The following is a 576,716-nucleotide window of genomic DNA, read 5'->3' as shown; positions in this document are numbered from 1 at the left end:
TACTGTATCCCATATGTTTTCACTCTAAGAGTTCGAGTGATATGGTAAAGCCTCATTAAATGGTGCTGATGCGTGCTTTTTTCTTTCTTTCCCAGAATGGTCACAGAAGGTCATAAATCTATATAGTAAGCACCCTGCAAAAAGCACATCTGCCACTCAAATATAGTAAATACTGTTTAAACAGCAGAAGTGTGAGTCATACTGATAACATTTTCCTAGAATTCTGATAAAAAAGCATCATGGCTAATTAATGTTCCCAAGAAAGAGTCACAGCTTACAGGAAATGAATTGGAAGGTGACAGGAAGAAAGGGTGGGGAGCTCAGAACACTCTGGCTCATGACTGTTGGCGAGATCCTTGTTCCTGCAGCCAGGAATTGACAGCAATCACGAGGAAGAGAATAAATCATGCTACACAATGAAACTCAGATTTGACCAGACTGGAAATGTAGAGATGGAGGGACAGAGAAAGATGGGGAAGAGGAAAGGATGACAGGAGATGCTGGCCAGAGGTTTGGGGGGTGAAGACTGGGGTTCAGTGGAGAATGGCTGAGGGAACAGCACTGAAACCCCCTCTGCTATTGATTTGGCCTGGGCTTTGCAGTTAAGTTGTTTTGTGGGTTTGGGGTTTCATAGCACTTCTGAATGTTAAATATGATTGGATGAGCACAGTTGGCAATTCAGCATTCATGACTCAGTTGAACTTGCGGCCTATAGCAGGACATCTTGTAACCCTCAGAGGAGAAAGTGAGTCAGACACATTATCTGCAAACATCAAATTTGCTTTATGGGAAGAAAGAATGCTCCCCATGCATGTGTGTGGAGTGGAGCATAGATGTTTGCCCTGCTGCCCCCCAGGACCTGGGGGCTGGGTGGAGGTGGGAGGAGCCAAGACCAGGCCAGCATTGCTGCTTTCTTGTCTTCAGCTGATTCTTTACATTCGGTTCCAGCCCCTGCATTTCCAAACAAACCATCAGGACACAAGGTCCATCAGAGGATTCTTTTTTTCTCACGAATGGTTTGATGAATAGAATACATTTGCAAAGGTCTGAAAACAAAATTAAATTTTCATTACGTGTAATGAACTTATTTGTCAGACAGAAATCAGTATTCTTCCAGGAAATCTGGAAAGAGTGGGTATCATACTTCTAGCAATTCCTGAAAATCCTCATGTATTATTAATTTTCCTGGAGGGAGGGACTATGAGAGCCATTGTTGGTTTGCAACACCAGAAGTTTAGCTTTGTCTCAAGAAGGTATACTTAAACTACTTTCTAAAAATGCCGTTTTGATGTGCCTTACTGCACTTTTGACAGGGGTTTGAGGGTGGGGAGGAGATGACTATTGAATAATCCAATCAAATGTCAGGTATTGCAAATCCCTAAAGCTTGGGGCAATTTGGGCTGACCCCAAGGAATCAGGACGCCTTAGCAGAACTTTCTTCCCTACTCTGTGCCCCAGCAGGGGACCGATGATCCCATTGTGCATGCAGTGAGAAGAAAAGTTGGGTTTCAGTAAGAATCTAAGTACTGTTTGCCAATCCATCAGCAAACACTGGAAAGTCCCATTTGCACGCGATATTGTTTTTGTAAAAATGATGGCTTCACTGAATGGAAATAAGAAGTCAAAAAAACCTGAGTAACATTTACATTTTTTCACCGGAGTCGAGGCTTATGTTCAAAACCCAGCTCCACAACTAACTAGCTGTTTGGGTATGGACAAATCATGTTATTTCTCCAAGTCTCCGTTTCCCAGGGGACTGGGATTTTTAATCAGTGCAAGCCTGCTGAGCTCTAAACTATCTTCTAAATTTCTTTTACTGTATTTTGGATATATCCTGGAAATGCAGGGCGAGTAATTGATTTTTCCAGATCTCCCACTATCGTTTATAGAGTATATACCGTAGATTTTTTTTAGATAGGAAGTTACTGTATCACTAATTTTTTTTTTTTTTTTTTTTTTTTTGAGACGGAGTCTTGCTCGGTCGCCAGGCTGGAGCACAGTGGCGCAGTTTCGGCTTACTGCAAGCTTCGCCTCCCGGGTTCAAGCGATTCTTCCGCCTCAGCCTCCCGAGTAGCTGGGACTACAGGCGCGCGCCAAACGCCCGGCTAATTTTTGTATTTTTAGTAGAGACGGGGTTTCACCATGTTGGCCAGGATGGTCTCGATCTCTTGACCTCGTGATTCACCTACCTCGGCCTCCCAAAGTGCTGGGATTACAGGCTTGAGCCACCGCGCCTGGCCATCACTACGTTTTTTAGGGTAAAAATGTATTTTTAATGATACGAAAAGGCCTCAACCTTTTTGAATGTACATAGGCAGCAGAACCAGCCTTGGCCTTTGTACGTTCATCTTAAAGAGTAGACATCATCACTGAAGTCGAGTTGCCAGTAATCTGACAGAAACACCACTGATCTGCACCTAACTTAGATCTATGCAGAACAAAACGGCATTCTGAGAGGTCAAATTTGAGTAAGGATAGTTGGAGAAGGGATGGAGTTATGCAAGGAAACCGGACAGGAGCCAGGCCAGGCCCTCCTTGAGCTGGGAGGATGTGCTTGGGTAAGCAGGCAGCCCCTTTCTTGCTGAAACCTTACTAGCGCCCTCTTCTGCTCTCATTTTCTGCCTTGGTAATTGTTTTCACATAGATGCTTTATGGCCTAGTAATCTACTAAACAGCTGCGGTCATGTCCTGTCCTGGATAGAGGGAGATACTCTTCTTAAATTCTGTTTGGATCCCAACTTCTCTCACTTTTCTTGAAGTTAATATTGCAATGCCTAACAGGACTCTTTTTCCAAGGACTCTGTAAAGTCTTATAGCTTTACAGAGCATTGGAAGGGTGATGAAACCAGACAGCTTGCTCTCTTTTACTGCCATAGGTGCAGACCTCTACACCTAGAAGGGTGTGTGTGTGTGTGTGTGTGTGTCTGTCTGTGTGCATGTGCATGCTTGCACGCACACACACACATACACACACATATGTATGGGGCAGGGAAGGGAAGGGAGATTTATGGGAGAGAGCGCTTCCTGGGCATTGGAAAGGTGTCTGTGATGGCTAGTTTTATGTGTCAACTTGGAGAGTATTTTTGGATAAATTTAACATTTATATTGATGAACATTAATAGCAGATTGCCCTCCATAATGAGGGTGGGTCTTAGCCAATTGAAGGCCTAAATAGAACAAAAAGACCAGACTCCTCAAGCAGGAAGAATTCTCCTGCAGACCTCCTTTGGACTTTATCTGCACCGTCAGCCCTTCTGGGTCCTGAGCCTGCTGGCCCACACTATAACAGCCTGCATAACTGTGTGAGCCAATGCCTTATAATACATCTCTTTATATATGTACATGTATCTCCATCTCATTGCTATACCCCCATCCAATAGGTCTGTTTCTCTGGAGAACCCTGATTACTCCAGAGTCTTTTATGAACTTCCCTATTTCCTAACTCTTCTCTCTTTACATCCTACAGTTGTTTCTCTTAAGTCTTCATCCCCCTGTTATTGCAGGTGGGGTTCCCTGGGAGGCAGACTCTGAGATACAGTTAAGAGCACAGGATGTTTATCAGGCAGTGCCCTTGGGATCAACATCTGGGAAAAGGATGGAGCAGAGTAGGATTGGGATGAAGGAGAAGTAGAACTTTGAAGTAACCAATAGCATCCTCAGCCAACCGCAAGGGGAGCTCTGGAGCTTACATGGCCTGCCAGACTTGTCCCATGATGGGCTGAAAGGCAGGCACCTATGCGCCAACCTCAATCTTACCAAATGTGGGCTGCATGTGGGACAGCAAGCCCTTGGCCCTGGCAGCTCTCTGCAGCTAAGGCAGTCCTGAAGGACTGGAGGTGAAGGCTGTCCGTCACCTGCACCCCCGACAGGTGGGGCAATGGGGCCTTCCTTCATGTGGAAGCTGGGTGGTGCGTCTTCATGTCCACCATACCTTAGCTGGAGACTGTTGTCCACCAGTAGACATTTCTCTTACTTTTAACTCCATGATGATTATCTGGATGCTTAGCTGTCCCGATAAGGACAACACTTCCCAACCTCTCTTGCAGCTAGTTGTGGCTCTGCAATTCCCCTTTGGGCAATGGGACATTAGCAGAAGTATGTGTGCAGGTTCCACAGTGTATCCTTAAGTGGAAGAGTAGGTGTTTTTCTTCTCTTCTTTTCCTACTTACAGACCGGAAGACAGATGTAAAGACTGGGGCCCCAGCAGCCACCTGGACCATGAAGTTACCTTGGAAATGGAAAGTGTATGTGACATAAAGACAGAGAAGATGCTCTGCCCCGTGGATTATTTACTAGCCCAGCTCTGGCTACCTCCAGACCTCTTGAACATGAGAGAGACATAATCTTTCTTATTTAAGTCACTCTTACTCAGGAGTTTTCTGTTTCTTACAGCTGAAACCAATTCTGATATATAAATAGTCCCTGACTTATGATGGTTTGACTTGTCTTTGGACCTTAAGAGGGTATGGAAGTGATATACATTCAGTAGAAAGTAGTACTCTCTTGTGATGCTGGGTGGTGCCAGTGAGCTGCAGCTCCCAGTCAGCCACGTGATCACAAGAGTTAACAACCAATGCTCTGCTGTGTAACGTATTCAGGAAGTTACATGAGATGTTCAGCACTTCATTATAAAATAGGGTTTGTGTCAGAAAAAATTTTCCCCAGCTATAGGCTAATGTAAGTGTTTTGAGCACATTTAACATGAGACTAAGCTGTGATGTTCAATAGGTTAGGTGTATCAAATACATTATGACTTATGATATTTTCAACTTAATCACTGGTTTATCAGGAGGTAACCCCACTGTAAGTCAATGAGCATCTGTATCCTCACATAGCCCTTCCTCTACTTCTTCTGCTAAGATAAAGCCCACCACTGCATAGAAAAATAATCAAGTCCTACACCATTTGGTCCTTTCTAGTGTCTTGAAGCGTCAGTTATCATCTACAGTGGTCTTTCTCCTCAGCCTGTGTCTGCTATGCTGGCCTCTGAGACCACTGGCTGGGAGAGGGGGTGGTATACATATAGAACTCGGCTTTGACCAGTGGGAAAGAAGAAAGGGGCTTCTACTCTGACCTGTGAGTAGTTCTGTCTCTGAATCTCCAAATTTAAAGTCACCTTATCATAACAAAGATTAGTTTCCTTCTAAATATACCCATTTGGTTTGCATGAAAAACTCATATTCCTTCTGCTTGCATACATTTGGCTCTACTTCATGCAAACTAGGGCTGTAAACCCTCTAATAGTATTAAACCCCGTTTTTAGTGCTATAAACCCTTTAATAATATTGAACCCCGTTTTTAGTGCTATAAACCCTTTAATGGTATCAAAGCCCATTTTTAGTGCTGTAAACTCTTTGGAAGGGACCCAGCTTCTCCTTGCCCTGGGTTTAATTGTTGTATTGTTTTACCTTCACTGATAATGAAGGGTTTCCACCCAAATGCCTTTCCCTGTCCTTAGAGTAAGGGTGGGTGATGGAATAAATCCCATTTGCTTTGCATTCCAAACCTGGGGCAACCTGGGCAAAGATTGAGGACTGGGAAGAGTGGAGGTAGAAAAAAGAGGAAACATGCAGAAGGGGCAGCAGAAAGGCATCCATGACCTGTTGTGGAGGACAGTCTCTCGGGTGGCCTCGTGATCTTTACACCCTGGTATTTGTGCCCTCATCCCTTCCTTGAGCGTGGGTAGACCCTGCGGCTTACTTCTAATCAATAGAATACAGCAAAAGTAATTATATGTAGGTGACCACAATTTATACAATTGTAATTCCTACCTTGTGGGGAGACCCCCTCCTCCACTGCCTTTGAAGAAGAAAGCTGCAGGATCGTGAGCTGCCCACAGAGAGTACGGTGTGGCAAGGAGCTGAGAGTCTGCCTCTGACCAACAGCCAACAAGAAACAGAAGCCCTCGGTCCTATAACTGCAAAGAATTGAATGCTTCAGCAACCTGAATGAGCTCAGAACTGGGTGCTTTCTCAGTTAAGACTGCCACCCCAACTAACACCTTGATTACAACCTAATGAGATCCTAGGTAGAGGATCCCTGACCCATAGAAACTGTGAGATAATAAATATGTGTTGTTTTAAGCTAGTAAACTTCTGGTAGTATTGCTACACGGCAGTAGATAATTAATATATCCATAATAAGGACTTTGGCCTTAGAAAGGGAAAGAAAATGCAAATTTGTTTGATGAAGACTTTTGAGAGCAAAGTAACTGTGCTCTGGAGGACTGGGATGGATACACAGCAGGTGAGAACAATGCTTTGTTCTATGCTGTGCTAACAAGTGAGAAAAGGCAGAGAAAGGGGATAGTCAGTCGATCTCTTAGAGTAGGGGGGATTGAAGCAAAACAGAAGTCAATACTTTATAAAAATGACAGCATGGGGTTTGAATCGTGGCCAGAGGAGGTGGAGGCTGCGGTGCTGATGGTGAGATGTTAGAAAAATTTCTGCCCTGAAATTTGGGGGTGGCAGGTGAGAGATACAAGGATGCTTCACAGGCCAGAGCTTCTGAGATGGGTCCCCATCTGGTTCCATGGGCTCTGTGTCAGAAGGCCTGTGCTTAATTCCCAAATCTATTGCACATGAACTGTGTCCTCTTGGCCAATTGACCGCATCTCTCCAGATTTTAGTTTCCACATCTGTAAAGTGGGGTTAACTATAGTACTGGTCAATAGGATTATTGCATTGGGTCAATGAGGTAATACATGAAAAGTATCCAGCCTGGCACATAGTGAAGGCCTAATCAATGAGAGCTTTAAAAAAGTAATGACTGAATGAGGAGTTAAAAAACATGTGGACAAGTTGAGGCTTTCCAAGTACTTAGAGTATTTGGGGAAAAATTGGGCAATCTCAATTCAAATCACCTTTTTGAATTGAGATTGCCCATCAAGCTATCAGGCTTGTTTGAACCAGTGATTTTCTTCCTTAGCTGCATATTAAAATTACCTGGTGTGATTTAGAAGGTATTGATGCTTGGGCCCTACCTCTGGAGATTCTGATTTAATCAGTCTGGGTATGGCTTAGGCATTAGGACTTTGAAAAATTCCCCCTGTGATGCTAATGTGCAATCAAGCTTGAGCATCACTGCTTTGCCCTTTACCTATTTCTTAATGGTGGCCCCTGATTGTTTCAGGTGCATCTGTTTTGTTTATCCAGCTAGATGGCAAGTCCTTGTGGGCTCACCTGTGTGTTATCCTCTGTGGGCTGGCAGAGTAAGAGGCATGGGGAGCCAGAAACCAAAGAGCTTGGGTTCTCATCTCAAAGAGCCTATGTACATCTTACATATATTTTTTGATGTCTCGTGTCTCTCTAAAAAACTGGCTGTGGGGCCCATGGCCAGGGTCATGATCTGATTGAGCATGTCTCATGCATGAGATACTGCTCCAAGTACTTTGCCTGCATTCATTCATTTATTCCACCAGGCCGATGAACTGGTTCTATTATTAGCCTCAGAGCTAATAATAATACAGAGAAGTTAAGTAACTTGCCCAGGGTCACACCACTGTGCTCCTGACTATGAGTGCAGCAAGCCTGAGCTCCCACCATGACCCACTCCACCCTCCTTGGCCTGCCATGAGGCTGGTCTTAATTCTGTTCATCTCCAATGAGGAGCTAGATTGTCCTTGAGTCCCTCCCAGCTCTAATGTTCCCAGTTCTGCCGCCCCTGCCAGCACCTAGCAGAGACCTCACGTAGTGGGTGGTCTGGTGCTGTTCACTTGGGGATTGATTGTTAAATGAAGGAACTGATTTCAGACTACAATGAGCACAACAGAACAGAGGGCAGACAGTTGGAAGCCATGACCTGGGAGGGAGGCTCTGCTTGGAAAGGTGACCAGGTTAAAGGGATGAGGTAAGAGGAACCCTTGTGCCTCGCTTTGTGCTTTTGGCCCTTGGTTAGCTGAGTGAATGGGCAGAGGGATGTGTCAAAGTCAGCCAAAGGCTACTTTCGCTGAGGATGTGGAAAGCTGACTATCCCTGCATAAAATAAGTGCCAGGAATTTGGACGAATCAAACCCAACAGCTAGAGAAAAGATGAAAAAGCCTCTGGAATGGATGTGACCCAAAAAGTTAAAAAAATAATTCTCCATGACTTGAATTTTCCACGGCCACTGAGTGTTAGGTTGGTAATGTCTGACGTTCAACTTTAAGTTGATGGCTACACTGTTCTGTGTGGTAATAATCCTTCATTAGCACTTAAACTATCCATGAAAGTCTGCTGCACACAGTCTTTTGTTAGTGGTGCTTTGAGGGAATGAAGTGATAGGGACAGTATAGTGTTGGTCATGGAGAAAAATAATGAGGAAGACAGATGATGCTTGCAGGAGATAGCATGGAGGGCAGAGAGAAAATGTTTAGGGGAAGCAGGAAGCAGTGTCAGTGGAAACATGAGTCCCTCAGGAATCCTCAGATGTGTTGGCTGAACATGAGGCTTAAAGTTAATTGAATATATCAGGCAACAGTAAGATCCTGAAGTCTGAGGTGACTGGGATACCCGGGAGGCCAAGATGTGAGTTATTCAAGGTAAAAGAAGAAACTGAGAGGAAAGGTACAAAATGTGATTTCCCCAGTGAAATGGAGAGTAATAAAAAAGACACTTCTTAATCTGTGTGGGTTTTAAGAAAAAGAAAAACGCTGAGGGAATGCCTTCATACACGCAGGTGATAGATGACATAGCCCACCTCAGATGTTCCTCAAGTCCTGTATATGCCCTAAAGATCTCCAGTTCTGGTGAAAATTGGAATTACAGGGACTTTTCAGAATACTACTGTCTGGTCCCACTGCAGGAAAAGAGGCTGATATCTTTGGGTCAGCAGGTTTCCTGTTCTCGGGACTTTTAAAAGCTCCTCAGGGCTGGACACAGTGGCTCATGCCTGTAATCTTGGCACTTTGGGAGGCCAAAATGGGAGGATTGCTTGAGGCCAGGAGTTTGACTTGAGATAAGTCTGGGTAACAAAGCAAGACCCTATCTCTTTAAAAAACAATTAGCTGGGTGTGGTGGCGTGGGACTGTAGTTCCAGCTACTGGGGAGGCTGAGGCAGAAGGATCTCTTAAACTCAGGAGTTTGAGGCTGAGGTGAGCTAAGATGGTGCCACTGCACTCCAGCCTGAGTGAGAGTGAGACACTGTCTCTAATAAAAAACAAACGCACAAACAACAACAACATGAAGAAATAAAAGCTTCTCAGGAAATTTACCGTGCAACAAAGTTGGAACCCACTGCCCAGAGCGCAATGCAATGAACACACACCTTGGGACAGGACGGGGCCGGCAATTCTACAGAAAGGCTTGAGAAAGAAAAATAAATCTCAGGACCACAAAATCACTAAGCCAAACGGAAAAGCCAAGCTGGGAACTGCATAGGGCAAAGCTGCCTCCCATTTTATTTCTCAAACGGATAGCTACTAAGATAAAAAACTTACACACCTTTCTCACACTTTGCCTACAAGGAAATTAAACTCAGATTTATCCCTCTGTGACAAATGCCTTTGTCTCAGACAATTATCTCACCTGAGACAAATGCATATCTGATTGCTTCCTTTGCCCTATTGCTTAATGCAACCATTTATCTTTTATCTACCTATGACCTGGACCCTTCCCACTTCGAGGTATCCCGCCTTTCTGGACCAAGCCAATGTACATCTTACATATATTTTTTGATGGCTTGTGTCACTCTAAAATGTATAAAACCCAGATATGCCCCGACCACCTCTGGCACATGTCATCAGGACCTCCCGAGGCAGTGTCATGGACGTGCCCTTAACCTTGGCAAAATTAACTTCCTAAATCGATTGAGGCTTATCTCAGTTACTTTCGGTTGACAGGCTTTAAACGTCAACATTTTCACATTTTTTAGCTTTAAACTTATTCATTGGTCACATTGTATTAGGTGAGTATAAAAAAGTTAATGATAGGAACATTAATATTAGTTATAATATTCATACTGATACGGGAGGGCTGGGAAGGGAAGAGTGTGGTCCCTTTAAATGATTCAGAACCGGGGAAGGGAAGCGCTGGGTAGAGAAGGGCGTGGTCCCTGGCTAGGGCTCCACCCACACGGACCTAGGTGAGGACAGGCCGTCTTCCCTTCCTGCCCGAACGTTGTATTTTCCAGGATCACCCTGGCCCACGACACTCCTATCCTGTGCCTAAAACCCCCAGACCCTACCAGGCAGACACAGATGCCCAGACATTGAGAGGAACACATCAGTGGAAGAAGACACAAGCGGTGGCCGGCGAGAGGACATCGCGGGGAGCATGCCGGCGGCAGAGCACATCCACAGACGCCGGCATCCGGGCAGGCCATGGTGGAGTTTGACCGGGCAGTCGGAGGAGAGTCCGGGCCACCGCGGCCGACTCCAGGGGAAAACCATCTCCCTTCTGGCTCCCTCATCTGCTGAGGGCTACTTCTACTCAGTAAAATCTTGCGCTCATTCTCCGAGCCTATGTGTAATGCAGTTCTTCTTGTACACCAAGGCAAGAAACCCCGGGATACAGAAATCCCTCTGTCCTTGTGATAAGGAAGGGGGTCTAGCTGAGCTAACACAAGCCGCCTACAGATTGCTAAACTGAAAGAGCATCCTGGAACACATGCTCACTGGGGCTTTGGGAGCTGTCAACATTCACCCCTAGACACTGCCATGGGGTCGGAGCCCCACAGCCTGCCCTTCCTTCTGTATGTTCCCTAAAGCGGGACACTGAAGAAGTGAGCCACACTCCCATCGCACACCCTTTGAGGGGGACAAGGGAACTTTTCTTGTTTCAATACTGAGAATGTTATCCAGAATAAAGAGTGGGCCTTTCCTTGCATAAAATGCTAGCAGAAATTTCAAGAGAAAAGCTGGGGACCACCGTCGTCAGAAGGTGCCTTAGGATGTCTTGGCATTTGGATGATGGAGGCAGAGAAAGACATGATTGGCTCAGAGGTCTGAGGGGGGCTCCCTCCTCAGATATCACCCTCTAATATTGGGACTAGAAGTTCATAGCTTTAAGAACAGGAAAGAGCTTTAGAAATCATCCAGTTAAACTTATGTTGTTAATAGATTTTTTATTTAACCGAGGCTCCGAGAAATAAAGTATCTGACCCAGGAAACCCAGCCATTTAGCTGCAGAACCAGAAGTAGAGTGGAGTCTTTGAATGACTGGCCTATTACCTCCCTACCCTTCAGATGCAAGGGTTGATACTCAAGTGTCCTTAGGAGCAGTAACCCGATTTAAATTCACGCTCAAATGTCCATGACTAACATAAAATGTTTTCTTTCCAGGAGGTAATTGATAGCTGAGTGGAAGGCCTTAAACTTAGAAACCTGAACAAGGGGAGAGAGAGGAAAATGTCAACACTGATGGGAAAAGTCAAAGAAGCCTAGCTAGGGAGAATGAGGGCAGAGAGATTCCATAGCGTAGGCTTGGGCTCCAGAGTGTAGTGCTCGGGCTCCAGCAATGAACATGAGGCAGACCCTCCCGAGACATGGGAAGTAGAAGAATGACTTCATGTTGAACATGTTTTCAAATGCATACATATTAAATTAACAAGTGCCAAAAACCACCCACCCACCCACAGCTCAGAGGAAGCCCCCAAAGCCTGGCCCCAAATGACTCAACCCCATAATCAAGAATCTCTTGCATTAAAGCTATTTCTACTTTTTCCTAATGGTTTTCAGTGATATTCAGAGTCAACAGGAAATTAATCAGCAAGTAGAAAATTGAAAGAAGATCTGCATCTCGCTGCAGGAGTCATTAAAATAAAAGCAGATTTGGCAAAATGGCAAGGTGAGTTTTTTTTTTAATCTCTCTCTTACCATGTTACTTAATAAGTTGGAGATTGCAAAACTAAAAGTCTAAGGAACAGAGGCTCCTTGGAGAATAGGGTACACACTGTCCTAAGCCCTGTACCCCTCTCCAGCACACCAGCCTGGTCGCCATCCAAATAGCTCTCTCTGCTGTCTCAAAAAGCCCCTGGAAACCCGACCACGCTCTGACACAGTCTATTTAAAACTCCCTGGACGCATCTCAGGCCACATTTCTGTCTTGTATTGTTTCACTTGCCTCTCTCCTCTAAGCTCTTGGGGGGAAAAGCTTTTTTTTTTTTTTCTTTTCTTGTTTTGGAATGATTTTATTTATTATTCTAAGCCTGGGTGGAGAATGTACTTCCTTGCTTATCATGCAGTTAGGTAGAAATATAAAATAATAATAATACCTGGATGCGGTAGAGAACATAAAACTCTGCCTATCATTTAACCTTTGCTCTGCCATCCTGAGTATCTGGGGAAACAGCTTCCCTCGGTCTTCCTTATTATGGCAACTAAAACCCCAAGACCCTAAATAAAGAACTGATACATGGGTTGATGGAGAGAAAAAAATCTTTTTTCTTTTTCACTAGTTTCTAACCTACTGATCTTAAAAAGGTTCCTTTCTTTACCTGACCCAAAGCGTTTGTGAAGAGAATTGATACTGAGTCAATGCACTTACTCTGGGGTCTCAATTAAGACCACTGGGGTTGCAAACAACAGAAACCAGCTCCAGTTGGTGTGAGCAAAGCAGGAAATTTATTGGAGGATCATTATAGTTTCTCACAAAACCCAAAGGCAGCATCTGGGGGCTGTGCTCTTGGTTTTCTAGCAGACAGCTTGGGGGAGGTGATTCGTGGCAATCCCCAAATAGAGCCATCTTTTGAGTAATAGCAAACTAGAAGAAACTCTACCTGTTCCTGTAGCATAAAACTTTCTTGCAGATTTGCAGATGCACTATCAAACAATCTTTCTTTGGACATGTCCAGGGACAAAGAAAGTCCTGTGTCTCAGGAGCTGCTCACTCCATTTTTAAAAACACATCTAATTATTAGAAAATCCATACATGCATCTTTCCGAATTTTACCTTCATTGGTCCAAACTCTGCCTTTGGGAGCCATAGAGACTAAGTTTCTCTCTCATATGACAACTCTTAAAAAAGTGATTTGAAGAATATGATTATGCTGCTTTGAAGTCTTTTCCTTGAAGTCATCAATAAATGCTGTCCATGCATTCATTATAGCCTCTTTCTGATTTCTTTAAAATGATAGAATCAATAACTCAGTTGTGGAAGGAAATGGGCCTGGGAGACTTTATACTGCATAATCTTTGAGTCCATCCAAAAGAAGGACTTTCTCAGGGTACTCAAGATTTTATTCAGCCTTCCTTTACAGACATAATGGTATTGATCAGTGGTGACATCTGCTTTGAGGAACACATGTTACCTGCTGTAAATAAATGGCTAAAGGAACTAAAACTTGCCAACCGTTTGCTCTGGAGCAAGGAAGATCTAATTGGTAATCTTTGGCTATTCTCAAGCCTAATGGTATATTTATTAAATCTATCAGCCCCTTTATTTCTTCCTGATGTGGTTTGGCTGCTTCTCCACCCAAATCTCATCTTGAATGTAGCTCCCATAATTCTCACATGTTGTGGGAGGTACCTGGTGGGAGATAATTGAATAATGGGGTGGTTTTCCCCATACTGTTCTTGTGGTAATGAATAAGTCTCACAAAATCTGATGGTCTTATAAGGGGAAACCCCATTTGCTTAGTTCTCTCATTCTCATTTGTTTGCCAGCACATAAGATGTGCCTTTTGCCTTCTGCCTCCCCAGCCACGTGGAACTGTGAGTCCATTAAACCTCTTTTTCTTTATAAATTACTCAGTCTTGGGTATGTCTTTATCGGCAGCATGAAAATAGACTAACACACTTCTCTTTTCAAGACTAAATGTACTCTATTTTTTTATTTAATTCATATCACTTGACAAACATTTGCAGAGCACCAACTATTTTTGAGGAACTTTATACTAGTTGTTGCAATAACAGATAAAGTACATGATTGCTACCTTCAAAGAATTCATCGTGAAATGAAAATAGGAAGCTGAGTACAGATGAAACAGATGATTTTAAGCTAGGATAAGTGCATGACAAAGGCATAGATAAGGACCATCAGCAGTGTGCAGGAGGACAGGCACTCAACCAGGGTGGGAAGAGGTCCGGGGACAGGGAGCTCAGGGAATGCTGCCGAGACTACCAAAAGTGGTGCCTGAGATGAGTCTCAGAAGATGAGTAGGAATTAGCTGGATGAAGAAGGATGGGTATGGGAGGAGGGAGCATAGAGAGGCAGAGGTTTGTGTTTGCAAAGCTGTGGAGGAGTTGACATATGGTTTGTTCACAGCATGGCTGAAACATGGAATACGAGAACCAGAGTAGCAAGACAAGAGCCGAAGTAGGACAGATATGTGTGGGCTGTAATGAGAGGTGTTTAGCTGCCTAACTACCCACCTTCAAAACCTAGTGACTTCAGACAATACACCTGTATTATTGTTCATGAGTCAACCGGTCAGCTGCAAAGCTCTGGTGAACTGGCTGGGGCTTGTGTGATCACCACTGGGCTTACTCATGTCTCAGGGGTCAAATGGCAGATTGGGGGCTGGCTGGTCTTGGGTGGCCTCACTCACGTGTTGGCAGTTGGCTGGCTGTTGGCTGTGTGAGAAGGCAATATGTTTCTCGCTGTACAGCAGACTAGCCTGAACTATTTTATACAGTGCTTCCAAAGTGGAAGAGTGGAAACAGGCCACTTCAGACCTAGGCTTGGAGCTGGCATATCATAACTTCTGCCACATTTTATTGACCACAGCAAGTCACAAGAATACTTCAGATTCAAAGGACAAGGGCATAGACTACTTTTTGATGGCAGGTGCTGCAAGGTCTTATTGCAAAGCCTCTCTCTATAGGAAGGGATGAATAATTGTAGACATTTTGCAATCAATCAACAATAAGAACTTTAGATGATTGGAGTTTATCTTGGCAAGAATGGGGAGAGATCAAAAGGATATTAAATTTCTTAACAGTTAATTTTTATTTACACATTAACATTAAAACACACTCTCTGTTTAAAAAGAAAAGTATGCCAAATAAGGTTAAAACCTCCTGCCAGCCATGTTCTTGTTAAATAAGATGAGGCAGTGATGTTTTCTGGACACTACCTTCCAGATCTTGGGCAGGTTGACATGGACCATTTCCCAGCACTCCTTGCCTCTGGCAGTTCAGCCAACTAGAAAGCCATGTAAATCTCCTTATCCCTCAAACCATATTATTTAGTTCCCACGAGGGTCTCTTGGGAATCTTTGTCAACTGCCTCATGATATCCAGGCCCACTATGTCTACAACATTCCTTATTGATTCATGGTCAAGTCAATTAAACCTGTGAGGAAAAGAGAGTGAGGATGGTCCAATCAACTTGGCTCTCAAAATCTCCCTTTCCGGGCACTTGCATCTTCTTTAGTAACCCATTCTAGAAGGTGGCTCAAGTTCTACACTGCAGTGACTATTATCTGAGGCATCCACACTAATCCACTTTGTGAAAACTGGGATCCAGTTTTCGTCCATCACCAAAGTTCCTTAAACACAATAAGTTGTTTCATCCAGGGTCCTCCCAGTTCCCAGAGATGAAATTCACAATGGCCTTTAAGCCTAATCTCATCGAGATGGGCCAGAGTCATTGGTTAGCTCCTCTTATGGCTGGATCTTCCTTCTCTCAGGCTAGGGAACCTCAGTCTTCTACTTGACAGGTGGAAAAATAAAAAGAGATGTGAGAAAGGGAGGGAGAAAAAAGGGAGGCAGAAAGAAAAGGAGAGAAAGAAAGAGAGGAGAATTAAGTATGTTTCTCTTTTGTTTCTGTCATCAATTTATATTGCACCACACACCCTATTTGACTTACCATTAATTGTTTTTAATCTTATGTAGCACTGAATTAAAAATAAAACTTTGAAATGTTATTCTGTAAGTAATCATAAGAAACTTTTAGCAGTGGTTACATTTGGGGAGCGGAAGGAGTAGGTTTCACGGAGGCAGGAGATTTCAGGTTTTCCTTTGGTGTTTTTCTCTATTGGTTGAATTCTCTAAGCATGCCAAGGAGACTTATATGGAAAATGGAATTATGGAAAATGCTTCTGGTTTTTCCCCTAATTCCTCTCCCTTTATTAAAAAATATTTTATAAGTGAAATACTTATTGTTATTTCTACAGCAGCAACAAATACTGCGTATGTACTGAGTGCACCAGGCACGATGCTAATGTGCTCGGCATACGTTATCTTTTTGGTTCTACAACAACCCAGTGGAGGAAGACTTCTCAAACACAATTTAAGGATGAGGAAATGAAGGCACAGAGCAATTATTCAACTTGTCTAAGGCCACACGGCTACTAAGAATCATTGCCAGAATGTATCTCCAATTTTATTTGTCTCCGTTGCCAAGGTTTTGGCCGCCATGTGACGACGACGCCTTTCCTCTTTTCATGGATATCCGGAGAGCACCTTGGACAGCCACCTAAGTCTTATGACCACCCCTCCCAGTTTTGGATCATCAGAGCTGTTGTCAGAATGTCTTCACGGGGGTCTCCCAACCTTCTATTTTTCCTTTGAAGTTGGAAAATCTACCTCCAGATGTTGAAAGCTCATATCTAACTGAGCTAATGAGAGTCCTCCGTTTTCCAAAAAGCTTAAGCTGCCACTTGCTTTTAGTTGCTATTTTCTTAACTAACTAGTTTGTCCTGATGGATCAAAATTAAGGGCTTTTGATAAGGAGAACAGTTATTCTATTTTTTTTCAAACTTCTGGGAGATGAAGCCACATGAAGAATTTATTGTATTGTTGTTCTTTGCTGACCTTACCCTGATTTTACCACATAATAAAGTGCTTTGAGTTCTGCATTCTACTGGTTACTTTGGGTTTTGTTTGTTTGTTCGTTGTTAACCACAACTGAACTTTAAGTCTGGGAATAGTTTCCAAGTTTCTGGAAATAGTAAGTGGCTCCCCTGTCCTTCTGATGTTGCTATAGATCAGTTTTGAAGAGAAATCCAACCTCAAAACCTTCTTTGATTCCTCTATCTCACTTGTTTCTCCCTGCTCCATATTCAACTAATGACTCTTCTCTTTGCAAAATACCTCTTACTTCCGACTTTTATAACCATTTTTACTAAAGTAAATAAAACAAGTTCAGGCTTTGAAACTGCTTACCTATAGTGTGGCATTAACTTCTAAACTGGACTCGTAGCCATACAGATTTCTTCCCCAGTACCCATCCCACCCTGAATGGTGAGTCTAAACCAGTCACACGAATCCCACCCCTCTTTCCAGTGACTGGCCTAAGGATGGGCAGATGACTCAGTTCTGCCCAAAGGAATGTGAGAGGACATCTACTACTGGCCTCTAGGGAATGATTTCCTTGCTTCTAAAAAGTAGGAGTCAGGTCCTTTGTCTTCTCTGGATGTGTGGCATCTGGTGTGATAGCAGAATCTCTTGTGTCCCTTCTTCCTGTGTGGCACACAAGCCTGCCCTTCTCCTGCATTCCTTGTTATGTGCAATTTCAACTGTTTCCATTCTAAAGTACATAGCATCCCAACAGATACACCAGCCCTTCTGCCTATAAATGTCTCACTATTCATCTTACTTATGCCAGATTAACCACTCTAAACATGAAAACTCTTTATGACCTCAACTTCTCTTCTAGTTACCTTGAATGAAGGGAATTGAAAATGCATGGCCAGGACTCAAGATTGTAAGATCTGTACAATGTTGTAACTTTGTTACTTCCTCATGCTTATTTTAAAAATATTATACCATGTTTAGTCATTGTAATTCATTCAGCAAACACTAATTGAGCACCTATTGTCAGTGTCATGCTATACTCTGGAGTTACAAAAGGAAAATGAGTGAGAATCAGTTCCTGCTATTAAAGAAGTTACAGCCTAGTAGAGGAGTACAGCAGGCACAAAGGCTGCCCTCTCAGTAGATGCCCCCTCCTTTCTTGTTAACAGAACCTCAGTTTTGTTTGGAAAATAATGTGTCCAGCCAGAAGGGATGACCTGAAATTTGTCTAGGAGTGAGCAAGTGAATGAAAGCTAAGGGAAAGCCTACTGGGGATTTTGGGAAGGATTCCCCTTCTAATAAAAGAAAGGAACCAACTGCCAACTTCCTTACTTGTTGGGGTCCTGTTATCTGAAGGCATGATGTTTGGAGCTCTGGCAGCCTTCTTTAAATTGAGAGAAAGGCCTGTCATAGAGATGCTCAGCACCATGACATCATTGCCATGCTGATCCAGCTTTGCAATTGCCTATGTCCAGACTTACTTTTTATAACATAATCAAATGCTTTTACTGTTGAAGCCACTATAGGGTTTTCTAACTGAAGCAAGGTAGAAAGCCATGCAAATAAGTATTTTAAATACATTATAAATGTGATTATAGAGTTATGCATAGGAAGGCAGTATATTTAGAGATGTACAGAGATAAATAGTATTCTCTCTCTGACCCTAACAACCACAGTCCAGGAGGAAGCAGACCAGTTAGTGAAATTTTGTTGTACATATAACAAATGCAATACTAGAAATATACACAAAGTAATATGAGAGTACCAAAGAGGAAAGTCTGACTCAGGTAACTCCTGATGAGAGTGAGCTGAAGTATTTTTGCAGGAGCATCACAGATGTCATGTGGGCTCTCAGTGCATCACATCAGTAGAAACGTGGTGTCAGTTTGTCCCATTACTGATAATGTTAAATTAGATTATGAAGCACCAGAGGTATTTGCCAGATTCTCCTCTTTAAATTTACCATTTGACTTTGTCATTAATAAGTATTTTGTGAATAGATATTTTGAGACTATGGAGATATCTTGTTGCATGTCAAACTTTTGTCTACTAGTTTTAGCGTCCGTTGATGATTCTGCATGAATCAATCATTGCAAAAATTTTGTAAAGTGATTTTGAAACCCTTTTTTTTCTTTCTATATTTATTACATGACATTCTACAAAGGGAGAAGTTTTTCCTCATCCTTCATTCATTCTTTCATTCATTCACTCATTTAAAATAGTGTGAACTTATGGGTTTTCATTTTCTTCAGTAGCTAATCTGTAAATATTATTTATTTGTATGCTCAAATTATCCCAAGTTTGGCTGTGGGAGTCCCTTCAAATGCTTTCCTATGTTCTTATTCTTTGAGAATTCATTTATTTCACAAGATGATGTTCTAGGCTGATCTTGAGTTTTTCCTGTCCTATCAATGAAATAAGCTGTATCTTCAAGTGACCCTGTTTTCTTCTCACCCAAATCTCAAGTGGAGAATAGTGTGGTATTTAGAAACAATAAATCTGTGCACTATATGTGCTCTTGCTACTGAACTGTCATTGCTATGAGGCCTTCTCAGGGATGTAAGAAATAGACATATGTATACACACATCTACACATACATCCATATCAATGTAGATATAGATATAACATGTCTATATGCTGTTGATACATAGATACAGAAGTAAAATAATATCTATTGGTCCTTTGCTAGTTAAGAAACCCAAGCATCTGTAAAATAGATAAATATGTATCTGTTTATATTGGTATAAAATAAATCATGAATTTATACTGATACTTTCAGTTCTAATTCAACATACTGTTCTTTGACAGTGAGAAGTCAGTCCCCACTATCCTCAATATATTTACCTGTTTAATCTTAGAATATACTGAAAGCAGTTTCATAATTACTGATCCATACAACTGTGACAAACAACTCAACTAACTAGACTTTAATATTTATTCATGATTATCTTCAGTTTAAGGGTTGTATTAGTCTGTTCTCATGCTGCTAATAAAGACATACCCTAGACCGGGTAATTTACAAAGGAAACAGGTCTAATGGATTCACAGTTACACATGGCTGGGGAGGCTTCCCAATCATGGTGGAAGACAAAAGAAGAGCAAAGGGACATCTTATGTGGCGGCAGGCAAGAGAGAGCGTGGGTAGGGGAACTCCCTTTATAAAATCATCAGATCTCGTAAGACTTATTCACTATCATGAGAATACCACAGGAAAGACCTGCTGCTGTTATTCAATTACCTCCCACTAGGTCCCTCCCACAATGTGTAGGAATTATGGGAGTAGAATTCAAGATGAGATTTGGATAGGGACACAGCCAAACCACATTGTTCCACACCTAGCCCCTCCCAAATCTCATGCCCTCACATTTCAAAACCAATCATGCCTTCCCTACAATCCCCCAAAGTTTTAACCCATTTCAGCATTAACTCAAAAGTCCACAGTACAAAGTATAATCTCAGACAAGGCAAGTCCCTTCTGCCTATGAGCCTCTAAAATCAAAAGTTAGTTACTTCCTAGATACAATGGGAATGTAGGCATTGGGTAAATACACTGATTCCAAGTGGGAGAAATTGGCCAAAACAAAGGGGCTATAGGCCCCATGCAAGTCCAAAATCCCACAGGGCAGTCAAATCTTAAAGCTCCAAAATGATCTTATTTGACTCCATGTCTCACATCCAGGTCATGCTGATGCAAGAGGTGGGTTACTATGGTCTTGGGCAGCTCTGCCCCTGATGACTTTTCAGGGTACAGCCTCCCTCCCAGCAGCTTTCATGGGCTAGCATTGAGCATCTGTGGTTTTTTCGGGCACATGGTATAAGCTGTTGGTGGATCTACCATTCTGGGGGTCTGGAAGATGATGGCCCTCTTCTCACAGCTCCACTAGGCAGTGCCCAAGTGGGCACTCTGTGCAGGGGCTCTCACCCCACATTTTCCTTCCACACTGCTCTAGCAGAGGTTCTCCATGAAGGCCCCAGCCCTGCAGCAAACTTCTGCCTGGACATCCAGGCATTTCCATGCATCCTCTGAAATCTAGGCAGAGGTTCCCAAACCTCAATTCTTGACTTCTGTGCACGCACAGGATCAACACCACTTGGAAGCTTCCAAGGCTTGGGGCTTGAACCCTCTGAAGCTGTGGCCTGAGCTGTACTTTTGCTCCTTTTAGCCGTAGCTGGAACACCTGGGATACAGGGCCTCAAGTCTCTTGACTGCAAGAGCAGAAGGGCTCTGGGCCTGGCCCACAAAATGATTTTTTTCTCCTAGACCTTGGGCCTGTGATGGGAGGGGCTGCTGCAATGGTCTTTGACATGCTCTGGAGACATTTTCCCCATTGTCTTGGCAATTAACATTTGGCTCTTCATTACTTATGCAAATTTCTGTAGCTGGCTTGAATTTCTCCTCAGAAAATGGGTTATTCTTTTCTATAGTATTGTCAAGCTGCAAATTTTCTGAACTTTTATGTTCTGCTTCCCTTTTAAACATAAGTTCCAATTCCAAGCCGTATCTTTGTGAATACATAAAACTGAATGCTTTTAACAGCACCCAAGTCACCTCTTGAACACTTTGCTGCTTAGAAATTTCTTCCACCAGATGCTCTAAATCGTCTCCCCCAAGTTCAAATTTCCACAAATCTTTAAGGCAGTGGCAGAATACCACCAGTCTCTTTGCTAAAACATAGCAAGAGTCACTTTTGATCTAGTTCCCAACAAGTTCCTCATCTTCATCTGAGACCACCTCAGCCTGGACTTTATTGTTTATATCACTATTAGCATTTTGGTCAAAGTCATTCTACAACTCACTAGGAAGTTCCAAACTCTCCCACATCTCTCTGTCTTCTGAGCCCTCCAGACTCTTCCAATCTCTGTTAGTTAACCAGTTCCAAAGCTGCTTTCACATTTTCAGGTATCTTTACAGGAGCACCCCACTGCCTGGTGCCAATTTACTATATTAGTCTGTTCTTGTGCTGCTAATAGAGACATACCTGAGACTGGTTATTTTATAATGGAAAGAGGTTTAATGGACTCACAGTTCCACATGGCTGGGAAGGCCTCACAATTATGGTGGAAGATGAAGAAAACCATCAGAAAACCCTAACAAAACCATCAGATCTTATTCACTATCCCAAGAACAGCCTGGGAAAGATCCATCTCCATAATTCAATTACCTTTCACCAGGTCCCTCCCACAACTTGCAGGAATTATGGGAGCTACAATTCCAGATGAATTTTTTACCAATTATTTATTTATTTTTGTACCAACTATTTGTTTACAAAATGTTTTTCCACTAGAATGTAATTGCCTTGAATGTAGGGACAAATTTTTGCTTTTAAAAAAATGTCCAAAATCTAGCAAAGGGTCTGAGACATATAGGGTACTCTATCAATGGTAATTGAATTAATCAATGAGTGACTCAAACACCCAATTATTCCCATTGCCTATAGGAGGAAGTCTATTGTTCAAAGCTTCTTACTAATACTATGTGTCACATTCCCTTAATGGACCGTCCTGTACCTAGAACCAACTGTCTATCCAACATATCTTGCCTTCCCAGTCCTCTGGCCTCTTATTTATGCTGTTCTTTTTGTCATGAATGCTATTTATCTTATTCTTTCCAATTTAATCTCATTTAAATAAATCTTTTTAAAAAGATCTCATTTAAATCTCTTTTTAAGAACAAAATGTTCATAACATGTTGCTCTGAATTACTTAGTCTCTCTATATATACACTGTTATGTATAATATTATAAATATAATCATGCATCATAGATTTTTTACACATGTATTCAAACCTTATGCATTTCAGATTGCCATGCTGCCTGTCATCTTCAAATCCTGTGCAGTGCCTATGGCAGTGCTATGCAAGTAGATGGCAATAAATGAATACTTGCCAAATCAATGAGTGTCAGGTCACTGTCAATCATGTGAGTGCAGAGTTCTTAGGAAGTCCTCCAAACCATAGCAAGGGTATACCTCTATTATGGCACTTTTGACCAGTTATTTGTTGCCATCCCAATCTCGATAATAAAGTAAGTTAGGCTCAAAATACTACTTTTAAGGATTTATTCTTTTGGCTTACTCTGAATTTATCCTCTTATAGTCATTCTTTTTTTCTTTTTTTTTTTTTTAGATGGAGTTTCACTCTTGTTACCCAGGCTGGAGTGCAATGGCGCGATCTCGGCTCACCGCAACCTCCGCCTCCTGGGTTCAGGCAATTCTCCTGCCTCAGCCTCCTGAGTAGCTGGGATTACAGGCACGCGCCACCATGCCCAGCTAATTTTTTGTATTTTTAGTAGAGACGGGGTTTCACCAGGTTGACCAGGATGGTCTCGATCTCTTGACCTCGTGATCCACCCGCCTCGGCCTCCCAAAGTGCTGGGATTACAGGTGTGAGCCACTGTACCCGGCCCCTTATTGTCATTCTTAATTCTTATTATTCCGGGATGCTGGCAATGTTTTCCTCTTGATTCTTTAAAAGTAGTAGCAGAACCAAATACCCTTCCAATGGTGGACATCAAGGGCTTCAAACATTGATCCAGGTCCTGCAAACAGAGGCCAGATTTCACATGGGTAAACAGTGTCTTTCTTTTCTTTTCTTTTTTTTTTTTAGATGGAGTCTCGCTCTGTCACCCAGGCTGGAGTGTAGTGGCATGATCTCGGCTCACTGCAACCTTCACCTCCCGGGTTCAAGCAATTCTCTGCCTCAGCCTCCCAAGTAGCTGGGATTATAGGCACCTGCCACCACACCAGGCTAAATTTTTTGTATTTTTAATAGAGACGGGGTTTCACCACCTTGGCCAGGCTGGTCTTGGACTCCTGACCTGGTGATCCCCCCGGGCTGGCCTCCCAAAGTGCTGGAATTACAGGCATGAGCCATCATGCCCGGCAAGTACACAGTGTCTTTTTAGGCACTCTTACAGAGATGACAGTTTTCATCTGTGATAAGATGAGATAAATATGTCCAACTCTATCAATTGGTGCTTGTAGATTGTAAACAACAGTTCTTAAAACAAATATCCACAGCTGTCCTATGATTTCTGGTCTCCACTTTATGTGGTATTTACTCCTAAATAATTCTCCTTTGGCCTGTTTAGGGCTAGCCTAGCCAAAAGGTGCTTCAAAAACACAAACCAACTACTATTGGCCTTGTGAATGCAAGAGCCAATTCAAGTAAAATTATCAGTTTCCCAGGCTCTTTGGAAATTCCCTTGATGGTGAAGAGTAAACTACATATCACCTACTGGGACTTTTGTAGAGTTTAGCAGAAGTCTTACCTTGAAAGACCAATCCTACATTACAAAATATTAGAAATTCCAGACCCTTGACAGGAAGCCACCATCCCTTAGAACATCTTCTAGTGTTTTCACAAACCCATAGGCAATACCAATTGTCAATTTCCTATGAGGATAAACGTTCCTTTCCTCAAATTGTTTTCTCTTTGAACCTACCAGTTTTCAATCAATCATCTTCACATTTAGGCGCATGTGTTTTTTTGTAAACTCTCTCCCCTTTGGAAAGCAGGGGAATGGCTTGCTCCTCTTCTCTTCAGCGCATCCCTGTTTCACCATAGCTAGCCTGACCCTAAAATCTGCCCACTTTGCAGATCCTTGTAGCAAAGAAGAAATCAGAAACTGCAGAATACTCTCCTTCCTAAGCACTGTCACTGTGTAATGGTGAGCTGGGGCTCCTGATCCAGGCAAGATCTATTTCACAGAGAAATATGATTACTGAATAAGGCTGCATGGGGACAGAGACTAGAAGTACTCATTTGTTGATTCAGCAGAGAAGAGTGCCTATCCTTTATAGAATATTCTCACCATCCTGGACTCCCTTTGCATCTTGTGAGACTTACCTTTACCAATCACAGTCCACAGAACTTTGTTATTCAGTCAGGCCTGTCAGTCTCATCCTGTCCCTAAGGAAAAGCAACTCAGCTGCACCACAAATGGTTTTCAGTCCAGCCTCACATCTTACCAAATTTTCCAGCTGAATGGACAACAAGCCCCATGAGGTTAAGAGATGTAACCCTGGGTTACAGAATGAGTCAGTTGCTCAGCTATGTTGTAAAATATGGGTCCATTCTGACTTCCAGTACATCTCTGTAACCAGCAGACCACATAGTCCCTCTTCTGCAATAGGATCAGCTTGTCTGCAGAGAAATGGAATTAAGCTATTAGCAAGTGGTTTCTGCCTCTTGCAGAAGCACCAGCAACAATAGCCACTTCTACATAACGTTTTAAGAGAACTGTTTGTTTTGGCAGTGCTTCACTATATTACACATTCCTGCCACTTAATTGTCCTTGCAAAGATAAACAAAGACCTTCTGGAGCAGAGCTGGAAGCTCTATAACTCAGCCAACCAAATGTTTGTTAAATGGAGGAGGGAAAAAGGGGTTGGCTGTATATATTCAGCTGTCCTCTGAAACCACACCATCTTGTCTACACTGTCAGCCATTTCCTGAACTTCTATAACCCTCCCCTACTGCCTTCAATTCTGAGAGAAAGCTTAAAAATATATTTTAATTCTTGATTTCCTTATTATCAAACTATTTCCTCTGACCTTCAAAGTTGATTTTCAAGTTCAAAGCTCACACAAGGTTTACTATCCACATTTTTGATGTTGCTCTTTAAATATAAAACCAATCATAGTGGATGTTGAAGAAGATAGTGAACAAACTTTCAAATAACTTAGTTGACATCGATAAAGAATCCTATTAGCTAAGAGCTGTGCAGGACATAGAGCCAAATATGAGCCTCTCTTTTGATAAAGACAAGAAAAAAAAATGTTGATACACAGTTTTTCTTCTTCTATGTGCAGTTTCTGGCCCAAGAGGCAGGGCCAGATATGAAGGAGATTGGGTAATTCAGTTCCTGTCCACAATGAGTTAACAATCTACCAGAATGGTGAAGTCATGAGTTTTAGAAGTGGTTGATTCCTTTTTAATTGAGACAGAAAAATTACCCACTGGCTTTCCTGGTTCTTCAGAAACATTGAAAATTAAGCCAGTTTCTGAAAGTCATATTTAGAGGTTGGGTGAGAGTTAAGTACGGCATTCATTTTGGCCACACTTTATACTTATGCAAATATGTTTATGTTTGTTATGCCCCATGTATTCTATTAATATCAAGAGACTCATCAACTGTGGGGAGGCCACTTTATGAATGTGGGCGTGTGTGAGAAGGAAGAGGGAGCTAAGTCTCCCATCTATGACTCTCAGCTGCTGATCCACTGACAGATGTAAGATGAAAATGCAAGAAAACTGGTTATTTTAAAATTATCTTTTATCATTGGATATTAGAAAACATGAGTAAAATACAGGTGAGTATCCCTCATCCAAAATGTTTAAGAGTAGAAGTTATTTCAGACTTTGGCCTTTTTTCAGATTTTGGAATATTTGCCTGTACATAATGAGATATCTTGGTGAAGGAATCCAAGTCTAAACATAAAATTCACTTAAGTTTAGATACACCTGGTACACATAGCCTGAAGGTAATTTTGTATAAAATTTGTATTAATTTGATACACAATACAAAATTTGTGTTAAGTATTTATATGTAAAATTTTCCAGTTATGGCATCATGTTGATGCTCAAAGAGTTCTGGATTTTGGAGCATTTCGAATTTCAAATTTTCAGATTAGGGATCTGAAACAGCCAAAGTAGGTTAACCTGTGCTACCATGGTACAGAGGAAAGTATGTTATAAGCCTTATGAATTAACTGAAGGAAAAAAGGGTGGCTTGAGGTGCAGAGGACCTGAGAGATGAACTGACCACGGCCTTGGCGCATGCTGTTGCCTCTGTCTGGAACGCCACCACTCTTTGCCTGGCTCACTGTTACTTTTTGTGCAGGTCTCAGCTTAAATGCTACCTCCTTGAGGAAGCCACCTTTGGTCCTTTCAAGTATATACCCTTCCTGTGTGATCTCATATCCTTTCTCAGTCTCATAACACAAAATTTATTGCATTTTGTTTGAAATTACCCTACTCAGCACTGCTCAACATTGACCTAAGCTCTTTCAGAATAAAGACATTGTCTATTTCACATGTTGATGCCCAGCGACTAGCACACACTAGGCTTATAATCAACATTTTTCAAATGAAAGAACAAAATTATCTCTCCTCTTCATGCAAAGAAGGCAACAAGAAGTAGGTTTTAATAGCGCAGTTAACAGAAGAAGGGGGAATTAGGTTCCTGTGGCTGCTATTACAAATTACTACAAATTATGTGGCTTTAAAGATCAGAAATTTATTTTCTCACAGTTCTGGAGTCCAGGAGTGTGAAATCAGCATCCCTGGGTAGAATCAACACCGACACTAGGTGGTGCCCAAAGGGCTTCCCTGCCTCTGGATGCTCTAGGGGAGGATCTATTTCTTGCCTCTTCTAGCTTCTGGTAGCTGCCAACATTCCTTGGCTTGTGGCCGAATCACTCCAAATTGCAAAGTCAGCATCTCCAAATCGCTCTCTGCTCTGCTTTTGCATTGCTTTGCCCTGCATGTGTGTGTTAAATCTCTCTCTTCCTTTCTCTTCAGGATACATACAATTGTATTTAGGGTCCACTCAGATAATATAGGATAATCTTCCCATCTCAAGACACTGAACTTAAGCAATCTGCAAAGACTGCCTTATAAAATCACATTCACAAGTTCCAGGAGGCTTGGAAAGAAAAAATATTTTCTTGATGATAAAGGAGTTAACAAGAAGAAGCAATTTGATAAAGAATAATACATACATGCACTGCAGATTGATGTTTCATTAAATGACAGACCACATATACAAGGGTGGTCCTATAAGATTATAGTGGAACTGAAAAATTCCTAATGCCTAGCAATGTTATAGGCATCATAATGTTGTACCACAATTATTTTCTTTTTCATGAATTTAGTGTAGCCTAAGTGTATCATGTTTATAAAGCCTATAGTAGTGTACAATAATATCCTAAGCCTTTACAGTTTTTCACCACTCACTCACTGACTTGCCCAGGATAACTTCCAGTCCTGCAAGCTGCATGCATGTTAAGGGCCCTGTATAGATATAACTCTTTATCTTTTATACTGTAGTTTTGCTGTACCTTTCTATATTTAGATACATAAATAGTTACCATTATGTTACAGTTGCCCCCAGTATTCTATATAACAAGATGCTGCACAGCTTTGTAGCCTAGAAGCAATATGCTATACTGAGTAGAATAGGCCAGTAGTGGGCTCTACTGTCTAGGTTTGTGTAAGGACACTTCATGATGCTGCTTATACAACAATATCACCTCGCAACGTTTGTCAGAACGTGTTCCCTTCATAAAGTGATGCATGAATGTATAACTGACTAAAAGTTTTTGAAAATAAAAAAGACTTTGAAAGAGAAAGTTAAAAAGAAGTTATAAAAACCAGAACCAAAATATTTCACTTGGCAATCTAAAGAGGCAGACTCTATAACCCAGTAGTTAAAAGCATAGGCACTGCTATCCAACTCCTGGTTAGAGTCTAGTTTCACTGTACTCCGGCTGTGTGACTTGGGACAAGTTACTTAAGTTTTCTGGGCTACGATGTTTTCATCTTTAAAATAGGGATAATAATAGTGCTTGCTTCAGAGCATCGTGGTAAATGATTAAATGACAATGTATTAAAAGCTCTTAAAAGTGTTTGCTGTTACCATTTTAAGGAAACTGAAAATGTACAAAAGAAATGTGAATTAAAAAAAAAAAAAACAGAAAAAAGAAATAGCTGAAAGACATATATTGATAAGAAAAAAAGGGCTTTAAATTGATTAGCTAAGAAAAAAGAGTAAGAAAAAACCACATAAATGATGTAAGATAATATATATTTTAAAAAGCAAATTAAGAACATTTGCAACCACAAATTTGAGGGGAGAAGAGGGTAAACATGTTGCATATCAGAAGAAAAGACCCAGACTGTAATTGAGGACATCAGGAAAACTGTGGAAAGCAGCAAAGAATGTTCCAAGGGTAACAACTGTTATTTCCTCTGTGTATTTATGTGGTTGGTAGTGTTTTTCTCAGATCTTCTGTGTTTTTGCTGATTTTTTTGTCTAGTTATTCAATTAATTGCTGAAAAAAGACTCATAAAGTCACTAAGACTGGGGAATTACTGATTTCTTCCGGTAATTATGTCTGTTTTTACCTCCCGTGTTTTGAAACTCTTCTATGAGTTGCATAAACTTCATGATGGTTAAGTCTTCCTGATGAATTGACCCTTTTATTATAATATAATATGTTACAATACCACTCTTCATTTCTGATAATGATTTTTTTTGTCTTGTGTATTTGTTTCCTAGGGCTTCTATTAAAAACGTACATAAAGAACGTGGTTTAAGTCAAAAGAAATTCTCTTTCAGTTCTGGAGGACAGAAATCTGGGTATCAGCAAGGCCATTCTCACTCTGAAGGCTCTAGGGAAAAGTCCTTCCTCACCCCTTCCAGCAATCAGAGGTTACCTGTAATCCTTGGTGCTCTTTGGCTTGTAGAGATATGAATTCAATCTCTGCCTCCATCATCACATAACCTTCCTCAGCCTGTGAACCTCTGTGTCTCTTTGTCCATATTTCTCTCTTGTTATAAGGACACCAATCATTGGATTATGGCCCACCCCAATCCACCATGACCTCAGCAAAATTTCATTACCTCAGTTAAGAACTCATTTCTAAATAAGGTCACATTCGTGGTTACTAGGGGTTAGGATATCTTTTTAGGAGACACAATTCAACCATAACATTTTGAAATCTATTTTGTCTGAGAATCACATAGCCACGCCAACTTTTTTATGCTTTCCATTTCAGTAGTATATATTTTTCATTCATTTACCTTGAGCATATCTGTGTCTTAAGAATTGAAGTGTGTCTCTTGTTAGTTTTTAAACTGCATTCTGACAATTGCTGCCTTCTGATTGAATCGTTTAATCCATTAGTATCTAATGTAATTATTGATATGTTTGGGTAAGCATAATAACCATTTTATTATTTTTTACTTGTCTCATCTGAGTTTTTTTTGCACTTTTTTTCAATTGTGTGCACATGTGTGTATATGGAGAGTATATAATATTTATATGTACTATATACAGTGTGTGTGTGCATATATATATATATATATTAGTTGACAAATAATAGTTGCACATATTTATGGTGATGTTTTTGGCCTGTATTCTTCATTTATTGCCTTTACAAATCATTTGAATATTCTAAATTTCATTTACATTTTCTTACTGACTTTTCAGCTATGTGTCTTTGCTTTTTTGTTTGTTTGAGACAGGGTCTTGCTCTGTTGCCCTGACTGGAGTGCAGCAATGCAATCTTGGCTCATTGCAACCTTGGCCTCCCGAGCTCAGGTGATCCTCTCACATCAGCCTCTGAGTAGCTGAGACTACAGGTGTGTGTGCCACAATGTCTGGCTAATTTTTGTACTTTTTGTAGAGATAGGGTTTTGCTGTGTTGCCCAGGCTGGTCTCAAACTCCTGGGCTCAAGTGATCTGCCTGCCTTGGCCTCTCAAGTGCTTGATGATAGGCATGTGCCACCATACCCGGCACCCAGATTTTCCTTTTGTAGCTGAATAGTGATTACAAAACATATCCTTAACTTTTCACGTTTAACATGGTAACATGATAACACTGCTTAAAATATGATAAAAATTGCAAATACACAGAGCCATCTCCACCCTTGTGCCCCTTTTTGTGTTATAGTTGTTTTATGAATTGTATATACCGATGTTATAGATTCCTGTCATGATTTTTGCTTTAAACAGATTTATTTTAAGAAATTAAGAAGAACAAGGAAAGATAACCTTTTGCATTCCCCCAGTTACTTTTTTTTTTAAACCATTTCTGATGCTCTTTATTATTTTCTGGGGGTCCACATTTCCATCTAGATTCTTTTTCTTTCAGCCTGAGGAACTTCCATTGGCATTTTATAGTCCAGTTCTGCTGGCAACAACTTCTCTTAGTTCCCTTTTGTCTGAAATTGTTTTTTATTTTGTCTTCATCTTTGAAGGATGTTTTTTGGTGGATTAGGCATTCTGGGGTGAGAGTTTTTTCTTTCAGCACTTTACAGATGCTATTCCACTGTCTTCTGGCCTCCATCGTTTCTGATGAGAATTCAGTTCTTAATGAAATTCTGTTCTTCTCTATGTAATGGTTCATTTTCCTTTTACTGCTTTCAAGATTTCTTCTTTATCTTTGGCTCGACACAGCCATGACGTGTTTCAATGTGAGTATCTTCATGTTTCTTTTAATTGGTGTTGACAAAGCATCTTGGAAATTTCTGTCTTTCAACAAATTTGGAAAACTTTGATCCGTTATCACTTTAATATTTTTTTCTGCCTCTTTCTCTGGTAGCTGCTTGTATGTTGAACTATTTGTGTTATTTGAGAGGTCACTTGTTCATTTTTAAAAATCTTTTTTCTTTCCTCTTCATCGCCTTAAATAATTTTATTGATTTATTTTCAAGTTCATTTACTTTGGTTTTGCTTTGTTTTTTGGACATCCCCATTTGGTTACTAAGCATATCCAATAATTTTAAAATATCAGATATTATATTTTTTAGTTCTAGAATTTCCTTTTGGTTCTTTTTTTTGTTTAAATATCTTTGCTGAATTTTCCTATATTTTATTCATCAAGAGCGTATTTTGCTTTACTGCATCAAGGATAGTTGAAAGGACTGCTTTAACCTTCTTGTCTGTTAATTTTAACATCTGGTTCATCTCAGGGTCAGATGTGGTTGGCTGTTTTTCCCTTGAGAATGTGCTCCATTTTCTCGATACTTCATATGTCAAATTATTTTGGATTGTATCCTGTATATTATGAATGTGAGATTGTGAAGAGTCTGATTTCTGCTATTTTCCTCTAACACGTGTTGTTTCCTTTGCTTTCTCAGGCAATTTTCTTGGCTGGGCTTGAAGTGCAAACTGTTTCTGTGAGCAGCAGCGCTGGTATTGATTCAAATCATTTGCTTAGCTGAGCTGCTTTATTCAGTCCCAGGCATGCATGGTTCAGAGGTCAGCCTAAGATATGAGCAGACAGAATTTAGGGATCCTTTTTTCTGTCTCCTTTCTCTTTCCTTCCAGGACTCTTCTACTTGCTTTGGTAGCAGTTTTTCAGCTTTACTTTTCTGATTCTGCTGACCAGAAAGGCTGCAGGTTGTCTATCAGTGCTCTTGCTACTGGGCTGCCAATGGCCTAAAAAACCTCATTAATCTGATTAAAAGTTGCTGAAATGCAGAACTTCACCTCACAGTGCTCCCCTTCTTCAAGCATTGACTCCCTGCAAGAGTCGATCTGCTTCTGTTCACACTCCAGTCATACAGGTGGTTGTTTTCATATTATTATGAATATATCCAGGTTTTGTCATTGTTTCTAGGAGAAGGGGAGAATGGCATCCTCTGGGAGGGACTCATTCCGCAGCCACCAGAAGCTGCAAGTCCATTTGACCGGCAGTATTGTTTCTAGCAGTAAAAAGTTGGGAAAAACTGAAAGCACATCAAGAAAAGAGTGATTAAAGAGACTGCGGGGCATCATTCTCTGAAATACAATGGAACAATTTAAAAGAGTAAAGTCAATCTAACTACTGAAAGGGGTAGATCTCTAGGACTTAGACTTGGACTTAAAAGCACGTTTCAGAACTGTCTGTATAGCCTGCGTAGTGGATGCTGTGATGTGCCTCCTAGGTCCTCCCTTCAGGATCAGTGCACATTTCTCTGCTGCCAGGAGCACTGGCTGATGAAGGATCACTGCAGAGTCCCTCTCTAGGAACTGTCCTCAGCTGAAGGGAGTCGTATTTTCTAAATTACGCCTCCTCCTCAGGGTTAGCTCACATTCAGTGATTGGTTAATGTGAGGGTATAACAGTTCAGCCCCCTCGCTTCAATTTGGATCAACTCTGAAAGCCTATCCTAGTTTTAGTGCCCATGAATTAGCTGGAACATCCACTGTATTTGTGTTACTGTTCAACGTGCTCTTCAGCCCAGCTGCTTCCCTCACTCCCTTCCAGGTGCTGTTCTAGCAATTCATTTCCCCCCATTCAATCTTCTGCATATGTTCCATTGTTCAGCTCCCACTTATAAGTGAGAACATGCGGTGTTTGGTTTTCTGTTCCTATGTTAGTTTGCTGAGGATAATGGCTTCTAGCTCCATCCATGTCCCTGCAGAGGACATGATCTCAATCCTTTTTATGGCTGTATGGTATTCCATGATGTATATGTACCACATTTTCTTTATCTAGCCTATCATTGATGGGCAGGGCATTTGGGTTGTTGAGTTGATAGTTGCAGCAAACCACCATGGCACACATTTACCTATGTCACAAACCTGCACATCCTGCACATGTATCCCAGAACTTAAATAAAATCATTTTTTAAAAAAAAAACCTGCATACAGGCCAGGTGTGTTGGCTCACGCCTCTAATCCCAGCACTTTAGGAGGCCGAGGTGGGTGGATCACCTGAGGTTGTGAGTTTGAGACCAGCCTGGCCCATGGCGAAACCCTGTCTCTACTAAAAATACAAAAATTAGCTGGGTGTGGTGGTGGGCACCTATAATCCCAACTACTCTGGAGGCTGAGGCTTGGATAGAGGTGGGGATGTCGGGGTGGGGGACAGAGATTGCAGTGAGCTGAGATCGCGCACTTCACTCCAGCCTGGGCAAAAGAGCGAAACGCCATCTCAAAAAAAACAAAAACAAAAACAAAAACAACAAAAAACTGCTTCTCCACACAAATCTCAGAAGCTATTTACTGGGCAACCTGATTTAAGGCAGCTCAAGGCCTTTCAGGAAAACAAATAAACTCACGAACAAAACATGCTTCTGTAGGTATTTACATGTATGTAAAGGCATAGGAAAAGTTCTGGAGGAGTATAGGTGAAGACAATAGCGAGGAAGTAGGAGGGTGGAGGGTATGCAAGAGATCCTTTGTTTATGTTTACTGTTTAAATTTATTATGACTCAAATATGTTTATGTATCTTGTGGGATCGAAAACAAATACAATTAAAAAAACAAAAGATAACTTTCAATCCATATCTTCACCCCAGATCCAAAGCCTGAGCTCTAGGACCATATACCCAACTAATTAGTGCACACTCACACTTGGGTGGCCCTCAGAATCTTCACCCTCAAGCATCTCAGTGCAAACTCAACATCTCCTGCCTCCAGTTTTCTTCATGTATTTTCTCTCTTGGTGAATGAGGACATCACCCACTTAGCTGACTGCACAAACAAGGAATGTTGGAGTCGTTTCTTACTTTTCTTTTTTCCTCACTGCTCCACTTCCAACCCATGTTCAAGTCCTGATTGTTCCGTCTCCTCGTTTTCTCTCTCTCAGACTCCTTGAATTCTTTTTTTTTTTTTTTTTTGAAATAGAGTCTCGCTCTTGTTACCCAGGCTGGAGTGCAATGGCACAATCTCGGCTCACTGCAACCTCCACCTCCCAGGTTCAAGCGATTCTTCTGCCTGAGCCTCCCAAGTAGCTGGAATTACAGGTATGCACCACGATGCCCAGCTAATTTTTTGTATTTTTAGTAGACACGGGATTTTTACCATGTTGGCTAGGTTGGTCTCAAACTCCTGACCTCAGGTGATCCACCTGCCTTGGCCTCCCAAAGTGCTGGGATTACAGGTGTGAGCCATCATGCCCAGCTAGACTCCTAGAATTCTTCACATCCTTGGTCATTATCTTATTTTAGGTTATCATTCACTTTTGATTGGATTATTGTTCCAGAATCTCAACTTTCCTGTCTTCAGTCTTGTTCCTCTTTAATCCCTTCTTCACATTCCAGCAATGACACTCTTAGCAAATCATTAAGCTGAGCAAAGCACTCCTCTTTGATGGGACCTATTGTCTTCAGGACATTCCGAAGTTCATAGCATGGCATGTAAGACACCACTCATCTGGCATTATATGTCCTAGCCACACTGTGCCTCTGACTTGCACACTGTTTACTCTTTTACTTGTACACAGCACACTGATTTGTATTTGGGTATTCTCTTAACTCTAGGACCTTCCTCCACCTGTTCCTTCTGCTGGAATGAACATCCTACCCAACGTATCTCTCCATAATTTACCTGGATATCCTATTAAACCTTTAAGACTCAATTAGGTCTCTTCTTCCCAAGATCAAGGTAAGTATCCCCCTTCTGTGCAACCAAAGCATCTCGTGCCAGTCCTACCATGGCATTCATCATGTTGCATTGCTCTTGGCTGGTTGTCTGAGACCCTGTCTGAACTATGAGTTCCTTATTGTTTTTCTGCCTCATTGACCTTTTTATACTCAACATCTAACACGTTGATTTGCCTGATTTAGCACAGAAAAATACATGACACCCCATTTAATTTGAATTTCAGATAAATAACAAATCTTTTTCTAGAATAAGTATTTCTCATGCAATACTTGGGGGCATACTTATAGTAAAGATGAATATTTGTTATTTATCTAAAATTCAAATTTAACTACATACATTATGTCTTATCTGGCAATCCTACTAACACAGTGTCTGGCAGAAAGTCGGCATTCAGTAAAATGTGTGTATCCCAAATATATCCCAACACTCCAGCCCTCTGGGTTACATGTTCCTTTAAAATCCACGTATTCCTATATGATGGAGGGACACAAATTCATAATGTTTCCCAGCATTCCCTAGGATAGATGGGCGACTGGGTTTGTGGCAAGAAAAATAAGTTATCGTTCCTTATAACTCCTTGGTCTGTATTCCTGGTTTCAGGTCATTTTTTCCCTCTTTCTTCCCTCTTGGTGCTGGTGTCTTCACTGATTCACTCCAGGCACAAATAGTCTTCCTTCCCTTTCCTTCCATCAAAGCTCTACTGACAAAGGGCCATCGTGCCTAATATACTATAGTGGAGATTTGGGACCTTGGAAGGTAGTGGAGATGCCACACATCGCCACTTTTCTTCTCTGTCTTTCTGGAAGCAGTTCTCCACCTGCCTCCTTACCCCTTCCCCTCTCCCTGCCACTGGCACTTCCCTGTCCCTTCTCCTCAGCATCCTGACCCTACCAAACCCTCTGGCCCCACGGCCAGCCCCACTCGCACATCCACATTTGTTACCACTGTCTCGTAAGGATCCATTTATCTTTTCCTTTTTCTTTCTCCTGGATTTTGTCTGGATTGTTTGCTTGATTAACTTTAAAAATCTAATAAAGTATTTTCTAAAAGAGACGTTTCTATTTAAGATGAATTCTAACATTTTTTAGGGTCATTGCTCAAACTGCAGCTACCTTTGAAAGTAACCTTTTATTCCCTCAGATATGTTGAGTGGAAGAACCATTTATGTATCCACAAATGAGGAAAACGTGTAACCAGGCAAGATACCAATAAGCATGTCTTTATTTTAAGGCTATACTTTCTTAATAAAGACATTACCAAGCTACTGCCTCTGGGATTTTTGCTTAGTCTTTGCAGAGGGGCTGCAGTTTGCATGGAATCACTCAGGTTCTTCCAGTTGCCATTCGACTTGTCATATAACATTTCTGTGTTGGGGCTGAGAGGCAGCCTGTAGCTGGGAAAGAAGAACTCAGTGCCTCACCTTGGTCTCCAAGACAGAGAGCACCATTTGAGCTAACTAGTCATTTCCAGTAATGGTCTTTTTGATTCAGTTGAACTCCATGGATTATTTCATGTTGATGGACTTACCAGAGGGAGTTCAAAAAGAGAATAAGAGTGATGAAAACAATGGAAAAAAGATACATGGAGGAAGATGAAAAAAAATATATATATATATGTTAAAAGGATATATATGTATCTATATGAAGAATATATTAAAGGCATGTCTATATCTGGAATATATATAAAAGAACTATATAAGGAATACATATAAATAAAAGAATGTATGTATGAGCTACGTCATATCCTTACATGTAGTTGAAGACTGAGAACACATTCTGTCTCTAAGTAGAAAACTGTCTATGAGGAAAGTGTGGGAAGAGTAAGACTGAACTGAGGCTACTGAAATGGGCCGGCTACACCTGGGACTTGAGATTCTTGATAAAGCAAATCTGTAAAATGCTGTCTAAACAAAAAAGAAAGAACATTTGATTTTTTTGAATGACAGGATTGTAGATAGATCTTGAAAAAATGTTTTAAATTTCCATTAAAATTATTTTGACATTTCTAATGTATTAATATTAATAGTAGCCTGGGCAGCTCACACCTGTAATCCCAGTTCCTTGGGAGGCCTAGGCAAAAGGATCTTTTGAGATCAGGAGTTGAAGATGCTGTCTGTACAAAAAATTATTATTATTATTTTTTAGTTAGGCAGGTGTAGTGGCATATGTCTGTGGTTTCAGCTGCTTGGGAGGCTGAGGTGGGAGAGTCGCTTGAGCCCAGGAGGTTGAGGCTGCGGTGAGTTATGATGGTGCCACTGCATGCTAGCCTGGGCAACAAAAAATATAATAATAATAACACTAACAGTTTAAAAGATGTTCCTTTTTAAGGTGAGCCTATTGACTCCCTTTTTAACTTCATGTTATGAAAAATTTTCAAACATATTCAAAGAGAATAGTATATAATGAATCCTCATGTACACATTACCCAGTTTCAACAATTCACCTCTATTCCTCAACTCAGGACTATCCCCTGCATGCCAGTTGGTGAGCTATGATCTCAGCTCCAAACCCACCCTTCTCTGCTCTCCCTGCCATGCTGGGGCTGGGGCTCTTCAACACTCACTTCTGTCTTGCCCACTGGCTCCCTGTTGGACTCTGAAAGCAGGGAGGGGACTTGTGTCTTCCTATGGCTTCCTGTTAACACCACCCAGCGATGATGCTTCTTTATGCTTCTTTACCAGGTAATTTCCAGTTTGCAGTTTCTCTCTCTCTCTTGGTTTTTTTTTTTTTTTTTGAGATGGAGTCTCGTGCTGTCGCCAAGGCTGAAGTGCAATGGCACCATCTCGGCTCACTGCAACCTCCATTTCCCCGGGTTCAAGCAATTCGAAATAGCTGGGACTGCAGGCCTGTGCCACCATGCCTGGCTAATTTTTGTGTTTTTAGTAGAGATGGGGTTTTTCCATGTTGGCCATTCTGGTCTCCAACTCCTGGGCTCAACTGAGCCGCCCACCTCAGCCTCCCAAAGTGCTGGGATTATAGGAGTGAACCACTGTGCCCCACCCAGTTAGCGGTTTTTATAATACTCACATAACCAGCTTCATTACCCTCCTCAAAGACACCAACCACAGTGATCTGGAGCACTCTGGAAGTCCCAGCCTTTGGGGCCTCACCCCTGAGCTCAGAGACACTAGGGTTCTTCTCACAGGTCTGTGTTTTAGCTGGGTGGGGGCCTCTCCTTCAAGCCTCCACATTTTGATAATTACAACCTCTTCTCTTTGTCCTGAACCCTAGGGCTTCCTACAGCTGCTACTTCCATGATATCTTTGTTTTCTTTTTTTGCCTTTTAGTAACTTTGTTAATAATCCTTTCTATTAAATTCTCTGTTAAAATAAAAATGTGGTTTCTGTTTCCTGACAGGACCCTGATTAATATACCCTTCCTCCTCCCCGTTTTTTTTTTCCTAAAGATTTTTTGTTTGTTTGCTTTGTTTTGTTTTTGAGACAGAGTCTGGCTCTGTCACCCAGGCTGGAGTGCAGTAGCCTGATCTTGGTTCATTGCAACCTCTGCCTCCCAGGCTTAAGTGATTCTCCTGCCTCAACCTACCAAGCAGCTGGGATTACAGGCACCCACCACCATGCCTGGCTAATTTTTGTATTTTTAGTGAAGACGGGGTTTCGCCATATTGACCGGGCCGATCTTGAACTCTTGGCCTCAAGCGATCCTCCCACCTTGGCCTCTCAAAGTGCATGGATTACAGGCATGAGCCACCGTGCCTGGCCTCTAAAGTATTTTTAAAGCACATTCAGACATTATGACATTTCACCTAAATGCTTCAGAATGCATTTTCAACTTCTTTGAAATTTTTAAAAAGTTACTTAACCATCACGGCATTAACAAACTTAACAAAATTAACAGTAACTCCTTAATGCCATTTAATAATTGTTTGCATACAAATTTATTTGCTCTTCCTAATGATTGTGACCTCATCATAAGCATTCCCAGATGTTCTTGGGCTGCAGAGAGGAAACAGGAGCAAGGACCATAGGAGGATGGTGACTGCCCCAGGTGAAACTTCCAAAGAGCCAGAAAACCCCTGGGATTTTCACTTGTATTAAGGCTGCACCCGGGGTAAAAAGGAGCCTTGGGTAAACGCTGGCCCTGATGAGTGAGTACAGGGTGTAGCGGGAGGGCCTGGGTATCAAACAGCTGACTTGGAGTGTTGGCCAGAACATTATCGCTTTTGGGCACTGCCTCCTTACCACAACCCTGTCTGAAAAACATAAGTGAAGGAAACATCTTGAATTCACACTTTTATCCAGAAAAAAACCTGGAAAAGAGGGTCAGGGACAGGAAGAGCAGTGGAATGCGGAGACAGCTGAATTGGGTCCTTCGTTCGGTTCACTTCAGATAGGAATGGTCTTCCTGGAAGGGTCTGATCAACTCGCTGTTCCCTTCCTCCTGACATAAATCTTCATTGCTTTCCCAGGAGAAAGGTCTCCACTGCCAAATGGCGGTTTTCATAATGAAAGTTTCAGTGATTTATTTATCTTTCCAAGATTCTCCAAACAGGAGAAATTTAATTAGACTTGTCTAAATACTGTCAGTCATCCAGAGCCTTGAAGACCTCCTCACTCCATGTTCAGAACATAATCGAAATTAATGACACAATAAAGATGCCAAAACTCAGTATCTGATAGAGGCAAAAGGAAAAGTAATAAAAATGATGGCGCATACTTTGTAGTTGTGCGGCATTGTATATCGGGTCCAAGGGAGGAGGTGAAAATGGACCCAGAGTAAGAAAACATGATAGCATTGGCGACTTTCTTACGGATACTTGTGATGTAAGCCCCCAGGCCACTCTCACACTAGACTGGGAAAACTTAAGGTACAAAGAAATTTAGTAGTTGGAATTGGCGTTTGGTAACAATCAATGCTGAGCCATTGACTACAGCACTATATTTGCATACTATCATTTTCTCTAGCATACCAAATTAGCTGTCTCTTCACCCTGAAGTCCCAGGCTATCCAAGAATATGTTTCTTGGTTTTTCTCCATGAATTAGGAGTCGCTCAGTAACTGCACAAGCCCCAGCTTTTGAACCTTAAGCTGCATCTCAATTTACTGAAGTCACCAGAAGACCAGCAGAGAGAAGACCAGGGTTCTACGTTTGCTCTGCCGCCTCCAGGAATCTGACCTGGTTAAATCAAACTCCCCAGACTCTCAATTGCTCCATTTGTAAGATGGAAATAGCAGTGAACTCTTGCTTTGTTTTCATCATAGGGTTGTGGCAAGAATGACATGAGATAAAGGTCCTTTAAACCTGTAAACAACTATGTTTTAGGGAGGTATCCTCAGGATTATTTAGCAACTTGAGTAAATCTTAAGTAGCTTCTGCTATGACCTTAGAGAAAATTTTCTAACCCTGCCTTGCCATAATTCAGCCCATGAAATGAGGTTCTTCAATTTTTTTCTCATCCCTCTCAGAAGAAAGTTGTAGAACAGAGATATAAAATGGGAAAGACTTTGTAAATTCCAGATCCTTTATGAAATTGTCACCAATTATAGCAGTTGAAAAGGCTATTAGTCCAAAGTAATTTACACACCATGCAAGTAGGCATAATCCTTAGCTCCTGACAGCCACCACTATCTGCTGAACCTGGTTCCTTCTCAGTTATCTGTTTGACTTCTTGGATGCACAGCAGAAGCCAACCTGAGTCCCTCTGCTGCTTTAGCATCTAGACAGCCCAAAACTTTACACCACTTGTAGCAGGGTTTCTGCATGCCCAGTCCTTCAAGCACATCTTATTCACCTTGCTTCTCCATATTTCAGCTCTTTATGGAGTGTATAGGTTAAGGCAAACTGATGTTTTTATGACTTAAATGGGTCTTATTATTTAAATTTAATGAAGATGATACTTTGGGTCTGATCTTCACATTTCATGTCCAGATCTAGCACTTGTTGTTACATTAAATTCCGTGCTGTCTTCTTAAAAGTCATTTTAGATTTTTTATTTTGCTTTTAATGTCCTTGATAATCAGGACCTTAATGGCTAGTATGTTCTTTTTTTTTTTTTTGAGACGGAGTTTTGCTCTTGTTACCCAGGCTGGAGTGCAATGGCGTGATCTCAGCTCACCGCAACCTCCGCCTCCTGGGTTCAGGCAATTCTCCTGCCTCAGCCTCCTGAGTAGCTGGGATTACAGGCACTCGCCACCATGCCCAGCTAATAGTATGTTCTCTAGAAGTAGAACTGAGTTACCACTTCTATAAATGTGTCATCAGTGGCCATGAAAAAAGCCAGAGCTCCAGGAAGATTGCTCTGTTTCACTTTCCAGATACCAAGTAAGTTCACCTTCATCTAACTGGGGGCACTTCATTCAGATCCAAACCCTAGCTGCAAGGAAGTCTGAAAATGGAGACTAAAGTTTTTTGACTTTTCCAGAGAGATCTGTCCTCAACTCCCTTGCCATCTCAGCAGCACTTTGAATTCCCTTCTTCTCTTGGCTTTTGTGATACAGAACTCTCCTGGGTTTCTACCTACCCTTTTGCGGTTTTTCTTCCTCTGCCCTTTCCTAAAATGATGATGCTCCTTGTATTTATGCCCCCAGGCCCACTTTCTTTCTTGTCCTATGTACTTTTTCTAGGTAATCTCACATGTGTCCAATTATGATCTATTTGCTGTCAACTCCCAAGTCTACATACGCAGGCCAATTCCCTACTAAAATTGTGTGTCCCAAAGACAAAGCACATTCAGCATGTTTGGTATGAATCCATCCTGTTTTCCCCTAAAAGGTATCTTTCCTCTGTGTTTTCATTATCCATCCAGTAATCCAACCAGAAGCTTGAAATTGCAGAGGATTCTAATTTTTATCTGGTGGCTGGCTTCCGAAAGGCAGGAAGCAGAAGTTGCCAGGTCAGTTAAAAGCTGTATCTGTAACTAGTGCATCATCACGTCTGCTGAATTAAGTTGCTCAAACCAGTCACAAGGTTTACACAGATTCAGGTTACCAAGAGTAGAGAAACCTGACTAACTCAGGATGGGTGAGTAGCAAGTTCATATTGCGAGAGAGTGTGTGAATGGGAAATATCATTGAGAGCATCTTTGTGAAGTGCAATCTGCAACAATATCACAATCAGAAATCAAATTCAGACTGAACTAACACCCAAGCCAAAACACTTAATCATTGTTATACTGCTTCACATATTCAGAAGAGTATTTTCGTTACTTCTGGAAAATAGCTGAAATTAAGAAATTTTGGTTCTTCTCGATTATTAGTTAATTGTTCATTCACTTATTCATCCAGTATCTTCAGGTACTATAGGTATCCAGCACCTACAACAAGCCCAGGCATTGTTTGAATGCAAACAATAATGAATAGAATAGGCAAATCGCTGGTCTCCTGGAGTGTAGAGTTCATTCTTCCACCATTGTTTAAATAGTTTCATTTTAAATGATGGAATCAGAATCAGTTGTTATTAATGGCAAGGAATGGTTAGTTTTTGACCCTAAGGAATGTTGGAATGAAGCTCTTCAGAGAAGCGGAGGTCTGCACAGAGTTTAAAACTTAAGCCCGGCCCACAGTGCATGACACTGTAAAATATTTAGAGCTCTTGGTGGCGTGTATACAGGGAAGAATGTAAATTTTAAATATTTACAGCTGACAAGTATAATTTATCATATGATAGTACTTGACACATAGCAGCTTACCAAAAAAAATGCTTGAACATTGCATTCAAGAAAATTAATTTTACATCCTGTCCTGGGGTCAAACTGTGGCTCTGGCTAAATGGCCCACAGTTGGTAGGCCAACTGCCAAAATAATCAGTGGGATCACTGTGCAATCCCATTCCCTCATTAAGGCAACTGAAACACTAACAACCAAATCCAATGGACTCTATGACAATCGAATCAATTGCTCCACAATCAGATAGAACAGCTCTCCAATCAAATTGATTTAATTGCATTTGGCTTAGTTAAGTGACATGGTGCCTGTTCTCTCCTCAAACATAGCATGACATAATGCTAGCTTTTGAATGGATCCTGGAGAACATCTGGTTCTATGTTTCTCAAATTGGGAAAAAAGTGTGGGCAGTGCACACTGTCACCAGATAAATGTGGTGTGTCTTTCTGGATTGCTAAACGTATCTTAAAATTTGGTGAGAAGGGGGAGGATATATTTATATATGTAAACAAGTACACATATATCATGGATTATGTATACTCTGACGACAATAACAAAAATCTCAATCTCAGTGATTTAAAACAACAAAGCTTATTTCTCATTTATGCTATACATCCATCAGGGTCAGCTGGGGGCTGAGTTCCTAGCATTCTTCATTCCACGATTCAGATGAATGGAGCAGCCTCTATCTAGAACTTTGCCTATTGCCTTAATGGAAGAAAAGACAACAGTAAATTTAGAGGAAATAATGGGCTAGATTTTAATACACCCACCTGGAAGTACAATGTATCACTTCCATACACACTTCATTGGCCAAAGCATGTCACATTTTAACCCTCATTTTCAAAGAGGGGCAGGGAAGGGCAATCCTATGATGTGTCCAGAAGAACTAGAAATATTTGCTACACGGTAGAGTCACCTCTCAGCCAAAGATGGCTGCACTCAGAGGAGCTGAACAAAAGTTGCAGTGAGCCCTGGCATGACTGAGGAAGACCTGGGCAGGCACCAGTACCTGGGAGAAGTAGAGTATAAGGCTCGAGATGGAAAATCATGGGCCAGATACCACTATCAAGGAAAACGTAACAATTTTAGGTGTCATAACTAGAAAAATTAACCAGCTTCCAAAAGTAGAAAGGAAACTACTTGAACACGGATCAATATATATTGAACTTAATGCTGTTTTCTGTGGCCTAATAGCAGTCTTTTTTAATGCATCTTGAACATAACACAGTCTCATAAAGCTTCTGGCTTACCAATGGCAGAGATCCCATTTTTGATAGTACATGTATTTTACAGAAGTTTTGTAAAGTTACCTTTGAATTGAAGTGATTGGAATTTGAAACCTGTACCATAACATTAGGTGGATTCATTGGTCTTGTTTTTGACAGTCTTTTCTTGATTATACCTATGAATGGTGCTTAGAAGCCAGATATGAATCAACTCTGTTATCAGAGAAAGGAAACATCTTAATTTATTGGATTAGAATTTCTAAACCTGACTTTAGAAAGATGTTGTATATTAGTCAGGGTTCTCTAAAGGGACAGAACTAATAGGATAGATGTATACATGAAGAAGACTTTATTAAGGAGTATCGACTCACACGATCACAAGGTGAATCCCACAATAGGACATCTGCAAGCTGAGAAGCAAGAAGCCAGTCCAAGTCCCAAAACCTCCAAAGTGGGGAAGTCGACAGTGCAGGCTTCAGTCTGTGGCTGCAGGCCCGAGACCCCCTGGCAAATCACTGGCGTAAGTCCAAGAGTCCAGAAGCTGAAGAGCTTGGGGTCTGATGTTTGAGGGCAGGAAGCATCCAGCATGGAAGAAAGACGAAGACCGGAAGACTCAGCAAGTCAAGTCCTTCCACGCTCTTCCGCCTGCTTCACTATAGCCTCGCTGGCAGCTGATTAGATGGTGCCCACCCAGATGGAGGGTGGGTCTGCCTCTCCTAGTCCACTGACTCAAATGTTGATCTCCTTTGGCAACACCCAACACCCAGGAACAATACTTTGCATCTTTCAGTCCAATCAAGTTGACATTCAACATTAAGTCTTACATGTTGGCTCCCATTTTGCTCCAGACTGTGTTTGCAGCATACCTCGTGTATAGACAATATACAGTACTTATAAAGGCCCTTCAGGTACTGGAACCTGGCCTAGAAATTCACTGATTTTAAACAATATGTACACAAATAAAATGGTAAAGAGAAAGGTTTGGTGAACAGTATCAATGGCTACCACAGAGTAGAGTGCAAAAGTTCGAAGACTTCCAAGTTTCTTACACACATTTAGCCACTAAAATATTAGACTAAGTAAGAGAATCATAGAAAATGACATGTAGCTGCCAGAAATGTTTTATCTTAAAATATATAAATGTATTTTCATTCCCTTATCTTTTGATGTCAGTCTAAGGGGATTTCTACCAAAATGGGTCACTCATCATCGTTTCCCATTGTCTTTCTTGCTGATAATAGCTCTAAGTGCATTGTCCATGCGAGAAATTCAAGCCACTAGAGAAGCAAATGGTCTGAAAAGTCCCTCAAAATGTTCTACAGTTCTTTTTTTGAAACGGAGTCTCACTCTGTTGCCAGGCTGGGGTGCAGTGGCATGATCTTGGCTCACTGCAACCTCTGACTCCCAGGTTTGAGCAATTCTTATGCCTCAGCCTCTGAGTAGCTGGGATTACAGGCACCCGCCATCACGCCCAGCTAATTTTTGTATTTTTAGTAGAGATGGGGTTTTACCACGTTGACCAGGATGGTCTCAACTCCTGACCTTGTTATATGCCCGCTTCGGCTTTCCAAAGTACTGGGATTACAGGCATGAGCCACCGTGCCAGGCCAACTCTACAATTCTTTAAGAGTCATCACATCAACACATTACTGGAAGGAATTTTTTAATGACTTGAATTAATCATAAATTTCCAAGCCATTTAATTTAGCGTTTCCGTATTCACTATTCATTTTAAAATATTTTAAACATACAGACAAGAATCTATTCTCGCATATCAACCACCTTGTTAGTTTAGCTCTCATAGAAATAACAGCTCTACTGCTTTTTGTACTCATATTTTGTATATTTAAATAACATTTAATTAGGTCATGTCATGGAAGTACCAAAAGGCACAAACAGTTTTGGGAAAAATACAACTCAAGTAGCAGGAATAGAAATGCAAGGGTGTATCAGTGGCATGTGGGCCACTAGCCGCAGCCGTTCCTGCACATCAGGAACTAGTAAGTAGAGAGCACCAGATGGCAATCTGGTAAAGTGATTAAATTAGTTAAAAGAAATTGGACTAAACTTTTGCTGGAAAAGTTTAGGAGCACTGACTCTAGTCCAACATTCTTATATTGCAATTTATGATCCTAAAGCTTAGAGGCTGTAAATTATTTAAATTCATTTATTCATTCATCCATTTACGTAGTGGTGCGTTCATAGGCAGTAGAGGATAGTGGATAAGAATGTGGTTCTGACACCAGATTGCCTGGGTTTAGGACCTATCTCATAGGGTTATTGTGAGGGTTAAATGAGATAATGGATGAAAGTGTTATGTAAATGTTAATTTATTATGATAAATCCATTCATCTGATGAATATTTGTTGAGTAAATACCATGTGCCATGTTTTGTCATTTCCCTTGTGAAGTTCATAGTTGAATATTCAGAGACAACAAATTGGCAGTAAGCTTTGAAATAATTTTTTACAATTTAGTTACATTATGTCAGGAAGTACAGGGTGGCATGAAAGAGGCTTTCATCTCTATATCTTCAGATTAGTACAGAGTATTGTGCATACTAAGTGCTCAATAAAATATGTCTGGAATTAACAAATAAACATATGACTTGCCCCAAAATATGTAGATGAGATGAATGAAACTAAAGTTATCTAATCTAGTGTTTCTAGTTCACTAAAATGCCTTCTTTAAATAGGTTTTTTAGATTTAAACTTAGTAGATCCAGAATTCTAACTTTTATATGATAAGTATTAGCATATTTATGTTTATAAGCTTAGGAAAAATACTGATAGAATATTATTACACATTTGAACCACGACTTTTTTTTTTTCTTTTTTTTTGAGACAGAGTCTCGATCTGTTGCCAGGCACCAGGCTGGAGTGCAGTGGCGCAATCTCGGCTCCCTGCAACCTCTGCCTCCCAGGTTCAAGCAATTCTCCTGCCTCAGCCTCCCAAGTAGCTGGGACTACAGGTGCACACCACCATACCTAGCTAATTTTTGTATTTTTAGTAGAGATGGGGTTTCACCGTGTTGGCCAGGATGGTCTCGATCTCTTGACCTCGTGATCCGCCTGCCTTGGCCTCCCAAAGTGCTGGGATTACAGGCATGAGCCACCGCACCCAGCCTGAACCACGACTTTTATGTGCTTCAAAATGAGTTTCTTCATTTGTAGTGGTTTTTTTTTTTTAACTGTATAAATCTTTTGACTAGCAAGGGATGTTTTTGAAAGACAAATAAACACTAAAAGGTGAAATGTTCTATTGCCCCCAAAACCTAACCAAACAGACCCACCATTTAGCAGATCTCTGAGGCCTTCTCTAACTCTGATGACAAACACATGAAGGAAAACCTGGGCTCTCCGGAGCTCCTGGAGGGAATGGGGCAGGGATGTGCAAGTCTAAGTAGCTCAGTTTAAAATGAAGTTTCCCCTCTATAAACTGTTTAAAAAAATTTAATGATCCCCATAAAACTTTTTCACGATTCACTATATGTTCTCTTGACTTCTTAAATAGAATGTTCTGAAAGTTCAGTGTCCAGTTTTAGCATAGTCAGTTATAGCTAAAAAAAAAAAAAAAAAGCCTCCCTAACTGGAGTTGTAAAGAAAAGAGTGACCCTTGTCTATCTCTGTTTGCTCCTATTTCTCCCATGCATAATAATTTCTGAGATGTGTAAAATGTGACATGACTGACAATGAGCAAACGTTTGTCTGGTTTTGTCTGGTTCCAGACATACAGTTACCCCAATTCAAGGCCAAATCAAGATCCATCATCTGCTAAGTACACATGTTTCTATGGACATTACAGGGCAGAATATTTAATATTTGAGATTCTTTGGTGTTTAGTTTTTTATAGGCACCCCTTGATGCAGCTATTTGGCAGCACTTTGCTATTTGGTTATTATCAAGAATTCACATAGATGATTAAGTCCATTTTGCTTGTGTTGTAGACTCCTCTGCTGTCCTTTGAAAGTCTGAACTACTAATACATCTCCTCACTCTTTACTTATTTCATTCTCCTTCCTCTCTCCCTCTCTGCTCCGTTATTTTTTCTCTATCTCCCTCTTATACTCCTCCTCCTCCTCTTCCTTCTTCTTTTTTCTTCCTTCTTCTTCTTCTTGTTCTCGTTCTTCTTCTCCTTCTCCATCTCCTTCTCCTTCTCCTACTTCTTCTTCCTTTCCCTTCTTCCTTGGTCTCCTTCCACTCCTCAGTCTCCTTTCCCTTTCTTCTACCTTCCCTCCCTTTTACCCACACTCACTCCTCCTTCCCAACAGCAGAAACCTACATAGTAGCTTTAGATCTTTGTTTGTAGTTGTCCTGGTGTGTTTTGTTTGTTATTTTATTTTATTTTTCCACAAGTTATTGGGATACAGGTGGTATTTGGTTACATGAGTAAGTTCTCTAGTGGTGTTTTATGACATCCTGTGTGCCCATCACCCAAGCCATATACACTGCACCATATTTGTTGTCTTTTATCCCTCAACCCCTCCCACTTTTCCCTCTAAGTCCCCAAAGTCAATTCTATCATTCTTATGCCTTTGCATTCTCATAGCTTAGCTCCCACATATCAGTGAGAACATACGATGTTTGGTTTTCCATTCCTGAGTTACTTCACTTAGAATAATAGTCTCCAATCTCATCCAGCTCCCTGCAAATCCTGTTAATTCATTCCTTTTTATGGCTGAGTAGTATTCCATCATATATATGTATATATATGATATATACATATATATGATACACACACACACACACACACACACACACGTCACAGTTTCTTTATCCACTCGTTGACTGAAGGGCAGTTAGGTTGGTTCCATGATTTTGCAATTGTGAAATGTGCTGGTATAAACATGTATGTGCAAGTATTTTTCTTTTTTTAAAAGTGGCTTATTTTCCTCTGGGTAGATACCCATTAGTGGGATTGCTGGATCAAATGGTAGTGTAAGTCACAGGATTTCATTGAGGTGTGTCTCTTAAGCCTGCCAACTATTTAGGACTTCAGATCTGGAGATAGAATGATGCATATTTAAAGAAGAACTGATAAAAATAATCAAATACAAACTGCCAGTCAACACTTGACAGCTTGCAAACGAGCTCTCCTAAAGAAAACAGAATCAATGCAGTGCAGTGCAGAAGCCTGAGGAGGTCATAAAATTTCAAACTGACAGCCTGAGCAGCCAGGCAGGAGGAAAGACAATAGAAGCAGCTTGATTTAAACTTAGCAAAGTGAAAACACAACATCGGATCTGGGAAGAGTTGATGATAGCTAAACTAAGAATTAGAAAGTGGGTTCGAAACTTCCTGTGGGATCCCAGGCTTGGCCTGTCTTCCCACTCTGTGGACTCCATGCCAGCAAACACATCTTCTTTTCATTTGTCAGCATTCTGTTTCTTGTTAGAGACTGGGATTCCCGGCAGTGGGAGAGACCAGCACTGCTTGATATGCAGGACCTGTGCTTCCTCATGGATCTCTGCAGGCTTGGATCCTCATGCTGATGCTGTGGGAGATGCTGCGGGAGATGCTGCGGGTTGGCCCAGCTACCTGGGTGGCATCTGAGAACAAGCCCTTGTCTCTTCCAAGAAGCAGCTCCCTCGCGGTGCCTCCCCTCCCTGTGCATTCCCAATATTCTTTGCCTTGGACTGTTTTCTTTCCTCCTGAACTTGCCTGAGCTACCTCTTCCTTTCGTATGGCCAAAAAGTTAAGCATTAGGGCTCTGTTCTTTCTGTGGGAGGGGACTGTTGGGGGACTGACTAGGAGGGGACAGGAGGGAGCAACCTGGGATGATGGAAGTGTTCCATATCTTGTTGATCGGAGTGGTGGTTGTATGGGGTGTATGTGTAGGTATTCATCTAGCTGCATATTTAAGATCATGCACTTCACAGCAGGTAAGCTACTCCTTACAAAAAATAAAAAGAGGGTCTAAAACCAGGAGATCAGGGTTTGAATCCACTTACGGTTGTATGACCTCTATAAACAAGAATAAATATAGTACCTGCCACACAGGTGTTTGTGTAGATGAAAGGAAACAAAAAGCAGCCCACCACATGTGACATGCTGGGTATAGGGTTTCTACTCAATAACAGATTACAAGTATCATTATTTTTTGAGAAAAGTAATCTCTGAGCATGGTAGTGGTTACAGCTTCTTTGATTTAAAATCCCTCTTAGCATCTTGGAGCATCTGGAGACCGTGCTTCGAGGCCTTAGCTCAGAGTTATGACTAAGTGGGAGTTTTAGGCACCAGGACAGGCTAACAGGAGAAAATTATTGAGCCAGGGGCCTCTGGGTGCTCTTTTTTTTCTTTTTCTTTTTTTTTTTTTGAGACGGAGTTTCGCTCTTGTTACCCAGGCTGGAGTGCAATGGCGCGATCTTGGCTCACCGCAACCTCCGCCTCCTGGGTTCAGGCAATTCTCCTGCCTCAGCCTCCCGAGTAGCTGGGATTACAGGCACGCACCACCATGCCCAGCTAATTTTTTGTATTTTTAGTAGAAATGGGGTTTCACCATGTTGACCAGGATGGTCTCGATCTCTTGACCTCGTGATCCACCTGCCTTGGCCTCCCAAAGTGCTGGGATTACAGGCGTGAGCCACCGCGCCCGGCCCTGGGTGCTCTTTAAATTACACCAGCCAGGCAGCCCCAGTTGCCCAGCCCTTCCTTGCAGACTGCCCTCATCTGTATTTCATAGTCATTACAGCTACATTTCTGGAGTCATGGAAGCAAATTTTTGATGAATTCATTTTTGGCAAACAAATTCCACTCATATGCAAAATATAAACTCTTGTTCTATCCACTCCAACATCAGTGCTATGACTAACGGCATTATCTCAATTCAGCAGTGAAAAATTCAAGGCTTTCTGACTCTTTGCTGACCACCATTAGCATTTGTTTTACTATATTGTTTTGATCACTCTCCAGGAAACAAATGGGCCCCTGGTATTTATTGCTGACCTCTACTTTGCATGTAACTACCTAGTGACCCATAGAACCACAGAATTTTGGAGCTCCATGAGGTCTTAAAAATTAACTAAGTGAAAACCTCTCGCTTTACAGATGAAGTAGAACAAGTAAACTGCCCAAAGTTCATTCATCTTCAGAAAGTGTTCAGCAACTGTCTCCTAGGATTTGTGACCCTGGATTACATAACCTGGAGTGGAGAATTTCTTCCAGTTCTCTTCCAGAGTTCCCCCAAGCCAGACTACTCTTGAAACAGTACTGCCTGATACGCATAGATATCCGTAATAAGCAACTTGAATAAAACAGTAGCCTAAACGGTGTAGGACAGCTGGATTGCTGAGTTAAGTCATCAAGTGAGAAGCAGGGGCTCAGCCAGCTGGCACTGAAACCATGTGGGCCTCTTGCCCAGGTAAGAACCTAAGGCCCACACTCTGAGCCGGGTGGAGGGAACGCAGCCTTCACCACTGCCTTGCCTGTTTTCCTCTTATGATCTCCTCTGCTGTATACAACTCTTTGGGGAATCACCTTTGTTTCCTGATTTCAAGGCTTCTCTAGATAGTCATTCTGTTCTTAATTCAAGTACTTAAGTGTGCAGGAAAGGGAAATGGAATACACAAATAGACTGGCCCCAGTCTCCAAAGCCCCTGAATCAGAGACACAGAGTCCATTTGCTGTAGAGCATTAAAGCACGCTTTGTCACCCTACAGGCAAGTGACCTAAACAAGGGAAGTGGACCAGGAAAAAGCATCGAAGAGTATCGAAGGCAATTAGAGAGATCTACCCTCCATCAAGGGACAGAAACTACTCAACTTACCGGACTTTTCCATGAGACACAGTGGACTCTGCATTGCTACATCTTCAGATATTTCAGATAGGCCACAAATGTTGATTTTCTTAAGATGCTATTTCCCAGTTTTAAAAAATCATTTTGTTGGTCAGGTATAAAAACATCTGTGGGCCGCTGGGTTGCTTCCTCCCATCAACTACTTCCCTAAGAGATGGCTCAGAGATGGTCTTAGACCATTCTGTCTACTACAATGAAGTACCATAGATGGGGTGGCTTGTACAATGACAGAAATGTATTTCTGTCCATTCTGGAAGCTGGAAGTCTGAGATCAGGGAGCCATTGGGGTGGGGTCTGGTGAGGGCCCTCTTCTGGGTTGCAGGCTGCTGAATTCTCCTTGTGTGCCCTCATGGTAAGCTCCCTTAGGACTCCTATAAAGACACTGATCCAATTCATATGGGTCCTACTCTCATGACTTCATCTAATTCGAATTATGTCCTGTAGTCCCAACTTCCTTAATGCCATCACATTTGGGGGTAGAGTTTCAGCATGTGAATTTGGTGGGATACAACATTCAGTCCATGACAGATACTATTTCAAATTCAAAGTCATCAGAGGGGCCAGGCTCGGTGGCTCATGACTGTAATCCCAGCATTTTGGGAGGCTGAGGCAGGTGGATCATGAGGTCAAGAGATCAAGATCATCCTGGCCAATACATCCTGGCCAATATAGTGAAACCCCATCTCTACTAAAAATACAAAAATTAGCTGGGCGTGGTGGCATGCGCCTGTAGTCCCAGTTACTCGGGAGACTGAGGGAGGAGAATGGCTTGAACCAGGGCGGGCGGAGGTTGCAATGAGCTGAGATGGTGCCACTGCACTCCAGCCTGGGCGACAGAGCAAGACTCTATCTCAAAACCAAAACCAAAACAAAACAAAAAACAACAACAAAGTCAGCAGAGGGATAGAAAATGAGAATGGGCTGAGAGATGTTTGGATGCTAGAGTCTGTACTTTACTTCTTGATTTAGGACCCACAGGGCCGATATTGTTATTGTGAGAGAGAGCTTTGATCACAAAGATGCTGAATTCCAACCACACAACTCACCTCTCTCCCTTTGGGAAAGTCATTTACACAATCTGACCCTTTTCTTCTCTATTGGTGATATGAGCTCATACCATCTTCTCAGAGATTTGTCATTGAATCAAGAAACTCAGTGTTTTGAGTTCCTCTATTAGGTCACTTAGTCAAATATTTACTAAGAATCTACCATGTGCCATGCTTGAAATCAGTAATGAGCAGAATAAACACAGCCCTGGGTCTCAAAGAAAACACCTTGGAGTTTTTCCACACCGTGGAGTGTAGAAAGCAGTAAGCATGCAGGGTGAAACAGAGGTGTTGGGGGTGGAGAGTGCTACAGAAGCCACTTGCTATCAGACCCTGGACACTTGCTGGCCTCATCTTCTTCCCCTCTCCCATGGCTTACGGTATTCTCACCACACTGGACTCCGAACTACCTCCTGAGCACACCATCCTCTTCATGCCAATCTTTCTGTCTTAACACCTTTGTCTTTGCTGTTCACTCTGCTGAAATAACCCTTCACCAGATACTTGCAGGGCTGCTCCTGTCCTCCAACTGTCCTCATATAAAATAGTAGCCCCAAGTCCTTCTCTACTCTTCCTCGTGACTCTGCTGTATTTTTTTATAGCACTTGCCACCTCCTGACATTCTAGTGCACATTTGTTTTGCTGTTGCTGTTGTTCACTGTCTGTCTGCTCCACTAGACAGTAAGCCCCACGAGAGCCCGCACTTTTGTCTGCTTTGTTCGCTGCCATCTCCAGTGCCAGATCGAGCCTAGACCCTGGTTTTATTCATCAAACATTTGCTGAATGAATGAGGGAAGGAAACAAACATGGGAACCTAATTAGGTTCAGGGAAAGCTTCTTAGCAAAGATGTTTAAGCCAAAGAATTGTCCAGATAAAGAAGTTATTTAGGCAAAGAAGGGAATACAAAAGTATTTTAGGCAGGAAATACAGCATGTGGGGAGTCCTGGAGATGAGTAAGGGCTTGTTCACAGCAGCGAAAGATGTTGAGTGTGGTTGGTGACGAAGTGTGGAAAGGGTGGAGTAAGGGAGAGAGCTGCGGGTGGGAAGCCAGAGGGCTGGCGTAGAGAGCCCTGGAAGACCTGACCAGGAGCTTGAACTTTATCCCACCAGCAGAGGGATGTAAAATGGTACAGCTACGTTAGAGAGCATTTCTGCCTTTTCTTATGAAGTTAAGTCTGTCTTTATTGTACAATTAGAAAGCATTTCTGCATTTTCTTATGAAGTTAAATCTGTCTTTATTGTACAACTAGAAATGCCATTCCTAGGTATTTACTTTAGTGAAATGTAAACTTATATTCCAAAAAACATTCTATGAGAATGCTTATAAAAGCTCTATTCTTTTTTTTTCTGAGACAGAGTTTCACTCTTGTTGCCCAGGCTGGAGTGCAATGGCGCAATCTTAGCTCACTGCAAACTCCCCCTCCCGGGTTCAAGCGATTCTCCTGACTCAGCCTCCTGAGTAGCTGGGATTACAGGCATGTGCCACCACGCCCAGCTAATTTTGTATTTTTGTAGAGATGGGGTTTCTCCATGTTGGTCAGACTGGTCTTGAACTCCCGACCTCAGGTGATCTCCCACCTCGGCCTCCCAAAGTGTTGGGATTACAGGCGTGAGCCACCACCATGCCCGGCCGAAAAGAACTGTTCTATATTTGTAATGCTGTGATTACCTGACTGCACGCTTGTCAAAATTTGCACAATTATGCATTTAAAAGAGTTATTTTCACTGCATGAATATTACTCTTTAATTTTTTTTAAAAAAAAAAAGCATGGGAAATCATTAGAAGGTTTTCTGTGGAGACATAGCACTGTCAGATTTGTGTCTCCAAAAGATCACCTTGTCTGGAGGACAACAAGAATGGAAACAGAAAAACCAGCGAAGAGTCTATAGCAGTGGAGGAGGTGAGAGATAATGGTGGCTCCCACTATGCTGGTAAAAGTGAAGATGTAAGGAGTGGAGGACTTGAGAAATATTTAGGAAGTAGAATTGGCAGGACTTGGCAATTAATTAGATGTGAGAAAAGGGAAAGTGGGAGGAGTCAAGAATGATGCTGAGGAATCTGGCTTGGAGGCATCTGGGTAAGTAGTGGTGCCGTGGGGCATGCGGCAGGAGGAGGAACAGGCTCTGGCACATACAAGGTGTGAGGATAAGGTGAGATAACAGCGGCTAGGTACACGTCAGAGGTGCGCTTAATGTTTTCATCTGCTGCATTGGGTTGTTCGGTCCTGTTTAGCTAAGTAGCAAAACGTTAGGCACGTTGTTCACATAAAGAGACCACCAGGCAGGCTTTGTGTGGGCAACAAGGCCGTTTTATTTCATGCTTGGGTGCAAGTGGGCCAAGTCTGACAAAGGAGTTAGGCGATGGGGTAGGAAAGGGGACTTGTTATATAGGTTGGGGCAAATGATCAGTTAAAGGTGGTTATCTATTTTAGGGAGGGGGAGGGCATCATGAGATGCATAGCCACAAAGGTAGGGGTTATCTATTACGATCAGGCATGGTCATAAGGGTAGGGGTTATCAGTTGCTAGCAGAGGGGAGGGTGCAGTAACTTACGTAGTTACAGGGATGGGAGTCTTGAGAAACCTACTGTCTTGGGGGAAGCTTCGCAAGGCTGACCAGGAGCAACGGTGACCGTTGCAGCAGGAGAGCAGTCAGCTGAGGCAGGAGCCAGTTGTTTCACTTGTCTTTGTGGCCATCAGATTCCTTCAGACTTTCTGGCCCCTGGAGACCATCAGGAGGTGTACGTGCAGGTCACAAAGGCTATAATGACCAAGCTTGGACTCGAAGGCCTGACACAAAGTAGCACATGCCTGAGCGCTTACTACTAAGGGTCTCTTTGCAGCCATAAAATCCACCTGTCTCATTAGTTGTCCTTTTAATTTCACCTTCTATACACTCTCATCAGAACACTCTCATCTTCCAAACTCAGTGCTGCTCATGTGGGTGATCAAGCCATAGTGCCTACTCAATTCGAGCAGGTGCAACCACATCATTAAGATAGTTAGTAAGTCAGATGGTGGACCATTCCTCAGGTCCAAACCTATTTTCAAGGCATTTTTTTCTATATCTGTACCAATATGCCCTAGTAAAGAGAGAACTGTCTGTCTACCCGCCCAGAGCCTTTAGCACCTGCACTTGGTGTGGCTTGGGCAGTGTTGACTGACTCCATAGAGGAATGACGAGCCTCCATCCTCCCCTCTGCTTTGTCAGCTCCTTTTATTCTCTGGCCCGGAGAAAGCTGGATTGTGCATCTCCGGCCAAACCACCTTCTACTATTTTCATGTGGCCCCAATTCCTTGTGGTCTGGCCTGGCCAGGAGGAACCCAGACTGAATGAGTGTGGTTTCTGGAGACTGTAGATTTCTTTCAGAACATTTAAAATTCCCAAACAATGTCATATTATTGATCCTGAAAATACTTTTGTGAAGTTAATTGGAAACTCTTGTTTATATTTAAGAATAGGGAAACTGAAACCCAGAGACATTCTGGATAAATCAGCCTAGATTCTAACTGAAGATATGCAGAGCGTTGGTTTCTTACCGTTGCCTTAGAGGCATGTTGCAACTTTCCGGGCTTTGTAAACGTCAAGATTCAATGAAATTGCTTTGTAATGGTTACCTCTTGGTGGGTGGGATTGCAGGGTGGTTTTATACTCTTTATGATTGTGTGTGCTGTTTTTTCTATACTAAGCGTGTGTTACTTTTATAATTAGGAAGAAAATGCTAGAAACTATTGCAAAACAGCATGCATAGTATGAAACCATTTTTAAGGAAACAAGTACATGTGAGACTATGCATCTAAATGTTTGCAGCAGGCAGTCAACAGGCCTGTCTGGGAATAAGGGTGACTTTTCTTTTCTTCTTCATGCTTTCTGTGTTTTTCCAATTTTCTGTGATAAATGCAATGTTTATTGCAGCACTGTTTACAATAGCAAAGACTTGGAATGAACCCAAATGCTCAACAATGATAGACTGGATAAAGAAAATATGGCACATATACACCATGGAATATTATGCAGTCATGAAAAAGGATGAGTTCATGTTCTTTTCAGGGACATGGATGAACCTGGAAACCATCGTTCTCAGCAAACTGACACAAGAACAGAAAACCAAACACTGCATATTCTCACTCATAAGTGGGTGTTGAACAATGAGAACACATGGACACAGGGAGGGGAACATCACACAATGGGGCCTGTTGGGGGGTTGAGGGGGCTAGGGGAGGGATAGCAGGGGGTGGGAGGATTGGGGAGGGATAGCATTAGAAGAAATACCTAATGTACGTGACAGAGGGACGAATGCAGCAAACCACCATGGCATGTGTATAGCTATGTTACAAACCTGTACAATCTGCACATGCACCCCAGAACTTAAAGTATAATAAAAAACATTTACGTATATATATAAAATTGTCAAAAAATGATGCATAGCATTTCTGTCCTCGATTAAGTCAATAGGACTTGGATGGTGAGGAAAACTGGCTTCGTCCTGACCCTGAAAGTAACTGGCTCTGTGACCTGATGCAAATCCATTCAGAATGATCCATTTCCATGGCTTTAAACAGGGGTAATGATGTCAGTGCAATCTCCCCCCCGCCCCCTCCCCCCCCAGCACATCAGTGTCAGTCCTAATGAGCTAAGGCATGAGAAAGCATTTGGAAGGAAGATGGGAAGCTGCATTCCACAACTAGAACTGCTGTCCCATAAATATTCTGTTAAATATTATTAAAGCAACATGTTGCAATTTGCAAGCACATAATTTTTATTTTAAGGAAACAGACTAAATCACAGTTATTAAACCAATATCCTGTACTTTGGCATTTCTTGTGCCAACTGGTGTCATGTGAGAGCAGAAGGGAAAAAAAGTTTGTCCTTATATGCCTGGGCATCTTGCCACCATCGAAGGAGGTAGGAGTGTGAAGGCCAAGGGCCCTTGGGAGTATGGGGGGGCCAGGCACTGCTGGCTCTGAGCGGGGCTTCTCTTTTTCTCCTAGTCGTGGTCTGGTTTGAACAGGGATTTGGGGAATGCTGCACCGCCGTGCCTCTGAGTCTTGCTGGTAACCATGCCCGAATCTTCCACAAAGGCAGAAAATCAGACCCTCTTGGCTGCACATTGACAGAAAATCTATGGCTAAGATGGCTCCATCGGGGAACTAAAGCTATTGCTCGCTTCCAGTTAAAAGTCATGTAATTATCAATGTTCAGTCATATAATTTTATGGCCATGATGATTCACACAGATTCTCTGTAAGAAGAAAAAAAATGACACAGAGAACCGCTTATAGATCTCTCTGATATATAGCTATATGCATCACAGAGGGCGAGAGATTTATATTTCTTTGAATTTGAAGTTTCGCTGGGCATTTAAAAATATATTATTAGGGTGGTGCTGCCCCCTCTTCCTCCTCAGGGGTAGAAATGGAAATCATTTAATGTGGGAACTCAACTCATTTCAAGTTTTCTTTGGCTGAACACCTAGTGGAGGAGGGGAGGGCTGTTTTCAAATGCTTCTATTCTGATCACTCTTTTGTTAAATTTTCTATTGTTAAATGACTCGTATATTGGTGGAACTGAGGGTGCTTGAATCACTTTTCAGTATTACACCTGGCTTATGCTTCTCCATACATCTAAAAGAAATAAAAAGTATTTTCCCCACTTAAGCAATTTAGGAATGGTCCTAGTGTTAGAGAAAACAAACAGATTAAATTTGTGAATATTAAAAACTGAATGTTGGGACCGGGTGTGGTGGCTCACGCCTGTGATTCTAGCACTTTGGGAGGCTAAGACAGGCAGATCACTTGAGGTCTGTAGTTCGAGACCAGCCTGGCCAACATGACAAAACCCCCTCAGCTCCTACCTGATAGTTTACTCACCAGGCTCTTTCTGCTGGGCTGTCTAGTCCCTGCAGGTGGGACTGGACTGGTGGGGCCTGGGTCCTTTCAAGGCAGCCAGAGTCTGGCTGTCATTTGAGGTGTCCTTCCTGCCCCATGAATGACACCCATCCCTCCCACCTCAGGTGCAAATGCTACTGGTTTTCCCTTTAGTTCTCTCTCTTACCCACCATGGACGCTAGTTCCATCAGCCTCCCGCTTTGGATTTTTGAAGGTTCTGTGCCCTCCCAACTCTGGGGAACATCTGTTGAACTTCCTAAGAATTCTCTCTGATCCCATAACAGTCTTGGGTTTCTGCAGTCTGCAAGCAACTTGCTTTGGGGTAGGTGGGCAAGATTGAGAGGTATTCTCCCTTGCCGACCAGCGCCTTCACTTCCCCATCCCTTTCCTTTCCATCATACACTTGCTTTGAGTAAGAGGAGGGGAGGAAATGTTCTGTGTTCGGAGATATTCTCCCTCACTAACCTTCCAGTGTCATTATTGCTTTTTTTTCTGTGTAGGTGAAGGTGTGTGGTGCTTTATGAGTTACAAAAGTGGTTCCAGACTCTTAGCAAGTCCTGTGCATGTTCTAATATCTGTTGCTCTCAGCTTTGGAGCCTGAATCAAGACCAGGACCCATCCTATGTAATATCCTGTGACAAAGAAAGACAGTGACCTCTCCAGGCTGGCTTGAATGCAAGCCAGGGTTTGCCATGTAGGTGGCACCAAGACCATACTGCAGCAGTGCTCCTCAGATACGACTTTCTGCCTCTTCACCTCTCTCTGTCCCCTTGCCCTGATTCTGGAGGAGTTCGTTGCAGCAGAGGAAGTTGGGGGACGGTGTCACAGGTGAATAAAGAACCAATCAATACCCTCTGCTCTTTTCTAATGCAAGTATCTGAGCCTGGATCAGGCCTGAAATGGCAGAGGAGAGGAGCTTCGAAGCACATGAGAAACTAAAGTTTGGGTTTAGAGGAACTAGACTTTGCGATACCTGAAAATAAGATGGGCTTGGTGTGTGACAGTAACTCGAAGGGGAAAGGTCTGCCTGAGATACTCTTCAGGTGTGGGGAAGAAAAATCTGATGGAGAAGTCAAACAGAAGTCCATGGATGAGAGAAAAATTTGTTTCAGGAGCTACAAGGCCACCCCTACAATGTTTCATTTACCTGAGCAAAGATTGCAGGGAGAGAGGTCTTTGTATGCCATGATTTTGAGAAATATTTGGAGGTGTGCAGTCTCGGTACTTGACCTATAAAAATACTCCTTTTATTTCTATAATACTCGTCTTTTCTCTTTTTTGCAGACTTCTGTCTGTGATAACTCTGCCTCATCTATTAATATTTCTAGGTTTGAAGAACTTTTCTCTCCCACTTACAGAGAATTTGATGGTAAGAACGATCTAGATATTCCAGAATGTGAAACGAGATTTTTAAAATTAGTTTCCTGTTGAAATGCAATATTTAGGATTTGTAAAATATAACTGGGACGCCTTTCTCAGAAAGGCAGAATCAGTTTTTATAGAATTTACACTGTTTGATAACTATTGGCACAGTGATTAAGACACCAAACTCAGTCTGATTCTGTCTCTTTTTAATTGTACAAGCTTGAGCAAATTACACGACCTCTCCTCACCTCGATTTCCACTTTTTTAGTGCTAGGTACTGACCTTATAGACTTGTCAGGAGGACTAAATGAGTGAATACGTGGACAGTGGTAAAGACAGAGTCTGGTAACTTGGTAAGGACTTAGGATTCTTAACTATTGTTGTAGACACTGTATGAACCTAAGTCATATCTTCTTGGCCTACACTAGAATAGCCTGTGATAATTCCCATGCACATCTATAGCTTCCTGCCTCTTCCTTCTCTTCCTAAGGGTGTTCTCTGGCAGCAGGAGTGAGCTCAGTTCAAGTGCAGGGCAGCCAGAGTGCTGGGCGTTAACACTCCAGATGAGACTTTCAATCAATGAGGGATGGGAGGTGGAAGATAAATACCCCAGATCCCCTACCTTTCATTGAGTGGATTCTGAGCCATGTTCCACCCAGTCTTTCAGGGACTCCCTGATGGGATCCAGTTCCAGTTGCCCATCGCAGTAACCCATTCATCATGTGTTCTGTATCCACTTACGTCCCCTCGAGGCCTCACTTCCTCCACCTGGAGGCCTCACTTCCCCACTCCTTTGTCATGTCTCCTGAGATTGCCTCTCAAATAAACAACTTAAACCCAAGGCTTGTCTTAGTGGGGAACCTTGAGGGAATCAAACCTAAGACAGCCCTTTGTTAGGTAAGTCTGCTAAGTTCTTAAAATTCTATCTTATACATTTTTCATGTCACCGACAACACATAAGAATGGTGGAATTCACAACTAGAGCTCAAATACTTGTTGATTTTTATTTTTTATTTAATTTCTTTTGAGACAGAGTCTCCTTCTGTTGCCTAGGCTGTAGTGCAGTGGTGCAATCTCGGCTCACTGCAACCTCCACCTTCTGGGTTTGAGTGATTCTCATGCCTCAGCCTCCCAAGTAGTTGAGAATACAGGCGCCTGCCAGCACACCCAGCTGATTTTTATAGTTTTAGTAGAGGCAGGATTTCACTATGTTGGCCAGGCTGGTCTTGAACTCCTGACCTCAAATGATCTACCCATCTTGGCCTCCCAAAGTGCTAGGATTATAGATGTGAGCCACTGCTCCCGGCCACTTGTTGATTTTTAAATCTAGATCTTCATTATTCAGTATTTCTCCCTGCCATCCCCACAAGCTTGTAATTAGAACTGTACCCTCAGAACTTCAGATGGATGGATAGTTATCCTTTTCTTAAGATTTCTACTCAAAGCACTCAGGGGCTCTAAAAAGGATTGTTTTTTGCTCATCCTGTGCTCCTAGAGCAAAACCCAGTATCTGGCAATACTAATAATACTCAACAAAACCTCTACTGTCTTACCAACCAAAGTCTTATTCTTTACATTAAATCAAAAACTAGCTGGTTACAAATTAAACTCCAAATAATGAGAAAGCATCAGCAAACTTTATATATTATCTATTAATATCATATATTAAATACATCAGCCTAATAATTGTGTTGAGACGGTCTAGACCTGTGCTGTCCAGTAAGATATTAAGCACCCACAGCTACTGAGCACTTGTGATATTCCGCACAAATAAAGTGTACCCAAGATTTTAAAGACTTAGTACCGAAAAAAGAATGTAAGCTATCTCATTGCTAATTTTTTAAGTATATTGCATGCTGAAATATTTTTGACATATTGGGTTACATAAAATGCCTTATTAAAATTTATTTCACATATTTATTTTGACTCTTTTTAATGTGACTACTAGAAAATTTGAAATTACCCATGTGATTACATTATATTTCTATGGAACAGTGCTGGCCTAGAGAGTTCTCACACCCATATCTTTCAAGGATCACTCTTCTCAACTGCCTTTCACGCGTGGCAGTTTTCTTAGCCTCTAACTAAACATGTATGACCCATGGGCCTGTCCCAGAGGCTAGCTACCTGAAGGCTGGATACTGCCTGCTGCTTGAGGCTGGGCTGGGGGCAATTCACCGCGAGGAAGAGCAAATACAACGAGAGCCCAGGTCCTACCTTGTGCACATTTGTCTTGGATCTCAGAGAGGGAGTGACGTAGATAAAGCCTTACTATATCAGTAATAAATCATAAGAATCCAATACCTGTGTCTTTATTCAAATGTCTCTACTTTCATTTGGTTGGTTGGCTGATTTCTGGCCCGTGGTATGCCTAAATAGTATTTTTTTCTCCTGACTCAATTGAATAATTTGAGAATTTGGAATCCAGAGACATGTTCTTGAGTGTAGGCCGTGCATTTTCTAGCCCTTGAGTGTTATTTTATCTTCCTAAGCCTTGGTTTCCAACTCTGTAAATTAGCGATAGTGATACCTGACTGTGTATTGCACAGAACTACCACAAGGAGCAAATCAGAGAGTGGGCAGCTTTATGTGGACTGGACTCTGGGATGAGTCCTTAAAATGATACCAGTTTAAGGAACTGCAAGAAGATTTGATGGTGAGTGACTGAAATATCCCAGAGAGTATCCAGTGACTGATAAGCTGTTCTTCTTCCCTTTGTTGACCATCTCAACAAAAAGTCCATGGTAGAGTACAGACCAGAATACATGTTATTGTTGAATGAGCTTAAATAAGTGTAGATGCAACATATTGGTTAGTAAGAGAACTATCCCTATGGGTTTGTTTGTTTTCATAGCTATGCACACATTTTCAATCTTGAGAACCCCAAGGAACAAAATGTTATTGGCATCCTCTCCAGAAACAAAGAACAGCTGCATTTGTCTGGGACATTTCCCAATCTGCTCCTTCCCCAATGTGTGAAAGATGCTGTTGATCTACTGACCTGACAATGAGGAGGGAGACTGAGTTCCTACCACTCTCCTTACTCAACAGTGTTCAGTAAAGGGAGCACTACGTACACTAGCTTTTCCCCAAAACACAGTGGAGACCATGGAGCCCCTGTGGAGGAAAGACCTGGAACATCCCGCTTCTACCAGCAGCGGTCTCATTCTGACAACTGGAGCCACACAGACTATGAAGCTGGTAGAGTCTTGAGCAGTGATTCTCAACCCTGGCTGCCCATTAGAATCTTTTGGATGAGTTTTGAAAATACCCAATGCTCAGGCCTTGATTCTGATATTCTGATTTAAGTGAATTGGAACAGGGTGTTGGCATTTGGAGCTTTATAAAGCTCTCCAGGGTTGAGAATCAGTGGTCTAAAATCAAGACTAGAAGCCCTGTCTCTCAATTTCTCATTCAGATAATTGGTGAAAACATGGGCTTCAGACTCAGATATCTTTGTGTTTAGAATTCTGACTGTTCATTAATTCAGTCCTTGAATGAACTATTGAAATTCTCAATTTCCTTGTTTCTGAAATGGAATAACACTTAGAGCATTTTTAGAAAAATTAAGTGTCAAGACTTATGTCTATTTATTGTAAACAACTTGAAGATAGGGACCTTCCGGTAATATAAATAACATTTAGTTGAATAACTGCGATGTGTCAGACACTATACTAGACACAGCAAGGGCAATAATGATATTATCTCACTTAAGCCTAAACTATATGTGAAATAAAGAACAGTTCTGTGAGATGAAGAAAATAATACACAGAAAAGTTGACTGCAGATGCCCATGATCTCACAGGCTACAGCAAAGCCAGGATTTGAACTTTCATTTTTCTGACTCAAGAGTTCATTATTTTAATTGAGGCACTACAATGTTTCCCTAGCCTGTGCTAAATGCTACATCATTAGCCCCTCCCACGATGCCTGCCATGTGAAAGTACTTAATAATATGCAACAAATGGATACAAATGAAAAGATGTAAATTAATGAATGAAGTACCCAAGTCATGGTAGATAATTAACATTAGTTCTCTCCTCTATTGATTAAGTCTCTCCATTAGTCTAACAGATGAAAAGAGTTTATTTTCATCAGAGGCAACATCCAATAAGCAAAATTATAACCTGCCTTATATTATTGCTGTTGCAAAATGAAAAACTAGACTAGCAGCAGATCAATCCCATTCTTTTGTATACTGTTCAGTGGGATATGATTTTAACTTGGAGTATGTTGATGTCTCCAGATCAGAAAAGCAAATATTGGGCCAGGTGCAGTAGCTCAAGCCTGTAATCCCAGCCCTTTGAGAGGCTAAGGCAGGTGGATCACTTGAGGACAGGAGCTCGAGACCAGCCTGGCTGATATGGTGAAACCCTGTCTCTACTAAAAACACAAAAATTAGGCTGGCATGGTGGTGCATGCCTGTAATTCTAGCTACTCAGGAGGCTGAGGCAGGAGAATTGCTTGAACCTGGGAGGTGGAAGTTTCAGTGAGCCAAGATCACGACACTGCACTCTAGAGTGGGCATGATCACTGGGCGACAGAGGTAGACTCTGTCTCAAAAAAAAAAAAAAAAAAGAAAGCAAGAAAAGCAAATATTGGTTCATACCAGGTTTAAACTCTTGTTAATCTTCCAAATTACTATTTGGATACTAGCTGTCAGAATGTTTTATGTATTTCCTACATGGATTCTGAACACAGCTGTGTTAAAACTCTGTGGGCTTATTTTAACACATTAGAGCATCTTGGAATAGTTGGAAATACACAATAAGTGGAGTCAGCCAGCCTGAGTTCAGGTTTTGGTCATCCAGTTACCAGCTGTGAAGCTTTAAGCCCAAGCATCTCAAATGAAGTATTCATGGCCTGGAGGTTTGGGACATTGTGGTGGAAGATCTCAGAGATTCAGGATAAGCATGATTCATTCATTCATTCACTAAGCAAATATTTATTGGATGTCAGGCATTGTTTTACAAGACAGGGAAGATTTCTGTTCTCATGGAGCTTTAGATTCTTCAAATAGAGACATAAATAAAATGATTTCAGGTACAGATTAATGTTATTTTTTCAAGTGATAATATAGAACTATTTTTAAAAGTCTAAAAACATTGAGTAATGAATACTAATAGTTGACAACCAGAATACACTTTCTCCTTTCTAATAGTACCTTGTTTTCAATTAGGTATCTACCATTCCTACACTCTACCCACGGAATGTGTATTGGTTGACTCAGACCAAAGACATTCAGCTTCTCATTGGTTTAGGGTGTTCATGTAACCTAAATAGTTTAATCGGGATAAATCTTAAGACTCTGATATTCTGATATGTTGATATTAAGGGTTGTTTTTTTTTTCCTGCCTTTCCTCTCAGAACCAGAGGATAAAGTTGTAAAACAAGAACTTTTGGAGTCATTTTGCCATCAGGATGTAAATAATTTAAGGGTAAACCTGACATGAAAAAGGTGCAGCTAAATGAATCCCACTCAAAAGTAAGCTGTCTCTTAAGTGTTCCTTATCTCTGAACTTCAAGTCATAAAAGCAAATGCATTTCTTTGTTGTTTAAGCTAATATGAACCAGATCTTCTGTTTCTTGCAGCCAAGAATTCTCTAATTGATATGGAATTTGTTTCCAGGAGTGGGATGCAATAAAATATAAACTCTAAAACTAGACTTGTCTGAACAGAGATAACTAGGTGAAAAGCCTGTTGAGACTCAGGCCATATGTCTGCAAGGTATATCGGGGGAAATGGTAGGAAAAATTGAGGATTTTGGATTACAGTAATGTCTTACAATAAGGAGACAATCTTAAGATGAAGTGGCTCATCTTAAAGCAGAGAAGGAAAAAATGTGGCCTTATTTAGGAAGACCCTCTCTGGGTATGAATTGCAATCCAAAATGACTAGAATCTAGTGTTGTTGCAAAGACTAAATACTCCACTCCAAGTTAAGGTTCACCCATGTGAAAAAAGGAGATAAGATGGGGGCAGCAGACCACACTAACCCCTCAGGCCACTCCCAAATGCTTCCTACTAAAGAGTCTCCATCTGAAAAAGCAAACAAGTATAATTGTGACAGAACCTGTGTTAGTCCTTTCTGCATTGCTATAAAGGAATACCTGAGGCTGGGTAATCTATAAGGAAAACACATTGTTTTGGGTTCACATTTTCTGCAGGCTGTACAGGAAGCATAGTGCCAGTATCTGCCTCTTGTGAGGGAGGGTGTCAGGAAGCTCACAGTCATGGCAGAAGGCGAAGGAGAGCCAGTGTTTCACATGGTGACAGAGGAAGCAAGCAGGGGGTGGGGGAAGTGCCATATTCTTTTAAACAACATCATGTCCCATAAACTCAGAGTGAGAACTCACTCATTACCACAAGGAAGGCACCAGCCATTCATGAAGAATCCACCCCCATGCCCGAAACACCTGCTACTAGGCTCCACCTCCAACATTAAGGATCACGTTTCAACATGAAATTTGGAGGGGACAAAACATCCAAACCATATCAGAACCTGAGAGCAGGGAGCAAATCTTTATATTCCAAGTTATTGTCAGAAACTTCCAGAAAAAGCCAAGATAAAAGTAGCAATCAATACACTAAAGCCTGAGGTGATGATGATATAACAGAGGGCTTTTTTTAGACAGTGGAAATTCCTGGACTCAGATAGAATAAGTGGAGACAGGCTCTCTGTCAATGGTTTCTAGCCCATGGAAGTGATTTGTCAAATATACTGATGTTAACTAAGTTTTGTGAAGAGCTATTGTATTAGTCTGTTTTCATGCTACTATGAAGACATACTCAAGATTGGGTAATTTATAAAGGAAAAAGTTTTAATTGACTCACAGTTCATCATGGCTTGGGAGGCCTCAGGAAACTTACAATTACAGCAGAAGGGGAAGCAAACATGTCCTTCTTCACATGACATCAGGGAAGAAGAATGAGTGCCCAGCAAAGGGGGAAGCCCCTTATAAAACTGTCAGATCTCATGAGAACTAACTCACTATTACGAAAACAGGATGGGGGAACTGCTCCCATCATTCAATTATTTCCACCTGGTCCCTCCTACAACACATGGGGATTATGGGAACTACAATTCAAGATCAGATTTGGGTGGGGACACAGCCAAACTCTATCAGCTATATTGCTAAGGAAATCCCAATCCTGGGCAACCACAGTCCATGACTGCTCAAGCCCTAAGCCAGTCTCAGGCTCTGTAAAGTTACACATACAGAAAAGGGGATGCTTGAGTTATGCAGCCCCTGGGAAAGGAAACTTCTCTAGATATGGCTATGGAGGTCAATGAACAGAGAAGAGTCTCCTAGAGTGGAAAACCAGAGGCTGCCAGATTGATTGACCAAGATACTTTCCCACTGTCAGAGAATTATCAGATCATAATGCTGAGAGAAAGAAATAATATCTTCAATATCAGCATCTCTAACTCAGAATCTCAAAATTTACCCTGACTGAATGGATTGTTCAAGTCATGTTCTCATCCCAAGTCACATCCCCATCATGGGGGATTACATCTTGTATGTACTAATGTCCAGTGTGTGTATTTGTGCATGTTGTATGTGTCTGTGTGTATGTGTGTATGTGTGTGTGTTTTCTCAATTCTCTTTGTAATTAAGGTTTTTTACTGCAGTCATTCTTGTTCTTCTCTATTATTGTGTATTGAATGTATTGGTAATTGATAAATTTGCTTTAGTCATAATTTTGTCCAACCACAAAGAACTACATTCAAAATGAAATAAGATTTCATATCACCCAGAAGTCCTGGACATGGAACCAGATGCTGTAACTGGATAATACTTTGGTTGTGTATTTTTTGGAGACAGAGTCAGAATGTCTTTTTTAGATATGGAAATTTTTGAAAATGAATATAGGGGAAGATGAGTATATGTAGGTGTTCAATAGTCAAAGAGTTGGACTTTCTAAAACCACTTCACATGTATCCAAGGATTTAGCAAATAATATATTATTAAAATATTAGGGCCAGGTTTCTGACAGAAAAAGGAGTTACAAATAAATGTGGGAAACTAGAATTAACTCTGTAGTGTTGAATTAAAATTGAAGGTATCAGCATGAACTCATGGTTTTTAATTTATAGATATACATAGAAATAGACACAGATATATGCATTGTGTTCACACATGTATTTCCTATTTCTGTCTGCAGAGAGCACCTAGAAGCAATGAGACCCAATACCAATTAACATACCAACTGCCCAGATCTTGGTTTCTTTTTTTTTTTTTTGAGACGGAGTTTCCCTCATTACCCAGGCTGGAGTGCAATGGCGCGATCTCGGCTCACCGCAACCTCTGCCTCCTGGGTTCAGGCAATTCTCCTGCCTCAGCCTCCTGAGTAGCTGGGATTACAGGCACGTGCCACCATGCCCAGCTAATTTTTTGTATTAGTAGAGACGGGGTTTCACCATGTTGACCAGGATGGTCTCGATCTCTTGACCTTGTGATCCACCCGCCTCGGTCGATCTTGGTTTCTTAATACCATTTGCCAATAGAAGTTACTAGGTTCCTTGGAGAAAGTGGCTGATTCTAGGTCTGAGAGAGGGAAAGTACAAGATGGGCATGAATTGTCTTGGAATGCCAGAAATAAGAAAATATGCACAAAAAAGATTGGGAATATGTCAAAAGAACACAGGAGCCTGCTTGAAGAAACTCCCAACAGTCAAATCTGGGACAATTTGAGCAGTAAAATAATGCTAGTAATGGATTATGATCCAAGGAATAAAGTAAGAATGCATGAGACTATATTTATACTAACAAATAAATAAATGGGAGAGAAGAAGAAGTACAGTAGAATTCTAACTAATAAATATAAAAAAAATAATGGAGTTAGAAAATTACCATTTGGTAAACACTACCCTAATTGCATTAGGCAAGATTCACCAACAAATTTTAAATTAGTGGATAAAACTATGATGACAAACAAGATATTTACATATGTCAAAATATGTCCCCTCCCTCATCTTTTATTTGCTGGACTGATCCCTATTTGAGCCTCCTTATATTGATTAGCTTTCACTCTGTAAGTTTCATATTAATTACAAAGGGAAAAACAGTGACATTACAGTAGGGAAACATGGCAGGCACCACGTTAATTTACTGATCAGAATTTTCATGACCTATAATGGTCCAAATTGGCATCATATGTCTGATTACAATGTGCTAAGATGGATACAGCATCACTCTGTAACATTTCTTCCAAAAATGTATAACCCAAATTTAAATTGTGAGTAAACATTAGACAAACCCAAATTCAGTGCCATTTCACGAAATAACTGACCAAAATTCTTTGACAATATTAGGGTTATCAATAACACACACAATAAAACCTCTTCCAGATTAAGGGAAACGTAACAACCAAATGCAAAGTGTGATCCTGGATTAGGTCCTGAACCAGAAAAGAAAAATCATTAGGATAATTGATGACATTTGAATAGATCTATAGATTAGATAATAGTATTATATAGAGAAAATTTCCTGATCTTAATTATTGTATGTAGTCTTGTTAGATGTCAACATTTGATGAATCTTGGTGAAGAGAAAGGAGGAAGCTTTTGTATAATTTTTGTATCATGTTTGTCAGTAAAATCATTTCCAAATGAAAAGTCTTTTAAATTTAAAAATCAAATTTAAAGATGTCAAAAAAAAAAAAAAACTGCTCAGCCTTTAAAATATTTCTATGGTCTTCTCTTCTTCAAAACCTTTCCTGACCCCTCATTTTTTGTAATTCTATACTTTTGTTTACTTCTCTATTATACTGGTTTTTGTTATGACTCAGAGTTCCATAAACTGGCAGCCTGTGGGCTAAATTGGCCTTCAGTTCTTTTCGTTTGGCTGGCACAAAGCCCTCCTCCCTAAATCTGGTTTGTCATAGCTCCCCACTACTCCTTATTGTGTCAGGTATCAGGCTGGCTTTACTCATTTAAGACATTTCTTTTTTGTTAGTTTAAGACTTTCTACCAAAATCTTGAAATCTTGTGTGATAACTTGCGCAAAAGGTATTTCCATAGATAACTTCACTCTGTTCAAATGATCATATTTGCTGATTCATGGGGTCTGAGTTAATGTGCACTTGAATTTTACTACATTATGAACATAAGTGCTATTTCATTTTTGACTCAGAAATAGCCATTAGTCATCAAGTCCTAACACTGATCTTTGAGGTTAATAGCAGTTTAGATCAATCACAAAATATATAAAAACGAGGAGATTCATCAGAGATTCTGCATTTGCTCATTTCTCAGAAACCTGATGAGTCTTGCTCTAGGAATTGGATCATCTCTTCCAGAGTCTTCTCCTACTCCATAATCCAATCACCTGGGAAGCTTTTTAAATACCCTTTTAAAGCCTTTTTTTAATGTTTAAAAAATACCTAGACCTTACTCTCAGAGATTCAGATTTAATTGCTGTACAGTAGAGTATAGGCATTATTAGCCACTTCATAAGAGGAGGACCTATGGCTTCCTCTTGCCCAAAGCTTTATTTCTGAATTGCTTGGTCTAACCCATTCATTTCTCCCACCTCTTGGTCTCTTCTTAATCCCACAGACCTCCAAACTTATTGTTCATGCTTCACTTTCCGTCTTCAACTTTCCCAGTGAACTTGATTTCTGGCATTTTCTTTTTTGTGGCTCCCCATTGGCCATAAAGCCCAGAGCCCACGTGGAGGAGCTCTAGGGGAGTAGCTCCCAGCCCATGGTCCTCCATCACTCCTGACCCCTCCACCTGGGCTTAGGGCCTTTCCTCCTGAGACAACCTTCTTTTTCCATAGAAATAGCCCAGGTTGGCAGCTGAATAGCCTTCTGAGCCTGCTCCTTACTCAAAAAATTGGAGGACCCAAAGTCATTTTGCGATTTGTGAAATCTTACAGCCTTGTACTCCAAGTTGGCTAGGTTTTTTTTTTTTTTCCCCTTAGTAAAATTCTCTTTAAAATATAGGTCTTCTATTATTTTCACTTATGTCTACCACATGCTCCAAAGCCACATCCATAATTCTTTTTTCGAGTCGCCTCTCACTGCTTTGTGCATGTCTGGCTGCTGTGGAACACCTGATGATTCTTAAAAACCTTTTTGTCTAACTGAGATGTTCCACTGGGAATCGTTTTGTAAAACCCAAAACCCAAAATTCAAAAATAAGTAACATTCAAAAAAAGAAGAAGGGAACATTTCCGCAAAGGTAGCAATATAGGGAGAGGCCAGGAATTTGCAATGAACACATCTGGGACACTAAGTTCCCGCTGGATGCTATGTGGATGGGTAAAATGAGATGAAAGGAACAAGGCTGGGCAAACAGCCAGAATTTGACAGCTACCATCCCAATGTATATTTAGCATCCAGGAATGTTTTTTAAATTTAACATTATTTTACAAGTATGTTTGCAAATTATTGCATAGTATTTATCATATATTATTTGAAATGGCTGGATGGTTCTCTAGCAATTTTATATATCATCATTTACCATTCCCCTACAGTACCACATTTAGGCAGTTTTGGTTTTCTGCTGTTTAAATAACTGCTATGATCGTCTTTATACATTTTTAGTCATCGATTATAATATATTTAATCTTTCAAGAATTAGATCACTGGGTAACATATTTAAGGCAAGTGACTTAAGTGGTCGGTGTTTTCTAGAAGGCTTACACCAACTCCCAACCCTTTAATCTACCTATTAAAGTCCACTTTAACCTACCTGTTTCCCTGAAGCCTTAGCACCATTGAGTTTTATCACTCTTCTTTCTTTCTTTAGAATTTAGCAGTCACAATGGCATCTCCTGGTTTCTATTTGCTTTTTTAAAATTTATAAATAGCATCATCATTTTTCCTTTTGTTAATTTAACAAAACTAATTTTCCTTGTGTGAAGTTAGCTCTAGTCCTAGTGTGTAAAAGATAAAAGGCCCAGCTGCAAAAGATAGAAATGAAAAAAGAATCAAATAATAATAATAAATTAACAGTGGCTTTTTTCTTTCTCACATAAAAGAATTCTGGGGATAGCCCAGGGCTGCCAGGAACTCTGTGCTGTCAGCAACTTGTGCTTTATTCATCTCATCACTGTTATCCTAGGTGACAGCTTCTACCTTGTGATCTGCATTCCAGTCAGCGGGAAGGAGATGGGGTGGGAATGTGATAAGCCACTTCCCCTGAAGGACATTTTCCAGAAGGTGAACACCACTTCTGTTTATATCCCACTGGCCAGCACTTAGTTTTATTTCTAAGAAGCAAAAGGAGAACAGATATCATGTTGTTGGGCAGTCTCTGCCGGGCAGCTAATCTTCACCTTCCATTAAGGCTGAGAAATTGCCAGCACAGGAGAAAAAGGTGGTGCAGTTCAGCAGAAGGAGTAAATGTGAGAAGAGAGCCAAGACTTAGACTGGCAAAGAGAGGCAGGTGTGTAGAGGTGGGAAAACACTACCTGCGTGAAGTCAGGCTGCTTCACCGTCAGCCCTCTCTGATAGACCTTCCATCTCCTCCGCAAATTTTAAACACTTTTCAATGCCCAGCTAAGATCTCAATACCTTCTGCAACCTTCCCTGACCAGGACCAGACCAAACAGTCTTTTGAACCTAGACACCAAGCTGAGTCTTCTTAAATATCATTTCTGTAAGTTTAATTGACCTCAAGAGATTACAAATACATTGCAAACAGACATGGTACCTTGCATTTATCAGTGGCCACCATCCCCCGCTAATCCAGCTTTCTGTATTCTCTTATCTCAACAGAATCATCCCTAACTCTTCCCAAATATGCTGTTTGTTAGAAATCCAGGATTTTAAAGTTCAGAAAATATAATTTTCCCAAGAAGGTAGCAGATGTTTATTTACACCATCAGCTTTTGTGGACTCGTAGTTGGTAAACAGACAATACAGCACTAGGATAAGAACTCTTGGAACCTGTAATATGACATGCTTTTCATTTGGTTGTTTTGCTTTAATTTCCACAGATCTGCTTTTTAGATAACCCACACTTGCCCAATTGTGTATTTCTGAAAATCACTGCGTGTGGCTTGAAATGATCTATTAGAACACATGTATACAGAAAATTGGGAAATGATGCTTGATAATCAAGATGCAATAACCTGTTTCAGGAAAAAGGAGTATAATTTTTTCACAGATATTAGTATATACTAAGTGCCTGCTACCTACAAGGCACAATGCCAGCTCATGTGGTGTCCGATAATATGGGGGACCCAAAGATGGATCAGATCAGACCAGGATTCTGCTCTCAAGAAGATTTTAGCCTTCTAGGTAAGAAACACATACATACATGCTAGAATATAGCCCTTTAATTGTTCCTCTCACTGTTAGGAAGCCCAGCGGTAGAGGGAAAACCTTGCCATGTGTAGATCAAGCACAAATAGGCAACCTAAGAATGGCTCAAAGCAGAACTTGACTTTAGCCCCTGAGTCACCTCTCAGTCCATAGACTGTGGGAATTTGGGCACACTACTTAATTCTCTTCTGTAAAATGAGGATAATAACACTGACATCACACTCAATACCTAACTTGTTAGTTCACAGAAGTCATTAATGATTCTGCTAGGCACAACATGCTGTAATATAGCTAATGGCCTTATTAAGCAGGCTATAAACTACAACTTGATACAATTATAAATGAATATATTCTTTTATAGCTACAGAATTATTCAACAGATCAAATGGGATCAGCTTGCTTCACTTCCAGAAAATTCTTGATGTTTCTTTAATTGTCAGGCTGAGGCTTGAAGAAGGAGGAATCCCTGAATTCCAGAGTCAAGGTAACTGCAGGAAACCCAGGTGCCTGGGTGTTCCTCTTCCTTGGTTGCCAGTAGGGGAGGCCCCTGGACCCAAAAATACTTCTACTGGCAGCCAGGGAAGGGAGTAGGGAAGAAGCCATGTGGGGAGACGGGATGAGAAATTGGGAAAAGAAGGTGAGAGAATGCCAAAAACATCTTGTTTTGCCTAGAGATCTACTTCCCTTTGTTGTGGGAAGTATAGCTGAAGACTGAGGAACTACTACCATCTTTCTTCCTCTTTCCAAATCTAGTTCTTCTTCCTACTCTGGGAATTCTGATGTGGCAGGAACAATGGGAAGGGAACATAGTCGGGGAGGAGGTGAATACCAGCAGGATCCCTTGGTTCTAGTACCGGAGCTGCTCATCTGGACAATCTAGCATCCTCCAATTCTACACTTTTGTCATGCACACTTGAGAAACTCTTTTCCTCTTCCTCCATCTCTCTTTCCAGGAAACTGGGCTTTAAAGGTGCTTCTGAGCTATGGGCCCAGATTAACAATCCAGCAAACTGAAGTTATATTTGGGGTACTTTTCTGGTTGGTGCCTTAGGTAATTGCAGCTTATTGTGTATAGCAACATTGAGATACTAAAGAGACTGGGGTAGGTGGGGAAAAAGGCAGAAAGGATGCAGCGGGTAAGAGCATAGGAGTGCCCTCACCTACTTCACCAACAAGAGGCAAGGCCTTTACAAACTGTCTACCTTTCAGTTGCAAATAATATGTCTGGATGCACTCAGGTCATTGTGTGACAAATCAGAAACCAAGGTCCGAAGTCCCCGAGAATGAGAGGTGTGCCTGAAAGATTGAGGGTGGGAAGAGAGGAAGACTGCTGTAGTGGGGTTGTTGAAATTGGGGCTCTAGATCTTTGGCTTGAAGGAGATGGTCACTGGGATAAGTGCAGTCGAAGAACTGATGATTGACAGAGGGTGCCCCAGAGCAACCCACTGCTAGGGGGTACAAAGTCTCAAGAGGCACATGGGCATGGGTAAGTTTAAGAGAGTTACATTCTAGATCCTAGTTTCCAGATGTGCTCTTTCTCAAAACTGATCGTGTTTGGACACCTCTTGGCTGTCATGCTGGTTCTCATACTTGATTCCTTTTGTGCAATGGCCTCAGTGGCACTTTTTAAAAGGAAAGTCTACTATCATGCATGCCAAATCTCACTAGGGTGTACTGTTCCCCAGAGGAAATCCCTGAATGATGCCAGAGAGGGTCCACCTGAAATATCGATGCCTGTGTCTCACATACCTCTTTTGCATTGATTTTAAGTAGGAGGAGGAGAAGGATTAACATTATAGTTTCAAATTAAAGCAACCTATACCGACATATTTTCTTAAATATTTACTCAAACTCATGGGAAAACCATTTCTTGCAACTTTTGCCAAAAGATTGTGTACTGCAAATCCATGTTTATTTAATTTACTTAATTTATTTATTTTGAGACAGAGTTTTGCTCTTGTTGCCCAGGCTGGAGTGCAATGGGGTGATCTCGGCTCACCGCAACCTCTGCCTCCCGGGTTCAGGTGATTCTCCTGCCTCAGCCTCTTGAGTAGCTGGGATTACAGTCATGCACCACCATGCCCAGCTAATTTTGTATTTTTTAAGTAGAGATGGGGTTTCTCCATTTTGATCAGGCTGGTCTTGAACTCCCGACACCAGGTGATCCACCCACCTCAGCCTCCCAAATACCATGTTTATTTTTAAATTTGGATACAAGTCTCCTGTTTGCTTCAAGTTTTCTATAGATTTAGTGGCACAATGCCTTCTCTTTTTTTGCCTGTAATTTCCACAAAATATCATCCTATTCTAGCAATAAGCAACATTCATTCATGATACACCAACTTATCTTTTTATTTAAAGGCTAATTTCCTTTTTATGTTTAATGGTTATTTTAAAATGTTATATTTTAATGGCTTTATTTTACCCAAGTATGCACTAATATAAATTGCAATGATAAATCAATGCAGAATATTTATTAACATGCATAGTCTTCTGGTGACAATTTTAACTAATTTGTATTAATAAATATTCAATCTAGAAAAAATTAATTATGTTTATCTTATGAACATATTTTTCTGCCAAGAATTATAATGTGGTGCTCAATAAAAGATTATCAAGTTTAAAAGCATCTCATACTAAGATAAAATTCTGTGGGTAACGTAAGATGAAAATGTGAGTTCAAGGAGAAAAAAATAAGTGATGGAAAATTTCTCACTGCTACAAAAGAGCTTATTCATGTGCTTTTTGAATACAAGAAGGTAGGTATTTAATACATTTAATTGAATGATTTAACAGTTTTAAAAGTCAATGTGCCAGAAATTATATCCTCTTTAATTATTTAAACCTGTAATAAAAATTTTATACGTTAATTAAAAATCGTGTGATAGGGATACATAATTTTCCCAAAAATGGTAGGAGGTCCCAGAAAAAAGCATCTTGTCGAGCTCTGCCCTAGGAAGAAGGAGATGAATGTGGAAAGGGAACAGGGTGGAGGAGGAGGGGCTGCCCACTCTGCAATTTTGCCCAGGGGCAGGGCACATATTTGTGTACCCTGGCCTCTCTGGGGTGCCTCTGCCTTGTGGTGAGGGGGTCTTGTCTGGCTTCCCAAGAGAATATGAAGCAGATGATCCTCCAGGGCAGACACTTCATTCTGCATAGTATTTGCTCAAAGTGGCATCCCAAAGGACTATAGTGATATATCCTTGACTCTGTATGGTACTTATAGTTCATCCTGGAGTGGTCAGTACCCTACAGGAGACACAGCTGGTGGAGTGGGATAGCAATGGTACAGCTAATCAGACACCCTGGAATGCTAAAATCTTGGCAAAGTTGCCAGATAGATGAAAAGATGTAGTGTTATAAAAATGCACGATGGAATGCATAAGACACATGGATGACCTTCTTGTCCTTCACCGTCAAGAGCCCTAGGAGACTCTGAGCACAGAATTTAGGTTTCTCCATGTCTCAGCATCTCAGGCACAGATGGGCCTCTAACCCTCCCTGTTGGTGGTGCCTGCCCAGCCCTCTCCTTGCCCTCATTAACTCTGCCAGTGCTCCCTGCTCCATCCATTGCCACCTCATCGCCTGTGGCTCCCCAGAGTCTGGCCGCTCACTTAGGACTTTTGCCAGAAAATGCTGACTTGGCAGAAGCTGTATCGGATTTTCTGGGTTTAAGAAAAAAGCCAGTCCCATCCAATGTCAGTTTTCCAGCTGCCCCAGAAGCTATTTCCGTGGCGTGCCCAGTCCTCATAAAGTCAGGCTGTATTTCTGGGTGTTGACTTGGGGTCTGGATTGGCAGGAACGAGGCAGCTGGGGGAGACAGTCAGACCCACTGAAACACCCTGTTGGCAACAACAAACAGGACACATGGAAATGAAGGGGGTTCTTAGGTGGCCACAGCCCTGTGGTCCCCATGGTTCTGAAGGCCAAAGGAAATATGTGAGAGCATAAAGTGGCATCTGCATCTTAAAGTTGAAACAATAACCTCTTCAGTCTTCCTTTTTCTTAATGAAACCTAAGGTGGCCTTTGTGATGGGCAGGTATCACTGCACCACAGGCCTTTAGATCAGGGTCCTCCAGGTGGAGTCGGAAGTCAGCAAGGTGGAAGCTAATTCCACCATGATACTAAGATGTTTTTTTCATGACTACTCTCCCTCAAGTGGATCACAGGATTTTCAGAGGCTCCATAATACATGATGACATCTTTGCTCTGATGATAATAGAACCTGTGCTAACCTCTGATGACAAACAGAACAGTAAATATCAACAGACATAGCTCAGCAGACATCACAAAATCTCTTTGGTTATTTTCAGTAATTTTTAAATGTAACAAAGAGTCCTGAGAACAAAAAGTTTAAGAACTGCTGCCACAGATCTCAAGTTCCAGAATAAGGTTCTAAAAAAGAGGAGATAAATTGCTCAAAATAGCACAGAACTTGAGGCAGAGTTGGGAAGAAACTATGTACCACACCACACTGCGCAGGTTTGCCTCAACTTTAATTAATGGGATGCTGTTAATGTCCACGCCTACCATGTTCCACTCTGAAGAATGTTACGTTTCCCTAAACAAAAGCAAGAGCAGGACCCTCTGGGACAGGTGCAGATCTGATGGAAGCAGCGGAGCAAGACAGATGAGCCTGCAGGAGAATCACTTTGGGCTGCAAGGTGACCACATGGGAATAGTCAAGGAAAAATTTGCCTCATTGCTTGAATTCCAATTGTAATCTAATCTGTCATGGCTAAGATTCCCTTCTTTCTGTTATGGTCTGCTCCTGCGGTCCTTCCAGACATTGAGGGAAGTAACTGTAAGGCCAGTCGTCTCGCAGGGAGCTCAGACACGCCCATCCCTCTCCGCGCCTAGAAACTACGTCATCATCCCGCACCCACTTCTGCACTCCGCACTAGGCTCTGCACTCAGCACCTAGCCAGCCATTGAAGGAGCCCACCAAAATTTAAAAAAGCCCTGCCAGAACCTGCCCAATAGCATTTTGTCCCGTCCAGGTCCCACTTCCCCTGGGTGGCCCATTCACCAGAAATCCCGCCTACCTGCCAATAGCAGCTTGCCACATCCATGTCCTGCTCTCCCACAGCCAATCGGAGCACCTCCACTCCCTATAAAACCCCACGTCTGAGAGGAGTCTGTGCGACTTCTCCAGCCCCTCCTCTTGGACTGCAGAACCTTGCCTGGGAGCTGAATAAATTCGCATTGGATTTTCTTGTGCTGGTCTCAGTTTTCTCATTTTAAACTCGGCAATAACCCTTACAGTAACAGCTGGGGTACACATAAAAGAAGTCTTAGCAGTATTTAGTGCATTTGCCCATTCATTCAATGATGTATGTAGAGTACCTGCTATGTGCCTCTCATAGGCATGGGCCCCTGGAATATAGCAGCCACAAGACAGATGCAGGTCCTTCTCCCTGCCAGGATGGCCTATCCCCTTTATTTCAGATGCTAGAGGCTGGAGGGATAATGTGACCTGCCCAAAGCCACACAGCAGTTGAAAAAGAAGCATCTACTGTATATCTGTCCTCTGAGGGATACAACAGAAATAGGTGACACATTCATGGCCACAAATGAGCTTATGGTCTCATTAGAGAAATGAGATTTATACTCAAAATAATATAAAGATTTGGATGGCAAAGGCTAGGTCTTCCACAGTGGGATAATAAAATAGTTGTTTAATTGCTTTAACTACCTTAAGAACAGTTTTTTTGGGGGGGGTGAATCATTCAGAGGGACAGAGTCTTTGATTGTTTTCATTTATTTGTTTAATATTCAATTTATTGGCCAGGAATGGAGGAATTAAATAAGAAATTATGGTGAAAATGTACAATCAAGTGTAAAATTGGTGTAGAATTGATTGAGTAGAGACATAGAGTGAAGCTGAGGCTGTAAAGTGTAATCCCAGCACTTTGAGAGGCTGAGGCAAGAGGATTGTGTGAGCACAGGAGTTCCAGACCAGCCTGGGCAACATGGAGAGACCCTGTCTCTACAAAAAATGCAAATATTAGCTGAGCAAAGTGGCACTCATTTTGAAAAAGATTCAGTTTATCAAATTACACATTTTAAACTCAAGCTCTTAATTGTGAGTTTTTAAGTTCTGCCTATAAATAGAACAAGATCTGCAAGCCTAGCAAAATTTTAAATTACTTTTGAAGTCCTTAAATTAATATTTTGTATCACTTACAAATTCAGTTAAACACCTTTAAACATTTTAAGCTGCATGAACAAATTTAATATATTTTATTTCCTTTTTATGTAATTCAATTGCCTAATTTAACAAAATCATCCAATTATCCTGAGTACTTAAAAAACCTCTTAAAAGTTAACAAGTCACAACCTTGTAAGTATGGCTAAGCTTTAGCTTTTTGTTTTTGTTTTCTTTACTTTTCAATATTAGGTAAAACAGTATTTTCACTTAAAATTAAAAGTTTAAATTAGTTATGCAATTAACATTTTTAATTGAAACGTCAAGACTGACTTATTTATAACTCACATATCCAAAATACCAAACGTGCACAGATTCCTAACACGAAAATATTAATACTGTTGTTTTGACACCCTTAAACATTTTTATATCCAATTCTACCTCTTTCTGAAATAAGACTTAGCTGGGGAATAATTTGAGTCATTCTGTCCATTTCTGGGCATCACTTTCTTATGGAAATTTTTGCATTGCTTTCTCAACTTATTGGAAGTTGCAAAGCAATCAAAGGTATTGCCCTAGATATTTATTAGATTCTTACTTGCTGCCTCACTCTTGAGAACACACAAAAGTGGTGCCCCTCAGCCATGGGCTTTACATTCAGGCGACAATAACTCATTCTTTTGCTGCTCAAGCAGAATTTCAACTTCTGCTCAAAATGGTCACTTAATTAGATTTTGCTTTTCTTCGGATCCTAACATATGTGAAAGTATCTTGCGTCAAACAGAAAACACCCTTAAACTGAGGAAAGCCTGTATTATTCTATTCCCCCCATTTTTAGAACTTCATACCTCTCAAGAATGTTAACATGTGATGTCGGTTGTGCTAAGGGTAGTGAGTCTTTTCCATATGTGAAAAATGAACAGTCCTACTTGTACTTTATATTTCCATTTTTATCCATTCAACTCCGCTCCCTATAATCACATTTTAAGATGAGGCCCCGATCTTTAAGGAATTTAGTTGTGCATTCTTTTCTCTAACGATCATAAGCTCTTTAAAGAGTTACATTCACCAAATACATCTCTTGAATCCTTCTCAGCACCTAGCGCAGGGTGCCCAGTGTAATTGTTAACTTAGCAATGTTTGATGAAATAAATAAGAAATTATGATAAAAACATACAATCAAGTGGAAAATTGGTGTTGAATTGATTGAGTAGAGGCATAGAGTGAAGCTTAGGCTTTGAAGAAGTTTGGCAGCAAAGATGATGTAAAGATGTGTGAAGTCTAAGGAAGAATTCTGTGGGTTGCCGGGAATAAGTAAGTCAGAGAAAGAAAATAATAACAACGGTACTGAGTGTATAATTACTATGTGACAAGCTCAATTTTAAATGTTTTGTATGTGTTAACTAACTCTTTAACCCTCCTAACATTTCTATAGCGTAGACATCATTATTATTGCCATTTTACAGAATGAAGAAACTGAGGCACAGAAAGGCTAAGTCATTTAGCGCTATACTGTTTGTATGATAATTTACTTTAAAATAGTTCAATACAGGCCAGGCATGGTAGCTCACACCTGTAATCCCAGCACTTTGGGAGGCCGAGGTGGGTGGATCACCTGAGGTCAGCAGTTCAAGACCAGCCAGGCCAATATGGTGAAACCCCGTCTCTACTAAATATACAAAAATTAGCCAGGCGTGGTGTTGGGTGCCTGTAATCCCAGCACTTGGGAGGCTGAGGCAGGAGAATCACTTGAACTGGGAGGCGGAGGTTGTAGTAAGCCAGATCACGCCACTGCACTGCTGCCTGGGTGACAGAGCGAGACTCCATCTCAAAAAATGAAATAGAAAATTTCAATGTAAACTTCAGTGTGACATTTGTATATATAGCTTTAGCCCTTGGGGTAGGTAGTTAGCATTTGAAGGCTACTAATCAGGAATCTATACCCCAGAGGTGGCCACGTCCCCCAAGCCCTTCTCCCCAGTCTTGCCAGGCTGGTTGGTATGATTTGGCTCTGTGTGCCCACCCAAATCTCATTTCCAACTGTAATCCCCACTTGTTGGGGGAGGAGCCCGGTGGGAAGTCATTGGATCATGGGGATAGCCTTCCCTTTGCTGTTCTCATGATACAATTCTCATGAGATCTGAAGGTTTAAAAGCATGGGACTTCCCTTTTCACGCCCTCTCTCTCTCTCTCTCTCTCACTGCCATGTAAGCCTTATGTGCCTTGCTTCCCCTTTGCCTTCTGCCATGATTATAAGTTTCCTGAGGCCTCCCCAGCTGTGCAGAATTGGGAGTCAACTAAACCTCTTTTATTTGTAAGTTACCCAGTCTCAGGTAGTTCTTTACAGCAGTGCGAAAACAGACTAATACACTGGTCCTGCTGTCAGAGTATTGTTCCATCTACTTCCCATCTACCTTGAAGTGGATCTTATGTGCAAGATGCTTGTCAGAGTGCTTGAGGACAGAGCAAGAATCAAGTTTGCAATGACAGATTTGTGGTAGTTTGGTGCCTGCTTGCCAATAAATATTTGTACTTTTAGCAGAATGTGACCTTAGACTTGCTGTCATGGTAATATAGGCTTGTTAGAGTTTGTCGAGGACTGCTCTACCTCTGATTAGCAGAGGTTACTAATATCTACCACATTGCTCAGAGCAGCCTGCAACTGCCACAGGTCACACAGCTGGCAGGTGGCAGCATCAGCACTTACTCTCAGGCCACCAGCACCCTAATTAGCACGCCACACTGCCTCTCTGGAAGAGGATTGAACAGAAGCAAGCAGGGCATGAGTGAAGAAGCAGGGTTTTCAGGCAAAGAGAGATGATCCAGGGCATAGCTAGAGACAGCAGTGTTTTCAGAGGAAAGATTTCTTTCAGTTAGAGAGGGAGACAGAGAAAGATATGAGGACAGTGAGTGTCACTGTAAGTAAGTTTAGAGGCAGAGGGAGGAAATCAGAGCTTCTGCCTGATGAATCATATTTCCTTGGAGAAGTAGAATTCAAGGGCTTGGATTGAAAGTAAAGGTGGTGAGGTTGATGCAGGCTTAAGTTCAGGGGCAATGGGGAGAAAGTCCCTTCTGTGTTTCCCATGTATGTTCTTATGAGAAGAAGGGTTGCCTGGGACCAGGAGTGTGGAGCTTGCAGGAAGGGAAGCCTCGGAGGCTAAGCGCGGCCCCAGGGTCAAGACGGGGAATTTGTTCCAACCTCTAGTACCCTGTCAAAATATCCAGGTCATCCAGAGGGAGGCCTGAGATACAGCCTGTCCTAATGAACAGCGAGAAGAGGAACAAGGCACAGCCCAAAGGCCCCAGTAGCCAGAGACACCCGCGTAGCAGGACTCAGACTTACCTCAAAGGGGATGATGATAAGGCCCTTTCCTGTCCCTGTCTAAAGTGCATTGAAGAGTTCAGGATGCTCATGGTGAATTTTAAGATTTCCTGAGGTCAAAGAGTAGGACAGTCAGTTCTGGAGGAGACAAAATGACTCTGCATTTTGTTCCTCTGCAAGAGCTGATGAATAATTCAAGGCAATGCTAAGTAAGCGAGCTCTGCCAGGCAGGCTGGCTCTGAGCAGGGACATCCCGGCGGGTTGCCATGGGACTGTGTTCGCAAAGAAAAGACCCCCTCTTCTTCTTATATACTCCTTAGGGTCCCTGGCGCTGATACCACATGGCTCCCAGGGAAGTCCTTTTCAACCAAGGGGATGAATGCCTGCTACAGAAAGGCCCTGGAGGAACTTCCAAACTGAGGCGGAAACAAGAATGGATGGAGAGGCCATGTGACTCTCTTTTGGGTATTTACATTGTACTAAGAGGACAAATAGAAGGGTCTTGCCAAAGAAAAGAAAAGGAGTAAAGAAAGTGGGCTGGCTGACTGGGGAATCCCAGGGACCTAACTGGTCCTCACTATTGCCTGTCGTAGGTGAAGCCATGGGGCTTCCTTCCCCACTCAGGGAGACAACCTCTTCCCCAAGGGCAAAACCCTGTATATAACACAGCCCTGCCCCCATAGTCTCCCCTTTGGACTAGATTTGTTGATTCTTATTTGAAGGAGGAGATGTCAAGAGCCCTCAAAAACAGTAGACACCCACCTCCAGTTGGCAATAAACTTATACACCAGCAAATCAGATGCCTCGAACAGAAAGATATTGTCTTTATTTTACCTGCAAATTCAGCTATTCAGTTATCATTATTGTATCCTATCACACTAAGAAAATACCTTTGAGACACTTTAAGTGAGCAAAACCCCATCTGCTTCCTTAGTAAGGGCAGCTATGCAAAATCCTGGCACCAAAACCTGTTATCACAGAGAACTATCCAATAGAAAAGCCAATCCCATTCCTGAGTGACCTCTCTCTTTGCCTCCTCACCATTTGGAAGCCTGTCCTAGTCTGTCACTCATAAAGTTAAAAAAAAAAAAAGATGCTTGTGTCAATAGACTGAACCTTTAGAGTATCATATAGTATAATATTCATGATGTCCATATCGGTTTCAGCATAAAATATTCAGTTTGATAAAAATGTGTTACAGCAACTCCATCATAAACTCATTTAGGAAATATTGGCAACCAAATCCAGGTCTTGCATGGGACAAGGGAGTGGAGGTTGATCTCAATACATCTCTCATTAATCTTCAGTAACATTCTCCAAAACACAGAGTAAGGCAACATCAGCAGGGGGTGCAAATCCTACTCAATGAGTCAACTCCGCCCTGCTGATTTAGAGTCTGTCACTCCTTGGAGTACCTGTGGACTGAGAACTCTCTGGCTACTCAGGGAAAACTAAACATGGTGCCTGTTTGCCGATAATTATCTGTTGTAATTATTTCACTACAGTTTTTTGTAAAGAGGTGCTCCTTTTTGTTTTCCCAAAACCATATATCTGGGGGTAGGAGGCACAATACCAGGGAAGTCACCGTGTGTGTGTGTGTGTGTGTGCACGCACGTGTGTGTGTGTATTGGTGCAACAGACTGAGTGTGTCCCCCCGACGTTGATATGTTGAAATCCTAACCCCCAGTGTGATGCTACGAACAGGTGGGCTTTGGGAACTGATGAAGTCGTGAGGGCAGAGCCCTCAGGGATGGGATTAGTGCCCTTATGAAAGAGACCCCAAAGAGCTCTCTCATCCTTTTTCTGCCACATGAGGAGGCAGTAAGAAGACTGCAGTCTGCAATCCAGAAGAGAGTCCTCACCAGATCCTGAGCATGCTGGCACCCTAATCATAGACTTCCAGCCTCCAGAAATATGAAAAATAAATCTCTGTTGTTTATAAGCTACCCAGTCTATGGTATTTTGTGAAAACAGCCTGAATGGACTAAGACAATTGGGGTAGTAGTGGGAGGGGTCGAGTTACCACCTATTAAGATGGAGCACTGAGGATCTACTCAGTGTAGCAAGGAGTGATCAAGCACTCATAGAATGGCTAGGATTTAGGAAAGAGATAAATCGAGGCAGTAACAATGATGATAATAGAACACTTTCTGTGACCAAACTCTATTTTGAGACATGAGTCATCTAGGGGAGAAGAGCAACAACATATATCTAATTAACAATAAATCAGGCCAGTGTAATACATAGTATATTTAAGAAAAGAGCTACGAAATTGCAAAGGAGGATGTTGGAGAACAACATTTTTGCAGTTGGAGGAGAGAGAGAGGAAAGGCTTCCTGGAGAAGTCCATTTGTGTCGCAGCGCTTGCCCCAGCATGCCCAGCTTCCACCCCACCCAGAGGGATGGTAACAAGGCAGAGGCCCTCATCCCTGCTGGCCACGTGGGAGGCCATGGCACACATTTGGAGAGGCGCCCTCAACCTCCATTTTACCCCTTTTATTTTCCTTTTCTTTTCTTTTTTTTTTTTGAGCTGGAGTCTTGCACTTTTGCCTGGGCTGGAGTGCAATGGCATGATCTCAGCTTGCTGCAACCTCCACCTCCCAGGTTCAAGTGATTCTCCTGCCTCAGCCTCCCAAGTAGCTGGGATTACAGGTGCCTGTCACCAGGCCCGGCTAATTTTTTGTATTTTTAGTAGAGATTGGGTTTCACTTTGTTGGTCAGGCTGGTCTCGAACTCCTGACCTCATGATTCACTCACCTTGGCTTCCCCAAGTGCTGGGATTACAGGCATGAGCCACTGTGCCTGGCCCTTTTAACCTCTTTCTATCTGGAGTGGTTGGAAAGCTGAAAGCCTTCCGAGGCTACCTTGGAACTCAAGCTCTACAGGAGAGTTTAGTTTAGTCTGAGAGCTGCCCTTCCCAGAGATTTGGGAGGCAGACAGGAGGCAGAAGCCATTCTCCGCACCTGTGGTGGCTAATGAGTGAGCCCCAACAGTTGCAGATGTTTCAACAGCTGACCTCCCACTTCCACGTCAAGGGGCGAGGTGGTTGAGGCAGAAGCCCTAGTAATTGTGAAAACAGCAGCAGGCTGTTCTCTGGATGCTACCAATGGTTTGGCCTTGAAACCTACACTCAGTCAGCAGCCTCCTGACTTCTGCCCCTGCAGCCCCTCCTACTTGAAATACCTAGAATGGTTTCTGTTTTCTGCACTTTACACTGAGAAATAAAGATGCTCTGGATGAGTAATTAAAAACTCCTACAGATAAGTAATAATATAGAGAAAATGACAGCAATTTGGGCCTGGCCACTATCACTGCATCCATTTGTTAGCCTCTTACAAATTGGCCTCTGTTCCACCACCCTAAGAGAAAAGTCCTATCTGAGTTATCCAGCCACCCCATCCTTGCAGAGAGACACCTTAGTGACTTTTCTGCTGATTTGTTGCCCCTCCCTTCCTTAATATGGTTTCTTCCTGTATCTGACCTTTCTGTGATACCTTCTCTTTTTCTCTGAATTCTCTTTTATCCTACCTCTCTCAAACTGCTTAAGTTCTTGGCCTTCTACACTTCTAACTTTGCATTCTGTCTCTTGGGAAAATATATTCATGGTTTCTTTTGTCATTTCTGATTATCAACTGTGTGCTTGGAGCTACGGCCCAGGTGAAGATAAGCTGCAAGAATCTTGTAAGAGAAGCAAGTCAGTTGCAGAAAAGGCACTTTCTAGTGCAATGAGTATTCTAGGGAAGGTAGCCATAAAAGACTTTGAAAATAGACGGTAGAAAATGGAAGGTAGGAAATGAAGGACGCTTCATGAAGAAAACAGCTTGGGAGATAAACCAGAGAGGACTTCTGATAGGTGAAAACAGGCCTCGGGGAAAGGAAAACGTTTTAACAGGAAGAAATAACATGAGAAGAATTGAATGGAAGTAAAAAGGTATAGGGCATGTGGGGAAATCCTACTCACATCCATAGAGCAATCCCGTATACAGTGGTGCATCACTTAACCAGGAAGATATGGCCTGAGAAATTTGTCCGGCTCTTTTGTCATTGTGTGAACATCATAGAGTGCACTTGCACAAACTTAGATGGTATAGCCTCCTACACACTCAGGCTGTATGGGATAGCCTATTGCTCCCAGGCTGCAAACCTGTACAGCAGGTTGCTGTATGGAATACCGTAGGCAACTGTAACACAGTATAAATATTTGCATATATTTAAACATATCTAAACATGTAAAAGTTACGATTCAAATACAGTTTTATAATCTTATGGGACCACCACTGTGTAAGTGATCCGTTATTGACAAAAATGCCATTTTTGGTGCATGACTGTGGTTAGATTGTGAGCTCTGTGGGTGAAGATCCTGTTCACTAGCTGTCTCTCTTCCCAGAATTCAGCATTGCACCCTCATTAAGTACTTGTGAGTGAAAGACTAAAAGAGGAGCATTCGCCATCATGCCAGCGGATGAGTCTAGTTCAGAGCCCAGCCACTCCCTTTTGCCCAGGCTGCTGCAGTTATGTCAAGACAGAGAGACAGAGCCCTGAGCGAAGAGCTCTACTCCTCAGCATTTCCCATGAGCCCCGGCCAGGGAGCTGCCTCCTTACTTTCCCTTCTACTCCTCCACAGTTAACCAATCCACTGGGTTGAAGGTGTCACTAACCATCAGCTAATGTTGATAGTTCTGCTACCTTTAAAACTTACGCAGAATATGACCTATTCATATTCTGGATTCTGCTACCACCCAGTTCATTGTTCACATTCCACCCTTGATCCTTGAAAAACACAGCAGCCAGAATGGTCCTTTTGGGAGCATCACTCCGAGCACATTACAGCTGTCCAGCCCCACGTGTTCATGGTCTTACACAGTCTCCTCTGTGATACGGTTTGGTTCTCTGTTCCTACCCAAATCTCGTGTTGAATTGTAGTCCCGGTGTTGGCAGAGGGACCTGGTGGGAGGTGATTGGATCATGGAGGTGGATTTCCCCCTTGCTGCTCTCATGATAGTGAGTGAGTTCTCACGAGATCTGGTTGTTTGAAAGTGTGCAACACTTCCGCCTTTACTCTCTCTCTCCTTCTTTGCCATGTGAAGAAGGTGCTTGCTTCCCCTTCACCTTCCACCATGATTGTAAGTTTCATGAGGCCTCCCCAGCCATGCCTCCTATACAGCCTGTGGAACTGTGAGTCAATTCAACCTCTGTTCTTCATAAATTACCCAGTCTCCGGTAGTTCTTGACAGCAGCGTGAGAATGGACTAATACGCCCTGCTAACTTTACCAGGAGCATGTACACTCACTGCTTCTGCATCAGCTATTTCCATGCTAGCTAATTTCTTTCTCATGCATGGTGAGACATGCATTTCAATTTTCTTCCTAGTTTCTTCCAACTCTTGCCTATTTACCTCATTTGAAAAGTGTCATTCCCTCTCCTTTCTTGGTCCCTCTTTGTGATCCAAGAAACAAGCTGCATTAAGTCTAATAAACCTAAGAATAGTTCTAGAGATGTAACTACCCTGGGGTTTGCAATGAAATTAAACAAAGAACCAGTTAGCATCCTCTGAAGTTTGTCAGAATCTTATACCTACAGAGTATATCAGCATCCCCACACAGGTTTCCATTGCCTCCTTCTGCTCTCCTAATTAAACCTACTATTCTTCTGAGGGCCAGCCTCTTTCAAATTATATAATCTTTCCAAAATAACATCCTACTTGGGATTATTGTTTTTATGATAGTTTAAATGGTAATATAGAAAAATACGGTTTTCTTATTTCTTTCCTTTGCAATAAACAATTTTCAACAGTATAGTAGCTTAAACAGGCGATTGTGATGTCACTGCTTGTCACATTGTTTCTGTAGCAAAACCAACTCACGAATGATGAAATGTGATGGGGGTGAAATCACAGCTGTGTGATTTCAGACCACCAACTTGCCTGTGAAGGGAATCTGGGGATGTGCACTGCTGGAGGCCACGTGCATGTTGAAAGTATGTAAATTCAGATGACTTGAGGGAATGATGTGGTGTGGTAAACAATTGTGCAGGGTCTATTTATGTGTGCATAATTGGTTACTAGAACTGAGCCATGATTAGTCACCAAATTACAAAAGCATGCCTTTTCCTTCAGTGGATGTAGCACTGGCCCAGGATACACAGCGTGGAGAGTGGAGCAAGGGTTAGATTTTTGCCCCACTCACCCACGTGGCAGAGGTCTGTGTGCAGTGTACAATTTGCACAACCAGAAAAATTGCATTCATATGATGCCCTACAAAATGCCAAAAATCTACAAAGCAGTCAACCTGTATAGTCTACAGGGAAAGGAAGGGAACGTTTATTCTAGTGACCTAGATTCAAATTATAGACAAAGAAGCAGTGAGGAAAAAAGATCAAAGAGAAAAATCATACAATCCTGGGTTTGGGAGAGAAAGAATGGGCGGGGCATAGATGAGGCAAAGGGAGACAAAGAGGAAACAGATTGGAGAGAGGGAAGGGAAAGGAAGGACGGAAAGAAAGAAGAAAGGGAGGAGCAAAATAAGATTCATGCATGAAAAATAGAAGTTATTTTTGAAACACTCATGACCCCCCTCCCCTTTTAGAGGCATTGTGGTGGGGAGACAGAGATGGGACTGGTTCCTTAAGATCAGTCTACTCAAGTATAAATTAAGGAGCAAAGCAATTACACACACACACACACACAGACACACACACACAGGCAATGAGGCAGCCATCCTTATAAATTTCAAACTGGAACAAGACACAAGAAGTCCATATTAGTCAAGGTAATAGTTATGCCAATGAAAAGTCCTTGCTTCTCAGACCTGCATACCATTTTCAGAAGCCAAAGGAGGAGAAAGCTTCAAAGAGCTAAAGTTAGATCAGTTCAGAAGAGGAAATTCTCCCAGGGAATTCACTGTTTCATTTCACAACACACTTCCTTGTGTTGGTGCCCTGGGCCCCTGATAAGCTGTAAACAAGAGACAGACGGGACATTAATTTTGAGTCTGTGTGTCCTACAGGGAATCTACCCAGACTAGGTAAGACGAAAATAAAGGAATGGGCTAAAGCCAGGATTTTAGAGCTTGAAAATATTTTGCTGCCTGGGAGAGTGTCTGTAAGCAGATGATAATGATGACAGTTGTCTGTAGGGCTTGGCAGATGCACTTCCCAAGCATTTTCAGACTTAATGAGTCCAGAGAGCATCCCGTGGGGCAGGGAAGTCACGTTATTAGCAGATTACGGTAAGGAAATGGGGGAAATCTACGAATTTCAGTGAATGATGGGGACACCAGAATTAAGTGTTTTAGCCTGAATCCTCACAAACACTTTTGCTTCCAACCTTTCTCCCAGGAGAGGCAGGGGAAAGGGGTGGCTTGAAGTCTGAATGTGATTTCAGGGAAAAAGAGAGTGATTCTCCACATATGCATTTAGTCCCTCCTCATGTTCGTACACATGCCCATGATGCTGCCTGAGCCGGCAGAAACCACCCCACTGCAGTGCAGCCTGTATACATTGCACCACTTGCACAATTATATGTGGGACCCTGCAAAGTTATCCAGAAAAACTGTACTCATATGAGCCCTAGCCATCCGGCTGCCTAGCACTTTCTCAGTTCCCTTCCTTGGTTTGAAGATTTCCAGATTTATGAATCCCACTTCTCCAGGAGCGAGCCAGAAACTCAATTTCTCTAAGTTGTTTATAGCTGGAAACAGGCATGGCCCCGGCCTCCTGAGATAGACTGTGCCAGACCTTGATTGTAGGAGAGCCTTGTGGAAGAAAGAGTGCGGAGTGGAGGAATTCTGATGGGGGTGACAGAGAGACACTTGTTTGCAGAAGCAAAGGTTGTGGTGGTTCCAGTGGTAGTTCCCCTGCTGTGCTGTAATAGTAGACACTCTCCTGGAGCAATAATTAAGGTACTGGACCCAGCTGAGTAGCCTCCAGCCTGATTATCTAACCCTACCAGGTACTCTGCATAAAAACCAATATAGTCCAGTGACTACAGTTGAAGTAGCTACAGTGAATTCTGTTGTTTGTAACCAAAAACTTTTACTAATTGTCCTTGTACTTACAGGCAATGCCAAAAAAAAGAACCCTCAGTAATTAAAATGAAATTTTAATGTAGTAATTTTAGAAAGCATTTAGGTATTCAAAAATGGTTTTGCAAAAAATGTATAAATGTATTTGTTATACTTTGTATTAAAATCAAAGAAATGGAATCCAGAGTAACCTAGTCATGTATCAAGCTGCTTAGCACATTAAGATTAAAATGAGAATTAGGGCCAGGCATGGTGGCTCATGACTGTAATCCCAGTACTTTGGGAGGCTGAGGCAGGCGGATCACCTGAGGTCCTGAGTTCGAGACTAGCCTGAGCAATATGGAGAAATCCTCTCTCTACTAAAAATACAAAATTAGCCAGGTGTGGTGGCGCATGCTTGTAATTGCAGCTACTTGGGAGGCTGAGGCAGGAGAATCATTTGAACCCAGGAGGCAGAGGTTGCAGTGAGCTGAGATCGTGCCACTGCACTCCAGCCCGGACAACAAGAGTGTAACTCCATCTTGAAAAAAAAAACAAGTATTAGGCTTTCGGATTTCACTTCAGTGATTTCCCCACTGCAGAAACCTACCCATGAGAGGCAACTATAGTCATATTCTTGACTGAATCCAACTAGAAATTACCAAAAACATTTTTTAAAAATCTTGCACTAAGTGGCTCATTCATGACTGAGCAGAACTGGAGGTCTGGGTTGAGACATGGAAGGCGCACTTGATTTGAATGCAAGACTTAGAAGATACTAGAAAAATGCAATAATCAGACAAATAAGAGTTTAGCCAGGCCCAGTGTCTCATGCCTGCAATCCCAGCACTTCGGGATGCTGAGACAGGCGGATTACCTAAGGTCAGGAGTTTAACACCAGCTTGACCAAGATGGGAAACCCAGCCTCTACTAAAAATACAAAAATTAGCTGGGTGTTGTGAGTGCGTGTCTGTAATCTCAGCTACTCAGGAGGCTGAGGCATGAGAATCACTTGAATCCAGGAAGCAGAGGTTACAGTGAGCCAAGATTGTGCCACTGCACTCCAGCCTGGGAGACAGAGTGAGACTCTGTCTCGAAAAAAAAAAAGTTTCATGCAACATTTTATAAATTAAAATAAATGCAAAAATCCATGATGAACAAAATTTTAAATGAAGACAAGATCAGTATTACTGAGTTTTCCCTTTGTCTCAGACTCTGATACATAGTTACTTACACTGTCTTTACAGAACTTGTACATGTTATCTTTAAATAAATTAATAGCACAGATTAGACTACCTCGTTGCCTCCTTGAATAATCAAAGTTTAAATCTTCTTCCTGGTATATGAATCTTCTCCAGCAGAATATATAGTGGTATCTCTCTGGAAGCATTCCTGAGCCCACAAATTTGGATTAGATCAGAATCTCTGTGTCCAGACCTGTCTGGACCTTGCAGAAATATGAATGCTGGCAGAATCTCTAAAATAACAGAGTAAATTGAACCAAATTAAACACAAGAAGACATAAGATCAAATTTTAACAAATATTTGGGCTGCCAGCTACCCAGCACTTCTAAATAGATGAGTGCCTTGATAAATCACAACAAGTATGGTTGTAATTAGTGTCCATTTCTCACTATATGCCAGAGGCCCTGTTAGACACTTGAAATAGTGAATGCTTCTTGTCACAATTCCTATGAGGCAGGAAGTCCTATGACAAAAATGAAGGTAAAGTTCCTAGTTAGGAAGTGGCAGAGCCACACCATAAGCCCAGGGTAACAAACTCCAGGGCTGAAGTCTCCCTGCCATACTGTGCTTTATTTCAAGAAAGTGGACCTGTTCTCAAGAAGTCTGAGGATCACAAAGCATCAGGCCTAGACGTCCCCAGCAGGCAAATGGATACTGTTAGAACGATCACTTGGGAAAAGCCACAGCTTCTCTTTTATGAGTGAAGAGAGTAGAAGGAGAGATAGCTGCAGCCTGCAAGCCTGGAAGCTCTGCCCAATAACCAGCATCCTTCAATTCTTCCTGCCCTGCTGAGGAGTTTGCCTAGTCCCAAAGAAGCACTTAATGTACTTTCATGCCCATTATACAATCCTAGGTGTTCTGATGTGAGAACTTCTTCAGAAGGTATCTTAATGCATATGGGGAAACTGAGGCCAAGGTAAGTAAAGTAATTTTCATAGAAAAATGAGACTAGAACCCAAGTTACTCAATCTCCAGTCAAGACTGAGTTCATCACACCATACAGGCACGCAGATTAAGTCCTGAACTGTCTATGCAAAAAACTGTGCTTCATCACTGAGGCTGACAGACCCTCTTCAAAAGGTTTAGTCTGTACACCAAAGGTTTAAAAAAAGAAAAACTTGGCATTTTAAGGCCAAATCTAGTTTGCAGTTGTGGTTGGGTTTTTTTCCTTGGTTTGTCAAGTGTTTTTGAAAAATTTGAACTAGTCGATATAATTTTAAAAATTAGGAGTTTTCACATGCAAATCCAGATTTCTGGTTCCCCTTGAAAAAATCCAAGATCAGGACACACTGGAACCACTTTCACACATGGCAGCTATCGGCTAGAGCAGGTGGTGTGCTGAGCCAGATCATACTGGCTCTCAAGAGCCAATTATAAAATATTCAGAAATGACATGGGCCACGTGTTAAATGGCAGCTTGAAATCTGCCATTATAGGATCGTTTACACCAACCATGTTACCATGGAAACATGGACAATGGAAACATTTGTCCATTGTCCGTCTGCTCCTTCCTCTGATTGGTCAAGGACAGTGCCACTAGCAAAATTCTCCTGTTCTTCCAGACTGCACGTACATGAGTTGTCCAAGAAAACCTCAAGTCAAAGAAGCTGCATTGCAGGAAACCGATATTGTGCAGGCCCTAGGCAAGGCATCGCTGATTGCACTTGCAAGAAACAAATGCCTGCAAAAATCAGGCCAAGAGGATTTTGAAGCTGTGCAAAAAAAGGTGTCTATATACTGGCCTTTTTGAATAGTGTAGTTATGAACATTCTCGCACATCTGTCTTGTGCACGTGTATATATTTCTGTCAAATACACGCCATAGGACTGGAATTGCTGGAACACAGGTATTCACATGTTCACCCTTAGGAGCTATAGCTAAACAGTTTTCTAAAGTGCTCTTATTTATTTACATTCCCACCAGCCATGAAGGAGAGTTGTGGTTGCTTCAACATTTAGTGCTGCCATATTCTTTTTAAAACTGTCACTTTAAAAAATCACTTCCTGTTGGCTAAAGATTATGTCAGTTTGTACCTCTTTAGCTATTCGGTTTAGCACCACATTTTATATCAGACCACTTGTGTGCTGTGTCCTGGCCACAGATGTGCTCACGTATTCTAGGCTGATGGGGTAAGATCAACAACTTTACACTTGACCCAAGTGGCAATCCAAAGTAAACGAGGAGAAAGGAATAAGTCAATAGAATTCCCCAAAGAAGTCATCATAATTGACTACATTTCACTTATCAGAAAACCATTCCAAGTCTTTGACTAATTTGAGACTCCCTGTTGTGAAACAGAATCTCTTCCTCTGTAAGATGTTATAATTCTTGCCAGGAATATCCAGGGACCTGCTTTCCTCTGCTCCAAGTCTCAGAGTCCAGGCTGTTTGTAACATGTAATTTATGATTGAGAAACAGGAAAAAAGGGAGACCATCTTACAAGTTCTGGCCCCAAACCTCCTTTCTCTTTAGTTCCAGCCCCAAATCAACCCCACTTGACTGCCCCTCTTCACGCCACGAAACAACCAAGTGCTCTCATTCTGAAGTGCTCTCTTGGTTCCCACTGGTCATGATAAAATTCACTCCCCCATAGTCATTTTGGCCTGACCTCCAACTAGGATCACCTCCTATGAGATGCACTATGTTTAGGAAAATCATCCTCAAGTATCTCTGGCTTCTAAACCTCCACTCCAAAGACTGAGTGATAAGGATGAATAAATTGCAAATAGAAGCAGTTTCTATTCAGGAAGCCCAAAGAAGCTCCCTGTGTTCTTCCTCTGTGACCTGCAGTAGGTAGGTCACTCTTTGGCCAGGATGCGCAGAGGCTCTCCAATCCTGCCTCTACCCTTTGTATTGTTTCAGCCCACCTGGGACAGGCGTTCTTAGGTCCATCCTGCCGGTACATCCTGCCATGCCAGAACATTCATGCCATGCCCACAGGGTGGTGTCCTGGGGGAGAGTCCTCCTCTGGAGAAAGGTGCTCTTTCTTTACCACGAGCAAAGGGAGGCCAAGCTGCCCCGTGTGGTGTTGGCAAGCATCCAGGAGAGGCTTCGCAGCTGTGAATTAGCTCAACACCTTCTCATGTCCTGAGGAAGAAGTCACAGGTTATAGCATTATTCCTTTGGCATGTATTCCGTCTCCCATAGGGCAAAGCTGGCTTGCTTACAATGCTTTCACATTTCACACCCTCCAAACATGCCAATTCACCGCACTCACGGGAAGCAGGCAGCAATGAGGGTGGCAGAAAGTCAGACTTTAGAGCTTTATCCTCAAACTCCTTTACTGAAATAACAACAAGTATCTATTGCTGGCCTCACCATGTATACTTACTAAGCGCTTTCTATATATCTCATATTTAATTCTCACAACCCTTTGAGGCAGCTGCTAGTATTAGGTTATTTCACAGCTGGAGAAACTGTCCCCATGAATTCACAATTAGGAAGTGGTTAAGGTGGGATTCAAACCCTGGAAATTGACCTCCCAAGGCCATGCTCTCAGTAGCTATTTTGTAGCCGGATTTCTTACCCTGTCACCCAGATGTGGATCCTCAGCCCCCAGCCACCCGTTTTCATCTACCTTCTTTGTAGTCCCAGCTCCCAGACTATCTTGAAAGTGTCTCCAAGGCTTTTGGTTGGGACCGATCCCAACCTCTTGTCTTCTCCCCAAACCTCACAGAGACTTTCTAAGATCAGAACCCTTGGAGCATTTTGAGCTGCCCAGTAGCAGAGTCTACACCAGCAGGCCTCAGCTACCAGCAGAGCAGAGTCCACACAACAGACTTGAACTCCTCAGCTTCAAGCCCCAGCACCATCACCCAACAGGAGTGAACATCTAGCAGGTTATCTAAACACTCCAAGGCGTGGTTTCTACCTTATTACCACAGTATAATAATAATGCCTGCCTAACAGGGCTTTTCACAGGATCCAATGAGCTGATGAATGTAAAACACAGCACAGTTAAGGGCGCAGTGAATACTTGCTATCACTAGTCATAAAACACCTGTTCAGTTTTCAATTTTTGAAATCTTGAGGTTAGAACGTGTAAAACGGATTCCCTTTTAATTCTGGTTCTTCTCCGAGTCTTCTTTCCCTTACCTCCATTTTATGCCCGGTTGGAGGTCTCCATTCTAAGGGTGTGAGTACAGAACACAGTGCTTGGCTCTGAGCAGGGAGTGATGCCAGCGTTATGCCTTCCTTCTAGCTTTTGTTCTGCCTACATCATCCTAATACTAACTTACCCTTTCCCTCTTCTCCTGATATTTTTGTTCTTCTTTTTCCAGGTGCTTGAGAGGGAGCTGAGAGACCTAGACACCATCTTTAGAGTGGCTTAGGCAGCATCCACAAGGCCAGAGTAGCTCATCTGTCCAGAACTAAAACTAGATCCCTGCTCTACAGACTCTTCACCCAGCCGTTTTAGTGGGTATCCAGTGTCTGACTTTGGATCATGATCTTTCTCTTACAGAGAGACATGATCGATGTCCATTAAAACCACAGAGTGGCCGGGCGCAGTGACTCATGCCAGTAATCCTTGGACTTTGGGAGGCGGAGACACTTGAGCCCAAGAGTTTGAGACCAGCTCAAGCAACATGGTGAGACACTGTCTCTACAAAAAAATACAAATTTTATTTGGGTGTGGTGGTGTGTGCCTATAGTCTCAGCTACTTCAGAGGCTGAGGTGGGAGGATCACGTGAGCCCAGGGAAGTCGAGGCTGCAGTGAGCCATGATCATGCCACCGCACTCCAGCTGGGCGACAGAGTGAGACACCCATCTAAAAAAAAAAAAGCACAGAGCATTTTGTCAAAAAGCATCAGTAAGACATCTGTGAAGAGTTGGCTTCTTATCTCAGAAGTGTGGTTCTGTTCATGTCAAATATGCATTTCCTTACCTCTTGTAAGTACACATGATTGAGGTTAAATCTCATACTTGTACTATTGCAGTGGCTCTTAATCAGGGAGAGTATCAGAATTACATTTCTGAGATTTCTCAGGATGGCTTTAAAATCACAGAGCCAAGGATGTGTATATTTTGATTCAGGCACTGTTCCCTCTTCCAGACCCTGCTACCACCTTTTCAGTCAACTATCCTTAATCTGGTGGCTTTTTAGATGGTGGGCATCCATCCAAATGAACAGCCCTGAAAATGAAAGTTTAAAAAATCAAAATAGGCTGGACCCAGTGTAGCCCAAGCACTTTGAGAGGCCGGCATGGGAGGATTGCTTCAGCCCCGGAGTTCCTGATGAGCCTGGGCAACATAGTGAGACCCCGCCTCTACAAAAATTTTTTTAAAAAGTTAGCCCAGTGTGGTAGAGTGCACTTGTAGTCCCAGCTACTTGGGAGGAGGGGGCAGGAGGATTGCTAGAGCCTGGGACATTGGGGCTGCAGTGAGCTGTGATGGCGCCACTGCACTCCATCCTTGTGCAACAGAAATAGACCTTGTTTCAAAAAATACACACACACACACACACACACACACACACGTGGTCTAATTTCTGTCAAAAGACATTCTATTTGCTCCTTGATTCTCTGCCTTTTTAAAACAGCTTCTCTTTCCAGTTAACACCTAAGGCTCTGACTTTCTTTCCCCCACTAGTTGTCATAGCCTTCTCCAACACGTGCTCCTTCTATATTTCAGACATGGCATAGGAGACACAGCAATAACTAAGCATGTACAGCAAATCAAAGGATGGAGCCCCCAATTGAAGCCAAGTCTTCTATATCTTATCAATTTACCCAATAACATTGTCTTTCTCTGTAGAGGTTACTCTTTTATGCACATAAATGTGAATTAGAACATCTCTGCCCTGCTCCTTTCAGCAGTACAGCTCGGCAATGACGTACGCTGCCATCCATTTCACTGGAACATTTGCCGTAAAGTTGCTTTTAAAAGACATTCTCTTACAATACTGTCAATGGCCCTTGCATTAAAAATGAGAAAAATATGGAAACATGGATTAAAATATTCAGAAATAAATGGCTTTTTTATTACATAAAAGCTCTCATGTGTCTCAAAGTTACCGAGAATAGAATAATTTATCATAAATTAGATTATTATTGCTGGGAAAAGATCTATTTTAATGCCAGTTTTCTTGGGGATTAAACCAAACCCTAACAGTCCATTGGGGGTGTTCATAAATGTATAAGTCAAATACTTAAAAGCTTTAAATGGAAAATACATGCTGATGAAGCAGTCTTGGGAAAGACAGAACACGTTCTGTTTGTTCTCATCTCTGGGAGGGGGAAACTATCGCATCCAGAAAAAAAAGTGGGGATAATGACTTCTCTGCAACCAAGATGAAGATCCACTGAGCTTTGGGGTTTGAAATGCAATGTCAGAACTTCAGTCTCCGGGCACCTAAGTTGCCAGTGGCTGGGTGGTGTCCAGCATCAGAGATACACTCTGCAAAACAGATACCATCTTAGGAAAATGTGATCCTGTTGTCCTTTCAGGCCCATATTTCACAGGAAGATAAACGGAAACTTAACAGGAAAACTGCAGCTCCTAGTGAAGCGAGAGCAAGTTGTCTTTTCTGATATATCCAGGAGATAAGATGTTCTGGTTAATATGTGCTGACTTTCAGACTCAGAATATGATCACATTTATTTCTCATTAAAACTATTTTGAATGTTATTTGACTTTTGTTGAATCAGTCATCTCGATAAATAGTATCTTCGTACAGTATTGAACAGAGAGTCAGTGACTACAATGCCACTGAAACCAGCTTTTTATAGGACATGGTTTTCATGGTTTTAGGGGGTGGAGAAACTTGCACAGTAATCCACAGTGATGAATGATTTAGGCGGGGTAGGAGAAAAGTGATGAGCATTCATTTTGCTAGCAGTGTCACTTCCGTGGAGGAGTGGTATACTGCTGATTGTACTTCACATTCCCTATACTTACAAAGGCTTTATTACATGATCCAGCGTTGTGCTCAAAGATGAAAGGAATCTCTTAATAGCTCTCCTTCCTTTTTCTATTCTCATTTCCTTACAAATTCCCTTTATCCTTGGTCCTTTGCATCTTCATTTCTAGTCAATATCTTGTTACTCTGCTGGAAAGATCTGTCTGTGAAACTGGATACTAAAAATGTCATGATTGCAACTTATTTGGAGGGGTACAGCAGAGGATTTGGGCAGCATAGAGGCCCAGGCTGGAAGAAAGGAGCTGGCAGGGAGAAAGTTTGGCTGAGCGACAGGCCCCCTCAGGACTGATTTCTTGGTAGTCTATTCAAGCCCTTGGATGTCTGCACTGGAGTTATAATAATAGCCAACATTTATTAAGCGTTTTGTTAGTGCCAGGATCTGTGCATTATCTTCTTTAATCCTTACACAAACCCGTGAAGTAGGCACTATTACCATCTCAATTTAAAAGATGAGGGCTAAGGCTCAGTAACCTTAGGTGAATTTCCAAGTTCACACATCAACTAAGTGGCCGATCCAGCTATGTTTCATTTCAAAGCTTGAGCCTAGACCACCCCCTCCAATTAATTAGCTATGCCTTCCTTTTTATCTTTATCTCTTTCTTCTCTTTCCTTTTTCTTTTTTGTCTTCTTTTATTTATTTGTTTATTTATTTATTTTATTTTATTTTACTTTAAGTTCTGGGGTACATGTGAAGATCTTGCAAGATTATTACATAGGTATACACATGTCATAGTGGTTTGCTGCCTCCATTCCCTCATCACCTACATTAGGTATTTCTCCTAATGTTATTCCTCCCCAATCTCCCCACCCCCTGCTGTCCCTCCCCTGGACTCCCACCCCACAACAGACCCCAGTGTGTGATGCTCCCCTCTCTATGTCCATGTGTTCTCATTGTTCAGCACTCAATTATGAGTAAGAACATGTGATGTTTGGTTCTCTGTTCTTGTGTCCATTTGCTGAGAATGATGGTTTCCAGATTCATCCATGTCCCTGCAAAGGACATAAACTCATCCTTTTTTATGGCTGCATAGTATTCCATGGTGTATATGTGCCACATTTTCTTTATCCAGTCTATCATTGATGGGCATTTGGGTTGGTTCCAAGTCTTTGCTATTGTAAACAGTGCCGCAATGAACATACATGTGCATGTGTCTTTATAATAGATAGATTTATAATCCTTTGGGTATATACCCAGTAATGAGATTGCTGGGTCAAATGGAATTTCTATTTCTAGATCCTTGAGGAATTGCCACACTGTCCTCCACAATGGTTGAACTAATTTACACTACCATCAACAGTGTAAAAGTGTTGCTATTTCTCCACATCCTCTCCAGCATCTGTTGTCTCTAGATTTTTAATGATCACCATTCTAACTGGTGTGAGATGGTATCTCAATGTGGTTTTGATTTGCATTTCTCTAATGACCAGTGATGATGAGCATTTTTTCATGTTTGTTGGCTGCACAAATGTCTTCTTTTGAAAAGTGTCTGTTCATATCTTTTGTCCACTTTTTAATGGGGTTGTTTGTTATTTTCTTGTAAATTTGTTTTAATTCTTTGTAGATTCTGGATATTAGTCCTTTGTCGGATGGGTAGCTTGCAAAAACTTTCTCCCATTCTGTTGGTTGCCGGTTCACTCTAATGACTGTTTCTTTTGCTGTGCAGAAGCTCTTAAGTTTAATTAGATCCCATTTGTCTATTTTGGCATTTGTTGCCACTGCTTTTGGTGTTTTAGTCATGAAGTCCTTGCCGATGCCTATGTTTTGAATGATATTGCCTAGGTTTTTTCCCAGGGTTTTTGGTGTTAGGTCTTATGTTTAAATCTTTAATCCATTTTGAGTTAATTTTTGTATAAGGTATAAAGAAGGGGTCTAGTTTCAGCTTTCTGCACATGGCTAGCTGGTTTCCCCAACACCATTTATTAAACAGGGAATCCTTTCCCCCATTGCTTGTTTTTGTGAGGTTTGTCAAAGAACAGATGTTTGTTGATGTGTGGCATTGCCTCTGAGGCCTCTGTTCTGTTCCATTGGTCTATATCTCTGTTTTGGTACCAGTACCATGCTGTTTTGATTACTGTAGCCTTGTAGTATAGTTTGAAGTCAGGTAGCATGATACCTCCAGCTTTGTTCTTTTTGCTTAGGATTGACTTGGCTATGCGGGCCCTTTTTTGGTTCCATATGAAGTTTAAGGCGATTTTTTCCAGTTCTGTGAAGAAGGTCAATGGTAGTTTGATAGGGATAGCATTGAATCTATAAATTACTTTGGGCAGTATGGCCATTTTCACGATATTGATTCTTCCAAACCATTAGCATGGAATGTTTTTCCATCCATTCGTGTCCTCTCTTATTTCCTTGAGCCACAGTTGTTTGTAATTCTCCTTGAAGAGGTCCATCACATCCTTTGTTAGTTGTATTTCTAGGTATTTTATTCTCTTTGTAGCAATTGTGAATGGGAATTCACTCATGATTTGGCTCTCTGTTTGTCTGTTACTGGTGTATAGGAATGCTTGTGATTTTTGCACATTGATTTTGTATCCTGAGACTTTGCTGAAGTTGCTGATCATCTTAAGGAGATTTTGGGCTGAGATGATGGGGTCTTCTAAATATACAATCATGTTGTCTGCAAATAGAGACAACTTGACCTTCTCTTTCCTTAATTGAATACCCTTTATTTCTTTTTCTTGCCTGATTGCTCTGGCTGGAACTTCCAATACTATGTGGAATAGGAGTGGTGAGAGACGACACCCTTGTCTAGTGCCAGTTTTCAAAGGGAATGCTTCCAGTTTTTGCCCATTCAGTATGATATTGGCTGTGGGTTTGTCATAAATAGCTTTTATTATTTGGAGATAAGTTCCATCAGTACCTAGTTTATTAAGAGTTTTTTGCATAAAGGGCTATTGAATTTTGTTGAAGGCCTTCTCTGCATCTATTGAGATAATCATGTGGTTTTTGTCTTTGGTTCTGTTTATGTGATGGATTATGTTTACAGATTTGTGTATGTTGAACCAACCTTGTTTCCCCGGGATGAAGCCTTCTTGATTGTGATGGATAAGCTTTTTGATGTGCTATTGGATTTGGTCTGCCAATATTTTATTAAAGATTTTTGCGTTAATGTTCATCATGGATATTGGCCTGAAATTTTCTTTTTTAGTTGTATCTCTGCCAGGTTTTGATATTGGGATAATGTTGGTCATATAATATGAGTTAGGGAGGATTCCCTCTTTTTGTATTGTCTGAAATAATTTCAGAAGGAATGGTGCCAGCTCTTCTTTGTACATCTGGTAGAATTTGGCTGTGAACCTGTCTGGACTTGGACTTTTTTTGGTTGGTAGGCTATTAATTTCTGCCTCTACTTCAGACCTTGTTATTGGTCTATTCAGCAATGTAACTTCTTCCTGGTTTAGTCTTGGGAGGGTGTAAGTGTCCAGGAATTTATCTGTTTTTTCTAGATTTACTTGTTTATGTGCATAGAGTTGTTTGTAGTAATCTCTGTAGTTTGTATTTCTGTGGAATCAGTGGTGGTATTCCCTTTATCATTTTTTATTGTATCTATTTGATTTTTCTCTCTTTTCTTTTTTAGTAGTCTGGCTAGTGGTCTATCTATTTTGTTGACCTTTTCAAAAAACCAGCTCCTGGACTTACTGATTTTTTTGAAGAGTTTCTTGTGTCTCTATCTCCTTCAGTTCTGCTCTGATCTTAGTTATTTCTTGTCTTGTGCTAGCTTTTGAATTTGTTTAATCTTGCTCTTCTAGCTCTTTTAGTATTGATGATAGGGTGTCAATTTTAGATCTTTCCTCGCTTCTCATGTGTGCATTTAGTGCTATAGATTTCCCTCTAGACACTGCTTTAAATGTGTCCCAGAGATTCTGGTATGTTGTGTCTTCGTTGTCATTGGTTTTGAAGAACATCTTTATTTCTGCCTTCATTTCATTATTTATCCAGTTGTCATTCAGGAGTAGGTTATTCAGTTTCCATGTCGTTGTGCAGTTTTGATTGAGTTTCTTAATCCTGAGTTCTAATTTGATAGCACTGTGGTCTATGAGACTGTTTTGATTTCTGTTCTTTTGCATTTACTAAGGAGTGATTTACTTCCAATTTTGTGGTCAACTTTAGAGTAAGTGTGATGTGGTGCTGAGAAAAATGTATATTCTGTGGATTTGGGTTGGAGAGTTCTGCAGATGTCTATTAGGTCCACTTGGTCCAGATCTAAGTTCAAGTACTGGATATCCCTGTAAATTTTCTGTCTCATGGATCTAATATTGACAGTGGAATGTTAAAGTCTCCCACTATTGTTGTGTGGGAGTCTACGTCTCTTTGTAGGTCATTAAGAACTTTCTTTATGCATCTGGGTGCTCCTGTATTGGGTGCATATAAATATATATAAATATATATTTAGGATAATTAGCTTTTCTTGTTGCATTGATCCTTTTACCATTATGTAATGTCCTTCTTTGTCTCTTTTGACCTTTGTTGGTTTAAAGTCTGTTTTATCAGAGACTAGGATTGCAACCCCTGCTTCTTTTTGCTCTCCATTTGCTTGGTAAATCTTCGTCCATCTCTTTATTTTGAGTCTATGTGTGTCTTTGCATGTGAGATGGGTCTCCTGAATACAGCACACTGATGGATCTTGACTTTTTATCCAATTTGCCAGTCTGTGTCTTTTGATTGGGGCACTTAGCCCATTTACATTTAGGGTTAATATTGTTATGTGTAAATTCGATCCTGCCATTTTGATATTAGCTGGTTGTTTTGCCTGTTAGTTGATGCAGTTTCTTCATTGTGTTGATGGTCTTTACCATTTGGTACATTTTTGCAGTGGCTGGTACTGGTTGTTCCTTTTCATGTTTAGTGCTTCCTTCAGGAGCTCTTGCAAGGCAGGCCTGGTGGTGACAAAATCCCTCAGCAATTGCTTGTTCATAAAAGATTTTATTTCTCCTTCACTTATGAAGCTTAGTTTGGCTGGATATGAAATTCTGGGTTGAAAGTTCTTTTCTTTAAGGATATCGAATATTGGCCTCACTCTCTTATGGCTTGTAGGGTTTCTGCATAGAGATTCTGTGTGAGTCTGATGGGCTTCCCTTTGTGGGTAACGCAGTCTTTCTCTCTGGCTGCCCTTAGCGTTTTTTCCTTCATTTCAACCCTGGTGAGTCTGAAGATTATGTGCCTTGGGGTTGCTCTTCTTGAGGAATATCTTTGTGGTGTTCTCTGTATTTCCTGCATTTGAATGTTGGTCTGCCTTGCTAAGTTGGGGAAGTTTTCCTGGATAATATCCTGATTAGTGTTTTCCAGTTTGTATTTATTCTCCCTGTCACATTCAGGTACACTGATGAAATGTAGATTAGGTCTTTTCACATAATCCCATATTTCTTGGAGGCTTTGTTCATTTCTTTCCACTCTTTTTTCTCTAATCTTGCCTTCTCATTTTATTTCATTGTGTTGGTCTTCAATCTCTGATATTCTTTCTTCTATTTGATCAATTTGGCTATTGAAACTTATGTATGCTTCACAAAGTTCTTGTGCTGTGTTTTTCAGCTCCATCAAGTCGTTTATGTTCTTCTCTAAGCTGATTATTCTACTTAGCATTTCATCTAACTTTTTTCAAGGTTCTTAGTTTCTTTGCATTGGGTTAGAACATGTTTCTTTAGCTCAGAGAAGTTTCTTATTACCCACCTTCTGAAGCCTGCTTCTGTCAATTCATCAAACTCATTCTCTAACCAGTTTTGTTCCCCTCCTGGTGGAAGAGAGGCATTCTGGTTTTTGGTGATTTCATCCTTTTTTCACTGGTTTCTTCCCAACTCGTGGATTTATCTACCTTTGGTCTCTGAAGTTGGTGATTTTCAGGTGGGGTCTCTGAATGGACATCCTTTCTGTTGATGTTGAAGTTATTTCTGTTTTTTAGTTTTCCTTCTAACAGTCAGGCCCCTCTGCTGCAGGACTGCTGGATGTCCACTCTGGACCCTGCTTGCCTGGGAATCACCCACAGGGGCTGCAGAAGAGTAAGGGTTGCTGCCTGTTCCTTCTTCTGGTATTTCGTCCCAGAAGGATACCTGCCAGATGTCAGCCAGAGCTCTCCTTTATGAGGTGTCTCTTTGGATATACAGGGGTCAGGGAGCTGCTTGAGGAGGCAGTCTGTCCCTTATCAGAGCTCAAGCGCTATGCTGGGAGCTCTGTTGTTCCATTCAGAGCTGCTGGGCAGGGACATTTAAGTCTGCTGCAGTGGAACTCACAACTGCCTCTTTTCCCAGGTGCTCTGTCCCGGGAAGGTGGGGCTTTATTTATAAGTCCCTGATGTGCCGCTGCTCTTTTTCAGAGATGCCCTGCCCAGTAAGGAGGGAGTCTAGTCACAGTCTGCCTGCAGAGGTGTTGCTGAGCTGCCGCAGGCTCTGTCCAGCTGCTGTGTAAATGTCCTTGCAGTTTTGTTTACACAGGTAAGGGTAGAGCTGCCTTGGTAATGGCGGACTGCCTCAGTAATGGCAGACTGACTCGATAATGGTGGATTGCCTTGGTAATAGCAGACTGCTTCTGTAATGGTGGACCCTTCTTCCCATGGAGCTCAACTGTCCCAGGTCGAGCTCAAACTGCTGCACTCGCTGCGAAACTCTCAAGCCAGTGTGTTTCAGATTGCTGGTCATTGTGGGGGTGGGACCAGCCAAGCCAGATCACCTGACTCCCTGCCTTCAGCCCCCTCTTTTTCAGGGGAATGTGTGGCTCTGTGTCACAGGCATTCCAGGTGCTAGTTAAAATGGCTGCCCGGATTTGTGCGGATTTTTGTGCCGGAAACCCATGATGCTTGTTGGCAGGCAGGAATCTCCTGGTCTGTGGGCCATAGAGACTGTGGGAGAAGCTCAGTATCTGAACCAGAGTGCTGGAGTGCCAGAAAAGTCCCTGATGGCCTCCATTGGATAGGAGGGGGCTCCTCCAGTCTGCTGCACTTCCCAGGTGAGGCAGTGCCCCACCCTGCCTTGGCTTGCCCTCCTTGGGCTACACCCACTGTCCAACCAGTCTCATTGAGATGCTCCCAGTACCTCAGTTGGAAATGCAGCAATCACTCGCCCTCTGCATTGCTCTCAATGGGGACTGTGCTCCAGAGCTGTTCCTATTCAGCCATTTTGGCAGAGCTCCCTCTCTCTCCTTTTTAATATTATAAAGACTTTGGCTGGCACAGTGACTAATGCCTGTAATGCCAGCACTTTGGGAAGCTGGGATGGGTGGATTACTTGAGATCAGATGGATTACTTGAGGTCAGGAGTTTGAGACCAGCCTGACCAACATGGTGAAACCTGGTCTCTACTAAAAATACAAAAATTATCCAGGCACGGTGGTGAGTGCCTGTAATCCCAGCTACTCAGGAGGCTGAGACATGAGAATCATTTGAACCTAGGAGGCGGAGGTTGCAGTGGGCCAAGATCGCACCATTGCACTCCACCCTGGGTGACAGAGCGAGACTCTGTCTCTCTCTCTCTCACACACACACACACACACACACACACACACACACACACAAAGATTATAAAGACTTCAGAAAATGTGTTACTGTGTCCTCTTGAAGAGCAACATGGTAGTTCCTGGGCCAAAAGTCACAGGCCCCAAATCCTTATTTCTATGGACCATTGGCTCTGTTTGCCCATCTGTAAAATTAGGAAGTTGGATTAGATGGTATGTGAGGATGATTTGGCCTCTGACACTGGGTGACTCCCCAGCACCTAGGAGAGGGTGTGGGGCATGACTTACCTGAGCTATTCCCACTTGGGATGTGAGTGGCAAGAAGGCAGCACCTATGATTGCAGTGACTGGATTTCCAAGCCTCAAATCAGAATACCCATTACCTGCATCATTGAGTGACAACAAGTTGTAATGGCAACATCAACCCTACTCCAAAAATTCAATGATATGGAAGGTATGGTGGGTAAATCCAGACCTACTCTCTTGTGGAGGGTGAGGCACTTCATGAACTTCTTTATTTCTATCACTCTGTCTCTCCTTTGACATCCAGTCCCTGAACTTCTCCTCCAGCAAGCAAAATAAAGCCAAGAGTGGTGTGTCTGTGCTATTATAAAATCATACCCAGGATTCTGGATTCTGTAGCTGATTTCATCTAATTCACATGTGTTTGCATATTGCCTTTTGTTAAATGGTTCCAAATCCAGTTTGTAAAATAAGAGATGGCATCAAATCAGTATTCTAGATGGAGCAACTGCATTCTCATTCAGAGCAAAGGTGACCACTGTAGGAAGCAAGTTTTTAAGCCCTTCCCACTATAGGAGAGAGAAAACATAATTAAGCAAATTTGCCATGATGAGAGGCCTGGCTTATCTTCCCTTTAATGGGGATAGAGCACTGTGGAGAGGAAAAGTGCCAAATGGGATGTGATTTTAAAAATCTCCTGCGTGTTTAATAATTCATGGTTGTTTTTCTTCTATTTTTCCCCGCCCCCTCAACTCCTTTCCCCACTCAATACAGCTCTTTGATATCCCCTCAGGAATTAGAATATCTCCAAGTGTTTACATAACCAGAGATTAAGTCCTGTTGAAGGAGAAATTTAGGCCACAGAAGAATCATGATAAGAAAGCCAGAAATGTTGTTTGCCTTGGTATCACATTCTGAGATTCAGTCTTACAGCCTCAAAGGGCATTGAGCAAAAGTTTTTTGGTGGACTCATGAATTGGAGGTGAAAGTGGTTGACTATTATTTGCAAAGCTGGATTAAGTGAAACAAATGGTAACTGATACTAGCCTCCTCTCTGGAAGGAATCTGCTGTGTATGTGAGATAAGATAAAACTCTAATAAAAATACCGACTTAGTTTCTGCTCTTTTGTGCTTACCTGCTTTGCTCCGTGTTATCTCATTTTTGTAGGCTTGACCCTGCAGCAGTTTGCAAGTTTCTAGGTAAATAACTATTGCATCTTTGCACATGGTGAGTTTTGTGCATGAAATGTATGTTGCCCTATCCACTGCCTCTTCTCCCCCACTGCCTCCACCCTTTCCCTACTGAGGCAAAATAAGCCATTACTATTATTTACAGTGGATTGTAAAGACAAGGAGCCCCACAGTGAGCTGACATCAGCCTTGTATTTCTAATCATGAAATAGCAGACAGGGGATGGGCAGGGGAGGGAGAGTTTGCAGCAAGATAAATTTGGGGCGCTTCTTGGGTGAAAGGGGAGGTGGGAAGGGCCTGGTAAGTCCAGGCAAGGACAGCTGCTCCAGGGGACAGTCTGAATCAGTGCCTCTTGACCTCTATTCAGGTGCAAGAGAATTACTTGTGTTGGTTATGAAAATACAGATTCCTTGGCCTCAGCTCCAGAAATTCTGATTTGGTCCACAGGGAGCGGGTTTCAGATCATTCTAATGCAGTCAGCCTAGGATCAGAAACACTGCTAAGGACAATGGGCTACCTGTACCAAAAAGGGTTAAGGAGGCCGGGTGCAGTGGCTCAAGCCTGTAATCCCAGCACTTTGAGAGGCCGAGGCAGGTGGATCACGAGGTCAAGAGATCGAGACCATCCTGGTCAACATGGTGAAACCCCGTCTCTACTAATACAAAAAAAATTAGCTGGGCATGGTGGCACGTGCCTGTAATCCCAGCTACTCAGGAGGCTGAGGCAGGAGAATTGCCTGAACCCAGGAGGCGGAGGTTGCAGTGAGCCGAGATCGCGCCATTGTGCTCCAGCCTGGGTAACAAGAGCGAAACTCTGTCTCAAAAAAAAAAAAAAAAAGAAGGGTTAAGGAGGAGGAAAAAGATCAGAGAGTTTAAAAAGTGCAAAGGTACCTAAAGACAGCAAAAAAGTAAGGTCTTTGGAGTCAAACTTAGGTTCCAATCTCAGGAGCATTCTCACTTCATCTTTATGAACATTCTTCCCCATGTATACAATAAGGGGAAATAACGACGGTGATAATAGTTGATATGCAAGGGTTCTTATAGCCCAGGGTTACCTGTTTTAGTGGGTTAGCCCATTTAAACTTCATCACACCACAAAGAGGACATAGCGTTATTCTCATTTTGTACGTAAGGAAACAGAGGCACAGATGGAGTGTTAAACTGGCCTTAAAGGCCACACTGCTAACAAGTGCTAGAGCTGTGATTTGGACCCAGGGAGTGTAAGTTGGGGAAATTTGGGGAGAAAACGTACAGGAAATATCTGGCTGCTGCCTGACACACAGGGCTCAGGTTTGTGTCCTTCCTTCCCAGTGTTCCTGAGACGTGGTCAACTGGCCACACGTCTTGATCAGCTGCCTGCTCCAGTAGAACTCTACCATAATTGCTGGAGGATTGGGGTGGTGATCTGAAGACACAACTCAGATCCTCAGTTTCCTCATCTCTAACATGAGGACAGCAATGTTCTTACATCACAGCATGAGATGTTCAAATGAGATCATACCTGTAAAAAGTATTTTATAAACAGTATTCAGTACAAATATCCATTGGATTATAGAGATGAATATGGGACCAGTCATTGCACCAAACAGCCAAAAACACCTTCTTCAGGTGTCATTCCTCTCTCTTTTAGTGACTCCTGAATGTCTCTTGGGTAAAATAAGAATATGTGCTAATGTGTTTTCAGATAGTGGCTTAGTCTTTTCATTCCTATAAAGGCCTGGTTGTCTTGTGGGTGGAGAAGGAGGGAGATTAGGTGAAAATGTTGAGGCCACTCCTTAGGAAAAAAAGGAAGACTTTATCTTTAAAAAAATTTTTTTTATATATATACACTTCAAGCTCTAGGATACATGTGCAGAACATGCAGGTTTCTTACATAGGTATACATGTACCATGGTGGTTAGCTGCACCCATCAACCTGTCATCTACATTAGGTATTTCTCCTAATGCTGTCCCTCCCATTTCCCCCCATCCCCTGACAGGCCCTGATGTGTGATGGCCCCTTCTCTGTGCCCATATGTTCTCATTGTTCAACTCTCACTTATGAGTGAGAACATGTGGTGTTTGGTTTTCTGTTCCTGTGACAGTCTGCTGAGAATGATGGTTTCCAGCTTCATCCATGTCCCTGCAAAGGACATGAACTCATCCTTTTTTATGGCTGTATAGTATTCCATGGTGTATATCATTTTCTTTATCCAGTCTATCATCAATGGGCTTTTGGGTTGGTTCCAAGCCTTTGCTATTGCAAATAGTGCTGCAATAAACATATGCATGCATGTGTCTTTATAGTAGAATGATTTATAATCCTTTTGGTATATACCCAATAATAGGAATGCTGGATCAAATGGTATTTCTAGGTATAGATCCTTGAGGAATTGCCACACTGTCTTCCACAATGGTTGAACTAATTTACACTCCCACCAACAGCGTAAAGGCATTCCTATTTCTCCATATCCTCACCAGCACCTGTTGTTTCCTGACTTTTTAATGATTGCCATTCTAATGGGTGTGAGATGTAGTTTTGATTTGCATTTCTCTGATGACCAGTGATGATGAGCTTTTTTTCATATGTTTGTTGGTCACATAAATGTCTTCTTTTGAGAAGTGTCTGTTCACATCAGTCACCCACTTTTTGATGGGGTTGTTTTTATCTTGTAAATTTATTTAAGTTCTTTGTAGATTCTGGATTTTAGCCCTTTGCCAGATGGATAGATGGCAAAAATTTTCTCCCATTCTATAGGTTGCCTGTTCACTCTGATGATAGTCTCTTTTGCTGTGCAGAAGCTCTTTAGTTTAATTAGATTCCATTCATCAATTTTGGCTTTTGTTGCAATTACTTTTAGTGTTTTAGTCATGACGTCTTTTCTCATGCCTCTGTCCTGAATGGTATTGACTAAGTTTTCTTCTAGGGCTTTCATGGTTTTAGATCTTATGTTTAAGTCTTTAATCTATCTTGAGCTAATTTTTGTATAAAGTGTAAGTAAGGAAGGGGTCCAGTTTCAGTTTTCTGCATATGGCTAGCCAGTTTTCCCAACAGCATTTATTAAACAGGGAATTCTTTCCCCATTGCTTGTTTTTGCCAACTTTGTTGAAGATCAGATGGTTGTAGATATGTGGCATTTTTCCTGAGGCCTCTATTATGTTTCATTGGTCTATATATCTGTTTTGGTACCAGTACCATGCTGCTTTTGTTACTGTAGCCTTATAATATAGTTTGCCTGATGCCTCCAGCTTTGTTCTTTTTGCTTAGGATTGTCTTGGCTATACAGGATCTTTTTTGGTTCCATGTGAAATTTAAAGTAGTTTTTTCCAATTCTGTGAAGGAAGTCAATGTTAGCTTGATGTAACTCACATTCCTTATAAGTTGTATTCCTAGATATTTAATTCTCTTTGTAGTAATTGTGAATGAGAGTTCACTCATGATTTGGCTCTCTATTTGTCTGTTATTGATGTATAGGAATGCTTGTGATTTCTGCATGTTGATTTTGTATCTTGAGACTTTGCTGAAGTTGCTTATCAGCATAAGGAGATTTTTGGCTGAGACTATGGGATTTTATAAATATACAATCGTGTCATCTACAAATAGAGACAATTTGACTTCCTCTTTTCCTAATTGAATACTCTTTATTTCTTTTTCTTGCCTGATTGCCCTGGACAGAACTTCCAATACGATGTTGACTAGGAGTGGTGAGAGAGGGCATCCTTGCCTTGTGCCAGTTTTCAAAGGGAATGCTTCCACGTTTTGCCCATTCAGTATGATATTTGCTGTGGGTTTGTTATAAACAGCTTTTATTATTTTGAGGTACTTTCCATCAATACCTAGTTTATTGAGTGTTTTTAGCATGAAGGGGTGTTGAATTTTATTCAAGGCCTTTTCTGCATCTATTGAGATAATCATGTGGTTTTGTCATTGATTCTGTTTATGTGATGGGTTATGTTTATTGATGTGCATATGTTGAACCAGCCTTGCATCCCAGGGATGAAGCTGACTTGATCATGATGGATAAGCTTTTCAATGTGCTTCTGGATTCAGTTTCCTAGTATTTTATTGAGGATTTTTGCATGGATGTTCATCAGGGAAATTGGCCTGAAATTTTCTTTTTTTGTTGTATCTCTGCCAGGTTTTGGTATCAAGATGATGCTGGCCTCATAAAATGAGTTAGGGAGAAGTGTCTCTTTTTTTATTGTTTGGAATCATTTCAGAAGGAATGGTACCAGATTTTCTTTGTACCTCTGGTAGAATTTGGTTGTGAATCCGTCTGGCCCTGGGCTTTATTTGGTTGGTAATTAATTACCACCTCAATTTCAGAACTTTTTATTTGTCTATTCAGGGATTTGACTTCTTCCCGGTTTAGTCTTGGGAGAGTGTATGTGCCCAGGAATTTATCCATTTCTTCTAGATTTTCTAATTTATTTGCATAGAGGTGTTTATAGTATTCTCTGATGGTAGTTTGTATTTCTGTGGGATCATTGGTGATATTCCCTTTATCATTTTTTATTTTATCTATTTGATTCTTCTCTCTTTTCTTCTTTATTATTCTAGCTAGCGGTCTATCTATTTTGTTAATCTTTCCAAAAAACCAGCTCGTGGGTTTACTGATTTTTTTGAAGAGCTTTTGTGTCCATCTCCTTCAGTTCTGCTCTGATCTTAGTTATTTCTTGTCTTCTGGTAGCTTTTGAATATATTTGCTCTTGTTTCTCTAGTTCTTTTAATTGTGTTGTTTGGGTGTTGATTTTAGATATTTCCTGCTTTCTCATGTGAGTGTTTAGTGCTATAAATTTCCCTCTAAACACTGCTTTAGCTGTGTCCCAGAGATTCTGGTAGGTGTGTCTTTGTTCTCATTGGCTTCAAAGAACTTATTTATTTCTGCCTTAATTTCGTTATTTACCCAGTAGTCATTCAGGAGAAGGTTGTTCAGTTTCCATGTAGTTGTGTGGTTTTGAGTAAGTTTCTTAATCCTGAGTTCTAATTTGATTGCACTGTAGTCTGAGAGACTGCTATAATTTTTGTTCTTTTGCATTTGCTGAGGAGTGTTTTACTCCCAAGAATGTGGTCAATTTTAGAAGAAGTGCTAGGTGGTGCTCAGAAGAATGTATATTCTGTTGATTTGGGTTGGAGAGTTATGCAGATGCCTATTAGGTCCACTTGGTCCAGTGCTGAGTTCAAGTCCTGAATATCCTTGTTAATTTTCTGTCTCCTTGATCTGTCTAATATTGACAGTGGGGTGTTAAAGTCTCTCACAATTATAGTATGGGAGTCTAGCCTCTTTGTATTTCTCTAAGCATTTCCTTTTTGAATCTGGGTGCTCCTGTATTGGGTGCATATATATTTAAGATAGTTAGCTCTTCTTGTTCTTTTTACTATTATGTAATGCCCTCCTTTGTCTTTTTTTAATCTTTGTTGGTTTAAATTCTGTTTTATCCAAGACTAGGATTGAACCCTTGCTTTTTATTGTTTGTTTGCTTTCCATTTGCTTGGTAAATATTCTTCCATCCCTTTATTTTGAGCCTATGTGTGTCTTTGCACATAAGATGCATTTCCTGAACACAGCACACTGATGGGTCTTGACCCTTTATCCAATTTGCCAGTCTGTGTCTTTTAATTGGGGCATTTGGCCTGTTTACATTTAAGGTTAATATTGTTATGTGTGAATTTGATCCTGTCATTATGATGCTAGCTGGCTATTATGCCAGTTAGTTGATGCAGTTTCTTCATACTGTTGATGGTCTTTACAATTGGTATGTTTTTGCAGTGGCTAGAACCGGTTTTTCCTTTCCATATTTAGTGCTTCCTTCAGGAGCTCTTGTAGGGCAGGCCTGGTGGTGACAAAAATGTCTCAGCATTTTCTTGTCTGTAAAGAATTTTATTTCTCCTTTGCTTATGAAGCTTAATTTGACTGGATATGAAATTCTGGGTTGAAAATTCTTTACTTTAAGAATGTTGTATATTGCCCCCCACTCTCTTCTGGCTTGTAGGATTTCTGCAGAGAGATCTTCTGTTAGTCTGATGGGCTTCCCTTTGTGGATAACCCAACCTATCTCTCTGGCTACCCTTAATGTTTTTTCCTTCATTTCAACCTTGATGAATCTGATGATTATGTGTCTTGGGGTTGCTCTTCTTGAGGAACATCTTTGTGGTGTTCTCTGTATTTCCTGAAGTTGAATGTTGGCCTGCCTGGCTAGGTTGGGGAAGTTCTCCTGAATAATATTCTGAAGAGTGTTTTCCAACTTGGTTCCACACTCCCTGTCACTTTCAGATACACCAATCAAACATAGATTTGGTCTTTTCACATAGTCCCATACCTCTTGGAGGCTTTGTTTATTCCTTTTCTTTCTTTTTTCTCTAATCTTGTCTTCCCACTTTATTTCATTAAGTTGATCTTCAGTCTCTGATATCCTCTCTTCTGCTTGATTGATTCAGCTATTGATACTTGTGTATGCTTCACAAAGTTCTCTGGTGTATTTTTCAGCTCCATCAGGTCATTTATCTTCTTCTCTAAACTGGTCATTCTAGTCAGCAATTCATCTAACCTTTTTTCAAGGTTCTTAGCTTCCTTGCATTAGGTTATAACATGCTCCTTTAGCTTGGAGAAGTTTGTTATTACCCACCTTCTGAAGCCTACTTCTGTCAATTCGTCAAACTCATTCTCTGCCCAGTTTTGTTCCCTTGCTTGTGAGGAGTTGTTATCCTTTGGAGGAGAAGAGGTGTCCTGGTTTTTGGAATTTTCAGCCTTCTTGAGCTGGTTTTTTCCTCATGTTTGCGGATTTATCTACCTTTGGTCTTTGATGTTGGAGACTTTTGGATGGAAGTTTTGCTTGGGCATACTTTTTGTTGATGCTGATGCTATTGCTTTCTGTTTGTTAATTTTCGTTCTAACAGTCAGGCCCCTCTCAGTTTGCTGGAGATCCACTCCAGATCCTGTTTGCCTTGGTATCAGCAGCAGAGACTGGAGATCAGTAAAGACTGCTGCCTGCTCCTTCCTCTGGAAGTTTCATCCCAGAGGGGCACCCACCAGATGCCAGCCAGAGCTCTCCTGTATGAGGTGTCTTTCAACTCCTGCTGGGAAGTGTCTCCCAGACAAGAGGCATGCGAGTCAGGGACCAACTCGAGGAGGCAGTCTGTCCTGAGCAGAGCTTGAGCACTGTGCTGGGAGATCTGCTGCTCTCTTCAGAGCGAGCAGGCAGGGACGTTTAAGTCTGCTGAAGCTGTGCCCACAGCCAGCCCTTTCTCCAGGTGCTCTGTCCCAGGGAGATGGGAGTTTTATCTATAAGCTCCTGACTGGGGCTGCTGCCTTTCTTTCAGAGATTCCCTGCCCAAAGAGGAAGAATCTAGAGAGGCAGTCTGGCCACAGTGCCCTTGCCGAGCTGTGGTGGGTTCCACATCCAGTTTGAAGTTCCCAATGACTTTGTTTACACTGTGAGGGGAAGACCCCTACTCAAGCCTCAGTAATGGTGGATGCCCTTCCCTCCACCAAGCTCAAGCACCCCCAGGTTGACTTCAGACTGCTGTGCTGCCAGTGAGAATTTCAAGCCAGTGGACCTTAGCTTACTGGGCTCCATGGGGGTGGAATCTACTGAGCTAGACCACTTGCCTCCCTGGCTTCAGCCCCCTTTCCAGGGGAGTGAATGGTTCTGACTCGTTGGCATTCCAGGCACCACTGGGGTACAAAAAAAAAAAAAAAAAAAAAAAACTCCTGCAGCTAGCTCGGTGGGAAGACTTTATCTTAAGGAGGCTATGAGGATTGCCAGCATGTAGAACATCCCTTAAGGTTCCAGAATATTTCATGTATGCCAAAAAGTGGAGGAGTTCACCCCACAGGTCAAGTCTTGAGATCTCAAAGGAGAGATCACAACCTGATACCCAGTCCTTGTTATGGTAAACCCAGTCCAGTTGGAAAAGCTGATACATCTTGATGGCATTTATTCATTTTGCAACATTTTTTTCACCCAGACGTAGCAATGTTTTGTACCTGCCACTGGAGGTTTGGCTGAGTTCTGTTTGTATTGTGGTGATGCTTAAATCAGAGCCTCCTTTTGGGGTGAGTTGACCCAGACTTGCAGAAAGGAATGTGACAAGAGCCACAGTGTCTAGACTGGACAACAAAAGCAAACCAGAAAAGCAATTACTCCAAGTTGCTGTCTTCTTTTTCTGGGAGCCTCCTCATCATGGTTGTTAGAAAAACCTCAGAGACACCAGAGTAAAATAATAATAATAATAATAAAGATTTTTATTTTGCCCATAATGAGAGTTTGAAAGAAAAAACCCAAAAAATAAAAAAACAAACCAAAAAAACCTGTGGCAAATCAGTACCATCATCCAAGTGGGAGACCTACGCACTTCCTCCTAGAAGAAAAAAAACCATTTTCTGCTGGGAAAAGTAGACAGTAGACCTGAGGAGAGTTCAATTTTTTTAAAAAAAGAAAAATTTTCCCCACTTTCCTTCAGCAAAGGGTAGAACTCGGATGAGATCCTCTTAGTTGGTCTTCCCTTAATGCAGCCCAGAGTTTGGGAAGGGAAGAATTGAATTCACTTTTCAGGAATTCAATTCAATTTCTTTTTTTTTTTTCTATTCTATTTCCTTGAATACAGTTTGCTAAACACCTAGGGAAGTGCTATGAGTTGGAGAACCATGTAGGCGATGGGAGACAGAGCGGGAAGAGGCAGGGTTGTACTTGACCAAGGAGTGCTCTTTGGGGCAGGGTGAGACCAAAGAAGATAAAGAAAAGCCATAAAGAAGCAGGATCAAAAAAAGATTCAGACTGGCATTTAGGCAGAAGAAAGTAAAGCAAGGAGGCATGGAGATTTAACTCTAAGCAGACCGACTGAATGTAATCCCCATGCATGTTGTTATATCAATGAGATAACAGAATTGGAGAGTTTATGATTCTTAGGTTTGAATATGGTTTGTCCCCACCAAAACTCATATTGAGGCCTGAACCCTAATGTGGCGTTGTTAGGAGGTTATGCCTTTAGAAGATGATTAGGTCATTAAGATGAATTAAGTCTTTCTTTCCAGGCTGGATTAGTTCTCCTGGGAATGTGTTAGTTCTTGTATGAGTGGATGAGTTCCCTCAAGAGCAGGTTGTTACAAAGTGAGGTTGCTTCTTTTGTTTTGCCCTTTTTTCATATGCACCCAGTTCCCTTTCTGTTTCTCTGCCAAAGAAACAGAACAAAGCCCTCACCAGAAGCCACCAAATGTGGCTGCCCAATCTTGAACTTCCCAGCCTCCAGAACTATGAGCTAAATAAATCCCTTTTCTTTATAAATTATCCAGTCTCAGATATTCTATTGTAGCAACAGAAAACCAATTAGGACAATATGTACTTTCACATACATCTCTTGACTTCATTCTTAAAAGAGCCACATTATCACCTGAATTTTGCAGAAGACACTAAAGCTCAGAGTCATGACATGCCCAACATATTGACATCTCTACATGGCCAAGATAGGACACTGAACCCATGCCTTCTGCCTCCCAATCGAACATTCTTTCTGCTCTATTATATTCTCTATGATCTTGTGTTCATAGGACATCTGACTGTACTAAAGGTACTTTATATTATGCTGTCCTGTGTCTACTTCATTTGTATTTTGCTTAAATCTCATACCTGGCATAAAGTCGCCTTTGGGAGCTGTGGTTTTCATTATTACTTTGTTAATTAGAAATATAAGACAAAGGATTATCTTCTTCAACTTTAAAAGTTAGAACTGGACTAGGTAGTGTCTAGCACTGTTTTAATTCCAGCATTCTGAAATCTGTTATTATATTAGCTCAAACTTCATTTTTTTAGTCTTCCAAAAATCACAATAATTACAAGTAATGGTGTTCATGCCAAATTCATCAGAGTTTGAAAACAGAGCTATATTTCAGCTCTTTGGAGGCCAAAAACGAACTTTGATATTTTCGCAAGTGTGAAAATTCTTTCAGCTGTACCAAATTAACTCAAAACATCTGAATAGTCTGCCTCCAAGTATCATAAAATTTTCTCTTTTATGCTTTGAATTTTATTCTAGAGAAACTCTATTCTCCTAGATGTTGTATAAAGAGGCTGAAAAGTTGCAGGGAACCTTGGTGGAGTGATATTTGCAGAGTAGGCTGAGAGCCAAACTATTGTTCTTGCTATTTCTTAATAGAGAAGAGAAAAGTATTTGCTAACTATCCCTGGAATCTCTGTCAATTAGCTTGGAATTTAAGGGATTTTCCTGATGTGCTTTGTGGAGGTCATTTAATGTTTGCGATTCCAGGTGAAAGTTTGGAACTCTGCAGTGGAATATAGGTTGGCCCAGCAGACCAGCTTAGTGAAGGATCCTACTTTATTGTAATCAGTGATCTGATGAGTTGTCTTTGTAAGGCAGACATCTTCCCCAAGCTCAGCTCTGTCAAGCACCGTGGGTGACACAGAAATAATTTAAGACCTACCTACAGAAATAGCTTGAGAGTAACTTTTTCAAAATACAGTCCTCCAATCCAGGTTCCTAGGCCTGACTCCAAGGAAGGAACATTCTGTAAGTGGTGGTAGGAATCTATATTTTAATGAGTGTCCTGGTGATCCTCATGTGTGCCGTGAACTGACAATCCCAGCCATGCAGTTTTCTAAAAGCCCAAACTTTATATACACACAAAAAATAGTTATGACAACACAATTCTATACCTTATGGAGTCACAAATAGCAAAGCAGCAGCCAGATGGCCAGCTTCTATGGAGTTGCTGGAGAGATGGCTAGAAGACCTCTTAGGATCCTGACAACTGCTAGAAACTATGAGACAAGATGCATCAAAGAGGCAAAGGATAATGTGGACAGAAAAGTGACAGATAGGTGCTGGTTGGATAGTGAAAGAGAAATTCATGGATGCAACAGAAGCCATGCTTGACCTTGAGAGGGGAGAGAATATGGATAGCTAACATTTTGTTGAGAAGATACTCATTTCAAATGTTTAATATCTTATAGGCTTTTTTTTTTTCAAATGTTTACTGTCTTATAGGCTAACACAGATATATTGAGACATTCAGTTAAGTAGCTGCCTTCATGAACCTTGGGAGGTGAGGTAGAAAAGGAGGGCAGGGAATTTGGAAACAAATGGTTTACAAATTTACATTTTGTGAAATGTGAATAACAAACAAGACCCCCAGAAGCACTAAGATGATCTCAAGCAAGAGCCACGTCGCTCAGGATTTCAAGTTCAGAAGCGAATGAGAAAACCAGATGATGAAAATGTGCGGAAGACTGGGGGAAAGTGAGCTGAACTTTGAGGACTAAGAGGAAGGTTCATAAAATAAACAGGAAAGAGAATGAAATGAAAGGGTTTGGTCTCGAGCAAAGACCAGGTGAGGAAGCAAGGGTCCTGAGCAGCATGAGATTCTTTTTTCACAGTTGACTCTGAGGTAGAATTCTGAGCTTCTACCATCTTACACACCAGACACCATCTTCCAGGAATCATTGCACCTTTGCTTCGGGCTTGGTGGGCAGAGCAAGGTTATGTTCTGTGGAGAGTCAAGCCTTGCTGTCACCGAGGTAATAGTAACCCCAGCTTCGGTTTACAAATCCAGTTTTGGGGATGAGTGGGTCTCACACAGAGTTGCCCGTTGCCTGCTTGGAAGCTTCCCTTCCTGACTTCTAATTACTAGTTCATTTATCGTTTATCTCTGGCTCTTAGTTTGCAACAGGGAGCCAAAATGTTAATGAACACAAAAGGTTAAGCCATTGCTTGACCCCTTCGTTCTGCAGATGGGGGAAGAGGAGGAGGAAGGTAATGCGATCTCTGCTAGCCTTTGTTTATAGGAAGCGCCTTGCACTCACTGAGTTCACAGCCTAACTGTAAAAGATGTGAAGGGTGTGATTATCAGGCTGGCGGTAAATGGGAACACACTGTGGCTTTGTTTGGGCCTGTGGGGAATTTTTGGTAAATTTTTTGCTTTCAACCCCCCTATAAAAATATTTGGGGATTCAATGATGCTGACTCTACAATTCTAACTTCAAGCCCATACTTTCTCTTCCTTTAATAGAGAAGTGGTGGTGTTTTTTTTCCCTCTTTGGCCACAGACAGTTTCTCAGTAGCCCTTGCTGACCCAGTGGGCCCACTCCTGCTAATTTTACACAAACCAGATGGTGTCCAAACAAGTCACCTCTATTTCACGCAGCCTAGGCCTCCCTTCTGAAAATGAAATGAAGTCAGGGAACGTTGATTCCTGGAAGCTCACAGGGATTCCTCTAAACCAGCAGGACCTGTTTATTTTATTTATTTATTTTTTATTAAAAAGGGGATACTGCTCCCATTCAGAGGCTCACACATTCATTTAAGTCAGTAGAGTTCAGCAGGGCTTGACGTGAGTGGCAGCAAGGCTGGCAGGCTCTGCACATGGTGGGTTGGGGCTGGAGAAGTCACCTGTGTAAATCAGTAGCGACGATCTAGACCAGTCTTACACTCAGACTCATGGTGAAGCCAGGGATTACTTATCTCAAGTTTCTAGTCTCAAGAATTTTTTTCAAGGCAGGTATTTAATGTCTCTTACTTAGATTTAGCTGAGAGTTGGCTCTGGCTGGCACCAATTTTGATCCTTGTCCCCAAGCTCAAGGCCAGCTTGAGGGAATTAGTGCCTTCAGTAGACACAGACTTCCCTCCCCTGCCTGTCTCCAGAACCCAGGCCTGTGGTGTGGACCAACTCATCACCTGGTTCCACATGAAATACACATGGGCTCCGGAGCTTCAGGCTTCTGAGCTTCTTTAAGGAAAATGTGCCATTTAGAGCAGATCATGTGAAAGGTCCAAGGGCTTGGGAAATGATGGCTTTGAGTTTCCCCTATTGCTAACCCAGCTGGGCTACCATTGTTACCTACTAGATAAGTTCACATGCCATTCTCCTCTCTTAATTTTTGTTTGCTTCTTGTCCTTAGACAATTCAACAAATGTATAATAAATAAATATAATATGCAAGGTGTTAGATGCTGACTACAATCCCTTAATTTGTATTTTGCATAATTTTCAAGATACGTCACCACCTGTGGTCTCATTTGATTTTCACACCATTGCTGAGTAGGTAGCAATAGACTCATTTCACAATGACCTCCTGGAGGCAGTGATAGATCTCTGAAGTCACAGAACCAGTAAAAGAGTGTGGGCTGGCTGAGAAAGAATTGCCATATAAAATTACGAAATGCTCATCATGCAAGAAAGAGATCTTAACAGTCAACTAATTCAGCCATCTCACGGATCCAGCCCTCTCCTTCGTATATCAGGAAACCAAGGTTCAGAGAGGGAAAATGACTTGCCTGGAGTCACACAGTGACTGTGCTCTGGTCACTCAATCCTCTGAATTGTTCTTTCTCCCTTCCTAATTGAAGACCCAGAGTCCCAGTCTTTGGAAATTGGCTGAGGATGCTTGTTGCCCCAGCTTTGAGCTGATTCTGGACCCAGCTCTGATTCCTCGGGTGGATTTTGGGGTTCCCCTGGAAGTTAAAACTCTGTTTATCCTTGGAGGATGAATAACACCTTACAGAGGCAGAGAGTGCTGGATCCTCACCCCCAGTTTTGCTCATGGTTACGAAGGTAGCCCAGCACACTCTTAGGGGATCTCACCGACCAAGCACAAATTCCAAAGGCTTCCTGGGTGGTTTTAGGGCTTAGGGATATGCCCAGAAACCTTACAAACTCCTGGGTCTATGGCTCAGATAGCTCCCATACACATACACACACATGCCTGTTTCAAAAATGCCAGGGGAGGGAATGAATAAAGACCTATATAGTTACACAAATATGAGAGGATAGATCCATGTTCCATAATCCTAGCTGGAGTCCAAAGAGTTGATACTAATGACAGCTACCGTTAATGTTCATTATGAATTAAATACCACTATTATACCTGCTCTACAGATAAGAAAATTGGGTCTCAGAGATGTTAAATGACTGGCCTGTGATTCCACAACTAGAAAGGGGCAGAACATCCCAATGTATGCTGATGCCTGAGCCAAGACACTTACCTGCGTGCTGTCCCATGCTGTCTTCCTTCTGCAGACAAAATGGCAGTTCATGGGCTGCCCCGAATCTACAGTGAACATGCAGCAAGAGACCTGAGCCAAGTAATCCCAGCACAGTCTAAGATGTGCAAGGCAGAAGCAAATTTAAAGAAAATGAAAGGGAAGGCAAAGCCTAATTAGAATCCAAATGAACAGGAAGCATGATGCAAATGCAAACTTGGAAAAAACGAAGACGAGAGAGGAACACTTTGGAAGAAGGTGAGATAAAAAGAAAACCACAGGAGAAATGTCCTCTGCAGCCCAAACTGGCCTCATCAGATACCCCTGGAACAAGTTTTTATCTTTGAAAGTTATAGCTGGCTGCAGCCAACTGTTTGCATAGTGTGTGGATTGAAATGTTTTATTGCTTTATGGATGCAATTAAACAAATGTGATTAAAGTCAGAGGATGATTAAAATGTTTAAAGAGTCACGATCTAAAAAAGATGATAAAGGTGTTGGGATGAGGGTGAAAGACAAAAATGGAGAGATATTAACAGCTCAAAATATAGGCAGGTATGACTGGCCTCTAAGAGGAAACCGACATGGCATCTGAAGCACATATGGGAATGAGATGGAAGAAATCTTCATGCTATGATGACAATGCTTCCAAAAGGGATTCAAGTAGAATGTTTTGTTGCCAGCAGAGGAAAATTCTGGTGCAAGGAAATGTAAAGAATTCAGGAATTCAAAGCAAGATAAGGCCAAAGGCCCACTGTGGGAAGGAGAGAAGAAGCCAGATATTTCTGGGATTTGCGTTCACAGATAAAGGGAATCACGAGTTCTAGTAACTGTGCTGGGTGCTTGGGCCTAGAAGAGGGAGTGGGCCTGGGTGATACTGCAAAGGTGAGTCGGATAAATATCTTCCACCTTCGTTAAAAATGTTTTACCATGGTGAGGGAGAAAGTGATAGCAATACCTCTCTTTATTGTGTGATGCAGAGTTGCATAAACCTAAAATGTAGCCACTAAAATAGGAGTTTGGATTTTATTTTATCGTATTTTATTTATTGAGACAGAGTCTCGCTCTGTCACCCAGGCTGGAGTGCCCTGGTGTGATCTCAGCTCACTGCAACCACTGCCTCCCAGGTGCAAGTGATTCTCATGCCTCAGCCTCCAGACTAGCTGGGATGCAGGCATGCACCAGCATGCCTGATTAATTTTTGTTTTTTGGTAGAGACAGGGTTTCACCATGTTGGCCAGGTTGGTCTCAAACACCTGACCTCAAGTGATTCACCCACCTTGGCCTCCCAAAGTGCTGGGATTACAGGCATAAGCCACTGCACCCATCCCAAGTTTGGATTTTTAAATAAAGGACTAATGGAATTTGTATCATGTTGGGGGAATATGGGGAGTGTCAAGGAAGGTTTCAGAGAGGAGGTGGTTTTTGGTGGGATCTTGAAGGGAGAATTGAGGAAGGAATTCAAGGCTTCCTAAAGTGCCTTCTTAGCAAAGGCATGAAAGCAGGACAGCTGAGGGTGGTTTGGTTGAGGTGACAATAGAAAAGTCTAGAATGGCTGCATCCAAGTCTATTTGGAAGTTCTAAGAGAAAAAAAATGATGTGGCATTACAGAAGCCATGCTGGGAAATCTGGATTTTATTTTATAGGTTACTGTTTCTTGACCAATTTTCTGCCTCCCTACCATTGATATGTGCAATCCAACAGTCTCAGTTTTCAATAGGCCCAGGCCCTGCTGAGGAGTCATATCAGAACTGTGGAGCGGTGGATCTTTAGGAGGCAAAAGAATGGGATCAGAGGTAGTAGATGAATTACCAGAATGGAGTCAGGAAAACCAGTGTGGAAGCAATTCAGTTTGTCCAGGTAGAGATGATAAAGGACTGGACTGGGCTTTATTCATTTTGCCTTTGCTGAACACTCAAAGTGGGCCAAGCACTGTGTTTGTTATTGGAGATTTAAGCTCATGATCTACCACTCATGGCTTCCTGTTGATGAAGCAAGTAAGCCAGTACTGGTACGGTTTGGCTAGTGTCCCCACCAGATCTCATGTTGAATTGTGGGAGGCGGGCCTGGTGGGAGGTGATTAGATCATGGGGGCAGACTTTCCCCTTGCTGTTCTTCTGATAGTGAGTTCTCATGAGATCTGGTTGTTTAAAAGTGTGTAGCACCTCTCCCTTCTCTCTTCCTCCTGCTTCGGCCATGCGAAACGTGCCTGCTTCCCCTTCACCTTCTGCCAGGATTGTAAGTGTTCTTCTGATAGTGAGTTCTCATGAGCTCTGGTTGTTTAAAAGTGTGTAGCACCTCTCCCTTCTCTCTTCCTCCTGCTTCGGCCATGCGAAACGTGCCTGCTTCCCCTTCACCTTCTGCCAGGATTGTAAGTGTCCTTCTGATAGTGAGTTCTCATGAGATCTGGTTGTTTTAAAGTGTGTAGCACCTCCCCCTTCTCTCTTCCTCCTGCTTCGGCCATGCAAAACGTGCCTGCTTCCCCTTCACCTTCTGCCAGGATTGTAAGTTTTCTGAGGTCTCCTCAGTCATGCTTCCTGTACAGCCGGTGGAACCATGAGCCAATTCAACTTCTTTTTTTATAAATAACCCACTTTCAGGTATTTCTTTATAGCAGTACGAGGACAAACTAATACAAATACTAAACATAGGGGCCATGAGAGTGGCAACGGAGGGACCCTCAGGAGCACTGAGAAGAGATGTTTAACTAGGTTTTAAGGAAATAAGGTTTCAAAGGAAATAGGTTAGGTTGAGGCTTAAAGGATAAATAGTCACTATTTAGGTGGAAAAAGGGAAGAAGGGGCCAGGAGGAGTGGAAGGATAGGAGAGTATGTGCAAAGACATAGCAGCATGATGTGGCACATGAAATAAGAGGAAGAGCAAATCTCCAGGCCAATAATTGAACATAGCTTCTATATGTTGAGCCAGGCCTGCTATTAGCAATTTGACATGTGTTACCGCATAGGATCTTTTGGGCATGCATAGTGTGGGCTAGAGACACAGTGGCCGAAGGTTGGATGAAGACTGCCCTATCATGGAGGTTGGACTCTATATGGAAAAGCTATGTAACTCAGATATGTGATTTTAGAAAGATTAGTCTGGCAGCAGTGTAAAGAATGGATGGAAAGGGCACAATTTATAAAGGAGGAAAATAAGTTATGTAATAATGAGATAATAGACATGGCAGAGGGGGATGTATTAGCCTGTTATCACACAGCTATAAAGAACTATCTGAGACTGGGAAATTTATAAAGAAAAGCGGTTTGACTCACAGTTCTACATTCTGTACAGGAGACATGGCTGGGAAGCCTCAGGAAACCTACAACCATGGCAGAAGGGCAAAGGAGAAGCCAGCACATGTTCACATGGTGGCAGGAGAGAGAGAAAGTGAAGGGGAAAGTGCTACATACTTTGAAACAACCAGATCTCATGAGAACTCACCGTCATGAGAATAGCAAGAAAGAAACCCGCCCCCATGATTCAATCTCCTCCCACCAGGTTCCTCCCCCAACACTGAGGATTACAATTCCACATGAGATTTGGGTGGGGACACAGAGCCAAGTCATATCAGGGACATGTATGAGAAAGCATGAATAGAAGGCAGTCAGCATGAATGGCGATTGGTCAGACTTGATAGAAGAGGAAAGAATCCAGAAGGAGCCCACTTTCTAATTTGATAACCGTTGTTGATGATAATGTACTTCACAGAGAGGGGAAGAAAGTGGAAGGTCAGATATGAGACGTGATGGGTTCTATTTCTACCTATGGAGGAGAAATGGTCTGGGAGTGATTTCTAGTAAAAAGTTAGACACTAGAGCTAAGAAGAGAAGCCTTGGCTAAAGTTCTGTGACTGGGAGGCATCATCCTATGTTGGTGGTTGAAGCCAAGGGGGTAGCTGAGATCGCTCAGCATCATGTGAAAGGAGAAGTGGGCCACAGACCAAGACCTGGGCAACAATAACATTTCAGGAATGGGCTGGGACAGGTGACCTTGCAGGACACCAGGAAGGAGTGATTTGTGAGGGAGAAGGGGAACCAGGAGAGGGAGCTGCCTAGAAAGTGAAGAGGGCCTTAACAGGGAGGGAGTGGTCAGCATTGCCTGGATTACACCAGAAGCTGGAGACAACAGACCTCTGGCCTGTGAACAGTGGACACCTGCAGTTAAAAGTGAAGCACACACACGTATATTGTGAATGCTGGGGGCAGGAAAAAGTAAAAATGAGAAAGAAAAGGAAGGCAGGTTTAGCAGTCTGAAAAATAAGGCTCTGTGAGACAGGTAGAGGGAAATTCTGTAAAAATCAGACAATGCTGTAAAATAAATACATAAAATACATAAAAGATTATCATATTCCTTTCCTTGGGGAAGTAGGGGTTGGGCATGAGGTGGAGGAAGGAAGAATGAGGCAAGAGGAACCATCTAATTGTAGAAAAAATGGTATATTAGCATAATTGATGGGAATTTGGGAAGCCAATGCTTAGAAGAAAGAATGTTATGTAACTAATAGGAATGAAAATGAGCTAAGACCCCATAAACATGGAAGTGTTTTTAATAAATATTTTAAAATCCATACAATGCTATCTCAGAAAAAATAAATTGGGTATATATAGTTTTTAAGAATAAACAATAGGCTGGACGTGGTGGCTCATAACCGTAATCCCAGTACTTTGGGAGGCTGAGGTGGGAGGATCACTTGAGGCCAGAAGTTCAAGACCAGCCTGGCCAACATGATGAAACCCTGTCTCTACTAAAAATACAAAAATTAGCCGGGCATGGTGGTGCATTCCTGTAATCTCAGCTACTCGGGAGGCTGAGGCACGAGAATTGCTTGAATCCAGGTGGCAGAGGTTGCAATGAGCCCAGATTGCGCCACTGCACTCTAGCCTGGGTGACACAGTGCAGTGGCACAATAAACAAACAAACGAACGAACGAACAAACAGTGTCTGCCAACATCACAAAAAGAGAAACAACCATGATGTGCCTCCTGAAGAAAGCGCACAACACCATTAACACCATCTATGAAGTATTCACAGCAACAAAAAAATGGAACTGAAATTAGATCATGCATACTTCTAGAGCCATCTTCAGTTTACAGGAAATAGGAGACAGAGAAACAACTTATACAACAGTATGGAAATGAGATGAGCAAAATCCAGACAGTGGGAAATTCTGCAGGATAAATAACATGTGTCTTCCAGTCATAAACTGAAAAGACAAAAGCAAAAAGGAAGGGAATTGTAGATACTAGACTTGAGACAGCAACAAAATGGAATGAGTGAAATTTTGGGGTTCCGATTCCAACAATGTAGCTATGGAAACAATTTCTTGAAACAATTAGGGGAAATTTGAGCATACTTGTATATTTTTAACATTAAGGAATTATTTCAAATGTGTTCAGACATAATTTTTTAGAATGCTTATCCTTTAGAGACATATACTGAAATATTTGTGGATGAAATGATATGACAGCTGAGATTTGCTTCACAGTAATTCACTGAGGCTAGGACAGCAAATGAGAATGACTGTGAATGGATAAGTGTTGGAACTGGTTGTTAGGTTCATAAAAATTCATGATACTGCTGTATTTTGTGTGTGTTTGAAAATTACCATGATGAAAGATTTTTTAAATTCAAAGAATAAATGTGAACATGCTCATAGAGTCCTCTCAGCACTGTGAAAGGACTTGTAGGAGCATAAAGTGTTAATATTTCAAAATTGTTATTTCCTTTTGATGTGAAATCTCTTCTGGTTTTAAATGTTCCTAATTAAAGAGCTTCCACCAATTCTTAAAAGTTAAGTATTGGCCGGGCATGGTGGCTCATGCCTGTAATCCCAGAACTTTGGGAGGCCCAGGAGGGTGGATCATGAGGTCAGGAGTTCGAGACCAGCCTGGCCCATCTCTACTAAACCCCGTCTCTACTAAAAAATACAAAAATTAGCCAGGTGTGGTGGCATGCTCCTGCAGTCCCAGCTACTCAGGAGGCTGAGGCAGGAGAATCGCCTGAAGCCAGGAGGCAGAGGTTGCAGGAGCCAAGATTGGGCCACTGCATTCCAGCCTGGATGACAGCGTGAGATTCAGTCTCAAAAAAAAAAAAAAAAGTTAAATATTGCTGCTGGCTACTGTCTCACAATGAAGCATGTTTGGTATGTGCATGCATGTGTGTGTGGTGTGTTGTAGGAACGGAGCAGGGGGAACGTGCTTTAATGTAGTGGGTTTTGGCATTGCTTTTGTCCAGTTAATCCAAATGGAGCATGCTGACCCAGTCTTCTGAAAGACAGCAGAAAGGGGCAGTATAGGAGAAGCCAGCAATGGAGGTCAGATTGACACATTTAGGAAAGGAAGGTTTTGACTGTCTGCATTTCAACAGAGCCTCAAACAAGAAGACAGCTACTGTAAAGAGGGGTCTGCTATTGACTCTAGAGGGCAGAGATGAATTCAGAATGGGGAGTTTCTGGAGGATAGGAAGAAGTTTGTATGTAAGCAAATTGGAGTCACCAGCTAGAGGCAGAAAAAATGCTGAGAGTGGGGCCAGGCACAGTGTCTCATGCCTGTGATCCCATCACTTTGGGAGGCCAAGGCGGGTGGATCACCTGAGGGGGAGTTTGAGACTAGCCTGGCCAACCTGGTGAAACCCCACCTCTACTAAAAAATATACAAAAATTAGCCGGGCATGGTGTGGGCACCTGTAATCCCAGCTACTTGGAAGGCTGAGGCAGGAGAATCACTTGAACCCAGGAGGCGGAGGTTGCAGTGAGCCAAGATCAAGCCATTGCACTACAGCCTTGGCCACAGAGCGAGACTCCGAGAGAGAGAGAGAGAAGGAAAGAAGGAAGGAAGGAAGGAAGGAAAGAAAATGCTGAAAGCAATACAGTATCAGAAAGGAAAGTTAAGAGGGTAAACCCATATTACATCAAAGAACATCCCCAAGATGAGAAGGCAGGTCCCCGGAACAGACCCAATAGGCTCACCACCAACAATTCAAGAGAAGAGACGAAGAGCAATCATCCTGGAGTAGAAGAGAGGAAAGGTGCCAAGGCATTATTTGCGGGAAAGAGAGCCTAGGAGTTTGACATTTCAATAGAAAGCCCCAAATGTCCAAGGGAACGTTTTCAAAATTCCCTAAGCGGACGGTGTTTTATAAAAGAAGAGAGTCTAGTGATCCGTATAGCTACAGTAAGAAGTTGGGAGAGTTAAACCCACATTTGAGGAGCCTAGCAAGAACTGTGACACTGATGGGTAAAAACTCGATCTCTCCTCACTCTTCCCTCCTTTCATTTCCCTTCTTCTTGCTGCATCTTAGCGAAACAGCAGCAGTCATGGCAAAGAAGCTATCCTGCACCACCACGAAGGAGAGGGTGGTAACGGACCCCACAGAAATGGAGGGACTTATACTGACACAAAAATGGCAACAAGATCTAACTCCAGCATCAAATTGAAGTAACAGCAGCTACAGCAACTAAGATAAGCCACCAGGAAGTGGAGCTGGGATAACCAAAGGGGCTTATAGCAGGGGAACTTAAAAACCACCATAGAGAATTAAAGAACCACTTTGGCATCCTGAAGGGAAAGGAGAGACTTAGGGGAAATGGTGGTTAGAATCCTTTATGTGAAAGTAAACATGAAAAACTGCTGATACTGATTGGTAGTTATTTTCCCTGAATATCCTCTCACCAGCTGGGTGACCAAGGGGGTTGTGGAGTACATTGTAGTCACTAATTCTTTGATACAAGATTAGGATTTTGGATCCCATTTTCTAGCCTAGGTTAGAAGATCAAGATTCATCGTTCCTTCTAGGTACTTTGTCTGCAGAGAGGATAGGTAGGCTGCAATCAGGTGAACAGTGGTGTTTTGGACCAATAATCTCTGAGTTCAAACCACTAGGCTGGGAGTGATGGTCCGTGCCTGTAATCCTAGCACTTTTGGAAGCTGAGGCAGATAGATCACTTGAGGCCAGGAGTTCGAGACCAGCCTTGCCAACAGGGTAAAACCTTATCTCTACTAAAAAATTAAAAAAAAAAAAATTAGCCGGGTATGTGGGCACATGCTTGTAATCCCAGCTATTCAAGAAGCTGAGGCATGAGAATCACTTAAACCTGGGAGATGGATGTTGCAGTGAGCCAAGATTGCACCACTACACTCCAGCCTGGGCCATAGAGTATGACTCCGTCCCCCACAAAAAAGAACCATGAGACCTCTCATGAGAACAGTTGGCTTCTTAAAAACTTAAGTTAAAAAAAAAACTAGATAAGAGAAGTTTTTAAAAATAGCTAAATAACCACTAAGGCACACTCTGAGGCAGTACACAATTGTAAGAGAATTTAATAAATGGTATCTATTTATGAGCTTAGCTTTTCCAAGCCAAGGTTGTCTGAAGAGACACAGGGAGGCCTTTTACCTCTTTTAGATACACTGTCTCCATCCTTCTCTTGGTACAGAATTTGTTCATCTCCAACCCTGTATATCAGACTATTTGGTGGTAGTCCTTCCTTGCCATACAGAGCCACTAGCCTTTCGTAAGTTCTAGAGATCCTCACTTTCCTCCACTTCTTCCATAAGTAGTCAATTGAAACTTCTCTGACCTTTGAAACGTGAGATTTTTCCTGTGTGTATCCATTTAAAGTTTCTAGAACAGAATACCTGAGGCTGGATAATTTAGGAAGAAAAGAGTTATACTTAGCTCCTGGTTCTGCAGGCAGAGAAATCCAAGAAGCACGGCACCAGCATCTCCTTAACTTCTGGTGAGGGTTTTTGTGTTGGGGCAAAACACGGTGGAAGGCCAAAGGAGAAGCAGACAAGTGCAAAGAGGCAAAACCCAAGAGCCACCTTGGCTTTATGACAATTCACTGTCATGGAAACGTTCCCACAAGACCTAATTCAGTCTCACAAGAGAGAGAACTTACTGCCACCAGAATGGTTCCAAGCCATTTGTGAGGAATCTGCCCTTGTGACCCAAACACCTCCTACTAGGCCTCACCTCCCAGTACCACCACACTGAAGATCAAATTTCAACATGAGTTTCAGTGGGAACAAACTCAAAACATAGCAGTTTCCCAATGGGAGAGCTTGCTCTTTACTTTCTTTTGATGATAGAACGATGGACTGGAATTGCAGAAAAGGTTTTATTTAGACATTTTTAAAGAATTCCTGACCCTAAGGCATATGAACTGGGATGCATTTTCAAAAACATTTTGCTGTTCTCTTTGCTTTAAGATATTAAGTATTTTTTGGCTGGGTGTGGTGGCTCATGCCTGTAATTCCAGCACTTTGGGAGGCCGAGGCAGTTAGATCACCTGAAGTCAGGAGTTCAAGACCAGCCTGACCAACTTGGAGAAATCCCGTCTCTACTAAAAATAAAAAATTCACCAGGCATGGTGGTACATGCCTGTAATCCCCACTACTTGGAAAGCTGAGGCAGGAGAATCGCTTGAATCTGGGAGGCAGAGGATGTGGTGAGCCGAGATTGTGCCACTGCACTCCAGCCTGGACAAGAGTGAAACTCCATCTCAACAACAATAACAACAGAACCAGCCTGGCCAACATTATGTAACTCTGTCTTTACAAAAAATACAAAAGTTAGCCAGTCATGGTGGCATGTACCTATAGTCTCAGCTACTCAGGATGCTGAGGCTGAGGCAGGAAAATCGCTTGAACCTAGGAGGTGGAGATCGTGGCAAGCCGAGATCACGCCACTGAACTCCAGCCTGGGCAACAGAGCAAGACTCCATCTCAAAATTTAAAAAAAGATATTAAGGGTTTTTTACAATGTAGATTTACAACATCTTCTCATACATAGGCTGCTTAAAGGTTAAAGACAGAGGATAAATTAGGAAAAAATATTTCTCTTGCTCCTTAGACCATCTATTCTGTAACATCTACAGTCCATCAAAATGCAGTGCTAAATGGCACAGATGAGCTCAGAGCTGCATAAAGTACAAGGCACTATCAGCTGGCAGAATAATTGCTGGGAGGACAGCTTTTTTCACTTCTCCTTGTCATCTTTTCTTGAACCCAGTGTCAAGATTATTCCAAGTCACTTAAAAAAATATGGACCAAGATTCCAGCAGCCTTGGAAGGCCATATTTTGGACATTCAATTACTCCATTCATCTAGACCAGTCCCAAAGATTTCAAGACCACCTTAGCCAACTTCAGATCTTTACTGCACAGTTCAGTAAGGACCCCTAGGTCCACTGCAGGTAGGGTGGTGTAAAAAAAAGACCCTATAGTTGCCCCATAGTGATCCAAGGCTTAGGCCAAATCTCAGATGAATATGGACTGAGATTATCTCAGATGAGAAGGCCATGACCACACTTCATAGCTGCTCATCTCAACTGGCCTAAAGGACATGTGTAGGCTTTTACTCTGCAATGCGCAGCATTATTTGAACTTATCATCTGACCAAAATGTAGGCATATACTGAAAATTAATGTGAGCCCTTCATCACAACTGAGCTCATATCAACACAGTCATGCAGATGAAAAGGAAAGAAAATGCACTCTAAGAAACAGAGGGACCCTGTCCAAAGTTTGGTTCTGCCCCCTCTCAGGTGTGTGATCCTGAACAGGTTACTCTAACCAAGAAACCTACCTGCCATACGGATACATGAGATGATGCAGGCGACGCACCTGGTTTGTGGTAGGTATGCTCATCGGCTTTATGATTAATATCATTGCGCAAAACAAGCCTTACATGGTTTTATAGTACGTGCAAATGAGCTTCTAGGGAGCATGTTTCTCTAAGCTAATTTTTATTTTTTCCTTTCATCATCCAACTCTCCATCCTTTCCCACCCCTTTCTCATTATTACTAATTAGAAACTCTTTTCAGCAACAATTTCTTAGCATGTGCTTCCTCCCTTGAATAAAATTACAAATTAAGACCTGCCTAAGGTGACCCCTCTGTCCCTAGTTCATCATTGTAAGAGTGTTTCCAAATAGCTCTAAACTAGACTCTCAGAACAGAGAGCCATCTACAGAGAAAGTAAATACCACCTTAGCTGTAGATTTCCCCAGGAATGCTGGAGGAGGGGTAGAAGATAGTGGAAGATGTTAAACAGGCAGTGAGGCTCCAACATAACAGACTTGCTCCAATGTAGTAGGGATCCTAAGCGATTTGTATGATTTGAGATGATTTTGCACGACCCATGGCCAGTTTTTATCTACTTTTTGGTTATATATAAAATGATTTATTTGTTCTTATGTGTATTAGGAGAAAATATAACTAGCACACAAAACTCATGATCTGGATATAATTGCTCAAAAAGAGGTGCAAATGAAAGTCATGGAACAGCTATATATGTTCTGTTTGTTTGTGTGTGTTTGTGTATAATGTGCAATTGAGACATAAAAGGAAGGCAGTGTCCTCATAATATATGGAACTCTACAATAACAGAATAAATAAGACAGCTGTCTGAAGACTTTACTGAGCTTAACAAAAGCGTCATTATTACTCCTTTGTAGGCCCTGAGTTTCCTCATCTATAGAATTCAACAAATGGTTAATGACTTTTTTACATACCAGACACTTTTCTGAATTCTGAGGACACAACAATAGGCAAGATAGACAAAATTCTTCCCTCTAGGAGCTTACATTTAGGTAGAGAAGCATATTTAAACCCACAAAATAATTGCAGAGATCCGACACGACGATGTACAAAGAAAGCTTTTGAAAGTTACCAAGACTATATCAATGTCTGCTACTGTTGTTGTGAGATGCCAGGGGCAGAAATGAGAACTTGATTTGAGAATATCTAAAAAATGTCTAGCAGAAGGCAGAGAAATGCACTAGTGTGGGCAAATACAAATTGTTTTTGTTTCTGTTGGGTTTTCCTTTGGGATAAATTCCTGGAAATTTTTTCTAAACTTTTGCACAGTAAAAGACTTATTCCAAATAACTTTATTTGGAGATATGTACTCTTTAGAGGTAATGGGAAATGTGAATCGAAGAAGCATCATATTAGAATCATGTATCATAATCTTCAAATAGTTAATCCAGCTTGAATTAATCTAACCATAGAATTACTTTTCTCAATCAAATGTGTTCTTAAATCAAAATATGTGAAGTCTAATTTGTTTTCCTTCATTCTCTAATTTTCAAGTTCTTTCCAAAAGAATTAGCAAATTTCTCTGGACTCATTTTCTCTTTTTAAATCCCCAAAGTAACTTATTTCTTAACTGGTTTTGGTTGCATTATAACTGCATTTGTTGGATTCTTCCTATCAGCTCAAAAGCTGGCTATTTGACAACACATAAAGGGCCAGCTAATTCTACTTGGGAAATTACGACCTCTGTGAACTTACTAAATAACACCCTAGTGAATTGAAAGAGTTAAAAACAAGTTTCTAAACAGCCTAATCTCCAATCAGGGAATAGCTTATGGGCTGGGAGCTTGTGTCAAAACACAAAGAGTTATGAAATCATAACAAAATAACTGTCCAACAAAGAAGGAAACCAGCAGATGATATATGGAGAGAATGTCATGTCCTGGAGCCAAAATGTAAAAGGGAAGATGCATTCACCAGGCCTCCATGTGAGACAAGTCTATATAACTCGAGCCTTCAGTCCCTCTGCAAGTGAACAACTGAAGATAATGATCCAGCACCTCTGTACTGATCACATCACGAGCTTGCTTGTGTTCTGATGTTTAGCATTGTCACTGGGAGGATGGCATCACTATTTTGCCAAATAACCCAAGTTTAAATATTCATTTAAGGTCATAGGTTCTTTGCCAATGTGCATAGCAGGTTTGTAAATTGTACTTTTGTTTATAGGCTTAGTCTCAAAAACAAAAAAGCTTAAGGTTTTCTGTTTTGATTAAAGTAGAAAGCACGCAAAAATATTTGTTCAATCTGGCTACCTGGTATGGCATGCAAGGTTTGTACATTTTAAATGCGGGGTAGGAATATAAAATGATATTTTAAAAGTAATCTCCCAGAACTTAGAAAGCCTAAGGGATTTTTTCTCTTTTCAGCACATTCTCATTGGGAGGTCATATACTGACTCTAATAGTCTTGTTTTTCCTCTAAACATTTGGAACTCCTCGCACAGAATTGTCTTCAGAGCCTGCAGAGCATTTTTCTGAAAGTCCTACTCTGTGCCAAGTCTTCATCCTTTGGGATGGGATGGGGGATGGGAGTCAGTGGAAGAGAGTGAATGTAATGATTTCTGGAAAGAGCCAAAAGTCATCCAGAGGCCAATCTGGTCAATGGCGTGAGTATAACCATTTGGGGTTAAAAAAAATAAGAAAACAAAAAGACTGTCTATAAAGTGTGGAGCCTGGCCTGTCGTCTGGCCTGTGAACTGATGATTTGAAGGCAGTCCTCCAAGAGGCATTCCCAAGCAGTTTGGCTCATGACTGTTACTCTTTGAATAAATGTATAGAATCTTCAGAAGTGGCTACTTTTGAAGCAGTGTTTCAAACCCTCATTTTTATATGACCGGAGTTTGGTTCACAAACCAACATGGTCATACATAGAGAAGAGTCAGCATTTACTATGGATCTGGAATCAAGATAAAGACTGTTCAGTAAACACACTTTCTTGATAACCCAGAGGAAAGAAAATAATTTGTTGTGAATGTCTTCATTGTTCTTTCCCTTGGAACCTTGGTTAGGATTCAACCATTGTTTCTACATCTACAATATATGCCCTAATTGGGCATATATTAACTATGTTCCTAGTTAAATGTCAGATATGAGACACTCTCCTTACCTAAGTAAATGCTCCTTTTTCCCTCATCAAAAGGAGCATGTAGTTAAGTAATGGGATTGTCCCATATTTGACATTTAACTAGGAACATAGCTAAAAATCATGAATCATCTGCTTAAAAATAATTCATGTATTAATTTAGTTACATACATATTATAAATCATTTTATATATACTTATAAAATTGATGTGTTAATATTATTTTATATAAGCATATTATCTTTTTTTTTTGAGACAGGGTCTCACTCTGTCACTCAGGCTAGAGTGCAGTGGCATGATCACGGCTCACTGCAGCCTCAACCACCCGTGTCTCAGGTGATCCTCCCACCTCAGCCTCCCACATAGCTGGACTACCGGTGCACAACAACATGCTCAGATAATTTGTATATTTTTTGTTGAGATGGAGACTCGCCATGATGCCCAGGCCGGTCTCAAACTCCTGGGCTCAAGAGAACTACCCACTTCAGCCTCCCAAAGTGCTGGCATTACAGGCATGAGCCCCCATGCCCAGTTCCATTTTATATAAATATGTTGTCTTATATTTTATCTAAAGATATCTTGTAATCGACATATTTTTCCTCCATCATATCTCAATTTTATCACAAGCCACAGCATATTAGGACAATTTTCTCTCGTCCTTCCTGAAGTTTCATGTTCTCAATGTTTACTATGCAATCACTTACTGTAATACTTCAAAAAAGTGATACTTAAAAGGCTCATTCACATTATTCCCATTCTTGAAAATGTAAGGCCATTCACCCAAACGAAAGAAAAATTAAATATTTATTAAAGTTCACAAATTCTACTTATAGACATCCGAATCTAGCATTAATTGAGAGTGTTTTAGGATAATATGTCTTCCCTGAAAAGAACTTTATTATTCAAAATTAAATAGTGAAGAAAACATCCTATGGTAGGTGCCAATGAAAATAAAATGGTTTCTTCTTTCCAAGAAGAGATTTTGGGAAATTAGTACTGGCATTTGAGTGTATGTAGAGTTAATGATTTGCTCTATCTCCGTAAAAAAGATTGAACATCTTTTTTTTTTTTTGAGACAGGGTCTCACTGTCACCCAGGCTGGTGTGTAGTGGTGTGATCTCCGCTCATTACAACTTCCACCTCCCAGGCTCAAGCAATCCTCCCACCAAGTGAACCTTTTTCTGTATTTTCTTTTCTGTTGAAAGGGTTAAAATGAATTGCCAACAGAAGTCAGAGTTCACAGGAACTGTGATTAGAAAGAGTGCTGAATGGGCATTGGTCACTCAGAAGGAGGGAGTCTGGGACTTGCCTACAGTCCAGAGATGACGAGTGGGATACAGATTGAAATAAGACCACAGCTCAACTCATTCCTGGTCCAGCTTTGTCCACTACCCCTCCCATCCTCGGGTCATTGCAACCTCCACCTCCCAGGCTCCAGCAATCCTCCCACCAATTGAACATCTTTCTGTATTTTCATTTCTGTTGAAAGAGTTAAAATGGATTGCCAACAGAAGTTAGAGTTCACAGGAATTGTGATTAGAAAGACACACAAATGCAGAGCTTTTTGGTATTTGCTTTGTAATCCAGTGCATAGAGATATTGATTCCCATCTCTAGGGGCTAATTTCCCAGGTACTAATTTCCCAAAATCTCTTCTTGGAAAGAAGGAACCATTTTATTTTCATTGGCACCTTCCATAGGATGTTTTTTATCCTAGAGGGCTAGGATAAAAAACTACATATTGGGTACAGTGTACACTACTCAGGTGAGGTGTGCACTGAAATCTCAGGTTTCACCACCGTGCAATTCATCCATGTTACCAAAAACCACTTGTACCCCCGAAGCCTATTGAAATAAAAAATATGTATAAAATAGCTAGCTACCTAGAGCTAGCTAGACAGACAAGCAGATAAAGACAGTATTGTAAACAGAGAACAGAATAGGTTTGTTTTCTTTTGGCATACAGTAGGGAAAAAAACAAAACATAGTATCATTGTTTGCCCCTAGAGATGGGAATCAACATCTCTATACACTGGGTTACAAAGCAAGTACCAAAAAGCTCTGCATTTGTGGAAAAAAAAAAAATAGAAAATAGCTGAAGGAGAGAGGGAGCAGAGAAGTAAGCCGAAAGGACAGGAATCTATTAATATTTAGTTAAATGATAATGCCTCTTGTACCAGGGCATCATCGAGATTTTGGCTTGGGGTTTTTAAAAGATTTTCAGCTTTGGGGTTCTCATAAGCTATCCTGTTTTGATGCTAACCTCCATATAAACTGCCATTATATTTATCATGGATGAGGCCAATATTCTCATCCTGACTGGGTCCCTAGACATTGCATGGCCTTGGTGGCTGCTCTTGTGCATTCAAAACGGTTCATGGTGTTGATTCCTTTACAAGGACGGCAGTGGTCCATCTCATGTCGAGCTCCCTGCTGTAGTCAGCAGCTTGCTGGCCTCTACATTAGATTTTGGAGACAAAGAATTAAAGGCATTCTTCTGGAGAATGGGTGAAGAGCCCTGGTTATAAATTTCTCTCCTTCACGTGCTTTGCAGGGTCTCAAAATGATGGCCTTCAAAGTGCCGTACGTAGCCTGCCAACCGGTTTAGCAAGCTGAATGAATCAAGAGTTCTGCACAGAAAACAGATTCAGCAGAACTAATATACAAAGAGATTCATTAGAAGGCATTGGCACAAAATAATGGGGGCTGAAAAGTTTCATGATCTGCTGTCTGAAAGCTGGAGACCCAGGAGAGCCAGTGGTGTAGTTCAAAGACCTGAGAGCCAGGGAGCCAGTGGTGTAGATTCCAGTCTGCATCTGAAGGCCTGAGATCCAAGAGGGCTGGGGGCCAGAGATCAATATCCCAGCTCATACAGTCAAGCAGATAGCAAATTTAATCTTCTTCTGTCTTTTTGTTCTATACTCACTGCATTGAATGATGCCCGCCATCCACCTCCCGCCACCCCCCACCCTGCTCCAAATTAGGGAGGAATGTCTGCTTTACTCAGTCCACCAACTTAAATGCTAATCTCTTCCAGAAACCCCCTCACAGATGCACCCAGAAATAATGGTTAACCACCTATCTGGGAATCGTTGACCCAATCAAGTTGACAAACAAAATTAACCATCACATGTACCCTGGTCCATAATCATCTGCGTTGTAATTTCCTCTTCCCAACTCTGTAGGCACTTTTCCTTATAACCTCTGACAAGCACTGGCATGATATAGAAACAGCATTATAACCTTTAAAAAGAGCAGATGTGGATAAACAACCTTCTCTATTTTCTGTATTTATTCATTTCACAACACTCCATTGGCCAGAATGTTGACAGTTATATGGATTTAAACATCTCATGAATAAAAATTTCTTTTAGTCCCGGGAAAATGAGTTTGCATATATTTTCTTGAGCCTGAGGAGGTGACGAGGGATAGTGGACAAAGCTGGATGAGGAGTGAGTTGAGCTGTGGTCTTGTTTCAATCCCCACCCCCGCATCTCTGGATTGTAGGCAAGTCCCAGACTCCCACCTGTCATCCTGCCCTGCATTCATGGAATAAGAATTAACTCGTTCACCTCTCAGGTTTTGTCAGGATCTAACATTCTTTGTTTCCAAATAATAATGGCTGCTGAGTACTGAACACTTATCTGAACCAGATACTTTGTGGGGACCTACATGGTCACCTTTTTAATTTACTCATCAGAAAAGAAGCTAAGGCTTACCGAGTTAAGCAACTGTCCTAGGGAAGGCATCTTTTCTTCAACTGGATCCTAATGAATGGGCTAATTCACTTCTGAAGAAGTGAAACAGGTTTCAGAACAGAGACAGATCAGCTGGGTTTCTCAACACGTCTTTTGTTTCTTTTCCTTCCTTTGCTTTATCTTTCTTAGCCCTCAGGTGGGCAGAATTGAGTCATTAAAACTCTTCTTTCTATGACTCATTATTGACACTCGTCTATGTAAGGCTCTCATATTAGTCTCATATTTTTCCTCTTCATCCCCTGCTGCTATGTGCACTCACTATACTGTATTTTAATCTATGTCTTTGCAATCCACTTTCCCTGCGTTTATTTAGACGTATGTACACTTGAAAAATAATGTTATTTAGTGTCCATGGTTTTGATTTACATAAATGCTGTGAAGCTTTTAATCTCATCCTTTTTTCTTTTTGCACTCAACACTATATTTTGAGATCACACCCATGTTGCTCTGTGTAAATAAATCTTGTTCATTATGTGTGATGAACTCATAGTATTCCATATATCATATCACATATTTTCCTTATCAATTTCCCTGATCAACAGACATGTAGATTGCCTTCAGATCACTGTTACCGCCATCTGGGATGTGCATCTTCTTTTTTTTTTTCTTAGGTTTCTATAATTTGATTTTTTTTAATTAAATTAAATTTTTAAATTTTACTTTAGGTTCTGGGGTACATGTGCAGATCATGCAGGATTGCTGCATAGGTGCATACTCTATCCGGCATTTCTCCCCATGTTATCCCTCCCCACCCTTCCCACCCCCCGCTGTCCCTCCCCTAGCCACCCCTCAACTGCCCCCAGTGTGTGATGCTCTTCTCCCTGAGTCCACGTGTTCTCATTGTTCAACACCCACCTATGAGTGAGAACACGTGGTGTTTGGTTTTCTGTTCTTATGTTAGTTTGGTGAGAATGATGGTTTCCAGATTCATCCAATTCCCTACAAAGGACATGAACTTGACATTTTTTATGGCTGTGTAGTATTCCATGGTGTATGGGTCACATTTTCTTTGTCCAGTCTATCATTGATGAGCATTTGGGTTGGTTCCAGGTCTTTGCTATTGTAAACAGGGCTGCTATGAACATACCTGTGCATGTGTCTTTATAGTAGAACGATTTATAGTTCTTTGGATATATATCCAGTAATGGGATTGCTGGGTCAAATGGAATTTCAATTTCTTCTTCTAATATGTCTTTGTACCCATTGATATTGAATTTCTTTGAATTGTATGCCCAGGAATTGCATTGTTGGCTCACAGCGTGTATGCAGTTGTAATTTCACCGAGTTTTGCTGGGTGGCTTTCTAGAAAGGCTGTGCCCTTTTAACCTCTGCCAGTTGTGTATGAGGATTACAACTCCCTGTATCCTCACTAGCACTTGTTATGGTCTGACTTCCAATTTCTGCCAATCTCTACATTTTAAATGGTGTATCACTTTTTATTTCATTTGTTATTTATCTGATTGCCAGGGAGGTAGAACATTCTTCATATAATTTTTAGCCATTTGGTTTTCCTCCTGTGCTTGGCCTAGCTATACCTTTGCACATTTTTTAATTCTTACTGTTTCCTAACTTGGCTGGTTTGCAGAATTATGACTTTCTAATTTGCCTGATTATCTAATAGGGTGAATTTTTCTCCCTACCTTTCCTGCTTTGAACTTCATTTTCACTATTGACTTAACTGGATTACCAAAAGTTTATTATATTCTAATGACATACTTTATATAGACATAAATTTTAAAACAATTATTTTTCTGTTGTAGTTGTCAATAGCTTCTCTTAATCTGCCATATCTGTTTTATTGATAAAAATTTCCCAGGCCGGGCGCGGTGGCTCACGCCTGTAATCCCAGCACTTTGGGAGGCTGAGGCGGGCAGATCACAAGGTCAAGAGATCGAGACCATCTTGGCCAACATGGCGAAACCTCGTCTCTACTAAAAATACAAAAAAATTAGCTGGGTGTGGTGGCTGGCGCTCGCCTATAGTCCCAGCTACTAGGGAGGCTGAGGCAGGAGAATTGCTTGAACTCGGGAGGTGGAGGATGCAGTGAGTTGAGGTCATGCCACTGCACTCCAGCCTGGCGCCTGGTGACGGAGTGAGACTTTGTCTCAAAAAAAAAAAAAAAAATTCCTTCATTTGTAACATTTCCTAATATCTAATACATAGATCCTCTTTTTTGGTTTTGCTTTAACTCTTTGAAAGTAGTTTTTTTCCACATAAATTTTAGAATCAGTTTTGCATGTTAAAAATCCTTCTGGGATTTTAATTGTAATTACATTGAATTTAGAGATTAATTAAGAAAAATTAACTCTACAAAGTTGAAGCAAGCTGTGAATATGGTACTTAGAGTTCCATTTATTTAGGTCTTCTGGTATGTGCTTTCATAATTTTAAATTCTTTTTATCTGTAAGCATCCTCTGTTTTCTTTGCTTAATGTCTACATTACAGTTTTTGTTGCTACTATGAATGGTATCTAGTATCATATTTTATATTAAATTATTATTTTTATGGCAAGGCTTTTGAGTTTTGTATATTGTTTTAAAAATCTAACAAATTTGCAGAACTCCTTTATTAATTTTTTAATATTTTACTGGTATTCTCAGGTTTCCCATGCATCTGATCTGTATCTGGTATTGTAACTGTAAATAATGACAATTTGGTTTCCTTCCTTCCTGTTTCTAATGCATTGATGAGGGCTTCCTGTACTTTGCTGGAGTGGCAATGACACCAAGATATACGTGTCTGATTCCTAACTTTAAAGGAAATTGCATCTAAAATCTCAAAATTAAATTTGATGATTGTAGTAAATCATTTCTACCACTTAGGATCTTTGCCTTCATGATAAGTGAAAATGGTCTGTGAACAATTTTTTCTTCTTGTACTTGATTTGGTATCAAGACCATACAAGCCTCACAAAATGAGGTATACTTTCTCCTTTTTATTTTTAACTTGTGCCACAATTAGTGTAAGACGGGGAGAATCATAACAATAGCCGTTCTCTCTGTTATCCCCACATGAATAAATGGCAACCAGTCATCAGGCTAAAAACATTGACTCTTCTGTTTCCTATTCATATTTTATTTCTGAGCAAATCCCACTGCCTCTACCTTCACAATACTTCTCAAATCCAGCCAAGTACATCTTGCCACCACTACTTCCACCCTTATCTAAGCCACGGTTATGTCTGAATGATTCCATGACTTCATACCTAGATTTCCTGTTTTTACCTTCTCATGGTGTATTCTCAATAGTAAAGCAAAAATAGTACATAGTAAAGCAGTCCCAATTTAAAGCACGAATCAGATCATGTGACTCATGTTGCCTCCTATTCACTTCCTCGGTGAGGGAGAAATTCCAACTTTAGGCTTACGGGCATGGCTAATGGTAAACGCATGGCACCCAACACTGGACAGATGAGATTGACACAGTTGATTAGTCACATCTACTCGTAGTCTAGGAGAGGAGAACACTGCATGCCATGGCTGACCACACAGGGGTTGCACTTGAGAACAGAGTAGACCATCAGGTGCTGTGAAAGGCAGGCTCTGCAGTATCAAGCGGGTGTAGTGCCCCCTGGTTCCCACAGGAGGATGTGATTAGTTGTTTGAATAATTCCATAAGCTAGCAAGGAACTGAAATCCATTTCTCAGAGAAAAGCAGTAACTGCACCTGGTCCGTTTGATAAGAGGGTTGTATGCTTGGGGAGCATAATCGCAAGGGGAATTTGTAATTAGGCCATCTGAGGCCCTACTTTTCCTGAATGTTGAGGCAGCACATAACACTGGGGCTTAATTTCAAAGCTTACACCACGGATTCCCTGGTCAAAACTTTCCTGTGGCAACTACAAGGTTCTTCGTGGTCTGAAAACTGGCCTGATTTTCTATCCTCCCTACACCCCCAAATACTCCACAGTCCAGTCACAGCAACCTGCTCGTTCTCACTCAGACACATCAAACATGCTTTCACCTCAGGCCTTAAGCTCTTGCTTCTTCCCCTACCTTGAGCCCTCTTCCCCCAAATATCTCCAGGGCATATTTTCTCTCTTTCTTCAGATCTCTGCTCACTCCCTCAAAAGATAATAAATGGCATTATTTTGCATCCTTGAAAACTTTATTTAAATGGTATATTGCTATATGTTGCTTTTCTGTTTTATTACTGTATTCTTTAAAGTCCTCCAGATTGCTACATTGAGCTGTGTTTCTTTCATATAAAATGAATGAATGTTTATTCCATTGTATGACTACAACAACATGTATTCATCTCATCTCCTATGGATGAACATTTATGTTGTTTCCAAGTTTCTTCCATTAAAACTATGCTTCACTGAATAGCCTGCCAGGTCTCTTTGTGAACATATGAGATTTTTCTTGAGAATATGTAAAAATATGTGGAATTGCTGATCAAAGAGTTCCAGAGGCTTGCTGGGAGTTGACCTCCACGGTGGTGCTGGGAGAGTCCTATGCAGTCTTCCTCCTGCTGAATATCACAGAAACTACTGGAAGATCTGAGAGACCCCGAGACCTAAAAGAGACACTGACATAAGTTAAGTGCAAACAACTGTCTCCATGATTCACAGGAGGAACTTCTACTGTCTGTGAGAGGAGTCCCCGCTTCTGGTACTACAGCCAAGGGCCACCCTTTGTGAAGCATCTGTTGCCACTGTGGGAATGAACACTGGCAAGACGCTGCCACTGGCAGGGAGCAGCTGCTATAACAAGAGTGTGAAGCTGGGAGGTCTTAACTCTTAGATATCTCTTAGATATGCTGCATTTTCCAGTCACCATTTACCTACAGAGAAGAAAGAGCACTGGCCTTTGTCAATAGCCCTCACTGAGTTGAGAGATAACGATTTCCCCAGGGAATCCTTGGTATGGATTAGATGCCTAGGAACTATGGAAAGAAACTCAAAACAGCTTCAGAGCTCCTGAATTAGAGTTCTGCTTTCAGATTCCTGGTGAAGAGTGTGGCCAGGAAAAGATGGCTGCGTGGACATGTGCATCTATTTACTGTCTCCCTTCTCTTGTCTTTATTTTGTATCTTCCCTTCCTTTCCTTCTTCTTTTCTCTCTTTCTTTCTCACTTTCTTGGTCCACTTTGCCTCTGTAGCGTTCATGTTTTGAAACCAAAGGAAGCCAGTGGAAGAAATGTTTAATATTTTCCAAAACTATTAAAATTCAGAAGAAATCCATGCACACTGAGCTAGCCCCTGCCTAGCTCTTGGCCTTTGGCTCATCTGTAAGAGCCATGTTCTTGGTATAGACCTTTTTGGTGCATTGTAGGAATGGGTTCTCCTCCAGGATGTTACCATAGAGACCTCTGGGGCCCAAGAACCTCACAGAGACCCAGGAAGACAGCTGTCATGGCCTGGTTTTGATCTGGGAAACAGACTGACTAAACATTTCTCCATGTACAGCACCATGACACGTGTACATCCATTTCCTTCAGAAACAGGAGCCTGATGCCACATGGAGTAAGAGATAAAACATTAATTGAAAGTGAGGAGAGTCGAGTTCTGATTCCACCACTGCCATTGTCTAGCTGGTGACTGGGCCAATTGTTTACCCCCCGGGCTTTAATTACCTCATGAAAACGCGAGGGCTTTGCTGTCACAGACCCATTCCCTCAAAATGTATTAAGCATCTACTTTCAGCAACTACTACTCTACATAGTCGATTTTTGCTCTGAAATGTCTTGATGTTGGAAGGTATTACAAACTGTTTTTCTGTGTCCGAGGTCACTTGAATTGTAATCATTTGAGATCTTTAAGTGAATTTACAGATATCATGTTACTAAGAGATTGTATGATTTCTCCGTCCTAAACTCATTCCAGGGCTGATGGAGGATCTCTGCTATTTTCTCATCTTTGCAATTACCACATAGTTGTGGGACGGGACGTGTTGTCAGCCTTCCTTCCTGGTTGATGTAGCTGCCTGTTCCCTGGCTGTCGTCCAGGCATGTACCTGTTGGGGACACAATGTCATTGGAGTGAGACCATAACCCCTCTATTTCCCAGTCCCTCTGCCAGTGATTCGTGAGGATCATGTGCCAGGCCCACCATACTGCACCTAGGAGGATACAATCTATTTCTAAGCTTCACTGTGAGCGGCATTGTTTCAATTAAATATTTCGCACTAAGCAAGGATTGCAGTCTCCTCCAGTGGTTTCCCAAAGGGCATTTTCCATGAAATTGGAAGGAACATTCTTTCAAGGAGGCTGGCAAAGGCATTCATCTCATATTAACCATTGTAAGAACAACTTGCTTCTTGAATGTGGCTGCAATATGTATCTTGCCAAAGCACCAAGTTTCTCATGTTACTCCCCGATCCAAAAACTGCCATCAACCCCATTGCCTATAGAATTCATGTTGTTTCTCTGCCTCTTTTTTCTTTTTTAAGAAAAACCCTCTGTTGTCTGGTCCCATCTTACTTCTTCATCATTATTATTATTTCCCATTGTTTCTGTCTGTCTATTTTTTCAACTATTCTCAAATAAACATACATCTATCTCTAGGGCAGGGAGAGGACAAAACAAAAATTGGCAGCAGTTGATTTTCTGCTACTGTTAAGCACTATCGTAGATCTTTTCACATCTGTTATTTTATAGCTGAAAAACTAAGATGCAGAGAGGTTATGTACATTGCCCAACTTATCAGTGGGCAAGTTGTTCTCAAAGCCTGTTTGACTTTGAGCTCGTAATCATTCTGCTTTAACACACTGCCTAATCTAGCAGTTCCACACCCTAGTCTGATAACTGCAGGGTTGTTCTGGAAGTCACTCCTGGAAGATGCCCCAGCACCTGCTCCTCCAGCCCTTCCCATTACCTTTGTAAGCACTTAAACCCCTGCATTAAATTTATTTCTGCTGAAATAACTTGGGCAACTTCTAAATCCTGACTCATACAGTCTATCATCAGGGAATGTTTTTTATATAAACATTAATATCAAATAATCGTAGAGCTTATATTTCTTTCAGCCTTGCCTCTTTATTTTACCAAGGAGTAAACTGAAACCAGAGAGGTAGAAACAATTGTCCAACATCACAAAAGCACTTTGTGACAAAGTTCAATTACCTTTGTCGAGAACAGAAGGGACCAAAATGACAGACTGAAATGTGTTTCAGGGGCTTAGAGGTATTTAGTCTGGGGCCAAATCCTGATCAAAACTCACTAGCTCTAGCTCCTTAGAGAAATCACTTCACCTCCCTAACCCTCTATTTCTTCATTTGTAAAATGAGGATGATAATAACCTTTCACAGCACTGTGGTATACTGGGAGGTTATATATATAAAATGCCTAGTACAGCATCTGCCTCATCATATGTGCACAATAAATAGTATTTAGGTGCATTATTCTCAATTTCCCAAAATTAGCAAGGCCAGACTCCTTCACTTTGGGGACTAACAGGGAAACGTCCGATAAAAACAATCATCCTTTAGTTCTCACTCCTGCCTCGCTCTGAGAGGCTCAACGAATACTACGAAGGCAAATCAGGTGCCTTGTGGACTAAGACGAATGATACACCGTATCTGACTCAAACATTTCATTCATTTTTGCGCTCAGCAAAGACTAAAATGATTTCTAATCAAGTAAGGAGTTCTCAAATTTTATTCATACTATATAGTACTGGGCTCAAAAGAGGATAAAAACATTACTTTTTAACATTCTTGCTAAAGAAATGTTCAGCATACTCCATGTTATTCTTCCTCAATCCTTTTTCTTGCACCAGAGAAGGTGGAGTAATAAGAATCTGTCTTACAAATACGCATGGGTTAATTTTCAACTGCTGTTGAATGGAATGCAAAAGGCATTGTGGAATTTAAACTTGCATTAATCACTTTTTAAGTCTCTGACTATAATAGGCATTAAAGATTTCTAGAATGCCCAGGGTTCTGAGTCATGGGGAGCTGCAGGTGTTTCTACCGCACCAACTCTCATAATGCTGAAACGCTCTCCCTGCCCAGTTACTCAAGGGAGCCAACCAATGAACTTCATCTATTCATGGAGAGATACACGTTAGGATCACAGCATCGCAAAGACGCTCCCTCCCTCCCTCCCTCCTTCCCTTCCTTCCTTCCTTCCCTCCCTTCCTTCCTTCCCTCCGTCCCTCCCTCTTTCCTTCCTTCCCTCCCTCCCTTCTTTCTTTCTCTCTTTCTTTTTCTTTCTTTCTTCCTTCCTTCTTTCCTTCCTTCCCTCCCTCCCTTCCTTCTTTCTGTTTCTTTCTTTCTTTCTTTCTTTCTTCCTTCCTTCCTTCCTTCCTTCCTTCCTTTCACCCTCGCCTCCCCTCCCCTTTCCTTCCCCTCCCTTTCAAAGTTTTGCTCTTGTTGTCCAGGCTGGAGTGCAATGGCACTATCTCAGCTCACTGCAATCTCTGCCTCCCGGGTTCAAGCGATTCTCCTGTCTCAGTCTCGCGAGTAGCTGGGACTACAGGCATGTGCCACCACGCCCATCTAATTTTGTATTTTTAGTAGAGACAGGGTTTCGCCATGTTGGTCAGGCTGGTCTCAAACTCCTGACCTCAAGTGATCCGCCCGCCTCAGCCTCCCAAAGTGCTGGGATTACAGGCATTAGCCACTGCGCCTGGCCCAAAGATGCATTTTTCTAGACAGTACCTGGTCGCTGTACACTAGTTACCAGTGCAGGGAATGTGTGAACACAGCCAAGAATCTGGACTGAAATTCAGAAGGCTTTTAATCCACTATTGGTGGTGAATATTTCTGACTCAAGTCTCAACAGAAAACAGTACACTTAAGATGGTAACCAAAGAACATTCAAGAAGAGACTATTTGTGGAGAAATAAACAGGATCAGAAGGGACTCTGAGGCACCAGGGGACTGACGACAGTGGGTAGCCATTACCACCCCTAGATTTGAAGGGACAAGAAGAGATTTGGCAGTTGCCAGAACCCAGTTGGAGCTGTAATGTGGCAGAGGAGCCCCTTGATGGGAATTTGCCCATCAGTAGAGGAACAGGACCACCACACCCGGCAAAGAGTGGAGTCCAAAACACTCTGACATCTCTTTCCCACTTTCTGACCACTTACTAGTGACTCCCTTTGACTGAACCAACAGAATTTCCATTCACGCGGCCCACACAGGGAGTCTCCTGCAGCTCAGGGCAGAGCTAAAAAGGTGGAAATAGATTTGGAGGGGCAAATCAAAACTAACCTGTGTGGCAAGCTGTGAGTCCAGGGAAAGGCACAAATACAGTTTCATTTTTGTTTGTTTTGCCTTGGTTTGTCCTGCATTGGAATGGCTGCGTGACTAATTCACACTTATTGATGGGAAGAAGTTATCTACTACATACTTGCACTTGATCGACGGCAATCGAAGGGTCCAGTTCAATTCTCTAAACAATTGAATTCTCTTAACTACCTGGGAGGGTATATCACATCTTTAAGCCATACAAAGATCTTCAAGGCTCTGCATTCCAGACAGTATTCTTTATTTGTTGGGATTTTTGGAAGCCCAGTGAGTGACACTCCTGTTCCTTTCAATCTCCCTATATTGGGAGACTGAAAAATCAAGTAATTGAATCAGATTGAAAAATCAGCTCCCCCTTTCCATACTCTACCTTGGCCTTAAAATAAAGAAAAAAAGTAAAAAAGAAAAATCAGCTCCCCATGACTCGGAACCCTTGGAATTCTAGACATTTTTAATCTTTATATTCGGAGACCTAAAAAGTTATTAATGTAAGTATAATTCACAATTCCATTTGCATTCCATTCCATAGCAGTTGAAAGTACAAAATAACATTATTATAATTAACCCATGTTTGAAAGACAGATTTTTATTCCCCCACCTTCCCTTATGTAAGAAAAACGATTGAGGAAGAATAACATGGAGTATTTAATATTTAAGCTGATATTAGACAGCAAGGTTTAGTAGGAAGGCCAAATGAGCTTACTAAAATTGTGCTGCAGAATCAAATGTATCCACTCAGTCACCGGCAAAGCAGGAAAACTGCAGGTTTTGCCCACCGGGGCAAGGTCTTTACTGATAACCTCTTGAGCAGATGAAAATACATGCTTTTTGCAAGTGGGATCTCTTAGATCCCTAAAGAGAGATAGGAGCTGAGGCACCATGCTCAGTTCCTTATCTCATTCAGGGGTTAGGTCTGTCCTTGTTCCTTGGTGGAAGAGTGAGTTACCTGCCAACAACATGTAAGGAAATATGAAAACAGACAAAGCAGACAGTCCCATGGTCCATCCACCCATTATTCCCTTTCTGATAGTAATCTCCAGGGGTGTTCTTCTATGGGAAAAGGAGGTCCACTTGTCTCCCAGGCTTTTAAGAAATGTATCAGTGCCCATGTCTGACTTCCCAAAACCCTGGCTTGACCTGTTGACATTGATTTTTGCAACTTCTCGGAGAAACCAGTTCCTTGTTTTCCTCCCCATGGATCCTCTGTGCCCCTAAACTGTGGGGTAGACAGCAGGAGACCAGCCTCCACCTCCGCTTCTGTCCTCCAGGTGGCAGGAGCACCATCTGGACTGTTCGACAGCCTCAGACCAAGCCTCAGACCAAGCCAACGGTAACAGTGTGTTCACACACAGGAGCATGCTGTGCTTCTCCGGATTCCCAGGAAAGCAAATCCCACTGAAGGTTAATAGTGATACACTGTGTATAACTCAACTTTGGGTAGGAAGAACAAATATTAGGCCTCAGAACTTCCTTTTGTCAAGGACTCATGAGCCTTCTTCTAGGTCCCATCTGATCCTTTATTACTGGGTTCTTTCAAGCTCTGTGTATTCAGTGTCACAAATTCTTGAGCAGCCGAACCCAAGTACCTAGGCTAGAAACCTGCTATAGTTGCTCTGGAGAGAGAGCTGCCAGGAGTAGCACATACCCTCCTGCCCAGGCCCCACTGACTCTCAGCCTGGAGCCGCCTCTCCTACCCCAGAAATTCATCCAAATACAATGCAACAGGGGCTACCTTCTCACTCTAGTTGTCAGAAACTAGAGCCATGTATACAACTGACTGCCTACTTGATATTTCTTCTTGGATGTCCTGAAGGAAGCTGTCCCACCTCTGTCCCAAGTCTGGTCCTTCTGCAGTGTTCCTTTTCCATTGTCAGTGAAGACATTCCTACCCAGCCAGATGTGCAAGGCAGAAACCTAGAAATCAGACCTACCTAAACCCACGTTGAAGTCATGGCCAAGTCATTTCTCTTGAGTCCCTCTACTCCCCTCCATCTCCTCCTCTACTCCCGTGGTCTGTGCCATGGGGCAAGTCATCTCTTGCCCTACCAATTCTGCCTGCATTCGGTCTCATCCTGCCTCCAATTCAGCGCCACTCTGCAGCTACGTTTTTTTTTCTGGAATGCAAATCTCATCATCTCACTTCTCTACTTTAATGCCCTTCAATAGCCTCCTATTGCTCCTGGGAGAAAAATGAAGGCCTAAAATGACCCACTAGAACTCACCCAGCCCTTCATGCATCTGCGCCTCTTTTTGAGCCGCACTTTTATGGACCTCCCACCCTTAGTATTCTCATCCCCCAGGTACTGCTTTTTCTCCCACCAAAGGGCCAGTGCATGTGCACGTTCTCTGTGGTGCTCCCCTCTGTGGAGGTTGAAGGCTTTAGTTCTCAGCTAGCGGGACTTCCTCAGAGACCCCTTTCTGACTTTCTGGAATAAACAAAGCCTCCCCCACTACATCCTTCCATGACAACCACGGGCATCCCCCCTTCAGAGCACTTGCTGTAGTTGTCATTTGCTGTCACTTAGGTGGATTATTTATTAATGCTCATCTCCCAACTAAAAATGTATCCCCATATGGGCAGGAATGACCTCTATTTTTGCTAAAAATGAATTGTATTTGCAGAACCTGGCATGAAGAGTGCTAGGGTTTCTGTAAACATTTGTTGAATGAATAGCAAGGTTTTCCTCAAACACACACAGAGCAGGACATATCCCTGTGGTGTTACTTCCACTCTGGGCTGTTCTTCTCCAGCTCGGCCTGGCTCCCTGGTTTGGCCAGCATCTAGCCCTGGGGAAAGTGTGTTCTTCCACTCTGTGCCTACCCTGAAGGGCAAAGCCACTAGGGTGGACTCCAGGGCAAAAGGGCCAACATGAAGGTTGTTCCACTAAGACCACACCAAGCTCCCAGAGTCATCTCATGAACTTAAGTATTGTCATCACTATAGAAAGTTCCTGCCACCAAACTGCCAATGCTGCCTCTGTGTGAGCAATTAGACTGTGCCAACCAGAGTCCTGCTGGTCTCTTTCTGCTTTAGGCAGAAGGCAGATCTCTGCTGTGTAATAGGTATCAGAAACTCTTAGCTCCTTCTCACTCTGTCCTCTCCTTTTCCTCCTCTCTTTCTCCTGTTTCATTCCTTAACTGACCACACTGCTTAAACATGTTTCCTGCCCAGGGAAAATGTAAACCAAACCCTCTGCATACAAACCAGCTGCGAATAACCAGGTCAACATGACAGAGTGGTCCCAGTACATACCCATTGAAGTGGGGGACTTTTGGCCTGGCACGGTGGCTCATGCCTGTAATCCCAGCACTTTGGAAAGCTGAGGCAGGTGGATCACCTGAGGTCGGGAGTTCAAGACCAGCCTGATCAAAGTGGAGAAACCTTGTCTCTACTAAAAATGCAAAATTAGCCAGGCATGGAGGGCATACCTGTAATCCCAGCTACTCAGGAGGCTGAGGCAGGAGAATCACTTGAACCCAGGAGGCAGAGGTTGCAGTGAGCCGAGATCGTGCCATTTCTCTCCAGCCTGGGCAACAAGAAGAAAACTCCATCAAAAAAAAAAAAAAGTGGGAGGCCTTATCTAATGCACATTATTTTGTAGAAAGGTGTCTGCCTGTGCCTTTCAGAATACGTTGTCTCCCATAGTGTGTGTGTGTGCGCGCATGCACACGCATGCGTGTGCTCAAGGTCAATGTGCCCATAGTGTGAATGTGCATGAACCTGTGTGTATGTGTCTGTAGCATGTGTGTATCTAGGGGACCTGGGGAGGGATCTGTCTCTACATTCCACAGACGGCCCTCTCACTTCCACAGCAGCTGCCTGAGGTCCCCATAGGAGATTCTGGGGCAATTAGTAACTATCTCCTGAGTAGTCATGGGAATCCACTTCACAGACCACAAACTACAGGGAGCAAAATTGACTCTACTGATGTCACCTGAGATCCAGCTCATTGTTGCGCCAATCTCACTTTCTCTAAGCTGTTCACAGCCACTGACTCTACGTGGCAGGGATGACGGGGTAGGTTTGCCTGTTCCTGGCTGACATAGGCTGCTTCTGACAAACGACTTTTACTCAAGGACCACATGATGGTCTGAGTGGGTCTTATACTCTGCAAGGCCTCAGATGCCTCCTCCAATCTTTCCCTGTTAAGCTTGCATTGCAGTGGGATGGCTCCTTCAGCCACACCAGCTAGGACTCTACATATCTGTCTCGAGTGGGCATTTCCCGATTCAGTCCTTGCATGTTTAATCCCATTTTAGGATCTGTATCTTTGAGGTCCCAAATTAACACATCTTCTTACTTGTCTCTTTTGGAGAGCAGCACATCCAATAACAGTAAGGCCTTCAAGCCATGCTTTTCTGGGACTTACAGACCTTGAGACAAGAAAGGATGGAAAAACAACATTCAAATTACCCATATTGGCCAGGCGTGATGGCTGATACTTATAATCCCAGCACTTTGGGAGGCCGAGGTGGGCAGATCACCTGAGGTCAGGAGTTTGAGACCAGCCTGGCCAACATGGTGAAACCCCATCTCTACTAAAAATACAAAAATAAGCTGGGCGTGGTGGCAGGTGCCTGTAGTCCAATCTACTCAGGAGGCTGAGGTTGGAGAATTACTTGAACCCAGGAGGCGGAGGTTGCAGTGAGCCAAGATCGCGCCATTGCACTCCAGCCTGGGCAACTTTGAGCGAAACTTCATCTCAAAAAACAAACAAACAAACAAATCACCCATATCTAGTGCATGTACATATAGGTGGACCATACACAATACATATTTTTTACATAAATTAAGCAGTTTCCAAAAATGCCCTTCAAAAGTAAGGAAACAACTCAACAGCATTCTGGGGTTTGTCAGTCCTTCATCCTGATAAATTTCTTTTGGACTTTAAGGGGCATCTTAAATAGTGACAAGTCCTTTAGTGACCTCAGCAAGGCCCAGGTGTTGCATATAAAAGGCCAGGGCCACCATTCTAATCAGAAAGCGTTTAATTCCAGGCCGCAAATACTCTTGGCTTTGTAATCATCTCCTCCTTCACAGGGTCAGAAGCCAAAAAGGAATGCTTCGAATCACAAACAGAAGGAAGGAAACTAGCTGAAGGAATGAACGAAGCATCTGTTTTGAAGTGGGGTTGTCAAGGCTGTGCCATGGAAGAGGAAAATGAAGTTCATAGCTTCACAAACATTCTTGGATCAAATAGTCCATCAGAGGAATGGTCTCATTTGCATATGTATGCCATTTATTCTCATTTGATATCCATATTCATATTCATATATGTGCATGTAAATGAAGTCATTTTAATCTAGGAAATGGTTGATCTGTCATTCTAATCAGAGGGTGTTTATTATTATTAGAAATAACTACAGCATTTTTTCAATACCTACTTGCTATTGCCAAGCATTATGGTAAGCATATCACATACACTTTCATTTAATTTTCAACTTATAGAAGAGGAAATTATGTGTTGTGATAGGATTCCGCAAACTAAAGACATGATTTCATCCCCTGTGACTTTTTTTCTACATTGATTTATTTTTAATCATTGAATCAGTTGCCAGATCAATTAATCATAAGATTCTAAGAAGGGAGCTGCATGGTCCACTTCCAGAATAACTAAGGCAGGGAGAGTGTAAGCCTTGCTCTAGGTCACACCGTGAGCAAGGGCAGAAGCAAGATTCAGACTTAAGATTGTTCAACTCCAATAACTTCTTTCTGTTCCTTAGAACAACAGTGAGCACTTGACAGTAGAGTTACATGCTTTAATAACAAAGTCCATGATTAAAGAAATTGTGCATCTGAATACAGAAATGGCACTTCAGATTTGAATCTCAGCATTGGCTCGGTTGTTAAATCACCTTGACAAACTGAACTTTCTCTTGGGAAAAACGAGCCTATCTTCCGGAAGGTACGAAAGGGCTAATGATCCTGAAAAAGACCTGCCTCTCTCAGAAGCAATAAAAGGAATAACAAATAATAATGAAACACTATGTCAACATAGTGTGCAATGGACTTGCTTAAATCAAACACATTTTAGCTTCTTATAGCATTAGGATTCGTATTATCATGGCTGAGTTATGTTTTCCTCACTTCCTCATGGCCACAGAAAATTCCAAGGTGCAAAATGAAATTTAAAAAAAAAAATCCTTTACTTCTTTGAAAATTATTCACTCCTTTCCGCCTGTTTGCTCCCTGAGAAATATTTTTGAACAGTGTTTGCTACCCCCTATTTATAGCTTTCCAGTTTTGGCAGGTATGGGAAAGTTTATAAGTGGTTTGTTTTCTTTGCTATATCCAGTGTTGATTTAGGTCGTTTTAGCCACTGAAACAATTGGAAGCACTTTCAAGGAAGGCAAAGTCTGTTGACAACTGATAACATTGTAAAATCCAGATAGTCTGAATCAGGATTTCTTTGGGGGGGGCTCAGATCAGTTAGAAAATCTTAGCAGCGCCATGATTTGAATAATTATCTTTACTTCTTGTGTGTGTGTGTGTGTGTGTGTGTGTGTGTGTGTGTGTGTGGTTGTTGTGGAGGAAGTCTGCCCTTGACATCGGTAGGAAAAGCATCTCCCGAACATTTTCGCAGTCGTTGGTGACTCTGGGTTTGCTGCTGACTTTGACAGCTAGATAAGAAAATGTGCCTGCGGTGCTCTGTATCTGAGCTGTAAATATCTACCTTATGAGCCTATGTCTAACATCCAGCTTTTCACCAATTTTTCTTGCTGACCAGAAGCAAACATTCGTGGTGCTTTTGTTTAGGAGAGATACCTGGAATTTCTAGGGTTTGTTTCATAAATGTCTGAACTAAATAAATGCCTTTGAAAGCCACTAGAATTATAGGCATCTTTTTTTCCCATCTGGCATGTTTGTATGGGTGGTATGGTTGCGTTTTTTTTTTCTGGATTTTTCCACCCTTTGGCTCCCTATAATTTGTGGGTCTTGAGAAGAGTCATGGTTTGCCCTGTAAATGTAGAGGGCGAGCTTGTTAAATTAGGGTCATTCCATTTTTTCTTGTCGCCCGGATTCTTGTCTGCAGTGCTCTAGGGAGTGGGACTACAGGAATAAAGAGCTTCAACACTGAGAGATGGATTTCCAGCTTCAAACGCTGGAAAGATGGCAGCGTTTCTGAGATTAAATGGCTCCTGGAAGGTAAACCTCACTAGGGACAGGAGCAGAATGTGGAGGCTGCCCACCCGCCTGTCATCTGATCCAGTGGCAGCTCAGAGGGAATAAAACCATCAGATCTCCTAAATACACTTAGGAGGACAGGAGGCCCTTGAACAGCGCCACCCATCCATCCATTGGGACTGCAGAAAAGGCAATTAACTCTCACACACACCTGGGAAACCAGGCATTTTCCCCCACATTTAAATGAATAAGGGACTTTCTCCAAGGTCACTCAGTCAGGTTAGGTCAATTCTGGAAATAGATCTGAGGCGGTGCCATACACATCCCCCCAAACTTCACCCCCATCCACCCCAACCCCCTGCTCCGCCCCTCCCCCACCCGGCTTCTAATTTGTAGGTCAATTCTTTCCTTTTGGCTGTGGTCACTGATTTCCTCTCCTCTCCCCTTTTTAAATTGTTTTTTGTATTTTCCCCCAGCTTTATTAAGGTATAATTGACAAACTGTATATATTTATGGTGTACAATGTGATGTTCTGATATATGTATACATTGCAAAATATTAAATCAAGCTAATTAACACATTTATCACCTCACATACTTACCCTCTCCCTCTTTTCTTTTTTTATTAAAAAATATTTAATTGACACATAAAGATTGTCTATCCCCCTTTTAAAATGTGACTAGTAGCTTAACAAAGTGTTTACATTTTTTTTTTTTTTGAGACAGAGTCCCGCACTGTCGCCCTGGCTGGAGTACAATCTCGGCTCACTACAACCTCTGCCTCCCAGGTTCAAGCGATTCTCCTCCCTCAGCCTCCCGAGTAGCTGGGATTACAGACGGCTGCCACTGTGCACAGATAATTTTTTGCATTTTTAGTAGAGACAGAGTGTCACTATGTTGGTCAGGCTGGTCTCGAACTCCTGACCTCGTGATCCACCCCCCTTGGCCTCCCAAAGTACTAAGATTACAGGCCTGAGCCACTGCACCTGGTCTAAATTTTTTTAATTAGGAAAAAATTCAAATATATACAGAAGTAGAAATGAAGTGGCTTCATTGTCTAGGGTAAATAAAGAGGTTCGTCGTCTCACGCCAAAGAAATCGAGGACACTGACATACAAGAAGTGAGTTTAAGAGCAGAGGTTTAATAGGCAAGAGGAAAGAGAAAAGAACTCTCCTGCAGAGAAAGAGGAGAGGGCCTCCGGGCGCATCTTCTGATTTCATAGTGAAATGCACAGAGTTTTATAGATGAGCTTGAGGAAGAGGTGTCTGATTTACACAGGGCCCAAACATTGGTTGGACCAAGAGTGTCTTTTACATAGCATATAAAGAAGCTGGCCTCCCGAGTAGCTGGGACTACAGGTGCATGCCACCACGCCTGCTAATTTTTTTATTTTCAGTAGAGATGGGGTTTTACTACGTTGACCAGGCTGGTCTCAAACTCCTGACCTCAGGTGATCTGCCCACCTCAGCCTCCCAAAGTACTGGGATTACAGACGTGAGCCACCTATTCTCTTCTGTCTGTTTCTATTCATCCTTTTCTTCCCTGTCAAATATTTATTTAAGAAACCAGATCAATTGTCCTAGTGCTCATTTATTTTCCCCCTGTTATTATACATGTATTATTTGAGGATGAAGAGTTGGAAAATCTCTTGCACCAAAATTCTAGCGACAAATAAAAAGCATTAAGTATCAAGAAATAAGCTATTATTAATGTGTAGATGAGGCCTAGGTGATGATGATACATGCAAGAAATAAAGAGAATGACCTTAGATTTTAAAATAGATTAGTAAAAAGTGTTATAATATAAACTCCTTGTTGTGATTTAAGTGTAGCACTTTTCTAGAGATACAGAGTACCTGAACAATAACTCATTTTTTGAGGCACTAAATTAAAACTGAAAAAGAATGTACACTCATAAAATTGTCTGGACTGACCCTGGGAGAAATAGTCCATTAGTTATCTTTTTTCTCTCCTGGTCAATTCCCCTACACCTTGTTATCTATTAATAATTTATCTTTAATTCCTGAATTTTAAAAACAGCTTCTTTATTAAGTTGCAATTGACATATAGTAAAGTGCATAAAGTTAAGATATACAATTTGATAGGTTTTGACATTTGAATATACTTAAGAAGCAATCACCACAATTAATATAATGAACATATGATTAGACCCAAAAAGTTTCCTCCTGCTCCATTATAATCTCTCCCTTCTAACCCTATCTACACTTGCCCCCTACCCCAGACAAAAATTGATCTGGATTCTGTCACTACACATTAGTTTGCATTTTCCAGAAATTTCTATAAATGGAATTATATGGTGTATAGTCTTGTCTGGATTCATTGAGCATAATTATTTTGAGATTTGTCAATGTTATACTGAGTATCAATAGTTCATTTCATTTTTTTCTTTGCTGAATAGTAATTCTTTGCTTTCTATTCCTGATTAACTGTGGTAGGATTTACAAAAAGTCTCTTACCTGGACCACTCTTTTTTTTTTTTTTTTTTTTTTTTTGAGGTGGAGTCTTGCTCTGTTGCCCAGGCTGGAGGGCGGTGGTATGATCTCAGTTCACTGCAACCTCTGCCTCCCAGGTTCAAGCAACTCTCCTGCCTCAGCCTCCTGAGTAACTGTGATTATAGGAGTGTACCACCATGCCTGGCTAATTTTTGTATTTTTAGTAGAGATGGGGTTTCGCCATGTTGGCCAGGCCGGACTGGAACTCCTGACCTCAAATGATCCACCCACCTAGGCCTCCCAAAGTGCTGGGATTACAGGTGTGAGCCACCGTGCCTGGCCCTGTGGACCACTCTTGAGCCTTTAGTGTCTTCAGTACTTCTGATGAGCCACTGATCTTTTAATAGCCTGGAGCGAATCACACTTCACTAAAATCAACTCCCAAAGGAGTAAATCTTTCCACTATCATACTCTTTTGAGCTTTCCTGACCCCAGTTCAGATATGAAGGGATCTGAATTCACTATTGTCTTCCAATGCTATAATTAAATGAGTAGGTAGGTGGTGTGAATGAGTAAAGTAAGAAGAATACTGACATTCATCTAATAAGTCATAGTAACATCAATTTTTTCTTAAAGGCAACCCCAAAATCCCTTTACCCACAAATCTTCTGAGTGCTTCTAGTGCTATAGAATATTTGAAGGATCCTATTTCTTTTCTTTTCTTTTTTGAGACAGAGTCTCTCTTTGTCACCCAGCCCAGTCTAAAGTGCAGTGGCACCATCATGGCTCATCGCACCCCCAAACTCCTGAGCTCAAGAGATTTTCCTGCCTCAACCTCCCAAGTAGCTGGGACCATAGGCATGCACTGCCATGCTTAGCTAATTTTTCTAATTTTTTATAGAGATGGAGTCTTGTTGTGTTTCCTAGGCTGGTTTCAAACTCCTGGTCTCAAGCTATCCTTCCGTCTCAGCCTCCCAAAGTGCTAAGATTATGGGCATGAGTCACCACACCCAGCCAATGCTATTTCTTTAGCTACTATAGGTTCTTTTACATTTTCAAAAGATTAAAACAATTATGGTAGAGATAATGCATTTTCTGATATCTTATGCAAAGGATATTGTTGTTTAAGACTCAATATTACTTAAGATACATTAAGCATCCTTCAAAGATGGTGTTGATCTGATGATTCTGAGACACGTCCAGAAACAATACTTCCAGCAAGAGAAGATGAACATAATCATAGTGAGAAGAGAGAGAATGGGAATCACCGCTTTTCATCTTGCTCCTAATCCAGATTATAGAATGAAAATAATGTTTCCACATTATCTCCCATCCCCTGCTCTATTGTGATTTAGTACAGTTACAGGATGTCTTTTCACTAGAAAAGCTTATCTTCTTAAGAAAGCAGTTCTGATTTGCTTGGCACACACTGGCCATGAACATTCAGCCTTTTTCCTTAAAAAGTCAAAAAGGGAGTGTGAGGAGGGAGTGGCAGGGGATCTGGGGTCATGATGATCATTTTATTCCTTCCTAGAATACGATATTCTTTGCTGTTTGCCAGCATGCTTATTTTTATGTAGATTTGACCTTCACTGCAACCTTGAACAACGAAAATAGAATAAGATCACTATAAGCTACTTCAAAAAGCTTGGCTCTTGAAAGTATATAAAAATATAAGACAAAGGCAGGAAAACTAACCAGGCCACAGCTTTGAGCAAAGAATCCTAAGGCTTCTTGGGCCTAGTTAAAATATCAGCTTTGTGCTTATTAGATTCCATCCTTTGTTTGATTATTTCTGCAGTGAGTGCTGCCTTTATCGATTGTTAGAGTGAAATGTTCAAGAGCATTATATTACAATCTGTCTCTAAATGGCTTTTCAGAAATTTCCTGTAACTCTGAAGCAGAAATTATGCAGGGAACTGAGAGCAAAGCGACTAGACAGTTGAATTTCACCCAGACTTTTGCATATGGGAAAGGGATAAAGCATGGCTAAAGAGACTTATATTGGTTTTCTTAGGAAAGAGGATCAGTTTCAGCTTATTATTATCTCATCACCAGAAACTATGCTGAATACTACATAAAGTCAAAGTGACAGGGGTTGTGGCTTTGAGGATAACAATCTTTAAAGATGTCTTAGAGTCCAGAGCCTTTTGGCTCATGTTACTCACTTGATGATCTCCTTCATCCAGCTCCTCCTACGTGTTCTTGCCTAAATCTCACCTCCTCCATGGAGCCTCTCATCCTTTTTCATGGATTTCTTCTTCTTTGAAAACCTTATTTTTTAAACCACTGAATATCATCTATATATTATTTTCTAATATATATTATATATATATTCTAACATATATTATTTCCTAATAGTTTCACTTGCAATTATTTTATTTTATATTTAGACTACAAAATTCAGAGCACATCTTAAACACTGTATGTCCTCCAAAGAAAGGTATAATATATCGTGCATAGATGGAGAACTCTTTCTGTGTGTATATCTCATCCCTCTCCTCCCCCCGCCCACCACACACACACACACACACACACACACACACACACACACACACACTGGTTCTTTCAGTCAAACAGGTGACTTATCAAAATTAATAATCTTTGGGTTATATATACCAGAAACTCCAACTCAACTCATCTTAAACAATAAAAGGAATTATTGACTCAACACAACTAAAAAATCTGTTTGTAGGTGTGGTTTCAAGTGAGGCTTAATCCAGTGACTCAAAGACCTCATTTCTTTCTGTCTCTCTGCTTTACTTGCCATGAAATTGGCTTAATCTCATAATTCCTTTGGTCACAGATGGCTGCTAGCAGCTCTTGGGACAATATATGCATTATCATTCACACGTAAACTAAGGGACATCATTGTCCCAGCATCCCCAGAAAAGGTCCTGAGAGTCGCTTTGCTTAGACTAGCTGAAGTCACATGTTCAGCCCTAACCATCCCATAGAAGGAAGTACGGATCAACTGATTAACTTAATCTAGCTTCTCTGGAACTATATGGATTCCCAGACCAAAATTGGGAAGGTCATATGGGCACATGGGAGCTTGACAAGTGGCCAACAAATTCTATAAATCTTCAACCAATTTTATCGACCTCCCATAATCTGCAAAACATTGCATCTCATATGTAAGGGATTTGTTTGCTGGCTTTTTGATATTTTTATTTTAGAGAAAATAAAAGGAACCAATCCATAACTTTGGCATTGGCTGACCTCCACAGAGTTTGGCAAGCTTTCAGGGCGCCACATCAGTAGAGGTTTTTCCAGGGATGGTAGCTCCCTTCTGTTCACTGCCCATCACCACAGTTTTGTCTTCAAAAAAATGCAAAGAAGGAATGATAGAAAGAAGGGAGGGAAAGCAGGGTGGGGGGAAGGAGAGAGAGAAGGAAGGAAGGAAGGGAGGGAGGAAAGGAAGGGAGGAAAGGAAGGAGGAAGGAAATGAATAAAAGAAAAAAAATACAGTGCGTTTTTCAGGCAAACATAGAAGTGCCTGTGGTTCTGGCTCACTCAAGCTGGGGAGATTCCCTGGACCAAGTCTGTGAATATGGTATTAAGAATGTACAATGAAGAGCCACCATCATTTGCTAGATCTTCCTTGTAATGGCTAGTTTCTTGTCAAATGAATACTAGATATGTTTTAGGGTAGGGTTGAGTTCCTTGAGGTAACATTCTCCTTAAATATGAACCTTGTTTATTCTTGGCTTCATTTTAAACTCTACAGAGGGAAGCCACATCCCATAGAGTTCTATTTCTATGTTTCTGTTTCCAACAAGATCTGGGGTCATTCCTGCTGTCCACAATAAGCTATAGGTCTGTGGAAAGACTAAATGTACTTTTTGTCTGTGTGATTGACAAAGCAAACCCTGGTTTTCAAAGCTCTGCCCACAAAAGCTAAGAATGGGAGAGAAGACACACCAGGGAAATGATGATTACTTCACTGATTTGGGAATAATGATCTTGCCTTATGAAAAAGTCAACCTTCCATTCGAATTGAGTGTGGGAAGAAAGGATGGCAGGTAGGGAAGAAGATAAACCTCTTCTAAGAAGGGTCTGTATAAAAGACATAAAACCACCACATGCTTTTGCATAACAGTAATTTTTTATTTTTTAAATTTTTTATTTTTCGAGACAGTGTCTTACTCTGTCACCCAAGCTGGAGTGCAATGGCGTGGTCTCGGCTCACTGCAACCTCTGCCTCCCGGGCACAAGCAATTCTCCCACCTCAGCCTCCTAAGTAGCTGGGACTACAGGTGCATGCCACCACACTTGGCTAATTTTTGTATTTTTAGTAGAAATGGGGTTTCTTTTACTAAAAGATGTCTACAGGGTCATTTGAATGACAAACTCCTTGGCCTTACACGATAGCTCAACTCTCCCCCAAAGTTTTTGGAACCCATCAACTTTGGAAAAGGAGATAAGACTCAATCTTCAGTGGCTTGTTTAAGCTTGAATAAAAATGTGACATACCGGCTTCACTTGTTCAGGAGACTTCAGTTTAAACACATTTTTTAGTGTCTTCTTTAAACTTTTGCATTGAAAGAGATCTGGAAGATAGGAATAGTGCTTGCTTTTTGGAAGGAATCATATCACATGAGAGGCACAGGCTTCACTAAAACCAAACTATGTTTGGAGATACATTGTTCCATCTTCAGGAAGGCTTGTCCAGACTGAAAGAAACTGCTGCCTTGTCCTGTCACCTGGAACAAGAGGGGATTTCATTTGCCAATGTGGGGCCCTTTAGGCCCTGTCGAGTCTTGGAGTTTGTGTACCTGGGTCAGCCAAGCAAGAATCCAGGAAGGTACAATGCGTGCATTCAAAGATCGGTGTGTTCTTCTTGGCAAGTGTGGCTTGTGGGCACCGTTTGTCCCCAGCACAAGGCAATCCCACTTTCTCAACCTTGTGACATTTGAATGTCTGCTAACTGCTTTCCTTATACCAAATGCTTATGAAAGGAGCACTCTACAATCACAAAATTTGAAAAGTCATTTACATCTAATATTTAGACAAGATAAACTGGAGGTCATTGTGGTAACCCCTTGCCACAAATGGTAAGAATGGTAACTTAAAAGTTTAAGAGCAAGCAGTTAAGCCAGGCATGATGGCTCACATCTGTAATCTCAACATTATGGGAGGCTGAGATCAGAGGATTGCCTGAGGCCAGGAGATCAAGACCAGCCTAAGCAACACGGTAAGACCCTCATCTCTACCAAAAATAAAAAATAAAAATAAATTATCTAGGTGTAAAGGTGCATGCCTGTAGTCCCAACTACTTAGGAGGCTGAGGCAGGAGGCTTCCTTGAGCCTGAGAGACTGAGGCTGCAGTGAGCTGTAATTGCTTGCTTCTAAAAGACGATAATGAGATAGAGGTTTAACAGTGCTTTTAAGGTGTTTTCAGTTCTTAACAGAATATTCATGGCCTGATATTGTTGACCTGTAATAGTTGTTAGAGTATCAAGTGCTCCATTCTCTTTGCAAGATAATTTTCACAGTTATAGTACAATAGAAATAGCATCAACCAGATTCTTCCTTCAATGTCAGGTGTGATTCTGGATATCAAATGTTAGTGGAACTCACAGAGAACTTGTAAAAGGCACAAAGAAGACTAAAACGTCTGATTAGGCTGGGCGTGGTGGCTTATACCTGTAACATCAGCACGTTGGGAGATCAAGGCAGGCAGATCACGAGGTCAGGAGATCAAGACCATCCTGGCTAACACAGTGAAACCCCGTCTCTACTAAAAATACAAAAAATTAGCCAGGTGTGGTGGGACACACCTGTAGTGCCAGCTACTCAGGAGGCTGGGGCAGGAGAATCTCTTGAACCCAGGAGGCAGAGATTGCAGTGAGCCGAGATTGTGCCACTGCATCCGAGCCTGGGTGACAAGAGGGCGATTTCGTCTAAAAAAAAAGTCTGATTAAAAGATTAAAAAATAAGGAAACTGGTACAAAGGTCTTGGACTTATCGGTCCAAAGGACAAACTGGTACAAAGGTCTTGGTCAGGAAAAAAACTAAAGTTGTTCTGAATTGATGATTGCTGGCATTTGTAAGCCTTCACATGTAGCATGCAGGCTGGATGTGGTAAGGAAGTGTGAATGTCAATATCGAGGAATTTGTTAAAGTCAAAGTAAGTTCCCAACAGTGAGTGAGGACTGGTCTTTCCAACAAGAGATGCTTTATGAAAAACTATGTCCAATAGCTAAAGAAGAAAAACTCCTTCAAAGCTTCTCACCCTTGTCAATTATTTCTCTCTCCATGGACCTCATGTTTTTAAATATCTAGTAAATCAATTGCTTGTCAATAATCATATATTTACTCTGGTTTTCCTAGGATAGTCTCAATTTATGCATTTTATCTTGTGTAATTATCAATAGCTTCCCCTTTCAGTATCTGATTATCCCATTTGAAAAATAAGGTATATGATTATTCTAATAAGAGCTAGCATGATTTCATTTTGGAAATATATATGGATTCCATTGGTTACACTCTGTTTAAAAGTAACTCAAAAGATTCTATTATTGTGAAATTGGCCTAAATAGATGATCTTTTAGGCTGCAAATGTATGATTCTGTGACACCATTGACATTAGCCAAAACAACTGTTCATCCCGTGACTCCCATGACAGTGAAAGGGACAATAACCCCTTCTAGGTCTCTTTAGCCTCATTTGGAACAGGCAGTAATAATAACAAAGGTCACACTCTGAGCCATAAGTCTAAAGAAAGAGAAAGCAGGATTCCACCATCTGAGCTGGGAACTTTACAGTTTTCAGATGTTCAGGAATCCAGGCCCCTACCCTTCCTCATATTGTGGGAATGCATGATTGTGAAAAGAAAATCAACACGAGACCTCTACATTGAATTATTTAATTAATTCAGCAAATACTTATTGAGCACCTACTTGTGCCAGGCACTATTCTAAGTACTTGGATTTTGTTCACAAAAGTGAACAAAAGAGACCTTAACCCATCTTCTTGGTACTTACAGTTTTATAGGGAGATAGACAGTTGGTCCAAAATATGGATAGATAAATGACAAGTAGGTAGCACTGACATATTGTAACATAGTTTGAAAGAATGTGGGCCCCGAGCAATAGAATCCAGGCCATCAGAAAGAGAGGAGCAGACGCACACTCTCCAGTCTTGCCTGGTTGCGCACCCCCCAATCCCGGTTGTCTTGGGGACTGCAAGTTGCACATCCCAGGACACTAATATTGTGCCTTTAATGTAAATAAAATAAAAAAGTGCCTGTGGCAGAAGCCAAGTGATTGTCACTATTTCCCACCATGCCGGGGAGTGACGCTCCCCAAATGCACTCGTAACGGCTGTGTTTGTTTCCTGAGTGCTCAGTGGGAACGGCCGTTGCTCCAAGCCCAGGGATTCTGTGTTCTCAGAAATAAAAACAAGCAAAAGAGACACAGGCTTTGTTTCAGAGAAATAATTGGTTTGGGGATTTACGTTTATTATTTTCTTCTCTACTCTCATGCACTGATTTTGTCTTTAAGCCTCTCCTTCTCATCATACTTGGGAGCACTGGTCGGAGAGAGCCGTGTCAGCTAGAGGAGGACTTGAGGTTTGTCTCATTTTGTTTTGTTTTAATCACAGAAGAATTTTGAAAGGAAGAATAATCAAAATTAAATTTTTAAGAATTATGACATGACTGTGATCATAATATCTTCCACAAATGAGGTACGAAATGATTTAAAGTTGTTATTTGTGCCCTAAACAAAACTGGAATATTCACTCTAGGTTTTATCACACAGGATCATTATAGGTGCACAGACGGTGCTTCACCAACAGCTGATTGTGCTGAATGAAACTATCTACTTTGGAGAACATGAGTTGTTGTAGATTGAGGGCCTCTCCAGCGTTTTGCTCCGGATGCATTCCAAAAGTTGTTGTCACTGAAGGTTTAAATATATAAAGATGGCACAATAGACTCTATTTCCATGGAAGTAAACTGGTCTCTAATTAATACACCAGAAACTGAGTCACTTTGTTTTCATAGGCACGAAGAGAGGAAGAGCCATCTCTCCTCAGTCATGACACACTGCCCGTTAGCCGATGTATATAGTTCTTTCTTTTTATTTTATTAAGGAGTAGAAAAGAAACAGAACCGGAAGTTGAAACAATTCATATAAGGAAGAGGAAAGCCTGGGAAGTTCCCTACATTGCCTAACATCACAGAATCTAGAGGATTCAAACTCTCTTTCCTTCTTGTATTTGAGGAAGGGAGACCTCATCTCAAGACAAGAATTTTTTCAGGTTTCCCTGGACAGCTTCTTTCATTCTCCACAGTGTCTATTTCAAACTTTCCTACCTGTCTCAATGCCTTCGAGCTCACCAACACCTTCCTTGCATACCTGGGGAAGACTTTACCCCCTACCTTACAGAGGATATAAGAAGCACCAAAGCAAAAGCGCCCCCACTGCAGCACCACACAGCCTGCATCTCACCGGCATCTGCACCGTCTCCACCGCCCCCTTACTCCCCCCCATTTCAATGGGCAACGGAAGAGGGGTCCTTCCTCTAGTCTCAGGCAGTGCTCTCCAATCCATGCTTTAGATCTCGTTCCTTTCCACATCTCTGGAAATTTGCTTCTGTAACCACCCATATTCTTTCCTGTATCTTCCACTCACATAGGAATATTCTCAAATTTCCCCCATCTTTAAAAAAAATTAAAACAAAACCTCTCAAGTGCATATTTTCATCTAAAGAGAGACTTTCTTTTCTTCAGAGTCAGGATTTTAGAAAAGGTGGCACTTGCTGTCTCCTCTTCCTTATTCTCATTTCCTCCTTACCTGCATTTGCCTCTCCTGCTTCACAGAAAGTCCTTTCCATTAGGCCCTGATTCCTTCCTAGTTGCTCATCCAATGAACACACTTTAATCCTTGCCTTTCCTTTTTTTTTTCTTTTATTTTTTGGAGATGGAGTCTCCCTCTGTTGCCCAGGCTGGAGTGCAGTGGTGCGATCTCAGCTTACTACAACCTCCACCTCCCAGGTTCAAGGGATTCTCCTGCCTCAGCGTCCTGAGTAGCTGGGATTACAGGCGCCTGCCACCATGCCTGGCTAATTTTTGTATTTTTAGTAGAGATGGGGTTTGGCCATGTTGGTCGGGCTGGTCTTGAACTCCTGACCTCAGGTGATCTACCTGCCTTGACCTCCCAAAGTGCTGGGATTACAGGCGTAAGCAACCGCGCCCAACCCAATCCTTGCCCTTCTTGAGCTCTCTGTGGCCTTGGGCACCCTTGCCTCTTCCTACTTCTTGAGTTCATAACACTACTCTCTCTTGGGTTTCTTCTTACTTTTATGGCTGCCCCTTCTAAGTCTTCCTCTTGGCTCTGTTTCCACCATAAATGCAGGAGATTCCTAGGGATTCATTCTCATCCATTCTTGTCCCTTTTTGTTGTTTCTAGAGTGTTTTTGGGGGGGGTCACAAATCTAATCATTATACTCTCCCTAAGGTCCTCCAGAAGTGCTCAGTTACCTTCAGAGTAAATCTCACCTCCTGAGTAGGGCTTCCTACACCTTTCCTGATTAGACTCACGGCAAGCCCATCTATTACTTCCCCACAAATTCTTGAAATTCTAGCCATAGTTAACAATTAACGGAACAAATCATGTTCTTTTTGGTTTCTGTGTCTTAGAAAATGCTGCTGCCTTTGCTCAGAACACACTTTGTTCCCCTTCTTTACCTATCAAATTCAAGATTTTCCCCCAAAACTTACTGCATATTTTGATCATGGATGTATCAATTTGTGTTGTTTATCTGTTTACCCATCTGTTTGAGTTCCTTAAGACAGGCACCCTATTTATTTATTCTGTTAAGCTCTGGGTGATTCTCTATGCCTAACATAGTTCCTTCATGAGCAATAAATATGTTGAATGACTAAGTGGATAAGGAGAAGATACCATTCCTTTCTATTCCAAGCCCAGCATGTAAACTAAGTTTAAGTCACATGGACTTTTTCTATCAGACCTGAGTACAATGCTTCTAAAGCAATGTAGATACCTCCACATAATAAGGATATTGATTTTCTGTCTTCAAAATAAATGTGGCTCCTGTTGGTAGAAATGTGTTTGTTCTGACCTTCCTGGTTGTCATGGAAATGAATTACAGCCTTGGGCAAAAGGGCATCCCTCAGTCAAGGGGATGTGGTGTGATCTGGTGGGTAGAGAGGGCGTCATGGAGGCAGCATTCTATTTATAGTTGATGTTGACGCCTCCAGGCCACTAAGGTGACAAGCAGCAATGACTGGCCCTTCCTCTCCTTTTCTCCAGTTCATCCCTGATATGAAGCTAGCTGAAAGATTTGCTCTTCTATTTTCAAATAGGGTTTCTTTCTAGGTTAGAAAAGCTTTTGCTAAGAGATAGAGGCCAGGAAGAGCTTTGCTAAGATTTTATTCCCATGGAAGTTTCCTCCTATTTAGTTGCTGCATCTGTGTAAGGTTTTTTTTGTTTGTTTGTTTTGTTTTTTTCAGATGGAGTTTCACTTTTGTTGCCAGGGCTGGAGTGCAATGGCGTGGTCTTGGCTCACTGCAACCTCTGTCTCCTGGGTTCAAGCAATTCTCCTGCCTCAGCTTCCTGATAACTGGGATTACAGGCGCCTGCCACCACACCCAGTTGATTTTGTATTTTTAGTAGACATGGGGTTTCTCCATGTTGGCCAAGCTGATCTCAAATTCCTAATTTCAGGTGATCCACCTGCCTCAGCCTCCCAAAGTACTGGAAATTACAGGAGTGAGTCACCATGCCCAGTCATCTGGATAGTTCTTATGGGCTCTGATTTTTTCTTTTGATCTCACAAGATACTAAGATCTTTAAGAGCAAGACCTATGTGTTTTTCTTTCTTTGTAGTGCCCTTCAGGCAAAGTTTAGCTGGCTAGCAGAGCTTAATCGTTGCTCGTAAGTATAACTATCAATCACAAACTTAGATAACTCATCCTGAATAAAAGGGTAAAATAATCATAAAGATCTCCCAGATGGTGATGTGTAAGCTTCTCTACAGAATCCTGGAAAATGTGAGAAATTGGAAAGGTTGCAATTTCATGGTACAAGCTCCTTGAGCACCATGGCATGGTTTTGCAAACTATTTCTAGGGTAAGAAATAATATATTTTAAATTTGTGGCAAAATCTGCTGTAATGGGAGATTATTGCAGTGATGGACAGCTTTATAGAAACACAGTTATATGTACTTTATTAAACCATGTAGCAGGAAAAATACATGACAGCACTCAAGTAGTTGAATTCCAGCCACTTTCAAGTTCCGGGTACATATAGCCTTTTTGTTAGCCCCTCTAAGACACTGAGTTTTTTATCAAAATGACAAGAGCATTTGACAGAAGGACGTTTAGTTCAAGACTTCTAGATCTTTCAAACTTCTTGGGGTAGCTAGTCTCCAATAGATGAGGGTAGCTCGTAGACGACCCAAGTGGTCTCCACCTTCTGGTATCCATGCCCTTGTGCAATCTCTTCCCACGAGGAATGGTGCCAACACGCACAAGTAACAGGACATTGTAGAAATGACGGTTTGTGGCTCTCAAGGTTGGGTCACAAAAGACATTGTGGCTTCTGCCTTTCTCTCTCTTGGATTACTTGCTTAGGGGTAAACCAGCTGCTCTGTTACGAGGACTCTCATCATCACAGTCCTATGAAAAGATTCATATAACCAGGAATTGGGGTTTCTTGCCAATAGCCACCACCAACTTACTAGCAATATGAGTGAGACATCTTGGAAATTGAGTCTCCAGCCCCAGTCAAGCCTTCAGGTGACTGCAGGCTCAGCCATCATCATGCATACAATCTTGTGAGAGGCCCGGAGCCAGAACCAGGTAAGCTGCTCCTAAATTCCTGATCTACAGAAAGTGCAAAATCATAAGTGTTTATCATTGTTTCAAGTCACTAAATTTTGGGTAGTTTCTTACACAGCAATAGATAAACCCTGAACCTGAATTAGAAAAATTAGAAAAATGGTATAACATTATAATTGATATTGTGGCATACTACCTAGATCACTTATTCAGGGCTGACACAACCATTTCCCAGCTACTGGAAGTATTGTTTGTTGACAATACATAGCTATGTCCCTTATGAAATTTCCCTCAGCAGAAGGCATATCTCATTAAAGATTATGGGTTCCTTCCTGGGGCAGCCTGGAGCCAATGACTGACATGAGGATAAAGAAGTCAAACCCCATTCAATTTGCCCCTCCCCAATCCTGCTTCCCTCAGTTCCCTAAAGTGTATCTCATGAGTGCTATCCAAAATAAATCTTTGCCTGCAACTTTCTGTCTCAGAGTCTGGATTCCATGCTACCCAACCTAAAAGAGTTGGTATGGTCCTTGGAGACAGGGCATGCAGCCAGTGACCTAATTGGTTTGTCAGGGCCTGGGAAGAAAACAATTGAAAGACCAAGGACAAGATTGTCTGCAGAGGAGGCGCTGGGATGAGCCTATGGGGGTGCACGCAAATTATGAAGATTTTGTTAATGCCCACGAGATAGCATACACTGCAGAAGAGGCACTAAATAACCAACTGCCTCAGCTAGTAGATATCAGGCAGCCTCTTTTCTTTTTCACCCCAGTGCTTACATAGTGGATTCATGAACAGAGCAGCTGTGATGGCAGAAATGAAGGTTCATGCATAGCCCCAACAGCTAACTCACAAAGGCTGATTTAACTACAGATGCTGCTGAGTGTCCATCCAACCTGCCAGCAACAAAGTGTAATGGGTCCCCAATATGGAACCCTCACTCAAGGAAAGCAACCAGTCTTGTGGTACCAAATCAATACCTTTGAATCCTTTTGGCCCTAGATTGCCCTTCTTGCCCATAGGGCCTTGGCTGTGCTGTCTTTTGGCTCTTCCTTGCCTACATTTAGTGTATAGAGTCAGGTAAAGCAGCCATAGCCTGAAAAGGACCTGGTAACCAGGGCCTTAGATTCTTCAGGGCTGAGGGTCTAGGTACCTCACCAGGCTAGCCACCTAGACCAACAGAAGTGCTGGCTGAGGGTGAGACAAACCCAGAATGAGTGGTAGAGGATACAGACAATGAACATCCGTTATGAATATGAAGGCAGCTGCAGCAGCAAGGCTAGAGCTCCATCCCACTGGTGCTTCCGAGTTTTCACAAGAAACAAGACTCACTGGAACCTGAGAGGATCTATGTGGGATGAGGAGATGCTGTGGGGCTCTGTCAAGGTTCTCTCTTAAAAGGCAATGCACTCATGCCCCAGCTGCTGGGACTCTCAGCTGTTGACAATTCATAAACACACGGCTCACTGGGAATTACCCTTGGCTACAGAGAACTCCTTCACTTAAGTTTGCACTCTCTCCCAGAGATGGCCAGTGGCCAATGACTGACTGATGTAAGGAAACAAAGGCTGGCACATTTGCTTCAGTTAGGACACCTCTGAAAGGCCATCCCAGCTCCAGAGCTTCCCAAAGGATGAACTGAGACCCCTATTGCAGCTACACTGTGGATCAGCTTCTGTCTTTGTCCAATCCTGCCTTCCTCCGCTCCTGAGATTGTCTCTCCCAAGACACTCCCTCAGTAAACCTGCTGCATGCAACTCTCTGTCTCAGAGTCTGTTTCCAGGAAACCCAACCTACGAAAAGCTTCCATACAGGTATTTTAAACTTCAATCAGCACAGCGAAAAAATGAGGCCAGAGAAAAGTCTATCCTCTTTGTTGTTAATCCAGTAGAGGAGAAAACTAGAAATTGCAGCCTTTGATATCCTTGATAGTGGTTGCAAAGTTAAAAGGGAGCATGTCAGGAAAGGAAGTGACTGGGAGCGTGGCGTCCACTTTATTCATGGATGGAGGTGTTACAAAGAATAGGGTATCAGGGATGGGTGTACTTGACATACCTCAGCTTTTCTGAGGGAGGTAAGCCACATAGAAAAATATCATAGTAAGGCTCTTTGTTCACTAGGTGGCCTTGGTAATTTCATTGTTGTAATCTTTACTGACATGCTTGTCAAACAGTGTTTCATTTGTTGTGATAACTCTAGTTTATTTATTTGTAAATTTCCTAATATAGTCATAAACAACTGATAGCCTCTTTAAATAAGAAATTGTACAATGGGAGAGAGATCCAAGATGGCTGATCACTAGCAGCTCGGGCTCATAGTTCCCAGTGAAAGCGTACAGAACGAGAGGACGCCACACTTTCAGACGAATATTTGTTGCTCACAGACCAGGAGATTCCCAGCAGAGGAGCCCCACGGGTCACCAGGGCGACTCTTGTGGCCGGCGCGGCGGTTTTGCTGGTGCCTTAGCGCGCCAGTTTTTGGTGCACAGTCTGGAGATTCCCAGGCAGAAAAGCACCATCAATCTTAACACCGCTGTTTTGGCTGGCGCAGTGGATTGCTCAGATTTCGGAGCTGGGAATCAACAAGTTGGACGTCTGCTCAGAGACCTAGTTAGAAAGTCGGTAATTACAAAGACAACAGACGGATAAATATATAATGAAGGGAAGAAATCAGCGTAAAAAGGCAGAGAATACTCAAAATCAGAATGCCTCTCCCTCTACAGGGGATCGCAATTCCTCATCAGTAATGGAACAAGGCTTAATAGATTACGAGTGTGTTCCAATAACAGAAGCAGGTTTCAAAACGTGGGTGATAAGAAACTTCTGTGAATTAAAAGAACTTGTTCTAACCCAATGCAAAGAAACTAAGAACCTTGAAAAAAGGTTTGACGAAATGTTAACGAGAATGGACAATTTAGAGAGGAATATAAGTGAATTGATGGAGCTGAAAAACACAACACGAGAACTTCACGAAGCATGCACAAGTTTAAACAGTCGAATTGATCAAGTAGAAGAAAGGATATCAGAAGTCGAGAACCAGCTCAGTGAAATGAAACGAGAAGACAAGATTGGAGAAAAAAGGATGAAAAGGAATGAGCAAAGTCTCCAGGAAATATGGGACTATGTGAAAAGACCTAATTTATGTTTGATAGTTGTACCTGAATGTGACGAAGAGAATGAATCCAAGTTGGAAAATACTCTTCAGGATATCATTCAGGAAAACTTTCCCAACCTGGCAAGGCAGGGTAATATTCAACTCCAGGTAATACAGAGAACACCACAAAGATATTCTTCAAGAAGACCAACCCCAAGGCACATAATTGCCAGATTTATTAGGGTTGAAATGAAGGAGAAAATACTAAGGGCAGCCAGAGAGAAAGGTCAGGTTACCCATAAAGGGAAACCTATCAGACTTACAGCAGATCTCTCAGCAGAAACCCTACAAGCCAGAAAAGAGTGGGGATCAATATTTAACATCCTTAAAGAAAAGAACTTTCAACCCAAAATTTCCTATCCAGCCAAACTAAGCTTTATAATCGAAGGAAAAATTAAATCCTTTGCGAACAAACAAGTACTTAGAGAGTTCACCACCACCAGGCCTGCTTTACAAGAGCTTCTGAAAGAAGCACTATACATATAAAGGAACAACCAATATCAGCCTTTCCAAAAATATATCAAAAAGAAAAGAACATTGACACAACAAAAAATTTACACTAACTAATGGGCAAAACAGCCAGCTAGCATCAAATGCCAGTATTAAAGTTATATATATTCTAATCGGATAAAAAGCCAAAACCCATGGGTATGCTGCATCCAGACCCATCTCACATGCAACGATACACAAAGACTCAAAACAAAGAGAAGGAGGAAGATTTATCAACCAATCAGAGAGTAAAAATAAACAAATAAATAAAAAGCAGGAGATGCAATTCTCGCCTCTGATAAAGTAGACTTTAAAGCAACAAAGAGCAAAAGAGGCAAAGAAGGACATTACATAACGGCAAAAGGATCAATGTAACAAGAAGAGCTAACGATTTTATAGATCAACGAGACAGAAAATTAACAAGGACATCGAGGACTTGAACTCAGACCTGGAACAAGTAAACTTAATAAACATTTATAGAACTCTCCACTTCAAATACACAAAACATACATTACCACCTCACACCTATTCCAAAAGTGACTACATAATTGGAAGTAAATCACTCCTCAGTAATCGCATAGGATTGCATAGGTTTAAATGAAATATTGGTTGGCTGCTCGTTTGTTATTTTCTTCCCTTATTCCTTCCTGTTTACATCAAGTATAATTATTGGTATAAAAGAGATTTTCAATACCCATTACTAAAATGCATTCTAGCCTGGGCAAGAAAGCAATACTCCCATTCTCTCTCTCTCTTTCTCTTCTTTTTTCCTCCTCTTCTTTATTCTTTTTCTTTCTTTCTTTCTTTATTTCAAAAAAAAAAAAAAGCAAAATAAATTGTACAATGGAATTTGATATTTTTCTGGAGAAACTCTGCAAAAGAAATTTGTAGGAATTCGTAGGTTGTAGGTTCAGAGGGTGAGGGCTCACTGATACGGTGTATGAGTCTGTTCTTACACTGCTATAAGGACATATCCGAGACAGGGTAATTTATAAAGGAAAGAAGTTTAACTGACTCACAGTTCCGCAGGGCTGGGGAGGCCTCAAGAAACTTACAGTCATGGCTGAAGGGGAAGCAAACATGTCCTTCTTTGCATGACAGCAGCAAGAAGTCCTGAGCAAGAGGGGGAAAAGCCCCTTACAAAACCATCAGATCTCGTGAGAACTCATTCACTAACACAAGAACAACAGCATGGGGATGACTGCCCCCAGGATCCAACTACCTCCCACAGGGTCCCTCCCACAACATGTGGGGATTATGGGAGCTGCAATTCAAGATGAGATTTGGGTGGGGACACACCAAAACCATATCATATAGGCATCTAGAGTTTACACTTATCAAGACCAGTATGGTCTTTTCATGAGGGACTGATTTTTTTCCCCTCCAAATTGCTTCAGTTCTGTTTGCTTGATGTGGACTTCATGCTGCTTCACCCTACTCTCTACCCTGGGAGGAAGGCTGACCACAGGGACTGCCACAGAGGTCCCATGCCCTCTAACTCCTGTGGGATTCAGCCCACGGGGAACACAAGCAGATCTGAGGAGTGAGGAGAGTGAGGTTAGTGTATTCTCTCTTCTCTCCAGTAAGGTGACCCCAGGCTGTCAGCCTCCCTCCATTGCAAAACACACGCCCTGCCAGGCAGTTCCTCCTTGGCCCCTCTTGGCTTAGGGCTACTAACTATCTTCAGCAGCTACTTGCTCCAGTTAGAGTTTCCCTACAGCCTTCCCTGATAGAATAATTCTTTCTTTCTGTCTCTTGCACATTTAGGAGACTAAATTCGAGATGTGCTTCTTACAGAAACAAGTGAAGCATCCATGGGCAAATTGCTTCACCAATGTAGGTGAAGAAATTTTGGGATCTGGCACTCAAAGATTTAAAAGAATTTTGAACTTTGATTTTGATTGCAGGAGACAATGTTCCCACCTCATTCCAGTGCTTTATATCCTGTTTCCTTGAGGAAAGTGAGAAGGCAGGAGATATGAGGACGGAAAGTTTAAAAATTTGAAGCTGCTCATGAAGGGAGCAAGTGCACATTAAGAGTTGACATAAGAATGGCAGCAGGTAGAAGCAGGCCCAGGCTGATGGGATACTGAACAGCAGAACAGAGCAAAGCCAGTATGGAGTCTTGCTCTGTCACCCAGGCTGGAACCAGTGGCGCAATCTCGGCTCACTGCAACCTCCACTTCCCAGGTGTGGGAAGTAAAAAATTTCCTCTTTAAAATTTCCTTTATTGTTAAAGAATAAATCATAAGTGTGCTAATAACTCTTTGTTAAGCCGTATCTTACGTGACTGTTAGACATGCCATGCTTATAGGAACCTAGTATATTCTATGTCTTTATACTTTAACCAAGATATTTGTGCTGGATGTGCTCACAGGCATGTCCCAGCTCTCCATTGCTTTTACCTGTTTAGAAAAGCTTTAAGTTGTTAGCCAATTGGACTTTAGTTTAGATTGTGAGGTCTGGCTCCAGCCAACAGAGATCAGACACAGCAGTAAGGACGACCCCAAATGCGTAAGGGATAAATATGTCTGCTTTCCTTTGTTCATTGTACTCTCTGGCTAGATGGCTAGCAAGAGTGCCTTTCCTGGACTGCAGGATTTAGGACAGAAAAAGTTAGTTTCCCTCGTTTCTGAAAGATCCTTTGTCTTGATGCTGACTTTTCTTGGCAGCACTGAGCATCTGTTTCCAACCCAGGGTTCAAGTGATTCTCCTGCCTCAGCCTCCTGAGTAGTTGAGATTACTGGCACATGCCACCATGCCCAGCTAATGTTTGTATTTTTAGTAGAGATGGGGTTTCACCATGTTGGTCAGGCTGGTCTTGAACTCCTGATCTGCCTGCCTTGGCCTTCCAAAGTGCTGGGATTACAGGTGTGAGCCACCGCACCCAGCCAGGAAAAGGGTTTTAAGTAAACTTAAACTTCTGGGAAGCCACAGGACAGATGGACAGTGCAGTGAATGACCATTCTGAGACAGCCAAGTATAAACAGTCCCCAGAGAATCTCTAACCAGCCTGCACACTGGGAGAATAGAGTGGAGCCACAGAAATTCACCCCATTTTCAGGAAGGAGGAGCCTGGTCCTCCTGTTCCTGTGTGGTAACCTTGAATTCAATCTGCGAGATGGTGGCCTGTTAACAGAAACCCCTCTCACTTTCCTGAGAGTCTTTTTCCTTTTCGCTGAATAAATTTCATAACCCCTTACCCTTCGAAGTATCTGCGTGCCTAATCTTTCCTGATCATGTGACAAGATCCCAGTTGTTAGCTGAACTGAGGAGAGAGTCCTACAATTCCTACCATCCTCTGCCACTCCTGGGTCAGAAGTTCTAGTCATAGCTTCCATTGATTGGCTGCCTCCTATGCCCTAGGCATGATGCATCATACTCATTGTCACTTTTCATCCTCACAACAACCTTGGCAGGACAGAGAAAGGTGGTGTGAGGAGACAAGCCGAGCCACTTGCCAAGGACCCAGGGCCTCCTAAGTGGCAGAGCCAGGATGCCAACCCTGGGGCTTCGTCACATAGGTAACCTCCCTTTTCTAGAACTGATTTGGCCTGGCCCTGGGGATACCTATCAAGGCTGGAGTGAACACTGAGTTTGCACTACTTCCTCTTATCTCTCAGAAATCACTGAAGCAGACCCAAGTTCATGGTTAGTCCAACAGCAACCCACTCTGTTTGAGCCCAAAATTATAGCAGGCCAGGTCCTGGATCAGGGAGCTCACTTCTTTCTCTGCCGTCTCTCCACTTTGTCCTTCCTGCCCAGGTGTGAATCCTTCCCCAGAGCCAAGGCCCACACCAGAATAAGCCCTGGGAAGCAGGGAAGTGGGACATGGCAAGGTATTTGTCTTCGTGGATTCTTCTCTGTGTGTGGGATTGCGCTGGGAGAGGAGGATGGAGGGAAGGCTTTCTTCATGCAGTAAACAACCCAGACCAATTTGCACCCCAGCCACGGAGCCTTAATCTTTTCATGATGGTTTGCATATTTATAACCAAGATTCCTATTGCTCTGGTACAAACAAGATTGCAATCAGCCTGCCAACAGATTCTCTTTAAACTGTCAGTCTTTATGGAGAAAAAAACAGTCATTGACATTGAATGACCTTTAAACAAGCCCCCCCTTATTCTCCTTAGCTGGCAGACAGTATGCAAGCTTAGTCCTAAGAAGAGAGGAAACTTGTTTCCTTTAAACAGCCCCTGCCCAGGTTTTCTTCAGTTTGGTTAGAGCAGCCTCAACTTCTTTTAAATGCCTGGCTTAGCGGGTGCCAGCCTGCTTGAGCTGTGCCTGCAGATGCCAATTTCAGCTGCCACATTTAATTTTCATGTCCTGAGGGCCTCCTGTGCTTTTTCTGATTCCCTTAAATGAATAAAAATAACGAAGGAGCATGGAGCACATGACCCTGATTCAGTGTTCAATCTTTTGCTACAGATATGTTTGCCCACATCCAGGCCTATTTGTTTTAAAGAAAAGATGAAGCGGAAAAAGGGGGACTGTCACATCTGCATTTCCCAGATTGTTAGGGCCTAAATACAGCTGTGAGTTAGGACAGAAAAAGTTAGTTTCCTTATCTAGAGGCCAGACATGTGTACCAAGGGCAGAAGCATGTTCTACTTTGGTTCTACTGTGAAAAGAAACGATGGAAAGAAAAAATCTAACTAGCACACATAGATTCCTTACTCGACTTAGTGATGTGGACCCTAAGGTCCCACCAGCACACACTGATGTCACTCCAGGGCTGAAATAAAGAGGACAGTGCTGACTCGTTGTCTCCAATGGAAGAGACATCTGGGATTTTATTTTACTTTATTTTAAGACAGAGTCTCATTCTGTCTCCCAGGCTGGAGTGCAGTGGCATGATCTCAGCTCACTGCAACCTCTGCCTCCTGGGTTCCAGCGATTCTCCTGCCTCAGCCTCCCGAGTAGCTGGGATTACAGGCGCATGCCACCATGCCCAGCTAATTTCATCTGGGATTTTAAACTGGACTGAAAAAAATACTGAGTTCCCAGGGGTCTTTCTTAGGGCCAAAAGAATGCTACTTAGAAGTAAGATGGGCCATGAGACTCCCTTTGCTACCCTCAGAAAGACCCCAAAAGAAACCCTCAGGGGTTTCTCACTGGCCCCCACCCCAGGACTAAGACTATGTCAAGCCCAGCTGTGAACATTGTGATCCCTGATCCCTTCTATGGCCCTTTTAGGGACTGTTTTGGGAGAGGCAGAGTCAAAGAGTGCATTGCAGCTGCTATTCTTGTTCCTTTACCCAGCCAACCCTCAGTCGCCAGCTTTTCTCAAACCATAGTTTAGCTGTGAATGCCCGAGATTTTCTTCCTGTCCTGACCACAGTGGCGCTGGTGGTCATGCTGCTTTCTGGCACAGCCCGGCAGTATGCCAGCCACCTCAGAGCCTGGGGAGGAGGGAGAGGAAGGATGCCTTCCCCTGGGGCCCAGAAGGGGCTGTGGGTACCAACCACCTGGACACTCAGGTTGAAATCAAGCTGAATACACTACAGGGAGAAATTTAAGGATCCAGGCGGGGGAACATACTCCTCAATCCAGACCGATGTTATCAAAGGCCCCTGTTTTGTGAAGGTGTTGTCGTCAAAGCTTGCCTTTCCCTTCATAAATGAACTCATTTGTGGAAAATTCTGGAAAGAAAGAAAAGGAGAGCGACAGAAAGAGGGAAAGAAAGACCAAATCCATCTTTTCAATGCCAGTTATTGAAGGTAACCTACAGTTTCAGAGCTTTAGTGTCCCACAGAAATTCTTCTGCAGTTGTTACCAACATTTGGTCCCACATCTGCTCTTTATCTGCCAGGATAGCAGTCATCAAACTCCTTGGTCTGCTCAGAGATGTGCAACTGAGGGAAATAAATTCTGTTTCAGCCACTGGGTAGTATTTAGTGAGCATGTGTTCAGGCTTGTGCTGGGAACTCATGAGAATTTTCTCTCTTTTTGGAAGAGAGTTGAATCTTCTCTCTTTTTGGAAGAGAGGAGGATCTTCTCCCTTTTTGCACGTGAAACATTAGAAATGATTTGAAGTCCGTGTACTAATAAGGCTAGTGGATACAAGATACAGTAATTAGAAAGATAAAATTTACAGTTAGCAAATAGAATAGTTAGGTGGGGCTTGAGAGAAGAGAGAATTGGATCAGAGGACTGCATAAATACAAGGTGAGGTTTCAGATTTTGAGGGAATAGTGTATATCTTACTTATCAGCACCTCCATATCTTAGAATCTTCTTTGCTCCTTACACACACACACACACACACACACACACACACACACTGCCTCTCCAATGCCCTTTCCTCATTCCTCCCTTTACTGAAAGCTGACTCATCATTCACAGCTTAGCTTAACCTCTGTCTTCTTCATGTAGACCTTCTCAGCATCTCAGCCCACATTGATTCCCCTTCCTGGAAACTCTCCCTCACTTAAAGTCAATATCACTCAGTTAAGTACTTAGTTGATTTCTATTTGTTTCAAGGGTGTGTTTGTCCTTCTTGGTAAAGGATAAGGCTCTTAGGGGAAGGATCATATGTTCCAGTAGGATCAGACATGGGGAGATACCTTGGAGCCACTTTGCAAACACTGGTTTAATGGATGAAAGGTTCGGTTCAGGGCCTTGTTTCTCTGGGAACATTATCGCCAAGAGTCCTCGTCTGGGCAAACATTTCGTTTCTTGGCCGTTTCATCAGTGCCACCAGGCAGACTGTCTCATACTCTTAAATGGCCCTTCAGTGTTCTGTTTTCAGTGCAGCGGGGGAGATTATGTTAGTTTCTTGCAAAATGTTTGAGAAGAGTTTCATTGTTCTTAGAAGGCAGAGAAGAGCAATTGGCCTACTTTTCTGTACTTTACACATAAAATACTTGCTTAAGCTGTGATAAAAAGCCAAACTTGGAAAGTGCTGCTATAAACTCAGAGTGCAAAGCAGGGCCAGTCTAAGGGTGACCATTTCAGCTAATATGCAATAGATTCAGCTGCCACCTCCGGAAGAGCCAACATTAGTTAATCAGTATGTGGGCAATCCAGGACCTTTGTTCTGGCTCAGATCCCACCTGTTCTCTCTTTTTAGCATTTTGAGTTTCTAAGATTTCTTCCCCAGGAGGCATGAAGGAGAGGGAAGAGGACTGAGAAAAGAGGACAATGAACAAAGACGATGTTGTTATCAGTAACCCAGCCCTGCTAGAGACTTGGTGGAGTGAAGGCTAAGGTCAATGCTCACAAAAAAAGTTCTGGGTTTGGGATCACCTCAAGATTTAGATCTCTGTCAGCCATGCCCCATAGACCGGGAAATGCACAGAACAGTAGTCTGAAGGCAAAATGAGCCATGTGCAGTCATGAAACATGCCTGCTGTGTAGGAATATTCATCCCCTCCAAACCTCATGTTGAAATTTGATCCACAATGTTGGAAGTGATTCTTAATGGGAGGTGTTTGGGTCGTTGGGGCAGATTTCCCATGAATAGAATTATACCCTCTGTTTCAGGAAGAACTCTCAAACTGTGTTTTTTTTTCCCTCTCCTCTTGTTATAATAGTTAGCTAGCCAGGCACAAGCTGGGCAGATGAGGACTCCCCGTGACCCACCAGGAATGTCAGGCGACCATCAGGTGATGGTCCAGCAGTTGTCACACTGCCTCTCTAAAAATGATAATTGGTTGCAGGTACCAGAGAGAGGCAATTTCACAATAGGTGAAAACTCTCAAAATTGGTAACCGGTAGCTAAGGAATTGGGTGAGTCTGCTCAGGCACGCACATTAAGAGACAAAATGGCAGAGTATGACCTAGGAGCATTGCATCTAGAATGAGAAGAATGCCACAGGCAAGCAATTGTACAACTCCAGTAAACGCGCTGCACACGCTCACCTCTCAACTATTAGCAGGCCACTGTGCTTGTGGGCGGCCCACCCTAAAGGAACAATGATGGGAAGAAGGACGCAGGACCCCAGGAGTATGCCAACATATAAAACTCCAAACCAAAAGGCCAAATGTCCCATCTGACCTCTACAGTGCCCACTTGGGTCTCTTCCAAGTATACCTTCCTTTCCTTTCTTTCCTGCTCTAAAACTTTTTAATAAACTTCCACTTCTGCTCTGAAACTTGCCTCAGTCTCTTGTTCTGCCTATGCCCCTCAGTTGAATTCTTTCTTTTAACAAGGCAAGAATTGAGGTTGCTGCAGACCTGTACGTATTTGCTGCCAATAACCCAGATATTCACCACCCCTAACACTCTCACACCACCACCACAAGCAGCACACTGAAGACTTCTGTGACCAAAGTTGTGGGGGTTTCTCCCCACCACCGAGCAGTGAACACCAGTTGGGTGTCAATTCCAACAGGATCTACCTGGAGAAAGTGTCGGATCCCACAGGCTGAGTGCTCAGTCCCCAGGTCTGCCGCCCCCTCCACCACACACCAGTCACAAGTCCAGGCCTCCAGAACTTCTGACTGACTGGCTTCAAGTTGGAGTTCCCATTTTGGGTTCAATTAATTTGCTGGAGCAACTCACAGATTTCAGGGAAACATAATTAGTGGTTTATTGTGAAAGATATTGTGCAGGATACAGACAAAGACATGGGTAGGTCAAGGCATGCGGGAAGGGGCACGGGCTCCCATATCCTCCATAGATATGCCACCCTCCAGGAACCTTCACATGTTCAGCTGTCCAAAAGCTCCCTGAACCCAGTGGGCTTGGGTTTTTATGAAAGCTTCATGACAGCATTTCTTCCCTGCAGGTGTAGGGTGGGACTGTCTCAGGGGAGGTGAGGAAGATTAAAGTCCTGTTCTGGGTCAGCGAAAGAGGGCAAGAAAGATTCTGTTTCTGAAGACTTAACACACCCAACATTTTAACAAAAGACTGTAAAAAGGACTATGTGAGTTATGAGCCAGGACCATGGATGAAAGCCAGCATATATTATATATACATATGTAAATATGTATGTATAAATGTATGAAAACACCACAGGCCACACCCTTGGTTTTTTTGTTTGTTTGTTTTGAGACGGAGTCTGGCTCTGTTGCCCAGGCTGGAGTGTAGTGGCGCAATCTTGGCTCACTGCAGCCTCTGCCTCCCAGGTTCCAGGAATTCTCCTGCCTCAGCCTCCCAAGTAGCTGGAATTACAGACATGCACCACCATGCCCAGCTAATTTTTTGTATTTTTAGTAGAGACAGGGTTTCACCATGTGGGCCAGGCTGGTCTTAAACTCCTGACTTCAGGAGATTCATCCGCCTCGGCCTCCCAAAGTTCTGGGATTACAGGTGTGAACCACCATGCCCAGCCCGCACTCTGGTTTTTGATCATAGATCTCTTACATCAAAAGAATATACATAATCATTAATACTTAGTCCAGTCTGTCATTATGTATGAATGTCTCCCAGAGTGAGGCCACACAGGTTTGAAGATTTCCTTTCAGTCTTGTCAGATTCCAAAAGCAGGCGTGATCTTGGTAAACATATACACCCTTTCAGGCATCTGGAATAATTGAGCTAAGAGACAATGTCATCTCTTGCTCTGGAACTCTTTTGAGTTGTTAATGTAATATCGAATTTCCCTCAATTAATAATCCATTTATTCATTTCTTTACACTCAGCTACATTTCTCCTTCTCTCCATGAATACCCAAACCTTTTCACCTTGCCTAGATTGCAGGCAGCGATCCAAGTCTAGCAAGTACCTCCTCCTCAGTCCACTCCCATTCAGATATGTAAGGTTACACAGGTACAGAGATAGTGAGCTATTTTTACTGGCAGGCAATATGCTTGCTTTGCTCTTAACCCCAGTGTTGCTAGATGGGTGGAAGGCACAGCTCCCCTCCATCGGGCCCTCAGGAATTCTGACAGGAGGTTTAAAAACACAGAGACAGTTTCTACTTAGAAATCAACTGTGCTTCCAGCACTTGCAGTTGTAGCCTTGGTCCTAGGACCACTGCATCAGATAGGGGAGAAAAAGAAAAATAAATGTTTTTGAGGTGATTTTGGGAAGAAAAAATATGTATAGTTTTATAGTTATATTTACATAACTATTATCCTGGTATAACAAGTGTATATATATATTAGTTTACATATATAGTTCTGTGTGTGTGTGTATATATATATTCCCTGGTATAGCAACTATATATGTAATTAATTTGCTGAAGCAGCTCACAGAACTCGGGGAAACACAATTAGTGGTTTATTGTAAAAACTATATATATATATATACACACACACACACACACACACATATATAGTTTTGAAAAAATCTATAGTTTTATTGTGAAAATATATAGTTTTTTTGAAAATATATAGTTTTATCGTGAATTATATATATATATATATATATATATACTTGTTATACCAGGGTACTCCTCCCTTGGCAAGATTGCATAGCCATACCAGCATCCATCCTCCCTACTTGCTCTTCCCCAGATCAATCAGAAAAACAGAAAAATCTAGTGGGGACACTAGTCCCGCTCATGTTGGAGGTGAGCACATACTCGTGAAGGCATGTAAGCAAGCCCTTCATGCTTTCATCCTCCCTGTTCCAGATAAGCAATGTTTCAATTGCCTGTTTTACTTCTTTATCAAACTATTACTCTAAGGAGGGTATCTCTCTGCCTACTGCTAGACGTGATGGGCTCTTCAGTGTGTTCCTTGGCCTGAAGAAATGATGGTCAGTCACCCAGATTCGTTTTTGTTTTTTTTAATGGCACTCTGAGCATTTTCATCTTCTGCTGGGTAAACAAAGCCCAGTTCCAAGTCAGTGTCCATTCCCGTTGAGACCCATTTGTAGCCCCGCAGGGCTACCAGCGTCAGTCTCACTTGCTAGTTGTGTTCAGGGCCTTCCCATCGAGAAACCTGTCTCATGGCTATCCTCAGCCTCTGTCTCTCTTGGTAAGAAACAGAGTAATTCTTAATGGCATTATGTGCCAGAGAGGGTGCAAAGGGAACATGTCTCAATTCAGCCCATCTCTGCACTGCTGAGGTGACCTATGTCCCCTCATGTCATGGACCCACGTGGCCACCTCCAGGGAGCACACAGGGATATCTACTTGTTGATTCCAGCCACCTTCCAGACCTGGAAGGGAGTTCTTCTGATGGGCACTCTTTCTACTTTAAACACTCCTCAAATTTCCATAGGGCCATGCCCCATGTGGGCATTCCTTTAATAAGCTGGGTTTCCAATGCCCTTCTGCCTGACCATGTGGCCAGGCCATTTGTCACTACCGTGAGTCGGCAAAAACCCAAACACAGAGGCTTCCACCACTGTTCAATTCTTCCATCACTGTGAGAAAAACAGTATGCAATTCAGCTCACCAAACTGATCCATTTTTATCTTCTTTGATCAAAGTAGCTGACTTCCAAACAGAATGTTGTCCATTCACTTTGAAACTGCCATCCATAAACCAAGCAGCTCCTTTTTTGTTACCCAAGAGCTGTTCATGATGTACTGTCCAAGCGTTGATAGAATCCAGTAGCACCTCACACAGTTCCAGAGTCAGGCCTAGAAGTAAAGAGACTCCCTGCTTGTGAGTATCTCCTCCTTGCATTTCCCAGGTAGCAGAATCCTAAATAAACCATTTCCATTTTATTATGGAATTCTTCCTGGCATTACTATCCTGATTAGAGTATTTCCCTGACGTCATCCAAGATAGTGTTGGTATTTCAGGTGTCAAGATCATTTTATGACCTTCAGTCATAGGAGTAGCTTCAGTTAACTTCCCTTAGCAAGGCAATAAATGTCCCTCAACTGGAAATTCTTTAGTCCAAGTCTTTGTAGGCATTGCGGGAAATGCTCACAGGATTTTGCTATAAGCCCCAGGAAATGTGCCACAGAGTGATGTCAAATGGAGAATTTATCTTTATCAGTTGCTCTGCCTTCTCCTCTGCACTGTGTGGGCTTGGGCAAGCTTAACGGTTCCTGTTTAGTGTGTAAAAGTAACATTGCTTGAAGGGCAGGTTTACATGCCTTCTGGTTTACAGTACCAGGTAGGGGAAGCATTCCCCAATCAGATACAATGTCATTTCTCATGATACAATTAGGTAAAAGAGATGCAACCATTTCACATGAAGTGTGTTCAAATACATCAACTTTCATAATCCTACCAATCCTTACATTTTTATGCTCTAGTTTCAGGAAATTCTCTTCTCTACCCCCAGACTATTTTACCCTCTTTTGTGCAAAAAGCGTTGGGTCTCCAGCCAAAGGCTGAGCCAAAGGACCTTGGTCTTTCTTTAATCTTTATTTTGATCAACCTTCCTGACTATTACCCCAGACAATTTCTCAATGTCTAATTAGATTTCTCATTAGAATCTCTGCCTTCTGGCTTTTAAAATTTCTCTAAACTAGAGCAAACTGGGTTGAAGCCCTTTAACACTGGGGGATTAGCAGAGGCTCCCTTTGGTTCACCCAACCTTTGATGCCGTTGTATTAACCCCATCAATTTCCTTTGTTATAACTCCATCAATTTCCATTTTATTCATTCTGTTTCTTAATAACCATCTAAAGATTTCCTTCCTGCTCAGTCTCATGACTCCCCTTTCTTTTTATTTTCAAAAAGAATTTCATTTTTAAATAACCTTTTAAGAATTTCCACCTTCTTGGGATGAGCCCTTTGACTCTCCTTTTCTTCTTTCCCTGGTCTCATTAGGTTAATTAATGTTTTTATTAATTAATCTAATTTTTATTAGCATCTCTATATCCGATAAGGGAAAGTTGAGGCAGCAAATTTGGTACAGCTTCTCAAAATGCTGTTTGATTTTGAAGGAGTAACGTCACATGGGGTGCCCATGTAGAAGGGGTCCTCTTAACCACAGCATTTACCATGACCTGAGTTAGGGACATATTCATCAGATGAATACTCCTGCCATCATAAATCTGATCCTACAGGGCTTGCAGATGAAGCGTTTCAGCTGCTTCATGTGGGGGGCATTTACAGGTGGATTGGACAGTCTCTCTTCTCAGGGTAAAGCAATCTTACAGAGGCTTTTATCGAGTCCACCAGGCTGGCGATTACCTCATGAATAAACCGCCTGTGTGTCTGGATCATATATCCCCATCTGTGATTGCTCAATAGTAAGCTGTGGGTCTTCCATCAACCTGAGCATCATCTACTTTGCAGCATTTAAAACCAAAGATACTGTGCCTAAATTAGTCACTGTCAGAATCCATTTTAGTAAAGGGTTCTCTGGAAGCTGATACTGATCTACAACATGAAACAATTCCTTCACATTATTCTCTGGTTTCAACAGTTACCTGGTTTTTTCCTTCTTCCACACTGACTACCTTCTTGGTACTTTGTATTGTCCCTGCATAAAAGTTTCTCCTTTGTTGATGTCTTTGAGACTAGTGGGCTGAGCTCAGACAGACCCACATCTGAACTTGATCCAGCCTCAAGGCCTGACCCAGAACTCTCTTTTACTTTTATTGTGGCTATTAGGTAACAATAACCAAGGAATTGACTATTTTGTTTTTGTCTTATGAGTTTACATTTCCCTATGCATCCAGTGAACCAACCCCATGGGAGTTAAATCCATCTTTAAATTCCACTGGTAATGTCTACCTTTAGTAACTGATCCCACAGCTTTGGCTTCATACCATAGGTGACCACATGGCCACCCAAGAATCAAAAATTCTTCACCCCCGACCCTTTTCTCCTTTCTCTTTCCAAACCACATGGTTCTGTTAGCCAGAATGAGTCTAGTGAATCCCACTTCTGACACCAATCCTTTCAGGAAAAACTCTCAAGCCACATTTTCCCTCTGCTCTCATGTCACCACAACAATCAGCAACACAGAAGAAAACTTCTGTGAACAAAGATGTGGGAGTTTCTCCCCACTACCAAGCAGCAGACACCAGCTGGGCGTTCTCCAGTCGATTCCAACATGATCTATCTGGAGATAGTGTCAGATCCCACAGATTGAGGGGTCAGATCCCACAGATTGAGGGGTCAGTTCCCAGGACTGCTTCCTGTCTCCTGACGCCAGTCACAAGTCCAACCAACAGAACTGCTGATCAACCAACTTCAAGTTGGGATTCCCACAATCCCCTCTTTGGGCTCAATTGGTTTGCTGGAGCAGCTCACAGAACTCCAGGGAAAACAATTAGTGGTTTATTATAAAGGATATTGCAAAGATTACAGATGAAGAGCTAGGTAGGGCAGGTATATGGGAAGGTATATGGGGCATAGGCTCCCATATCCTCCATGGATGTGCTACCCCCCAAGGGAATGGAGGTTCCCTGTGCTCAGCTATCCAGAAGCTCCCCAAACCCAGTCCTCTTAGATTTTTATGGAAGCTTCATGATGTCAGCAATTCTTTTCCCAGAATATGAGGTGGGACTCTCTCAGAGGAAGGTCTTAAGTCCCACAATCAAAAAGGCAAAGGAACATTAGAGTCCTGTCTCAGGGCAGGTGAAAGGAGGACAGGAGAGAGATTCTGTTTCCAAGGGCTTAACATACCCAATGTTATAACAAAAGACTGTAACAAGGGCTACGGGAGTTATGAGCCAAGAACCAAGGATATAAACCAATGTGTGTGTGGGGTGTGTGTGTGTGTGTGTGTGTGTGTGTGTGTGTATGTATATGTATATCATAATACCACAGCCTCCCTCTGGGGCGAGTGAGCTCTTACTGTATTAGTATTCACAGGTCTGGTTGTTAAAAAGAGCCTGGCCTTTCCCCTCTCCCCCTTGCTCCCTCTCTCACCATGGGATCTCTGCAAACACTGGTTCCCCTTCACCTTCTGCCATGAGTGGAAGCAGCCTGAAGTCCTCACCATTGCAGACGCCTAATCTTGAACTTTCCAACCAACAGAATTGTGGGCCAAATAACCCTTTTTTCTTTATAAATTACTCAACCTCAGGTATTCCTTTATAGTAATACAAGATGGACTAAGTGCCACAAATAGTTTTGTCCTCTGTTTTTATTTTATTCTAAAGTGTAATCTTCAATGCTATTATTTAATGAGTATTAATTGCCAGGCACTTTATGTACAGGATTATCTCATCCACATAATAACTTTCAAAGTAGAAATAATCACCTCATTTATGCAGATCAGGAAACTGAGGCTTAGAGGAGTTAAGTAAACTTCCTGAGTTCAGCAAATATTGATTGTGAGTCTTTCACGTACCAGGACTTAGAATCAGAAAGTGGTAGAACCAAGATCCAGGGGTAGATGTGTCTGGATTTCAAGCCTGTGTTCTCTCCACAAGGCTGCATTGCTTTCTTAAGGGAGAACTTCTCCTAAGGGCCTTCTCTGTCATCCTCATTTCAAAATAATCCCTTTGAATTCTAGAAGCCTTTTGAGTAAGAAGTAAGGAAGACTATTAACTATGTTTACCAGATGGTAGTAACAACATTGGAATATGTCTGTTTTGTTTGTTGTTGTTTTAAAAGTAAAGATAGAGATAATTTCTAGACTTCATTTAGTGCTTCTTAATTGAGGAGCAGGTCTGGAAAAGAATAGACCAGCTGTCGGGTGCGGTGGCTCAAGCCTGTAACCCCAGCACTTTGGGAGGCCAAGGCAGGCAGATCACTTGAGGTCAGGAGTTTGAGACCAACCTGGCCAATGTGGTGAAATCCCATCTCTACTAAAAATACAAAAATTAGCTGGCTGTGGCATGGGTGCCTGTAATCCTAGCTACTCAGGAGGCTGAGGATAGAGAACCTCCTGAACCCTGGAAGCAAAGGTTGCAGTGAGCCAAGTTCATGCCACTGCACTCCAGCCTGGGTCGCAGAGGGAGACTACATCTAAAAAAAAAAAAAGATTAAATTAACCAACAGTTCCCAAAAGCAATATTTCGTTGTGGGAGCCTCTGCAACCTGATTAACTGAGTTGAAGGAGTCAGGGGTGGTTTTGTTAAAGGGACTTAGTTTAATACTTAAATTACATTCTGTTCTGTATCCCTGGGGCACCTTTTCAGAAAATCTACTCAATTCCTCAAGCCACATGCCTGGGAATCAAGGTGGACTCACCTTATCCTGTGCTGAGGATGTCTACCTCTTCAATATGTCTGCTTCCTCCATGCACGCGACCATCCACATTCAGACCACGATTTTCTCTTGTCTACATTTTTGCAACTAATTTGATCTCCCTAGCTCTGGTCTTTTTCCCCTCAAATTTATTTCCCACACAGCTGCCAGCATAAATTTTCTGATGTGTAAATAAAAAACATGTAAATTGGGTCTTGTTTCTTCCACTGTATCTTCCTATGGCTCTTAGGATAAAGGTCAAACATTTTAGCATAGTAAATAAGGTCCCTCATAATCTAGCCCAGCACTGTTCAATACAATTTGAGCCTCATATCTAGTCTTCAATTTTCTAGTACCTATATTAAAGAAGTAAAAACAAGCAGGGTAAATTAATTTTAATATATTTTATTTAGCCCAACCTATTCAAAATGTTATCATTTTAAGATGCGATCAATATTTTTAAAAAATTAATGAGATATTTTGCAGCCTTCTTTTCTTGTACTTCATTATCAAAATCTGGATGCTAAATTTTTATTAGAAATACTGAATCTGTAGATTTCATAAAATTTAAAATTGAAAAAATTAATTCACATTTCTGAACTGTTCCAAACATACTTAAGATTGTAGCAATAACTGAATCAAGTATTATTTTTAATTAAAATTAAATAAAACTTAAAATTCATTCATTCAGTCACATTAGCCATACTTGAAACATATTTTAAGCTACATGTGCCCAGTGGCTATTACATTGGACAGCACAGCTCCAACTCTGATTATATCTCTCAGGAATAACAGCAGCTAACATCAGTATATGTCAGGCCTTGATCTAAGCATTCTTATGTATTAGCTCATTTTAATTTAGTTGTTACAGGATAACAATCCTATGAACTAGATACTATTTTTTCTCCATTTTATGAGAGCAAAATTCAAGGCACAGAGAGGTTGAGTAATTTGCTCAAGTTCATAGAGCTAGAAAGAGCAGAACTGAGGTTTGAATCTGGGCAGTCAGGCTGCAGAACTTGGGCTCTTAACCACAGAAATATAGACTGCCTCAAATTCTTGAAGTTCCAAGATACCCCGTCTTGCTTCTAGACTGCTATATCTGCTTCTCCCTGCATATTCTTCTCTTCTCCGGCCAAAGCCTGACAATGCACATTGACCCTTTCTGACTGGGAGAGTGACATTTCCCACACTGTGGCATTATTTTTCTGGTAATTTTGGGGTTCTTATCTTTATGGATTGTAGAAGCAGTGTATTACTAAGACAAATGTCAGTGTTCATAACAAATTCCAGGACAGAAAAAATATTTAATCAGATGTGCTTATCAAAGCTCTTTCCTTGCTTCAGAAATGTCTAAGCTGTTTTTGAGCTGATATTATTCCCCTGTCCTGCCTGAAACATTTGAGGAAGCGTCTTGGTTACATAACTTGGTGTGAACCCTCTCGCCCTGTCCATAGGAGATGATGGTTTGCAGGGCGCTGACGTGAACATTTTCTCTCCTTCCTAACTAATGAAGGACAGCCTTTCCAGGAAACGTGCTCTGTGAAGTCTGACATTCAGAGTACACTAAGTCAGCCCAAGAATGGGGCACAGTTAAATATGATTAAAAGTAGAGGATTAAAAATATTATAACAGGAAATGGAAAAAAGGAGAATTACTGGCAAGGCAGCTCTTGCTGCACTTTGAGTTCAAAAAGAAGTTACCTAGTTTCATGAGAAGGTAAAGAAATGCTATCACTATAAATCACTATTAAAATTCACATTAATATAATTACATTAAAAATTAGATGAGAAGAGGGAAAGCTAATTGGATTCTGCTACAGTCACACTAATCAGTATTCTTTTTACAGCTAGAAGATAGAATTTATACCAAGGTGCCACTGACACATTAATGGCCACTAGTGAACAATACCAAATGGTTTGATTTAACTACTAGAGATGAATCAACTTCTTCCTTTAACCTTATAGACATGAGCCAAAAAAGATTATCATCTGAGATACTTGTAGCCTGAGTTGGGCCTCAACTCAGCTACAGGTTCTAAGGAAAAGATTTGAGCATCCGTGGGCCCGCAAAGCCATGGGTGGATAACTTATGACAGAAATCCAATGACAGCGTGAAGGAAGATTTTATGGAAATCATATCTGGGTGAGGCTGTGAAAATTATGTTCTGAACTTGGAAAAATAATCATAATTATTCTCTTCCTTCCCTATTCTGTGTCCATACACACCAGGGTTCCTCCTTTGTTCCTATTCACTATAAAGAAAGGAAAGAATAAACATGTGACATGCTATTTCAGCAATATTGCTGATGTCCTTTCAAAATATTTTTCTGGAGATCAGACTTTTGCTTCCAGCCAAGATGGAGTAACAAGGACCAGGATTATTTTCACTCTTTAAACAACCCAAAGCCTACAAATGGTGCTCAAGACACAGAACATCAAGTGGCAAAAAATAATGATCTCTGCAAGACAGGAAACAAACAAGGTGAGTCCTACAATTGTCCCAGCTCACCTGCTTTGAGACAAATTACAAGCCATAGTGTAAAAAAGGGAAAACCAGAGGAAGCCCTGAGTTGAGGAGACGGAGCTGAGATCTGAGGAAGACCAAGGTGGCTAGAATACTAGAGAGAAGAGATAGCCAATGAAAAAAATCTCCAGAAAGAATACCTCTTTGAGTAAATATTCACGTAGACATGTGAGAAACCGCTGGAGGCCAGGGAAAGAACCATCCGAAAAGATAAGAGGTGATCTTGTTCAGCTTTCACTCAAGGCCAGAAATAACGCCTAATCTCACAATATAGACTGAAAATCCTCATGATTCATAGGAAATTGGGTAGAATATACAGATAGGTCTTCCCTCAGAACTGGGAAATAATTAGTTCTAATTATTGAACCTTGAACACTGTTCTCGTCTAATCTAACAAATCTTAAAAGCATATTCAAAAGGATCAAACTCTTTCTAAATAACTTCATTCGGTCCCAGAAAATGTCCTAAAAATATCTTTATAGGAATACAAAAAATAACCAGCATCCAACAAGGTAAAATTCACAATGTCTGTCATCCAATAAAAAAGTACTAAGAAGGAGAAAAATATGAGCAGAAAAATCAATCAAATGACTTAGGATTTTTCAGGCAGAAGAATCAGCAGCAAAGGACATTAAAGCAGTTATTATAACTCTATTTCATAGGTTGTAAAAGTTAAGTAGCAAAATGAAAGCTATAACTGAGACCCAACTTGAACTTTAGAGATGAAAAGTCCAATGTCTGAGATTAAAAAAAAAAAGGCACTGGATTGGCTTAATAGATATTTAACTTAAACATTTTAGAAGAAGAGAATTGTGAACTTGAAGACAGAGCAAGAGAAATTACTCAAAATGAAGTATAAAGAGAAAACCAATACTTAAAAAAAAATTGAGCTGTGCCAACTTCAAGTAGCCTAACATATGTATAATTGCAATTTGCAAAGAAGGGGTTCCCAAAGTAGTAGGCAGATTTTAAGATAATAGTCATATTATTCTTTAGTTCCTTCCTCTTGAGTGTAAGCTGAATTTATTGACTCAATTCTAATGAAGAAAATATGGCAAAAGTGATGTGATATAACTTGTATTATACAATATATTATAAAAAGACTCTGGGGCTTTCTCTCTCATTTTCTTTTGAGTCTCTTTTTTTGGGGGAAGCCAGATGCCATATTGTGAGGCAGTCCATGGAGAGTTCCACGTGGTGAGGAACTGAGCTGCCAACAAGCATGTGAAAGAGCTTTGGAATGGATCGTCTGAGGTCTGCCAGGAGCTGCAAAAGTAGTTTGTAAATAGATCTTGCTTCAGTCAAGCCTTGAGATGCTACATCTCTGGCCAACAACTAGGTTGTAGCCTCATGAGAGACCCAAAGTCAGAGGTAGTCAGCAAAGTTAAATCCAGATTTCTGACCCACAGAAAGTGTGAAATAATAGGCCAGGTGTGGTGGCTCATGCCTGTAATCCCAGCACTTTGGGAGGCCGAGTAGGTGGATCACTTGAGGTCAGGAGTTTGAAACCAGCTGGCCAACATGGCAAAGCCCCGTCTCTACTAAAAATACAAAAATTAGCCAGGTGTGCTGTTATGTGTCTGTAATCCCGGCTACTTAGGAAGCTGAGGCAGGAGAATTGCTTGAAGCTGGGAGGCAGAGGTTGCAGTAAGCGGAGATCACGCCACTGTACTCTAGCCTGGGCAACAAAGCGAGAGACTCCATCTAAAAAAAAAAAAAAAAAAAAAAGTGTGACATAATATATGTGTATTATTTTCAGTTGCTAAAGTTTGGGATTATTTGTTACACAGCAATAAGTAACTAATAAAAATACTGATGTAAAATGGCCAAAAAATTTCCAAATTTCTTGAAAACTGTAAACTCACAGATCTAAGAAAATCAATAAACTCCAAGCATAATAATAATAACGAAAACCACATTAAGGCACATCGTAATCAAATTACTCTAAACCAGTGAAACAATAAGAAAATCTTAAAAGCAGACAGTGAAAAAAGACACATTAACAAAGATAAGAATGTCAGCATATTTCTTGTTAGAAAAAGATGTAAGCAAGAAGACAGTGGAACAACACCTCAAAGTTCTGGAAGATGAAAATTGCCAATAGCAAAATTATTTTTCTAAAATGAGGGTGAAATGGAGATTTTTTCAGTCATGCAAAAGTTGAAGAATGCATCAACAGCATGTCAAAATTTCACCCAAGAAGCATCAATAAAAGTCCTTTAGGTAGAAGAAAAATATCAGCTGGAAATATGCGTTAACATAAGGAGATGAAGAAAACTGCAGGTGGTAACAACACAGACAAATATGTAAGTTACTTTAAGTGGTTAAATCGTTTTGAAAGATAATTGATGGTTTAAACAAAAAAAAATTAACAGTGTAGTATTAGGTTTGTAACATGCAAAAGTAAAATGTATGACAACAGCAGCGTGAAGGATGGAAGGGGAGAATTGGACTAATGTAGAAATTCTATCCTATTCATGAAGGGGCAGTATATCTTTAATGTGGATTGTGATAAGTTAAAGATGCAGATTATTAACCCTAAAGTGACCATTAAAATAACAAAACAAAGAGTTTTAGTTAATTGGCCAATGAAGGCAATAAATGCATCATACAAATAATCCAAAAGAAGGGAGAACAAGGGGGTGCAGGGGGAGCAAAAAAATGGGACAAATAGAAAAGAAATAGTAAGATGAATGATTTAAACTCAGCCATATTAGTAATGAAATAAAATAAAAATGGTGTGAACATCTCAAGAGGCAGAAATTGTCAGACTGTATAAAAAGGTAAGATTCAATCATATGTTGGCTACAAGAAACCCAGTCTAAAATAGGAATACCCAAATTGATTACAAGTAAAAGAATGAGGAAAATATACCATGGTAATACTAATCAAAAGAAAGCTGGAGTGGCTATATTAATATCGGGCAATGTAGATTTGGAGCATAGAATATTACCTGGGACAAAGAAGTTTATTTCATAATGATGAAGGAGTCAATTCACCAGGAAGCTATAGCCATCATAAACTTTTTTGCACCTAATAAGTGAGCTTCAAAACACATGAAGCAAAAATTGTAGAATTATAAGAAGAGATAGACAATCCTAAAAATAGCTAGAGATTTCAGCATCTCTCTCTCAATAATTAATAGAACAAGTAGACAGAAGAATTTAAGAAGACTTAAATAACACTCTTAACCAATCTGAACTAAATGACGTTTATTGAACATTCTGCCTAATAACAGAAGAATACCCATTTTTTCCAAGTTCACACAGAATATTTACCCAACTTAAACTACATGCTGGATCATCAAACAAGTCTCTATTAATAAATTGTACAGTCTATGACCATAATGAATCAAATTAAAATTAAGTATTAATAATGGAACATCTGTTGGAAATTCCTCCAAATATTTGGATATGATATAACACACATTTATATGACATATGGGTCAAAAAAGAAATAAAAAGTATTGGGAAGCATTTTGAAGTAAATAAAAATATAAAAGTAGCATATCAAATGTGAGACATACTGCTAAAGCAGTACTTAGAGGAATTGTCATCACACAAAAACACCTGTATTGGGAAAGAAGAAAAGTCTGAAATTCATGTCTGCTTTCACCTTGAAAAAAAAAAAAACAGAAAAACAAGAGCAAATTAAAATCATAGTCACACTAACTTTGAAAAAGAACAAAGTTGGAGAACTAACAACTGATTTCCAGATGTATTATAAAGCCACAATAATCAAGAAAATGTGATATGGGTGTAAAGGTAGACAAATAGGTCAATGAACTGAATAGAAGATGAACTGAAGAGACCAGAACTCACATATACTGCTCCTGGGAATGAAAAATGGTACCACTTTGGAAAACAGTCTGGCAGTTTCTTTTTTCTTTTTTTTTTTTGGAACTCCTGGCTACTTTTTTGTGTGTGGTGGGTACTGGGCCTGGACTAGCAGCCTTTTCCAGAATTTTTTTTTTTTTTTTTGAAAGAAAGAAAGAAAGAAAAAGAATAAAGAAGAGGAGGAAAAAGGAAAAGAAAGAGAGAGAGAGAATAGGAGTATTGCTTTCTTGCCCAGGCTAGAATGCAGTTTAGTAATGGGTATTGAAAACCTCTTTTATACCAATAATTATACTTGATGTAAACAGGAAGGAATAAGGGAAGAAAATAACAAACGAGCAGCCAACCAATATTTCATTTAAACCTATGAAATGCTATGCGATTACTGAGGAGTGATTTACTTCCAATTATGTAGTCACTTATGGAATAGGTATGAGGTGGTAATGTATGTTTTATGTATTTGAAGTGGAGAGTTCTATAAATGTTTATTAAGTTTACTTGTTCCGGGTCTGAGTTCAAGTCCTGGATGTCCTTGTTAATTTTCTATCTCGTTGATCTATAAAATCGTTAGCTCTTCTTGTTACATCCTTTTGCCGTTATGTAATGTCCTTCTTTGCCTCTTTTGGTCTTTGTTGCTTTAAAGTCTACTTTATCAGAGGCGAGAATTGCATCTCCTGCTTTTTATTTATTTGTTTATTTTTACTCTCTGATTGGTTGATAAATCTTCCTCCTTCTCTTTGTTTTGAGTCTTTGTGTATCGTTGCATGTGAGATGGGTCTGGATGCAGCATACCCATGGGTTTTGGCTTTTTATCCGATTAGAATATATATAACTTTAATACTGGCATTTGATGCTAGCTGGCTGTTTTGCCCATTAGTTAGTGTAAATTTTTCGTTGTGTCAATGTTCTTTTCTTTTTGATATATTTTTGGAAAGGCTGATATTGGTTGTTCCTTTATATGTATAGTGCTTCTTTCAGAAGCTCTTGTAAAGCAGGCCTGGTGGTGGTGAACTCTCTAAGTACTTGTTTGTTCGCAAAGGATTTAATTTTTCCTTCGATTATAAAGCTTAGTTTGGCTGGATAGGAAATTCTGGGTTGAAAGTCCTTTTCTTTAAGGATGTTAAATATTGGCCCCCACTCTTTTCTGGCTTGTAGGGTTTCTGCTGAGAGATCTGCTGTAAGTCTGATAGGTTTCCCTTTATGGGTAACCTGACCTTTCTCTCTGGCTGCCCTTAGTATTTTCTCCTTCATTTCAACCCTAATAAATCTGGCAATTATGTGCCTTGGGGTTGGTCTTCTTGAAGAATATCTTTGTGGTGTTCTCTGTATTACCTGGAGTTGAATATTACCCTGCCTTGCCAGGTTGGGAAAGTTTTCCTGAATGATACCCTGAAGAGTATTTTCCAACTTGGATTCATTCTCTTCGACACATTCAGGTACAACTATCAAACGTAAATTAGGTCTTTTCACATAGTCCCATATTTCCTGGAAACTTTGCTCATTCCTTTTCATCCTTTTTTCTCCAATCTTGTCTTCTCGTTTCATTTCACTGAGCTGGTTCTCGACTTCTGATATCCTTTCTTCTACTTGATCAATTCGACTGTTTAAACTTGTGCATGCTTCGTGAAGTTCTCGTGTTGTGTTTTTCAGCTCCATCAATTCACTTATATTCCTCTCTAAATTGTCCATTCTCGTTAACATTTCGTCAAACCTTTTTTCAAGGTTCTTAGTTTCTTTGCATTGGGTTAGAACAAGTTCTTTTAATTCACAGAAGTTTCTTATCACCCACGTTTTGAAACCTGCTTCTGTTATTGGAACACACTCGTAATCTATTAAGCCTTGTTCCATTACTGATGAGGAATTGCGATCCCCTGTAGAGGGAGAGGCATTCTGATTTTGAGTATTCTCTGCCTTTTTACGCTGATTTCTTCCCTTCATTATATATTTATCCGTCTGTTGTCGTTGTAGTTACCAACTTTCTAACTAGGTCTCTGAGCAGACGTCCAACTTGTTGATTCCCAGTGCCGAATTCTGAGCAAACCACTGAGCCGGCCAAAACAGCAGTGTTAAGATTGATGGTGCTTTTCTGCCTGGGAATCTCCGGACTCTGCACCAAAAACTGGCACGCTAAGGCACCAGCAAAACCGCCGCGCCGGCCACAAGAGTCGCCCTGGCAACACGTGGAGCTCCTCTGCTGGGAATCTCCTGGTCCGTGAGCAACAAATATTCATCTGAAAGTGTGGCGTCCTCTCGTTCTCTGCGCTTTCACTGGGAACTACGAGCCCGAGCTGCTAGTGATCAGCCATCTTGGATCTCTCTCCTCTTTTTCTTTTTTTTTTGAGATGAAGTCTCACTCTGTGACCCAGTCTGGAGTGCAGTGGCACGATCTCAGGTCACTGCAACCTCTGCCTCCCAGGTTTAAGTGATTCTCCTACCTCAGCCTCTTGAGTAGCTAGGACTACAGGCACATGCCACCATACCTGGCTAATTTTTTATTTTTAGTAGAGACAGGGTTTCATCATGTTGGCCAGGCTGGACTCGAACTCCTGACCTCAGGTGATCAGCCCACCTTGGCCTCCCAAAGTGCTGGGATTACAGGCATGAGCCACTACGCCCAGTCCTGGCAGTTTCTTAAAGAGATAAACATGTACCTACCAGATAATTCAACAATTCCCCTCCTAGATGTTTACCAAAGAGAAATATAAGCATATGTCCATACAAAAACTTGTACATAAATGCTTATAGAAGCTTTATCTGTCATAGGAAAAAGTTAGAAACAACTCATATCCTGCAACCATAGAATGGATAAATAAACTATAGCATATTCATACAGTGGAATACCACACAGCAACATGAAGAAATGACTATTGACACAGGCAAACATAAATGAATCTCAAAATCATTTGCTGATTGAAATAATACAGGCAAAATGAGTACATATTAAATTATTTCATTGATTAAAGTTACAGAAAATTCAAAGTAGTGATAGAAAGTAGATACACAGATGGGAGTTGGTGGGCAGTGGGAAAAGGCAGAGGAAAGGATTACCAAAGGCACAAGAAAACTCTTGGGTGTAGTGAGTAAATGTCCATTATATTGATTGCACTGACAGTTTTATGGGTACATATATATATGTATATTTATATATGTGTGTGTGTATATATATATACACATATACACACACACACACACACACACTTATATATGTTGCAATTTACCAAATGATATGCCTTAAACCAGTAGTTGAATGTCAATTATACCTCAATATATCTGTTCATAAAAGAAAAGGAGATCAAATTCAGATGTAGACAATTAGGTCTGTATCTCTAAAGAGATAAAATAATATTGTGAACCAAATTAATGTATCTGGATGGTAATGCAAGTTTAATTCAGATTGTAAATGCTTCTTATGCATCTTGAAACTGTGGGGAAACTCAGAAGAAGGAAGTCATATCAGGTTTATCACATATGCTACATTTGTGGTGTCTTTGACATGCAACTTTTGCGTATTTTAGTACTGCTAGTGTCAGAAGAATCTATCTATGCTAGGAAGACTTCCTGACTCCTTGAGTGTGGAAGTTATTAGGGGGAACATTTGTCAGTACATTCCATTTTTAGCTCGATTCTTCAGCTGTGAACTGGTGCCAGATACCACATCTGGTTCTTTTAAGGGTTTCATTAGTGTCCCCTATGAGATGCAGTTAAAACAGAAAAGAATTTTAATGAGATTCAAAATCATATTGAGTTCAGGAGTCTTGGTGTGATATTGAAGGTGGCACAAATCCTGGAGGCAGCAAAAGGGGAAGATAAACTACAGGGGATCTGAGGCGCTGAAGAGATCTGAGGATCAGAGCTCCTTGGGTCTCCCTGAGGCCATGGGAAGGGAAATGCTACAAGAGAATAGAACCAACAGGCTGTGCCAGCTGGTTCACAGCAGTCAGGCAGAGGAGAGCTACCCACACCCCAACCTCCATAAGCAGGAAGTCACATGGTCTATGGAGGGGGACAGCCCCCAGTGTTACTCTGCTAACAGTTCTTTCCCATAGGTAAAAGTCAGTGTAAATACCTATTACTAAATACTCGGTGCCAGGCTGTGTACTAAACACCTCACTCTCATAAATTCTTCAAGCTGACCTTGATAGGTAGTATATCAGTGAGGGTGGCATTTGGCTCTATGTGGCTTAACTTAATAGGGTACTTCTTTTTTTTCTTTTCTCTTATAACAAGGAATAGAGGAGTGGGCAGTTCATCATGTCTGCAGCTGCTCAAGGAGCAATGCTTGCCAATCCTACCTGCTCCTTTACCCTTAGTATTTGACTTCATTTCTTAATGACTGCTCCACTGCTGGGTACTGAATCACATCCCAAGCAGAGGGACCCTGAAGAGCAAAAGCATGTGCCAGTTGAGTCAATCTCCATGGGAATAGCTCCACCAAATGACACCTGCTTAAAATTCATTTGCCAGAACTGGATCAAAAAGTCCCCGTACTGGAGTCTGGATGTTTCTAACTGGAAATACCACTGACCTGGACAAAATCATGGTACCATTAGAAGGAAGGAAGACAGCATAGCTACTGGGTAAGAAACTAGCAGTGCCTTCAGAGGATATTAACATCCCCATTTTACAGACAAGGAAACTGATTCAGAGAGATTAGCATAATTACAAAGGAACAGAGATGAGATTTGAACCCAGCCAGCTGGCTCCAGGCTCTGTGCACTTTATCACTAAGCAGGAGTCAGGGACTCTGAGTGTGTTGTCCCTGTTGTGTCACTCTTATCGGTAGTGACATTCTACATAAACAGATATGAGAACAATATTCTGACTTCCTCTTCTCCAATATTACAAAAAATGATCTTCTAGTGATTTCTTTTCTGTAAGACAGCAAATTTACCTTTATTCTACATATATTTTTAAATAAATTGATTCAAGATTTACTGAAGTAAGTATTGGGTTTTGCTTACATATCGTGCCATTTGCTTAAGAAATGCAGAGTTTCCCTTACCCCTAGAATTAAGAACAAAATTTCAACTGTCTCTTAGTCATAGAGTAGATCAAAGCTCACCATAGTTACTGACCAGGCTGTGATATAACCTAGATCCCTGGTTTAGAACCAGGCCTCTGTGTCCACCAAGCATGTCATGCATGTTGTTTCCATTCTGATAGGGAGCTGTTTCTTTCCTTTCCTTTTCATTTTGAGCTCAGTCTTTATTTCTATGTCCCCATCCCTCTTCCCAGAGGAGTGCTAAGCAGGAAACAGCCAGCCACCAGCCTCCAAGAAGCTGGCTACCCAAAAGCTGGGAATAATTTGCCAAGGGGATAAAGAGGCTGATCAGGTCCTTCTTGTCATAGAATGACCAATTATAGAGCAATGTAATTTGTAGACTTGCTGTCTACTTTTACATAAGGTAGAACGGGTGAAAGAAAAGATGCCAGTTTCCCTCTTCTCCCTTCTCAGGAAAGATACCAGAACCATGATCCTATAAACTCGCTTCTCAGTGGGAGCTCTGAGTTTCATGTGTGTAGATCAAAGTAGGCACCAAACCCGTTCTACCAGTTTTAAGGGCCACTGAGTTGGCACAGAGACATTACGGGCTTAACTCCAGTTCCTTGTCTTAATAATTAAGACCAGTCTCCTTGGTGACAATCAATAATGCCAGGTCCATGTGTTCTTTAAAAGTCACATATCTGTCATCTCTAGGATCTAGGAGTGTGCAAGTCCTACTGACACCCTCTTTCCTAAAACATCGCACAGGCTAAGAACAGCTCTGTATTTTAAACTCATTTGTGAACATGTGTGGATATGTCAGTACTTAAATATCAAAGGATTCTTAATTATGCTTTATAGATTCATATAAACAGACAAGCGTGAGTGAAAAATATGACAGTGTTCAAGTGACTCTGAAGATGATTGGTAAAGCATCGAAAAATTTCAATCCCTTATTAGATTTATTTTACCTTGGTTTGTACTCTGGGTGTCAACAGAGCTCAAATTAGCCAGATAAGTGGCAAATCTCCCTTGACTTGGTGTCTACTAAGGAACAACATTAAATTAGCATTTGATTGAGTCTGGTCTTGAATTTCAGGATTTCCCTTCATCTGCTGAAGAGGTCATGTGGAAGAGCTTGACAGTTTGGGCTGAGGCGGTATTTCTCGTTTCTGGTTTGGTTTGTTTGGATATTTTTGGCAGCAAACGCTTGCGTTTGTTTGCTTGTTTATAGAGAGTCCTTTATTTTACCCTGTGTGAACCTGACATTTCACCTTTAATATAAATAAGTTGCAAATAAAGCAGTAGTAATTTAACCCTGAGCCAACCAGAATAACTCAATACAAAAGCTGAGCATCTAGAAGCTTCTAAATGTGTCTGCTTTTGTTGGAATGACAACCTCCCTGCAGTAGCACAGGGATAAATGGTTCAAGGAAATAGTAAAAGACAATGGTGTTTTTAATTTCCTATTCACTGACTCAGTTGTCGTTCACAACGGCAATCAAACCATGTTGACATCTTAGCTCTGTTAAATGGTCTTAGTGACAGACACCCAAATGTTCCTGGTTCTGACCATTACTTGGGCAACGACTTTGGGTCCCTTCCCTCTCTCTCCTCTTCCTCCTTGACTTCCAAGCACACAAACATACTCCCTGTGTGTCTTTGTGCAAATAGCCCAACCTTTTTGAGAGTTCTTCTTATCTGTGAAATGTTGATATTTCTCTTCCACAGTTGTTTTGAAAATAACATGAATTGTGAATGTGTTTTTGCACTGTGTCCAGAATATAGTACATGCCCAATAATGTGAGCACCCTTCTGCTAAGTAGTTTTTTGCTGTATTCAGGGCTGACTTCACAGATATGTGACTTAACAGGGCTTCATGCTTCCCAGGGCCCCACTTGTGGCTTCATGCTCTACTGTCATTGCCAAAAATTCTTAATATTTTTTTCAACAATAGGTCCACATTTTTATTTTGTAGCGGACCCTCCAAATTATGTAGCTGTTCTGCCCTTCTTTTTTTACTCTTTCTCCTCCTTTTCAAACTTTTTGGGCCTACCAGATGTTCTCTTCATTGGCTGGGTCATTCAGCCAGTTGCCCACAAGGTGTTCTGCTGGTCAGAGTGGTGCCCATGGCTAAACCATGTTCCCTAGCCTTGGCTTAGGGGTTACCCATGTACTGCACAGGGTTTCACCATACTTCTGGTTAAGGTGCATGTGGATTGGTTAAGATGTAGCTTTGAACAAGGAAAGCTTTTCTGAAAATATGACTTCTAGTTGACCCAGCACAGAGACAGTTTAGTGCTCCCAACAGCAGCCAAAATGTAAAGTTAAGGACATCAGGCCATTGGTGGGCTTTGCTTCCATGTTCTATTCCCTACTTTTCCCCATCAGGGGCAAAGCCAGGTTTTGTAAGGCCTGAGCTTATGTAATTTAGAGGCCTTCTTTAGAAGCAAATATTACAAATATACCACTAACTGAAGGTTTAATGTGGTGCATCACTATAGTTTACTTAAAGGAAGGAAAAAGTCCCAGGTTTTTCCTAAACATATCAGCATTGTTATTTGTGATACTTACCAGGCTAGGACCTAACTCATTCAATAGGTATCCAATAAATGTTCATTGATTTCATTAAATATCAACTGGAAATTCTGAATATTTTTATCTGACTTAATCGTTTATATCTCCAACTAAATTATATATATATATATATATATATATATATATATACACATTTTTTTTTTTTCCTGAGATGGAGTTTTGCTCTTGTCCAGGCTGGAGTGCAGTGGTACGATCCCGGCTCACTGCAACCTCTACCTCCCAGGTTCCAGTGATTTTCCTGCCTCAGTCTCCCAAGTAGCTGGGATTACAGGAGTGCGCCATCACACCCAGCTAATTTTGTATTTTTTAGTAGAGATGGGGTTTCACCATGGTGGTCAGGCTGGTCTCGAACTCCTGACCTCAAGTGATGCACCCACCTCAGCCTCACAAAGTGCTGGGATTACAGGTGTGAGCCGTGGTGCCTGGCCTAATTATAATTTCATTTTTTAAGATGGGGTTTCACTATGTTGGCCGGGCTGGTCTTGAACTCCTGACCTTGTGATCCACCCGCTTCGGCCTCCCAAAGTGCTGGGATTACAGGCGTGAGCCACCATGCTCAGCCAATTACAATTTTTATAGTAAAACTTTAGAGATATAAATGCTAATTCTTTGAATTCTCCATAGCACTATCTTATTTCTTTAGCAGAGTGCTCAGTAAATGTTTGTTAATTTATATATATGTCATATATATAATATATGTTGTTATACATACATATAAATGTATATGTTAATTTATATATACATACCATGTATGTTAATTTTTGTATATACATATGTGTGTGTATACACACACACACACACACACACACACACACACCATATTTGATATATAACATGTTCCCACACTATATGGCCAGGACAGAAAACCAGGCATTTCATTTGATTGAGGGTTGTCAAACCAATAATCTGCCTTCCTACTAATTCCTAAAGACAGAAGGGACCTTACATATCACCTGGTGATGCCTTTATTTTACTGATGAGGAAGAAGCGCAGAGAAGTTAATTGACTTTATAAAGCAGTTCCACAGCCTGGACTAGAATTCAGGCTTCTCAACTTGGGATCCAGTAATTATTTTGCTACGGAATGCTAAGTGTGTGGCTAAAGAATGTGGGGGAAAAAGAGAAATTAGATATAGTTTACTTAAGTTACAAAGAATTTAATAAGATTCTTTAGCATTAAAAGTATTTTATCAGTTTCATCAGTAAGGTAGAGTAATGATTTCAAGTTTAATGCTAGATTAATTTGCCTTGTAAAAATTTCATTGTACTGAAATGGGGAGGAAATGTACAGAATTAGAGTGGTCATATTTCTTGCAGACAATGTTTTTGATTTATGATACTATCCCATTATTTTTTATGTCATAATTTATCTCAAATCTTTAATTTAGAATTATTGTATCTTTCTAAAAGAGGAAAGAATCATTTTGTCTAAGACAAATAGCAAATATATTATGAGAATGGCTTTTAATCTTTAATTTACCCTCTTTTCCTGATTTTGATAAATATTAAAACTTTTTATTATAAGCCTCAATTCAAGCCATAGAAAGACTCCGAGGAAGAACATCAAATAATCTGAAATAATCTGTATCTGCCCAGATGACCCATGCTGACCACACAGTTAAAAGGCTTCCCTCCTACTGGGAGATCAGATGTCCTTTAGCACTAAAAAGATCCTGGAAGAATAATTTCCTTCAGTTCTTTGGGATATCTGTTCTCTCCCCCATTGAGTAGGCGACACGTCCAAGACATTATTAGCTCTGGCTGCATTTTCTTATAATCTAGAGAGTGTTTTGTTTTGTTTTGTTTTGTTTTGTTTGAGACAGTTTGACTGTTGCCCAGGCTAGAGTGAAGTGGCACAGTCTCTGTTCACTGCAACCTCCACCTTCCAGGTTCAAGCAATTCTTGTGCCTTAGCCTCCCAAGTAGCTGAGACTAGAGGAACATGCCACCATGCCCAGATAATTTTTGTGTTATTAGTAGAGATGGGCTTTCGCCATGGTGGCCAGGTTGGTTTTGAACTCCTGGCCTCAAGTGATCCACCTGCCTCAGCCCATCCATAAATGGAAAGGCAGGTTCTACAAAATCCCACTTGTTTTCTCTCCAATCCTGAACTGAGAAGTAGGGAAGAGAACAGAGGGTTCCAGGTGTGTGCCTGGAGGACAGATTGTGTTTTGTTTCCTTCTATCTTTGTTTTTGTGCCAAAGGTACAAAAGGAGAATAAAGGCCTCCGCTGTCTCCTAGAGCAAAGCTTTTCCACCTCAGCACTGTGGACGTCCGGGGCTGGATAAGGCTTTGTTGTGGAGGTCCTCCTGTGTTTTCTAAATTCTTAAGCAATTTTCTTGCCTTTGACTCACTGGATGCCAGTGGCATTCACTTCCCGAAGTTGTGACAACCAAAAAATGTGTACAGATGTTGCCAAATGTCCCCTGGGGCTGAGGGGAGGGGGTGGGAGATGGCCCTTGGGTGAGAACCATTGTCCTAGAGCTAACAGCAGAAGCTCTGATGGAGACTTTGGTGGCGATGATTATTAGGCTGTGGCTTTTGTGAGTATTGGCAACTGAGGGCAAGGATGGTTGTGCTGGGGAAGACATTGGTGGAGATGACACTTTGGGCCCAGGCAGCAAGAGAGGCTCTGAAGGTCATGGCTGTGACTGGGTCTCATCAAACAGGCAGTGAGAGACATGTGAAGGCTCTGGGTTAAGCAGCAATGCCAGGCAGCCAGGAGGAGGGGGGCAGTTGCAAAGACTTAGAGGGGAGGGAGGACGTTGATTGTACTTTGCTTAGGGCTGCAGGACATGAACTGATGAGGCAACACCTCAAAGGGCTGAGAGGGGACTTGAAGGCCACTTTGAAAGGACTAAAATGTCCTATTTGGCCTGAACTGTTGAAGATAGCCAACAAGAATAAACTTCCCTCCATAGGGTGGAACTCTCTAGACATTAAATCACTGAAAGGGAAAAAGGGCAGGCTTTGCTTTGAAATCTTCTCAAGATTTATTTAACACTGTAATTAATGTCTCATTAGTCAAAGGTATTAAAATAGAACCTTAAAAGTCGTAATGCATTTCCTTCACTCTCATAAACCCAGGATTATTTACTTATTTCACTCTCCCTCCTTAGATAAAAGAGGAAAGGGAGGTTAAAAAGGATGAGAGGGAACAATTTTGAAAGCCTGTGAGATTAGTCCTGACTCCGAAATTTAAGTCACATAATTCTACCACTTAGGCTTAGGAGGAACCCTTCTTGCATCTGTGCTTTTCCATGATATTCTCATACAGAAAGACAATTGATTCTGTCTACACTGACAAGGGGAGTCACGACTTTTGGTAAAACAATTGACAAAACATTTTTTTTTTTTTGGATATGTACAGTAGGTTCTTAGAAATGAACAAAACTCAAAGCTGAAATACTTTCCAGGGTTGGTTCACATAATTCACCACTTTCCCTTTTATTGAGAAGTATAAACTTTAAAGCAGAAAGTGATTTGACATTATCTGGTTCATCAAGCATCAACCTAAATAAAAAGTATGGACTATGAGAATGTTGCATTAACTAATTCCCACCTTAAAAATACATGTGGCTAAATATAAGGAATATTCAAAAGGGCTTAGCTTCAAAGTAAGACAAATTCCGTAGCTCTCTATTTCCCATTCTGACATGTCTAACTACCATTTTACCTCTGCTCTTTCAATAGTTTAGGAAATGTACTGTTAATTCATCATCAAGCATTTCAATGGAAATAAACTGATTGCCTCTTGGAAAAAATGTTGAATGTGTTTAGAGAACCCTACACCAAGGTTTAGCTGGTTGCATTCCAGGTCTCATATCAGGTTGCAAACAGGCTGCTTTTAGATCAGCTCAGTTTTCGTGTACTTTTTTTTTTTTTAAGGTCGTGGAAGCTGAAGGTCAGAAAAGCAAACAAGAAAAAAATTCTTCAGCTTAGAGATAAGCAGGCAACCCAAAGAACATGTTCTTAAGTATAAGACAGTAATTATATTGAATAGAAATTCAACCAAATGGAGCTGACAGAAGCCCAGGCAGGCAACCAGGAGATTCTTGTGGTGAGTTCTTGTGCTGACTCTCTCTCTATCTCAATCTCTCTCTACCTCCTTTCCCCCATCTGTTCACTGGGGATATGAGCAATGATGTATATATCACTATGAAAATATGATCTCATGTGTGTGTATTTTTAAAATGTTTATAGGTGCTTAGATCATTTCTGAAAGAAGCACCCTCTCATGAGAAAGAATTAACCCAGAATCCCATATTTTAAATAAATACAGAATCCCATATTTTACACATAGTTGAAAAATGTTATGCATTCATCATAACCACCTCTAAATTAATTCCAAGTTTATGACACCTGTTATCTATACTCCTACATTTAACCCTATGTACCTGACCTTACTTGTCTTCAGACAATCCTGATTCTACCTCTGGCCTTCCATGAAATTGAGAGAAAGTTACAGATCTTCTCTGGGCATTGCTTCCTTTGCTGTCAAATGGAGGGGGGACGTGGGTGATCTCTGGGGCCTCCAGCTGTAACCTTCTCTGGTCAAGATGAGTCAGCTGGAGTGCCCTAGCCGCTGTTCCACTCCTCTCATGTAAGAGTTTCTATTCTGCCAGAAGTAAGAATGCACAGCAATTTTCCACAGAGTTCGAGAAAGGAAAGCTTGTGAATGAGAGAGAGAGAGAAAGAGAGAGAGAGAGAGAAAGAGAGAGAGAGAGAGAGTGTGTGTGTGTGTGTGTGTGTGTGTATGAGAGAGAGTGAGAGAGAGAGGGAGCAAAAGAGGGCTGGGAGTGAAGATGGGAGTTTGGGAGCTATGTTGAATATTGAAGTCTTTGTTTTGAAAAAGCCCAGATAGACAAAAAAGTTTTTTCACATTCTAGCCACAGACCCCTGCTCTGATCTGTGGAGGTATCTGATGCACACAGATTATGATAAGGTCCCTTCTTAGATGAAAATGCGAGGCCCAGTAAGTCCATGGGCTCTGGTTATACATCCATCTTAGTGACCCTGAGCTGTAAGCGCCATCAGTAGACTTTCAACACACAAAAAAAAACCCCAATAAGTATAAGACGATTCTAAGAATGAGTGACTGGATTAAAAATAGCTTAGATAAATGTTAAATAATCCAAAGAAGGTACGAAACAGTGTATAATCTCATTTCTAAATACTAGTTTTTTAAAAATATGTTTCCAAATGAACAGATCATTTTTGATGTTACCTAAGACTGTAGGAACCGATGGGGATAGAAAAGGTGAAGAAGGAAATAGACTTGCTATTATTTTTTTTAATTTAAAAAAAAATGCCACATATCAGTTTAACTTTTATAATGAAAATATTAATTAATTCTGATCATACAGGTTGGATATGATATGAATTGTGTGATGTAAGTGGTTTATGAACCACTTCCCAACCAGTAAGTCATGGGGATATACTGGGTTGCCTCTAAACCAAACTTTCCCCATGGGAGAAAAAAAAAGCAAGTGTCCTTGATGGAAAGGTATTGGGCTTGGCAATGGGACAGGCATGAATTTGGAACCTGGCTCTAACACCTAATATGCAACTGTGCAGCACTCAGGATGTTAACCTCTGAGCCTGTTTTCTCAACAAAACATGGAAATAATGCCCAATTTCTAGTTAGTTTTTTGGATGGAATCAGATATGAAAGCAGCTCTTTTTACTATTTTTAAATAGTAGGTGCTGGCATTATAGATAATTTGTATTTATCTGATAGAGTTTGGATATTTGACCCCATCTCCTGTTGAATGGTGGGGCCTGGTGGGAGGCATTTGGGTCATGGCTTGGTGCTGTCTTTGTGATAATGAGTTCCTGGCTAGATCTGGTCATTTGAAAGTGTGTGGAACCTCCTCTCTCTCTCTCTCCCCTCCCTCTTCTCTCCCCTCCACCCCACCTCTCCCCCATCCTGCTTTCTCTGTGTGATATGCCTGCCCTGCTTCACCTTCTGCCAAGAGTAAAAGCTTCCTGAGGCCTCCTGAAGCCAAGCAGATGCTGGCACTGTTTCCTGTACAGCCTGCAGAACTGTGGTAAGCCCATTAAAGCTCTCTTATAAATTCCCATCTCGGGTATTTCTTTATAGCAGTGCAAGAACGGCCTAATTCATTACCTATGGTCTCATTCTGCATCTGCCCCAACATAGCAACTAATATTAATTGATTTCACAAACACTTGTGAACTCCAAATATCTGAGACAGGCCTCAGTCAATTTAGAAAGTTTATTTTGCCAAAGTTAAGGACGCATACCCATGACACTGCCTCGGGAAGTCCTGGCTACATGTGCCCAAGGCGGTCGGGGCACATCTGGGTTTTATACATTTTAGGGAGACATGAGACATCAGTCAATATATGTAACATGTAAGTTGGTTCTGTCTGGAAAAGCGGGACAACTCCAAGCGAGGAGAGCAATTCCAGGTCACAGGTAGGTAAGAGACAAATGGTTGCAATCTTTTGCATTTCTGAGTAGCCTTTCCAAAGGAAACAATCAGATATGCATTTTCCTCTGTGAGCAGAGGGATGGCTTTGAGTTCTGTCTGTCCTTTGTCCACAAGAAATTTCCTTGTGAGGAAGGTACCTAGGTTTTTTATCTTAGCAGCTATCTTTTTAAGGAATAGAATGGGAGGCAGGTTTGCCCTAAGCAGTTTCCAGCTTGGCTTTTCCTTTTGGCTTATTAGTTTGGGGGTCCCAAAGCACTTGCTTCTAAATTCTACGTAAATAGAAACTCATTTAATTTTAGAAGACTCCTAGGAGGAAAGGGTACTGTGATTATCATCCAACCCTGACAATTTTTTTTTTTTTTTTGAGACAGAGTTTCGCTCTTGTTACCGAGGCTGGAGTGCAATGGCATGATCTCGGCTCACCGCAACCTCCATCTCCTGGGTTCAAGCAATTCTCCCGCCTCAGCCTTCTGGGTAGCTGGGATTACAGGCACGCGCCACCATGCCCAGCTAACTTTTGTATTTTTAGTAGAGACGGAGTTTCATCATATTGACCAGGATGGTCTCGATCTCTTGACCTCGTAATCCACCTGCCTCGGCCTCCCACAGTGCCGGGATTATAGGCGTGAGCCACCACGCCCGGCCCATCCCCCCCGCCAAATTTTACAGATGAGAAAACTTAGGTACAGAGAGGTCAAACAATTTGCCCAGAATCACAAAGCGAGCAAGTGGTGAAGTGAAGATTCCAGTCCGTGCATTGAACACAGTGCTTGCTCTTAGTCTCTATGTGTGCCTGGCTCTATGCAAAACTGGAAATACAGCCCAGTGTCTGTAAAGCTGTAAACCAAAAATAAAACTCAACACCTCCCCCACTCCCCAGGGCCCTCTAAAGTTTAACCTGGAAGACTGGTTCAGGCCATGTTGTACAGTGGGGGCCGCAAGTGCCGCATTATACCCCTCCAGCATCAATAACAACATAAGCCTGAAGTCTGACAAGAAACTTTTATAGTCTATGCTCTCTAAAGCCTGCTATTTGAAGGCTTCAGCTGCATGATAAAACCTTGGTCTCCACAACTCTTTATCATAATCCAGACATTCCTTTCTACAATAATAATACTGATAATAACTCTTTCAACTAATTACCAATCAGAATATGCTCAAATCTACCTATGACCTGGAAGCCACCCTCTCCCTTTTTGTTGTCTTGCCCTCCAGACCAAACCAGCGTAAATCTTACATGTATTGAGTGATGTCTACTGTCTCCCCTAAAATGTATAAAAGCAAGCTATACCCCAACCACCTTAGGCACATGTTGTCAGGACCTCCTGGGCCGTGTCACGGGGTGTCCTTAATCTTGGTAAAATAAACTTTCTAAATTGATTGAGACTTGTCTCAGATACCCTTTGGTTTACAAAACAAATGGCTGTCTCTGGGGGAATGCGCTGGATATCCAAGTCAGAGATGCTGCCCTGTGCCCCTTTCTCTTCTCCATAGGTCTGGGAGTTCAGTAGGACTAGTTAATTTCCTTTCTTCTAGATAGATGCAGTGAAGAAAAGTTCTGCCCGCTTCAGCTTCAGCCACTGCAGAAAATGCTACACGTGAGTGCACAAGTTCAGGCTCTGGGTCACCACATTTGCATCTCTGCCACCTCAAGGAAAATAGGAAATATTAGATTATGCTTGTGTTTACTGTATTTAATAAACATTTGTTGAGTCTCACTATGTGCTTGGGCCTCTTAGAGTACATGAGATGACAGTGTAAATGACCAGTGGCTGCCCTCCAGTATTGTGGCTGGAGATCATTAGGACATAACCAGAAAAATATAAGCAACAATAGGATAATAGACGCTGTTAAGTGAGTTGAAGGATGTGGTTCATCTGCGGAGCAGACCAGTTCAAAGTTGAGTCTGACCACAGGAATGAATAAGAGAAAACTTCCTGGAAGGCTTGACCTTATTTGCATAATAAAACCTTCAGATAGTTACATTCAATCCTGAAGTTTAGTCCCTGGAGGCATTAGAATACTAGGAAGTTTTCTTTCTGAGGATTAAATTGGCCATTGTCATTTTGTGAGTGATGGAGATCATTTTTTTCCAAAAATGCTTCCAGAGCTCCTGGACCCTGGGGTAGCCCCTTTTCTGTTTTCCCACATTACCCTTTGTCTGGGCACATGTCTACCTTTGCTTCTTGCACATATGTTGTAAGGATCTGCTTAAGGGTCTTTCCCTGATCTTGAGTTTGGAAGGGACAGAGTTAAACCAGATTAAACAGGTTTCTGCTGAAATACTTCCCTGAGCTCGTAGCTATTGTGAATACGTAGGTTTTCCAAAACTTATTTGACCACAGATTCTCATCTCAAAAATGCCTTTTTAAATAACTCATAATGTGACTGGTGGAAGGTATTTCAGTTACCTCGGCAAATCCATATGGGTCTACAGCAACCTCAATTCTTGCCTCTTCAGAAGAAAGAATTCAACTGAGGGGCATAAGGCAGGAAAAGAGACCAAGGCAAGTTTCAGTGCAGAAGTGGAAGTTTATTAAAAAGGCTTTATAACAGGAAAGAAAGGAAAGAACAAGTGGAAGAGATCCAGTGGGTTACTTGGAGAACAAGTGTGGTGTTCAACTTTGATCCTGGGACTTCATGGGCTGCCATCACAACCCTTTCCCTTAGGGTGATTCTTTCTTTACGGTGGGCAGCCCACATGCACAGTGCCTGCCTTTAGGGAGGTGAGCATGCGCAGTGTGTTTAGGAAGTTGTACGCATGCCCATCTGGGGCTTTCTTCCATTCTCCGGTGGCATGCCCCGGAAGGTCATGCTCAATTTTGTCTCTGAACGTACATTCCCAGGAAGTTGCTTTTCCTGGTGTCTGCATTCTGTGAACACTTTCATGTTAACAGCTGTGGATCATCAGGACCTTGTCTCTTCCTGGCTCTGGCAGCCGAATTATCATTTTTAGAGAGTCAATGTGATAATTGTCGAACCATCATCTGACATTCCTAGTGGGTGTGGGGAGAAGATCCCTTTCCTGCCCCACTCATGCCTGTTTAACTACCTGTAACAAGAGTAGTAATCCAAGAACGCAGTTTTAGAAGCATTGTGGTAGCTGCAGAGGAGAGCGAAATCATGAGATAAGACCCCTGTCCTTGAAAAACTCAGAATTTAGAGGGGAAGATAAAAGCCTAAACAAGGAATTAGAATTTAGCCACTAGTGCCGGAAAACAGGTTTATACAATGGATATAAGAGAAGAAGAGCAGAGAGGGAAAAAAAAGGTCAGAGAAGGCCTCAAAGAGAAGATAACGCAGGGACTGGGGGTTGAATGACTTAATCCACCAGAATAAAGGGAGGCGGCATTCCAGGTAGTGGGCACACATGTGCAAGGGTGTGGAATTGTGTAACAGCATGGTCAGTTACAGAGACAGACACTATTTGTATCTAAGGTATGAAGTACTACTAGGAAAATGTCTGTAAATAAGCCTACATAGAGAAGAAGGAGCGTGTGCCAAGAATTGTGTCTAGATTTTATCTGGTAGGAGACCATGAGAAGTCATTGAACTGTGGAATAACATCATCAGCTTCCTACTTTAAAGAAAACTGTAGAATCGCATTGGAGGATTGACTGGGAGTTTGTGAAACTGGATACAAGTGACTGGTTGGTAAACAACTGGAATATCCAGATGAAAAATGATGAAGAGTAGCCAAGAAACTGGCAATGGAGAAGGAAAAGTGTGAACAAATTGACAGATGATTAAGAGGCAGATTGACTCACACACGGAGAAAGGTGGATGAGGCAAGGATGATGCGGTGGTTTCTAGCTTGGATGGACACTGGTGTTATTATCCAGCACGGAGAACAAAGGGGACAGAACAGAGCCAGTTTGGAGATAAGAGAAGAGCTTCAGTTGGGGGTATACTGATTTTTAGATTCTTATTTAATTTATAGGTAGACTTACGGGTTTGGAGTTTAACTAGAGATACATATTTGGGAGTTGTCATCCTAAAAACAGTATCTCAAGCCAAGGGAGTGGATGAGATCACCCAGCAAAGTGAAAAAGGAAATGCAAAGATGTGGGCCAAGTGCAGAACCGTGGAGAACAAATGTCAAGTGAGCCTGGAGGAAGGAGCCAGGAGGTCCCAGTGGAAGGATCTGGCAAGGCCTGGTGGAAATGTGGTCTGGAAATCAGTACATATGTATTGTTTCTGACCCTATAAGGAGTACACGAACCCAGGTAAGAGCTATGCCATGGTGGGAACTAAGGGTCCAGGAGAAAAATCCCAAACTGACAGCCGACCTGCCTGCACCTGGCATTTCTTTCTCTTCCCATCTTTGTCAGTCCTTCCAGTTTGTGTCTTGGCTAACTGTCCCTTGTTGTAGTCAGCTCAGGCTGCTATAACCAAACACATAGACTAGGTGGCTTAAGCCACAGACATTTTATTTCTCACAGTTCTTGAGGCTGGGAAGGCCAAAATTAAGGTGTCAGCAGATAAGGTGTCTAGAGAAGGTCTGCTTTCTGGTTCATAGACAGGAGTTTTCTCACTGTGTCCTCATGTGGCAGAAAGAGGAAGCAAGCTCTTTCAGGGCTCTCTTTAAGGACACTAATCCCATGCACACCAAAGGCTCCATCTTGTGACCTCATCTGATCCTAACTACCTCCCAAGGATCCCACTTCTTACCACCATTACATAAGAAGACAGGGTTTCAACACATGAATTTTGAGCAGGACACAAGCATTCAGTCCCAACACCCCTCTAAGGTCAGTGTTAACCCTGTGTGTCCTGTTCTACTTTTGTCTTTGTGTAGTTAACTAGACTAATGTTTCCTTCCAGTATCAACCCAGAGCTGCTGGCCACTTTGTTAAAAGGTGGACTGGCATTCAGCCTCCTCCCCCAGTTCCAGAGAATCAGGCCCAAAATGACCAGGAAAGACATCAAGGCTTGAGTCATCATCCTAGAAGCCATAGCTGAGACCATGGCTGATTTTCTAGCATTTTCCTAGTAGTACTTCATACCTAGGTACAAATAGTGTCGGTCTTCATAACTGACCATACTGTTTCACAATTCCATGCTGTAGCACATGGATGAGTAGAACATGAAAAAGAAGAGGGGAGGTACAAAGAGATATGTGAGCAATAATCTGCTTTTAGGGGACTAAGAAAGGAAAAGGAGCCAGGAGGGGAGGCTGAAAGTAACATTCAGCAAAGAAGTCTGAGGAACACAGACTTCAAGAGAACACTTCAAGAGAACACAGTGATATGAGAGACAAGCATGGCAACTGTTCAGTGAATGAGGGGAACTAGTGGTGCTGAATGCTACAGAGATTGTGAAAGGTGACTTGAGAATAGGCCTGTAGATTTGGCAATGCAGAAGTTACAGACAACTTGCTAAAGAGACATTTCAGTCCCATGATGCCAGCAGAACCCAAATAGTTAAATCTAAAGGAAGTAAAGACAAAAGGGAAGCTGTGGTAATGAAAAGAGTAAACCTTGTAAAGCATTTGAAGAGATTTATTCTGAGCCAAATATGAGTGACCAATGGCCCATGATACAGTCCTCAGAAGATCCTGAAAATATGTGTCCAAGGTGCCTGGGTACAGCTTGGTTTTATACATTTTAGGGAAACATGAAACATCAGTCAAATACATGTAAAATGTACATTGGTTCAGTCTGGAAAGGTGGGACAACTGGAAGCAGGGGGCTTCCAGGTCATAGGTAGATTCAAAGAATCTGATCGGCAGTTGGTTGAAAGAGTTAAGTTATTGTCTAAAGACTTAGGAATGTTTGAGTTAAGTTAAGGGATTGTGGAGAGCAAGGTTTTATCATGCAGATGAAGCCTCCAGATAGCAAGCTTCAGAGAGAATAGATTGTAAAAATGTTTCTTATCAGACTTAAAGAGTCTGTTCCATCAGTATTTCTAAAAGGGAGGAGGGTATGATGAGGTGTATCTGATGGTCCCTTCCCATCATGGCCTGAACTAGTTTTTCAGGTTAACTTTGGAATGCCCTTGTTGAGAAGATGGGTTCATTCAGATGGTTGGAAGGCTTAGAATTTTACTTTTGGTTTACAGCTATATCCAGAAGTTTAATGATGGAGGGAAAAGGTTTAATTAATTTGTTAATTAAATTCGTAAACACCTTTAAAAATTTTTTGAAAGGTATCTAAAGCTGTTCCTAACACCAAGGAATCTGCAAACTAATTGAGAAGATAAGCTATAGATTAAAAATTAACTGAAAATGCAACACATTGAGAGATTGTTTGGCACTTTCCATACTCAGCCTGCTTTCACTCTACACTTTTATCTCTCTCTAATTTCATTCACTTTCACAGCTTCAAAGGTCACTTCTAACACAGGCCCTATGTACTAATGATGACTCGCAAACTGTGCCTTGGGTCCTGAGTTTTGTGCTGATCTCCAGGATCTTAAGGTCTGTGCTTCAAACTGCTTACTGAGGACTTCCATCTCAACTATTGTCATACTCTATGGATTTTGTAACTGAGGCAGTGACCCTTCCAGTAACGGTGCCAGAAAGTCCAGTTTGGGGTCACTCTATCAAAAATGCTTATCTTAGCTCTAGGACTTTAAGGCAATGCGCTTCAAACTGTTTCCTGGAGAAGCAGGTGCTGCCTTTGGTTTATCCTATAGATGTTAGAATGCAAAACCCTTGTGTTTATAAAACCCTTATCCCTGACTCACTTTCTGGCCTTACTCTTTGTTTTTTCTGTGACTCATCTCTAAGTTATGCTCTTTCTACTGGTAACATAGCTCCTGGGGAAAACCTGCTCATTCTCTTTTCAGGCCATAGGTCAAGATAAGGTTTAGGACCCAGAAGGGGACATGGAAGAAGGTTACACCCATTCCTCATCTGAGAAATCCATGCACTTTTCTACAAGATGAGGATAATCATAACTATCTCAAAGGAGGTTAAGTGGATGAAGAGAGATAATGAGTGCAAATTATCTTATGGTTGTAATCAGTATTTATTGAGGGTTCAGTATGCACCAGGCATTGTGCTAGGCATAGACACCTGCCTAAGAGTTCCTTATGGACAGGAAGTAAATTATTATAGCAAAGTAGGAACAATGCTATAATAGGAGTAAGATATATCTTGTGCTAGGGAAGTACATGAAAGGGCAAGTAGCTCAGTGTTGAGGAAGTTAGGGCACATCTCATGGAGAAGCTGAGAAAAAGGAGTAGCAGTTAGCCACATGAGGGCTATCAGGGGAAGGGGCAGGAGAGGGTAGTGCAGGCCTGCAGAGAAGCAGCTCAGTGGGTTTGGGAACAGCAATCAATGATTCACTATGGCTGACCCTAGGGATGTTAGGTAGAATGTGGCAGGAGCCAGATTGAAAGAATGCCTTTTGGAAGGCCGAGGCAGGTAGATCACCTGAGGTCAGGAGTTCAAGACCAGTCTGGCCAACATGGTGAAATCCCATCTTTACAAAAATACAAAAATTAGCCAGGCATGGTGGCACATGCCTATAATGCCAGCTACTCACGAGGCTGAGGTGGGAGAATTGCTTGAACCCGGAAAGAGGAGGTTGCAGTGTGCAGAGATTGCACCATTGTACTCCAGCCTGGGCAACAGAGTAAGATTCCATCTCAAAACAAAACAAAACAAAACAGTGTGCCTTAAAATACAAGGATATTATTTCTATTTTATCCTGAAGCAGTAAGAAACCAGTCTTAGCCATGGAGTCACTGCCATAGATTTGTTTCTTAGAAAGATCCCACTATGTGAATCCTGCATGCAGCTGGGGAAAGTGGGTGAATTTCTAGAGTCTAATCAGTGTTTCTCACCTTGTTTTTTTTTTCAATATCACCTCATAAGGAGACTTTTTAGATATTATTTCCCCAAGCACCCCACCAATCCCCATGGAACTTTAATACCCCATGCTGTCTGTCTCTTTATGCATTGTATGTGCTTTATACATAAAATAAATAACATTGTTTGCTTCATCCACCCCCATTCAAGAACCAACTTTCACCTTCTGAGGACTGCTAAAGTAACATTCCTCTAGACCAAGCCCATGAACTACTTGCCTGTTCCCTCCACACCACTGCCACGCTCTGTCTCCAACTGGTCATCTACGAGCATCCTAGCTGGATTCCCTCTCTGTCACTCCAGCACAGGGGTTCTCAACCCCTGCACTTGGGGCTGGATATTTCTGAGTTGTGCAAGGCTGTTCTGTGCATTGTAGGATACAGAGCAGCATCCCTGGCCTATGCCTTTGGATGCTAGTAGCACTCCCTCCCCAGTTGTGACAACCAGAAATGACTTCAGACATTGCCAACATCCCTAAAAATAATCGAGGCCCACTATTCTGGTGCTTTAGTCCCTAGTTCTGCTACTCCTACAAGAAATATGTGCAATTACAGTGACGAATTTTTCCTCCCAGGAGAGATGGCACCCCTGGGCTAGAGGGATGCTAGGAAGGAAAAGTCCTTGTCCTTTTGGCATCCTCTCATCCTACGAACCGCTTCTGTGTCTTTTCTTTAGGCAACGCTGAACTCTCCAGCTCAGGCCTCCGGGTCCCGAGTTCATAATCTCATTACAACTAATCCTGTTTACAGCCATTCTCTTGGCAGAACAATCTTGTCTGGACCAAGGCTCTTTCCTCGCCACCCAATGTTCTTGTTGCTCCATTGTTCCTGGGGACTGTGGCCTGGCTGCATCTAAGCTTTCATTGATAGGGTTTATCCTGTTTACAGGGAGTCTGCAGAAGGGCCTCATCAAATACTTCCATCCCTTCCTTCAATAAATGACTCCCTTTGATCTGTGCAAGGCAAAATTGTGTTTATCAGAAGCTGGGCTTCCTCTAGCTGATGATGGGGACATCCTGTCCCAGACAACCTCCCCAAAATAACACCTTCGAATTTCAGAATATTTTCAGGTTTCTCTACTTTGGAAGCCTTTTTTTTTTTAATGACATCTCTTATGGCAAGCAAAGAAAGGAGCTGATTTTGCATTTTGAAGCCCAAGGTAACACAAAGTTGAACAGGTCACCGCCAAACACGAGGAAAGGACAGTGTTGATAATAATGTAAACATGTGGAACCAGAACAATATACAAGATTAGGGCTGGCCAGGTGAGATCCTTTTTCATACTGTCAATTTACAACTAGAAGTTATCTAACAAGGTGAAAAAGAGGTCATGGGTGTTAGTCATCTATATAACAGGATGGTAGAAGCTAGCTGAATTATGTGGATGAATGGTAACTGCAATTTTACACTCTCTGAGGCAGGCTAAGAGCTCTATTTTTTTTTTTTTGAGACAGTCTTGCTCTGTCACCAGGCTGGACTGCAGTGGTGCAATGTCAGCTCACTGCAGCCTCCAACTCCCTGATTCAAGCGATTCTCCTGCTTCAGCCTCCCTAGTAGCTGGGATTACAGGCACGCACCACCACGTCTGGCTAATTTTTGTATTTTTAGTAGAGACGGGGTTTTACCATGTTGGCCAGGATGGTCTTGATCTCCTGACCTCATGAATCTCCCGCCGCCCCAACCCCTGCCTCAGCCTCTAAAAGTGCTGGGATTACAGGCATGAGCCACCGTGCCTGGCAAGAGCTCTATTTACAGCAGTGGTTCTCAAAGCATGGTCTCCAGTCCAGCAGCATGACCTGGAAACTTCTTAGAAATGCAGATTCTCAAGCCCCACCCCAGATACTGAATTGGAAACTGAGGAAGTAGGGCCCAGGCACCTATAAGCTAACAAGCCCTTTCAGTGATGTGATTCTCATGCACGCTAAGGTTTGAGAACCCCTGATCTGCCTCAATAATCCTCAAACTTCAGTGTACACAAGGATCACTTAAGAAGCTAGATTCACAGACCCCCCTCCCTAAAGATGCAGATTCACTTGGTCTAGAGTGGACCCAGGAAAGCTTGCATTGCTAATAAGCATCCCAGGGTGATTTGGGTGCAACTGGTCCATGGACCAAGCTTCAAGGAGCATTGGCCTATATATAAAAAGGTGGTAGAAATTGTCCACATTGCTCCAGTCTTATTCTAAAGAGGATCCCTTCATGGCTAAGAATGAACCAGTATCACAATTCATCTTCCCTTCCTAGTCATGTCGTGAAGCAGGCTGCTAAGATTACCTATTATGGCAGGTGGTTCTTTTCCAGATTACTCTACTACTGGAAGGTTAGACTAGCCCCATGGGGTCCTTTCATACTGACATCTGAAGCACGTTGCTAACTGCTAACCTGGGTTGGACTCACACTGCTGGCCTGGAGGCAAAAGCTTTTTATCCCATTACTAGTTCCTTGAACCACAGTCCAAGACACAATTTGGTTTTCCCAAGAGTTTTGTTTTGCACTGCTGATGCATTCCAGTCATTGTTAGGATGCATTTTCCTTCTCCTCTTTCTTTCCAGCCCCTAGGCAATGCCACGCATGTATGTATAGCCTCCTAGCATGAACTTACTCAAATCCTAACCCTCTCTCCCAGAACCTGTCTCTGCTGCAAGGCACCGGGCCCTTTGCTCTGCAGAACTGCACTTGCAAGACCACTATCAACAACTAATCCCAGCTCATAAAGGGAGCCTCTGGGACTCATGCATCGCCTTCCAGGTACGGCATTGCTGGCGTTTGTTCCTTCCTTCCTGGTTTTGTGGCCCATGTCCCTTTAGACCTGTCCCTTTAGATTTCTTTCCACTATGCTTTAATACCAGTTGTGAGGGTCTCTCGGGGCTCTGACTTTGCTTCTTTGTCTTACAAAACAGTATTTCTTGTGTGGTTTCCTGTGACCTGTACTCACCCAGACTTTCTCCAGTCAGTCCTTGGCATCCTACAGAGGTGATCCCCCTCAGTCTTCAGTCACTGTAATGATCCTAGCCCTTGTTTACAACCCCAGAGTGGAAATGGTCATATACAGTTTGTGCACTGCACAGACACCTGAGGAAGAAAGCAAGTGGGTAGGAAAATCCAGCTTGCACTCTGCTCACCAAGATGAGTGCCTGAAGCTGCTCTGTGGAAACCTGGAGGAAGGTACATTGCTTTGGTTTCTTTTTTTTTTTTTTTTTTGAGACAGAGTCTTGCTCTGTCCTCTAGGCTGGAGTGTAGTGGCGTGATCTTGGCTCACTGCAACCACTGCCTCCCAGATATAAGTGATTCTCCTGCCTCAGCCTCCCGAGTAGCTGGGATTATATGCATGTACCACTATGCCTAGCTAATTTTTGTATTTTTAGTAGAGATGGGGTTTCACCATGTTGGCCAGGATGGTCTTGATCTCTTGACCTTGTGATCCACCCACCTCGGCCTCTGAAAGTGCTGGGACTATAAGTGTGAGCCACCACACCCAGCTGTTTTGCTTTATTTTACATGTTGGATATTGATAGAATCACATATAACTACATTAGATGATCAGCTAAAACCAGATTAGTGTGTTTTATTGTCATGTCATTGTGTATGTGAACATGAAGACTTTTAGAGTGCCTGAAAATATTTTATGAGAAATAGTTAAGTAAGTTCCCTTTTTATTTTTCATTGCTAGACTTTATTTCTTAGAGCGGTTTTAGGTTTACAAAAAAACTGAGCAGAAAGTACAGAGAGCTTCCTATACCCCTGTCCACCCCATCCACCCCACTCCCAGTCTCCCCTATTATTAACAGCTTATGTTAGTGTGGCACATTTGTTGCAACTGATGAATCTATATTAATAGATTGTTATGAACTAAAGTTCATAGTATGCATTAGGGTTTGCTCTTTGTGTTGTGCATGCTATGGGTTTTGACAAACGTGTGATGACATATATGCACCATCATAGTATCCTACACGATAGCTTCATTGCTATTACTAAAACTCCCCTGCGCGCCACCTATTCCTCCTTCTTTTCTTCCCTTCCTTCTCCAGGCCCTGACAGCCACTGATCTTTTAACCATCTCCATTGTTTTGAGGAAAGTACACTTCTTTTCTTTGCACAAAGAACTATCTACCAGCCAAAACCACAGGATGCTTCTGCCCAGAGGGACACCATTTTTAAAAAATATGCACAAAGGTTTTATCCTAGCCAGCCAATGCCTTGAATCCAAGCTCTCATGTAATTCAAGACCTTGCCCTGGATTGCATCTCTGTGTCCTGTCTCTCTCGTTTCCCCTTATCCATCCAGCATATCCTTTTCCTGGTAAACGTTTCGATCTTTGTCTGTTTAGGCTGCTATAACAAAAAAGCCATAGACTGGGTAGCTTCAACAAACATCATTTATTTCTCACAGATCTCTCCAGAGGCTGAGAATTCCAAGATCAAGGCACCAGGCAGAATCAGGGCCTGGTGAGCACCCACTTCTTGGTCCTTAGAGGACTGTTTTTTTTAATCACATCTTCACATGGCAAAAGGGGCAAGGGAGCTGTCTGGGTTCTCTTTTATGAGGGCACTTATCTCACTCATGAGGCCTTCACCCTCACAACCTAACAACCTCCCCAAGACCCCACCTGCTAATACCATCACATCAAGGGTTAGGATTTTAACATATGAATTTGAGGAAGACATAAACATTCCTTCTGTAGCAATTACCTTGTGCTCCCCTCCCATCTACCCCCCTCCATCCCCCTCCTCTTCTCTGATGAGTCTTCTATGTCAGCCCCTTCTGAAAGCATTTTCTGCATTGATGAGAATGTTCTACACCTGTGCGGTCCAATAATAGCCACTAGCTGCACGTGGCTACTGAGCACTTGAAATGGGTCTCATATGACAGAACTGAATTTTTAAGTTACGTTTCATTTGAATAATTTAAACTCAACTCCATGTGGCAAGCAGCAATTGTATTAGACCGCATAGATTTAAGTTTTTACCTATGCCAGATTTCCCATTCTAATAGAATTCATAAACATCCCTCCAGTTTCATACTGAACATCCTCCCCTTCCCCTTGATTCTTTCCTGACTAATTAGAAAAGATACAATTCTATTTAATTTAATTAAACTAATTAAACTATTAGTTTTTTTCTAAAAAATAGAAAACATACACACATATGCTGCTGTCTCACATAACAGATCTTTTTTTTTTCTTTTGAGACGGAGTCTTGCTCTGTCTCCCAAACTGAAGTACAGTGGCACAATCTCGGCTCACTGCAATCTCTACCTCCCAGGTTCGAGCAATTCTTGTACCTCAGCCTCCCAAGTAGCTGGGATTACAGGTATGACCACCACACCCAGCCAATTTTTTTGTTTTTAGTAGAGACAGGGTTTTACCATGTTGGCCAGGCTAGTCTCAAACTCCTGGTCTCAACTGATCTGCCTGCCTCAGCCTCCCAATGTGCTAGGATTACAGGCGTGAGCCACCATGCCCAGCCTCACATAACATATCTTAAAATTTCTTTAATTTATGAAGCTATTTGATGTTGCTTGTCTATACTTTTTAATGCTTCCCTCTGTTGGAAGTTTTCTGTTTAAAACCCTGTATTCCTAGAAATCAGAGTAGAGTTGCATAACTAATGCTTTATTTGGCAAAAACTACAAGGCCATAGTTAGTGGGCTAATGTGTCAGTTCAGGCGACTGTGGCACCACCTTTAAGGTACGGAAAGGGGAGAAGGGAAGAAATAATAGCACCAAAAGAAATTAAGAATTTACGTTCAAGAGTCAGCATGGAGTGGAGCTAAGGAACTGCAGACTGTGGCTCTCAGGAGGCTGGAGTTAGTTCTAAGCGTGTCTGTGCCACCAGCAAGTCCATAGCACTGGTCATATCACTTAATCTCTCAAAGGCTCAGCTCTCTGCTTCACAGCATGCAGGTTTTGACTGGACACTCTAATTTAAGGTGTCTTCTAGATCAAAATGCTCTTTGGGTAAAACATAGTCTTAAGAATAACTAGGAAAGTTGAAACAAACTTTTGTGAGACAGACCATTTCACATATTTCTGTCACCCACTTTTCCCACCTAGCAATGTTTGTGATGAATACACCAATTTTCCTGAAGACAAGAACAAAACAATATTTTAAGAAACAACAAAACTCAGTTTGGAGTGAGTCACTGGGCCTGACCATGGTGGCTAAACTGACCGCAAACCTTTGTGAATAGTCTATATGGTGTCCTTCAAACATCTGCACAGACCTTTTATTTCCAGTGCTTTGAACAAAAATAAACACAGTCATTATGCCAAATTCTACATTCCACAAAACAGAGGAAAAGTTAACGCATAACATTAAGTCCACAGCATAAGAGTGGACTCCTCAGCTGAATACTTCTTGCCAGCATGCCCATATGAGCAGTCAGTTAAATGCCTGGTATCTGTTATATGAGCAGTGGGAAATCTTTGCATACAAAAAAGTATGAGCTGTACTAAAGTAAAATCACTATTCTGGATCTCTTAATGTGCACATAATTATCACTTAGGCTTCTAAGCAAAATGATTTGCTAATGGCAACTAAAATGTGACATGCCCCGGTGTGAAAAAATTGATTCATAACTTGGGAAGGTTTGACTAGATTGCCCTCAGGCAAGTGCCTAGAGAGTTTTCCTCTCTCTCCCTAAACCTTGCTTCTGCTGTCCCAATGTACAAAATAGGAATAGGGTTGTTGTGAGGATTAAATGAAACTAGGGCAGGTCTTCTGAACAGATACTGTTACAGTGCTGCAAGCCTTCCTTCGGAAACCTTGGCACCCTTACAGTTCTACATTTATTTATATCATCATTTGACTACTGTTCCTCTGCTGACTGTAAGTTCCATAAGGACAGGATTTATGTCAACTTTTTCTCAACATTGCATCACTGCTTCCTCACAGAGCCTGGCATATAAAAGGGTGTCAACAAAAATCTTTTGAAAGAAATGTGCAAGTCATTTGCCGTCACTGGTGTCAAATCCCTGGGTTTGGATCCTGTGTGCTTGGACAAGTAATGTTTCTGCCTCTGCCTTAGTTTCTGCTTTCTATAAAGGGGAGGTTATAATGGTATCTACTTGATTGAATAGTTGTACAAATTAAGTGAGATAATATGTGCAAGGAGCTTGGAACAGTATCTGGTACATAGTGAGAACTCAATACATGCTAATGAATTTTGATGACAGCAGTGGTGGCAGTGGACATGCAATAAGCTCTTCGTAAATAATAGCTCTTCTAATTATCATTCATGGTCATCATTGAAAGAGTATTTGCCTTTTGATTATCAGTCATACAGTGGTCCTCAGTTACCTATAATATCACAGGACCACTGCTTTACCTTTCTATGTTGTGCCAGGCACAGAGGACAAAGGTAGTGTCAAAGGAGATATCCAAATGATGTTTACAATGGTACATGTGTCCCTAGGGGCCAAGGAAAAGTTACCAAGTATTTTCCCACCTCTCCACTTTCATCCCCCTCTTACTTCCCAATACCTTCCCCCCATGCTTGTATGGTCTTCTGGCTATTTGACCAGTCCTCCGTGGGGATTTGCAAGTCCCCAGCTTGCAAATCAGCCTCCCCTAGAGGAGCTGTCTCTACTCATCATAGTCAAAAGATGTAATCCGTTCTCATGTAGAAATAATATATTCATAGGAGGTAAATGACCAAAGCCTGTAGTTCTGTATTCTGGAGAGGAAAAGAAAATAATCAAAAAGAATTGAGGCTAATTCTAGATCCTGCATTTACTAAGTCACCTCTGATAAATTACTTGGTGAATTGTCTTAGAAAAATTATTGGTTTGATAGGAATAATCAATATAAGATCCATGTCCCGGGTTTGTAAGAATTAAATGAGTTAACTACATAGATGGTCTAGTTCCAATTAGATAAGAGAATTTCTAAATAGTGAAAAGTAGAGATTTTGCCACACCCTACCCTCACAATTCTAGCATTTCCAGGTTTCCAAACCTGGGAAACATAGCTAAGGGCTTTTCCTTTCTCTAGGGACTCCCTTTACAAGTGGTGTAGCTACTTTCTGCCCAAGGACAAAGGAGGAGGGAGGACACAAACACACACACACACACACACACACACACACACACATACATTTTCTTCTTTGCCTTCTGACCCTTTGCTATTGAGACACTAATTTGGGAATTAAATTTCAATAATTCTAAAACCTCATTTCAGTGCTTTCCATATACTATTATTTAATGGAATAAGGTTAACAAATCTTATCCTTAACCCTTCTCTCATTTTTAAAAATTTCATGATACCAGATTTAGATTTTATAGCATTTCAAGAATCATTTGGGATTAATTTGGGATTCAGTTTTACTTGAGAACTAGCTGTTGTAAAGTTGAATTATTTTAAAAAGCAAAATTACTTTCATCCATTTTATTCTTTTTTTTTTAACAGTTAAGGAACATTCACTTTGATATTCATAGTTCTTTGAAGTATAACATAAGCATTATTATTTCTTGTTTAAACATGATCTAACAAGATCGATAGCTAACTTGTAAAAAAAAATGGGGAAATAAGTTAGCCCTACACTTAAAGGAGGCAGTATCCCAAAGAATATGATTTTTAAAATGAGATCAATAACACAGAACTCTTCGATGTAAAAGTACAACAAATACTAATAAATACATGCATAATTGGACTTACTTTATTCTGATGGTTGAGATGTATAAAAGCATTGCTAACCTATAGATAGATGATTTGGGGGGAAAATGAAGAGCTCAGAGTGTTTCATAAGCTTTTTAGAGTAATTCTAGTTCTAAAGAAAAATTTCCAGGCAAATTCTCAAGTTCAGATCTTAATGTTCCTTTTATCCCATTAGGAGCTGTTTCTATCCTGAGCACTGAAGGGACAATATCTGAGATATGCTTGATTAATCCATAGGGATGTGAGACCTTTTTAAAAACACTCGAAGACCTACGTAAACATATCTTCTGAATTTTATAAATACTTTATTGTTTACTTATTTGAGCAAAATTGCATATCTTACTAATAAGTCTAACTATATGTAACATTTAACTTAAAAAAACAATTAGGGAAGAAAAATGAGGTTTAGTTAAAATTGAAAAGCTGTTTGTTTTCTCTGTAATACTGACTTTTGTCAGGATTTTAAACAATGAGGTCAATAAACGTATTTAAAGCCATGGGGAATAATTGGAAGGTCTCATCATTCTGTATACAGTGCCCTTCATATTAAATTTTTCCCTCTTTTCCCTAAACTTTTCTTCTCCCCTTCCTTCCTTTTCAGAGTGAGCACCAGATCAGAGAAAATCTGCTTGGCTGTGTAGCCCTAAGAGTTTGGTTTCCCAGAGGACAGACTCTGGCTTCTCAACCTAGAACTTTCTACCTGTGTTAATCTTGGGCTAGTGGCTTAACCTTCAGAACCTCAGTCTACTCATCTGCAACTAGGCACCCATGTCACATGTTAATGTTGGCATTATATTGAATATTGGGAATTTTGCTAATGGGGGAATGGTTTCCCTCACAACCTCCAATTGCAGTTAACTTATGCTTTGATATAATGTTGCTATAGGTCAAAAATAAAATAAGCCTTGGGACATGTATGAATGGATGGCGTCAGAAATACAGATTCCAAATTCTACAGTAGCAACTGAGAAGAAACAGAAGGCAGGGTCTATCTCTAGGCCAGGGCCTTTGAATCCCTACACCTAATGTAGGCCCAGGCACGAGGTAAGCACTAGATGCATGTGCTTTTGAAGGATCTTTTGATGAATTTGTTAATGATAAGTTGCCCTGGCTAGAATGAAGCTGGTTAAACTAGAAGGTAACAGAGATTTATGGGCTAGAAGCAAAAGATGGGAATCTAGCACACTGGGTTCAAATTCCAGCTTTAAAGTGCCTTTGGACAATGTCATTTAATTTCTCTGATTCTGGGTTTAAATCTGATCATTCTTCTCCCTATTTGTCCCCCATCCAGTACATTCTTTTAAAACAGTAACAGCCACCACCACCACCACCTTTAATGGCTTTTCATTGCCTTTAGGATAAAGTTCTAAGCACAGCTCACAGCATCTGGTCCCTGCCTATCTCAACAGTCTTCTTTTACTAGTTCTCTTAGCTCCAGCAATGTGGCCTTTTTTTTTTCAGTCCTTCAGAAGTGCTACCCGACTCTTTCTTGCTCCTTGTCTCATCTGCCTGGAATGATTTTTACCCCCAGCACCAGTAATGCCTCCCTCTTGCCTGAATAACTCTTAATGTCCAGGCTTCAACATTGTTTTTATCCATGAGGTTTTTTTTTCTCACCCCTGTCTAGGTTAGGGCCCCTGGCATATGCTCCTCAGTTTCCCTCTTTCTTGACACTCACTGCATTGGGATGTCTGTTCCCCCATTAGACTCCACGGGATGTTTGTGTGTTTGTAGAGGGCTGGGGTCAGAGGGAGGTAAGGGGCAGGAGGTCTGCTTTTTTCAGTGCTGTATTCCCAGAGTGTAGTCCTGTGCCTGTTCCTAAAACTCACTGAATGGATGAGTGAAGGATTTAATGTCAAGAGACCAATATCCATCTATCTCATAGACTGGTGAAGGGTAATGGTGATCATGTATGGATAGTGTTTAGCACAATTCTTAGCACGTAGTGCCTCAGTCAATGGTGGCTATTATTAATAATACAAATGCTTAAGTGATGGATTTGTTTCATTTCTAAATTCTTTGGTGGGCCCTTTTTTAAACAGGCGAGTTAAAGGAAAATAAGCAAGCTGCCATTTTGCGCCCATTCTTCTGAAAACTATTTGAAGTTTTTAAAGCAGAACAAGTTAAAACAATGTGGCAGACCTAAAATTGGAGCCAGCACAGAAAACGGCTTTGATGTGATGGATCTAGTGTAATTGTGTGTTTGCAAGGGCCTTGGGTCTGGCTACACTCCAGGTGCAAGCATCCATAACCCAGTCTATCAATCAGATGTTACCAGTTTGAAGGTTTTTGTGTTTTTTTTTTTAACAGAAATATGAGCTGTGCCTATAGGAATCTACATGTTAGCACTTGGAAAATGACTACAGTATCACATAAAAACATAATTTGCAAAAGATAATTATGGAACCCACATGAAAGTCTTATATCTAAGTCTTCTGCATGAATAATGAAAGGTGAACAGTATAGCTACTATATACACATGCATCTAGTGCTTACCTCGTGCCTGGGCCTACATTAGGTGTAGGGATTCAAAGGCCCTGGCCTAGAGATAGACCCTGCCTTCTGTTTCTTCTCAGTTGCTACTGTAGAATTTGGAATCTGTATTTCTGATGCCATCCATTCATACATGTCCCAAGGCCTATTTTATTTTTGACCTATAGCAACATTATATCAAAGCATAATTCTAAGGTAGGACTTCTATAGTGAAGATCATATTATGTACAGCTTGGTGTAATAGACTTGTGTCTTCTTTTATTTAAACATTATAAGTGTGAGACTTCTTTTATTTCCAGCTGACCAGGTCTCTTAAGTTACAAACTTTGCTGAAAATCTAACATAGGTAGGATAGTTTGTCATGATTCTTAGCATTGGAAGAAACTGTGAATTAAAGGAGTGAGGCCATAAAGTTGCTATGTCATGGGTCAGAGTCAATGTTTTAAAATGGGGCTTTTAATTGATGCCTGGGTGACAAGAGTGAAACTCTGCCTCAAAAAAAAAAAAGGAAACCAAAAGCTTTTACCAGAACTCCAGGCAAATATCTCCTTATGTCTCAGTGGCTGGGAAAGTGGATATTTCACTAGACAAGTGTTTCGTGAGGTGAAAGGGGTACGTGGATACTGAATGAGTAATGAACAGTGATGCTACACTTGGCTTAGTTGCTTCATATTATCCCGGTTGCAGATGGGAAACAGGGAAGGGGATTGACTGATCTGGGTCATCAATCATGCTCTCCTGGTGGGGTGTGGATGAAGAAGAGAAGATGTGACAGGTCATTTCTGGCGGCTTCCAAGTCTATAATAGCTTAGCTAGCAAGGGAACTCACTGACAACATTTTGCTATTGACTTATATTTTTAAAATCATTATGTATTTAAAATAAAGTAGATAGCCATGTGAGCTGAGCTAGATGCTTTCCTCCATGACAAAAAGAAAAAGATGAACAACTAGGTTACCATTTGCAATAGGTTGTATGTGACTCTGAATGACTGTGTGTCTGTATATTTGAGAAATATCTGGGCTTTCCTGATGTCCAGGTTGACATACAGCCTCTTTTGCCAAGTTGGGAAGAGATCTGAAAATCCCATTCCATTTTATTTGCAGAAATCACCACAGCATTTCTTCTTCTAACCCTAATGGGAAGCACATGGAGATCATTGAAGGCTAGGAGCCCTTCTATGCCCAAATTATGTTTTTTAAGCAAAGAGCTATGATAAAGCGACCTCCAAGCATGACCCTGGCAAAAGCCAGTAGCCTTGCTTGTTCTGGCCGTGTTCCTGATGTAAGCCAGGGTTCTGGGAAGATATACTTTAATTACAACCCATTTTGCTCTGTTCCTCATGGTCTCTTACATAACATGTATTACAGTTACTAAAACTGAAATTTTCATTTTGGAGCTAATTAAATGGATGTAATTTGTATTCGACTTTTTTTCTTTTAGAAGAGCTGGTGAAGTCAGCATGTCGTACTGTTTTTCTAAAGCACAAATAACTTAAATTCTCTATCTCTTTACTTTTTGTATTTAAGTAAAACTTTTACTTTTGTGTTCTATTACGAGGATAATAAAAAGACTTATGGCATCATCTTTGTTGTATGTTGTAGTCATCATACAACATCCTATGAAGAATATTTCTTTGGAAAGCATTTTCTTCTTTTTTAAAAAATAAATTTCACTCTGTATATTTGAGGCTTACAACATGATGTTATGAGATGCATGTATTAATAGATAGTAAAACGGTTACTGTAATGAAGCAAATTACCATATCTATCCTCTCACATAGTCACGTTTGTGTGTGTGTGTGTGTATGTGTATGTGAGACAAAAGCAGCTAAACTCTACTTATTTAACACAATCCTTAATGCAATACAGTTTTGTTAACTATAGCCCCCATTTTGTACATGAGATCTCTAGGTGTGTTCATCCTACTATCTGCTACTTTTTATCCTTTGACCTGCATCTCTCTATTTTCTCCCCACTGACCCATAGCTACTGTTTTATTCTCTTTGTCTATTTGATTTTTTTGTTTTAAGATGCCACATATGAGTTAGATCATGTATTTTTTTTTCTCTGTGTCTGACTAACTCACTTAGCCTAGTGTCCTTCAGATCCATTTATGCTTTGGCAAGTGTTAGGGTCTCCTTCTTTTTTAAGGCTGAATAATATTCCAGTGTGTGAGTTTGTGTGTGTCTGTATATGTATATATACCACATTTTCTTTATCCATTTATTTGTTGACACTTAGATTGTTTCCAGGTCTTGGCTATGGAATAGTACCACAATGAACACGAGAGTGCAGATATCTTTATGAGGGGGTGATTTCATCTTTGTGTGTATACTCAGAAGAGGGATTACTGGGACATATGGTAGTTCCATTTTTAAATTTCTTTAGGAGCCTCCATACAGTTTTCCCTCAGGGCTATACCAATCTAAATTCTCACCAACATTGTACAAGGATTCCCTTTTCTCTACCACCTTACCAATATTTGTTATTTCTTGACTTTTCAGTAATAGTCCTATTATCAAAAAGGTACGACATGGTATCTAATAAGTATGAGATGATGTCTCACAGTGGCTTTAATTTGCATTTCCACAGTTGTATTAATCCGTTTTCATGCTGTGATAAAGACATACCCGAGACTGGGTGATTTATAAAGAAAAAGAGGTTTAATGGACTCACAGTTCTACGTGGCTGGGGAGGCCTTACAATTGTGGCAGAAGGCAAAAGGCACATCTTACATGGCAGCAGGTAAGAGAGAATGAGAGCCAAGCAAAAGAGAAAACCCCTTATAAAACCATCAGATCTTGTGAGACTTAGTCACTACCATGAGAACAGTATGGGGGAACCACCCTCATGATTCAGTTATCTCCCACTGGATCCCTCCCACAACACATAGGAATTATGGGAATTACAATTCAAGATGAGATTTGCGTGGGGGCACAGCCGAACTGTATCAATGGTGATTAGTGATGTTGAGTACCTTTTTCATATACCTATTGACCATTTTTGTGTCTTCTTTGGAGAAATGTCTATTCAGGTTCTTTACCCTTTTTAAAATCAGGTTATTTATTTTTCTGCTATTGAGTTACAGATGTTCTTTATAAATTTTGGATATTAACCCCTTATCAGATACGTGCTTTGCAAGTACTTTTTCCCAATCTGTAGGTTGCCTTTTCTTTTTGTTGACTGTTTCCTTTGCAGTGCAGAAACTTTTTAGTTTGATGTAGTCTCATTTATTTATTTTTGCATTTGTAGCCTGAGTTTTTGGTGTGGGTGTTTTCTTAATATACTAATAAGTTCTCATGAGAATTGGTTCATTTCCAAAAAGCCTTGCATCGTGATTACATATGAAAGTTAAAATCCATGTTAATTAACATAAAGCATGTTGATTAATACTAGAAACACTCCATTCTCCATGTATCATGAAAATATTGGCATATGTTAGAATGCCAGATCAAAAAAGTGTTTTAAGTTGTACCATATTACTGGTCATGAAATTTATAAATCATAATTTTGTTCTTCAGTTCAATAGCAGCTCAATGTAACAAGCAAGCATCATTTGAACACGTTATGTATGTGTAAGGCACTCTGCTCTGACTGTAGAGAGGAATTAGCGTACTGGAGTGCCTGTTCTCCAAGGACTCTTATTCCATCAAGAGGAAACAGTCACATAAACAAATAATTACAATGCAATGCGATCAAACACAATGATAAAACTTTACACAGAGACCGGATTTAACTCTGTTGGAGGATGGTGAAGAGAGGGCGTCAGAGAGGGTTCATAAGGAAGGCAATGCCTGACGAAAACCTTCTTGACTGAAGGGTGCTGAGGAAGTGGCAGCAGGGCATTCCCTGGGCAGAAGGAAACCAAGTAAGGGTTGTGATAAAAGTGCAAGTTAGCAGTGCTGGGAACCGAAACAAAGTGCCAGTGAAATGCTGGCAGGGGATGAATCTGGAATACTTTGGAGGTAACACTGAAAACCTGGCAATTTGATTCAGTATTGCCCAAAAACATTACTAAAGATGAAGCTTACTGGTAGTTCGTGGAGATAATTTTGCTGGTCTTGTCTTTTTAATAGATCACTTGATTTGAAGCAAAGTTTGAACAAACACTATATGAGCATAATTTATTTTCATTTGAATATTGTATATAAATGCCCAAGGCTGTTTGCATAAATAGCGTATTTCTAAAGTATTTGTTCTTGCATAGCAACAGACTGAGAGCAAAATAAGAAAAGGATGTAAGTATTTACTGAACATGGAGAAAAGAAACAAACTGAGGCTCACTGATCCTTCTGTCTCCTTTCTGCCTGATTGAAAGAGTTACTTGGTCACCTATCTCTGCATATTAGTAGAAAAGAGTCCCCAGTCCTGTCTAATAAATTGCCAAGCAACAAACCACCTTATTTATTCATTCTCTCAATATGTTCTGAGATGCTTGGAACTGGCAATAGAGAAATCAAGAAGAGGTTGTAGCTACTTGGGAGGCTAAGAAGCAGAGATCACTTGAGCAGAGGAGTTTGAGGTTTCAGTGAGCTATGATCATGAGACTGCACTTCAGCCTGGGCAAGAGAGAGAGACCCCATTTCTAAAAAAAAAAAAAAAAGGAAAAAAAATGGTAATTTCCCACAAAAGAGTGGGAGTGTAAGCAGATACTGTAAGTCCAGTGTAATAAGCACATTCTTAGAAGTGAGGCCTGTAAGAATGCAGAGAAGTCAGCTAATTCTGCCTGGTGGCAAAAGAAATGCTTCATAAAGGAGGCGATAATGTAGCTTTGAAGGTTTCAAGAATGGAGAAAAGGAGGAACGTGTGATGGCATTTCAAATATAGGATACTGTGCGAGATTACATTATTGTTTCCGATTATTTGTTCCATCTTCCTGTGACAGGTTTATATTTCCCTGACCCATTTAAGGTCAGTCTTGGCCATGTGACTTGCTCAGGCCAATAAAATGTGAACAGACGTGATTTGTGTCTTAGGAGCAAAATCCATCGTGACTTTCCAGTATTACTCTTTTCCCTCTGACATGTGAGAAAACCATTTTCAGAAAGGGCCTACTCATTCCATTTAAGTCCCAGAACAAAGAAGACTCTTGGAGTAAAGTTGAGGCCAACCTACAGCCAATGTGTAATATACAAGCAAGAAATAGACCTTGCTGTTGAAAACCTCCAAGACATGGGATGCTGGCTAAAGCAGCATACCTTAGGAAAGCTGATTAACACAGAAATAGTCACTGAAAACGCACAGGACTATGAAAGGGCACAGAGTGGTTGAACAACAGTGAGAAGTTCAGACTGACTGAGAGCGTAGACTCAGCATTTAGAGAGAGACAGCCAGAAATACTCCAGAAAGGTAGCCTGGGAACAGATTTTCAAAGGGTCTTAAATGTCCTGCTAGGAAAGTTGAGTTTTAGTCTTTAAATGGTAGAAAATCAGCAGAAGCTAAGGAGTGACCTGATAAGCTTTTTTTCTTAGGAAGATTATTCTAATAGGAGGGAAAAGATGCTAGTGCCAGGGATATCAACTAAAGCATCATTATGATACCAACCACCACAGTGTATTGTGTACATACCAAGTGTGAGGCATCTTGCATCTATTTATCAAAGTAATACTCACAAGAACCCCCTGTGGTAGATACTGTAATGATCCTTTTTTAATAGATGAGGAAACTGGGGCACAGAGATGTTGAATAACTTGGCTAAGTCACTCCAAAAGACACTACAGCATCAGAGTTCCATCCCAAGCAGTCTGGGTGCCAGAGCCCATACCTTTCATTCCTATATCCCACTCTCAGAAGCCTACCAAGTAGTAATAAGCATCTGAACCACATGGAGATAGAGAAGAAGGTCTTGAGTCTGATATTTATGGGGCTGCGTAGGCTGAAGTTGGCATGAGATGAAGCTTAGGAGTGACAGAGATGGAGGAGCTGATAATGCCTCATTCTTTACTGAAAGAGGCTCAATCAGGTCGGAAACAATCAATGGGAACAAGGGGAAAGAAGAGCAGGTTTAGGAAATGAAAATGATGAGTTTTGCTTGGGATACATTATTATTATTATTATCATTATTATTTTTAGATGGAGGTTCGCTCTTGTTGCCCAGGCTGGAGTGCAATGGCACAATCTCGGCTCACTGCAACCTCCACCTCCTGGGTTCAAGCGATTCTCCTGCCTCAGTCTCCTGAGTAGCTGGGATTACAGGCATGCACCACCACATATGGCTAAGGGATACATTAATTTTGAGGCAGATATGAAGCACCAGCTGGAGATGACCCATTGGCAGTGAGAATTCGGGACCAAAGCTAGGAGCAATGTGGGGTGGAGACAGACCCCAGGTGGGGCAGAAGGCCAGGGATTAATTCACCCTGGCAGTTGTAGAAAGTGAGTTGAAAGAGTGTCAAGGAAGAATTTGGAGGAACCCCATGATTTAAGGAGTAGATCTAGGAGGAAGAGCCAGAGAAACTTTGACTGGGAGGCAGTGATAAATGAAAGGAAGGTGACAGGCAGAGAACAGAGGATAGGTTTTCAAAATGATGATCACCACAATGACTTAAAACTGGCAGAATTAGGAGGCGACTACAGCCACTTTGTGGCACACTCCAGCCGTAACAACTTTGAGAAACAAGAACCTCCACTTCCACAGCAGCATAAATCACATTGTACCTTATGAGTGTCCCAGTGGAGGAGGTGCAAGGGTACATTTGGGTGGAGGTGGAGAAAAAGTAGAAAATGAGCTTCCCTAATGATGACTCTCATAGATGTAAGTACTTTTAGACTCATTTATAACTGCAGAACTTATTTATGAACTTCTAAAATGACAGGTTCCCATAAATGGGGAAAAAAGTGCATTGCTTCAATTTACAGGAATTGCCTAATTCCAAACATAGTAATGAGAAGGATTTAAAATTAAAATCCTTTCTGGAACACTCTTCTACCTGGAAGAGCTAGCTTGTTAGAGTCACTGCTTATATGTTCTCCATTAACACTATTAAATTTCAACAGCCTGTAATTAGTTCAAAGAATATTAAGATATTTGCATAGAACTCCCCAGGTTTTTGGATGACCTAGTAGAATATCAGATTTTTTAAAACATACGAATAGTTTGAAGCTACACAGAGTTTGTTATGCAACATTCTATTAGGAATAGCTCAAATGAATGCTTTATAATAGAAGAAAATATTACAGTATTTTACCTATAACATAAATGACTTTCTTGGTGAGTATACCTCAAATTATTGAGGTATGTTGAAATGGTGTTTGGAAAATGTCCCATAGAAACAAAGCTTGGAAACATGGGGTTAAACAATCTTAATTTTATTTTTCTATTGCATATAGATAGATTCCTGGATTTTTATCAAAAATGAACATTCTCAGGTTCAATTCTCAGAGATTCTGATTTAATGAGCCTTGGAGTGGGTCCTAAGAATCTGAATTTTAATATAAATAGAATATTTATAATTCGATTTCTCCTTCAGTGTGCTGGTTTACATTGCATAGCTCTAGAGATGGATATTATGTAGCAGTGCCTAAACTTATCTGACCATAGATTCCCCATTTTTTTTTTAAATCATTTGACCTACTTTATCAAATGTCCTATATTGAAGATTATATTTCTGTTTAAAATGTTGGCTGCTCCTCCCTGTGGTATCCTTTTTCTGTAGAAATATTATCCTTCTCTACTTCACTGACCCCAGGTGTGGTCATGTGACCTGTTTTAGCCAATGTAATATGGCTGTGGGTAAGGTGTGTTGCTTCTATCAGACACTCAAAGAGCCAAGTAGTATAATTCATCTATTCTTTTTACCCTTTGCTACAAGACAAGCCATGTCCTAAAGTTTGTTCTGACATCTTAGAGTTCTGGAGAGTCCTAAGATAGAAATGTAAATGCATAAAAAATAAGCCTTTGAAATTGTAAGCTATTAATATTTTACATCATTTGTTACCACAGCGAACTGAGCCTGAGCTTACTAATGCCTTCTACTTCCAAGTATTTCTAAATGATCTGAACCTTTACCACTTTTCACAGGTCTACTCATTCTGTATTGATTGTCTAAATGATGAAATGCTCTTAGGACATTTATTATTCTTTAGGTTAGGAGAGTACACTTGAAGGTGAATTAAAAAAAAAGAAAAAAATATACATATATATGAGATACATGTCTTAACAAAATGGTGTCTAGGCTGGGCATGGTGGCTCACGCCTGTAATCCCAGCCATTTGGGAGGCTGAGGCAGGCGGATCACCAGAGGTCAGGAGTTCAAGACCAGCCTGTCCAACATGGTGAAACCCTGTCTCTACTAAAAATACAAAAAAAAAAAAAAATTAGCTGGGTGTGGTGGTGGGCACCTGTAATCCCAGATACTTGGGAAGCTGAGGCATGAGAATCACTTGAACCTGGGAGGTAGAGGTTGCAGTGAGCCAAAATTGCACCACTGCACTACAGCCTGGGTGACAGAGCAAGACTGAAAGAAAGAAAAAGAAAGAGAGAGAGAAAGAAAGAAAGAGAGGAAGGAAGGAAAAAAGAAAGAAGAAAGAAACAATGTCTAGTAGTTACCTGGCATTTTATCAAAAATGAATATTTTCAGACTTAATTCTCAGAGATTCCGATTAAAAGGGACCTTGGAGTGGGTCCTAGGTATCTGAATTTTAAACCAGATATTACCAATGCAGGTGGTCTGTTAACCACACGTTGGAAAAATGCTGCTCTAAAGCCACCATTTGATTAACAGTCATAAGATAAAATGCATTTAAATAAGTGTCATTTCAATTTAAGAAGGCACCATGGAGGGCCCTCCTTTGAATTCCTGGAGGCATATATGAAATCAGCTTTACTACATTTGAGTTTATATTCATTATATTTTAGTGCAAAATATTTTATGCACAAATGATAACTTTCATGCTTAAATGCCTATCTTGTTCAAAAAGCCTGATTCTAAATGACCCTTAGCTGTTTCAAAAAAAGTAAAACCAAAACCAATCTGCTTTAAAAAGATTAAGTTGTGATACCAATGAAGATCAAGGGCTATTTCAGTTGCAAGTGACAGAAACTTAATTCAAACTGTCTTAAGCAAAAGAAATACTGGTTACAGAGCTAAAACATCCATGGTTTTTGAGAAGATGAAGTTCTTGGTTGACCGGGCAGGACCTGTCAAACTGGCGATAAGGCCTTTGGGAGGTGTCTGGGAGGCGGGAATGCTGTCAGTCAGTGGGCAGGGAGAGGATGGTGGGCAGGGAGAGGATGGTGTGCAGGTTCTTGTGGGAGGAAGACCAGGCAGACAAGGCACTACCTGAACAATGTGGGAACAAGTGAAGGGGCAGTCTAGGCAAATGACTGGTACCAGGAAGATTTGGCCAGATGTGATAAGTAGAAATCCTGACAGCTGGGTAGGGAATAACCAGGAAGGTAAGGAGTAGGTGGGTAGGCAGAGCGAGCGGTGTCAGTCAGCTGAAATCAGGGCTCCACTTACAACTGGATCTAGATACTCAAAACGTAACTTCAAATATCTGTTTCTTTTCATCACTCAGCACTGCTTCCTCCTCCATTGTTAGCTTCATACTCAGACATTAAGTCAGAATGAGAAGAAAGGAGAATAAGGAGAATGAGTTGGCTGGATACCATGACCAGATGCTTAGAAACCAAATCATAATAATCTTTTCAACTCATGTCTTTGAATACCTTGAGCTTTTCATGAAATTCTTATAACCTTCCATATCTGTTTATGTCATCAGTGTCAGTTCAAATCATTGATTCCACTGACAGCTTGACAAATTATTTCCAATTCTATCTCAGACAAAGGCACTATGGTTCAATCAGTGGTTTGACTTATGTGAGCATAAAATGATGGTGTATGTAGATAGGTAGGTAACCTGCAGAAACCAAGTGGCAGCAGTGTTAAGTAGTAAAGGGTTTGGGTTGAAAGATCTGAGTTTAATCTTGCTCTGAGTTTGACTGTGTGACTGGGGTGTGTCACTTGACAGCTCAAAGCCTTGACTTTCCCTTACAAAAAATTGTTGAGAAGAGTAAATTCATTCATTTAACAATTACTGATTGACTACCTACCCATGTGCTGAGGACTGGGGATTCAGCGGTAAACACAAAAGTGTCCTTGTCCGCCTTGATTTTACTGGGAAGGAATACCCATGGTAAACAATGGCCATTTAAAGACAATCATGAAAATTGCAATGACGGAATCTAACCAGTCCGGGGGGTCTGGGAGGAGTCTCTGAGACCAAGTAGACATGAACCAGGCCAAGAACTGGGGTGAGAAATTTCAGGCAGATGAAACAGCATGAGGGAAGTCTGAAGAGGGAAGGAGCTTGTCGTGTGTAAGGAAAAGAGACAGTGAGTGTGGCTGACATGAGCAAGCAGAGGGGAGAGCAAGGGAAAGACCAGATGCAGTGGCAGGCCAGGCCTTTAAATGGCGGGCTTACCTTGATTGCTTTTGTTTTGTTTCATTTTTTATGATGGAGTCTCACTCTGTTGCCCAGGCTGGAATGCAGTGGTGCCATCTCGGCTCACTGCAACCTCCACCTCCCAGGTTCAAGTGATTTTCCTGCCTCAGCCTCCCAAGTAGCTTGGGACTATAGGCATATGCCACCATGTTCAACTGATTTTTGTATTTTTAGCAGAGATGGGTTTTCACCATGTTGACCAGGCTGGTCTCGAGTAATCAGCCAGCTTCAGCCTCAAGTGATCCGTCCCCCTTAGCCTCCCAAAGTGCACCCGGCCCCTTGATTGTTTTTTAAGCATTTTAAACTGAAGGCAAAAAGAAGGTTGGGAAATGGGGTGCGAGTGGTGACAAAATCATCGAAGTGCAAATATACATTCTGATTTGTGAATTTGCATTTCAGCATTCATCCATTCATTCATTTATATTTATGAAGTGAGGGATTACCAAGTGAATGTGATCATGTCTGAAATTATTTGTGTGTCAATAACTACTGAAAGGAATGAATGCATAAATAGTAACTTATGAGGTCACTACACTGGCAAAAGAAATTCCATTTAAAATTATTTAATTCCATTTGCTCTTAAGTTAGTTCTTTCAGTAGATTTTTGTTCTAGGAACAGTAGCTAATATTTGTAGAATGCTTGCTATGCACCAATTTCTGTTCTAAGTAATATGGTAATATGTAACGGGTGCTTTCTCACTCACTCCTCACCACAACAACCCAGGAAGGTAGGGTTCATTATTACCCCCTTTTACTGATCACGGTGAAGTAGACATTGAAAGGCACACTGACCCACTGGCCTGAGATCACCCAGTTCATAAGCAGACAGTCAAAATTTGCACTCAGGCAGTCTGATTCCAGCTCAAAAGCTCTTAATGGCGACTCTTTCTAGCTTTCAGAAGGAAGTCACAGACAAGCTACACAAATATCTGGTTGGTTTAATTGTTCCATTTCTCATTTTAAATGACTAAATTGGCATTGTGCATTACACATTAATCTCTTGTGAGCTGATTAATGTGACTTGATTCTCTATAGTTTTGCTACCTTCTAGTGAACTAATAAGGCTGAATTTCCAAACCTGTAATCCAGCTGTAGATTAACGGTTAGAACACAGGAAAATGACATTTACAAAGATGGAGGAAGTTGCAGTGGTCACATATTGCAGGCTATATGGACAATGCACATAGTTTGAACTGTTTCTTAGTGAGTAGGGAAGGAGTATGACTGGTTAGGAGGTGATCACAACAGTTTGGGTGAGAGATGATATGATGGCCTGGACCACTGATGGCAGTTAAAAGGGAGATGAAATGACAGATTCTAAGTAAAAGGCTGTATGAAGTGCTTGGCATGTAGTAGGCACGCTATTAAGGGGTACCTATTGTTAACAACCATGGCAAATTCATTTCAATGCAGCAGATCAAATTTCACGGATTGGAAACTACTGCCTGAAGCATGGAATTGGGAAGGATTCTGACTCCTCTTCAGGCCTGCATACAAGGAGCACTAGGATAGACTGGAGGTGTCTGTCATAGGCTCTGGATAAACAGGTGGTAGCACTGGGCGTGGTGGCTCACACCTGTAATCCCAGGACTTTGGGAGGCTGAGGTGGGTGGATCACCTGAGATCGGGAGTTTAAGACCAGCTTGACAAACGCGGTGAAACCCCGTCTCTACTAAAAATACAAAAATTAGTCGGGGATGGTGGCACACGTCTGTAATCCCAGTTACTCAGGAGGCTGAGGCAGGAGAATTGTTTGAACTCAGGGGCAGAGGTTGCAGTGAATCCAGATCGTGCCGTTGCACTCCAGCCCAGGCAACAAGAGTGAAACGTCGTCTCAAAAACAAACAAACAATAAAAACAAGACAGAACAGGTAATAGCACACATGTTGAGGGGTGCTTCATACGGATTTTCAAGTTGATACAGTTTGGATTTGTGTCCCCACTCAAATGTCATGTTGAATTATAATCCCCGACGTTGGAGGTGGGGCCTGGTGGATGTGAATGGATCATAGGGGTAGATTTCTCATGAATGATTTAACACCCTCCCCTTGGTGCTGTTCTCATAACAGTGAGTTCTTGCAAGATCTGGTTGTTTAAAAGTGTGTAACACCTTCCCTCACTCTATCTATCTTGTTCCTGCTTCTGCCATGGAAGATGCCTGCTCCTTCTATGTGTTCTGCATCATTGGAAGCTTCCTGAGCTCACCCCAAAAGCAGAAGCTGCTATGCTTCCCGTATAGCCTGCAGAATCGTGAGCCAATTAAACCTCTTTTCTTTACAAATTACCTGGTCTCAGGTATTTCTTTATAGTAACGTGAGAATAGACTAATGTACAAATAAAGACCAGATTCTTATACAGATGATTTTGAATTACTTTTCTCCATAATAATATTCAAAGATAAAGTGGGCTTAAGCTATAGTAAAAACAACATTTTTATTAGAAAAAAGCAATATCTAATGGATGGTGAACTATAGAAACTTACAAAATTGACCTTGGGTTTGAAAGTATTCATGGGCAATGCCCTCCCTGCCAACAAAAGTTTCCACAGGCAAGTTAATTTGACTTAGGTCAAATGTTTCAGTCCTTCTTAGAGATTCATGATACATATTAGCATGCTGAAGGTTCAGAAAAGGAAGCACACTAAAAGACATATTTTTAAGATAGTTTACCCAGAAGTTTCCAAATTCATTGACCATAGGATATTTTTTCACTTTACACTTAACATCCCACAGAAACATAATACCTGCATTAATATTGCATTATGATAACAAGACAATGTGTTACAAAATTTGTAATGTCATCTTTTTTGTTCTGGCTTTTGTACAACTCAATCAGTAGGAGCAAAGGAGAAGAGAAGGAGGCTAGTGCTTCCTTTTTTTTTTTTTTTTTTGAGCTGGAGTGCAGTGGTGCAATCTCGGCTCACTGCAACCTCCACTTCCCAGGTTCAAGTGATTCTCCTGCCCCAGCCTCTCAAGTAGCTGGGACTACAGGCACCCACCACCACCGCCGGCTAATTGTTTTTGTATTTTTAGTAGAGATATGGTTTTACTATGTTGGCCAGCCTGGTCTTGAACTCCTGACCTCAAGTGATCCTCCCACCTCAGCCTCCCAAAGTGCTGGGATTACAGGCCAGCCACTGTGCCTGGCTGACTAGTGCATATTATTTGTTTGTTTTTAGAGAACGATTCTAACTTAATGATAACTGGTTATATATAAAGGCACCTTGGCTCTGAATCTGATCACTGACGTTGTGGCTAACAATATTTAACCTTTGGCTGATGAAGATCAAGTCGCAACCTACACCCACATTCTGAAGTTGCTTAAATTTGGATTGTTCAGGAGACACACAGATTCTACAGATGTGAGCCAGTCACAGAACACTAGGGCTTATTCTTTTTCAAAGTTTCCAATTTTTTGTTCAGTGCTTCGTACATAAAAGAGACTCACAAATGGCTTTTGAGTAATGAATGAATACACAAATGAATGAATAATTATGGTAACTATTTTTGCTCATGAGAAAAGGTAATTAATTATACGACCAGCAGGTATTGTGCCAAATCTAGGATAAATTTTAAATAACACAATAAGCCTTAAAATTAAACAAGAGTTTCTTTTTTTGTTCTGTGGAGATTTAGCAAGTTAGATTAACTTTTGTATGAATTATACATGTTGAAAAAATGACGACTTTGGACAAAAATTGGGTAACGTTAAGTAACTTTGTTTTTTAATTAGGCAAGTCACTTAATCTCTATTTTCTTGTCTCCTGCAATAGGTGACCTCTAAGTTCTAAAGTGTCCATAAATCTATTCACTTATAAATATGATGCTTTGTAATTTTTTTTCTTGCAACATTGGAAAAGTGCATAGTGTTCATTCTAAAACCCAGTCTAAGCCCAGACCGAAAGAGCCTCAGGAAAGCACAAAATTCCAAACTGTTTTGCAAGAAAATCCTCACTCATTAAAGGTATGCTCATAAAAGGAAAACAATAACTCTATTATATTTTCCTACAGAATAATTGTGTGAAGACCCCTTCACAGAATGTCAGCAAGAACAGTACTCTCTTCTGGGACAGTCTTGATGAACATGGGCTACTTTGGTAACTGGTGACATGTGCAGATTCCCTAATAATCTTTAGGTACCATTATAAGCCAATACTTACATGTACTTATTAAGTAGCAGACACTGTTCTAAATGCTCTACTTAGAAAAATTTATTTAATCCTGACAACAGCCCTAAGAACTGGGTGGTATTATTATCTTCATTTTTACAGATGGACAAGTTGAGGTATAGCATGCTTAATTATCTCAGTGTTATGGATCTATTAAATGGTGGAGAATCAAGATAGTGTGGGTCCAGAATCTCTGCTTGTAACCCCTCTGCTATATCGCCACTCAGGATCTCATCTAGCCATTGACGAAGGTTGAAACAGGCTAAGTCAACTGACACTTATCAGGAGTCCACCATGTTAAATGCTGCAAGGAACTGATGGGGATAAAATGATGAGAACCTCATAACTGCACTTACCCAGCTAACAAGTACGCAACACACTGTAGGCAAAATGAAATGAGTATTAGAATAAAGATTCTTGGGAAAGAGGAAGTAGAATTTGATCTTGAAGAATAGGATTTTAATACACAGAATGGGAAGACAGCATTTCAGGTTCAAGCAACAGTGTGATTTTAGGGTGTGCCAATTGGCTTGTCTGCTCGGATTGTAAGACACACAGTAGGGCAGCAGTCCCCAACCTTTTTAGCGCCAGGGACCAGTTTCCATGGGAGAAAATTTCTTCATGGACTTGGGGTTGTGGGGGTGATGGTTTCAGGATGAAACTCTTCCACCTCAGATCAGATCATCAGGCATTAGATTCTCATAAGAAGCATACAACCTAGATCCCTCACATATGTAGTTCACAGTAGGGTCCATACTCCTATGATAATCTAATGCTGCTGATGATCTGATAGGAGGTGGAGCTCAGGTGGTAATGCTTGCTCACCTGCTTCTCACCTCCTGCTGTGCAGCCTGGTTCCCAACAGGCCCTAGGCTGGCAATCCCTGCAATAGGGGATGACATCTGTGTCTTGAAGGGTCTGAATGCTGTGATGAGTCTAAACGTCATTGTGTAGGCAATAAGGACTAATTTGACTTTTACTTTGGAGTATAACTTGAGATAGAATGGTGGGCTATAATCTAAGCAGGAAGAATGAGAAATTAAATCAAGGCAGTTTCAGTGACAAGTGTAAAAATGGATGATGTGGTACCAGGATGTGGCGATATGGTGCCCAGACATCCCCTTCCATAATAATGATCATATTATCCAAGTCACTGGGAATGCTGCTAAAAGAGGGCCCTCAGCCAAGGTCATGCCCTCTTCCTGGGATGGTGGCATCAATGACTGATCATCACTGGAGGGTATAGAGGCCTCTACATCTCATCACAGCTCAAGACAGCTCTGAAGGGCCATCTCAGCCTCAGAACTCACCACACTGCAGTGGAACTTCCTCCTCTGCCCAATTGTGCTTCCTTTCCTTCTCTTTGATGAGCTGCTGTCTCAAGAGCACTCCCAATAAACCTCCGCCACCCTAATCTCTGTCCTAGAGTCTGCATCCTGGGAAACTCAACCTGCTTCTGATGGCCGTAAGACGCATTATAAAAGCAAAACCCCTAGTTGGGCATCTATGCAGGAATGTAGCAAAGGAAGGAGAAGAAAAAGTCAAAGATGACGCCCAACCATTGTAGCTAGGAGGGTGGTCTTAGCCAGCATGGTCACTACCTTGACTGACTATATTCAGCCCCTCAGTGTGATAGCTCTTCTTGACCCCTATAATCTACTCCTCACATATGGGGCAGAGGGATTCATGCTCCAAATCTTGCCATCATATACAGAAGAAATTCAAGAGTCCTTATCCTGCCTACAACATCCCACCTAATTAGCTCCCCCAGATACCTCTCCCCACCCCCCTGCCACCCGGCTTCTGGACTCCAGCCGCACTGTCCTCTTTGCAGTTCTGGAACATGCCAACCATGTGCCTGTTGGTCACCCAGAAACTCCCATAGGTCCTTGTCTCATTTCATTTAGCCCTTTATGCTTAAAAATTCCTTCTCAAGAAGGCCTCCTCCAACTACCCCATTTAGCATAGAAAGCCCTGTCACTCTCCACCCCTTTAAACCCACTTAATTGTTTTTCCAAAGCACTTACTTCAAGTTGCCATTGGCCCACTATTTCCCTGTGTGTTTATGTATGGTCTCTTTCTCTCTCTGGAATGAGGGTTCCATGAAGGCAATAACTTTATCTTCTTCACTGTTATATCCCTGGTCAGGTACGTAATTTGTGCATGAGTTAATGAAAATGAGAGTCACAGGAGGAGTGTGTTTTCAAAAGAAAACATGAGTTCAATTTTGAATAGGTTGAGTCTGAACAGCCTTTACAACAAAGCAGTCAAGTCAGATGTTTAGAAGACAGTTACTCACAGTACTCAAGTCTCCATGAGGTATAGGGAGAGAATGAACTAAAACAGCAGTTCCCAAGTTGCTCTGGGAAATATTAAGGAGTAACCCATCAGAGGTGAATAGCAGTATGAGAATCCAGTCATGGGGGACTAAGTGTGGTGGTTCGCACCTGTAATCCCATCACCTCGGGAGGCTGAGGTGGGAGGATCCTTTGAGCCCAGGAGTTTGAGACAAGCCTGGGAAACATAATGAGACCCTGTCTCTATGAAAAATAAAATTAGCCAGGCATGGTGGTGTGTCTGTAGTCCCAGTCACTTGGGAGGCTAAGGTGGGAGGGTCACCTGAAGTCGAGGTCTGCAGTGAGCTGTGATGGTGCCACTGCACTCCAGTTTAGGCAGTAATCTCAAAGGAAAAAAAAAAAATCCAATCATGGGATCTCAAAGCAGAAGAGACCAGCATGGGGAAGGGGGATGGGCTGATCCAACAGAGAGACAATTCTGCACTCAAACAACACCCACAAGAAACAGCAAGTCTCTCTCAACGAGCAATACAATCTGAAACAGGAATGTAGGAGAGAAAGAGTTAGATTCAACCCAACAGAGACAAAGGACAGGAGCCTTTGGACTAAGGAGGGACAGAATTCAGAGCATATCTTTCGGGTTGAGAAGAGCCTTTGACTGCGCTCAGTCAAAATCCAACTTTGTCAAAGCCTCACTCACAGCAGCACTGAGGTGTAGGTGAGATCCTAGTGAAGCTCCTGAAACTAGAAGTGGTTTCTGAAACAGGAGAAGATTCAGTGGCCAGCACTGAAGTGGAACGTAGCATCCAGGAATGAGGAGCGTGGGGTTTGGAGCCAGACTGCCATGGTTTGAATCACGCTGTTGTCAATAACTGTGTGGCCTTTGGCAAGTTACTGAACCTCTTTGCCTGATTTGTAAATGGAGACGACAACCCTCCGTATAATTTGCAGGGTTGTAGGGAGGATGGGCTGAGTTGGTACACAGTACTTGGCATGCCGTAAGTGCTCAATCGATGTGCAATATTTTCTAGTGATTATAAATTCTGAGCTCTACTTTTAGCCAACATCTTCTAAATCATTATAAATTATGATGACTTTGGAATTAAACAGACTGGTGCATTCACATCTTTGTTATTTTACTCCTTTGAGCTTTGGCCTCTTCACCTGTAAAGCGAGACTAATATCTACATATATAAAACACAGAGAAAGTGCCTAGCATGGGGACTCTTTATATTAATAACCAATTAATAGTAATCTCCCAACCTGACAATCACCTCTACAGCTATATTTCTTTTTTCCAGAGAGATGAAAAAAAAATCCAGCAATGTTAGACTAAGTGGTGTAGTCCAGGACAAGACCACTTGGGTGGATAGAATGCAATTCTATGTGAGCTCAAGTTTGAGTGGGATAGTTTATTGATTAAGGTAGTGGCAAAGTTTCTGTCAGCCCTTTAAGTCTAACATCTTGGGATTAAACAAAATAGTCAGAAACACAAGATTTCTTGAGCATGTCGCAGAAAAGAAATTTCAAGCTGCAGACTTTCCCTTTGAGAGTGGCATTCTCGGTTACCTTAAATTCCAGTAGGAATGCCATCCACAGAAATGTCCCTGTTCACCAGAGCTGCCATAGTGATGGCCACTTTTGTTTTCGTAATATGAGACCCAGGCAGTGTTCCAGATTAGGTACCATAAGGAAACATTGGAGACATTACTGTTATTTAATTATTTAACTGACTCGTTATTTTTCAGCTACCCACTGTTTCAGAGACCTTGAGTTATGCCTGTCGGCGAACGTGTAACCATTGAAAATTCTTCACAGTCAGAAACTGGAAACTCACCCCTGTAGTTTTAGATTTTTTGGTTTTGTACAATAATATTGAAGGCTGTGGATTAAGTACATTATTTAGAAATATATATTCAAAGATTTAAGGAATTTTGATTCAATTTTGAACCACTCCACTACCCCTGGCTGGACCTCAGTGCAATCCCTTAATCTTCTGGCTTCTTTCTCCATCTGCACAAGATGCCTCTGGCAACGCACTGAGTGCAGTAGCCACAGGAATACATTCAATAATAGGCTTAATATCACCACTCAGAAGGGAGTTAATTGCTCTTTTGTGGGATCCATTAGCTTAACTGAGAATATTAGCCCAGTATTCTAAATGTATGATGAGCTATAAGAAAGGAGGTAGCAACAATTTAAATGTTTTGCTTTGTCCCTAAATGACTTGGGACAACAGATAAAGAATAAGGTGAAAGAAACAGAAGCAGGAACAGAGGAGAGTGCTCTGGAAGTCAACAGAGGAGGAAAGAGGTAAAGGGATGGAGGCCCATGGGCTAAGAAGCGAGGTATAGGTGAAGACAGAGGCAGAAAAGAAAAGATGGGAGAGGCAGGAAGATTCCTGAGGGAGAGGAAGAGCAAGAATGTGAAACAAAGATTCCAATCAGACAAAAGTTCATTGGGACCAACCCTATGGAGAGGAGCAGAGCAGAGGGGATGGGCAGGGTTAACCACTCTGGAAAGAGACGGTTTGCTAGGGCTGTGTCCCGCCCTCCTGTCCCTGGCTCTCTTCATATTTTCGGTACTCCCACGATCCCCAACACTAGGCTTTTGGCTTAGCGAGTTGGCTTTAACAGCTTTGCCATTTAGTCTCCCAAGAGCATAAGAAGTCTCCAAGACCCAGGGAGTTAAGCAAATGTTAGTGTGTTGTGGGAAAGTGTTCTTACTTCATGTTCTTCAAATTAAACAATGAAGTGAAGTCAGAGAGAACAGGAAGTGATGGTAAACAATACAATGGAACCAAAGGGAAAATGACTGCTTTATGGGTATCAATTGACAAGTGATACCAATTGACTCCTCATAATTCTCTAAGCTTTGCCCTGTAAGGACAATTGAAGGCTAGAACTGTCTCACCATCACTCCTACTCCCAAAGTAGGCTCCTGTATTTGCTTTGATAGATTTGGGAGTGGTAGTAGAAATCATAATAATGTTAACACTCACAGCAAATATTTATTGCTTACTCTGTGTCAGGCACATGTGCATGTATCCTTCCAAAAGAGATCTGAGGTGGTCTTCAATAAGATAGCTTCTCAGAGGGGAGGAAAAAATAGATATATACACCCTGGCTGAGGAAAACTACAGTAAATTTCATATAGCAATAAGTGTATAGATACTTTTAATAGTCCCTTTTTATAGAGAAGGAAACTGGGAAAACCAAGGTTTAATATTACTTCATTGGCTTGACTTCAAAGGCTAGGAAAAAAAAAAAAACTGCTGTAGGAGTCTCACTACTTACTTTGAACAATAGCAGTTTTGAAGTTAATTACCAGAAAAAAAAATTAGCTCTGTCTGCCACCAAAAGATAGCCAAAATTGTTGTTGTGTATCGTCCCTCTTAACTTAGATATGTGACTATCGCTCATATAAGTATCCTTGAGACAAATTCCTCCCAGAGACTGAATCAGGAAAGACTTTCTCCTGCTGAAACTGTGGGACTCCTTCCACTTGACAATGAGAGCTATGCAAACCTTCACTTCCCCTATTTCACTGTTACGAGGACACTTGGGCTAAGTTTTATGTTCAAATACTATTGTTTGCCGCAGCCAGAATTTCTACTTTCCTTTCTTTCTTTCTTTTTTTTTTTTTTTTAATATTTGTCTTTCATTGTAAATAAACCACCTTAAGTCTCTTTTGGAAGAAGACACAGTATAAATAAACAAAAGACAAAATGCAATCCTGTTCAGGCCAAGCTAGAGATATAATTTATCAAATTACTTGACATAGCACTCTGAAATCATTGTATCTAAAAGAGAATATTCTAAACAGAATTTTGAGCAGATACTATTTTTCATGGTCTTTGTCACATTTTTCACGTCTCTCAGATAGCATTCCAAACCACTTTGGGTTAAGAACATAAAATCTAGAGAAAATTAGCTGATTACTCTCACATGTCTTCATGTTACAAAGATATAATTAAAGCTTTGAATCTTGTCCAACACTGTGCTCTAAGATAAAAGAATTTAAGTCTACATTTATCAGTTAGGCTTAAAACGAAAAATAGTTTCACTCATCTCAGTTACTCACTGGTTAATTAAACTATGCTTAATTTGTAGATTTTTTTTTTTTTTTTTTGCTTCCAAAATTTATTCCAGGAACACAGTCATATCTTGTCCTGCTGACTGATAAACACTATATATATTAGATCACACATAAGGAGAAGCCTGTTTAAGGGTCAAGATGTAGGTAATTTAATAACAAAAACCCATCAACTCAAGGTTGCTGCTTTTGTGAGTAATTGATCCTTTCAGAAAACAAAGCCTTTCATCTCCAGAACTTTCATTACGGGTGTGATTGTGATTTTTGTTTTATTTAAACATTATCATACACAGACACATTTCAAATGCAATAGCATTTTAAAAAAAAGCAAAGAAATTATCAAAACAAAAACAGAAAGAAGAGCCAGTTGCTGGGAAGAAGATCATAAATTTTTAGCACAAAATAATTAAGAAGTCAGTTCTGCTTATTCAGGAAGTACTTACAAGCTCAACATTTTGCTACTCAGTCCCAATTTTAGCTTGTGACAAAACCTACACTTCTAATTTTGTGACTTATTCAATTTCATTATTTTATTTATTCAACAAACATTTACAGGGTTGAGGCTCTTTGTATTATGCAGTATAAGCATCAAACAAAACATATTCTTGTTCTGATACTTATTTTGCAACACTTTATGAAATTGCAAAAGTAATTATATAAATTAGTATTTACAACATAGACTTGTCTATGACAAAGTTAGTAAAAATAGTGTCAATCCATGAGACTTGAAATTGAACTGAAATTCCTTCAAGAGTCCATATGGATTAATTCATATTTTTATACAATAGATAAGAAAAATTGATTCTTGACAGCACAGACAGCTGTCAGGCGCCCCAAGCTGGGTTACGGTCTGGTCAAATATTGCTAACATGTTTTTAAAACTCTTGCATTGTTACAGAACTATAAACTCTGTTTTTTCTTATGAAACAATGCTTATACCACAGCTCTTCAAATTATACCTCAGTATGGTATAAGGAATGTGGTGTTCCTTAGAAGCTGTGAAAAATTCCTAAATTTTTTACCTGTAAAATGGGTATACATAGAAGGCAGATCTTCTGTGACGCTCACACAGCATAAGCTTTCAGGCATTTCTCTAGGCCTCCATCCCAGGCTTTGGTAGGAGGCTTGGCAATACATTCACCTGGTCATGTGTTTTCTTACAATTTGCAAAATTAATATATTATAGTCACAATTAGCTGAAACTGAGGTCTGTTTCCACTTGGACTTCCCCTCTGTCATTTTCCCTTCTATTGGGTGGTGCTGGGGCTGCCAGGACGTGCTGTGTGATATGGTCAGGCTTTGTGTCCCTAACCAAACCTCATCCTGAATTGTAATCCCCACGTGTCAGGGAGAAAAGTGATTGGATTATGGGGACGGTTTTCCCACGTTGTTCTTTTGATAGTAAGTGAATTCTCACCAGATCCGATGGTTTCGTTAAGTGTTTGGCAAGTTCCTCCTTTGCTCACACTTCTTTCCTGCTTCCTTGTGAAGAAGGTACTTGCTTCTCCTTCCACCATGATTGTAAGTTTCCTAAGGTCACCCCAGCCATGTGGAACTGTGAATCATTAAACCTCTCTCCTTTATATATTACCCAGTCTTGGGCAATTCTTTATAGCAGTGTGAGAATGGACTAATACACAGTATTTGCCTTTTCTTTAAGAGGATCCACCCAAGTTGCATAAACTGCAGGCCCCACAAAACCTGCATCACCTCCTAAGTGTGAGAATAGTACCTATTTCACAGGTGTGCTGTGAGGATTAAAAGAGGTAATAGACACATGATGTGTATCAGGTGGCTGCTAGCCATTATTACGACTCCAAATCTCCATCTATCTATTAGCAAGGCCACAGAAATGAGCATTTTATATAACATGCTTAAAACTAAATTCTTCTCATGGAAAGGGATTTTTCAACCCCATGCAACAAGTCCACATCAAGTTTTTCTTGGGCCCTAGGCCTTTTTGCCTTCATTGAGCCCTTTACTCCATTAAAAAAATAAAAATTACATTTTAAGATTGTATTAGTACAAAAACAAATATATTTATATATATTAAAATTCTTACACCTAAAATTTTTTTCCTTCTGATTTGAAAAGAAATTAAAATTTTTTTGTGGGCCTCTAAAAATATTGTGGATCTTAGGCACTGTGCCTAGTGGAAAAGACAGTGACAGGATTGTGCAATATGAAAGATGACAAATTTCCCAAACCATCAAGGACTCAAAAATAAGGGTAAACATCTTAAATGGGGTTGGTTTCAAGCACGTAGTACAGAAAAATGTTATCCAAACAAGGTCTTACGGATAACAGGAAGCGTTTAGTTTTAGGGTTCAAAATACGTACATGAATACAGCTGGCCTTTAGGACACTAGTAGCCACCATTTCTAGCTATGAAATACAAATTTTTGTTTTGGAAGTCTACTTTTCAATAAATGTACTTTCACGTGTTTTGTTGCCCATTTAATTACGTAATCAACAGGAAACAGTTATTTTAGAAAACGAGCTTCATTTTGTCAATTTACAAATTGCTTTGGAATTGTATCCAAAGGTCCTTAAAAAAGACGTTGGCCTTGGTGCTGGTGCATCACATAAATAACAGATGAAACAAACAAGCCGGTTTCCTACTCAAGGTGTGTCTGCAGAGTCCTGACTGCGTGCCAGGGGCTCTATCTGGCACATTTCTGAACTTTGCAAAATTAATTGTGCTGAGAACACCATCAAACGCGTCCGGCATACAGCGTAAACATCTTCAGACCGTGATTCTGCGCCATCAAACGCTCTCCAGCTAATTTCATTTGGTGATTACGCTGGAAGAAAACCGAGGCCAAGTGAAACTGCGGAAATGGGAACAATGTACCGAGGAAAAATCTCACCCCATTAAGGGATCCGTTTCTACTCCGCACAAATAAGCCCACCCCGCCTCGGAAGCAAGACTAGATGGCTCCAGGATATTCTCGGCGCGTCCGCAGGCCCTCTCCGGCAAGGGAGCCTCGCACTCGGCAGAGGACCATGACGCGAGCAGCGGCGCCTCAGCCCTGGGGGCGGTTTAGGTGATTCGTAAGGTCTCAACCATCGTCCCCCGCCCCACGCCCCAGAAGCTAGTTTTCGTGTATGCAGTGGTTACAGAGGCGGCGAAAACACGGCCCCGCGCTCTCCTCTCCTCAAGGCAGTGTTTGCAGCGGCAGCGTCTAGGGAGCCGCGGTCCTCCCCGCAGGGCCGTCGCGCACTCGGCCTTTCGCGAGGATTTGCCAGGGCTCGGCCGCCTGCCTCTCCCCCGCGCTTCCGTGACCTTCCGAGAGCGGCCTCGCCGCCGGAGGCTCGGAGGAAGCCCCACCCTCAGCGCCCAGGGCCCGTCGCGCGACCCCGTTCCTCCGACTCCCAGGGACGGCCCCGCGGACGCGCCCGGGCGCGCGGCCCGGCATCGGCGGGGGCGCGCGGATTGGGGCGGAGCCGGAGGCGGAGGCGGGGCCGGGGCGGGGCCGGTTCCGCGGCGCCCCCAGCCGAGCGGCGTGCAGGCACCGCCCCCGCGCGCCGCAGTCCCGGCTGGAGCGACGCGGCCGTGGTGGTGGCCGTTACCGTTGCCCCTGGGCGGCTCTGGCGGCGGCGGCGGCTTGCGGGGTTCGCAGAGCGCAGCGGGCCGCCCTTCGCCCGTGGCCGCCTCGAGCAGCCTCGCGCCGGCACTGAGTAGGCGAGACAGCGGCGGCGGAGGCGGCGGCGGGTTGTGCCCGGCCCCCTCCTTGGCGGCTCCTGCCCCCCGGCGGCTGCGGGCTCTGGGCAGCCCCGGGGCGGCGGCCGAGGCTGCAGAGCCGGCGGCAGGGGATGGCAAGATAGCGGCGCCGGAGCGGCCGGTGAGTGCGGGGGGCGGGTGGGCGCGCCGCGGGGCAGGGGAGCCGCAGAGCCCGGAGCGGGGTCCCCAGGGGCGGCCCAGGCGGGGTGGGGCAGCGCTCCCGGCTCTGCGAAGCGTCCTAGGGGAGTGACCCCGGAGAGCGCCGCTCTGGGTAGCGCCTCTCTGGGTAGCGCCGTTCTCTGCACGCCCTTGGATCATCCTCGTGTCCCGGGGGGGGGGCGCGGACTCCAGCGCCCAGAACTTCTGCTCCACGCAGGGCAGTGAGTTCTGAGGCCAGAGGTTACCTGGGGAATGGGAGGGAACTTGAAACATTTTTCCTTTGGAGAGGCGACCTACCAGGTGATTTCGTGCCCCTGTGCTTCAGCTCCTCTTTAAACCCATTCCTCGTCCTTTCTGTATCCGTAGTGCCTTTGACTTACTTGTATTTTTATGTGCTTGCTTCCGAAGGTGTGGTACTGGTTAAACCCAAAGTTAAAGTGTTGGAAGTCAAAGTTAGGCTTTGTGAAAGATGCCATTTCTGTTATGTTGTGTAAAAGCACAAAGCTGGATTCAAGAGTTCTGAGCGACACTAAACTGCACATCACGTGTTCTGAATTTACATGATTAATCTGAATTAGCATGATTTCGCTCCCCACATTCCGCTATCAAAAATATATGAGGTCTTTCATTTGCAGTTGAGTGTCTTTGTGTTCCTTTTGAATGTGTTTAATTCGGTCAAATATTGATATAACCTGTAGTGTCATTGAATGACATTTATATGGAAATCAGTTCTTTGCATTTCTTTTTATGCGTCTTTAAAAGATACTTTTTTTCAACAGAGAAGTTTCAGTTTAAAGTTTGCCTTCTGATTGGTGTTCAGTTTCAGATTAGTTTTTAATTTTAAAAAGTATTTGCTTGAAGTAAAATTAATGTGATATAGTAGTGTCGTTTAGTCAGGGGTTCAGGAATAGTACAGAAATTAAATTTAAAGCAAACCTTTCCTTTTAACAAGTGAAAACCCAAGGAGTTTTTTCAGCATGAATGCTACTTACTTGCCCTTCCCCTTAGGTGATGATTTTGCCACAGATCTGAAATTGCATTTCACTATTACCAGAGGGTTTCTTGTCTAAGCCTGGCAATGAAAAGGAAGCCTAAGTATAATGTGTTTTTAAAAACATGAGACAGTCCTTTTACTTGTGTCTTACGTTAACTTTCTGTATTATAGTCGGGGGCAACTGTTCATTTGGAAACTTCATTAGGGAGTTAGTTACAAGCCCAATTTAAATATATGATGTGTTCTTAAGGTGATCTGAGGACCTATTTCCTCTCCAAGAATTGAATTGAGACTTCTTTGCTTTGTAATAGGTGAGATCACTAGCAAGTCTCTAATTAGTGGATAGGTATCTTCTGGGGAATGAGAATCAGGGACTCTGCTGTTGTAGGAGCAAAACTTTTGTGATTTTTGAAAAATTTGCTTCTGAATGGTCATCTTTGACAAATATGTTGGTAATTGCATGCATTATTCTTATGTTAAAATGTATTGTACTAATTTGTGCAGCACGTAATCTGTTCACACTGGAGAAGATTCAGTAGATATAAAAAGATACAGAGTAGAAAGTATACCTCTCTTCCACCACGTTCCACAGCACCCAGTTCCCCTCTCCAGGAACCAAGATTACTGGCTCATTGTGTATATCTTTCCAGACATAGCCTGTGCTCTTGTAAACATTTTGTATGTGTTCTTTTTCTTTGTATTCGCAAAGATGACGACCCACTATATACTCTGCACCAGCTCCCCCCACCTCCTCTTCCCTCCCCACTAAATCATGGAAGACTCCATTGATATCTAAGAGAGCTGCCTCATTCTCTAACAGCTGCTGAGTACTCCATTAGGGGTGGACCATAATTTATTTAACCTCTTTATTGTGATATATGTAGGTTGTTTCTAATAATTTGCTTTGAAATTGTAAAGCATTAGTTTTTGAGGTTTTTAAGTGGATTTGGGTATTCCCAAAGGCCTAAAGGCAGTAGTCATTTGTTTCTTTATGTCACCTTCCAGGAAATAAATGTGCCTTCTCCCCAGTATACACTGTTTGCTTCTATATAACTTCACAGTGATCCATGAGAGTTTTTGGCATCTTTGCTGTGAAGTGGGAGCCATGATGGTCAGTAACTAAAGTCATTCCCTGGGTAACTACTTGGCTCTTTGTTTCAACAAAAGAAAGGAAGGAATAGATACAAATTTTAAAGAATAATCTATAGGAAAAATTCTTAAGTGTTTAAAGCTTTTTGAATATGGAGAAGTGGCTTGTGCCTTTGATTAAATTGAAGATGAGGGCGGTTATGTTTCATAAAATTTGGTTGTCATTAGGCACTCAAATCCTGCCTGCTGTAGATTATCACCACTATCTTACATTTTAATGTTAGTATAACATGGTTACAAATTTTACAGTTCGTGAGAGGGTTAATAACTTTTAAGGGAAAGGATGCTTTTAAAAAATATTTAGCTCTTTTCTTTAAAATGAAAAATTGGGGTCTCTTGTCAGCATGCTTTTGAAAAAGAATAAATTATAGAAGTAATGCTAATACTAGAAATTGAGCCTAATACATGACAAAGTTTGAACATTAGCCAATGTTGAGCTTTAGTATTTTCATTATGCTTATTTTTGAGGGCTATTTTTTTAGGACCAGTGTAAGCTATGATAATCTTTTAAAGCATACATATATGTATAATATCTATTGTATATATGTGTGTGTGTGTGTATATATATATATTTTTTAAATGGTCCAAACTCTTCTTTAAGGTATTCTCTTGCCTTTTCTTTGGTACCTGTTGTTGTGATACAAAACTGCTAACGTCGTCTGTATTTATTCTTCTTAAATAGGTATTTATTGGGCGTCTGTTAATATTCCAGACAGCTTTCTAGGGACTAAATTATGGCATTGCACAAGACAGACAGACCCAGCTATAAAGTCACATCTCAGCAAAGGAGATGGATAAAAAGCACAGATGCAGTAAGTGATGGTGGTGTCTCAATAGTGATAAGTGCTGCGAAAGAAATAAAGCAGGGTTGCATGGTAGAATGTGACAGGAAGTGGGCTGCTGTTTTACATCAAGTAGCCTGAAAAGCCCCTCTGGGTAGAGAGGGGTCTGAGCTGAGAGTTGAATGATAGGGAAGAAGCCTTGTGATTTTGGAGCTCTGAAAGAAGAGTGGCTCAGGCAGAGGGAAGGGCAAGTGCAGAAGCCCTGGAGCAGGACTGAGCCTTGTATACCCGAGGGACAGAGGACGACCTCTGTGGCTGCAGTTAGTGAAAGGAAAGGAGGGAGCGACAGGCAGCAGAGGAGTGGGCTGGGGTTGGTGCCCATATGTGTTGCATATGTCAAGAAATGTGTACAGAAGGTGGAAAAATGTGAGTGGTGGAGTTCCTCTATAGGCTGGAAGCTCCAGGGGGGTAGCAACACATCTGCTTTTTACCCATTGCATCTGCAGCACCAGGAACCACTGTCATCACAGAGTGGGCTGTGAATAGTTATTGAGTAAATAAACAATTAGAGAATTTATGAAATAATCTTACCTGCTTTTGGTCAAAAACTTAGATTTGGGAGTCTTAATTTTCCAGCTTGACTGTGGCCTTTGACATTAGTCAGTCAGTTACTGTTATCACTTTTCTTTCAAATTATCACTTTAGTCAAATTGTTTTTTTAAGTCAATTACACTTGACTGCTCTTCATGAAATTCAAGTGTAAAACCTTAAAAACAAACCCTTTTCAGTAAGTTATAGTGATTTATGAGAGATTTTCAGAAAGATGAGCATTTTTATTCTGCAGAATAGCCATTTGTACAAATGTAGGATTTCAAAGATGCCTTTTGTTTGTGTGTACTGAATGTTTTAATTCTTTGGGCCAGATGACAGACTAATGAGTAGATAAAATATATGTAGGTACTTTATTCTTACAGGAGGAGTATGTGCCTGCCCTATAGGGAATATCAAGAATTTGTGGCATTTCCTTTTCCCAACTTCTAGGCTGTCATTCTAAATATTAATGAAAGCTTGGGAAATGAGTTTTGTGCCAAGCAATTGTTATAGATGTCTAATAAGAATCTATGTCTTTCTCCTGATATGACTTTTGGGCTCTTGTTCCGTGTTAGAAGTGTTATAATCTTCCAGAATGATGGGTTTTAACTTTCTTATTTCCTATCGTAATCAATGAATGCCTTAGCATAATAAGTTGTTCCTACTTATGGCAATTTTATCTTCAACTGTTTCTCTTAAGCTCTGTGCAAATTATATGTAAAGGAGGGTTCTTTAGGTCCTTAGTCTTCAGTAAAGAAGCTTGTATCCTTTTGTCCTGATACAGCTAAAGCTCTTCAGGAAAAGAATAGAAACACCTACCGGTTGGGGTAAATTTAGAGGCTTAGATGCCTGAGTTAAAGTACTTTTACCAATTCCTTTATCTTTCTTTTTGTGAAACGTAGGAATTGCAAATTTGTCTTACATTGTCTAAAATGACAACACATGCATTCTTATAGGGTGTTGCTGCTGATACTGCTTAGGTGAGCAAAACTTGTGTTGGGAGATACTGTTTTATGGTTTCATGTTGGAAATTGAGGAAAAACTTCTGGTCGGTGGATTTTTTTTTTTATACTTTTGCACAGAGGTGACAATCTTGGCTTCCACTCATTCTTCTGGTTTATAAGGCATATACAGAGAAAAAATTGGTATTCTTGCATATGCCTAGAGTGGGGAATGTATCTGTATTACTAAGTGGCAGTATCCTTAGAGGCCACAAGGCGGTGATATCACTACCTAAAGTCATTTGTGTGGCGCTCTCCTAGAGAGTGCCTTGGAATACTGAAGCCTCTTGCAATGCCGCCTTCTAATTTCTCCCCAAAGTGGCCCTCTCCAAGGACACCCTGAATCCGAGGACTGTTGAATTGTGGTAGCAGGAACATCTGGTGGAAAATAATAAGAGGTGACAGAAATGCTAATTGGGCAGTGAGGTGTAGACTTTAGACAGAATTGTTGTACCTTTTGAGTTGGGGTAAGGTAAGTGGGAGAGATGTGAGAATTGCCACCAGCACTTTAGGCTGCAGCCCCTGAGGACACCCGAGTGCTACAGTAAGCACTAAGGTACCTGCTGCATGGGGACAGGATGCCAGCTGTTTCCATGCAACAGGCTTGGAGACCCACAGCCATGCCATGCTTATGCCTTAGTGTTTATAGTGCAATAGAAATGTGAGGGAGATAAGACCATTGCAGAAACCTCTCCATAGAAACAGTTGAAGTTAGGAGCATACAATTTCTTCTAACTGGAACTTCATCCTGCATTTATTCCTTGAAGTTGCCTGGATCACCACAATTTTAATGTAAATGTAAAATTGTTCTTTTGGGAGAATGTGGGTCTGATTTTGTGAAAAAACTATATAGAGCTTAAAATGCAAAGTTCTTGTGAATAATAGAAAATTAAGCACTCAAACAAAAATCAAGTAAAGTAGATAATTTGATTGAAAGCTGGAAGGGCCTTCAGATTCATCTGGTCAGCTTCTTAAAGTAAAGAAACTTAGACCCAGAGGTGGTAGTATAATTTGCCTAAGAATCCAGGAGTCCTGACTGGCGGTGTAACCATGATTTTGTCCGTTGTCCCTAGCATTAGAACAGTGCCTAGTCTATAGTAGACGTTCACATATTTGTTGGATAATTGATTATCTAAAGGAATTTTAAGAACTGCAGATTGCCATGTTAGCTATAAGACAATACTTACACAATCTGAAAGAATATAAAATTTTATGAGTTTCTTGTTAGAAAAATAGAGCATGTTGTTATTAAAACTCAAACTCTTAAGCCAGACAGGCAAACGAAAGTCCAGTGTTTTACGTCTTAGCTTGGTACCTTTCAAAGTCCATTTTCACTAGATTTTCTAAAGTCATTCTGTTAAGTTCAGCCTATTGGTATCTGGTATCAATAAGTTTTGTATTTTGTATTTGAAACATACACTTTAAAATCTGGCGTTTATTGTTTGAATTTTTTTCTTTTCAAATGTGCTTTATCGATAGCTCAGCTATGTTACAAACTTATGGCCATATGGGGATATGATTGTTTAAAAACAAATCTAGTCAACTGGAGGATTTTGGAAATTGTCACTTTTAAATGCTGTTGGTAGATGTTATAACTTTACAGGAGGGCAATTTTGTATTACTCATCAGAAGCCTCAAAAATGTGCCCTGTCCCTTAGTCAGGCATCTTCACCGCTAGGAATCTAAACTAGGGAGAAACAATAAAGCCTGTGTACAGAGATCAGTCTTTAGCAGTGGTTCTAGTGCATGTAGTGCATGTGTGCACCATACTCCTGTCAATACCTTTCTCCTCCTCACAGTGATTCTTAAGAAGTCTAATTACTGTGGTGTACCAAAATCTGGAGGGAGGTCCTCTGAAGTTTGGAAAAAAACTCACCTCCAGATTCTAGTGAGCACCACAAAAATATACATTAAAAAAAATCCTCCTCTAATTTGCAAAAATGATTTTTGTAAATTTGTTTATAATAGTTACAAACTAGAAACACCTTAAATACCCAATAATAGGGAGACTGATTAAATGAATTGTGATATATACATGTAATAGAATACCCTTTATTTAACAGTGATATAGGGGAATATTTATAGATATGGAAAGATACTCAATTTTTGTAAACTGAAAAAACAGATTGTAAAACAGTATGGGTACATTAATCCTTGTTTTTGTTTATGGAGAGAGGGTGTGTGTGTGTGTGTGTGTGTGTGTGTGTGTGTGTATGTGTGTACAATTTTCTATATGTTATGTAGGAAAATGCCAGGAAGACTATAGGCCGAATGTTAGGTGATACTGTCTTTTGTGTGTTGAAATTACAGTTGACTGTCATTCTTTTTACTTTCCTGAATTTCCCACACATAAAGCATGTCATGTGGTAAAGGGTCTTGGATCAAATCCCATTTCCCATTTACTGGTTGTGTGAACTTGGATAAATTTTGTATTTCCTTATCTGTAAAAAGGGGATAATAATATCCAGATTACGGTGCCCACATACAGTATTTGATAAATGTTACCTTGACTTCACTAATCTGATATGGTGATTAAAGCAAGTATTATATTCTTAATAATACAGAATTTCTAAGCAGAATAATTGTGTTATGTAAGTTTTATCAAACTGTCATGAAAAGCATTTCAGGGCATTCTGACAAACTATTTTGTTGCTTCTGGTCACTGGGAAATATTTTGTCAAGTTTTATTTACTTTAAAACTGAAATGCTTTTCATTGCCAATGCATTTTATTTTGAATTGAAGGCATTTTTTTCTTCTTTTTCTGTTATTGTCTTGAATAGTCCTGTATAAATTTTTGAAGGTCAGGATATGATCTTCCTTTCCTTTTATAGAGGTGTTAGAGTGATATGTGATTTATTTAAGTCACTGCTGAGTGCCTTTTCTTTGACAGGCGGTAGATAGGCATCAGATTTGCAGCAGTGTCCTGGATAGACATGTCCCTGCCCCATGAATGACATATGGAAATGACTAGTGTGGTTCAAAGCCAGGAGGCCCACTCAGTAAATAGACGGTTATTGCAGTTAGGTATCAAGTAGTCCTCATTTCCTCTCCACCGATTTTAAAAGGAATTTTGTTGTGATGTTACATTTCACTGTACACAAACATTGCCTCCTGCTTATTCAATGAACTACTGTATATGAGGAACATACTAGGTTATTTCACTTTGCTGACATCCATGAGTGATTTAGTGATGACTTATATTACACAAATGTGAGAATATCTTAGGTTAATAGGCTTAAAGTTGCTACTATATATCTTCTGTGAAGGATAATCTTTTATTACCTTCAGTATGACCTCCTGCCTTTTTGAGATTATCTTTTGTAAAATCATTGAGAATGAGCTCCTCCTAACAAATCTAGGATGCATGGAATTTGTGGCTATCCCACTTGAGAAATTCCAGCACATGATCTTACTAGGAGACAGTGGCAAAAAAGTCATGTACCATATACTGATGTTTAGGTCAGTGACAAGCCATATATATGATGGTGGTCTCATAAGATTATAAGACCATATTTTTACTGTACCTTTTTAATGTTTAAATACTTCTGTTCTGTTACAGTTGCCTTAGCATTCAATACAGTTACATGCTGTACAGATTTATAGCCTTAGGAGCAATAGGCTATTATACTGTATAGCCTAGGTGTCTAGTAGACTATACCATATAGGTCTGTGTAAGTACACTCTGTGATGTTTGTACAACAACAAAATTGCCTAACACATCTCTCAGAACTGTATCCCCATCATTAAGCACACAAGACTATAGTTAAAAATAATGTTGCCATTTGACAGTGTGTAAAAAACTGCATTCGTTTTGTAATTAGTTTTATGTAGGGAGAATTTTTTTAAAATTAGCAACTGTTGTAAATACTTTAATAACAAGTGGACCCTCAGTAGTCATGAAAGATATGTCTTGGAACCTTCATGACAAATACCTTGTATTTTATTTTCCTCATACAGCCAAATAAAAGAAAGAAAATTTCTTGATGTGTTTTCATGTTCCTGTGTAGAATTCATGGTAGGATAAGTCATATCCTACTTTACTTCTTTTTTTTGCTTGAATAAATTAGCTGTATTTTGAGAAGATGTAGTTTAGGGGAAGAACAAATTCAGGAGGGTAATGAATTAAGAATCAGTTTTGGCCATAGTAAGTTCAAGATACCTGTGAGACTTGCAGGTGACAAGTTGTATGTATATCTGGAGGTGACAAGACTTGTAGGTGACAAGTTGTACGTATAGATACATATTACTTCTATCTATCTCACATTGTTCTATCCCATACCATTGCTTTACATGGACTTTATTCCCGTCGCCCCCATTGGAACTGGCAGTTAGCTTTCTTTCTTGGGGGTGGGGGATTTACTTTTCACAAAGAACACTGTGTGAGCTGCACTGAGTATGTAACGGTGACTGGAGAGCAACCAAGCTGTGTTGACATGTAGACATTGGGCTGCTGGCTAGATCTAGGACTTTGCCAACTCACCCTTTCCTGAAGGCCAGCTTCAATAAAATTACGGATGACTGTTTTGAAACTTTTTCAGCTCACAGATAGTCAAAACTGTGAGTGCTGTACTCAATGCATTCCACAGGCTGTGCTGCTGGGAGGAAAAACTCAAATGCTTACAAGGACAGTAGACGTTATGTAAATTGTACAAGTTGGCCTGGCCTGCCTTTTGCTTTATGCTTTTGATAGACAATCAGGAGTATGTCACTTTCTTTTTAATTCTACTGCAAGAGAGACAACAGTGACAATCTAGACGGTAAATGGCAACTGAAACTTGTCTCAGTTTTGAGGACCAATAAGGAAAGTGAGAACTATGAAAAACTCTAGAACACATGTTCTTAGGAAGGAGCGACTGCTCTTACCTGGTGTTGATTGGTGTCCTGTGGGATGTGGAATGAGTATGTCGAGAGCTTCTTAGTTTTGATTTTTAAACACTCTATTTTTAAACACTCTGTTTTGAAATGTTGACAGATAATTCAAGGATTTTAAAATTTTGTTTAAGAATTTGGTTCAAACAAAACACATCTGAAGGCAAAGCCTGCCAATTTTAAACAATAGTATGTAACATTTCTTTGCCCATCTTTTCCTTCACTCTTTTCATTTAGTTCAGGTCATACTGGATATTCAATTTTGTTCCTCATCTTTTCATGTAATGGTATGTGATATGTTTCTTCATGTTGCTGAAAATTCTTTAGTATGTATTGATAACTGTGTAACATTTTATTCTCTGGATGAACCATCACTTGAGCATTTACATTATTTTAAACTTTTCCAGTTCATAATTAAAGCAACAGTAAATATATTTAAGCATAAAGCTGTATTTTCCCCCTTCTTCAATAAATTTTGCACTCTTCCCTTAAAATTCATTTATTGAGTCAAAACAACTAAATATCTTTAAGACTTTTGATATAGTTTATTTTATTTTCTCCACATAATTGTTTGAGTACTAGGAAATAACATATTTGTTCATTTTATTAGCTGTTTTTATTTAGATTTATCCATCATTTGATTTTTACGTTGGATTGTTATTTTTTAAAATATAAGTAGCTTTTTAAAAATTATAAAAGAATGCTCATTTTGTAAAAATTAAGAAAGCTCTGGGAATATAAATAAAAATACAAAAAAAATTCAGTTACACCATTCAGAGACAACCCCAAGCAACATTGTTACATATTCTTCTAGATTAATTTCTATGCATACACACACACACACACACACACACACACACACACACAAAACGTACGTATGTACGTATTTATGCCTACATCTCCAAATATGTTAAACCATGTTTGGAATGGTATGTACATATTGTCTTATAAAATGATTTAAATTTTTTGACTTACATAATAATCTTCCATGGTGCATTACTACGCACTACATTCAGTTTATTTAACAATTATTTACTGTACACTGTGTGCCTGACAATTTTTCCAGTTGCTGGGGGCTATAGCAGTGAAGAGGAGTGCTGAATAGGAACTTTCTTTCTGTCTCTTCCTCCCCATCTAGACGCTGAACTCTCAGGTCATGCTGGATATTCAGTACTGGCTACTCATGGAGCACAGCATCTAGGTGGGGAGGGAGGGATAATAAGTCAGGAATGGTGTATGCATATGTCTTTAGATATTGATGAGTATGCTGTCTGATGAGTATGCTGAAGGATATAAAATAGGATACCGCAATGAAGAGTGAGCAGTGTGTGTTTGTGGTACAGGATTTGTAGGAGGGAGGCAGGCAGGGAATTGTCCTCTTTTCTAGGTGATGAGGAAGGGCTTTCCTGAGGAAGTGAGTGTTAACTCGACTTGAATGATGAGAAGAGTCAGGGGAAGGTGATTCCCCATGATAGGAGTAACAAGTGCCAGGGGCCTCGGTGGACTGAGTAAGTGCATGTGAGGATTGGAAGGAGGCCCTAGAAACTGGAAGCCAGTGACCAAAGGAGAGAAGTGTGTGTGAAGAATGTGGAAGGGGATGCAGGGCAGAGAGTGGGGTGTGCTTATGATGAGAATCCACCAGACAGTTTTAAACTGGGGACTGACACGATCTGATAGCTATTTTTGAAAGGTTTTGCTTTGAGTGGATTGGTGGGGAGCAAGACTGGAAACAAGAGGACCACTTCAGAGGCTCTTGTAGCAGTTCAGGCAAAGAGGCTGGTGCACTTAATTTGGAGGTAGTGATGAGGATGATGGGTGTGCTTTCCTTCAGCATGCATTTGAAGGTGTAGCAGCTAATAGTACATAGGGGGTGGGTAGAGGCTGATGGGGAAGGAAAGGAATGACTGCTAGGTTTTTTTGCTTGAATAAATTAGCCATATTTGAGAGGGTGTAGGTTAGAGGAAGAACAAAGTTAGGAGGGTTTTGAACCAAGAACCAGTTTTTGGACATAGTAAGTTCAAGATACCTTTGAGACTTGCAGGTGACAAGTTGTACATATATCTGAAGAAAAGTCAGATAGAAAGTGGCATATACATCTTTGAGGAAGTAAGGGTAAGATACATTTTTAAATTACTACATATAGATTTTAATTAACATGATTGAGAAATTATTAAGAGTACAGATAGAGAGAGGTGGGCTGGAATGCATGCAGAGATGTCTTCTTTAATCAATCCCAAATTGAGGGACATTCAGGTTATTTCATTTAAATTATAAGTGCATTTAGTGTACACACCCTTGAAATCTTGTGTGGTATCTCCTGAGGAAAATTTCCTAGAAGTGAATTATGAGTTGCTTGTGAAGTGCTTGACACGGAGCTTACCACATAGTGAGCTCATGATAAATATTTGCAGCCTTGGTTTATCTTCATTATTCCTATTGTTATTGAGTGAAAGGCTTTCGATTAGAAAGGCAACATAATGGCTCACAATTTAGACTCTAGAGTCACGTCTAGGTTCAAATTCTGGCTTTGCTTCTTATGAGCCACAATAATTTGGGTAAGTCACTTAATCTGTTTCCTCGTGTGTACCATGTGAAAAATACCAAACCTCTTTGGAGGGTCGTGAGAGTGCAGGTTAAGTGCTCGGGCTTCCCTGGAGCATGCAGCCCTGTGACCTTACACAACTACAGGTTGGGTTCCAATTTCTCCACATTGTCCAGGGTTGTATCTAGTATCATTCTTATTAACCTTTTCCAATCAGTAGAAATATGGTTTCATGTCATTTTCATGTTTATTGCTCATTTATATTTCTTAGTGTGTGAGTTGTATATTTTTTATTTCTATTGAAGGTATTCATCTTGCTTTAGCATCTTTTTTTAGCCATTTGTGTATCCTAAGTACAGTGACACTTGTCGTATTTGTTGTACGTATTTTTTCCCAGGGGAAAAAAAATCTTCACTGGGCTCAGTTTGGTGAGAAAGATGGTTTTATAAATCATTGCTATATAATATTACATGTAGTAACATAAGCATATGCATTATGCCCTGAGAACAGTGGGGAAGGTTGGATCTGGAACAGCACACACTGAAATTTGAAGGATGAGTTGATATTTGTTAAAGGGACAAGGAAGAGTGGAGTGGGAAGGACATTCTTGGTAGATGATCTGTCTATGCAGGAACAGTGAGGCACCACAGAGCCTGGCACGTTTACACATTTAGTAGGCCAGGGAGAGCCTTGGAGGATTCTAGGCATGCAAGACTGACATTCATGCTATAGGAGGATCAGAAGTCCTGAGACCAGTTAGTAGCATTGCATTTGTCCAGGCTGAGGGAAAGAGCCCCCAACCAGGCCTGACTCTGGAGGTCTGTCCTTATTTGCCAAGTAAATTTGAGGCAGTGACGCAGGTGGTAGTCATAACTAGAAGCATCCTTTGTGCTGCCTCTACCATCTTCTACTATGTCCTTTTTATAAAGCGTCTGATTAAACTTACATAGTAAAAAAGGATTTGTTATTTAAAGCTCTGAAACACAGTTTTATTGATGCCTTACCCTAAAGTTGCCAAAAGTTGCTAAATGTTCAAGTGTCCCCACATGTGGGTACTTTTATGAAATAGATAGTAGCTGGCCACCTCTGGTGAGATGGGATGAGAATATTTAGAGTAAGATTTATATTGAAGCAAGAACTTATGACTTGGGCAGTAATAAAACCAACAATTATAATTTATGTTTCATATTAATATTAAATTTATATTTATATTAGATTATCTACTTATTTTTCAAACTAAAATGAATCCTCCAATTTTAATACCACTGGAGGTCAGGATTTTAGACATTTTATGTCTAATAAAGTGAGGAGACGAAAGAGTCATCCTTCTTAGTATTTTTATGGCCATCTTACAATATTGGCCTTGCTTGTTAACCATTTTTTTTTGTGGTTTTCCCATGTGTTGCTGCTAAATCATATCTTCTCCCATCTGTGTGTGTTCATTTTCTGTGTATTATTATTATCAACATTATCATTTCGTTTTGGACCCTGACATCCATGAAAAGTTTATTTTATTGAATTTATTTATTGGAATCTTTTTATTATACCTTGTATATTTGCTATTTTGCCCACTTTTTCCAGCCACACATAAGGTGAATGTGATTCCTATATCTTCATTCAACTCATTATTGAAAATATCAAGAAAAACAGAACTCTTTGATAACTCTCTACATCACTTTTATCCAGGTCGACATCATCCCACCGATTAACACTCTGAGTAAGGCTGATTGTGTGGTAAAAGCAGTCTCTTCACTTTGTTTACGCAGCTTGAATTTCTTTACCTTGCTAATGCACATCTTTCATGTGTTAGAAAAGATTTTGTTCAAACGGAGATAGATTTTGTTGTTTCTGATCCTTGCTTTTTTCCCAGTCCAGCAGCTTATCAAGTCGAGGCTAAGGATGGGTTGACATGCGTGGGTCTGAGATCTTCTGGGATTCCTTTCTTAATACTGTTGATCATCTTATCCAGGATCAGTTATCAAACTCACAGGCCTCTGGTCTGTAGAATTTTATTTCTTAACAAGAATGTCCTTTTCTGAAATAGCTTTGCCAAATATCAATTATTTTAGGTGCTGTTATGTTTTTCATTCTCCATTCCACTCTTATGCTTCACCTGTTTGCAAGATGTTGTAGACCATGGTCTGAAGCCAGAGCTAAAGGGTTTATTTTATTTGTTGTTGTTTTGGGTGTTTAGGATTTTGGTATCTGGGATTAAATAATGTCATAAAGAAAAAAGTTTTGAATTATTTTGTAGTGGAGCACTTCAGATTCTGACCCTGAAGACTGTTAAGAAAACATTCAGGCACATTTTGATCAACATCTGTGCATAGAAATCTAGGTTTTAAAACAGTTTATATTTTAAGATTATTTCAGCAGCAAGACAAGAATTTTTTAATGCCAATACATTTTGTGACAGCTTAACTGGTGCCCTAAGAACTATATTTGGCCTGCAAATGTGTTTTCTTTGGCCCACATAGTGTTTCTTTAAAAAATTGGAATTAATTGCCAGTATTTAAAAATAAGGAGATTTTGTAATAATAATTATAAAAAAAGACAAAAAAAAAAAACAAAAACAAAAAGCAACAACCTGGATTTCCTGCCCTTTTGGAAGAACTGGAAGATCTGTGGCTATACTGGCTGCTCGTCCTATGTGGTATAATACAGACACAAGGAACTGGTGAGGGGCTGCCCGCCAGCATGTGTCATGTGACTGGCTCCAGTCATTTCTTCTGGCTGGCTCTTGGAGTATGTTTGAGTTTGCACCTGCTGAGTTGAGAGCTTAACCAATTAAAAGTGTACTTAGAGTTGGAAGGAGAACAGTAAGATGGCAGTTATTTTCCATTTGTTCTGTGAACATAAACTGTCTGATCTTTGTCGTAATGTGATCAGTGGAAGTGCTTGGTAGAGCAGGTGGTTTTTCTCCTAGCAACATTATTCACCGGACAGGATCAGGGGACAGCCGAATTTCTAATCACATTGTACATCTACCAGTTTGTTCCTGCAGGTGACAAACAGGGTGTCCTGAAAACAAAACAACTGTAAGTTTCTTATGATACTTGAAGTAGGGAAAGCAGGTACTGGGTCTTAATTGTGTTATTTGAGAGCTAAGACCTGAGATGTTAGGTGATTTATCTTTGAGCCCCTACCTGTCACTTATTCAATGGTGGAATAGAGACTGGAGTCTAGGGCTCCTGACCCCAGCTTACTTGCTCATTTTACAGTTTAGTGTAAAATGGTCTGGAGCTGAGATTTGCAGAGTTGACTGCAGGCCCCACTCTGCTCCTTACTCGCTATGTGACCTTTCTGTGCCTCTTTTTTTATTATAAAAAGAGGGAAATAATAATAATGACCTTAGAGAATTGACAGGAAATGAAATCAAATTTTGCATTTGAAGAACTTAGAAAAGTGGCTGCTCCTTAATAAACAGTATATAAATAATGCATAATATCTGAAATACATGTATAAATTATATTTTACATGGTAGAGTTAGGTAAAACACCTACATAGAATTATTGTGTAATTAGTATTTTTCCCGCTTCTAGAATTTAGAAAGGCCTTTAGAGATAGTTTTACTCTATGTATTGCCCTCCCCCAATACCCCCCCCAAAAAATAACAAAAAACAACTTCAATTTGAGCCAGTATTGTCTTTTCATTAATAAATTTGTATAGCAAACAGGTTCATTCAAAAGCATGTTTTGCAGCTTACTCTTCAGAATGTAAAGAAACAACTGAGTGGCATGAAAATATTTTAAGTGCTCACCAAGGACTCTATTTGAATCGATTTGCTTCAGTCACCAAATAAATCTTGAATGTGTAGTGGATATAAAGCATTTCTAGATGCATGGATTTTACAAAGATAAGGCTCTGCTCTTAGCTTATGGTGGAAAAGAGGGTGAAAGGAAGGGAGAGAATGATCTCTATAATACCTGGTATGATAAGATCAATGCCCAAAGTGGAAATTGATGTACAGTGGGAACATAAACAGAGCACCATGTCTGGTTGGACATAGTGGTCAGCATGAGAGCCAAGAGGAAGAGATACCCCTGGGAAAGGAATAGAGGAGGTGGAAGAAGATTGTGGAATAGATGGGTGAATTTGAATGTGGACGGATGTCTGAACTGTTGGTGGGCCAGCCTCCTGATATTTGGCCTGGACTTTCAAAGAATGATGGGGTTAGTGATATAGATGCTATTTAAAGCCTTGCAACTCACTGTGGAAGATGGATTGTGTGAGGCCTTCGCTGGAGGGTTGTAAATTAGGTTTGCCAGAGGGGTGAGGAGGGTCTGAGCCTCTAGAGCTGTGGAAATAGACTTAGGGGAGAAGATGGGGAAAGAGTCAAGGCATGTTTTAGGTAAAAGTGGCAAGTCAGGTGGGAGGTGTGAGGAAGAAGGAAGAGGCAGGGTTACTCAGAAGACACTGGTGCCATGGGCTAAGACAGCACAAGAGAGCAGGTTTGGAGGGGGAAGTGAGCTTAATTCAGTACCTCTGGAGTGTTTGAGGAATCTGAAATATCCATGTGGATATGAAAGATCAGAGTATTTTGTTATTCCTGAAGGAACTTTACCTGAGTGGATTTGTGTAAGTAAGCAAGAAATTGTCTAGTGAATAGTCTGTAACTGGGCAGAAGCCAATCCTGGGAACACGGATTTGGAAGTAATTAGCATATGAGTGATGTTATAGCCACAAGCACAGATAACATTGTTCAGCCAGGAAGTGAAGGCTGGAAGGAGCAGTGGGCTAAGGAGTCCCATCAAGGAAGCTGAGTAGGAATAGAATCTTAATGGCATCTCAAGTCAGTGAAGGAAGGAATGGATTACCTAATAAATGGTGTTGGGATAAGTGGTAGCCATTTAGTGAGAAACAGAAAAGGTGGGTCCTTGACTCAACTGTACACTGAAATTAATTGTATATGGCATGAAGCTTAAAATGTGAAACGCTTTAAATGTATTTGAAGGCAACGTTGGGACAATTTGTATAGTCCTGGCATGAGAGAAACCTTTATGGTTGGAAACCACAAAGGACAAAATAGAGAAATCTGATCTAGTAAAGGTCAAACAAAAGACTCACTGGAAAGTAAAGCAATTGGGAAATCTATTTGCTATGTATATAACAGAGTTCATATGCATATTAAGAGCTTTTTTTCTTGGCAATTATTAAGGAAATGATTAATGCCCAATTAGAAAAAGGGGCAAAAGATAGAATAAATAGCTTATAAATAAAGCATTGCAAATTACCATTAAACATATGAAAGGATATTTTAATTACACAATAAAAGAAATGCTATTTATGGCCCAACAGAATTTTTTTTTTTTTAAGACAATCCTTAGTATTAGTGAGAAGTACTGGGAAATGGAGATGTTCCTGTTTCTTTTTAGAGATAAGTTTTCATCATGGTTTTTTGCATGTTTAGGATTTCTTGGAGGAATGTTCTTCAGGTTGTTTAATAGAGTGCTTCATCATTTAAATGGAAGAAACAAGTTAATTAGTTTGATAGACATTTATATGTATTGAAGACTGTTACATGGCAGTCACTCTTGGAGTTTATCTGAGGTAGGATATGAGTAGTCAGATACTACTCTAAAGTCTGATAGAGTGAGTCCTGAAAGATGGAAGAATTAGAAGTATGGGAGACAATGCAGGGGGCACTCCATAGAGGCAGTGGTTTGGGGAATCCTGAGACCAGAGGGAATGTGGAGTGTTTGGGGAACTGCTGTGGTGTGGAGAAAGAGGTGTTCATGTCCATCTCGAGAGGCTGTGCCACAGTGTGGAACTGGAACTGTGTGTTGAAGCAGTGGGGAACCTTTGGAGGATTTTAAGCATGGAAGTGATGTATTCAAACTTGTTATGACATGCTGAGGTTCATAATGGATCACTTTTGAATTAACAGCGAAGTCCACACTGCAATGGAGATTACTAAAATTGACATGGAGGATCCCAAAAAAACAAAAAACTTTGGAAGACAGTCTGTTTTTAAAAGGAAATGCAAAGGAATTAAGAAAAAAAATTGACAAGATTATCCTATTTGAATAATAGACCAAAAAGTTCTTTCGGGGAATGAATGTCCTGCATTATCCACAGTGATAGATTTGTGTTTATAATATAGCAAAAGTTAAATTTCAGTATTATTGTCCCACTTGCAGAATGCAGATTGAAGTATGATACAGTGAAATTCCTAAGCAGCCGAGCTATCCTCTAACTCAGGTTCCCAGACTTTCTCAGTTCACAGTGCCCGTCGTGCTTTGTTAATGTTTTTCATGACACCAGTAGTCAAAAGAACTACCTAACAGTTCTTTTTGTTACGTAGCTGGGTCCAAACAATGTAATAAGTATTTATGATCAAGTACTTTAGTAGCAGTTTGAAGAAATAATGCATATCCACTTAAAAGGAAAAATATAATCGTCCCTGTGTCTCTATGGGGACAGGTTCCAAGACCTGCACAGATGCCAAAATCTTTGGCTGCCGAAGTCCCTAATGTAAATGGTGTGGTGTTTGTATATAACGTGTGCTTATCCTCTCATATGCTTTAAATCATCTCTAGATTACTTTAAATCATCCCTAATGCACTGTTAATCCTATGTAAGCAGTTGTTATACGGTACCGTTTTTATACTGTTTTTTTTTTTATTGTTGTACTGTTATCTTTTATTGGTTTTGTTTTCTGATTATTTTCAATCCAAAGTTGGTTGAATCTGTGGTTACGGAACCCTCAGATATGGAGGACCTGTGGTAGTATTTTTATTTCATTCTTAAAAAGCCTTAATTACTGATGAGATGTGTGAACCTATTGAGTACTACATAGCTTCTCAAATCTTGGAAACAGATATGACATGAGCACCCTCATTTCCATTTCTACATTGATTTGTTTGGGCAGTACTTGTGTTTTATCCTAGCAATTACTAGTCCTTCTGTCCTTTCACCAAAGATAAAGATACGATGTCACAGAAAAAAATGTAGCGTGACCAAATATTGAAACTTGTGGACTACCTTGAACTAAAGGTTTTCAGAATGTTGGACAGATGTCACGTTGTTTCCTTCAAAAACTTAAGATAGTCTGTGATAGCTCTGTCAGTTTGTGTTGGTGTCCAGGGTGCTTCAGTGCAGTTTGAGAGCCAGAGCTCTAACTTAACGTTCCTAGTGTTGGCAGTACCTGGGTTAGCATGCAGCCTAACAATGAAAGCATACTGTGTGGGCATATAATCATTTGTGCCTTGGTATTCATTCAGCCAGCTGGCTTAGAGTTTTTGATGTCTGCTTTGTGCCAGGTACTGCTTGGACACTGAGGGTTACAGGGAACTCAGGGATGTTTTTGCTTTCAAGGATCTGACAGTCTCTGGGGAGAATTATGAGATTGGGAAGTGAAGCGGTAGAGCAGAAGTCAGCAGACAGTAAAGGAGCAGACAGTAAATATTTTAGGCTTTGTGGACCATTCAGTCTCTATCCCAGCCACTCAGCTCTAACATTGTTATGGAAAAGTAGCCGTCGGTTGTACTTAAACTAATGGGCATGGCTGTGTTCTAGGAAGATTTACAAATTCAAGAAGTGGGTAAGATTGGCCTATGGAATATGAATTGTGCAACCCCCATAGCAAAAATATAATTAAAGTGTTGTGGAAGCAGCAGAAGATGGCATCTAACTGTCTGGGAACTCTCAGAGGTGGTGACAAACACACCTCCTGCTAGGAGCGTCACCGCTGACTTGAGGAGGGTGCGGTTGAAATTAGCCAGAAGAGAAAGCGTGTGCTGGTCTAAGGAGTCATGAAGGGTCCAACAGCTGTTGAACGGCCCATTTTAGCATGGCCTGGACAACAGCAGGGGCAGCATGCGAGACCTTTCTAGGTTCCGACTCCACTTGTATGGATTGTATATTTTCTCTCTTGTTCTTTTTTGTTTTGTTTTCTACCTTATTTTGGTCAGTCATGTCCTGCAGTAGCTTCCAGATAATGGGTACATGGAAGGTGATATATCTTTTGACATCTTGCATGTCTTTGTAAAATATATGTTATCCACTCAACAGTTTGGGTATAGAATTCAAGTGTGAAAATAATTTTCTCTTATATTTTGGAAGGTGTTCTTTTTAGCTTTTAGTGCTAAGAAGTCTGGTATGTTCCGTCCCTTCTCAAGAATATTTATGGGTCATATACCCAGTGTCTCATGTACACCCGTAACCTGCTCTGGAGGTGGTACTGTCAACATCCCTGAATTACAGTGGGGATTTGTCCACATTCACACGGCAAGTCACAGAGGCCTTACTTGAGTGATTTATTCTGATGTTCTTATTCCTGATCCCTTGGGTATCGCCTCCACCTCCCTGGAAGCTTGTAACATCTTTGATACAGTTATTTTGATATTCTCAATGATGCATCTTGGTATCAGTCTTTTCAGATTCCTTGTGCTGGGTTGTGGGCTCTTTGTGGACTAGATTTTTGCTAGGACTAGATCTATATACTGAGAAATTTTGCATACATCTTTGTTACTGCAGCCATCTCCTAGTTAATCTTCTTGAAACATCACTTTGTTCCAGCTTGCCTCTTTCTGAAAAGCTATTCATGTCTTCTTGTGCAGTCTAGTCTTCCCAGATAGAACTTTTCACTTTGGTCAAGTTTCTGTTTTTCATAAGTATTTCTTTCATTTAACTTGAAGAGACCCTACACTTCACTTTAATAACACGATAGAGTCTACCTAACTACACAGTTTATGATCCTGAAAAGCCTTCATCACTGAGAGCTAATGCTTGAGAAATTTAAAATCTTGTGGGAGGGAAGTTGGATAAGGAAAATTAGTTGCTGGTAAAAGTTTTTAAACAATGTTTATATTTCCTCCTAGGAAACAGTAAAGAAAGGGACACTAGGAAGAATACAAATGAGCAGTGTGGGTATTTTTACTGCCTGTGTGATTGCCCTTGCTTGGGTCAGCTCCCAGAATCTCCACTCTTATCAATTGAGCGACCCATTCTAGGCTTATTTACCTTTACAATAGTTAAGAGTCTTTTCTTGCTGGAGTGTTCCAGCTTAGTGTTTAATTTCTTTTGAGAATTAATGACAAGGGAATTATCTCATTGTATGGCAAAAAGATAGATATTCTTGAGATAAAAGATGCTTTAGGTAGTCTTGGTTCCTTTCACCCTGACTGTGCAGGTGTTGCCTGAGGCCTCCTTCTGCACACAAGGCTAGAGGCCTCAGTGCCACCAGGCTAGGTTCATGCCAGCAGGACATGCTGACACTACTCTGTCATGTTTCCCCCGCCTTCTCTACCTACCTGTCCCCACCACCCCCACCATATTTATGTGTATATATAGAGAAGGGTGGTAGGGAGAGGAGAACAGAGACAAAATAAGCAATAAAATGTGTTGGGACTACAGTTTCTGGTATTCAGCTTTACTTTTCTCAATTCTTTTTTTCTAATTTTCTTCAGGACAAAGACCCTAAACCTTATGTACACTGGAACCAGAATTCTCAAGATTGAGAAAAATAGAAGTCAAAGTATATGTATGAACACTCAGTCTTCACAAAAAGAACTTTAAAAGCAGAGGGGCACGCCGTTGACAGGACCAAACTCTGCCATGTGGGGCCCCAAGCTTAAGTTCTGCCTGTGCTTCATGATGGTCTAAGACTGAGGTCAGTTATGTGTAAAGAAATAGAACCAGATATTCTTCCTTCCATTTAACAATTTTATTAATTTATTCTGCATGATTACTTTTCTTTAGCAGAAGGGTTTATTGACTTTTAAAATCCTTTAAAATAATTATAATAGTATAGGAAACCAACTGGTAACCCTTGGGCAGGAAGGATACTGCCTGTGAGCATCTTTTGTTTGGCCTTTAGAATGTGTAAAACATATGTATTATTTTCTTATATTTACAAACTTTGGTGTTTCATTTAGAATGCCAGATTTGCACTTTGGAAAAATCAGTATATTTGGCAAAATGAGGCTGGGGACTGCCACCTTAATGCTAGGCAAGGGGCTGCAGTTTGCACCTGCTGTGAACACATTTGTTACTTGCTTTGCCTCTGCATATTTGTATTTGCACCCTGTTGCTGCATCCTAATTTTGAAAGTTAACTCCTGAAATTCTATAAAAATCTGTGCTCCTCTAATGAATAAGGCATTGACAGGGAAAGAGTGAATTCTCACAATGTTCCTATCAGGAATGAGCAGAGAAAAGCTTCACAAACCTTCCTTTTTTTCTGAAAGTACCTCGGAAGTCTCTTTTCATGTATTGTTCTGGCCCACAGTAAGTCCATTTGAAAGTTTTGCTTGGTAGGGAAGTCTGTTGTGTTATAAACATAATACTGTATTGCCCAAATGACTTGCCCAGAATTCTCTATGTAAATGTATCACATTAAAAAGTCTTCTTTATTATCCTGCTTATTTTAAGTTAAGCAGGCTTCAGTGACATTGTCGTTGATCCTTCTGTCCCTGAGCACCGCCTTCCTCCTGCTCACTGACCTCCTCAGCAGAGTCTTTGATCCATGGCTGTTGCTGGCATAGGCTTTGTGTGAGCTTGCTCCTGTCTGCATGCCTGTTCCCCTGCTAGCAGGAATGGAATATTACAGCTTCGCTTTGGGAAGTCTCTTATGTGGATCCTGAATAGAGCATGCCTCTGTGCTCCAATGGTGGAGGCTGAAGCAGGGAGGGATTAAGTGATTTAGCCTCAGCCATACCACTAATTAGTAATGGAGCCAGGATTATCGTCTAAATCTGGAAGCACCTGGTCCAGAGCTCTTCCTCAGCTGCCTCCCTCCACCCCTTCTTGCACTTCTTCCTGGCATGGCAGTAGGGCCTGTGTTTCTTTTCTAGGATAATCAAAACTTGTAGTGAGGGACTGTTTCATTTCAAGATAATGTTTAGCCAGTCAGTGAATATGGTTTATGATTATTTTAGTCAGGGTTTGAGTTTTAGGGTCATGTTTGGCTCCATTACTCAGTTATTCTTGTATGGTTGTGTAATTCTATAAATTCATCTGCTGGCATTTTAGACATTCCGTGAATACATTTTCATTCTAATTAGTAAACTCATTGACCCTGGAATTGACTAGGAAGTTATTCATTCATCCAGAAAATAATAGAACAATTTTGAAATGTGTGCTCTTTTGGTTATAATTATCTAAGCTATTTGGGATTCATTTCCTGGGTGTTTGACAGCACTTAAAAATAACCAAGAAGAGATTTTGACATCTGCTTTCACTAAGAAGAATATTTTTTGAATTCTCTGAATGGGCTCCAGTTATTTCGATGTTGGATCTCTTTATCAAGTCTCTATTTCTTATATCTTTTCCCACATTTTGTATTTTTTTCTGAAACATTACTCAATCTTTTAATTTTAATTTTTAATATCAGACAATATGTTTAACTTCTAAGAGTGATTTTTCCTGTTATTCCTTTTTCGTTGCATCCACTTGTTTTTTTTATAGTTATGCCATGTTTGCTCTGAGGATACTATTTAGAGTTTTTTAGGTTCTTTTTTTTTTTCTTTTAAGTTTTCTTGTTTCCTTTATCATCCCCATTTCCTCTGGAAGTACTTTTCATTTTCCTTTTGGTTATCCTAATTTTCTCTTTAATATTTTAGCCTTTGCTTATATGTTTTGTGATCCTTGGTGCCTTGTGCCAATGTTGGAATACAATGAGGCAATTTTAGGTCTGACACGGAGTTTTCCGTGCATCAGAAGGACTTGTTGGCTGGTGGTTTCCCTCTAGGAAGAAAGGATAAAGGGTGGATGGGAATTTTATTACTCTGGGGTACCCTAAATGTCCGATGTAGAAAGTTTTCCTTTTTGGCACCCGTCTGCATTAGCTACTCTGGATTTCTTCAGACAATTCTTTTAAAGTCTATAGGAAGGATGCCTCTGTTTGGAGTGGAGACTGGGAGCATGTTGAGGTTTCTATCTGTAAACAGATCTTAGAATCCTTTATTTTCAGCTCTGTACCTCCAAGCCTTCTTCCTCTTGCACCAGAGAGGACTGAAGATGTTATGGCCATTCATCTAAAATTGTTTAGCCATCAGATTTGGTCATCATCCCCTGTGCTTCCTCTGTGTTCCCTACACCTCAGACAATACACAAAATACACAAAGAGCTGTTACCACCTGCCAGACACTATTGCAAGCCCTTTACACGTTTGCTCACTGGAGACTCACAACACCTTTGGGAGGAAAATACACTTATCACCTTCACTTTACAGATGAGGAAACTGAGGCATGGAGATGTTAAGGTCACGTGATAAGTGTCATAGAGTGTATTTGGGATCTCACAGTAAGTGGCCTGGTTGGGATTCAAACCTAGTCTATATTTTCAGCCACCACTCTGTCCTCCTGTAATGTGCTGATAGGATCCTCCCTCCATTTCTAGAACAGATTCTGAAACTGACCTCTTGCCACTTCCCCTCTGAGACCCTCAGCCCTGTCACTGGAAACCTTATTTGGGCTGTGGTTTCTCTGCCTCCATTCTCTGCCCCTAAGCTCTCTGCTACACAGCAGCAGAGAAGTCTTTCTAAGGTGCAGATCAGACTGTGACTCTCCCATGAAGAAAACATTCAGATAGCTTCTCATCTCAGCCACATTAAACGCCATACCCTTCTGATGGCCATGAGGCTCTCTGTGACCTGACCAGCTGCCTCTCTGACTCCTCTCTCTATTCGTCTTATCTTCTGTCCTTAAACCTGGTGAGCTTGTCCATGTCCTAGAGTCTTGCTGCTGTTTAGAGCACTTTTCCCATCTTATCATCACAATATTCTCCTCATCAGGAAGGTCTCAGCTCAGAATCAGACCTTCACTCCCTCACATACACTCAAGTCATTGCCTTAGTGAAGTTTTTAAAGCACATGTCAGGATCTGAAATGCCTTATTTGTCTGTCTCTCTGAACTAGAGTCTAAGCTCCTTGCCAGGAGGGGCTCTGTCTTGGTGGTGCTGTGCCTGCAGGGCTGGACCAGGCCCTGGCACTCTGGAGGCTGCCACTAAGTACCTGCTGACAGATCTCTCCCGAGCAGCACCTTCTGTTGCAGCCCCTCCCACCAGTCAGTCATCACTCCTCTAAATGTTTCTGTCTTCAACAACATTTCTGTTGAGAGCTCTTCTACCCATGGTCCCGTTCCCATTACAGTTGTTGGGGTATTTGTTGGACTGCAGCCATTTATGTCATTTTTTTTTTCTGCAACATCTCCATACTGTTAGCCTAGTTTTTTCTCTTTAAATTATTAAATTGATATGAAATGGAAACTTTCCATCACCATGTAAATGGGAAACAAAACTAATATAATATGTCATAAATTACTAAACACAAGTTAACATACTAATTAAAATACATGAAAATATCAATTCAGGTATTACTTGAAATTGCCAAAACTTCAGTCTCATGCACTGCTTTACTACATTTTAGTAGTGTTAGAGAGTTGATAGCCATGTGCTTATAATTTTTTTATAATTTTGTAATTATAGTTATAATTTTTAACTTGAAGCCCATCATTTGAAAATTGGCCTTGTAGTAGATATGTAAAGCGATAGCTGTGTCTAATCATTGATGTCTCCACAAGCCAGGGAAGCTTGAGTTTGAGTATCTCCAAACTCTCTAAATGTATAGTGTTTCAGAATCTGTCAGAATCTATTTGAGTGTTTGTGTGCACAGTGTAGGGTGAGCCTTCAGAACAATCTGAACACCATCTGAAATTCCTCTCCTAACCTAGGACTGACTGCATTGCACAGACGATGGATATTTACCTATGTTTGAAACGACCATCCTGGATGGTGGCCAGTAAAAGAATGAGGACTGCTTCAAATTTCCAGTGGCTCTTATCAATATTTATTCTTCTATATCTAACGAATCAAGTAAATAGCCAGGAAAAGGGTAAGTGCATCAGCCTTCCAGAGAATAAACAGATTGCAATTTTATTTCCATTCTGATGATGAAGCAATTTTGTTTCTTTATTGACCCCTTTAGGATTTTCGTGGTTAAAATTCATTTTTTTGTCATCTTTTATCTATGTACTTTTTAGTTTCTTTTAAAAAGATTTTTAATGACAGATCAAAATATTCTTTTACTATAAAAAATTAAGATATAATTTATATACAATAAAATTTGCCTTTTTAAGATTTAGTTCTGTGAGTTTTGACAATGATGGTTATGTAACCATCAGCACAATCAAGATAGAGAGCAGCCCCAGCACTGCAAAAGCTTCCTGGCTGCTCTGTAGTCAGCTCTCCTAGCCCATCCCCTGCCAGCACTGCCTTGTCTCCATAGACACCGTTTTCTGTCTCTATAATGCTACCTTTTTAGAATATCGTTATCAATGAAATCTAAATATTTTTAAATATGTTGCCATCTTATTTAAATATGTTAAGAATGTTTATGTAGATTTTTATAGCTTATTTCTATAAAGAAATTATCATCCTCCTGCCCCTTGGTTTAGTTTTTATATTATTTCCATATTTAAACACACTTCTTTTCCCTAAGGTCATTCATTAAATTACTTTATTATGATTATTGCTGCTTTATAAAATGTGAGCACTTGTCATATTTTCTGTCTCATATAAATAGCTTTATAATTTATTGCTATAGTGAACATCATACCAACTATGTACAAAAAAAAATTTTTTTCCTTAACATTTATAGAGTCTGAGATGGACTACCTTTTTTATTCTATAGTTGCTTTTTTCCCTTCTTTCCCTCCTGCCTTCCCTCTCCCTCTCTCTTATACCCCTCTTCTTTCTTCTCACTTTCTTTTTAGGGTGACTTATTTCATTGCATAGTGCTTACCTGTTCCATGATGTAATGTTACTTTATAGATGTGAATAAGTGCTAGTAAGATTGTACTCTTCTGAATTGTTACTTTTCATTGTTTAGGCCTACACCACAAATATACTTATCAAATGAACTCATGAGTTTATTACTGTTTAAATGTAATATACTTTGTAATAACCTAAAGATTAATTATGGGAGTCTGCCAAGGGGCAGTCTGGTAGCAAGCAGTGAAGTGGTGGTGGCTAGGAGTTTCAGAGTTTTGTTTGCAGATATGGAAGACACATTGCTTTTACTTAAGACTTGTTTTTTTTGTTTTGTTTTGTTTTTTGCCTTAAGTGGGGCTATTGAAGATCAAGAGGTGCTAGAATTCCCTCAAGCCCTCTCTTTGTCCCAGTATGGAATCTATGTAAATAGCTACTCATTCCCTCAATTTGTCTTAGTCACTTGGAAGTGGAATTTTTGATAACAAAAATTTTGACCCAAAATGATCCAGTGGCTGGTCTACTTTCATCAGTTTACCTTTTAATTTTTTGTAACCAAAGCTGCAAAAAGAAATAGAAAACGAGTTCACTCCCATGATTTTGGGATCATCTATTTGAAAAGAACATGGGCTCTGTGCAGACACACATGCTTGTGCTTACAACTGAAAATGGTTGACCTTTTAGAGTGTCTTATTAAGCATCTTCTGTGTTTGTGTGTGTATGTTTCTCCTTCTCCAGAGGGTCCTCATGATTTGAAGTGTGTAACTAACAATTTGCAAGTGTGGGACTGTTCTTGGAAAGCACCCTCTGGAACAAGCCGTGGTACTGATTATGAAGTTTGCATTGAAAACAGGTAATTTCATTCACTTTAATTCACAATGAGCTAGGTTGAATTGCAGAATCGACCCTCAGTTCTTACTTTTTGTTTCTTGCTTGTGAAACTAAAGGGTTATTTCCTGCTTGTGTTCTGTGTCCAGCAGAGTCTGTTGTAGGGCCCCAGGCATTATGAGGTATGGTGGCAAGATGAGAAGAGGGGACAGAGTCTGCGCTGGCTTTCAGAGCTTCCATCTTGATCTGGTAGCTAAGACTGTCACTCAGATTTCTCCCACCAAATAAAGCCACATGGCCATGACTTGCTTCAGAGACATAGAGAAGGATGGTCTTACTGTGAGTCCAGAAGGGGGAGCCTGAAAAGTTTGGTGAAGAGCACACGTGCCCACCACAGGCCAAACAGAGAAGTTAGTTCTGGCCCCCTGCTCCCCTGGGAGATCACAATAAACTAATAGTAGCAAGGCTGTGGGTTTTGTGAAAGGGAGTGGACAATAGGAGTATGAAATTCCAGAAAGGCTGTCAGAGGAGGTATAATTCTGGAGTAGGCACAGTCAGTTTTCTCAGCAGAAAAGGAATAGGAGGACATTCTACCCTGAAAGTATATTGGTACAATGGCTTGAATGTATGAGGTGGCATGATTTGGAGAATTCAGGTGTTTTTGCATTGCTGATGCCAAAAGAAGCCTTGCCATGTGAGGTTTAGAAGGAGGTGAGCTGGACCCATTCAAGTCCAGAGTCCTAAGCACCCAGCCCTAAGGCTGGGGCTGAGTGCTTGGTTGAGGCAGGAATGCAAGAGGCATGGAAAGTCCTTTTAATAAAGTGAAATTTTTTTGAGAAGTTTGAAACATACATGAACAACAGTATATGGAATGTAAGCATGCTGAGGAGATAAGGACTGTGGAACAAGAGAGGAAAATACCATTTTGCCTAAGAGATACCAGGGAAACTGGAAGCATTTTGAAAGCAGAACTGAAGAGGAAGTTCTGTTAAGAATAAACCGAATAAACCATGAGCTGAGGCAGAGGAACAGGCGAGTTGCTAGTTTCATTTCCTTTGTCAGCATCCAGTGAGCACTGTCCTACCATGAGGAGCACTGTGATGCGCTGGTCCCCAGCAAAGGGGTGGAGTGTGAGCAGTGGAAGTAAGGCTACAAAGGGAAGGTTGAGGCGGGGTTTTGAAAGGCATGCAAAAGCTCCAATGTATGGAGTCATCTATACTTACTCTACTTTTGGTACAATGTGGTGGTTTTTACTACCACCACATTGGTAAAATTAGTATCAATCTGTTTTTTTCAGTCTTAAAATGCAGTATAGCCTATCATGTTTTTGCACCAAAAAGGACAAAGTATTTCCATTGTATTTTGTGTTAACCAAATTTTTATGAAAATTATACCATTAATTTTATTTACTAATTAAAATTGAGTTTCTTATTATTACAGGTTCCATTCTTGTTATCAGTTGGAGAAAACAAATATTAAAATTCCAGCTCTTTCACATGGTGATTATGAAATAACAATAAATTCTCTACATGATTTTGGAAGTTCCACAAGTAAATTCACACTAAATGAAAAGAATGTTTGTAAGTATTTGAAAACAAACTCGATTGTAAAGTAACTCAAGTGCCATTGTTAGTATTGTAGCGCGTTCTAGTTCTTTGAATTTCATGTGTTATGCTCATACTTTTAATTTTAATACTCAGCAACCTTCCTATCAGTTGTAGATGGTAGCCAAGATCAGAAGGAAGTAAACTTTTCTTCTAGCCAATCAAAATAGCCCAGAATTCAAGCTCCTTCCCTCAGTTCCATAGTCTTTCCTTAGCCCCCTTTGCCTCCTTGACTTCTGCGTACCTTCCAGAATTTCTCAGATGTGCCTTGCTCTAGGGCATAGTCTTGTCAGGGAAGCTACTGAAAAATGAAAATATTAGAATCAGGAAGAAAAATCAAGACAGATTCTCGGAGATTCAGTCGATTAACAGTTGATTGTGTTTTACATATCATGTAATGTAGTGGTAGCATTTTAAATAATAATGGTCCTGAACGTGATTAGAATAACAGTATTGAGATAAGAAAATTGAAAAGCAAATTAGGTGAGTGTAAGGAAAGGAAGAGATGGATACATCAGCATATCTTTGAGTACCTTCTATGTGCAAGAGAAGCTCTGCAATGCTTGTATAGCTGTTCTTTAGAGGATCTGGGTCTCTTATCAATTTGTTACTAAGTAAAAGTATGAAAATTAAGTGTGTGGATCTAAAGATACTTTGTAGATTATAATATAAAGGAAACAAGATGTATACACACACACACACACACACACAGTTTGTACTTACCATGTGTAAGCACAGAAAAGTCTTCATAAGATTTTTAATTTCTACATTTCTTACAATGACCTGAAAATTTGGGTCATTCTGAAGCAGAATAAATAATGTGAGTCCTGTGAAAAAGCTGGGAAGACTCTTATCTCCTGATGTTCTAAGGAAGCAACAGCACATACAGGTTATGGGTAAAGCTGAATTAACATTAGAAGAAAATACGAAAGATTTTCATTAAATTTCTTCCCTATTTAAAAAGTTCTGAGTTTCTACAAAGCAAGTTAACATTGTCCTCATATGTCTGTATAGCACACACACAAAAAATGCAGATAGCAGTTCATGGGAGCTTAGGGGAAACTTCCCTATATGCTATAAAGAAAAGGAAGGGAACAGTGGCTTTTAAAAATCCTTTTATTTGTAATTATGGCCATTACTGTCTTTAGCTTGAAATATTGAATATGACTTTTATTTTTAAGGGTAGCCCACTGCTATTTAAATAAAATGGAAATTATGTGGACTTTTCAGGGAGAGAAGCATTTTAAAGATGAGCGTTGCCTTAGTAAAATACTCCCATGTTTTATAAATTGTAAGTTACTACATCATGTGACATCCTCAATCATTTGAAAGAAGAACTGTGTTCTTGGAAGCCTCTTGCTGTTTTCTAGTCATACTGGCACCCAGAACTTTCCCTGCTCTGGCACCAAATCAACTTCTTGCCTCTCGTTTGTCTGCGTTTTTCCTTTTCTGCAAACAGCTGCCCACTTACAACTTCTTTTATAAAGCGTCCTCTACTGTCCTTATACAGCTGTGTAACTGTTGACTTTGCTGTGTGGTTTAGACTGTAAATCCACATGTTCTGTGTCCTGTATAGCCCTAAACACTTTACATAAATCCAGTATCGAGCACTGTATTGGGCAAATTTTAGTTAAGTCTATTTTTAATAACTTATTTTTAAGTTCCAACGTTAATATGTATTGATTTGTTCTGCCCTTTTTGTTATTTAGCATATTCAGCTACCCTAGCCCTGCACTCTCCTGCAGTTTTGGGCTCACCATGACTTTATATAATTGGTCCTTGAGCTTCTAGGATAGAAATGAGGCTAGAAAGGGTGAGTCTCTGGATTTCTTCTAACTCACCTTTGCTTTACTGTTGTTTGAGGAGGAAACATGCAAGAAAGTCCAAGACTCTCTGATTCTCAAACCTGAAAGCCTACATTTCATAGAATGGAACATGCTCATACCTTTTTTGTTTTCCATTGATCCAAAATTTTCTATGATTTACGCGTCTTTAGGGAGACTTAATGATTTTCAAGGATATATTAGTCTTCCTGATACCTTTTTTAGTGTCCTGAATTCTCCTAGAAGATGTCCAAACCTTTGAGCATGGATTTTTCTCTTTACCTTTTGTAATGCAACTTTAAGGCCCACCGTTCTCCTAAACTACTTTCTCAGATGTTAACAGTAGCCTCGCGGTGGTTTTTCCTCAGTCTTCCTTAACTCTGTTTTATTTGGCCCAGGTAACAACGATCCTGGATTTTCTCTGGTTTCTTTCCGCTTCTAGGATTCTCTCTCTGGATGTTTGCTGATGTTTTTGGTTCCTCAAAGGTGTAATTGTCTATCGGCAAAGGAGCTTTGGCTGGTTTATGTCTGTGTGTTCATGCTCCTTTCTTCACTATACTCAGTGAGTTCCTGTCAAGTCTACATCTACGGTTCTGACTCCATGGTGTATTCTTCCCCTGACACTTACTTATCCACAGCGAGGCTTCTGTGTCCCTTCACAGTGGCTCCCGATTCCTTTTGCTTCTCTTGCTGCTTTCTGAGCTAGAAACTTGAGAGATACTGGTTTCCCTTTTTCATTAGAACCAACCCTTTATTTCTCTGATCTAGTCATTTCTTTGAAATGTCCATGACATACTGTCTTTTCCATAGATGGCATCTTACTTTATGTCCTTGTTACTTTAGCCGGGATTGCTCCAGTGGTCTCCTAATTGGTCACCTTATCACCTATCTCAATTCCCCACAGTCCGTGTTGCGTATCACTGATAAAGGAACCTTTCTGAAACACTTCTTATATACTGCTACTTCTGTGCAGAAACCACTGGCTTCTTAACTCAATGCCTTAATCACTGAGGCAATCCTGCTACTATTTAATGGTATCTAAAATCAGTAACAGCATTTTCAAGTGGGTGACATCCCCCAGCATGAGGACTTGGACACCAGGAGATGCCTGAGACAGCTGCAGAGAAAACAGAGGGAAGCTTTTACCAAAGGAAGCTTTCTATAACTTTGTCATTTTCTTGGGGCTGGCCTACAGCCATACAGAGGAAGCTCCTTTTCTTATCTCCAATGTTGCCTACCTTTAGGTTCCTGACTAAATGACACTCGAGTACTGTGGAAACCTAATTGCTACCTGTATTAGTAAGTGGGTTGTGGATTTGAAACAACCAGCTAATAAGTAATTTTCTTAAATTTGGCTGATTAAGCATTGAGAGCTGCCTCTACAAATAAATTACATATTTATTCTCCTTTTTCAGAAATTTGAGAGAATATTGGTCATTTCCCTTTCTCATTAGAACCAACCCTTCATTTCTTTGATCCAGTCATTTCTTTGAAATATCCATGACATTTTATCCTTTCCATAGATGGCACCTCAGTCCATGTTCTTACTAGGTTCTAGAGTTTCCTTTTAAATCTTGATTATTTTTTGGTCAAGAAGGAATAGAGTTTATAAGTAGTTGATTAATGGAGTTACAGTGTGAAAAATCATTATGTATTTTACTAAGTCTTCTCTTTTGTTTCCTTTTTTTAAAGCCTTAATTCCAGATACTCCAGAGATCTTAAATTTGTCTGCTGATTTCTCAATGTCTACATTATACCTGAAGTGGAATGACAAGGGTTCAGTTTTCCCACATCACTCAAATGTTATTTGGGAAATTAAAGTTCTACGTAAAGAGAGTATGGAGCTTGTGAAATTAGTAAGTTTGAACAAAAAGATGTTTTCTTCCTATGGCATTAAAGAAACTGAATAATTTTTTCAAGAAGTCTTAAAGTGGTATCAGTGAACTTTTGGATTATTCAGAAAGTAAATCAGATATCTTTCAAGGTTCATTAAAAACATGCTATGATTCAAAAATCACTTGTTAATTATTAAATGATATATAACCATTATGGATAGCTTAGGAAATTAAGGGAGAAATAAGCTGCGATTCTACCACTTGAACATAGTAAGTACTGTCTTTCTGTATTCCTGTCTGGACTTGTTTATATGCATGTTTCTATGTAAATGAAAGTGTACATTTAATTTAGTGTATTATTTTATCTTTGTCTAATGTTTTAAAGCATATTTAGCCATAGTAATTGCTGAGAAATTTTTTATAAATCTCTAAGCTTGAATTTATCAGTATGTGCTTTTTCTCTCCCTTGTTTTATCAATTCTGTTTATGAATTGCCTGTAAGGGGTAATGAACAACAGTTATGAAAAGTTTGACAGCTGTTACATGGAAATACTCACTTTCAGCCTTTTACTCTTTTTCTTGATAGATTTGGAATTTGCTTAGTTACAGGTTTAAGAATTAGACCATCTCGTGATTTTATAGTTTATTTGTTCAAGTTGCTCAAGCATATAGATAAGATAGTAAAGATAATACATAAAATTATTCTATATTTCATACTTACTGTTTCTATTTGACAACCCATGTATTTCATTCCTAAAATAACAACAGTTAGCTAGCACCTAGGCTATATGGGACAATAGTCTCTTGCTCCTAGGCTACATACAAACCTGTATGGCATGTTACTGTACTGAATAATGGAGTCAGTTATAATATAAAGGTAAGTATTTGTGTATCTGAATATAGAAAAAGTACTGTAAAAATATAGTATAGAAAACTTTAAATGGAAGTGGGGCTTCAAGATGGCTGACTTGAGGCATCTCGTACTCACTTTCTCTACAAAGAAGAACCAAGATAGGGCATAGTAGATAGTCACACTTCAAATAGATCATCCTTTAGAGAGCATTGAGATTAAAGAGAAGTGACAGGAAGCACCTAAAGCAGAGAAAGAGAGTGAGGCAGCCAGCAGAACACTAGCGGTGACTCCACTGCTAAAGTGCATTTCATGTGTCCAGACAGAGTCCCCTGCCTGCAGCTGCTGAAGCACAAGTGGGGCGTGATGTGCCACCGCTGGGGTTGAAGCGTGAGCAAAGCACAGACTGCAGCTGCTGAGACTAGAATGCAAAGTGTGCATTTCCCACTTGCATGCCTATGGCTACCACTGAAAGTAATCCTCCTCACCCCCTCTAGCAGGGCCGCAGCACAACCACTGCTGCTGTGCACCTGAGCATTCTGCCGGAAGCCTGGAAATACTGCATGCTTCCCTACCACAGCTAGTGTCTTCATGCACCACTAGGGGGCCTGAGGAAAAGCCCACCCAGCTTTGTTCTCTTGCCCTGGTGCCAGAACTTACAGCCTAGGGGCCTAGGAATCACCTAGCCTAGTCTACCACCATTAGCACTTGAGCACTCCTCCTAGGGGCCTGAGATTGGGCCCACACACCCTGCTGCTACCACCATAGCTGGCACCTACTGCACATGCTACCTGCGGGACTGAAGACTGGCCCACTCAGCATATTGTATCTACCATCAGCGCCAGAGTGCACTGCTCAAGACCCAGCGGGTTATCCCACCACTGCTGCTGCCATCACCCACACGACACCTGCTGGCCAAGGGCCTGAGAACTACCCAGCCCACTACTGTCACTACCAGCATCCAAACAAGCCACCTGGAAGCTCAAGGATTGAACCCCTTGAACCCACTAACAATGGGGCCAACGAATGCCTTCCTTGGGCCCAAGGACTAGCATACTCAGCTTACCACTGCCACTGCTGGGACCCAAAGACTGGCCCACTTTCACCACTCTTATTCAACATAGTACTGGGAGTACAAGCCAGAGCAGTCGGGCAAGAGAGAAGATAAAAGGCATCCAAATTGGGAAAAAGAGAGTCAAATTGTCCCTCTTTGCTGGTGATATTATCTTGTATCTAGAAAAGCATGAAGATTCCCCCAGGATGTAAAATCAATATAGAAAAATGAGAAGTGTTTCTATACGCTAATAATGAACTGACTGAGAAAGAAATTAAGAAAGCAATCCAGTTTACAATAGCTACAGAAAAACAGAATATATAGGAATAAATTTAACCAATTAGTTGAAATATCTCTGTAAGGAAAACTACAAAACTGATGAAAGAAATTGAAGGGACACAAAGACATTCCATGCTCACAGATTAGAAGAATTAATATCATTAACAGGACCAAACTGCCCAAAGCAATCTGCACATTCAGATTCAATGCAATCTCTCCCAAAATGCCAATGTCATTTTCCACAGAAATAGAAAAAAAAAATCCTAAAATTGATTTGAAATCAAGAGAAGCCCGAATAGCTAAAGCGCTCCTGAGTAAAAAGAACAAAGTTGGAGATATCACACTACTCAACTTCAGAATATATTAAAAGGTTATCTACAGTAATCAAAATAGCATGGTACTTGTATAAAACTGGATACATACACCAATGGAACAGAGTAGAGAATCCAGAAATAACTGTTTTTATAGCCAACTGATCTTTGACAAAGGTACCAAGAATACACATAGTTGGGGAAAGTATATCCTCTTCAATAAGTGGTACTGGAAAAATTGGATATTCATAAATGAAACAGGATCTCTGTCTCATCATATACAAAAATCAACTCAACATAGATTAAAGACTTAAACATAAGACTGGAACTATAAAACTACTAGAAGAAAACATGGGGAAAATACTGCAGGACATTGGTCTAGGCAAAGATTTTATGGCTAAAACTGGAAAAGCACAGACAACAAAAGCAAAAATAGATAAATGAGATTATAGTAAACTAAAAAGCTTCTGCACAGCAGTGGAAACAATGGAGTGAAGAGGCAGTCTTTTGAATGGGAGAAAATATTAGTTCTACAAAGGACTGATATCCAGAATCTACAGAGAACTAAAACAACTCAATAATTAAAAAAAAAAATACTCCCATTGAAAAGTGGGCAAAGGACAGGAATGACCATTCTCAAGAGAAGACCTACAAATGAATAGCAGGTATATGAAAAAATGCTCAATATTACTACTTACCAGGGAAATAACAAATTTAAAAAAAACCACAGTCAGATCAGCTCACCTCTGTTAGAATGGCTATTACTAAAAGACAAAAAAAAAAAAGTATATGTTGGTGAGGCTGTGAAGGATGGGAAGCTCTTATACAGTGTGATTGGGAATGTAAATTAGTACAACTACTATGGAAATCAGTATGGAGATTTCTCAAAAAACTAAAAATAGAACCCCTATACCATTCAGCAGTCCCAATTCCAGGTATCTGTCCAAAGGAAAAGAAATCAATATATCAAAGGGTTACCTGAATTCACATGTTTATCATGGCAGTATTCACAATAGAAAATATATGGACTCAACCTAAGTGTCCCTCAGGTGAGTAAAGAAAATGTGATATATACACACAGTGGAGTTCTATTTGGCCGTAAGAAAGTAATCATGCCATCTTCAGCAACCAGGATGGAACTGGAGGTCATTATGCTAAGTGAAATAAGCCAGGCACAGAAAGATATAGTATGTTCTCACTCACTCATGGAGGCTAAAAACGCTGATCTCATGGAGGTAGAGATATTATTAATAATAGAATGATAGATAGTAGAGGCTGAGGAAGGGTGTGTTGGTGGGACAGGGGCAGGAAGAGAGGTTGGTGAATGGGTACAAATATATAGTTAGATAGAAGATATAAGTTCTAATGTTAGATAACCAAGTAGGGTGACTGTAGTTAGAATCCATGTATTATATATTTCAAAGTAGCTAGAAGACTTGAAATGTTCCTAACACATAGAAATGATAAAAACTCATAAGATAATGGATACCTCAGATACCCTGATTTGATCATTACACATTCTGTGCATGTAACCAATACTCACTTGTAGCCCATCAATTTCTATGTATCAATAGACTCTTTAAAGAGATAAAAAATGGTACACCTGTATAAGGCACTGTGAATGGAGCTTGCAGGACTGAAAGTTTCTCTGGGTGAGTCCGTGAGTGAATGTGAAGGCCTAGGACATGACTGTTTACTACTGTAGTCTTTATAAACGTGGTACACTTAGACTACACTAAATATATAAAACTTTTTCTCTTTCTTTGGCAATAAGTTAACCTTAGCTTCCTGTAACTTTTTTACTTTATAACTTTTAATTTTTTAAAAAATATTTGACTCTTTTGTATTAACACGTAGCTTAAAACAAACACATTGTACAGCTGTACAAAAATACTTTTATATCCTTACTCTATAAGGTTTTTTGAATGTTTAAAAATTATTTTTCTTTAACTTTTAAAACTTTTTTGTTAAAAACAAAGACAAAAACTCACACATTAGCCTAGGCCTACACAGGACAAAGATCATCAATATCACTGTCTTCCACCTCCACATCTTGTCCCACTGGAAGGTCTTTGGGGCAGTAACATGCCTGGAGTTGTCATCTCCTCTGATGATGACAATACCTTCTTCTGGAATACCTCCTGAAGGACCTGCCTGAGGCTGTTTTACAGTTAACTTTTAAAAACATGTAGGAGTACACTCTAAAATAATGAAAGTGTAGTACACTAAATGCATACACCAGTAACATAGTCATTTATTATTGTTATCAAGTATTATGTATGGAACAAAATTATATGTGTTACACTCTTATATTAGCAGCACAGTAGATTTATTTATACCAGCATTGCAACAGACACATGAGTAATACATTGCACTGTGACATCATGTTGGCTATGATGTTGCTTGGTAATAGAAATTTTTCAGCTCCATTATAATCTTATAGGACCACCATGGTATATGTGATCCCACATTGACTGAAGTATTGTTATATAGCACATTACTGTGTACCTTGATTCTTTTTATCCTCACAACAGTCCCAGAAGGTTGATACTATTATCATTCCCATTTTAAAGATGATACAGAGTCACAGGAACACTTTAAGTGGTGGAGTCAGGATTCCAACCCAGGCAGCTTGGTTTGAGTCTGTGCTCTTCACTGCTGCCATTTGTATTTTATAAGAAATACATATTTTTTAATTTAAAATGTCCTCCCCTTCCTTCTCACATACCCTATTTGAACTTAAATTTGAAGGCCCGGGTTAAATTCTACCCTTTATTTTATTCATTCATTTATTCATTTGTTTTTAGAGATAGAGTTTTGCTTTGTCGCCTTGGCCAGAGTGCAGTGGCATGATCAGATAGCTCACTGCAGCCTCCAACTCCTAGGCTCAAGGGATCCTCTTGCCTCAGTGTCCAGAGTAGCTAGGACTACAGGTGCATGCTGCTGTGCCCAGCTCTTTTTTTTTTTTTTGTAGAAATGGGGTCTCACTTTTTTGCCCAGGCTGCCTACTCCTTATTTTAAAGCCCATCTTAATTCAGCCTATAAACTCTCACTTTCCTTGATTCTAATGGCAAGTCTTGTATGTTAATCTGATTTGCAGCTAGCTTTGATATAGCTCTACGAGTCCTGTATTAAAACTATTTATTTAAATGATATTGCTTAACTTGTCATTATGGCCTAACATTTTGCATTCTGGGTTACCACTTACAGCCCTAAGATAACACCTTAAACCTCATTTTTATCATTTGTAAAGTGGCAATATTTGCTCTAGGGTCTACAAAGTAAATAGTATGATATCTGTAAAGCTGCTAAACAAATCTTATTTGTCATCACTTTCTTTTGGGATGAGGCTTTTTAAAAAATTTTATGGTATTATTATACTTTAAGTTCTGGGATACATGTGCAGAATGTGCAGGTTTGTTACATAGATATATACGTGCCATGGTGGTTTGCTGCACCCATCAACCCATCTGATCTGTAGTAGGTATTTCTCCTGATGCTATCCCTCCCCTAGCCTACAACAGGCCCAGGTGTGTGATGTTCCCCTCCCTGTGTCCATGTGTTCTCATTGTTCAACTCCCACTTATGAGTGAGAACATGTGGTGTTTGGTTTTCTGTTCCTGTGTTAGTTTGCTAAGAATGATGGCTTCCAGCTTCATCCATGTCACTGCAAAGGACATGAACTCATCCTTTTTTATGGCTATTATTCCATGGTATATATGTGCCATATTTACTTTAGCCGGTCTATCATTGATGGGCGTTTGGGTTGGTTCCAAGTCTTTGCTATTGTGAATAGTGCTGCAATGAACATATGTATGCATGTGTCCTTATAGTAGAATGATTTATAATCCTTTGGGTATATACCCAGTAATGGGATTGCTGGGTCAAGTGGTATTTCTGGTTCTAGGTCCTTGAAGAATCACCACACTGTCTTCTACAATGGTTGAACTAATCTACACTCCCACCAAGAGTATAAAAACATTCCTATTTCTCCACATCTTCTCCAGCATTTGTTGTCTCCTGACTTTAATGATTGCCATTCTAACTGGCATGAGATGGTATCTTATTGTGATTTTGATTTGCATTTCTCTAATGACTAGTGATGAGCTTTTTTCCCTATGTTTGTTGGCCACATAAATGTCTTCTTTTGAGAAGTATCTGTTCATATCCTTTGCCTACTTTTTGATGGGGTTGTTTTTTTCTTGTAAATTGTTTAAGTTCCTTGTAGATTCTGGATGTTAGTCCTTTGTCAGATAAATAGGGATGAGGCTTTTTTATTTTTAATGTAACGTGAGAAGGAACTAACTAGAGAATACTAGAATTAAAGAGGGACACTCAAATGTGAGTGAAATCAGGCAGAAGGGACTGTTAATGCTAAAACCATATAGCTCATTCTGCAAGATGTGTAAATCAGCCAATGACAAAATAGTAATTCCCTACTTTTGGGAAAAAATGTTTGGGAAAATAATAACAAGAAGCAATGAAACAAGAAGCAATGAAACTAGAGAAAGAACACATTTATTTAGAACTGTAAATGAAGAGGAAAAATGCCACAGGACATTTTTATTAATAGTATATTATTAATGTCAGTATTTAAGACAAAATTGCTTGTGATCGTTTTGTGATGTCATAATCCTATTATTTTTGTAATAATTCTATTATTTGGTAATAATTTAAAAATCAAGAATGCTTTACATTCATGTTTCACTTGTGACACACTTGTCTGTTCCTGGTTTCTGTGTCCAGCTGTGGGAGCTGTGTGCTGTGCATACCAGGAAGGGCTCACCAGGCACTGCTCCCCCCACACAAATACTCCTCCTCGACTTTCCCTGGAAACAACTTGTTTCAACTCTGTTAACTGATCCCTTTCATATTTATCTTCATTTCTCCAAATAGCATGCTTATGTTGCTATTTCTGGATAGCAGCCCCTCCCTTTCCTCTTCTCTCCTCACTGCCTCATTTCTCTCTGCTCCTCCCTCTCTCTCCTCCTCCCTGCAGCCTGCCATTTTCCTATCTTTTTCTGGTAGAGTCTGTGATCATTTTTGGTAGAACAGTATTCATCATTTGCATTATGGTCTATAAACAATACTCACAATTTTTTGTATACTTCTTATGTTATCTTGTTTTTTTGTTTATTTCTCTGCTTAATTAATCCTAAATTCTCTCAGGCTGTGTAGATCTTCTTGAAATTTTCAAATATACTAAGTACTTTAACACTTTTATCTTTGCAAATAAATCTCTCCAAGAATCTTCTGATTGGCTTTCCAATCTTATTCACAGAAGGCTCACATAGACACGGATAATATTTGTATAGGAGAGTGTGATAAATAGCTGAGACTGCTTATGGCCAGAGGTTATCACAGAGGCTGCAGTAGCCTCAACCCCTACCAAGCAGTTCTAGGTTTGAATGGATTAATATCTAGATATATTTATAACCCAGTCAAGATCGACCTCATTGTCTTTCAGCACATTCCTTAGGAAGCTGTGGTCCAAGGGGTCTCCATCATCTAAGGTATTTCCAACAACTTTGTCTTACAATGGATCTTCCTTTTGCTAAATTTCCTTTCTCTTATTCCCTCATTTTTGTGGAAGTGAATGCACTTGTCCCTTGAAATCTGCAGGGGATTGCTTCCAGGACCTCCCTTAGATACCAGAATTCAAGGATGCTCAAGTTCCTGATGTAAAATGGTGTAATGTTTGCATTTAAGCCACAGGCATCCTCCTGTATACTTTAAACCCTCATTAGATTATTTGTAAAACCTAATATGATGTAAACGTTGTGTAAATAGTTGTTATACTGTATCACTTAAGGAATAAGGACAAGAAATGTCTGCACATGTTTAGCACAGATGGAAATTTTTTTCTAAGTATTTTTCATCCACAGTTGGTTGAATCCACAGATGAGGAGCCATGAATACAGGGAGCCAATTGTATTCAGTAGTTATTTGCTATTGTGGATATTCTCTGCTATCTGTAATAGCTAGCTTGCAGATATAATTTATTCTTTTAATTATCTAAAAATTTAAAAACTTGTCAATTAATAATATTGAGAAGTTGCAGAGAACATAGAACTTCCAAACATTACTGGTCAGAGTGTAAAATGGTTACCAAATGAATACGTGGAGATACCACATTTATGAAAATGTCTATTCTGCATTCATGCATGATTACTAGTTTAACTGGGTATAGAATTATAGGTTGGGAAATTTTGTCAAGATTTTGAAGGTATGATTCCATTGTTTCTTAGTGTGGATCTATCTTTTCTATTGTACTGGCCACTCATTGGGCCCCTTCAGTCTGAAAACATATGTGTATGTGTGTCACCTTGGGAATTTCTTGTTTTATTTCTTTGATTTGTCCTTTTCTGTCTTCTCCTTTTTTCTTAGAACTTCTGTTCTTCATGAACCTTCAACAACAATACTCTAATTGTTTTTATGTTTCTTGTTTTCTATGTGTGCTCTATTTTCTGGAAAATTTTTTCTAAACTGGATTTTGCATCCTGCTATTAAATTTCTTTTCATATGTTTTTTAATTTATAGAAGTTCCTTTCTTCAAGAGGATTTCTGTTCTTTTTTTTGGAGACAGAGTTTTGCTCTTGTTGCCCAGGCCGGAGTGCAATGGGGTGATCTCGGCTCACCACAACCTCTACCTCCTGGATTCAAGTGATTCTCCTGCCTCAGCCTACCGAGTAGCAGGGATTACAGGCATGCGCCACCACACCTGGCTAATTTTGTATTTTTACTAGAGACAGAGTTTCTCCATGTTGGTCAGACTGGTCTTGAACTCCTGACCTCAGGTGATCTGCCTGTCTGGGCCTCCCGAAGTGCTGGGATTACAGGCGTGAGCCACCACGCCTGGCTTTTTTTTTTTTTTAAATGCATGCAGTTTCTGTTTCATATCTCTGAGAATAGTAATGATTTAAATTTTTTTTTCTGCGTGCCCTGTTTCCTCACATTTTTTCTTTTTCTTTTCAGTTATTGACATTCATATTAGAATTTCTTACACACTTTCTGGTCATCCTGGTTGCTGTGCGTAGTTAAGTGAAGGGCTCTTAAATTTTTTTTTTTAATCTAATTGGAACTTAGGTTTCCCTGGATAGGACTTGTTGATGGGGGCTCTCCCTCTAGAGTGATGAGGATGGGCTATGCAGGTGCCCAACGCCTAATGTTATTTTAGCTATTTTTATCTTGACCTGTTCCTGTGCCTCAGAAAAGTTCATTTAGACTGTTACCTGGTTAGGATTAATCTGGCAAATCAGTATCCTGGGAGCTGAGCAGTGGAAGAAGGCACAGGTTAGCAGTCCCCCTGTTTTTTGGAATGACAGTCCCCATTTTCATCTCTTCCTAAAATTCTTCAATCCAAAGATAATTCTGTTTTACTTTTCCAGAACATAAATCTTTATTCTTCTGCCAAGGTAAACAAAAGTAGTCCTTAGGTAGCATGGAGTTGGGGAAGGGATCTGGGTAGCCAACATATCTTTAAATGACTTTCAAGCAGTCCTGCTATTTTGAGCTCTTTATTTCCAGGGGAGCCTGGGACAGCCACTCACTGAGCCCTTTGGCATTTCTGTGATAGAAACAAGGTGGTTTCCTAGATTTCCCATTGGATGCTTAAGATTTCATTTTCTTAGGTCTTCTACATCAGTTATAACCATCATCCGTTTTCTAGCTTCCAGATTTTAGTGATGTTGCTTTATTTCCTATATTTTGTCTTTGTCCATCTACACCTTTAAAAAAAATCTGTTTACTCTTACTTTGGAGTTGATTTCAGGAAATAAGGGAGAAGGAAATATTTGTTTGATCTATTGTGTTTACCTGAAAGTCCCAAGCACCTCAATATTTTATTGAAATCTTGCTCATTTCTCACAATTGATAATAATATTTTGTATTAGTGTAATACACATAAACTTCTATTTAAAAATAAAAGTAAATATGTAGAATACTTATATAAAAAACAAATCTAGTCTAAAACTATTTTATTGAAATACCGCTCCTCTCCTTGACTTAAACTTTTGAAAGTACAACCCCATTAATTACTTTTACAACATGAGAAATCGAGATCATTAGGCAATGATATACAGGTTGAGCATCCCTAATCTGAAAATTCAAAATTCAAAGTGTTTCAGAATTCAAAACTTTTTGAGCACCACCATGATGCTCAAAGGAAATGCTCATTGGAGCATTTCAGATTTTGGATTTTGTTATTTTATTTATTTGTTGTTTTGTTTAGACAGGATATCACTCTGCCACCCAGGCTGGAGTGCAGTGGCATGATCTCAGCTAACTGTAGCCTTGATTTTCCAGGCTTAATAAATCCTCCCATCTCAGTCTCCTAAGTTGCCAGGACTACAGGCACAAGCCAGCATGCCTGACTTATTTTTTTATTATTATTATTATTATTATTTTGTAGAGTTGAGGTTTTGCTGCGTTGTCCAGGCTGGTCTTGTACTCCTGGGCTCAAGGGATCTGCCCACCTCAGACTCCCAAAGTGCTGGGTAAATTACAGGTGTGAGCCACCGTGCCCAGGCAGATTTTAGATTTTTAGATTACAGATGCTCATCTGAGAAGTGTATAATGCAATCTGAAAAAATAAAAAATCTAACACACTTCTTGTCCCAAGGGATAGTCAATCTGTATTTTCTTGCATACTAAACTAAATATATCAATGAATAACGACATCTTATATGATACATTAGGGCCTAAAGTTGAAGAAGTAAACAAAAATGAATCGTGATTATTGTTACTCTGCTATTATACTTTACACAAAACTGAGTTTTATTAAAGGACAAACCATAAACTTAGCTGATGATTGTATAGAATCCATTGTGTCTTTTAATTCTAAAGGAAAGCAAAACATATTACTACTTGGAAATACAATTTTATTTTTGTGTTCATTTTTAGGTGACCCACAACACGACTCTGAATGGCAAAGATACACTTCATCACTGGAGTTGGGCCTCAGATATGCCCTTGGAGTGTGCCATTCATTTTGTGGAAATTAGATGCCGCATTGACAATCTTCATTTTTCTGGTCGCAAAGAGTGGAGTGACTGGAGCCCTGTGAAGAACATTTCTTGTAAGCTTATGTTTAAAGAATTTTTTTTTCAAATGAATTAGATTAGTCTTACTTAAGATTAAGATTTAGTTTAAGGCCGGGCGCGGTGGCTCATGCCTGTAATCCCAGCACTTTGGGAGGCCGAGGCGGGTGGATCACGAGGTCAAGAGATCGAGACCATCCTGGTCAACATGGTGAAACCCCGTCTCTACTAAAAATACAAAAATTAGCTGGGCATGGTGGTGCGTGCCTGTAGTCCCAGCTACTCAGGAGGCTGAGGCAGGAGAATTGCTTGAACCCAGGAGGCGGAGGTTGCAGTGAGCCGAGATCGTGCCATTACACTCCAGTCCGGGTAACAACAGCGAAACTCCGTCTCAAAAAAAAAAAAAAAAAAAAGATTTAGTTTAACCATTCAGTTCTCATAACCTCGTTCAGCATCATAAGGGTCACCTGGCAGCTTCTAAGCCCACCATCCCTGGAAATATTGATTCAAAAAGTCTGAGATAGGCTTCAGCAGTCTATTTTGAAAGAACTTTCTGAGCGGTTGGATAAACATCCAGGTTTAAAAATCAGTGTTGTAGGAATTGAAGAGCATTAAAAATTGTGTGTAGATGATACTGAAATGAAATCTGTATATAAAAAAAAATAGTTCCCAATTCCTGGCTCACAGAGCAGATCCCTAGAGGCTGCATAGTTATTGCCAGGAACACGGGGGTCTGCAAGCATACCAGAAATCATCTGTATTTTAAGTAAAACTGATATGCAGGGAGAATGTTGGCAGTTTGGATGAGGGGGCCTGGAAAATTGTTGACAATAAAGTGAAACCCTGAAAAGGCTGGTGACCATTGTAGAGATAGATCACTATGGAGAAAAGGATTAGAGGAAGGAAGGGGACTAGATGAAAGAAAACAGTTTTTTTAGGATGTGGAGTACTTGGGGCATATATTTAGGCTGATGGAAAGTAAGACATATGCCCTAAATACGTCGAATAAAAGGAATGGAATTATTTAATTAGTGATTTTTGGAGGGTGTGGATTGTTCACATGTGTATATAAACCCACTGATTGAACCTTTAGACTTCTTAGACATAAACCTGTGACATTAACCTTAGACATTGACCTGTAATTTGCTTCTGCTTCCTCACCATTATCCCTTCATAAGTAAATAAAACCACATACAGTTTTTAAAAATTTCTTGTATGTGTCTTGCTCCTAAAAACCTGTGGAACACACCTTATCTTTGGACCATCATCATTACAAAGCACCTAACAGTGTGTAGTGTATATACTGGACTATTTTAAAAGTCATCTTATGGAAAAAAAGTCTTAAAATACAGAAAAGTTTATGTAAAAGACTTTCATGTAAAATGTTTATAATTCCTCTTTTTCTTTCTAGGGATGCCTGATTCTCAGACTAAGGTTTTTCCTCAAGACAAAGTGATACTTGTAGGCTCAGACATAACATTTTGTTGTGTGAGTCAAGAAAAAGTGTTATCAGCACTGATTGGCCATACAAACTGCCCCTTGATCCATCTTGATGGGGAAAATGTTGCGATCAAGATTCATAATATTTCTGTTTCTGCAAGTAGTGGAACAAATGTGGTTTTTACAACTGAAGATAACATATTTGGAACGGTTATTTTTGCAGGATGTAAGCATATGATTTTAAAGAGAATTCCTATTAACATGTTTTGGTTTTCCTTGAAAGCTTTAATTCTTCTTCTGGAGTTGGAGGTGGGGGAGTGATTCTGTTTCTTTCCCATTTCTTTTTTCTTTAATATAAATGATAATGAAGGAGGCACTAGAATATTTGCTTGTTCTAAAATGAATTGCAAGCTTGTTTTCTGTATACTTGTATCTGTAAAAAAAAAAAAATACTATTTACATTTTACTTTTGAACAATATAGGAATCATTCTTCCTGTAGCATGTCTTGTCAGAGTTCATATTACATTAGAATTGACAGATTAAAATATACTGAAAAATGACTCTTAGCTCATTTGGAAATTCCCTATAGCAACTTGAGAGATCACATCCCTGTCCCTTAACAACAATGAACTGTTCTTCATCTCTATTGTTTTGTCATTTTGAGATTGTTACATAAATGTAATGATACAGTATGCAGATTGGCATACTGTATGGCAGTAGGGCGTGGGTGGCAGGAGGGCATGGGTGAGGAGAAATGTACTCTCCCACTGCATTCTATATATGATGTATACTCTGTCATTTAAGGCGTCTGTATTAACATGATCACCCCACAGTCTAAAATTCCATGATATTTCCAAAAGTAGTTGTTTGTTGGGGGCTGCCCTGCCCATTTGACTTGTGTTAAATGTCCACAGACAAATATTTAGAATTTTTAGGTCTCAATTTTAGAGTTTTTCTGCCTCCCTTGTAGAAACTATGTGTTTTGGTGTCACTGATAGCTTCATCTCTATCAGTGAGTCTCTTCCTCCCTGCTTGCCGAATTAGAAGTCTGGGATTTTGGTCTGAAGGTCACACGATAAAGTGTGTAAGATAGATTGACTAGATTTTATGATATTTCTTTTGATTGCTTAGTGATTTTCTTTTTTTTAAATATAATTCTCCTCTGTGGTCTAGATCAGCAGCTCTCTTGTTTACTTATACAGTACCTCTTGATGAATTTCACTCAGATACTGCTGTATTCCCAAAAGAATAACTGGGCTTAGGTGCACATCTCAGCTTGATGGCTATAATCTGACTCTCTTTTTGTCTTCTCAGTAATGCATTTGGAATTCAAGTGAAAGTGAGGTTACATTCAAATTTAAATTCTGGAAATCATATTTTCCTTCTTAATGGAATTTTAGGAAATTACTTGCAGCATTTCTCATAAATAGTCCTGGAGTCTAAGTTGAGACCCAGTGGTATATGTAGTGAAGTTACTTCATGAGCAATACCAAAAGTGAGCTATTACTTGAAAGTAAGAAAGAAGAAATTAAAACTTAAAAGATGAGACTATGACCTGTTTCCATTTCTGTTTCCATTTCTGTTATTTCAGTTTTGTAATCTTTTATCATAGTAATAGAAAAAGCTGATTTAATTTATAATTTAACCTTCATTTATAACGTTTAGAGGTTGAAATATTGTACAATGTTGAGCAGCCGTAACATCTCCCTTCAGAGGGAACTTTTTGGAAATTTATAAGAACAGGTTATTTTGTGAATTCAGGATCAGGATTCATTTATTTCCTTTTCTTTATGGATATCTTGTTAAGACACCATTTACTGAAAAGACTGAAAAGAAATTTAGAATCAGCTTATTAGTTTTTCCCTAGACAAGTGTGTGTGCACACACACCTACACAATCAAAACCTGCTGGAATTTTTATTGGGATTACATTAAATCTGTAGGTCAATTTAGGAGAATTTTCATTCTTACAATATTTGAGTCTTCCAAACTATGAACATGATATATCCCTACATTTACTTGGGTCTTCTTTAATACATCTTAGTCATATGAGGTCGTTGTGTCTTTTGGTAAATTTTTTCCTAATGCTTGGTGTTTTCTGGCATTATTAAAAATGACTTTTTTTTAAATTGCATTTTCCATTTACTGGCATATAAAAATGTAGTTGATGTGTACCTAGCTTTTAACCTAGCTTCAGTTGATTATTTCCTAAGTTAATTTCTTTGAAAAGAAAATTAGTACATTTCAAATACTGTCCTCTCAAATTTTTCTTCTGTCTGTCCTTCTATTTCTCTCTTATTTGCTCTTGTTATTTAGATTTTAACTTAATATATCTGTCAAATCCTAAAATAACCAGCATTTTAAATACATTCCAAATTTTTGATATGTGATTTTAATAGAGTGACTAAATATTTAGCCTTAGATTTAAAACAATTTTCAGAATAAATATGTCAGTGTTTGTTTACATATCTAATTGTTAAACTTTCGTATAAACACTCATTAATCCTCTTAATATTACCTAAAATATCTTTGAAAAATATTATCCTTCTCTCTGGGGAAGGTATGAAATTTTCTAAGTTTTGGTTGATAAACTAAGGAGTTTTTTTTTTTTAATTCAGTTTTGTAAAAAAAAAAAAAAATTGCAGAATTTTTAAACAAGTAGTTTTACCTAGAGTGAAAGACAGTTTGGATAAATATGACAGAGGAACTACCAGTTTCTATATGTGTATGGTTAAACATGATTACAGAAATATGAATTTCTACAATAAGCAGTGTCAGACTGCAGAATTTTCATTTATCACTTTTTTTTGAGAGGAGTCTCACTCTGTCACCGAGCTTGGAGTCCGATGGCGCAATCTGGGTTCAGTGTAACCTCCACCTCCCGGGTTCAAGCAGTTCTCCTGCCTCAGCCTCCTGAGTAGCTGGGGCTTCAGGCACTTGCCTCCACGCTAGGCTAATTTTTATATTTTTAGTGGAGACGGGGTTTCACCATATTCGCCAGGCTGGTCTCAAACTCCTGACCTCCGGTAATTTGCCCACCTTGACCTCCCAAAGTGCTAGGATTACAGGCATGAGCCACCACACCTGGGCTCATTTATCACTTTGAAGGTCTCATCCTTAAAAAAATTTTAAAAAAAATTTTTTCCAGTCCTGCTTTAAAGCCAGATAGCACAATTTTGATAAAGAGAAAAACAATGAAAGAACTATAGTCAGTTTGAATATAACAATGCAGAATTTTACCAAGAGTTTTATAAATAACAGTATTTATAAAGTATTTTAGAACTCTGAAATTTGTAACATGACTACTGATTTTCAATATGATTTGGTAGTGCTTTTCAAATCACAGTATATTGATGATAGATGATAATACTTTTAACCTGTAGATTTTTCTGACTTAACATATTGGGAGCAGGTTTCTTTGAGAGAATTGGTAGACTCTGAAATAGGATTAAGGGAAAAAAGTGATAATTGATCTCTCAAGTTGCTATAGGAAGTTTCCAAATGAGCTAAGAGTCATTTTTCAGTATATTTTAATCTGTCAATTCTAATGTAATATGAACTCTGACAAGACATGCTACAGGAAAAATAATTCCTGTATTGTTCAAAAGCAAAATGTCAATAGTAAATTATTTCATTTTTTAAGAAAATTGTACAATTATGAAATATGTTTTCAGGGAAAATATATGTAATTATAAGTACCTACTTTTTTTCTTTTTTCTGTTAGATCCACCAGATACTCCTCAACAACTGAATTGTGAGACACATGATTTAAAAGAAATTATATGTAATTGGAATCCAGGAAGGTTGACAGGATTGGTGGGCCCTCGTGCTACAAGTTACACTCTATATGAAAGGTAATGATAACTGGCAAAGGATGTCAGTTGGCAAGGAGTACGTTGGAGGTACATGTTAAATAACATAGGGAAATACACTAGATCATTTATGTTACAAGCAAGATATAAAACCAAATATACTCTATTAAATTATATATACTTTACTTGATAAGAAGCTTAGAATGAAGAACACTTGAATATGAACAGAGACTGTTTCTGGATAGTAAACTTATTTGGCTGATTATTTTCTTGCATTTTCTGTATCATATACATTTTCTTAAGTATGTAATATGCCTCTAATTAGAAATTTAAACTTCTTATAAAAATTAAGTATTACAAATTTGCCCATTTTTTCCTGCAATATTTATCTCTTGCCATTAACAGTTTTTCAGGAAAATATGTAAGATATAAAAGAGATGAAGCACCTACAAATGAAAGCTATCAATTATTCTTTCAAATGCTTCCAAATCAACAAATATATAATTTTACCTTGAATGCCCACAATCCTCTGGGTCGATCAGAATCAACAATTTTAGTTAATATAACCGAAAAAGGTAAGCTGTATGTAAACTAATGTCTTAAAAATAACTTTAGAAGTGGTGAAATGCTTTGATTAATGAAAAGTGCTTATAGGGATTACTTTTTGCTGATTATTTTCTTTATAGTTACTTAATATTAATTTCATAAATGTTATTTATAAAGAAGCTTTAAGTGTATAATTTGAGGTTTTACTATTTTGTTGAATTTAAATACGTCATTTTGAGATCGTTACATGAATGTAATCACACAGTATGCCGGTTGGCTTTTTTTTTTTTTTTTTAAACTAAGGATGATGTCCTGGAGACCCATCCACGTTGTTGTATGTATTAATAGTTTGCTCCTTTTATTACTGATGATTTCTGCATTTTTACCAACTGTATTAATACATACCTCCAAATAAAAATAAAATATGGTTGATCTTTTTGGCATTCATTTCATGGTCAATGTGCATTAACACTCCATGTCAGACTTGCAGCATGTCACAGAGCAATGGCCTCACCTTTTCTTAGAGACTCAGGCAGGGGAGAAAGGGATTAAACCAAGGGCATGTGCCATACAATCTGACAAGTGATTAGTAGATGATCCTGTTGCCTTCTTTGTAAGCATAAGTCACTTTTATCAGTTATTCTTTCCTGTTATCTTTGTTATTTCCTGATTTTTCCTAGTGTCACCATGGCTACATTTTATCCTTGCATGGTAGTATTTGTATGTATTTGTCTGCTCTCTGCCGCTTCAGCCTTATTTCCCCTGTGATTCTTTCCCACCACTCAAGTGGGCATACACACTATCACCAATGTAATATGCAGTTTGCCTCACTGTTCCTTCATTATGCCATCTCTACTTAAAATGCTTTTCAGTTTTTTTTTTTTTTTTTGCCAATTTTAGTCTGATTCTTCCTGCAAAGCTCATCTTAAGTTCCATCTTCACTATAAGACTTAGACCTTGCCATGCTTACATTTATGTAGTGGTTAATATCCATACCATGCATTTAGAACTTAGCTCTTTCCCTTCCCTTCCCCTTCCCCTTTCTTTTCTCTTCCTTTCTCTTTCCTTTCTGTTCTTTTTCTTTTCTCTTTTTTCCTGTTATTCCCCAAGTAAATTAGAAGTTCCTTAAAGGTAGGTACTGTGATCTTACTACCTTTTAGTATTCCTGACACTAATTGAAGACCTCTGAGCATGATTGATTATTTTAAAATGTTGGCAAGATGTCAGTAGTAGAAATGAGGTTTGTGGATTCCACAAATACTGGGTAGGATATTGTTGGTCAGCACTAATGATACCTCCTTGTTTTTTATGTTTTCTTCTCATTTGTCATATTAGAAGATAGCTTTCCCCTTTAAATAAATGTTTAATCAGTCTTTAAAAATTATATTTGCAGTTTACCCCCATACTCCTACTTCATTCAAAGTGAAGGATATTAATTCAACAGCTGTTACACTTTCTTGGCATTTACCAGGCAACTTTGCAAAGATTAATCTTTTATGTCAAATTGAAATTAAGAAATCTAAATCAGTGCAAGAACCGGTAAGATTCTTCTATAGACTTCCTTTATGATTGTTTTGGATAAAACAGTTCTCAAAAAGAATTAAGCAAATTGATATACTTAAGCTCTCAGATTGATTATAGAGATTTACTAAGAACCAAGAAAGACATTAGTATCCATGTAATAACAACATTGTATCATTTGAGAAACAATTGTAAATTTGACTTTTATTCCTCAGAATGTTCCCATGTGCAGTATAGTACCTGGCACATAGCTGGTGCTCAGTAACTTTGTGAATGAATGAGTAGTTTTTGCTGTAACCTTTAGCATCGTTAATGGATGAATTGGCACCAGAGAGCAGAAGTGATGTTTTAAAACAGTGAAGTGTGGCAGTGGGAGCAAGTTGTAATTGGTACTTAAAAGTCACAACATGACTTTTCAATACATTTTAAATGTTTAGGTTGACTTTTATATTATACTATCTTGTAATTTGTGGTAAGTCTAAAATAAATGAGGTGTACTTAACTATTCATTTGGAAATTTACTGATGTCTGAAAATTAGTCACAACTGTAAAATATAACCTGAAAAGCTCTTTGTAATGTCATGCGGAGCTCAGAGGCTTTTGTGAGACACGCAGATCTTCAAATTTGTTTAGAATTGCTTAATTTTAACTACATTTACTTAGTTTAAAGAAGTATTTGTTGAAGATGTACTACATGTTTAGCACATGCTAGAAGTTCTAAGTGTCATATTTAACAAAGATGCAGAAAAGGTGATCCTGCCTCCAAGAAGCCTCCAGATATCATCCACATAATACATTTATTCCTCAGTCATCTCAAATCACTATATCATGTTAAGGTTTATTGCATCACCATTAGCATTTGACTGATTATCAAAATTATATAATCCTTTAGATAATTTAATTAACTATTATTACTTAGAATCAGTGTTTGGATTAAAAAGACAACCTAACTTTTTATTACTGTTACAGAGGATAATTTTATTGACTTGGCATGTATATAAGAATTAAAATAGTGGATGAACTGCTTTGGGTGTCATATATACAAACTCACTGACATTCTGTTGGTTTGTGTTACAAATGTGAAGACTTTCTTACCAAAAAAAATATGTATGTGTATATATATGTATTCACACACACTATATATATATACATATTTATTTGTTTTCCAATAGCGGAATGTCACAATCAAAGGAGTAGAAAATTCAAGTTATCTTGTTGCTGTGGACAAGTTAAATCCCTATACAGTATATACTTTTCGGATTCGTTGTTCTACTGAAACTTTCTGGAAATGGAGCAAATGGAGCAATAAAAAACAACATTTAACTACAGAAGCCAGTAAGTTAACTAAGTGATGTATGGCTAATAATTACTGTATCCTGAAGTTTTATAACTTCTTTAAAAAGAAAATGTTACCAAAGTCCTTAAAAGTAGAGGAATGTTGAGATAAATTATGTAATACCTGTTAATAAAATATAACACAGGTAGGTATTTTAAATGATAGTTTTTGAAGTTTTGTCATAGTGTAGAAAAATGATTGGCACAAATTATGTGAAAGGACAGGGCACCTCTATCTATAATATAATTGTTACCATATTACAATAATGCATAGAATGATTTTTCTCTCATTCTTTTCTCTTCTGCCTGGAATTTTAATTATGCTTTTAACTCATTGCCTTTCTTTAAAAAAAAAAAAATTAACTAAAAAAGAGAATTTGTTAGTTTTTGTGACCTAGACCAGAGAAAGGATGTGACTAAAAAGTCTTGAACATCAGTTTCTGTAGTATACCTCGGTCAAAGTAGGTATAAAATCAGGTAACTGGTTTTCTAAATGTGATAATTTCCGAAGACAGAATGATATTCTATCCTTGAGTAGCCACATGTTAGGTGTAAAAAGAAAAAAAAGAAAAAACTTAGAAATAGGTTTAATTTTTTTTTTTTGAAACGGAGTCTTGCTGTGTCCCCCAGGCTGGAGTGCAGTGGAGTGATCTCGGCTCACTGAAACCTCCACCTCCTGGGTTCAAGTGACTCTCGTGCCTCAGCCTCCTGAGTAGCTGGGATTACAGGTGCACACCTCCACGCCTCACTAATTTTTGTATTTTTATTAGAGATGGGGCTTCACCATGTTGCTTAGGTTGGTCTCAAACTCCTGACCTCAGGTGATCCACCTGCGTCAGCCTCCCGAAGTGCTGGGATTCCAGGCGTGAGTCACCACATCTGGCCGAAATAGGTTTAATTTTTAGGAATCATTTAACAAAAGATAGAAAGAGCTTTATTTATATTATGTAATACAGAAGACGTGATACTTCCTCCGAAAAAATAAAGAAACAGCAAAACAAATAAATGATAGATGTTAATCTAGATTTTTGCCTCTCCACATGAATCTATGTTGAAGAATGGTGATGAGGGCACTTTGCCATACATGAAAGAATTACTTGTATCATCACAGTGAAAGCTGTGCATGAGTACAGAGGGGGAGAGTATGAATTATCTGTTGCTATGCAACAAATTACTCTAAAATTCAGTGGCTTAAAACAGCTGATGTTTATTATCTTACCATATCTATAGGTCAAAAATCTGGCTTGCAGTCTTTCATGAGACTTCATTCAGGAATGTGGGTGGGGACTCCAGGCTTGACTGGAGCTAGAGGATCCCCTTACAAGATGGTTCACTCATGTGGCTAAAGGTGGGAGGCCTCAGTTCCTTACCTTATGGGCCTCTCTCTAGGTCTGCTTAAGTGTGCTCATGACATGGCAGCCACTTCCTCCCAGAGCTGGTGACTGCACAGTGTCTTTGATGATCTAAAATCAGAAGTAACATACCATTATGTCTGCTGTGCCCTGTTGGTCACACAGGCCAACCCTGATGCAATGTGGGAGGGCACCACAGAGAGGGGGATTGTTGATCATTTTGGAGACTAGCAACTATAGGAGTTTTTGCCTTCAGTTAGTGAGCTGTTGTCTCCAAGAGGAAACATCTTATTTGCACCTCATTAAGATGGAAGCATCAATTTACTCAACAAATATTTACTGAGTATGCATTACAGGTTAAGCATATGTAATCTGAAAACCCAAAATGCTCCAAGATCCAAAACTTTTGGTACACGAGGGTGCTACAAGTGGAAAATTTCACACTTAAGTACTAAACACAATTTGTTTCATGCACAGAATTATTTAAAATGTTATATGAAATTACCTTCAGGCTATGTGTTTAAGGTGTATATGAAACATAAATGAATTTCATGTGTAGACTTGGGTCCCATCCTCCAAGATACCTCATTATATATTTGCAAATATTCTTTAATCAGAAGAAAATCCAAAATCTGAAACACTTTTGGTCCCATGCATTTCAGATAAGGTATACTCAACCTGTATGTATCTGGAATTGTTCTAGTTAGCAGGGATGTAGCAGCAGATAAAACAGAGATCTCTGCCTGTAAAGTTTGTAGGATCCAGGACTAGAAATAAATTTATATATATACACGTCTATATGTATATATGTACACACACACACACACAGACACATCAGTTTATTGGGTGATGATGAATGCCACAGAGGAGAGGAAGGGATAGGAATGAAGGCTGAAGGATAAGGGGGGTGCAGGGAATTGCAGTTTTAAATACTCACTAATAAGGTAATAGTCAAGCTGAGATACAAAGATGAGGAAGCATGCCATATGGTTTAAGAGAAGAGAGTTGTAGACAGAGGAAGGGAGGACAAAGAAAATGCAGAGAGGCTGAGGCAAGTGTCTTTGCCAATGTGTGGCCAAGTAAGGAGGAAGTGGGAGGATGTGAGGCAGAGGGGAACCCAGGGAATCAGTACAGCCAGCCTGCAGAGAGATTTTAACCCATTTGAAGGGGCCGTGTGTTTTGCAAAAGTTATTGAGAGCTTAGATTTTACATTGCTTTCTTTTCCTCTCTTTTCTTTTCTTTCTTTCTTTTTTTTTTTTTTTTTTTGAGAACATTACTTTATTTCCTAAGTGGAAGCCACTGAACTGCTTCACATTTTATTGAGAATTCCAAATACCCTAGGAAAAAAAATGTCAAGCACCGTATACATATAGTATGTGTCTTCAGATAGTAACTTTAAAATCTTCTTTCCAGTTCCTTCAAAGGGGCCTGATACTTGGAGAGAGTGGAGTTCTGACGGAAAAAATTTAATAATCTACTGGAAGGTAAATATTTAACTTTTCTATGAACATTTACGTTACTTTGCTAAACTGTTTAACTTACATATGGTACTCGGGTTATCAAGAAACTGAGGCTTTCTAGACTGGCTTTGTTTGCATTATTACTGAGAATCTAACCTGGTTCCTAAAACTCCCAAATTCCTGTCACTCCTAATTCCCCACAATCATTTTAGTGGGGATCTTCTGTCTCAGATCTGAACCTTCTTGGGTTTGATCTTATGAGACCTGTAAAGGACCTGAGGATTTCACGAATTCTATCTCTCTCACTTCAGTCGGGAACTATAGGTTAGAATCCTAAGTGTTTGCTACATTTTTCTTCTATGAATGGGAAATTAAATTTTTCTATATTTCATCTGTAATTTATTTCCCTTCAATAAATTGCATGCCAATTATAAAGTTGTGTATGATTTTGTAAAATATTTAGATGAAATATGAATTGTATTATATTTTACTAATTTTTCTCTACTGGAACATTTTTGTTGCTATATTTTTAAATATTTTATGAATATCAAAAAGATGAAAAATTGTTTTCTATATTAGATTTTACACAAGCAGTCATAATAGGATTCCTTTAAATAGTGAATTTTGTTATTGAAAGTAAAACATAATTTAAAAAAACTTTTGACATCGATACAGCTTTGAATAAAAGTGTCCATGCAGATTCAGTGTGAGTTCCATTGCTTTGAGATTGTATTTGACTGTTTTATCCACTTTTGATTAGAAAATCCCCCTGCTACTCTAAGTTGCCTGTCAGACTTCATAGTATAGCAATGATTATACAATTTACTTAAATATAGAGAAAGTTTGGAATATTGTTCAAAGTAGATGAAGACTTAATTAAAGACTAAAATCATTGAAAGGATTTAGATTCTAACTTCATTACCTATGCCGATGGTGCTGCCATTTGCCAAGTAAGAGTATGTTTGGGTAGACAATTATGTTGTTTTGGTCATAGTGAGTTTTTAAAAGGTATGCCACTGGGATATCATGAGTAGAGTTCAGTATGTGGTTTGATATATTTGTAAGGCTCTGGAGCTCAAGGGAGAGGTTGGTGCTGGAAACAGCTTTGAGTAGCATATAAATGAGATCACTTGAGGGATATGCAGGGTGCAAAGTGGACCAGGGATGGAGCCCAGGTGACAGCAGCATGCATAGAACCAGCAGAGGAGATGGGGAAGCTTTAGAGGGGCAGGAAAAGCAAAGAAAATAGAATTACAGACACTGAGGGAGGAGGACATTTCAAACAGTATGTGGGCTAGAATATCCCAGGAAGCCTGTAAGTCTTAGGACTAAAGCCTGCCCCTGAGAGCAGGCCATTTGGAGCGTCATCAGAGACCTCTGCTGGAGTGGAGTTTTTAGCAGGGTTACATCATCCTCACTCTGGACCAGAGAGCCCCATACATTGCTCTATAAATTAAGGCAGTTGTTGTGAAAAGTAGTTCAGTATAAATGAAGAGGTTTGAATGTTCATTTCTTTTTATCTGGTAAATTCACTTTTAGAAATTCATATTTAAAAATTCTATGAAAAAGAAAAAAAAGTGGCACAGAAAGGTTTACCAAAATATTTTTTAGTATTGTGAAAAATTAGGAACAACTTAAATGTTATTTATTTAAGGAATATTCAAGTACACTGGTAAAAATGCTACATGAAATATAAAATCATGAAAATGTATGTAGCTATATTATGGACAAGTACATATTATGGAAAAGTAAAAAGTAAAATGATGTAATATGATTAAAACAATGTTAATTAAAAATCTATACCTAGAAAAACAACTTTAAAGAAATATCAAAATGGAAGAATACTTAAGAGGTGGGAATATGGGAGATTTTTACTTGTTTCAGCTTCTGTATATTTTCCAATATTCCGTAGTGGGCATGTAATACTTTAAAATGAGAAAACAAATGTTTAGGAAAAAAACCCATGATGCTATAGTTTTTTTTAAATGTTTTGTTTGTTATGAAGTAGAGCAGTGCTTCTGGATAGTTTGAAAACTTTTGCTTCTGAAAAATGTGAAGATAAATACTGTTTTGTATTCACTTAATTTTTAAATTTTTGTGTACTCTTACTGCTTATAGTAAGTACAGTTTTTCTTCAGTGTTTCTTTACTGATACCCAGCTCCCAGTAGATTTTAAATCTGTGTTTCACACTGTTGATAGCTTCATCTTTTCTGATGTTACCTTGTAACTGGTTGTCTTTTTGTTTTTGAGATGGAGTCTCACTCTGTCGCCCAGACTGGAGTACAGTGGCATGATCTTGGCCTACTGCAACCTCCACCTCCTGGGTTCAAGCGATTGTTCTGTCTCAGCCTCCCAAGTAGCTGGGATTACAGGCACTTGCCACCACACCTGGCTAATTTTGGTATTTTTGGGAGAGATGGGGTTTCACCATGTTGTCCAGGTTGGTCTCGAACTCCTGACCTCAGGTGATCCATCTGCCTCAGCCTCCCAAAGTGCTGGAATTATAGGCATGAGCCACCATGCCTGGCCAACCTTGCTATTGTTATTGTAGCATCCAGTTTAGACCCAATTACCTTTCCTAGTCACAGTCAGCTTTTGCAGGTATATAACAGTTTGTCTGTTTTTCATAGCCTTTACCCATTAATGAAGCTAATGGAAAAATACTTTCCTACAATGTATCATGTTCATCAGATGAGGAAACACAGTCCCTTTCTGAAATCCCTGATCCTCAACACAAAGCAGAGATACGACTTGACAAGAATGACTACATCATCAGTGTGGTGGCTAAAAATTCTGTGGGCTCATCGCCACCTTCCAAAATAGCGAGTATGGAAATTCCAAATGGTAAGTGCTTGAGATGCTTTAGTATATAAGAACAGGAAACTAAAGTGAGAAATGTTTGATGTTACTTGCTCTTTTGTAATGCCAGCATTCTTCTGGTATACCTTGTTGCTGCTGACATAGAAGGCAGAATGAGCAGATTGATGTCTACAGTTCATTGAGAGAGCAGTCATTAGTATTGAGTTGAAGCATGTGCACTGATGGATACAATCATTACTGTACTCAGTTACTATAGCATATAATATTGGAGAGTTACAGTAGTGGTAGGGACTTTTAGGAAGACATTTTTATTTTAGGTCAGCTAGGCTGTTTTGCAAATTGTTGGGCAGGAGAAAAAAGGCTCATTTTAATTGGGAGCTTTTTTGATAAGAATTTCCTTATTGGGCCGGGCGCGGTAGCTCACGCCTATAATCCCAGCACTTTGGGAGGCCGAGGTGGGTGGATCACGAGGTCAAGAGATCGAGACCATCCTGGTCAAAATGGTGAAACCCCGTATCTACTAAACATCCAAAAAATTAGCCGAGCATGGTGGCGTGCACCTGTAGTCCCAGCTACTCGGGAGGCTGAGGCAGGAGAATTGCTGGAACCCAGGAGGCGGAGGTTACCGTGAGCCGAGATCGTGCCATTGCACTCCAGCCTGGGTAACAAGAGCAAAACTCTGTCTCAAAAAAAAAAGAAAGAATTTCCTTATTAATAGGAGTTTTTTATTGATTAAAAAAAAAAAGTCTTCCTAAGGTGTAAATTAGATCTTCAATATAGGATTTAGAAACACAACAATGGTGTAATTTTTTTTTTTTTTGAGACGGAGTTTCACTCTTGTTGCCCAGGCTGGAGTGCAATGATGGGATCTCAGGTCACTGCAACCTCTGCCTCCCGGGATCAAGTGATTCTCCTGCCTCAGCCTCCCGAGTAGCTGGGATTATAGGCATGCACCACTACACCCAGCTAATTTTTGTGTTTTTTTTTTTTTAGTAGAGATGGGATGTAGTGTCTTTCTTTAAATCTTACAATGTCTAGTGATTAATGCATTCCTCCCCAGCTTCTACCTTGACAACTTTGTGAGTCATGAGTTTTAAATGGCCACTTCACCTCCTCTTCCACTGACCTCCATGCTTTAGTCATTTTCTGCCTACCCTGCTTTGCTGTCTTGCCCCAGTATAGGAGCACTTTCTATAAACACTGCTCCTAGAGGAAGAAAAATTGGTCCAGTTAGGGTCCTCTTAGCTTTCCAACTCCAGTTTGAGGAATTTTTTATTGCTTGTTACTTGACTGTTCTTTGTTCTCTTTGAGTCAGTCATAGGAGAATTAGGAGGAAGGAAGGGGGAAAACAAAGTGCATTTCGGAGATACAGAGCCCAGGCAGCAGTGCTGCTGGAGATGCCTAGGGGGCGTGGCAGATGCTGGGAGATGGGGCCAAGAATAATGGCTTCTTCGTTTTCGCCTGGCAAAAATAACAAAATAAAAAATGAAAGAGAGATGTGAACATCCATAAGAAGATTAACACACTGATTTAGATTATGTATCTCATTGCTCTCACAATGTTGAGAGCTATGTTGTCTTTTAATTTAAGAAACATAATCCTACCTTTTCTGTGTATCCTTAGAAAATGGTAATTTACAGAACTAGTAATTCTGTTATCAGCTTTCAGACACTTTCTGAAGCCCCAGAACAAATCCTCATTCCTTGAGGATTTCCTGAGTGGAGGGAGGCTCTGCAGCCTCAGCTTAGGTTTACGCTGTGGCTTTTTAATCATGTTGAATAAAAAAGCCGTTATGTCTGAAGTGTTCTGTATTCCAAGCCAAATTGTTGTCTTGCGTTTAGTAGTAGTTGCTTTATGAATGCACATTTCATTCAAAAAACATTTATATGTTCGTTTTCACTGAACCCTTAAATATAAATCAGTTATAGCTACTACTTTTCTCCGGTTACAGTGGGAAATGTCTGTGTTAGTGTTACTGAGCCCTTTCTGTAGCCTGCAGGTGATTAAATACTCTGCTGTGGCTGGACTTCTCTGGCTGCATCCCATCGAGGGCTGCTCACCTGCAGTTTGCAGGCTCCTGAGCTCTGGCTCCTGAGACAATTACTTGTCTAAACATTTATTCTTAGAAATAATCAAAAACATTTCTATGTTTGTTTTTACTGAACCCTTAAATATATATGTCAGTTATAAATACTATTTCTTTCCTTTTGTTACGGTGGGAAATTTCCTTCTTCCTTTTGACCACACTGCCCTATCTCCCGCCCCAATTCCTCACACCCAGCCTGGTGGTTCCACTTCTCACCCAGGCCAAGATCTGGCAAGACAGGGAAATGAAACTTCGCCAGGGCCTCCACTCCTGCCTTCTGCCTTCAGCCTTTGCCCCTTGCCCCTTCATGTCTCCTAGGACTCTGTGCAGGCTTCTCCTTCTCAGTGCCCACACTGGCCATTTCACCTCTTAGCCTCTCCATGACTGCACTACTTTCTCCCTTGCTCCCACCCTGCTCCTGGTCAGCCAGACATCCCCTTCAGCCCAGCTCTGGGGCTGCAGTCTTCCTTGAAAGAAAGAGAGGGGGCTAGTTCATCCACTGTTTGCACACGTTTGTTGTGTGCTTACTCTGCACACTGTGTTGGGCCTCGCCTGTTCTCGGAGAGTGCACATTCATGGTGGGTGATAAGAGGAGGGCTTCAGCCTGTCCACTGGCCCATTCCCAGTAACCCACCTCCCGCCCTGTCCCAGCCAATGTCCTTAGCTGCATCCTTCCTGGGTCTTGATCTTGATGTCCTAGCCCCAATATGTCACTACCTGATCCTAGGTACTTTTTAAAAATCACTTTATTTTAGCTGCTGTGTTAATCTGTGTGTACAGGTAAGTGCTACAGTTGTTACAATAAAAATAACAGGAACACTTCTAATCTTTGCTAAAGGTTTATCTAGTTGAGCTCTATTTTATAATTTCTTCATAGTGAAGTGAGTTTTGTAATTCATGTCCATTTTTATGAGATTTGCCTTATATTGTTTCTAATGCCAGTAAAATATCTTCCTTTCTTATTGAAGATGATCTCAAAATAGAGCAAGTTGTTGGGATGGGAAAGGGGATTCTCCTCACCTGGCATTACGACCCCAACATGACTTGCGACTATGTCATTAAGTGGTGTAACTCGTCTCGGTCAGAACCCTGCCTTATGGACTGGAGAAAAATTCCCTCAAACAGCACTGAAACTGTAATAGAATCTGGTAAGATGAATTAGTATCTCTCAATTAAGTTCTCTCAAAACATTTTTAAAAGGCAACATGTGGAACCGGGTGCAGTGAAGTGATTCTCTTTACTGCTGGGTGGGTGTGAATAGGTTTGATTTTCCTGGGGGGTAGTTGTGGCAGCACGTGAAAGGATCCAAGCCCTTTGATCCAGTAATTACTCATCTAGAAATTTATTCTTCCAAATAATCAGAGAACACCAGGATCTAGAACTAGAAATACCATTTGACCCAGCAATACCATTACTGTGTATATACCCAAAGAATTAGAAATCATTCTATTATAAAGACACACACACACGTATGTTCACTGTGGCACTGTTCTCAATAGCGAAGACTTGGAACCAACCCAAATGTCCATCAGTGATAGACTGGATAAAGAATATGTGGCACATACACACCATGGAATACTATGCAGCCATAAAACAAGGATGAGTTCTTGTCCTTTGCAGGGACGTGGATGAAGCTGGAAACCATCATTCTCAGCAAACTAACACAAGAACTGAAAACAAAACACTGCATGTTCTCACTCATAAGTGGCAGTTGAAAAATGAGAATACATGGACACAGGGAGGAGAACATCACACACTGGGGCCTGTCATGGGTTTGGGAGGCTAGGGGAGGGATAGCATTAGGAGAAATACGTAATGTAGATGACAGGGTAGTGGATGCAGCCAACCACCATGGCATGCATATACCTATGTAACCTGCATGTTCTGCACATGCACCCTAGAACTTAAAGTACAATTAAAAAAAAAGAATAATCAGAGAACAACACAGATTTAATCTAGGAATGTTCACGACAGTATTATTGATAACTGAAAAATTAAAAACCCAAATAGCAAATAAAGGAATAAGTAAATGATGGTACACCTATAAAATGGAGTGTTAAGTAACATTAAAAATTACATGAAAAATTTAGCAACATGGAGAAATAAATGCTCAGGAAAAAAGACTACAGAACTGTAAGCAGCCTGATCTCACGCAAGGGCCTTTGCCTTTGTTTGCCCAGGGCCCAGATTACTGAGGTTAGGGAGAGACTGAGCACAATGGCCATGAACCCCTTTCCACTTTGCCTGATGCAGGGCAAGGGGGCATTGGCAGGACTCAGCACAGTGTGGGTGGGAGGCCTTGCAGTCCATGTACCTGATGCTCAGGAGCCTGTGAGCTGCAGGTGAGTGGCCCCTGATGAGATGCAGCCTGAGAAGTTTATCCACAGAGGAGAATTTAATAACCTACAGGCTAATCCAGCCTTGACCTTAGGAATTAGAGCCCTCTCTCCAGTATCATCATTTTTTTCTGGCAGGATGGGAGTGTATCCTGCCTGTCCCCATGGGACTTCTGGACCCTGTAGCCTGTCAGTAGTGATGCTTTTTGATCATTCCTGTCTCCTGCCTCCCTCGCATGTTAGGGAAGTGCAGAAGAGCAAGTAACCTGCTCTTTACCTCTCTCTCAGGAAACGCTTTCTACTTGTTTACTCTTTCTCTGTCAAATGATGAGGATGGGTCCCATTCATTGGATTATCACGTATGAATTCAGATTATTTCCCAGTTCTACTTGGAATACAGCCAAATTCCTCCACATACAGAATTGTCTGAAGTGGTAATGATCTTCATGAGTTGGTCCCTTCATCCTTTCTTACAGCACACTTCCCTTATCAAGGGCCTAACCACATGCCACCCTTCTCTTTCCTGCACCTTCCCTTGCATCCCCTCCCATGGAGCTGAATGAGCCTTACATGGTTCCAGTCTGTCCTTTCTCACCTGGGCTTTCAGAATAATCAGGATGGACTGGTGTAGGCTGGAGTGGATTTAAATGGAGTATTTACCCATGTAAGTTTTAGCTGAGACCTGCAAGATATGGAGAAGCCGCCCCGCAGTGATTGTGGGAGAACTTTCTGTGCCAACACGATTGAACAAAGACAAAAAGCTTGAGAAAAAAACCCAGAGAAGTTAGTTGACTTTCCCAATTAGTATGTGGTAGAACCCAGGTTCAAATTCAAAGTTATTCAGATCTTGAAGAGACTGGAAATACTGTCTTTTATTTACTGCCGAGCTTCTGGAACAGCAAGTGGCACATAGTAGGCACACCTTTTATTCCTCTCTCATCCCGTTGTCTACTCATTAAGCTGTCTGCTCTCTTTTTGGACGTCAGCACATTCCTAATGCTCTAACCTTCTCAGGCTCTTTTTATTTTTTTTTTAAGTGGCAGAGCCCTACAAAATTTTGTTAATAAATGATTTTAACATAAAAAGAAGTACAGATTTATGGATGTACATGCAGTGTAAAATCATGACCTCAAGCATACCTTTCCCTAAAGAAAAATGTTACAAAACTAAACACAGTTGGCTGAGCTTGAGTTGCTTTAATACGTACTTAGGACATACCAGCACATGGCAGACATTTAAGGAAAATCATTGCAAGAAGAAAAGTTAAAATTTTAGACAAGTTGATCCAGTTTTTCTTGGGTTTATGATTTTAGACGTTGACTCCTGTCTCATATTGGAGCCTGCAGACCACTGGTATTCTATTCTATGGGCACTTAATTGAATAACTAATGCTTTAACCACGCCAGAATAATTGTATTCTGCAAATTAAATGCAGTGCCATATACTGCCAATTCCCCCTCCCTGTTCTCCAGCATTATCTTCTTTCTTGACTGCCACTGATGAGCACCTAATTGCCTTTCAAGGCCTAATTCACATGTCTTTTATAGTAGCTGTTTCTGATCTTTTTAGAATCATTTGGCCCCTCACCTAAGATTCTATGGCATCAGATACATACCTCTAATATAACACATTGTTATGGTTACCCTTGTTCATCTGTTTTCCCCAGCACTCTACAAGTGTCTTCATGCTTGGCATTTTGTTTTGTGCATGTCGGTGTTGCTCACATCACACAGATTGCATTGTGCTCAGGAGGCATTTAAGAGGAGCCTTTTGAATTTAAGTTAAGGCACTTCAATTCAAAGTACCTCTCTGTCCTGTGGAGTTAATTCAAAGTACCTCTATATCTTTTTTTTTTTTTTTTTGAATAGAGACGGGGTTTCTCTGTGTTGGTCAGGCTGCTCTTGAACTCCTAACCTTGTGATCCACCCGCCTCAGCCTCCCAAAGTGCTGGTATTACAGGCATGAGCCACCATGCCTGGCCTAGTACCTCTATATCTTATGGAGTTAACTCACCCAAGGACACTTACTGGTGATGTTATAAAGAGGAACAAACTCTAAAACCCAGTTCCTTTAACACTGAAACTTCAAGGTAGAGTGCAACTCTTAATTCTGCTTCTTGGAACAAGAAGAGAGAGCAGTGGGTTTGTTTTTTTCCAACCCAGAAATAACACTATGTAGAGAAGGGATTTATAGAGGCATGATGTGAACCTGGAATGAATGGCGTGGTGAACTGACCCAGGAAGTTGATTCAGGCTTACACTTTGTTGCTTAAAATCAAGCAATGATGGTTTCTTCCTGGAAAAAGGAACAGACTGTAAGCCTTAATCATCGTCATTCTCTCCAAGGTGATCCCATCTTATAAAACTAAACTTTTGTTAAAATAGAAGTAAATTTAATTTTTGTTTAGTCAATTTTTATTCTGAATAATTACTAATTTTTAAAATACGTATGTATTTTTTAATAAGAAAATATCTTTAAAATTAGCTTTGGAAATTTTAGAGTATGTCATAAATTTGATATTTCTAAAATAGATATTCATAGTAATATATTTATGAACGTTTGCCAATTTGTTCATCCTGTAGATCAGTTTCGACCAGGTGTAAGATATAATTTTTTCCTGTATGGATGCAGAAATCAAGGATATCAATTATTACGGACCATGATTGGATATATAGAAGAATTGGGTAAGTTAAATGGGTATTTACTTTTAAGAGTTCAAGATAGCATGAAGAATTATAAATTGGCAACAATGATATGATTGAATTCTAAAAGTGGAATTAGATGTTTAATTCTAGATGTCTAATTAGATGTTTAGTTTAAGGAAGGTAAAATAATTTGATAAATTAAAACGTATTTGATTACTACTTTTTTCTGAGAGAGAGAGAGACTTATTCTGTCACCCAGGCTGGAGTCTAGTAGGAAGATCATGGCTCACTTCAGACTCAACCTCCTGGGTTCAGGTGATCCTCCCACCTCAGCTTCCTCGGTAGCTGGGACTGCAGGTGCATGCCACCATGCTCAGCTAATTTCTTTTGTTTTTTTTGTTTGTTTGTTTTTTGTAGAGATGAGGTTTCACTATGTTGCCCAGGCTGGTCTCGAACTCCTGGGATCAAACGATCCTCACACCTTGGCCTTCTAAAGTGCTGGGATTACAGGCATCAGCCACTGTGCTGGGCCTACTTACTCTGAATTCATTTGCTGAATGTTTATATTTCACAATTTTACTGTTGTTCTCAAGAAAATTACATCTTAACTTGGATGTCAAAAATATTTAATTAGTACTTCTACAAGTTTAAAAAACTATTAACTTCTTCAGGACTATCAGTAAAGATGGAAAATACAAATGATGTCTATGTGAGTAGTCACCGAAAGATTTTGCATAGATTACTTTGCTAGATATGTGTTTTGTCTAAAAGTGATATTGTAAATTTTACTTTTGTTCCTAAAAATATTTTTTTTGTCTGTGGTTATTAGTATGTAAGTGTCACAAAAAAAAAGTGTTTGTGATCATCTCTCTCTGAAAATTTATGATTAAATAAAGTTTTAATTCCAAGTTGAATTATTTTTGAGGCTAGAAAGCTCATGGAACATTACTGTATTACTCTATATTCATAAACTCCCCTGTAGCAATTACTTTTTCCTTTTACAGCTCCCATTGTTGCACCAAATTTTACTGTTGAGGATACTTCTGCTGATTCGATATTAGTAAAATGGGAAGACATTCCTGTGGAAGAACTTAGAGGCTTTTTAAGAGGATATTTATTTTATTTTGGAAAAGGAGAAAGAGACACATCTAAGATGAGGGTTTTAGAATCAGGTAAGTAAATCGATAGCATGATAGTGTGTCTTAGAAGTTCCTTATTAACCACAACAGGAAAGGAAAGAAAGTCCTGCTCAGTAGTTTAGTAATGGTTTTCAAAACTATCTGAAAGAGAAATGAAAAGGCGGTCGTTCTATGAATATGAGAGTTTTGAGATTTTCATATGCAATAAATGACATGTATAATCTTTCAGAAATCATTTAAATCAATTATTCTGAAGCCTTTGATTATAAGCCTCGTAGGACAGAAACCATCATTTATTGGAGCCTTACATAATCCATGACAAGGCATTTCATGAAGTTGACTTCCATAAAGAAATCTTGTACTTATAACAATGAAGGAGAAAAACTCAGGAATCCCAAGAGTAACATCAGATCCTCAGTTGTAATTTGATAAAAAGCTATTGGCCTATTAGCATCTTACTTAGCCATGTCCTTGATAAGCTGGAAAACTTAATTGACTTGATTGGGAATGTGTTTAAAAGTACAGACAATCCTTGGAAATCAGCAAATGTACATCCAAAGACTTTAGAGAGTTCTCAGATTTACAAATACAAAATTATTTGTACAGATTTCTGGCTTTTCCTTTAATATTATTTCTGTTGAGAGTCAGATGTTTCTTATTCATAGCTGCAAAATACAAGCATATCATCTTTTCAGTTTGAAAACTTTCATTTCCCTGGATGACCTCTCCTCAGAAAGAAATCATTTTAATTATTTAATGCCTGTCTGACAAGTAGAGAACACCACCACGGCATGGTGGTGCTGGCTGGGCATTGTCTCAGTCACTCCCCAGAGCAGCTGCAGGAAGTGTGTGCCTCCCCTTCTGTCCCCAAGTGAGTTGCTGGTGAATGAGGGACATCCTAAATATCAAATTCCACAGACATCCACAGTTTAGTGTGACTTGCCTCACATGCTTGGAAATTTTATATTTGAAACAGCTATAATTCTAGCATTTGGATTTCCAGTGAGATATGGTGGATTGGTCACTAAAGTTAGCATAAAGAAGGGAAAAAAAACCCAAACTCTATAAAAGCCACAAGGAGAAAGAGAACAGAAAAGGCAAAACAACACCAAAAAAGATTCAGAAATTTAGGAGTGGAAATGGGGCAAATGACTTAAATGAGTGGAGGATTGTGAAATCTGTGTGGGCAGTCAGGCAATGTTGAGAAGGAACTTCTCTAGTACCTGCCAAACCACCATTGGAGACAGGTGGTTAGGATGAATCTGGGCTGAATGGACGGGTCGATTGAAGACAGTTCCTTAGAACTGAAGGGCCTGACTACAAGTACATCTCCTTCTCTGCGGTTTCACTTTCCATGGTCTCGCTTTCTGCCATTTAAGTTACCCCTGGTGAAACACAGACTGAAAATAGATGAGTTCAGTGTAATAAGATATTTTTAAGAAAGAGAGGGACCATATTTACATAATTTTTATTATAGTATTTTGTTACAATTATTCTCTGAGGAGAATGGAGGACTACTATATAGAGAGTCAAATAATTCATTAAATACACAGCAAAATAAATAGAAAAAAGATCTATGCCAAGGTATGTCATTATGAATTTTCCGAGCAGCTAACATGTAATGATCAGAGACAAGCAGGTCATGTGCAAGGAATCAGGAATAATAATGGCAGCAGACAGCCCAGCAGCATGCCAGATACTAGAAGGTATCACAGCAGTCTCTTCAAAATACTGAATTAAAATGATTTTCAACCTAAAATTCTATACTCCAGCAGTCTGTCAACCAATGTGAGAGTAAAATGCAGACATTTTGTACATGCAGGGCTGCAAATATTTACTTCCCACCTGTTGCTTTTCTCAAGAACCTACTAGAAGAGTACATCCCAATGAGGAAATGAAGTGAGGCCGACCCAGGAAGCCGCAGGAGAGAGAAGGCAGGGAGCTGCAGGAGGGCTGCAGCCCAGAGGGCGTCTAGTCTAGTGCAGGAGGCAGGGGAGGGGTGGAGGCAAGGGCAGAGATGTGGAGCTGGGATTTTGTTGTGTTTGACCACGTGAAAAATCTTACTGACTATACATTGGAGGATATGGGAAGAATTAGTGATTGGTATATAGAAAATCCAGCAAATGAGGGGATAAGCAATTATAACAATGGGAAAACAAGAAAGGAAACATGATCACATCAAGCCATTTGTCTTAGTAGTAACTCATATTTATATGATTATAATAATCCAAACACTGAATTCATCAAATGTTGTGATGTTTCTATATGAATGATGTGGTGGGGAAAAGGGTGGTGGTAGTGTAAAAGGGCTCTATCTTTATCTGCCCTTATAAAGTATGTGTAGATAAGGTCTAATAGTTAAAAGTCACATCTCTCTAAGTTTACTATTTTGGAATATGAAGGTAAATACCCAAAGAAACAGATTATATGAGTTTTACAGTGGTTGTAGGGTTGGGGGGAGGAGCTGGTAGGGAACTGTCACTTTTTGTTATTAACCATTTAGTACTATTTAATTTTTTAACCTATTCTGCATTATTCTGGTTAATTTTTTTTAAATAGTAGTTCAAATGATTCTTCTCACTTCCTTTTGAAGTTATGATTCAAAGGATTTCTCACTAATCTCATTTGAGAGTTCCCATCATGCTGATCCTTTTTCTAAGTGGTTTGGAGTCATCTCTGTTGATTTGCACGTTTGCTTTATCCCATCTTTCACTCTCACTCATAGGAAGGCTCAGCCTAAGTGAGTTTTGGTTGTGGTGGTTTTCATGCTCTTAGTAGCAGGAAGGGAAGTGACTTTTATTGATTGCCTGCTGTATGCCAGGCATTATGCTAGAGAATGTGTGTGAAAACTTTACACAGCTCTCTGAGGTAAGTCATGATATTCTATTTCATCAGTAGAAAATCTCCAGTTCAGAGTGGTTTAAATAACGGGCCCATATCACACAGCTACTGACTGACGATGGGTAGAGCTTGAACAAGGTTGTGGTGGCTCCAGAGTCCTTGGCTGGCCACAGCTAGACCCACTTAGAAGGGCAATTGGTGAGACAGGTGTGGGTAACCACGCATTTAAAATGGGTTGGAGATTAGTGCTAATATACTTCATTTTAAAAATAGGTCGTTCTGACATAAAGGTTAAGAATATTACTGACATATCCCAGAAGACACTGAGAATTGCTGATCTTCAAGGTAAAACAAGTTACCACCTGGTCTTGCGAGCCTATACGGATGGGGGAATGGGCCCAGAGAAGAGTATGTACGTGGTGACAAAGGAAAATTGTAAGTTTTGGGTTGCTGTGGAGGTGCTTTCCTTCTGCATACATAGTGTTTCTAGTGATTTTTTATATATGTAAGAACCCCTCCCCGCCCTTTCTAAAAAATATTCAGATTTTTTGGTTGGTAGAGAGAAGGGTTTAAAAGCTCTAAGATTACTTCATGTTTATTCTTGTCTGTTATTTGAAGTTATTTCCAACTGAGTACCTAAGAAATTGATGAATTTGGGATATGTCTGAAGTCTAGAGGTCTAAAGTCATATTGAATTTATCCAGTAGTCAACATTTAAAAATTTTTTGCTCCAGCTATTCTGTGATTTCTAACATATCTAGGGAAAAGTGAAGGAGATATTCTTAAAAATATTTTGTAAAGCACAACACTCATAAATTTGAGAGAAGAGAAGAGTGATGGCCTTGACTGTCTTTCTGCAGTGAAGAATTTTAATTGGCTCATGGGCTTATCCTCTACCCCTGAGTTGGAGTTCACACACTGCTCTTAAATAAAGAGCCATGAGGATTTGGTTCTCTAAAGCACTGGCTCTCAACGGAGGGTGATTTTTGTCACCTAAGAGATAGTTGGCACTGTCTGGTATCATTTTTGGTTGTCATAACTGGGGGATACTAATGGTATCTAGCGGTGAGAGGCCACGGACACTGCTAAACTTCCTGTAGTGCACAGGACTGTCTCCCCCAGCCCTCCAGTGAAGATCTGTCTGGCCTAAAATGTCAAAAGTACCAAGATTGAGAAATCCTGCTTGAAACAGTTTAAGTATTTATATAAAAATTATCACAATACCCAAAGGTTAGATTTTAATAGTTTTTCAGTGTCCCTGCAACAGTTAATTTTTTTCCTAAATAATCTACCAACCTAAATATCTTCTAACATAAATCTGTTCTATACTTCACACTGAAAATGGTGATTTTAATATTTGCAATACTCTCATTTCAGCTGTGGGATTAATTATTGCCATTCTCATCCCAGTGGCAGTAGCTGTCATTGTTGGAGTGGTGACAAGTATCCTTTGCTATCGGAAACGAGAATGGTAATGGTTCTGCATTTTCTCTTGCCGTTTGCTTTTTAAGGGCATGATTATTTATAAGATTTGTAAGATTAGTTTATGTATTAAATAATGTATCTTTTTTGTTGTAATAGGTTAGTAAAAAATTTGTTTTCATTAGAATTAATGTTGAATTTAATATTCAGCAAGAACATATTATTTAAAGGTCTTAAAATTAATTGAATCAATGTACAAATTTTTTTTCTACTGTTTTTCCAGATAATTTAAAGTCATAGCAGTTACTGTTATAAAAAATATTTATAGGCATAAATATAGCAATAGCTATCTGCAAGATTAAATATAATTTAACAATTAATATCTCACTTGCCCTGGTGACCTATTTTAAAAATCTGATCATTTTGATCATTTGCTCATTTATTCAACAAATACAAATGACTTCTTCCATGTGAAGGGGGATATTTTTGTGTACGGAATGAGCCATGGTCTTCATAGACTTGGAGGACAGTCTGACAGGAGCTGTCCTGGCTGGGTGTGGAGCCAGTGGCTGCATTCATGCTTAGACCGGTCCTCACCGGCCTTAAAAATGCCATCATTTATGGCAAGAGAACATATTTAGCAATCCTGATTTGTAAATCAAAATACTAGTAGTTGTAGAACTATAAAATAGCCTATTTTGGTAACCATATTCTCATTACTAAAAGTCACATTTTGAAAACAACTGTTAAAATACAAAAAAAAAAAAAGACAAAATAAGAAGGGAGTATAGAAGTTAGAACATTTCAAACTCACATTAACGAAGTTATTTTTTCTGTAGGATTTCAAGTAATCCAGTTCTTTTAGTAGCTGTAAGTATAAAAATATGATAGGACACTGAGCAAATCTCCTTTCTGGTTGCATTTAGTTTTTGGTCAAGATTATTAGCTTTTTTCTTAGCACAGCCTGCAGTGTACTCATGACCTGGTTATCACCTTTATGACTCATTGTTTTTTAACCACCTCAGTTTAACAGTGCCATGGGATCACAGCTGTTCTTGCATAGTCCAGATCCTTTGGACTAGATGGCACAACCACTATTTTAATTATTTGCTTTCCATTTTCATGAGATACATGGGTATTGTAGTTCTAGAAATAGAGAATTACTGTTTGTGGTTTTCAAATTGAAACCTCCATGTATTATATAGACAGCGCTAGTGAATGATCACACTAAAGATCTTCTGTGTTTATCTCAGATGTTCATTAAAGGATTCATAAATACTTCAAATAAGCCTAATGATTTATTAACTTATTATCTAATAATCTTAAAATTATTAAATTTACTTTAATAATTCTTTATTTAAAGGATTAAAGAAACCTTCTACCCTGATATTCCAAATCCAGAAAACTGTAAAGCATTACAGTTTCAAAAGAGTGTCTGTGAGGTAATCTTTTATTTTCTTATATTTATCTTTGACGTGTGGCTGCTTTTTTTAATCTTTTGTGAAAAGTCTTTAACATGCAAATATCATTCTAAGTAAAAAGTATTGGCAAAATAGTATGCTTTAAAACATCTCAGTTTCTAAAATTATTAGTTTTAAATTATACCATGCTCTTTTTTTCTCCCACAAATATTAATAACAAGGAAAATACTGATATGGAGGGAAAAAGTGGCTGTGCTGTAGTTGCTGTAGTGTGAAATACAGAAGGGTAGAGGCACCTGTTAACAAGCAGATTTGGGGAAAAAGAAATAGTGCCCCTTTTTGTAGGAGGAGCATTGCAATAGCATTTAGTGCAATTTTAATCACTATTTTTAAATTTATTTCTAGGGAAGCAGTGCTCTTAAAACATTGGAAATGAATCCTTGTACCCCAAATAATGTTGAGGTTTTGGAAACTCGATCAGCATTTCCTAAAATAGAAGATACAGAAATAATATCCCCAGTAGCTGAGCGTCCTGAAGATTGCTCTGATGCAGAGCCTGAAAACCATGTGGTTGTGTCCTACTGTCCACCCATCATTGAGGAAGAAATACCAAACCCAGCCGCAGATGAAGCTGGAGGGGCTGCACAGGTCATTTACATTGATGTTCAGTCAATGTATCAGCCTCAAGCAAAACCCGAAGAAGAAGAAGAAAACGACCCTGTAGGAGGGGCAGGCTATAAACCACAGATGCACCTTCCCATTAATTCTACTGTGGAAGATATAGCTGCAGAAGAGGACTTAGATAAAACTGTGGGTTATAGACCTCAGGCCAATGTAAATATGTGGAATTTAGTGTCTCCAGACTCTCCTAGATCCATAGACAGCAACAGTGAGATTGTCTCATTTGGAAGTCCATGCTCCATTAATTCCCGACAATTTTTGATTCCTCCTAAAGATGAAGACTCTCCTAAATCTAATGGAGGAGGGTGGTCCTTTACAAACTTTTTTCAGAACAAACCAAACGATTAACAGTGTTACCGTGTCACTTCATTCGGCCATCTCAATAAGCTCTTCTTGCTAGTGTTGCTACGTCAGCACTGGGTATTCTTGGAGGGATCCTGTGACGTACTGTTAGGAGGTGAACTTCTCTACATGTTAAGTTACACTACAAGTGTTCATGTGCTGTTAATGTAGTCTAAAAGCCAAAGTATAGTGACTCAGAATCCTCAATCCACAAAACTCAAGATTCGGAGCTCTTTGTGATCAAGCCAAAGAATTCTCATGTGCTCTACCTTCAAGAAGCATTTCAAGGCTAATACCGACTCATACATACATGTAGAACAAGTCCTGCCGCAGCTGTTTCTGTTCTGTTGTTCAGGGTTTTCTCATATGTATACTTGGTGGAATTGCAAGTGGATTTGCAGGCCAGGGAGAAAAATGTCCAAGTAACAGATGATGTTTATTTGCCTGACATTTACTCCTTTCTAGATGAAAACCAAGCACAGATTTAAAAACTTTTAAGATTATTCTCCTCTATCCACAGCATTCACAAAAATTAATTTAATTTTTAATGTAGCGACAGTGATTTCATGTTTTGTTTGGTAAAGTATGCTGATTTCTGTGCCTACTGTATAGTGGTTATCAAACAGTTGTCTCAGGGGTACAAACTTTGAAAACAAGTGTGACACTGACCAGCCCAAATCATAATCATGTTTTCTTGCTGTGATAGGTTTTTGAAGCCTTTTCACTATTTTTTAGCTTTTATGCTTGCTTCCATTATTTTAGTTGGTTGCCTTAATATTTAAAATTTACATTTCTATGGCTATAGACCCAAGTTGTTTTTAAATCATTTTATTTTGTGATACAGTGTCAGCTTTATATGAGCAAATTCAATATTATTCATAAGCCTATAATTCCAGTGATTTACTATGTGAGATGACTACTAAGCAATATCTAGTGGCATTAACTGTCCATATAGTTCTGATTGGGTTGCATTCCTCCTGAGGAGACCATGCCATTGAGCCTGGCTGCCCAGGCAGAGTTGATCTTTGACACCTCCCAGTGGATGTTCCTCCTACTCTTGAGTCTTTTTATCATGCCAGATTTTCTGATCCAGTCCTCAAATTTATAAATATAAAATGAAAGACAGAATGTTTCTTACAGGAACAGTTACCCAAGGGCTATTTCTTAGTAAGTGTCATAAGCTGATATGAATGCCATGGGCATTCCTGTATTGCAGGTAAAGCAGTTGCTTGGTGAGCTGTGCAGAGTTGGGTGCCTTCAGCACAGCATCCGCTGCCCACCCTTGTTTCTCATAAGTGATGTCTGGAGTGATTGTGGTTCTTGGAAAGGCAGAAGGAAGAACTAAAAAGTGTATCTTGTATTTTCCCTGCCCTCGGGTTGCGTGTGTATTTTGTCTTTCATAGTTAAGGCAAAAGTTCTTGAAACTTTTAAGTGTCTGAATAAGATATGCCTGTTTTTTAATTATTATCTGAGGTTCTGTAATGTATTTGCAAATAATGGATCAGTTAATTTTTTTGAAGCTCATAGTCTATCTTTTTAAAAACTGTGTTGTAGAAAAAAGCCACAGAGTGACAAGGGACAAATCTATTTAGGTTCTCTGTGGATGAATCCTGATTTTAACTGCTAGGATTCAGCTAAATTTTTGAGCTTTATGGTCTGTAGAAATTTGGAATGAAATACAATTCATTATGTACATACATAGTATATTAAAACTATATAATAGCTCATAGAAATATTCAGCAATGAAAACTATATCCAATCAGTGCCATCCCTAAATAGTGTTTTCTTGTCTTTCTTTGTATCCTCTTTGGCTCCTTCCCTTAGCTTCCACCCCAGACACTCAGACCTGGGGCTGCCTTCTCTCCCTGCCGAAGCTTGCTGTTACCATGGGCAGCTTGCCCTCAACTCCTACCTTGTTCCCTGTTGAAATGTATCAGTCCCATACTTTATCTCTCTAGGACAGGGATAAGTGTTGGCTACAGTAAAAGTTTATTGCTCTAAATGACACTAACCTGAGATAATGAGAAAAGGCCAGAAGAGATTGTTTGATTTCTGTCCTCAATATATATGCATTTCAACTGTGACCATCTGGATCCAGGGCCTTTTCTAACCTATATAACGACTCATTTGTTTGGCTAATGGTGAATATCACTGGGGCTCTTAAGTCCTTTCATTCTATCCAAGACTTCACTGCATTTTATGTATGAAAAAAGTGCAGAATATCACTCACCTTTCCCCTACTTCTGGAGTTTCATACACGAGGATCACTAGCTTAATGAGAAGCAGAGTAACACTGTAAGTCTGGGTAAGCTCCTTATAAGTTGCTGTATGCTTAAAAGAATGTGGTTTATGTCTGAGGCCAAAGCGGTTTTCCTTCTTTTTCCGCATTGAATTGTAGACAGCTAGATCCTTGTGCAGATCCCAGGATAGTACCTCTACCCCCGCCCCACCTGTGTGTGTAAGGAGAGCAGCAACACGGGAAGAGAGGAGGAAACTGGGAGGGAGGGGACATTCTTGGTCACATGTCCAGTTGTCTGAGACAGTGGTAAGTGTGCGCTCTTTGTCAATGCAGGTTGCATGCCTGTGTTTACAAGGTGGTCTTGTAGTGGTTGTGCTCTGTCCAGTTAGATTTGTGACTTCTCCCTTGGAAGTGACAGTTAAGGACTAGCTAGAAGCAGAGGCTAGATGTGTACCCTCCAGCCTTTACTGACCGGAAAAATAATTGGAAAATATCTCTTTTCCTCAGTGAAAGCCCAGTCATTGGTTAGAAAAATCTAAATGTCAAACTAGCATTATATTCCATCATGTCTGTTGATAGTAATAATTCATGTAAGACACATTTTTACCTCTCTTACAAGTCGATTCACTTACAAGCCAGTTTCAAATCAAGCTTCCCTTGCGAGGAATGGAGATCATTATGGGGCTCATTATGACTGCATTTCTTTTATGAGTGACCATTTTAAATAAATAATATTTAATATTAAATTATTAAAGACTTAGCCAGACTTTTAACATTAGAGGAAACTTGTGAATCATATCTTGTGCAGATTAACACATGTATGCAATCTAGGTCATCGATTTGTTGAATTTGTACAGCCCTGGACTTGAGATTGTGGCCCTGAGTACCTGGATAGCTGAGTTGTATGTTTATGTGCTTATGTGATAGAGGTGCTTTGTTCCTGCAGCTTAGAAACAGAAGCAGCCATTCATTGAGAAGTTTAAGGGAGGAAGTATCAACCTCATTTTCCAACCAGCATTACTTTCATGGCTCATGGATCTGAAAGATTACCTTTAGAACAGTTAGTACTATTGCACTCTCAGAAACTGTGGTAAAAAGTCACATTTTCAAAACTTCATGCATATTGTATTCTTGTTGGAAATAAGTCCTGTAGTTTCTTAATCATCTTCATGCCATCCATATTTAACGAACATTACAAATCCTTTTTGTATGTGGGTAATTATTTGTAATTTAGTGAAGGAGACTAGGGAATGTTTTCTTCCAAAGGGAATTCAAAATCAATTTTATGGTGTTTTGAAAGTAAAATACTCCTTAACATGTCAATATTTTTAAAACCTTATCTCAAAATTTTCTACTGCTCAGGTATAGAATCTGATAAAACTTTTTGTTTGCTTAATCTAAGGTTATTTTTGCTATTTTCTATTTTGAACTATGTTAAAGTTTGCATTTTACAAAATGCCTTTTTTTTATTTTGAAAGTGTAAAATTGGGCATCTCAGAGTAAAATGTGGGATTATTAGCTACAAAGACTAGGCACATCGTGAAAGCTCAATAACTGATTTTCTTGACTGAGTCCTATCCAGAGTGTCACAGATTCAACATAATTTTCCTGAAAGGTGAGACCCTTCAAAATCTAGCTTGTGTATATCTGAGACTATTGGTTCAAAGATTCAAGTCTACTTTGGAAGTGACTCCACTGTTTGAGTGAAAACTGGGGAAGGACTCATGCCTGTACATCACTAGATATCTTATTTCTCCATAATTTTAAGTGTTCATAATTTCTTCTTCTTTGATAGGTGTGCAACTGGGGCACATTTGTATCAACCAGCATGTGCTCATCCCAACGCTGTGTCCATGTGTGGGGTTAACGGATTAGAACTCATTGTCTTGATAAATTGCTTCCTGAAAGCATTTATTTTAAGTCTTTATTTCCTGCTGAAATAAAGTTTCATGCTGTCATGCCCATCTTATTTATATCTAGAAGAAAATTCATAGAAGAAAATTATTTATGGCCAAAGTTACAGAACATTCATCTTTTAGACTTAGCCTTAGAATATCATTGGGAATTACTTGGCTTGAATTTGGTTCATTTATATCTTTATGGATTATGTACCAGGGCTATTAATAATACTTAAACCTCTTATTTTGCTATGGTGGTTAGATTTTTATTCTTTTTCAGTTAGTGCTGTTAATTATTGCATGGTCATTTATTACAGATGAATTATTTTTAGTGCCAATGTAAAGGATTAAGAATAACATTCAGTTAGTTGGCTGATATGTCAGGCTTCATTACACCTGTAAAGTTTCAGGGAGTGTGATTTGGTCTAGAATATATCCAAATCCTTATACTTATGATATTGGGTTATAACAGGATTCTATTGTTTTTAACCATGAATGGTGCTTATTTTTCCCTATATTAGGAATGTTAATATTTTGGATTATCAGAGTCCATGTTATAAATAGAATTTACCTATGCAAGATAAATTCTAACTGTGCAACATTTTCATGAAAATTAAAAGTAGTGTGTTAAGGGGAAAACCCTCTGAATGTTTTTATGTGTAAGTGCCTAGCTAAAGAACCACAGAAACAATAAATTCAAAAGCTCTTACAGAAGAAAAATTGGTTGAACATTAACTAGAAATAAAATATTAATAACTTACTTTTTTTTGGTTGCTGGGACTGAATACCCTAAAAACTAAGAGATGTGAGTGGGGAAAATGTCTAATTGAAAGAAAATTGATTTATATTATATTTACATGAGTCCTCTAAGATTGCCTTTACAGTAGCCAATCAGAACTTAAAATAATAATAATAACATAGATCCTATGTGTTGCACTTAAGACTAAAATACTTTGCACACCTGATTGAATGGCTCACTTAAGTTGTTGAATTTCCTTATATATTTAAAGTGTACTTCCTTTTAGAATTATTCTACGTTAAATAATTCTATTTTCCTAAACATTCCAGTGGTGTATTATTGTAAAAGATGAAAATATCACTAGGTGGTAATACAATTTTCATTTATAACGTGGAAAAGTTAACTGTTAGCTTTAACATTAGTATTTTTGCAGTTTATAGAAAAGAACACTGAATAACGGTTTTCATACAATTTTTTTAAAACATTCTTCTCCCAGTTCAGTTCCAAATACTTTTCCCCATTTTTTCTAATATTTCATAAGCTTCCTTCTATTTAATTTTCTCCTTCCAGCATAATATTTAGGAAAAATACAAATAACATTGTGAATAGTGGGAGACAACACGAAAAAGAGACCTTTCATTGTTGTGGAGGTGTAGATATTATGTAATCGATGCCCTGCCTGGCATTTGTTTTATCCTGTTATTTTCTCAAAAAAGAGCATGGCTTTTTCTTAAATACATTTTAATTCAGCATTGCTTGTAAAAGATTGGCCTGGGTAAATAAATAGAAATCCTAGATTTGAGATAGTACCACCTTACAGTATGTTTAAAGGTAAAATAAATCATTTTAAAATACTTAACTTCCCTAGTAAGAATGTTAGGTTTTCATCTCTTTCATTAGCTGGCCATAAGTCAAGGTCCTTATAACACTAGGAAATTACCTTTTTTACTTTCAAAATTGCATTATAGTGAATTACTGTTTACAAAATACACATACTGTGAACAGATAGAAGTTTTGTCTTTTGTAAGGTTGTTTGTAGAATGAATGTTTTTTTTTTAAGTGAGTATTATATGTTAAATATTTTAAGTTTTTTATAAATACTAGTAACTGTTTACTAATTTTTGTTTGGTCAAGTGTTTGTAAATGTAGCTGAAAGAAGATAGGGAGGAACTACAGATCCCAAACTGTTCCATTTTCATTTATTGAAATATTACCACTACAGACTTTTTTTTTAAGGTGAATGATCAGTTGTGATGTGCTGTACTTAAAATCATGTTTAATCATATAAGGAAACATTTAAATACACCTATTCAGGAAGTAAACTATAGGTGAACTATGTGTGTGTGATTCAGTCTGATTCACAGAATTCTGAGAGTAATATGGAATAAAACAACTCCACTTACAGAGATGACAACTGAAATATTTCCTGCCTTGTGAAAATTTGGATATTAAGTTGTGTTAGAATTAGAAATTTGGACACTTTATATCATTGTATAATTTCAGAATTTAGTTTCTGTATCTTTTGGAAAACATGATTATAGCAAAAACATAGACTGTAAGCAATCTGTTACTAAGACACCATAAATGTAAAACTAGTATGCTTGGCTGTTAATTCTAAAGATGTTACTTATGTCTGTTTTTAAAACATGCATGTATTTAACAATTTTATCATAGTATTGTCATGAAAAAAATAAATATATTTTCTTACATCTTACACTGGCAGACTTGGGCATTATTGGGTTTTTTCCCCATGTTACACACTAGGAGAAGTAGCATCTGCTTTCTTGTTGTATTTGTTCGGTCCGTAAGAAATACAGTGGTTGTAAAGCAGTCACATAGCGGTATAGATGTATTTTTAACATTTGAATACATTGCTGTGCCATTGGTGTAACCATCCATCTGTTCCATTAAATCATTGTTTACCTGAGAAGTTAGCATAAAAATAATCACACAGTGGGAATCCAGCATTAGCAAATAAATAAATACGGGTCTTTAAAGTATGGTTTTTAGTTGATATCCTCTGAAAATAGCTTAAACATGCCTGAAGATTCTGAGAGTGTATCAACATTTTATTTCAACCTATTGAATTAGGAAATACAGTCACAGATTTAACAAAACCAATAATTTTACCGTATAAAGTGATCTTTAATAGATGTTCTTAAATGGAGAAATTAAGTCCTTGGTCATATGTATAGCCTAGACTTAGCCAGATTGAAACATGAATGGGCCTGGATTTAACCAGAAGAAACTGCCGACCAATTTAAAATTAATTGTGAAAAACATGTTAATATTTAAGTGCTAGGATTCTCAATGCATAACTTGTTTCCCAGATGGTGAGTGAGTTCTTGAGTCAAGATGTGTAGCACCCATAACCCTAGGAACTTTTTAGGATCAGAGAAAAATGATGAAATTATTGGGGGAAAAAATAGAGACATTTGAAAAAAGTTTTAAAGAAGTATTCAATGTCAACTAAAATGTTAGCTTACAAACAAGTTCTTCACAAAAGAATTATAATAACTTGTTTTGAGTGGCTTATAAATGTAACCTTACTGCTTTTCTCCTGGAGTGATCAATAATAAAACAACTGAATTGAAAATACTCGTTGTGCTGGTCCCAGGGACGTTGAGGTAACGAGATGCCTTGAACCGATTTGTGCTTAAATTGGAGATGATTACATCCCTGGGTAATTAGTTTCAGATTACAGACAAGAAAAGCTTTTGAGGATGATCTTGATAAAAACTGTTAAGTGATGCCCAGGCACGGCGGCTCACGCCTCTAATCCCAGCACTTTGGGAGGCCAAGATGGGTGGATCACCTGAGGTCAGGAGTTTGAGACCAGCCTGGCCAACATGGTGAAACCCCGTCTCTACTAAAAATAGAAAAATTAGCTAGTTGTGGTGGTGCACACCTGTAATCCCAGGTACTCGGGAGGCTGAGGCAGGAGAATCACTTGAACCTGGGAGGTGGAGGTTGCATTGAGCCGAGATCACACCATTGCACTCCAGCCTGGGCAACAAGAGCAAAACTCTTATCTCAAAAACAAAAAAACTAAGTAGAAATAACATTAAAATGAATGCAACCCCAGTGTATGAACCTCTGTTTCTAAACATTCAAAAGGTATGAAAGAATGTCAAGCTTCAGCTCAAACAAATCTATCTTCCCCTCCTGCCCTCAGCCTGCCTTCTCTCTGCTGGAGTCTGAGCCTCTTCCAGCTCTAGAGGCACTTGCATACTCTCCTCATCCACACCGTCCTTGGAGGTGATGCGAGCCAGAGTCTGAAAGCCTTGAGGAAGCAGAGTGCTGACAACAGATGGACCCTCCTAGTCCCAAATTGCCCAGTTACCAGTGCAGGCAACATGCCACCTTCAGAATGGAACCTAGACTCTAATTTCCTCGATTACCATTGTCGCTCCTTCCCTTTCCTGTGTTGGCAGAGGCTGGGTTCATACCTTTTCACAGGCCTGGCTCCCGTCCCAGCATCGCCGCTCTCTACCAGGATAACCTTTGGAGAGCACCTCTCCCCGTTTCCTCATCTCTGAAACGTGGCTTTCATGCCCACCTTTGCTGGACTTGGGAGGATTAGAGTACGTCATGTTCCCGACAGTGGTTGTTACCCAGGCCGCCTCTTGAGAAACTACAGGAACACCTAAGGCTTTAAAGGTATAAATGCCTCCACGCTGGTTTAGCTGCACCTTAGGTCATCTCTCCAGTTACACAGAGAGGAGCTGCACAGCACAGGGCCTGCAGGGCAGCCACAGCATCTGTCCCTACAGGGTGAATGCAGGGTCTTCACTTAGATAACTTCTTCCATCCACAGGGCCCAGGTTAGGCCTTGCTGGCTCACAGAAGCCTTTTCTAGCATTGCCAGGCCCTCAGTCCTGCACCTTCCCAGGCCTGTGCATCCCCACAGCACCAAGCACAATCCTAGCGCTTGATTCCGGAATGGGAATTAGACGGTGTCTCGGACGCTTACATCCACGAAGCTTTGGTGCAGGATCGGCTACGTCTCAGGTGCTTGATATTCTTTGAATGCGCCTTGAGAAAAACACGTGGTTTAGTGTGTTTCCGTGGATATTAGAAATAGTTCTTTTACAGAGCGTGATCCCTTGTGGGACAATCTCAGACTGTGTAAGACGAGGAAACCCTGGTTAAGGACAAGGATGGGAGGCTCCCTGTGGTAGCTCAAAGCCGCTCCCTCCCCAGATTTGGGCCAGCTTGCCTTGTGGTAGATGCTTTAGTATGTGTCGAATGCGATTGCCTTGTTCTCCCTAGACAGAAATTTACCCTTATCTTCTTGCCTCTGACAACAGCGGATGGGAGAAAAATGGCCTTTATCTTAAGTGGTAACAGGTTAGAGCCTTCTACCCATTGCCCGTCACCTCTGCCCTCTGCCATCTCCTCCCCAGTTTGAACCTTGGTTTCATTGTCTGTGGGTCAGATTCTCTGTATCCTTCCAACTTGCATGACCACCTGATCCATTCTGGTTCCCATTCCTCTTCCCCAAACTGCATATCTGCTTCTGTAGAAGATAGTCTTGGCTCTGACAGTTCAGGGATCTACTTTGTGGGTAGGTAAGCCCTGGCATGTTCCTCAGGCCACACTGCTGTAGTCTCCTTTTCCACCTGGAAATAATACATACCTCCTCCATATACAAAACTTTGTTCCCTCAAGCCAGACCTCCCCAAGCAGCTGGGCCCATGGTTCCAGGCTCCTCCAAGCTTACAGCCTTGCCATCAGGAGAGTTCTTCTCACCAGCTTGCCCTGAGGACTCTGGGCAGGCTTATCATGTGCTCATCCCTGGTTCAGTCCTGTGGTTGGAAAAAGGTTCTATTCAAAGGTCATTTTCACAAGAGTTGGAGAATGACCAGTCCCTCCAAAAGAGGTGATATACTGAGTAGGCAGAACAATAAATACTCACTGAAGAAAAACTGGAAAACAGAAAAGAAAAGAAAATCACATGATCTTTTTTTAAAAAATTTTCAAGACAGAGTCTTGCTCTGTTACCCAGGCTGGAGTGCAGTGGTGCAATTTCAGCTCACGGCAACCTCTGCCTCCCAAGTAGCTGGGATTATAGGCACCTGCCACCAAGCCCAACTAATTTTTTGTAGTTTTAGTAGAGACGAGGTTTCACCATGTTGGTTAGGCTGGTCTCGAACTCCTGACCTCGTGATCCGTCCTCCTCGGCCTGCCAAAGTACAGGGATTACAGGCGTGAGCCACTGTGCCTGGCCCACACAGTCTTTTTATGCAGCATTAGATCTTTTCAACATTTTACTTTTCATCCTTTCAGAAATATTTTCCTATGTCAATGTGTATTTATGTACATGTCTATTCATATATATGTGTGCATATATAAAAGTGAATTGTAGATTCTATTTTGGAACTTGAATTTTTATTTCACATATTTTGAAAATCTTTTCATATAAATAGAACACTTCTATGGTACTCCTTCATGGATATATGAAATCCCAATGTATGGATGAACTATTAAATTCTGTATTCTGGACATCGTTCTATATTCATTCTTTTCATTAACCTTGAAAGTCAAGCAAAGGTATTTGGCATTAGTCTGACACCTGAATTTCATACTAAATGCACCTTATATACAAAAACATCCAAACCAGCTTTTCTATGTCATAAAATGCAGTCTTTTATAAGTAACTGAACCAAAGATTCTTACATAGAGTTTCATGGCTTCCGTGCCATTTCCCCTAAGGTGAGGGCTGCTTGTGGTCATGCTGGGTGGCCACTGGAAAGGGCAGCTGCATGACAGTTTCCTCAGTCCCCCGGGAACCCACATCATCAACTCTACCCCAGCCTGGGCCTTTAGTCATGGCAAAGGGTCCCTGGACCCCAGGAACACAGGATTTCCAGGAACTATAAATAGGAATTTTTAAATATGGTTATGCTCGCTGAAGGTAGAACTCCCCTGATCCTGTGAGTGTCTGATTCAGGAGCCAGTGAGCCTCAGGTGAGACCACAGCCCAGGCGACATCTTGACAAGCGGAGCTGAGTCCTCTCTATCCCTTAGATCCTCACTGGCACTTGGGCTAGGGGCTGGTTTGTGAATAGCTCATCCTCAGTGAGTGTCAGTGAAATGTGAACCGACCATGTGTGGGCAAGTGCCTAGAGGGACAACTACAGCCATGCTTGTGAGGGCCCACGGGCCATCCACTCCCCACCCTCCGTCCCCACACCCCCAAAGCCTCCCGACACACTCCCAGGGGCTCCCGGCCTCCAGGCCAGAGGCAGTCCCATGGATAAGGCCCCCAGCCCTGGGCACACCCTCTTACCTCTCTAGCCCCATGTGGAGCTGAAGCAGAGATCGCCCAGGCTTCTTTCATTTCTGAGGTGGTGTGAATATGGGCTAGACAAGCAATTGGCACATTTTCTGCTTTCCACTATAGTTGACAGGCCCCTCCTCCCCATTTCATACCCACCCGGCCACAGTTGCTCTTGGAACCCCCACAATGAGTGAGAACGTGGAATGCTGCCGGCAGGGCCCGAGGTCACCATGCCGTGACCCCTGCGTCCCCACACCCCTCTCCTCCCACAGCTCTCTCTGTCTCATAGTCCATTTCCTCTGCCTCTGCTTTCTTTTGGCCAATTTCCTAACAGGGCTTTCCTTAGCTAAGCCCCTGGCCTGGTGCCTCTTACTTTTGTTATTGAGTGAGTATAAACGGCAAATTTCTTGAGCCTCCCTGGCCTTCCTTCAACTCAAGTCCTCTCATAGCCAAGTCAGAGCTGCAGCCCTGTGAGAGCAGACTGCCCAGGGAGCCCATAGCCCCAGGCTGGGCTCCGGCTTGGAGGTGAGCAGCAGGGACACGGGGAGGACATGCCACATGCTGGGAAATGTCTATGCCTCTGGACACTGTTTGCATCTTGAGCAAAACTGAGAAACAAGATGGATAAATAGAAAAGCGGAGACCTCCTCCCAAGTGCTGAGACATAATGTTCTCTCTCTCGTCTTTCCAGGAAAGGGCAAGTGCTCCTGGGAGCTCCGAACTTTCTAGGACAAAGATGCCTCAGCAAGAGCAAGCGGGAAGAAGAGGAACGGCAGGGGAGTCCTTTCCCGGCTGCCTGCCCTGCCCTTTCAGCTCATGGCTTGGCTGGGACAAGGCAGGGGCCCGAGGGAACAGGCTGCTGGGCAGAAACAGCTTGCAACCACTCCCCAGGGTTATGGAGGTTATTTGTGGAGATGAAAGCAAAGGAGGGAAGCAAAAAGAAATTAACCCACACCCAGTTGCCTGTAGAGGGGCCTGCATCCCACCCTGCTGGACTAGTTCTTTAGTTTCTTTCAGATTGGCTCAACCCAGAGTCCCTGCAACAGAAGGGCTTTGAAAGAAGGCAGACTCAGGGCTGAGAAACTGACATGCGCTGGCAGGCAGACTCCTGGGACTTGGCCTTGGTCCAAATCCCCCTCACTTTCATGACTATACTGCCGACGACAGCTAACCCGAGGGAGCCCCAGAATGCCCCTCAACAATGCGGGTGTCCCTGGCCAGGCTGCACCAGACCAGAAGTCAGGCTGAGGGCAGATGTAGCATCGTAGCTGCATCCTCGTGGTGGGACCAGGGGCAAGTCACCTAGTCTTTCTGGCCAGTGTCTGTCTTCCTAAGTCCAACAGGCCATGCCCATCTGCTCCGGCCATCATCAGAGGAGAACTGTTATGAAGATCAAGTATGTGAACATTCTTTGACCGTGAGGTTGCGGTGTAGTTACTCACATGGCAGCCCAGAGGCCAGCTCATGCTGTTGCATTGGATTAGTCATTTTGCTGGCCCGACTGTAGCCACCTGTAAGCTGGAACTTCCTAACGGCAGCCTGCACTTCCACGGGACTCACCAGCTTAAATGCCTGCAGCCCTGGGACTTCGGGCCTCACCATGGCTGAGGTGGGGCTGCTCACATTTCTCTTCTCTAGGGATAAGTCCCCAGTTCGGAAGCAGTCGGATGATCCACCTCTCCATGCTGGAAAAATAAACACGTGGGAGTGGGCTGGAGCTGTCCGACCCCTGATTTTGGATTCTAATTTTGATTCTGTGCTGGCAGCTCTGCAGGGAGAAAGTGCTGGAGAACATCATTCCTGCCTTTTATAAGCTAATCTTATTGCCTTCTCAGCTAAGAGTCTGGCGGCGGAGGGCGCCCCCCGAGTGACCCCCAGCTCCAAGGGCAGCTACTATGCATTCCTCGACTAGGCAGGAGCTGGAAGAGGCAGGGAAGAGGTGGGAAGCGGCTCAGGCCTTGTCCAGGCTCCCTTGCTAAAGTATTGTCTTTCCACTGGGAGCTGGAATTCTCTGCCTTCTTTTCCCCGCAGCTGGGCCTCTTCGGGCTGCCCCTCGGTCCTTCCCTCCCAGGAAGAACGGCCTTCTGGGGTGGGGGTTGCTGCCGGAGCTCAGAGGGGCTGGGGGCCCCTCCTGCTGCCTACTCTTCCTCCTTTGGGAACTCACAGTGCTAAAAACAAGCTTTCTGAGAACCATATTTTTCTGGGTTAAAGGTGAAAAATGCAGCGTTTCCTCCAAGTGGAAAGCCCTGGGCCTGCCAGCTCCAGCTCCGGGCGCTTTTCCGAGCTCTGTCCTCCCACGCGGGGAGGAGGCAGCAGCTCCTGCAGGGCGCAGGGAGGACGTGGGAGGGGAGGAAGGAGTGGGGGCAGCAGCAGGAAAGTGCCAGTGCCCGTGCCAGCAGGGCAGTCAGTGTGTGGACACCAGCCGGCCTGTTTGTGTTGGAGCGGCCCGGAGACTGGAACGGGACTGGGTCAGGAAATGAAAGACAAATACCAGGGTGGAAGAGTGGGCGGCCTTCAGAGTGGCGGGCAGGCCGGGGCAGCTGCCTGGGCCACTGCAGGAGGGGACACAGAAGACCCCATGGACCTTCCTGAGAGAAATCCGGAGGGTGGGGGGGCTCCAGGAACATTCAGGGTTAGGAAGGCCATCTTAATAGGAAAAGCAAGGACATCCTCACCCCACGCCCGGTCACCCTTGCTTCAAACATGTGGGAGGTTCCGGGGAATTTTCTCGTCCCCTGATTGTGGGATAAAAGCTTTTCAGGATCCTGTGCCCCAGTCTATCTTCCCTCCCTAGTACGGGGACTGCTGTTAACCTCCCAGCTCCCTGGCGACACCCCAAACCTTTCTCTCCAGCTAAGAGCCCAGCCAGCCTTCAACATGCTCTCCCCACAGTGGCTACCCAAAAGCCAGGCACAGATCGCATCTCCCGGCCGGTCCAGTGCCTCCTCCTCAGAACAGCAACAGGACCAGCTGCCAAGGGCCAGGGAGCAGGTGGAAGGAGGGCAAGGGGAAGAGAGGGCACCGCAATGCCATGGGGGAGGGCGGGTGCTGTTCCCACCAGGCCTGGCCTAGCCAGGCACTGAGGATGTCATGGACCTTGCCTCCTGCCCCAAGGGTTAGAGAAGGTTGGAGAAGAGCTGTGGCCAGGCGATCACAGCATCCCTACTGCACCCTGCTATGAATGACACAGGACTTGCTGGCGTGGACAGGGACTGCATCAGCAGCACTACTTTTCCAGTGCTCCTGAGTCCACGCCCTCTGCCAGGTGGCTTGATAGCTCTCTCACGCTGGAGAAGAGCCCATACGTCACGGTGGGGGTGGGCCCATTTCTTCCTCTCTTGAATCCATAGATAACTGGGGTGTGGCAGTGCCAAGCCGAGGCTGCGAAAGGCCTTCCACCTTTACTCTCGTGCTCTGCCCTCCCCCATCTTCAGGAGAACAGCATGCTCAGGCCAGCCCACAGGCCCCAGAAGGAGAACAGGAAACACATGGAGCAGACACAAGCCACCTCGCCAACCCAGCCAAGGCTGTCCTGAATTAGCAACCCTGCCACATGTGAGCAAGTCCAACTGACACCAGAAGAACCACCTAGTGAAGCCCAGCGAAGATTGGCAGAGCTGCCAAGCTGACCACTCAAGGCATGTGAGGAATAAACACTCATTGCTGTATGCCACTGTGGTTTTGTGATTTTTGTTATGCAGTATTATTGTGGCCGTGACAACAGATACACAGAGAGAAAAGTGGACACCCACGAGCCCACGTGGAATACACTGTCTCTTCCCTGTCCTCTGACCCCGAGCCTCCCAGGGCATCAGCCCCTCTTGGATTCCTCCATGCTGCTGCTCTCTCGCCTGTCAGATCCCTACTCCCCTGACCCTGCCATCCCATCGGTCTTCTCCCCTGAGCCTCATCTGCTTCCCACCCAGAGGCAGGTGGTTCTACTCCCAGGCCTGCATCCCTGGGTCATTGCATTTTTCTCTGGGTATTACTTTCATGGAACAACTCAGCAACAGCTCTTCTAGCTTCAATTCAGCCGAATATTTTGCTAAAATCACAATGATATTTATGGCTAGAGGCAATCCATTCAAAATGGGCTGTAAAAGCAACTCCATGACATCTTGGGAAGCACTGGCCCCAACAGTACCAAAGGAAAAGGTGCTGGGGTGAGGGTGTCTGGGAGGTGGAGAAGCCACTTGCTACCATGTGGCCTTTCTCCGGATTACACTCATGTCAGGTTATGTGTCTAGGAGCGGATGATGACGATGATGATGATTACCATGATTGCTTTGGGAGAAGGGATCCTGGCCATCAAAGCTTCTCAAAGACAGGAGATTGGGGCACAAAGTGAACCTCTCTAGTTTATTTATTCATCTTTTACAGTTATATATGTGCTTAGAACTGTGCCTGGCACAAACCCCAGAAGTCTTTGCTGAATGAATGCTGCACAAACAAAAGTAGAGTCATGACTGGGACTAATTATAGGCTCTAGCACGAGTTAGATCATATTTCCCTCCTCTTTGGAGGCAGCGTTCATCTTACCTTTCCCTTAGTAAGTCGGGTCATGGGGATCTGCCAGTGAACCAGCTGTCTCTGGGGTCACGTGCATGCACAGCAAAGCGGCACAGCTCATGGTACAGAAGGAAGATGTCCTGTTTCTCTGGTTCTCACCCAGATGCTCCGGCCATCCTGACGGCATGTCCCCCACCCCTGCACAGTCTTAGAAACACTGATTGCGTTAGTGTCCGTTAGTACAGACCTGACCTCTGCAAAATCAGTAACACCTCCGTAAGTGAATGAATGAAAGAATGAGTAAGTTCTAGCTTTCTTTGTCCCCTTTATTCAAGTTTACTACAGCTATCTCCCCCCTTAAAACAAAAATGACAGTGACCTACCTTGGTGACACATGTTCCTTTTAATCTGCTTATCTTGGAAAGCTTCATATTCATCCCCTTGAGCCGTCAACATTTACCAAAAGAGAATGGTCAGCTCCCCAAGTCGCCCACCCAAGTTACCTATCCATTCCACTGACACCAGAAACGGCCCAAACAAGTTTGTTTTGGGAGAAAATTTTTAGGAAAGGTGTGCAAGAATTCAGGGTCATCCACCCAAACTTTCAAAAGTATACTGTGTGGACAGTCTGCAGCTATAAAAATATACACATACAAAAGGACAGCTACAAAATCATGGAGCTCAGCTTCTTAACTTTGCGTTATAAAAAGTAGGGATTTCACATTCGAGGTAAGCTCTGGGCAGGGGGGTCGCATTATGATTATGATTCTGTGTTTGGTCTCCTTCCATCTTTATTTTCATGGATTGGTCAGAACACAGTGAGCCAGCCAGTGAGGAGTGGAAGGGGTTAATCCAAACAATCCATGGGCCAAGGTGGGAAATGTGAAGTTCAAGGTCACACAGTCATTCTGCTGTCAGGAAGAGTGTTATGAGTCAGGGAAGGAGAGAAGGAGAGAAGTATTTTAATACTGCCCTGCGGGTTTCTTTCTCTCTCTCTCTCTTTAATGTACTATGAATCACAACTCAGTCATTGAGTACAGCAGACAGGCTCTGGAATTTGTATTGATGTGTGATCTCTGGCAGCCGCTACATAGTCAATGGACAAAGTCCGATGCTTCCTACACAGAGGATTCTGCTGGGTCAGCTTGCGGAGTGTCAGCAGGAAAGGCCACCCAGGGATGCCTGTCTTGGTTCTCAGTTTCTCATCAGTGTGTACTTTCTCCTTGTGAGAGGAAACACACCTGGCCCCTGGGCCTCTGCACATAGCATCAGGCAGGGTCTCAGGGCCCCCGGGATTCTCAGAATAGAAGGCTCTGTCCCTTGGGCAAGGCCAGCTGGTGTTACTTAGCTCCACAAGTGTTGATGTTTTTCCCATCCACAGCATCTTCCACGAGGGAAATGTGGTAATCGGTGGACAGGGTGAAGTGAGAGATGCAGCCCACGAGCCCTCTCATATATTGCCTGTTAGTGTGCAGAGCAATTTCCTTCATTCCACCTGCCAGGAAGCAAGAGGGAGATGAGGTGAGCCAAGGGCAGGTGTCAGCAGGGCAAGGTCAGGGTTCCACTTGGGGCCCTTGAATATCTGCTGACCAAGGCATCCCTTGATTAATAGGACCGTGAGGGCTGTGGGTGCCTTGAACTTCTCAGTACCTCATCTCTCTATATTTTATAATGATCCTTGAAGGAACAGATTGACTTGGATCAATTTGGTACATGATCAAAAGCTATAAATTCATTTCTCATGTGTGATTTCTGGCCCAACTGACCACCTTGAGACCAAATAGTGTCTAGTAAATTTTGAAGTGTGGTATAATGTTAACAGAATGCAGTGTGTAGTTACAACTGATACCATCTTAAAACCAAAAGAAATGCATTGATGCCAAATGCTTTCAATAGAAAATATAAAGATAAAAACAGCTTTTCATTTTTATGTGTCTTTACTAGTGAATTAATTACAAGCCATTTACAGAAATATTAGTCATTCCATTCGGCAAAGGGACAAAAAGACAGGTCCTCTTTTGTCAGGGAGAATTCATGGAGCTATATTTAGCAGGTTCCTGTTCTATAAACAAGAAAAGCCTGGTTTTCCTGGTGGATCTGTTCAAAGCATAAAAACATTGAAGGGAGCCCTTCCTGCCTCCTCAGCCATGAGTCAGCAGTTCAGAAAACGAAAGAATGGAATATCTGGAGGGTTTCCTGATTTTCAGGTATTTGATCCAGCAAAGTGCACAGCCTTGGCACGGCAAATGGAAGACTAACCAGAAAAGCCCTGGACTGATTTAGTTTTGGTAGAGGGTCACTTACCCACATACAGAGCTCCATTGATGTTAAGCTGCCGCATCGTGCCTGGAGATTTGCCTGTTCTGGCTCCATAGTCATCCACAGTTATCTTTCCTGACTGGCCATCCCTGCAAAACACCAAACAAAAAGCCCAGCATTTTTGGAGCTCATTCAATCATTCATTCATTTCAATACAAATGTATTAAAGCACCCACTATGTGCCAAGTACTGTGCTACATGATGGGGCTGCAGAAATCAAAGCAAAAGGCACATCTGTGGCCCTCAGGAGTCTGTGGTCTACTGAGGAAGACGAAAAGTCAAACTGTGAATGACAACACAGCGCCAGCACTCCACGGCAGAGGACCGCAAAGGCGCTGTGCAATTACACTGGAGCAGCAGTGCCTAACTTAGACTAGGGAGAGGACAGTTATCAGAGAGATGGTCAGAAAAAGCTGCTCAGAAGAGATTCTGTCCAAAACGAGTCTTGTAGGCTGGGTAGGTAAGTCAACTGAAGGAGAAGATTATGCAAACAGGGGAAGTAAAAATAGCAAAGAGAAAGACCAGGGGTTAGCACAGATGGAACTCAGAGAACACTGGAGCTGGGAAAGACGAAGTCCCAAGCAAACGGTCAAGAGCTTGTAAGGAGTTGAGAATTTTTTTTTTTTTTTTTTTTTTAAGATGGAGTCTCACTGCCACCCAGGCTGGAGTGCAGTGGCATGATCTCGGCTCACTACAACCTCTGCCTCCAGGGTTCAAGCGATTCTCCTGCCTCAGCTTCCTGAGTAGCTGGGACTATAGGCACATGCCACCACGCCCAGCTAATTTTTTGTATTTTTAGTAGAGACAGGGTTTTGCTGTGTTAGCCAGAATGATTTCAATCTCCTGATCTTGTGATCCGCCTGCCTCGGCCTCCCAAAGTGCTGGGATCACAGGCTTGAACCACCGCGCCTGGCCTAGGGAGCTGAGAATTTATCCTGAAGGTGGCAGCGAGCCAGGTAAGAACTTTCAAGTGAAGCCCAGGGGAGGAGAGCTGGTGGTGAGGCATGGCAAGCCATGGGGAGCTGGGATTCCAAGTACAGTGAGAAGCCAATGAAGCAGTTTTTGTAGGTAGAGGATTGGTCCATGGGAAGACTGGCTCAGAAGTTTCTAAAGGACCCACAGAATCCAAAAGTGACTCTAAAGAGAGGAAAAGGGAGGTGTTCATTGGTGGCAAGGGCTTTGCAGTTTTCAAAGCTGTTTCCAAACCTATCTAGCCCCACCAGCCTTCTTCAAGCAAATACATTTGCTTCTATAGAACTTGGGGGTGGACCCACTCAGACCTCACTTCTTAAAAGCAACTCTTCTAGAGCTTTACAGAACTTTTACTGTCTCCATCCTTGAGATCACAAACTTCTCATTTGGGAAGTGCTTTCTTAGAATCCCATATCTGAATGCTGTTACAGGCAGGATTGCCTGCCTTGCTTGCCCTGACTTTAAAAAAATAATTACTCTAAGATATTCCAGTTTTTCTAATTACTCTAGTTCATAAACTCTAAGAATTTTTCATTTTTGATTTCTGAAATGAAGATATACCTTATAATCAATGGCATCTTAGATTTGAAAAAATGTGCTATCACCTTCTAACATAATAATATGCTTCTTTATCATGTTTATTACTCATTGTCTGTTGCTTCCCATTAGTATGCAAGACCCTCAAGGCAAGGCTGTTAATTTTCTTCAATGATGTATCTCCTGTGTCTGGAATAATTTAAGGCTCATCCTAGAAGATGAATGGAAGACTGAATCTGTGGAGCTTCAGCATCCTCACTTGAGATGGAGATAACTATGTCCATCTCCCAATATTATTGTGGAGATCAGACGTTATGCATACAAAGCACAGAGCATGATACCTGATATGTATCTTGCTCTATAAAGACTGGTAGAGGAGTGTGTTGTTATTGTTATCAATATCATCATCATAGTATCATTTTTATCAACAAACTGAAGATTATAAAACCTAAATTGCTGTAAATATTAACTGAGACAAAGTATGTAAAGTATCTGGCACCTGGAGATGTTTAATAAACTGGAATTTATGTTCTCTTTTCCGCTGGGATTAATGCCTGCAAGACCAGGATTCCCCAGAGCAAGACAGTGTCCAAAGCAAGGCCCCCTGGGCAATCTCCTCTTCATTGGCACTCCTATCTCTAACCCTGGAGCATGCTACAGAGAATTAAGATATCCACCCAATCCTTCTTGTCATAATTGATATCCATGGCCTTGACCCAGTTCCCCGTGAGATCTGTTGTACCCTCCCTTCTAGGCCTGTCTACTCACAACTCACAGCATCTGCTGGAATTCTTCCATTCATCTAGTTCCTGGGCTCAACTCCTTCTGTTCAGCCCTCATTGCAACCTAAGACTCACCAGGAGAGGTATCCATGATGCCAGTAGGAAAAGCCAAGTCTGCTGAGCCATCTGCATGGTGCCAATCCCTGACACTCTGACATGTTAAGTTCTTCCTGTAGAACATTCCACTGCCTTATCCCTCATAAACATGTGAAATCCCAGCAGTGAGTGGGCTGCATCATGGGGTGGGATGGAAAGGGCTTTGAGCTGGGATTCTAATCTTGGCTTTTCCCACAAACAGTTGTATAGTCTAGGGGAAGGTCATTTAACATCAGTTTCCTTAGATGTCTAGGAAATGCCTGGTATCCTCACCAGTGTGTATCTTGATATACATAATTAAACCACAACAACTGTGAGGGTTTACAAATTATTCCACAATGTGTGAGGATTCTACCAATGATCTCCACCCAAGGAAACTAAGAGAAAGCTGTTCCCTGATGTTCCCAGGGTGGGGATTTGTAGGAATCAAGTGTGGTTAGAGGTAAAGAGCTCAAGCATTTCATATTCCTTTGGATGTTTCTGGCCAAGTCCTTTTAAAGATGGGTAAGAGAGAGAAATGAAGAAGTTAGAAGACATAGAGTTTGGAATATTTTGGAGTTAGGTGGACTCCATGAATTTTTGACTTGTAGTTTAGAAACTATTTGAAATCCAAGCATGTAGATATTCATTATGGGAAAACATTTCATTTTTCAGAAAGTTAGAGGTGGGACTTCATCAAAATCACCCTCTCTCTCAAGGGCTTTCTAGGCCACCTGGGAAGCTGAGAGGCACAGATCTGCCTCTGTATCCTCGTTTCCTCTAGGGTTTCAAAGGCAGGCCTGGCAGCCAGGGGATGGGGGCCCAGCAAGGCTCCCCCATCAGAGCCTACATGGAAGCTGAGTAGGAAAGTAGCCATAGTGGGCCCCATGTCTCCCAGGCCTCACCCATGACTTCACCCACTGACTTCCCCAGAAAGGGTTATGATAAATCCTCAGGGAACCCCAGCCAGGGCTTTGATTCAGCTTATCTTCTCCTGGGACCTTTATCTAACATGTGGGATTGACATTTCTAAGTTTCAGTCTGCTATGTGGTTTCTGAAAATATATTGTTAGAAATATGGACAAAGATATTAATAGTAAAACTATTATATAAAGAAGAGCAAAGGGATGATTCATCCAAAGTTAATCAGAAGTCAGCGTAGTGATTACCTCTGTGATATGTAATTGGGGGAGATAAGTAATTGGGGCTGGATGAACTACTGACAGCGTCTAAGGTTCAGGTAATGTTTTAAAAAAAATGTGACTGGGTGCAGTGGCACATGCCTGTAATCCCAACACTTTGAGAGGCCAAGGCGGGGGAATCACTTGAGCCCAGGAGGTTGAGACCAGCCCTGGCACATAGTGAGACTCCCTGTCTCTACAAAAATAAAAAAACAGCCAGGCAGACGGTATGTACACCTGTGGTCCCAGCTACTCAAGAGGCTGAGGTGGGAGGGTTGCTTGAGCCTGGGAGGTCAAGTAAGGCTGCACTGAGCCATTATCTCGCCACTGTACTCCAGCCTAGATGACAAAGAAAGACTTTTTCTCAAAAAAAAAAAAAAAAAAAAAGCTGGGGGAGGATTGCCAGTACAATGAGACCTGAAACAATCTTTTTTTTTTTTTTTTTTTTTTGAGATGGGGTCTCACTCTGTGACCCAGGCTGGAGTGCACTGGCACAATCCTGCTACCTCCACCTCCTGGGCTTAAGCGGTTCTCCCACCTCAGCCTGCTGAATAGGTGGGATTACAGGCATGTGCCACCACACCCAGCCAATTTTTATATTCTTTGTAGAGATGGGGTTTCACCATGTAACTCAAGCTGGTTTTAAACTCCTGAGCTCAAGCAATCCACCCACCTCGCCTCCCAAAGTGCTGGGATTACAGGTGTGAGCCACCACGCACAACCCAAACATTCTTTAAATAAGCCCACATACCCTGCACTTTCAAGGCCTCCTCCAGTTCAGCCATCAAAAGGCTTTTTCTCTGGAAGGTTACTGCTCAGTGAAGGCTTGAGGGTTCAGTTTCCCTGGCCTATTAGTGTCAGTGCAGGGCACAGTGGGAGTTGGTGAAAAATGCCCTGAATGGCCTGGATCGGGAGTACTAGGATCCCAGGCAAAGTTGGGGAACAGGACAGCACAGTACCAGGGAACTGGACACCGCATCCCACCGCTGCTCAGCTCTGGCTCTGTCTCATGCTATGGGGGGGACTCACCTAACGGCCTTAACTCGGTGCCACCGACCGTCGTTGAAGGAGCCATTCACCATGATGGATGCCACGCCACTGCCCAGGTTATAGCTAAGGCATTGGAGAAGAAGACAGAAAACAGAATAAAACACTGAGGCACAGGTAGACACTGTTCACAGAAGATTCTCATTCCAAAAGTCCTTTGGAACTCAGAATGCAGCTTCCTTCACACGAAACAAGATGGTTATAAAAGGTGGTGGGTTTACAGGCTAGTTCATGAAATTAAAAATTACCAGACTTCTTAATTATGGCAAAATATACATAACATAACCATGGCCATCGTAATCATTTTTAAGCACACAGTGCAGTATTCATATTGTCTGGCTAGCAGTCTCCAAAACTCATCTTATGAAACAAAAACATTGCAAAAATAATAACCCCACATTCTTCCTCCCCCAAGCCCATGACAACCAGCCTTCTACTTTCTGACTCCATGGATTTGACTCTTCTACATACCTCATATGAGTGGAATCATGGAGTATTTGTCTTTTTTGCAACTGGCTTACTAGTAACATAATGTTATCGAGATTGGTTTTTAATGCCCTCATGTAAGGAAACATCAGCAGTAGACTAGAGTATCAGGAACAAGAAGGGCTCTATCATGAGTAATGTTTCATACTGTGTTACCATGATGGTCTAGCCGCCCACCCCCAAATTCATGTCTACGCAGAGCCTTGGAATGTGACCTTATTTGAAAATATGGTCTTTGCAGATGTCATTAGTTAAGATGAAGTCATACTGGATTAGGGCAGCCATGCATCCCATATGACTAGTATCTATATAAGAAGAGATTTGGACACAGAGCCAGAGACACACAGAGACAGGGAACGCCAATGGGACAATGGAGGCAGGGACTGGAGTGGGGCATCTACAAGCCAAGGAACCCCAAGGGCTGCCAGCCGCCGTCAGAACCTGGGAGATAGGCAAGGAGCCGACTCTCCCTGAGCCCCTCCGGAAGGAGCCGATTCTCCCCGAGCTCCTCCGGAAGGAGCCAGCCCTCACACCGCATCATGGATTTCCAGCCTTCAGAACTGCCAGAGCCCATTTCAATCGTTTTAAGCCACCTAATTTGAGGTCATTTATTACCAGAGGCCTAAGAAATGAATACATCTGTTTTCACTTTTCTACTTAAACTGAACATTGCAGAGTAGGGTGAGCCCCACAGAGATTACGGGAATTTGCCTAAAATCACAAGGCTAATGTGGAACTTGAACTTGGTGTATCCTCGGCCCTCATCCTCTGTTTAACTCTGATGTCAGGTCTCTCTAGTGGCTTCCTATTTTCTATTTCTATTCCCAGATACGCTGATACCACAAGGGTTTCAAAAACATGAACATGTTGTTACCAGAGAGAAATTCCCCTCTTCATCCAGTATCCATTCAATTACTCTAATTAAATTTAATTCAACAAATATTTAGTGAGTGACTATTCTAGCTTAGGCAACTGGGCCAGCTGCCCAGACTTTCCCTGGATAATACAATAAAGCCTATGCCGCCATGCTTTTGAAGGGAAGTATGTTTCACCTGGGATAACTCCCTCCTCATTTTGTAAGAGACACATCTCTCCTTCACCTCATTGCCCAAGATTGAAGGATGTTGAGACAAAACCTGATTAGTTACCAAACACTCGCATGTACTGATTCTGAGAAAACAGCAAGAATAGAAAGTGCTTGGCTTTCTCCAGAGAAAGCACCATAGGTCATTCCTTTAATAATGGAGGCTCAAAGAAGTCACACAGCCCATTGACATTTAACCAAGAATAGGACTTGGGGTGACTTGACAAACCCTGGGACAAAGCTGCCACTCTGACCCTGAAAAATCCACTGTGGTCTAATGAATGTTCCCACATCAAGTATCTCCTTGTATAAAACAGCCTGGTGGTGGAATTTTGAGATTTCATGATTTGGCGGCTAAAGGTTTCTTGAAAGAATAGGAAGTAGGGCGAGCTGCTGGTGGGAGAAAACTTAGCTGAATTACTATCTATGGCTGTTCTGAGAGGCAGTGTGGGGTGATAGAAAAAGCATGGACACTGGAATTCAACGGACTTGTCTTGATCCCCAGATTAGCCAGTTAATAGCTCTGTGACCTTGGGCAATTTGCTTCATTTCTCCAAGCCTAAATAATCTCATCTGTCAAATGGGGTTAATAATCCCTTCCCAGAAGAATTGTAGGGAATGCTAAGTAACATAACACATGTAGGAAGCACTGTACATCACAGGAGCCAAATGAATAATCCCACCACTCCAAACAGAGGGAGCCCTTAGTGCAGCTTGGATACGAGGTTGACAATGCACCCCAAAGGACTGGTAGGAAGGAGAAAGTTGACACTGAGGCTTCAATATGTCACACCTCTCCTGGAAGAGTAGCCATGTGTGACAGCAAGCCAACAAGCTGTCAATATATAACCAAAGCAGTCTGGAACACCCAGATCTCAGAATCAGTGTGACCTGTGTAAGTGCAGGGAGGCTGGATTGGAACACAATTGTGATCCAGTGAATGAAAACCTCTTCAGTTGTCTAAGATCCCATCTAGACAGAGGGCGCGCTTCCTTCTGTTCTCCAGCCCAACAACTCTCCCGTTCAGGCCAAGAGCCAGAATGTGCTCTACGGAGTCAACCATGAATCTGGCAGACAGGAATCCAGACATCATGCTGGGTGGGGGTAACTCAGTTGGTTTCTCCATGGCCTGATTCCCCAATCCCTCAATTCCAAACGATTTCAGACCCTCCAAAGAACCTCCCACTTCCCCTGACATGCTGATACTCACCCAGAAAAAGCTCCCTCATTTATATAACAATAAATGACCAAGAAGAGTGGTTACCTTGACCGGGAGAAGAATGAGGGAGCATTTTTGGGTGGTAGACATGTTCTATATCTTGTTCTAGGTGGTAGTGATTCGATGCTTACATATTCCAAATGTATCAAGCTCAACACTGAACAGGTGTACACAGCATGGAAGTTATGCCTCAGTATAAAAATGTAGAAACAAGCATGCAGTGTAGTAGCATTAAGTACATATTCATACTGACGGGCTGGCAATCTCCAAACTCATCTTACAAAACTAAACCATTGCATTAAATAACCCCTCATTCTTCCTCCCCCAAGCCCATGACAACCAGCCTCCTACTTTCTGACTCCATGGATTTGACTCTTCTACATAACTCATGTGAGTGGAATCAGTGTTTGCTACTTTTGTGACTGGCTTACTTCCCTTAGCATAATGTTATCAAGATTGTTTTTTAATGCCCTCACATAAAGAAACATCAGCACTAGACTAGAGTATCAGGAACAAGAAGGGCTCTATGATGAGTAATGTTTCATACCGTGTTACCATGATGGTCTGGCCGCCCACTCCCCATCCCACCCTCCCATCGCCAAATTCATGTCTAACTTCTCTACCCACATCTTGGGAATCTGACTGCCGTGATGGGTTATTCCAAGCCGCTCAGCCTGGTGTGCACTAGAGGCTGTGAGGCAGAGCACCACGGCAGGCCACCCAGGAATACCTTCCAGAGACGCCTTTTGGAAACCACCTGGCCACCCTCCTGCTTTCCTGTGGTGGCACTTTTAATCATGTCCCATTTAAACTGTAGCAGAAGGCACTTCACTAACGTCAAGTCTCTTCCCTCTCTCCGTTGCATGACAATGTGATGAGGTGAAAATAGCAGGCAATGTTCACTGTGAATGGTCAAGCGATGCTCACAAAACCCGCCGGTGGTAGGCTTTATGCCCCACGTACAATCACAAAACAAAGTGAAACAAAACAAAAACACAGCAGAAAACGGAAAAACACACTCATTTTCTCTGAGCACTTTGATTTCCTTTTTTTCTGCTAAATCTTGCACCAAAACTGTAAGTCTACATACATATATAGATTTTTAGCATCTCATTGTTTTTCCCTATTCTCCAGCAGAAAGGCTTTGAGCACTAAATTAGCCAAAAGATCAGCATTTAGGTGAACAAAGTCATGAAAGTTGAGACTATATTTTATTATTGTAGGATTCCTCTTCCATTTGCTTTGAGCCTGGATCAGACACTGAAACCTCAAGAACATTTTGTCTGCTCTGTAGAACGATTCACTCTCCAGACTGCGCAGTACGTGCTCTGCAAGGGCAGGGCTCATGACTTATTAAAAATAACAATAACAGTAATAAAAATAACTACATTTTAATCGTTACTACATGTTCTCTCTCTGAAGTAAAGGCTTCTAAAACTCAGAAAACGCTTGACCATGGATTATAATTTTTCTTATCGTTATCCTTAATTAGCTACACCAGACCCTGCACTGAACCCTTTACATGAATTCATTCATTTAATTTTTACAACAAACTCTGTCGTTTTGCAGAGGACAGGACAGAGGCTCAGACTTAGGTAACTTGCATGAGCTCACATGGGGGATCAGGCATGTGTGTTCCAAAGCCACTTCGGACTCTGTTTCTCATGGCATGGTTCCTGGAACCACTGGAGTTCTTGTTTCTAATCAGACCCGGTGCCCACTGCAACTACTGCCTCAGAATCTCAGGGAGCAAGCCCAGGAGTCTACCTTTGAAACAAGCTCCCCAGTGACATCTTCAAACCACTGGCCTACTCTGGAATTCCTCTCTGTCCCCAGGGCGCTTCCCTACATCAGTGTCTGGGGGCGTGGATGTGGTGAAATAACAGCACAGATGGAGGAAGAACAGAGCAGCAGCGATGGGGCGGCTCCAGGACCGGGGCAGGCACGGAAGTCGGCCTTGGCCTGGGTTCAGCCATGTATCTCACACAGAACACAATCAGAACTCCAGGATTAGAAGGAAAACACAGGGCCAATTTTCAGGAACCGGAGAAAGAAATGGTAACAAGAAATACGTCCAGGATCCTAAGCAGGTGGGAGAGGGGAAAGGCTATCCGGGTCGGCGTGGGAGCTGGTGGGAGCTGTGGCAGCCCCGAGCCAACCCTGTTTCCCTGCTGGGGTAAAGTGGGTGGTGAATAGGTTCAGCTGACAGTTTAGGGGGAAGTTGGACTATCCCACCCACAGCTGAGCTACTGTTTCAGTTCTCTTTTCTGGGCACAATCAAGTACTTGAGGCCTTGATGAGGTTAACCACAGGAAAACCACAAGAAAATGGCTTCGAGGCCGCCAGCCTGAAACAGGGTGTAAAGAGCTCTGTGTTTGACCTCTGGGTCAGCAATGGGTGGGAGGCCGTGGGGGACAGGAAAGCGGAGATGGTGAGAAGCTGCCTCTCACCTGCCAGCCTCCAGCCTCAACTACACATGACTCTCCAAGGTCCCCAACAATCACAGGACTGAGTCACTTAGCATGCTCTGCTATTTAGGGATGAGCATGACATTGGACAAGTGACATTTCCTCTCAAAACGCCTTTTATTCAAATGGAAAGATTTCTGTTATCCTACTTGGGCTGTCAGTAATCTTAGCACAGGACCAACAGGAGCCCCAGAATTAAGTCCTCAACTTCTCCATTGTCCAATGAGCCCTCCTTTGTCTATTTCAATTCCAATTATTTTCATATCATTGAGCGAACACTCGAGCTAGTCATCAGAGGGGGAAGTAAGAAGTAGCAGCCCCAGAAATGCCTCCCCCATGGAGCTCAAAGCTTCGAGGGTATCAGAATTGCCTGGGGAAATGGCTGTCACACGGGTTGCCGGATCCCACCCCTAGAGTGTTTCTGGTTCAGTAGATTAGGGTGGAGCCTGAGAATGTGGATTTCTAACAAGTTCCCAGGTGATGTTGAGGCTGCTGGTCTGGAGACCACACTTGGAAAGCCACTGTCTAGATGAGTGATTTCTAACCTCGTGTGACAATGTGTCATGACAATCTCTAGAGAAGTGTTTTCATGTTACATGAGACAGTCCCTGCCCCCTGGAAGCTCAGCTTTCACCCATTCTGGTAAGAAGGGTGGGGAGAAATCATTCAGATCATTCTTTAACTACTTCATAGCTACCCATTTGACAAATTTGTAAATAGTCTAAATTCATTTAAAAGAGGGAAGAACTTCTGGCACTGCCCTATCAGTAACACCCAAGAAGTATTTATCAAACTCTCATGATGGTGGATCTATTGAGACACGAATCTGTGCTTTGTTCCTCTGGCAGCAGACACTGGAAAGCAGGGGTTCTCCTTCCCACTCTACACAGCTAATGGGGAGCAGAGTCAGAATTTAAAGTCAGGGCTCCTGGAGCTTAGCGTTTTACACCTTCCTGAGCTCCTGAGTCTTAGGCTGAGTACTCGCTTCCATGCTTGGCCATCATGCTTGGCAGTATCCAAGTCCTCTTTCTGCTCCTTCCTAATTTGTGAGTAAGGAGCATGCAGCAGCAACACCCTAGAGCAAGAACACAGAACTGTTCCTCACAGGGCTAGACGGTAAATTCCTAAGGCTCTGCCATGCAGTTCCTATTGAAGCTACTCAAGTGTGCCACCGAAGCATGAACATGGCCATAGACAATATAGAAATGAAAGAGTATGGGTCAGGCATGGAGGCTCACACATATAATCACAGCACTGTGAGAGGCCGAGGCGGGTGGGTCATGTGAGGTCAGGGTTCGAGACCAGCCTGGCCAACATGGTGAAACCCCCATCTCTACTAAAAATATAAAAATCAGTCAGGCATGGTGGCACATACCTGTAATCCCAGCTACTCAGGAGGCAGACGCAGGAGAATCACTTGAACCCAGCAGGCAGAGGTTGCAGTGAGCTGAGATTATACCACTGCACTCCAGCCTGGGCGACAACAGTAAGACTCCCTCTCAAAAAAAAAAAAAAAGAAAGAAAAAAGAAAAAGAAGAGTACTGCAGTATTCCCATAAGACTTTTTTTTTCTTTTTTGAGATTAAGTCTTGCTCTGATGCCCAGGCTGAGGTGCAATGGCACGATCTCAGCTCACTGCAACATCAGCCTTCCGAGTTCAAGCCATTCTCCTGCCTCCCTCTGAGCTGGAATTACAGGCACCCACCACCACGCCCAGCTAATTTTTGTATTTTTTAGTAGAGATAGGGTTTTGTCATGTCGCTCGGGCTAGTCTCGAACTCCTGACCTCAAGTGATCTGTCCACCTTGGCCTCCCAAAGTGCTGGAATTACAGGCGTAAGCCACTGTGCCTGGCCCCAATAAGACTTTATTTACAAAAGAGTGGTGGGTCAGATTTGGCCTGCAGGTCATAGTTTGCTGACTCCTGCTCTGTAAGATGAATGTTGGAAAGAAAGACCAGGAGCCCCCAATAAAACTTGGAGCTTCAGGCTTCAGCCAATTCCAGCAGATGGTGTTCTGGCTCCCTTTTGAATCACTCTGTTTGGCACGATCTGTACTGTCTGAGAAAATTGCAAGGTGCTGCTGAAGGTCACTGGAGAGGGGGTTGGTTACCTGAACATGAGGGCTCCATCCTGAAGGCCCAAGGAAATGAAGTCACTATTGGGTCTCATGGGGCTGTCTCCCCTCCACAGCAAAAGGCCATCCTTGGCAGTTGTCTTAAACCTCATGAACACATTTGATCTTGATCCTGACACCCTGGAGGAAATACACAAACAAGTCCACCAAATCAACCACCAACATCTGTTTCCAAGTAATTCCAGTTTTGTCTGCCAGCCCTGAGCAACCAGATGTTAAGGATAATCTGGCACTTTCTGACACTTACTTCATCACCATGAGTTGCACCACAGGTCTAAGGTCTGGACTGCTCGCTCAGCAGCAGTCTCCCTCGCTAAGCACCGTGAACCTCCACCAGAGAGCATTCACTGAGTGACAGGTTAGCAAGACTATGGCCAATGCTGTGGCTTAGGCTGCACCCCCTGACACACCTCATTCTTTTCTCTTTCCTGTTTTACTACTCCAGGGCCCCATTCCCCAACAGAAAGTGTGTTTCCCAACTACCAAGAGGCTCAAAACGGCAGCCACCCTGGGCTAGGACCATGGCTGTGGATGGCCAGTTCTGGCCAGTGACTGTCCTTGGGGGCAAGGTGTAGACAGGGGAAATGCTCAGGTGAAGGCGTCTCAGACAAGGAATATGGCCTGAGAGGTGAATGGTCTGGAGCGGTGCTGAGGCAGAGCCAGGGTGGAGAAGAACAGGAACCTCCAGGAAAGGAGGGGTGCTCAGGCGAGGCCGGCTCCATGCCCTACAGCCATGGCTAGGGATAGGTTCACAGTCTGACGTGCTCTTAGCAATGCTTGGGAATAGACTAGCTCAGAAATTCATTCTCATTAGCATGATCAGTGTTTCATCTTGCACAGGGAAAAGAGGGAGGCTGAGGTCCTTGAATCAAGGGTGAGATAGGCGGATACATAATTTAATATTGCTGCCAGCATAACGCTATTGGGAAAGTTTCTTTGTCCATTCTCCAGTCACTTGTATCATCCCTCTCTCTGTCCCACACAGCTGGGTCTGTGTCTGCAGAGTGTCCTCAATCATGAACAGTGGAGGGGACTATTGTCTAGGCTTCCCAGAACCTGATCTAGTCAGGAAGAGACCAATTTGCGTTCCCCATGCAGGGTCTCAGAGCAGTGAGGGAGGAGCGCGGTCCCCAGGCTAGGTGCAGAGCAACCTAGCACTGCCTGTTCCCTAGAGACCTGCTTTCCCCAGACTTTTGCTCGAGGCTGCTTCCCTCTCCCGTTTGCCTTGGGTATACCGATTGGCTACAAGTCAATCAAGAGGTTCCTATTTCTCTCGCCAGTGATTTGTTCACGGGCAGGCATGTGGCAGCACAAATGACAGACACAATCGTATGCCTTTTGTCCAAAGAGATACAATTCTGGGAAGAATTCCTTCTCTTTTAAAAAGAGTCATATGAGGAAAAAAGTCTTTTTGACTTCCACTGGATATAGTCTTCTTACGTGCGGCTTATGGGCAGCTGGGGAGTGGCCTCTGGAGAAGATGCTGAGGACAATGAGCAAGAAATATGGATGAGACTGGAATCTTTGATGGTACAACTACTTCTCTTAATTAATCAACCCAAGATCCAGTGTCGGTCTGGACTCCTTGTAGCATGAAATAGTAAATACCTCTCATGGGTAAGACATTTTAAGATGAGCTTTCTGTTACTTGCCACCAAAGGTATCTGACCAAAATAGACCCTGAACTTGACTTTTACCTGGAGGCTCACATACATGCATCTGTACCTACACATTCATACATACACATACACACACATACACACATACACTCACACACTATTGCACGCTATTGGAGTTGCTGTGGGTTTGGGCCTCACGTCTCCTGCTCTCATCAAGCCCCTCTACTTCCCCAAACCACTGGTGGCCTCTCACCAACTCCCAGAGCCTGAAGATTTGCACCCCTTTCACCCTGTCACTGCATTCCAGGGACTGAATGACCTTCCATCTTTGGAGAGAAAGGGCTGAAGGAGGAGGAGGTTCTCTCTTGGCTGGGAATCCATTTCACCTAAGTCCCCATGCCAAGACAACATAGACAAATACAAGCTGAGATTAGAGAAGTGAAGCAATGTCTGCCCGGTGTGTTTCTGCAGTTACCAGAGACATCCAATGCCCTAGGAAAATTCCTCCCAACCACTTTTGTTCCCTGAAAAGCCACCGAACTCCACTCTAAGAACTGGATGCCTTTCGCTTAAAGATTTGCCTTCCTGTGTTAAGATGCAGTCCACTGGAAGAGGAAGGGAAATCCCAGAATGACTGTGGGCAGCAGAAAGGGGAATAGCACTCTATAAACCACAAAGAACTGAGGGGAGGGAAAGAAAGAGACAAGGGGGGCCAGGCGCGGTGGCTCACGCCTGTAATCCCAGCACTTTAGGAGGCCGAGGCGGGTGGATCACGAGGTCAAGAGACCGAGACCATCCTGGTCAACATGGTGAAACCCTCTCTACTAAAAATACAAAAAATTAGCTGGGCCTGGTGGCACGTGCCTGTAATCCCAGCTACTCAGGAGGCTGAGGCAGGAGAATTGCCTGAACCCAGGAGGCGGAGGTTACGGTGAGCCGAGATCACGCCATTGCACTCCAGCCTGGGTAACGAGCGAAACTCCGTCTCAAAAAAAAAAAAAGAAAGAGACAAGGGGCAAACTGAAAGTGCCAAAAACAAGCTTGACCGAGTTGAGGATTTTAAAGGCTATTCCAAACCAAGACCAAGGACTTCAGGCCAGACTGGAACTTCTGCCCCCAGGGGTGAGATGCCATGGCTGTGGCTTGAGCATTTCCCTGTGCCATGCTCTTGAATCCACATGAAGAGAGCTGAGAAGCCCCTCATTGAACTGGCCAGAGCCTGAAGAGGACACGAGATCTTTACTGATGAAGACACAGGGTAGGTACAGACCCAGCGGGGAACGGGCTTGGATCTGTCTGTCCTTCTGCTGCTGGCCCAGGTCAGACCTGCACACTCTGGCCACGGCACAGCATGGAACTGCCCTGCTCAGAGAATCACACTCATCACTCAGGCTTCAGGAACGTCACACACTCACTGCTTCTCAAAGCCTGAATACTGGAAACTCTGGGACAAGCCATGTCTCTCTCTAGGTCCTTTGACCAGAAGGATACTGGATTGTTCGTAACAGGGTTATTTGAAAGGTCAATTTCTGAAGTTTAGTTTGTTTTTAGTTTTATTTTGCTCTAGTTTCTATGTTTATTTCATGTGTCTGTGTGTTTTTCTCCTGAGGCCACGGCTAAATGATCTTCTTTGAGAATTATCTTCTGGCATGAAATATAAGAAAAAGCCCTGAGAAGGATATAGAGAAATGGACCACCAGAAAGCTGAGGAAGGTGGCTGTTGAAGCTTATTACCTCTTCAAGATATCAGGGTTGTCATATGTCAGGTAACTGCGGCCGATAAACTGCGGGATCTCAATGGCTTCTACGATTGCTGGAACAGAACAGAGAAAGGTTACATAGTATGTAGCTCTCTTGACCCCTGCACTCACACACATGGCAGGAAAATGCCCAGAAAGGCAGCTCCTGGAAATAGGATGTTTAACAATGTGTCAGCTCCTTCCCTTCGAACGCATGCGCATTTGGCCAGGTTCACAGTTGCCCAGACCCATGGCCTGGGGTTGGCTTCTCCCCCATTTTCCCCTCCTGGGGAAGTCCTGTTCCTGCCACTGGCCTCAGTGCTGCTGACAAGTCCTCACAATGTGCTGAAACTTGAACTCTTCCCAGTTATTCTTGGAAGCCAAAGATCAATGTGGGGAGCAGCTGAGGATAACCCCAGATGTTCTCCAAGAGAGGCAGAGAAAACAAATCCCTCAATAAGGACCACTAGGATTCTGGAAAGCTGATTTGCTGTAGAACCCTTTAAGTTATGATTTCGAGAGACTCGAAAGCACTGTGAATGAGGCTCGGAGTCCTGCATTTCTGGTCACCTTCCAGTATATTTCACAAGATCTTTTCTTTTTTTTGAGATGGAGTTTTGCTCTTGTTGCCCAGGCTGGAGTGCAATGGCGTGATCTTGGCTCACTGCAACCTCCACCTCCTGAGTTCAACCAATCCTCCTGCGTCAGCCTCTTAGGTAACTAGAATTACAGGCACCCACCACCATGCCTGGATAATTTTTGTATTTTTAGTAGAGACGGGGTTTCACCGTGTTGGCCAGGCTGGTCTTGAACTCCTGACCTCAGGTGATCCACCCGGCTCGACCTCCCAAAGTGCTGGAATTACAGACGTGAGCCACTGTGCCTGGTCTGTTTCGTCTATTTCATAAAATCTTCACTACAATCTCATGAAGTAGCAACTAGTACGGGGGAAGGGAATGGCTGGTTATTCTCATTTTATGGAAGAAGAAAGTGAGTAGAAAGCATGGAGGAGTTGCCTGAGATCACGTGGTTAACAGAGCAATAGGCTGTGAACCTGACCGGCTCTTCTTAATTCTGGCTTCCGGCCCCTCTCAACTTTCCAATATTTTAGAAATGCATTTTCTTCCTCCCAAACTCTCATCACTTTGTTTTCCTGAGGAATCACCCTATTACACACAGTTAGCAAAATTATAGTTGAAGTGACTATGTGTGGTGTCACGAATCGGGGATGAGGCTAGGGGATTTCTGCTAGAGAAATAACAGCATATCTCTTTCCTTTTGGGAAAGATACAGAAATGGTGGTTTAAAGAAATTAAGGTAGAATAAATCTCAAATTCAAAGAAATGTGCAAACTGAGGGAGAAAAAGCTGGCTTATAAAACATGTTATAGTTTCAAGAAAATATGTGATTTGTGCAAAGAAGACACTGAATGAAAGACTTGCCACCTGGAGAGGAAATGGATAATTATTCGATGATATGAACAATCGTACAGATTAAACTTAACCTTCAAACATAAAAAAAAAGAGGAAACAGCAAAGCCGACGACATTGTGCGATTTTGGCAGCTTCCCAGAGCCTTTCATAAAAACTAAAAAAGAGGCCAGGCACAGTGGCTCACACCTGTAATCCCAGTACTTTGGGAGGCCGAGGTGGGTGGATCATGAGGTCAGAAGTTCAAGACCAGCCTGGCCAACATGATGAAACCCTGTCTTGACTAAAAATACAAAAATTAGCCGGGCATGGCGGTGTCTACCTGTAATCCCAGCTACTCAGGAGGCTGAGGCAGGAGAATCGCTTGAACCCGGGAGGCGGAGGTTGCAGCGAGGCAAGATTGTGCCACTGCACTCCAGCCTGGGTGACAGAGTGAGACTCCATATCAAAAAAAAAAAAAAAAAAGAAGAGAGGAAAGAAAACAAGAAAAGCAAAGGGTGAAAAAGAAAATTTAAAAGACAATTTTGGAGGTAACTACCCAAGAAACAGCTCTGTGGTTCTCCAAAGCTGTGCAGCCCTGGACAAGGGCCTGAGGCTGCGAGGACCCAACAGGACGGCGGTGAAGGGCTCTTGTCCCTACAGTTTGGGGCTGCACCCCCTGCCACTCCCTTCTGACTACAGGAGGTAGGAGGAAGAGGAGACAAGGAAGGGAAACAGAGGGAGGAAAAGAGAGTGGGAGGCAAAATGGCAAGAGGACGGGAAAGGAGCCAACCAGGAGCATGGGTGGGATGAGTGAGAGAGAAGGGACACTGCGGCAAGACGAGGATGGAAGAAAGTGCGGAGAAAAGGCAGCGTGGAGGGCGGCCACCAGGCACGGAAGGACGGAACCGGAAAAGGAAAGAAGAAGGTGCCGGAAGAGGAGGGCCAGGAAGGGACCCAGAGGAACAGAGAGAAATGCCAGGGATGAGGAGGACGGGCGGCAGGTACGAGTGCAAAAACGGAGGAGGTGGAAGGACGCTCTTGGCTGGGGCAGCGGGCCCCTCGTTTCAGGACACCGTGGCTGGGAAGGGAGAAGGAAGATAGAAGATCTAAGCTGACTGGCGGCGGTGGCCTTCCCGGAGCTACACTGAACCAAGGAGTCCCTGGTGGGTTTGGCTCACCCCCAGCGGGAGAGGGACAGCCGGGCCCCACCCCTGCTGTTGTTGGCCATGGCGTGGCCATGGGCCTGTGGCCAACACCCATCTTTCTGAACTCCTTGCAAGGGTCAGGACGTGCCTGCCACACATCAGCTCTGCATACAAGCTTCCAAGGGGCTCTGTGGGAGCCCCCAGCAGTTGCCGGCTCAGCCCCCAGCTCAGGAGAGAAGTGTCCTCTGGCCGGCTGGCGGGAAGGCTTCCCACCGAGTGCAGGCGTGTCCCGGCTCCCACACCACTCACCCCAGATCCCCTCTGCATGCGGTTGGCCTGCCCTGGCAGGCCCTGGCCCAAGCCCAGAGCACTCTCACAGTCTCTCATAGGACTTACTGTACTTACTATTGAGGCAGTAGTTCCCACACTCTGCCCGGTGCCAGCATGAAAGAGAACAGGGAGAGTCAGCCTTGTACAGTCCTTGTCAAATCCCAGTTACTCTGGTTGCAGATCACTTGAAGTCAGCCTTGTTTCTCTCACAAAGCTCTGCCCGAGGGTCCAGAGCCTCCTCGTAGGAAATGTGAATGTGAGCCCCGTGGGAACCACTGGAAATATCTCCTTAGGATGACTGGCACTGAGCCACCCGCCTCCCCGTCTCATCTCAGCTAATGAAGGTGGGGGTGGCAATGGACCAAGAAGATGTCTAAAGTCAGCTGTCTGACACTTCTGAGGCTCCCTTGCCTTCAGCTGACAATCTGCATTTCTTCTAAATCTAGAGAAACAGCTCATGCTCAAGAGTTACCTTGTCAATGATTATTACTTTCCTTGGCTCTAGGCTGCATGTGAAAAAGGAATGATAAGCCAGCCAGCTGCCTCTTCTCTCTCCCTGGTGGAAAATACCGCCCACATTCCCACCCCACCCCATCCCTCCTTGCAGGATTCTAGAGCCCTGGTTATCTTGTGATTAACAAAGGGCAGAGGCATTCTTGAGAAATAACACTACTGGATACAAAATGATAAAAATATGTTTCATTGAAGTGAGTATATATAGGGACAAATTATCCCATCCAAAATCATCAGAGCTCAAAGTGGCCATTGAGCCCTTTCTAGTCCTTTGTAGTTGGTTTAAATGTTGTAAGCATTATTATTATTATTATTATTATTATCATTATTATTATTATTAGAGACAGAGTCTTGCTCTGTTGACCAGGCTGGAGTACAGTGGCACGATCTTGGCTCACTGCAATTTCTCCCTCCCGGGTTCAAGTGATTCTCCTGCCTCAGCCTTCTGAGTAGCTGGGGCTATAGGCATGTGCTATCACGCCCAGCTAATTTTTGAATTTTTAATAGAGTTGGGGTTTCATCATGTTGGCCAGGCTGGTCTCGAACTCCTGACCTCAGGTGATCCAACTGCCTCAGCCTCCCAAAGTACCAGGATTACAGGTGTGAGCCACTGTGCCTGGCCAACGTGATTATATTTTAACCTAACCCTATACCTAATTTTATTTTATTTTATTGAAAAAAATTTAATTGACACATAATTGTACATATTTATGGGATACATAGTGATGTTTTGATACATACAATATATAGGGATCAGATCAGGGTAATTAGCATATCCATCATCTCAAAATGTATCATTTCTTTGTGCTGGGAACAGTCAATGTCCTCCTAGTTATTTGCAACTATATAATATACTATTGTTAACTATAGTCATCCTATAGTGCTATGGAACACCAGGACGGACTTCTATCTCCCTGTAATTTTGTATCTTTTAACAAATCTCTTCTTTCTATTCTCCCACTTCCTCTACAATTTCCAGTATACCTAATTTTTTTTTCTACATTATCTTTTCTCTGTTGGCAATGGCCTCAATGATTTATTAGTTGAAATGTGTTTTTGTTATTTTCTTACATTTATATCTAAAAGCTTGTGCCATCTGGTGACACACGCATACAAAAACACCCCAGTGGGTGGCAACCTCCAAGCCAGAAGCCCTGCAGTCTAGGCAAAGCAAATTTTCCATTTGAGGAACTTGGAATTTCTAATAGACTATAAAGGGTTCACCAGGTGTGGTGGTTCATGCCTGTAATCCTTTCACTTTGGGAGGCCCAGGCGGTGGATCACCTGAGGTCAGGAGTTCGAGACCAGCCTGGCCAACATGGTGAAACCCCGTCTCTACTAAAAATACAAAAATTAGCCAGGCGTAATGGGGCATGCCTGTAATCCCAGCTACTTTGGAGGCTGAGGCAGGTGAATCACTTGAACCTGGGAGGTGGAGGCTGCAGTGAACCAAGATCACACTACTGCACTCCAGCCTGGGGTGACAGAGTTAGACTCCATCTCAAAAAAAAAACAAAAAAAACAAAATGAGTTGAAGGGACCACTGGTTCTTTCACATGTTCACAGGACCTTAGCACAGGAAAGGGCCCTGTGGGCATGGAAAGCCACCTTCCCCAACAACCAGGGCTCCTGTCAGCAGCATCCTTGATGGATGCCCATCCCACCAGAGCAAACATTTCCCACAATGAGTAGCTCACTCTTCCACAAGGTGGTACCTCCAGTGCTGGACCATTCTACTAGGTACAGATATCTTTATTATAGTATGCTGACTATAGCCACAAAGTAAAAACAAACAAAATCTTTCCCTAATCTAGCAGCCCTTCAACTATCTGAATATAAACATCTACACTAAACACCCCCAGATCTCCCATTCTGGGGGTGTTTAATGATATACCATCCACAGAAAAGAAATTCCCTTGAATTTGGCTCTTGCAGTTGGTTTAAATGTTTTCTAAAGAAAGTTGTCCTTGGCATTTTATTGCATAAGTACATCAGAGCATGATTCTAACCATCTTATATTTTTTATTTTTTGACATGGAGTCTCGCTCTGTCACCTGGGCTGGAGTGCAATGGCACGATCTCACTGCAACCTCTTCCTCTTGGGTTCAAGTGATTCTCCTGCCTCAGCCTCCAAAGTAGCTGGGATTACAGGTGTGCACTACCACACTCAGCTAATTTTTGTATTTTTAGTAGAGAGAGGGGGTTCACCATGTTGGCCAGGCTGGTCTCGAACTCCTGACCTCAGGTAATCCACCAGCCTCAGCCTCCCAAAGGGCTGAGATTACATGTATGAGCCACCGCCCCGGCCTGACTCTAATCATCTTAAAAGTACATATTGTTATGTGATATCAGGGCATCTGAACATTTGGTTGTCCTAGGGTTTGTCTTTGCAGGCATTACTAAGCTGCTTCCTTAGCCATAGACATCTTATATGACTTTGTGACTGAAAAGAATGTGCCTTGCTAGTTTTAAGAATGGAGTTGATTTTTAAAATGGTGTCACCCTGGGTCTCCTATGCTCCTGTTTCCCTAGTGAAGGTGCAGGAATCTTGGGAACCATCTTAGAATTGTGCTATTACAAGTTCCAATTACTAAAGGAGGAAATGACCAGAATGAGGGACTGGGAACAGCCAACATGGTCATTAGCTGAAGGACTGCAGCAAAAGAGACTGGGTATTTGTTTAATGTGTATGTTTGCATGTTTCACTCTTTAATTCACCTTTAAGATAAATGTGATTAAATTTTTTTTCCTATATAACAACCGAATTACTTGTGTAACAATAATTAAATAACCTCTCTTTTCCAATTAATTTGAAATGACTTATTTTTAATAAATTTTCCTATATAACAAAAAAAGAAATTCCCTTTAGTAGCATAATTTGTGTGTTTTGTTAATTTGTGGTTTTATAAACAATTTTCTTATATTTATAGAAGCTATTTTTTTATACACTGGGACCAAAAAAAAAAAAAACCAATCACCCAAATCAGACCCTGGACAAGATGTGACTCTACTAAACAACATAGAATACTCTAAATGTTGCACGTGTGGTAGGTCAGTACCAATCAGGCAGCACTGGATACTTGAGGACTGCGCGCCCCCGATGAGTCCATGCCCTAGTCTAGCTTTGTCTCAATAGCTATAGGCTCTGTCGTGTGCGGGGCCACCTGCTACAGAGAAACACTGCCATCTAGTGGTCTCTGGGATCCTGCACAGTCTGAATTGAAGCTGTTCTAATAATACAGGGAAGGGAAGGAAGGGTCAAAGCTTAATTTCCCAGGTGACTTGTCCACTATTGACTGGGAAAACCCAGAGAAAACAGCTGTATCCTGCACTCACCCCTTAGACACTCAGAGCATAGCAAAGGCTCTGAGAAGTTCTACAGAAGAGAGAATTGTCTGTTTACTCAGGATTATCCAAATGTATTTCACCATAGAAGCCTCCTCCCATTTTGTGTATGTGAATGCGTGTGTATGTGAATGTGTGTGTATGTGTGTGTTTTGTGCACAAAGCAGCGATTAATATTCCTCAGAACTTAGTTTTTTACATGTGCCTTGTGAAACTCTGCTAGGACGTTTTAGTAACTTACTTAGATACACAAGCTCTGAGGAACTGGGACACAAGATGGGTCCATTTGGATGCAAGTAGAGAAAAAAAGAAAGAAATCTCTAAGTATGGAAGTAATTTTTGACAGGGGAGACCTTAGTGAGAAAAAAGGGGGCCTGGGTATTGGGTAGTACATGGGGTGCTGAGGTTTGGGGTGAAGATGCCTGAAAGTGATGGCCACCAAATGGAAGGTGAGGGGACCCCCCCCAGGTCAAAGCTTATGTTTTTTCTTGTTGCCTGAAGTCATGCTGGGAGTAAGAAGAACCTCTGGTTTCTCCTGTCCTGGTGGGTCTTGAAGTTGGGACAGACAGGTTCAAGTTTCTGCAGTGGCCACTGCTACAGAAGCCTGTGGCACCCTGAGAGCATCTCAGATGCTCAGTGGGAGCTAAGTGTACCCCTCAGTCTGGGTCAGGTCCTGCTCCTGCCTCCAGCCCCACAGGAAAAGGGGAGACCATGAAACCACCATGTAGTCTGAGTTTCTGGCCCCTGCTTTCCTGAGTTACAAGAGGTGGGAACAAGTGTCAAGTCGTCCAACTGTGGCCCTTGTGGAACTCACTTGCCACACCCTCTGATGAGGCTGAAAAGACGATCCAGAAAACCAAATTTCTCATGAAGAAGGTGCCTTCTGGTATGGACTGGGTGAGGCCTGGTGCTGGTTATTTCTATACCATTTTGCTTCATGTAAAAGGACTGGTTTAACTTCTGTATGAATGCTGGGAACAGGTCCTTGCTCTTGAAGCATGGTTTGATTACGAAGCAGAAAAAGAACCCCAACTTTTAAATATATGAGGCTAAAAATCACCTTGCTGGATGAGACAGGATTCTTTCTGACAAGCACGGATGGCTTCTCACCATTCAAGGTCTCTCAGACTAAGGATTTACCCTAACTTTCTGTGTATTCTCTTGCATCTCTATGGAACAACACAATTGCCCATCTCTTTTCCTTTTCTTTCTAATCCTTACAATGGGACTAAATGCTTTCACCAATATTATAGCAGACTGCATGGCAACTGCCCTCAATTGGTACCTGCTGGAGCCTGGAAAAACTGTCCCAGAGTCCCCATTAGTCCTTTCCAGCCATTATGATGAGAGGAAATTATGGGACAGGGGTCATACCTCTGATATATGAACCGTCCTAGGATTAAAGGATGCCATCTTCCCAGAAGCAGTATCTTGATTTCAAAATACAATCAGATACTGAATCAATGTGGAGGGTGGCTGCTGGCTCATCTGGGTTCCAATCTTGGTTCTAGACTGCTTTGCAGGAAAACAGGCCCCAGTGTTCTACAGTTCCCTCGCTGTTGTCCATTCCCACAGAGCTTGCCAGATCCAGGCGCTCACTGGATCTGCCCCATCATTCTGGTGAGATTTCTTCTTATTGAACCTGAACCTATAGTTACAAAGCTATAAATGTGAGCATGTTATCTCTGTTATGGCGAATGTTCTACCACAGGAAATGAAGGCTAAGAAGATCACATATTATCCTTTCCTTTTTCCTTTAATTCCCAATGCTAAATGTTCATTTAAGTCCAGGCTTTATATATTGACCATTAAGGTTAGATAAAAGGCAGGCGCAAACTCAAAGCGCCTGTGGTAAAATCAGAGACTTAGGAAATTCAGACGCTGATGTGTGAAATCCAAACCCAATTTTCTGAATGAATGAGCCAATCTTCAGCTAAATCTCTGCAAGTACAACCTATTAGCTAAACAGCAATTTGCTTCTTAGGATTATAATCAGGATAATTCACAAATAGGTCAATTAATCATCCTTGTTAAAAATACATTTCATGATGTGCCATGTAGGTTTCAAAATTCATTTAAATATAAGAAATACTATGAAGTCTTCCAATTGGCACATTGGCATCTTTCATATTTTCTAAGACTGCTACAAAACAACTTCTCCTACCATTCTATATATCAGTGTAACTACCTGTAATTTTTTTTTTTTTTTTTGAGATGGAGTCTTGCTCTGTCACCCAGGCTGTAGTGCAGTGACGTGATCTCGGCTCACTGCAACCTCCGCCTCCCAGGTTCAAGCAATTCTCCTGCCTCAGCCTCCCAAGTAGCTGGGACTACAGGCATGCACCACCGGCTAATTTTTGTATTTTTAGTAGAGATGGGGTTTCACCATATTGGTCAGGCTGGTCTTGAACTCCTGACCTAGTGATCCGCCCACCTCGGCCTCCCAGAGTGCTGGGATTACAGGTGTGAGCCACCATGCCCAGCCAACTACCTGTAATTTATAGTTTTCCTCTCAGCCCTAATTCTGATAAAAATCAAGAACCTAGAAATAGAAAAGACAGTGCACATTCCTTCAAAGGCTCACTGCCTTATTTCCTCCAGGCCTTTTTGCTTTTTGGGCAGGTGAGGCCACACTGAGACTGAAAAACGAAGGTCCGTGTGGTCCGACATGATGGATGTATGTGGGAAATGTATTCTAGATACCAGGGCCATGGCCTCTGCTTCTTATAAGCAGGTACAGAACACAAATCCAGCAGGGTCACATGGTCTATGACCTGCTCTAGCTTTCAGTCAAGGGCAAGATGGAAACTGAGGTGTCCACAGCACCTGCTGATGGATTTTATTTTTCTCCCCACTAATAATAATGACTAGTATTAGTTGGTTGGTTGAATACTTACCAGGCCCTCTTCTAAATGCTCATTGAGCCAACACCATAACCCTCTGTGTTACACACACAGTACTATTGCTATTATTATTCCCATTTTACCATTGAGAAAACTGAGGCACAGCAATTTGATACTCTAGAAAATAGCATCATACAGAAGGTTATGCATACTTTAGTTTGGGGTAACTAATGTATAATTTATGTTTTTCTGTATTTGGGCAAGGTTTCTCATACAGCACTCACAGACAGGAGTCAAAATATTTATCAGCCTACAAAGCATAGGTATCCATCTATCAGGATAGGCTCTGGGAGTGGCTCAGATGCAAAAGTCCTGGAAATCTCTACTCTATTATGGGTTAACTTTGGGGTAGCTAGACCTTGAGGCCGTTCTCAAGGAAGGAGCCAGGGCAGAGGGTGGGGAACCTATTTACCCACTGTTAACAGAAGTATTTCAGCATTTAATTATTATTAAGGAATCATAGTGGTTTATAAATAATCATCTAATAAGTTATTGAAATAACCGATCAAAATAACCAGTATAGCTGCACCACTGTTAAAACTCTTCCATTAAGAGTTGCAGTCCCCCAACTGGCTCTCCGCTCCCTCCACTCCCTCCAAGGAGCTGTGCCTCAGACCCCTGAGTGTACCTTTCTGGCAGTGAAGCCCCTCAAAGCCCAAGGGGCAGTCACAGTCATAGCCCTCCTTCCTGGGCCGGCAGCTGCCCCCGTGGGCACAAGGGGCTCTCACACAGGGGTGGGCCGCATTCTCCACATTCACTCCGGATGTGAAGTCATGCTTGACATGGATGGTTCGGTCGTTCAGGATGATCTTGGGAGAGAAAAACGTAAAGAAATTCAGGAATTGAGAAAACGTCTTTGTAGTCTTCTAAAGCTTCCCTTGGCACATTAATCTAAGCTACACATAGGGAGATTAAAAAAAAATTTTTTTTAAGTCCAGTTTCTCCTTTTTTTTTTTTTTTATTTGAGATAGAGTCTTGCTCTGTAGGCTAGGCTAGAGTGCAGTGGCACAATCTGAGCTCACTGCAATCTCTGCCTCCTGGGTTCAAGAGATTCTCCTGCCTCAGCCTCCCGAGTAGCTGGCATCACAGGCACTCAACACCATGCTTGGCTAATTTTTGTGCTTTTAGTAGAGATGGGGTTTCACCATGTTGGCCAGGCTGGTGTCAAACTCCTGACCTCAGGTAATCGCCCACCTCAGCCTCCCAAAGTGCTGGGATTCAGCTCCTGCGTGGATGACAAGACTATAAAAGTAGAAACTAGGTCGGGCGCAGTGGCTCACGCCTGTAATCCCAAGTTGATCCATTTGGGAGAATCTGCAGAGTGAAGTGCTCCTCTGGTTCTGGAAGACTGGCCGGTTAGGTTGTAAAGAAGTTCCAAGAACTACAAAGTTTGGATTTCAACCTACCTGCACATCAGAAACACCCAGAGGGGCTTTTAAGCAATACTAATGCCCAGACCCACCCAGACCCACTGAACCAGAATCTCTGAAGGTGAAACCTAGTCTTAACTTTAAAAAACTTTCGAGTCACTTCAGAAGATGCAGCCCAGATTGGGAGACACTGCTATATAAACAGAACGGGGAGAGTGCAAAACCCAGGGTGATGGACTCAGAGGTCAAACAGGGCACCATGGCTCCCCGTGGCTGTGGAATCCAGAGACGCTTCCCCGTGTACTTCTGTATGATTCCAACTAATGTCCTCAAGCGGTCTCTAAAATTCCATCAGCTGGACCTCCCCGATTGTCCCACTCACTCCTGCTATCCTCCTTCCCTGACATTCCTGAATCCCCTCCCTCTGCACATTCCCTTCCCCACTTAAGAAACAAAAGTGAAACCCAGGCCACATCTTTACCCCGCTGTGCACAAATTTACTAGTGCCGAAGAGCTCCTTTGCCCCCTCTCCCCGGCAATGTGACTCTGGTGAAACTGATCAATCATGAGGAGGGGCTACTGGGTTCCCTAGTCCCAAATAAATGGCTCCAATGTCACCAGCCCTTGGTTCAGAATATGGATTTACTTTGAATTGTTGCTGGGCTTTGCAGAACTTGGAGACAGAAAGAACACCTCCTAGGGGAACCCCCACTGCCCAGAGGTTATAAGAGGTGAGCAATGGCACTTCCTGCCAGGAATCTAAGCTTCCAAAGGCTTGCCTGGCCCTTGGAGAGCATTGGGAGAGCTGAGAGAAAACTTTTCCCTAGTCCTGAATCTGAGAAGCTGCTGTAGAGTGGCAAGGATCCTTCTACAATCTCCCCCTTTCACACTGCAAGTGAAGGACCAGGAAACTGCATAATATGTGCTGAGACAAGGCAAGAATGGCACTGTTCACTCCAGGACATGGCCCAGACCAGGACTCAGGCAGGAGAGGGTGGTCGTTCTAGCAGGAGATGGGGAAAGGGTTGTGTGCACTGTGTGAAGGGCAGAGCACAGCCTGAGAAGGGTGGGCAGGGGATGGGAAATGTCTTAGCATCCCAGCTTGTTTCCTAAGTGAGAATTTGAAGCACATGGTTCAGCATGGCCAAGCCCACTTGTTGGGGAGAATGGTCTGGACTGAGGTGTCACAGATCTCGGAGTTCAGTAACAAAGGGACAGGGACATGGGTGACTGCCAGCAAATGTTGACCGGGCCTGACACTGTGATGGGAGATAAGATGGTCACAGCCACAGGGGCCCTTTTCAGTGAAAGGAGGGACTTATTTCATCATTCTTCCTTCACCTTAGCGTCCCTCATGCTCCATCTCAGGTAAGAAAAGGATCCTTTAGGCCCGACTGGTCACTAAAGGAAAACAGGATGAAGCTAACATCCAGGAACTAAACATGCTTTTCTTCAGATCCTTGTGCTCCAAGTGTTTGGTGGCTGCAGCCAGGGCGTGTCCTCAGAACCACAGGGATCATGGGCAGCACCAAGAGAAGGAATAAAACACAGAGAGCAGGGGAGTCTGTATCTTTTACTCAACTTTTTTTTCCTCAACCTTCTAGGGAAGGACTCTTTATGCTCTCAGGAGCTTGGTTACATGATCAATGAACCATTGCTGAAGTGTGGGGGTGGGGATGAGCATGGGCTCTAATATTGAGCAAACTGCAAAGTACCGCCAAAGAGAAGCACAGAGCCAAGGCTGCTATTCAGCTCCACACCCCTCCTTCCCTGCTGTGGAAGTATCTGCAGACACCTGATGCCATTTAACTCTCTCAGCAGTCCTAACATAGTTCGGTAGATTTACTGTAAAAATTCATCATCACCAAGTGGCATTCATGGAATGTCTGCTGGGCACAGACCCAGGAGCAGATGTTATAGGAAAGTGAAGTTGGAAAGCCATGCTGCGGGCATTACAAAATAAAATCTTAAAAATGTTCAAACTTTCTCGAAGTGTCTTTCCTGGGTGCAGCAGATGACACTGATCACAATCCTCACTTTCATTTTCTGCGGTCTGAGTGGCCCAGTGAACATGAGGAAGAGACGCCTGTACCTTCTGGATGCTCCCGCTGAAAGGCCTCAGGATACCCGAGTTCTTCTTCACATCATCGTAACTGGGGACTCCGCCAATAAAAATGTCTGTGTTGCACTTGATCTGTGTGAAGCCTCCCTGCCAAGAGATTAGAAACAAAGCATGGTGTAACTTTAAAACAGATGTTCAAAACAGTCAAATGGGTCTTTGGTTCCCTGTTGGGGAAGAAAATGGTAGACACAGCCTCAAGACCCATCACGACAATCTGTCCACAGATGCGCTTCACTTTCACAGTGTTTTTCATTGCTACTTCCCACCTGCCTGAATGTTGGTAAATGTCTTAATGTCTCTGAGACTTCGTTTTATTGTCTGTAAAATGGGAGTCATTGTATCTACCTCATAGCTATGTCATGATGACTGGCAGGGCGCACTACTGTTCACTGGTACCCCTCCCCACGGGAAGATTGCCTCCAATCTGCCAGCTCGGATGCACTTGTATGACTTCCCATTTTTTTTTTTTTTTTTTTTTTTAGATGGAGTCTTGCTCTGTCACCAGGCTGGAGTGCAGTGGCCTGATCTTGGCTCACTACAACCCCTGCCTCCCGGGTTGAAGTGATTCTCCTGCCTCGGCCTCCAAAGTGCTGGGATTACAGGCGTGAGCCACTGCGCCCAGCCTTGTGTGACTTCTTATAACCCATAAAACATGAGCAGAAGAGAAAATAATCACTTCTGGGCAGAAACTTTCAGAGCCAGAGAATAGTTAGCCATGCCCTTTTCTCCCTCCCTCTGTTCCTTCAGCCTGGATCTCAGATTAGAGCTGCAGCTAACCATTGGTGGATACGTATCATGAGTGAGAAATAAACCTTGAATTTGAGAGCTCTGGGAATGAACACACTTTAGGTAATGTTAAAGTTACATTTCCTTTGATTTACAATAAAATAAATATAAATAGTAGCAGCTTTGATCATTTATTTAACAAATATTATTAGGCACTTACTATATTATGCCTCAGCCACTGTGTTAAGTGCTGGACAAACAACAGAAAATAAGAAAGACCCAGTCCCTGCCCTTCAGGGGTTTATGCAAGTAGGGAACACAGACAAGTAAAAGAGCAGGTGAGATCAGCACTGGGAAGAACTGTACAGGTGGCTATGGGTGCACCTGGGTGCCAGACATGGGAGTCTCACACCCTACTCTAGACACAGAGAGTGGGAGAGGTGGTCAAAGAGTTAACATTGTGGAAACTGGAAGAAGTTGGGGCTTAGAGGGAATGTGAGTATAAGGCACAGGCGAGAAGGGGCCAGAGCATGCAGGACCTTATACGCCACATTAGGAGCGTGAAATTTACCCAAAAAGCAATGAGATTTAAGCAGGAGAGAGAGAGGTCTGCACTTTGGAAGATCACTGGCTAGAGGGAGGAAAATGAATTTGGGGTCAGGTCAAGGATAGAGAAGATGAGACAGGCAAATCGTGGAGAAGGAAGTTCTGTTTATCTTAGGGCGTGCCCACGGTGGCTGGGTCTAGCCAGGTACCCCAGGGAAATTTCAATTAGATAAATAGACCAAAGTGCCTTCTATCAATAGCCTTCAGGCAGCTTTGAGGTTTTTACTTAGTTAGCAGGTTATCAAAGAAGCATAAAAGCTTTCAGGAATTCTTGTGGCCCAGCAATAATACCGAACCAGTCAGGAACTGTCACCACAAACCCACAGGCATCTTTCTTTTGTCATTGCTCTTACACAAAAGTTAAAATAAGATGGAAAGAGGAGAGGAGGAAGGACGCAGAGTCAAGGAGGTTTCAGAGCAGCTGGCTGCTGGGAAAAAAACCTTTGCATTATGATGTGTCCAGCAGCGGGGCCTCGTGGAGTGAGGAGCAGTTCCTTTTGGCTGCTCATCAAAATCCTCGTCCAGCACCCTCCTGCTGACAAGTGGAAGGGCTGCAGCTGTCACGCCCATGGGGGACCGTAGGAGAGAAGCAAACAGACCGCACCAAAGCCAGGCCTACTCTGCAGTGAGGGGCTTCATGTCTGGATCCTACACTTTGGCTTGGCTGGAGCAGTCTGCAAAGCTGAGCAAACCTCCAGGCTGGAGTTTCCTGAAAGCCGCAGAAGCACTGCTCCTCCATGCATCTCGCATACTCAGATTCAACCCCAGGCTCTTGGTATTTCTCAGTGCTGCCAGCTGAGTGGTCTGGTGGTCAGGTTGAGCTGCGCATGGGCTCTTAGCTTCTTAGGTCCTGGGTTAGCCCCTCAAAGTGTTCTCTAACCCCTGCCCTCACCTGTCTCTGAGCTCTAAGACCATCGCCCTGTCAACCACACTTCGACCATGATAGGGACAGCTGGGGAGCAGAATTCCTTGCGGAAAATATTTGATTAAGGTTTAGCACATGGAGATCAGGCATTGGCCTTCCCACCCTGGCTCACAGAGGACTCAGCAGAAAGTCCCTCCAATGCACACTCCAAAGCCACACCTTCCTGTGGGTTCCTTTTGCTTTTCTTTTGTGTTAAAACTCCAGTCAGCTCCATTCACCCACATGCTGCCAGAGGTCAAAAAGCCAAAAGGGAGGGCACAAGCTCCACCATATTGGTTTCATGCTCTTTTGCTGATGTGCAGTGATAGAAACTCTGTGCTGTCTCTTAGATCCTAATAGTAAATACTGTGCCCTGAAGAGTTAACTTATTTATAATCATGGACCTTGCCCCAACGGTTTATAAACATTCCCATCCTCAGCTTTTGTTCCTGTTTTATAGATGTTTGCAACTAAGATCTAGAGAGATACAATTGAATTTACATAATTAAGCCAACAGACAGCCAGGTGTATTCTTGTGAGCTTCTAATTCTGTCTTGGACTAAAGTTGGCTGCTGGAATGTTATGGATTTTACCAAAAGTGACTCCAATTCCCCCTTTAAAATCAATTTTCCTTCATCCCCTCCTTTCTTCCCTTCCTCCCTTTAAAATCAATCCCCTTCCTTCCTTCCTTCCTTCCTTCCTTCTTTCTTTCTTTCCCTCCTCTCCTTCCTGCCTTCCCTCCCTCCCTCCCCAGATATATATGGAGCATTTTCTAGGTGTGAAGTGTGCCTACCTCTTGACACAGAATCCAATTTTGGATTCCCCTCATTCCCAAGGAGGTCCTCCTACCACTGCAGCCCCTCAGGCTGGCTTCTGGACATATCTGTCCCTCTTTCTTCTCTCTCCAATCAAGTACCTCTTTCCCCACCAAAAGTCTCGTCTTCTTCCTTTTCTTTTTTCTACTAATATATTTGCTTATTAGTATACCCAAATTTGTCAATGTCCTCTTTAAATCTTCCTTTGCACAGAATGAAAACTGGTGGGAACTAAGATATTGGCCAGTCTAAAGTCCCCTCTATTTTTAAGGAACTGTAAATTGTGTGTGTGTGTGTTTGCAGAATCCTAGCAGGCTAGAGTTTAAAGCAAATCTCCATGACTTTCTCTTAAAAATGTTATCTTTCTTTGGATATGACCTTGGAATTAAAATCATGGAGGGAAGTTATAAACTTGAGTAGAAATTCTCCGAGTCCATAACTGTACACTATTAACCACTGCTGCTGCTACCACTACTACTACTGCTATGTAACGCTATTTACTGCTGACCTGGCATCAGGTACTATTATGTTTTACATGTACAATTCTTTTAATTCTCACAACAATTCTGTGAAGTAGGCACTATTATCATCACCATTATCCCCATTGATATGAGTGCTCCTGCTGACAAGTGGAAGGGCTGCAGCTGTCACGCCCACGGAGGACCGCAGGAGAGAAGCAAACAGACCCCACCAAAGCCAGGCCTGCTCTGCAGTGAGGGGCTTGGTGTCCAGATCCCACACCTTGGCTTGGTTGGAAGCAGTTTGTAAAGCTGAGCAAATCTCCAGGCTGGTTTATGAGGATAATGCTGAGACGAGAAAAACAACCTTGGTGGTAGGTCAAGTAATCAGTATGAGCTCACCCCACTGGTAAGTAATGGAGCCAGATTTTTAGCCCCAGGAGGCTGGTCTCACAACCTGTTCTTGTCAGGTCTCCCCCATGCACCACGAGCCCTACCCCAGAGTCCACGTTCTTACCTACTACTTGGTACAGCCGATAAGAACAAAGGTGGAGGTGGGAGGTGAAGAGGTGAAAGGCAATTTTGTAAGTGCTGAACGTATTGGGTTTCAACTCATTTAATCTTCACAACAACCCTATGAGGCCCATACTATTATTATCCCCATTTATAACTAAGCAATAGAAAAGTTAAGTAATTTGCCCAGTGGGAAGCTGGGATTTTGACACAGGCACCAAAGTCCATGTACTTAACCACAACACTGTGCTGCTTTTCTACCACAACAGGCAGAAAACAGTGATCTGGTTCACACTGACTATCAAGAGAAAAGGCGTGCTATTCTTACCTCTGCCATCCCCTCCACTGCCTTCTGTTTATCCACCTGTAAGATTCCATTTTTCGCTGTGCGAGATACATGAAGCTCGTGCCAGTTGCCTAGGGTGAGGGGATCTTCACTCCTGTGGAAGGAAGATGTGATATTAATTTTATGTATCGAATTGACTAGGATAAGGAATGCCCAGATGGCTGGTAGAACATTATCTCTGGGTGTGGTTTCTGGAAGAGATGAGCATCTGAAATCAGTAGACTTAGTAAAGATCTGCCCTCACCACCTGGGCAGGCATCATGCAATGTGCAGAGGCTCTGAACTCAACAAAAAGGAAGAGGAAGGAGGGTGTGCTCTCTCTTCTGAGCTGGTACATCCACCTTCTCCTGCCTTGAACATCAGTGCTCCTGGTTCTTTGGTCTTCAGACTGGGACCAAGACTTATATCATCAGCTTCCTGGTACTTGGGCTTTTGATTTGGACTGGAACTGACATCGTGGGCTCTCTGGTTCTCAGGCCTTTGGGCTTGGACTGGAAATACACCACTAAATTTCCCGGGCTGCCAGCTTGCAGACAGCAGGGCATGGGACTTCTCAGCCTCCATAATCATGCAAGCCAATGCCTCATGATAAATCTCTCTACATATCTATTTATAGCCTGTTGGTTCTGTTTCCCTGGAGAACCCTGACTAACATAGAAGGAAACTGAGCATGGGTTAGCACATTATGGATAATTTTTATCAATCTAGCCATGAGAAAACCAGTGCTAATCGTAGGCACCCCAGTCCATTCAGTAAAAAGAAAACACTAATTCCTGCTTAGTAACAACAGCCGGATTAGCTACCATTTATTGGACCCCTTCATACAGTAGGAGCATTGCATTTATTGTTTTATTTATTCCTCACAATGAGCCTGAAATGGGGTTCAGTGAGTCTGGTTTTCTAGATGAGAGGTGGCATGAAGGTAAAACATGGTCATAATTGTGCACAAGCTTGGAAGAAGAGAAAAATTCTACAAGCTATGGTGTAAAAAACAAATTATTTGGTGTACCAATGTCTGTAACATACTTTGAAATGCATAAAAAATAAGAAGGACCTTTCTGCTGTAGGCCTGAGTGGCTGCTGTTGAAATGGGCAAGTTTGTGAAACCTGGGAAAGTGGTGGTGGTCCTGGCCAGGTGCTACTCTGGACGCAAAGCTGTCACTGTGAAGAGCATTGATGATGGCACCTCAGATCACCCCTACAGCCACCAGATAGCCCCTTGGACAAATCCGCTATCAATAAAGACGTCTTAAACACAAGGCCCGATGGGAGGCCCAGGTCAAGTATGAAGAGAGGAACTGATGGGCACGAACAAGTGGTTCTTTGAGAAGCTGCAGTTTTAAATGCTTTGTTTTGGTCATTAAAATTTTTTTTAAAAAGGACCAGGCACGGTACCTCACTTTAATCCCAACACTTTGGGAGGCCGACGTGGGTGGATCATGAGGTCAGGAGATGGAGATCATCCTGGCTAACATGGTGAACTTGTCTTTACTAAAAATACAAAAAATTAGCTGAGTGTGGTGGCATGTGCCTGGAGTCCTAACTACTCAGAAGGCTGAGGCAGGAGAATTGCTTGAACCCGGGAGGCAGAGGTTGCAGTGAGCCAAGATTAGATTACGCCACTGCATTTCAGCTTGGGCGACAGAGCGAGACTCCATCTCAAAAAAAAAAAAAAAAAGAAGGATGGATGGACAGATATAACAATGACTAGATATGTGATGAAGCAAATACAGCAAAATGTTAATTACAGACTATAGTGCTCAGTATCAGGATGCTTACTGTACAATTCTTCCAATTTTTCTATATGTTTGAAATTTTTTATAATAAACTATTGAGCAGGAAACAGATTTCATATTTTCTGATATTGTAAAAATGATTAAAATGACATTAAAAGTTCAATTATTCATTCAAAGTGGAAGTGCTTAAAGTTTAATGACATTTATGCAAGTCTTACACATTACATTTTATAGTGAGGTGTGCAGAAAGTCTCATTATTGCATTTGTGTTTCCAGCAATGTCTAGTTCCTGGCCCTCGCTGAACTTCCCAATTATTTTGTGGTCCTGGATCATCTTCAGAAAACCATGAGGAATACCAATGGGCACAATTATTGAAAGGTCACCACCCCCTCACTTGATTTTTTTTTGCTTTGGCAAATGCTTTTGTGATTTGTTCTTAGCAATTAGAATTTAATCACCTTGCCTAAATCAATACGCAATAAAGAAACAAGCAGCCCTTTTTAAGTGGTCTATCTCCATAACTGAGCCGTTTCATGTTTTTGTGCTGCAGAGGTCACTTGCTGTCGATGCGTCATCTTCCTCAACACCCTTTTATCGATCAGGGCCATCAAGAACTCATTCCAATTGTCTTGATTTTTTAATCAAGTTCATAATGAATTTGCCCATCGTATCCGTTTCCTAAAGTTAAAATGATGTGGCCAATTCCACAACTTCCTGTAGTTGGGGCTTTCCTGCATTTTCTTAATTAAGCAAGAAGTCTTTGAAATGGTTTTCAAAATAAACAGCTTCCAAAGGGGCATCTGAAATACCAGGAGTAATCACTGTTGTCAGGTAACACTCAGGACAGGATGGGATAAGGGGGAAGGTGGTGATTTGTCCCTTAGAAACTCTTGCCTCATTTCCATCACCTAATTCTTAAAACTTCTTTTTCCAGTTGCCTTTCCTGACAGGCAGTGAAATAATGTTTACAAAAAAAATTAAAAACACCTTGTGTCAAAAATAGGCACAGAGTTATGAAAGAGAAAAATGCTGGACTTCTAAGGGTTCCATGTGCTTGTGACCCCACGGCTGGAGCTGCCACTGCAGAGAGGCAGTGTGGAGGGGAGAGCCTGTCCAGGAGGGGGGCTGACGAGCCCCGACCCTCTCCTGGATCTTTCCGGTCATTCCTTACCCAGAAAGAAAACCATCTAAAAGTGCAAGGTGATATTCAAGGTGTCTTCTTTGAATACAGTTCTAAGTGAATTGCTTAGACTATTTTGCATAATCATATGTAAATTGAATCAATTAAATCCCCACCAAAGTTGTCTTGAAATATAGAATGTTTTTGCATAACCAGAGGTACAATATTTGTCCATTCCCCTAGGGGAGAAGGTGTCACCAATGCGTAGGAATTCAGCCACAAGGACAAAAATAAACTGTCCAAGAACTGTTGAAACCTAATGCAGTGAGCATTTTCCATCAGCCAGGAAAAATGATCAGTAGTTAAGGGCAATGCACGGCTGTTACATCTCACCCACATACTCTTTTTAAACATGACAGTCTAGCAATGTGAATAGTGATCGAACACAGTTAGCAATATTCTTTGAAACAACAACAGACTAACTGATATCCTGTTACAGGGCAGCATGGAGCAAAACATCCTTGTGAGTTTCAAAAGAGAAGCATTAGACAAATGTAGGAGCAAGGAGTATGTCCACATTCGATGAGTGGTCCGTCCGGCTTGGAGGTTAACACTACCACAGAAGGAGCACAATAAAAAGATGGAGACATAAACAAATAAAAGCATCTGCATCTACCAACTACAGGCTTCAAGGAACAATTGACCTGCTAAGCAATTTAATAGTACAAACTAGATAAGGGTAGAAAAGTTTTGACTACTCACACCAATTCTACAAATACCAGCAAATACTGCGAAGCACCCATTTCCTACTGTGCTATGGAAACCACTCATCACACTTCTTTCTTGAGCATATCGGTTAGGGAGTGGGTCTTTGCATTGCTGATGATTCACTGTCAGTTTCCATTAAAAAAATAGTTCAAGAGGAAAGTGAAAATTTAGGGTGAGGTCATCAGGGACATTTTTGTTCATAAATACTTGTTAATACTTTTTTACTAGTTGACATATATTTGCTGGGTGCCCATCACGTGATGCTCTGTATAAGATGCTGATTAGTTACAGTTCATCAAGTTTCTGTGGCCAGCATGGCATAACCTTAGGTGGAAATGGAGGCAGTTTGCCTCCAACTGAGGCAAGTCCATTTTCCCTAGTTTGAAGCATAGAACTGCTACTTGCTGGGTAGTTATTTGAGAAAAGGCAACTGTGTGGGCAGGAGAGCGCTCTCTATAGGAAGCCCGTCACCTGCATGAAGCAGGACAAATCGGGACAAGTTTCAGAGGAAAAGCATGTAGAGAAGACAGGATGAGTGTAAGCTGTTGAATGGCAATTTGTTTTTTTTTGTGTGTGTGTGAAGGAGTTACTCTTTGCCTTTTTAAGGGAAAGTGTCCCAGAACGTTTCAGCCCTCACCTGAGAATACCGGTCCCAGAGCCACAGTCAAAGCGGAACTCCACGTGGCCCTCTGCCATGTTGATGGACAGGAAGTCTTTGCTGTCTGTGTCATAGCTGTACAGGAGGACACCGTTTCCTGAATCTGGCCGAAATGTGATCTCAAACTCCATGAAGGAAAGGTAATGCTGGGGCTCCAGTGGCCAGGGCATTGCAGCGTAGGATCTCAGAGACTCTCTGAATTGCGGAATGGTCAAGGTGAAAGCTGAAGAAACAAACACGGTGTTAGAAATCCCTCTGTGGCAGAAACTGACCAGATGTGCACCCATAGCTGTGTTCTTTTTTTCCTGGATCAGACCTAAACTACAATTCCCAGCAGCCCTGCAATAGCTTGGTGGTGTGACCCAATTCTGGCCAATAGAACATGGGTGAAAGAATCACACAGTCTGGCCCTAAAACTTCCCTCCATCTTCCATGTTCTTTCTCTCCTCTCACATGCTGGCTGGATGCGGCTATCAGTGGAGGACTCCAAGGCCCCAGAAGAGCCATCAGATGGCAGAAACCTGCATCCATGTATAACTGTGTGGAGCAGAACCCCTCTCTTACCACCATCTCTGCAGTGATTTTGTAATGTGAGCAAGCACCAGCTTTGATTATGTAAGGCTACTGAAGTATGAGATAGTATGTAACAGCATTGGCTTACCCTGACTCATATGCCCTCTTTTAGGTGACACGTGATTTGAGATTACAAAAGCTTTCCCCAGTATGGTATCTTAGGTCTAAATCTGAATTAGGGAAGAGTTTGACTAGTTTTGTAATCTTAGCCTCAGTTTTATTTTCTTTTTATTTTAATTTTAGAATTCTGGAAAACTGATTTTCCAAAATCATTTTTGGAACCCTCCATGATTTTCCAAAATCTTTGAAATTTTCTGTTATCATTTGCGTGTGTGTGCACATATGTGTATTTGTGTGCATGTGTTTCTATGTATATATAAGTGTGTACATGTACATAGTTACATATTCTGTGTATATACAGTATTAAAGTGTGAAATAATTTAGTATAACAGTACAAAAAAAGGTTGCTTTTGTCTCATCACATTATTAATGTTTCTGTATCTGTGTCTACCTTCCCAATATATATATATATTTTTGAAATGGAGTCTGTCTCTGTTGCCCAGGCTGGAGTGTAGTGGTGAGATCTTGGCTCACTGCAACCTCTGCCTCCCAGGTTCAAGCAGCTCTCCTGCCTCAGCCTTTCGGTTAGTTGGGATTACAGCTGCACACTACCACACCCAGCTAATTTTTGTATTTTTAGTAGAAAAGGGGTTTCACCATGTTGGCCTCATGATCTGCCTGCCTCAGCCTCCTAAAGTGCTGGGATTACAGGTGTGAGCCACCACACCCGGACCCAGCTTCCCAATTGTTTATTGGAAATTGACAGATACTCTAAAGGGCATAAGCATGAGTTTTAAATATTTTGAATTCAGTCTGATACAAATCATACCAATACAGGCTCTTTAAAAGTCATTCAAGGGCCAAGAGAAGCCCATTCATTCTGGCATCTTGAAATAAACATATGTTTGGATGAGGGACAAAAGATGCCCCGTAGTAAGAAGTTTTGAAAGGCTCAACACCAGATGAGTGAGTTCTCTTTACCAAACACATTTTTGTACTCAGAGATGCTCCAACCTGGTTAAAAACAAGTTTCCCCCATCTCTCCCAACAAAATAACGCTGATCCCATAAAAATGTATGGGGCTTTATTAGCTTTGCTAAGAGTACATTGATGAGGCCAGGCATGGTGGCTCACACCTGTAATCCCAGCACTTTGGGAGGCCAAGGTGAGAAGATCACTTGAGGTCAGGAGTTAGAGACCAGCCTGGCCAACATGATAAAACCCCATCTCTACTAAAAATTAGCTGGGCATGGTGGCGCATGCCTGTAGTCCCAGCTACCTGAGAGGCTGAGGCAGAAGAGAATCACTTGAACCTGGGAGGTGGAAGTTGCAGTGAGCCGAGATGTGTCACTGCACGCTGGCCTGGGCAACAAAGGGAGCCTTTATCTCTTAAAAAAAAAAAAAAAAGTACATCGATAATAAAGTACATCTACAGGAATTAACATGCAGACAGAAACTGCCATCAACTTCCTTCTTTCTCACCGTCTTCACAGTGTCGACCTTTAAACCCAAGGGGACAGAGGCAAATGTAGGAGTCGGCTTTGATTGCTGTGCAGGTGCCACCATTGATGCACGAGGCCTCATCACAGATTCCACTGCTGCATTCCCCTAAATGCAGAATGAGAATTATAAAACCAATCCACCGTGTGTGCCAGTCCAACACAGTGGCGCTGACTCCACCAGCAGCTCATGGTGCTGAATAAATACAGTTCAGTTCTTACTCCTGTTGATTTGCAGCCCTGCACAACTGCAAACGGGCTTTCAGGGTAAGTGGAGCCTGCTCTTCACTTTAATTTAATTTTGGTTTGTCCTGTATGAAGAGCCATAGAGATTTAAAAAACATGATGGACACAATAAATCAAATAATACATTTCTGGGCAATTTTATGACCACTAACTGGGATGACTGAGCTGCTTCTGCTTTAATTCATCTCTCTGTTGCTCCCACAAGAGCATATTTCAATCCCTCCAATGTCAACAGGGTGTTTATATTAAAAGTGTTCTAAATTGCACAACCCCAATTAGCTTAAGTGCTGCTGCCTCGTGGAAGGAGTTACCTAGCCACATCTAAGCTGATTAACTCACCTGGATTGTGGACTCCTCCATCTAGGGTAGGGAGCCAGGAGGGAGGACCCCATAATATGCTGGCACAAGGGTTTCAGAATCCCTATTTCTACTTCCAAAGTTATACTCTTATGAGGGACAGAAAGGTGGGCTGCAGTAATGAGGGCTGAAAGGCTCAACATCTGATGAGTAAGTTCTCTTCACCAAACAGATCAGAGAGCTACAGAAAGGGTATCCTTTGTCATTTTCAAGTGTAGGTCATCAGAGGAAAACAAACGGACTTTTCATGGACTGTTTTTCTTCTGCTTGTGTTTTCTCTTTGTGTGTAAGAAATCAGTTAGACAGATGGACCACCATCTGGCCCAGAACCACATAAGGGAGTACAAAACACTTTTTCTGGGGGTGGAGGTAGAAGGGTGTTCCTCTGGAAGTGAAGGGTCCAGCTGTGCTCTCTCCGTCTTCAAGGCTGCCCTCTGCATGAGCTTGTAGCCCACCCTGTGACAGCAGGAGCCCTCCTTGGCCTGAGTGTGTCACCTCGGCAAGATGAGTCTCTCACCCTTCCCTCCTTGAATTGGTCCAGCCTTTTCATAAAGACTCACTGGAAGGAGGGGTAAGGACCAGGCACCCAGGGGAGACCCAGGAGAGGAGACTGTCTTTATGGGTTGCTAACAGAATTTAATTAAAGCCCTTGCAGATGGCTTGCCACCCCAGCTAGGGTGGGCTAGTCTCTGTGAATTCCAGCTGGTGGCTACTGGCTGTTCACGCAGACATGACCAGTGGTCTCCAGCCACAGCCCTAAGAATGTCACCCCCAACATTCACAGTCTCTACAGAGATGCTGGCTGACTTTGATCTTAAAGAGCCAAATTCTTAAAGGTCCCTGAGCCCCATCAATTTCTATGGGTTGTGATTCCTTCACAGAGCTTGGCTGGATCCACAGGAAGAGGCAGGGTACTTGTGTTATTTTAGATGTGCAGAGATGAATTACTTTACAAATCTTCTGCATTTTAACTATTTTTAAGAGGTAGGGGTGGGGTAGGGGAGGTCATGAAAGCCAGACAGAAGTGTTGACTTGGTGAAAGCAGCCTTTCAGCAAGATTACTCTAGGAATGGCATGCAAGACAGACTGACGAGTGACGGGTGGAAGAGAGGAAAGAAGTCCTATGGGGGGTGAACAGGGTGGCCACAAAGAAAATGGAGAGACTGTGAAGGATCAGACACCCAAGGAAGGAAGAAGTGAGAGATTCATTCTAGAGGTTGAAGGGGCAAGAAGACTCCTCCAGCACAATCTCAAGGTTTGTAGCTTGGAAAACTAAAAGAATGGTGCAGGAGGGAAGAAATGAGGGTGGCTATAGACAGAAACTGGCTTCTGTGAAGCAAAGGGAGAGGTTGCTTTGGTTGGATTTAAGTCTAAGATGACTGTGGAAATACTCAGTGCTGGTAGCAGGCCTTGAAAGAAGGGAAAGAGGTTCCCAGAGTTTCCAAACCAGTGCGGGTACAGGGTTACACAGGGCATGGCATTGTGTGAGCTAGAGAGAACCTGAACACGGGTGAGTAAGCCACCGCAGGGGCTCTGTGAACCTAGATGGAAAAAATACGGCATCTCTATTTTCCCTAGCCTCTGCCTGGAGCTGGGTATGTATTTCCTTCAACTTTCAATGCAGGCAAGATACTTCTAGTATTAGTAGTTCTGGTGACTTGTGACCAATAGACCTCACAGTTGTTGACACATCCCATTTATTGCAGATATTTCAAAGTATCATTTATACTTGTTGCTACTTTAAAGTCATGGGGGTTATTTCACCCACCATTAAATAATCCTGTTCCTTAATGCTTTATAAGAAGCACATGTATTATTATAAAAGCCTAACTTAAAAAATACGTGATAGAGCTGGGTTTCAATATAATTGTTTCACCTTATAATGTTATGTGTGTTATTTTTTTGTATTTAAGAACATCATTATGAGAAGAGGTCCATGGGCTTCCTCAGACCACCAAAGGGGGCTGCAATGCAAAAAAGGTTAAGAACACCTGGGCTATTAAGAAGAGAGAACCCTGGCAGCAAGGGCCCAGGGAAGCCAGAAAGGGTGAGAGGAGAGTGTAACTGAATAGGTTTGTTTTAGGAGGAAAACTCTCAACTCAGAGTGATGGGAAGGAGAGGTGGGTGTGGCAAGGTCATGTATACACAGACCTCATCATCAATATGTAAAGTCACTTTCCCAGTACCTACTATAGGCCGGCTGTGGTGTAGGTTTCTGCTAGATAATAAAGCGAGACATAGAAGAGAAATAAGACTCCTAAGGAGGGGAAAGAATGTGGAACATCATTGGGTGGAGTTCCTTAAAGAGACCATGAACAAGAAGAAACTTCCCAGTCCCCAGCCCCCAACCCATAACCAAGGCCCACCTATTTCTCCCCTAGTGATTTGTCAGATCCGTCTCAGTTTCTACCACCACCACCACCACCTAGATCAAACCGCCATTTGTCATGAGACCTACCGCACTAAACCTCAGCTGGTCTACATGTATCCCTGAAAGCCCCTTCTAATTAGCTGTCAGAAGAGCTTCTCAAATCACAAACTAGATCATGGCACCCATCTCCCTGCTCCTATTTCCCTGGAATAAGCCCATCCTTCTGCCTGGAATGTCCTTCCCTCCCTTGTCCACCTTTTCACTCCTACTCTTGCTTCATATTAACTTCCTCTTCTGAGAAACTCGTTCCCACCCTCCAGGTCCTAAAACCTCCCTATTTAATATCGTTGCACTGTCACTTCTTCATAATACTTACCCTAGGTGTAACTTCACCTTCACTGTGTGATTATTATATTAATTTGGTCTCTCCTTATGGCAGCCGTATGAGGGCTGAGGTGGATCCTGCCTTGTTCATTACTTGATCTTCAGCACCCAGCATTGTGACAAGCACTAAGCAGGTGCTCAGTGAAGTACTTATTGAGTGAAATGAGGAAAAGAGCTGGTCAGCCATGGTGAGAGCCATGGTCACCACAGACCTCTTGAATCTCAAATACCTTGGGAAGTGGTTCTGTGACTGCTCCAGCAGAATGGGGTTATCCAAGACAGGATTGACATACATGAGTCGCAGAAATATAGGTTTGAGAATCTGAATGAAAATAATCAAGAGCTGGACCAGAGAATGCAAAATTTTCTGAGATTGTTGACTGACTATTCTAGAATGTGACTTTCAGAGAGCACAGGAGCTGGGAATAGTCTAATGAAAGACAGGAGATGAAGTGGAAGGAACTGAGTAATGAAAGGCCCTTCTGGGGAATGAAAATGAGTTTAGTGGGAAGGCAGAGAAAAAGTCACAGTTGAAGATGGCAATGCCAAGTTAGAGATATCGGATGGAGAACGATGACCTCCCTGGTGAGGCTGCATTTGACTTATAAAAACTGGAATTTCAGGAGGACTAACTCAAAGGACAGCAAGCATGGAAGCTGAGGAAGGATAACCAGTCCCACCCTTACACCCCAGAGGAAATAAAACGGGAGGAAATGTAAATCACCAACGTGGCTGACATGTGCCATTAATAATCACAGTCATCTATATAGTAATCCAGTAGCCATATCCAGGGAGCTGGAGCCCTCAGGGTAGGTCCTTTTGGTGCCACCTGCTGGAGAAGTTGGTATTGCACTGTGTGGGAATTAACAAAGCTGGCAGAAATCAGTTCTTGCCCACTTTGCAACCTCTGAACTACCTGTTAGAGGTTGTCATGCCAATCTCAGGACTGCTGGCTTATTCAGGGAGTGTTTTCCTGAAGAAACAGACTATAGCTGATTTGATGGGTAGGGGTAGAATATCAATAATAATATTAAAAACAGGAAACATTTATGAAATGTTTGCAATGGGCAAGGCCCTATTCCAAGTGCTTTTTATGCACAACTCATTTAAACAAAATAAACTTATGCGGTCGATACTATTTCTAGATGGGGAGACTGAGTTGCAAAAATTTGTCAAATCCAGGGACTCTGCCTTCAGGGTCTAGGCTCTTAAACAAGGCATGTGACTCCTGATAGGATGCTGATTCTGAATCATCACAGAGAGAGGAGGGATTTTTGGGACACTGTCCTACCATAGTGACAGCTTCGATAATTGTTTCAGTCATTGCTGCTTACTGTTTACTTTGACCAAGTAATCAATGGATGGTAAACTTTTCTTGTTAAGTAAACTTCATCCTTTGTGGTTATAACAATGGCATCACTTATGGGGTGAACAAGGTGGAGGGAAACAACTTGGTAGCTGTAGTTGATTTTGTTAAGAGGGTGGGCCCTGGTGCCAGAATGGCTGAGGTCACATTAGGCTCTACCGCTTATTAGCTCTGTGGCCTTGGGTGAGTTACTTAACTGTTCTGTACCATTGGTTCTTTTTTTTTTTTTTTTTTTTGAGATGGAGTCTTGCTCTGTTGCCCAGGCTGGAGTACAGTGGCATGGTCTCAGCTCACTGCAACCTCTGCTTCCCGGGTTCAAGCGATTCTCTTGCCTCAGCTTCCTGGGTAGCTGGGATTACAGAGGCATGCCACCACACCTGGCTAATTTTGTATTTTTAGTAGAGACAGAATGGTCTCCAACTTCTGATCTCAGGTGATCCACCCACCTCAGCCTCCCAAAATGCTGGGATTACTGATGTGAGCCACTACACCTGGCCCCATTGGTTCTTATCTGTAAACTAAGACTAATGTCAGCACCCACTTCATAATAACCTTGGAAAGATCAAAGTAATTTAAAATGGTGCCTACTTAAAGTAGGTGCTCAACTAATATTAGCTACAAGAAAAAAAAAAAAAAAAAAAACTGTTCTGGGAGTCATGAGGATTGAATCCTACCTCTGATTGAGGAATGGAGAGAGGGATGAATTGATATGTGGTCAAGAAAATGCAGCAAAATGTTAATGGTGGAATTTAGAAAGTGAGACTGTGGTGTTCACTGTGCATTCTTTCAAAATGGCCTCTTAGAGATGGAGGGAAAAGAGACTCAAGGAAAAGACCTGGTATTTCTTGCCAAGGACAAAGTCATGAGGATGTGGTGCTTAAAGTAGTGAGTGAAAAGGATGAATATCAGAGAGATACCAACTCAGAGTCCTGAAATCACAGAGACCCTGTTACAGACGAACTGTTTTTCCCCCAAAATTCACAGTTGAAGACCTAACTCCCTGTATTTGGAGATAGTATCTTTAAGGAAGTATTTAAGGTTAATTTAAGTCATAAGAGTGGGGACCTAATCCAGTCCGATTGGTGTCGTTAGAGAAGGATATTCGGACACACGGAGAGATACCAGGGGTGTGTATACACGGGGAAAAACCCGCAAGCACACAGCAAGAAGGCGGCCGTCTGCAAGCCAAGGAGAGAGACCTCCTCAGAAACCAATTTGGCCGGCACCTTGATCTAGGACTTCCAGTCTCCTGAACTGTGGGAAAATTAATTTCTGATGTTGAACTTGCCCAGTCTGTGGCATTTTGTTATGGCAGCCCCACCAGACAGTCCCTGAATTAACCAACCTTGGAATTATCTACCAGCTGCCTTCAGTGATAGAATTAATGTCCTTATTGCTTTTAAAAATAAGCCTAGTTTCTTCATCTATAAAACGGGCATGATAATAATTTCTACCTCTTAGAGTTAGCGTGAGGGTAAATGAGAGAGCGTATGAGAAGATGTTTGGCACAGTGATCATGAATTAGGATTTAACCACTTCTTTTAGGAACAGAGAGTCTATGAACGCTCTTCTTACATTACTGTGTTGGCTCTTCCACTGGTCTGGGTGAGGTAAGGTAAAAGGGCTAGATTGCTTGTTGCTTTGTTCAGTAAGACCATGCCATATTTCATGATGAGGCCCAAGATGCTAGCAGGACACAACCAGGGTTTGGTGCACTATACTGTTATACTGTTACCATATCTTGGTGTTCAGACTCAAGGTCACATGTCTGCAGAGCACCAACCTCACCCCTGGGGCCCACCTCCCCCTGAAGTTCTGCAGGTACCAGCTTCCCACGGCTAATGTTGCTGCTCCCTCCCTGGCCCAAGCCTGAAAGGCAGTCTCATAAGTCCCGTAAGAGTACCCCAACTCACTGGGCAGCCACTTACCCACATCAGCCCCACTGAGTGCTTTTCCCAGGGGCCAGGGCCTCATGTCGATTCTCCTCCCATTAACAGTGAGCAACTGCACACAGCCTTGAAAGCCTCGATTTGTTCCTGTTGCTCTGACCAACCAATAGGCACTGGGAGCTCCACCAAGGTAGAGAGGTGTCCGGAAGGTAATTTTACTGTACTGGCCCTTTAAGAAAGATGAACAGTCCTGAACACTCTCACTAAACCAAATCACAAGCCAAAACACAACAGATTTTTATGAGGGACGTGGTTAAGACATCTGTAACAGCCCAGCGTTTTCTTCCATGTGTATTTTTCTTCAAGACCTTGGCTTACTGGAAAATTAAACCCATGATTACCGTAGGGAACTCATTGAGGTTCTCAGAGGGCTGTGCTTTCAGAAGGCAGGATTTTGGAATGCCGAGAAGGGAAGGGAAGGGAGGTCAGAGCCACGCCCGACCCACCAGGCAGGGGACCATGCTAGGCATCCAACAAAAATGTTCTCTTTCCAGTCCTGACACCAGTTGACTGTGTACTTTGGAAGGGTCTTAGGGCTATTCTGTGCCTCCAAAGGTGATGATATTAATTTTGTATACAGTGGGCTAACAATTACCCTTTCACTGTCCTAGTCACCTTTATACTATATTCTGAGAGAAACATTGTTGGGGGGAAATTAGCAAACAGATTATGATCCAAAGTGTTTTGAAATTTTCTTATGAATATGAGTTTTTTTAAAGTGTTGTTACAGTGAGGTAGGGAAACTTCCCATCTTAGACCAAACCACAATCTGGATTACAGGCTTTAAGGTTACAAAACACAGAGCTGAAGATTAGGTGGGACAAAATTAAGTCACCCTTGGTCTTTTTTTATGATCAAAATATCTCATTCATTTCCATTACAGGATAAGGAAGGGTGTCAGGGCAAGGCACGCTGCCAGAACTTATAAAATGTTCAGAGTGTAAGACTCTGAAACCTAATCTTTATCCTTTAAACTTCTGTTACCAGCAAGTAGAAATCTAATCATTGTTTTATCTTTCCTGATGAAGAGATAAGAATCATTTGTAAATAGTAGACTGAACATGAGCTAGGCAGTGGGTTTTTAGGGTCAGTTACAGTCCACCAGCCACTGAGCATGCTGCTTTCATCAGATGAGTTAAATGTCCTCTTGGCTTCTTTCACCAAGATTCTCAGAATTCACTTCTTCTGGATCCCATCCTGGCCCTTCCAGTCTTGTTCCCTGATTTAGGACCACAGCAGGAGTCCTGACAGCTCCATCCTTTTCTAGAGCATAAAGTGTCTTGTAGGGGTGGGTGGCTACTTTGCTATGCCCTTTGCAAGATCCCTGGGAATAGTCTTCAAACCTAGCTTTTACATTTCAGAGGAGGGTTGCCTTCTGATCCCTGGAGCCTGCTTTTCCTGACTGTACAGAGAAATGGAAGTACCCTGGAATTCACATTCTCTCAGGACAGCCCTTAAGAGTTTGGGATGAGTCTGAGGTATAATTTGTACTCCAGAGCTCCTCTGCTGAATCAGGCAGAAGCCATACTCTGAAAAACGTGGCCTGAGATCTCACTCTTGCTGATATCCTCTTCTTCCCTGTCCACCTCCTCTCTCTTAGCCATTTCTCCTGGGAGCACTTTCTTAATACATCACTGACACAGGACTCCACATCTCAGGTCTGTTGCTGGGGAATCCCACTTAAGACAGAATCACTATCTCTCAAAACAGCTTATTAAACATCCACATCTGTGGTCCTGCTTTACAACTTGCTTAGCAAGTCTCACTAGTATGGAGGCAATCTTTGGCCTGAGTATCCATAAAGCTACATGCTTCTTGCAATTAATTCTTTAAAAAAAAAGATGGTGATATGGCTTGGCCGTGTTTCCACCCAAATATCATCTTGAATTGTAGCTCCCATAATCCCCACATGTTGTGGGAAGGACTCAGTAGTACTGAATCATGGGGGTGGCTAGCCCCATGTTATTCTCGTGATAGTGAGTTCTCATAGGATCTGATAGTTTTTTCCCCCCCTTTGCTCAGCACTTCTCCTTGCTGCCGCCATGTGAAGAAGGGCATGTTTGCTTGCCTTCCACCATGATTGTAAGTTTCCTGAGGCCTTCCCAGTCATGCAGAACCATAAGTCAATTAAACCTCTTTTCTTTATAAATTACCCAGTCTCAGGTATTTCTTCATAGCAGTGTGAGAACGGCCTAATACAGATGGAGTCTGCCCGTGTTGCCCAGGCTGAAGTGCAGGGCTGTTCATAGGGTCAATCATGGCTCAATGCAGCCTTGAACTCCTGGGCTCAAGCAATCCTCCTACCTCAGCCTCCCAAGTAGTTGGAACTACAGGTACGTGCTACCACACACCCCACTTTTTGTTTTTTCCTGGAGACAGGGTCTTGCTCTATTGCTCAGGCTGGAGGGCTGGAGTGCAGTGGCACCATCCAGTTCACTGCAGCCTGGACCTCCTGGGCTCAAGTGATCCTTGCTCTTCAGCCTTCCAAGTAGCTGGACAACAGGCGTATGCCACCACACCTCGCTAATTTTTCTATTTTTGGTAGAGATGAGGTTTCACCACGTTGCCTAGGCTAGTCTCAAACTCCTGAGCTCCAGTGATCCTCCTGCCTCAGCCTCCCAAAGTGTGGGAATTACAGGTGTGAGACACTGTGCCCGGCAATTAAATTAATTCTTTTTTTTTTTTTTTTGAGACAGAGTCTTGCTCTGTTGCCCAGGCTGGAGTGCAGTGGCACCATCTCAGCTGACTGCAACCTCCACTTCCCAGGTTCAGGTGATTCTCCTGCCTCTGCCTCCTGAGTAGCTGGGATTACAGATGCCCACCACCCACACCCAGATAATGTTTTTATATTTTTATTGGAGACGGCGTTTCACATGTTGGCTAGGCTGGTCTTGAACTCCTGACCTCAAGTGATCCACCTGCCTCAGTTTCCCAAAGGACTAGGATTAGAGGCGTGAACCACCGAGCCTGGGTCAATTAATTCTTATATTCATTAAAAATCATAGAATCTTGAGATGAACAAAAAATATAATAACTCTTATAATTCAAGCTCTCACTGGCTGTTGGATTCCTGGTACATCCCTAACAAGAAGTTTAGATAAGTTATCCTTTGAACACCCCGCAAGGATACCCCTCTCTCCTGAGATAGTCTGTTGCACTTCTGTCCCTTTGCATCATTAGGTGAAGCTAAAATCGCCCTCCTGAGGCTCATCCCATTCATTCATTCAGACTTGGGGGTCCATGGAGTAAATCTTTCTTTCCCAAGACTCTCCCGTTAACTCTGTAATGAAAAGCCGCCTTGCGTGCCTTCATCTTCTCTTCTCCAAACTAAACACTGCTCCTTCAATCAGTCATTGAAGGGATTTCAAGTCATCTTCCCTCTTGGGTGACAACCCCCGGAACATGTTCCAGTGTGTCTGTGGCCTTCTTAAAATGTGATCCAGACGTGAATGTAATCCTCTCAGAGGACTAGAGTCACCAGTGGAGTCACTAGAAGCTATCGCACAGTCACCACAATAGAATAAGATCCTCACCTCCCTTGTTTAGATGCTGTGACTCTATTAACACAGCCTAGAATTTCTATAGCTTATTGTTTCCACATGACCCTGTTTGTTAATGGTTATGAAACTTCCCCACTTTAAACCATTAACATTTTCACAGGCTCCTATTGTAGCTTCCCATTTTGCCTTTGTGTTAGTATTTTGGACCCAAGCTAGAAGTTTCTCTATTCCCAGCCAACTAACTTTTATCATGTTAGGCCTATAGTGCTGGCACTGATGTAGTTCACTGACCCTGTCTTTTTCTTACTGAGCCATCTGAACATAAACAATCTCCCTGGACTCACATTTACTAAATTTGAATTCTTGTTCCTTTGGAACCAGTGGGATCTAAATCAATGAGACATTTTCTTCTATTTTTTGGAAGGCAGGGTATCAGCAAGGCATGGCCCTTTATATCAGGGTCCCCAATTCCTGGGCCATGTACGCATACCAGTCTGTGGCCTGTTAGGAGCTGGGCTGCACAGCAGGAGGTGAGTGGAGGCCGGGTGAGCGAGCGCTATCGCCTAGCTCCGCCTCCTGTCAGATCAGCCGTGCCTCCAGATTCTCATAGGAGCACAACCCCTATTGTGAACTGCGCATGCGAGGGATCTAGGTTACACGCTCCTTCGGAGACTCTAACCGTGCCTGATGATCTGAGATGGAACAGTTTCATCCTGAAACCATCCCCCAACCCCAGTCCATGGAAAAACTGTCTTCCACAAAACTGGTGCCTGGTGCCAAAAAGGTTGGGGACTGCTGCTTTATATAACGTGTCTTGCTGGCAAAGAGTAGAGAGGAGCCCAGGCAGGAAGGAAGATATAGGCATATACGCAAAGGTTCTCTTGCTACATTTTTCCTCAGAGAATACAGACACCTGCCTGATTATAATTACAGGCTCAGTTCCTTGGCAGGCTGCTAATCCAAACTGTTTATTCTGAACACAGTCCTAAAATTGCCCAGACCATAACAAATATGTGAATACTAGGTGATTTGCTGAGTAGCCCGACAGTCTAATTTTTTTTTTTACCATTTCCTACAATTATGCCCCCCCAACAAGGGTAGATGAACAGCTTATTCCTGCATTTTGAACCAAGTGAACCTTCCAAGACTATCTTCTAAAGCCACAGGATTGCAACACCCCTGCCCTAAAAGCAAGCTTTGGGTTTGACACTAATAATGGGTTCTAGGCCGGGTGTGATGGCTCATTCCTGTAATCCCAGCACTTTGGGAATCCCAGGTGGGAGAATCACTTGTGTCCAGGAGTTCAAGACCAGCCTGGCAACAGAGTGAAACTCTGTCTCTACAAAATACAAAAGAAATTAGCCAGGCATGGTGGCACATGCCTGTAGTTCCAGCTACTTGGGAGGCTGAGGTGGGATGGTTTGAGCCAGGGAGTTAGAGGCTTCAGTGAGCCATGACTATGCCACTGCACTCCAGCCTGGGGGACAGAGTGAGACCCTGCCTCAAAGTAATAATAGTAACAATGGGTTCTACTCTTCCAATATGAGCCTTCTTCTACCGCTGGCTTTGATGTACTCAGGGAAAGAGAATTTGTCCTTGGGCACAGGCCTGCAGCATGTACCTGTGCACCAACAGCAATGATGCTTGCAAGTTTAGTTCCTCTCTTCAGTAGATGTGGGATGGATGTGTGCCCTGAAAGCTCACCTGGAGTGCAAGCGCACACAGGAGCACATCAAAGGTCTGTTGCATGGGTTCACCATGAGAAATGGACCTCACCAAACCCAATCAGAACTTGAACCATGCAGACTCTGTCATGGCTCCCTGCAGTGAGCCCCTCTCAGGACTCCTGGTGGGCGGTAGGTGGGGTGGGCAGGGCGTGGGGCTCACACTCACCTGGGACTGACCTGTCACCGGGGTGCCATTGTTTAGCTGCAGCAGCCCGTTCTGTCCATCTCTGTAGAGCATAACCGTGTGCCAGCCCCCCAGTTTGATTTTCGTTTCACTTACAATGATGGCAACCCCAGTTCCACAGTTAAACCTGTTTGGGGAGAAAGGGAAAAGAAGATTCTTTGATTAACCAGCTCATGATGTTTTCAGACTCCATGGACATCACTTCCAGGACAACAGCTCCTTTCAGAGTCAATCTGTTCAGAGTTATGTTTATGAATGTCAAGCGCTGTTGAAATCAATACACAGAAGAACTAGGCACCTCTTCCCGGGGACGATCTCTGTCTGGTAATCATTCATCTGCCCATAGGACCTTTCAATGTAGGGCCTTTGTAAACCTAATTTTTTTCTGGAGCTTAGAAAATGATGTGCGTATAGGTACTGTGCTTGCTACCTGTGCGATGGGATCTGTACCCCAAGCCTCAGCATCATGTGATATTCCCATGTAGCAAACCTGCACATGTACCCCCTGTATTTAAAATACAAGTTGACATTAGGCTGAGCATGGTAGTTTACGTCTGTAATTCCAGCAGTTTGGGAGGCCAAGGCAGGCGGATCACTTGAGGTCAGGAGTTCGAGACCAGCCTGGCCAACATGGTGAAATCCCGTCTCTACTAAAAATACAAAAATTAGCTGGGCATGGTGGTGGGTGCCTGTAGTCCCAGCTACTCCAAAGGCTGAGGCAGCAGAATCGCTTGAACCCAGTAGGCAGAGGTTGCAGTGAGCTAAGATCGCACCACTACCTAGGTGACAGAGTGAAACTCTGCCTCAAAAATAAATAAATAAAAATAAAAGCCGAAATTTTAAAAAGCTTGGCATGGTGGCTCATGCCTGTAATCCCAGCACTTTGGGAGGCCAATGCAGGCAGATCACTTGAGGTCAGGAGTTCGAGACCAGCCTGGTCAACATGGTGAAATTCCAGCTCTACTAAAAATACAAAAGTTAACCAAGCGTGGTGGCACATGTCTGTAATCCCAGCTACTCGAGAGGCTGAGGCAGGAGAATCACTTGAACCCGGGAGGCAGAGGTTGAAGTGAGCCAAGAGTGTGCCACCCACGGCACTTTAGCCTGGGCGACAGAGACTCTGTCTCAAATTAATTAATTAATTAATTAATTAATGAAAGGTAATAGCTAATCCGCATCCCATTTTCTTTTTTTCTTTTCTTTTTTTTTTTTTGAGATAGAGTCTCACTCTTTCACTCAGGCTGGAGTACAGTGGTGCGATCTCAGCTCACAGCAACCTCTGCCTCCTGAGTTCAAGTGATTCTCCTGCCTCAGCCTTCTGAGTAGCTGGACTATAGGCGCACACCACCACGCCCAGCTAATTTTTGTATTTTTAGTAGAGACGGGATTTCACTATGTTGGCCAGGATGGTCTCGATCTCCTGACCTCATGATCCACCTGCCTTGGCCTCCCAAGTGCTGGGATTCCAGGTGTGAGCCACCATGCTCAGCTTCCATTTTCTTTTAACCAGAAGTAGATGATTACTTCTGCTCAGAAAAAAATTTAGCCTTCTCTGTTTCTGAAAAGGACAGGACCCATAAGAAAAGTAAAGGAAAGATCATAAGAAAGTAAAAAAGAAAAGAAAATGACGGGCAACTGAGGGTCTCCTTCTTGTTTTCAGTAATTGCCAAATGTTTAAAGTGAATTCAAGGTACAGTGAATTAGAATGTGAGTCACTCTGCTTCCAGGGATTTCTCTGGGGACTTTCCCTGACTCTCAAATAACAGGCTCAGTGATACTAATAAAATATAAAAGTCCAGGTCTTCACACTCATTTTGGCAAGCTGGCCAGCCCTGCCATCTGTGCTTAGCTGTACCCAAATACAGGTGAGGTCCATAGGAGGCTCAGGGGCGAGGTGAGATGGAGGAGGAGCGTCCTCAGATGGCTGCATTATTCTTGTTTTCTTCCCAACCTCCCTATGGCCCAGGAGTGCTCACAGTCACTATGCCTGACAGGTGGAATCTTGGACCTTTCTGCTCAACTTCCAAATAGCCACCAGGCCACTTACACCTGGATCCTGAGACTGCCTGTGGGGAAGGAGTCACGGCAGGCATTTTCCTGACTAGGATTTTCATTAACTGCAGCTACTCTCCGGCTCTCCTTTTGTCTCAAGATCGTCAGTGAAGTGAGATGCAGTTAAGAGGCACTGTGGGACAGGCTTACCCAGAGGAGGATAACAGATTCACTCAGTAAGAGTTGCATAGTTGGAGGGCTGCTACCAGCTAACAACTGCCAGTGCTACTGAGAGTCTATCTGATCCTCAAAGTGCTAGAACCCCACAAGGTGAAAACCACTGCCCAAGATCCTAGTGGCTAACACTAAACTTCCATGAATCACGTCATTTAGCAAAGCACGGACACCCATTTTCTAGCCTAAGTGGGATGCTCAGAGGCCTTCTTCAACTTAACCAAAAACACATTTTATGCTGAAAGTAATTTAAGAAGACAATAATGGTTGACGCCTATTGAGTACTTGCTCTGGGTCAGCACTTTTATGAATTAACTCATGTAACCCTCACAACAGCCCCATGAGGACACGCAGGCTTGGAGAGGTTGCGTCATACGCCGGAGGTCAGGCAGCAGGGGGTTGGTGCCATGAGGATGTCAATCAGTGCACCACAGAGAAGGACAAGGCTGGTGCCCACTGGTTGTTCATAAAGAGGTGCAGTATACACCTCCACGAGAATCTTTAAAAATCCTCACTCCTCCACAAAACTCTGCCCCGCAGAGAAGCACACATAAGCTGAAGGTGGCTTCCAGAGTGTGTTGGGGAGAAACGATGAGGGCAGTGGAGGTCAAAGAGCTCCCCAGCACAGCACAGAGGAAGATGAGGGTGGGGAACCCATGGGAGGTTGTAGGCTCCTCTTGGTCCACACCTGTTGGTCACATTTACCAAAAGGAGATGAGAAGACTCCAGCTTTCTTCCCATCGCATCCACTAGAGGTCCAGAGAAAAGGGACTGTATTCCTTTGGCTCACTCTCCATCCTCGGGATCGATAGCAGTGGCATGTACACTGTAGATGCTCAAGAAACATTCAGCACCACCTCCAGAGCCAGGTACATTCAACACCACCTCCAGAGCCAGGCACATTCAACAGCATCTCCAGAGCCAGGTACATTCAGCACCACCTCCAGAGCCAGGTACATTCAGCACCACCTCCAGAACCAGGCACATTCAACAGCATCTCCAGAGCCAGGTACATTCAGCACCACCTCCAGAGCCAGGCACATTCAACAGCACCTCCAGAGCCAGGTACATTCAACAGCATCTCCAGAGCCAGGTACATTCAGCACCACCTCCAGAGCCAGGCACATTCAACAGCACCTCCAGAGCTAGGTACACTGTAGGTACTGCTGAGTGAATGAATGATTACAAGGTTCCAAAACTCAAGTTTTATAGGCTATTCTGCAATCCCAATACCCTAGTATTTGGTAAACTGGTTCATGCTCGTTTTATACAAACCGTTCTTTTATCTACTAGAATCTATCCTGTATATATCATTTTCATGTGAGGCTTTTGGCAGGAATTACCTGAACTGGAGGGAGCGTCGGATGATAGCTAGGGACATGAAATCCCCTCTCCCATGTTCGTTCTCCCCACAGTAGAGCAGTAAGCCATCCTCCGCCTCTGCCTGTGATTATACAAACAAAAGCCACATGAACAGTAAGCGCCTCCCCGTCCATAAAGCGCCATCTGGAAAAACTCACAAATGTGAAACTTGAGCATTTTCTCCACCATGATCCTATCTACAAAGGGTCATGCACGTGGGCTCCAATTCACTCCCAGATACCTGGTCCTAGTTCATTTTCAATAAACAAATGGCAGTGATATAAACTGTGTGTGGGGTGCAGCGAGGCGAGAGGAAGGTGACCCCATCTTTGACCCGCTCTTTGTCTTTGTGGACACACCTGCAGAGCCTCAGAAAACCAAATGTACAAAGGCCGCGGTCACAGTAAGGACGTTGCTGGTGCACATCCAGTTCTATTCTCACCAAAGAGCACTCCGTGTTTCACTTTGTTCTTTCTATTTCCCTCCCTCTTGGGAGGCATGCAAATTCGCTTCTTCTATCAGGAGAACAGGACGGTAAGAACAGCTCAGCTGAAAGCTGTGCTGGTGGTCTTGGACTAAGACAGATCATTTCTTGAACACAACACTGTGGCCATGACTTCAAATGGGACTTCTTTACAGACTTCCAGACCTTTCTGTGTCTTTGGAGACACCCAAAAGAATCAGTTTAAGCTGAGGTCACTGATTTAAATTCTTATCTGCAGCTGATTCAGATCAGAGAAACTCCATTGTGCCCTCCTGATGCAAGGGTTGCGTAGAGAACTTTTTCTATTTGTTCAGTGACAGCTATCACAATGAAGACACAGAATTGGGCTCTCCTTTTAAACAATTTGGAATGAGGAATGCATTGTTTCTTCTCAATCCTGACCCGGGAGAAATCACTATTATGAACAACACTGCTAGGACCCTGACATTCTCACTTGGAGCCTTCACAGCAGCCCCTCTATAGTCCAGTGAGAAACAAACCCACCCTCTCCTCACTGTCACACTCGAATGCTGTGAGTGTGCTCCTCATTCCTGCTGTCTCCTGAGCGGCTTAGAGACAGGCTCTGTGTCATCTTTACCTTTGATCACTGTCCCTGCTGCCTCCTTCCTCTCCCCGAGCCTTTGAATGTAGTACATTGCTGTGTTAAAGTGTCCAAAAAGCACTCATCAAACAACACATCCTCTTACCCTAAATTCAAGAGTAATCTGAAATGCCTGATAGGAGTTCTTCAGAGGTTCAAACGTTACATAGGAGTGGCCAAAGAACTGAGGATACTGGATAACAATATCTGAAGAAGAAAAAAGACCACACAAAAGAATGCTATTTCCTCACTTCTTCAAAAGCAAAAATCAATATCCAACATTGCCTGGATACCACTGAGTGAGAACCCTCACTAATCTGCTCAATTTCACTGTCTCCTTTTCTATACTTTTTAGACCTACAACTCTTATTCTTGGAGACTTTGAGCTTCTGAAATTCTTAGGAAGAAGCTGCATTTTTGGAGCCTGGCCCTGGCTTTTCTAAGAAGAAACCAATGGCTTTAAGAGCACTGTCACTTGCCCTCACCTCTGAGGGCCTTTGTGTAATACGTTGGCCCAATTGTTATCCTTCTAAACCCTTGTGTATATGTTTTAGCTGCATATTTTGGTAGAGATGAGATTATACTAAAATCTACCTCTCTAAGGTAGTATCAGGATGATTTACTGATTGCTTTAAAGGAACTACACATTTGGCACACATAGAAATAGGGCTGCTGTCTACTTAGAAGCAATGAAAGTTGCCTCACAATTTGCCTTGTATTGCCAATTTAATGACCAATATGTGAAAGAAGGAACTTATCTTGGAAAAGGGGCTAGAAGAAACTATGTTTGGACCACAGAACTGCCCTCTGGCGCTCAATGGTGCCAATTCATCACCACATTCTTCCTCTCCCCCAAGGACCTACCTTCTGAGCAGCTCTCACCACCTTTGCCCAGGTTGCAATGGCATCGCGAGCCCCCCCAGGTGTAGTCATTGACACAGAAGCTGTCGGCAGGGCAGAGAGTTTCATCGCAAGGCACGTCAAAGAGCCTTGACATCATGGCCACACTATTCTTCCCCTTCCTCTCTCCAGGAACGGGCTGGGGAGCCACTGTAGTCACAGGGAGAGATGCTGAGGTAGGGGGGACGAGCCTGGAAATGGTCTTTGGGTTAGATACAGATATCCTCTTGCTTTCCACCAAAAATTTCTTCTTCCCTCCTTTGGTAGCAGGAAGTGGTTTAACCTAAAGCCAGAAAAGGAAAGGGATGAATACGGGGCATGACAACTGGACTGCTTTATGTATGGTTGTTGCCTAGTACTTGAAAATATGGTCACTCCCAAAAACCCTAGGATGGAGATGGGCAAGATAGCACTGACTCCAACTTATGGACAAAGGGCTTGATGCTCAGGGACTTTCAGTGCCTTTCCCTGTATTACTCAGAAAATCAGCGGTAAAGCTAATATGACATGATTTATTCTTATTACAAGATTATGAAGACCCATGACTTTGTCAAGGAATTGTTCATTTCCTTATAATACCTGATTTTCTGAAACTTCCCTTGATGGGAAATCGAAATATGTTTTTGCCAGATTGTGAAATCCGCAGGCAGGAGCTGCCTACAGAACTTCAGCAGGGCTGGTACGTCCCTACCACTAATTTATCAGCTCCTGGAGACTGATGGTCAGAGGAAACAAATCAGTGTTAAAAGCAAATGGGCCCATTTAAGTTTTAAGTAAAATGTTTACGGTCCATTGGCTAAACTGCCTTGTTCGGCAAGGAAGCATAAACACCCTGGGTTTTGAGAGCAGAGGTTACTGTTACCTCCTCGAAGGAAATATCCAAATCTAAGTCGTCTTCAAATCCTTCATCATCCTCACCGGCTCCCATGTCGGTGATATAATGGGGTCCATATCGGCCACTTCCCGCCTCCTCAGGGCCTTCACAAAGAAAAGCAGCATGCCTTCCATCAGCACAGGCTTCGCACCATGTCTAGCCTAACTCGGCCACAGACAGAGCTGTACCGAATGGAACACGGTGTATTGGAAACATAACAACAAATTCAACACAGAAAAGGAAGCATCAATGACCAAAATATATTTAAAAAATGTTTCCTCTCATAAGTTATAAAGGAATTGCCCCCACTGAAACCAGAAAGAGTTTCCATTTTATACTGACAACACTGGCAAAAATGTCAATCAGGTAATAAAAATATTACTAAGGATGGGATCGATGAGGACTCCTACTCACTGTACCTGTGTAAACTGGTCCAGCCACTTTGTGAAATACTTGGAAATATTTCATAAAGTAGATGTTTGTTCATACCTAGCAATCCCACCCTAACTTACAAAAGCTAGAGAAACTCTTGCACATGTGTACCAAGAGGCATGTGCAAAACAGGTTCATAGCATCAGAATTTGTAATTTTAAAAAAGACTCCAAATATGCTATTTATAAGAACAAACAACACCCCAAATGTCCATCAACAAAGAATGACTATGTTAGAATGGAGTACCCTATAGTAGGGAAAGGAATGAATGATCATTTAATATATCAACATGGCTTAATCTGACATGATTTCATGCAAACAATGCAAGCTGCAAAAGAACACATCAGTTTGATGACATTAATATAAAAGACAACAGCAAGCAAAACAATATATTACTTAAGGATACATATATATGTAATTTAAACTCTAAAAAAGCAGTACAATCACAATCACATAAATACTCAAGGGAGGACAGAAAAAGGATGTGAATGAGGTGTGATTCACAGGGGCCTTTGAGAGTATTCCATAATATTCTATTTCTTAAGGTAAGTGCTGGGTACATGTAAATATTCATATTATTTTTTAATAATATATATATTATAAAATATACATATTATATATAAATCTTATACACACACATATATATATATATATATACACACACATACTTTTGATGTATGAAGTACTTCATTAAAAGGTCTTTAAAACAAGAAGGGAGATTATAATAAATACTCCCACAATCCCCTCCAAAAAAGGGGGCCCTATAGGTATCTTGGGGGCCAACCATTTCATCCATTTTAGCAGGACAACCAAAATCTTTCAGAAGTGAAAGCTGGGCTGAGAAAAGCTTTCAGATGACAATACAGAGCATTGTCCTTTGAGGGACGTTCAGTTGGCATTTTTATTCAACTGTCATCCACAAAATCCACTGATCCACGGCGCTCTGATTCAGGCTGCACACGGGAAGCACTCCACCAGGAGGGGGCAGCCTTTCAAAGAGTGGCTCCAGGGCACCTGTGTGTCCTCACAGTGGGTTTGGGCCGGCACAGGGACTAACTTGCTGCCCGCTCTCAACTGAACAAACCAGGTACCAGCCTTCAGGGCAGTAACAACTTTGACAACAGAAACTGACTTTGGTAGGTTGCTGATGCCCATTAGTTATTAGACATCCAGAGTTTGGATGATTAGTGAAAAAGAAAAAAGAAAAATTACATTAAAAAATATAAACTAAAGTTAGACATTTTGCTTTCAAAATAAGCTAAGTCAAGGACCATTCTCACAAAGACAAACTCACCCTCCACTTTGTCCATCCAGGCTGCAATAACAAAAGTACCATAAACGGATAGCTTGTAAACTGCAAACATTTATTTTTCACAGTTCTGCAGCCTGTGAAGTCCCAGCTCAAACGGTTGGCAGTATCTGGTGAGGGCACAGATGTGCCTTCTTCTTGCATCTGCACATGCCGAAAAGGGCAAACAAGCCCCTTTGGGCCCCTTTAATAAGAGCGCTGATCCCATTCGCAAGGACTCCACCCTTATGATCTAAGCACTTCCAAAGCCCTCACCTTGGGGGTTAGGATTTCAACATATGAATTTGAGGGAGACATAAACATTCCGACCATAGCACTCCTCCAAACAAAATAGCAATTGGATCGAAAATGGAGCGGAAGGAAATGACAGAAAGTCATTTTTGTCAGGGGGTGTCCTGTTGACCAGAAATCTCTTCCTAGACCAGAAGAGAGAAATGTGGTCAGCAGATGACCCAGAGGCAGGGTGGAGTGAGCTGTTCTCAGGAGTTCAGGCTCATCTTGGTGGAGGTGGGATAACAAAGCGGAGGTGGTGTTCTCACCTCTTCCACAGCAGCTCCCCAGTTCTATTTAAAGTAGTCACCTGTCAACTGAAAATTCAACTTGTTGATGCCAGATTTATACCTGGATGCAAGTTCTCTCAAGCCACCTGCATGCAGCGTATCTGTGTGCCAGACGTCTCCACACAAAAAGCCCTTGAGGACAGCTCCCTCCTCTCGTCTCTATCTCTGTACAGCAAGCCGTCCCCCTTATCTGTATTTTTGCTTTCTGCAATTTCAGTTACCCTCAATCAACCACAGTCCAAAAATATTAAATGAGAAATTCCAGAAATAAACAATTTATAAGTTATGAGTAGCACGGTGAAATAGCACACTGCCCTGCTCCGTCCTGCTGGGATATGAATTATGCCTCTGCCTGGCGTATCCACGCTGCATATGCTCCCTGCCCATTGGTCAGCAGCCGTCTCAGTTGTCAGATTCACCATGGTGGTATCCAAGTGCCTATGTTCGATTTCATAACGGCCCCACAGTGCAAGAGCAGTGATTCTGGCCATTCAGATATGCCAAAGAGAAGCCATGAAGTGCAACTTTTAAATGAAAAGGTGAACATTCTCAACTGAATTAAGGGGAAAAAAAATCAGATGCTGAGGTTGCTAAGATCTTACAGTAAGGTAAGCACAAATCTTCTATCTGTGAAATTGTGAGGAAGGAAAATGAAATTCACGCTAATTCTGCTGCATATATAGGGTTCAGTACTGTCTGTAATTTCAGGTATCCACTGGGGGTCTTGGAACACATCCCCCACGGAGACAGAACTACTGTATCTCTCTCTCTCCTGGCCCCTCTCTCTTTCTCTTTCTCCACTCTGTCCCTTCCCTTGCTCTCCATTTCTATCTCTGCCTCTCTCATATATCAGAATTGTTAGATTCCAGAAGAAGAAATCCATTTGGTAGTAAAAGAATTACACAGCAGATACACAAAACAAGCTGGCTTTTGTCTTCAGTAAGTTGGTCTCTCTCCATCCAGGCTGTTCTCCCTTGCCCTGAGCATCTTCTTGGCACATTCTCAACAATGTTAAGATTCTTTTCATCTTTATCCTATGGTTTCTATCTGAAAAATCACCTTCAGTGACTCTCCACTGCCCACAATATAAATTCTAGGCTTCTTGGCCAAGAATTCAAGGTTTTCAAAATAGCTCCTCTTTTCCTTCTTCTTTCCCCCATCACCATGATTTATTGAATTCTACTCCCTTTCCACTTCCTGCCAGGTATTATTGGGTGCTTAACATGACATATTTCTAAACCTTTCAATAATCCTATAAGGTAAGTATGACTAATCCCATTTTGTACGTAAGAAAACTGAAGCTTAGAGTAGTTAAGTAATTTGCCTAAAATCAAAGAGTTTATAACTGGCTGAGCTGAACTCAAGTCCGAGGTCTGTCTGGTGACTGCTCTCCTAATCACCGGTTGCAGAAGAAGCCACTGTGGAGGTAGGAAGATCCTAGAATTTGAGAAAATTACCATATATGGATCATTCTTCATGTGCCAGGAGCTTTTCATACATCGCTTAAGTTAATCCTCACAAAATACTATAAAATTGATATTATTACTCCCATTTTACCAAGTGGAGATATAGACACAGAGAGACGAAATAACTTGCTCCAAGGCAGGCAGATGGGGGACGGCAGGGCTAGCATTCATCCTTGGTCTCTCTTTTTACTACATCATGCTACTTCATCTGAATCCTAATTATGTTTTCAGGTTTTGGTTGTTTTTTTAAAAAAATACTCTCTAAAGCTATATAATAGCCAAACTGGTCTACCAGTTGCCTCCTTAATGCAGCTTGTATTTTCTTACCCTAAGATTTTGCTTAATGCTTTTTTTCCATTGCCATCTTCTCCCCACTCCTATCTCCTCACACCCAGCCTACCTATTATCCCAGGCGGCATGCATTCTGTGGAGACAGACCTGAATGTGTGCCATGAAAAGACCAAAATATAGTGACATTTACAAAAGAAAACAGACCCTTCCGGGGAAAAATGGTGAATCCACAAAGTAAGAAGCCAACAAGACCTGTAGGACATTCCTTCATCTTCTCCTGGATAGGGCTGCCCAGCTATGGATATATGCCTCTAATTGTGAGCTCGGCATAAATGCCCATTGCTTGATAAAGTCAATGCATGTGTAAGATGGTACGTACATCTTCTGGACTCCTGGCCTTAGACTCTTGCCTTTGTGTTTACCAACTCAACTGTAAACCCTTTGAGGGCAGAAACCATATTTCAGATTTCTTGATATCCTTTCCCATCCTCCACGTCACTAACATTCATGTACTTGACAAAGGTCAACACCTTTGAGAGGAGTGAGAGAAGACACTCCCACAGTGCTGAAGTATGCCCTGCCCTTGCCAGACATGGTGGGACTCTGCCTCCCAATCCAAAGACCCCCAAAACTGCCACCAATCCTGGGCCTTTCCCCAACTCAAGCTAGAAGTAAGAATGGAAAGAGACCTTAGATACCACCCAGCCTAATCTTCTCATTTCACAAGCATGGAAACTGAGGCCACAGAACAGAACTGACTTAAAACCAAGACCACACATCTCAGTAAAGGAAGCTCTCACTCTAGAACCAGATCATATGACTCCTAGTTCAATATCCATAAGACTCTATCACACTATTTTTTTGGCATCAAGTATCTAGAGATAGTTCCGTCAGAAGAACCTGGAACCTAGAGCAGCTGAGGGTTAGAGTGCAGGAGGCTGAGATCTCTTACTGCCCCTCCATCTGCTTTAGAAAGTTCTGTTTCTTGAAGGGAACTCTTCAGAGAAAAGGACCACAAACAAATTGTTGCAGCTACGAAATTATACCATGATGAGAATGGAAATAATCCTAGATTCTCTGCTCATTTCAACAAGTAAAAATAAGGCACATATTTCTCAATGGATAGTGTTCTTTGGTCTTTGTAAAAATTGTTTCTGTTTTGACACTTTTTCTAACCTATTTCTTTGCAACCTGAGTTCACTCGGTTTGGGGAAACACAGGGTATGAAAGAAGGATGGGAAAAGGAAAATGGAATCACAGGATTTAAAGTCAAAGAAATTTTAACTTTCATAGAAAGACTGCAGGGATCAGCTAACACAACCAGCCCATTTTACAGAGGAGTCAACTAAGGCTCAATGAATCTATGAGACTCACCCAGAAAAGCAGCTCATTAGTGGCAGAGCTGATCTAGAATTCTGGGCTCCTGCTGCTGCAACCCAGTCCTCTTTGCAGCATCCCAAACTCCCTCTCTCATAATAATCCAGGATAATAGTCATTTCCCATTTTTAATAAGAAGGAAGTGAGCACAGAGAGAACCAGGCACAGCATAATAGAAGAAATCTGGAACTAAAACCTCACTGCTTTTGTTCCCTCACTGCCTTGCCACCTCAGATCCCAAATCCACAGCTTACAGGAATTTTTTACCAACGTTATTTCTAAGTGAGCACAGAATGTACCATCCAAGCCAGTGATAAGAATTCTCCCTGTAGCCTGGGGTTATTGTAATTAAAGTACATAACTTATCTCTTTCTACTTGGCACTTCGTTAATTAGGAAAAGAGAACATTAAAAAGGAAGCATTTACTAGAACCAGAGTAATCAAACCACTAGTTCATGGGGTTATTCCACTGTAAGAAAAGTCAATAAAGAAAACACAAAGTTTTGTTAATAGATAAAAGGGTGACTTTTATTTTATAAAAACCTGTGTTTTGTTTTACTAAAGGCATAACAGGTTTTCTATAAATAGTGAGTTTCTCAGCTATATCAACGTGATGTAGTTGGAAATATTGCTGGTCATAGAATCCAAATAATTGGGAGGAGGACACAAACAGCAAGTCCTTGAGCAAGTCACTTTATCTCTCTGGGTCTTGTGTTTTCCAATAAAATAAGAAGTAGGATTAGACTTGATGACCTTGAAATCCTTTCCAGCACTTACATCCTGTGACCCTAAAAGTCACACTTTTAATTTAGACATACTGCAGGCATCCGTCATATCAAGCAAGGTTTGAAGAAGAAACAACTAGAGAATTTTACTTATGTGGACGAAAGAGAAAAGAGAAGTTAGTTCAGCATGGAAGTCGCACGCTTTAGGGATTGTAGCTTTGTGTTCTCCTGTAAGAGGTGATCTATCATCATTTATTGGAATCCGTTTTCACTTAAAAGAACCAGGCTGTATTTTGAGTCCCTTCTCTTAATGTCTTTTAGCAATGACAAGGGAGGAGCACTTAATTCCTACTCTCAAAGTTCCAATCATGAGAATAGGGTCCCCCTAAGTACTGCTAGATTCTTGTCCAAGCCCTTTCCTCCCTACAGAGGTGGGGACGGTGACTTGGCTGCTATGTGGAAGCGGTAGGTCCACATTTCTGAAGGAGGGGAGCTAATCTATCAGATGACCTTGGGGGCCAGAGCTGTGGTTCATGCCTGTAATCCTAGCACTGCCGTTGGTGCTTTTCATATGAGTAGTTAGGGGTGGGAGCAGGTTGGGATAGCTTGAAGAACTCAGGGGCTGCAAAGATCTGGATGGCTTTCCTTGCTCCTCCCTTTTCCCTCAGATAATCTGCTGGAATCAGTCCCTTCCAATCTGAATGAATCTAATGAATGCAGGGGTTCGTTTCTATGATGGCAGGGTAGGGATTGGTGGGGGAAAGTAGCTCTAAGTGCCGTCCATAGACAGATATGTTGTTCTTCAATGCTCAACATGCTTCATGAAGCTCTTATTTGACGCTCAAGAATGGCACCTCAGGCACCCAGTGACTTCCAGAGCCCTCACCTCAAAGCTTCTCGGATGCCTTTATCTTTATGCATGTCCATGCGGCAGAAGTGCGAACGGTGCGTAACCCCTGTGGGGTGTTGCCTTTTGAAGTACATAAGCCAGTCAACCAAACACAAGCCACTGTGTCTTTCTCCCTCAGAGTCTCCCTTTCTAAAGATAATGGGGCCGTAGAAAGTTAAGCAGATGGCCAGAGACCAAAGTGTTATGCACCTGCTTCTCTGCCACCTGCTGATGGAGGAGATACATAGGCAAAGCATAATGGGAGAGGCGGCTGTGAACACAGCAGGAAAACCCAAGGCCATATTTCCATCATGGCGTGTGAGAAATTTCAGGCTTGGAGCCTTTGCAGATTTAGAGAATAATGAATAATAATTTACTGGCAACCTTCTGTGGCAATACTTCAGGACTGGAGGTGGAGTAGGCAGTGTAAAATTCAGACAGGTGATTAAAACTTTTCTAAACAGCTGAAATGGTGGCTGACATTAGGAATTCAGTGTTATGTACACAGCAGGCGCTCAATACGTATTTGTTAGATGAGTAAGTGGTGAGTAAATGAGTGAGTGAGTGAATGTTTTCTATACGAGCCAAATCTTGCAGGGTGCTCTGCATATGGTAAATGCAAAAATAAATGTTAGCTGAAAGACCCCAGTTATAATCTGATTTGCTCTATGTATCTAGTCAGTCATTTTCACTAGGAGTTTGGTAGCAATTGTAAACTGACTGTTAATGGCAGAAAACTATCGCCCATAGCATCAGTAGGCTATGGCTTTAAACAGAAGCTTGTGCTTTGGCGGGTTCTCTCTCTCTTTCTCCTGCTGTGGGATAATCGGGCAGTATATATCACATTCCTTATCATTTACACTTTTTAAAAAGAAATTTAATGGCATGTGATATGTTTATGGGACAACATTATGTTTAGAAAAATGTGGATCATTGGTGCTTTTCATATGAGTAGTTAGGGGTGGGAGCAGGTTGGGATAGGTTGAAGAAAGAATAGGAGGTTTTTAAAGAGTGGGCACAGTGAATGTAGAAAACACAGTAACTCTGGCTTGAAGGAAAGCAGGGAGATGGAATGGTTGGTGGGTTGTGAGCATAAGGAGAGTCTTTTCTGTGAGCAGGGAACAAACACACGTCGGTGTGCTTATGGGGATGATCCACTAGAAAAGCAGAGATGAAAAGATGAATCATTTGGAGAGACGGGTAACTAACCGAAAATTGACATACGTAATATAGTCTCCAATTGGCTCCCTAAATAGAGGGCTCAGTTCATGTCTTGTACTCAGAAGTCAGGAGCTAGAATAGGGAGAGTAAAATGGCAAAGAGAGAGCAGATGTAGTTTGTCGGTGGCTCACAATGTAGTGGGGAGTGAGACATACATACTGGCAGCTGTACAGCAGGAGAGCTAAAGCTAAGATGTGAGCACTGAGTCTGTGGAGCTTCTCTGTTCCTTAAAGTGGCTTCACATTTGAGTACCAAGCACAGTTCAGTTCTCCTTTAGGTATTCGGATTGGCAAATTGTTCAAACCAGAGACACTTACACCATCTCTTCTCACTCTTTTAAGACAAAGTGCTAGGAGAAAATAATTGTCCACACAATATCCTATATTCAGCCTGGGCAATACGGTAAGACCCTGTCTCTCCAAAAAATATTTAAAAATTAGCCAGGGAGAGTGAGGATCCAAGATGGCCAAATAGGAACAGCTCCAGAGTACAGTTCCCAGCAAGAGCTGCACAGAGGGTCAGTGCTCACTGCATTTCCAAACAAGTTTTCAGTGCCCACAGACCAGGAGATTCCCAGACCAAAAAGTGCCAGGAGCATGGCAGTTTCAGCTGGTGCTGCATCAGCGCACAGAAACTCACACAAGTCTGGGCTGCCTTTTCAGCTGGTGCCCAGAATGCCTGGGAGATAGAGCCGCCCATTCAACTGAAAGGCGGGGGCTAAGACAAGGAGCTAGGCAATCTGGCTCAGAGGGTACCACCTCCACAAAACAAGCAATCTGAAACGCTCTGGATTGAGAATTTTGCAGCAAGCACAGCTGGACCCAGGACCGTCCAGCTCAGTTGGGGGAAGGGTGTCCCCCAATACCGAGGCAGTCTGCCACTACCGAGGCAGTTCACAAAGCAGCAGGGCAGAGCCTGCAGCAGCTCAGTAATGCCTCTGCTGGCAGACTGTGACTAGACTACTCCATGTGGGGCAGGACATCTATTAAAAAAAGGCAGCAGCACAACAGGGACTTATAAATAAAGCCGACCTTCCTAGGACAGAGCATCTGGGAAAAGAGGCGATTATGAGTTCAGTTGCAGCAGACTTAAAGATATCTACCCAGCAGCTCTGCATGGAACAGTGGAGCTCCCAGCACAGCACTTGAGCTCCTATAAGGGACAGACTGTCTCCTCAAGCAGCTCCCTAACCCCCATAAACCCAAAGAGACACCTCATAAAGGGGAGCTCAGGCCAACATCTGGCAGGTACCCTTCTGGGATGAGGATAGGAGAGGAAGAAACCTACAGCAACCCTTGCTGTTCTGCAGCCCCTGCAGGCGATCCCCAGGCGAGCAGGGTCTGGAGTGGACCTCCAGCAGTCCTGCAGCAGAGAAGCCTGACTGTTAGAAGGACAACTAAGAAGCAGAAAGAAATAGCTTCAACATCAACAAAAAGGACACCCACTCAGAGACCCCATCCAAAAGTCACCAACTACAAAGACCACAGGTTGATAAAATCACTAAGATGGGAAGAAACCAGTGCAAAAAGGATGAAAACACCAAAACCCAGAATGCCTCTCGACTTCCAAAGGATCACAACTCCTCACCATCTAGGGATCAGAGATGGATGGAGAATGAATCTAATGAATTGACAGAAACAGGCTTCAGAAGGTGGGTATTAACAAACTTCTCAGAGCTAAAAGAACATGTTCTAATCCAATACAAAGAAACTAAGAACCATGAAAAAAGGTTAGATGAGATGCTAACTAGGATAAACAGCTTAGAGAAGAATATAAACAACTTGATAGAGCTCAGAAATACAGCATGAGAACTTCGTGAAGCATACACAAGTTTCAATAGCCAAATCAACCAAGCAGAAGAAAGGATACCAGAGATTGAAGATCAACTCAATGAAATAAAATGAGAAGGCAAGATTAGAGCAAAAAGGGTAAAAAGAAATGAACAAAGTCTCCAAGAAATATGAGATTATGTGAAAAGACCTAATCTACATTTGATAGGTATACCTGAATGTGACAGAGAGATTGCATCCAAGTTGGAAAACACTCTTCAACATATTATCCAGGAGAACTTCCCCAACCTAGAAAGGCAGGCCAACATTCAAGTTCAGGAAATATAGAGAACACCACAAAGATATTCCTCAAGAAGAGCAACCCCAAGGCACATAATCGTCAGATTCACCAGGGTTGAAATGAAGGAAAAAATGCTAAGGGCAGCAAGAGAGAAAGGTCGGGTTTCCCACAAAGGGAAACCCATCACACTCAGGGCGGATCTCTCAGCAGAAACTCTACAAGCCAGAAAAGAGTGGGGACCAATATTCAACATCCTTAAAGAAAAGAACTTTCAACCCAGAATTTCATATCCAGCCAAACTAAGCTTCATAAGCAAAGGAGAAAGAAAATCCTTTATGGATAAGCAATTGCTCAGAGATTTCATCACCACCAGGCATGCCTTACAAGAGCTCCTGAAAGAAGCACTAAACAAGGAAAGGAACAACCAATACCAGCCACTCCAAAAACATGCCAAATGGTAAAGACCATCGACAAAATGAAGAAAATGTGTCAACTAACGGGCAAAAAAACCAGCTAGCATCAAAATGGCAGAATCAAATTCACACATAACAATATTAATCTTAAATGTAAATGGACTAAATGCCTCAATCAAAAGACACAGACTGGCAAATTGGATAAAAAGTCAAAACCCATCGGTGTGCTGTATTCAGGAAACCCATCTCACATGCAAGGACACACATAGGCTAAAAATAAAGGGATGGAGAAAGATTTATCAAGCAAATGGAGAGCAAAAAAAAAGAAAAGCAGGAGTTGCAATCCTAGTCTGATAAAATGGACTTTAAACCAACAAAGATCAAAAGAGACAAAGAAGGGCATTACATAATGGTAAAGGGATCAATGTATTGAGAAGAGCTAACGATCCTAAATATATACACACCCAATACAGGAGCACCCAGGTACATAAAGCAAGTTCCTGACAACCTACAAAGAGACTCAGACTCCCGCACAATAATAGTGGGAGACTTTAACACTCTACTGTCAATATCAGACAGAGTAACAAGACAGAAAATTAACGAGGATATCCAGGACTTGAACTCAGATCTGGACCAAGCGGATCTAATAGAAATCTCCAGAAATCTCCACCCCAAATCCACAGAATATAGATTCTTCTAAGCACCGCATGGCACCTATTCTAAAACTGACCACATAATTGGAAGTAAATCACTCCTCAGCAAATGCAAAAGAACAGAAATCATAACAAACAGTCTCTCAGACCACAGTGCAATCAAATTAGAACTCAGAATTAAGAAACTAACTCAGAACCGCACAACTTCATGGAAACTGAACAACTGGCTCCTGAATGTTGACTGGATAAAAAATGAAATGAAGGCAGAAATAAAGTTCTTCAAAACCAACAAGAACAAAGACACAATGTACCAGAATCTCTAGGACATATTTAAAGCAGTATCTAGAGGGAAATTTATAGCAATAAATGCCCACCAGAGAAATGAGGAAAGATCTAAAATCGACACCCTATCATCAAAATTGAAAGAGCTAGAGGAGCAAGATCAAAAAAACTCAAAAGCTGGCAGAAGACAAGAAATAACTAATATGAGAGCAGAACTGAAGGAGATAGAGACACAAAAAGTCCTTCAAAAAATCAATAAATCCAGGAGCTGGTTTTTTAAAAAGATCAACAAAATAGACCACTAGCCAGATTAATAAAAAAGAAAAGGGAGAAGAATCAAATAGATGCAATAAAAAACGATAAAGGGGATATCACCACTGACTCCACAGAAATACAAATTGCAATCAGAGACTACTACAAACAACCCTATGCACTTAAACTAGTAAACCTGGAAGAAATGGATAAATTCCTGGACACTTGCACCCTCCCATGCCTAAACCAGGAAGAAGTTGAAACCTTGAACAAACCAATAACAAGGGCTAAAGTTGAGACAGCAATTAATAGACTACCAACCAAAAAAAAGCCCAGGTCCAGACGGGTTCACAGCTGAATTCTACCAGATATACAGAGAGAAGCTCTTACCATTCCTTCTGAAACTATTCCAAACAATACGAAACGAGGGAATCCTTCTCAAATCATTTTATGAGACCAAGATCATCCTGATACCAAAACCCAGCAGAGACCCAACAAAAAACGAAAACTTCAGGCCAATATCCATGATGAACATAGATGCAAAAATCTTCAATAAAATACTGGCAAGCCAATTGCAACAGTACATCAAAAAGCTTATCCTTTATGATCAAGTAGGCTTCAAACCGGGGATGCAAGTCTGATTCAACATACACAAGTCTATAAATGTAATCCACCACATAAACAGAACCAAAGACAAAAACCACATGATTATCTCAACAGATACAGAGAAGGCCTTCAACAAAATTCAACAGCCCTTTATGCTAAAAACTCTCAATAAACTAGGTATCGAAGGAACATATCTCAAAATAATAAAATCTATTTATGACAAACCTACAGCTGTATCATACTGAATGGGCAAAAACTAGAAGCATTCCCTTTGAAATCTGGCACTAGACAAGGATGCTCTCTCTCACCACTCCTATTCAATATAGTATTGGAAGTTCTAGCCAGAGCAATTAGGCAAGAAGAAAACCTAAAAGATATTCAATTAGGAAAAGAGAAAATCAAATTGTCTCTATTTGCAGACAACATGATTGTATATTTACAAGACCCTATCATCTCAGCCCAAAATCTCCTTAAACTGATAAGCAACTTCAGCAAAGTCTCAGGATACAAAATCAATATGCAGAAATCACATGCATTTCTATACACCAATAACAGACTAACAGAAAGCCAAGTCATGAGTGAACTCCCATTCACAATTGCTACAAAGGGAATAAAATACCTAGGAATACAATTAACAAAGGATGTAAAGGACCTCTTCAAGGAGAACTACAAACCACTGCTCAACGAAATAAGAGAGGACACAAACAAATGGAGAAACATTCCATGCTCATGGTTAGGAAGAATCAATATTGTGAAAATGGTCATACTGCCCAAAGTAATCTATAGATTCAACTCTATCCCTATCAAGCTACCAATGACCTTCTTCACAGAACTGGAAAAAAACACCTCAAACTTCATATGGAACCAAAAGAGAGCCCGCATAGCCAAGTCAATTCTAAGCAAAAAGAACAAAGCTGGAGGCATCACACTACCTGACTTCAAACTATACTACAAAGCTACAGTAATCAAAACAGCATGACACTGGTACCAAAACAGAGATATAGACCAATGGAACAGAACAGAGGCCTTGGAAGCAATGCCACACATCTACAACCATCTGATCTTTGACAAACCTGACAAAAACAAGCAATGGGGAAAGGATTCCCTGTTTAATAAATGGTGTTTGGAAAACTGGTTAGCCATGTGCAGAAAGCAGAAACTGGACCCCTTCTTGACACCTTACACTAAAATTAACTCCAGATGGATGAAAGACTTAAACATAAGACCTAACACCATAAAAACCCTACAAGAAAACCTAGGCAAAACCATTCAGGACATAGGCGTAGGCAAGGACTTTATGACTAAAACACCAAAAGCATTAGCAAGAAAAGCCAAAATACACAAATGGGACCTAATTAAACTCCAGAGCTCTGTACAGAAAAAGAAACAATCATTCGAGTAAACTGGCAACCAATGGAATGGGAAAAAGTTTTTGCAATCTACCCATCTGAAAAAGGGCCAATATCCAGAATCTTCAAAGAACTAAAACAGATTAACAAGAAAAAAACAAATAAACCCATCCAAAAGTGGGAGAAGGATATGAACAGACACTTTTTAAAAGAAGACATATATGAGGCCAACAAACATATGAAAAAATGCTCATCATTACTGGTCATTAGAGAAATGCAATTCAAAACCACATTGAGATAACACCTCATGCCAGTTAGAATGGTAATCATTAAAAAATCTGGAGACAACAGATACTGGAGAGGATGTGGAGAAATAGGAACACTTTTACACTGTTGGTGGGAGTGTAAACTAGTTCAACCATTGTGGAAGACAGTGGGGCGCTCCCTCAAGGACCTAGAAATAGAAATTCTATTTGACCGAGCAACCTCATTACTGTGTATATATCCAAAGGATTATAAATCATTTTACTATAAGGACACATGCACACGTATGTTCATAGCGGCACTGTTTACAATAGCAAAGACCTGGAACCAACCCAAATGCTCATTGATGATAGACTGGACAGGGAAAATGTGGCACATATACACCATGGAATACCGTGCAGCCATAAGAAACGATAAGTTCGTGTCCTCTGTAGGGACATGGATGAACCTGGAAACCATCATTCTCAGCAAACTGACACAAGAACAGAAAATCAAACACCGCATGTTCTCACTCATAGGTGGGTGTTGAACAATGAGAACACATGGACACAGGGAGGGAAGCATCACACACTGGGGTCTGTTGTGCGGGGGGCAAGGGAGGGACAGTGGGGAGCGGGGGAGGAGGTCAGGGAGGGATAACATGGGGAGAAATGCCAGATGTAGGTGACGGGGGGGATGGAGGCAGCAAACCACACTGCCACGTGTGTACCTATGCAACAATCCTGCATCGTCTGCACATGCACCCCAGAACCTAAAGTACAATAAATAAATAAATAAATAAAAAATTAGCCAGGCACAGTAGTTCACACCTGTAGTCCCAGCTACTCGGTGGGGGAGCTGAGGCAGGAGGGTCCCATTAGCTCAGGAGTTCCAGGCTGTAGAGAGCTATGATTGCACCACTGCCCTCCAGCCTGGGTGACAGAGCAAGACCCAGTCTCTTTAAAGAAAAAAAAAAATCTTATGTTCAGTTAAATGATTGTTCAACAGTAAGAGTGAAACAAAGACATGATCACAAAGCCTGAGACAGTTTATCACTAACAGATCTTTAAACATTTATTCAAAAGTTTATTTCAGGAAGAAGGAGGAAAGAGTAAGGTGCGAAGAGTTGTGGGTACAGAGAGTGGTAAATTTGTGAATAAATCTAAACAAGTATTACAGTTAGAAAAAAAAAAAAAATCCTAAACATGTGGCTACTAAACCGGGTGGAACAAAAATACTGAAAAGTAACATGTAACACAAGAAGGAACTGATTTGGACTAAAGCTGCTGCTAAGGTCGCATTGATACAGAAGGGCTGGGCTCCTGGCTAAACCCCACCCTGAAGCCTGGAACCACGGCCCTAGTGAAAACGACTGACTCCTCTTCCGCCCAAATATTGCCTTTTTGGCTCGCTTCGCCCCTGTCCTGTGCCCATAGGACTTCAGCTGGCAAAGCAACAGAAGTGGCTGAGTGGCGAGGAGACAAGCAGCTGAGCAGCGAGAAGCAACTGAGTGTTGGAGACTACACATAGACAGACAGGCGCGGCTAACTTCAGACGGTGCGGCTTCGGAGAGGCGCCCGGCCGGAGACCCTTGGGCTTCAAGAAAACATCACCTTCCCGTCCGCTTTCCAGCCTCCCTTTCCTCTGAGAGCCACCCACCACTCCATAAAGTCTTCTGCATTCATCACCTTTCAGTTAGTGTGACCTGATCCTTCCTGGACGCTGGACAAGAACCCGGGTGCCAAGAGGGCAGGGGCTACCCTCTACTGAGCTGGCTGGCACTGTCCCTGGACGGCAGAGCTGAAAGAGCGTTGGTTGTAACATGCTGGGACGCTGCTGCGGGGCCCGCACAGGGCCTGCTCCTGCCGGAGAGGAGCGACCAGCCAGCTCCAGCATTCCTTCGCTCTGGTTCCCGCACTCTTCCTCCTGCGAGGAGCGGCCCGTTTTGCACATGCCTCTTGGTACACATGTGCAAGGGTTTCTCTAGCTTTTCTAAGTTGGGGTGGGATTGCTAGGTATGAAAAATGTCTACTTTATGAAATATTTCCAAATATTTCCCACCCACGAAAGAGGTCAAGGGAACTAACCTGTCTCATCATTACTATTTTATTATTGTTTGAGAGGAGGGTAATAGAGTTTGATGAACTTTAGACTGTTTGAGAGTTAACAATTTATGGATGGTAAATAAAAGAACGTATAATTTCATCCTAATACAGGGGAAGAAAGGACTAAGAACATACAGTCAATTCTACAGAAAATAGAAAAGGGCTGGGTGTGATGGCTCATGCCTGTAATCCCAGCACTTTGGTAGGCTGAGGCAGAAAAATTACTTGAGACCAGGAGTTTAAGACCAGACTGGGCAACATGGTAAGATCCCATCTCTACAAAACATATTTAAAAGAAATTAGCCAGGCATGGTGGCACGTGCCTGTAGTCTCAGCTACTTGGGAGGCTGAGGTAAGAGGATCACTTGAGCCTGGGAGGTCAAGGCAGCAGTGAGCTATGATTGTGCCACCAGATTCCAGCGTGGGTGACAGAACAAGACCCCATCTCAAAAAAATTATAATAAAAATTAAAAATAAAGAAAATAGGAAAACAGCAGAAACAAAAATCCTTCTCCAATAAAAAATGGAAAAAGCAGAGTAAATATAATAGCACAAAATAAGACTGTAGAAATAAATAATACATGTCAGCCATAATGATAACTATAAATGCAATAAACTTGTCCTTTAAAAAACAGTGCTTGTCAGGTTGGATTGAATACATTTGAGCTACATGCTGTTTCCAGAAAGTATCTGAAACACAACACACAGAAACATCAAAAGTAAAAGAATGTAATGTATATTCCAGGCAATAGATAAAAGAAAGCTAGCATACCTATGTAACTATTAAATGATGTAAATGTTAAGTGGGAAAAAAAGTACCATTAATGATAAAGATGGTTATTAAATAATAATTGAAAGAATTGCCAGGAATATAACATGATTCTAAACTCATATGCTCCTAATATCACGGCCTTACATATCCATCAAGAAAAAATCTGAGAGACGTGTAGGGAGACAGAGTGACAAATTGTAATGTATCCTCTTAGTAATTAATAGATCAAGCTGACAAAAAAATCATAAGGATATATAAGATTTGAACAATGATATTAAAAATCTTGATCAAAAAAGCTTAAACAGACTTCTGAATATAAGAGACTTGGGAATAAATCTAACAAAAGCTATAAAGAACCTTCATGGAGAAAATTATTTAAGTACACTAAAAGACTCTGAAGATCTAAATGAGATATAATGTGGTGATTAATTGGATGATTCTATATCATAAAGATGTCAGTTCTTCCAAAATTAGTTTATAAATACAATTTTCATTTTAAAAATTCAATATATTTTCATTTTTTAAATCCCAACAGAGTTTTTCATAAAATTGCAAAAACGATTCTAAAATTTCTATTGAAAGGCAAAGAATCAGGAAAAAGACAAGACGTTGTGGGCCAGGTGTAGTGGCTCATGCCTATAATCCCAGCACTTTGGGAGGCTGAGGCGGACAGATCACTTGAGGTCAGGAGTTTGAGACCAGCCTGGCCAACATGGTCTCTACCAAAAATACAAAAATTAACTGGACATGGTGATGGGCGCTTGTAATTGCAGCTACTCAGGAGGCTGAGGTACAGGAATCACTTGAACCCAGGAGGCAGAGGTTGCAGTGAGCCAAGATCACCCCACTGCACTCCAGCCTGGGTGGCAGAGTGAAATTGTGTCTAAAAAAAAAAAAAAGAAAAGGCATTGTGAAGAACAATGTGGACTGAAATCATCTACCAGATATCATGACTTCGTAAAGTGGTAGAAATTAAAACACTGTGTAAGGCCAGGCATGGTGGCTCACACCTGTAATCCTAGCACTTTGGGAGGCTGAGGTGGAAGGATCACTTGAGGTCAGGAGTTCAAGACCAGCCTGGCCAACATGGTGAAACCGCATCTCTACTAAAAATATAAAAATTAGCCAGGCATGGTGGCGGGCACTTGTAATCCCAGCTACTTGGGAGGCTGAGGCAGGAGAATTGCTTGAACCCAGGAGGTTGGAGGTTGCAGTGAGTCAAGATCAGGCCACTACACTCCAGCCTGGACAACAGAGTAAGACTCCATCTCAAAAAACAACAACAACAACAAAGAAATTAAAACAATGTGGTATTAAAGTAGGGATGAAGAAACTGACAGAGTATAGAACTCAGAAACAGATCCAGAAATGTATGGAGATCTGATATACCAGAAAGATGTCATTATAAATTAATAGGGGAAAGGATGAATGATTCAGTAATTGGTGCTGGGGAAACTGGTTATCTATATGGGAAAAAAATCAATAAAGTAGGTTTTCCATATCTAAAAGTGAATTCTAGGTAGATTAAAATTCTAAATATGAAAAGCAAAAATTTTAAACTTTTAGAATCAAAGATATTGCCTAAGGACCTTGGAAAAAGGAAGTCGTTTTTAGCCAGAAAGCATAAATCAAAAAGGAAAAACTTAAGATATTTAACTACATTGAATTAAAATACTACTTCATAATAGATAACACAACTGAAATGAAAAATAAGTCACAGACTTGTAGGAGATATTTGCAACACATATGATTGACTAAGGATTCGTGTTTAAATATATATTTAATATTTATTACACATATATGCTAAATATACAATTGATACACATGGGTATTTATGCCAATAAAAATGGACATAGCATCTAAACAGTCAATTCATAGGATGACTAATAAAATTATAAAGTCATGCTTAACTTCATTTGAAATGGAGATGTACAATTGAAAATAATAATAATATATTATTTTACACTCATCAGATTGGTATTTAAAAGTCTGATAATACCAAGTGTTGTCAAGGATGTGGAGTAAGAACTTCGAATATACTGTCAGCAGGAGTGAAGACAGCAGTGAAACTGAGGAAGAATTTTATAATAGGTAGCAGAGCTGAAGATATGCATGCACTACAATCCAGTAATTCCACTTCAAAGCACATGCTGAAGAAAGCTCTGGTACACATGCACAAAGAAATATACATAAGACTGTTCATTGTAACATGGTTTATAATAAAAAGAAATTGAAGCAACTTAAATGTCGAACTATGGTATACTCATAGAGTAGAATGCTACATAACACTAACACCGAATGCACTAGAATGTTATAATTCAACTTACATAAAAGTCAAAAACATAAGTTTGTAGAGAAAATTAGTTGCAGAAGGATACTTGCCATGTCATAGCCTTTATAAAAAAAATGCTAAAACAGGTATGATGGCTCACACCTGTAATCCCAGCACTTTGGGAGGCTGAGGTGGGCAGATCATGAGGTCAGGAGATCGAGATCATCCTGGCTAACACAGTGAAACCCCGTCTCTACTAAAAATACAAAAAATTAGCCAGGTGCGGTGGTACACACCTGTAGTCTCAGCTACTCGGGAGGCTGAGGCAGGAGAATTGCTTGAACCCAGGAAGCTGAGATTGCAGTGAGCCGAGATTGTGCCATTGAACTCCAGCCTGGGTGACAAAGCAAGACTCATCTCAAAAAGAAAAAAAAGAAAAGCTGAAACATTCTAAACAATATCATAAAGTTTGCAAATAAATATACGCATGTTGGTACAAGAATTAAAAGTAATGGGGGGAGTCATAAATACCAGATTCAAGCACCTCTCAGGAAGCAGGAAGGGATAGTGTTGGGAAGTATGTAGGGGCTGCCCTGTACCTTTAATGTTTTTTCTCTACCACTGAAAGAAACGTGGTACCAATTAACATTTTATAAAGCTGGGTCATGAATATAGTTTTTGCTGATATTTTTCACTATACTTAAAATAATTTACAATAAAAAACAATGTAACAAAGCCTAAATTTTATTAGGAGAATAAAAATCCACACCTATGATAATAAGAAACAAAATCAATACTGTAGAAATTTGAATCAGTGGCATGGGGGATGAATTTGAGAGGTTCTCCCAGAATGCTAAGAAAAATGTCAAAGAGATGAAAATAGGAGAGAAAATTATGTGTATGGGTGTGGATATAGAAAACAAAATCCAAACTAAGAGATTATGAGTGTTTCTTTGGCATTTACCACAATAATGGAAATAAAAATATGAATTAAAAAAATAAAAATAAAACTTATCTGGGTTGGGGAAACAAAAAACAACCATAAAAACCCTGAGAACAGCTTAGAGACCTATCCCCACATATAAACTGACACAATTTTTACAGTATAAAGAAAAACTAAGACTCAGGATGGTGATTTCCACATAGACAAGCAATTAGGCAAATAAATAAATAATTGATGTTGACATACAGAATTCAAGAGGTGATTTATCTAGATTGTATCTGAGTTAGTCTAGACAAATTAGGAAGGAAAAGGAAGGTTTATTACCTTCAGAGAGAGTATCTGAACTAAAAAGAATTAAGATACTTTAGAAAAATTATGTTGAACTGTGGCTTAAAAGAAAAACTCTGGTATTCAATAGAATGTATCTTAGGTGACAGTCTCTAAAATATACACGAGAAATTTGCTGACTAATTCTAAAGAGCATGTTAATCATCAGTGCTCCTAATTTTCTGAGGGTTTTCTTTCTGTCAAGTTTGATCATCCCTGTGGAAATGTCATTACTCAACTACAATTCAAATTGACATCCTTAATTTTTAATAAGGATTAGTAAAAATCTAGCCATGCAAAAAATACTTTCTCATCCACTATAAAACTGCTTTGAAAGTCACTATTCATCATAACATTCAATATTCTTTATACAATGATTCATTAGGTAATTTCTTCTTGTGTATCGATTAAAAAAATATTTTCACTGAAAAACTCGTTTGCATTTTTAAAGGATTTTTAAACATTTTTTCTGAAGACAGGGTCTTGCTGTGTCACCCACACTGGAGTCCAGTGGCACAACCAGGGCTCATGGCAGCCTCGACCTCCCAGGCTCAAGAGATCCTCTCACGTCAACCTCCTGAGTAGCTGGGACTACAGGTGCGCACCATTGAGCCCAGCTAACTTTTTTTTTTTCTTGAGATGGAGTCTCACTCTGAGTGTTGCCCAGGCTGGAGTTCAGAGGCCCAGTCTCGGCTCACTGCAACCTCTGCCTCCTGGGTTCAAGCAATTCTCCTGTCTCAGCCTCCCAAGTAGCTGGGATTACAGGTATGTGCCACTACGCCTGGCTACTTTTTGTATTTTTTTTTTAGTAGAGACAGGGTTTCACCATGTTGGCCAGGCTGGTCTTGAAACCCTGACCTCAAGTGATCTACCTTCCTTGGCCTTCCAAAGTGCTAGGATTACAGGCGCCAGCTAACTTTATTTTTTGTAGAGACAAGGCTTCACCATGTTGCCCAGGCTGGTCTTGAATTTCTGGGCTCAAGCAATGCTCCCACCTTGACGTCCCAGAGTGCTGAGATTGCAGGTGTGAGCCACCGTACCTGGTCTGGTTTGCATTTTTTGATCAGACATTAAGAGTTCTGTAAGACCTTGATTTCTTTTTTTGTCTTTGCTAACGGGAAGCTCAGAGTTGAGTGACATCGAGGGCTTAAGCAACTATCTCATCTCTAGTCTTGATATAATCATGCTCCCATCTCTATTTGATTTCTGATTATATTCTCATACTTCTTTAATTAAAAGGGTGTGTGTATGTGGCGGGGTGGTGGGGAGAGACTGCCTCAAATCATGTTTGCACTTGAGTGGAAATAAATATCCATGATTTAAAAATACATTCAAATGTCTTGAGTAAACTCACATTCCAAAAGCCTAGCTCTAGTAGACAGGCTTCATTGTGAGCAGAGAAGATCAGTGGTAACTAAGCTGGGGAGGGTCCCATCAGTGTCCCACAGTGAAGACAACCTCCCTTACTTTATATAAGGTCAGACAAAAAGAGTCAGTCTTGAATCAGGGAAACAAACCTGGCTTGAGTCTTCACTGACCCATAACCATTTGCAACATTAGAAGAAAACCTCATAGACGGCCTGTGACAGGAGCAAGGCAGCCTCTCTCTAGGTCACAAGATTAATCTGTGTCCAAGAAACGTTTTCAAAATAAATAGGAACAAGAGTAGTTGATTCTCATTTTCAAATAGGTATTGGCATATTGATTAAACCAAGACAAAGAAAGAGGAGGAACCAGGAGCACAGCTGAGAGCTTCCAAGCATTGAAGCATCACAAAGTCCTTCTCCATCAAAAAGGAAATCATGAAATGCCAGGACTGAGAATTCACTGTCTGAATAACAAATAGAATTGTGTGGTGGGCGAGCTCACCATGGGTTGTTTTCCAATGGAAGAGTCTCTGCAGTGATTTGAAATCTACACCTTAAGAAAACACCAACTACCTGGAATTTACTGATCAGAGAAAAGACGAGGAGATGGAATGGCCAAAAAGGCTCCTGGAGACAGTTGGGATTGCTGGTATACCACCTGCTGGCATGGCGGGCTCATGATACAAAGCCAGGAGTGGTTGGCTGGGACTGAATTGTGAAAGATGGGGAATGTCAGGCTATCATACGGCCTTTACCCTGAGCAAGGAGGAGCAGGAGAGCAACAAGCTAGTGTGTGGGAAGTAGAAAAGCTCCTTTTTAAAATTTCCTTTCTTGTTAAAGAATAAGTGTGCTAATAAATTTGTTAAGCCCTACGCTATGTAGCTGTTAGACATGCTATGCTTATGGGCACATAATACATTTTACGTCCTTATACTTTAACCAAAATATCTGTGCTGGATGTGCTCATAGGCATGTCCCAGCTCTCCACTGCTTTCATCTGTTTAGAAGAGTTTTAAGTTGTTAGCCAATCGGGTTTTAGTTTAGATTGTGAGGTCTGGCTCCAGCCAACAGAGATCAGACACAGCAGTAAGGATGACCCTAAATGTGTAAGGGATAAATTTTACTGCTTTCCTTTGTTCACTGTACTCTTATGGCACAATGGCTGGCGAGGGTACCCTTCCTGCAGTCCAGGAAGTAAAAATTTTGTTGCTGAAAGATCCTTTGTCTCAATGCTAATTTTTCTTTGAGGCACTCAGCACCTATTTCCAACATAGTGGAGGTGGTTTTGCATTAGCCCAACAGTGGGGTACACGATGGGTTTCTACTTTCTGCCTCTATGCCCCTATGTCTTTTGGCTTCTGGACAGTATCTGTGGCTATTCTCCAACACCTCCCTCCACACTCAACCCAGAAAACCTTCCACCGATTCTCTTGTTCCTCATCACCTGCCCCTTTGAAGATACTCCACTTAACTTTTACCAGTCATCCCCAAACTCACCGTGCTGTGAAAACTTGGCCACGCTACCTCCCAGTTCCCTGACCCACAAAACCAGCATCACCCTCCTCAGTGCCACAGAGCACTTTCTTGAATCTGCACGTCACTATATGTGTAGCCATGTGTCTGTGTCTATTCACTGAACTGGATTATAACCCCGGAGGGCAAGGGATGCCTCAGCTCTTTCAAAAAGGGTTTGGCAAAAATAAGTATTTGTGGGCTGAGTGTGGTGGCTCACGCCTGTAATCCCAGCACTTTGGGAGGCCAAGGTGGGTGGATCACATGAGGTCAGGAGTTCGAGACCAGCCTCACCAACATGGTGAGACCCTGTCTCTATCAAAAATACAAAATTAGCCAGGTGTGGTGGTGCCTGCCTGTAATTCCAGCTACTTGGGAAGCTAAGGCAGGAGAATTTCTTGAACTCCGGAGGTGGAGGTTGCAGTGAGACGAGATCGCGCCATTGCACTCCAGTCTGGGCAAAAACAACAAAAAAGTATTTGTGAAATGAATGGCTGATCCTTTTGTTAACTTGTATACCTAATACACCCTTTCTTTATTCAGTACCCTTACACGTAGTCAGATGTCGCATAGTGACATTTTGGTCAATGATGGAACCCATGTACAACGCTGGGCCCATAAGATTATAATAGCATATTTTGACTGTACCTTTTCTATGTGTAGATGTAAGCACTTACCAATGCTTACATTTGCCTGTGGTATTCAGCACTGAAACATTCTGTTCAGGTTTGTAGCCTAGGTGCAATAAGCTATACCATAGAGCTTAGGTGTGTTGTAGGCTATGCCATCTATGTTTGTGTAAGTACAACTCCAGGATGTTCGCACAATGAGGACATCACCTAATGGTGCATTTCTCGGAATGTGTCCCTGTTGTTAAGCGATGCATGACTGTACCTAGTTCAGTATTACAGAGTTTAAATCCATCAGTGAATTATAAAAATAATTCAATGGGCCATGACTGCATTTTAAAACTTGGAACTGAATGGTATGAGAAAATAGAAAGTCCTGCATTTTGCAATGGTGAGTCCTGTTCTGTGACGTATTTGCACATATGCTCATGTACTTCAATACAACTGACCCTCCATATCAGGGCCGGTGGGTTCTGCAGTTGCAGATTCAACTAACCACACATCCAAAATATTTGGAAAAAATATGAATGGTTATGTCTGTACTAAACATGTACACTTTTACTGTCATTATTCCCTAAACAATACAGCATATCAATTATTTATATAGTATTTACATTGTATTAGGTATCATAAGTAATCTAGAGATAAATATGTAAAGGATACAGGAGAGTGTACATATGAAAACACTACTCTATTTTATATAAGAGACTTGAGCATCTTTGGATGTTGGTATTTGGGGAGGGGGTTCTTGAACCAATTCTCCACAAATGTGGAGAAATGACTGTTTATGTTTGTGTGTATCCGGTTGCAATGAAAATTGCATATACTTACTGTAGGTGGTAGCCCAAAAAGGTGTGAGAAATACTTCACTCTACTTGTTTTATTAAATGTCAGTTAATTTCCCAGCTGATTGCCACTTTATTTTGAACAGAGGCTAGGCTTTGAAATTGGATTTTGTCCTATAGTCGGGTTCCTTGACTTCAGCATTCTTGACATTTGAAGCCGGATAATTCTTTGTTGTGGGGAGCTGCTGTGCACATTGCAAGGTATTCATATTTAGCAGCATCCCTAGTCTCTACCCACTAAATGCCAGCAGCACTTCCCCCCAGTTGTGACAGCCTAAAATGTCTTCAGGCATTGCCAAATATTCTTTAGGGACCAAAATCACCCTCAGTTGAAATCTACTACTCTATCATGCCCCCAGATTCTCAAGAGTATTTGGGGGCACCATAGAGTAGTAGCAGTTATGAAGCAAAGACCCCGTGGGAGCAGACTGCAGCGGAATGAACCTGGGATACTGATCCCCAAACTTTCTTAATGTCTGTGGGGTTTACAGCCAGGTCCCTATGGCCCACCGTGTCACTGCACAGACTGTCTTCAGTCAAACCGCAGGATTTTCACATGTGGCTGGGACATGCAGCAGGACACAGCAGGTGTTCCGGCTCAGGAAGTGGTCCTGAGGCACTAAGAAAGTCAAGGGCATCCCAGTACTTCTGGTTCATATAAAGAGATATCTCAGGGAACTGATGTAGAAAGTCCCCACTTGGGACCATGGGAGCAACACTCACACTGCTCTCAAGAGGAGCCAACAGAGAATGGGTGAGAAGGGAGGGGTGGTGTAACCACAATGTCAGCAGGGTCTCTGCAACAGAGAGGAGGACAGGAAGTGCAAGGATCACTGGCTAGAGAGTCCTGTGAATCCAATGCTCATGGTGACTGTGAGACCTACTGAGAGTCACATCATCTGGCGGTATCTCAGTTCTTTATCTGAAAATTGTGGAAGTCTGGCTAGGTCCTTCATTGACTCCCCAGTTTCAAAATTCTGTGATTTCCATTTGGTGCCCTACCTCTTTTCATGTATGTTCTCCTTAAAGCAATGCAAAACTCTCTCCTTACTGCTTCTCCTTCTCCACTGAGCTCCACACTGTAGCCACAGCAGTGCTGCTTAAAATGTAAGTCAGCCCATGTCACTTTGCTGCCCAAAATGTCAACATCTTGGCCCTTAACTCTGAATAAGATTCAAAGTCTTCACCAGGACCTATAAGGTTTGACATGCTCTGACCCCTGGCAAACTTTCTGACCTCACTTGCTCTCATTCTTCCCCTCACTCACCATGTTCCCACCACGTGGGTCTCCTTCTGTGAGCTTCCAGTGTCCTCTGGACCCTCACCCCAGGACTTTCGCACTTGCCACTCCCTCCACATGGAGGGATTCTGCTCAAATCTCTCGAGAGAAGCCTTCCCTGACAGCCTATCCTAAGCAGCAGCCCCCACCATCCTCTATGCCCTCTGAGCCCTTCACTTTTCCTCTGGACACTTATCATTACCGATTATATTATTTATGAAATATAATGTGATACAGACTTATTTCAGAGACTCTCCTGCAGGTACACCCCATGAGGGCAGAGACAGTATCGATCTTGTTTACTGCTAAAACCCCAGCACCCAGAAATTAACTGGGCATAAACAGGCATCAAACATACATTTTGGAAACTGTGTGAATAAGTGCTTAAACAAGTGAAATAATCACTGTAGAGTCAGAAATTAGGTTATTCCTTGAACATCACCCAAATAGTTTTCAGGGGTAATGATTAAAAAAGAAAAAATGCCTGACAACTTTGTTTGTAGCCTTTCTCATCGCCCACTCTTCTAATTTTCATTGTTCTAATTCTTTCTGAATTTTATTTCACCTTATTTTGAAAAGAAATGTACTGTACCAGTTATTTGCATCATTAGGACACAGCATTATAAATAAAATGTTATCAACGCCAAAGATGGCTGAAGAAATCTCTGTTTTTGCTTGCGGATGTTTGGTTGTAACAGAAAAAAAAAATCTAAAATTAGTTCCCCTCTCCCATGTTGGCTGGGACTATTGAACCATAGAAGGTGCCTCCATCCGACGCAATATAATGGAGCTGCCCTAGAGGTCAACCACTTCAGGTGAGTCCAGACTGATTCGCAAGGGCTCTTCCGGCTCTGTAAGTCTGGGAACTACCGCCATCTGCTGGATGACTGTTGGTACTTCCTCCTGCGCAGCTGTGGCTGGTGGGTCCCTCTGGCTTGCGGACTCTGGAATCTCTGTTGGCCCCTGCACTCCCTTTGCAATCCTGTGATCAACACCAGTGATGGGAGAAACATTTCACTGGGCCAAAATGGAGACGTAATCACATTTTAAAATATGGTAGATGCCGGAACTAGAGTTCAAAAGCAGCACTAATCTGCGTTCTAAGGCAGGCCTCTGGCTCCTCAGACAGGCTCCTCGTAGCAGTGGGAATGAGAAGCTGGTACCACCAAAAAATTCCAACTGGGGCTCAAATTTAGAGATAGATCCTCACAGCAGCTGACTTGTTTTTCTATTTGAAAATGGTATATATGAATATATGTGTTAATAAAGGATTAGTGAAACATAGACTAATGGTTAAATTCGTGAACTAGCAGGTAAGAGATGGGTTCAGAACACCATCCATGTGATGATCAGCTGTGCACGTCAGTCTATCCATCTAGAAACTAAGGGAGAAGTAATGGCACTGGCTCACTCTGCTTCTAAAAGATCCCAGTAGGGTAGATGAGGTTGGACAACCAAAAGACAGGTAACGTTACCATCAAGAGGCCCAGCTTTGTTTACACCAGTGAAGCAATCCAAATGTCCATCAGTGAGGAATTAGTTTAATAAATGTAGCATACCTTTATCATACATTGTTGTTATTAAATGTTATGATGTAGATCTACATTTATTTGTATTTATATATGTTTACAGTATTTTGTTGCACAGAAAAAGTATATGTCCTACAACTTCATTGTTGGATTAAAAATACAATTCTGGAAGATACTATCTGCCAAAATATTAATAGTGACTATATCTAGATGCTAAGGTTAAAGATAATTTTCATTTTGACTTTTAAACATTTTTTGTGTTGCCTGAATTTTGTCACTAACAATAAGCATTATAGAGCACAATATTCCTTTTCCATTTAGCAATAACAAAAATGCGATTTCCATTTTGTAATTATTGCAGTGGCTTCCTCAGTTCCCCTGTTTTTGCCCCGCCTCTCTATATTCTACTAAGAGTAATTTTGTCAAAACCTTAGTAAGGTCTTTTCATTCCCCTGATTAAGTGCCCCCAGCCCTCCCAGTCTTATCCCTCTCTGGGAAAAAGCCAAATCCAATGACTTCCAATTGCCTCCACGTCCCTAACCAGCCTCCACCAACTGTGCCCTCCCTCTCTCTCTAACCTCATCTCCTTCGACTTTTCTCCCCGAGAACTCCCTTCTCCAGCTACACTGACCTTGTTCTTCTCTGAACACGCTTGAGGAATCAAATCTTTAGACAAAAGGAATCTCACTAATTTTGGGAATCAAGTATGAAAAGGTAATCACCAAACTGGGTTCTGGGCAAGGATCTGCCACTAAGTGACCTTGAGAAGCTTGCTGAGTCATTCTGGGTCTTTTTCCTCATGTGCAAAACAAGGAGGTCGGTCCTTTACAGCTCTAAGACTTGTACAACCTCAATCAACAAAAATCGAGGTGTGAGGCCTCATTGTCTACTGTGTTCAAGGTTATATGCTAAATACACAGGATGGATGAAAGGCCTGTGCATTCAATCTGTAAAAATAAAAGCCAGGCTGGGCTTGGTGGCTCACATCTGTAATCTCAATGCTTTGAAAGGCTGAAATGGAAGGATTACTTCAGCCCAGGGGTTCAAGACCAGCCTAGGCAAGAAAGTGAGACTCCATCTCTATAAAAAAAAAAAAAAAAGCAGGGCACAGTGCTGTGTCCCTATAGTCCCTGCTACTCGGGGGCAGGAGGCTGAGGCAGGAGGATCATTTGAGTCCAGGAGGTTGAGGCTACAGTGAGTTATGATGGCTCCACTGCACTTCAGCCTGGGCAACAAAATAAGACACTGTCTCAGAATAAGAAAGAAAAGAAAAGAATGAAATGGAAACAACAACAAAAAATTCATATATTCGAAATCTATATAACAGGCACCTTTCTCTTATTCTGTGAGATGATACTATTCCTTCTAATTGTGCCTTCCCTCTGTCCCTCCCTACCCTGCCCTGTGCCCTGGGAAGCTGACCTGCCTGACTTCCACTTGGGTCCTGCCCATTAGGAAACACCAACAAGAAAGAAGAGAGAGGAAAAAGAACCAGAGTGTTCCCCTAACTTCTGCCCTACGAGGTTGTCATGGAACACGTGTCTGAAGGTCACAGCTCTTGATGGATGGCCCTCCCTGTCCCCATCTGGATGCTGGTCCCAATTAGCACATGACCAAGCTTTTGCAAACAGTCTTCTCATTAAACTTGCTTCAAATCGCTCAAGTACTTATGCCTCTATTTCCTGCCAGGAGCCTGATGAAAACTGAGATCCCTAGAAGAGTCATCTTTTCTCCCACAGTTGCTTCTCATTGATATTTGTACATACGTGTTTCATATTGGTTGCATTATCACATGAGATCCATCAAACTCAACCAGCGTGCACATGTCCTTCCTATGTGTCTGTCACTGTGTTAAGCTGGTTTCATAGACCGCCTCTCTTTGTGCTGAACAGCAATTGTGGCCCTACCCTCTCATCAAAGAACTGAAACAATTCCAGAAGTTAGATGCTAAGAAACAATCCCAATGAAGAACTATATAAAAGCAAGAAATGCTCCAAAGGAAAGAACAGAAAAAATTAGCCATGAAACGATGAGTGTGAAGGAGAGAGAACGAAATGGATAATAAAGTAAATAAAAGGAAACAAAGCAAAAATAGTTAAGATGTGTGTGTGTGGATATGTGTGTGACTATCACCTTAATATATTAATGCTTAAAACTCTATTGAGTGGAGTAAACAGTACATGGCTGCACATCCTGTGGCCATGAACTCTCAGCCGACTAATTGAGCAGATGATGCTCCAGTTGAAATCAGAGCACCGTGAGTTCCTTTACTTTGAAAACTTATATTTCCTTATCACTTAGTCTTTCTTGTCTACCTAGCTAGAGGGGGTAAAATATCGGTGTCCTGATTTTAAGTAAATGTATGATAATGTAAGATGCACGAAGGCCTCAGAAGAGCAATGAATAGGTGGCGGGTATTTAAACGGCAAAGTGAATCATTCCCTTTGGAGCCAATAAACTTGTGCAAATGAACGTTGCTCAGATTTACATGCATGGAGGCATCAGCAAATCAATAGTGCGATTGCCATGGAGGACACCCTGAATGTAAAATCACATCTGAAGTTATATCCGTGCTCAAATGCAAACTGGAAATGCAGTTTTGTCTAGGCTATGAGTGAAACAAATTATTTATCGCTCCTCTTGTTCCCTTTTACATTTCACATTCTAAAGATTTACAAATCCATGAAGCTCACCAATTTATCGACCTATCCCCAGCTCCTGGAATAATGCCCAGCAAAGCAACCCCTTCCTCAGATTTCTTTTTGTCTTTCTCCAATGTCACCAGCACAAACTGGTTCCAAAGCAGTTGAACTGCGGGCTCTCCAGGTCTCTTCTTTAAGAACATTTATGTGAAAATTAAATCACAGAGAGCTCTATCAAGGGAACGATTTCATTAGTATGCACTAATTGATTCCTTAAAAGCTTGACAAAATTGCTATCTAAAAGAGGATTTACCAAATTTGCCGAAGAATTTGTTGAAAATGTAGGGGAAAATACCCCCAGCAGTACAGGACAGAGGTCAGCAAGCTCTGGCCCACGGGCAATCCAGCCTGCTGGCTGTTTCTGTACATCATCCAACAATGGCTTTTACATTTTTAGAGGTTGGGGGAAAAGTTTAAGAAGAATAATTTCTTGTGACACAAAAAACTCAAATTCAAATTTCAGTGTGCATAAATAAAGTTTTATTGGCACACAGCCATGCATAATCATTTGTTGTAAGCCTGCTTTCCTGCTATGACAGCAAAGTTGGCCTAAAAATCCTAAAATATTTACTATCGTGCCCTTTATAGAAAAGTGGTCTAAGTAAATGGTTATTTTTGGGAAGACTGAAAACAAACAAAGCTAGAGGCACGATACTGTAACTCCAGAGTTTTTCTTTTTTCTTTTTTTTTCCTTTTGCCTGAGTCTAGAATGTGCTTAAGTGGTAAGAGACATGACATTTTATTGTTATCAGAGCTTGTGCCTTGCCGTTTTAATTCTCTGACATCTGAGCACTGCAGTCTTTTAAAACTAAGCAACCAACAAGAAATTCAGAAACTGTGCCACCCCCCCCCAAGCTGTGCTGATTGCTTCACACCGAGGGCACCTGGGGAGCCGCATATTCAGGGAGAGACTTTCTCTGAACTTCTTTTATCTGCCTGAAGACTGATCCTCCAAAAGGAATGCAATTGCCAAGGGATCCACTCCCCAAAATCTCATTACCCAGGGAAGATGAACTCCCATCTCGGGAGGGGAGATTGGGGGTTAACACCACACCCAGACAGACTATCATGGGCTATCTGTCACCCATCCTTCAGAGGGCCCATTTGTATGCTCTCCTGTGTTCTCTGCATCCTCCCTCCTCTGTTTATAAACTTCTAGATCCCACTTGGTTCGGGGTTATTCACTTTTCTTTCCTTGGGTGCCCCTGTGCATGTAAAAAAATATGTATACCTTTTCTCCTCTTAATCTACCTGCTGTCCATTTATTTCATACACTCGGCTCTTAAACCCTCTGTGGGTAGAGGGAAAGTCTTCCCTCCCTGACACAGCCAAGCCCCATCCTAATGATTCTGTTGGACCTAACTCATAGGGCTTCCTCCATTTTCCCACTTCCCAGTGAGGAAAGGTTTTGTTCTTGTACTTCTGTTTCTAAATTCTGGCATTCTGATGTCTTCCAAGAACAGAGTTCAGGGTCTGGAGTCGAAAGAAAAAGCTACGGAATCCCCAGCAGCTGCTGCTGTCAGTTACACCATCCTTTAGTAACTACGCATGGAGGGAACACCTATTAACATCTCCTTCATCTTGGAGAGTGGGCAGATGCCTTAACTTCTGTTCCACTTGTGTTTTCTTAAAATAACTCTGAGAAGTAGAAAATATCACCTACCTTAGGCATTACTGTACCCATTTGAGAGATGAGGAAGTTGAGGCCTAGAGATACTCAGTGTCTTTTCTGAGGCAGTCCCACAGCAAGGTAGCAAGAGGATAGTTTCCCTGGACCTCAGACCCAGACTTGCCTGCCAGACTGTGCTCTGTCCAAAGGTACAGATGTTTGGGGGCAGTGAAGAGCGCAAAGGTTGCCAAGAACTTTTCATAGGCATAGATTGAAAGAGGCTGCAGCTATACATAAGCTTCTGGAGAGTACTGATAAGTCATAGGGACTTTGGATCACTTCCTGATTGTTTCCTACTCGTCCCAGAACATGCCACTACCTTCTGTCTCCACTTGCTTCCCCTCTGCTCACTGCTGCAACCAATTCAGGGGCATTGCCACCAAACAGGAGCCCTCATTTGTGAAAAGGGATAAGGGAAATCTATTCTGTGGCTCTATGACAACATATGCCCAGGGACCCTCTCATGCTGTAGCTGGTCTCCAGGCACACAGGCAATGAAAAACGAGCCCAAATCTCAGAGCAAAACTGGGCAAAAGCCAGACTCACACATGGGCACTTACGGGACAACGGATTTATACAACCAACAACAGCTGTACTAAGCAAGCAGGAAGGTGCAGAGAAGAAAAGAGGGGCGAGATGGGCGGGTGCTGGGGAACAGCATGGAAACAGATTTATTGTAGAAATCTGATTTGACAAAAGACACAGACTGGCAAGTTGGATAAAAAGTCAAGACCTATCAGTATGCTATAGTCAGGAGACACATTTCATGTGCAAAGACACACATAGGCTCAAAATAAAGGATGATGGAGGAAGATTTACCAAGCAAATAGAGAGAGAAAAAAAGCAGGGCTTGCAATCCTAGTCTCTGATAAAACAGACTTTAAACCAATAAAGATCAAAAGAGACAAAGAAAGGCATTACATAATGGTAAAGGGATCAATGCAACAAGAAGAACTAACTATCCTAAATACAAATGCACTCAATATAGGAGCAGCCAGATACATAAAACAAGCTCTTAATGATCTCCTAACAGACTTAGATTCCCACACAATAATAGTAGGAGACTTAAACACTCCACTGTCAACATTAGACAGATCAACAAGACTGAAAATTAACATGGATATCCAGGACCTGAACTCAGACCTGGACCAAGCGGACTTAATAGGCATCAACAGAACTCTCCACCTCAAATCCACAGAATATACATTCTTCTCAGTACCACATCACACTTACTCTAAAATTGACCACATAATTGGAAGTAAGTCACTCCTCAGAATATGCAAAAAATGGAAATCATAACAACCTGTCATTCAGACCACAGTGTAATCAAATTAGAACTCACAATTAAGAAATTCACTCAAAACCATACAACTACATGGAAACTGAACAACCTGCTCCTAAATGACTACTGGATAAATAATGAAAGGAAGGCAGAAATAAAGATCTTCTTTGAAACTAGCAAGAATGAAGACACAACATACCAGAATCTCTGGGACACATTTAAAGCAGTGTCTAGAGGGAAATTTATAGCACTAAATGCCCACATGAGAAGTGAGGAAAGATCTAAAATTGACACCCTAATGTCACAATTAAAAGAACTAGAGGAGCAAGATCAAACAAATTCAAAACCTAGCAGAAGACGAGAAATTACTAAGATCAGAGCAGAACTGAAGGAGATAGAAACACAAAAAAAACCCTTCAAAAAAATCAGTGAATCTGGGAGCTGGTTTTTGAAAAGATCAACAAAATAGATAGACTGCTAGCCAGACTAATAAAAAAGAAAAGAGAGAAGAATCAAATAGATGCAATAAAAAATGTTAAAGGGGATATCACCACTGATTCCACAGAAATACAAACTACCATCAGAGATGACCACAAAGACCTCTATGCAAATAAACCAGTAAATCTAGAAAAAATGGATAAATTCCTGGACACTTTGACCCTCCCAAGACTAAACCAGGAAGAAGCTGAATCCCTGAATAGACCAATAACAAGGTCTGAAGTAGAGGCAGTAATTAATAGCCTACCAACCAAAAAAAGTCTAGGACCAGAGAGGTTCACAGCTGAATTCTACCAGGTGTACAAAGAGGAGCTGGTACCATTCCTTCTGAAACTATTCCTAACAATACAAAAAGAGGGCATCCTCCCTAACTCATTTTATGAGACCAACATCATCCTGATACCAAAACATGGCAGAGAAACAACTAAAAAAGAAAATTTCAGGCCAATATCCATGATGAATATTGATGTGAAAATCTTCAATAAAATACCGGCAAACTGAATCCAATAGCACATCAAAAAGCTTATCCATCATGATCAAGTTGGCCTCATCCCTGGGATGCCAGGCTGGTTCAACACACACAAATCCATAAACGAAATCCATTACATAAACAGAACCAAGAAGAATTTCAGGGAAGATGGCCGATTAGGAGCAGCTCAGGATTGCAGCTCCCAGCAAAAGTGCGGAGGGACTGCAGGAAAGTTGACACAGCAGCTGGGCAGAGCCCGCAGCAGCTCAGCAAAGCCTTTGCAGGCAGACTGTGACTAGGCTGCCTCCTCCCTGGGCAGTGCAGCCCTGAAAAAAGGCAGCAGCATGACAGAAACTTATAAATAAAGCCCTACCTCCCTGGGAGAGAGCACCTGGGAAGAAAAAAAAAAAGGCATTTATGAGTTCTGCTGCACCAGACTTAAACGTACCTGCCCAGCAGCTCTGAATAGAACAATGGAGTTCACAGCTCAGCACTTGAGCTCCGATAAAGGACAGACTGTCTCCTCAAGCAGCTCCCTGACCCCCATATATCCAAAGAGTCACCTCATAAAGGAGAGCTCAGACTGACATTTGGCGGGTATCCTTCTGGGACAAAGATAACAGAAGAAGAAACTGGCAGCAACCCTTACTGTTCTGTAGCCACTGCAGGTGATCCCCAGGCAAGCAGGGCCTGGAGTGGACCTCAGCAGTCCTACAGCAGAGGGGCCTGACTGTTAGAAGGAAAACTAAGAAACAGAAAGAAATAACTTCATCATCAACAAACTGGACGTCCACTCAGAGACCCCATCTGAAAGTCAAAAACTACAAAGATGACAGGTAGATAAATCCACAAAGATGGGAAGAAACCAGTGCAGAAAGGATGAAAACACCCAAAACCAGAACGCCTCTCCTCCTACAAGGGATCACAGCTCCTCACCAGCAAGGGAACAAGGCTGTATGGAGAATGAGTGTGATGAACTGACAGAAACAGGCTTCAGAAAGTGGGTAATAAGAAACTTCTCTAAGCTAAAAGAACATGTTCTAACCCAATGCAAAGAAACTAAGAACCTTGGAAAAAGATTTGATGAAATGCTAACAAGAATAAACAGCTTAGAGAGGAATATAAGTGAATTGATGGAGCTGAAAAACACAACACGAGAACTTTGCGAAGCATACACAGGTTTCAACAGCCGAACTGACCAAGCAGAAGAAAGGATATCAGAGGTCGAAGATCAACTCAATGAAATAAAATGAGAAGGCAAGATTAGAGCAAAAAGGGTAAAAAGAAATGAACAAAGTCTCCAAGAAATATGGGACTATGTGAAAAGACCTAATCTACGTTTGATAGGTGTACCTAAATGTGACAGACAGAATGAATCCAAGCTGGAAAATACTCTTTAGGATATTATCCAGGAAAACTTCCCCAACCTAGCAAGGCAGACCAATATTCAAGTCCAGGAAATACAGAAAACACCACAAAGATATTCCTCAAGAAGACCAACTCCAAGGCACATAATCATCAGATTCATCAGGGTTGAAATGAAGGAGAAAATGCTAAGGGCAGCCAAAGAGAAAGATCCAGTTACCCACAAAGGGAAGCCCATCAGACTCACAGCAGATCTCTCAGCAGAAACCCTACAAGCCAGAAGAGAGTGGGGGCCAATATTCAACATCCTTAAAGAACTTTTAACCCAGAATTTAATATCTAGCCAAACTAAGCTTCATAAGTGAAGGACAAATAAAATCCTTTAAGAACAAGCAATTACTCAGAGATTTCATCACCATCAGGCCTGCTTTACAAGAGCTCCTGAAAGAAGCACTAAACATAGAAAGGAACAACCAGTACCAGCCACTCCAAAAACATACCAAACGGTAAAGAGCATCTACACAATGAAAAAACTGCATCAACTAACGGGCAAAACAACCAGCTAGCATCAAAAGGGCAGGCTCAAATGCACACATAACAATATTAACCCTAAATGTAAATGGAGTAAACACCCCAATCAAAAGACACAGACTGGAAAACTGGATAAAAATCCAAAACCCATCGGTGTGCTGTATCCAGGAAACCCATCTCACATTCAAGGATACACAAAGGCTCAAAATAAAGGGATGGAGGAAGATTTACCACGCAAATGGAGAGCAAAAAAAAGCAGGAGTTGCAATTCTAGTCTCTGATAAAATAGACTTTAAACCAACAAAGATCAAAAGAGACAAAGAAGCACATTACAAAATGGTAAAAGGATCAATGCAACAAGAAGAGCTAACGATCCTAAATATATAAACGCCCAATACAGGAGCACCCAGATACACAAAGCAAGTTCTTAATGACCTACAAAGAGACTTAGACTCCCACACAATATTTGTGGGAGACTTGAACACCCCACTGTTAATATTAGACAGATCAACAAGACAGAAATAAACAAGGATATCCTGGACTTGAATTCAGACCTGGACCAAGCAAACCTAATAGACATTTACAGAACTCTCCACCCAAAATCCACAGAATATACATTCTTCTCAGCACCACATCACACCCTCACTAAAATTGACCACATAATTCGAAATAAATCACTCCTCAGCAAATGCAAAAGAACAGAAATCATAACAAACAGTCTCTCAGACCACAATGTAATCAAGTTAGAACTCAGAATTCAGAAACTAACTCAGAACTGCACAGCTTCATGGAAACTGAACAACTGGCTCTTGAATGTTGACTGGATAAACAATGAAATGAAAGCAGAAACAAAGATGTTCTTCAAAACCAACAAGAATAAAGACACAACATACCAGAACCTCTGTGACTCATTTAAAGCAATGTCTAGAGGAAAATTTGTAGCAATAAATGCCCACATGAGAAGCAAGGAAAGATCTAAAATCGACACCCTATCATCAAAATTGAAAGAGCTGGAGGAGCAAGATCAAAAAACTCAAAACCTAGCAGAAGACAAGAAATAACTAAGATCAGAGCAGAACTGAAGGAGATTGAGACACAAAAAACCCTTCAAAAAAATCAATAAATCCAGGAGCTGGTTTTTTCAAAAGGTCAACAAAATAGACAGACCACTAGCCAGATTAATAAAAAGAAAAGAGAGAATAATCAAATAGATGCAATCAAAAACGATAAAGGAGATATCATCACAGATTCCAAAGAAATACAAACCATCATCAGAGATTATTACAAACAACTCTATGCACATAAACTAGTAAACTGGGAAGAAATGGATAAATTTCTGGACACTTGCATCCTCCCAAGCCTAAACCAGGAAGAAGTCAAAACTCTGAATAGACCAATAACAAGGGCTGAAGTTGAGGAGTTGAGGCAGCAATTAATAGCCTATTTACCAAAAAAGGCCCAGGTCCAGATGGGTTCACAGCCGAATTCTACCAGATATACAAAGAGGAGCTGGTACCATTCCTTCTGAAACTATTCCAAGCAATACAAAAAGAGAGAATCCTTCTCAAATCATTTTATGAGACCAACATCATCCTGATACCAAAACCCAGCAGAGACTCAACAAGGAAAGAAAACTTCAGGCCAATATCCATGATGAACATAGATGCAAAAATCTTCAATAAAATACAGGCAAATTGATTGCAACAGCACATCAAAAAGCTTATCCACCATGACCGAGTAGGCTTCTTCCCGGGGATGCAAGGCTGGTTCAACATATGCAGGTCTATAAACATAATTCACCACATAAACAGAACCAAAGACAAAAACCACACGATTATCTCAACAGATACAGAGAAGGCCTTTGACAAAATTCAACAGCCCTTTATGCTAAAACCCTCAATAAACTAGGTATTGATGGAACTTTTCTCAAAATAATAAAAGCTATTTATAACAAACCAACAGTCAATATCATACTGAATGGGCAAAAACTGGAAGCATTCCCTTTGAAATCTGGCACTAGACAAGGATGCCCTCTCTCACCACTCCTATTCAATGTAGTATTGGAAGTTCTAGCCAGAGCAATCAGGCAAGAAAAAGAAATAAAGGGCATTCAATTAGGAAAAGAGGAAGCCAAATTGTCTCTACTTGTAGATGACATGATTGTATATTTAGAAGACCCCATCGTCTCAGCCCAAAATCTGAAACTGATAAGCAACTTCAGCAAAGTCTCAGGATACAAAATCAATGTGCAAAAATCACAAGCATTCCTATATACCAAAAACAGACTTAAAGAGAGCCAAATCAAGAACAAACTGCCATTCACAATTGCTACAAACAGAATAAAATACCTAGGAATACAACTAACAAAGAACGTAAAGGACCTCTTCAAGGAGAACTACAAACCACTGCTCAACGAAGTAAGAGAGGACACAGATGGAGAAACATTCCATGTTCATGGTTAGGAAGAATCAATATCGTGAAAATGGCCATAGTGCCCAAAGTAATTTACAGAGTCAATGCTATCCCTATCAAGCTACCAATGACCTTCTTCACAGAACTGGAAAAAAACACCTCAAACTTCATATGGAACCAAAAGAGAACCCGCATAGCCAAGCCAATTCTAAGCAAAAAGAACAAAGCTGGAGGCATCACACTACCTGACTTCAAACTATACTACAAGGCTACAGTAATCAAAACAGCATGGTACTGGTACCAAAACAAAGATATAGACTAATGGAACAGAACAGAGGCCTTGGAGGCAACACCGCACATCTACAACTATCTGATCTTTGACAAACCTGACAAAAATGGGGAAGAGATTCCCTGTTTAATAAATGGTGTTGGGAAAACTGGTTAGCCATGTGCAGAAAGTGGAAACTGGACCCCTTCCTGACACCTTATGCTAAAATTAACTCCAGATGGATTAAAGAATTAAACATAAGACCTAACGCCATAAAAACCCTAGAAGAAAATCTAGGCAAAACCATTCAGGACATAGGCATAGGCAAGAACTTCAGGACCAAAACACCAAAAGCATTGGCAACAAAAGCCAAAATAGACAGACCTAATCAAACTCCAGAGCTTTTGCACAGCAAAAGAAACAATCATTAGAGTGAATTAGCAACTAACAGAATGGGAAAAAGTTTTTGCAATCTACCCATCTGAAAAAGGGCTAATATCCAGAATCTACAAAGAACTAAAACAGATTTACAAGAAAAAAACAAACAAGCCCAGTCAAAAGTGGGCGAAGGATATGAACAGACACTTTACAAAGGAAGACATATAGGAGGCCAACAAACGTGAAAAAATGCTCATCATCACTGGTCATTAGAGAAATGCAAATCAAATCTACACTGAGATACCATCTCACGCCAGTTAGAGTGGCGATCATTAAAAAATCTGGAAACAACAGATGCTGGACAGGATGTGGAGAAATAGGAACACTTTTACACTGTTAGTGGGAGTGTAAATTAGTTCAACCATTGTGGAAGACAGTGTGGTGATTCCTCAAGGACCTAGAAACAGAAATTCCATTTGACCCAGCAACCCCATTACCGGGTATATATCCAAAGGATTATAAATCATTCTACTATAAGGACACATGCACATGAATGTTCATTGCAGCACTGTTTACAATAGCAAAGACGTGGAACCAACCCAAATGCCCATAAATGATAGACTGGACAGGGAAAATGTGGCACATATACACCATGGAATACTATGCAGCCATCAAAAACGATGAGTTGGTGTCCTTTTGTAGGGACATGGATGAACCTGGAAACCATCATTCTCAGCAAACTGGCACAAAACAGAAAATCAAACACTGCATGGGTGTTGAACAATGAGAACACATGGACACAGGGAGGGGAGCATCACACACTGGTGTCTGTCAAGGGGAAAAAGGGAGGGACAGTGGGGGGTGAGGAGTTGGGGAGAGATAGCATGGGGAGAAATGCCAGATACAGGTGATGAGGAGGAAGGCAGCAAAATCACATTGCCATGTGTGTACCTATGCAACAATCTTGCATGTTCTTCACATGTACCCAAAAACCTAAAATGCAATTAAAAAAAAAAAAAACAGAAACAAAGACAAAAACCACATGATTATCTCAATAGATGCAGAGAAGGCCTTTGACAAAACTCAACAGCGCTTTTTACTAAAAACTCTTAATAAACAAGGTATCGATGGAACGTATCTCAAAATAATAAAATCTATTTATGACAGACCCACAGCCAATATCATACTGAATGGGAAAAAACTGGAAGGATTTCCTTTGAAAACTGACACAAGACAAGGATGCCCTCTCTCACCACTCCTATTCAACATAGTATTGGAAGTTCTGGCCAGATTAATCAGGCAAGAGAAAGAAAAAAAGGGTATTAAATTAGGAAAAGAGGACATCAAACTGTCTCTATTTGCAGACAACATGATTGCATATTTAGAAGACCCCATTGTCTCAGCCCAAAATCTCCTTAAGATGATAAGCAACTTCAGCAAAGTATCAGGATACAAAATCAATGCGTACAAATCACAGGCATTCCTATACAACAGTAACAGACAAACAGAGAGCCAAATCATGAGCAAACTCCCATTCGCAATTGCTACAAAGGGAATAAAATACCCAGGAATACAACTAAGAAGGGACATGAAGAACCTCTTCAAGGAGAACACAAACCACTGCTCAAGGAAATAAGAGATAGAAAAGCATTTCATGCTCATGGTTAGGAACTATCAATATCATGAAATGGTCTTACTGCCCAAAGTAATTTACAGATTCAGTGCTATCCCCATGAAGCTACCATTGACCTTCTTCACAGAAATGGAAAAAACAACGTTGAACTTCATATAGAACCAAAAAAGAGCCCGCATAGCCAAGACAATGCTAAGCAGAAAAAAAAAAAAGCTGGATGCATCATGCTACCTGACTTCAAACTATAATACAAGGCTACAGTAATCAAAACAGCATGGTACTGGTACCAAAACAGAGATATAGACCAATGGAACAGAACAGAGGTCTTGCAGGCAACGCTACACACCTACAACCATCTGATCTTTGACAAACCTGACAAAAACAAGCAATGGGGAAAGGATTCCCTATTTAATAAATGGTGTTGGGAAAACTGGCTAGCCATGGTCAGAAAGGTGAAACTGGATCCCTTCCTTACACCTTATACAAAAATTAACTCCAGATGGATTCAAGATGTAAACTTAAGACCTAACACCATAAAAACCCTGGAAGAACACCTAGACAATACCATTCAGGGCAAGGACTTCATGACTAAAACACCAAAAGCAATGGCAACAAAAACTGAAATAGAGAAATGGGATCTAATTAAACATAAGAGCTTCTGCACAGCAAAAGAAACTATCATGAGAGTGAACTGGCAACCAACAGAATGGGAAAAGATTTTTGCAATCTACCCATCTGACAAAGGGCTAACATCCAGAATCTGCAAATAACTTAAACAAATTTACAAGAAAAAGACAAACAACCCCATCAAAAAGTGGGCGAATGAAATGAACACTTTTCAAAAGAAGACATTTATGTGGCCAAGAAACATCTGAAAAAATGCTCATCATCACTGGTCATTAGAGAAATGCAAATCAAAACCACATTGAGATACTATCTCATGCCAGTTAGAATGGCGATCATTAAAAAATCTGGAGACAACAGATGCTGCAGAGGATGCTAGGAATTCTTTTACACTGTTGGTGGGATGTAAATTAGTTCATCCATTGTGGAAGACAGTGTGGTGATTCCTCAAGGATCTAGAACTAGAAATACCATTTGACTCAGCAATCCCATTACTGGGTATATACCCAAAGGATTATAAATCTATCTATTATAAAGACACATGCATGCGTATGTTCATTATGGCACTGTTTACAATAGCAAAGACTCAGAACCAACCCAAATGCCCATCAATGATAGACTTGATAAAGCAAATATGGCACACATACACCATGGAATACTATGCAGCCATAAAAAATGATGAGTTTATGTCCTTTGCAGGGACATGGATGAAGCTGGAAACCATCATTCTCAGCAAACACAAGAACAGAAAACCAAACACCACATGTTCTCACTCATAAGTGGGTGTTGAACAATGAGAACACATGGACACAGGGAGGGGAACATCACATGCCGGGGCCAGTTGCGGGGTGGGAGAGCTAGGGGAGGGATAGCAGGGGATGGGGGGATTGGGGAGGGATAACATTAGGAGAAATACCTAATGTAGATGATGGGGGGATGGAGGCAGCAAACTACTATGACATATGTATATCCATGTAACAATCCTGCATGATCTGCACATGTACCCCAGAAGTTAAAGTATAATAATTTAAAAAAAAAAAGAAACCTGATTTGAGCCAGAGTGTGTTTTTCTTCACTCGGTGGAAGAGTATGTTTCTGAAACTGTAGAAGAAAACAGATTATGGGGAGAACAGTGTGGCAAAAACTAAACCAGACCAAAACATCTCTCATACTTCCCTACGTAATCCCTGAGGCTATGAGACCATAATTAGCCTTATTAGAAACAGGAGGAAAAGGTAGTCTAGAAATGTTAATGCTTATTATAATGATCAAGTAAGAACACAGGGGTAAATGAGCGCTTGGTTTGAAAGAGGGTTAGAAAATGTCTCTCCTGGCCGGGTGTGGTGGCTCACACCTATAATCTCAGCACTTTGGGAGGCCAAAGTGGGCAGATCAAGAGGTCAGGAGATCAAGACCATCCTGGCTAACATGGCGAAACCCTGTCTCTGCTAAAAATACAAAAATTAGCCGGGCGTGGTGGTGTGCGCATGTAGTCTCAGCTACTTGGGAGGCTGAGGCAGGAGAATCGCTTGAACCTGGGAGGCAGGGATTGCAGTGAGCCGACATCCGGCAACTGCACTCCAGCCTGAGCGACAGAGAGAGACTGTGTCTCAAAAAATAAAAAAGTCTCTCCCTTCATCAACCCCCATCAGCAAACTGTACTCTTTTTAGAACTAGAATCTCATCCTTACAGCCTTGAATTTAAATTCACTGCGTTTTCTCTCTTCCTTCTTTCCTTCCTCCCTCTTTAACTCTGTTTACCTTTTTCTTATTTATACCATTGCAATTCTGGGAGTTCACTTTTGCTTACAAATCTTGCCAATGGGAAATTCACTTTTGGCCTAAATGGGTTTCTAGAACAACTGTTTCCTTTCATGTTATCTTTGAATTTCCCATACAGTAGCAGTAGGGAGTTATCCAATTGCCAAAGTAGTCACAGACTCTTGGCTTGTTAAGTCACATTCACTCATTTACACACTCAGTAAATATTTATTGAGTTGCAGACCTTGTATAGGGTATTAAGAACACAACATTAAACAAGTCATTCTGCTCCAATATGGACCTTATCCTGGAGAGGAGATACAGACAATACGATGCATAAAAAAGATTCAGGCAGTGAAAGTGCTATGGAAAAAATAAAGCAGGGCATTAGGCTGAGACCACAGAAGCCTGGGGCTGGGCACAGTGGCTCAGGCCTGTAATCCCAGCACTCTGGGAGCCAAGGGGAGCGGATCACTTGAGCCCAGGAGTTCAAGACCAGCCTGGGCAACATGGTAAAATCTCATCTCTACAAAAAATACAAAAATTAGCCAGGCGTGATGGTGTGTGCCTCTAGTCCCAGCTACTCAAGAGGCTGAGGTGGGAGGATTGCTTGAGCCCAGGAGGTGGAGGTTGCAGTGAACTGAGATCATAGCACTACACTCCAAGACCCTGTCTCAAGAAAACCTGAAGCCTATCTGAGAAAGTGACATTTCAGCTAGGATCTGAAAGAAGAAGGGGAGGAGGCTGGCAGCATGATCATAGAAAGATCTTGGGGAAGAGAGTTCCAAGCCCAAGAAACAGTAGATGCTGCAGAAAAGAGCAAAATGGGTTTTGCTAGGAACAGAAACAATATCGTCTCCTGGGAACTGATCTAAGGATACCAGTTCACTTCAGTGAAAAATGTATTTGCTCTTTCTCTGCCCATATCATGAGGATAGTACCCTAAAAATTAAGTAGTTTTGGTGGTTAAGACCAAGTTCTATTCCTAGGAAAAGTTATATAATTCTATAGTTGATTACTCATGTAAGTTATGTTTTATTAAATTCCTGTTTTTGGGAAAAAGAAGAAAGGCATGTGACCTTTTTATTTCTGCCATTTCTATTATTTACCATTCATGTCCTTTTTATTGGCTTTCATTCTACTTGATGAAAGAATGAACTCACTAAGCTTCAAGCTCAGTAGTTGGTGGCCAGTGGATGGGATGAGTACATCTTTTACAAAGCCCCTAGTTCTGCACACCAACTGCCTGATTTACCAGATCAAAAGCAACTATAATGCTGCTGGTGTTTCTTTCTTACAGGGAAAAAAAAATGCAGCAGGATAGGAGTAATGAGTGAGAGATCATGATTTGGGTCATCTTTGTATTTTCTCTTGGAAACAAAACAGGCGCTGATTTGTGTGAAACACCTCCCAGGAGAGGATGGAAGAACATGTAGACACAGGGTCGCATCATTATTATTCAAGGTCACCAAAATAATCCTGGTTCTCATTACAGGACCTAGACACTAAAGTCTTGTTTTTTCCTCCCTGTTCTACTTATACTGTTGTGGAGCTGGAATCAGATATGGACACTGCACAGACTTCTCAACACTCCAGTGAAACCACCAAAACCATCCTCCTTTCTCACTTCAGCTATGTGCCAGTTAACGATAACACTGGGCCTTGGCTTTCATTAACTACCAGCGCAAGAGCAACTAAGATCTTCCAGTTGCCCCATTAAGGAATTAAGTTGCTAATAGTACCTGGCTTTAAGAGGCTCAGTGGGAAGTAAAAGCTTCCCCAGTTAGTAGGGCTGAAGTGTTATATTTTCTTACAAAAGAGTTTAGGCCTAAGATAAACAGGCCACAGAGAAGCCCAGGGAGTGGCCTGTGTCCTGGGTGGGATCTTAGCCTCAATGGTCTCCTTCAACACTGTGTTGTGAGGTTGGCTGTCCAAGGAGAGAAGTCGGCATCAAATCAAGCAAATATTCACGGAGATGGAGAGGAGTGAGAGAAGCGAGACTGGGACAAGCCCCACATGTAGAAATACTGATCTTACAGATGCAGAGTAATGTTCAAAATGTGCATCTGTCTTGGTTTGGGTCCAACTAATCTAAAGGGCTGCCAGCTGTAAAATAGCAGGACTCTACCGATTTATATGGGTTGACTTTCAGTCCACATATATGTTTTACTTGTATTTCTGTATGTGCAATATACCTTCCAAATTTTAAAACCAAAAGCAAAGGCAACAAGAACAAAAATAGACAAATCGGACTTAATTAAACTAAAAAGTTTCTGCACAGCCAAAAAAATAATCAACAGAGTAAACAGACAACCAACCAAATGGGAGAGAGATTTGCAAATCATGCCTCTGACAAAGGACTAATATCCAGAATCTACAAGGAAGTCAACTCAACAAGAAATAACCCCATTAAAAAGTGGGCAAAGGACATTGAAACTACCTTTGCAAAAATTATAACAGAGGAAATTATGACAGTGAAAGAGATCAGAATTACTGACTCCATCTTGCTTTTAACCTTTAAGCTGTCCTTATTCATTACTGTGCATAGGCTGAACTAACCTTGGGAAGGAATTCAGTTTATGGTTTGACTCTGAAACAAAATTGGTAATAGCCCTTTCCCACAAAGACCCCCTTCTTGCCTGGGAAGAATCAGCCTTTGTAGGAATAACAAATTAGCTATAAGATTAGAAATTATGGTTTAGGAGTCATGCAACCACCGGCTTTAAGAGTCTGAGCTTCCCCAAATTGCTCCTGGGGATACATCACTATTGTAAAACCTAAAATCAGTGCTTGAGATATTTTGCAGACCCTGTACTGGATGGATCAGCTGACACCAGCCATACCAGTAATCTGGATGAACCAGTTCTGTGATCCCACCCAGGAAAGAAGACAGCAAGAAAACCTCACTTCAGCCCCCCAGGATTCCATCTCCAACCTGACCAATCAGCACTTCACACTTTCGGAGCCCCTACCTGCCAAATTATCTTTAAAAATTTCTATCTCTGAACGCTCAGGGAGACTGATTTGAGTAGTAATAAAACTGTGGTCTCCTGCACAGCTGGCTTTGTGTGAATTACTCTTTCTCCATTGAAATTTCCGTATCTTGATAAATAGGCTCTGTCTAGGCAGCGGAAAAGGTAAACCTGTTGGGTGGTTACAACACAAACAGACATTTCTAAAAAAAATGACATACAAGTGGAAAAAACTCAAGAAAAAAACGCTCAATATCACCAATCATCAGAAAAGTGCAAATTAAAACCACAATGAGATATCTTACACCAATCAGAATGACCAGTCAAAAAACACTACTCTGAATGAATTTGTGAGGCCAGTATTGCATTTCTACATGTTGGACTTATCTCATCCTCATTGCTCCCACTCCCCACCATCTACATGAATGTTTACTTGATCTGATGCCAACTTTGCTATCAGATGTTGGCATGAATGTGGAGAAAAGGGGAGGCTTATACACTGTTAGTGGGAAATGCAAATTAGTACAACCTCTATGGAAAACAGTATGGAGACCTCTCAAATAACTAAAAATATAACTATCATTGAACCAGCAATCTCACTACTGGGCATCCACCCAAAAGAAAAGAAAACATTATATGAAAAAGACTCCGGCACTTGTATGTTTATTGCAGCACTATTCACCATGGAATATTACGCAGCCATAACAAAGAACGAACTCATGTCCTTCAGGCAACATGAATGAAGCTGGAGGTCATAATTGTAAGTGAAATGACTCACAAAAGACAATCAAATACTGCACGCTCTCGCTTACAAGTGGGAACTAAATAATTGATACATGGGGACATATAGATGGAAATGACAGACACTGGGGACTCCAAAAGGCAGGGGGGAGGTTGGGACGGAGGTGGGAGTTGAAAAATTACTTCTTAGGTACAACGGTCACTATTCGGGTGTTGGGGACACTAGAAGCTCAAATCTCACCATTGTGCAACATATCCATCTAACAAACCTGCACGTGTACCTGTGAATCTAAAAGTTAAAAACAAAACAACTTTTAGAGGTTTATTCTGTGCTGTCAGAGTCTCCTTAGTCCATAGACTTAGACAGTCTACATGGACCGTCCTGTCTTTTATTAATTGTTGACCTTAACCATTTTCACGTTACTTTGCATTAGAAGAATAGCCTTCTCTAAATGTTTCTCACTCAAAGAAGCAGCTTTGCAGTCAGCCAAACCCAAGTTCAAATCCCGCCTTTACAATAATCAATCTTGCCAAAATACATGACCTTTCAAAAACTCAATTTTTTAAATCTGTAAAAAGGGGACACTATTCCTCCAGCACAGCGTTTCCGTGAGGATTAAGTGGGTTTCGTAGGTAAAGCGCCCAGCACGATGTCTGGCTTACTGCATGCGTTCCCCAGGGTAGCTCTGATACTTGAAATTTATTATCATTCAGATAGTGCTATTTGGTAATTAGGTAATTTTACGTATGGGAAAAGCATATTTTGGAAGCAAAATAATACTCTAAACCAATACCCAAAATAAAAATATATAAATGTGTCCCAGAATAAAGAGTTTTCCAAAATATCAGAAGTGATCAGGAGAAAAACCACACTTGAAATACTAATTAGAGCACTTTCTTTTGTATTCATGAAACAAGTCATCTAATGCATTTTGTTATTCTGATCTGAGTAACTGTATATACTAAAAGCAGTAAAATTATGTCTATTTAAGATTGTTTCGTAACTGAAAATTTTCACTGATTTAGCATGTTTTGTCCACCTTCCCCGTCCACAATTACTTTGAAATTTAAAAATTTTACTTCACATAACAGACCAATTATAATAAAATGTTACATATCTGTAAACACTTTCACATAACTTATTCACTTAATCCAGAAAAGCAGGATCCAGCAGTGGGGAAATTCTAATCAGAAACTCCAAGACCAGATTAGTGTTTTCGTTAAAAAGGTAGCAGGATGAGGCCAGCTACGGTGGCTCACACCTGTAATCCTAGCACTTTGGGAGGCCGAGGTGGGTGGATCACAAGGTCAGGAGTTTGAAATCAGCCTGGCCAAAGAGACCATCCTGGCCAACATGGTGAAACCCTGTCTCTACTAAATCCCAGCTACTTGGGAGGCTCAGGCAGGAAAACTGCTTGAGCCTGGGAGGTGGAGGTTGCAGTGAGCTGAGATCGTACCATTGCACTCTAGCCTGGGCAACAGAGCAGGACTCCAACTCAAAAAAAAAAAAAAAGAGCAGCAGTATGAGAGGTGCCCCAACTCCCCTATCCTTCCCTGACTGCAGTCTCTATATGCACATCTGAATCAGCATGTGCTGTTGTATCTCATCTTTCTTCTACATTCTTCACTCTATGGAGGAGGGGAAGCTAAGGGATAGACTGCGAGAGGTGAGCCTGGAGAGGCTTACAAATGGGAGCAGGAGTTTCATGGGAAGGGTGGGTGGGACACAGCACCAAGTCGCTACTCACTTTGTAGTACGAAAAGACAAACTGAGTTTCAAAGTACTGTCAGCCCCTAGCTCCTGTTACTTCACAAAGTTCAGCCAAAGAGTAATCAAACAAGGTCCTTTGAAACAGAATCGTGAACATTTCTTCTAGGAAGAAGGCCATCATCCCTTGGCATATGCCTGGGAAGTTTAAGCTTCTAAATTGTGAAGAAGAAGAATGAAAACAATTTTTTTTTCTGGGTGATCAGTAGCACTTACAGGTTGCATGAGAATGTGCATATGTGTGTGCGTGTGCATGTGTGCGCATGTGTGCATGTGTGTGTATGTGTGTGTACATGTGTGTTTTGGAGTATAGCCTCCCTATATAACCCAATAATTTAATTTGACAAAAGGAAACCCGACATTCAAGGTTAGGGTGAGGGTTGTTTTCAAAGAAGCCAAAATTCCTCAGATTTGGGAAACCTCCTGAATCTCTATCCCTGAACAAGCACTGGCCTTGGATGTCAGCTGTGTGGGTGCTTTGTGAGGAGAGGAGTTTATTCAGTTCCACTAACCAATGAAACAGGGCTTCATGTTGTCCAGTTAAGCCAGCTACCAGCACTTGCTCTTTTCTGACAGCACCTTTCCTGGGTAAAGAGGACCCAGAGGAGCAGCAGGGCCCTTCCGGAGGAATGTACTGGCAACACTGAAAAGATCAGAGTCACCCAGCAATCCCATTACTAGGAATACAGTCAAAGGATTATAAATTGTTCTGCTATAAAGACACATGCACACATATGTTCACTGCAGCACTGTTTACGATAGCAAAGACTCGGAACCAACCCAAATGCTTATCAATGACAGACTGGATAAAGAAAATGTGGTACATATGCACCATGGAATACTATGCAGCCATAAAAAACGATGAGTTCATGTCCTTTGCAGGGACATGGATGAAGCTGGAAACCATCATTCTCAGCAAACTGACACAAGAACAGAAAACCAAACACCACGTTCTCACTCATAAGTGGGTGTTGAACAATGAGAACCCATGGACACACGGAGGGGAACATCACACACCAGGGCCTGTTGGAAGGTGGGGGGCTAGGAGAAGGATAGCAGGGGATGGGGGGATTGGGCAGGGATAACAGGAGAAATACCTAATGTAGATGACGGGTGGATGGAGGCAGCAAACCATCGTGGCATGTGTATACCTATGTAACAATCCTGCATGATCTGCACATGTACACCAGAAGTTAAAAAAAAAAAAAAGATCAGAGTCTTCAAACAAAAAAGTGCCAACATTTCCATTCTCAGCTCTCCATGCTACACAGGGTTCTAGGTTTACAGAAATACACCCTCCGTTCCCCAAATACAAAAAACATCTAAACCAGGCTGGGCTTGACAAAGTGGTCTAAGTCCTTGACAATCCAAGAACGGTTCTTGGCATTGCGTGGGTTTGTTAAAACCCAGACCAAAAACAGAATCCGACTTTAACAAAACCCTCAGTGATTTGAAAGCACTGGCCCAAGCGTCTCCTAGGCACTGTGAGAACTTCCACCACTGGCCACAGCCCCAGCTCCATGACAGCGCTCAACTTCTTTGATACTCCTAGACCATCATTCAGAGAGTTGATGTTTTTTGAACACCCTTGATTTTTAGGCAAACGCGAACCCTGAAGCCTCAGAGGGGAGCCTTTGTTTTTTCTCCTATGGTTCTAAGATAAACTCATTTTCTCAAAATATGAAAAGGAGGGGAAAACTGCACATCATTTTGCTGTGTGGTCTGTTGTGTGACTGTGAAAGAAAACTGACCTCAGACTTCCCAAGGATGATGCAAAAATAAATCCTCTGCTGAGCTCCAGGACATAGAAACAGCCGGTGTCCCTGTTGACAGCCTCTAACTTCCCAGGGGCTGGGAAAACCGCAGGAGGAAAGCCTGGGATTAGCCCTTTTCCAGGCTGTCCTTCTGCACGGCATCCAGGTCAAGAGTCATCATGAGGCAAGTGCAGATATGTAGCTCCCTCTGTCCTTCAGAAGGGCCACGATACTCACAGAGGGTCCGGACGATGTCGCTGGGCCAGCTGCGGGGGCTGGGGCCATGGGAATTCATTGCCCTCACAGCAAACTGGTAGTTGGTATCTGGATCGAGGCCCTTGATAACCATGGAGTCCATCTGGATCCGCTCATGGATTAAGGTCCACTTCTTGTCGAAATCTGGCCTTTATCGATTAGAAAAAAAAGAAGCAGTAGTTCAGAAATACCAGAGGAAAGGGAAGCTAGCTGGCTGTGTAAACTAACAGTATTTGAACTCTGGGAGCAATACTCGTAAAAGTAAGTTAACATTTCCTATGTGAAAGTCATCCTGATTTGAAATCACAAGTCATCATTTGCAAGTCCCTGCCAATAAAAACGTAGATTATTTTAAGGGTCAGTTTTAAACACTGCTTAAAGACTATCCGCTTTTCCTTGCAAGGTCCTCCATACAATGAAAAGATCTTCACATAGGAATTCACTTTCAAGGACTCTGCCTTCCAGATGTTTCATAAACAATCCTCCCTTTGACAGTCCCCATCCCCAGAGGTCAGAACGTAGATTCCATCTATTCACAATCTGTTCACAAAATAAACAAATATAAGTTTTATAGGGTGACTAATTGCATGAATTGCCATGGGAAAACCCAAGAAAAATCTGTTCATGGACATTTTTAGTCTTAACAAATTATACAACTATGACAACTCGTGCTGAATTTTTACATGTCCTTTGGAGGACCCTACAGAGAAGGCAGACCTTTGCTTGGAGCTCCCATGTGGGAGGTAATATACAGAAGGCGGGAGGATGAGCTCTGGAGTTCAAACCCTGACTCTTCTACTTACTAGCTGCTACTTAATTTCTTTAAGACTCAGTTTTCCCATCTGTAAAATGGGAATAATAAAAGGACCTACCTAAATAAACTGCCATGAAGATCAAATAAGATAAGTATCTCCAGGCTAGTACCTGGCATCAAATTGCAAACATCAGCAGGTACCAGTCAAGGGACTTATTCATAGAACTAGTAACTTACAGCTGCCTGCTTCCTGTATACATGCATGATCCAATATGGCAACCCATGTGGTATCCCATGTGGTAGTCAGCACTTGAAATGTGTCTGAATTGAGATGTACTATAGTGTAAAATGTAAAATGTAAAGAAATTTAAAGAAAAAAATATGAACTATCTCAATTTTTATATGGGTTATATGTTAAATGAGTATATTTTAGATACAGCAAGTTAAAATATATTATTGAAATTCATTTCATTTCTTTCCTATTACCCTTTAAATGCCACTTTTAGAAAATGTAAACTTTCACATAGGCTTGCATTGCATTTCTACTGGATAGGGTTGCTCTACATGGACATCCTAGTTGGAGGGGAGAAAAAAGAACATTCCAGGTAATAAGAACTATAAGATAAATTTGGAAATAATTGTGCATGGCCTGAGGACAGTGTGAATGGCCTAAGTGGAGTTGAGGTTTTGTGTTAATGGCTAATAACATCAAGGCCTTTCCACCTACCAAGCACCATTCTAATACCTTAACTCATTTACTTCTCACAAATGCCCTATGCAGTAAGTATTAACATTAAACACCCCTACCTTTTTTTTTTTTTTTTAACAGAGAAGGGAACTAAGGCACTGAATGGGTAAGTAGCTTGCTCAAGGTCACATAGCTGATAAATGGTGAGGCCAACCTGGATTGGTAAGATGAGGTTAGATTTAGAAGCCCCTTAATACTGGATGGAAAACAGGAGTGATGGTGGGTGAGAGGCTATTTCCGATCCCTTTGCTCGCTCCCTGCCCACCTCTCAGGTGTTCTGTTGTTAAATGCCTCTGCTCACAGACACTTAGAAGAAGGCAGGAAACAAAAAAGTTTTGTTTGTCTTTGATGAACAACTTGCCAGGCAAGGAAATAGAGACTCATTTTGCTAAAAGAAGATGCCGGGGTGAACAGCGGATTTCTTTATCATGAGCTCACCCAGTTTTTCATTAGCAGGAATGATTGAAAGCCAGACGGAGTCCTTACACCCAGTAAATGATGCTTCCTCAAACTCACAGAGCTGGGGGTCGTGTGTTAATGTGTTTGGAAAAGCAGAGTTCACAGGGTATACCCACGGAGGAAGCAGGGCTAGTTTCTCTTTCCTGATATTCTTTCCCCAAAGATGGAATTCTCATGTAAACTAACTTTATCATCAAAGAGAAAAACCCATGAGTAGAAGGAAGCACATTTACAAACTCAAATTAGAACAAAATCACTTTGCAGAGGAAAACCACAGGGGATACCTAAAAGTAAAGTCAGAAGAGATATGATCTTTAGATAAAACTCTCCTGTTATCCTTTGCTAAGCTTCCCTTGTGATATTTAGAGAGGAAATAACCCATATCTATTCTCAGAGTGTGCTGTTATTTACCCAGGACTACCCACAAATACCTGCAACAATCTTCATGTAAAAACTACAGCAAAACAAAAAGGAGATTATTTTGTACATGTTGTCCATTTAATGCAGAAAAGAAAAACTCTTATTTCCAGCAAATAAGACATTGAAATCATTAGCATTTATTTGTATTCTATAGAGCGAGAGAGACGAGCTTATGCAGATTGAACACCACTTCAAAACCTTCAACATTTTGCCTCTGATTTTGTCATGAGGTTTTTATTGGAATGTTTTTAGAGTCGCAAAGTACAAAAGTACAAAGGTGAGGTTGAGAAAGAGACGACCAGGCAAAAGAACTGTCTTAAAATATCCCCAAAAACATCTTTATCTTTTTTTGACTAAAGAAAATTACTTTATCCTAACTACAGAGTTGTTGGTCAGATCACCATAGCAACACTATCAAGTTGACTGAGAATGGGCTGCCACCCCCCAGGAACAGATGGACAACTGGCCAGGCGGGGTGGCTCAAGCCTGTAATCCAGCACTTTGGAAGACCGAAGTGGAAGGATGGCTTGAGCCAAGGGGTTGAAGACCAGCCTGGTCAACACAGTGAGACCGTCTAACTATGTTTAATTAAAAAAAAAAAAAAAAAAGCCAGGCATGGTGATGCACACCTATAATCTCAGCTACTAGGGAGGCTGAGGTGGGTGGATTGCTTGAGCCCAGCAGTTCAAGACCAACCTGAGCAACATAGTGAGACTTTGTCTCTGCAGAAAACTTAAAAAAAAAAAAAAAAAAAAAGTTTGGTGTGGGAGGATTGCATGAGCCTAGGAGGTGCTGCAGTGAGCTATGATCACACCAATGTACAATGCCTGGTGACAAAGTGAGACCCTGTCTCAAGGAAAAAAGAAAAAAAAGACATGGACAGCCATCAGCAGGGTGTACACTTCAAGCATTTTGCCAGTAGTGAGACAGGGTTGAGCCAGGCACCCTATACCTCAGGAGATCAGTGGCTCACCTTTAGAAGGTTGCTGGGCAGGGGAGTTCAGGTGTGGGATAGAGAATGCAGCTCTTAGAAATTGTATCTGTAAGGCCGGCTGCCTCGCTGAAGAGCCAAATGGACACACTTATCTCTCTGTGCTGGCTCCCCACACCTGCTCCTATCTAGTTTCTCCATGCAGGCTCCACACGCCTACTCCTGCATTCCTCACTCAACCCTTTCAAAATTTAAAAAGCCCGCGGAAGATTTGTCCCATGGCAGTTTAACATTAACCTCCCCAGTCAGTCAGCCTACCAATGAAACTGTCTGCTCTTTGTTTCCCTAACAGTCAATCAAATCTCCTTACCAATGAAATTGTCTGCTCTTTGTTTCCCAATGACCAATCAACTACCTCCACTTCTTATAAAACCCCACACCCTGAGAAGCCCATTGCGACTTCTCTGGCCCCTTCCTGGACCACAGAACCTCGCCCGGGAGCTGAATAAATTGGATTCTCATTTTTTCTCACTGGCCTCAGTTGCCTCATTTTAACTCGGCAATATACCTTACAGTATCCAAGATTTTATACATGAGCATATTTTATTTTTCTAAGTAAAGTGTCCTTCACATTTATCAGATTCTCAAAGATAAAATCATGATCCCAAAAGCTTTGAGAGTCACCAATCTGATCCAGTCTCTCAGTCTATCCACATGGTCACTGAAGGAAAATAATTTACCCAAAGTCACAGAACCAGTGGGTGGGACATCTTTCTGTTGTTATGACTACCTTGCCCATTGTCAATCTCAACCTTAGTGAACAATCATTTTTCTTGATACCACCAAACCCATAGGTAGCTGCCGTGGGCTAGTCAATTGGCAAATGAGGAATGATTATCAACCAGGCACCATCATAGAAGTTATATTCCAGGAGGCTCCACAGAAGTATAAGCACAGTTCCACTTCCAGGAAGCAGTTCCATTCCAGGATGGAATCTAATAACCTAGGGATACAATACACCAGGAAGTTTATAATCTAATAACCTGGGGATATAATATATCTGAGCATCAATGCAGAAACAGTACCTCTAAGGACCAGTAGGAAGCTAGCGCAAAATAGCACATTTCAAGGGCTATATTTGAATAGGTCATTGTGAACTAGAATCCTGAGGGAAGTCTATGAGGACCAGGAAGAACTTAGGTTACATTTTGAATGTATTTGGGCTTGGATAACTGAAAAGGAATGGTGGAGGAGAGACCAGAGCAGCATCAGCTCAGTGTGTGACATAAGCTTATTAAGTGCTAATTAAATGCAAAATATCAAGTGGGTTATCTAAAAAGAGTATGTGATATCAGTCCCTGATATGAATCATTTCATCTATACGAAAGATAGGTACAGCTTATAAAAACATTAGCCATTGGTAGGTAAACGAGTATTCGGTGGTGCCTCTCTGCATACACACGTAGTCAAGGCTTCCTTGTCAACCTCTGCCTAACCAAATTAACCAGTGATCTGCCTTTGTTTTCACCAATTGAGATACTGGCTTATCAAGGTCAGTTGTGTTTATTTCCACACCTGTTTATGATGTTTGTGTTTATTTTAATTGTTATTTAACTTAATAGTACATAAACCAGTGACATATGAATACAAAAATACAAGTGATAGCTATGTGAAATGTTTTTGAAAGACTTTGATAAAGCCAAATCACTTAAAAAATGCCTTTGAACTAGGTAAAAGTGAGACAAATGCAAAAGACTAGGGGAAAATTATAAAATTCTAGAAGAATTCTGCAGTCAGCTTTGCAAATAACTTTAAGTATTTTGGTTCACTTGAAAAAAACTTTAGGTAGAAATTGCAGGTGATACCCGATAGGTATAGTTTGTGCAAGAATATCAGTGGGGTGCTGAAAACAGTGAGCCTACATCCAAAGAAAAGACCTTAGCCCTATATTAAAAGAATGGTGAACTGATGCACATTTACAGAATTTATCTAAAAAGAAGAGTGTTTAAGGTATTATGTATCATTCAAAATACATGGTTTCTGACTTTAACTGACTTGAAAGACTTCATTGAAGGTTGTGGGAGAAATGATTAAGAAAGGCTAAATGTTCCTAGATGTTCTGCCTCTCTTACAGATAAATGTTGAAAAATAGTTACTATTGTTTGAATGGGTTTCTAAATTATGAGCCTCCCACATGTCTCCGAGAGGCTCAACTGGGTAAACAGGCAGATGAGAAGGTGGGAAGGATTTTCCCAAGAATGATTCAAGTGGTTAAGAGGAAGAAAAAATTGATAGGATAAAAAGTCTTCAAGGGAGGATGGAATGCTCAGCTCTGACTCTTTACCTTTAACTGTAGAACCTCTCTGAAAAAGTTGAAAACATAATAGAATCTCAGTAGCCCAAAGTCAGAAGAAGAAAGAGTCCATAACCAGCTGTATTTAAAATAGTCAGAAGACGTTTAAGGAATGTAAATAATTGCCTGGGATGTGGTGTCCCAAAATAAGATGCACCACAGAATAAAAATTCAAAATTACCTCAATATATAGAAACACAAGGGCAAAATCAACCTAAAATGAAATTTAGCAGGATGAGTGCAAAATGTTAGTTTTTTTTTCAAGGTTAATTTCAGAGCTATAAGACAGAGATAACCTAGTATGGCAAATATCTATGGTGGGGGCATATACTTGGACTTTAAAAATTGGTCACAAGATCAAAGTGGATGTCTGGACCAGCTGCTGTTGAAAAGTCCCAGAATCCATATCCTAAGGAGACATTGATCACTGGGCAGAAGTTGGCTTAGACCCATCTCCACTTGAGGCAGAATACACAGAGTGGGTACTGCTTGGCTTGGGTGGAGAAAACTTAGTAAGAATAGGGCAGTGTGTTTACCTAAGAGACAAATAAAGATGGTATGGAAAGCTTCTGTGTTTTCCATGTTGGAATAAGAGGCCCAGTGGTTTTTTACAGAGAAGCCAATGGCAAGAAAACCTTTTGATGTCAATTAGGAATAACTGACGATGAAGCTGACTGCCTTGGAAGGGATGAGCTGTTCCTCTATGACTACATTAAAGCAAAGCTGGGTGGTCCTCAGTCAGGAATGATAATGTAACAAGTGACTTCCTGATCAGAGTGGGAGCTGGAACTTAATTCAGTGTCTCTGACCTTGACTCACAGTAAGAAATACATTTTTCCATAGTAAATATACCTATGCACACAATATGTACATTATATATGAGTACAAAGCTGAAAAAAGTTTCAAGAAAAAAATACTTAGCTTTATTACTTTATTCATGTTTCTCCTTTATTTCTCTCCTTTTCCTTTCTTTTTTACTTCTCTTTTAAAAAAATGCTGATAAAAGACCACTAAACTGATCTTGCCAGTCACTGGAGTGCTGTGGCCCATAATTTAAAACACACTGCACTAAACTTTTCCTCCTAGAATATCTCAGATGGCATTTCCAACTCTACAATTCCAAGAATAAAGAAAGCAGGGGCCATTAGCCCCTGAGAGGAATCTGTTCCTTGAACTTGAATTCAATATCTACACATGGCAAATGAAGCCTGTTCAACCTCAGACATGCTCTGGATTCATAACATAGCAGAGCTGTGTTTTTGAATGATCCACAGTTAAGACATACACTGGGCATTGTGACCCAGCAAACATCACACACACACACACACACACACACACACACGAAACAAGTTTCACAAAACAATTCTCCTTTTTACGATGCGTGAGAGCCTCTGGTATTCTCTTTTCTATTCTATTTCTCCTGTTCCAGAAAGATGGAGCTGAGATGAAGAGTGAAACTCAAGCATGTCACGGACATTAGTTTGGAAATGGCTAAAACTGGTTAAATCCTGCTAGGAAAATACTTTTGAGAGTGGAATTTGTTGGAGCAGGAAACTGTCCTCTAGGGGATACAGCAGAACATCCAGAATAGCCTTGACAGTGGAGGCCGCTCTACTGGCCTGAGAGGGAGAGGAAGCCTAATTATAGCACAGCCAGGCACTTGCGGCCTTCTTCTTTCCACTTCGAACCTACCAACCCGCAACGGGATGCTTTCTGGAGGATCCTGGGTTATTTGATGGCTCCCTCCCTAAGTATTTTCTCTCACATTATTCCTTCTTAACATCATCTTAGAAACAGAATTTAAAAAGACCTTCCTTTGGACGATCCCATACCTTGAATCTGATTCTACTACCACACCGATTAGATCACTTTCCAATATAATTTTATATTTCTGTTTTTCCTCGTGGACTGTGAGCTCATTAAGCATGGTGACTTTGTCTTCTTCATCTCCGTGTTTCTTGAGATGTCTGCATGATCTTTCAAAGATGTGAACACTACCAGTCCCTTTCCTGCTTGCAACTTTCCATAGCTCTCTATTCCCTTCAGGATACATACGGGCTCCTCTATAATGCCTTTCTTGGTGTGATCCCTGCCTACCCATCTCTCACCACAGAGCTCCAGGCTTTCTAAGCAATTACAGGAACATTTTCTTCTTGCCTCCAAGCCATTGCTTAAGTGGCTTCCTCAGCCTAAACCTTTCATGTTGCTTCCTCCCTCCCCTTTTGCCTGGTAATCTCTGATGTGACCTTCTTTGCTCCCATAAGAAGCCTTCTAGACTCCTTCAAAACTAGGTCAGATCAAGCTAGTGTTTCTCTAGGTTCCTAGTCGCCACTCCTGCCTACAACACTCACTGCTCCTATGAACTCTGTCCATCTGCATTCCCCAGTAGACTGTCCAATGGTGGAGTCTAGAGTCTACAGCTGATCATCCTCAAATCTCTTGCATGTTTTTCATATGAGATACTCAATACATACATGTTTGTATGAATATATGCTCATAGGAGGTATCCAATAAAGGGCGATTAGCTGAATTAAAATATCTGCAGAATTCAACTGAGAAATAGCATGATGCCCTAAATCAGGGTTGGCAAATTTCAGCCAGCTGCCAGTCTTAGTAAATAAGGTTTTACTGGAACACAGCCACACCCATTTATTTAGGTACTGTTTATGGCTGCTTTCCTACTACAGTGGCAGAGTTGATTAGTTGAGACAGAATTCATACAGCTGGCAAAGCACAAAATATTTACTATCGATCCTGTGAGAAAAAGTTTACCAACCCCTGATCTAAGACAACAGCATGCTTTAATCTGGCTGGCACCACTCTGATGGTCCAATGACGCCTATGAATCCCTTCTCAGAATGTTTCAAAATGCATCAAATTTATAGGTTCTCAAAGGAAACCAATTATATTGAAAATAATTATCAAAATAAAAATTATGAAATAATATATATATATACTCCTTTATTAATACATTAAGTAATAAAACCTAGCAATGGATTTAGTAACTATGCTTATTTCAAAGTAGTGATAAATATAACTGGATATTTTGAGATATGTGCAACCATTATAACAAGATAAGAAAATACCTGTGATTCTAATGTTGACAAGATCACAAGAACTGTTTTTGTTCCAATCAAAGTCCAGGGACTCCTTGAATTCTATCCAGGAAGCCCTTGGGGATCTATGGACTGCTGGTTAAACACCCTGTTCTAAGGGAAGAGATGTGATCCCATAGATTACCAGGGCAAACACAACAGGGGTGAGAGAAAACCTCACACTCAGAGGAGCCTCTGACTCTGTCAATTTTACAGACTGTTTTATGCAGTATTTGCTCTACACTAAATGAATTGCAGAGAAAAGTCCAAAACCACTTAATAGTCAAAGATGAAAAAAAAAAGATGTCTTATTTGACCTTCAGCTTTCAGCCTTCTTTATTTACACATTGGTTCAACCGAACCAAATGGCAAACAGATGGATACAATGGGGTTATGATAAACTCAGCTGGCAATTTGTCCCAGGTGGGGCAATAGGAGAGCACACTTCATTTGCAGTTTACAAATGGCTCCCAAAGTTGTTACATAATTCAATCTATGTCTATTGCCATCAATCTCACCACGAATTATAACAGGAATGCTTAGGGTAGGAGGAATTGAAGCTTTATGGCACCAAATTGTAGAACTATAGGTTGGACTTCTTGAAATCCTTTAGAGTAACCCTTCCATTAGGGCCTGAGCAGAGGGACTAGACAGCTTCTGGAATTTCTAGGACCAGCCTCCAGTCTAGAAGGTGGTTCTGAGATTTTCAGTTTCAAATCTAAGGGTAAGGAAAAGAATTCTTTGTGAAGTAGCACTTGTTGCCTGTCATATGAAATCCCAGCTGACATCCAAGCAAGTTCATTCTTGCTTAAATCTAATTCTATTGCTGATGATAATGAAAGCTTATGCTTAAATAGCAGAACTCCTTAAACATTTTTTTGAAAAGAAAGGGGGGTTTGAGGGGTTTGTTTTTTCCCATTTTCCCCCAATATTAACTGTATAAGAATAATTCTTTTTTCTTTGAGAGTCACTCTTCTCGCCCAGGCTGAGTGCAATGGCATGGTCTCGGCTAACTGCAACGTCCGCCTCCCAGGTTCTGCCTCAGCCTCCTGAGTAGCTGGGATTACAGGCACACACCACCATGCCTGGCTAATGCTTTGTATTTTTAGTAGAGACAGGGTTTCACCATGTTGGTCAGGCTGGTCTCGAACTCCCGACCTCATGATCTGCCCGCCTTGGCCTCCCAAAGTGCTGGGATTACAGGTGTGAGCCACCGCGCCCGGCTGCGAGAATAATTCTTTAAATATTTTCAATTCTAACTTTTGGGGGCCAGTGAGCCAACATCAGACTACATCACTCTTAAATATTGCAGTCATATGCCCAAGTTTTACTATATATTCTGGTAAAATGCTATGAAGGAAGGTGGCAGTTCACTTAGTTACTATGATGAGTTCTAAGACATGAGTTTGCATTCCACATGAGATAAAATCACAGTAGGAACTTTCAAGTTAGTCATACACATTTAGGTATTATTTGAAGCTTTATCGCATCCTGAGATTATTTTTAAGATGAGAAAACATCAAGATGAGATTTGGATGAGGAAAATGGAAAAAAATCAAAAAAAAAGAAAAAAAGATAAGAAAATGATAGCAATAAATAAACTTTCAGTTGGGATTGAAGTAGGGCATTGGCAAGGGGTCAGGGACGCATACGTGCAGATCCTTGTTGGGTTTTGTATGGTTTTTACTTCTGTAGTGGGTGAGGTCAGATGTTGGTTACTATTGTGGTACAGGATTCACTGATTACTTGTGGGTAATGCTTTTTACATTATTTACTTAAAAATAAATAACTGCTAGTGTGAAAATATATTTGCATGTGGCTTGGGTTAAAAAAAAATAAAGAATCCTCCATGAGCCATTCTTCTAAATGCTATACAGACCATTTCTTTTTTCTTTTCTTTTTTTTCTTTTTTCAAGACGGAGTGTCACTCTGTCACCAGGCTGGAGTGCAGTGGGGCGATCTCAGCTCACTGTAACCTCCGACTTCCAGGTTCAAGCGATTTTTCTGCCTCAGCCTCTCGAGTAGCTGGGATTACAGGGGCGTGTCACCATGCCCAGCTAATTTTGTATTTATAGTAGAGACAGGGTTTCACCATATTGGTCAGACTGGTCTTGAACTCCTGACCTCATGATCTTCCTGCCTCAGCCTCCCAAAGTGCGTAGATTACAGGCGTGAGCCACCACACCCACCCAGACCTTTTCAACTCTGCAACCCTTCTGAGGTGGCCACTATTACCAACCATGTTTTACAGCCGAGGAAAGTAAGGCTTAGCAAGACTAAGTGGCTTGCTCAGGGCTCCAGCTAGGTGCTGGCATTCTCTAAAACAAGCTTGTCCAACTCACCATTCAAGGGCCACATATAGCCCAGGACAGCTTTGGATGTGGCCCAAAATAAATTTGTAAACTTTCTTAACACATTATGAGAGTTTTGGGGGATTTTTTTTTTTTTGCCCATCAGCTATTGTTAGTGTTAGTGTTTTACGTGTGGCCCAAGACAATGTTTCTTCTTCCAATATGGCCCAGGGAAGCCAAAAGATTGGACACCCCTTCTCTAGATCAATCCCATGCCTGCCTGTGTCCAAATGCTTACCAGCATATATTTGACATGTGGTGTGTTCACAGGGCTAGGTATTTGGTATTCTGTATTCTATATTCCACAGAAATGAGCACGGTAGACATTGCCTTCACATTCCAAGAGGAAGACAGATCTTGAGAAAGTAATTAACTACAAGTATGCTTGGTATGGCAAGTAAATGTTGGAGGTATAGCTAACCTAATTTGAGAGTAGAGGAAGGTAGTCAGGCAGGGCTTCCTGGAGGAAGTGACACTTAAAGAGGAGTCCTGAAGGATGAATAAGAGTTAGCTAAGTAAGGAGGCAGAAGAGCTATCCTGGCAGAGAATAGCAAGCATAAAGACTTGTAGCCAGGAAGGGTGCAGTGGCTCACACCTAAAATCCCAGCACTTTGGGAGGCCAAGGTGGGTGGATCACTTGAGGTCAGGAGTTTGAGACCAACCTAGCCAACATGGTGAAACCCTGTGTCTATTAAAAATACAAAACAACTATCTGGGTATGGTGGCACATGCCTGTAATCCTAGCTACTTGGGAGGCTGAGGTGGGAGAATTGCTTGAATCTGGAAAGTGGAGATTGCAGTGAGCCAAGATCACACCACTGCACTCCAGCCTGGGTGACAGAGTGAGACTAGACTCCATCTCAAAAATAAATAAATAAATAAAATAAAAATTAAAAACAAAAAAAAACAGGAGAAAGCAGGCTATGTAGGAAAGCAGAAAACACCCATTGAGAAAGCCAAACAGGAACAGTTTGCATTGATTGAGCACTTACTATGGGCTAGGCACGTTCTAGGCATTTCATGTGTGTCCACTCATGTAATTTCACAATAACCCCATGAGGCAAGTAAGTTATTATCCCTATTTTGTTGTCTGAGGCCCAGAGAAGTTAAATAACCCACCAAAGATCACACAGCTTAGAAGTAGTAGAGACGCTGTTTGCACTAAGGAGTCCAGTCCAGAGCCTGTGTGTTATGCGATCCATCCGTACGGCCTCCCCTACGTCTTGATGCTAGACAAGCAGAGTCACAGGATATTAAATGTCACCCTTCCAGCCTGCCTTAATTTGCAGAGAAAGAAACAGGACTGGGATCTAGCAACTTTGCCAGGCTTAGAGGCTGGTTCAGAACTGTCTCTTCTGATTCCACATTTGGACACACTTAAACCTCAAGAGATGATACCATGAGTCAGGCTGTAAGCCTCAATTCTGAATGAGAAACTCTTTTAACCTGGACAGCTTTTGACCTTGACCATGAGTCAAATCACATCATCCCTTAGAACTGTTCAAAGAAAATCCATCCTCTGTTCAGCTTCCATTCTGAATCCCAGACTCGATCTTCATTTCAGTAACAGCCTTTGCAGGGTCACTTCCTGCGAGGAAACTAATTAAGTCCCTTTGTTACTTACAGAATATGGAAGTCTATGATGAGATGGAAAGAGAGATGACTTCTGACAAAAATATCAATTTTCGAGCAATACTTTAAAAAACCCACCCAGGCTGCATGACCTTGAAATTCTCAAGTGAAACCAATATGTAGACACTGCAATGCACCTAGAAGCAGCCCTGTGTGAAGATGAATTCTTCAAGTCTTATTGTGGGAGGCATCTGCCAGGGACCAGAGATTATTTAGGCAGAAAAGTAGGAAAGGAAGAGGAGGGAAAGCATTGCTCCTTCTCATTTATTAAAATAAATGTCTTACATTAAGATTTAGAGATTTTCAGGTTTTTTGATCTGAGTCCCTAAAACAAACAGAGACATATTCTGAACTTTCATATGTACCCGAAATAAGCCAATAGTGGACTGTGTGTGTGTGTGTGTGTGTGTGTGTGTGTGTGTGTGTGAGAGAGAGAGAGAGAGAGAGAGAGAGAGAGAGACAGAGTCTCACTCTGTCGCCCAGACTGGAATGCAGTGGTGTGATCTAGGTTCACTGCAACCTCCACCTCCTGGGTTCAAGTAATTCTTGTGCCTCAGCCTCCCAAGTAGCTGGGATTACAGGTGTGTGCCACCACACCCAGCTAATTTTTGTACTTTTAGTAGAAATGGAGTTTGACCATGTTGGCCAGGCTGGTCTCAAACTCCTGGCCTCAAGTGATCTGCCTGCCTCAGTGTGCTGGATTGCAGGCGTGAGCCACCACACCTGGCCAATCGTGGACTTTTAACTGAAAACAGCCATTGCTGAACTTCAGCCTGCCCTTTCAATGCAAAGCTCTGAAGCAGTTTTAACCAATCAGGTGACACCTTCAGAAAAACTGTAGGTAAGCTAAATGAAAACTATTTTTCACCTTTATCCAGCTCAATAGATAGCATGTGACAGTCATGGCACCCCAGTTGGAACTTCAGTGATGAGGAATGTTTTCCCAGGCCTGTGGTTTTCATTGCCACCATACTTTATATTTTTTGCTTATGAGAAAGGCACTTACCCTGGGGAAATTCCTGGGCAGAAGGAGGAAGCTTTCTCAGATATTTATAGCCAAGATATTTCAAAACATAGGTAGCTATATTTATGCTTGGTTCTTATTTTAATAAATACTAAGCATTGCTGCCCACAAAGAAATTTTTATTGTCACTTTAGAAAATATTCTCCTTCACTTCAAACACATGGCTTTTGTGTTTTAAAAAAGCAAGTAAAAGTGTTTAAAACACTGCAAAATATGTTACAGCCTGAAGGCTTACTCAGAACTTGCCTCTTTAGATCTTTTCTACACTGCTTAAAAAATAGAAATCTATGGCTACAAAGAAAGTTAACAAATAGCCCTCAGACCAGCTTTGGGAGAGATCATGAAGACTGCCGCCGTCGAAAAGCTTTTATTCTGCCTGAGCCTGAGACCAAGCTCTTCTCTGAGGTAGTTACTGAGAGCACCTCCAGGGTGCTCATACCAGAGGTGTCCTCTATTTTAGGGATAGTAGACGCTGGATGAAGAACAAAAATCTGCTTGGTCCTAAGCCCCGACTCAAGAGATCATCATAAATGCATAAAGTCTATTTGAAATATCATCAAAGCTGGCAAATAAGTAGTCAGCGCTCCCACACCCTGGTCTCACAGTTTCTCAGGTTAATCTTTTATTAAGCTGGGGTCTCACTCTGTTGCCGGAGCTGGAATACAGTGGCACAATTATAGCTCACTGTAGCCTAAAACTCCCAGGCCCAGGTGGTCCTCCTGCCTCAGCCTCCTGAGCAGCTGGGATTTCAAATGTGAGCCACTGTGCCTGGCTTAGTTGAATATTAAAAAAAAATTGTTAGACTATCTCCTAACAATGTCTTTAATAGCAAATAAAAAGAGCAACTGATGCAGAAGTGCCTAAGACAGAGAGAGGACTGGAACCTTACCTTCCAGTGACAGAATTTAGACAAGAACTTCACATTAAGATATCTGAATCTGAGGATAACTTCTGGGGATAAACCACTTTCTACAATTTCCTAGCTTTGGCCTGCTGAAGTCCTGCCTCTTAGATGTATGACAAGGACCTTTTGGATCACACAGAAACCTGTCACGTGTGTTTCTGTACACAGGAAGTAGAAAAAGGAATTCACTATTAAATATTAAATGGACCTCTCTGGGGAAAATAAAATAACTGAAGACCCCCCAAAGCCTTTCATCCTTTCATACCGTCTTAGTCTCTTTTGACAGTTATAACAAACACCATAAACTAGGTAACTTACTAACAACAGAAAGCTATTGCTCACAGTTCTGGAGGCCAGGAAGTCCAAGATCAAAGTGCCAGCAGATCCAGCACCTGGTGATGGTCTGCCTTCTTTTCTTTTTGCTTTTCGAGACAGGGTCTCACTCTGATGCCCAGGCTAGAGTTCAGTGACATCAGCATGGCTCACTGCAGCCTTGATCTCCCAAGCTCAAGTGATCCTCCTGCCTCAGCCTCCTAACTGGGACTACAGTGTGCAATACCACACCTGGCTAATTTTTGTATGTTGCCCAGGCTGAGGGTCTCCTTTCTGGTTCATAGATGGCATCTTATCACTGTGTTCTTACATGGTGAAAGGGGTGAGAGATGTCCCCAGGCGTTTTTTATAAGGACACTAGTCCTATTCATGAGGGCTCTGCCCTCATGACCTAACCACGTCCCAAAGGCCTCATCCTAATCCCATCACCTTGGGAGTTCAAAATTAACGTATGAGTATTGTGGAGGACATAAATATTCAGACCATACATAGCACACACAAACTGCAGTTTCAGCTTTAGAGCCCAGGAAAGCTCTCTCTGAACATATATTCTCAGGCACTCACCTATAATAGGATAGGCTCCGAGATGTTTACAAATGGATTCATTTTGCAGCCCAACATTAAATGCTGCAAGAAGCTGTGGAGGCTTCCTTTCAGGAAGACATCAAACAGTGGCCTAAGAGGAGGTTTCTCATTTCCTCAGCCAGCAGGACTCTGGGCAGGCTGGCTCTAAGCTTCCATCTCTGAAGGTGGGTCACAAACATGAAAGGACATGGGGATTCATAAAAAGTACTGGGCCACAAGTCAGGAGAATTCAGTTCTAATTTTATTCTGTCCCCAACTAGTCATTTTATCTTGGCAAAGCAACTTATGCAATGCAGTTCCAATTACTTCTCTTGTGAAAGGGAAATAGTGGTATGGTGGGATAGAAACAGACACCCATTGAATGTCTACATGTGTAGATGCTTTATGACTAAGAGCAATAGCTCTGCAATGAGGGTTACATTTGCTTGATATTACAGATGAGGAAATAGGGGTTCTGAGAAAAGATGACTGAAGTCACATATTCTAGAAGAGATAGAGGCAGATTTCCTAGCACAGGGGATGTAACAAGTGACTGGGCTTTCTCATATTACCTACCATGTTCCATTTGGAATTCAACGACATGCAAGAATTCTAAATTTGAAGCTAACCTTCCAGATACTGTGAAGGTATTTTGTCAAGGTAAACAGATAAATATATATTAACAGTTAGTTGGAATGGCATATAAATTTAAAATATACATAAGAGGCTGGGCACAGTGGCTCATGCCTGTAATCCCAGCACTTTAGGAGGCCAAGGCAGGTAGATCACCTAAGGTCAGGAGTTTGAGACCAGCCTGGCCAACATGGTGAAACCCTGTCTCCACTAAAAATACAAAAGTTAGCCAGGCATAGTGGCGGGTGCCTGTAATCCCAGCTACTTGGGAGGCTGAGACAGGAGAATTGGTTGAACCCGGGAGGCAGTGGTTGCAGTGAGCCAAGATTATGCCGTTGCACTCCAGCCTGGAGGACAAGAGCAAAACTGTGCGTGTGTGTGCACATGCACACACACACACACACACACACACACACACATAGACCTTGAGCCCCTTAGATATTAGAGAGCTTTGAACATTAAAATGCATTTTAATTAGTTTATACTTGTATATAACACCCACATATACCTTAAACTTTTGTAGGTTTTTAACATCAACACAGCTTCTTCTTACACAAAGTTCTTTCTCTTTCTCATATTTTGAAGAATATCACTTGATCCTCCTAACCACACACTGTAAGGCTGGAAGGAGTCATCACCCATGTTTTACAGATAAGGAGATTGTAGCCAATGGCTCTGGGGCCATGTTACCTCCCCTTGTCCCACTTCTGATTTCAGCAGCAGCTGCGGCATGGTCAGTTATTGGAGGGCTGACTCGTCTGCTGCGGCCAGCATGTCACCTCAGGCACACACTGTGCTCCTGTCACTCCTCACCTCTCTAGATTCCCCTCTTCACCATGAAGCGTGTAGGAGTTATACCCTCAGGGGCAATGCGCAAAGGACAGAGGAGGAAGAAGCAACTGGATACACGTCTCCTGTCTTTTTAATGGGAAATGTGAGAATAATTCTGTGGGGTTTCAGAGAGATCTCAATGGAATCAAGACCCCGGTGATGATCCTGCTACCTCTAGGAGTGACTTCACTAACACACCCTTATATATATCCTGCTTTCCTGTCTCATTCTCCCCACGCTCTCATTCCCATGTCCAAATAAACCGCTTGCACCCAGGTCTTTATCTCTGGCTGTCTTTTGAGGGGACTCCTCGCTATGAGAGGCATCAAGGCTCAGGAGGGGAAGTAACCCGTGCTGGGCCACACGGCTGGCATTAGAGAAGGCAGCACTGTCTCCCAGTTCTTCTGTCTGAATCCAGTGACTCTCTTTCATCTTCTACTTTCAGGTGTGCACGCAAGGTTAAGAAACGACCATTCTACCTTTTGCCAGTATATAGACATAGAGAAACTTTCAAAAATATGTGTTTGAACAAAAAATTAATAAATAATGCTTACCTTTGGTCAGGGTTACACAGTTTATCTCCTAGGCTACCATAAAACCATAAAAAATTGTGCTTTATTTTTTGAGACAGAGTCTCATTCTAATTGGGGTTGGAGTGCAGTGGCGTAATCTTGGCTCACTGCAATCTCCTCCTCCCTGGTTTAAGCGATTCTCATGCCTCAGCCTTTCAAGTAGGTGGGATTACAGATGCCTGCCACCATGCCCAGCTAATTTTTATATTTTTAGTAGAGATGGGGTTTCACCATGTTGGTCAGGCTGGTCTCAAACTCCTGACCTCAGGTGACCCACCCGCCTTGGCTTCCCAAAATGCTGAGATTATTGGCGTGAGCCACCGCACCCAGCCAAAACTGTATGTTTTGCAAAAATTTTCAAGTATTACATCTTGCTTTGCTGGTGTTGTCTAATTTATTTGTGTAAGTAAATTATAAATATTAAGTTTTGCCCTAAGTTTTACTGATAAGAAAGCTAAAGTTTTAGGATTTTCAGTGTAGCACGTTTAATTAGTATTGGAACCAAGATTAGAATCTTTTTTATTTTAGGCATATTCCAGGCTTTGCTTGCAAAATCTGTTCAATGGCACAGACATAGATTATCTTCAATGCAAAGCATTTTTCTGGGGCTTTGCAGTGGGCATTATAAAAAAAAAAATCTCAGAATCTGTTTCTCTTTTCTAGTAAATGTACCACGATTTTCCTTTGAGGATCCAATCTTCTTGAACACTGAATCCACATACTACAGGTTTGAGTGAACAATCAGTTGTTAATTCCAGAGCTTGGAATATGACCAGTGCCTGACCAATCCATGAATTCTTCCCACCCGGGCCACAGTGACTGGTGCAGAGGATGGAAAGGGACCTCAGCCTGGACAATTAGAATAAATATTGAGACTTTGCTGGGTCCATGGAGAAAGTCACTCTCCTTCCTAAGGAGCTAGGCTGGTCACTGAAGGTCTTGACTGCCTGGTGTCCATTTTGCCACCATCTGGGAAAAGCCCCATCTGAATATGAAGCCACGAAAGCAGAGAGACGCTTGGAGCCAGACTGCTGAACTGACACGGACCTAGCCTTCCCTGAATTTAGATTTGCTGATGGACTTTACAGTTACCGGAGCCGATGCATTACTGCCTCATCTTCTCCTTTCAAGCTTCTGACACTTGCAATTTAACAAGTCCTGTGCGAAACACTGTACTCAAGCATTAAAGAGATTCAGTGCAGTACCTCACCTCTGAAGAAACAAACACATGCTTTCCATTACCACGGAATAGGCTAGGAAGTCAAGACACAGAAGCAGAGCTAATCATATCTTGGGAGAATCCTTTGTCCCAGCTTCAGAGAGCCTTAGGAATGAGGTGCTGAGCCAGTCTCTTTATGAATGCAGAAAGCAGCAGGCCTCAGACAAACCCTATCACCTTTACTGTAGAGAATCCCAACTCCACAAACGTCATTTTCAGACTCACTCACCAGCCACCGCTTCCACTAAAATCAAATGGCAACTAGAGTTCAGAGGAAATACCTTAGCTTGGGAATTCTTTTTGTTGACCTTTGTTTTCTTTCTCTCTTTCTTTAAAATTACATAGCAGCACTGAATTGAGAATCAGTGCTTTAATATCTGTAAAAATTTCCAATCACTCTCTACCCTCTGCTAAGTTGAATAATAAGAAATGGAGAGGCTGATGAAAGAAAAACGTTGAAACCAAACCAAGACACTTGTCCCAAGGCAATATGGACTTGAAAGAAACAATGGGTTGTCCTTGTTTTTAAGAGGTTTTCCCCTGCTCCTGAGAAACGGCATCATCAAATATTTACTTTCATATGTGTTTCAAAGCCAGGAGGGCGAGGTTCATGCTTGAAATGTAGTCAGGCCTATCAGAAATGGTACCTCTGGGGTTTTCAGAGCCTAGAACAGTCTCTGCCTGTGCCGGGGAAATGGAGAAGAGGTATGTGATACAGACAGGTTTACCGGACCACCCACCAACAAAGAGGTATGGGGATCATTATCGCCCCAAGGAGATACACGGGCCTCCAAGCCTGTGTTGGCTCTTAAGTATACAGGCAGTAGAGACCTAGAGGTGACTCTCCCCATCGTCTTACATCAGGCTTGGAATTCCGAGGTCTACAAATTTGGCTTTTGAATGTGACATGCAGACTGACCTGATAAATTCCACAGAGTAGTACTGAATAGGGGTGCCTCCTTCACTCGCTCCAGGTTTCCAGGACAGGGCCACCTCAGAATCCGAAACCACAATGACGTGTGGCTGCTGGGGAGCTGCTGGAGGCAGGCAGTAATCTAGGTGGGACGGCAAACACAACTATATTAGGCTGGTCTCAGCCACTGGAGAGGTTTAATGTAATACATAAACAGCACAAGTACTCCCTAGACCCAAAATCTCTCTGTGCAGAACAGCCTCAAAACCCAAACCAAACAAATACAAAAACATAATCACAACTTCATCACCATGTAAGGTTTCAGTCAATGAGAGCTGGTCTTCCTTTCTCCCCACTGCCCCTCTGACTGCAAATCCAATTAATTATATCCCTGCCATTGACCCTGGGACACACAGTGTAAGTTCCCTGGAAAATCTTCTATCACATTTTCAACTTCTAATAGCCTTCCATCTCTGTTTGCATTGTCAAAACTGATATTTACCTTCAAGGAAAATTAAATGCTTAGAATCACTGCCACTTACATTCATTCTTTTCTCTGTGTGTTTTACCCATGACAATCAGAATGCATAGTAATGGTAGGTCATTTGGGAAATGCCCTCCTACGTAAAAATGTAGGAGTCACCCATGATCCCATCACCTCAAGTGACCGCTATTTCTGATCATGTCCAGACTCACACATTTCCCAGCCTATGTTCACACTACTCCATCTGCCTGGGAGACCTTTCCTGTCTTTTCTTCCTAGCAAAATCCTATGCATTTCTTGCAACTCAGACTAAAGGTAGGATTCTTTCTGAAAGCCCCCCTGAGCCTGGGCCAGAGGAAGTGTGCCCTCCGGTGTGCTCCGCAGCCTGGGCCAGAGGAAGTGCGCCCTCCGGTGTGCTCCGCAGCCTGGGCCAGAGGAAGTGCGCCCTCCGGTGTGCTCCGCAGCCTGCGGTGCAGTCCTTAGAAGTGCTGCTGCCACTCATTTGCCATTGGCTTCTCCTTCAGCAGTGATAGCCATCAACCCACCTTTGTACCCCACTGTCCATCTTGGTGCCACCTCAATAAACATTAGTTGCAATCTCTTTGTCTATAAATCTCTTCTCCTACGCCCTTTCCTCACCTTCGTCATTCCTACTTACCTGTCAGATCTCCACTAGTTGTCATCTCTTCAGGGAAGAATTCCTACAGTGCTGAAGCATCTATCACACTCTGTGACTAGACACTAATGAGAAAATGTCTTGACTCACCCCACTAAGTTCTGAGAGGGCAGGGGCTGGGCTTGCTTTTGTTCTCTGCTGAATTCCCAGAGCCTAGCACAGTACTTGGCACATAGTAGGTCTCTATTGATATTTGCTGAATGAAGGATGCATGGATGGCAGCCCACTACCTATTAATGAATTTACCTTGGGACAAAGTGGTGATATGCCGAGGAGAGCTCAGCCGCCCTTTGCCAGCCTGGCTGTAAGCTGCTATGCTCACACGATATTCAGTGCCCGGTTTCAAATCTCCGATCACTTCCTCCTGTCAATGATCAAACAAGATGCCAATAATCAGAAGATCTGTTTGGGCAAATTGTACGATTTCCAAGAGGTTTATATCTTGAGGCCTCTGTGAAATTGCTTGGCACAGAGAATGTTTTGCTTTGTCTAGGACTGACCCAGTTTTAAACTTTGCCAAGAAAAAAATGGCCATGACATATTTCCCAAGACTGAAGGATGACCCTTTATTGAAATCTATCCATGGTCCTAGAACTGGATACATTCACACTAGCAAATGTTACTGCGAACATCAGAATTCTTTGATCAAATTATTGGGCTGCTAGAAGGCATGTAATGATTCTTCCCTAGGATGGAATTCCCCAGTTCCCTCTTTCCATTTGCAGATTTCAGATGCTCAGGGAATCGCTGCAGCTGCACACTGAGGTCTTGATTTGTACCTATAAAGTAGGGACTGAAATTTTAGTTCTCAAAGACTTTCTTAAAAGTGTGTGTGTGAGTGTGTGTACTTCCCCTGCACAAAGGGCCCTGAGCAGGAAACCCCAGCCAAAGAGGGCTCTCTCCACCTTGAGCTTTGGCAAAAGTGGTGCGTCCCCTAAGCCACAGCACTAAGTAGTAACTGGGAGCCTGGGTCCGATCAGTGAGAAGCAGCAACACATTATAGTGGAAAGGGCACCGGCATTGTAGTCAACCAGCCCTGGGCTTCAATCCTGATTCTGCCACTTATTACTAGCTGTGTGCTTGATATTAAATTCACTAAGCCTCAGTTTCTTCTTCTGTAAGATAGGCATGACATATAGCCATCTTGCATGATGATAGCATTTGAGATAATGTGTGTCAAGCAGCCAGTACGGAAGATGTGCTCAGGAAATGAGTGGTCGTGATTATCGTCTTGGGCAGGTGGGAACCTTCCTCTTCTCTGCTTCCATAGGCTCCCTGACTACTCCAGAGGCCAAGCCCTTCCTTTGACACCTTCCTGACCATGCAGACCTGGTGGTCTAACTCTACTGACAATTGTGCCACTACTTTGGCACATTTACATTGTATTTATTAAAAACTGTTACTATTTCTTTCAAGGGATTATAAGCCACTTGAGAGCAGGGATCATGTCTTATAATTTCTTCACAACTTCTTTTGTAGATGTTTGAACATTCACTGTTGCTAAGAAGAATTAAGGGCATCCCCACAATTTTGTAAAGCATTCAACAAATAATTGTTGAATATTTAACACAGTTCTTAAACCCTGATTACACATTAGAATCACTCGGTGATCTAAACAACTGATGCCTGAACTCCACACCAGCCACTTAAATCAGAATCTATGGGGGACAGAACCAGGCGTCTGTTTGTGTAAAGCCCTCCAGGTGATTCTAATGTGCAGCCAGATTTGTGAACCGCTGGTCTAGGGCTCAGCTCACCTCTCATGCCCTGAACTGCCCTATCTATTCCCCTTCCTCTCATTGTCCTGATCCCCAGCCTTGCCAGTATCTACCAAATACTTCTGTATTTACTATGCTCAAGACTCTCCCACCTTAAAAACAAGAATTCCCTACCACACAGGCACCCCTAGCTCCTCTCTTCAGAGGCAACATCCTTGAAGTTCTCTTTGCTGCCTCACCTACTATTTACTCCTGAACTTACTCCCACCTGGCCTTTCTCATGACAAATCTATTGAGATGTTCTTACCAAGACACCATATCAACTTTGTAGTGAACCCAGTGGGTGCATCTCAGTCTTTAATGACTCGTTGCATCTTTCAATACCATTGTCTACCCTTGCTTCTTCGGTCTCTTCAAAATCATGACTTTGCTCATCCATGGTCACCTTCTACGTCTCATGTTGCTCCTTTCCGATACCCTCCCTCCACCCCCTTCCTCTGCTACCTCTAAGGACTGGTCTTTCCCAGGAGTTCACTCTGTCACCATCTTCTCTTCTCCCTCATAGAGGCTTGCCTGGGTAAACTCATCTACCAGTCCCTTATCTTCTGGCACCACCTTCAGAGTGACACCTCCCAACTCTGCACCTCCAGCTCGGGCCTGCCTCTTGGTCTCCAGGCATGGATTTGTGAGTGCTTCTTGAACATCTCTACCCAGCGACTCCCAAGCAAGCCAGGTGCAACATAACCAAAGCTCAGCTAACCACTCCGCCCCCTACTGCCAAAACAAACTAAAGCAAAACAGCCTCTCTGCTTCCCTTCTCTCTCACTCATTACCCAAGGCCAGAATTCTTGATGCTTTCCTCTGAGCTCCCCCTTCAGCCCTCACCACTATCCAGTCAGTTCCCATGCAGCAGATTCCACCTCTTTCATATCACTTGAATATGTTCCTGTCATTTCATCCTTACAGCCCTTGAAGACCAAGTTCTCATAAATATGACAATGGGCTCTGATTCCCCTGCCACTAATGCTGCCCTGCCTGTACCTCCAATCTGGGCTCCACAGTCCTTTGCTAATTATCTTTCTAAATCCCCAATCTGATCACGTACTTCACACTTTAAAGCCCCTCAGAAGAGCATGTTTGTGTCCCCCTGTTTCTCCTTCCAGCATCATCCCATACCGTGTCCCCTCCTTACATTGTACATTCCAGTCATACTTAAGAACTTGGCAGGGCTCGAATTTATGCCATTCAATGCCTCTGGGCCTTTGAACCTGCTGCTCCCTCTACATGAAATGCCCTTCTCCCTACTCTTGCCTGGCTCACCCCTACTCATTCTTCATGACTCAGATCAGCTGAGACATTACCTCATCTCTTTGGCCCCGCCCCAGTCTGATTAGGTGTCCCTCCTCTATGCTGCCCTGGTGTCCTTGGTACAACTTAATTAAAATACAAGGTGAGTGGTGCTCAGATTATCAGTTGATTTGTCACCTTGTTCCCACTTACCTGAAGCTAGTAAGCAAGATCTTATTCCTCTGGCATCTCAAAGCTTAGCACAGTATTACCAGACATCTAGCAAATGTTCAAGCAATGCTTCTTGATGAATGAATAAATGAACTAATGAATGATGAAAAAAAGAAATCAAGCCAAGATGTCTCATGTACACAGATGACCTCATCAAGACGCCAGCTGATACTACTGAGCCCTGCATCTTGACTCACAGCACCAGTACCCCCGCCCCAGGACCTGGATTAGCACTTCCAGGGACAGGACTGACTCTCTCTTTCCCACCTCCCTCCAACTACCTCCACCATACCTTTCAGATTTGCTCCCTTCTTCCATTTCCACCTTGGTGCTCAAGTTCTGGCCCCTTTGACTCCTTGCCTGGGGCGCCTCCAGGAACAGGACTGACTCTCTCCTGCCCACCTCCCTCCAGTCACTCCCGACATGCCTTTCAGACCCTTCTTCTATTTCTACCTCAGTGCCTGAGTTCCCGCCCCTTTGACTCCCTGCTCGGGTCTTCAGTCTGCCCCTCCCTCCCTCCCTCCCACCTCCACTCCATCCTACATGTGGCTTCACAATGGGTCTTTGCTGCACGTGTGGACCTGCCTTCAGAGCCCCTCTCCAGCTCTACTTCCTCCTATCCGTGCTCCTGAGCTTCACCTTGTCTCCAGGTTTCACGTCAAGTTTGGTGGTTAAGAGATCGGAGGCAGCAGGTGGATCCAACCTTTGTTCTCACTCCCCTCCTGACTGCCACGCCAGGCTTTCCTCATGGAAGCAGAAACACTTTCAAACCAACACGGTGCTCTCCCGGGCTTTTGCTTTAGGATCCTTTACTACTAGGAAGTCATTATGCTGGATGAAGTATGGGTGGTGATGTGATTTCAGAGTGTTGTAGATATTAGCCAATACCAAACACAGCTACCATTAATTACCAGTGATAGGGTATTTTCTCCGTTTTAGGAACAAAGGGAAAGAAGGCTATGTGTAGCCTTATTTAGTTCTTCCTTCAGTTCTGTGAGGCAGGTGTAACTCTTATTTTCATTTACAGAGGAGAAAACGGAAGCCCTGAAAAGTTCACAATTTGCTCAAGCTTTGGTCAGTGGCAAAACAGGGATCTGAGCCCTTCTCCATTTAACATTTAGCATTTAACATTTAACATCAAGGCCCGAGTTCTAACTGGCCAGTACACGTACGAAAAATATTAAATAGGCCAGGTGCGGTGGCTCACTCCTGTAATTCCAGCACTTTGGGAAGCCAACACAGGTGGATCACAAGATCAAGAGTTTGAGGTCAGCCTGACCAACATGGTGAAACCCCATCCCTACTAAAAATACAAAAATTAGGCGGGTGTGGTGGTGGGCACCTGTAATCCCAGCTACTTGGGAGGTTGAGGCAGGAGAATTGCTTGAACCCAGGAGATGGAGGTTGCAGTGAGCCAAGATCACACCACTGTACTCTAGCCTGGATGACAGAGCAAGGCTCTGTCTCAAAAAATAAATAAATAAATAAATAATGTTTAAATCAACAACAAACAATACTTATCACAGCCACTGAAAACTAGATTATTACTACTTTATGAACATGGAAGTTAATGTATCAGAAATTTAAATGTTATCACTGAAAACCAAGCAAAATCGTATTTGTAGTTCCATATATAGATTAGATATGGAAGATCAGTGTTACCTTCAGCTTGGGTGCATTCTGAAGGGTAGAGGGTGACCTTCCCAGAAGCCGCTGTCTCCTGTCTGTCTCTTTTCCTGCACTGACATGCCAGGAAGCTGGCACAAAGGTAAAAATCAAGGGGACTGAGTGGTCAGGGCCATGGAAACATGAATTCAGAGACTTCACTGTCACCTCCTCCCCTGACATCTCTCCTTTCAAATGGAATCCTCATTATATTGTGACTTGTGATAACACTTGCAATTTGTAGTAAAATACCACAAACCATAAATCTTTGTATTTCTGTCCTTAAAGGACTTACCATCACCATTTCAGCCTTGTCTCAAACTATGGCAAATACTTCCGCCTCCCAGGTCCCAGTGATTCTCTTGCCTCAGCCTCCTGAGTACCTGGGATTACAGACATGGGCCACCATGCCCAGCTAATTTTTGTATTTTTAGTAGAGATAGGGTTTCACCAGGTTGGCCAGGCTGATCTCAAACTCCTGACCTCAGATGATCTGCCCACCTCGGTCTCCCAAAGTTCTGGGATTACAGGCATAAGCCACCGCGCCCAGGAAGACTATTCTTTACTATGTACTTTTCACTCTGCATTGATGAAATCATGTTGAATTGTTCTGAGCTGAAGTCTCTGACTCTGATTTCAGACCTCGCCTTTACCTCCTTACATGCTGCTGTTCATTCTCCTCCTACTGCTAAAAATACAGATCATTTGGCTTCAGAAGTAAGGCTAGAGGCTGTTCTATTCACTAGTTCAGATGAACGCAGCTGAGAGGAGGCATGAATTGAATAGAGCACTGGACTGGGAGCCAGGAGACCCAGGTTCTGCTGCTAACCTAGCTGCGTGGTCTTGGGGATGCCACTTAGCTTCTCTGAGCCAAAGATTCAACACTGAAATTCTGTGATTCTTCTAAAACAACCTTCATTGATACCTAGTAAAAAAAAAAAAAAAAAAGTTGACCCTACAAGTTAAGACTGGGCTTCAGTTGCCTTAGTGGCAGTTGGGACCACCTAGCATTGTCCAGTGGAAGGCACCAGAGAAACAGAAGAGTGCTCTCTTCCAAGCGTCCTTCCTCCAATGCTCTGAGGACGGCTGTGCAGAGCAGGGTGGAGGGAGGAGTTGTAGGGATTTCTATTACCTGGGTGGTCACAGGAAGTTATTTTCCAGAGTTTTGCTGCAGGGCAGCATTGGCTTTGGAGGCTGGACTGATTTTCCTTACGTGGATCTGTCCTGCATGCTGCAGGAAAGTTCGCATCCCTGATGCTTGCCTACCAAACTGCCCAGTAGGGGACAAAGGTACCCCCAGTTGGGAACCATTGCTAGTCCATCCCTTCTTTTTTCTTTTCTTTTCTTTTTTCTTTTTTTTTTTTTTGAGACAGAGTTTCACTCTTGTTGCCCAGGCAGGAGTGCAATGGTGTGATCTCGGCTCACTGCAATCTCCACCTCCCAGGTTCAAGTGATTCTCCTGCCTCAGCCTCCCGAGTAGCTGGGATTACAGACACCTGCCACCACACCTGGCTAATTTTTCTTTCTTTTTTTTTTTTTTTTTTTGGATTTTTATTAGAGACGGGCTTTCACTATGTTGGCCTGGCTGGTCTCAAACTCCTGACCTCAGCTGATCCACCTGCATCGGCCTCCCAAAGTGCTGGGATTATAGGCATGAGCCACCGCACCCGGCCCCATCCCTTCATTTTACAGTTGAACAGAAATTCCGAAGAGCTCAGTGACTTCGCCCCTGCTCTGATAAGAAAGCAGGAACTAGGTTCAAGTCTTCTGATTCCTGGTTAACTTTTCTGTCTCTAAGTTTTGGGTCAACTAGTGGACTCTGAAGCAGGGTGGTGCTGCATCCCCAGGGATAGCAAGACAATCCACTGAGATGCCACAAGAAAACACAAGAACTCCCTATTCTGTTTTATCTCCTTCTTTAAAATTCTGTGAGATTTTATAATGTACCTAATATGTTAGTACAGTAGCATATGTATGATTTATAAATACACATATATTGGTGCATGTTCAAATATTTTTTAATTGATGGCATGCATGATCAGAGTGTAAAGACCACCACCCTAAACACCCTTTTCTAACTCTAAAAAAATTACCAAATTGCCCTGATTTGTTTTTTCAATTTTATTTTCCAGGAGGAAACCTACAGGATATTCTTTAAAGAAAAAGATAAGGTGGGCTTGAAATGATACCAAATTGGAAGCCTCTAGAAGGCAGATGATCAAACAATGCAGCCCAACTCCACATTATCAGCTGGAGTATTTTGGTTATTTTATCAGTTAAATCAGATTAACTGTTTGTCAACCCACTCCCAGGTTTGGCATTGAATCCAGAAAACCAAATCTACCGTTTTAAGGTAATTGGTCCTATCTTACTGAAAACACAATCTGGAATTGTGAGAGGAAATAAGGGAGAAAAGAGGAGGTAAAAGAAGGGGGACTACCTCCAGAGAGGTGCTCACTAGTCAAATATTTTCTCTCCTTTTCAATCTGTTTCACCTGCTCTTGATCCAGAGCTTAAATTACTTCAACCTTCAGAGAGGCTCCCCTTAACCCTACTCTGCTGTGTGAGATGAAGGAGTACATGCAAGGATAAAAGTGGAGTCCTTCTAAACCATTAAAAATTCACCCGTAGGTTCAGCTATCTGTGCTTACACAGGAACTAGGCGCTCTCCACTGAGCCTTAATCAGCATGAGAAAGATGCAGGAAAATCAGCATTTTGATGAAAAGAGATCCCCTGAATCTTGGGTTGGGACAGGAGTTTAACTTTTCTAAAACACACTTACAAAAATTGCCTGATGATCAGGCTGTCCCTGGAGAGAGGTAATAACAGAAGCAACGTGAAGAGTAGAAGAAAACTTGCATGGCTAAAACAAATGTGTACGGCACCTGCCCCTTCTGCTCTGCACAGGCAAGGGCAGCAAACACACATCTTTGCAACATGAATCATACTGGCCACTTACTAAGCTCTTCTGTGCCAGGTATCGTGCTGAAGGTTCTATAATCATGAACTTATAACACATCTTTATCTGTAGAATGACATTATATAGTACAGAGGTTCTAAAACTTGCTCTGTTCTTGCCACCCTTAGTGTGCCAGTAATGTTTACAGCATATCTATGCCAAAAGAAATGCCTAACTGTTCCATTTATTAAGTAGTTATATCCAAACAACTCGGTAATAGTAGTTGGTAAGGTTTGGCTCTGTGTCTCCAACCAAATCTAATCCTTAAATTGTAATAATCCCCATGCATCAAGGGTGGGACCAGGTGGAGGTAATTGAATCATGGACGTGGTTTCCCCCATGCTGTGCTCATGCTAGTGAGTTCTCACAAGATCTGATGATTTTATAAGGGGCATCCCACTTCGCTCAGCACACATTCCCTCTCCTGCCACCCTGTGAAGAAGTGCCTTCCACCATGATTGTATGTCTCCTGGGGCCCCCCCAGCCATGTGGAACTGTGAGTCAATTAAGCCTCTTTTCTTTATAAATTACCCAGTTTCAGATATGTTTTTATTAGCAGCATGAGAACAGACTAATACAGTAGTTCGCACAGGTGTTGCTGTTTTCCTGAAAAATGTTACAAATATTCCACCGTGCCCCTGTGAGCCTGCTGCAGAGCCCTGGAGCACGCTGGCACACAGTTTGGGAACCACAGACACACTATGACATAGATATCTCTGGGATCCCTGTTATGTCAGTGAGGAAACTGAGATCCAGTAAGGTTAAGCAGCTGGTTTGATGAAATGTAGAAATCTGAACACAAGTCATCAGAATCCAGAACCCATGCGGCTGTATCAGAATCCTCCTGCCCCCTTGCTGAATCACTGCCTTTATGTCTAGTCATTATTTCCTCTTTTCATCTGTTTATTCTGCAACTCTCCCCACCCCCTACACACACACACACACACACACACAGGCATGTCTGCACACACTCATGCTCATTTATTGCCTGCGCTCAAACCATTCCAACTGGGATGTCCCTCCCTTGAGTCTGCCTTTCCAGAAAGTTCCTGCTTTAGTCCTCAGTCCCAACTTTCACCTCCTGACCACTTGTTCCCACACTCACCTCTCCCTCTTCAAACACTAAGCAGCATGTTAATGATATGTCTACTAAGAGGTCTACTAAGCAGCATGTTAATGACATCTGATCTTACATTGTTCCCTAATTGTTTTATGTGTGTGGATGTGGTTTTCAGAAGACTGAAAGCTGCCCCCAAACAGGGACTGTGTGTTGTCTTGTGTTGGGCATAGAGTAGCCCCAATGCAAATTTGTCAAAATCAGCAAGATGATCAAATGCAGAAATTGATAGCATACCCTAATGCCTAGATGTAATAGTGGAGACAATATATTTAAGTCATCAGCAATGATAACTAACATCCATGTGGCTTTTATTTGATCCTCACAAGAGTATAATTATTACACCCCTTTCATGGAAAAAAAAGTTGAGGTTTAGACAGGTTTAGTGACTCTGACCAACGTTACCCAACCTGTGAATGGAAAAACAGGCCTAAAAATCCAGAGTGTTGGTCTCCTTCCCAGCCCTGTTTTAGGTTTATACAGCAGTGACCTTCAGAGAGATGCCAATTTTCAGCCCACGTTCTGTGATGGGCAGGATGTCAATTTCAGAGGCAGTGTCTAGACTCAGAGGTACCTGTCACCCTTGATACCTGGACTGTCTTCCAAGCCAAGCAGTGAGCCCTGCAGGACACCAGGCTGGGGTGGCTGGGGACACTGCTAGAAGCAATCAGGCTCCTTGGTGAGGTCAGTGAGCTTACTGAAAGTTCCAACCCATCTCCCTTTCTTAAGACGGAGTAAACTATAGAGGCTGGGGTTGACGGCTTCTGCAGCCAATGCTGGGTGCTTAAGCAAAAGTCTATTTTGACCTTAAAAGCATGTCATACAAAATAAAAGCAAGCTGGAAATATGCATCTATTCCTTCTGAATCATGAGAGCTTTGGTAGAACCAGCAAGGGCAGGGGCTCAGAGGTCAGTCAGCTCCGAGTTTACAGTTGATGCTGTTACTCACTAATGTATGATTTGAGGAAAGTTACTTCACCTCTCCAAGTCTCAGCGTCCTTGTCAGTAAAATGAGGTCATAGGATAGTTGTGAAGATTAAATGGCAAAGCCAATGTAAAGCAAAGGGTGGTGGCTGCCAGGTAACAGACGCTCAATAAGTGATAGTTCCTTATCACAGATGACAAACAGGTGCTGCAGCCAGAAGGCGTGGATGAAATAGGAGTTAGCACCAGCACCAGCACCAGCACCATTAGAACAGTGTTATGGGGGGACTGGTGCTAACTCCTTGTAGAGCAATTCAAAACTCTCTAGCCTGTAGTAGTAGCAGAATGAGGAAGGAGGAGGGGAGTAAAAGAAAGGAAAATACAAGATGCCTGAGGCAAAAAATTCACCCAGAGAGACCCTGAGAAACGAAATAGATGAGGAGCCAATAATTAGTTAGTAGAAGGACAGGGTGCTGGGCTTGAAAAAAAATAAACAACTTGGACCATTTAAATATACATTTCAAATTGCATCCTCTTCTTCTGCATTGTGTCTTCAGGCAGCTTGGAAGATATAAATGCGTCATATTTATGTATAAAGCATTTATTGGGATTTAAAAAAAAAAACAGAACTGAACTTTATGAAGAAAAGAAGGGGAAAAACCAGCTGTAGGGTGGCAGGTTTCTTGCATGATAAAATGGGGTTGAGTCTGGGATGGAAGCATTTACGCCACGATTCTTTTGTCAGATGCCTGTCTTTCCAGGGACGTAGAAGGCATGGCTCAGAGGAAATGTACATGGAGGATATCTGGAAATGCTAAAGGACTATTACAAGTGTTAGTTATTATTAACACGTGTATAGTAGCACACCCACCAAATCATCAATCTGCCTGAATATCGCCCATGTGCCTTTGAGGGGACTGTCAGGATGGAGAGACTCACCGTGGTCGGGATTTCCTGGCTGACGGGCACACTGTGTGACTGCTCCTTCAGGGATTTATCTGCGCCAACCTCGGAGTAAAAGACCTTGAAAAGATGCAGACACCCTGGTGAGAGCAGAGCCCATGCTTGTGTAAGATCAAAGGTTGTAATTGCACTCACAGTGGCAGCAGGCTCTGAGGTGCATCGCCTTAACATCAAGTGCACTAGTTCTGTAGGAACCACATGAGACCTACTTGGGTTGGGGTGGGAGTGGTGGGGTGGTGTTACAAACTCAGAAGCCTGCGGAGTCCAGGAGGAAGACATATAGTAATGAAGTGAGATACAGAGGTCTGGATGTGGCTCCTGTTATTTTTCCCAAAATGCATGAGCCTCCCAGGTAATCTTTCATTTTCTCATTTTCAATAAGACATGAGTCCAGAAATAAATTTCTCTACTTTTAGAAAACAGTAAGGCTGGGCTCATGCCTATAATCCCAGCACTTTGAGAGGCTGAGTTGGGTGGATCACGAGGTCAGGAGTTCAAGACCAGCTTGACCAACATGGTGAAACCCCATCTCTACTAAAAATACAAAAATTAGCCAGGCATGGTGGTAGGCACCTGTAATCCCAGCTACTCAGGGGGCTGAGGCAGAAGAATCACTTGAACCGGGAGGTGGAGGTTTCAGTGAGCCGAGATCATGCCACTGCACTCCAGCCTGGGCGACAGAGCAAGACTTCGTCTCAAAAAAAAAAAAAAAGAAGGAAAGAAAACAATTGGACAAAGGCCATGATCAATGGCTACTGAAAAGGAGACAGTAGCAGGTGGTGGGATTAGGGTGTTACTGGGGTCTTACATCTCATCTAAAATGAGCAGCTCAATTCCAGCAGGCTTGGTGCCTTATGGGAATGTGGACCGAATGTGGCCAGCTCCCCACATGTCCCAGAGAGTATACGACTCCAAATATTTATGTGAAATGTCTTGACTTCTCGAAGTTATTCAAAGAAAACATTTTGGTGAAATGAAATCAGCCCAATTTGTAGCCTCTGAAAGATAAGAATGCACTCTCTGCTGATTCCTTCATTTTGCCTATCCACCTTCTTACTTTAATTCAGATTTTACATTATTTTGTACTTATTGACAACATTCCACAGTGATTTCCTGTTTCCCATGTTTTATTCTCCAGATTGGACTATTGGCAATTGAATAGCAAGAACCATGTCCTTTTAGTTTATATTTTCCCACAGCTGGACAGAGAAAGGACTGGACAGATCCTAAATGAGTAATGCAGATGTGATGTGACACTCAGAGCATTTACAAATACCCTTCAAAGGGGGACATTTCTTCTAGTTTATGGAGAGAGAATGGGGCTGTTATTGATACAGAAGAAAAGATATCTAGACAAAGCAAGGAAGAGAAAGACATACAGTCACACAACACACCCACTGAGGAAACTCCCATGCCCGTGTACTCACAGTATACCCAAGGATGGGGCTCCCAGGATGCCTTGGCATTTTCCACTGGATGCTGAAAGCCGTACAGTTCAATGCGCCCAGCTTGATGTCAAGAGGCGGCCCTACCTTCCCTGCCCCCAAACAAAATAGATTGTGTTAGCACATCCCACCTTGAGTATACTTACACAAGATTTAAGAGTGCATTCTCTGACACATGAAAAGCACACCGAAAGATAATTTCAAAAATGAAGTCAATCTCTAATCTACCACACCTGTCTCAGCTGACCTCACCCACTTTGCTATCCTCTCCCAACCTGGCATTCGTAGATAAATCAGCCCAACTATGACCCTCGTTCTCTTGAGTAACTTCTAATAGGTGAGGGACCAGCAAAGGAGGATTCAGGGTAGCACAGACCACAGACACTTCTGACTTGACTCTGAAAGTTTAACATGTACTAAAGTAAGATGACAGACACATTTTTATTTACTGAATAGCATATATGTTTTATGTATATATTATATAGATGTGTTTGCTTATACAGTTAGGATATACCCTATGGTGGGACATTTCAAAAATATAGTTATGTATAAAATGAAGTTTAAATATTTCAAATGTTTCACTATCTATTTATCTTAAGTAACTTCATAGTTATAGATAGTAAGATTTATAATTATAACATATACAGGTTGCCACAATTTAGAAAATATAAAAAAATTGTATCTAATTCTAACATTCAGAAATGAGTCCTATTAGCATTGTGCTATATCTCCTGTTGGTTATGTGCAATTTAAAAAAATTGTTTCTCTCTCTCTCTCTCTCTCTCTCTCTCTCTCTCTCTGTGTGTGTGTGTGTGTGTGTGTGTGTGTGTGTGTGTGTGTTTCTATACAGTTGACATCCCTTATCTGAAATGCTTGGGACCAGAAGTGTTTCAGATTTCAGATTTTATTGGGTTTTGGAATATTTGCAATATACTTAGCTGTTGAGCATCTCAAATCCAAAATGCTACAATGGGCATTTCCCTTGAGCATCATATTGGTGCTTAAAAAGTAGGATTTTGGAGCATTTAGGGTGCCAGAGTTTTGGATTTTGGATGCTCAACTTTGTGTGTGTCTGTGTTTATGTAATTTTTAAATTGTTCTTGTTATATATAGTGATTATGTATATATACATGTATGTTAATAATTTTAAGTCTTATCTCAGTATATATATATATATAGAGAGAGAGAGAGAGAGAGAGAAAGAGAGAGAGAGTACAAATAGCATATTTACAATCATTAAAATCATTATTTTTAAGGCTGTAAATTTTTCCATATAACACATGTTCCATAATAAACAGCATTTGCCATCCCACTATTGTTAGGCAATTTACTTCCAATATTTTGCTATCTTAAATAATGCTCCATGAGGGCAGAGAGTAGGTCTATCTTGTTCAGAGCACAGAAACTAATAATAGTTACAGCACAATAAATATTCCTTAAGCGAATGAACATCCCGCAACTTGATTTTCCTCTTACTAATATATCGTGGTGAGCTTTCTTTTTAACCATTGCATATAATTCTCCAGCATATCCTTTAGGATACTAGTAATTCACAGAGATCTAATGTTATCTATTTAATGGACTGCTGCTGGGGCTTGTCATCACTGTTTTTAATAACAGAACCCAAAGTTTTTCTGGTGGATGGAGTAAGAGAAACCCAGTGCTGTCAGCAGGAACCATGAGGCCAAGAGTCACCTCCCCTCTACCCCATATACACCTACGACTGTTACCACTCAGAGATTTAATCCTTAATGATCTCTCTGACTCTGCCATTAAATCTGCTCAAGATTTAATGTCATGGCTTATTGGCTAGACTTAGGCCATGTGGCTTCCTCTTGGCTCAACCAACAGGCAGGAAAGGAAAGATCAGTACTTTCTGATTTCTAAACTGGGAAATGACAGGCTGAGACAAGTTCAGGGAATTGTTCTTCCACCAAGCCCATCCACAGTAAAGAAAGAAACCAGTAGGAGGACAGAATCATAGAAAAGGGTAGTGGGAGGTTGGATAGCGAAAACTCTGCTTTTCAGAGCACGCGTGTATATTAACTATTGCTCCATTGATTGACACTGAAGTTATTTTCAAAATATCACTGTTAAAAATAATGCTGAAAAGAACATCTGAATATGTGCCTTTTTGTGCACATGTGCCAGTGTTTCTAGGATGGATATCTATAAAATTTATCAAGAATATACATTTTCATTTTTACTACTAATGACTTATTGCTCTCCCCAAAAGAGTAAATGAATAAATCTTTAGGTGCATTCAATTATTTATTTGGGTAAATTCTTAAAATTCTTAAAGCAGAGTTCTTGTGTCTAAAATGGTTTTTCAACTTTGACACTGTTGACATTTGGGGCTGCATCATTTTTGCAGGGGCTGTCCTTTCACATCATAGGATGTTGAGCAGCATCCCTGGTCTCTACCCACTAAATGATAGTAGTATTCTCCAACCCCATGTGAAAACTCAGAACATCTCCACACATTGCCAAATGTTCCCCAAGGGGCAAAATTGTTCCCCATTGAGAAGCATTGATTTAAGAGAATGAATATTTTAAAGATTTCTAATAAATATCATCAAACTTACATTTAGAAAATTAACTAATTTAGAAGTTTATAATGGTGTATGAAATGTATAAGTAACAGTATAAAATAACACAGCCCCACCAGGTCTTAGTACTGTCACTTTTCAAAGAACTTTTGCTCAGAGAATAAAAAATATATATATAAAAAAGGCACAGACTAGGAGAAAATATTTGCAAAAGAAATATCTGATAAAGGTCTGTTATCCAAAATATACAAATGCTATAGACAAAACACATGCGTCCTTCCAAAATTCATATGTTAAACCCTAATTCCCAATGTAATATTATTTAGAGATATGGCCTTTGGGAGGTGATTAGGTCATGAGGGTAGAGCCCTCATGAATAGGATTAGTTACCTTGTGAAATAATACCCTAGAGAGCTCCCCCTCCCCTTCTGCTATGTGAAGACACAGCAAGAAGACAGTTCTCTATGAGCCAGGAAGTGAGCCTTCACCAGACACCAAATCTGTTGGTGCCTTGGTCTTAGACTTGTCTGCCTCCAGAATGGTGAAAAATAAATTTTTGTTGTTTATAAGTCACCCAATCTATAGTATTTTGTTTACAGCAGCTGAACAAACTAGGATAATGCAGAACTCTTAAAACTCAACAGGCCAGGTGCAGTGGCTCATGCCTGTAATCTCAGCACTTTGGGAGGCTGAGGCAGGTGGGTCACTTGAGGTCAGAAGTTTGAGACAAGTCTGGCCAACATGGCAAAACCCTGTCTCTACTAAAAATACAAAAATTAGCTGGGCATGGTGGCGGGCACCTGTAATCTCGGCTATTTGGGAGGCTCAGGCAGGAGAATCGCTTGAACTCAGGAGGCGGAGGTTGCAATGAGCCAAGAACACACCATTACACTCTAGCCTGGGCAACAAGAGTGAAACTCCTGTCTCAAAAACAACAACAACCAAAAACCTCAACAATAAAAATAAACAACCTGAGTCAAAAATAGGCCAAAAGATTTCATTACAAAGACATCAAAAGCAATTTCAACAAAAGCAAAAATTGACGAATGAAATCTAATTAAACTTAAGAGCATCTGCACAGCAAAAGAAATTCTCGACAGAGTAGACAGACAATCCACAGAATGGGAGGAAATATTTGCAAACTATGCATCTGACAAAAGTCTAATATCCACAATCTATAAGGAACTTAAACAAATTTACCAGAGTAAAACAACTCCATTAAAAAGTGGGCAAAGGGCCGGGCGCGGTGGCTCAAGCCTGTAATCCCAGCACTTTGGGAGGCCGAGGTGGGTGGATCACGAGGTCAAGAGATCGAGACCATCCTGGTCAACATGGTGAAATCCCATCTCTACTAAAAATACAAAAAATTAGCTGGGCATGGTGGCGCGTGCCTGTAATCCCAGCTACTCAGGAGGCTGAGGCAGGAGAATTGCCTGAACCCAGGAGGCGGAGGTTGCGGTGAGCCGAGATCGCGCCATTGCACTCCAGCCTGGGTAAGAAGACCGAAACTCCGTCTCAAAAAAAAAAAAAAAAAAAAGTGGGCAAAGAACACGAACAGACACCTTAAAAGAAGGCATACATGCGGCCAACAAGCATATGAAGAAAAGCTCAACATCACTGATCATTAGAAAAATGCAAATCAAAACCATGATGAGATACCATCTCACACCAGTCAGAATGGCTATTGCTAAAAAGCCAAAAAAAACCGATGCTGGCAAGATTGCAGAGAAAAGGGAACTTTTATGCACTGTTGGTAGGAGTATAAATTAGCTTGTGGAAAGCAGTATGGCAATTCCTCAAAGAGCTAAAAGCAGAACTACCCTTCAGCCCAGCAATCCCATTACTGGATATGTACCCAGAGGAATACAAAGCATTCTACCATAAAGACACAAGCATACAAATGTTCATTGCAGCACTGTTTGCAATAGCAAAGACATGGAATCAACCTAAATGCCCATCAATGACAGACTGGATAAAGAAAATGTGGTACATATGCACCATGGAATATAATGCAGCCATAGAAAGAATGAGATCATGTCTTTTGTGGGAACATGAATGGAGCTGGAGGCTATCATCCTTAGCAAAGTAATGCAGGAACAGAAAACCAGCTACCCCATGTTCTCACTTATAAGTGACAGCTGAATAATAAGAACTTAAGAACATAAAGAAGGAAACAACAGGCTGGGCGCAGTGGCTCACGCCTGTAATCCCAGCACTTTGGGAGTCCGAGGCGGGTGGATCACGAGGTCAAGAGATCGAGACCACCCTGGTCAACAAGGTGAAACCCCGTCTCTACTAAAAACACAAAAAATTAGCTGGGCATGGTGGCGCGTGCCTGTAATCCCAGCTACTCAGGAGGCTGAGGCAGGAGAATTGCCTGAACCCAGGAGGCGGAGGTTGCGGTGAGCCGAGATCGCGCCATTTGCACTTCAGCCTGGGTAACAAGAGCGAAACTCCGTCTCAAAAAAAAAAAAGAAGAAGGAAACAACAGACACTGGGGTCTACTTGATGGGGGAGGGTGGGTGGAGGGAGAGGAACAGAAAATATAACTTTTCTGGGTACTGGGCTTAATACCTGCATGAGGTAATAATATGTACAACCAACTCCTGTGATACGTATTTACCTATGTAACAAACCTTCACATATACCCCAAACCTAAAATAAAAATTAAAAAAAGAAAACAAACCAAAAATAGAAAAATGGACCAAGACCTTAGCAGACACCTCACCAAAAAAGATACAATGATGGCAAGTAAGCACATAAAAACATGCTCCACATCATATGTCATCAGGGAAATGCAATTCATAACACCAATGAGATACCATCTCAATATGCCTATTAGAATGGCCAAAATCCAGAACACTGACAACATGAAATTTTGGCAAGGATGTGGAGCAACAGGACTCTCATTCATCACTGGTGGGAATGCAAAATGGGACAGCCCCTTCGGAAGGCAGTTTGGCAGTTTCTTACAAAACCAAACATACTCATCATACCACTCACATGTGCACTCTGTGGTATTTACCTAAAGGAGTCAAAAACTTACATCCACACAAAAATCTGCACATGGATATTTATAACAGCTTTATTCAGAACTGTCAAAACATGGAAGTAAACAAGAAGTTCTTCAGTAGGTGAAAGGATAAATAAATTGTGGTACTTCCAGACAACGGAGTATTATTCAGTGCTAAAAAGAAATGAGCTATCAAGCCATGCAAAAGACATCAAAGAAACTTCAGTGGGTATTCCTAAGAGAAAGAAGCCAATCTGAAGAGGCTACACACTGTATGATTCCAACTCTATGACATTCTGGAAAAGGCAACAGTAAAAAGACCAGTGGTTGCCAGGGATTAGGGGAGAGCAAGTGATGAACAGGCAGAGCTCAGAAGGTTCTTAGGGCAGTGAAACTATTCTATATGATACCGTAATGGTGGATACATGTCATTATGCATGTGTTTAAATCCATAGTCTGTACAACACAAAAAGTGAACCCTAATGTAAACTACGGCCTTTGGATGACAATGATGTGTCCATGTAGGTTCACTAACAAATGTGAGACTCTGGTAGGGAATGCTGATAAGGGGGAAGGATATGCATGCATGGAGAAGGGGGCATATGGAAAGTCCCTCTACCTTCCTCTCAAATTTACTATGAATTTGAAACTCTAAAAAGTCTTTTAAAACCTTGGCAAATTTGATCAGAAAAAAGGTTAATTATTTTAGCACCGTTTTTGGCTATTTTTCTTCCCATTTTCAAATATTTTGCATATATTTAATATGGGTTTTAGTTTTTTTCTCACTGATTTATAAGTACCCTTAATATATGAAATATCTGAATTATTCACCTATATTTTCTCCAGGTAGTTTTATGTTTGCTTCCCCCTGTGTAATTATCCAGTGCTAGCCATATTTACTGCTAGTGAAGAGGTCTACTCTAACATAGCCTTAACGGTGGCTGAAAAGTGGGGAGAAAGATAATAGGAATGATTTATCAGACCCTTCTAGAACCATAAAATAACCAGTGAGCACAGCCTCATCCATAGTCTTAGGAGTATTTCTTGCTTCCTTTGCTCTGGGAAAATTTGCGAGTGATCAAGGCAGGCTCCTTGGGTCACTAAGAGAGAAACCAGTTCTTGTGTCCCTTGTGTATCTGCAATGGTTCAGTACAGAAAATAGAAATACTCTAGGTATTTTAAACAGGAAGGTCACTATGGAAATTGGTAGAAAGACTGGAGAAATTAATTCAGGAGTCTTCCATGGCTCTAATAGAGAGAGAGAAAGTGAATGAGAGAATGCTATAGTGGTGATTCAGAACCAAGAAGCCTCTGACTTCACCCTCATTACTGGCATTACTGTTGCCACAACTGCTTCCAGACACCCATAAGACTGGCGATGGGCCCTGGAATGATGAGTTCTCATGTTGTGACGACCTTGCTTCCTGGAGAAATAGCAGCACGAAAATGACCTCCACTCCGCTCCTGCCTTCCCTACCTCCCAAGAGTACATCCAATTGGTGAGACCTAATTGACATCCAGAATACTGGCTACAAGATAGTCTGGGAAACATCATTTTTATTTTTCCAGTCTTTGAATTATAGTAATAGCATTTAGAAGGAGGGTAAAATAAAACAGCCACCTAGAAGGTGAACAAGCCAATCTAAGGTATCCATGACCTCTTGGCACCCATAAAAAGAATGAATTGTAATGTGCTATCCCCTTTACCTACATATTACTTAGGAAATATTTAAACCAGGCCCTGCTGGGACCTGGTTAGGGATGACTCCTATTTTATTGGCATTTTCACCCATTTATTTGCTCTTTCACACACCTAACATACATATTGAGCACACTATACAAACCAGGCACTGCCAGCCTCTACTTTAATAATGATGAGAGACACGGGGACACAAATTAGCAGAATATTAAGATTGGGTGTGAGAATTAGGGTTGGGAAGTTGGAGTACTTCAGTGGCCTACAGCAAGGACATACCAGACCCTGTGCAATAGACCCACAGGAATGAGGCAGACAAAGTGGGGATGGGAAAAGAGTCCCAAGCAGAGAGAGCAGCATATACTCTTCCCCAAAGAGTTGGGGGAAGAGCCACGAATATAGAACCACTGAGACTCCATGGCTGGGTGAATGTGAGTAGTGAAAGAGAGAAAGAAAGTAGAAATTAGGTGGCTCCAAGGATTCTGGCTTGGACAACACAGAGGAAGAGGATGCCAGCTACTCAGCTGGCAGTGACTCAGCTTGACCATCTATGAAGTTGGAGATGTGGTCACCAGCAGCTGGTAAGTGAGAGGTGGCCAAGTCAGACATTTGGACCAAATACCAAAAATAATCCAGATGAGTCAGTTAAATACCCGATCACAAATTATAGAAAATAATTGAATTTTAAAATCAGACTTTTAAAATTTATTTATTTATTTAGTTTTGAGACAGGATCTCCCTCTGTCACCCAGGCTGGAGTACAGTGGTGTGATCTCAGCTCACTGCAGCTTCCACCTCACAGGCTAAACTGATCCTCTCACCTCAGCCAACTGAGTAGCTGGGACTACAGTCACGTGCCACCACATCTATCTAATTACTTGCTATTTATTTATTTATTTACTTGTAGAAACAGGTTCTCATTATGTTACCCAGGCTGGTCTTGAACTCCTGGGCTCAAGAAATCCTCCCGCCCTGGTCTCCAAAAGTGTGGGATTACAGCATGAGCCACTGCACCCAACCTTAAAACCAGACTTTGAGGAAGAACCTTTCTAAGCTTAAACAAGACTAAAAATAAATGAATTTTTTAAAAATAATGGAATCTACAACATAGAACTTTCATTATTCTCTTTGAAAATTACAAAAGAAAAATTTCAGACAGTAGATGAGGGGTAAATAATTGCAGCAAAATGAGAGGCTACGGGATATCTTTATTATAAAACTCATGCATATTAATAAGAAAATTCAAACCCTAATAAATAAAATATGAAGAGACAATTTGCAAAAAAAAAAAAAGAAAAGAAGTATAGCTAGTAAACACACATGGGGAAATATTCAAATTAGCTAGTTACCAAAGAAATATACATTTCAAAAATTGAGATGTTTTCACCTATCAAATTAGCCAAAATATTGAACCGAGAGTAACTAATGCTGACAAGGGAACATGAATGTGGTACTCTCAAAAAATTGCTCGTGGCAGGATAAGTGAGTATTTGGCCACTGTGGAAGACAATTTGGCGCCAATATGCAGTGATATCCAGGGCCATAAATCCGTTCTTATCCTTGGGCCTCCAGAAGTCTGATTATAGTCAGCCATAAGGAAGGAATCTTGAAAGAAGAGAAGGCTACTAATAGGGTTTGGATCTGTGTCCCCGCATGCCCAATTGTACTCCCCAGTGTTAAAGGAGGGGCCTGGTGGAAGGTGACTGAATCATGGGGAAGGATTTCTCCCTTGTCGTTCTCGTGATAGTGAGCGAGTTCTCATGAGATCTGGTTCTTTAAAAGTGTGGGGCACTTCCCCTTTTGTTCCTCCTGCCCTGGCCATGTAGAAGACATTGCCTGCTTCCCCTTCGCCTTCTGCCATGATTGAAATTCCTGAGGCCATGCTTCTTGTACAGCTGCAGACTCATGAGCCAATTAAATCTCTCTTCTTTCTAAATTACCCAGTCTCAGGTGTTTCTTTATAGCAGTGCGAGAATGGACTAATACAACTACCCAGTGCAGATGTTCTTCATAGTACTACATGTGATACAGAAAAACCATAAGCAATCTAAATATTTACAAACAGGGCAATAGTTAGACCAAGTATGGTGTATCACCTGAATCTACTGATATATACACATTAAACACAACATGTTTTTGTGGTATCTTGAATTAGATCCTGGAGCAGAAAGAGAACATTTGCGGGAAAACCAGTAAAATTAAATAAAGTCTGTGGTTCGGTTGATAGTACTCTACTATCACTAGTTAGTACTATCACTGATTCATCGTTTAGATTTGACAAATGTGCCATGGTTTTGTAAGATGTTCACATGAGGAGAAACTGGTAAAAGGTGTCTAGACGTTCTCTCTAGTGAATACCCAACTCTTCTATAATTCTAAATTTATTACAAAATAAAAAGTTTATTTAAAAAGAGGCTTGCATGACACTGTGGCAAAACTATGATGTAGTATTAAACAGAAAGGTGTACTCAATTGCCACCAATACTATTATTACAGTTATTTAATATGTTCATTTGAAAAATAACTTGAAGGCAAGAGAAGAAGCTTATTGATACATTAGGGTGGCTGAGATGAAGGATAATTTTTCTCCCATGTTCTTCTATTTGGCAAGCTTTCCAGAATATTATATTGTTTTCCCAATTTTAAAAGTTCACTTTCAAAAATATTTTTACATCCAAAGATCAAATGACATATGGGTGTGTGTATAACCATGTTCTTTGGTTACTAAAGGAAATCCGCAAAACAGCATTGCTTCATGAAGTTTGCACCATTTGAGTTGGAGCAAATGGTGCTGTCTCATGTTTGCAGCCTGTTTCTCTGCATTTCAGGGTAAGGCTAAAAACAGTTTGTGATAAATGATGCAGATCTTTTAGCTCTCAGTAACAAAAGGTAATATATCCATGTAAAATGCCTTTAACAGCTAGGCACAGTGGCTCATGTCTATAATCCCAACACTTTGGGAGGCCGAGGCAGGTGGATCACCTGAGGTCAGGGGTTCGAAACCAGCCTGGCCAACATGACGAAACCCCATCTCTACTAAAAATACAAAATTAGCCGGTCATGGTGGCGCATGCCTGTAATCCCAGCTACTTGAGAGGCTGAGGCAAGAGAATCACTTGAACCTGGGAGGCGGAGGTTGCAGTAAGCCAAGATCTAGCCATTGTACTCCAGCCTGGGTGACAGAGTGAAACACTGTCTCAAAAAAAAAAAAAAATACCCTTATCAACGGACAGAGCAAAATGAAGGTGCCCAGTAAGGAGGCTATTAGTGCTGTGAACAAGGCCACAGGGAATTGTCAGCAGGCAGTGACCAAAGCGCTGTCAAGGAGGACCTGAATATAAAAAGCACAGAACAGGCAGCTGCCTTGCTCCTCTCTACTTCGGTGGCTGCTCATCATCTAGAACAGGATTGTTCAAAATGTGTTGCTCTCTATGTCCTGGATTCTTGAGGACAGTTCGGATTCTAAATGATGTCTCACCATCATGTCTGCTTGGGTTCCCCATCATAGCAGTGGAAGCCAGAGGAGGACCACCACTGGCCGTCACAGGCAAGTGGGACAGGTCTTACAGTGTCTGGGAGAGGGAGACAGGCCGAAACCAGGGCTGTAGCAACACGTCCTCATGAAGGTTCTGAGCCAGAGCTGTGGGAAGCCTGGTGCTCCCAGCGAGCGGTCTTTGCACACACTCGCCTGTCCCCACATACTGATTGGAAGAGTTTTTTTCTCTTTCTCAAATTAATATTTATAATATTTATACAAATAAACATAATATATACATAAATATAACATTTCTATAATTCTATAATTATTAATTTTCAGAATTTTTTTAAAAGAAAATAAAGCTAAATAAAATACAGCTAAAATTCCAAACTGCATCTGTTTCCTCTTCTTTCCTCTCTTCCGGAGATAACAACCATTCTGATGTTACTGGATCTTATCCTCATGAAGTGTATACTTTTATCTGCATGTTTCTTTATTTTTCCTGGAAGAACCTGACTGCTCATCAGCAAAGAGATGGATAAACTGTGGTTTACCCAGACAGTGCGCCGGTATCTTTATCACTTGAACATGTATTTCTTTAAAGAGAGAAAGATCTATTTGAGGGGAGAGACAGAGGGAGGCGCAAGCCTTTGTAAATCTTAAAACACTGCTCCAACCTTAGCCCAGTTCTATCTTTGCCTCACTGCTGGCATAGAAATCATCTTTCCTTGGTTTCTAAATCTGTTGCCACTTGTCCATTCATATTTTGGTTTCTCAAATGTTATTGCTGCCATCTTTGTCTGTTTCCTTTGTCCTGCTGGCTACTACTCTTCTCCATAGTTTTACAAGCATTTTAGTGGGGAGTGAGAGGACCAGTAGTAAGTGTTTGTTCATCGTGTTTGCCAGAGGCAGTGGAGGAAGATATTATTCCTACTTTACAGATGAAGAAACCGAGGTCTAGAGTCTGTTGAATGAGGATCTTATCAGTGGAACAGTGAGGAACCAGGCGGAGAAGTTCCTCCTGGTTCAACATCCCCTTCATGTTGATGTTCCTGGTGATTCTGCCCGGCCTTCCTGCTCAGCCTCCCTGTTCTCAGCTCCCACCGTACCCTCTTCCCTGCCAGTCGCTGCTACATATGTGATATGGCTCTTGAACCCATTTCTCCAGCCCAGCCCTTCCCTTCAGAGGAGCAGGCCTATGTACCCAACTGCCTAGTGGACCCAGATGACACTGGGCCTCTCAAATTCCTCATAACAGAACTGAATTCATCATCTTTCTTTTTTAACTGAGCCCCTCCGGTAACCCTGGTAGATGGCATCACCATCCACCATGGCTTCCAGAAATCTGCAGGTCACCCTCAGCATCAAATTGGTCACACTGTCTCCATCCTCCCTTCTTCAGGGAAGCCTCAGAATCCTGCTCAACCCTGGGCCTGGAGCAGCACTATTAGTCATTCAGAGCTGTGCATACAGTGGAAGCCACTGCCATCCCCGGATCCTAAGGGATACGCTTTCCCTCTCCACAGCTTCCGCAGCCTCTTTTGGAGAATGTGTGCTTGTAAATAAAACTTTATTTTACCTGTAAAGCTGTTGAGTGCAGCACAAAGACTGGGGTGACTGGATTGGAAACTCTAAAACTTGTGTGGAGAAGGGCTTATAAATGACAGAATCAAGGAAGTACCAGAGGCCTTCTCAAGCGACATTTGCATTTTGAGCACAGCATTTTTCTATTTGTGTGTTTGTTTGAAGGGTCCTTAAGGGCAGGGCAGGACCCAGTCCAGGCCCATCTGAAGCTGTATTTGCAGAGCAAGCATACTGATTATATAGAAATAGTATGATTTTTGGGGTATGTGTGGAGGGGGGCAGGCTAAAGGGAGGATCAAGTACCAGTGGGAGCACCCATGGGCTAGAGATAAGTTCTAAAATCAGAAAGGTGATGAACCCAGAAAGGCCAGAGAAACCATCAGGCAAAGTCATGCCACATGGTCTGGTACCACCATTAGAGACACAGAGACGTTAGGATATAGTCCCACCTGTGACGAGCAGATCAAAGTAATTCTCTAAATCTCTTCCAACAACCAGGGAGAAACATAAGAGGGAAACCACCCAAGGCTTTCCTCACATCTCTACAATGTCTGAATCATCAGGGAAAGCTCTGGCTAGGGCAAGTAAAGCTTTCTTTTATTTTTTATTTTTTTGAGACTCATTCTGTCACACATGCTGGAGTAGTGGCATGATTTCAGCTCACTGCAACCTCTGCCTCCTGGGTTCAAGCAATTCTCCTGCCTCAGCCTCCAGAGTAGCTGGGATTACAGGTGCCCACCACCACGCTAGGTTAACTTTTATATTTTTAGTAGAGACAGCATTTCACCATGTTGGCCAGGCTGGTCTCGAATTCCTGACCTCAAGTGGTCCGCCCACCTTGGCCTCCCACAGTTCTAGGATTAGAGGCATGAGCCACTGCGCCCGGCCAAAAAATCTCTTAATGAAACAAAACTTTTTTTATATAATGGTTATAACTCTGAAGTCTTCTGGGATCTTATCCATTATATAGAAACATACTAGTGCTTCCTCAATATTAAAAAAAATCTAAGTAGTAGGCCACTTACATATGAGACAAGTAATATTAAGCAGTTAAATACAAAAGTAACACTCGTTTCACCAATAATTACCAATGATGGGAAAATATGGTACATAATAGCAAACTAGTGTTGAAGAAACATAGCATTTGAAACTAAAATAATGCATGAGACAATATACCCTGAAGCTGTGTTCCTGTAAGCTAAAAGCTACACTGCTTAAGAGATAAGTAAATAAAAAGGGTGTTTCTTTGCTATGAGGGAGCAGTATGCCTGAGCTTTCTTCTCTAGAGGACTTTCAAAACTGTATTAGGCTTTGCATTAGAAACTTCTGAATAATTAGGTCAATATCTTGTGGAAATTTTATTTCATAAAATAAGTCAAATTCCTGAGCAAAATTCATCTCTGATTCAATTAGTTTTATAATCCAATTCATAAAAACACTTCAAAATGCAAACAAAAATATTGTCTGTGACAGAAATACATTGCTAGCTTTTTAGTTATTTGATTTTCACAGAATGAACCAAGTTACATTCACTGATGCAACAGAAAATGTCGGGACTAACTAAAAATAGTCAGAAAATTCTGAATAGGAAGACAAAAACCATATTTCCATCTGTTTGAAGCTTGGTCTAACTATTATTCTTAAAGCAGCACTATGAATATGTAACCCAAAAAATGTGGCCATTAGAGTTACTTCCAAGGTGATGCCTTCAAGGCAGCAGTGAAAATGTGGGTTTAAGACACCGAACAGTGTTTGTTCTAGTTACCCATGGATTAAAGAAATTGTCAGTCACTAAGGAGCAGCAGGAAGAGTTTTCCAGAGCCCTGCTAGCTTTTCTCTGTGGAGCAGTTACCCTTCACATCAGAATCATGCTTCCCTTTGAAATTCATCAGGCCAGAGCACAATTCCAAAGTATAGTTTGCCACTCCAGAGTGTAATTCCAGGGAGTAATTCATCATTCCCAAGTATAATTCCAGGGAGTAATCCATCATTCCCAAGTGTAATTCCAGGGAGTAATCCACCTTTGCGGACCACTTCAGTTTCCTCATGTCCTAGCCAATGGGCTGGATTAGATGATCATAAATTAGAGTTCCTCCCTAAATACTTCATGGGGGAGTATCTGCAGAGTACTAGCAGTGAGCAGGAAGACAGTTGCTCACTCGGAACAGCTCCTCAGGGCAGTGCTCCCTCAGGCCCAGGCAAAGTGGGCCCTGTTTTAGAAGAACCAGTTAGGATCCTCCTCTAGCCACACCACTCCCCATGAGTGGAGTGTGGAGTCCCAAGCCAAGGGGACATTCCTTTGGAAAGCCTGTGCTCCATCTACTCCTTGGGTACTCACCACCCTGGAATTCCCTGCCCAGAGGGGCCTGAGCCCTTTTCCTGGTCCTCAGTGGCCTTGTTCCTGGGCGTGTCCTTCTGAGCGTGGACTGCACTGCTAGCCATGTGAGCTCTCAGGCAAGAGGGTGGCCAATGGGTTGCTGTGTTCCAGGATGGGCAGTGGACAGCACTAGCTAGGGTTGTGGGCAGAGGTGTCCACGCGTGTGCCTATGTATGTCCTTTAGGGAGGGACAGGCCGAGGCCTGGGGCAGACCAGTGCTCAGGGGGCAGTTCTCGCCAAGTAGAAATAGCAGTTGCCTCCTCTCGAAGTAGAAATTCAACGAGTCTGAGAAATTGGAATTTGAACCTGGTCTTTCCGGTCATTATGAACATGTACTGTATATTTGTCAGGTTAGAAGGAGAGAAAATATTGTGTCTAACAATTTGTTAGCCTGTTTAATGACTTGTAAGTTTTTAGACAAATGTACGTGGGCTTCTGTGGGAACTCTTGTGCTCCATACACCAGTGTTAGGGGTAGGTCTGCCCCTCTGAGTGTCACGCTGCTTCACAAATTGGGCTCGGCTGGGTTGTAAGGGGATCTCACAGAGGATTCTTCTGGCCCAAGTGTTGACATCTGGCAGAGAGCAATCCATGCTGAGAGCCTCTAGCAGTGGTTCCTGTTTAGACTCAGTTGGAAATCCCAGGGGAGCACAGATGCCAGAGATCAAGAGTTGCTGGGACAGTGGCAGCACCAAAGAGTTGACAACATACTAGAGTGACAATTAGACAGTCACCTACCCACAATGCCAGTTATGTTAGAGAAGGTTAAGGCATAAAACCGCTTCTAAGCACCTACCCTGTGTGGGCGCCTGCACAGTGTAACCTGTTCCTATCACGGACTCAAGCTCATTTTTTACATCAGGGGGCCCCCACCCCCGGGGCCATAGACCAGTACTGGTCTGTGGTCTTTTAGGAACCGGGCAACATAGCAGGAGTAGAGTGGCGGGCGAGTGAGCCAAGCTTCATCTGTATTTACAGTCACTCCCCATCACTGGCATTACTGCCTGAGTTCCGCCTCCTGTCAGATCAGCAGTATTAGATTCTCATAGGAGTATGAACCCAGTTGTGAGCTGTGCATGCAAGGGATCTAGGTTGTGTACTCCTTATGAGAATCTAATGCCTGATAGGCTGTCACTGTCTCCCATCACCCCCAGATAGGACCATCTAGTTGTAAGAAAACAAACTCAGGGCTCCCACTGATTCTAAATTATGGTACATTGTATGATGAAATAATTATTTCATTATATATTACAATGTAATAACAATAGAAATAAAGTACACAATAATTATAATGCACTTGAATCGTCCTGAAACCACCTCCCACCCCCATCCATGGAAAAAATGTGTTCTAGGAAACCAGTCCCTGGTGTCAAAAAGGTTGGGGACTGCTGTCTTACATCATCTAAGAAGGCAAGAAGGAAAGCTATACATCTCCACCCACCAACCTCCTATCACCACACATACACACACACACACGTAAGCATATGCACACATGCAGACACGCTTATACACAGGCATACGTACGACACACATATCCTCCCGCCTCAAGGAGAAATTGACTTACGATCATTCAACAATTGGAGGAAGACGAAGAAGCACAGACTATGAAACCTGACAACGGCATCTGAACAAGCTTATGGTGTAGAAGCCTTAATGCTAGAAGGGAGTTTCGAATTCATGTAAGCCAGTTCTCAGACTTCTTTTGGAAGCACTGGAATCATCTGAAAGACTTGTAATAACCGCCCGCTGGATCCCACCCTGTTTCTAATTCTACTAAGTCTGGAATGGGTCCCAAGATTTTGCATTTCTAACAAGTTCTCAGGAGCTGCTGATACCGTTGGCTCTTGAACCACTGCTGTAGTCTAATCTCAGATTTTAATGATGGGAAAATTAAAACTCAGAGAAGCTAGCATCTTGTGTGAGGTGACAGTAGTTAGGGAGGAACTGGAACGAAGACCTTGATTTAATGAGTCCCTGGCAAGGTGCTTTCTACCCCTAGCATGTTCTTCCAAAATTCACACCGCTGTGATGGCTTCCAGTTTTACCCGGGCCCTGTTCTCCAGCCATACAGTGACTCCCAAGTCTTGTTGTTGCTTCAACATAGACAGCCTCTTAGTAGACACTTCAGTGGCAGTGATTCCTAACTGGAGAGGATGCCCTTAGGGAGTGTTTCAAATTTCTAAATGGCTGGGTCAAGAGCACTGTTTCATGGAGTTTTAAGAAGCTCCCCAGGTGGCCCTGACATGCCCCTATTCCTGCCTGAGCCCCACTGTGAGTTCCATTCCACCAGGTGATCTCAGCCATTTGTATAGTGTTTCCAGGCACCTGCTAAATGTGTCTTTTCAAGTACACTCTGCGTATCTAACTGGGTACTTCAGCCTTGATGGCTCACAAACACCCAAATGCCAAGCGTTCCAGATGGGACCCATCATCTTTCCCATTCAGATCTCCTTCTCCTCCCACATTCTCCATAGTCCTGAAATCCGGGAGTGTTGTTCACACCTTCTCTCTCTATGTTCCTGATGTGACTGTCCATGTTGCCCCCAGTAGCAAACTCCATGAGGACAGGGACTTTTGTGTTCCCTCTTTATTCCTGGAAGCTACAACAGTTTCCGACCCTTAATAGGCATTCCATAAGTATTTGCTGCCTGATTGACTAAATGACTATCTGGATAAATCCCTGTCCTCCTAGCCCTACCACTGTGATGCCATCCAGCCTCCCATCAACCTGTGCTGACATCCGTCAACCTGAATTTTCTCTTCTAGGTACAAAGACCACAAGGAAAAAGAAATCATGGGGTCAAGCATGGGTCATCTCTCCACATCAGACCCCTGTCTTGGTTGGGACCTCCCCAGTCTGAAGGTCTAAAGAGAATGTCTCACTCCAGAGAGTGCTGGGAGTTAGGGGTCTGCTAGAGAAGACAGGGCTCTGGAATAAGGTCGTCTTTCCAAAGAAGGTGTGGAGGAACCACCGGGGAAATGCCAAGGTGATATTTACCCCTAATATGAATTCTCACCATCTCATGGGCCCAGAGCATGACCACATAGGGACTCCTAGTAAGGACTATGGATTATCACATCTGCAACCAGCCTTCTAGAAAGTTCTGTCAGATAACCTCAGGAACCATGGTTTATTCTCTCAGAAAGCAGCCCTCTCTAGAATTTCTCTGGCTCACTGCTAGATGAGTGGATTTTGAGTTACTGTGCTGAGGGTCCTTCTTGAGGAAAGAGAGAATCACATTAAAACACCAGAGGCCAGACGTGGTGGCTCCTGTCTGTAATCCTGACACTTTGGGAGGCTGAGGTGGGTGGATCAACTGAGGTCGGCAGTTCGAGACCAGCCTGGCCAACATGGTGAAACCCCATCTCTACTAAAAACACAAAAAATAGCTGGGCATGGTGGGTGCCTGTAATCCCAGCTTCTCGGTAGGCTGAGGCAGGAGAATCGCTTGAACCTGGGAGGTGGAGGTTGTAGTAAGCCAAGATCATGCCACTGTATTCCAGTGTGGGCAACAGAGTGAAACTCCATCTCAAAAAAGAAAACCCACCAGAGATCATTGCTGCCTACAATCCATAGGTGAATGCTAATATTAGCCCATGAAGCTTTAAGAAACAGGATGTTTGCATAGATCAAAATCTCTCTCTCTCTCTCTCTCTCTCTCTCTCTCCAGAGAGAGATGAGTGGATTTTGATCCAATGATCTCTGGTGGGTTTTCTTTTTTCTCCAGAGAGAGAGAGAGAGAGAGAGAGAGAGAGAAAGAGAGAGAGAGAAATGGAGTTTTGCTCTTTGTTGTCCAAGCTAGAGTGCAGTATCGTGATCTTGCCTCACTGCAACCTCTGCATCCTGGGTTCAAGTGATTCTCCTGTCTCAGCCTCCCAAGTAGCTGGGATTATAGGCGCCCACCACCACGCCTGGCTAATTTTTGTATTTTTAGTAGAGACGGGGTTTCACCATGTTGGCCAGGCTGGTCTTGAACTCCTGACCTCAGGTGATCCACCTGCCTCAGCCTCCCAAAGTGCTGGGATTACAGACATGAGCCACCGTGCCCGACCAAATTATTGTGGTTTTAATGTGTCCACAAATTCCCTTCAGGAGGTGGAGCTTATCTTAGTCTGTTACTGCTACCATAACCATAAACTAAATCATACTAAACCATAAACAAAATACCATAAACTGGGTAATTTTAAAACCACAGAAATGTATTTCCCACAGTTCTGGAGGCTGGGAAGTCCACGGCCAAGAAGTTGGCAGATTCAGTGTCTGGTGAAGTCTCTCCTTTCTGGTTCATAGATGGTGTCTCTGTGTCCTCACATGGTGGAAGGTGAGAACTGTGGTCTCTTCACTTCCTTCTAAGGGCAACAGTCCCATCCATGAGGGCTCCATCTCACGACCTAATTATGTCCTGAAAGCTCCATCTCCAAATGCTACCATATTGGGGATTAGTCTTCAACATATGAATTTTGAGGGGACATAAACATTCAGTCCACAGCAGAGCTTACCTTACTTCCTTGAGTGTGGGCTGGATTTAGTGATTCACTTCTAACATAGTACAAAAAGGGAGAAATAGTAACTTTACAGTGGAGAAAACTGGAAGATACCACTTTAACCAAGTAATCAAGGTTACTATCACCAGTGATAAGCCATTTTGATACATATTTCCTAATATGATGGGATGAGAAGAGTACATCACTTCTGTGGTATTTCTGCCAAAAATACACAGCCCTTGTCTAATCAAGAAAAAAAATTAGACAAAAGTAAATTGAGTGACACTGCAGAATAATTAACGAAGACCTCCCAAGTGTCAAGTTCATTAAGACAAAGACTAAGAATCTGCCACCAATTGGATGGGACTAGGGAGACATGACAACAAAATGCACTGTGGTAACCTAGGCTGGATCCTGGAATAGAAAAAAAATAGTGAAAAACAGATAGAATTTGAGTCAAGATGGTACTTTAGTTAACAGCATTATAGCAATGTTAATTTTTAAGTTTTGATAAATGTACCATGTAATGTAAGATGTTTACGTTAGAAGATGCTGAATGAAGGATATATAGTAATGATATACGATCACCATAACTCTCCTAACATTAATCCAAAATAAAACAACTGAAAAAAAAAATGAGGGTCCTTTCTTTCATCACCGCAATCCCAGTAGTAGACTCTCTTCTGTCAGGCAGGGCCCATTTCCCCAAGCAAGGGGAGCAGAACTGTCCCAAGTCCTGAAAATCAGTAACAGAAACCTGGTATCTTCCCTGAGTGCCTGCTCACAGCCATTGAACGACTGCATTAACTCATGGGTGAGAGCACCTTTCCTTCTTTCTCTCATTCTCAGGATCGGGTTTCTCTCTGGTTTCCTCCTGCCAACATTGGCCTCTAGCACATAAGGCAGCACATCTGGTGAGGGGCTGTCTACTCTATACCTGACTTAGGAAGCAACTTCTCCCTAACCCTCATACTGGGCCAGAATCTGGCCTCTGCAATTCTCCTGATGGCAGCCGTAAACATTTAGCCAAGGGTTCACCTGTTGCTCTTACCTGTAAAGCCATTGGGTTAGAAGAACATGGAGTTTAATAATTTAATAAGTCATACAACCCTGCATGTAGTACAAAAGGCTTGACATTTCCTGTCTTTCAAAGAATAGAGATTAACAATAATTTTTAAATGGAAAAGAAACCAACCACATCCCTTTTCCCAAAAACCTGGTAACTCTGGAGACTCATGTTTCTGGCATATGAATTTGCTAGGGATGATAACAGCTATAATTTATTGGCCACCATGTCCAAGCTTGGCACTCTTTGGCATTTTACAAAGACAGTCTGCTACCCCGAAGCCTACAGGGCACAATTTGGAAAATAGAAAAAAAGATTCCCCTTCCTGGCAGACATAGACTCCAAGGCCAGGCACAAGGCGTGGTGAGAGGATGTAACCCACTTCCTCTCCAACCCACCATCCCATCTTCACCCTCTCCCTGCCCTACTCTCTCCTGGGCAGTTTCCGTCTCAACAACTCATGGCTTAACAAGACGATATCCAGCTGAATTGAAGATCTCTACCTTCCCAGCTGCACACAAGTTACTCTTTTTAATTCTTTCAACAGCTCTTCAAGGTAAGTGTCATTAAACCCATTTTTCAAATGAGGAAACTGAAAAGAGACTTTTTTTTTGACATGTTCAAGATCTTGCTGCATCCATGTGCAAGAAGTCAGGATTTGACTGTGGGTCTCTCTGACTTCAAAACAGATGTTTGCAATTACTTCCAGGATCACGTGATAGAATGGACACTGGAACATTGCAGGAAGCAAGCAGACACATGGGGAAGTAATTGATGGCAGAAGTCACATCAGCCACTCATCCTGCTCAATCTGTCCTTGGCCCAAAGCAGCAAGTCTTCTCTTGCTATCACTTTTTCTTGGTAAGAACTTAAAAAGTGACATAGGAAAACTGAGAAATTTTATTTCCTCAGATTTGGGGTTGAAGAGCAGACTGTCCCGGCAAGGTTATTCTCCAAAAGAGAACAATGGGAGCAGCTGGCTTGGAACTCATGTCCAAAGGGTGTTCAGAATGTAGTGAGGGGCATGTTGTGAGCACACAGGCTTTGGAAGGCAGTGGAACATCATGGAATTGAGCCACTGTATGGAAGAGATGCAGAATCTTTAACAAAATTGCCAAAATTACGAAAATGTGGGAATGAAGAATAATCATAGCTAAAATGTACTGATGAATGTCAGCAGCAGTTCTAGGAGCTTTGGATGTGTTAACTCATCAATCCTCACAACTCTACAAGGCAGCACAATTGCTGTCCTGTTTTAGGAATGAGGAATCGGAGAAACAAAGAAGTAGCTATTTCAAGGTGATCCAGACAGACCATGAACCAGGACCACTCCAGAGCCTGGGGCCCTTGGGGAGTAACACATGGAGCTTCGTATTTGCATCTGGTGAGGATGGAAATGACACCATTCATGAGGACTGGAGCTAGTGACAGAATCACACTCCAAAAGATGTAAAAGATTCTATGTCAGAATCCTAGAGACAGCCTGGAGTTGCTCTGAGCCCTGAAATAGGGGTCCAAGCCAACCAGCCAACCAACCAAAGAACAGGAGGCACCCCACAGGTTATATTAGTAATCAAATCAATAACTGCTTTAAGGACCAGATTCTTGCTTAGGTATTTTTTTTTTTTTTTTTTTTTTTTTTGAGACAGAATCTCACTCTGTTGCCCAGGCTGGAGCGGAACGATCTCAGCTCACTGAAACCTCTGCATTCTGGGTTCATGCAATTCTCCTGCCTCAACCTCCTTACTATCTGGGATTATAGGCGCCTGCCACCACACCCAGTTAATTTTTTGTATTTTTAGTAGATACCAAGTTTCACCATGTTGGCCAGGCTGGTCTCAAACTCCTGACCTCAGGTGGTCCACCCACCTTGGCCTCCCAAAGTGCTAGGACTACAGACATGAGCCACCATGCCCAGCCTGTGCTTAGGCATTTTAAACATATGTTCTCATTTAGACTTCACAAGAAGCCCATTATACATATGAGGAAACTGAGGCCATGAGAGAGATTAAATAACTTGCCCCAGTGACACACCTCATAGGTGGCAGCTAGGAATCCAGGTCAGAAACCACCCTCTCAGTCACTGGCTCTTCAGTGCTCTCTGTTGTTGGAGAGGACATCAATTTCCTTTCAAGCCTCTAATTTCAGAACATCTATATAAGCTCTGTTCAGGTGGGAGCAGTAAGATCTTATGATTAACTGAGAAAGTATAATAGCAGCATGCCACACACAAACTTTTTAAACACAAAATGCACTTACATATTGTGCAATGAACAGTGGTATAGCTTGTGAAGGGACAGACATTTCATAACATGGATGGTAGCTATCAGGACTTAAGATATCAATGAGGAGAAAAGGTATGCATAACCGACACAATAAAGCATGATGAGTTTTCGGTTTTCTGGCACAAGCAAATCATGTCACAAGGAGTAGAGAAGAGGGGAACAACAGAGGCTGGATTCACAAGGGACTATAAAATCCAAGTTAGAAAATCAATACCTAGTAAATGAGATTTGAGATATGCAAAGTCACCTTAAAGAGATGGGATGATAAGACTTGAAAAAAATGCAAGGCTAAATCATCCTGGATGCACCTTCTTGGTGTCCTGGCTGGTATCTATGTTGATTTTAGTCAATGCTCATGTTATACCAATTGTTGAGTATTTTGACTAGCCTCTTGCTATTAGTCAGGGTAGCCTCGGTTTGCTATTATAACAATGACCCCCAAAGACAGTGGCTTGTGACAAGGATTTTTTTCTCATGCATTCTAGAAAATCACCAAAGGTCAGCTGCAGCTCTACTCCATACTGTCCCCACTGTGGGACCCACGCTAATGAAATAGCCTCTATCTGGAGCATGGGGAAGCACGTGCTCACTGTTCAAGCTGCTTCCCAATAGTGACACGAGTCACTACCACTCCCCTCTCATTGACCAGAGATAGTCACATGGTCCCACCTGAGTTTAACAAGTCACCATTGTGGATTAACAATAGCATTCTGTCAAGGTCTGAGGAAAAACAGTGTCTTTTGGGTGGGCAGTAAGGTTTCATATGGAATAAAGAAAAATCTAAGAGAGGAAAAATATGGCAGTGCTCACTTAGGCCCTGTCCAGGGGACCCAATGCCTGGGAGCCCTTCTAGGGGACACATCTACATCCCTGAGGATCTCTTTTCAACAGAGCAATCACTCTGTAATCTGCTCAGGGTCCAAAGACAGGAAAGGAGAACAAAACTATCAGGCATTTGTGTAAGTTCATTGCCCACATCCTCACATTCACATAATGGTTCTGGCTCTGCTGGACTCTCTCTTGAAATAGTGGACTTAAAATACCCTTTAACTATAATTAAAACACCATGGTATTGGCATAGGAATGGACAGGAAGATCAATAGAACAGAACAGATAGCTTTAGAATATATAAAAACTTAATTTATGACAAGAAAGACATCTTGGATCAATGGGGAATGGAAGAATTATTCAGCAGATGACATTACGATAGTTGGTTAGCAAATTAGAAGAGAAAATCAATTTCTAGCCTTAATTCACACTATGCACCAATGTAACTTTAACTCCAAATGCATTAAAGAATTAGAAAAATATACCTTTGTAAAGCCATAAAACAAGAAGATTCTCCTCACCCCAGCATAATTGCTTTTAAGTTTTTCTTAATAGAAGAAATTATACACAAAATAAACAGATTATACAATAATTTTTTTGAAACATTTATTTCTGTCAAAACAATAACCAAAGTTAAAATGCAGCCCAGGGAAAAATATCTACAGATAGACAAAGATTAATATCACTTAACATATAAAAAACTGATAAAAATACAGCAAAAACTGTGCATAGAGAAAAATGGACAAAGGCTTACATAGACAAGTTATTAGAAAAGGTAAAATTTAAAAACACACACAGAAAACATTCAAATATTTTACATGAGTAATTCAAATAATACACAAGTAAAAACAAAAACAAAAGCAAAAGAAAAATACACAAGTAATTAAGGAAGTACAACTTATTGCAACCCTGAGGGCCATTGCTAATAAATTCAGACAAGTTTTTTAAAATGATAGAATCCAGTTCTATAAAGAGAGTGTTTTTATATATTTTGATTAGTGGTTTTCCTTGGTATAACTCTTTTGGAAAGTAATTAGGTGATATATAATGACTCTTTAAAATCTACTAATATGCCCTAGTATTCATACTTCTCACAATTCATCCTATAGAAAAAATAATTTATACATGAGCATGTTCATCTCAATATATTTATAATACTTAAAATTAAAAACAGCATGAATTCAGGCAAGATGTTTAAGCAAATTATGATAACATATATGTACTTCATGACCTATTATTGAAATGATGCTTGCTGAGAATTTAAGATAACATGTGGAAATGTTTTTGTTATGATGCATGTAAACAATGCAGTCTATGAAATGAGTGCCTGTACAATATAAAATTATGCAGAGCCTCCCTTTGCATCTGCCTAAGCTAAAATAAAATTAGGCAGTGCAAAATCATGAGATTAAAAAAATCAACAAAAGAATAATGTGTTCAGCTCAAAATGATTAATTTTTCTGTCTACTTTTCTGTATATTTCATTTACTTTTTATTTTTTGTTTTATTTTTATTTTTTTGAGATGAAGTCTTGCTCTATCATCCAGGCTGGCATGCAGTGGTGCAATTTCAGCTCACTGCAAACTCCACCACCTGTGTTCAAGTGATTCTTCTGCCTCAGCCTCCTGAGTAGCTGGGATTATAGGTGTGCACCACCACACCCAGCTAATTTTTGCATTTTTAGTAGAGATGGGTTTTCACCATGTTGGCCAGGCTGGTCTTAAATTCCTGACATCAGGTGATCCACATGCCTCGGCCTCCCAAAGTGCTGGGATTACAGGGGTGAGCCACTGCACCCTGCCTGCATACTTCAACTTTTCTCTAAAGAGCGTGCATTACTTTTATGACAGAGAAATAAGCATCTTCATAATTGATAATAATAACTGAGTGTTGACTGTGTCAGGTGCCAAGCGTGGGCACTTTACAAAATCAGGACACAAGTACCCACAACCAAAGGCAGAAGAATATCATTTAACATGTTTCAGATGCCAGATATATTCTAACTAACCCCATATATTTATCCTATAGGTGTTGTTATCATCCCTGTTTTACAGATAAGAACCTGAGACACAGAGAGATGGAGTAACTTTTGCAAAACTAAACAGCTGGTGAGCATGTGATAGAACCACGATTTGAACCAAGACAGACTGGCTCCAAAGCCAGCACTTGTAACCACGCTACACAGAGATTATTGCATTTAATCATTACAGAACCCCTGGGAATAAAGTAACTATTATTACTAAACCATGTTATAAATGAGAAAACAGGCTTTGAGACACGAAATGACGATGGTGACAGGGCTAGCAAGAATGGACCCAGGCACTCAGACCCTGGAATCCCCTTCCCTTCCAAACCACTGGATTAAATTGCCTTGTGAAATAAACAATATATATAGGTCCCATACTTCTGTCTTTTTTCCTCTGCTGCTCCCTTTTTCTTGGTTAAGGGCATATAGCCTCAGTTGCTCAATTTGTCGATTGTCCAAGGACCTCTTGTACCCATTCCTTCCTTCTGTTTCTTTGCCTTTTTTGCATCCCTTTCTCAGTGTTAGCAACTCTAGGATTGCCAACTTGACTTCAAGTTTGTGATTTGCTAAAGATCTTGGTAAAGAGGGAAGTGTAAGGGCTTTTCAATGTTTTATAGATGTCTTTATTTCCATGCTTGCTGTCATTACTGCCAAAAACAGAAGAAATGAAAAAAAATGCAAAAAACAGATTTGTCCATCAATGGATGAACAAAGAAAATGTACAAACACAATGGGATACTATTTATACTTTTAAAAAAGAGGGAAATCTTGTCATTTGCAACAATATGGATGAACCTGAAGAACATTACATTAAGTGAAATAAGCCAGGAACAGAAATATCACATGATCTCACTTATATGTAGGATCTTACAAAGCTGAACTCATAGAAACAGAGAGTAGAATGGTGGTTACAGGGTGTGGGCTGGGGGACTGGAGAGATACCGGTCAAAGGAGTCAAAATTTCAATTAGACAATAGGAGTAAGTTCAAGAGGTCTATTGTACAACATGATGACTATAGTTAATAGTAATGTATACTTGAAAACTCCTAAGAGAGTTTTGAAATATTTGAAAGATTTGAAATATTCTCACCACAAATAAATGATAAGTATGTGTGTTGATAGACATGTTAATTAACTTGATATAGCCAGTCCAAAATGGCTGCATATTTCATAACACCATGTTGTACACCATAAATAAATATAATTTTTCTCAACGTTTAAAAATTTGAAAAATAGGTGGCTGCATAGGAAATGTGACCAACCCATGGCTCCAAGTGGGAGAAGGAATGGCAAGGAGCCAAGAAGAAGAAGGTCGCAGGGCACTGGGAGATTAAGGACGGGGTAGGTGCATCTCTCTAGGGCTGTTCCCGTCACAAAGCTCTGTGACATAGCCAAAGTGCCACCCTCAGATGGTCATTTTTCAGTAATTCTCACATGTGAACAGCTCTTTGTGAGAAGGAAAGAGTTTGTTGGCCAAACTGGCTTAAATAGTGGCGTGCTGGGTCAAGTGCCTGCGAAACGAAAATCTTAAGGAAGGTCCTCATCACTACCTCTGCTACCTTGTGTTATGTTCAAAAATTGCCTGCAAATTCAAGCCACAAGGGTAGATATTGATAATGGCCTTAATATTTATGTTAAGGCAATAGGAAAAAATTGATACTTTTTTTTTTCTTTTGGGGAGTTAAATTATAACACTCAAACAGAGAGATTCCTAGAGAAGGAGGTAAAAGGATGAAGAAGGTAGGAGGAAAGAAAGGAAATTGTACAGGAGGCATGGGTAGAATAGCTTCATATGAAATAGCTAAAGAATAATTTTAGCAGACAGTTTTTGAGCCCTCTCTCTGTCACACAGGGTGTGACAAGTGCATATGTAGAACTCATTTAATCTTCACAATCACCTCATGCAGTAGGTTGTTATATTACCCCCAGTACACAGAAGAAGAAACTCGGGTACAAAGTGTACAGCTAGTAAGTGACAGAGCTTGGATTTGGACTCTGACTCTCTCACCCTGGAACCCACAGCTCTCAACCACTTTGCTAATCTGAAGAAAGCAACCTCAGAGCAACACAGTAGCTTACAATAAATAAATGAAGAGAAGGAAAGATTATACTGTTTGGGGATTTGGAGGATTAAGAGCTAGAAAAGCATATGTGAAAGGACATCCCAATCTGTCTAACCACTTTAAAAGATAAGAATGGACTGTTGCTCTAGGGATGGAATAGCATCTAGTGTCAGTGCTTCTCCATGTGTTCCTCAAGCACTCGGCAATCCTTGAGGTCCTGAATGGTGTTAGCAACTCGGAATTCCCCATTATGGCCTTCTTGAGCCATTGCTGTCATGGCTGATGCCACTGTCTAGCGTTACACCCGTGGAGGCGTTTGGTGTTACTGTGTAATATTGGGTTGCTGTCATTTATTAAGATGTAGGCAAGTTGGCTTTTGCCTGTCCCCCAAAAAGCTGAATTTACTATCCTGATGTGGACTGGCTGTTCCTTTTGATGTTATCCCAGAGCGAGAGGAACAATTAAACAAAAGAAGCAAATGCGAGGCTAAAATACAAGCAATCTCAAATTACCAGCCACACAGGCAGAGCTGCAACCTTCATGTATGCTTTACCGTACACAGTGTTCTTGACTCAAGGCTTTAGGTCACATTGTCCGAGTGTTCCTTTGCTTACACTGAGTACACACAGCTGGTGCTTGTGGGCTTGTCAGTATGGGGGTACATTGGGCTCAAAAAAGTACAGAAAAGGAGAGACAGGGAAGAGCAATCTACACTGCAGGCTAATGGGGTGGAGCAAAATTTCATTGCCTTCCACTCTCCCAGTTTCTTTTCCCTACTACTGCTAGTGATTGGCTGAAATGTAATCAACATGTAGTGGGCTAGAGAAGAGTGAAATGTTTTCATTACTATTTGCATGTTTCAATCTTGCCTATACTTAGTGGTGTGCTGGTAAAAGTTTTTCTGAAAGCCTCAATTTGTAGTGCATACCAATTTCTGTGGTGTAAATACTCACACCATGGCCAATTTTAAGTTACCATTGTAATATCACTGAACACAACTTTGGGAAGAGATGTGAAGTTATTAAAACATTATTATGAAGTATGTACTTCCGTGATACAAATAGTAGATGTAAATAACTTCAAGAACACAGACAACACAAAAATGTAGTAAAACAATTAGGAAGTGATGAGTTTTTAGCATTTGATGATAAATTCATATAATTTAATTTTTAATATGGTTATGTTGGCAGCTGGCTTGCAAAATCCCTGAAAATTTAACAATTGGCTCTTGTGAGTCAGTAGGAGCTGTCTCTAGCACACCACTGTTCCTAATCTACACAGCTACCAACACATTTCAGATTTCTAGGCAGTCAGAGCCCGCATATTGTACAGTTGGGCAATGCACTGCACAACCTGTTCAACCCAACGCAGCAATCTTGTAGGTAATATGCAAACCAGGGCTATCTTAGTTCTTCATTCCAGATTCTTTCTTCTCCCCCAGTCCTCTTCTGTCTGACTATCTTGGTGAAATAGGCCTGAGAGAAATAAGCATTTAAAAACTCTCTGAGCTCTATTTCTTTCCCTAGAGTCAATCATCATCCTCATCCTCCTTATTGCTACCTTTTTTTTTTTTTTTTTTGAGAATCCAAGTTTGAATTCTTAATATACTTCACTTTTAAACCTTGGTGTGACCCTAAAAGTAAGCATTAAATATCCTACTTTTTGGGTGATGAAACCCAAGAGAGTGTAAGTAACTTGCTTAAGGTCATGCAGCTAGGAAAAAAAAATGCCAGAGCCAGGCTTCTGATCCAGGTCCGTCTGGTTCCAAAATTGGTGCTCTTCCCATGACACCAAGTTGCCAAGCTTCTTTCCCTTTGTATGTCCCAGCCTTCAGCATGCAGAGGGTCTCATGAGCAGAAGTCACTCAATCAGAGCTTTACCAAGGGAAGAAAAAGAGCTATAAGGACATTGACAAGTGGCCCCATTGGTGGGCAGGGCCCCACATCCCTGTGAAGGAGGGAATAAAAGGCACAAGAGTAGGCCTGGCTGATTTTAAAATGTTAACAAGAGCTTTGTGGCTATGCCACTTCAGTGTAGTAAAGGCTACTCTTTTGTCTTTTATTTAGCAATTGTGAGAGGGAAGGGTTTTTAAAGGGACTGTTTAAAAAGCACATACAGGAAGAAGTCTGTTTATTCCTAAGAGGACATCTTTCCAACATTTTTTTCTGGGAAACTATTCTTTCCCACACAACACTATGGTGATGGAATAACCAGGCCTTCCCCAGAAGCTGCAAACAAACTGAGACCCAAGAGTCAGAGCATACCATAGAAACATCAAGACCGCAGTCAAAGCCAAGAAAGCCAGCCACCCCTCAGGCTGGACTGGGCAGCAAGGCCAGAGGTCAGTGTAACTCTGGGGTCAAAAATGCCAGAAAATCCTATTCAGTGAATTTGTAGACCCTTAGGCATACGGTCCTTTTATATCTAAGCAGTTTCAAATATTTCTTTACTTAGAAAGACATGCAAAAGAAAGATTACTGCCAAGAGAATAATATGCAAAGAGTAACAGAAAGAACAGCAGCGATTTTTTCAGAGCTGTGTGATAAACTGAAGTTCAGCAGAAATCCCATGGCCTACACCAGGTGTGGATTAGTTCATTCTCACACTTCTATAGAGAACTGCCTGAGACTGGGTAATTTATAAAGGAAAGAGGTTTAATTGACTCACAGTTCCACAGGGCTGGGAGGCTTCAGGAAACTTACAAGCATGGCAGAAGGGGAAGCAAACACATCCTTCTTCACATGGTGGCAGGAAGGAGAATGGCTCAGTGAAGGGGAGCCCCTTACAAAACCATGAGATCTCATGAGAACTCACTTATTATCATAAGAACGGCATGAGGGAAACCACCTCCATGATTCGATTACCTCCCACCGGGTCCTTCCCATGACATATAGGGATTATGGGAACTAAAATTCAAGACGAGATTTGGGTGGGGACACAGAACCAGACCATATCAAGGTGCCAGGTACAACAGACAAACAAGTGAACAAAAATAGACAAACAAATGAACAAAAATAGGGATATATTATCTGTTACTGAAAACCCCAAAACTTAATGACCTAAAATAATGTACAACAGAAAAACAAGTGAACAAAAATAGGGATATATTATCTGTTACTGAAAACCCCAAAACTTAATGACCTAAAATAACGTACAACAGACAAACAAGTGAACAAAAATAGGAAGATATTACCTGTTACTGAAAACCCCGAAACTTAATGACCTAAAATAACGTACAACAGACAAACAAGTGAACAAAAATAGGAATGTATTATCTGTTACTGAAAACCCCAAAACTTAATGACCTAAAATAACGTACAACAGACAAACAAATGAACAAAAATAGGAAGATATTACCTGTTACTGAAAACCCCGAAACTTAATGACCTAAAATAACGTACAACAGACAAACAAGTGAACAAAAATAGGAAGGTATTATCTGTTACTGAAAACCCCAAAACTTAATGACCTAAAATAACGTACAACAGACAAACAAATGAACAAAAATAGGAATATATTATCTGTTACTGAAAACCCCAAAACTTAATGACCTAAAATTACGATATTATTTATTTATTCACGATTCTTCAGTTTTGGCTGAGCTTGGTGAAAACAACTTGTCTCTGCTCCACACAGCATCAGAGTGTTGGCCTGACTGCGGCTGGAGGATCCATTTCTAAGATGACTCACCCACACTGGGAACTAGGCGCTGCTGCCATTGGCTGAGGTCAGCAACCCAACACCTTGGTTCTTGGTTCTTGCTGCCAGCTGGGGTATTGATTCTCCTGTGTGAGGAGTCTTCATGTAGTAGTTATACTGAGCTTCCCCACAGTATAATTCTCTTAGGGTATTTAGATTTCCTAAGTGCAGAAACTGTCAGGACTTTGTAAGGCTGAGACCTGAAATTGACTAAGTATCACTTCTTCTGCATCCTACTGATTAAAGCAAATCACAGGGCAAGCCCCTGACCAAGGAGAGGGTACTACGTAAGTATGTGAATACCCACAGGAAGCATCATACATCGAGGATCACTAATGTAACAAAGGGTGATCTTTCTCACTAGTCTGAGGAAAATTGTATATGCAGTAGTATAACTACAATGCATACATAAACAGAATAAATTAGAGTTACATGAAAGCAAAAAGAACATAAATTATAGGATAGCTGCAACTGCAATTCAGTAAAATGGCCCTGAACATGAGATATTGAACTCCAATAGCCAACATGGGAGAGGAATGGTAGCTTCCCTGTGAGCCCGGAAGCCAGGCCAGGCCACCAGCAACCAGGACTTCAGCCTAGCCAAGCAGCCACCTGGTGGAAAACGCGGGTTTTTTCTGGGGCCCATTGTCTTAGAATAGCTATTACCAAGTGATCAAATGTTGAACTTTGATATGAGAGTTGGCTAATAATTTGGTGCCCCTTCAAAGTGATACTCTCTCTTTAAAAAAAAAGTCACAGTAATTTGGTAAGATTTCTATCATTAGGCCTAGAACTTTTCCACTTTCACAAATCAAGGAATCACTTATTAGACTGCTCATCTATTTCAGTCCTAAGGATACCATGATGAATTAGCCAACACCAAAGAGCTCCGTAGATCAGGCCATTCTGATTACTGCTTGGCTCTACTGCCAATTATGATAACCATGGTCACTCACTCAGTCTCTGGAGATTAAATGCTACCTCTTGGCTCACATAACCTAGGGTCCCATCATCCCCACTGAATTTAGGGAGTCACTTTGATGCAGCCATTTACACTCTCAATTCCGGCTTACACAGAAGCAGCCACTACCAAGTTCTTTCAGGATGCCAGGACACACCTAATGAATGTTCGTCTTACTGCCTTGGTGAAGGATGTGTCCTCTGAACATTTCTGGGGTCACAGTGAGAGGGTGACATGCAGGCCTTACATAATAAATTCACTCCAGTGTTCTAATCTTCCTAGTTTGGATTCCCTGGAATAATACAACACTACTTTTGCCAGTCTTTTAAATCTCTTCTCAAGACATTCAGACATGTCAGATATTTTAACAACATTATTGTACAGAAGAAGTTTTATCCAGAGCCTACTGACCTGTTCCAGTTGGACTAGTTACCTTTTCTATCTAGTAAATATTTGTCATTCTAGCAACTCCTTCCCACCATTATTCTGGGGACTCCTTGCATCCCTCTCCTAGGTTGGATCCTCTGTTTCCTGTATCTTGGGTCCTGCATTGTGGTTCTCTCCAAGTTTTGGTGGAGGTCATCCTCCATCACCTTCCTGAGAAATGATGCAAAGGAGGTAAATGTATCAAGAATCTTCCATGCTCATCCTTCATTGATAGTTTGGCTGTGTATGGAATTTTAGGTTAGGAATACTTCCCCTTCAGAATGTAGAAGTAATTACTGTACAGTCTTCTTACTGCCAGTATTGTTGGTAAGTCCAAACCCATTTTGATTCTTGACTTTTCTTGTTTTTGTTTTTACTTTCCGGAATTTTGTAGCATTTTCTTTTTATCTCCTGGTTGGGGTCTATTTTCATCTTTTTGTATATCTGAACTGTTTCATTGGTGATATCTTCTTGGTTTATTTCCCTTTTCTTCCTTTGTAGAATGTCTGTTATTTGTACAGTTGATGTCCTGATTGAGGCACTAATTTTCTTATCTTTTCTCTCCTTTTGCCATCTCTTTATTTTTTTATTCTACTTTCCAAAAGATTTCTCCAAATTTCTTTTTAATCCTTAGAGTGAGTTTTCCATTTCTGATATCATATTATTAAAATCCCAAGGCTTTATTTACCCTTTTGTTATTATTTATTTACTTTTATATACTATGCTGCTCATATTTATGGTTGCAATATTGTATCTGTCTAGGGACCTGACTGAGTATTTTTTGGTGTGTTGCTGTTACATTTTCTTCATTTCTCATGGTCTCTATTTTTTCCAAGATGTTTCTACTTGATGGTTTTGGCTTTCATCTTTCACGTTAGAGGCATTGCTTAGATGCCTGGGAATCCTTGGTTATCTGCTCATATTTAACTGTTCATGAATAAAAAGCTAATTGTAAACTTTGCGTGTGTGACTGGGCCTTCTTGACTGTGAACTTTACTGTAGCTGTTTTGAGAGTTTTAAATATAAATATCATTACGTTTTTCCTCTTAGGCTGGTCAAGTCCCAGGGAAGATCTTTCAATATCCTACCTAAGGGAACAAGTCTGACCAAAATATGGGAACTGAGCAGAGAAGAAGACTGGAGGTCTCTGCATCCCATGTGCATATAGTTTTCAGTATGGTATCCATATCCCCAATTGTGATGGATGCACCCTGTTCACAGACCTTTTGTTTTTTTGGGTTTTTTTTTTCTTTTTTTTGAGACAGAGTCTTGCTCTGTGTCTGGGCTGGAGTGTAGTGGTGCAATCTTGGTTTACTGCAACCTCTACCTCCCAGATTCAAGTGATTCTTTTGCCTCAGCCTCCTGAGTAGCTGGGACTACAGGTGCGCACCACCACACCTGACTAATTTTTGTATTTTTAGTAGAGACAAGGTGTCACTACATTGGCCAGGCTGGTCTCCAATTCCTGACCTCAGGTGATCTGCCCACTTCAGCCTCCCAAAGTCCTGGGATTACAGGCATGAGCCACCGTGCCTGACCTTTTGCTTTTAACTAGTCTTTTGGGAAGAGGGAGGGGATTGCCTGGCTACGCAGATAGTAGAAAGAGGTTTGGAATTCTGACTACTTCTCAATCGTACTTTCAAGTAGTCTTCTTTATCTTCCCTTTTACCTCCTACTTCCAGAAGCGCTTGGTACCAAACTCTGAGAATTTATGGGATTTCAAGGTATAAATCTGAAGGCTTTCAGTGTTCCTTAATGCTAGCTTTAGATTCTGTTTTCTTTCTCTTTCTTTCTCTTTCTCTCCCTCCCTCCCTCTCCCTCTTTCTCTCTCTCTCTTTCTCTCCTTCCTTCCTTCTCTGTCTTTCCTTCCTTCCTTCTTTCTTTTTCTTCTTTCCTTTCTTCTTCCTTTCCTTCCTTCCTTTCTTTCTCTCTCTTTCTTTCTTTCTTTCCTTCCTTCTTCTTTCTTTCTCTTTCTTTCTTTTTTTTTTGCTCTTGCTGTCCAGGCTAGAGTGTAATGGCACGATCTTGGCTCACTACCACCTATGCCTCCCAGGTTCAAGTGATTCTCCTGCCTCAGCCTCCCAAGTACCTGGGATTACAGGCTCCTACCACCACGCCTGGCTAATTTTTTGTATTTTTTACTAGAGATGGGGTCTCACCATGTTGGCCAGGCTGGTCTCGAACTCCTGACCTCAGGTGATCTACCCGCCTTGGCCTCCCAAAGCGGTGGGATTACAGGCGTGAGCCATCACACCCAGCCTAGATTCTGTTTTCTTATGTCTATTAAGTCATTTGTCACTTTTCCACCTACTTTTCATTTCAAAAACGTTGTGACTATTACCTCTTTTTTGGCAAAAAAAAATTGTAGTCATTTTAATGAAGCTTTGAGTAGGGGCAAAAGTAGTAATGTGTCTAACCTACACTCATTGCCTTCAACATTTGAGTAGAAACCCAAATAAATATTTTTTACACATATAAATTTCTAAAGTTTAGAAAGCTAGGCTGGTCACTACTTGAGGGAAGATAAAGAAGAGTAAGTGATCCACAGTTTCAGTTTTGATGTATAGCAATTCAGCTCTGGCCCCAGACTTGCCTAGCTCTCTCAGCAAAACTTAGAAGCCCTATAGATAACTGGACTCATCTCCCCTGCACAGCATTTTGCAGAATCTCTTTTGTTAACAAGAATTCCCCTTGAAGGTTTTACCCCATTCACTCCAACCCAAAGCATCTTTATCAATATTTATCTTCCAGTCATAAAGTACTGTCTGTAAGAGGTGTTCTTGTAATTACCACTGTCTTCATCTTATATTTCCAGTGACATTTTTACCTCCTCGTGATATTTTAGCACCCTTGAGGCAACTGCTCAGCTGCCTCTCCCCGAAATTTTTCACTAATTGAAGACTGATGAGAATACTTACTACAGTAGACTTGGGGAGATAATTCAGATTTGGGGAAAGTTTTTCTCTTTAATGAAGCCCTTTGAAGAGTGTGCTGGGTAAATCTCAAGGACAATGGGTGCATTTCTGCTCTTCCACAATTACTACAAGCTTTTCTTATCATTTCTTTGAAATGGGATTGGCAACCCTTCCCTATCTTTCCTCACAAGCAGCTGCACAAACTGAGTTAAATGGCACCTGCTAAACCCTGGTATTCTAAGAATCCAGAATGAGCTCATTATTGAAACTCAGCTATTAGGGCATGAGGATAGTCAGGGGTAGTGAGGATAGAGGTTTCTCATGAAATCCTCACTCAGACACTTAGGGCCTGTTCAGAAAAAATGCTTGGAAGCTGAAATAACTGGGTATTGCCTCTTGCTAGGTATCAGAGAAGCTTTAGAAAAATCTATATTGCCTATGTTACAGTTACATAAACATGGCAGAAAAGGCTTGTTTTCCATGTACTCTTTTTTGATTCTTTGACACTTTAAAAATAAATCTCTTAAAGAAACAGAGTATGAAATGTCAAGAGTCTGTATGCAGAAGTGCTTCTGCGATGTTGGAGGAAAATGAACCCAAGAAACGGAAATAAAGTTGATTTATATTTTAGAAAGGAGAGCCTTCTCCTCTTGCTAATTTACTGACCATTTGTTTCATGTCAAAATTTATATTTATATTTATTCTTTGAATTCTTATAATAATCTTAAGAGGTAGTCATTATTATTGTCCCCATAATGCAGTTAAGAAAATGGAGGCTCAGAGACTTGTCCAAAGTCATGGAGTAGGAGGATGGCCCCCGCTGAAATGTGGATGCAAGCTTGTCTGATTCCCATGTCTATGCCATGTCTGTCATTATTATCCTCGAGGAACCCTGGCTTTAAATAACCAGTCTATGTTACAAAATCTATACATGTAATTGAGACTAATCTCTTTTTTTTTTTTTGAGATAGACTTTCACTCTGTCGCCCAGGCTGGAGTGTAATGGCACTATATCGGCTCACTGCAATCTCCACCTCCTGAGTTCAAGTGAATCTCCTGCCTCAGCCTCCTGAGTAACTTGGATTACAGGTGCCTGCCACCATGCCTGACTAATTTTGTATTTAGTCGAGACGGGGTTTTGCCATGTTGGCCAGGCTGGTCTCAAACTCCTGACCTCAAGGGAGCCACTCACCTTGGCCTCCCAAAGTGCTGAGATTACAGGCACGAGCCACCATGCCTGGCCTTTGAGGCTATCAGGGAAGGGAGATATTGGAAATTGATGCCAACTGCATACCAGGCACTAGACAACAAACTTGCCTGGCATAAGACACTTGGGTTGATTTAGACATGACTGGTAACCAGCTCTTCCCAAACTCTCAGAATATAACAAGTTTCAACCTTAACATATTTCTTTTTTTATCTCATTCTCACCCTACCCCACTGCCAAGCTACATGACCCAAGCATAATTCTTTGTTGTGTTTTCTATGTTAACCCTAGCACAGAAAGATGTCTATATGCTATTTAAAGAACCTGAACTATACATCGCTTAAACCTACTATTATTTTTCCCATCTTAAAATTTTCTTCTGACCCTGTTTCTCTAGGCAACTACCACCTATTTCTTTTCTCCTCTTTCCAGCAATAAAGAGTCATCGATACTCATTGTCTCTGATTCCTCCCCTCCCATTTCCTTTAAACTCCCCTCAGCCAGTTTTCACCCTCATTATGCTGCTAAAATACCTTTCTTCGAAGCCACCAGTGTCCTCTGCCTCTGCTTAAACCCCACGGCCAGTTCTCCGTTCTCACCACACTTGACGGCTCAGCAGCATTTGAAGCTGATCTCTTGCTCCTCCTGACAGTCTTCACTTGGGTTCCAGGTTTCCATGGGAAACCCTCTCCTGGTTTCCTCCTGGTTTTCTCTCATTCCCCCTGAGAATCTCTGGTGGGTTCTTCCTTATCTTTCTGCCTTCTTAATGTTTTAGCACCTGGTGACCTCAGCACACCTGGCTTTCAGTACCATTGTTCTGACCACAGTTTCTCCTCTGAACTCCAGACTCATATATTCAACTGCCTTCCTAACACATGGATGTCTAACAAGCATCTTACAGGTAAAAACACCTCTAAAACACCTCCTGACCTCCCAACTACTATCAAATCTGCTTCACTGAGTCTCCCTCATCTGACTTGACATAAAGTCCTTCCTTCTAGTTGCTCAGGCTAAAAATCTCAGCTTCATTCTCTGATCCTTCCTCTCCTTTACCCATATCACACCCACAGGGTCAGGAAATCCTGTTGGTTTTATCTTCAAAACATTGCCCCAATTTAATCACTTCTCACCACCTCTGCTGCTACTACCCTGGACTGAGACACCATCTTCTTTCTCCTGGATTACCGGAATTACCTCCTAACAGATTTCTTTCTGTTTTTGCTCCGTTTCGTTCTCAACAGCCAGAGCTTTACTTCGAAAGGAAAAATACAGCCAGGCGCGGTGGCTCATGCATGTAATCCCAGCATTTTGGGAGGCCAAGGTGGGCGATCACTTTAGGTCAGTAGTTCGAGACCAGCCTGACCAACATGGTGAAACCCCATCTCTACTAAAAGTACAAAAATTAGCCAGGTGTGGTGGCGCATGCCTGTAATCCCAGCTACTCAGGATGCTGAGGCCAGAGAATCGCTTGAACCCAAATGGTAGAAGTTGCAGTGAGTTGAGATCAGGCCACTGCACTCTAGCCTGGGTGACAGAGTGATACTCTATCTCAAAAAAAAAAAGAAAAGAAAAGAGAAGAAAGAAGAAGAGAAGAGAAAGAAAAGAAAAGAAAAGGAAAGAAAAGAAAAATACAGTGGGGTTATTCCTCTGCTTAAAACCAGCAGAAGCTCCTAATTTGACTCAATGTAAATGTGACCCTTGGAACCATGCATGATCTGACCCCATGGTGCAGGTCTGCATTCATACCTCCTGCCACTCAGCTACAGCCACCCAGGCCTTGATGTTCCTGGAACAGGTAGCCACACCCCACCTTGGGACTTTTCATTGGCTGTTCTTCATATTGCTTACTACCTCACTTCCTTTAACTCTTTAGCCTTCTCAGTGAAACCAATTTGATCACCCCGTTTAAGACTGCAAGCCCTATCTGTCTCTGCCTAGCATTCCTTATCCTCCTTACTTGGCAGCACTTCTTACTTTTCTATAGTACCACCCATATACATTTATGTATTTATTTTCAGATTGTTTATTTTTCCCCCTCTAGAGTATAAGTTCTATGACAGCAGAAAACAGTGTCTGTTTTTGTTCATTAAGGCATCCCAAACACCTAAAACACTGCCCAGCACATAATAGATGCTCAATAAATACATGTCAGGTGAATCCTAACACCTTTCTGGGAGACTGGCCATCAGAATTTGCAGCTTTCAATCAAGGCAGAAGGCAAATGGAGAAGCAGGGTATCATCTGGTGAGAGCAGGAGCAAGAGAGAGTGGGGGAGGCGTCATGCTTTTTTAAGCAACCAGATCTTGCATGACCTCAGAGTGAGAACTCACTCATCACCAAGGTAATGGTGCTAAACCATTCATGAGGGATCCACCCTCATGACCCAAACAGCCCCCACCAAGGCCCACCTCCAACACTGGGAATTATATTTCAACATGAGATTTGGAGGGAACAAACATCCAGACGATGACACACGCTATAGCCAAGACTCACCTTGGCTCACTGTCTTGCCAGTGTCCTGAATTCTAATTCTCATTGGGCTGTGGCTTCTTTATGTAAGCCATATAGTACGTGGATACTTTTAGGTAAATGACAACAAGTAGGCAAAAAAGTTTTATGTTTCTGCAGTAATGAGCACCTGAGTCTTGTCTGTACTCATTCTTTCTTTTGTGTGGCAGAATACAAGCCATAGCCGAGGGGCAGGACATGGTAGTGACCAAGACCAAAGTCTCTGGACCGCAGAACCTGGGTTCACAACCTGCTTCCACCACTCACTAGCTATAATTCCCAGGGGAAATTTCCTTACCTTTCTGTGCCTCAGTTTTCTCAACTGTTACATAGGGAGAAATAGTTGTGCCCCTATCCAATATTGTTTTAAAGAATTAAATTAGCGGTAATACAAGGTAAGAAATGTGACACTTTGGGAGGCTGAGGCAGGTGGAGTTCAAGACCAGCCTGGGCAACATGGTAAAACCCTGACTCTACAGGAAATACAAAAATCAGCTGGACATGGTGGTGCGTGCCTGTGGTCCCAGCTACCCAGGAGGGTGAGGTGGGAGGATCACCTGAGCCCGAGAGGTTGACACTACAGTAAGCCATGACTGCACCACTGCACTCCAGCCTAGGTGACAGAATGAGATCCTGTCTCAAGAAAAAACATAAAAAAGGTAAGAAACTTAAAACAATGCTTAATATATAATAAGTATTCAATAATCCTAGCTAACATTTTTCTGAATGTTTTATGTTATATTGATATTTATTTTGGTGATTTAGTGGGAGGCTTGACTTTGATGTTCACAGGCACGTAGATAGGGCTGTATGAGAGAATATTTAATAACATCTCAAAAGCCCCACGCAGGAGTTTCTAACAAATGACTTAAAGACCCAGAGATGATCTAACAAATTGGGGCCTGTGGAAGTGTGAGCTCGTTAGGATGAGTGAGGGAGCTATTTGTACAGCATCCTGATCCTAGGGAGCAACGGAGAAGGAACAAGGAGCTGAGACGTTTTACATCTTTCCTAATCAGAGCGCCCTGGAAGACAGTATCTAAAAAATTATCTCTAATGATGACTCTGACGTTGCTCAGATTCAGCTGGAATTATAGTCGATTAAAGCCAAAGCCTTTAACAATGCTAACTGCTGTCCAGACGGGAGAGAAGAAAACATCAAAGGAAGACTCACTGCTAGTAAAGGTTCCCAGACTTAGCGTGTTAGAAAACCATTTTCCTCCTTCTCTAAGCAGACAACAGATCCCCTGTGATCTACGTTGTCAAACTTGGAGATGTTTTCCGAGCCTTTGCAAGTCCTTGAAATCTTCAGTTTTCTCAAAGCCACTCTTCCCAGGGTGTTCTCCATGTGCTGTGTGGATTTGGGCCGAAGGACAGTGGATCCTGACTGAAATGCGCTGGAGGAACACTGTCCTTCGCACAGTAACCGGGAGAGGATCCCAGCTGCAAGCCGTCTTTTCGTTGGCCACTTAAGATTTAACACCCAGAGGCTGGGGGTGCCCAGAAATAGCTCTGAATCTTTGGTGAGAGGTTTTCAGAGCCGAGAAATTACTGGAACATCTCCTACTGCTGTTATTTGGACCTTTGGTGCTAATCACACTTCTAATGAATGACTCTTGCTAGCTTTTTGCCAAAGTGTGACTTTAAAAACCAGGTAATTACTGCAGAGGACAGGCTCAGGGTCAAGCAAGTTTGGATTAGGACACAGTGTTCTTAAAAGGCTTCCTTCCATTTCAGATGTGATTTAGTCTTCATATAACCTAGGCTTTAGAAAAATTCCAAAACCCGCAGCACAGAATCCAAAGGAATAAAATATCCAACAGCCAGTTTAATGATAAACCAAAATTATGTGATTTGAAATTCATTGCCAAGAGGTAAGATATTTTTAAAATTCTAGGAATATCTGTGTTTCTGGATAAGTAAATAATAGAAAATGACTCTCTAAGGATACAATAAGATCCCTAACCTCTCTTAACTACACCATTATCTTTAACTTTTTTAACTTTTTATTTTGAAATAAGTTTAGACTTATAGAAAGGTTGCAAAAACAGTATAGAGTTTCAATATATCCTTCACCCAGCTTCCTCTAATGTTAAATCTTACATAACCATAATACAATGGTAAAAATCCAAAAAAAATTAACGTTCATACAAATTTTGCCAGTTTTCCACTAATGTCCTTTTCCTGTTTCAGGATTCAATGAGGATCTCATATTACATTTAGATATTACGCTTCTTAATCTCCCCCAATCTGTAAAACTGCATAAATTTGTTCTTATCTTTCATGACTTTTACACTTTCGAAGAGTACTGGCCAGTTGTCTTATAGAATATCCTTCAATTTGGCTTTGTAATTTTTTTTCACAATTAGATTGAGGTTATACATTTTGAGCAGGAATACCACAGAAGTGCTGTGCCCTTCTCAGTAAATTATATCAAGGAGTACACAGTGTCAATATGTCTTCTTACTGGTGCTGTTAACCCTGGTCACTTGAATGAGGCGATGTCTGCCAACTCTTTCCACTGTCAAGTTACAATTTTTTCTTTTGTAATTAATAAATACATCTGGGTGCAGACTACTCTGGTATTATGAATTACCCTATTTCTCTCAAACTTTTGCCCGCTCATGTTCGCATCTGTTGGTAGATCTTGCCTGCTTCAGTTGTTATTGCAGTGTTTGCCTAATGGTAATTTTCTATTTCCCTCATTCCTTTGATGTTTATTAGTTGGAATTCTCCTGCTTAATAACCATAACCTTAGTCTATTGTTTGGTACATTTTGAGGATGGGGGAAATTATAAAGGGATAATTTTCACATCAACATCTATCTGTCCATTCTAGTTTAAAATTTTTAAATTAAGCCAGATTTCTATTTTTAATAATTATATTCTAGACTTTGCCATGTAGTAAAATAATGAAATAATGAGACTCTTCTAACCTACATCTGGGAGAAGGAAAAGGAGTGTTCTGTTTGGTCATTCCCTATTCAGCAGTTTGTCAATCTAAACTTTATTTGCTAGCCATATTTTTAAAAACTTTTTCAAATATATTATGTAAAAACATCCATTTATTCAAACAACCTCTCTCTGTCTTGACTACTACCGCAAATATGCTTTCCTTTCCAAGTCAAACTGAGAATAAGTGAACTAAAAGGCCCTGGCCACTGCAATACTCAATAAACTTTGTATTGTAGTCAACTGTTCAGACACTGTGGGTAGTGGTTAGTGGGATCTAGCCGTGCTTCTTAGCAATGATGTGTTGCCACCGGCATGAGCTTCATTGCAAGCATGTTATTGCTAATTATACCTAAAGTACCAAAGTTTAAGAAGGTATTTAAAATAAATCAGGGTAGATTTTAAGTTAAACCTTAATATCATGTGGATTCAAATTATAACATACTTTCTGGAAAGGGAGAGGAATGGTAAAATTATAGCTAGAACCAACATAAACCTGTAAAACCTATAGCCTTTCTGATTTTCTTTTAAACAATGGAAATGATGCTGTATGGGAGCATCACCCTGTGACCATCACCTTCTATGTCATTTCAGCACTGGAGAGGGGTACTGGACTGTCTATGCTTATACTATAAAATTTTACAAAACCTATGTATTTGCTTACAGAAACTCAACTATATGCACTTGGCAATAAGGGTGGGTTAGATTATTGATAAAAAGTATTTAATCTCCTGCCCCAACATGGAAGGACCATACTTCTCAGCCCCTTTCACATTGGGGATGGTCATATTACTTGCTTTGGCTTCATAGTAAGCAAGGTATATATACTTCCTCACTCCTTGTGTTTAAGTTTAAAGATATTACTTGATTTGACCAATGAGGCGTTAGTAGGCATGATGCTCGAAGTGTTCTTGCACACTTGGGCCTCCCTCTTGTGCCTCTCTCATTGCCATGAGAAGCTGCTGCCTCCTCGGCCTGGGTCCCAGAATAGACATATGTGGAATAGACTCGAGTTTAACCTGTAACAAGGAGTCCAAGCCCATGAGAACCTGCAGCTGGAAACAGCACTGCCTAGCTGAGTCCAGCCTAGATCAGCCTGATCCCGGACAATCTGCAGAGACACGAGTCAGAATAAATGATAGCTCTCACAAATCATTGAGTTTTGGTGTGGTTTGCTATGAAGCAATAGCTGGTTAATAGGGTAATTTTAAAAGAAAGAAACATTAATATAAAGGCTGCTTAATGAGTGAGCACCTGGAGTGAGTATGAGAGAAGAGTCCTGAATTTACTGTTTTTTAATAGGTCTTAATTCCTATGTGCATCTCCCAGTGTGAGACTGAAACCCTGAATGAGATTTTGGTGTTTAAAGAGAAATATTTTTCCTACAAATGGCTCCCTACATGAAAGTCATATGTGTAGACACCAAACCACATTACTATATGAATATAATATAAATGACTTTCAAGAGTAATGTTGATTTCTTGCATAATTTTTATATAATGCATTGACCTTAGAAAATAACCCCATAAAACCTAGAACTCCAATATTTGTATCTTGAAGAACCATATATGAAAACACTTTGGGGAACTAGTAAAGGAAAACAGCTAAGGAAAAAATATGTTTTTACTTTTTGTGTGTGTGGATAACTGTTTATGATTAAAGTATTTCAGGAATGGAAGAAGATCTTAAATGAGGAATTCTTGGCAGCCAAGTCTCCATACTGTGCCAGTACAATAATGGCACTGATCATTCTTTTAAAACCACTTAAAATGTATACAATGCACACGACTAAATTTAATCCTCACTGTAATTCTGTGGGCAGTAAGTATTGCTATCCTTACTTATTTTACAAACAAAAAAACAGATATTCAGAAAGGTTGAAGGTTCTGTCTTGATGACACAGCTGAGACTGTTACAGGAACTGGGACTCAAACCCAGGTTTTCTGATTCAAATCCTATGTTCTTTCATACAAAAACAACTGCTATACAGCCCAGATTAGAAAGTAAAGGGTCTTCATTAGGTTTGAAACACCAGATGAATTAAAAGGTTAAAAGTAAAAAGCCTTATTAAACTAGAAGCTCTCAGTCAATCGCATTTCAAACTCCTCCAAGTGGAAATGAAAAACATATGGAGTCAGAGGCTCAATGGCAGAAATAAAAGCTGCAACCTAAGACCAACCAAACAGAAAACAGGAAAAGACATTTCCAGTGAAGCTGCTTTTCAACAGGACAACTCTGTTCTATGTTTCATGGGGAAGAGAATAGACAGAGAAAGCAGGAGATTTTTTTGTGATGGTTAATGGTTCCCCATAGAAACTGACTTACCTCATCTAGTGTAACAATTATATTTGCTTACATGACTCTTTATGCTATTACGTCTTTTCCTTCCAACTTTGGCACATAATTTAACTCCTCCAGAAAGTTCTCCTTGATTAGTCACACATGCCACCAGACCCCCAGCCCCGACCAATCTTCTTATAAATATTTACACAAAATTTTCATGATAAGAACACATACCTTTGCATAGTATACTTAAATTGCCTATATGTGTATAGGTGGGTACCATCCCTTTAGTATACCTGGGATTGTTGTGCAATTTTGATACAGGAATAATATCAACTCAATGATCTGGGTATTTAGTTAGCATTCAGCAGTAAGGTGGGGAACACATGTGATTAATAAATGGGATGATTTCAGAGCCTGGAAGATGAAAGCAAACTTTTAGGTTACCTGTACTTGCAAGAGACCCCCACTGGGCAGCCGATTTTTTCAATGTTTTCCTTTTAAACTTTTTATTTAAACAGCGGTGACAAACATGTAAAACACGACAAAGCCATTCCTCAAACAAACTCCTAGCCATGTAAGAACAAAGGGGTGGACAATGAAATCAGAAGGCAATTCGTTTAACACAGATAAAAGAAAAAGCTTTTTTTTTTTTGTCCACTGCATAATTAACTTATAAATTTGCTGTGCAGGAAATTATTGAAGCAAGTAATTTGATAAGATTTTTAAGGATTTGATTAGGAATATTCTGTTTCTGCACATCTTGGGGGTGGGAAATGAGAAGGGCCACTTATCTTTGTTTAGGATGAATCACCATCTGTGGCTCAAAGTTCCTGTCTTGGGTTCAGCATTTCAAATTGAATAGCAATATTAACAAGGATAGATTGGGGTTACCATGTCAGAAAACTTCACAGGTTGCAAAACCCAGAGAGCGACTCCATGGACGAGGCCGGGGCTATTGACTCTTACTTCTTCACCTAGAGCTCTGCAGTGCAATGGAAATCTAAAAGCCATTCTTCAGAAACGTTAAGTGAGGGAGAACCAGGTGGAATTTCCCTCTTTGGTCGACACCATTTTTCTTAGACTATGAAAAGTGCAACTCTGAATATCAGGTGACAGCCCTGAGGAGTGGCTTCCTTTTTCTAGACCAGAACCAAACAAAGCCAAAGATTTTTGTCACCTCCTAATCATTAGCAATCCTTGGCATATGGCTGAGAGTGTCAGGTTTCTGGGCAATTTTCCTTAAGGTTAATTGCATTCTCTTTGTCATGTCATCAGAATTGAGCAAACCATCTTTATTCCACTTATATTTCTAATGGGAATAATGACAGGTACACATTTCCAGATACAACACGTGGAGAGGAACCTGCTGCAAACTGCTGGAAACCACCCTGCCCTCATTAGTCAGCTCCCTGTTCTGTTCCGACTCAGGAGTGGAAACTGCAAGTGGCCACAGAGATGCCAGAGGTTGGGTGAGTAGAGAAGCTGGTAGTGGTGCAGGAAACAGAGAAAAAGAAAACCTTCTCCTCCCAAAATCCAGACTTCAGTGTGACCTTTGGGAAGGTCAGCCAACATGGGCTGAAAATGAAATGAATATGCATATGGATACGTGTGTGCACATTTACAGTCATATTTACCTGGCTTATTCCACCAAATATTTGAAGCAACTTAATAAAATATGGTCCATGCCCTCAAGGAGTCTACAGTCTAGTCCAGAAAATGATCTCTAAGTGCATCCCTGCTATGCGGGATGCCACAGAGTGAGTGTGGCAGGAGCATAACTGACCCCTGCAGGGTCTTAAAGGAGACAGGGAGCATCCCAGAGGGCAAAAAGGGCTTCGCTCATGGAGAAAGCAACTGAGCTGGGCAGGGCACAGGCAGAATTTGAATTGGAGGCCAGAGGCAAAGGGAACTCTAAGTGGAAGAAGAAATGGCATGAACAAAGGGATTGAGAAGGGAAAGGTCAAGATGGCTTGGAGAGAGGTCAGTAATCCATTTTAGCTAGAGCACAGAGCTATCTCCAGTAGTAGCAAGTGTTAAGAGGTCAGTGTGAACAGATTGTGGGTTTTGGAAGAAGACTGGGTTTAAATTTTGCCCACTGCATTGTTCTGTAACAGATGCTGTCAATGCTCATATCCCCTCGGGTTAACGGCACAGTTCCAGAAAACTGACAGCTTCCTCGCCTCTGCCTATGGGTATATCCTGGCTGACAGCCTGTGCTTGGCTTGTGGCAGGGCAGGTGGACTTGCTGGGGAGTTAACATCTCAAGAACAAGTCTCAACCAAGCAGGGATAGGAATCGAAGGAAAACTAGCCCAGCTAGGTGGCCCACAGTATGGAGCTCTGTTCCTCAGGCTCTCAAGGGGTCTGCAGCTGTGCGGAGCCCCAGCTGCTTACAGTGGTGACTCACTCAACACATTAATGACGTTCTACACTGATCCTTCCTTGGGCTTCCTGGCACCCAAGTCTTCACCTCTGTGGTCTGCTTTTTGGGAAAACCCAAACTAATATACTCTTTAATGCTCAGTTTCCTCATCTGTCAAATGTAGATAATAATGCCCACCTGAATATCTGTTGTGAGATAAGATCATGGATATTAAGAACCTAGCAAAGTGCCAGACATAGTAAGTGCTTCACACATATTGGCTATTCAATAAATGTGAGAGATCCTTACATTCTGGGCTGTTTGATAAAGAGTGGGACTGTCAAAAGACTTTGAGTAATGGAGTGCTTTGAGGAGACTACCGTGGCCTTCCTTAGAGGACCCTGGCCTTCTTTGGAGAAACCTAGTCTTGAATGTAGGACCCTGGCCTTCCTTGTAGACCCCTGGTCTTCATTATAGAATTCTGATCTTAATTGTAGGATACCCAGTATCCATTTCTCCATGTGTTCCAAGCCCATGAGAGGTTTACATGTTTCTGCCATGTGATTGGTTCTGGCCAATGGCTGTGAGTAGAAGTTAGTGTGTCATTTCTTGGACAGAACATTTGTCAGTGTGTGATCCTTCTGTCCACTTTCCCCCTCTATCAGACACCGACAAAATTCTAAGCAATGAAGCTTGGGTCACTGAGTCAAGATGCTTCAGAGATCAGTCTCTTAAAATCTACCATGCAATATAGCATGAACCACAAGTAACATTTGTTTTAAGCCACTGAGGTTTGTGGCTGCTTGTTGCTGCAGCATAACCTAGCTTACCCTGACTAATATAGATGGGTATGAATCGGAAAAACTGAATGTAAGTTAGTTAAAAGACTATTGGTTTCAAATAAAAAGAATCTGAAATAAGACCTGGAAACTGAAATGTGAGGAGAGAAAAAGAAAGAGTAATTGCTAAGGAAGAAGAATTAGCAGGTAGAGAAGGAGAGGAAACAAATTAAAGATGACTCCAGGGATATCAGCTTAGCAAACTGAAAGGAAGATGGTATCATAAGAGACAGAGGCAAGACTAGAGGAAGAGGGGTATCAGGAAGGCTGGTTTGCTATGAGACCTGAGTTTAAAGAGGTTTTGCTTTGTACCACCAAAGGAAGCCTTCCTATTCCCACTCCCCTAAAAGGGCAGGAATTGGGGGATTAATAAGGAGATGAGCCACTAAGAGTTTCTCTAAGGTTACCCTCATAAAAGCATGTTGTGATCACAGACCAAGTTATAGGAAATAAGGGCGGGGTAGCTTATACTCAGGGCCTCTACCTTATAACACAGTGCTGTCCCTACCACTCAAAACCGCCCCAATATTGAAGAAACAACAAACATCTGGTCTACAGAGCCAGAGGAGCAGTTGCTCAACAATTTGGTTAATTTAATATTGTCTAGACAACTGAAATATGTAACTTGTAAAAGAAAAAACAAATATTTGTCATCTTCTCCTTCCTTACAGTCTGAGAGTGTTTTACAGCAAGAAAAATTAGCATTTAGGCTGTCCCAAGCTTCATTATGTAACTGAACAGTACCACTTCTCTCCAATAATGGCAAGAGCCCTATATTTTCTCAGCTTGTGAACCAAAGCCTCAGGAACTCAAAAGTCCACTCTCAAACCTTAAATGTGAACTATTCAGTCAAACTCTTGGCTATTATCAAGTTTTATGAAATCATTTAGTTTTTCTAGTTAAAGTACAATTGTGAAAGGAGGTCCTTCTATTTGATCAGCAGGCTGGAATAATAATATGCATAATAGATCATATCACAATGGAGACCCTATCTTTCCTAGCAATATGTTTTTTCCATTTTCCACTTTTGAAGCTGACCATCTTTCTTTCATAACCCCAAAAGTTACAGCTATTTTACTAATTATATTGAAAATGCTAGAAGATGTCATGAAAATTGGGTAATACAATAAAACAGCCTTACCACATATTTAAGCCCTTTTATCTTTAACAGTTTTTTAAAATCTGCAGACCATCTAACCTGGGCAGTGAATTTTCATTTATATAAAACTACATTAATAAAAATCTATATTAAGAAATTACACTGAAAAAGCAGTTCATAATGTACCTTTCAGCTTTATAATTAGTTCTGTAATCTATAATCAGATGATTTAAATCTAATATAGTTAAATTACAAACTAAGTAATTTCTATTGCCAACAGGAATCATTATATCTTTGAAATTTTCCAAAGCGTTAATGGGTTTTAGAGAAATTATTATATTTCTCACTCACTATGTTCCCAGAAGTTAGCACAATACCTGGCATATGGTACTTAAATAAACAATTGCTAAATGAATACATGGATATGTAAACATGAATGAATGATTAGCATCGTCATTGCCTCCACTTAGGGCATTAAAGATATTCATTTCCATATCTCAGCTTAGAACATGAATCCATTTCCCTCTGACTGGTTGGGAGTTCATTTCGACTAGTTGGTGCCTCTGCTTTACCAGTCATTAAATAGAAATATGCTTGTCTTGGCCAGGTGCAGTGGCTCAGACCTGTAATCTCAGCATTTTGGGAGGCCGAGGTGGGCAGATCACCACTTGACACCAAGAGTTTGAGACCCACCTGAGCAATGTGATGAAGCCCATCTGTACAAAAAATACAAAAATTAGCTAGGCATGGTGGTGCACACCTGTGGTCCCAGCTACTCAGAGGCTGAGGTGGAAGGACAGCTTAAGTCCAGGAGGTGGAGGTTGCACTGAGCCAAGATCATGCCACTGCACTCCAGCCTGGGTAACAGAGTGAGACCTTATCTCAAAAAAAAAGGAGATCCGTATTGAACCTACTGCCAACAAGGCTCTGAGCTAGGCACATATATGACTTAACCCATAGTAACATTATATGACATAACCCATAAAACCCCAAAAGGTAAATGATTTATCCCCATTTTACACATAAAAAAAAAAAAAACTGAAGCTCAGAAAGATTATGGAAACTGACCAAGGTCACAAATCTAGGAGGTAGGATTGTAAAATACGTCTATTTGACTTCAAGATCCATTACCTAGGACTAATCACATTGTTAGCATTAGCAATTCTGGGAGACAAGAGTTTTGTAAACTGAAGTGCCATACACAAAGCTATTGTTATCGTCATCTATCAACGTCCTACATTTCTATCATTGCCCTCACAGACTCTCTTGTCTGAAGGTGATGAAGACCATTTAATACATCAGTCAAGTACTTTACTTTGTCACGGCCCTGTGGTAGGCTCTGGCCAGGCCTGCTGTGTTCAATCCCTTCTCAGTCTGTTTAGATTGGACATGGCTGCCAGAGCATATTCACACCTTGGTTACCATCTCATAGGCGCAAAGTCACTATTTAGGAGTGATGTCTACTCACTGTTTTATAATCTGTGTAAAATGCAGCAAGATGGTGCTGATGGCAAGGTATCCCAAACTCAAATATTCAATCCAGAGATACAGTTTCCTAATGGCAATATAGCTACAAAAGGCAGGAATGCTGGAGTTTCAAGGTAACATGGTTAAGGATGATATAGGCTTGGTAAACTCCTACCTAGGGCTTTCCATGCCCTGACAAAACCTCATTCCTGGCAGGAAGTCTGCCATGGCCACTAAGTCAAGCAGTTTTTCCTTGAGGAGCTGGATAACTTGGGAAGGTGCACTCACCTGTTACTTCCCCTAGGCTGATACCGCCTGATACATTTTGCTGAGAACCTATCATTTGTGCTCATTGGAATAGACTGTAAGATATGAAAGATTTGTGTATCAGAGTATTCATTTGAGTCATGTCTCCAACCCTCCTTCTGTAGAGCAACTTCAGCCCTGGAAAAGCAAAAATGAGATGCAGCCAAGAAAAAAGTCTCCAGCCCAGCCTGCACTGGTTCGAACCCTGACTGTTACTTCACCTCTTTCTGGCTCAGTCAAGAAGCTTGAGCACTGCAAGATGATCATGGGGAATACCTACTTCAAAAGGATGTTAAGAGGAATAAAAGTGTTCTCGTTTCTAAGTGCTTGAAATGCAGCTGGCACATAATTTAGCTATAGAAATGTTTACTTTTTTTTCAAAATGCTGAGTTTACTGATCACTCTAATTTTTACATATGTGTGTCGGTACAGAAGATTCAGGCTTTAGCAATGACTGGAGGGTCACTCATGGGAGTTTCATCAGTTGGAACTCCACCAAGGTAAAATGAGTTGACAATTTCATTACGGTTTGGCAGAAACATGTGTACAACATACTCTAAAGAGATTATCTGAGTAAATACGAGTGTGAACAGCCAGGCAGAAAATTTATTTTCAAGAAAACAAAACAGCTTTTTAAATCATGGCGAGCAAAAGAAAGTCTACCTAAGTGACATGATTTGGCTCTGTGTGCCCACCCAATCTCATTTCCAACTATAATTCCCACCTGTTGTGGGAGGGAGGTGATTGGATCATAAAGGCAGTTTCCCCCATGCTGTTCTTGTGATAGTGAGTGAGTTCCCAAGAGATCTGATGGTTTTATAAGGGGTTCTTCATGCTTCATTTTCTCTTCTCTCTCCTGATGCCTTGTGAAGCAGATGCCTGCTTCACCTTCTGCCATGAATGTGTTTCCTGAGGCCTCCCCAGCCATGCAGAACTGTGAATCAATTAAACCTCTTTTCTTTATAAATTACTTAGTCTTGGGCAGTTCTTTATAGCAGTGTGAGAATGGACTAATACACTAAGTTACCTCCTGAACAGACCAATGGCCTCCATTCCCTCTGTCAAACATTTGACACTGACCCTCAAGGTGGCTCGGGTTGGCTGGGGATGCACTCTCTGTGCATCCTGGTGCATCCTCCCCACCACTTCCACCCTCCTGCCTGATGTGGAGTGTGTGTGGAGTGTACAGTTACCATGAGGCCATTGTGATAGTCCTGGTAACTGTTTTGATCACATGACTTTTTATTTTGTAAATGAATGAAATACAAGTACAACAAGAAAAAGTTGTTTCTGTAAAAACTAAGGTGATTGTTTTAGAATAATTCCATAAGGGTAATTCTGAAAAACAATTGCTGCAACTCTAAAAGATGGGGAAATCTAGAAGCATTCTGCACTTCAATCATGCACTGGGGCTGCAGTTTGTGCTTGAAGGATTACCAAGAACTCCAATTGGTGGGCTCTCATTTTGTTAAGAAAGTTCTCATTGTGGCTGGGTGTGGTGGCTCACACCTGCAACCCCAGCACTTTGGGAGGCCGAGGCAAGCAGATCACGAGGTCAAGAATTTGAGACCATCCTGGCCAAATTGGTGAAACCCTGTCTCTACTAAAAATACAAAAAATTAACCTGGCATGGTGGCACATGCCTGTAGACCCAGCTACTTGGGAGGCTGAGACAAAAGAATCGCTTGAACCTGGGAGGCAGAGGTTGCACTGAGCCAAGATTGCACCACTGAACTCCAGCCTGGAAACAGAGTGAGACTCAATCTAAAAAATAAAAAAATAAAAAAACAGTTCTCATTGCTATTTTGAACTGAAAAAATATATAATAAAATCTAAGTGAAAATAATCCCCTTAACCTTTACAATCAACTAACAAATCCAAATTGGACTGGACAAGAGAGTTTCTACTGTAATTATAGGAAAATAGTTGCTCTTGATAACAATTGCATCTTGTTTTTTTCTTTATAACAGAGCTATTGTCACTACTTTAAAATATAAGCAGAATGGCTATGGATCAGGTCTATAAAGCTGTGTTTATGTATTTTGAATATACATAGTTATTATTGCTATTATCTACATCAAAATGGAGAGTTTATGTGGTGATGTCTTTATGTTCTCAAGATTATTTACAATTAGAATGACTCCAGCAACTACTGAAGCTAACTCCACTGCATTTTCTCTAGTGGCAGCATACATTACAACCATTAAAACAGCTCAGTCTTTGCCGGTGCTTGAGAATTGAATAAACCTATTTGCCAGGAAACAGGAGAATTTCAGCAGGAAAAAATAATGTTCACAACATCATTGATGAATGAGGGGACCATAGAGCAAGCATACCAAAGAAAGTAGCAGGTCTGCTAGAGTGCCCTATCTGAAGGCTCAGGGTTCAGCAAACCACAGCCCATGGACCACATTTGGCCCTCAACCTGTTTTCATAAATAAAGTTTTATTGAAACTCAGTCATGCACATTTATTTACAAATTACCTATGGCTGCTTTTGCTCTACAATGGTGGAGCTGAGTAGTTGCCAAGAAAGACCCCATAAATAGAAATAAAAGTGAATAAAATATATATTGTCTAGCCTGTTACAAAAAAAAAAGTTTGTTAACCCTGGCTCTAAAGAATCCATTCTATACGAGGCAGAGCTCTATGAGGTATGACTGTAACTGTGTTTTAAAAAAGTATGCTGGAACCTTGCCATAGTAGATTAATTCCTCAAGGTTTATCCCCAACAATGAGAGGCAAGCCAAGTGATTAACTAAGCCACTGACACTGTCCTATGACACAAATTTCCCCTCTACTTCCCCTTCAGGAGTGCCTCACTTTGGAGTCTGCTGAAGAGATCATTCCAGACGGGAATTTTGACTCTATAAATGCACTGTCTTCCCACCTACACTGACACTCCTGCCTTTCTACCTGCAGGTGTCTGTGGCTTACAAGCTGGTGCCTCTCACAGACCCTGCAGTGTGGAGCTAATGAAGAGCTGAGAAGTTAGGTTTGGCTGTGACTAGAGAGCAGGGGCAACCTCTTCACAGGTCATTTGTTTCTCCAGGCATGCACTGTCTTACAAACCTGGGCTGAGGGTTCATTGCCTTTAAATGTAGAAGCAAAGACTAAATTCAAAAGGCAAGAACTACTTAATGAAAACAGAAGCTGCAAAACACACGTGTTTCTTCTACCTACTCCATGGAGTCAGAGAGGTGGTGGATCTAGCAGAGAGAGGTCTAGACCAGGGGTCAGGAGACTTGGGTCCTCATGCTGATTCTACCACTAACTGGCTGCATGACCTCAGACAAGTGACCTACCTGCCCCAGACCAGGCAGGCTTGAATAGTTACTTCTGAAATCCCTTCTAGTGCTAAAATTCTAAGACTGTACCATGCCAGCCTTAGGAGGCTGTGCTGTTACTATCAGTGGCTGGCACATAGCAGGCACTATATAAATGTTAATGATCATTATTGTTATGTAAAGGCTCAATGCATGCCTTTAAACGTAAATGTGGATTCTTTCCCACTATAACAATGAATGATGTAGAAGCAAATTATAAACAACAGGGTATAACCATAAGCAATGAAGACTGTAATTCCTACTGGTCTTTCTTCTCAGCACAAATGAATAAAGGTCCCCCTCCAGTAATTACTGGAGGTGGTTCTTGGATCCAAATCCGAAGCCCTTCCAGAATATCTCCAATTGGAGAACTGGTCATTCAGTCAAAAGGCTATAGACTGTACTGTGATGTAGATATTGTTCTTCCCCGCTGAAAATCCCAGGCCAGGCATGGTAGCTCACACCTATAATCCCAGCACTTTGGAAGGCCTAGGTGGGCAGATCACTTGAGCTCTGGTCAATATAGTGAGATCGCATCTCTACTAAAAATTCAAAGAAAATTAGCCTGGTGTGGTGGCACATGCCTATAGTCCCAGCTATTCAGGGCGCTGAGGCGGGAGAATCGCATGAGTCTGAGAGGCTGAGGCTACAGTGAGTGCAGTGCTACCACTGCACCCCAGCCTGGGTGACAAAGTGAGACCCTGTCTCAAAAAAAAAAAAATCCCAATGCAGGTTGGGAATGAGAACTGGGATTCAGATTCAGGATCTGGAATTTCTGAACATGTTTTGCCTTCTTCCCATGATATATACAGTGCATAAACCTGGTAGGAGAAGGGAACAGTTGCCTATCAAAATGGTAAATGGCATTCAGTCTTAAGTTTCCAAACAAAGTTAGCAATTATGGGCATAGACAAAATGTGAGTGCTTGCCATAACATCTCGGGCCTCACCACTTCCAGCTACCAGGATCTGCAACTTTTTGCCTGAGGGTTTTCTCAGAAGACACAGAAACTGCTCTGCCTATAAGCCTGGAAGTGCCAGGGAATTAACACCTACCTTCCCACAGCCCTCCCCCAGTGACTGATAGCGTTGATATTGATACCCCAGCTCCTTCACCCCTCAGGTGGGATAACTGAGCTGTTTGTTCTATACCATGATCTAGAGTTTCTTCCATGAGTTTAGGTTCTAATTATCTACATGTAAATTGCTTGATAAGAAAACCTTCATTGACTCCTTGTCTCACTTCCCCCTCCCCTTATTTGTTTTGTTTTGTTTACACTTTTCAAATAAACTATTTCCATTCAAATCTTTGTCTTAAGTTCTGTTTCTGAGAAATCCAAACTAAGACAATGGAGGTGACCTAATTAATTCTAAATTTTTAGTTTGACTAACAATCACTTTCAACTCTACTAATCAGTAAAATAGGAAGTGTAAGATACTGACAGCCAAGAAATCAGAAGAGGCTAAAACATATTGAGACCATAAAAATCAGCAAAAAGCTAAACCTAAACAGAAGTGGGAAAGAATCCAAGCTTACAGTGATCTTTCCCTTTAGGTAAAACTCACTGAAGTTATATGAGGTTAGTTTGGGTTCATGATGACTCTCAAGAGATGGAGAATTCTCTTCTCTTTATTCCATATGTGTCCAGAAACCTTTGGATTCTTAGAATTTTTTTTCCAGTTAAATTATTTTTATTCAAATAAGTAGAACAATAAAATAACTTTATCTTTTTTAGCAGCTACAGTGTATCAAGCACAGTCAATTTATTTTTGGCCAATCTTGCAGAATCTGCAAGTCTTGTGTAGTAAACCCATTTTATTGGGGGAAGGTGCTAAATCATGTGGAAGGTTAATTTTCTGGCCCCATTTCACCTAGCTAGTAATGATAGATTCCAAATTCAAATACCTATCAGTCCTCTTCCAAATGTCATGCTCAATTTCCCCCTGTGCCACTTCCGCAAAAGACATATGGCTATTACCATCAGGCACAAGAGGCACTGAGACTGAGAAAACATAATATGACACATTACTATAATTATTATATGATTAGGGTTCCCAGATTTAGCAAGCAGAAACACAGAATGTCCAGTTAAATTTGAACTTCAGATAAACAATATTTTTTTTCATATAAATACGTCCCATGAAATATTTTGGGTAGCTCTACAGTTAAAAATATTTGTTCGATCCAATTATTTTTTAATAAATGTATTTGCTGTTTATCTGAAAGTCAAATTTAGCTGTGCACCCTGTATTTTTTATCTAGCAACACGAGATAGGATGTTTCGCTCATTTATTTATTTCCTACTTTAATCAAAACTTAGCATAATTATGTGACAGGACTAAGTTTTTAAAAATATTTGTGGTAAGAAAACCTAAGAGGAGCTACCCTCTTAACAGATTAAGTGTAAAATACAATGTTGTTGATTACAGGCACAAGGTTGTATAAGAGATCTCTAGAACTTATTCATAGAATTTCTGTTGAGTCCTGGATACCACTGCAATCATTTCTCAATACCACACAGCCCTGCCCATGTCAGTCTTAATATCCCCTTATCTAAGTGGTCAGATTTGGGCCCAGGGGACTAGCTCGTCCTCAAAGATCACGGTTTCTATTACATTGTAGTTACTGCATGAATTTACAGCAGGCATCCTTCAGCTAGATCAGACCTGATTCTCAGAGAGTTCTGAATGCAAACTAAACACAAATCAAAACCTTATGCTTATGCCTAAGGAGGAAAATACAAATAGGGCATATATTACAAAGCAGTAGTACCAAAGGTATCAATTAGGATCCCGGCAGGAAGAGGAATTTACTTAATCAAAGAAAGATTCCAATTAGAATACTACTTACACAGGTGTGAGCAGCTTTAAGGAACAACTAGGGACACTGATGCACCCAGAGACCAGCACCAATAAGACACTGTTATAAGTGTGAGCCACCAGGGCCAAGAGTACAACTGGAGAGTAGTGTCATGGAGCCAGCCAGAGTGGGAAGCTACGGAGGGCCAGCTGTACTTGTAGAGGGACACAGCTGTGGCCAATGAAGCTGCACCAAAGGAGAGAGGAATCCTGGAAAGGAGATAAAAGAAACAAATTCTCTCCCCTGCTTGCCTTTGATCTCCTTCAGGTGCCTCCCATCGGCTGAAACCAAAGAAGCCAGAGGGCAAAGGAGTAGGTGACACAGCTGGTGAGGCCAGGCCCCACAGAGCACTGAGCAGGGCAGACAAGAGCTGACAGTAACTGTGGAGTGATGAGCAGGATGATCATAGCAAACCCACCGGGATGTGGGTGTACAGCAGAACATGCCGGAAACGCACTATGGGTAAAGATTTGTAATCATTTATTTCTTCTAATTGGTAGTTTCTTTAGTTGGTAGTTTATATTTTTCCATCATCACTTCATTATAAAAATATTCAAGCATACAGAAAAGTAAAAGAATTTTCAAGTGAATATGTGTACATGCACCACCTGGTAGAATCTATACTGGCTTTATCATATATCCATCCAACAATTTTTCCTTTCTTCATCATCAGTACATCTTGGTTTTCTAACTTCTTTAAAATTTTTTTAGTTGAAAGCTAAAATTGTGTGTATTTATTGTGTACAACATGATGTTTTAAACTATATATACATTGTAGAATGGTTAAATCTCACTAAATTAATAAATGTATTATCTCGCATAGTTATCATTTTGTGGGGAGTCCACTTAACATCTACTCTGAATTTTTCAGTAATACAATATATCATCATTAACTATACTCACCATGCTGTACAATAGATCTCTTGAACTTATTCCTATCAAATTGTAGTTACATATCCTTTAGCCAACCTCACCCTAACTCCTTTTCCCACTAACCACCCTAGCCTCTGGTTACCACCATTCTAATCTCTAGTGCTATGAGATCAACTTTTTTAGACTCCACATATGAGTGAGACCTGGCTTATTTCCCTTAACATAATTCCTTCCAAGTTCATCCATGTTGTTGCAAATGACAGGATTTCCCTCCTTTTATTATGGCTGAATATCTCATTGTGAATATGTTCCACATTTTCCTTTTCTGTTCATCTGCTGAACTCTCAGGTTGATGCCTATCTTGGCTAGTGAGACTAGTGCTGCAATAAACATGGAAGTGCAGATATCTCTTCAAGATATTGATTTCATTTCCTTTTGATATATGCCACTAGTGGGATCGCTGGATCATATGGTAGTTCTACTAATTTTTAGAGAAATCTCCATACTGCTTTCCATAATGGCTGTACTAATTTACATTCTCACCAATAGTGCATAAAAATTCCTTTTCTCCACATCCTCACCAACCCTTGTTATCTTTTGCCTTTTTGATAACTGCCATTCTGTGACAAGATGATATCTCATTGTGATTTTGATTTGCATTGTTCTGATGATTAGTGACATTATTGAGCATTTTTTTCATATTCCTGTTGGCCATTTATGTCTTCTTTTGAGAAATGTCTATTCAGATCTTTTGCCTACTTTTTAATTGGGATGTTTTCTCACTACTGAATTGTTTTAGTTCCTTATATATTTTGGATATTAGCTCCTAATCAGATATATAGTTTGCAAATATTTTCTCCATTCTGTAGCTTGTCTGTTCACTCTGTTGAATGATTGTTTCCTCTGATGTGCAGAAACTTTTACTTTGATGGATCGCATTTGTCTTTTTCTTTTTATTGCCTGTGCTTCATCCCAAAACTTACATCCAAAAAAATAATTGACCAAATCACTGTTATAGAGCTCTTTGCCTATGTTTTCTTCTAGTAATTTAATAGTTTTGGGTCTTAGATTTAAGTCTTTAATCCAGTTTGAATTGATTTTTCTATATTATGAGAGATAAGGGTTTAACTTCATTCTTCTGCATGTGAATGTCCAGTTTTCCTGCCATATTTATTGAATACACTATCCTTTCCCCACTGAGTGTCCCTAGCACTTGTGTCAAAAATCAGCTGGCAATGCATGGATTTATTTTTGGACTCTCCATTCTGTTCCATTGGTCTGTGTGTCTGTTTTTATGCCACTACCATGCTATTTTTATTACTATAGCTTGTTAGTGTATTTTGAACTCAGATAGCATGATACCTCCAGCTTTGTTCTTTTTGTTCAAGATTTCTTTGGTTATTTGGGGCCTTTTGTGGTTCCATATAAATTTTAGGATTTTTGTTTTCCTATTTCTGTGAAGAATGTCATTGATATTTTCATAGGGATCACATTGAATCTGTAGATTGCTTTGGGCATTGTGGACATTTTAACAACATGTTTTCTTCTAATCCACACATACTGGGTGTCTTTCCATTTATTTGTATCTTCTTCAATTTCTTTCATAAATATGTTATAGTTTTTCAGAGTAGAGATCTATCACCTCCTTGCTTAAATATATTCCTCAGTATTTCAATTTTTGTATCTATTAGAAACAAGATGTTGTTCTTGACTTCTTTTCAGAAAGTTTGCTAGAAATGCTACTGATTTTGCATGTTAATTTTGTGTCCTGCAACTTTACTGATTTTTTAAATCAATTCTAACAGTTTTTTGGTGGCATCTATGGTCTTCTCTATACATAAGATCATGTCATCTGCAAAGAGAGATAGTTTGACTTATTCTTTCCAATTTAGAGCCTTTTATTCCTTTATCTTCCCTAATTGCTTTGGCCAGAACTTCTAGTACTATGTTGAATAAAAGTAGGGAAAATAGACATCCTTACCTCATTCCTGATCTTAGAAAAAAAGCTTTAGACTTTTCCCTGTTTAGTGTATTAGCCGTTGAGTTTGTCATATATAGCTTTTATTATGTTGAGGTACATTCCATCTATATCTAATTTGTTGAGACTTTTTGTCACAAAGCAAGGTTGAGTTTCGTCAAATGTCTTTTCCGTATTTGTTGAGATAATCATATAGTGTTTTTCCTTCATTCTGTTAATGTGATGTATCACATTTATTGATTTGTATATGTTGAACCATCCTTGCATCCCTGAGATGAATCCTACTTGATCACAGTGAATGATTTTTTAATGCATTGTTGAATTTGGTTTGTTAATTTTTTTGTTGAAGATTTCTGTATTCAAGTTTGCTGGGAATATTGGCCTGTAGTTTCCTTTATTGTTATATCCTTATCTGATTTTTGGTAGCAGGGTACTGCTAGCCTTGTAGAATGAGTTTGGAAGTATTCTCTCCTCTTAAATTGTTTTAGAGGAGTTTGAGAAAAATAGGTATTAATTCTTCTTTAAATGTATGGTACAATTCATTAGTGAAGCCATCAGGTCTTGTGCTTTTCTTTGATGGGAGACTTTTGATTACTGATTCAATCTCCTTACTCATTATTGGTATGTTCAGATTTTCTATTTCTTCATAATTCAATCTTGATAGGTTGTATGTATCCAAAAATTTATCCATTTCTTTCAGATTATCTAATTTGTTGGTGTATAATTATTTATAGTAGTCTCTTATGATCTTTGTGTTTCTGTGGTATCATAGTAATACCTTCTTTTTCATCCTGATTTTTATTTATTTACTTTTTTTTTTTCAGTCTAGCTAAAAGTTTGTCAATTCTATTTACCTTTAAAAAACCCACTCTTTGTTTTGTTGATCTTTTGTATTGTTTTCTTGGTTTATATTTCACTTATTTCTGATCTGATCTTTATTATTCTCTTCTACTAATTTTGGGTTTAGTTTACTTTCTTGTTCTTCTATTTCCTTGAGGTACAATGTTAGGTTATTTAATTGACACCTTTCTTCTTTTTTTATTAGGCATTTATTGCTAAAAATCTTCCCTCTTAGAATTGCTTTTGCTTTATCCCATAGGCTTTGATATGTTGTAATTCTATTCCACTTGTAAGAAATTTTTTAATTTATCTGATATGGTTTGGCTCTGTGTCCCTACCCAAATTTCATCTTGTAGCTCCCATAATTCCCCCGTGCTATGGGAGGGATCCAGTTGGAGATAACTGAATCATGGGAATAGGTCTTTCCTGGGATGTTCTTGTGATAGTGAGTAAGTCTCATGACATCTGGTGGTTTTATAAAGAGGAATTTCTCTGCACAAGCTCTTTTTTCTGCCATCATCAATGTAAGACATGACTTGCTCCTCCTTGCCTTCCGCCATGACTATGAGGCCTCCCCAGACATGTGGAACTGTAAGTCCATTAAACCCTTTTTCCTCCTAGTCTTGGATATGTCTTTATTAGCAGCATGAAAGTGGACTAATACATTATCTTTTAATTTTTACATTGACCCATTGGTGGTTCAGGAGCAAGTTAACTTCCATGTATTTGTGATATTCCAAATGTTCCTCCTGTTATTCATGTCTAGTTTTACGCCATTGTGGTCTGGAAAAATACTTAATATAACTTCAATCTTCTTAAATATGTTAAGACTTGTTTTGTGGCCTAATATATGATCTATCCTGAAGAATGTTCCATGTGCAGTTGAGAAAAGTGTGTATTCTGCAACTGTAAGATAGAATGCTCTGTATGTGTTTGTTAGGTTCAGTTGGTCTGGAATGCAGTTTAAATCCAGTGTTTCTTTCTGATTTTCTGTCTGCCCATTGATGATAGTGGGGGATTGAAGTCCCTTACTATTAATATTGTTGTGTTGCAATCTATCTCTCCCTTCAGTTCTATTAATATTTGCTTTACATATTTATGTACTTACTCAGATGTTGGTTATACATATATTTACAACTATTATATCCTCTTGCTGAACTAACTCCTTTATCACTGTATACTAATCTTCTTTGACTCTTTTTATAGTTTTTGACCTAAAGTCTATTTGATATAAGCATAGCTACTACTGTTCCCTTTGGTTTCCATTTGCACAGAATATCTTTTTACATCCTTTCACTTTCAGTCGATGTGTGTCCTTACAAGTGAAATGAGCCTCTTACAGGCAGTGTATAGATGGGTCTTGCTTTTCAAGCTACTCTATGTCTTTTAATTTGGAGAATTTGATCAATTTATATTCAAGGTAATTATTGATAGGTACACTTTTATTACCACCATTTTAAAATTGTCTTCTAGTAGAGCTTTTCATCCTATTTATTTCTGGTTAAGTAATTTTCTCTAGTAGTATTTTTGATTCCTTGCCTTTTATTTTTAGTATGCATATTAAATATATAGTGTATATTTAGTGTGTGTATTTTTGCTCTGTGGTTACCATGAGTCTTACAAAAAACATCTTACAGTAATAACAAGTTATTTTAGGCTAACAACTTAACCTTAATTGGGGAAAAAGAAACCCTCTACACTTTAACTCCACTCCCCCTCCACGTTTTGAATATTTGATGTCACAATTTACATTTTTATGTTGCATATGTCTTAACAAATGATTGTAGTTATTATTATTAACAGTTTGTCTTTTAACCTTAATACTAAAGATGTAAGTGATTTATACACCACCATTACAGTACTATTCTGAATTTGACTGCATACTTACTTTTATCAGTGAGTTTTATACTTTCAGATGTTTTTGTATTACTCATTTGTACCATTTTCTTCAGCTTGAGGAACTCCCTTTAGCAGTTCTTGTTAGATAGGTCTGGTGGTAATGAATTTCTTCAGCTTTTGTTTGTCTGGGAAAGTCTTTATCCTTCATTTCTGAAGGATAGCTTCGCTGGGTACTGTATTCTTGGTTAGCAGTTTTTGTCCTTCAAAACTGAATATATCATCCCACCTCCTCTTGGCCTGTAAGTTTTTCTCCCGAGAAGTCTGCTGCTAGGCACATTGGAACTCCCTTATATGTTATTTGCTTTTTTCTCTTGCTGTTTTCAGGATCCTCCCTTTGTCTTTGATCTTTGACAGTTTGATTAAAATATGTCCTCAGACAGCCTTATTTGGATTTAATCTGATTAGAGACCTTTGACATTCCTGTAACTGGATATTTACATCTTTCTTCAAGTTTCAAAAGTTTTCTGCTATTATTTCTTTAAAAAAGCTTTCTACCCGTTTGTCTTTCTTCTATTCCCTCTTGAACGCGAATGACTCAAACATTTGTTCTTTTGATGCTATCCCATAAATCCTGTAAGCATTTTTCATTCTTTTTCATTCTTTTTTTCTTTTTAATCCTCACAGTATATTTTCAAATACCTTCAAGTTCACAGATTCTTTCTTCTGTTTAATCAACTTTGCTTTTGATACATTTTTCATTTTGTTCACTGTATTTTTCTGTTACAATATTTCAGTTTTATTTTTAAAAAATATTTCTCTATTAAATTTCTCATTCTGGTCACTTATTCTTTTCTTAATTTCATTGAACTGTTTCTTGCATTTTATTGAAGTTCATTGAACTTCCTTAAAACAGCTACTTTGAAATTTTTTCAGAAGTTCATAGTGCTCCATCTCTTTAGAGCCAGTCACTAGCACCTTATTTTGTTCATCTGATGATGTCATATTTCTCTAATTGTTCTTGATCATTTTGATCATGTGACAATGTCTGCACATTGACAAAGCAGATACTTATTCCAGTTTCACAGTCTAGCTTCATCTAGGAATATCCTTCAATAGTAAGCCTATCTAGAGATTTTGGGCAGGTTGTCTGGTATGGTCCCCGACTGTGACTACTGCACACATTGCAATGCGAGGGGGCCCTCTAAGCCCAGGACTGTCACAGCCAGCACAGTGCTAAGCTGAAGTCCCATGGTTGCCAAAGCTGTCACAGCACTGGGCTAGAATCTCATGGCTGCTGAGGCTTTTGCAGTCCTGAGGTGTACCCAAAGCCCATGGCCACTGAAGCTAGTACATTGCTGGGTCCTGCCCAAAACCCACAGCTTCTGAGGCCTTTCTGTCACTAGGGATTATTTGGACTCCAAATCCTCTGTAGTTGGCCAGCAGCGATACAGGCTAGAACTTGAGTCCATCTTGAAGGGGCTATGTGTTCCCATATGGTGTTGGGATAGGTCTAGGGGCTGTCTGTGGGTATCAGTCTGGCATTGGGCTGTGTAGGACTTTCCAGTGCTGGGTTTTACTGTGGTGGGCCCAGTGTTGGAGTGCAAAGCAAAGTCCTATGCTTACTTCCCTTTCTTTCCCTCAAGTGTATGGTATGTCTCTCCATGCTGTGCTGCCTATTGCTGGGGAAGGGGTAACATGGATAATGTATAACTGTCCTTCCCACCTTCTTCAATGTGTCTTTTCTATTATCATGCTATAACTAGGTATAGTAATCTCTAACCTGGTTTCTCTAGCTCTTGTGAAGTAGTTTCATGTGTGGATAGTTATTCAAATTGATGTTTATGCAGGGGAATGATTGCTGGAGAATCCTATTCAACCATCTTATACCATCCTTCTCTTCTAAATCTTATTTTTGTAAATGTATTTCAAAGTAAATTTCAGACATTGGTACATGTATCCCTAATACTTTACCACTTCCTCATATATTTACTTATTTTATTTTTAATTGCTATTATAATGCAGGTTACTTTTAGGTTACACACACACACACACACACACACACACACACACACACATCTCTCAAAAAGTCAACTGACGAATGTTTCAGTCAATTGGTTGCTTTCAATAGGACTTACCAGGAGCATTCATTTCTATCAGGCATGTTGGTTCTCACAAAACAAAGACTGAAAAATCATTTGCAAACACTCTGGCTTTTGGCTGCTTTGCTTTCAAGGGAATACAGAATTGATCTTCATAAGCAAGCCAGGGTCAGTACAATAACACTGAAGAAGAATGCTTAAGAACTGGAGTACTGTTTTACTTATGACCTCACAGTCAGATCTCATTATGGCAGATTGAACTAGCTTTATCCCTTCTCCTGCAACTTGACCTTTTCAATCATACCTATGATGCCATTCCCACACAACTCTTACTTGCCTTTGGTTTTAAAAACAAATCGGGGAAGGAGGGTTGTTGAACATTGGACTATTTTAACCCCTCCCCACCTACTGCTTTTCAGTGTATGAGTAAATGGTATTGCCTTTGCTTCTTAACCTCCAAAGACATGATAAAAAGCAAGTCTGAGGCAGCTCCATGCATTACTTCAGCTCTACCTGTTCTCTAGGTATTGAAAATGACATATTTCACAGTGCAGACTCAATCAGAGTCTCCTGAAAACCCCACTATTCCAATAGCCTTTGGCAGCATGTACGTGGGATTTAAATTACATACTGCTTCAGAGTGACTCCCTGGGGAACCTTCTCTGAATCATACTGAAATGCGGGTTTTCAAATGTCTGCATATGTTGTGCAAAAATGTTGGCACATGGAAGTGACACTTTTTCTGTGTGAAATGAAGTCAGGAGCTGGGAGTAGGATCAAATTAATCACACAATGTGAAAATGTGTTTGCCCCAAATGAGGCCATGGTTTTCCAATCCATAACTGTCTGTGAAGGACCAACCACATGTAAGACAATCCATTAGGCAATGAAGGGGATACAAAGGCAGAGAAATCATGGTGCTTTTCTTGACCAAGTTACAAATCTAACAGAAGACATGAGTCAGGTATACAGATGATATAATATAAAGTAGAAAGCGGAGAAGAGAGGAATGGCTTCTGGCTGGAAGAGTACACAAAGACTTCATAGAACTGGAGGTAACTGGGACATGCTTTGAAGTGGTTGTTGTGTTTCTGTGGGTAGAGATAGGAGAAGGATATTCCAAGGGGTCAGATCAATATGTGAACAACATTCAGCATTGGGAAAATGAAGAGGAGGTCTATGGAATAGCAAATAATCTATCCTAGCTGGAATACACGCATGTATTCAGTGAAAAGACAGGAAAGTGAGTTGGGGCTATATTGTGACAGATTCCAGAGTTCAAGCCTTAGGGTTTGGAAAACAGTAGTGAGCCAGAAAAGAATATTAAATGCAACAGTGATAGGATTCGAACTTTATTTTGGGAAGATTATTCTGGTAGAGAGTATGAATCAAAAATGAAGACAGAGAACACATAGAAATAGCATCTTTTATTTTATTATTCTTTACTTTTTCACTTTTTTTCTGCTTGACTGCAACATCATTTTTTAATTTTTTTCCCTTTTTTTCAGAAACAGCGTCTTTTACGTTTATTCTCTTAATATCACAGTAAAAAAGTGGCTAAAGAAATTTGATATTCTGACTGCAAATAATGTCTTTCAAGGAGCTATGCAGCTGGTGCCTGAAAATCCATTACTACTACAGTGGCCTGATCCTTTCTTCTTGATCTTGTACAAAGTCCAAAATGAATGTTGGGTGTTTTTATTAAAGCCAAAGCTGACTCCAACTCTTTCATCAATATCAAGAACTTTATAACTAATATAAACACCAAAAGTCATTATTTGAGGAAATAAACTCTAATAATTCATAATATGAAATGAAGGAAATGAAATTCTTTTCATTTCCACTTTCGTGGATGCCTACGCTCAATTATACGTTTATGGCAATGTTGTCAATATTTGGGGTTACATTAAGTAGAGAAAAGCTAACGTCTCTACCACCATATAAACTCCATAAACCACAATGAATCTAACTAGCATGCACTAACATTGGAGTGCCCATCATGTACCAAATGTTTAGGTACTTTGTAGGTATATCTTCGGTCATCATAGTTTCTTATTTATTTATCACACAAAACTTTTGCCATAGGTATTACGAACCTTAAATTTCAGATGAAATATATAAGGCATAAAGACACTATTCTATCTGGAATCAGACAGCAACACATTTTAAAGCTAGAGTTTAAACCCAGGTCTGTTTGACTGGAGTCTTACTTCAGTTCCTCCAACCGAAGGGATGTGAAGGGTGTAGGTTGTGGCTAAGCTTGTCAATTACTTTAAAACAGCTATCAAATGAATGCTTCTTTTTTTCTCAACTAATGGTTTTTTTAACTACACCAATTAGGAAATCCCAGAACATCGAAGAGATGTTTGAGAAACTAACAGAAGCCTTGAGACTGGAATGACAAACCTTGAAATATGCCATATTGAAAGTCTAACAAATATCATTTGCTACTAAAGAGGATGGCTAAATCGTGGAGGGCTGGAAAGCTTCAGAGCTAGGCTGCACCATCTGGGTGGTCCTTGAGATCCCAAAAGCGTTTTCCATAGAAGATATCTGAAAAGATTTTGAGGATACCCTCCAGCTGCTACGGCTCCTTCTCAGTTGCAAGCAGACCTGTTGTCATCAAGTAGTTTGTAAAACGAGCCACTTTCTCCACATACCAATCAGTGAGGAGCATGACTAAAAGCTCTCCCAGGTCACTCTACAGAGTGTCCTATGACACACTCGGAATCTTTCTAAGTGAAGCCTGGATGAAGAGCGTGTCTTCTTGACAAGGTCCCTCCTGGCTGCAGAGCTAGACTCAAGCACATAGCAATGATCATACACTTACCCATTAGCTCCAGAAACACCTCTGGGTTGATGGGAAGCAACAAGGGCTAGAGGCTGGATGACCTAGGTTCATGTCCTGGCTATTCCTGTTTCCTTTTTGTTAAGTCATCTGCCCTGACTTCCTGATAGGGCAAGGATTACAAAGATCAAATGAGATCATTTTTAGAAGTGCTTTGAAAAGTGCAGTGGTTCAACCAAATGTATCAATTTGTCTTTATTGAGATAAGCCCACACCATCTTCATCTTCATCAAAGAAGGCTGTGGTGTCTTAAAAAAAAGATTTTTATAATGTAAGAAGCAACTCTCACTGAATATTCTACCATGACTAGTCAGTCCTTTTTGTTCTGGGATGCAAACAGGAGTTTCCAGTAAACTGGGGGTGGGAGAGACTAGAGATCTTCTAGTTGATATACCTAGAAACTCACTCTATTTGATCCCTGGGTAGTGATGCTTTTGGTTGTTTTGTTGTTGTTGTTGTTACTGTTAAGACAGAGTCTCACTCCCATCACCCAGGCTGGAGTGCAGTGGCAGCCTCGACGTCCTGAGCTCAGGTGATCCTCCCACCTCAGCCTTCTGAGTAGCTGGGACTATAAGCGTGCAAACCACCATGCCTGGCTAATTTTTTTTATTTTAGTAGAGATGGGATTTCGCTATGTTGGCCAGGTTGGTCTCAAACTTCTGGGCTCAAGCGATCCACCCACCACCTCAGCCTCTCAAAGTGCTAGGATTACAGGCGTGAGACACTGTGCCTGGCCAACTTTTTTCAAAGGGATTAATTTTGCCTTTTGTAAAATGTAAGAAATATATAGTAACATATAGCACATATGCACTTACCTATATACATATTTTTGAACCTTATTGCAAATTGGCCTAAATTAATTCGACTGCTTAGTTTTTAGATTTTTTTTTTAATTGTGGTGGCCTCCAGCAAGTAAAAATAGATGGTAACTATTTGCTTTTAAACCAGGTTGTATACTACAACAAAAGCAAATTCCAAGTCAAATTCTGCCATGTATACAAATATCCATGGGCAAGAACCCACAAAAATTACACAACCTGCTGTTGTAAATTTGGTGCTATCTCCTCTTTGTCCTTTCAGGAACTCCAAAGCATGCATCAGAGACAATCCCCCACATCTGGTTCTTTTTCTTCCTGTGCACACTACTGGGCCACATTTCCCAGAAATGTCACAGTTGGGTTGGGACAATGTGACCATGTTCTGAATTGGCACAGAAAATCTCTCACAAGCCTTCTTTTTCTTTACCTCCCACCCCGGAGGTCCATCTTGAAGACCATTTTTGCATTATAAGATGGTGGTATTAAAGACAGAATGACTCAAGTCTTCAAGTCACCATTTGGAGGAAGATAGCTGAGGAGAGCTGCCTGGAAAGAAACATCCACTTTGGACTTAGACTAAGTGCAAAAAATAAATTTTGTGTCAAGCCACCAAGATTTGGATTTGTTACAATAGGTAATGCTAATTATCCTAATTAATACAAGCACCTGCTTGTATCTGCTGAGAGAGATACATCAATATTCTAATGGCAAAATCAGCAAACCATCTTGCTGAGGGAGCAGGCAAATGAGTCTCCTGCTGTGTGAGGGAAACACAGAAATGAATGGAGCTCTAGCTGTATTCAGCCACTGCAAAGTAGCTTGATTTCTAGAGTTGCTGGATTCTTACTCTGTGTCCACATAAAAATAGAGAAACATGAATAATCTTTCTAGCTAATCACATACTTCACAAATAAAAACATTGCATCTAACATCATTTATGCTAATTAACAAACCCACTAGTATGAATATCTGATAACATGATTCTAAGTATTTTTGCTGCCACTTTGAATTCCATAGTAAAGTTCTTCAAATAATAACTAACCAGTCTGGATTCCTGCCTAAGACAGAAGTGAAGGTCCAAATATTTAACCACTGGCACGGCACAATCACCAAGGGATGAAAATAGATGTAAATTCTTATGCCAGAATGGTGCCTTCTAGCCTGGATTACTTCAAGTGTTAACTAAGCTCCCCTAGGGTAGAGGTTAAAGTAATTCATACAGTCACTGTTTATATTGAAGCATTTTAAAAATAAATCACAGACAATATAACAGTTGCCTAATTCACAGCCATCACCCATTGTATTCATTTCTCGCCTCACTCCAAGAATTACGAGCAAAGGATCATGGGATCTATTCCTAACTGAGAGATTAGATCAATAAAATTAGCCATCTGTCCACGGAAGGCTTTAAACTCAGGTTGTATTTAAGTATTATGTTTCCAAGTGCCCAGATGTTACAGAAAAGTGCCTGCTGATACAACTCCTTTTGCACAATGTAAACCACTAAATGGCTAATATAAACTTATTGCACCAAGAAAAATAAATAGCACTAACATTGCATTAAATCTGATTCAGGATTTTGGGTGCCCTGTCAGCAAACACAAGTGTTAAAATTTAAATTGCTCAGGACTTGCAGAGTCAGACAAGAAAGAATTGTCAAGTGTCTTTAGGGGAATAGAGAAGAGGGATACTGGAAATGAGATCAAAGCACTGGGAAGTATATCCTTGCTCCATCTGGTTGGTGAAAATAATAATTATTATGACTATTGTTAGATCATATACTGTCCTTAGGTAGCACTTCAGCTCTTTCTTTTATTTATTTTTATTTTTATTTTTTTGAGACAGAGTCTTGCTCTGTCGCCAGGTGCCAGGCTGGAGTGCAGTGGCGCGATCTAGCTCACTGCAACCTCCGCCTCCTGGGTTCAAGCAATTCTCCTGCCTCAGCCTCCTGGGTAGCTGGGAGTACAGGCACATGCCACCATGCCCAGCTAATTTTTTTTGTATTTTTAGTAGAGATGGGGATGTTGGCCAGGACGGTCTCGATCTCTTGACCTCGTGATCCGCCCACCTCGGCCTCCCAAAGTGCTGGGATTACAGGCATGAGCTACTGTGCCCGGCCCCACTTCAGCTCTTTCAAAGCACTAGTCTGCTTTATTTCCTTTGATGCTTAAAATAAAATAGTGGGGTTATCTTGGATAAGTGGAATTTTTTTCCAGCTGAGGAAACATCAATAGGAAATGGACTGAGCCTGGTCTATCTTTCTATGCCCTAATAGTGACTCCTGAATTACTCCAATCAACTTAGCAATGAGCAAAACCTGGACCATTTCTTAGCTCTCTGGCTTTATAGAGACTTTCACTGACTCCCAGTAACATATCAGTTTGAATAATTCTGTTTTAGGGACTGCTGCTCCCTTACCACATCCTACAAAACTTCCCCCAAGACAATTACCAGGCAAAAATCCTCCTCATTTTCCAAACCAAAAATCAAGGCTTGTTTTTGACCAGAGAATCTTTCTGATTTGTGAATTCATTTATCTGAAAAATTTTACAATTCAATACAAATTACATCACATGTAGCCATACCTTAATACATACAGAAAGGAATAAAAGTACATAAAATCATAAATGCCTGTGTTTATGACTTCTGATGCATGGAAATACAGAAATTCTTTCAGGTTTTTTTCCTTGTCCAGATTAAACAATCCCAATTTCTTAAACGTTGCCTTCGAATGTCAGTCTTCCTTTTTAATGCCCTGGTACATGCATTACCTTGTTGGATCTTCCGTGGAACACTATATGGTAGAGTCTTTCTTTATCCTATTTTTACATATGAGGAAACGGAGGATTACAGAGCATATATAACTGGCCCACTGTCACCATGTAGCTGCACAGTGTCAGAACTTGAACCCAAATGTGTGGAATATCAAAATATGTGCTCTCACCCAAGTCTTCCTGATCCGCCAGGAGAAACTAGCTTTGAAGGCTGAAAGAACAAGCTTGGGATTGGGGGTGAGGGGAGATAAGGAGGGGAAATGTCGGTTATATAGAGAACAGCCTGCCTTCTTGTTAACGCCACTGCAAGGTTTCCATCTTTGAGCCGTCAACTGAGAGCCTAAGAACAGGGTTTGTTCTGGTTAAAATACAGGTGCCCAGAGCAATGTGTCATCACCATCAGCCACAGCTGGGCATGGAGGTACGCAGTGGAGACGGTCAGCTAACACAGAGTACCTGGCTGGAGGTACCAGGGAGAGGAAGGCCGTGGGAGAGTCCAAACTGTTTTGGCATGTCTCAAAGTGTGCATCAAATCCTCTGAGGTTCTTGTTTAAAAAGGCAGGTGCCTGGGTTGCACTACTAAAAATTCACATCCACTTAATGCTGAATTACCTGCTGAGGGCGGAGACGCGCGCAGAGCCAGCTCTGGAACGTGCGCCCTCTGCTGGCAGAAATGTGTTTTGACTCACCTACATGAGAAACCCATGAGGGGTCCTGCAAGGAAGCAAAAGTCCACCTGCTCATTTCAGGAGGCTGAAACTACACCCTGGGGTCCTTCCTCGAAAGGGAGGTCCACAATCAGTGAAAGCAAAGATGAGTTTGGAGGATTTCCTCTAAAAGCTGCCACTTCGGTTCTGCCATATCTCCTCACCTTTTCCCTTTTTCTGTACCTGAAACAGCAGGTGCATCCCTAAGATATGCAGCTTGACATGCAAAAACAAAGGCAAGGCACATGGGCCTTGAGCAGCGCAAAAGATTTTCTGCTGCAATCAAGACCTCACATCATTCAGTCAGCTGGGAAACACTACAGTCCTGCCTGCCCAGGGCATGAGGCAGGAGAACATGAGGTAGCCACAGGGTAGTCCTGGGCAAGCTGGGGTCCCACCTCAGCCGGGGATGCTGAGTCCCAGTCTTCCAGAGATCCAGCCAAAATTACTAGACCATTTTTGGGCTGTAGTAAGCCATGAACAGATGGACAACTATTCCCCAAAGAATGCTAAGGTTATTAAACCCCTCGGCTCTGGGTAAGAAAAACAAAAAGCACCACTCAGCTCCTTTCTGACCAAGACACTCTTCCCTGAGAAATAATTTAGAAAATCAAGCCTTGCCTCACCTTAAACTACACTTACTCCTGACCTTGACTTCTCTGTTCCTTTACCTCACAGAGAATTAATGGAAAGAGAGAGACTAACCAAGGAGATGGAATCAGAGAGAGAGGTGCTTCCTTATAGGGATTAGATATGACATTGAAACCAGCAGGAGGGAAGGCAGGCTGATGGAGTGAAGAATCAGAGGAAAACATTTCTGTCACGGTGCCTGAATTGCATGGGCATTAGGAGTTGGAGATGCGTGTGCTAGGTCCCTAGCACCTAGCTTCTAGTGGCCCATGGCCTTTGTGAGCTACAGTTTTCCCTAAAAATCAGACAGCCTGAATTAGCACTGTGATATGGAGTACAGTGGGACAGGAAGGGACATACGGATAAGACAATCTCCCCCAAATGCCCTGCTCTGGGAAGAGGGCTTGAATGAGAGCTATAAGCGAGAAAGTAACCAGTCTCTTGTGAATTCCATGTTGATCAAGGTGGCATTGGGGAAGTAGACCAGGATGACCCCCGGTCCCTGGCCCCTGCCCCTTAGCCACTCAGCCTCACACAAGCAGCAGCAGAATCCCCCTAAGAGGTGCACGTATCTCTACCAGCAACCAACAAGGTGTATTGCCCACAGGCTAACTCTCCTCTTTCAGCCTTTTGTTTTTGCTTCCTGACTTTCCCTACATCTTTATTTTAGTTGGATTATACCACTAGAGAAATATTGAGAAAGCAGAAAGAAAAAGATGAGAGAGCTACATCTTGGTAAGGATGCTTGTGGACGCCCAGATCCTCCAGGGAAAACCTTGAACTCTGAATGCTGATCTGACCTTCTCCCACTGACCCTGGGGCCTCAGGCAAACAGGACAAGCAGGAGGAAAGGCAGGACCCATGTGCAGTTCTCCAGCCCCTCGTGCCAGAGAGTTAGTAAATGTCAGGAGTCTTGTCTAAATAAACAAAGAGCAACCCCAGGCTCTAGGCCTGGGAGCACTGGTCTTTAACCCCAGGAACCCTTCCCAGACATGCCACAGCAGTCAGCCCTAAGTCTGACTTCAGTGACAGAACCTTGTAGAGAGATAAAAGATCTACACCTTATCTACTGCATAGAAATGAGGAGGTCTTAACGGCCCAGCACAGCAAGCCTTCCAAGCCAGAGACCTTTGCCTCTGACGTACCACCTAGCACCACCAAGCGTAAGAGTGCTTAGAAAACAAAGCCAATGTATCCATACAAAAGCAAATAAATCTTGACTTATGTCTCACACCTCATGCAAAACTAACTCAAAATGAATTACAGACCTAAATGTAACACCTAAAAAACTTCTGCAATAAAACATAGGGAAACATCTTTGCAGCCACAGGTTAAGCTTTCAAGAAAACAGCATAAGCCATTTAAAAAATGATAAATTAGACCTTATCAAAATGTAAATCTTCTGCTTTTTGAAAGATACCATTAAGAAAATAAAAAGACAAGCCACATACTAGAAGCTGAGATTTACAAAACACATATCTAATAAAGGACTTGCATCCAGAATATACAAAGAATACTCAAAACTCAATCATAAAAAAGTAAACATCCCATTTTTTTCTTTCTTTCTTTCTTTCTTTTTTTTTTTTTTTTTTCTGAGACAGAGTATTCCTCTGTCACCCACACTGGAGTGCAGTGGTGCAATCCTGGCTCACAGTAACCTCCGTCTCCGAGGGTCAAGTGCTTCTTGTGCCTCAGCCTCCCAAGTAGCTGGGCATGCACCACCAAACCCAGCTAATTTTTGTATTTTTTGTAGAGCTGGGTTTTCGCCATGTTAGCCAGGCTGGTCTCAATCTCCTGATCTTGTGATCTACCCGCCTTGCCCTCCCAAAGTGCTGGGATAACAGGCGTAAGCCACCATACCTGGCCAACATGGATGAATCTTAAAAGCATTACGTTAAGTTGATAGAAGGTGAACACAAAATATGACATTTTGGAAGAGGCAAAACTACAGGGATAGAAGTTAGATCAGTGGTTACCAGGGGCTGGGAAGGAGTCATTTTTCTACAAAGGGACACAAGGGAATATTTTAGGATGATGGAAATGTTTTATATATTTCTATTACAGTAGTGATTACATTACTGTATATGTTTGTTAGGGCTCATCAAACTGTATACTTGATGACCTTTATTGTATGTAAATTGTACCTCAATAAATCTGACTTTAAAATGATAATGAGGACAAGAGTTAGCAATATGTCTGTGGGAATGAAGTGACTTGTTGTATGCCGGTTCCAGCAGTTGTCTGGACTTTCATCTCCCTTCTTCCTGCCCTACCACAGAAGCAAGGCAGTCCTGCACTTTCTGGTGAGAGTCAGGTAATGGGACAAGCACAGGCTAGAGATCCCTCAGGAGGGTGGGAGGTCTGGGTGCCAGTTCCAGTTCCAGTTCAGCTTCTGATGTTAACCTGGACAAGTCACTGAGTCACCCTCAGCCTCATTGCAAAATCAGGGTTGGTTGTTTGTTTTTTGAGACAGCGTTTCTCTCTTGTTGCGGAGGCTGGAGTGCAATGGCACGATCTTGGCTCACCACAACCTCCACCTCCTGGGCTCAAGTGATTCTCCTGCCTCAGCCTCCCAAGTAGGTGGGATTACAGGCATGTGTCACCAGACCTGGCTAATTTTGTATTTTTTTAGTAGAGACAGGGTTTTTCCATGTTGGTCAGGCCAGTCTGAACTCATGACCTTAGGTGATCCACCCGCCTCAGCCTCCCAAAGTGCTGTGATTATAGGCATGAGCCACCACGCCCAGCTGCAAAGTGAGGGTTTTTCACTTCCTTCCAGGCCTATGATTCTAATTTGTAGTCTCAAAAGGAACGAAGGCTATCCAACACGTTGTGTTTCCACATCGTGAAGGCCTGGGAAAAGGAAAGGGCCCTAAACCCTCCCATTCTTCAGAGGCCCCTTTTTCTACCTTCAGGTACTCAAGTGGAACCTCTGACCCTCACAAGCCTTAATCCCCAGGAGTTCAACAAGAGAAGCAAGTGGTTCATCATCACTCCATAAGGCTACAGTCCATGATTCTTAAAAATGAGGCCCTAGACAGTAGCTTCTAAACTCTTTCAGTATCATATGCACTCTATTGTCTTAGGAGGCTTTCGGCATATCCCATTTACCAATGTTTAAGAGCAACTCAGGGTCCCCACACAAAACAGCAGCCTCCACCTAGCCTCCAATCTCTGACCCATGGGAGCTCCATCCACTCTTCAGCCTCCAGGAGGACACCCTACAAGACATGCTACATACCTCTGCAAACACGATGTTCTGAACTCAGTTTCTGGTCCTGAATATCAGAGCTTAAATTTCCATTCCATTGCTTAGTAGTTGTGTGACCTTGGGTGAGATACGCAACCTCTCTAAGCCACAATTTCTCCTTCAGTAAAACAGGGATAGTAATAGTCCTCATCTCCCAGGGCCATTGGGTTGATTAAATAAATTACTGTGAGTCCGTCCACATTGTAGAACAGTGTGGCAAGCACTTAGCGTTAGTTATTATGACTTAATTTAACTTAATTTGAAAACTGTCATTTCTTGTGAGTCCTGGCAAATGCAGAGGTTTCTTTATTAATGTTCAGTGTCAAAAGATGAGCTATCTTGGGGTGAAGGGAAAGGTTGCTTGTGTTGAACACAAACTAGACTCAAACTTGAAGCTGCTACTCGGTTTTTTCTCACTAGAGGTAGGTGGGGATGGGGAATTTTCAGGTTGATTTTAAATCCAAGACTTCTCCAACAAAGCTGTACTTATCAAAAGTAGATTTAGGGGTATGAAGAGACAGCGAGGGCTATCCAAATAAAACAGAATCGCTCCAGTATGCTTGCAAAGTGGTTACGATACCTTCAAAGTACTGTATATGAACCAATTTCTATTGAGGAAACAAGATACAAAGAAACTCCCATATGGATACTAGCAGGATTTGCTAGCGTCTGGGGAAGATTATAAATTAGCTGGTTGCTGCTCACATCAGAGCCAAGCAGGACACATTCAGTTTTTTAATCTGGACCAATTTTCCGGATCAAAAACTAGTCTTTCCAAGGGATGTAAATGAGCCCAGGAGGGAAATTTCCCCTGAAGTTTATGAAGTAGCTGTCATTTTAATCTGAGAAGCTTTCCAACCTGAAAGCCAGTGTCTGGATAAAATTATAAAGTAATAAAAAAAAAATCTCTCCTAGGTCAAACCTAGTCTAAACACTTCTGCTACCTCAAATTTGATGTAATTTAGAAGGTGGCGTTTCCACTATCAAAACCCTATCTACGTTTCAAATAAAACCAAAGAGGCCAACATGGCATATTCCTGGCATCAATATTAGAATGAGCCTGAGTGAACCAGGTAGAAAATCTTTTTAGGGGAGAAACAACAAAAAATAAGAAAGAAAATATGGTGACTCATATGAGCAGTTTTATACAGAAGGCTTTTATAAAATACTTTTTAAAAATTGCCCTTAAATGGATTAAAACATATCCTTAAAAAAGCATTGCATACACTGTTCATGCTTTGAAACTATACATATAACTATGCTTTGTTTAAAAATTGTGACAATTAATCGATTATTTCACGTGAATAAATCTGTAAAATAATTGACTGTGATGTGTGTATCTTAAGGAAGAAAGTTAGAAGCCCTGTCCTCAAATCCTTGAAGGGGGGTGTGTGTGTGTGTGTGTGTGTGTGTGTGTGCAAGCAGAAAGAGAAACAATTTAATATTACCTTGGACTGAAGCTATTATCTGCAAAATGAAGAGCTCATAAACGGAATGGCTCATAATTTAAATATGGTGTAGATTATGATAATGACCTTAGATTTCAAGGCAGGTTAACAAGTGCTGGTAATAAGAGATATGGCTCATAGACTGAGGGCGTTCCCAGAGCCGAAAAGCAACAAGTCCTGTTTCCAGATAGTTTCAATGCCAAAATATTTAAGCATCCACATGGGATCCCGCTAAGACGATTTTCTTTGCCCTCTGATAAATTTTCCTAGCTTTGCCTCTTTCTTAGAGAAACGTTTGTGAAGACAAACTGCACTTTCCGTGAGGTTTTGCAGACTGCATTCACATAAAGTTATATTGTTTTCCATTGTTCATAAGATATAATTAATCCCATAAGACAGCCTCCCTTACAAAGTAAGCTAAGAAAAAACAGATTTTTCAGAATTCTAAATATGGTCCCAGCAAAAAAAAAAAAAAAAAAGAATAAAAATCGTTATTTGGGAAACAATGTTTAGAACTTCATTGTTTAGAATGTTCTACTTTGAATTATCTCACAACATAGGCCAAATCAAAGTAGACCAAAATGCACAAAGACTTTTTACCTGTATGCAGCTTGAGGAAATACAAGTTATTGTGGTTTCCTGTTCTCCCCAATCCCCAATCCCTTATAACAGGCTGCAACGCACATATCTTTGTTTAAATAGCAGAGCAAAGACAGGAGTTCAAAACACGGTAAAATTAACCCACTGGGTGCTTCCTTCTGAACAAACGGCCCCAGAGTGGAAGAGGATGCTAAGTGCAGCGTCCACGTCCCTGCACAGCGCTTGGGCAGGACCCGAGCTGGGCAGAGGGGCTCCAGGCAACCCTTCAGACACTTAACAGGAAATGGCTGGGCTCTGGACAATATGAATTCAGTAAAACGTTTGGAGACGCAGGAGGGGCTGGTTTGACTCCTCTGCACGGTTGCCATCCTCTGTAATTGAGACAGCACGACCGTTGTCCCAACTCTCAGCTCTCTGCGATCAAACACGGGGACCACCAACTCTACTGTGTCTAGAAAACTGATCATTATTTTGACAAACAAATATCCCTAGAGCCGCCCGGGAGCGGGAGAGGGCGAGGTTCGCGTCTTTTCTCAGCTCGGCGCAGAGCTGAAACGAGTGAAGCCGACGCTGGTTGTGGAGAGGGAGGCGGTGCGCAGCCCGGTCAGCGTCCTCGCCCCGGAGCCCGGCAGGGGCGCTCGGGGCGTAGTGGCCCCGGGCGGAGGAGCACCTTACCTGGTTTTCGGAGAGCGGCTCGGAGCGACCACGTGCCGGGTCGGAGGCTGGAAGCCAGGAGCAGGAGCCAGAGCAAGACGCCTCTGGTTAAATCCATTTGGCCGGCAGCGCCTGCAAAGTTTCACCAAGTCCCGGGCGCACAGGGAAAGGGCTTCTCCGGGGGCGGGGGCGAGGGCGGGGGGGACGCAGGTCCCCGAGGATTCCCGGGCCGGAGCGAGGAGGTGGGCGGCTGCGGGGGCTGGGCCCGGAACCAGGGGGTAGTTCCAGGAGGCAGGACGGCAGCCGGGAGGTCGGCGTGCGGGAGTGGAGCCGGCTGCAAGCGGCAGGGCTTTTCGCGGGGGCGGGGGCGACGAAGGAGGCTGACGGGAGGGACGGGCTGGCTGCGGAAGGGAGGGAAGCTCGACGGGCCGTGGGATGAAATTACAATCGAGTGGAAGTGAGAGGGGCAGGCCCTGAAACCCTCACTCCTCGCCCACCTCGGAAGCAGACAGCCCGCCCCTCACCCTCTCTAGCGACCCCCAGCTCAGCCCTTCCGCGCTGGTGACCTAGATTGGGGACCTGGGAGGGACCGACTTCAAGCACTGGAGACGCAGGGCAGGAGTTAGGCGACTGCGGGTCCAGGACCCTCCCCGGTCCTCACCCTCAAATCTTGGGGCGCTCCCCACCCCAGCTGGGCCCTCCTCTGGCCGCGGCCCTCTAGGTCGCTTTTACCCAGCCTGGCGACTTTTTCTAACACCTCAAAGGTTGCTATCGTTGATCCTGCGCGCTTGGGGGATGCGAGGGGTAGACGGGGGTCTGTGATTTGCAAGTGGGGTGGGGTGAGAGGAAGAGGGGCGGGGCCGGCCGGGTCTGAGGCGCTAAGAAGATAAATGGGGTTTAAGGCGCGCAGATGGAGAGCTGAGGCCTCGCCACTCAGACGGGGACGCCGGGTGGGGATTACGGCCCAGCGCGGGGGAGTGGGGGCCCTTCCCGGCAGAGGAAGGCAACTTGAGACCCTCCTGGGGAGGAGATGAAACTCCAAGTTAAGCCTGGCGTCTCGGGGAGGGACGCGAGCTCTAGCCCCCCAGGGCCGGGGTGGGGGGACCGAGAAGACCCCCTGGGGAGCGCCCGCCAACCAGGCTGGGGCTGGGGCAGGGGCCGGGGGCCGGGGGCTGGGGCGGGATCCCAGCCTCTGATCCCAGAATCGGGCTTCCTGGGTTGGCTCCCTGAGTGGGGAAAGACTTTCTCCTCCTCTGAATTTGCTTCCCCAGGACTCAGTAAAATGTACCTTTTGCCAGATTTCGCGGCAGTGCTTGGAGAGGGGAGACCCTGGGACGCACGTCCCGTTGCACACTGGCGTTCTGACCTCCAAACCAGCAAGAAGAGAAAGCAGATACAATAAATAAACCAAGAAGGAATAAACTTAGAGGCAAACTCGGCCCTGGCCAGTTCGTGGGGAAAGATCAAAGGCACTAGGAAATGCCCTGCAGAGGAAGTCTGCAGTCACCAGCGAGAGGACCGCGCCCACCCCCGCCCCACCTTGCAGCGCTGCCAGGACTCGGTGGGCGTCCTGGCTCTTCACAGTTAGCCTATGTTTGGGAGCGCGGGAGGAAACGATGTTGACTGACATATTCTTCTCCCCTCCCCAGCCCCCCAAACACACACACACAATTTCTACTCCTCTTTTAAGAATGATATATCCCCTGGCTGGAGAGTTTGTAATGAGCTCAATCTTGTTAGTTAGCAAAGCTGAGTATGTTCCCTTATGTGTTGGCATTTTCAAGTGTGCAACTGTCTGTTCATAAATAAATTCAAAGTCCCCTCCAACCTGAGTATTTGGAAGTCTTAGCTGTGACACCGGAGCTTGTCCTCTTAACACAGAACTGGAGCAAAGTTCAGACAGACCTATGCTCTTCACTTCCAAGGTGACGGTGAAGCTGGCTGCTAAGCTAAGCAAAGTGATTGCCCCCAGGGCTGCTAGTCTCAAAGGTCCCAAAAATCATAGACCCTTTAGGACTACCAGGACCCCTGAAGGTCATCTAGGCCCCACCTCCACTCCACACAGTCTGCTTTCAGCATCAGTGGTGGGTCATGCCACCTCCCTTTGAACTCCGTCTGTGTTAGAGAGCTCCTCCAGCGCCAGAGTCCCTTCTTTATGCGAAAGTGATTTCTTATCTCAGACTTAATGTGGCACCCAGAACCAAACAAGTGTTGCAATGCAGATACCTCTCATGCAGGCTTTCCTACTTAAAAATGATTATCTGTGATACAGAAATTAGAAGTAATAATAATCGTTGATATTATGGCTACCATTTATTTAATGTCTTCTATGTACCAGAACCTCTTTGAAGTGTATTTTAATCCCAATAACAACCATACCAGGAAGATACTGTTATTACTATTCTTGCCTTTTACAGATGAGGAAGCAGAAGCATGGAAAGGTTAAGAAACTTGCCCAAAGTCATGCTGCTCCCAAGAGGCAGAAGCGCACTTGAATCCAAGGGGTCTGATTCCAGCCTTCAGGCTTTTAAGGGGACAAGGGGGAAAGAAAACAGCAGTGTTAGCCGGGCATGGCAGCAGGCGCCTGTAATCCCAGCTACTTTGGAGGCTGAGGCAGGAGAATCGCTTGAACCCGGGAGGCAGAGGTTGCTGCCAGCCAAGATCACGCCACTGCACTTCAGCCTGGGTGACACTGTGACACTCCATCTCAAAAAAAAAAAAAAAAAAAAACCACCAGTGGACCGAGAGGATCAGGAGATATGGGTGTTTAATCCCAGGCTTTACGTATAGTGTGCCTTGGTAAAAATGAAGGGGCTGGATGAAACAATCAGTAAATTCCAGGTTTTGCCTTCTCTGTATTAGCTGATAAAACAGCACTATCTAATCTAAGCTACATTTACTCTGAATGTGCCTTTTAAAAGACCCGTGCAAATTGTCCATTGCAAATGTTGCAAGCCTGGGCTTCAGTCTTCTTGCATGTCCTCTACATGTGCCACACCACCTCGGCATCCCTGGCACTTGGCCTCCCTTCCGTTTTTTGCAAATGATCATAAGTGATTTGGGAAACAGGCTCGGTTTCTTCAGAGGCCCCTCATGTTTCTTCCTTGGGGGCATTAGATTCTGTTGTTCTATTTTACCTCTGAGGGCCTGCAAACACTTCAGATCATCCGGACATTGGGATAAGATCTTATTTCACAAAATCTGCTTCAAATGTGGGGCACGTGTTACATAGAACTTATTCCCATCCTTTGCAGTTCAAATCACATCCTCCAAGTTTCCCTCTCCTTCCAGTTTGACAACCAAGTATGGCATTGGTAAATCTAACTAAAGACAAATAGAACTCACGTCTTTCACTCACTTCCGGCTTTCTGAGAGGAGGCGAACAAAAGAGGGACCAAGAGGCTTTGAATGTTTCACTAAAAAAAAAAAATCTGTTCAAATGCACTGGAGGTCTAAACTCAATTAATAAGGTCGCCCACAGAAGAGTGACCTGCCTACTTTGCTCATTATCATGGAAGAGGAATCTGACCTTTGCTGCATGAAATAGATTTGGAGGCTGTTAGAAGAAAGGAAAGGCAAACTTATCAATTATAGAATGTTTATTAAGACTCTAAATGACAGTGACAAAGAGACGGCAGCCAAGAATCATCTTTTGATTTGTTTTTCTAAATTGGTTATATGTATATGTAAAATTTGAAATGTGGATCAGGCAGTGTATAGTGAAAAATTCCTTTTCTTCCTTCTACCATCACCAGTTTCTTGGATATCCCTGTAGAGACAGGCTATCAATGGACAAGCTAATTATATACACATATAGTTCACACAACCAAGAGCACCTTCTATACACTTCTTAACCCGATGATCCTTTCAAATCACCAGATACAGCTCTGCCTCCTTCTTACTAACTGCTGAATAATATTCGATTGTGTGATGTATAATTTATTTGTTCTTTCTCCTGTTGTTTCTAGTTATTATAAACAGCATGGCATGAATGACACTGAATGTGTAATAGGTTACATATGTTATAATAGACTATAGGGGTCATTTCTACACTAACCATTGCTTGGTAAAAGAGTAAATGCCTTTTCAATTTTGATAATTTGGCCAAATTTCCTCCCAAGGAAGTTGTACTAATTTACTCCCCAATAAGCAGTACATGCACCTAACTAATTCCATGAACTCTCACCAGCATAGTGTCTTGCCAAACTAGAAATATATACATACATATATATTATATTACATTTTAATTAAGATACAACATACAAAAGTATCAAATAGTAAGTGTACAACTTGATGAATTATAGCAAAGTGAGCACACTTGTATAACTTTTGTTAAGTACTGCCCAGATCAAGAAATAGGATGTGAGCAGCATCCCCTCAAAGCCCCCCTCATGCTTCCTCTCTAGAAGTATATATTTTTGAAGAAGGATGAGGGATGAGAATTCAAACCTCCTGTTTATTTTTAATTAAAATACATGAATAAAAGTAGATCAGTAAAAATATGTGAACACTCTCCCTACTCCAATGTAAAACCAACATTGAGACTCAATCCCATTATGTGTAAGGCTTTGTGTTAAGAACAGAAATAATAAGTTAGAGAAAATGCAACCATATTTTTTACACTCAAGAAGACTACAACTGTGTTGGGAGATGAAGACAGTTGCATGGCCAATCGTTCCATAAGCAAAACAGAGGAAGCCCAAAATAAGTGCAAATAATGTGCTACTGGGTTGAGTGACAAAGACCCTGTATTACAAATGATAACATATATATGATATACTGTATAATGCATAGCCATCTGCTATGCATTATGTCCTCTGTGCTTATAGTTGATTATACTTAAGTATGTAATAAACGGGCTGACAAAGTAAATGTGTGCAATAAGCCTCCAGATAAAGAAATAAAACAATACCAGCACCCCAAAAGCCTTTCATTCTTCCTACTAACCATAACCTGTCCCGCAATCAAATAGGTAACCATTTTCTTGATTTCTAGCACCTAGATTATTTTGGCCTGGTTTTAAACTTTATGTAGATGGAATCATGCAGTAATGTAATTATTTATGCCTCTTTTACTCAACGCTATGTTTGAAAAAATTCATCAAAGTTGTGTGGTTATTCATATTCATTGCTGTGTAGTGTTTCATTATACAAGTGTTTATCCATTTTACTCCTGATGGACATTTGGGTTGTTTCTAGTTTGGAACTACAACCAAAAATGTTGCTGTGATCATTCTTGTATGTATCTTTGGCAGACATATGCATGTGTATCTGCTGTGTGTATCTTTGGCAGACATATGCATGTGTATCTGCTGTGTATACCTGTGAGCAGAATTATTAGATTGTATGATAGGCATACGTTTAGGTTTGGAAGGTATTGTCAAACAATTTTCCAAAGTGGCTGTATTCATTTACACTCCCATTAAAGTATATGAGGGTCCTAGTCATTCAAAATCATACCAAAACTTGATGTTGTTTGCCTTTTTGATTTTAGCCATTTTGGTGCATGTCAGTAATAACACATTGTGATTTTAACTTGTGTTTCCTTGATAACACGCCAAGCACCTTTTCACTTCCTTATTGGTTATTGTATATCCTATTTTGTGAAGTGCCTATTCATGTCTTTTGCCCATTTTTCTATTGGGTTGTCTACTTATTTCTTACTGATTTGTAAAAGTTCTTCATATATTCTGGATACAATTCAGAGGAGATTTTCTGTTGTAGTTGAATATCTTGGTAATATTTTCCCCATTCTATCTTGTCTTTTAACTCTCTTAATGATGACTTTTAATGAACAGAAACCCTAGTTTTAATGTAGTATGATTGATCAAATTTTTTCATTTATGGCTAGCAACTTGCCCCAGGTCGCAAAGACATTATTCCGTGTTTTTTTTCTGAAAAGCTTTATTGCTTGCCTTCTACATTTAGATCTGCAACAGATTTTTATACATAATGTGAGGTAGTGCTCACAGCGTTTTTAACTGGACGCTCCCTCCTGATTTTGATATGGGCAGCTCCATCTCCATAGGGAGGAGATGTGGTTTACAAGATGTGGCTTCTGTGCTGTATCTTCTCTGCCAGCATCAGCCAAGCTGAGGCTCAGGGCTAAAGCTGGGACTACACATCTCACCTGAGATAAGCCCCCTAGATTGCCACCCTGCATTTTGTGTTTTGGATGAATCTCTATGTGTTTACAACAAAGCCTATCTGCCCCCAAATATCTCACTTAATGTAAGTATTTTACGAATATCTTCTTGAAATTTCTGTCATTTGAAATACTCCTATGGGTTAAAACTATGACCCATTTATGACTTATAGTCCTTTTATTCCAAAAATCATGGGAGAGATATGTTTTAAGAACTTCTATCCAGGTAGTCCCTCTTAAAATGGACATATGTTTCCTGATAAGGAAGAAGGACTCATGAATATTATGCCATTAACACAGTGGGGACTCATTTATTAGCTCATTTAGCTGACACCTGGGACAGCAGCTCCAGGGTCTACAGCAAGTAGAATAATGTATGAGTTTAATAGTGATTTGGGAAGGAAAAATTTCAGAATCTAGAATATGGATTGTTTGTAATAGCACAACCTTGAAAGCAATGAAGATAGCTATCATTGGAGAAGAAACTGGTAAAATAAACTGCGGAATGCAATAGAGCACTTTATACCTGTTTAAAAATAATGAGCTTTGGCTGGGTGTGGTGGGTGGCTCACACCTGTAATTCCTAGCATTTTGGGAGGCCAAGGCAGGCGGATCATTTAAGGTCAGGAGTTCGAGACCATACTGGTCAACATGGTGAAACTCTGTCTCTGATAAAAATGCAAAAATTAGTCGGGCATGGTGGCAGGCGCCTGTAGTCCCAGCTACTTGGGAGGCTGAGGCAAGAGAATTGCTTGAACCCAGGAGACAGAGCTTGCAGCAAGCTGAAATTATGCCACTGCACTCCAGCCTTGGCGACAGAGCGAAACTCCGTCTCAAAAATAAAATAATAAAATGGGCTTAGACCTTCATGTGCTACAAGGAACAAAGTGAATCTAGCAAATTTGGACAGTGCAGGTGTTAGTGGCTTGTGGGAAGAGGGCTGGGGCATCTGAGGTGAATGGGGGAAATTTGCATTATGTTTTTTTCACTACTTATGTTTTTAATCATAGGAGAGTCTATTGGGATTAAAAAAATATGAATGAATTTTAAAAGAATATAGGGCAGTCTAGGTGGAGTGCTTGGTGGGACAGGAAGAATGATGGGATTTGAGAAACCAAGAGACAAGATATAGATCCTGAACACCTTAGGAGAAGGAGAGGATGAAGAGCTAGAGACCAGCACTCCTAATGGGGAGGACACCTCACAAGTTATATGGTTCTGTTTAGAGCTGCCAGATTGGATGAGCTGGAAAGATAGATGTGCACACAACAGGGTCTCTCCCTGCATTTCAGGAATATGGAGAAGTCATCATCTTCCTGAAAATACAGGGAGCATGTCTTGTGCATGTCCTGTCGTGTGCATGTCTTGAAGATGTCGGGGATTCTCCAGGGTCTTGTGACCTCCACCTACCGTGACACAGGACACAAAAAAACAAGAGACCCCCAAAGTGGCCACATGCAACTGCATATCATACTAACAGGCATCTCCCTGGAGACCCACACACAATTCCAAATGCAGGGCTAGTTCGTGAAATGACACGGCAGCAAGGAGATCTCCACAGAGCAGAGGTCAGGAGACCTGCACTCTTCTTCCGTCTCTGTCACTATTGTCAGTGGGACTTTCGCAATTCCATCAACCACTCTGTCTCTTACTCTTCTCCTCTGGGAACTGAAGATACTGGATAAAATGCCATCTCAGTCTGTCCCAGGGCTCACGATCTCCACTTTCATGACAGAGCCGCTTTCCTTCTCCCAGGACAGGCAGATGACACTTGTTAAACACAAAAGAGTCTTATAAAAGTTGTTTTTCAGGAAAAACTTTGAGGTTGGAAAGCAAGTCTCTAACCAAAAGAGTAAAATGAAAATAAAACAAAATAAAATGCAGCATTTAACACACACACAGACACACACACAAACATACACACACACACACACACACACACACACACACACAAAGATGGCAAGACAAAAGCAATGCCTTGCCTCTGGAGGAAGCCAACTCACAGTTTCCAAGCCAGTCCTATTTAGTCCATCCAGAGAGCGGAAATGGGAGGCGTGAGAAGGGAGGGCAGGGAAGGCTCCTAGGGGGAGGTGAGCGTAGGAAGCAGAGAAATGCTGGCTCCGCTTCTGGCTTCTTCTGCAATGGTACAAACAAATGCAGATTTTCTGATGCCAAGAAAAAACCTGTAAAAAGAAGCAAAAGGCCAGTTTTTCAGTCTGAGTTTGATCTTTTTATGTGTTTTTCTTTAAAAAAAAATAATAATTTCAACTTTTATTTTAGATTCGGGGGTACATGTGCAGGTTTGTTACATGTATATTCTGCATGATGCTGAGGCTTGAGGTAGGGCTGAGGTATGGATGATCACCCCAGTACTGAACATAGCACCCAACAGGTAGGTTTTCAGCCCACATCCTCCTCCCTCCCTCCCGCTTCTAGTAATTCCCAGTGTCTGTTGTTCCCATCTTTATGTCCATGTGTTTTTCTTAAGGGGGGAAGTAGGACAAAGGAGACTGAAGGATTTGTAAGTACAGTATGATCAGTGAGTGCCGCCAAGTAGGTGTCAAGAAGGTGACGAGTAGCTGAGTTAGGGTTAGCTATGTTATGGTGAGCTAGCTATGGTTACGTTGGTACCCAGTCCCTGGGAAGGAAGGGTGTGAGAGAAAAGGGTTCAAGGCAGAGAAGAAGGTGTGTGGCATGTCAGGATGGCAGTGTTAGTGACAGGAAATCAGAATGGAACAATTTCCAAGGAAATTCCTTATCCAAAAAAGTAGGAGGGGATGGCTTAGATTCCTATTTTAAAATTAACTGACAATATGAAGAAAGATCAAGGAGGAGGAGAAAACAGCTTTGATTTCCTCCCCGCTGCGACGGAATGTGTCACCTACTTAAAGGGTGTGCCCATCAGATAGGATAATCCAAGGCACTGCTCATGCCACACATTTGACAGTAACTGAATGTGGGTCGGCTTTATCATTCCATTAGTCACATCTATCACAGAGACAAGCTAAGTCCTCTCCAGAGTTAAACTCTAGAAGCACAGTGGATTACTACTTGGATGGCACATGAGACTTGAGGCCAAAAGTGAAGCTTTGATCCAGACACTTTGTACAGGAGCTGGAAAGAATGAAAAATCAAGGATTGTACTTTGGGACAATGAATGATCTCTCCCAAAAGATAGTGAAATACCAGAAGGGGATTCTTTGGGGTAGGAATCATGGCTGAGCCATCTAAAGAGAGGAAAATGCACACAGGATACACCCACAACTGGTAGGAGTCACCATTCAGTCCTGGCTGCTCCTGGGAACAGCTAACCCATTCACATTTTCCTCTAGCTTTAGTGTCTCTTAATTTATCCAGTATGCCTGTTTTTCACATTCCCTGTTTCTAATCTTTGTTTATTACTTGTTATATGTCTTTAGATGAGTCACATTGCCTATCTGACATGAGTTTCCTGGGCTTAACTGGTAGACACAGGATCCTTCTCAGCTCAGACATTCTTGTGTCTGTGTTTGGGCATGGCAGCCCCAGACACATCCTTCTCAATTGTACCCAGGTCCCACCTGCTTATCCTTGAGAAATGCTATTAACATTAAAACTCTGATGTCAGAGTTGAAGGAGTAGACTAACATGATGTCTGAGTCCAGATGATGGAAAAACCCATGCAGAAAACTCAGAATGTGGAGATGTTGGCTTGTATGTAGTAGGTAAGCCTGTAATTCCTTGATGAACAGAGAAGTATGGCTTTAATCACTCTCTGGTCCCAAGCTCTTTCATAATCATGGGGTTTCATTGAAAAAACAACACAATTCAAGCTATCCACTTTCATCAGGGTAAAAAGCAGATGGTGGCAAAATAATGACTGTTATTTCTAATGCAAAAGAAAGTACTGGTGTATGTATGTGTACCCCGTATGTGTACGTGTATGTGTGCACCCATGCTGGTGTGCTTGTGTACACCTGGGCTTTCCCAAGCAGTATGGGACTATATGGAGGGAAATGAGGTCTAGGAACTGTCCCTGAAGTCAAGAAAACAGATTAGCAGCACTCCCGACTCACTGGTCCTCCACCCACCAAATTATCCTTAAAAACTCATCCCTGGATGCTTGGGAAGGCTGATTTGAGTAATAATAAAATTCAGATCACCCATTAAAAAGAGAAAAATGAAAACAGATTCAAAGTGAAGAAAGGAACAAAAGTGGAAGATGTGGATAGCAAGAACATTGTTACCTGTATTCCAGAATGTCCACAGAATTAGCTCACAAGTTTGATAGATTGGTCTCAAATTTAAACTGTTTATCATGTTAATGACAAGTCAAGTAGATAAGCAAAGTTCCCAGTCCAAACTGGTGGCTCCTTCTAGGTGTGCCATTTTTTAAGAAAGCTGAATTTCTATAAAAGATTCATTTGGGAAATGATTGGGATTTTAAAATAATTTTTAAAAATGTTAGGGAAGTAATCACTACAGGGCAACTTTTCTAAGTGTTTTTAACTTCAGCGTAGAATAGACCCTTAAGCTAAAATGTTAGCTCTAATTTCAATTTCTATATCTTCAAATATAAAGATAAAGCATTATTGAAATGAAAATATAAGCTAGTGAAAAAAGAGAATATATGTACCAAAATTGAGATTTAATTAAAAATGCAAACATTATATTATTGAAAGAAAACAATCATACTTAGGAAAAAAAAAAAAAAAACCCTCTTAAAATGCTCTTCATCTTCCCCTCTCACATTTTCTTGGAAAGCCAAACTGCAGGTTCAGTGATGGAAAGCAGAAATACTCTGTGAGCACACCCATGTTCATTGCAGTGCTGCTCACAATAGCCAGGAGGTGGAAACAGCCTAAACATCTATCAGCAAATGAATGGACAAGGAAAATGTGGTATATATGTACATACACTGGAATATTATTAAAATTCAGCCTTAGAAGGGAATCCTGCAGTCTGTGAGACATGGATGACCTGGAGGACATTATACTAAGTGAAATAAGCCAGTCACAGAAGGATAAATACTCCATAATTCCACTTACATGAGGTATGTAAAATAGTCAACTCTTAGAAGCAGAAAATAGAATGGTGGTTGCCAGGGGATGAGGGGAAGAGGAAATAGAGAGTTGCTAATCAATGGGCATAAAGTTTCAGTTAAGCAAGATAAATACGTTCTAGAGATCTGCGTGCAAGCTGTGTCCGTAAATGATGATACGGTGCTGTACACTTAAAACTCTGTTAAGGTGGTAGATCACAAATGTTCTTACTACAATCAGAAAATTAATTTTTACATAAAAGAAAAATAAAATAAATATTCTAAGCCTCCTCATATCTCTTCAGGCACCCAAAACACAATTCCTTCTGCCTACAATACTTGCTTCATCTAAAGAGTAAACTTCAATAACACATTATTTCTAAAGATTACCTATTGGGTCATTTAGAGAACTGATAGTCAGCTTTTCAAATCTCTAAAGCATCTATAAATCTGTCTAATGTATCTGATTTATTCTTAAACAACATTCTATCCAGATTTGAAAGTTAGCTAGCAGGAAATGGGAGGGAGAAGATGTAATGGGATTTTATCCTCAAAATCTAAATTAATTAGATTTATTCATTTTGCAAAATTATTTAGTTTGCAGAACAAATATGTATAAAAGAGAGTTTATAAGCTCTACATTTTCTAAATTTTAATATGTGAATGATACTCATGTAAAATCTAAAATGTTAAAGCTTTCAAATGTGTGTATTATAGGATTTTATTTTGTGTTATTTTTTATTAATAGCACACAAATATGTAACTATGTACTATTAATTTTCCTTTTAAAATAACATTTTCTCCTTCTCCCTAAATTTTTGGCTGATTATGTGTTTAGTCTGTTCAGAATTACTTGTTAACATTATGAATATATTCCCAAACAATTATTCTAACACAGCACCACATAAATAAAGCTAGAAAATTTAAAAGCTAATAATGTGTTCACAAAATTATATTCTTCTGAATCTCGTAA

The 576,716-nt window shown here is 41.4% G+C and overlaps 2 protein-coding genes, 3 long non-coding RNA genes and 1 pseudogene across 10 annotated transcripts; 4 read left to right on the top strand and 2 right to left on the bottom strand.

Annotated features, from left to right (window-relative positions):
• The first annotated feature begins 206,906 nt into the window (after positions 1-206,906).
• Positions 206,907-226,806, top strand: LOC105722501 (uncharacterized). 2 transcript variants are annotated; one of them, XR_001108592.2, is made up of 4 exons: positions 206,907-207,063; positions 208,980-209,053; positions 219,903-220,024; positions 226,532-226,806. It is a non-coding gene; the product is annotated as an uncharacterized LOC105722501 (long non-coding RNA). The 2 variants fall into 2 exon arrangements; XR_010342526.1 differs by lacking the exons at positions 219,903-220,024; positions 226,532-226,806 and adding an exon at positions 209,833-210,926.
• A 25,620-nt stretch (positions 226,807-252,426) lies between these two features.
• Positions 252,427-333,363, top strand: LIFR (LIF receptor subunit alpha). 4 transcript variants are annotated; one of them, XM_064375931.1, is made up of 20 exons: positions 252,427-252,477; positions 278,916-279,076; positions 280,690-280,804; positions 282,220-282,359; positions 285,899-286,062; positions 297,437-297,611; positions 298,985-299,239; positions 302,738-302,867; positions 303,231-303,400; positions 304,765-304,910; positions 306,065-306,227; positions 308,993-309,063; positions 311,671-311,884; positions 314,915-315,094; positions 318,865-318,966; positions 319,932-320,099; positions 323,181-323,342; positions 324,318-324,378; positions 325,693-325,771; positions 326,156-333,363. In XM_064375931.1, the coding sequence occupies exons 1-20, from the start codon at positions 252,437-252,439 to the stop codon at positions 326,777-326,779; spliced, it is 3,321 nt and encodes a 1,106-aa protein (XP_064232001.1). In that variant the 5' UTR covers positions 252,427-252,436; the 3' UTR covers positions 326,780-333,363. The 4 variants fall into 4 exon arrangements, with proteins under 4 accessions (XP_064232001.1, XP_012315444.2, XP_021527528.2 ...); XM_012460021.2 differs by having other exon boundaries at positions 324,285-324,378; XM_021671853.2 differs by lacking the exon at positions 252,427-252,477 and adding an exon at positions 253,259-253,275 and having other exon boundaries at positions 324,285-324,378.
• Positions 333,057-337,795, bottom strand: LOC135274859 (uncharacterized). Its single transcript, XR_010342577.1, has 2 exons — positions 336,289-337,795; positions 333,057-335,684 (listed from the first exon to the last, which is right to left on the bottom strand). It is a non-coding gene; the product is annotated as an uncharacterized LOC135274859 (long non-coding RNA).
• A 5,318-nt stretch (positions 337,796-343,113) lies between these two features.
• Positions 343,114-564,905, bottom strand: EGFLAM (EGF like, fibronectin type III and laminin G domains). Of its 2 annotated transcripts, XM_012460023.2 has the most exons (23): positions 564,601-564,905; positions 486,546-486,655; positions 485,095-485,178; positions 474,500-474,617; positions 473,100-473,235; positions 453,340-453,506; positions 402,546-402,661; positions 401,648-401,966; positions 400,890-400,990; positions 399,680-399,780; positions 396,093-396,237; positions 390,679-390,868; positions 384,010-384,135; positions 381,874-382,117; positions 377,594-377,705; positions 373,214-373,330; positions 370,380-370,560; positions 363,066-363,089; positions 360,099-360,177; positions 356,722-356,865; positions 349,337-349,420; positions 344,746-344,849; positions 343,114-343,936 (listed from the first exon to the last, which is right to left on the bottom strand). In XM_012460023.2, the coding sequence occupies exons 1-23, from the start codon at positions 564,695-564,697 to the stop codon at positions 343,782-343,784; spliced, it is 3,054 nt and encodes a 1,017-aa protein (XP_012315446.2). In that variant the 5' UTR covers positions 564,698-564,905; the 3' UTR covers positions 343,114-343,781. The 2 variants fall into 2 exon arrangements, with proteins under 2 accessions (XP_012315446.2, XP_012315447.2); XM_012460024.2 differs by lacking the exon at positions 363,066-363,089.
• LOC135274776 (large ribosomal subunit protein eL27-like) lies at positions 378,700-378,954 on the top strand (annotated as a pseudogene).
• On the top strand, positions 405,324-408,996 carry LOC105722500 (uncharacterized). Its single transcript, XR_001108591.2, has 3 exons — positions 405,324-405,397; positions 406,720-406,986; positions 408,805-408,996. It is a non-coding gene; the product is annotated as an uncharacterized LOC105722500 (long non-coding RNA).
• Positions 564,906-576,716: the final 11,811 nt, after the last annotated feature.

The sequence above is a fragment of the Aotus nancymaae genome, unplaced genomic scaffold (assembly GCF_030222135.1).
Source record: "Aotus nancymaae isolate 86718 unplaced genomic scaffold, 86718_ANA_hifiasm-v0.15.2.pri h1tg000014l, whole genome shotgun sequence".
Lineage (NCBI taxonomy): Eukaryota > Metazoa > Chordata > Mammalia > Primates > Aotidae > Aotus > Aotus nancymaae.
This window is presented reverse-complemented; position numbering and strand designations above follow the sequence as displayed.

Bases quoted from the DNA above. Each gene is read 5' to 3' on its own strand.
- LIFR (XM_012460021.2), top strand. From the start codon at position 252,437: ATGACGCGAGCAGCGGCGCCTCAGCCCTGGGGGCGGTTTAG. The intron at 282,360-285,898 runs GTAAGTATTTGA...CTTTTTTTAAAG, and splicing joins ACTAAATGAAAAGAATGTTT to CCTTAATTCCAGATACTCCA. The intron at 324,379-325,692 runs GTAATGGTTCTG...CTTTATTTAAAG, and splicing joins TGCTATCGGAAACGAGAATG to GATTAAAGAAACCTTCTACC.
- EGFLAM (XM_012460023.2), bottom strand. From the start codon at position 564,697: ATGGATTTAACCAGAGGCGTCTTGCTCTGGCTCCTGCTCCTGGCTTCC. The intron at 401,967-402,545 runs GTAACAGTAACC...TTCTGGCTTTAG, and splicing joins TGGATATTTCCTTCGAGGAG to GTTAAACCACTTCCTGCTAC. The intron at 373,331-377,593 runs GTAAGAATAGCA...ATCTCTTGGCAG, and splicing joins CAGTGGAGGGGATGGCAGAG to GGAGGCTTCACACAGATCAA.